Source organism: Nycticebus coucang, chromosome 23, assembly GCF_027406575.1.
Source record: "Nycticebus coucang isolate mNycCou1 chromosome 23, mNycCou1.pri, whole genome shotgun sequence".
NCBI lineage: Eukaryota > Metazoa > Chordata > Mammalia > Primates > Lorisidae > Nycticebus > Nycticebus coucang.
Genome location: NC_069802.1, coordinates 28,885,927 through 29,408,884, shown reverse-complemented (window position 1 = coordinate 29,408,884; position 522,958 = coordinate 28,885,927). Strand labels below are relative to the sequence as shown.

The 522,958-nt window shown below is 38.8% G+C and overlaps 2 protein-coding genes and 1 non-coding gene across 8 annotated transcripts; 1 reads left to right on the top strand and 2 right to left on the bottom strand.

The window, feature by feature from the left end:
• The first annotated feature begins 35,614 nt into the window (after positions 1–35,614).
• Positions 35,615–51,789, top strand: PACRGL (parkin coregulated like). Of its 2 annotated transcripts, XM_053577826.1 has the most exons (9): positions 35,615–35,794; positions 39,946–40,013; positions 40,144–40,298; positions 41,390–41,457; positions 42,774–42,864; positions 44,558–44,692; positions 45,169–45,276; positions 47,267–47,347; positions 49,714–51,789. In XM_053577826.1, exons 2-9 carry the CDS (start codon positions 39,962–39,964, stop codon positions 49,768–49,770), a joined length of 747 nt encoding a protein of 248 aa, XP_053433801.1. In that variant the 5' UTR covers positions 35,615–35,794; positions 39,946–39,961; the 3' UTR covers positions 49,771–51,789. The 2 variants fall into 2 exon arrangements, with proteins under 2 accessions (XP_053433801.1, XP_053433802.1); XM_053577827.1 differs by lacking the exon at positions 47,267–47,347.
• A 149-nt stretch (positions 51,790–51,938) lies between these two features.
• On the bottom strand, positions 51,939–512,576 carry KCNIP4 (potassium voltage-gated channel interacting protein 4). 5 transcript variants are annotated; one of them, XM_053577830.1, is made up of 8 exons: positions 512,353–512,576; positions 126,180–126,304; positions 73,262–73,331; positions 63,050–63,120; positions 57,464–57,571; positions 55,337–55,441; positions 54,446–54,508; positions 51,939–52,617 (listed from the first exon to the last, which is right to left on the bottom strand). In XM_053577830.1, exons 1-8 carry the CDS (start codon positions 512,450–512,452, stop codon positions 52,570–52,572), a joined length of 690 nt encoding a protein of 229 aa, XP_053433805.1. In that variant the 5' UTR covers positions 512,453–512,576; the 3' UTR covers positions 51,939–52,569. The 5 variants fall into 5 exon arrangements, with proteins under 5 accessions (XP_053433805.1, XP_053433807.1, XP_053433808.1 ...); XM_053577832.1 differs by lacking the exon at positions 512,353–512,576 and adding an exon at positions 245,170–245,457; XM_053577833.1 differs by lacking the exon at positions 512,353–512,576 and adding an exon at positions 245,380–245,398.
• Positions 77,534–77,675, bottom strand: LOC128576175 (U4 spliceosomal RNA). Its single transcript, XR_008377280.1, has one exon. It is a non-coding gene; the product is annotated as a U4 spliceosomal RNA (small nuclear RNA).
• Positions 512,577–522,958: the final 10,382 nt, after the last annotated feature.

Sequence of the window (522,958 nt, the reverse complement as noted above, 5' to 3'; positions counted from 1 at the left end):
CTTCCTCCCACAAAGGGGACCTGGCAGCACTCACAAGGGCTGATTATGTCTAGAGATATAAAATTCAGCTGAGGGGAGGCTTTGCCATCCTGCATTTGGAATTGGCTTTGTCTTTTTGTCAATAAGTGGGTGGCTGAACTTGGATTCAAGAGAATCAAAAATAAAGACAATCACACACACACACCCCAAAAAAATACAGGGTAGGATAAACAACCACACAGACAATTTTCTAGAAAAAACTGCTGTCATTAATCTTGCTCTCCCTTTCTGAAGTGGCTAGGATTATTTTCACTGTTTTCACGTGGAATGTGGCAGAGAGATTAAGTGACTTGCACAAGGTCACACAATCTGGGTCTCTGGATTCTTAACTGTAATGCAGTGTTGATTTTACTGGAATTGAATGGCGGACTATGAATGGCCCTATGACATAATCACAGAGGGGAGTGAGCATTTTCCCAAGGGAAGTTATTTTGGTTTAATGAAAAATGCCCATGAGTAGGACTCACTTTCTCAAGAAAAACATATTAAAACCTTAATAAATACACCCCTCTTGGTAAGGGAAAATAAATAGCTTTTAACTGGAATTTTCTTCCAGAAACTACAAATGGAAGGAGCGGTGGGATGAGTTTTACACAGTTGCTTTAGCATTTCTGGTCATCCGGCTGGTCAGCTGTGCCTCAATTGAGCGGGCCGACCGGGAGTAATTGAATCCTCTTGCTAAGATAGTCACAAGGACAGGGCAGAAAATGCCCTCGTCCAGTTCTATCAGTTGCAAAGTCACATCCCTAGCCTCATTCCAGATCACAAGACAGTCTTGTAAAGAAAAAAAAAAAAAAAAAACATACAGAATAAAACTAGAGAGAAACTCTTATTTGAATGAACATGTCTGATAACGTCTCTTAAGCACAATCTCAGAGGCCTTTGTTATCTCAGAAAGGAAAAAGATGCACATCTGGGAATTGCCTGATCTTACAGTTACTTGATCCTGCATGGTCTCTGCAATATTACCATTTAATCACCTCTACCACCAGCTCTTACTTTCAATTACATGTACACATTGATTTTTTTCTTCCTATTATTCCTACACTACCTACAATTCTTCTCTTTGGATGCTTGTCAACTCCATTTTGGAGCTTCAAATGAGCAGGAACACATTTCTGAATGACACACACATGACCCTGTTTGATGAGGAAATAAGTCTCTTACCATTTGGCAAAAAAAAAAAAGAAAAAGAAAAGCATGGTGGTCTAACAGTTCAGAGATCCTTATATCTCTATCTCCTCAGTTAGCCTTATTTTCCTTCCCCACCCCATTTCTTATAAATGCATCCATATTTTAGCAAAATAACACATATTTGTATAAGTAGAGAAGATAGTCTCACAAAGATGGTCTCACAAAAAAGAGTCTCAAAAGATTAACATCATTGCCCCCTCCCAGCTAAGGACACCCAGGAGGAAAGAGGCCCATTCAGTTCAACTGTGTCACACCTAGCGCCTCCTGCAGACCTGGTTGCACACCCTCCACTCACACACACCCACACACAGAAATGTAGGAATAAACATACAGGAATAAAGGTAAAAAAAAATTGAGTCACTCAAGCAACTGGGTGATTTCTAAATCTGAAAAAAAAAAAAAAAGCGCTTGCAATTTTTTAGACTCTTCTTTACTTGAATCCTATGCCTTCTAAAAGTAGAATCTCAGTACACAGGAAAAATCAATTTCAGTATGGAGCACAACCAGTGGGTTTATGCTGGGAAAAATGTCCTGTCTGGAAAAACATCCTTGGGCTGAGAACATCCAGAGGATTACTTTCCAGGGCCCTTTTCTCACCCAGACTTGGATCATACTTCTTTTATATTTTAAGGGAGTGGAAGGTGTGTCTGCTCCACAGAATGTAGTGGAATGCTTTATATTTCCCAGAAAAACTTCAGGCACAAAGGATGTATCCTGCCAGCGGCTGAGACCTCCCCCAGTGGACAGTCCTCAGCTCTCAGCCTGACTGAAGAGAAACGTCTGGCCCAAGTCACACACTCTCAGAGCTGTCCATGTGCCGTGACTGGATGATAAGGCTGCAGGGGTATAAATGTCTGGCCCCCTCTCCCCACCTTGAGACATTTAGGAAGGGCCACCACAGCTTCATAGAATCTCAGGGGATCAGCTAAAACCTTTAAGACAGCATCACTGTGGGGCGTTTCCCTGTGTCCAAGCCCAGTTCCCCCCACGCCCCAGAATTGACGCATAGACCTGTGCACACAGCATAGCCTCCCGGGAAACACGACCTGGAATATGCCCATCTGTGGTTCACACGGTGAGCAGGAGGCTGCCGTACAGCCAGGAGATACCTCTCCAATTTCAGAAAAGTGCAAATTTCCATCTCGCAGGGCAATCAGGAAGATAATGAATGGCATTTCTAAAATGAGAGGTGATGGCAGGGCAACAGCTGGTGTGGGTGGGCCAGGCATTTCTGCCTGAGCCCCGTGGGGCTAGGGCTCTAGAAACTTCCAGAAAGTTGCTTCACAGCTGTCTTTTACCTTGCCCTGGGGCCTCCCACGTATCCCTCAAACAGGGGTCCAGGCTGCTGTCTGACAGACTCCGAACCCACTGCTTTCCCCATTGTGGTCTGGCTTCAGCCTCTCCAACCTGAAAGGTGATTATTACCATACCCTCACTGGAGGATAGGGCTCCATTTTCCCCAAGCTAACTTGAACTTGACACCTAAAGGCCACCTTAGAGACTTTGGCAATTCAGAGGCCACTTCATTCCAGAGATGTGAGTTCATCTAACATGAGATGCCAGTTTTCTGGTCAAGTTCATTCTGTTGTATCTCTAAATTAGCTTACCCATTTTCTTGACTTCAGCTACCACTTCTATGTGGATGAAACTTTCTTCCAAGACCAAGAAAAGAAATTTCTGGCATCTTCGTTCAGGCTGCTATAACTAAAACCACAGATTGGGCGGTTTAAACAACAGAAATTTCTTTCTCATGGTTCTAGAGGCTGATACATTCAGGGTCAAGGTCATGGCTCATTTGTTTTATGGTGAGGGCTCTTCTGGCTTGCAGGCAGCTTCCGTCTTGACGTGTCTTCACTTGGTGTCATAGACTGAATGTCTGTGTGTTTGTTTTTACAGACTTTAGAGATGCCCAGTGGTATGATCATAGCTCAATGCTGCGTCCAAGTCCTGGGCTCAAGTGACCCTCCAGCCTCAGTCTCCTGAGTAACTGGGAGTAGAGGTGCCTGCCACAACACTAACATTTCTGAAAGTTAGACTGAGTGTTTGTGCATCTCAAAACCCATATGCTGGAATCAGAATCATAAACCCCAGTGGGATGGTCTCCCCTAGTAGACTGTGCGCTATTCAACATCTATTCATTTCATCCCCAAAGATTAGGGAATCTTCAAATATATAGCTTTTTTTCTTTCTTTTTTTTATTGTTAAATCATAGCTGTTTACATTAATGTCATCATGGGGCACCATGCATATATAGCTTTTAAATAAATTTTGAGTGACTAAGTGTGCTGGGTGCTGGATCTCACATACTGAACAGAAGAAAGGTGGCCTCTACCCTTGTGGAACTTACAGTCCAGCAGGGAAAGGAAGGCAAACAATCACACCCATCAACAAGTAATTGTACAATTCAAGATTGTAATAAGTTCTGAGGTCTATTGCAAAAGAAAGTCCTAACAGGATGAGCTTTTTTCTACACAAGGTGGTCAGAACAGGTTTCAGAGCGGAGGTTTGAGCTGAGACCTGACACAGGACAACACCGTCAACCAAGAAGAAAGAGCATTTCAGGAAGAGGAAGGCTCAGCCTGCAGAGCCCTGTCATGAGAGTTGTTAGCAGGGCCAGCAGCCCAGGGAGGCTGAGGCACAGGCTGCGGGCAGTGGGCGGAGCCGGCGTCACAGGAGGGAGCTGGGGCCAGTTCACCCAGGGCTTTGTGGGTGAAGGAATGGAACATTTTCTCACAACCAAATATGAAGTTATTGCATATTTTTAAAGAGAGATTTAATTTTAACTCGAAGTGTCATCACTCCCTCATATATTCACATTTTATGAGGAACCGTCAAAGGCATCCACTTTCTTTCTCCGCCTGGCTCCTCCTTCCCTCTTCAATCCTCTAGCCTCCCCTACTTTTTCCATCTTCGGTAATTCTGTCCTTCCCTGTTGTCTCCCCTTGGCAACTATGATGTTGTGATGAATTTATACATTCTCACTGCTCCTCTAGAAGGATATGAAGGTGATCACAGGATGAAGTTTATCTTTCTTTCTGGAGAAAATAGGGAACCAGTCCCGGTTCTTTGCATTCCCTGTTCCTCTAGAGACACCCCCTTAGTACCACATGGAAGGTTATTAACCCCAATAATGTGAGGACTTTCCTCTTCTTTTCTTCTCCTAGTTCAGACTTTACCTGCCTGTGGAATCACCACTAGCATAATTTGTCCAAAATTTTAACATGCTGGATCAAAAGTCTGCAGTTTTTTATGGAAATAATAAAATAGTAAATATCAACTCTGCCATTGTTAAAATGTAAATGATAACCATAGAAAATACATAAGTGAATGAAAGGCTATATTCCAATTCAACTTTATTTATGAACACTGACATTTATATTTCAGATATTGTCATTGTCATGTAGCATGAATTCTTCTTCTTCTTTTCACTCTTTCAAACATTTAAAACGGCAAAAGCCATTCTTAGCTGAGCGCCCATATAGAAATAAACAGCAAGCCTTAGGCCCATTAGCCGACCCCTGTGCTAAATAATTGAGATCCAAAATAAATAAGCTGTTGTGTTCTGTCTGGAACAGCTAATAGTCATGTTGGAGATGTGCACACGTTATCAAACAAATGCTCCATAATTCAGTAAACGCCTTAACTGCAGCGTGAGACAAGGGCGGGGGAAGCACAGAGAGAGGTCACTGCAGTTTCTTACCCCCAAGTCCTGGGGTAACTTGATGTCTGGTATAGGACTTGTGCTCTGCAAATGTTAACTGGATACATTACTGTTTAATTAATCTGTCAATTAATAAAAAACTCAAGGACCCTTGCTAGCAATTAAGTAAATATAAATGAATACGCTGGGACACTAGTCATCAAGTAATTGCTGCTTTGGGAAGGGAGACAGATATTTAGAGAATTAATAACAGCACGATATGATTTGTATAAATAAAATAATTTTCAGTAGCCGAGAGAAGGGGGTGATAGAGTCAATTGGATCCAAGGGGGTTAAGAGCAGATTCCAGAGAAGGTGGTATTTAGTTTGGCAAAAATGATGAGGAAAAATGATCTAAGTTTTTATTCCATTGTGATGCTAAGGAAATAAACTAGCTTGAGTGTGATCCACAGGAACAAGACGCAATAGAATTAAACTCGTTAATGATAGACATACACACACACACACATGCATACATAGGAATTTATCAGACATAGAAAATGAGAAAGTATATTGAAAATATGTTTAGAAATAAGAGGAAATTAAAACATGAGCCAAGAATAAGACCAGGTAGGTTTAAAATAGAATGAAAGAAATACAAAAAGAATAATGGTTGGACGTAAGCGCCAGTGAGGTAAATAACATATAGATACAACTGCAAAGAACATTAATGAACTAGAAAATAGATTTGAAGAAATTATCAATAATGCAGGAGAGAGACCAAGAGATGGAAATGTTTGTTAAAAGAGGTAATGATAAATGAATGATGGGGTAAGAAATCCTAGCATACATCGATTTAAATTTCCAGGAAAAAAAAAAAAGATAGATGGAACTGGTGACAGCAAATATTGAAAGAGATGATGGTTAAGAATTTTCCAGAATAAATTAGAAGCATAATTCTTATGATTAAAAAAACACAACAAAACCCCAGGCTGTATAAATAAGTAAAAATTAAACTTTATCATTACAATCAAACTACAAAACACCAAAAACGTAAGATCCCAAAAGCAGCCAACTAGAGCAAAAAAGATGCCCTACAACACTGTAATTAGTCTCAATTTTACTGACAACAGACTTCTCAATGATTACAATGGAACTTAAAAGACAGTGGCAGTGATAGTGCGGAGACAGGGAGGGCAGTGCTAATAAACCCAGGGTAGTATGTTGGCCCAGTGCAAAACTGGGCATCATTACAGCACTTATGTTTCAGCATTGTTACAAGAATTGAATTGAGTTATATAAGGAAAATATTTAGCACAATGCCTGCCAAGTAATTAGTACTCAAGAAATGTTTGCCATTATTAGCTATGAGTGTGTCTTATAGTGGAAAGGACAAAGAAGTTGGAGATGAACAAATGATGTCTTCAACTTGAAGTCTGTCTCCTATTAGCTGAGTGATCTTGTCTATGTTCTTAGGCTCTCTGATCCCCATTCCCTTGCCTGCAGAGCGATACTCATGGTCTACCTCATATTAAGGTAACACACGTGCAACTCAGCTTGGTGTCAAGATGAAAACCAATACTCTATAGCCATCACATCTCATGGCTCCACTTGCTTCCTCTTTAAAAGTGCTATTAATGTCTCTAAATTCTGAAAAAAAAATAGCAATAGCCCCCCACTTCCCAGGAATCCTTCACGTCTTCTATTTAGTCATTCAGCACTCCTTTTCTGAGCACATACTTTATTCCAGGCATTGTCCTGAGTTCCAGATAAATAGATATAATCAGATAGGCTGCCGGCCTGTGGGCTGGGAAAAGGTTAAATGAATGAAGGCAGGTGGGGGAACTTGTGCCTTGCTGTGACTAGGAGGTCCACATTCTAGGCGGAACCACCCAATCCTTCCTCCCCTGCCCCCTGGGTAGCTTGGTGTCTGGTACCAGCAGGTAAAATGAGGAGCGTCACACAGGTCCCTCAGGATTTGGAAAAATTTTGCCCAGTGATTAAGAGGGAAGATCTAGATAAAGGTGGCCAAGTTCAAATTTTGGATTCTTCATTCACTAACAATGTGACTTAACTAACTTCACTGTCCAAACCCAGAACCTAAGAAGGGCTTTGGATGCAAGCCTTTTATTTAGGAACTGATCCCATGAAGCCTATGAAGAACTAGGGAAGTTAGAGGGAGAATGAACAGTTCTGCTCTGGGTCTCTGAACAGCACAGAGGGCAGAGCTGACCCAGCCCCCTGGACTCTTGGCATCAATCTGTTACAGGAGAGACAGAAGCTTCTGTGTCCTCTAAGCTGTGGTTCCCAACACCAGGGCTGCAGACCAGTACTGGCCCTCGGCCTATTAGGAACTGGGCCCCACAACAAGAGGTGAGTGATCAAAGCTTCGTTTGTATTTACAGCTGCCCCCTATTGTGGTCATCGTGGCCTGAGCTCCGCCTCCTGCCAGAGCAGAGCAGGCCTTAGATTCTCACAGGAGCACAAGCCCTGCTGTAAAGTGGATCTGAGGGGTCAAGTTTCCACGTTCCTTATGAGGCTCTACTGCTGATGATGCCAGGTGGAGCTGAGGTGGTGATGTAGTGCTGGGGAGTGGCTGCAAATCCAGATGATCATTAGCAGAGAGAGTTGACTGCACAGAAATGTTAATAAATCAACTGCTTGCAGACTCATATCAAAACCATTTCTCCTCCCCATTGGTGGAAAAATTGTCTTTCATGAAACCAGTCTGTAGTGCCAAAAAGGTAGGGGACCGCTGCTCTGTGTCATGGTATTTGGGGTTCCTCTGTGACAGCACCTTTCTTTTTGTGTGGGGGGGTTCTAGATAGTAAATTTCACAATGTGAGGGAAATGCTTAGCACAATGTCTGGCATCTGGTGAAGTTCTGATAAATAATTGTTATTGGTACTGTTTGCTAAGGTGTGATCTTATCAGTGTGACCTGGACCCCTGAAACTCATAGCAGGGGAGGAATGGAATTCCGAATGCAATTACAGCTGTTGCTATAAGAATGATAGAAACTGAGTTCTGAGTCGACCAAGATGCCGTAAGTGCTTCCCATATGATAATGACAACATGCCCGCCATTAGTAAAGGCCTGTGTTGTGTTAGTTCCTGCACTAGGAGGCTCACTTATGTTAGTTTATTCCTTCTTACGGCATTCTTATTGTGTGAGTACTAATGTCTACATTTTACCAGTGTAACAGAGACCATAAAGATAATAGCTCATTAATCTTAAAGGCAATCATCATTTGGCAGAAAAAGAAAGAAAAGAAACCCTACGTCCATCGAGATTGTCACTAAATGCTCTGATATTTGGAAACGGAACTGACTTTTAAGGAGCTGGGATAAATGACCAAGGTGCAGGAAGTGTCTGAGTCATCTGAGGGAATGTTAAGTAACATGCAGCATTTTAATTCCACTTTGTCTGACTCCTCCACAGCTCACTCTTAAGGGATTCTAATCATTAATCACCCAAAGACTTTATGTCTTCACCCAGGCTGCCTTTTCTGGGGGAAGTGATATATCTTGAATTTTAAAGGCACAGTAATGGTCTCCAAACAAGTCCAGGGTACTGAATTTTGGCATTATCCACCAATCAACATTTCTAGACTTTCATGACAATAGCAATTTTCTCTCCTGGGTGATGACTTTATATAAATAATTCATGCAAACATAACAGGACTTTTTTCAGAAAAAGTTCTTGCAGAATTCCTTCACAGACTCCGTATTTTCATTCAAGAGACATCCCGGGGGCGTGAAGCAAGCTCTCAACTCTGTGGAGTAAATTCCCTGATATTCAGAAGTTAGGATATATTTTTCCAGGAAAAACAAAATCACACCACACCGGTAGATTCCCCGCTAATCCTCCCCTCTCCCCAGCCACCATCAACTATCCCCTTCCCCTACTCCTCCTCTCTCTGGCCCTGGCCCAGCTCAGGACAAGGAGAACAGCTCCCAGAGGGAGTGACCCCTCCAGGCTGCACATTTCTCAGCTTTTCAAAACAAGGGATGTGAAAAAGGAGAAAAGTTGTACTGTCAGGTGAAGAGAACGCAGAGGAGTCCAGGGGCCACTTAGGACCTATCATGACGAGCTTCACAGCAGGGGACATGGAAAAGGCTCTTTCTTTGACTAACTTCAGGCTCTAAGCTTTGTTCTTGCTGGGCTCGGCCAGAGGATGGGGGGGGGGGAACCTGCCTCCCCCATCCCTTCTCTTATTCACTCACACATCCACTCACACATTTATTATTATTATTATTATTTTTTGAGACAGAGCCTCAAGCTGTCGCCCTGGGTAGAGTGCTGTGGCATCACAGCTCACAGCAACCTCCAACTCCTGGACTTAAACGATTCTCTTGCCTCAGCTTCCCAAGAAGCTGGGACTACAGGCGCCTGCCACAATGTCTGGCTATTTTTTGGTTATAGTTGTCATTGTTATTTGGCGGGCCCGGGCTGAATTCAAACCCACCAGCTCTGGTGTATGTGGCTGGTGCCTTAGCCGCTTAAGCTACAGGCACCGAGACACTCACACGTTTATTATTCATTTCCTGCAGCCCTACTATGTACTGTGCAATCATGCATACTATGTGGTTACAAAGTCCAGAACTCAGTACTGACTTAGACTGTCAGTGTCTCATAGAATTTTAACATACATTTATTCACCCATCATTGTAGACCCCTCATTGCTGCTATAGTATAATTTTCAAAATCGTTAAATACAATTCTCTCATACAAGAATGAAACAAATGCATAAGCATCGTATTTGTGTTAACGACAGAACCTTAAGATACTAAACTAGCATATTTCAAATGCTCCATAGCCACAGGTGGCTTACAGCTCTCACAGTGGATAATGCAAATAAAGAATATTTCCATCAATACAGAAACTTCCATTGGACAGGGCTGCAGTAGATACTGTAAGAACCACAGAAAACCCAGTCCGGGTAAGTGTAGAGGGCACCTAGAATCTGAACAGGTGGAGGAACTTTATGCTAATTTAGCAAGAATGTTGTTGCCATGGTTTCTTGGGGGCGACAGCCTTTGTGTTGAATGACAAACATCCTGCTACAATCTGATGAAGGACATTTTAGGCTGAGAGCTATGTCAAAGCTCTCAGGCAAAAGCTGCAGAATTAGAGGAACAGAAGGCAGGCAGAATAAGGATGAAAGGAAGGTACTAAAACTGCTTTTGGTTGTGACATTAAGAGTAGAAACCAAGTTTTGCTTCCTTTTTTTTCTAGAAGGGATCACTTTGAAAAACCCTCTTGTCATGCACAAATAAATCAGGGGTCTATTCTCTCACTTTAGTGTATCCCTGCAATTTGATAAGGAAACCTTAAGACAAATACTGCGAAATTAACGAAAATGTTAATTAAACATGTGAAAAGGCTGAGAAGTCACAGTAGAGGTCATGGTTAGGGTGGGCTTTTCTGTTCTCAGGGATTTGTGATTAAGATATTTGTAGGATTTGTCTCCAGAGGTTTTGCATAGGCATTTAAGGGCTTTGCCCCTGGAAAGCTTCCATGGGGAGGGGCCTCTGATTTGAATGAGGCTGTAGACCAGATTTTAGAGATAGAGCTGGGCCATAGGGAACCAAACTGTGAGATGGAACTTGGCTGAGAAATGTTCAAGAAATGGAGTCCAACAGCCAACTTCCAGTTTCTGTGTTGTGATTCCCTTACACTAAAGTCTTCAGTGATACACAGCACGAGGTCTAGGCTAGCACTATCTTTGTGAAGAAAGTGTAAGGTGAGGCAAGGTAAGAAAAGCTAAAGCATCAGAGAGTGAAATAAAGATATCACCAGAAGTAATCAAGAACAAATAGGGGTACACAATTAGTAAGAAAATGCAAATTCTCCTAGGGACATGCAGGAATAATGGGAGGAGACTGGAATTTCTGAAACAAACAAACAAACAAACAAAAAGCCCCAGAGAGCTACTCAGAATACTGTGCAACTTGAGGGTACTTGAGTTATATAATAATCATCACTACCATTACAGTAACTAATGGAACAACTACTAGATCTCAGGCACCATATTTACATGCATTATGCGTTATCTCATTTGGTCTTCATAATAACCTAATGGGATAAATTTTATCAATTTGCTAACTTATAGAAAAGAAAATCAGCCTCTATAAAAAAATAACCTCATATTCTAGAGGCTTTCCTAAATAGAAGTCAGTTTGTCACCCAGATAAGACAAAAAAAGGAGTGTTCTTCAGCATCATGAAGTTCTCCACCAGGTGAACAACGAAGGACCCAGGTGCCTTCCATATTGTGGCTCCATTGCCTTCATCAAGACTATGGTGAAAACATGCATTTCCCTGGAGAAAGGAAAAAAAAAAAAATACAGAGCATTTCCAGGTAGGGCTTTCTGGGACATACCATTGGTTAGAACTCAGTCCCATGGCCACAACCTACCTTTGAAGAAAGCTTAGAAAATAAGACTAGCTCTGAGAAAAAGAGGAAATGAGTTTGAGAAACAGTTAGTCTCTGCCATATTAGACAATTGTCCTGGTGGCTGATCTAAGATTGTCAGAGGAGGGATTTAATATGACATTTCTTTTTTGTTTCTAGAGCCAATGTGACACTCTTTATGAACATGGGGTTTAGAATTTTGGGTCGTTAGACTTATCCTCCTTGATTTGTTGACTTACAAGCCTTGATTTCTAAAATGAACATGAGGTGCAGGTAGGTTACAGAATGACATCTCCAATAATAACTGAACAGAGAATGCTAGCTCTGGAATCAAGCAAATCTGATTTTCCTCATCTATAAAATGTAGAAAAATGTGTGAGCTTTACTATGTAATTATTAGAAATTATTAATACATGTAAAGTCCCCCACAATATGCCTGGTACATGGTACAAGATCAATAAATAGTAGTTCTTTTCTTGTGATTTTCCTAATAAGATAAACAATACAGTGAGGTAAAACAAAGCTGGACTTATAAGAGAAGGTCAAAGCATTTAATGCATGACTGTCTTAAGGTCTTAAAAAATGGTAAAGAGGCTGACACATTAAATTCTGAACAACCAAGTGGCCCTAACAGTGGGAAATATCATAGCCCATGGAAAGATATCACAAAATGGAAAGATATCAGTTGTCTGGAGAAACCCAGAATTTCCTGACACTAATGCATAAGAGAAATTTTATAAGGAGACAATGGTTTAGGAAGTGGGTCACTTTCACAACCAAAGTGACCTCAAATGAGTAACAAATTTTCTAGAACCACCTCTTGTTGTAATTTTCCTCGGGGGCACATTACCAAAACCAATTTGGATTAAAATCCTAATTCTATAAGGGTCAAGAGAATAAAGTCCAAATAAGAACTCTATGATTATTGAACTTGATCCATTGACAACATTCAAAAATCCACAGGAATGAAGGAACACACTCCTGTGCTTCCCCAAAAGGGAGTCCAAATACCCCAGAATGTGGGCAAAATAATCCAGAGAGCAAGAAGAAAAAATATTTGTGGCTTTGGGGATTTTGTGTGTGTTTGTTTCACAATGTTTATATTTTCCTAATACTATATGCATATAATTCATTAAAAATAAATGTATGCATATTGGTCAATATGCTAAATAATTTATTTAGCTTATATATTCAGAAATCTTCAGAATTTCCAAAATGTGGAAGCAATACAAGTGTTCATCAACAGATACGTGGATAAACAATATGTGATATATACATAGAATGTAATATTATCCATCTCAAATAGGAATGAAATTATGATACGTGCTTCAACATGGACGAACCTATGCTCAGTGAAATAAGGCAAAGGACAAAGATTGTAGAATTCTACCTATACGAGGTCCCTAGGACAGTCCAATTCATGCAGACAGAAAATCGAATAGAGGCTAGCAGGGGCTGGTGAGAGGGGAAATGGGAGTTGTGAGTTCAGAGTTTCCAAAAATTGAAATGTGGTGGAGATGGATGAAAGTGACGGTGACACAGCAATGTACATGTATTTAATGCCACCGAACTGTACACCGAAAAAGGGTTAAAATGTTCAATTTTGTGTTGTGAATATTATACCATAATTAAGAAGCTAAAAAACTTTTTTCTTCTTTTTTTCTGTACTTTTTGTCGTTGTTGTCTAAGAAAACTTTTTAAGTGATCTCTGCTTTAGTTAACTGTTCATGAATAATGTATTTATTTTTTTGTCACAGTTGAACTTTCAATAAGAATTGAAGAGCACACTACTAAGATATGTGCCCCGACCAGAGCAAGGATTCACTTTTTTAATTTTTTGTTGCTTTTGGGAGCAGTGTAGTTAGTGGAAAGGACACCTATATTTGAGTAAAATAGATGCATGTTCAAATACCAACATAGAATGGTTCTGTTAGCCCAGCTCTAGTTTCTTCAGGGGGTCGATGACACTTTATAGGTAGTGCCCTGACCTGGGTGCTTGAAACATAGTAGCTGCTCAGGGTTGGGTCAACTATCTTGTCCCAATGACTGCACCTCCAGTTATGTTCAAATCCCTAATGTTTATGTTGTAAAAAAGATAATTTGCACCATGTAAAAATTAAACACACAAATAAGGAAAATTTCAATTCCCTTCCTCACCCTGGAGTGAAATTCCCTAAGTTAATGGAACGAATGTGGATTGGACAGTAGTTGTCTGTATGCACCAGGTCTCTACGATGCCACAGGAGCTGTGGCAGTAGCTAATAAAAGGTAATAATGTGATAATAGGGTGACCACCTCTGACATCCTGTGTCTAATTTTCAAACTTGAACTCAAACATAGGTCCACTTTCACTGTGTGACCTTGGACAAGTCAATTTACCTGTCAGTGCCTCAGTTTCCTTATCTGTAAAGTGTTCATCTCACAGGGTTATTTTGATGGTAAAATGACTTCAACTATATTGAGTGCTTAGAATAAGCACTTATTAAATATTCGATACCTGTTAGCTATTACTCTCAGTGGTTCTGTCCCACTTCCCATGGAGAGGGCTGATGCTGAAAATGAATGTTTTGCCTTTGAGATGCTGCTGTCTTCTCTGAAGGAAAGATTCTAAACCCATCCAGAGCAGGAAGACCATCTTCATTCAGTGATTTGATTCCTCCATTGGAACCATCTCCCTTTGCTGGATTCCTCCGGGATCATAAACCTAAACCATCTCTTGTTTTTCCAGAATTCTTGGTCAACTAAGTTGCCCCCTGACCACACAGACATCTGCTCCTTGTGGTCCACACAGCATTTCTGACCCCCAATCCTCACCACATGTGCTGTTAAGGATGACACGAGGCAGGGGAACACTTTCCATATCCAGCCTCAAGACCACAACCCCCAAGCCACAGTGCCAGGCTCTCTTCCTTTACAAATCTCTCCCCAAAATTTCTGCTTTGCTTTGTATGATGATTGTGGCTCAACTCTGCCCATTTGGACTCTGAACAGATTTCCATCTTCTTGACTTTTTATGTATATTTTCCTCTGCTCTTTTGCAAGTGTTCTTTTGCTTAGTTTAACGTCGCATAGAGACACTTGTTTTTAAAATCTTCTAAATAACTCCTTGCCCCTTTCTATTGGGACAGGCATTACAAAATACTTTCAGTATGAAATAAGAATTAAACTTAATGGCTCATTAGCTATTTTGGCATTGGTTCCATAGCTTCACTTGTTGGACACCTATTGGGTATTCACATCTAATCAAGGGCCTGACCACAATGATTCAGTGAAGTCTCTCCATTTTGCAGAAATACTCAAATGTTGGGAGAAGCTTTTAAGAGGATAAGTTTTTCTTCAAAGTAGTAATATTAATTCTTATGTGAAAGGATTCCCAACATGGGCTCTCAATCCCTGATAGTCTAGCAAAGTAGTTAATAAATATCCAGAAGCTATTTGAAAAGGACTTCAGATTCAAGTCCCTGTTATGATCTGAGAAACGCAACAAAAATTTACCCCCCTCTATCTAGACTTGGTTCAATATCTACAAAAGAGGGACACAAATGCCTGTGTCCCAAGACTGTATCAAAGATTAATAATAATATAAAGATGGTACCCAGAGCCTTAATAAAGAATTATGATTATTTTCCATCTTTCAGGAAGGTTTAATTTATTTTCCTGTGATGAGTCTGTACTTTATTTCCTTTCGACTGAGAAGTTATGAGCTTAGTATCCTGACACTGGTTAGCTGACCAAGAGCTATGATCAGCAGTTATAGATGTCTGTACTTGAAATTGAGAACATAAATTATTTCAGGGTGTACAGTGGACCAAATCTTTCACTCAGCAGTGAAAGATTACACAAGAGAGCAATGGCAAGTGGGTGTTGTCCCTACGTGGCCACCAGCAAGCCAGTGAACTGCCTGTGATTTTGGCTCATCATGCGAGAAATGAGGATAATAGATATGCCTTCCCTGGGGTCATTGTGATGACCTACATTGACATAATATGTAAAATTCTGAGCACTGGGCTAAGATAGTAGGCTCCCCCAAAAGGATCATTTTCAACTTTCCCTTTGTGGAAAAATGGTGGGAACCACAATTTTACCCCCACACTCTACTCAGTCATGAAACATGTATGGGAAGGAGTCCTATTCCTAGGACTGAAGGTACCGTACATCATTAATAGCAGGTGATTACGCTGAGAGACAGTCCTGAAACTAGGGGACGCAACTTCCTTAGATCTGATCAATCTCACAACTATGTCTTGATTTCCTAAGTAGGAAGCCACTCTTAAAATTCCTTCAGAAAGCATTTTTCATTTTTTCCCCCTTCCCTGGATATCACTAACTTTAGAATGGCCTTTGTCCTAGCTGGGTTCATCCTGGCCTCCTCAGCTGGCCACCACCTTGCCTCTTGCGCAGATGGGCTCCTAAAATCCTCATGAGGTTTGTTTTCATGTCCATCAACATCTAAAATCTCTTTTTCCTGCCCTTGCAAGGAAAGTGCTTCTAAGAACTGGGGGAGGAGCCCGCCAGGGAAAAGGCTCTGAATTATCCCGGCTGAATTTGGCATTTGCTTCAAACTTTGATCTCAGATGCAGTGAACTGTCAGGCAGACCAAAGCCATTTTAGATATAGGCCTGTATAAGCAAAGTGGAGGGGCTTCATGGTTAATTGATTAAAACGTTCCTTAAAAGAAGGTGTGAGATCAAAGGGTTGCTCACTGGTTTTATGTTTCTCTGGGGTCCCACAGGCCATGTGGGTGACACAAGTGACCTTGGGCATGAGAGTATTAAAAGGTTGGTGTTTGTTTATTTTATTCCACAACACAATTTGTGTTTCCCAGGGCTGCCTTGGAAACAGGTTGTACTGTGTGCTTCCCATGGCCCTCATCTGTGTTTAGGGGGGCCTCGGCTGGAGGAGAAACTGTGAGCAGGAGGGCATGGCCCTCACCCTGCAACCAAAGCCTCTTTCTGCCAAACCCCAAGGAAATAGACTCCATTATATTACTGGAAGGCAAATACCACAATTTTTTCTCTATCTTTTTTTTTTTTTCTTATTTCCCGTAAGAGTCAAGAAGAGGTTCACAAAATGCAGGATCAGTCCCTGGAATCAAAACAGAAGGGAGGTTAGAAAATGTGTCATTGCCTCCAACTGTCCTGATAACAGGAGCAGGAATCTGCTGGGCAAACATTTCTATAAAAAGCCTCCAGTTACTGGAAACTAAGCCAAGAAGGGCGAAGTGATGGTCAGAGATGTGCTGTCTGGAGAAGCATCATAAACTATCTTGGGCGACACTGACCATTAGCAATGGACTCACAGCTACTATTTATCAAGCAGCTGCTATCTGCAGGGCACTAGCTAGAGCTAAGTGAATCACACCTCCTGCAAGGCCTCATTAATCCTGCTTCGTAAGGGACATAATCCAAGCCAAAGAGTAGAAAGAACTCCCTTCACATCACACAGCTTCTGAGCTGGGATGGCTCAGAAGTCCACACCTCCTCAGTGTCACCTGTGACGGGATCAATTGTGACCACCCAAATTTCACGTGTCAAAGCTCTAACCCACAGTATTTCAGAAAGTGATTTAATTTACAGAAGGGGGCTTTGAAGAGGGAATTAAGTTAAATGAAGTATTAGATTACATAAATCCAGTATAACTGGCAAATTTCTCTTTTAAGAAGAGAAAATTTGGAGGCAGACTATGACAGAGAGAAGCCCATGTGAAGATGCAGAGAAGAGACGCCACCTGCAAGCCAAGGAGAGCCCTCGGAAGACACCAGCCCTGCTGACACCTTGATCTTGGACTACTGCCTTCCAGAAATTTGAGAAAATTAATTTCTCCTTCTTAAGCTACCCTGTCGTAGTATTTTGTTATGGCAGCCCTAGTAAACTAATGTACACCTAAGCTATGTTTGATTTCCCATAGAAACAACCCAGGGAGGCAGGTAATTAATAAATGGCCTCCCAATGTGCTAGATATAAGATATTCATGCAGTTATAAAAGAGTTCTGAGAGTTTATTTATTTATTTATTGAGTGAGAGAGGCTCTGGATATTTGTATACATTTTCTGCTGAAATAATATTCATCTTATATGACGAAGGTCTGATCAAAGTGTGAAACACAGAGTGAAAATTTTGCACCCTTTGAGAAGCCTTCTATAACCCCAAGTATCCAGAATAATTTAGACAAAGCCCTTTTTTGCTCTCTGAGCACCTGACGGGCATCTTCATCACAGCACTTAGCATCCCACTCTGTAGTTCCTAACTCTAGGCATCCTACACTGTAAATAACTTGCGATCTTCTTAAATTCTCCTTTTTCAACTCTGTGTTCTCAGGACTAAGCAAAAATCTTCATGAAAGCATTAATGAATCAATAAAAGTGAATGGACAGACACGCCTCAATGAAGACACGCTTCACCGTGACTATCTGATCGGGTACCACTGTCCTGCTGGCCCAGTGAAGATGCGATTCGCAGAGTTAGGAACAGAAACACAAGGAATTCAGGTCATTAAAAAAGCATATGGCTTTTTGAGCTTGTTGGAAAAAATGCCAATCCAGGCTCTTAACACCCAGAGGGAAAGAAAAAAGAAGGCCCTCAAAGGATTCAGGCAGGAAGAAGCTAGGATGGAGGAGGACAGGCAGGGTGGCTGCCAAAGGTCCTGGTCCAAAGTGGACAGGACATGGCTGAGGGGTTGAACAGAGCCCCTCAGCCTGGCAAGGCTGACTCCAAAGTCTGTGCTAAAATCCACTGCCCGTCCCACCTTCTGTCTGCTATAATGTTAGAGAGTTTTAAGTATCTCACACTTTTCCCTTTCCTTTTATTATTTTCTGTTACCTTATTTCTCCATTTTTTTCCTCTCTTTTTCTTCCTCCAATGTTGTCTTAATTATTATATCCTTTAGAACTTAGGAAACACGGTGTTGAAAATGCTAGCCTGGGGCGGCGCCTGGGGCTCAAGGAGTAGGGCGCCAGTCCCAGATGCCAGAGGTGGTGGGTTCAAACCCAGCCCTGGCCAAAAAAAAAGAAAATGCTAGCCTGCTTCACTTGTGCTGAGATACACCATGGACAGAAGCTGTGCTGATGGTAAGCCTGGTATTTTACACAAGGAGCCCACTCATCTCGTGGGAAGAGAGCTTTGAGGCATCCCCCCAAAGCAGAAGACCTTTGCTTGGTTTTTCAACAGCCACAGTCAAACTTGTTCACTTGGCTAAAGGGTAGAGTTCTGTGTTTTGTCTTGGTAACAGTGACTGTGTTCTTCTGGGTGAATCTTGGAGGTCACAACAAGTTCTGCATAGCTGTTTCAGGAAGGAATGGGATGTTCAGCTAAGGAAAGGCTATTACTGGATACATGAATAAGATTAGGACATAGCTTCTCAGACCCTTTTCCTTCTCACCCAGCTTTCTTTCCTTAGTCTGGGACATGTAGATTGTGAAGTCCGCTACAACAGTCTGTGCTTTCTTCTTTATAATCTTCTTTATAATCTGCAGAACCTTTCAAGGAAGGGTATGTGGAGTTTTGCAGTGCCTCTTATGCACTGTCCCCAACCCAGTACCTGTGGTGTGTTTTATGTTACCATAAAGGCAATTTGGAGATGCTCTCCCATTGAGGAGGGGCCATAGATAGAGAATGGGTTGATAGTACTATCAACCCATTCTCTATCTATCCAGCCACCAGTGGATGTTCATCATACAAATTCTCTGTTGGCTTTGTTGGGCACCATGCTAAGAACAGGGTGACACAACAGAGTAAAGCTCTGGCAGATCCAGATCCAAATTAGCAAGTGGTGGAGACTTGACATTCTAAGCAGAAATGCAAGGGTTCAACGGTGGTGCTGTATCACAAATGTAAGTTTCTAGAAGAAGGTTTTGATTCTGTGCCAAGAAAATGGCATCTACAAAATAAGAAATAAAACATTTGATGATAGGGTTAAGCTGGATACTGAAGCTTGTAGGTGTTATCTGTATAGATGAGCAGAAAGAGCATTTTTAATAGCAATAATAGTGTAAATAAGGGGTAGAGTGGGGATAGTGAGTAAGGAAAACCAGCAAGAGATAATTCTGTGAAGAAAGGAGGATGCTCAGATGGGGGAGTTGTTGCAGTCTGGTTGGGCTGCTGTGTCAAAATACTTATAGGGTAGCTTATAAATGACAGCTTATAAAGGACTTCTTACAGTTCTAGAGGCTGGGAAGTCCAAGCTCAATATGCTCATATCTAGTAAATGTCTATGTTTTTGTTCATAAGTGGTGCCTAACTGCTGTGTCCTTACTCAGTAGAAGGGGTAACGGGTCTCTAGGTCTTTAACAAGGGCACTAATCCCATTCATGAGGGCCCCACTCTCATGACCTAATCACCTCCCAAGACTTCACCTCCTACACCATCACACTGGAGGTAAGGATTTAAATACATGAATTCTAGGGGGACACAAACCAAGCAGGCGTGGAGGAAGATGAGGTAAAAATGTGAGTTTCTGGTGAGGTCTGGATTTCTGGCTTGTAGACAGCCACCTTCTCACTATGTGCTCACATGCCATTTCTGATGCTTCAACATGGTGGGCGGGGGGAGGGAAAGAGATATCCCTCTGTCTTCTCTATCTCAGGAGAGCACTTATCCCATCTTAAGGGTCTATCTCTCATGACCTTGTCTCAACTTATTTACCTGCCAAAGTTCTCACCCTTAAATATCATTACATTGACGAATAGGCTCCTTTGTATGAATTTGGGGGTGTGTGCAAACATTCAGCCCTTAACAGCTGCTAAAGCTAAAATGAATTTTATCTTCCACATCTACACAGTGTAATGCAGTGAAAACTTCAGTAGACTGTTGCCTCTTGATATTTTACCATACATGTTCGATTTTCTAAAATAAAGCACACAAAATGATATTTCCCTTTTCCTAACTTTTTCACTTCTGTTTTATTCCGGAGGTAGATGTACTAGAGGCCTCTTGTTGTGGAAAATGCAGGAATTGTTTGGCCGTAAGACTTGTTATCCTTGAAAGAGAGAAAGTTGAAATACAGCAGAATACATCACAAGAAAATAAAAGAGAAACATGTCTGGCAAGTCAAGACTGCTCATACCAGCTTCTATCTAGATTGGTTTCATAGGGAATGGTTCAATTCTTACAAGATCCTGTCTTCATGGATAAAGCCTTAAACTGAATGTTCTAACAAGTGGTTAAAAACCTGCATTTTTAAACCTGTTAAGTCATTGCTTCTTCCCAACTGAGAGAGACTGGGAGGCAGCCCTGCTGTCAGAAGCTGGCTAGTGAATTCCTCAGGGCTGCTCTCACCGCTCTCAGACCTATCCATCATTTTAGCAAGCACCCTCAGAGGGGGCCGTGGGTGATTTACATGCTACAGATAAATTATGATGCCTCTCATGATGTTATCATCATTTCAACTCACAGATTCAAACACTTTCTGGAAAAAGACTTTTTTCACCCTTTCTTAAATGATGAACAACTCCCAGACAGATTATATTGTAGTTGTCAAGTAAAAAGATATTGGTATATTTTCTTAAAGATAAACAACTTGGCTGCCACAGTTAGTCAGCCTAGCAACAGGAAAACATTGTCCACTGACAGTTAACCGTTTATCCCACCTGGAAAAGATCAAAATTTCTGGGTATTTTAGTCTTATTCTATTTAATGACAAATTCTCTCCTGTAGTTTTGCCTGGATATTTAGTTTCTAACCAAATAAAGCTTAAGGGAAGCAAAAAGTCTCTTTCTCTATTCCAATAAAGCTGTAACATATTCGTGCTCAGATTTAACCTCACTTTACCTTGAGTAGTTCAGGCCTTGAAGCCTGTTCTGTGGACAGGCCAGTTGACAGAACACGTATTTTCCACTCTTCAAGCCTTTCTCATGAGTTTCATATGATTTCTGTGAGTGGTTTGCCTACCAATATTTTTGGGTCCTAGACTATAAATCTAAGGTGAGTGTAATAGGCAAAATGATGCCTCCTGCTCAAATATATCTATGTCATTAACCCCTGGAACCTGTGAGCGTGTGTGTGGTGTACCTGGTAAGGTGGATTAATGGGGCAGATAGAATTAAGTTTGCTAATCAGCCGCCCCATGGGAAGATTATCCAGGATTATCCAGGTGGGCTCAGTGTGATTCAAGTGTCCTTACAAGTAGAAGAGGGAGCAGGATTCTTTATTTAAAGTAATGTGATAGGAGAAAGGGCTGACTGGCCATTGCTAGTTTTGAAGAAAACAAGGCAGCCACAGGCTAAGGAAAGAGAGACATCCCTGGAAGCTGAAAAAGGCAAGAAAATGGATTTTTCCTGCGAGCCTCCAGATATGAAGGCAGCCTGTGAAGAGAAACCCAGAGATGCGTTTCAGACTATTGGCTCCAGACCTGTAAGGGAACACATTTGAATTGTGTTAAGCGAATACGTTTGTGGTAACTTGTTCAAGCAGAAATAGGAGCCAAATAAGAGGAGACACAGCATCTCGGTGATCTTCTGTTTTGAACAACGAGATCTGTCTTAGTCTGTTTGTGCTGCTACAGCGAAACACCACCAACTGGGTGGTTTATAAAGAGCAGAGTCTTTGTTGCACAGCTCCGGAGGTTGAGAAGTCTGAGATTAAGAGGCCGGCAGGTTTGGTGTCTGCTAAGTTCTGCTCTCCGGGCCCTATTGCTGTGTCCTGTGAGGGGGAGGGATGCTGTGTGCTCATATGGAAGTAAGACCCTCTTTTGTATGAGGGCCTTAATCCCATTCATGAGGGAGGAACCTTCACAGCCAAATCCTGCTGAAGGCCCCATATCTTAATATTACCATACAACACATGAATTTTGGAAGGAACACATTCAACCCCTAGCAAGTCTTGAACTGGCTCAGAGCAGCGCCAAATAAATACATGTCAGGTGAATGAATGATTTGTGTCCAAACTTCTTCTCACTGTCAAAGTCACGGATTCCTGCCATGTGCCCTGTGTTCCTGGCCCCTCTCTGCAGACCCTTCTCATGCTTCCTCCACTTGCATAACACTCCTCCTTGACCTCCAATGCCCCAAGCTTTCCCCTTGACAGCTGAGCCCCTGCATCCAGACTTTCTTAGATGACACATCAGTATTTTAAAAGAATGCATCAATGCCTTTCTCCCTTCCCCGGCCTCATTGCTATTACTCTTTTCTGCACACCTAGTGTTCAAGCCTCCTGAAGTTTCTGGGGCTTCCATGGACATCATGTCTCCCACCTTCATGTTTCAATGCCCCACCCCGCTCCATGCAGGGATGTTGTGATTGTAATATCCTTGTTCTCTTGGTGCAGGTGTCAAACTTGCACTTGTCCTTCAACAATTTTATCATATAATATTCTTAGAAGACTTCTCTGAGTTCTTAGCTAAGTTTATTTAAATCTTCCTGCAGGCTCTTCTTTTAAACTTTCTTACTATGCTGCGAATGTACTTCTTATCCACTGTATGACTTTTTTTTTCTTTTTTCTTTTTTTTATTTGATCATAGCTGCGTACATTGATATAATCATGGGGCATCATTCACTAGCTTCACAGACCATTTACCAAGTTTCACATATACCCTTGTAAGATGCACCGCTGGTGTAATCCCACCAATCCCCTTCCCTCTACCCACTGTATAACTTTGTTATCTTTTTTTCTTCCCTTTCATTTTAGGATTTACAATCTCATATCCAGAAACCATCTCTATTACTGCAGGCTTTCAGTCTCTGTGTAATGAAAATAGAGTGTATGGGGATTTTTATCTTTGAAATTTTAAAGAAAGAAGATATGTACATCTGTATTAGGGAAAGCAAAACTGATTTTCACTGAGTAGAGAAGAAACTTCTGTCCTAGTACCCTGCAATATGCCAACCCATTAGCTTTATTTTTAATTTCAGAATGTTAGAGGGTACACAATTTTTATTTACATGTAAGTATGCCCTTCATCCAATTTTATTACTAATTATGTATTTTTTTTCACTAATGTGAATCATTAATACATTGTTAGAAAAGAAATCGTCTTAAGTATGTGGAGTTGTGAGGTTAGGGCACTAAGTATTACGTACCAAATGCTCAGTATTTGGTGTTCAATTGAGATTAGAAGTTTTTATGTGATTAAGATTTTATGGTGTGTACTCTCACTCTTTGGAATAAAGGAAAGAAAGGCTAAAGCAAAAGGATTCCTAAAGCTACCCTGTTTCCCTGAAAATAAGACAGTGTCTTATTTTAAGATGTGCTCCCAAAGATGCACTAGGTCTTATTTTCAGGGGACGTCTTATCTTTCCTGTAAGTAGGTCTTATTTTCGGAGGATGTGTTATTTTCAGGGAAACAGGGTAGTAAGTTGCAGTTCATGAAATCAGTTAACAATATTGGCTTGCAATTTGGTGGATCTTGAGGAAAACACTACCTCTAACTTTTTCCCTTCTCATATCTGTAGAAATTTCTTTGAAAAAGAACATAGGTCAAGAGGAGGAGGCTACGGTGAAGTTTATATAACTGAATCATCTGACTGGATGATTATTTTGGCTGTCTTCATGATTGATTTCTCTGTGTCATTCAGAATTAGTCAAGAGAAAACTCAGGTAATGAGATCAGCTGAGCCAAATCTGCTCCAATGACCACATGTGACGTGGCTAAGGAGCTCTTTTCTTCACATGCCATGTCCACTGTTCATCAACCAAAGAAGGAATTGTTGAGTTTCCTCAGGGATTGTGTGTTTAAGTGGGGAGAGGGGAACTGAGGTTTCATCGCATTAGACCCTAAAGGAAACAGCAATTATGCAGTTTGCAAATGGTTAATGTCACAGAGCCTGTTTTCAGGATCCTGTGGGTCCAGAATGTTAAGCCAGAGTTCATGACCACATTATTTCCAATGAGGTTAATGTTACCAGGGATTTTAATTATTTTTATGAGTATCTCTTTTTAGAGGAAAGGAATCCATGAATCACACACACACACACACACAAAGAAAAAAAAAAGAAATATTCTTGCTAATATCATTCAAAAGAAATTTTGAATTAAAGGAGTTTGCAAAGATATAACCCTTGGCAGAGAGGTGCTTGTGTTTTCAGATTCAGCAAATAAAAATACAGGACATCCAGTTAAACTTGAATTTCAGATAAACCACAATTTTGTAGTATAAATATGTGCCACATAATTCATGGGTCATACTTTTTTTAAAAAAAAAAATATGTGGTTTACCCGATATTTAAATTTAATTGGATATTTCCATGTTATCTGGCAAACTTCACAGGTACCACTGGGACACGATCCCTTTAATGTCTTTAGACAACTTCAATTTTAGCAGCAACTATGTGAAACCAACTAAATGTCCTTTTAATGAGCATCTTTAATTATTTGATTAGAGGAGTTATAATTTAAAGGATGATGAATAAGGGTGACGGCTCAAACACTTTTTGTGTTTAGCAAAAAGTTAGTAAGTACAGTTTGGAGAAAGGATGACATTAAGCAATGACTCCGGGAATTGTGCCAGAAAAATTTATAACAGTTGCATAGTACTTTGCATTCTGCTTGATATATTAGATGGGATTACTGCCATACACTGAGAAGAAAAATATACCGTGTGTATATTTTGGTAGCAAAGATGATAGAGTGAACTTGTTCAAGGAAGTGTGGGAGTAGAGGAAGAAGCTCGGGGTTGGAGTTCATCAGAATAGCAATTACCCAAGTGAATCAAATTTTTTTTTCCTGGAAAATTTTGATAATTGAAGTCCAGGAGGAAACCACCTGCCTCATCCAAAATGACCTTCAAAATGCAAATACCCAAGTGATTTATGTCATTTTTAAACTCTGTATCTCCGGTTAATGACTATTCTTTGGATTGTTTGGGGGAGGGGGGAAACAGCTGGTTCTTATAATTATTATTAAGGGATTTGGATCAATAAAAAGAAGACATCCTGTTCTTTTAAGCATCTCTTATGCTCCTGCACACACACATGTGACCCTGTCCAGCCTCCCCCAGCCCTGTAGCTATCATATCACTGTCCTACTTTTAATCATAGGCTCTATTATATAATTCTAAAAATGTCCAAAGAGCCACATATTTAACCAGTCATCCAGACATTCTGTCCACAGGATTCCAAATATCATTGGTTAAAAAAGATCTGGGTTCTTGGCCACGAATGAGAAAGTTGTATCTTTTTTCATCAAGAATTCTTGACCTCAGAGAGACACATAAAGTCATAGGACCAAAAGGTGCCTTAAAATATTATAGCAAGGGAGAAATCACTTGCTTCTAAACCAGTTAATGCTCAACCACGGTTTCTTAATAACAACGCCGTTAACATATTGGGCACGATAATTCTTCGTTATGAGATAGTTTTGAGCTTAGTGAGGGGAAGTAACAGAGTGACAGAATGGGGCTGGGACAGGGCAGTTCCTCAAGGCACAGACAACCTGTTATTTATCTTAATTACCCAAAAATTGTCATTAACTGAAGGAATACAATTATACATTAGGTGTAATGTTATTTTTATTTTTTCTGAATCACCTTGTTTAATTTCAAACTCAAGTTTAAACTACTGGATTAAAATGGAATACAAATGTCCTGGAAAGTAAACAATGAAGGCCGAAGTATTCACTGCCCACACCTGATACGATCATATAACATTACTAACTTTTTCAGCTTGGGTGCTTCTGCTTTACGTGGGAGTGTACTTTCTCTACATTTAATCTTATTTAATAAATATTAACTAGGTGCCCATTAAGTGCAAAGCTCTGCATCAGATGCTCCAGGAGACGTAAAAGAATTAAAACTAGTCCCTAAAGGGCTGAGAATATTGATTCCTATGTGTGCCATCTGCCACAGATCACTATTTTTTAAAAGGTCTTTTGTTTTTATTATTTATTAAGGTCTCTTTAATCCTCTTCTTTTCTGTTTTGAAAGATATTAGCAATGCATGTCTCCCCACTCGTCAGCCTCCTGCTTTTGTCCTTGGTGAACAGAATAAAATAGATTCCTCCCAGAAGTAGTTCTTTGGTAGTAATTGTATAAAGAGAGAAATTAACTCTTGAAGACTCCTGGAGTGCCACTGTGAAATGTTCTGTAAAACGCTTTTCTAATTACTACCTGGAGAGAGACTTGGCACTAACAAGCACTATCAGATGTGTGTGCATTTATTTTGTTCTTTGTTATCCCCCCCCCAAGAGTGGGAGTTCATCACTCTGAAAAGAAAGAAGCCTCAGTGATGCTTATTCAATAACTAAGAACAGGATGAAGGTCTAGGTTGGGGGATACCCTGAAAGTTTGGCTGCCTACATAGCCTGACTATGCACTGCCCTCTTGAAAGGGTGCCGGTAAAGGATGAAGTCATTGGAGGCTGTGGTGATGGGGCTGTTAATGGCCATCTTCCTTAGTCGATCTCCAAAAACACAATGCCAGATGCTTTTACATTTAACCCACTACCTTGCCTCTTTCCCTTTGAAGAAGCATTCTATTAAGCATTAATATTTTCTTCTCCTGTTACCTAAACACAAACCCTACAAATACGTTGGTCAACATTAGTGGTTTTTAATACTTCCTAGCCTAAGTTTTTAGGGAGGAATACCTATACCATTCTTTGGATTGCTTTATTTTTGTTGTTACCAAGATCTTCTCTGTTTAAAAATGATCCCGATAATTTTAAGTTCAGAATTTTGCCTATTACAATATTTTTTCAAAAGACAGTAGCACCATATTATTCGTGGGTCACATTATTCCTAACCATAACTCTACTGTGTAATCAGACCATCCCTGAAAGACCATCACTGCATGTTTTAGTCGGGTTAGAAAAATCAACCATTAAATATAATCCAAAGAGATTATGTTTAATTTAATCTGTGAAGAAATTTAAATAATGGGTCTTTACTTTGAGGTAAAAGGCTCTAGCCGCAAGGCTTTCTCTCCTGGAATCACAAGCACTATTAGTGTTCTTAGAAACAAGTGTTAAAGTGCAAAGGGTCTCTCTATGTGGTCGCAAACAATATTTCAAGAAGCTCAGCAGCTGTATTGTAGTTATTCTTCTCTGCTTGTTTTTTTTGTCAAGATAAACATTCCCAGTCAATGCCGATTGCATTTACCTTGACCATGTTTTTGTACACGTTTCAATGCTGATCCTATTTTCTGCTTTTAACGGTACAAATATGTAACAATAAAGAAAACACTTTTAGTAGAAATTGAATTATAAAATGAGTCCAACTCTGTAATAATAATAAAAAAATCTCTATCTTGTTCCATGTCTCTGGTAAATAGCGTTTATATTTTTCCTCCCTGCAATTTGCCCGCTGAGGATAGGAAACCTTGGCTAGGGGGTGAATACTGGAAAAGGGACAGTGTCACACTGCCATCTAGTGGCCGAAACTTAAAATTTGACCCCAAAGTTTTAGATCTTTACTGTCTAACATACCAGAGAAATAAATGTTGACACATGTTTTATCTGCCCATTTAAAATTTTGGGTTCTTTTAAAATTTGAAAAAAATTCTAACAGCTGATAAATACATTAATCTTATATTTTTTTCATTCCATTACTCATATCTCAACAATAAGAACAGTTAAAATAAGTCATGTGGAGCAGGAAAAGAAAACAAGAATCAACAAGTATTAGATTATCTTCCCAGTGAAGTTAGCTAATCAAGAAGGTATTATCCTAACTTTATATGACCTTAATTATAAAATAAATAGATGTCATTGATGGAACAAACTCAGTAATTCACAATAACTCTGTTCTTTGGAATTATTCAATTTATTCCCAGAAATGATCTTTCTCCAAACCAATATAAAAACCAAGGCCAAAGTCAATCAAGGCCTCTCAGCAGTGAACAAGTATTTTAGATTCTTAAATTGAAAGTCAGCTGTTGGTATCACCAATTAGCCTTTTTACAGAGCTTTGATATCGCTATTCAAGGCGGCCCTATCAGACAACTGGAATTTCCTCCAGGGCATGGATAAAGCAGGTGCATTGTTTTCCAGAAAAACACAACCAATGAGGGATGTGAGTTTATACAGAGAAAGAGGGAGAGAGAGAGAGATGTTAAGGAATTGGCTCCTGTGATTATGGAATCTGTCCTGAATTTACAGGGTAAAAACCCAGGGAGAACAGATGCTACATTTCAAACCTGAAGGTTGTCACCTTTAAAACTCCAGCTTGCTTAAAGGCAGGTAATTCTTTTGTTTTGGTTAGGCCTGGAATGCAATCTGCTTTCCTCAAAGTCTACTGATTTAAAAGTAAACCCTATCCAAAACTACACAGAAACATTCAGAATAATATTTAACCAAATATCTAGGCACAATGCTCCAGCCAATTGACACATCAAGTTAACCATTGAATCAAGTGAAGTGTAAAGACAAAAAAAATTGAAGAATTTGAGAGAATTGGTGGAAAGTTTTAAATATCTGTTTATCAATGAGCTGAGTACGATGGTTGCCTTATGTCATAGGTTCTAAATAGCATCTTTATTTACCAGGCACTTCAAATACCACTAGCTCTGCTGGATTATCTCATGCAAGTGGTATAGTGGCCTGGACAGACCCTGTTGCTCTGAACGCCACTCAAAATTAGCAGCTTGGTGGGGCCTTCTGTAAATGGGCTGAAATAACACACTCAAATATTATATATGTTGCCTCTAAAATCAAAGAGGCCCACTAAGTCTTGTGTCTCTTTTTTGGTAGTCAGAGAGGCCAGAAGCAGCAATCTATCTTTCACCTTAGAAGGGATGTCTCAACATGCCCCACACCACTAGACCCTAGAAATTTTATTGAGATCAAGTCCACTGAATTTTTATCAGATTTACTACCTATATTCTGACATGCAAATTGTCTTATCAATAAGTCTAGAGTAGATGCTATTTCTTGCACCTATGTCCAATTAGCATAATATCATCAATGTAAATGACTAGAATAATTCGTTGTGGAAGAAAATACCTACCTAGGTCTTGGTAGACTAAATTATGGTAGACCGCTAGCTGATATACTTCTGAGGTAGGGCAATAAAAGTGTATTTCTGCCTTTGGCAACTGAAAGCGATCTGTTTCAGGTCATCTTTACTAACAGGTATTGAGCAAAAAAGCATTTGCCAGATCAATTATTGCATACCAGGCACCAAGGGATGTGTTCATTTGCCCAAGCAATGAAATCACATCTTGTACCATTGCTGCAATTGGAATCACCACCTGGTTGCATTTATGAAAATCCACGGCCATTCTACAAGATTTATCTGTTTTCTACACTGGTCAAATAGGTAAATGGAATAGAAATGTGATGGGAACCACCACCACCGCGTCCTGTAGGCTCTTATTGGTGGCCCTCATCTCTTATATACTTCCAGGAGTGTGGTAATGCTTTTGGTTTACTATTTTCCTAACCTTCCACTTGGCCTGTTCTACTATAATAACCCTCACTTCACAGGCCAGGGGATGAATGTAGAAATTCTGCCAGTTTCTATTTTAATTATGCATCCCAGAAATGGGGAGATAATCACAGCCTGGGTTCGAGGACTCCATAGCACCATAGTGGGGCAGATCTGAGCTAAAATGCCCCTGTTCACCTGACTTTCCTAAGTCCCGACTCCACAGGGTGGACCACAGTACCATTTTGGTCCCCAGGAGCCAGTATCAATTCAGAGCCAATGACCAGTAATACTCGAAAGGTATGATTATTTTCTTTTTCCCTTTGCAGTCACCCTGGTGAGAGTACACAGGTCTCTTTGGGGAAGACTTGGAGAAAGATTAACAGTTTAAATTTTCGTCAGTGTAGAAGGGTCCCTTCTTATGACTCAAAGTCCCCATCATTCAAAGGATTCTGAACTTGTAAACTGACTAAAAATCAAGAACAGTGGTTCTCAACCTGTGGGTCGCAACCCACAGGAACTATATTAAAGGGCTGCGACATTAGGAAGGTTGAGAACCACTGATGTAGAAATCCACTGAGGGAGCTGTTACTTTCTTGACTTTGGGATTCACCTTAGGCTCCTGCTTACATTACTTGTGAACTCTTCTGCTTAAACAAATCAAGTAAGATTTTAGTGGACTGCCCATCTGTTTCTTTGCCAGCACACCTAAGGTCCTCTCATGGCACACTAGTGTGCCACAGCATATCGGGTGACTATCACTGCTCTACATGTTTGTGAGAAATGGTCGCCTCTGGAAGTGACAAAGGCTCTCATATACAGGTAAAGAGAACCTGGGGACCTCAGTGCCATAACTTAGAGCTCTAGCACGGAATACAGTTCCATTAATACCTTGATGTCAGCGGTATGAGACCCAGGCTGGATTTACAGAACTGGAAGATAATAAATTTACATTATAGTAAGCCATGAAGTGTGGTAATTTGTTACATTGTAATAGAAAGTGAACACAAAATGCTTCCAAGACATTATCATTTCAATCTCCTCCATAGAAAGGCAGAAACTGCCTTCTGCTCAACTAACTTTGAGACATAATTCCATAGTGAAGTGAGCAAAGTTTTTACTTTCTCTTTTCATTGAAACTATTACTTATTTAATTCAGCAATCATTTACTGGGTTTGTACATGTGCACTTTGAATACACAATCGGTTTTTAAGAAGTAGCTGAAATGATTCCGTGCCTTCTGTGTGTTTTCCCTGGATAATAAGATTTTTATACCACTTCTTAAGTCTATTTTAACAAAAGGCTTACTATTGGAAAGTTGAGAGTTTTTTAATAATTATTGTTACTTGCTGCTGTGTTGATTTTAAATATAATTATTTTTGAACCAGCCAAGCCTAACATCATTTCCTATATTTACATTCTTATACATTTTCTTACACCTTGTATCTTTCACAATTCTTTCAATATTTCCTTTGATGAATCCACAGTCTGGATTCTTAATAATAAAATCCTTCATGTGCTTGCTACACATAAACTATCTGAGGCGTTTTGTTGACATTTCTGAGTAACAGCAAGGATTTGCTGCATTGTGTTAGGAGGGAGAATGCTAGGGAAATAATCCGCAGCTTCAGATTGCTGCTTAGCTGAAGACTGGAGTTCTGTTTCATGATACTTCCACCAGCAGACTGTAGTGGAGTGTTTCACACTTGATGTCTGAGAGAGGTGCTGACATCAAAGGTGCTGACAATAAGGGTCAAATTCTTCACTTTGGACTTTCAGAAGCTAACGTCAAGACCAGATACTCCTTGGAAAAGCAGGAACAATATGTCATCACTCAGAACAGAGGGACAGTATGCCGTGTCCTCCCAGGGAAATGTCCTAGAACTAATAAGGATCTAGATACCCTTGAACCCAGCAGGGTGTGCCTAGTGTACCTAGACGAAAGACCCAGGCAGCCTCACAGGTTCCCGTGATTGCCACAGGTAGAACACAACAGGTGAATTTCTTTCACTTCAGCCTGGGAGAATAGACTGCTTTCTAGGTACTTAATAGGAAGACAGAATTGACCTCAATGTGAACCTGGGATAAGAGACAAACATGAGCAAGCTGTGTGGACAGAGGATTTCTGACTGAGGCCCCCAGGAAGGACAAAGTTTTATCTCAGCAGATGACCACAGGGGACCAGATGCCTCATTCCTCCAAGCCTCACCCTCTTGATGCAATTCCACAAAGAGGAAATTTCTTCCATGGACAGAGAGAGAATTTGTAAAATAAATTAAATGGAACTATAAATCATAAAAGCAATTGTTATTTGCACTAAGTCTATAGTCTGAGATTCGTATCTTTTACATGTGTGGATTTGGACTGATCTTCAAACACCCAGTGGTGTGTCTGACCTATCATATGTACTGTGTAATTATTGATCACATTTATTTACTTCATTCTATATTTGTCCAACTATCTGCAGCCGTGGACTCTGTGCTGTCCAATATCATAGTCACTAGCCATGTGTCGTTACTGAGCACTTATAATGTGCTCAGCATGAATGGACCATGAATGGTCAGCAGCAATTGCACTGTCAGAGTAAAACACACATCAGATTTTGAAGATGTAGCATGAAAACAAGAATGTAAAATATCACATTAATAATGTTAATATTTATTGCATATATAATTTATATTAATTTCACATGATTCTTTTTAATTTTTAGTAATGTGCTTACTAGGCATTTTAAAAATTCCTTTTGTGACTTGTACTATTTTTCTACTGGACAATGCTGCCCTGTGTGCCCATCCATGTTGATTTCATTTGCTTTCACCTGAAGAGTCACTTCCACTCCTTAATTTTTTCCATGTGCAAGCAGATGTTCAATGATATTGAAATGATGATGTCTAACATTTCCTGACCCGGATATACTGGAAATTGCACAGAAAATGTTTTGTATTTAATTTCCTGATGATGGGACTTGGGAATAATTACTGGGAATGATTGTTTGGTCTGTAATTTGTACAAAAGGGAAGATTTGTACATTGTCTTGTGACAAGTAAGACCTACAGCCGTTAGTACTGCTGATATCATCTTTAAAATGCTTGGTGACTAAAACACAATTGAATAAAGTAAAACATTAATAAGTATATTTTTCACAAGTGAGTCAAAACAATGAGAAAACAATACTGTCCTGAGTGTTTAACACTGGTTGGATAATTATCTAATTCAGAATGTTGTGTTATGGTAGCAACATGTTAAAAATAGGATCATCTGAGAACTATTTATAAAGGTATAGGAATATCACGCTGATAGTATCCAGGGATAATAGTTCCTGAGATTTTATGTTTAGTCCTGGAGTTGGCCATTTAGAAAGTACCTTAGCCCATTTGGGCTACTATATCAAAATATCACAGACTGGATGACTTATAAACATCAAAAATTTATTTCTCACAGTTTTAGAGGGTGGGAAGTCTAATATAAGTTGGCAACAGATTCAGTGTCTGTTGAGGGCCTGGTTCTGGGTCTTACATGTCTGGTGCCCTCTCACTTCACCTGGAGGAAAGGGTGAGGGGTCTCATTCAGGTCTCCATTCTATGGCACTAATCTCATTCATGAGAGCTCCATCCCTGTGACTTTGTAACCTTTCCCAGGCTCTACCTCCTATTACTATCACTTTGGGGGTTAGGATCTCAACATATGAATTTTAGAACATAAATATTCAGATCATGGCAGAAAGGAACTGTGACTTTCACTTATGAAAATGACCAGCCCTAGGGAACCCCCTACGATGGCAGCAGGGGACTGTATACTCTGACTTTACTCTCCCCTAATTCTCTAACCTCAGATTAGTGTTTTCCATTAAGTAACCTCAAACAGAAACCAGAGGGCGTCGGAGCTCTGTGGTTGTAATTGCTACTGATCAGCTTCTCAGAGCAGACGGCAGGGCAAAAGGTGGAGAGTGTCCCTGTAGAACAGAAAATACATGGCACAGTCTGTCTTTTCTGAATCTTTACTAGACACATAAACTGTTCCTCTGCTTATTTTTTCTCCCCCAAATAGTGAATTAAACCTTAAAACCAGAACAGGATCAGAAGACAGAAATCTACAGTGTTCTGTTTCTCACACACTGCACACTTTCCTGGGAGGAACTCATCTACTCCCAGGGCTCTGGTTATTATCTCTATAAGCTGATGGCTCTAAAATCCATAGCTCTACCCAGATCTCCTTCCTGCCCTCTAGATGAGCATATTCAACTTTATGTTAGTTATTTGGAGGCCCCACAGTCTTCTCAAACTGTGTTCAAGAGGACAGCCACTATTTACTAGATAATATCCTCATACATGTAAAGTTGAAATGTCAATAAGCCTGTTTTTTCTTTTTCATTTCCTAAAACAAAGAAAGTTTAGAAGAAGTTGTTTTAATTATGATTAGGAGAGGCTTACATCGATAATGGCAGTTATTATGAAATAGATCTGAAAAATCCAAATCATTTTCCATGTTTCATACTAACACCAAGACATAGCTTGAGACTTCTGCCACCTACAGTGTCCTCCATGTTAGTTTTAATTGCTTCTATCTGAACAATGCACTAGTTAAAACTTATTGAGTACTTCCTATATGTCAGATACTTTACTTGTGCTCTGATTTAGGTTTCACAAGCCACCTATGATGATGAAGCAATTAAGGCTTAGAAGGATGAATTGTCATGCACAAGGCCACCTTGTAGCTGCTAAGGAATGGAGGTGACTTTCAGATAGCCTAACTCCTGAACATATGCACATTGCTTCTCTGCCAACACTGGATAGAATGACAACACAGTCATTCTTACAGTCTAGGGCAGAGGGGCCTACAGGGTATGAGCTAGATGCTACTGAATCTGACATTAAAGAAGCTAGGGGTAAACAGATGTGATAGGTCTTGAAGATGCTGGAGAGGAGAGATTATAGGATAAAAGTAGCTGAAGACATAAAATATAGCATCTTTTTTGCTTTTCTAAAACATTAAGCAGGCATTGTGCTAAGCACTGGGGATAGAAAAACGAGGAAGACAGTTTCAGTCTAGTGGCGAAGAGAGGCAAATACATCCTGATAAATTTCAAAATTAAGATAAGATTTGTATTTAGGGTTCACAGAACATTAGAGGAATTCGATATAGAATTTATTCATATATTTTATTCATGCAAACAGCATTTACAGAATACCTACTACTATGCCTGAAGCTGGAGAAATAAAAGGGAGGAGAGGATTCTTACTCTGAAGAAACTCACCACCAGGTAGTAAGAAAGAACCTACAGGAGCCTAGGAGGATTACACGCCTGGAGTGTTCAGACACTGCCATGTGTACAGTTTATTATCTCAGCATAAGTTAAGGCTTTGGGATGGCAACAAAAGAGGATGCTAGCTAAGAGTGCAGTGGACAGGCCTAAAGGACTTGGGCATTTTACTATGACAACCTAAACTGTTCCTAGTAAACTTGAAAAAGGTCATTAATTTTCCTGCAAGATCAGTTATAATAATCCAGAGCACAAAAAACTAGTGCTTTTCACTATTAAAAATACGGATTCTATTGTGGATTAGTAAATACGACAGGAAACGAATTTCCACTGCTGGGCTGAGAACGGGCCAGCTAGGACGAGAAGCTACCATGAGATTCCTCAGCTGGGCAGGCAGGTGGTTTGGCTTTCACCCCTGAAGACTCCTGGGCAGGAGTCTGACAGTCTTCAGCTCTCAGAGGATCACATGCAGGACAGCTGGAGAACTATGAATACTATATGAGAGAAAGAAGCGTTAAGAGTTAGGCACGTGGGCTGCAGACAAGCCAAGGCGCTGGGGACCGGGAGCCGGTTACCACGCCTGCTCCCAGGACTCTAGTTCCGAAAAGACCGCGCCCCAGGGGCCCAGCGTCCTATAGACGGCGCCAGCAGCTCGCGAGCTGCCCTTTGAACTCCCGGCGCCCGGTCGCCGCGGCAACGCTCTTCCACAGGCCTCGGCGACTGTCTGCTATTGGCTGAGAGGACGCAGAGAGCGTCTGACGTCACTGAGAGGCGCGGCAGGTCCGGAGGCGCGAGTCGCGCCGAGCCTCGTTTCCCCCGCTCCTGAGGTCGGTGGCTGGAACGGAGGGTGAGAGCTGACCCACCGCTGGACCGGAGCCCCGCCGGGGCGGCAGCTGGGTCGCGGCGGGAGACCGGCGCGCTAGGAACTGGTGCCGGGAGCTGGGGACCGCACGTGCAGGTATCCCATCGGCGCTTTCTCGGCGGAGCCGGCGTTCTTGCCGGTCTGTTTCTAGGGCCGCAGAATCTCGTTGCTAAGGACCCTTGGGAACCTGAGCGCTGGGAGGACCTCCTCCCTTGTGGTCCGGTTTTGGTCCAGAGTAGCCTTCCTTGGCCTCAAGCAGGCCGCGTCCTCCTACCTTCTTTTAAATCTCTTTTTTTAATCTATTTTTTTTTTCTGTCTCTCTCATTTTGTAACTTTGACAACACTCTGGCCCCGAACTGATCTTAGGTATTTGGAAGTGCATGATGGGGAAGGATGCGGAGGCTGGGCAGATGGAAAGTAGATTTTAAGATCCTTAATACTGGCTCTTTGGATCTATCTCTATTCTTTGGAAATTGAAGGCGCTTTAGCAATGAAACATGGCTTTAGTGGGGTGCCTATTACACTTTTGCAATTTTCTAGACCCTGGATTAGAGAGTAGGAAGAAAATATGGCCTTTGACCCTGAGAATTAAGCAGTTTGGTTCAGTGGTCTGAAAAGCTAGGTGTGGGAGACAAAAAGTACATATAGGGAAAGAAAGAGAATGTATGAGCCATCTAAACAATAATAGAAAGTAGAAAATATGCTCTCCTGGCATTCAGAGAGATGTCGAAAAGTATCTTGTAGGTGACCAACAATACCCATGGGAGAAATGTAGGTTTCAGTGAAGGACCCTGTTTGGTTTGTTTGCTGATATTGTCGTATAGTTTAGGTATTTCAGGTTAAGTGGGTTTATAGATTATAGTGTCTAATTAGAATCTTTGTATTGCTTTGTAATAGAATTATGGATGACCTTGATAATGTAATGTTTATGACAGTTGTTTTTGACAGTTGTCAACAGAGAAGTTGACGCTTCTCCCCATCATTACCCATTTATAACATTCTCCACATGGTATTTACTGATAAAACACTAAAAAAGTTGTTGAGGGTAAAATGAATTAAGCATTTTCTCCCACAGTAACTCATACTGTGTCCATGCTTGTCAGTGGTATGCTATTAGGTTGATATTATTTTTAAAAATTAAAATAGTCACTTAGTATTCAATGGAGATTGGTTCCAGCACACCCACTGTGCCTTCCTTTCTAGGTAGATACCAAAATTGACAGGAGACTCCCCGGGTTGCTTCTCCCTTAGTATTCTTGTTTAGGTGAATCCACCCATGCAGAACTTGTAGATCAAGAAGGCCAACTGTCAATCCATGTAACCCAAAACATTTTTTTTTTTTATTATTAAATCATAGCTGTGTACATTAATGCGATCATGGGGCACCATACACTGGTTTTATAAACAGTTTGACACATTTTCATCACACTGGTTAACATAGCCTTCCTGGCATTTTCTTAGTTATTGCGTTAAGACATTTATATTCTACATTTACTAAATTTCACATGTACCCTTATAAGATGCACCACAGGTGTAATCCCACCAATCACCCTCCCTCCGCCCATTCTCCCCCATCCCTCCCCTCCCTCTCCCCCTTCCCTATATTCTTAGGTTATAACTGGGTTACAGCTTTCATATGAAAGCCATAAATTAGTTTCCTAGTAGGGCTGAGTACCTTGGATACTTTTTCTTCCATTCTTGAGATACTTCACTAAGAAGAATATGTTCCAGCTCCATCCATGTAAACACGAAAGAGGTAAAGTCTCCATCTTTCTTCAAGGCTGCATAATATTCCATGGTGTACATACACCACAATTTATTAACCCAAAACATTTGTACCTCTGCAGTATTCTCAAATAATACACACACACATAACAAAACAGCAACAGCAAAATTTGACTGTAATTTGTCCCTAAGGTAGAAAGGAATAATTTTAACAGGTGAAAAAGTAATTGGGGGAAAAACAAACTCAATGTTTTGAAACACAGATATGTTTGCACCATTGCATGCCTTTGTTGCTGAAAATCACATAACTATATTGTACGTAAAAATTATCTTCAAGACCGAGTGCAGTGGTTCACGCCTGTAATCCCAACACTGGGAGGCTGTGGTAGGTGGATTACCTGAGCTCATGAGTTTGAGACCAGCCTGAGCCAGAGTGAGGCCTAGTCTCTAAAAATAGCCAAGCTTTGTGGGAGCCGCCTGTAGTCCCAGCTACTTGGGAGGCAGAGGCAAGAGTTTGAACCCAGGAGTTTGAGGTTGCTGTGAGCTATGACACCCCAACGCTCCTGAGGGTGACAAATTGAGACTTGTTTCAAAAAACAAACAGAAGAAACTGTCCTGCATACTTAGGAACTTTGGTAGCTAAATTTTCTATCATTTATAATTTAAATTTCTTTCACATGAAGAGTTTTGGTGACTTTTTTAACATTTTCAAAATACAATGCAGTACTTTCCCATTGGCAAATTATAGGAACAACTTTTCGATGCAAAAATAATTAAGCTGTAAAATTCTATCAAAAACTTCTGCAGAGTTGGTTGGTAGTACTGAAAAGTGTATCATGATTTGATGTGGCTGACTTAAACTTCTTACGTTTATAGTCCTCTCTTTCATCAATGAGAGCTATTACAGTTGACTTGATGATCAAAAGAAATTGAATTAAACTGATCTTCAAATTGATCTAACTCAGTGTTAAACCAAATTTTTTGAAAAGAAGGAAATATTTAGTCAAATTGACCATGTTATTGTTAATGCTAATACTTAAAAAAAACACTTTGTACCATTGTAAACAAAATAACTAGCTAAAACTCATAGAACACTTATCATATGCCACCCATTATACAAATATCATCTTAGATGTATTTCTGTTAGACTTCATCAATTCTTAAGAGTAGTTCCTGTAACTGTCCACAGTTATAGAAGAGAGGAACTGGTGCATGGATTTCTTTCTTTCCAACAGAAACTTGTATGATCCTGCTCCAGGAGTGTCTCAAAACAGAGGTCAGATACAATAGTAAAACTTTGTGGGATGGTCATAGAAGTGTGATAGTAGGTTAACATATTTAAAGCTTGTCTTAGCTTATTTTAGAATATTATCTGACAAATCTAGTGAGATTTTAATATAGTACTAGAAAATACCTTGGGGATAAAGGGAAAGTGTATATTGGAAGTAAATCATCTGCTTGTAGTGAGATAAGAAAATGAGGTCAATGTATTAAGTCAGGAAAACTGAAATTAACATCTGTGTTCAGAAGCAGTCTTACATTTAAGTTTACCTTTGCATAATACCAGATGTTAATCTGGGCATTACCTTTGAAATACAGGGTGCCCATAAAGTTTGTGTGCATTTTTGTAAATTGCACACTATTTTAAATTGCACGTGAACTTTATAGATACCCTGTATTATCGGGTTAAATTTTATTAAGTAGAATTTAAGTGTTCTCCTTTTGAAGATTTTTAATTTGTCAAGTAGATTAAAGTCATCTCATGTGAGGAATTTTTGGAGAAAATATTAGAGTTTATCCTATATACACTGAGTTCTGAAGTGAAACAAAGGAGTTAAGAGTCAGTGTTCTCAAATATTTGAAAAGCTGTCATTTGGAAGTGGAAGAGGACTTCAGCTGTCCTTCACCTGTCCCCTATTCCCTTAGTTCCTAAAGCTTAGGGGACTATCTTACACTGTAGTTGAGGGGAGTCAACTGTATTAAAGGTGTAATAATAACTACAGTGTTAAGGAAGTGAGAGTCATCAAGAAGAAAGGAGGAGGAAGCGGGGTAAACGGTGCTGTAGACGCGCGCATTCGAGAAACCGAGAAGATGAGGAAAGGCTGCATGGACGTTGGGAACGGAGTTAGGCCCAAAATACCAGCAGGCAATTGGGTACATGAGTCTGGGTGTGTATGAGCTAATGTGTGTACATACATCTATGTTTATTTTTCTTCTTAGAGATACAAGTTTCGAAATTGATTTAAGCAAGAAATCTTGGGGTATGAACTGGAGTCCTCCCCTTAGCAGAATAGGCAGTTGTGCAAGAGGGGAAAGCGAACCAGTATTTAGTGAGGGAGCAACTTTACAGGTCAGAACAGCTTATTTGGTCCTCCAGAACAGCCTTGATAGGCTGTAGTTGAGGGGGTCAGGAAGTCGATGCATAGGAGGTTAGATAATCTGCCTAAGTTTATAAACGGCTTTCTATTGATAATGAATACTCCTCCAAACAGATTTTGAAATCAAGTTTCATTTCTCTGTAGGAGTAAAAGAGAGGCAATGCAGAGATCAGAGTGTCCTGGAAGTACACAGTTGAGAAACAGAGTAACAGGTACAGAAACAAAATAATTTCTTGTTAAGAGAAGAGGCCAAGTTTGTTAATGACTCATTCCTTGTAGATACAAGTGCAGGGTGAAATTTTTTGCTTTCACCTCTTTTTGTTGATGTTCTGTTTTGTCCAGGCAACTGTGATGAAAGGACATTGTCAAGTGCACAAATAAAACACAAGACTATAATTCAGCAAAGCAAATCCTCCTCATCAACCAGTTCACCAGAGTCTGCAAGAAAACTTCATCCTCGACCGAGTGATAAACTTAACCCTAAAACAATTAACCCGGTAGGTCCAAAATGATTCCTAAGTCAGTAGATTTTTCAAAGTAATAGGCATTTAGTGCTCTGTTGAACTGTTCTGAATGCTGAGACAGCAGTTTTGAGCTAAAGATGAAGGAAGGGCCTGTAGTAATCATGATGAAGAACCGAGCTGATAACATGCATATGTGAGTGTGGGGGTGAGAAGGTGGCAGTTTGGGTATTTCCTGTCACATTCATTGATGAGCATTGATGAACATAAAATAAATTGCATATTGGCTTTACTTTTTATTTAGTATGTTGTTTCACTTCCTAATAAAATGAATAAATGAATAAACTTGTATTTTGTTGCCATAGATGATTTACATGCTTTTATAGTTGCATAAAGATCTCTGACCATCCCTCTATAGTCTGTAAATTAGCTCCACCAGAAATCCTAACTCTTCGGTACTAGCCGCCTTTTGCCCTCTCACTGCAGTATGATCAGGTTTAATAAACACGACATGTATGCACATAAAAGTGCATAAAGCGTAAGTGTGTAGATAGTGAATTATCCAAAAGTAAACACCTCTGTGTGACACCGTCAGGCACTGCTGCATGGTGGGCACTTTTGGTCGGGTAAGATGACAGTGGTGTCAGCCTCTGAAGAGGGACTGTGACAGTGACTGGGGCTCTTGGCTGACTTTTATGGCAGATGGAATGTGGCAGATAGTTAAACAAGGATTTGGTGGACTATGGGAGGGCAAAAAGAGTGTCTGAATTTATAAAAAAAAAATGAAAAACAGTTTGAGCACCTGTGTTTCTTTGCCTCTTTCTATAAAGAATCACAGTGTCAAGGAAATTGAACATCTGAAGAAGGCCCTGATAGCCCCTTGCTACCACCTTTTTCTTGTATTTGGTTGAGAGAGTTTATGGTGGTGATACTTTAATTCTTTTTCTTATTTTTAAAGAAAAATTTTTTCAGTTAATAATGTTTAATGGACCCCATCTTAAGTTTTAGTAAAAATTAAGGAAAGTTTTGGGAGATAACTTAAGGATTTTACCTGAGAAAAGCAGGATTAGAAGTGATTAGCTATCATAAGGGTGAGGATGGTAATATTTTCGTTTCTTTAATTTCAGTTTGCTGAGCAGTCACGAGCCCCTTCTGCTTTTGCAGCTATTTACTCTAAAGGAGGTATACCATGCAGGTAAAAAATACAGCTTTTACCTGGCTATGTTATTCAGAATAATTGCGTAAAATCAATTCTTTATTAAATTTAAATGGATTGAAATTTTTATTTATTAGGTTGAAGGAAAGGTGACTTATTTACTTATAGGCCCCTGGATGTTACTGAGATAGGTGATAAGTAAAAGCCAAGTAATTTAAGAGATTGAATGAGCCATTTTAGAAAACAATCAGTTTATGCATTCACAGGCTTGAGCAAGTTGAAACTAGAAAAAATCCTATTTTGTTGGTAAAATGAAAACTTGAACTTAGTGAAAATATTTATATTTCTTAATAAGGACATATTGTTTTTGTTTTCAGTATGATTTTAGCTGCCTTTCTAGTCAGATACAAGAGCTATTTTAAAGAAACAATGTAGATTACTAATAGTGTGATATCATTTTAAGAACTATTACTGAGAAGCATTCATTTCTTCACAGTATTGTCTAATTTTAGCGGATTCTAGACAATAGAAAATTTTATTTTCATTGTGGAAAAAATAATCACAACTTTCCCCCCAAATTTAAGAAATGTAGTTTTTAAGTGGTATTTTTTGATTTGGAGTGAAAAAGCAGCTCAAGAAAAATTCTTCAATTTATTGTTATTAATATTTTACATTTCTATCATGAATTGAAGCCCTATTTTAAACTTGTTAACAACCCCCCTCAGCAATTTATTGTTGTAAATGTAAAAACAGTGTTACAGAGACATCTTGATATTATGAAAGTGAGTCTTTGGAGGAGTGAAGAAGTCAAGAGCCTCACAAAGGAACAGGAAGGGACATTCAGTGTGATGGATAAGTTCTCTGATGTGATTGTGAGGATTATTTCTCGGGTGTTTTCATATATAAAACTTACCAAACCTGGGGTAAAACCTGTTCTACCTTCTCAGTGTTTAGGTTAACTGATCTTTATCTGAAAGCAATGTTGTTTATAAAACATTTTTTCTTCTTCTATTTTGATAGCATTTTTCATTTTCTGTGGGTTACCCATTGTATTGTGATTTATGACTGAAAGATACCACCTGGAACATGAGTATTAATGTCCAGAGGTAGCAACATGTTTCAGCACCAGCTGTGACTTGACACATGTGGGGTTACCAGGCAGTTTTGCTGGAAGAGTGAGCGCTGGTGGGATTACAGACCTTCTTTGTAAAATGTTCTCGCAGTATCTTTTGAAGTCACAGTATCTCTACATGTTACAAGACAGTCTTGATAATGGCTATACTCTACCAAAAGTAGGTGTGTCACCTGATTTTGTTTTAATGTGTTTTCCCGTGACGTTGACTTTTGTATTTTAGATTGATACATGGTTCAGTAAAACACAGATTACAGTGGGAATGTCCTCCTGAAAATCTTCCATTTGATCCTCTTCTTATTACTTTAGCTGAGGTAAATATGCCATTCGTCTGTCACGTTTATGGGGGAAAAATACTTTACAATTGCATTACGTGTTATTTTGTCGGTAAATCCCATTTGCTGCCCATGTGTTGGGCAGCATAGTTTTTGAAAGCATGATAGCATCAGGGAGAAGAAATGCTCAGTCCCTATGGCAGATAGTCCAGTCTAGGGAATTAATGAGTTCAAAATTAGTGTTTCTGAGCATAACTTTGCAGCTGATTATACTTACTTACTTCACAATAAATACTTACTTACTTTGCAGATTTCACAGTAAATACTTATTTACTTCGCAGACTTAAAGAGTTTGCTGTTGCTTTTTTTGTTTTGCTTTCTCTCTTCAAGAAAACTTAGGTGGCTCTTTTATCTTGACTCTCAGTGGTTGGTTCAATCATAAAAGAGTAGCAGTTGTTTCTGATGCATTTAGGGTGAAAACAAGAAATAATGTCCACTCCACATGTCTTTTTTTCGTATTTTCATATTTCATTCCAATGTTAAAAATGATATCGAAAATTTTGCAGTGCTTTTTTGCACATGGTACAATAGCTGCCTTCTAAATAAGTATAAAATATTGAAATATGAAGGAAATATATTTTAGAAACTCACTAAGTTTCAAATCATAGTAAATGCAGGGAATCCAATAGTTATGCATTCATAAAGTAGTGGTTGTAAATTCAGTTTAGACTAATTTGGTGTGCTTTCAGAGTGTATGAGAGTACCTGCAAGTTTTTTTATTGTTTTAATAAAGGTTTTTCCCTCCATTTTTCTCCGTTTTTATTTACCTTCCTTTTTCCCCTTTTGGTTTCTGCTTTTTTCTTCCCTCCTACTTTGTTTTCTTTTTCATTTTCTTTATTTTTTGTTGTCTCTCCTTTCTTTTTTCTGTTCTTTCACTATTTTTTTCTACCTTCCTTTCCTTTCTGTGGATAGAGTCAGCCCTCCCTTTTTGTGGATTTCACATTCATAGATTCAGCCAAATGCAAAAGGGGGGGGTGGGTAGAGGGAGGGGGATCGGTGGGATCACACCTGTGGTGCATATTACAGGGGTATTTGCGAAACTTGGTAAATGTAGAATGTAAATGTTTTGGCACAGTAACTGAGATAACGCCGGAAAGGCTATGTTAACCACTGTGATAAAAATGTGTCAAATGGTTTATGAAGTGAGTGTATGATGCCCCATAATCATATCATTGTATACAATTATGATTTAATAAAAAAATTTAAAAAAAAAAAAAGTAGCATAACATAAAAAAAAAAAAACTATTTTAAAAAAGAAACTACAAAAATACAATAAAAATAATGCAAATAACAGTGTAACAACTACTTATATAGCATTTGCATTGTATTAGATATTATAAGTATCTAGGGAGATTTAAAGTATAGGAGAACATGTGCCTGGGTTATGCCATTTTATATAAAGGACTTGAGCATCCACGGATTGTAATATCCATGAGGTACTGGAGTCAGTCTCCCTCAAATACAGAGGGACCACCATATGTCCTTCGTTCCCCAGTTTCTCAATGGCATTGAAATTGGAATTGCTGCAATTGTACTTGTATATCATGATTAGGAAAACAGTAATGATCAAATTTTGGATTTTTGCTTAAGCTAGTAAGGATTTAATTTTTCTGTTATTAGCATAACAAATTAGTGTTTTTGTTTTGATTTGTTTTGGTTTTGTTTTTGGCAGGGTCTGAGAGAGACTAAACATCCATATACCTTTGTGTCAAAGGAAGGTTTTAGAGAATTACTTCTGGTCACTGGTGCTCCAGAAAAAACTGTTCCCTTGCTCCCTAGACTGATCCCAGTGCTAAAGGCAGCTCTGGTAAGTCATTTATTTCATTGTGCTTTCTATTTCAAAACACACAATAGAAAAGAAAGCTATAATATATTTAAAGTGCTTTATGCCTTTTTTCCTTTCATACCATTTGGAAATTAGTCCTTTATCTGTGGTTTTGACATATATGCAGAATTACACCACTGTTATTCGGTGCAAGCTATCCTTGAAGATAGCTTTAGAGCACACACTGAAGGAAAAAAGGGACATCTTGAGTAATTAGAGAAAGTGATGAACCTCAAATTATCCTTTCTGTATGCTAGATATATTTAAATTAATGCCTAATGTTTCTAAAGGTCCTGCATTGAGGGTTATGTTTTACCATCTGTATTTTGCTGATTATCTTCTGATTTTAAGTTTAATCACATTCTTTTTCCCACCTGCTCACCCTTTTCTCTAACCCATCTCCCCTTCCCTTTGCTTTTCCCCATTATGTCTACGCTCCCAACTCAATAACCCTGCAGGTCCATTCAGATGATGAAGTGTTTGAAAGAGGATTGAATGCCCTGGTACAGTTAAGTGTCATTGTTGGCCCTTGTCTAAATGACCATCTGAAGCATCTGCTTACAAGTGTAAGTACTGCAGGATTAGAGAGGGGTTGTGTCTATGAACCATGAACCATCTATGTCTCTTCATGATTCGATGGCTTCAGATTATTTTGAAATAACTTTGAAATAACTCAAAACCTTAAAAACACCTCATAATCCTAACCAAAAAAAATATAAAGGTTAAATCTAGTCATTCATAAAACATTTTATTAATGAAGGGCATTCTCTTTAATATTTTTTAATGGAAAATGCCTACATGAGCAAAGTTTAGGGTTATAATAAAAATTTTTCAAAAGTTGAATGAAAAGAATTAATAAACGTAAATAATGGTCTTATGCTGACTAGCTATGAATTGAGAGCAATGCTCATGCCTCTCTTATGTTTTATTAAAGTTATGTTTTTCATCTTTTTTGTTTGTTTTTAATTGTGAGTGTTTTAGTGAATCTGTAAATTGCATTGCAGGAGAAACTCTTCCTGATATACACTGGGTGCCCCGAGACTACCCTTAGGTTTAACAATTTGCAAGAAAGACTTGTGGGACTCAGAAAAAGTGTTATTCCTTGTAGTTTATTGGGTCAAAAACATAAAGATTGAAATCAGCCAAAGGTCAGAGGTGCAACAGTGTGTCCAGGGGAGAGGAGGCGTGGAGCTTCCTGTTGTCCTCTCCCAGTGGAGTGCTTACATCTTCCAGCGACAATGCGTGGTAACGTGCTGGGAGCATTGCCAGCCGGAGAAGCTCACTTGAGCTCCAATATCCAGGATTTTTACTGTGGTCTGCCATGCAGGCCTAACTGTGAGGCTGTGTAGTTGACTTTACAACTTCTCCAGAAGTCGGTCAAGCTGGTACCCTGCATCCTGAGGCCCCAACATAAATCACATTCTTAGTACAGAGTGTCTTGTGTGGCCCAAAGCCCCCAGGTTAACACAGTTAGGCTTATCTGGCAGGATGTTCAGAGAGTTTAGAAGTTGTCATCTGTGAGCTAAGGGTAAGGGCCAGACTTTGTTTAAGCAAGGGTAATCCTATATTGTTCACTGCTGTAAACATTAAAGTTCTGGCCAGGACCATCCACAGCTGGGATCTCTCTGCCTGCATTGTTCTGTAGTTCAGAGCTGAGGCCGGTGTTTTGATTGTGGCTCTACCTTTCCAATTTAGGCTCACTGAGGAAGTAAGCTGGGATAGGGGGTCTTGTGTTTTCTAGTTTGATTCTTCTCTCTGTCACTGTTACTGGATTATTCATATAAATGCTCTGTTCTTTGTCCTTTTTTCCCTTTTTAATGTAGGAAAATACATGTTTCAGAGACTTAACTTTCTAACATAGTCCTCTAAATGCTTGCTACAGAATGGAAAAGTATGCTATTTCATAGAAAACTTAACTTCAGATAGCATAATGTACCAGATTTTACTGGATTCGTATTGTTATCAAGCAAACAGAGTCCCTATACAGTGTACACAGAGGTCAATACTGTTGTGGTACCAGCTTTTGAGAAAAGAAAAGCTTTATTGCAAAAGTGGTCAGCAGGGGGATAGGAGCAGTTGGATCCAGTGGCAGGTTTATGGGCTTGGAGGGCAAGGGAAATGATTGCGGAATGTTGTTTTGACAGGCTTTGATTGGAGGGCTTCAAATTTGAATATTTGTGGATTGTGGCCTTAGATCTTTTGGGCCAGTGGGCTTCTTACTTAAGAAAGAGTTCCAGCATTCATGTTCTGGTCATAACCTGGTCTTGGCTCAGAGGGAAAGAATCATTTGTTCCATGTGTCATTAAACTTCAGGGCTTTTTCTGTTGTGCATGCCCGGGCTACATGATGTGCAGTTTTTAGCTCTGTTGTGACTTGGCATTTTACTATCCATAGAGTAGGCCCAGTTTGGGCAGGGTCTGCAGTTACAGTATTTCTTGAAATAAAAATAAATTGAAAGCAAAATTAAGAAAAATTTATGAAATTTTACTTACGTAAGTGGTGAACATTGTTACTTTTCCAAATCATTTCATTTTGCCTCCAATCTTACGTTAAAAGCTATCCAAGAGACTAATGGACAAGAAATTCAAAGAGCCCATCACCGATGCGTTGCAAAAGCTAGAGCAGCATGGTGGAAGCGTGAGTACAACGTTACTCCTTAAGTCACCATTTTTTCTTTTTTACTTTTAGTCATATTACAAAATTGACTATATTTAACATACACACGCTATTTCATTTAAAAATTTCATTTTAACTACAAGTCCAGTAGCTGTGTGAAGTTAATACTGTTCTTTTGATTTTACAGCTCAGAATTTCTATCCTGACCAGGTCACCATTTTCAAGCACTGGGAGTCAAACCCAGGTTGCAGAAATGCAAAGCTTTCAAACTTTCATGATGCTCACTGTCTGGCAGTCTGTGTGGTACAGAGTTAGATTCTTTTTTCTTTAAAGCACTTCAGATACTTTTGTTTTGACTGTTGGTAAATTCACAAAACCGAAGGATTAACTTAGAGCTCACTGAAGAGAGATGCATTTTTCCATTTCATCTGCCATCTTTTATGCCTCAAAATTTAGAATCTATTTTTAAAGAAAGATTGAATGAATACCCAGTGACTGCACTGTTTGTTTGTATGCGGATGAATCATAGCATGATCTTACATATGCTCTTGGGCACACACACACACTCCAGAATAGTTCAGATGATTATTCTAACTTTTCATGGGCCAAGAATATGGGGGATTTCATTGCTATGTTGTTTCAAATCATTAGGTTAATTGAATTTTTATTACTTAAGAGAAGTATTCAGGTTATTTAATCTTAAAATACAGGGTGTCCATAAAATCTGTCTATTTTTATTGTATGTGAACTTTATGGACACCCCATTTCTGTAAAGGATTCTTGTTTTGGGATGTTACATTTAATCTATGTTAGTGATAGAATTGCAGGCAATTATCTTAACCATTGCAGAACCTAGTTTCATTCTAGGTACTTTCTAAAGGAATTAATCATAAGAAAATCTGTGATTGTATGCAATTTAAAATGGCAGACAATTTCTGTTTTGCCTTAATGACCTAATTGACCGATTTCAGTGACTTTGTATGTTGATTATATCCTTTCCATGATGAACACTTAAAGTTGATAGGAGTCCCTAAGCCTGCTGGATAATGATTCTCTTTGTTGTGTTGGTCCTGAGCAGAGAATTGGCTTTCAGGCACCTTGTTGAGAAGATTGCATGACCCTCCGCTAGTTAATCCCGTGTTCCCTTCTCAGCAGAAATGCGCTTGCTATTCTCAAAATTTGATGCAATGTGTTTGCCCTTTCTTCCGCTGTGAAAAGCGAGTAGATGCTAAATAATGATGCACGACCTTTCAATCTGAAAGGACCAATACAGGAAGTGAGACAGGTAAAAAGGGACATGCCCAGTATGTTACATTTTATGGGGTTGTGTGTTGACATAAATAAAGATTAGAAATAGCCCACAGAGATTTAGAGAGGGAATACAGAAGGTATAGTTTCAGAAATAGTGAATTTTTCTTTTAGAGCCACTCAGTTTCATTAGCTTTGAGCCTTGCTAATACAGAATTAAAAAAAAGATTTTGTAGTTATGATGGCCATTCAGTATGTTTTCTTCTTACTCCTTCTTATTCCCTCCTTATGCCCTACATAGTATTTTAATAATAATAAAAGAGTGGTAAAATTTTTTATTGCAATTACATATCAAAGACTTTCTCTTGCCCGAATTATTATTGTGCCTTCTTGGTATTTTCTAATCTTTTGTAAAATTGATGAATACCCTTCTTTCTCTTCCAGCAATTTAAAAACTTCTGTGTTCCTTTTTCTTTAAATGTAAAAATATATCTTTAAAAAGCTTTGCTCTTAGTGTTGCAGCTCCACGTTTCTTAAGGTTTGTGTCTATCACAACCATACATTGAACCTCTGAGGAACAAAAATGTTACACAATCACTGTATGCCTTTCTGAGTGCTGATTTTTGCACTGCCTGCCTTAAATTGAACTCAGTTCGTTCTTAGCCTGATTTAATTTTTTCTGATATGTGCATTAGTCTTGAGAGACACATACACACACTTGCCTCAGTCTTTTGAGTATGTGAGAACTTAGTATGTGGACGGTGCTCTGCTGAGTGCTGTTAGACATTAAACTCCTTTAATCTTCAGAATCTTCAGAGGTAGATTTTGTTATTATCAAGAAACCGAGGTCCAGAGAAGTAGTTAGACCAGGTTTGATTAAGGACGTGACAAAAGCTGAATTTAAATATTGGTAGTCTGGCTTCTAATGACTTTTTTAGTTAGATACTTTTAAAAAATCATCAAAACCTATATTTTATTTAACCTACAGAAAGCTGTGCCTTATTCCATCATTTTGTTCTCATCCCTTTTTGTTCATTTTGAGTTTTAGACACTTTTTAGACATGTAGCTGCAAATATCATACCTACTAGGGGAACTCTCTGCATATTACTGATAATGTCAATTTTTTTTCTGTTGACAGGGAAGCATCATCATCATCAAATCTAAAATTCCAACATATTGTTCCATTTGCTGTTGAAGAAGGGAGCCAAGAAAAATCATCTTACTACCTGGGGGCTTGTGTCAGACACTGAGGTGGGAGCCATGGAACCTTTATTCAAACAGTTCATTTTATTCTTCTGTAAATCACAACCACCATTTATTATTTACTAGGTTAAGATGAGTGGACACTGGATCATAGTAAAAGTTATTCTTCAACAAAAAAGAACAGTTAATAAAGGAAAGAAGTTCTACAGTAGTAAAATTTTGTGGGGTTTATTTTTTATACTTTTGTCATTTGTTTGAAGAGCCATTGTGGTGTTCACAAGGTATGTTTGTATTTATTACCCAGCACCTTTTGTTCATCACATCCTCTTTGTGATCAGTTCGTAGCTGTGCACTTACTTTTGTAGATGCTTTGTCATTTCTTGGGTTTTATATTTATCAGTGCTATAGAAATTTAAAATAGTACACAAACATTTGTGAATACACTTAATCGGTTGTAAATATGTGTTTTATAATGTAGAATGCTTGGAAAAATTTCTTTCCACAGTATTCTAGTTTAAGAAATTGTTTTCAACTGTAAATTCTATTACAAATATGTTGTTATTACAACTTTTTAAAACTACCTAAACTTTAGGGGTGAACTGTATTTAAGTAAATGTTATTTTTGCATTTCATAGTCATCAATACAGATATGCACATAAAGATGTTCAGAAATTAAAATCTCGAAACTTCCACACATTCAGTGATTTTGTTTTGCTTCCTTATATTTAACAGTTTTTTTTTTTTTTTAGAATAACTTTAAGACATAATTTACAAGGTAGCTCTGAATTTGATGTAGGGGAAGCTAACTATAGATTATTCTGCAAAAAAGGAGTAGAGGAAGAGAAATAGAAAACAGGTGTAAGACCTTCTGTCATCTTACGGGCAAGAAAAGTAGCCGTACAGAATTGAGTAGCCCCATCAAATCCACAGCAGATGAATACTTGGAAAGGATGGGGTGAGAGATCAGTCTTACCAATAGGGTCAACACCCTTGTACCCCAGAAATATGAAGAAATGCCCTTTCCTTGCTCTATCCCCCCTATATGCCTAGAGTGACCTCTGCAATTCTCATTTCAGATAGGCTCAGGGCCGTAACTTGAAAGGGTACAGATAATCTCTGAGGAGTCTCAGTGCAGAAATGCTCCTGCCCAGAGTGTGGGTGCTGTCCGGGCCCTTCGTCTGCTGCTCCTTCTCAGGTGACTACTACCTGTCTGAGCCTCAGGCTGCCTGCGCCACAGCCTTGCTGTTCCTTTTACTTAGCACCATCCAAAGATGTCTACAATCTTAAAAACGTCCTAAGAAAAAAGTAATGTATTTAATCTCATAATTGCAAAATTTGTTAGAATGAAGATCTATCACAGACAGTAGAGTTATAAACATTTTATTTTGCTTTTATTTTTTCTTTTTGAAATACAAAATGTGCACATTGAGTTTACACAAACACATGATGGCAAATTTCAGTGTACATGTATTGTACTACTCTTAATTTCTACACTGGTGATAGCAGGGCAGCGTTCAACATCCTATCTCTACACCAGAATAGATACCTGATTTAGTGTTGCAAAAGACCGTTGCAAATTTCCTCCTACTGTCGCCTCTCCGTCTTGGTGATGTTTCTACAGAACAGAGAAGGAGTGTGAATTTTCAGTAATGTGGCAACTGTGTGGTCTTGCTGAAGATCATTAGAATCTGGATTGTTGGAGTTTTATGATGAGCTAAATCATGATGTAATAAATGAAGCTGAGTTGTTCAGCACCTACACTCATCTACTAAGTCTTGGTAGTAGTTCTCAATGGAAGGGAGTCACTGGTGCTTTCAGAGTGAATTGTACTTGCTGTTTGTTCCTAGTAGGCATCGGGACAGCCAAGGTCTCTTTGTCCCTGAATGGCTTGACATATAAACATGCTGTATGGACATCAGGGAGAGAGGATGGAATTAGCCTTTCATGGCTGTCAAGGGTTACTTGTTACCAGGCACTGCTGTGCACTGTAGGACAGATGCCCTGACCCTTTGCGTAGATCTGTAAACATCCTTGCTTTGTTTCATGCCTTCTGAGCTTCCACTTAGTGACACAATAGAAAACAGCCTGTAAGACTGAACAAATTCAAAATTATGTTAACGCAGGCCTTCACTGTAATTTGTATTATGGAAAATTAAGACGTGCTTACTAAAGTTTTGTTAGGCATATGCTGATATCTGTTAATAAACCAATTGTTAAATGGTCTTAAAAATGGCAGATAAATTAATGTCTTTAACAGATGGTGGCAAATCTGTAGAAACTTGGGAGTTTGGGTTCTTTTTTTAGTTGTACTCATCTTGTTTACTTAAATTATATAAATGGAATTATAGCATACAAACATGAAAATTAATTTCTGGAAATTAAATTCAGATGTCAACATCTTAGAAAACCATTTAAAACCTTAGGACTGAATACATACAAATGAGTAGCAAAAACCACCAATATTTTAAAATCACTGATAGTGAAAGCCTGAATAATCCCATGGCGAAAGAATCAACAAAACTAGATGCCAGATTCTATTACTTTTGAATATTCACAGAGTATGAAATGAGATAGAACATTCCATGAACTCAGTGGCATTATGAAAAGGATGCAAATTTATTATAACTGGAAAACAAATCTTTGAGGGATTGCTTCATATTAAAACAAAGCTTATTTGCATAATATGCTTCAGTGTAAAGCTCAGCAATCTATGCTAGGAGTGGTAGCTCCAACTTTAAGTGTGGCAGAATAGTTCACATTTGTCTGTTGGGTTGAGGATCTATCTGACAAGTTAAATCACATTTTCGAAGAGTTGCATGGAGCGCATTATGTTTTCATCCTGGAGGGAAAAACAGGAATAACATTCAGCGTATTGATAAGGAGAAGTACACCATTGTGCCCCCCCAGTATCGCTGCTTCCCGCCAACTACCTATGCCAAAAGCTCAAATACTAAGTGTTTGCAAATGTCAATGCCGTTCTGTCCATTTTCCACAGAAGGGAGGCGCAGAGGTGAGTCAAAGTGAAAAATGAGAAATTTGGCAGGTAGATCACAGGCCAAATCATAGCGACTTTTATACACGTGTGAGGAAACAGGGTGTGTGGGGAGCTAATAGCCAGCGCTCCCTGAGGACGAGGTTGAGGCTTGGGAGGCAGGGTAGGGCAGTAAGAAAGAGGAAAAGGTTTGCGGTAATCACATCTCTCTCCACTAATTATGGTTAGATCTATATGAATGCCAGAAAAAATATTTGCTGGGAGAAATTGCCCAGTGGCTGCCTTCAGTTTAGCACATTCCTTAGGAATGGGCTAAGGGGACTTTGGGTATCTTTGGAGCACTAGCCAGTTGTGTGTGAATGGCAGTGAGCTGTTTATAGAAAGGGTAAATGGTGGGTGAGCCAACAGTGGCTTCCGCTGCTAGAAACAAAATCACTTATATCACCAAGTTCATTCTCTCAAAGATGACTACCAGCTCGAAATTCAAGTTGAGAAAGAAGCAGGCATCAGGAAAGTTGAGCAAAAATTTAAAAAGAAAGAAAAGCTGAAGCACCAACAGACTTTTTGTGTCCATGATTATCTTTTTCTTTTTAAATACTTTATGATTCCAATTACATGAGGTTGTCAGAGTGCACAAAATTATAGACACAGAAAGTGGAATGGTGGTTGCCAAGGGCTAAGGGGTTAGTTATTTTTTTCATTATTAAGTCATATACACGTAGATTATGAATACATTTATGCACATGTGGGGTACAATGTGTTGATTTTATATATTAAAAAGTCTTAATTGTGGTTCCAGCCACACATTAAGTTGAGTAATTCTAAGTAAGCTAACCTCAGTTTCCAAGGTAACAAGCAACTACCCAGATTTCTCTTCTGAGAAAATTTTCCATAGATCTTTTGCTGCTGGAGACCATTACTGAGTTTAGCCAAAAAGCCATTTTTTTTTTTTTTTTTGAGACAGAGTCTCACTTTGTCGCCCTCCATAGAGTGCTGTGATGTCACAGCTCACAGCAACCTCAAACTCATGGGTGTAAGCGATTCTCTTGCCTCAGCCTCCCAAGTAGCTGGGACTACAGGTGCCCGCCACAACACCCGACTATTTTTTGGTTGCAGTTGTCATTGTTGGCCTGGGCTGGGCCCGAACCCGCCTGCCTGGGTGTATGTGGCTGGTGCTGTAACCACTGTGCTACAAAAAGCCATTTCTTGTCCATAGACACTAAAGCAATGATATTTCTCTTAGGAATCAGGTATAATCTTGGCCTATGATTCACACTTGGCTGTCTGGGAATTCTCAATCTATGGAGATATTTTAGGTGAAATACACGTCATATGCCAAGTCTGGGAAAAGAGCAATTCAAATCTTACATATGTGTTTTATCTTCAATGATGAATATCCTCTAAAGGATTTGGGGAATAAAAACACAGTATGTGTGGAACTTTTCTATCACCAGGGCTTTGCAGCCTGCCCCGTGGTAAGCGTTCTGCTGCTGTGTGGTTGAGGGTATAATATATTGCTTGTTTTCGGGGTGCTAAGCTCATTCTTCCTGCTGTAGAAGGGTGGTCTCAGGCATATGACCTTTATACTTTGCTCAGTTCATGGGGGCTAGCTGGCAATACTCACTCTAGGTATTAGGAAATCAAAAGAGACGGTTGTTTTACTTCCGTTACTTACTTTTTGGCAACTTTCAATGAACTCATCTATAGTAACGACCCCATCTCTATTTTTGTCCATTTTCTGTTTAGGAAGAAAAGAACAATACAAAAAAATGTTATTCAGACTTACATCTTTTTTTTTTTTTTGAGACAGAGTCTCACTTTGCAGAGTGCCATGGCGTCATAGCCCACAGCAGACTCTGGGGCTCAAGTGCTCCCCTTGTCTCAGCCTCCCAAGTAGCTGGGACTACAGACACCTGTCACAACGCCTGGCTATTTTAAGAGATGGGGGTCTCACTCTGAACTCATGAGCTCCAGCTATCCACTTGCCTCGGCCTCCCAGAGTGCTGGAATTGCAGACGTGAGCCACCGCGCCCAACCCCAGACTTAGATCATGATACCCTTACAACTGAACCAAATTAGCTGAAGCTATTGAAGAGAAGCCCAAGTGGTTGTTTTACGTGGAGAAACTGCATCATGGCAGAACCTAGTAGTTTCCTAGAAGAATCATGTGGCAAACCTTTTTAGACTATTCCTTGTTCAAAGTAATGTGGTGAGGATCCGAATTTCTCTGCTCCAGGTAAAATCTTGCCTTCTAGGTAAGACAAAGCTCAAGGGACTTGCTGACACTTGCCTTACTCTTCCCATCTATAAAATCAGGTTAATGGGGATTTACACTCGTAAGAATTGAATGAAAAGAAAAAACTTGGGAAACACGAGAATTGCTTAGTGTTCTATCTGGAACACAGGGAATGTTCCATCAGTGCAGTTATCACTGTTAAATTCAAAATTGAAGTCCGTAGATTACTAGGGTGGTAATCTCCTTTGCATTCTTTTGAATCATCATGGTGCTTTTCAAATATCAGGAAATTTGCTCTTATGACGCCTTGATTTTTATTTTATTTTCTACCTGGAAAAATGTTTCCACGTGTTGTCTGGGGGCGTCTTCTTTGAGGACGGGATACGTGCACTTCCCCATCATGTCGTAGATGGCTTTCATAATGTCAAGCATTTCCTGGAAAGTAAAAGACGCTCTCGTAAGGCTACACACAACGTATGAAGAAACCAATCTCAGAAGATTGGACTTAAATCAAATTAATCTAAAATTTTTGATTTTCCTTTGCTTCTTCATTAGAAACTTGGTTGTCCCAAAGAAAAAGGCAACACATCATTTTCTGCTTTAAATGCACCAGAATAAGAATGTAAGAATCAATTCTGATCTTGGTTTCAAAATGAAGCAGGTTTCCATGTATCTAATATGATTAGGAAATAAATACTCTGATTTGATATTTGGATTTCCATAAGCATTGCGTAGACTGTCTTTGTTCTATGTGGTGATTAATTTCCTTTGATTGAGAAGGAAATATATTGAGCATAAGATAAACGCCTTTTAGACTTACTGAAATTAGCTGGTGAGTCTTGAAGCTTGTTAGAACAGGCATTGTTATTTTTTTTTCCTACTATGGCTTAAACTAAAGAAGTAATCCATGAAATATTTTGGCCCTCAGAAACACTTTAACATTTTACCAATTTTTTAATAAAACAAAATCTAGTTTTTGCCTCGTCATTTTCATTCTTATGAGAGCACAAATAATATCTAATTACTTAGACATTCCTATTTATTGTCTTGTATTTGTTTTATATTAAAAGTCTCTGGATTAGGTTGATAATATAGATCTGTTAATAATATATATTTACTTCTAGAGTATTCAATTCTGTTGTAAATGATAAGGTAGCTTATAATTTATAAAATAGGTAAAACCTTTTAGATGTTTTGAGTATAGATAAATAGCAAGAAGTTGCCGGACATAGAATTCATGAACTGGCTAGAAGTGAATTGAAGGACCAAGAGATACTTAATATTGCTCAGGCATCTGGATAACAGACCACACAGGAAGGCGAACTATGCAGGATGCGCTCCACGTACGTGAACATGTAATGGTCATGAGGTCGTAATTTGGCACCAGTCTGTAATGCCCTTTCTGCCCCATGCGTCCTCTGTTCAGGAAACACAAAACCCATGACTACTTTTGCCCCCATGTCTCTCTGATAGAGCAAGTGCTTGTCATTGGCTATGGACCTTTCGACTGTGGGGCCCCTTGCTCAAAATTCAGCTCTGGAGAAGGATAGTGAAGCAGAGAGAGAGACAGGACACGGGAACACTGAACATGCTCAAATTCAAGGCGTGTGGCCCTTCCCCCCACTTGCACTCCACTATAGCTGTGATCAATCCACCCATCCTCTTCCTTTTGCTTTTCATTGTGTTTTAATTTTTTTGAGACAGAGTCTCACTTTCTTGCCCCCAGTAGAGTGCAATGGCATCACAGCTCACAGCAACCTCAAACTGTTGGGCTTGAGCAAAGCTCTTGCCTCAGCCTCCCCAGTAGCTGGCACTACAGACTGGCTAGTTTTTTATTTTTAGTAGAGACAGGGTGTCACCCTTGCTCAGGCTGGTCTCGATTTCTTGAGCTCAAGCAATCTACTTGCCTCGGCCTGTCGGAGTGCTGGGCTTACAGGTATAAGCCACAGGGCCAGCCTCAGTTGGTTTAATAAACCTTGGATATGAGTGTCTTAATCTGGTTTGTGAGTTTTTCTTTTCAGATAGTCTGCCTCGAAGTGTGGTGTAAAACACCATTCCTCAAGACATTCCACAATCCATATGGTTGTAAAATTGTATTTCCTTATTGATCACATGATGTGGGGAGAAACAAAGGTTTCAGGCCAAACATTCCACCACGGTTTAGATGCATTTTTCTTCCATCTGATTCCAACCACAACATTCATTAATATCCCAATAGGAAACAAATAGGAAACAACCCTTCTATGTTATATGTTTACTTTGGAGATTTACCATAAACTATCCCTATCCATTCCAAATTTTTTATTATAATATATCTCTCATCCACCACATAAAATATTTTGGATTTCCTGAAGAAAAAAAACAACTATTTTCACATCAATTGCAATTGTTTCACATTTTAAAGTCAGGAAATGAAAATGGTCCCAGTCGTAGCTGTGTTGGGGAGGCATTTCTTACCTCTTTAGTGATGTAGCCATCTTTATTTATGTCATACAAATTAAATGCCCAGTTGAGTTTTTCTTGTACTGTCCCCCGGAGCAAAATGGAAAGACCCTTGATGAAATCCTAAAACAAAGCAAAAGATAAAAATAACAATTTTATATGACATTATTAGAAAACCAAAAACAAATTGATGGAAGCCAGGGTTATAACTCTCCAGATTTTGAATCATTTATTTAGCAGATTAATGAGTCCTTGATCATCTGTTTCTCAGAGCTTTTTGTAGGTATAAACTACTCCTTAGTCTAAAAATTCACACTTTCTAATTGAGAGCTGTGAATTAAATCTACTGTGGCACTAGAAATTGTATCAGAATGCACACCTGAACAGCAAGACCCTGGCGTATAAGTGCTGTTGGCGTTCCACTACAAGTCCACACAATTTGCTGAAAAGAATCTAATCACATTGTATTTTAAGGCAGTGGGGTGGTACCTCATACCCGTGATCCTAGCATGCTGGGAGGCGGCAGAGGGCAGATTGCTGTGCGTAGGAGTTTAAGACCAGCCTGAGCAAGAGCAAGACCCTCTCTCTACTAAAAAAAAAAAAAAAATACCTCGGGGTCATGGTGGGTGCCTCTAGTTCCAGCTACTCAGGAAGCTGAGGCAAGAAGAGTCCTTGTGCATAAGAGTTCAAGGTTGCTGTGAGCTATGACATCCTGGCCCTCTACCCAAGGCAACGGAATGACATTCTGTCTCAAATGAAAAAAATCAAACAACCCCCCCAAAAAAAACCCCACTGTATTTTAAAAAATATAACCATACATTTAACATACTTCCAGTAAAAAGGTTTACTAACAAGAAGTGCACCTGTCCATAAGAGGTGGCCCAATTGTAGTCATTAGTTAGAAATCCAATTATAATTTACATGTGAGCAGTGATTAAGGGCGTGAAGCTGAAAACCAAACCGCCTGGATTCAAATCCAGTACATCACTGAATAGCTTTGTGTCTTTATGGAATTTAACAACCTTTTGCCTCAATTTTCATATCTGTAAAATGTATGTATAATATCAATAGTATCCGCTTAGGGATTTCATGAGGATTCAAAGAGTTAGGCTGCTTACGAAAGTTCCTGGTAAGGGCATCAACGCTGTTAGTGTTAAGTAAATAGAGCCCTAACTCTATATCCTGGTTAAGCTGTTTGATTGCATTACAGACCAGCCATGTTCACTTGATCCAATTCATATGGATCTGTTGTTGTTATGTAGAACGGGGTTAACTATACAGGTGAATTTAGTGTCCATAATCCAGTCTTAGGGAAGAATAAAAGCAGAAGGAAAATTCAAAAGTGGCCTTCTGGGTGAATTTGCATTTTCTCTCTTTTCCCCAAATTCCATCATTTTATAACTTTTTTTCCTCTGTCCTAATACCTTAAAATGTGTGTTTTTTAAAATAGGTAACATTTATTTAGTTAAACATTTAAACCCAAGGTAAGATGTCTGGGAAAAAATGTTCCTCCCTTTCCCAGACCTGTTCCTTTCCCCCTGGATAGTCTGATTCATATCCTGACACAGAATTCATATCTTCCCTTTAAATATTATGTATCCGGAAACTACTTACATTAAAAGATAGCAGTGGACTTCAGCAGCCCTCTCTAGCTTGGGGGATGATATCAGTAAATGGTAATTTCAAAACAGGAATAACTATTTTTGTGTGAAAGAAAAACGGGGAACTAAAAGTGGCTTATAAGGTTTTTCCTCCACACTTTTTTGAGCGGTAATTGAAATCTCTCAAGTGAAAGCGGCAAGTTTAAAATAACGATGATGACGACAATGGCTCTCAGAGAGTCACTTCACAAATTACCCTGTGCATGGAGGTGACATTTATCCTCTAATGCACAAAAATGATAAGGGGCAGGAAAAAGGCATAGAGATTGGACTTTATAATAACCTGTATTTGTTTAGTTGTGAACTTCATTCACCTACCAAATCTTTACTGAGTGCCTCAGTGCTGGTCCTTAGGCCAGGGACATTACCTGCCCATCTAAGACTGCCATGGCTTAGAATGAAGCATTTGCGGGTAGTTGTATTAGTGGGTGATGATATGCTTGATGTTGTTATTAATTGGATTTGTTTGAAAAATCCCCCAACTAATCATAGCTATGGTTAACATCTCATAAATATTGAGCACATGTTTGGTACCAGATATAGAGCCAAAGCTTTAACTGACATTAGGACTCTGAATCCTCACATTATCCTGCAGTGCTTCTCTGGTCACTGGTGGATTACAGATAGGAGCACTAAGGCCCAGAGAATTTAAATACTCATCCCAGGGCCTTGAGCCATTTGGTGGCACAGATCTGTCATAGCCAGAAGCCAGGCCCCTCCTGTCTTATTCATTCTGCCCTTCGAGTTCAAGCAAATTAAGTGGAAAACTACCATTTGTCCTTCATCGTAGAATCAGATGTTCTCTCTACTGTACCTCCCAGAATGCTATTGCTACCCCAAAAGTGTTTAATCCCTAACCATTTCTAGGGACTTTCCAGGGCAGGTAATCCATTGAGAAGAAAATAACTGTAATAGCTTAGTTTTAAATTCTATTTTGCTTCAACCTTTATTAATTGAGACATTAGTTGGCCTTTAAAAGGAAAGGTATTTTACCAACATGCATATCATATATAACCATCACAACTAATTTTCCAAATTATAATCAACGTTCATCACAATTACCGGTATTTTACATAAATATTATAAAAGCAACCTTATGCACGGTGCCCTATCATTAATACTAGACTAAATTTACATGAAAAATTGGTTATAATGTGGGCCTTGGGAAAACCAGTGGTCTATTTCTGATACATAAGTAATTTCAACTATTGAAATAATTACCAGTATTCATCTTCCTCATCTTCTGCAAACCAGCTATAAGAGTTTTCTATTTGAGGCCAGGTGCGGTGACTCATGTCTGTAATCCTAGCACTTTGGGAGGCCTAGGTAGGTAGATTGCCAGAGCTCAGGAGTTCGAGACCAGCCTGAGCAAGAAGGAGACTCCGTCTCTAAACAATAGCTGGGCATTATGGCAGGCACCTGGAGTCCCAGCTCCTTGGAAGGCTGAGACAAGAGGATTGCTTAGTCCAAACCAAAAGTTTGAGGTTGCTGTGAGCTATGCTACCATGGCACTCTACCAAAGGCAATAGAGTGAGACTGTTTCAAAAAAAAAAAAAAAAATTCTGGGCGGTGCCTGTGGCTCAGTCGGTAAGGCGCCGGCCCCATATACCGAGGGTGGCGGGTTCAAACCCGGCCCTGGCTAAACTGAAAACCAAAAAATAGCTAAACTGAAAACCAAAAAATAGCCGGGCGTTGTGGCGGGTGCCTGTAGTCCCAGCTACTCGGGAGGCTGAGGCAAGAGAATCGCTTAAGCCAAGGAGTTGGAGGTTGCTGTGAGCTGCGTGAGGCCATAGCACTCTACCGAGGGCCATAAAGTGAGACTCTGTCTCTACAAAAAAAAAAAAAAAAAAAAAAAATTCTGTAACTTCTATGTTATAGGAAAATCAAGGCTTCACTGGAACTAGTCTTGTTGGTGAAATGCAGCATAGCAAGGATGATTTAAGTTGACATTTGCAGAGGAAGAAACGTCACAGGACACGGTTGCTTTGAAGAGTCCCCTGTCGTCCGCTCTCCCCTGCTAACTGCTCTTCCTCACCCTGGGGAAACGGTCCATCCCCACTTCTCAGTCCCTGCCATCTCCTCAGCCACTTCCGGCTTCTAGCCTCTTCTCAGTGACATCCCCGGGTGACGTTAAGTGAGTCCACCTTTCTATTAGCGCCATGCAGTTTGCATGAGGACAGGGCAAAGCGCCTGAGACAGCGGTGGCTGAGCCACACGGAGAAGACTGCCCCTTTCCCTTCCCATCCTGACTCCCAAAGCCCAGGAACCCACCTGGCTGCCTGGGGCCATACCAACTTTCATTCTCTTAAACGCGACAGATTTTGTTGAAATATAATTCTACCAGCTTTATGTTAATATCTTTCGAACTCGTTTCTGGTTTCACCTCAAATGCCCTCACTGCAATTCAGGCTTTCAGCATCAGCTCCCATCTGGACTCTTGGAATAAATAGCTGTTAATTGCACTTGGTATTTCCAGGAATATAGCTCAGAACGTTAACATCCCTGCCAAAAATTCCTCAAGGCCTCCTCATCTCTTAGAATGGAGTCCAAGCTCCTGGGCAGGCTGCAGGCGCTGGGCAGGATGTGGCTGCGGCCTCCTTCCCTGGCATTCCCTCTCCGCTCCTCAATTTCATATTCTACCTTCTCCGTGATCGCGTTGTTTTCTTTTCTTTCTGAGCTCTCCCTTGGTTCCCGGGCCTAATCCCCTCTACCTGGCCCCTGCCTCACTGCCCACTGTTTCCCATCCCATCCCAAGCCTTTCTCCTGAGCTTCCCCAGCTTTGGGGGGTCCTGACTGGGGCAGGGTCTTTCCAGACCTGCGGAATCGGTGGCCACCCCCATTCTCCCTGCCCTTCTTGTCCTTCAGACTCGGTCCCTCAGTCCTGCTGGGCAGGCTCCCTGCCACTGCTAGCCACCTTTTCCTTCCTCGTCCCCTTCCACCCTCTGCCTTCCTTTGTCACTGCCTTTCCTGACATTTCTGCCCATGTGTAAGATGCATCCTTTCCCACTCCCAAAAAGTGCATCTCCCAAATTACCTCATTTTCATATGTGCGTGTGTGTACATACATGCATACATGTTCATTAAACAGAGGAACAGGAATTACGAAGATAATGTATAGTTCTACTCCGCAGAAGCCAAACACAGCCAGTCAGAATGTAAGCAAGCAGATGAGTTATACATTTTTTTTTTTTTGCACAGTTGTCCTAACAGAATTTAAAGGCTCCCATCTTTGCAGCTGATCAGACTTAGTGTGTGGTTTATTCCCCCAACATTTAGAATCAAATATAACATATGACTGTGAACTGCATTGTGTCACCTGAATCATATGAATGACAACACTGTATATATACGTGTGTGTGTATACACACATATAATTCACACATAAACTCTGTAACTAAGACGTTTCATTCTACTAGATGTTTCTATACTTCATGACAAAATTGCATTCTTCCTCTACAGATCACCTAAAGTTTGTGATGGAAAAAGAAATGTGCTTGTAAAACTGCCAAGCTGGTGAATAGAATATTTTTTCTACGTCTATTTTCTTGCCTGGCTGCCCCACTCTCTGGGCCTTCCATGGAACAGCCTTTGACTTCATCGTCTTTGTGTTTCCAAGTCCTACCACAGTGACCGGCCTACAGCAGGTGCCCACAAATGTCACTTCAATCCTTTACCTTCTGGGGTTGTTCAGATACAATTGAGGAAATGGACTTTCCGTATACAAGCAGATGTAAAATGCCAGAAAACACACTAAATGTGGGTCGGCATTTGTATTTCCTTTGAAAGATAAGGGGAGCTTCTTGGCCAATCCAGGAAGGAAAGAAAGTGATCAAATGGCCAAACTCAAATAGAAACTGCTTTGAGTCTTTGTAATAGAAACATTTGAGTTTGGCTGTTGAGTGTCTAAAGTCAAATGCTATGAAAATGGCCCAAGACTTACCTCAAAACTCACAGCTCCATTGTGGTCCGTATCAAAAGCATTGAACAGAAAGTGTGCGTATGTTGTAGAGTCTGAAATGTTAAAAAGGGAGTATCATTAAGCCAGCATTTCCTCACCCTGCAGAAGATTTGGCTAGCAGTTCTGAGAAAATCAACTCCACCTTTGCTCAAGAAAATCAACTCCACCTCCCTTGGCTGTGTTTTCTTCCCAGCTGCCCACCCTCTTCCTGTAGAGGACTAGGATTTGAGATCCACAAGAACAAAGTGTGTGCAAAGATGCTGTTGGTGAGAAACACACTCTGTGAGTTTCTGGCTAGAAATGCTCTGAACACGTGGGGGCTGGGGGATGAGACAACCCTGGGAAGGGAAGGGGTCCCAGTGACAGGTGTGAGGGGTAAGGGAGACATGTCAGGAAATTGCTTAGACTGTCTCTAGAAGAAAAGTAATAAAAATACTAGTAATGAGACAAAGATGAGTCCTACTGTTAGTGCTCCCGTTGTTATTAGTCCCTTCATCCTGTTACAACTCAGAGAGGGACACTGGGACTCAGAGAGGTTGAGAAAGTAACTTCCCCAAAGTCACACAGTCAATGAGGAATCAATCTGGGATGTGAACTCAGGTCTTTTAGGCTCTGAGAACTGGTTAAGTTGACTGATGGGTGGGACCAGCGGTGACTTGCCTAGTTTCTGTGACAATGTTAGAAGTGGACTGGGTGGTCCTGATGTTCCTAGTTCCATGCGTTGGGGAGGGAGCCCCTGCTGTGTGGGTCCTGGGTGGGGTCCAGGATCCGGATAATGAAGGGCATATGGACGGCTCTCTAACCTCCTGTCCCCAGTGCCTCACCATGCGGCCTCATGACACCCATGTCCTCTGAAATTCAACACTTCCTCTTGGTTTGCTTCTAGCAGGTTTTTTCCCTCTCATTTTTTCTCCCTTCCTCTTCCCTTGTTTACGCCATGTCTCCTTAATCTCTCAGCTTTCTGCCTTTTCATTTTCAGTCTGTATTTTTTCTCATTGTTTTCTTTTCTCAGCCCCAGCTTTCATTTGTAAGTGCTTTTGTGCTCAACCCTTGATCAAATTTACACAATTCGTTCTGATGCTTCATCTCATGGGCCTTAGCCTTTCATCTTAACCTTCTTTATCTTTTCAAAAAAAAAAATTGTAACCTTTCAGTTCATTGGCTCCAGTCTTTTATCTTCTGTTTAAAATCTCCTCTATTTCTATTTTATAACTTTTAACCTTTATTTTTATTGCATTTTAACATAACTTCTATTCAATTGTTGCTTTAAGAATTGCTTTTTAAAGGCTACCAAGAAGCTAAGTCATAGAAGCATCAGCAGAGAATTGCCCACTCCAAATAAGAGAGGTCGGAGTTCCTCTAAACTTCCCTCCAGGCTCTCAGGGCCTAGGACCTACTTACGAATTATTTTGTCTGAATGCTTCTCTGTAGCGGTTAGCAATGTTGAAGGCCCTACACTTCATGAGGCTAATTATACACTCAGTTTCTTGAAGTCATGGCACCATCCTCCCTCGTCTGTTACCTTTAAATGTGATATGAAGAACCACTTAAACATATGACTCTTTAATACTATTTTCACTGAACTCATCAGCTATGAAATTAGGGTCTAAACAATATATAACACTTATTTCTAGAGTGGATGTCCATCTAGGACAGATGGGTTGCAGGAAAGAAATCGTTTCAAAGATGGGGCCAGGGGCCTCATAGCCATCAGTGTAGCTCTACTGTTGGGAACATCACAAGAATGGAGAAGCGTGAAGCCTATGTACTCAATTTTGATATGAGGACAATTAATGACAATTAAGGTTATGGGGGGGAAGCAGAAAGAGGGACGGAGGGAGGGGGTGGGGCCTTGGTGTGTGTCACACTTTATGGGGGCAAGACATGATTGCAAGAGGGACTTTACCTAACAATTGCAATCAGTGTAACCTGGCTTATTGTACCCTCAATGAATCCCCAACAATAAAAAAAAAAAGAATTGGCCACCTGTTTCTATTTGTAAAGTTGCTTTGCTCTCAATAGTACTTTTTCACAGACTTCTTGAACAATTTAGTGCCGTATGGAGATGTCAGTTGATAGGTGGTATGTTAAATTTATTCTCGGAGGAGGAAAAATAAAGTGCTTTTGCGTATTTCATAATAAGCTTCAGTAAGCTGGTCTCCTGTTATCCTATTTATGCCACCAGGGTGAATGCCTCCACCTTAGCCAGCAGAACTATTCGTGAATAATGGCTCAGAACAACGTTTGCATGTTTTTTAAAAATTTGAAAACAAAATAACAAGGGCATATGATATTTACTGTTCTTCTCAAATGGAATTTCTCTAACTTTGAAGCTCAATGTGTGGGAATTACACTCTCAAGGTTCATGCTGTTGTGCTACAGAGGACTTCCTGTCCTTCTAAATGTACTTTGACAATATTCCTAGAAGTTAAACCAGTTTTCCAGCCTGGACAGTCCATGCAAAGAGCTTCTGTTAATAGCCTAGTGGAGCCAGACTGCTGGAATTTGAATCTCAGCTTTACCAACGATCACCTTCATGGCACTGGGAAAATTGTTTAATCTCTCTGTGGCTCAGTTTCCTCATCTGCAAAAGGTTAACTATACTCTGTACCTAACTATATACTCTGTAACTATACTCTGTACTTCACAGAGTCCTTAGGACATTTAAATGGAATGCCGTATGTAAAGTGTTTTGAACAGTCCTAGGCACCTATCAAAATTTTAATAAATATTACAATAATTTACAGCTAGGACAGTGCCCATAGCTCAGTGGGTAGGGTGCCAACCACATACAGCGAGGCTGGCTTGTTCGAACCCAGCCTGGGCTAGCTAAAACAACGATGAGGCAAGAGAATCGCTTAAGCCCAAGAGTTTGAGGTTGCTGTGAGCTGTGATGCCACGGCACTCTACCCAGGGAGACAGCTTAAGATTCTGCCTCAAAAAATAAATAAATAAATAAATAAAAATAAATAAATACAGCTATGAAAATTATTTTATACAAAAGCGATTCTTATTGCAACCACCTTAAAGAAATGTCATCATATCTTTTACAAATATAACATGTTTTTGCCTAAAAGAGTTCCTGTTTTTGTGCAATCTCTGTGGTATGTCTGGGTGGCCAGAGCTCTCATTGAATGTAATCTCGCACTCAATAAAGGCCAGTAGAATTAGGTTATGATAATCAACGAGCCTTGTGATGTAGTTTGGATTTCTTCTGGCAGGCAATCGCAGACAGTGAACATTTTAAAAGAGAGGACAAAGTGACTAGCTTAGATTGTCGAGGGGACACGCTTGGACTGACGCTGGAATGTCTAGCTAGGCAGGAGGGTAGATGAAATGAGGCAAAAAGGCTGTCCACAGAAGCTTCTATGGTTCTAATTTCACTTGACTGTTCTTAAGCGCTCAGTAAACGTTTGTGAACAGAATGAAGAACTCGTTTCCTGGATTCTGGGTATCTCAAAAGATAATCAGGATAAGCTCTTTTCTCCCCATGTGACCCGATGGTTTCTGACCACAATTCCTTACATAACAAAAATAGTTACTGAGTTTGAAAAGCTAAGATTGCCTCCATTTCCTGTGATTTTACTTCTGATGTTGAAAAATAAATGTTGAAATTTTACAGGTGGGCAAAAAATTTTTTTCTAAATTCTTAGGATAGCAAGAGATCTTGGATATTATTTAGGAATTTATCTACATTGTACAAAGGCGGAAAATAGGTGTAGATAGTTTTAGTGACTTATTAAGGTCAGCTGGTTGGTCAATGGTAGAGTTGCAATGAAATTAAGACATTCCAGTACTAACTCTTAGAAATAAGAATATTAATTAGAGTACTAAGGAGAGGGGAGGGAAAAAGAGGAGTGAGGGATAAATAATTAAGTATTGGGTACAATGTACATTATTCTGGTGATGGGCAGAATAATGCATAAATATATAATTATGTAAAATTTGAATTATATAATTCATCTATGTTAAAAAAAACACTTTTGCCCCTAAATCTATTCCAATAAAAAGAAACATACATTGAATAGGAAAAAAAAAAAAAAATCTATGGATTCTTTTAAACTGACTCCCACATTTTATAGAGGATCAACCTGAGGTCCAGAAAAATAAGCCACTTGAGGTCACATGCCTTGGTGTCAGCCATCTACCCACACAGACTTGATCCACTGTTCTTAACCCAATTTCCAAACCACAAGGATGACACTGACTAATGCTTGAATTAGTTGTTCATACTACTTGAACAAATACCCTTGATTGTCATGTCTCAGGTTTGTGGTATCAAATGAATCTGGTTAAATTCTTTCTCCCCCACCCCCAAACCCCGCTCCCACCTGAATTCAAGCACAAGGTTACAGAATTAGCTTAATGCATTCAAATACGCAATTTGTGGCCTTGTTATTATGGTAAGGCACATTCGCGTGCACGAATAGGAGTTTCTGTCTTCTATAAATCATGCTGAGGACCATTAGACATACTGCCCTAGGACAGGAAGAATGCTCAGTTGGTGGGGTTTCATTTACATTATTTTCATCTTTATGTCCACAGAACGCACTACTACGTAACTCAACTGCTTTGCATGCAGCAGCTGCTCAATAAATGCTCGTTGAACTAAATTCTTCTGAATTCTTCATTCATTCTTTTCTTCAATGGCTGTTTTATCAGATGCCTAGTGCCAGCAATGTGTGTGTAAAATTCCTACAACACAAGCAGGCCTAGCCCAGGAAAGTACAATGTTTATAGGCTTTTAAGACATTTAGTGAGCTAAAAACGTACACACTACATCTTCTACTTTATGTGCAGTTGGAAAAGTATCCCTGTAACTATAGAGGCAACAGCAGCCACAAGCCATTCCCGCCCTGCTTGCTTCAGAGCAGGCGTATTTTATGCCCTGCAAACAGGAGCTTCTGTTCAATCCTGTGCTTATGTCTGGGGCGCCAAACAAGTGCTTGATAGACTGTCTCATTGAGCAATGGGGAAAACTAAGAGCCTGACACAATTCACATTGCAGGAGATTCTGTAGATAAGAAGACAAAGAACTTTCCTGGAGGAAATGGTGAGTGATGGTGATTTACAAAATCCACTAATGAAAGACACCTGTTGTTTTCAGGCCATCGTCCTGAATGGGGAAGTGTGAGGACGCCCACGAGGAGAATTTACCATTAGAGATCGCATTCTTTCTGAGGATGTTTCTCCATTTTTGGCTTCACGTAAGAAATAGTTGGCATCTATCATATTAATTTTTTAAACCCCAAATCATCCTCCTTTAAAGTATTTCATTTCCTCTAGTGACGACTGATGCTTTTAGATTTATGCATTCAGTGAACGTGAATAATTAAAGCATTTTTAAGAGTGCTAAAGTGATTTTTTTCCTCAATTCTCTTTGGGTTTTGAACAAGACTCCTTTGAAAAAGTGTATGTTATGTACTTATGCAGATGTTCTCTAGGGGAAATGTTATTCTTCGAATAAGCATACAATTTTAATATGGAGCCGTATCTAATTTGTACTATGTAATAACTTTATTTGAAATAATGAAAGAAAAACTTAAAGATTTCTATTTGTGGTTCAGTGCCAGTAGTTCAGTGGTTAGGGCATCGGCCACACACACCAGGGCTGGTGGGTTCAAACCTGGCCCGGGCCAGCTAAAACAACAATGACAACTCTAACAAAAAAACATCAGGGTGCTGTGGCAGGCACCTGTAGTCCCAGCTACTTGGGAGGCTGAGGCAAGAAAATCACTTAAGCCCAAGAGTTTGAGGTTGCCGTGAGCTGTGATGCCATTGCGCTCTAGTGAGGGCAACATAGTGAGACTTTGTCTCAAAAAGAAAAAAAGATTTCCACTTGTGCTGATGTTTGGTGCCGATTAATATGTTGGCAGATACTCAGATGGTAAATGTGATTTTTCTGAAAATAATTCCATGGGTTTTAAGTAATTTAGAAATCACATAATACACCAAATTAATCTTTCATTAATGCAGACGCTGGACCCATTACAGTCCTGACCGCTGACAGATCGTAGCTGTCAGTGGTCAGTTAGAACAGCCCTCCCCGTGCACTGGAGTAATGAGATGGGGGTAGCAATTGCTACTCTCAAAATGGATTTCCCCGGGTTCTCTCAGAATTCTAATATAATTCTTTTATAAGACCATGGTCAATACGAATTTCTGTTTTGACAACTGATGTACAAAATTATCTCACATCTGCTAAAACACAGCAAGTAAGTGGATTAAAAACCAGAATGGAATCTAACCTTTGTATGAAAAACGAATACATAGTTAAGTGGCATATAGTTTTCAGAATTCCTTTTAGAGACACTATTCCAATATGCAATTATAAACACCCCGTGAGGTGTTCATTTGTTCATTTACATTACAAGCACGGATCAAGCCTTGTTTCCTGTAGGTGACTGTTCCATAACCTGCAGATACAACAGCAAACGGAGCAAAATCTCTGTTCCCTTGGGGCTGTCATTCTTTCTCAGGGGAGAGAGATAGTAAAAAACAAACAAAAGCAAAAACCTGATATAAGTGAAATATATGTTATTACACCCTCTTGCATGCTGAGAAACATGAAACGGGGGAAGGAGATGGGAATGTTCAAGGCACTGGAAGTTTCAGACAGAGTTGAGGGAAGGTCTCACTGAGAAGGTGGAATTTGAGTAAACACAAAGGAGGTGAGATATTGAGATGGAAATTTGAGAGAAGAGAATTTCAGGTGGAGGAAAAACAAGTTCAAAGGCCCAGGAGCAGCAGCGTAGCTGGTGTGCCGGCAGGATTGCAAGGGGGCCGTGTGTCTGGGGCAGAGCAAGTCAGGTCAGAATGGAAAGGACATGGCAGAGATAGGACAAGGGACAGAGGCCACTACCTAGGTTGTGGCTTATGCTACAGTGGGATGGAAAGTTTTGAGCTGGACAGTGACATGACCTGATTTGCCTTTTAACGCTACTACTCTGGCTCATTTTGAGAATAGCCCATGACTGGGAGAGGGGGTGTCAGAACGACTGAGACCAGGTCAGAGAGCGCTACAGTTATTTTGGCTGGAGAAGATGGCGGCTCCTTCAAGCGGAAAGTTAAAAAATGGGTGGCAACATAGTGGCTGAGCAGCTCTGGCCAGGGAGCATAAAAAGAAGCAACAACGGTCATCCCATGTTGAGGAGAGGTCACAGTTGACATGAAGGACAGATGGGGGCTGCAGCCTTCTTCCTCAACTCCTGGCTCATGTTCCCCTCTGACCGACCTGTGCCTCCTCCGGATCTGGATTCGATTTATGATCTCTCTCCTGTCTTTTTATTTATTTATTTATTTATTATCATTATTTTATTTTTTATTAAATCATAGCTGTGTATATTAATGCATTTATGGGGTATAATGTGCTGGTTTTATATACAATTTGAAATACTTACAACAAACTGGTTAACATAGCCTTCACGGCACTTTCTCATAGATTTGACATGCACCCTTATAAAATGCAATGTAGGTGTGGTCCCACCAATTACCCTTCCTCCTCTCTCCTCCCACCCCTCCTCTTTCCCCTTCGTCTTGGGCTGTAGTTGGGTTATAGCTTTCATATGGAAGTGTGGGTGATAATATATTGGTTTCATAGTAGAGCTGAGTACGTTGGATACTTTTTCTTCCATTCTTGAGATTCTTATCTCCCTCATTACCAGCTCCTTTTCTGTATATAAACAAGTTCTGGCCTTTTCTACTTTAAAAATAAATTCCTCCAGCTATAGCTACCGGGTACTATTGTCCGCTTCCTTCACACCTCCTTGCTAGTCCAACCCTGTTTCTTGGAAGTGCAGGCTCGGCGCCCATAGTTCAGCGGTTAGAGCGCCAGCCACATACACCGAGGGAGGTGGATTTGAACCCGTCCTGGGCCTGCTAAAGAACAGTGACAACTGCAACAAAAAATATCCGGGCACTGTGGCAGGCACCTGTAGTCCCAGCTACGTGGGAGGCTGAGGCAAGAGAATTGCTTAAGCCCAAGAGTTTGAGGTTGCTGTGAGCTGTGGCATCACAGCACTCTACTGAGGCCAATATAGCGGGACTGTGTCTAGAAAGAAAAAAGAAGTGCTGTCTCTCCTGGTTGTCTGTTTTCTTACTTTCCACATCTTCTTTTGCCCACAGCACCGCAGTTTCTGCCTATGGGCTCCACTCCCTGGCCCTTGATTAGAGCAGCTCTGATGCCTCCAACAATCACCTCCACATGGCCACATCCCCAGGCCACCTCGCACTCCTTACCTGCCTCTGGGGCTTCATGTCTTCACTCCCTTCACTTCTGACCTATCCATCCCACTTGTGCTATTCCCTTATCTTCGGCTGTCCATTCTCAGTCCCCTGCAGGGGTCCCTTCTCCTCGTGGTCCTTCATGTCTACTCTGGAGTTTCATGCTTGACTCATGGAGTTCACAATCTTTTATATTTCTCCTGATAACCTCATCTACATTGGGATTTCCACCACTTCTTGGTAAATAATAATCAAATCTCATCTGTTTCTCTTAACTTTTCCTGTGAGTCTTAGATCTGTACCAACATATTGAACCTAAGACCCCACAGGCACATCAGATGTAATTTGTCCAAACTTGAGATTGCTGTCCCTCCACTTGTCCTGGGGCTAATCACCCGGTGTCTGTGATGGAATCCTGGAAGTTGTGGCAACCTCCTCTCTCCGTATCTTTTTTACCACATACAATAAGCTGATCTCCAAACTGTGCTGTCCTCACCATCTAAATATGTGTAATCTGTTCCTACTTCTCCATTCCTACTGCGTATGTTCTGGCTAAGACCTGCTTGTTTTGCCTCCTGGAATAACATTCTGATTATTCTGCCTGCCTGTGACATTGCCAGCCTCAAGTTCATCTTCCACAGAGCTTTCAGTGGAAAGTGTCCCAAACACAAATCTGCCTTCAAGGCCTCCTGCTTCAATCCATCAGTAGCTTTGTGTCCCCTCAAGGATACAGTCCCTGTTCCTTAACATAACATCCATAACTCTCTAGGACAATTCACCTGTTGTCATCTACCCTCTATCCCAGCCACCCCTAACTTGTGCCAATTTCCCACAAAGGCCCACCCCAATACTACTCTCCTTCTTTACTTAGACTACATTTGCCGAAAAGGTCATGTCCCCACCGCTGTTTAAAGCTGGAAGGCATCACATGTAGAAGCCAAACTTCTCCTAAGAGGTAGAATTGGGGAGGGAAAGAACTATATACTTTGGAAAAAGACTAAACTCTGCATCTTATTTTCCACATTTATGAGGGTGGAAGACAGAAGGGTCATAGTCAGGGCTGCTGGGTGGTGAGGGGCTCAGCTTATCTGACATGCCTGTTTTTTATTCCCTCCCTGACCTTCAGCTGTTCTAATTAGGCCCACACTGTGCTTTCAAAACACTATTTTCTAAACCCCCAAAGATTTTAAAGTATTTTGGGGCAGGGATCACATCCCATTCCTCCTGGTCCTCCAATGTTATCAGCACCTCACACAAAGCAGGGGACACTGTTGGCTGTGGGACATGTGTGAGCTGGGCATCTGTTGGGTGATTGACAGGAAAACTATAAGGCCCCATGGAAAATGCACCTCTTCAAGCTCATCTAACGTGCATATGTGATTGTTGTGCTGCCCTTGTATTTTAGATTAAAATAATATATAGGGTGATTTTCATTTTCTCCAATGAGGGGAACATAGTAATGAGTTATAGAAAGAGTGACAGCAAACAGTGCACTGGATGAGGCTGCAGAAAATCTGGGTCATAACCCAGATCTGCCACCGAGTTGGTACGTGCCCCTGAGCAAACCATTCGACTTTGCTAAGCCCCAGATTTCACATCTGTCAATTGAGCATAATTACATTTGTCCTAATTTTGAGAGCTGGAAGAATAGAATGGGACCTATATTGCCTACAAAAGAGCTCTGTGGCATTTGAGGGCCCTCGTAATAGGCAGAAAGCATTTTGCATAGTGCCAGGCACACGGTAATACTTGTTGTATTAAACTCCAGAGCGACCCCTTGGACATTTGATAATTTGTAAGTAGCTTGCTTTTATGATACATTACAAATGATATACACTTGCATGCTGTGAATTAATTATTTTACATAAAGATTAAAAATGTAGAGTCATCCTATGAAAAATTAAACCAAAGTCAAGATTGCGAGCATAATTCTAACTGGGAGTATGTTAACAAGTCCACATTTGTACTTACCTCCCTGTGGAAAGAACTGAGAGTAAATCTCTTTGAAGGTCTCTTCATTAACAACACCGCTGGGGCATTCCTGGAGAAAGTGGCAGAGAAGCGATGTGAGCAAAGTGTTCATAAAACTGGCTTTCCTTTTTTGTATATTTTGAAACAGAACTGTCTATTGTTCAAAGCTGCAACCAGAAAATTAACCATCCATCTACCATCACAAACAGAACAAAACCACACAATAAACTTCTCTTTGTCCTAGTTTTCATGGAATTAAAAAAAATTCAGGTGTAAATATCTTTGCATATGGAGTATCAAAGTAGGTCTGACATGTCCAAAAATACAATGCTGCTTTGAAGAACACGTGCTTATCATGAATGAGGTAAGAAGAAATTATGTTGTTTTTCACACAGCAAGAAGATTGCAAGATATTATAATATGTTCTTTACTGGCTCTGCATCTCTAAAGGTTTTCTAGACCTACATAACCTTCAGTCTAATAAGAAAATGGCTCCATCAAGGTCTAAGGTGGTTCGAGAAGCTTCAGGAAGGAACAGTTACTAATTCGCATTAACAGGCTGTGAGTACATGTGACATGTTTTTATAACAAGTGACCTTGTAGAGTCCTGCCTTGGTATCCATCAGGCATTGGTTTCAGGACATGGCCCTAGGTTTTTTTAAACTTCAGGAGAGGAGAGTTTGCAAAGAAATAGGCATATAAAATCCCCCCTTTGTCTCAGGCTGGAGTTATGGAGGACTCATGGATATGGACCTTGGGAAGTGCCCTCATTCAGAGTATTGACCTGGAAGGGCCACTGGGAAGGGCTCTGAAAGTGGTTGTGGAATTTTCTCTAAAAGAAATTGAAATCTAGGACAGCGCCTGTGGCTCGAAGGAGTAGGGTGCCGGCCCCATATGCCGGAGGTGATGGGTTCAGGCCCAGCCATGGCCAAAAACTGCAAAAAAAAAAAGAAATTAAAATCTAAAATTTCAAAAGAGGTTTTCCTTGGTACAGAAAATGAAGTCTGAGCAAGTGACTTTTAGACTGAGTTAAGGGAAAAACTTGCTCCACTCTCTGGAGTTGTAAGGACAGTCTGGTTAAGAATGTGAGGTTTAGAGAATCCCCTGCCCCCACAGAATGGTGGAGACTGATAGTCACAAGACAGTACGGGATCACACAGAAGGCATACATTGTGGAGTCCTGCCTTGGTTACTCATCAAACATTGGTTTCTGGAGCTTGCAAATGCCAAAATACATTCATGGTCAGGTTGTTTAGTTGGCCCCGTGGACCCTACAGATATGGTGAGCTGACAGTCTATATCCATACTCCGTACTTTGATGCAGATCAAAACTGCAGATATAGGCCTGGCATGGTAGCTTGCGCCAGTAATCCCAGCACTCTGGGAGACTGAGGCAGGTGGACTGGTTGAGCTCAGGAGTTCGAGACCAGCCTGAGTGAGAGTGAGACACCATCTCTATTAAAAATGGAAAAACTAGCTTGAAATAGTGGTGGGCACCTATAGTCCCAGCTGCTTGGGAGGCTGAGACAAAGGATTGCTCAAGCCCAAGAGTTTGAGGTTGCTGTGAGCTGTGATGATGCCATGGTACTCTACCCAGGGTGACAGAGTGAGACCTTGTTGAAAGAAAGAAAGAAACTTCAGATACAGAGAGATGATGACTGTGCTTATTGAAAAACATCCACGTATAAGTGGACCTGTGCATTTCTTTCTTTCTTTTTTTTTTTTGAGACAGATTCTCACTATGTCACCTTTGGTAGAGTGCCATAGCATCATAGCTCACAGCAACCTCAGACTCTTGGGCTTAAGTGATTCTCTTGCCTCAGCCTCCCAAGTAGCTAGGACTACAGGCGCTCACCACAACACCTGTTATTTTTTAGTTGTAGTTGTTGTTGTTTGGCAGGCTCTGGCTGGGTTCGAAACCACCAGCTCTGGTGTATGTGGCCATCCCCTAACCACTTAGCTACAGGTGCCGGGCCAGGACCTATGGATTTCAAACCACTCTTGTTCAAGGACCCACTGTACATTGTAGGTGGAAAAGTGATTGTCTGGTCCAGTCTTGTTCAGTGGCTCCTTACCAACAGTCTCATGTGCTCTGAGCTCCCCCTACTTCAATTGTCACAGCTCCCCACTCTACTTGGTATCTCCTTGGGACTAAGTTTACTGAGGAGAAATCAACAATATGCTCCTTTCCCAAGAAGCCTGATTTTGGGGCAGTACCTGTGGCTCAAAGAGTAGGGCACCGGCCCCATATGCCAAAGGTGGTGGGTTCAAACCCAGCCCCATAAACTACAAAAAAGAAGCCTGATTTTAGATGCAAAAATTCTGAGTACCTTAAGTTTGACCCTGTTCCTGGCATCTTTACCAATCATCTGTTGTGATCTTAAAACATCTCTTTACTCTTAAAATCATTGTCCCCTCACTATTAATCTCACTGTATTAATATGATCTTTTTTCTTCCAACGAGCCAGTTCCTTAACTGTAACGTGCGTGTTTCACACGCAGAGTTTTCTTTCTTATTTGTTGTTTTGAAAAGGAGGAGTTTCATGCACAATTTTAACTAATGCGTAAGAATTTTTATAGTTTCAATATAAATTTATGTTGGCAGAATTTATCAATATATTCTTGTCCCATTTGTCATTGTAAAAACCTATGACTTAGGAGGCCAAATATCTCCCTTCCCAGAGGCAAAACTGGAGGTGCTGAATGGCAAAACACCTGACTACTCGGAAAGCTCCTGGGGAGGCAGGAATGTGGGTTTGAGACTTTCTGGGTCACTACAAGGTATTGTTTTAGATGATCCCTGTTGGAAATAACCATGACTTCAAGGACCCAACAGGATTAGAACAAAGAAAAAACAATCAAAAGCAAATGAGGAAGAAAACATACAAGCAAATCGTGATGTTCAATGTCGTGGGTTATGTTGCCTTACCTGTAACGCCCAAGTATTTATTTGCACAAGTATTACTCTGCAGATTTCTGTGAGGATGTTTTGGTTTGAGATTTACATTTAATGTGGCGAACATTAAAGAGAAGCAAATTGCCCTCTGCAGTATGAGTGGGCTTCATTTGATCAGTTCAAGTCCTGAACAAAACAAAGATTGACCTCTCCAGAGCAGGAGAGCATTCTCTGGCAGATATCTGTAGACTTCACCTTCAGCTCTGGTTCCCCCCTTGTCTGTCAGAGACTGCCTTTGGACTTGAACTACAACTCTTCTGAGGCTCAAGCTTGCCAGCTTCCTCCATCAGATTTTGGACTTGCCAAGCTTCCACAAAGTGTGAGCCAATTCCTTAATCAATCTCCTTCTCTCTATATACTCACATCCTAGTGGTTCTGTTTCTATAAGAACCCTAACAAATATATAAATGAATTAACAATAACAGCTTAGAGTCCAAAAAGGAAAGGAGCCATGTACACAGCTAATCACTCAGAAGTGGTAACTAACTGGCTGTATCTAGCTGGCAGCAACAGGACAAATTTTAGACGAAATAAACACTTCATAGCTGGACCTTCTCACACATGAAAGTTATGATTTACTGGCTATTTATCTCCCAGCCATCTGCTTGGAATAGTAAGGAGAGGGCAAGTACATGGCTCTCTGCCAGCAGGTAGTAAATCTGTGCAAGGTTAGAACTGGAAAGCTGCCTCAGTTAAAAGTGACACTCATGAGAGATGGGAATAACGAGGAAAAGACATCTGTACTCAGCACACTTATTAGTACCTTGAATCTCTAGAGACATTTGATAGATGCATCTTATAATGTGAGATGATACTTAGAAATTACCCATCTTATGTGCATGTGTTTTATGTTTAATCACATATATGTGCCAGAAAAATCCTTTCTCTGCCAACTAAAAGCTCCTGGTCAAATATCAGGGTGAAAAATCACGCCAGGTAAATTCATCTTTATCCATCTCACATTCATATACATTGATTTCCGTTGCTACAAATACATATGGTAAGCCTATTATTCTAGAAACTTCCAGGAACTGGAGCTGCAATAATAAACAAGTCAAATGTCTTACCCCCGTGGAATCTACATCTGAGTAGAAGAATATAGACTGTCTTAGTTTGGTCATACTGCTATAACACAACACCATAGACAGGGCAGCTTAAGTAACAGAAATTTATCCCTCACAGTTCCGAAGCCCAGGGTCATCAGATTGAGTCCTCGGCGAGGGCACATTCCTGCTTTGTAGACGGCCCCGTCCAGTGTGTCTTTACATGGTGGAAGGGGGAATCCAGCTGGGGTGGGGGTCCTTTTTAAATCTCAGTCTCTTTACAGATTGTCAAAAATTTCCAATGCCATCTATATTGCAAGTTGTCACAGTGGAGCATTAAGAAAAATTTTCAATTAGCAATAATTTTGTCTGTGATAAAATCTCATTGGCTATAATACTGTCACCGTGTAAAACTTGTGGGGTCTTTTTATGTAAGGGACTAATCCCAATTCTTAGGGCTCTGCCCAAATGATCTAAATGCCTCCCAAAGGCCCCACTTTTTTCTTTTTTTTTTTTTAGACAAAGTCTCACTTTTCAGCCTTTGTAGAGTGCTATGCCTTTATAGCTCACAGCAACCTCAAAGTCTTGGGCTCAAGTGATCCTCAGTTTTTTATTGTTTAGTAGAGGTGCAGTCTCACTCTTGCTTAGGCTGTTCTTGAACTCCTGAGCTCAAGCAATCTGTCTGCCTTGGCCTCCCAGAGTGCTAAGATTACAGGTGTGAGCCACCATGTCTGGCCCTGGCCCCACCTTCTAACACCATCAAATTGGGCTTTAGGAATTCAATGTATGGGTTCTGGGATATAGAAACATTCAGATTAATAGAGGGTTACAGCAACTTCTCAAAAGATAGTTCAGGCCAGGTGTGACTAATCCCAGAAGGAGAATCATAGGACCAGGGGGTTTAAACCATTACAAGCTCTTCATACGCACAGTCACGTTGTTTTCGAGAAAGGCTGTACCAATTTGCGCTGCCATCACGTTTATGAGAAATTCTCATACCTAGACGCTCTGCCGATCAGAATCATATGGGGAGTTGACATGCACACAATCCCATGAACAAACATTCTGAAAATTACCAGATGACGCTGAAGCATTTGGACACATCCCTCCAACGGACAAAGCCATTTGCCTAATTTCCATGCAGATAAGGATACTGTGACGGCAATAAGCTGGACCACATGGCCACAGCGATGGAGTATAAAATAAACAACTCCGTGCCTTCTACATCATCTCTTTTAACTACTTCACCTACTGAAAAGTGTAAATGAGCTCAGAGAGGTTAAGTAACTTGTTTCAGTCACACAGTTTTGGACAGAACTATTTACTTATTCTTTCAAGAAATAATTATTTAGTGCCTTTTATGTGTCAGTAAATAGTTCATGTACCTTCCACATTCTGTGCACTGAGGATACAGGAGTGAGTTTAAAAAAAACTGTACTTTTGCTCTTGTGGAATATAAAATTCAGTAGAATCAAATGCATACCTCCCTGACTTTGTTAATTGCATTGCCATCCTGGCTTCGGGATTACCATTTTTTTTTCCTTCCATTAGTACTGAAAAGTTGGCCTCTTGGTGACTCATTAGTGGACATATTCCTTTTCAGGAAGACGTATAATTTGTCTTTGCACCCACAGCAACCCATCACGGCCATGCTGGAGAGAGTCACATACGAAAGTAAGGCATTTCAATCAAAACTGGGGGCACTGATGAAAAATATTTACATTTATTATGAGTTGTAGTTTCAGAGATTTGGAGAAGATTTTTAATGTCTTTTTTGTAGAAGGACCTCTCTGCCTTCCTCCTAACCACATACAGGAAGTCTCCATGTTACGAACAAGACAGGCTCTGTAGGTGCCGCGGACCGCCAGTCGAATGAGTCTCAGTCCGAGGGCTTTCAGGGCGAGAACGGCTCAGGTTGATTGAAAGGGCGACGCAGGAAAATGACAAACTGCCACACACCAAGGATGATGAAGAAAGCAGTTGTACTTTACTGATTTTTAGGCATGGTATTTATACATTTTTGACAATGTCTTACAAACTACAAAAGATATTTTTATGACTTGCTGATGCTTACAAAGTTCTTATCGAGTTTTGTAGATGGGAGTAGTCAACTGTCTTTTCTTAGACAATGTTTCTGCCCGTAAGGGGGAACAAAGGACTGCTGCTTATCAACAGTTACTCTTTTACTTCTCTTTATCTATGTTTAAACCTTCTTTCTTTGTAAAACTGCTTTGTTCACATTTTGTATTTTTATATTTTTATATTTGATTATGATTTTTATGTTGTTAGTGAATTGATAGTGAATTATGTATATGTTTTAAGTGTATAGTGACAAAATTATAGAGAAAGCAATTTCATAGAAAACTTATTTCAAAGAAACAGTTTCAAAGGGACATAAGGTAGAGATAAGAGACCGGAGGGAGCGGGTATCTGGTAGGAACATCTTAACTTATCATCCCTGCATTCTCTTGATACATTGTTTCAATTAACTGACCTTTATGGTGGGAACGTGTTCCCTTGGAGACATTTAGTCTCCATTGTATAGATGAAGTCATGGATTAGTAAGTCATTATGTTTATTCTTAGTTTCTGAGGACATTCAAGCAACAATTAACCATTCAACTCAACAAACAAGTTTCAAACAGGTTTCAGGGTAAAGGTTATTCAGGCCTTTATGCCGCACCTCATGAATTCTTACGTTCACTAAAAGGCATGCTAGGCAACTTATGCGCTGCTGTTGCAGGCCAGGGGGACCGGGGTCAACGCTCCGGGGAGCACTCACCGCCTTACCACAGTTTTTACAACGCGGACAGAGCCATCCCGCCACGGCTTGATGCCGGGGGTGCGGCATGTAGGTTTGTTCTTTTTTTTTTTATTATTATTTTATTTATTTTATTTTTTATTGTTGGGGATTCATTGAGGGTACAATAAGCCAGGTTACACTGATTGCATTTGTTAGGTAAAGTCCCTCTTGCAATCATGTCTTGCATGTGTGACATGCAAGTGTGACACACACCAAGGCCCCACCCCCCTCCCTCCTTCCCTCTTTCTGCTCCCCCCCCCCATAACCTTAATTGTTCTTAAGCTGAATTTGTATGTAAGTTGGACAAGGTACATTTGCCTATTTCCTGTAATATACCCCGTTCGTAAGTGTGAGTCTCATGTCATTCGGATGTTTGTAACTCAAAGACTGTCAGTATACTTTACTCTCATTATAAATGGCTAGATAATAAATTGCTGCAGAAAAGGTTCTGGCTTTTAGGACAGGTGAAACGAACCACCTCATCAGCTGTGAACAGAACCTGGAGGCTCCCGACCCTGCTGGCTGTGGGTATCAATCTGTGATGACCACTGCATTGCCCTTATTGCTTCTTCTGCCCTTTGCTGTGATATGATCAGACGGCAATAAATGTGGAATGAGGTTTCCGTAGCACATAACTGCCTTAGATTCGTCAGTGGTGCAGGAACAGTTGCTGTTTGGAGGCCTGATAGCTGTGTTCTCTGATGGTCCTTTTCAATCCTTTCAGGTAGTAGGATGACACACATGAGGGTCAAGGTGGGTTGTAGATGCACAGAAGCTACTTGGCTGCTGCTGCTGGTATCAACACTAATAAAGTATTGGTAATGATGATGTGGGGATGGGGTGCTGAGCTGCTGCTGATAAGCTAATACACACAGGCATATCTAGGTTCTAGACACTGTGTTGAATGCTTTACAAGGATCATCTCCTGTGAGTTGGTAGATGCTGGTAACCTCTTCATTTCGCAAAGGACAAAACTGTCTTACAGAAACTGCCCACATTCCCATAGCTAGAAAAATGGCAGATTACATTCTACAGATCACAGAATTGGGAAACCTGAGTGTTTACAGCAATGTTAGAGACAATCCAGTTCAACAGCTTTATTTTATTTTATTTTTATTTATTTATTTATTTTATTGTTGAGGATTCCTCGAGTGTAGAGAACCACATTACAATGATTGCATTACTTAGGTAAAGTCCCTGTCATAATTATGTGCCACCCCCAAGAGGTATGTCACACACCATGACCCACCCCTCCCTCCTTCCCTCTCTCCACTGCCCCATTTGCCCCCCACCCGCCATGTACTAGATCATCAATTGTCCTCATATCAGAATTGAGTACATTGGATTCTTGCTTCTCCATTCTTGTGATGCTTTACTAAGAAGAATCTGTTTCAACTCCATCCAGGTTAATACAAAAGACGTAAAGTCTTCATCTTTTTTAGTGGCTGAGTAGTATTCCATGGTATATATATACCACAGCTTGTTAATTGGGCTGGTGGGCTTTTAAGTTGTTTTCACATTTTGGTAATTTTTAATTGAGCTGTAATAAAGAGTCTAGTGCAAACATCCTTATGATGAATGATTTTTTTTTCTTCTGGGTAGATGCCTAGTAATGGGATTGCAGGATCAAATGGGAGGTCTAGTTTGAATTCTTTGAGGATTCTCCATACTTCCTTCTAAAGATGAGGAAATCAAGGTTGGGGAGACTGTGGGAAAGAGGATGGCTATACAGTGGTGGCTAATATCTACGTTTCCTGAGGTCCAGGCTAATGCATTGCCACCATCATTGCCTTCCCATTCATACAATAGCTGATAACTTTATTGTCAGGTAGTATTTAGAGCAATCTACTGTGTTTCTTACACTCTTAGGCTCTGGAATTAAGTAGAGGATCTTGGGTCAACCTTTGCTCTACCACTTAAGAGTAACTTTGGGCACGCTCTTTAATCTCTCTAAATTTCATTGCTTTCCCTGGTAAAACAGGGGCAACCATTGGCCTCCAAAGGCTGTTATGAGAATGATTATTCATATTATGCAATCATCTTAACCCTCTACCTTGCACATCATGTTTGCTCATTATGTATTAGTTACCATAGTCTAATCTAGAATCTGGCAAGCAGAGCTCATTGTATAATGAGTCACTGTAACATCAATGTGGATATATCAGGGTTAAATCATATTCATCAAAGTGGTTGAATCCAGGGTAGCACAGGTCTGATGAAATTCAATGAGCTTATAAAGCAGATATGCGCTATGCCTCCTACTCTAGCATTAGAAATTGAATTCACTCTGTCTAATATCATCAGACTTTACCCTCAAAGACAGGGGAATACTGTAATCATAAATGACAGCTGAAAAGAATAAAGGCCACCATCCTTGAAATAAATGTCAGTAGGAAGCCAGGAGAATTTTAGTCATTAATTTAAATGAAAGTTTTCCTCAGCAATGCTTCCATGAGTAGGTTAGAAATACAGTTATGAAAAGTGTTGGGAGTGGTGCTTTGGAGAAAGATCATGTAAGCATAGGAAATTGCTAATGAACTTCTTTTGTGAAGTGTATCATGAGTTTTTATACTTTCCCCTCATAAGAAACACCCTTCAGCACTTCCTTGAAGGTTGTCAGAACTGTGGTGAAATGCACTAGAAATTATCGCTGTAGTATGTAAATGAGATGCATTATAATATTCAATCATAATATACTGCCCACTCTGACAGTATTTATCCACTCTTTTAGCCAAAATCTCTTCTCTTAAATCATTCTCTTCTGGTATATGTCCTTACCTCTGGTTCAGAGCTGTTATTAAATATTTAGAGATACCTCCTCAACAACCAAAAAATATTATAAATATTTCATAGGCTTAAATTAAATAAATAAACGAATACATAGTTATTTGGGAAGCTTTGTATGATACATGTAATATCACACCTTTTAAGCTTCTTTGTATTTCAACTCTCACGCCCGTCCCCGGAGCTGAGGGGGACATACTTGGCCACATACCTGGCACATCAGTCACAAAGTTACTTTGCATATAGCATGACACTTTAAAGATGCCCTAACATTTTACACTGCAGGTCAATTTTCAAAATTTAAATGGTTCAGTCTGACAAACTGTGCAGCTGGTATCACCAAACTCTGTTTGTGGACCTCTCTGCTCCCTTTACAGTCGGTAAAATTTGAGGGTAGGGATCCAACTTTATAAAACCCAGCAGTATTAAGAACGGGGAACATTAAAAGTGCTTAACCTGAATGGACAAATAGTCATTTTTTACCTGTTAAGGAATTAGAAAATAAACTTGTTCTAGTAATATCCTTGAAAACTTGTGTCTAAACTTGTAGAACTCCATGCACCTAAAAACATTTTTTTTCTGTTATTTCCCTGTTCCTTTCTATCCAATCGTGCTGATGTCCTGTGCCATTATTTCTCAAACTTGTCACTTTCTCTTATAGGCACCTCTCATCCTGGCCAGTTCTGGAGTCTAGATGGTTATGAAGAACTTCTGAAGTTAATATCTTGGTTGCACCCAAGGTCAAGTTACCACCTAAGACCAAGAGCAAGGAAGTTACAGGGGTTGGGGGGCCTTGTGACCAAGTAGCATGGATATGATGGCAGAAATTAAGAGAAAACCACTAGGGTAAAAAAAAAAATTCAGCTCCTTATTTCAACACAAAAATCCTTAAGGTAGTCAACGTTTGGGCTATAGAAAGCTTATTTAAAAATCATAGGATTAGCCTTTCAGTTTTTAGGGCATCAAAGTTGATCATTAAGAACTAAAATTAGGAAGACTTCTGACCTGGATCTTCCCCTTTGCCAGAAGTTCTGGTACTTTTTACTCCTTCTGTATCCTTTCTGTCTAATAAAACCCTATCTTGCCACTGGGTCTGGGGGAAGAACTAGAACTAGATTTAAATTTTAGTTCTAATCTCCCCAGGTATTGGGACACACAGAAAATCCCTTACTCTTTCCAAGTCTAAGTCTTCGCTTGTGTGCCTTGACCTCTAAGAGACACTGACAGGCAGGGAAATAAAACCAATGAAAAATGAAAATAGACCGTGCATGAACAAAACCAAATGAACTCCAAACATTGGATACCATCGACAGGTCGGATCCTTTCACTGCTTCCGAAATCTGCATTAACCAGATTTCCCTCAACACAGTCCTGGGGTCAAAGTGATTAAATCTGAATGGCAGATTAAAGAGAAAAAAAAGTGGGAAAATATTTCCCTAGATATTCTCACTGGAAAAGGAGTGAGAAGTAGGTGATTGAGATTCAACTCAGCTGCCTGAGTGCCAGGATACAGGCACAGAAGGGCTCAAGGTCACCCCAGATGATGCAGAAATCCAAAGTACAAGGCAAAGGTTCTGCAAGCTCCAGCTCTGCCCTCTGACCGTGGAGAAGAAGGAGCTTACATAAGATTTGCAGAAAAAAAAAAAGTGCTTAATTTTCACCTCTGTGGCTAACCAAGAAATCACCAAAATGTCTTATTCTGAATCTAAAAAATGTGGGGAATAATAGTATCTTATCGTGCAGAAAGGAGAAGTTATGTATACAGAACTTCTAGCACAGTATTAGGCACTCTGCAAGTTTGATTTTTTTTTTTTTTTTCCCCAGACTAGAGTGCCGTGGCATCAGCCTAGTTCACAGCAAATTCAAATACCTGCGTTCAGGCAATCTTCCTGCCTCAGCCTCTAGAGTAGTTGGGCTTACATGTGCCCACTACCACAACCAGGTAATTTTTCTATTTCTAGTAGAGAGGAGGCTGGTCTCAAACTCCCAAGATCAAGTAATTCTCTAGCCTCAGCCTCACAGAATGCTGGGATTACAGGTGTGAGCCACTGCACCTCGCCTGATTTTTCTTTCTAAACCTTCTTTCTTCAAGTTAACTTATGCCAACTCTACAAAAAGAGATTGCCTAAATTTTATAGGAAGAGTCTTCCTGGGATTTGGCCAGAGTTTTGAATCTATATTGGGATGACTATAGAATTCTTGCATTTAGATGCTGTCAAAAAAGAATTTTCCTAACATTCTGCCAAAGAGAGGGCTCATTTGGTCAGGGTCATTTTGTGAATCATGACACTATTAAGTACCCAAAAACTTTCTGGGGGGAAAAGACAACAGTCAGCAGGGAGAAGGCACACATATTAATTTTTTGTTGCTGTATAACAAATTACCATAAATTACTTAGTGACTAGAAACAGCCCACATTTGTCCCACATGGTTCTGTGGGACAAAGTCTGTCCTGGCTTGGCTGTGTTCTGTCATCAGTCTCCTACTTAAAGTGTCAGCTGGCTGTGGTTCTAACCTGGGCCTTGCAGTTTTTCCCAAGCTCATTCAGGCTGTTGGCAGAGCTCAGTTTCTTGCGGTTGGAGGTCTGAGGTCCCTGTTACCTTGCCAGCTGTTTGCTGGACAATGCTGTCTCGGCCTCTCCCTCTGTAAACTACACTCCCTCCCTCAGTGTAGTTTACTCTGTCTTCAAAGCAAAGCAAAGCAAAGGCCTCTTGAGTCCTCACCCTTTCTTTCCGACTTTCTTCTCTGTAAAGGGCTCATGAGATTAGATCAAGCCCACAAGGATCATCTCTGTATCTTCAGGTCAACTGATTTGGATCCTTAACTGGATCTATAAAATTTGCTCTCAGCAGTAACTTGATTAGTATTGGAATGAATGACCAGAAGACAAAGACCTTAAGTGGTGTCTTAGATACTAGTACCTGATGCTTCTCAGTGTGGGTTGACTTGGATTCTCATACCAGTTTCCCTTTAACAACAGTCTTTTCTACAGTTACATTCACAAGTATATTTCCCACAATGAGCAACTATATTTCTTGGGGGCCTTAATTTAACTAAATTCGAAAGGAATATATCCTGTCAAGGCTGTAGACTCAGCTGTGTAAAGACCAGCTGTGTTGGCAAAATTGAATGTTCTTTTTATGAATGCTAAGAATAGTATTCCTTACACTAAGTAGACTGTCTAGAGCAGAAGTCTGCCTATAACCAAAGCAGAAATACATTTTATTTTGTATTTTACTAGTTGATTACTCCCTTCCTTCCTTCCTTCCTTCCTTCCTTCCTTCCTTCCTTCCTTCCTTCCTTTCTTCCTTCCTTCCCTTCTTTTTCTCTAGGCAGGGTCTTGCTCTGTCACCCAGGCTAGAACACAGTTATGTCATCATGGTTCACTACAGCCTCTAACTCTGCTCTCCTGAGGGAGGTGGACAGCAGGTCAGACCCAGCTCTGAACACACTTTATTTATACTTCTTTTTACTTTTCCTTTCTGATTACCAATTCTGAGAAAGGGGTAGTTTGTCCCCCTCTTGCAAATTTGCTCCTCAGGGAGCTACAATTTCCAGAAGCAGCCCCGGAGCCCCCTGAGCCTCTGCAGCTTGCTTGGCTCTAAGTCAACGGAATGTTTCCTCTGCCTGATTGTGTTCTGTTAAGTATTGTTACAAATACTTAAGACATTTCTATCCTCCTTTCCCTTCCTCTTTTTGTTCTTTAGAGAATTCTTCCCTCTGTCTGAAGGGAAGGTCACAAAAGCTATCCGAAAAAAAGCTGGGCCTAAAACCTCAATGCTTCCAAGTACTCAGGGGGTGGTAACGCCTCCCTCTTCTCTCCACTCCGGCAGACGTGCCCCAAAGAGGCCCCAGGCCTGGCTATTTTCAGCCAGGTGTGGCAGGACACCTGCAGAGGCTTCAGGCAGATTGTATGGTGACAGGAAGAGCCTCCTGGAAGATCCTCAGTGTTTATATCATTTTGAGACACTAGAGGGCAGCAGTGTCCTCCATGACAGCCGGAAAGGCCATTCCTGGTTCCTTTTCCTTAGGTGGTGTTCTTTCTTTCCCTAAGCATGGTGCACGCCTGGGTACATTTCTTTCAAGAAAACTATTTCCTTTTTATGAAAGGTGACAGACAGCCTCATTTCCACATTAGATATCTAGAAAAATTAGCTATTTCAAGGAAAGAGGCTCAGAGACTATGTCCTTCATTCTGGATATTACTTTCAAATAAACCAGGCCAATGCACAGTCACCTTTTTGGCTTTGGACCACCCTTACTTTTAGTCACTAAAAATTTATAGTTCTGAGAAAACAAGTAAGCAAGAAAGACAACACAACAAAAATTCCAGAGTTTGAGTGTGAAAACCTCATAAAACTGTGGAGTGTGTGGGCTAGGGAATCAAATCGCCTGACTCTGCGTTACTGTTTTAAGGGAATATTTTAAACCTTTAAAATGAAAATAATGATACCACTTATATCAAGATTATTATGAGGCTTAAGAAAGCGTACCCCAGTACAACGTTTGGTGCGGTACCTGGCTATATACACACCCACTATACATCACACATGGTTGAGATTGTTTCCACGGTGGTGGTGATCATTAGGAACATGACAGATTTTTTTATGTTTTCATATAATGCAGGGTATGGTATTTGTCCCTGTTAACCATCTGCTTATTTAATCTCAGAGAGTTTTGGTAGCACACCAACTTTCCATTTTCTTAACCTAAATGGTAGCTTCTGGAATTTCCCAGCCCCGGGTTATAATCTACTCGTCTCATTTTCTAGCTGTGGGACTTTGACAAATTCACTTCAAGCTGGGTTTTCTCATCATTCATTCAATCATTACATCATTTTAACAACACACACACAACCACACATGATGCGTCAGAGAATATAGTATGAAACGGGGCTAAAACAATCAACAAGGCAGACGAGGCCCCTCGAGGCACGCCTGAGATGAGGAAGTGCACAAATTATCATGAAGTTACAGGTGCAGTCAGTGCTGCAGACAATTCTGGTAAACCTACCCTAATCCAGGAAGGGCTGGAGGAAGGACTTCCCTGAGAATGACATTGAAGCAGAGAACTACAGAATGGGTAGGAGTTAGTAAGAGGCAGAGCTGGGAGAGGCCAAGGAGCTCATGCCCAGATTCCTGGGATGGATCAAGGACTGACCAGATGGCAAATGAGCTGGGGCATGACAGTCCGGAGACGAGGTGAGCTAATTCAAGGCCTCCTGGCTGGATTCAGGATCGAGGCCTTTAACACTCTTGACGTACGTGTGACATTTAACATACGTGTTTTACAGGGCTCTAGAGAGGACTAAGTCATGATGGGTACAAAGTGCCCAGCAAAATCTCCATCACAGTCTAAATAATCAATATTCTTCTCTTTCCTCTTTATGGTACCGGCGTTGAATTTCTTCCTCTGGTAAAGTGTTTAACACATAATTATTCGGCATCTACTCTGTATCAGGCTTCCTGCTACAAACTGAACAAACAGAAAAGAAAAACAAAACAAAACAACACACAGCAAAACAGGGAAGGTCTTGCCCTTGCGGAGTCTCTCCAGTGATGAGCTCCGATTGTTGGGCCTGGGACTTTATTTCAGTTGAACAAGAATTTCAGTATATCCAGGAATTAAAGTCTCGTGCTCCCACTCCCAAAATTATAAATAGACAAATAAAAGTGTACAGAATAAACTCACATTATCATGGATTAAACTGTGAGTAACTCAGGATTATTAATATGTATTAGGGGTCATTTCGGCATTTTCCTTTGCTTTCATGCATGATGAATGATGGAGATGATCATTGTACACTGTGCAACAGCACAGCTGATTAGGATGGGTCTCTGTCCTGCTGAGAGGGCAATAGGCCTCCACTGTATTATGTTAGGAGCTGAGCATCCTCCTGCAGGGCTGGCAGGGTGACAAGCGTCCTCCTACAGGGCTGGGAGGTGACAAGCTGTTAGACAATGCCTGTATTTTCTTTCTTTTTCTTTTTTTTTTTTTTTTTGAGACAGAGTCTCACTATGTCACCCTTGGTAGAGTGCTGTGGCGTCACAGCTCACAGCAACCTCAAACTCTTGGGCTTAAGTGATTCTCTTGCCTCAGTCTCCCAAGTAGCTGGAACTACACACGCCCACCGCAACACCTGGCTATTTTTTTGTTGGAGCTGCCATTGTTGTTTGGCAGCCTGGGCTGGGTTCGAATCCCCCAGCGCTGGTGTATGTGGCTGGTGCCCTACCCACTGAGCTAGGGGCGCCGAGCCCTAACACCTGTATTGATATGCTCACTCTGAAAACTGAAGTAGTCTAATATGTATTCCTCTCCATTTTTACCTGTTTTAATACTGTGGGCAGGTGTGGTGTGATCCCAGCCTGCAATCCTAGCCCTTTGGGAGGCTCATGAAGGCCAAGGTTTGAGATCAGCCTGAGCAAGAGCAAGAACGATCATTATCTTTACAAAACATAGAAAAGTTAGCTGGGCATCGTGGTGGGCACCTATAGTCCCAACTGCTAAGGAGGTTGAAGCAGGAAAAAATCTTGACCCCAGGACTTTGAGGTTGCTGTGAGCTATGTCCACTGCACTCTGTCCTGGACAGTGGAACAAGACACTGTCTCAATAAAAAAAAAAAGTCTATAGTATATATAATATGACATACTTATTTATGTATTTATCATATACAAATCTTTACTTCTCAAAAAATGTCCAGAAACTCCAGCCATGTAAAAGAACTATCAAATCACAAACTTTCCACCACTTTCACATTTAATTTAAATCTGCACATTTTTCATTTTTAGATCTCATACATATTCTTGCCATTTATTTGCAAATGTGGCAAAGATATTATTTCAATCAACAAGATACCCTCTTCAAAATTCATGTTATATGAGTGATAACAATTGTTACTCCCTCTGGTGAGGAATAAAGCTAAAGGCTTTATGTTTTTGCCACACAAAGGAAAAATGATGCAGTTCCCCCAGGATCTCACTGATACTTTCATTTTCTGGTTCCTTGGTTCTTAACCTTCGTTTTTCTCAGAAGGAAATTAGTATTTGGATTTAAATCTTGGGAGCTTTGCCTTCTGTTTCTTGTTATCTTTGTTGGGAGATAAAAGGCTGGGGTTATTTGGCTTCTCTATAAACTTTCAAACTATTATAAACGTCTTTTGCTTTTCTATAGTCCAACATACGTGTTAAGATCATTTTTACCTGAAAATGAGGTATTCTTTCCAACATTGGAATGATTGTATTTTACCATTTATTCCTAATTATACTTTAATTCCCACATTGATGTCCTTCTTTAAGGACCATTTCTTACCTTAATTATACCCCTAGAAAGGGATTTGTTGCATCTTACCACAAGTGTTTTATTTTTTAATTTTATGGCACTATGTCAGGCACAGTCAGTCTTAGGAAACTAATATACACAGGTATGATCGCAGGACAAGATTAAGGGATGTTGAAGAGGTGTTTTGGAGGTCAGCTGTGTTTCTGGAGTTCAGATTAGGATGGTACTGGGGAGCCTAAGGAAGGGCTGGTGAAAACCAAGGTGTAGTTCTTAAAGTTGGTGAGTAGGATGTGGTGGGATTGAGAGCTCAAAGTAGGAGAAGGGGTAGAAAGTTATGGTCAAATGGTGAGACCATAATTTAAGATATCAGGAGTTAAACGTAATGATGAGGCCCAAGCTCTGCCCACTGCAGTGAAAGTGGAGTGGAAAAGAAAACAATGGCATTTAAAGGTCAAGAAACACGGACGCTCAGGTGGGTGGTCAAGTACGTCAGCTTCGTGGATGCCACTGTCAGGTCAGTGAACAAAGATTTTAAAGTCAGAGATCCAAGTCCTTGGTGAATGTGAGTCAGTAACTTTGCAGGTGATAACATCAGATACCCTGATTCTAGAGCTGCATGACTGGGCTCTGCCTGACCATTTTCTTTGCACTAGATAGAGCCAGTGCCCAATTTCACCTGGTGTTGGTGGGGCTCCCCATCCTGGGCCCCACCCACCGTTTTCCCCCATCACAGGGCTAGGTCAGTGATGCAACCTTGTGCAAAAACAATTCTCTGGGCTCAGCGCCTGTAGCTCAGTGGTTAGGGCGCCAGACACATGCACTGGGGCTGGTGGGCTCGAACCCGGCTGGGGCCTGCTAAGCAACAATGACAACAACAACAACAAAATAGCCGGGCATTGTGGCGAGCACCTAAAGTCCCAATTACTTGGGAGGCTCAGGCAAGAGAATCGCTTAAGCCCAAGAGTTTGAGATTGCTGTGAGCTCTGATGACACGGCACTCTCCTGAAGGTAACATAGTGAGACTCTGTCTCAAAAAACAAAACAGAACAAAACAAAAATAATTCTCCGTCCCCATGCTGCGCTGATTGACTCAGGTGCATCTTGTTACTAAAGCCAGCTCCTTCCTTGATGGAGCTATTGGGGCTGAGAAGGGGAGAGGGGGAGAGAGGGACCCTCCCGCCACTGACACTAGTATTGACTGGTGTTGGTCCTGGCGCTGCTGTCTTAGATGTGTGGGCCAATGACCCATTTTATCTTAAGGTACTTTGAACCCAGGGCTTTTCTTTTGGATATGTACTACAAAATATCGTAATTTACCCCAGGATGGGGTTCTTTTCCTGATCTTTGTTCTTTACAGGATGGCTGCAAAGCAACATCTCCTTTCTCTTGGTGTGTTTCAGTGCTTTGGGCTACATCGACCAGGTAAAGGAGGGAGAGTTCTTATATTTCTTAGTTATTGTTTTAATCTCTGACCCTGGGCATAAGAAAGGATATGTTAGTTTACTTTACAAACTTTTATTTTCACAATAAGAAAAGGATGAGATTTAGAGCGTTATTTCGAAGAGCAGCAGGAAACTGAAATAGTGCCAAAAATCCTAAAGAAACAAAACCCAAATTAATCTTCAAGAACATTTGAAATTTCAGGAAAATTTAATTTCTATGTTGTTCTTGCTCATTCAAATCAAATCTGTTCACCAGATTTCTATGAAACCCCTACCATAAGCCAAGCACAAATACATGAACAAGCTGAAAAACTTGAGTTGATTTCCACTGGCAACCTAATGATTATATGATATGATGAAACGTCTTTGAGAAGGAGAAGATTCTAGAATACTGATCTAGGGTCTTAGCTCAATGATTAACTAGGCATTCAGACATATAATGTTTTAACATGGATTAATAAATAGGAGGTAATCTATAAAAGTAAGATACTGTTCAACAGAAATGCAAATTCTTCTTAAAAAATTGTTTGTTTGTTTTTTCATTTTTTTTTTAAATACAATGTCTTGCTCTATTGCCGTAGTGTATTGGGATCATCAGAGCTCACTGCAGCTTCCAACTGCTGGCCTTTAAGTCCAACTGCCTTGGCCTCCCAGATTACTGGGATTATAGGTGGGAGCCTCCATGGTGTCCAGCCTCACATATCTCTTAATTCTTCCATTACATGATAATTTAGAGTGTGAGTTTTGTTATTGGGAAACCACAAAAATTCCATTCCATCAACCATCCCCACCTGCCCTTTTTGGAGCCCCCACTATATGTGTGGGTTGTGCCAGGCCCTGAGAATACAAAGGTGAAATGGGGGCAGGTCCCTTCTTGCCCCAACCCCTCAGTGCCTCTCAGGAAACTTCGAAGTATCACAGGTCTTATTTACTTTACTCTTCATGTTTACTCAACAATAAAACTCACATTCGGACATTAGTGTCCTCAACAATCCAAGGCTGTTCCTCCTGAATGAGTTCATTATTTTTGTTCAGTGACCTTAGAGCCGGCTTTCTAATTTCTGTCCAACTTGTCGTTCAAATAACTGAGAATCATTCCTAGATCATTAGTTGGAAGAGCTCATTGGGTTTAAGTGCCTCATTTTTTATATGAGGAAACTGAGGCAAAGGATGTGAAATGATCTGCTCAGGTCATAACTTGGCAGATCAAAGAGAGAAGCCAGGTCTCTACTCTTGGCCCAGTGTGTATTTGGCTGACTTCTGCTGTGAAATACAGAAGTTGATGAAAACAGAGGTTTAACGTTCTCTTTCCTTCTTCTTCAAACAATTGGGAAATAACATTCTTTATGTTTGAGGTGATTAGACTACCTGCGTAGCTAAATTTAGGATTCTCATTTTAGAAGTTCATTTAATTATTATTATTATTTTACTGTGTCAGGTCATTCAGGGTACAAAGAATTAGGTTACAGTGTTTGTATTTGTTATGTAAAGTCTCTTTTATAACTGTGTCCCACCCGTAAGAGGTGTGCCATACACCCCAACATTGTGCCCATTAAGTGGGAGCACAGCCATCCTCCTCTCTCAGCTCCTCTCCCCTCTCCCATGTTCCCTTCTCCTCCCACCTTGGATTGACTTGAGTTTCTCTCTCTCTCTCTTTTTTTTTTTTATTAAATCATAGTTGTGTACAATAATGCAATCATGAGGTACAAAGTGCTGGTTCCATATACAGTCTGAAATATTTTCACTGAACAGGTTAACATAGACTTCATGGCATTTTCTTAATTATTGTGTTCAAACCCTTATTCTCTACACTTAGTAAAGTTCACCTGCACCCTTCCAAGATGCACCCTAGGTGTGGACCCACAAATCACCCTTGAGTTTTTCTCTTATGTGGGCATGTATTAGATCTACATCTACTGGCTTCATATTAGAATTGAGTACATGGGATTCTTGCTTCTCTATTCTTACGATGCTTTACTAAGATGAATGGTGTACCAACTCTATCCAGGTAAATACAAAAGATGTAAAGTTTCCATCTTTTTTAATGGATGAATAGTATTCCATGGTATACATATACCACAGCTTATGTATCCATTCCTGGTGGACATTTAGGTTGTTTCCACATTTTGGCAATTATAAATTGAGCTGAGTACATTTAATTACTAAAAGAAAATCTTCCTTTGTTTTCTTCCTTCCTTCATTGTCTCCTTCATTTTCCTTACTTTCCATTTTCTTTCTTTTATTCTTTCATTACACAAACAATCATTTATTCTACACAAAATTTATATACCATGTGATGGGCACATGGGGCTACAAATGTGCCAGGCATGTCCCTTGTTCAGTGGGCTAAGGATCCAATGCAGAGGGAAGATGCCCGGGTGAATCCTGAGAAAACTGATGTGTGCAAAGAGCCATCAGGGAAAGGATGGGGACTCCACATCAGGGAGGGGAGAATTAAGTGCTGGGAGATGAGGGAAGATCTATGGAAAAGAAAATGCTCTAACACAGTGGTTCTCAACCTTCCTAATGCCGCGATACTTTAATACAGTTCTTGTAGGTCATGACCGACAGCCGCTGCTCTAAGGTCAGAAATCTACCAGATTTTGAAATAAGGGAAGAGCATTACAGCATAAGGAATTACCACCTGCAAATGGGATTATCAGCATGTCTTTCCCTACCCCCACCCCAGAATCTAGGAATATATCTCTTATTAAGAAGAGATATAACTTGGTAGAGAAGAAGCTCTGGTGGACTATTGTATTTTTTTTTCTGGATTAATATAAGGGTGCTTACAATTAGGTTACATCCCATTACTAGGTATCTACCCAGAAGAAAAAAAAATCATTTTATTATAAGGACGTATGCACTTGCATGTATATATATCACAGCTCAACTCCCAATCACAAAGATGCAGGAACAATCTAAGGGCCCATCAACCCCTGAATGGATTAGTAAACTGGACTCTATGTACATCACAGAATACTATTCAGTCTTAAAAGAGAGATTAGATTACTCTTAACATCTGTTTCTCAATTGTAAGGCACGGGAACAAAGCGCCTCATGTTGGCAGAGAGTTAGGATTGGGGGAAGAGGTCGAAGTAAGAGAAAAAGACAAGGCAAATATCAGTCCATAGGCTGGACGCGTAGGCAGGACCAACTCTAATGGAGACACACACCGTTCTTCTGTAGACTAATGACAACTAACACTTCTCTACTTTGCTTTCTTTTTTGTTACTGTATGCTTCTTTGAGAAGTTTTGCCAACCTTGGAAATGGATTTATAATCCACTTGCTTGTCAAATAACTCAGCAGATACACTTAGGAAGCGGGAATCAGTGTTCCCGGATAAAGGAAGAGTGTTGTCAAAACTAATTATCTACGATGCTGAGACGCTGGAAATGAACTCAGATCACTGGAAGTTTGTTGGGTACTCTGCACTTTCTCAAGATAGCCTGGTTCTAAGTTGAATGAGACAATTTTAGAGCACAGCGGGGGTTGATAATATTTTACATATATTTAATGTGAGTTTTAGAAGAGTTTGAAAAAATGCCAAGACTTTGGCAGTTTTTCTCAAGAAAAACACAATAAAGGATAGAATATATATTAGTGATTTTAAATTTTTTTCATTACAGTCTTTTATATTCCCCATATTTCTATAATGAGCATTAATTAGCTTTGTACTTAGAAACATGTGAAACTTTTATTATAAAAGAAAGAAATAAACATCATTAGCAATAAAATTTCCTGGGTAAGTTTTCATCCTGTTTTCTTATGAAAGTTGCAAAAATTTTAAAAAAGATCGTTTCTTGCTCATCTAGAATATACGCTGTGATTTCTGGTATTTCCAGTCGTGGGCAATTTCTTGCAACTGTTTTTGTCAGATGCTGGAGATAATAGTGGATGGATTAAGATGAAAATCGCCACTTGTTGGAGAGGAAACACGATTAGACTAGAAATCAGGATAGGGGACTGTTGTTTACCTCTTCAGTATCTATTAATATACATGGTCTCAAACAATTCCTTTAGGAGCATAGCTCCTGTTTTGTCAATAAAGGGTGAGCCTAATAAAATATTCTCCATCCATCAGGCAGAGTGACTGAAATAAAGTATAAAGATTTCATAAGCTCTGGCTCGGTGCCCGTAGCAAGTGGTTTTGGTGCTGGCCACATGCATTGAGGTTGGTAGGTTTGAATCCAGTCAGGGCTAGCTAAAGATAAATGAAATCCTTTTATCATAAGGACACTTGTACTAGACTGTTTATTGCAGCTCAATTTACAATCGCCAAAATGTGGAAACAGCCTAAATGCCCACCAACCCAGGAATGGATTAACAAGCTGTGGTATATGTATACCATGGAATACTATTCAGCCATTAAAAAAAATGGAGACTTTACATCCTTCGTATTCACCTGGATGGGCGTGGAAGACATTATTCTTAGTAAAGCATCACAAGAATGGAGAAGCATGAATCCTATGTACTCAATTTTGATATGAGGACAATTAATGACAATTATGGTTATGGGGGGGAAACAGAAAGAGGGAAGGAGGGAGGTGGGTGGGGCCTTGGTGTGTGTCACACTTTATGGGGGCAAGACATGATTGCAAGAGGGACTTTACCTAACAATTGCAATCAGTGTAACCTGGCTTATTGTACCCTCAATGAATCCCCAACAATAAAAAAAAAAAAAAAAAGAACACGTTAAGAAGGAGGAAAATACAGAAAAAAAAAAAAACAAATCTGGCTCTCCCCGGGGGGAGAACCAGGAAGTAATCTTTTTAATAATTAAAAAAGAACACACATTACAAAAAAAAAAAAAAAGATAAATGACAACAGCAACAAAAAATAGCCGGGCGTTGTGGCGGGCACCTGTAGTCCCAGCTACTTAGGAGGCTGAGGCAAGAGAATTGCTTAAGCCCAAGAGTTTGAGGTTACTGTGAGCTATGACACTACAGCACTTTACTGAAGGCGACATAGTGAGAATCTGTCTCAAAAAAAAAAATATTTCATATACTCTGATGCTATATTCATGTAAGCTGTTTTTTTAAGGGCAATTATTTATAGCTGTAAATATTGATTAGAGACCAACTGTGAGAGGCCTTGGTCTAGAGATGCACTTGTTTATTGTACAGCTGGCAAAAGGGCCCTTTTGAAGTGCTGGTATCTAGGCAGGCAGTTTATATATAATAATTGGAAATGTTCAAACTGCAAGAGCCTTCCTCATATTTTACATCTGGAAAGGCGCCTTTCATCTTTCATAATAATAATGACATTTACATCCATAAATTCCCTTTGAAATGCTCACATATCCCAACGAATTTGCTACTAGCAATTTATTTCTTGGACAGTTTTATTCAGATAAAAATAGTTTATTTGAACACTCTGGAGTAGCTGTCTGAGAATGCCATATTTAGAGTATTAAATGCTATACTATATTTCTGATGCTTTTGAAGATTTTCTTTTCTGCCTGAAATTTAATCTTCCTTTTAACATTTTTTTTATCTTGCTCTTCCAATATTGATTTTATTTTGTAGAACTATTAAAGAAGTGCTCAATGGAAAACTTTTTTGGAATGAGCCCAACAAAATATGAATCTCTACGTACATTTAAGTGCATTAACTTTTTAATGTACAACTATTACGTAATGATAAATCTGCTACCCAAATTCTAATTGCTGTTGACTCAATAATTACTGTTCACAGTTTTAAACACATTTTATTGACTTTTGAACATTTAAGTCATTAGAAGTTTCATGAATATTAGCTATAATTCACCTTTACTGTTGCAATGCTCAAATTATTCAAAAACAATTTACTTTTGTTTTCAACATAATTTGTTTTTAATGGAAATTCTCACTTGGGACCTTTTTTTCTTTTAAAAGCAACCATGTCGGGTGGCGCCTGTGGCTCAAGGAGTAGGGCGCCGGTCCCACATGCCGGAGGTGGTAGGTTCAAACCCAGCCCTGGCCAAAAACTACAAAAAAATAAAAAAATAAAAAAAAATAAAAGCAACCGTGTCTTATGAGATAATTGTCTTAGTGTCCTATTGTATTTTGTTACTTAAGAAGGTTTTCATATATGATTTTACGTTATATAATCAATGGGCTCTTCTGGGTAATTATTTCCCTCTCCCCCCCTTATTTATAGAGACTTTGCTATATAGTATATATATATATATATATATATATATAATATAATTTATTTATAAATGTATTTATAAATTTATATATAGTATATATAAAAAATAATATATATACTATATATATTATATAGTATATTTTTTTCTACTATATATATTTTTTTCTTAAACACTTTCCACTATTGTGATAGTTCACTAGATCCATGAAGAACCTGTGATCACAGGGCAGTTTTCAGAAATAAGAAGTCATCCTTGGGCGGTGCCTGTGGCTCAGTGAGTAGGGCACTGGCCCCATATACCGAGGGTGGTGGGTTCAAACCTGGCCCAGGCCAAACTGCAACAAAAAAATAGGCAGGTGTTGTGGTGGGCGCCTGTAGTCCCAGCTACTTGGGAGGCTGAGGACTACAGCCTCCCAAGAGAATCGCCTAAGCCCAAGAGCTGGAGGTTACTGTGAGCTGTGACACCATGCACTCTACTGAGGGTGACAAAGTGAGACTTTGTCTCCAAAAAAAAAAAAAAAAAAGAAGTCATCCAGTGACCTACCACAGCCATTGGTAAACTGCACCCATGGGTCAAATCCAGTGTACTGTTTTTTGTAAGATTCATACGTTAAGGATGGTGAACTGGCCCCCTGTTTAAAAACTTTGAGTACCTCTGAAAGGGGTTGAGTAGCCTTAAGAAATCTGAAATCTGAGCCTTGTATTGGGAGAGCCTCCCCCTTGAGATCACACACACAGATTTCTAGGGAGGTGTTAAACTCCACTAGTTTCCTATGGAGTAAAATGCCACTGGCTTTAATCTCCTCTGAGAAATTGGTGGGAGGGAGGAATTTTCCTCCCATCACCACCGCAGAGGATCTTCCTCTGCAATAAGGGATATAAGCTCTTCTGCCCATATCTCAGGGCTCAAGTTACTCCCTTGATCTCCCTTGACTGCTGGAATCCCTTCCCAGGCAAATGCAAATCTCCACAATGGGTATCTGCTTTGCCTGTTAACTAGGCAAGAAACCATCCAGTTAATGTATTTTTCTAGGTCTTTGCCATACTCTCTTCTATGGCCATTTTTCTTCAGAGTGCTCACAGACCCAGCAGGGGTATTTGTAAGCTGTATACCCAACAGGCTAGACTTTCAGAAAAGGCAGGAAGCTTGTTAGCAATGGCTAGCTTAAATGTAAACTAGCTGACATTTCTTTGTTCTGACTCACTTAGCCGACTTTTTAATTTTCCTCTTTTTCTGGGGTTGTTTTCCCTTACCAAGAATGGAGTCTTCGGCCCCCATTCTCCCTGCAAGGTATTTGGTATTCTCCCTGCAAGCTGGTTCCATGTAGGGCTAAGTTTTAGACTCTCCATGGAAGCATGAAGAGATTGAATGATTTTAGGAAATATCTTCCTTTTTCCTTTCCTTTGGGAAAGCTGTTGAACACACAAGTAAATACTCTGCTGCACACTGAAGGCCACCGTTTCTAAGTTGACAGCTGAGTTCCTACCCATGTCACGTTATCACTATAGCCAAATACAACATGTACCTGGAAGCCTGGAGATCTAAATTTCAGGGGATGAAATAAAACATCTGAATGAAATCATTAATGGTGCCATCAAGGCAACGGACTCACTCTTCAAGTCAAATCTTCTATTCGCATGATGCAAAAAATGACAGAGGACACAGAAGAGATAATAACCCAACAATGACATTCACGTCAGTGGGTGCTTAGATGAGATCTTGTAAGTTAGTCAGAAGTGATTATATGTGGTGCTGGGATCCTGCCCTGAGGGCAGGGTCCTTTAAGACCTGTGGAACTGGCAGCGGTCAACTGAAGAAAAGTAAAGTTAAAAGCAGAGAGAGATAAAGAGGCAGGACATGCAGAATACAGTTTTCAAAAGAGGGAACACAGGACACCATGGCGAGCTTGTCTGCTCCCAGTGAGTGGCCTTGAGTGTTTGTTCTACTCGGTGTTTATTGATGCTATTATCTCATTGAGCCAGAGTGTAAGCTGAGGAAGGGAACAAAATTGTCAGCAGTTTCTCTGAGTAGGCATGTTAGTTCTTATTCTATCTACAATCATTAACTTTAAGGATATGAGTGGCTTTGAGAAATCTGAAACCTGAGCCTTGTGTGGGGGCAGCCTCTTGTCTGTGGTCATACACACAGATTCCTTAGGGGAGATTGAATCCCTAAAGTTTATCTATAGAGCAGATGCCATAGCATCAGTCTCCTCTGAAGAACTGGTTGGGAAGAGGAATTTTCCTCTGATCTCCAACTTGGAGGCATCTTCCCCTGTGATAAGGGTACAAACCCATGTTTCAGGGCTCCAGCTGTTCCCTTGATCTCTGCCCTGGGCATAATACAAATCCCACCATGGGTATTTGCTTTGACTGTTGCCTGGGCAGGAGATGGCCTGGTTAATGTTCCTTCACAGGCCTTGCACAGAACTTCCTTCTACCACCAATACTTTTTCAGAGCATTTACAGACCCAGCAGGAGTGTTTGCAAGCTGTATCTCTTACAGACCTGGCTTCTAGTACAAGTAGGAACTCCTCAGATAAGTAATTTAGCTGTTGGTTTAAAAGTAAACTAGCTAAACTGTTTTTATTCTGCCTTGCTCAGCTTATTTCTCTTTTTCCCTTTTTCTGGGGCTGTTTTCCCTTGCCAAGAATGGGGTCTTCAGTCCCCTTTCTCCTGGGATGGTGGCTCTTTTAAGAGACTTAACAGTATATTCATTAATCCCTGTGCTTTAAATAATATAATGATTTGCACTTATTTATTTAGAAACACAATAAACACATTTATAAATACAATAATCAAATTTTATTAGTAACTTTAAAGAGTTTTCCAACTCTGCACACTTTATGCTAGTTTAGATAATATGATTACATGGGGGCTCCCAAAGCCTAAATGTTCTTCTTGGAAATGTCTGGAGAAACTTACCCCTGCTTTTGTTAAAGGACTAGCAGTTATACATGCTAGATAGATTGAGGATTTTCCATGATTGGTTAAAGGTCAACTATACTCTATGTTCTACTGGGTCGACTTCAGTTACTTAAGGTGAACTAATTACAACAGAATCACCACTTGGAACCACTTGCCTCCTCTCTCCCTCTCCATGCAACCCTTTTTCTTTTATATAAGTACAAGGTAAACACTGGAAGAAGTTCTATTCTGGAGCCTCTCTGCTCAGACATGAATGTTAATGTCTTTCTTGCTTCACTCTTGAAATAAGTTATGAAATTCTCCACGACCTGGATATATAGTTTGTACCTTCCTTGCCCATCAACTGCCTTATCAAGATGAGTTTCAGTTTATAGGGTGCAATATCCCATTTTCATATTATCAGGAATGTTTGGGGTAATAGACCTACCCTCTTACAATTTCATATATGATTTTTTTCAGCAGATGAGAGTGTGAAACCTTTCAAAGTTCGGCTTGCTCCTTGGAAGTGGCCTGCAACTGCAGCTCCTCTCAGGAGTCCACCTATATAGGGTTGGTTCCTACCTTCCCACTCAACTTCAAGTTGAAGCCCAGCCCTTACCCCTAATTGAGACACACAGAGGCTCCCGCCTGCTGTAGTGCTGACCTTGCATGCTATTAGGGCAATTACTGGAAAGCAAGGTCAGAGAAACCTGCTTCTTCTTTGGACATGAATGTGTGTGAACTTGGCATGACTCACTCAGGCCATGGTGAGCTTGCTGCTGTCTCTGATCATTTACAGCAACTTGGCAACTGGGCCTGTCTGCTTTTCTCTAGCGCTCAGCATAGAGAAGTCATCACTTGAAACAATTTCCCCATTGTGTTGTCTTTGGTGAGCAAAGGCTGCAAAGTAAACCACTGTTCAAGCTGAAGTCATTTTGTGGAGGAAATGAGATGCTTGGACCAGTCTTTTTGTCCAGTATTTTATCGGCTCCTCTGGCATCCATTTATGGATCTGAGTTGATTTCTATTTTCATTTTGAGTCTTTTCCTGTATGACCTCAGGTCAGAGACAATATCAGAGGCATTTTTTTTTTTTTAGAGGCAATGTGTTTTAGTAGATTTATTTTCTTGAGTCAATAGAAAAAGAGAGAGGGTAAGAGAGTGGGAGAGGGTGTGTGAGGGGGCTGGAGGAGAAAGAGAGAGAGAGGGAGAGAGAGAGAGAATAAAGCTGTGTCTGTATGAAATGATGACTATAGCTGGATGGCTGGGTTTGGAATTTTGACCAATTTCCCAACCAACCCTGAACCTGTTTACAATGTAACCATCAGCCTTAGCCATCATATGAATATAGATATGCCATAATCTCATAATATATTATTTTATAAATAGGTCGTTTCAACTTAGAGGGGAGATGGGAAGAAAGCTGGTAACAAGAATAAACAAGAGATTATTTTTTGTCATAGTAATTGCAAATAAGTACATGAGACAATTTTTTTACAAAGATTATGGATTTGTATTTTGTAAAGAAATAGACACAAAGAGATGCTCTTGAAAATCTTTCTGCAGAAGGTGGAGCCTTTCTCAAGGTGCTTGACAGCTGAATGTCCACATACTCCTTCCCAAGAAAGTGGAAAGGATACTCTTGGGAAAAGCTGCCTCTTCTTCAGAGCTGAGGCTGGTGAAAAAGCTAAGGGCAGTGGAGACGCTTTCCAACAATGCAAACTCTGTGAGAAGCAGATTGGGGAGAGGACAGGAGACCTCGCCAGCCATCCTGAAGCATTACATCCAATTCCTCTATCCCCAGCAGGTACCTGGCTACAAAGCCTAACTGCATTATTAGCATTTGCTGGTGTATTGAGTTGGAGAAATGTTTCCCAAAGAGGCTAAGAAGCTCTCAGAAGAGAACTTGAAGATTCTAGCAGTTCTCTCATCTTGAGGACTTAGTAACTCAGTAGTTTTAGTCTAATGTATGCCTTTTGAAAATAACTGGAATTTTTGCTGCTTTTAAGTTTTAAGCAAAACCGAAAGAGCCATGGAGGTTGAATATACCGTTCGAATTTTGTGTAAGCAGGCATGGACTTAATCAGGACTTCAGATCTGATTTCATCTTTCCTTATCCAAGGAGCAGTTCTGATGCTCGGTCATTCTCTGTTTCTTTTGCAAACTGAATTTGTGTTGGCCTGGGGGACTCAGACATTGCATTGTCTAAATAATTCTGTGCAGAAACAAAATTCATGCTTTGATATCCAGGTCAATTTTACAGAAAGTTGTAATTTAGAGGCATTCAAAGGAGTTTAATGGAGAAGGGAAAAGTCAATACAGTCAATATTTTATTCATGCCTAATCTGAACCAACACGATTAAGTCGGGAAAGCTTTTTGCTGAGAAAATAATGTCACAAAAGTTCAGCCAGTCTCTAGGAGAAAAAGCAGGGTTCACAATAGACTGCATAAAACACAGTTTACATGGGTTGGTAGGACTAAGAACGTTAGTAATTCCTGACACACGCTCAAAGTGCAGAATGAGCCTGAGCTTGACTTCTTGGGAAGTGTCCTTTTCCTCAAGTCAGGTTTTGAGGCAGATTTAGGGACAAGTTCCTAAAATCCTTACTTTGCACATAAATCCCATTCTGTTCTGGTTCTGACATCCTCGTCAGCTGCTACTGGGCCTTTCTTCATCATGAGCACAGCGTTTTACTTGAACCCAACTCTAGGCTGCTCACTCTGTGTTACACCTGGTCACACTCACCCCAAAGCCTGCAGTGTCCCATTCATGCCTAAGGAATGCTCCTTGATCTTCTAATTCCTGATTGAAATAATTATCTTCCCCAGCCCCCCTTTGCATTCCTCTCATTCTGCCTGACAAACTTAAGTCTTCACATCTCTCCATTCTCCCTTCCCTAGAGCCCCATAGCCTTTATCAGAATGGCGCGTTTTACCATTTTAGCAGTTTTCCCCCCGTCCTTTGGTTATAAGCTCTATAGGCCCTCTTTTGATCTGCCTGGTTAGTTTCACTATTTACTAAACATCTGAATGCATGTGTAAATAATAATGCAATTACTATGTGTTTTGAAATCTAAGACTAAATTATTACGTGTTGTATAAATCAGACGTCATCTTTGAAAAGTTTTCCTTTCTCCATCCAGTAACTCTGTTGGGCATGGGATACAAGCATGGCTCACCTCCTGTGAGCAATGAGCATGAGAGAATGTGTATAAATTGGAGCGACTGAGTCCTCGAAATGGGCAGAAAACCATTTTTTATGGCTGAGTAGTACTCCATGGAATGCAGATACCACATTTTATCAATGCATCCATGTCATGGGTATTGTGTGTGACAACCCAGATAGAATCAGAAACCATTCATTCAAGTGAAACCTTACAAGAGAAGAGAAACAAATACATGTACTCTGTACCAAATGAGGAACAAATTATCACCACTTCAGTGCACATATGGAAGCAAATCTCAATGAAAATCAAGCTGGGGGAGGGGAGAGCAGGAGGTGGGTAAATTCACACCTACTGGCACCATTCACACTATCTAGGTGAAGGGCACACTTATAACTTTGACTTAATCTGTACAAAAACAAAGTATGTAAACAAAATATGTGTATGTATTTATAAATCACCCAGTCTAAGGTGTTCTATCCCAGCAGCAGGAACATGCTAAGAAACAGGTACTTTGCTCTCCCTGAGTAGGGCAAAGACCGTGAGGCACAGAGTGTCAGGGGATGACAATGGGAAAACAGGAAAAGCCCACATGCTTAAGGGTCTTGAATGTTATGGGAAGGAACTTAAATTTTATTTAAATGAAAGAATAGGAAGCCATTGAAGAACTTAAGCAGGGCTGATAATAATAGATTTCACTATTTATGAAAATAAACTGAGTGTCTACTTCCCTCAAAAATTCATACGTTGAAATCAAAGCCCCAATGTGATAATATTTGGGTGGTAATTGGGTCCTGAGGGTGAACCCTCACGGCGCCCATGGTAGGATTTCAGGAGTCTGCAACAAGGTAGAAGCCAGTAACATATAACATAGGATCCAGGCAGTGGCTCTTATCAGATACCAGATCTTGGATCTCCCGTCCAGTACTGTGAAAAACAATTTTCTGCTGTTTAAGGCATCCCATCTATGGCATTCCTTTATAGCATTTGAAACTGACAAAACCCAAATCACTTTGGTAAAGTGCAGTGGAGGTACTGATGACCAGGAGCTATCAATAAAGAAGCTGACTATGATATTTCAGTAACCAAAACCTTGACACAGAGCAGAAGGAGTGGAAATGGAAAGCAGATGATATTTAAGAGTACAGCTCGTGTAGGGTGATGGTTAAGAGAAGCAGGACGTCTGGGCTGACGGCTTATGCTTGAATGTCGCACCACCACTGCCTATTTGTGTGTTTTGGGGGGAAGAATGAGAATCTCTGCGTTTGAGTTTGCTCATTTGGAACATTGATAATAATGGTGTCTATTTCATGCTGGTGTTGTGCATATTATTATAAGGCAATTTGAATACTATAGTAAATGTTATTATACAGTTAAGCACTTTAAATAAAGTGCCTAGTGACTAGCAGTGGCTCTGACTGTGTTATGCCATAGACATTTGTAAACCAAAAGTTTTATGCAAGACACAGTTGTTTGTGTATATAAGAAATCTTTATATATTTTTGTTGATTCTCACAATTGGCAAAATTAATTTTTTTGTTGTTATGAAACTTCAACCTAAAGTAAATTGAATTTGTTTGAAATGAACTTTAGACCAAGAAAGCACAAAAGTTAGCATGGCTTAGAATTGCAAATTTGTATATGGAGTGAAAATGTAATTCTTTAATATTCATGGTTTTTGGCATCCTTTTAAGGACCTTTAGATGCACAGTGCAATGGCTTTGGAGGTAGAATGTTCCAGAATAGGTAGTATTGAAGGATTGGCATATGTCACTGGCTTCTCATAATTACTTTTTTCTTCTTATTTCTACCTAATGCATAAATAAAACATAGGTAACAACAGATAGATCATATTTCAAGAACCATTGACACAAAATTAAATATTATCTTGCCCTAAATGGTGTCATACGCTCTGTTTAAAATGATTGATTTTTGGATTCTGTGAGCTCTGGGGATTTTAGTTTTTTTGAAAGCAAAACATAAGAACATGAACTCAGGGCTATTTTACTTCTTACAATATTTTGGACCCAAACTTTCACTAGTATCTTACCCATTACCCTGTGCTCTACAGGGTAAACTTTAGAAGCAGACAAAGCATCTATGTTCAAGGAGTTGAGAATTCAGTCTCATTGACTGAAAATAAAGTTAGTAAAAAAGTTAATTTCAATGAAGAATTTATCTGGTCAATTTTTTGTTTCACTTATAAGATCTGACCAGGGGATTGACGCAGGGACTGATTGGAATGTTCCTGACAACTTCACATGAGGGATGATGTAGGCATGGACTATGGATCGTAGGGTTGGGTGTAATGGGAGGAGCACAATTTGGGAAAGTGTAAGAAAAAAATCTGCCAGAATGTGATGGCTGAGTGAAAAGGGGTCACTAGGGAAAGGAAGGTGCCAAGGATGATTCCTAACTTCTAGGCTGTGTAACTAGGCAGATGATCACGATCCTTAACTAATAGACAAGGTAGAAGAAAATGTAGTTTGGTGTGTGGAACATAGGATGTTTAATTGGGGCTATATTGGATTTCAAAGGTATGTCCCCGAGCTTAGCAGACGTGGGTAGCAGACACTGGGACACCCAGCTTGAGTGAGAGATGAGGGCCAGAGATACCTGCCCCAACTGAGGACTTCTTAGAACAGGCGGGAAATGATTCCATGGGCATTTGAATATACTCCTCCTGAGAGAATGGAAATGGAAGAGAACAATTGATCAAGGACAGAATCCTAAGAAAAAGAAATGCTTAAAAAATATGTGCAGGATATTTGCACCAGAATGTTTATGGCAGCAATCACCAGGTTGTGGAAGCAACACAAATGCCTATCAACTCATAAATGGATTAACAAACTGTGGTATATGTATAACATGGAGGACTATTCAGCCATAAAAAAGATGGGGATTTTACATCTTGTGGCTGTATTTGGAGTTGAAACACATTCTTCTTAGTAAAGCATCTCAAGAATGGAAAAAAATAATACAGTGTACTCAACACTAATATGAAACCAATATATAAATAATACACACCTACGTGAAAAATAAAACACAGATACAGTCTAGCAAGGGGAGGAGGGAGGAGGGAGGAGGGGGAGGAAGGAAGGTGATTGATGGGAGCTCATCATGTGCACAATGTGAGGGTGTGCAGCACACCCCCTGGGTAAAGGGCTCAACTGCAGCTTGAACTTTAGAACTGAAAACAATGTAACCTAAATATTTTTACCCTCCTATTAATTTGAAGTAAAAAAACGAATATGTGTAGAAAATACTATTCAGCCATTAAAAAAAAATGGAGACTTTACATCCTTTGTATTAACCTGGATGGAAGTGGAAGACATTATTCTTAGTAAAGCATCACAAGAATGGAGAAGCATGAATCCTATGTACTCAATTTTGATATGAGGACAATTAATGACAATTAAGGTTATGGGGGGGAAAGCAGAAAGAGGGATGGAGGGAGGGGGGTGGGGCCTTGGTGTGTGTCACACTTTATGGGGGCAAGACATGATTGCAAGAGGGACTTTACCTAACAATTGCAATCAGTGTAACCTGGCTTATTGTACCCTCAATGAATCCCCAACAATAAAAAAAAAAAAAAAAAGAAACTTGAAGATGAAAGAATGCTGAATTAGGGAGATAGACAGAACACAGAGACACCTAAAATGAGATAATAGTTGTGGGGCAGGCACTATTTATTTTATGCTTTGAAATAGCCAATTATGGAAATACTATAAAGCTTCTATTCATATATATACATATATATATAAACATATATATATATATAAAACCTCCTTTATATAGGAGGATTTTATAGAAAATCTTTCCAGAGTTTCAGTAGAGTGTTAGGGATAGAAACTATTTTGTGGAGAATGGAGAAAGTAATCTTAGGTAAAGACGCAGAGAGAGTGAGGGTAACCACACGTCCAAAAAGTTTTGATGAAGAGAGGGGTAACACTATGGGACATAATATTTTGGGAAACTGTAGGCCAACATGAGGCCAAACTTTAGGACGAGAAGAGACACGTGGCTGTTAAAAGGCTGAGAGTGAGGAGCCTGCAGAGTGAACAGGTTATGGTACAACAGAGAACTTGACAACTAAAGAAAAAATGCCCAGAAGTGAAGAAGATTCAGGATTCAGATGCATGAATTAACTTTTTTTTTTCCAGATTAACATTAGAGTACAAACAATTAGGTTACCATGTTTGTATTTGTTAGATAAAATCCCTAGGAAATGTGCCTTATACTTTTACATTGTGCCCATTAGGTGGGAGCACTTGAATTAACTTCGACTAGGAAGAAAGTCCTTTCTTATTAGAGCCCAGAAGAAAAGAGTAAAAATAGTACTACTACCACTAATACTACTAATAATAATGATAAATAATAGCTTGTTAGCAAAATAAATAAAATTTTTAGCAAAATAGCAGAAATTTGTGGATTATAACACTAGATGGCATCAATGTTCTCACTGAAGTAGGAAACAAGATTTTTCTAACATTGAGTGGGACAGGATTTTGTTGTTTATTTTAGACAGAGTCTCACTCTGTCACCCAGGCTAGAGTGCAGTGGCATCACTGTAGCTCACAGCAACCTCAAATGCCTTGGTTCGAGCAATCCTCCTGCCTCAGCCTCCTGAGTAGCTGGCACAAGAGGCACCCACCATGCCTGGCTAATTTTTCTATTTTTGTTTTTTAGTAGAGATATTGTGTGTGTGTGTGGGGGGGTCCTGCTCTTGCTTAGTCTTGTTTGAAACGCCTGAGCTCAAGCAATCCTCCCTACTCAGCCTCCCAGAGTGCTAGGACTATAGGCCTGAGCCATCCCGCCCATCCCAGATATTTTAACAGAAGGGTTGAAAAGAAGTGAGCATTTGAATAGAGGCTGAGCTAAATAGTCTGCACATATGGCTGCCGTGGTACCACTTTACAGATCAAGAGGTAGAATCTATTTCTTGTTCCCTTAAAGCTGGATAGAACCTGTGAGTTGCTTTGGTGAACAGCACACAGTGGAAATGATATTGTGCCCCTCCCAGGCTAGTTTCATAAGCACTGGTGAATTTCCACTTCCCTCTTAGAAGCCAACTTACCCTGTAAGAAGCTCAGCTGCTGTGAGATCCCCGTGCTATGAGAAAGCCCGAGCAAGCTGCATTCATTCCCTAGGGCTGCCATAACAAAGTGCCCTGGGCTTGGTGGCCTCAACAACAGAAGTTGATTTTCCTACAGTTCTAAAAGCTGGAAGTCAGGGTCAAGGTGCTGGTAGGGTTGGTGTCCCCTGAGGCCTCTCTTGCTGGCTTGCAGATGGCCGCCCTCCCTCCCCCTCCTCACAAGGTCATCCATCTGTCCATGTGCACGCTGGTGTTTCTTTCTTTTCTTATAAGGACACAAATCATACTGGGTCAGATCCCGTCCTAACCAGCCTCCTTTTACCTTAAGGGACTGAGGGTTGGGTCTTCACCATATGAATCTTGGTGAGAATTCAGCGCCAGACACTGGCCATGTGCAGAGATCATGGGAGAGAGATTTTCGACCAGTTCCCAGCTGTTCCAACCATCTGAGCTAATGTGTGAGTGAAAAAGCCACCTTGGAGATTCTAGCTCCTCCAGATGTCACAAGTGGGAGAAAAACTTCCCAGCCAGGTCCTGCCTGGTTTGCAGAATTATGAGACTCCAGAAAAAGCATTTAATGTCTATACTTTCCTATTGCTTCAGTGCACTACATTTGGGGGTAGTTTATTCAGTGATAGCTAACTGAAACGAGTGCTGAGGCTAAGAGGAGCTGGGCGGAAGTCACAGGACAGACAGGTGATGTGGAGATCCATCAGCCACTGTTCAGAGATTTATATTTTCACAAATAGTATCACTGTTCACAAAAGCCATTAATGTTCCCAGAGCACGGCTGTACCCATTTCATGCTGTACGCAAGTCTTTCTGTCTGGAATTCACATAACAAAACAAAGCAAAATAAAACACCTTCCCTCCAGATACAACAAGCAACAACCCATGTACATCTTCTGATGGAATGACATATGACTCAAGAAAAATACTAGCTACAGTGGGACTAAGCTACTGTATGTTAGAATAATAAAATGAACTGCTAACATTGGCTTCTGATACAATTGCGGTATTTAACACAGCAGGTGAGAGCCTGCTGCAAGTATCAATTTTTCTCTGATTTTTATCTTATATAATTGGGGAAATGAAAGGAATTAGACATTGCAATTTCCCCATGCTTTATATTAGATTCTGCACATTCTTTGGAAAGTTCACAATTGTAAAACTGTAAAAATCTATAGGAAGTTAAATGCTGCCAGTTTAAGTAATTTTGTGGGCAGATCCATATTCTGGTAGAGAGAACTATATGATGTCATACATGGAAGCCTGATAGTCAAACACAGGGACCTTGGGGACCTCGGGGACCTTGGGGACTGTGGCGCCACAGGGCAGACTGTGCACGCCCTCCCCTCTGTGTCCTAACTGCAGACACCTGAGTCACCTGCCCGTTCTCTTTTACTCCCTCTGTTTTTTAAGCAAAGTGTGTTCCACTTCCCTCTATTTCACTCTGTCTTTTGTTAGTCATACTGTTCATTGAATTTTCTTACATGAAAATACACATCCCTACCCCCACCCCTAAGACACATGAATGATTTTTGAGGTAGGAAGGCTGGGCATGAGAATTACAGAATCATAAGTAAGCACTTAAATGAAGAGAGTGCTAACAAATAGAAACAACAGGTTTTTCAAATGTTTGAACTTGCTAGAAAGGAGAAAATACCATAGTGAAAGTATTAAAAACCTCTCTTATGGCTGCTTTTGCTGTGGTTTCCAGCATTTCAGTCTAGGAGATAGATTGTGCTGAGCATAGCACAGGTAGAGTAATGACAAAATTAATATGGAATTGGAGAAGATGTTCTAAACATGGGCAGAGGTCCATCGTTATCATTGTGAAGTGTGTGTTCTCTGAGTTAATTTTATGATGGGAGTTCAGTCTTCCCAGTGGGGCCAGAGGCACAGCTTTCAAGAGAGGAACTAACCTCTGCCTTCTTTCCTTTCAAGCTACAAAAATAAAAGAAAGGGGCCTGGCCCTTGTAGAATTGCTGCTATATTTTTATTTTGACTGGTATTATATTCCTATGTACAATTCCTTTTTGTTTTTACTGTGGTTATTGCTACTGTTTATCATCCTCAATAATCACGGGCTGGAACTACTGCTGTAAGTTTCCAGCTGATCTGATAGCCTTTCCTCCCACTCCTCTCACTCACCTCTGTCAGGGTGATCTTTCTAAAACATCAATCTGACCTTGGTGTTCCCTTGGTGATCTCATCCCATCATATAGAGATAAATACGGCCTAGCTCTTGATGTCACCAGTATTTATTTCCCAGCCTGGACTCTTCCCCTGAACCGCAGATATATATATGTCATCATCTCCTTTGTAATTCTTCTTGGACGTCTAAAAGGCACCCAGCTCCCCAGACAAGATGGGGCTCCCGATGTTCCTCTCCAGATGTGGCCCTCCTTCAGTTTTCCTTCCCCGTTTCAGAATGTCAATCTGTTTTTCTGATTGCTTAGACAACAAGATCAGCATTGTTTCTGAATTGGAACTGAGATACAAGAAGATTTCATGACATCTTCAAGTTCACATCTTCAAGAATCAGGATAGGTGAACCCAGGCAGTCTAACTCCAGCCTTGTTCTTTACTCCTAGGTTAGGCTGTTTCCCTACCTTACAAACTCCTCTACAAAGTCCCGAGCTTCATATTTGTGACAAGAGTCTGCTACCTCCAGCCTCGCTTGCTAAGTAAAATAAAAACTATTAATTTCGGCTCTACCGAGTTGGCTGGTAAAAGAACTAGAAATTCCTTTCGTTTAGTACCAAGATCTTTTTGTTTTACTTTTTGCCTCTCTCTTTTTTAATACCTTCTGTATGTGATTATTGGGATCCTAGGCTAGAATTCATGGTAACTCCACCAAAAAATTCCATGCACATGATAGATGGTCCAGGATCTATGGCAATATAGAAAAATGTAGAGAAATAGATAAATCAAATTACAGAGTTCCTTTACTTCTGGAGGGCAAGAATCACATCTGTTTGCTTATTATCCATATACCAGGTGTTTTTGGAAATTATATCTTTTGCAGAAATTCAATGAATACATGTGAATTCCTGATTGAAGATTTCATGACACAGTACAAGGTCTGGAAAAGATGCTTAGAATTCCAGAGACAATTTCCGATAGAAGGAAGCATTCTAGATTGAAAGGCAGGTGACAGGGTCTAGTAGCAAAGATAGTAAAGACTTAAGTTAATTTACTTGGGGACAAATAATTAATTACATAGATCAGGACTTTAGGCTTTGTCTCTGTAAAATATGGATGGGGAGTTATTTGATCCCAAAGGTGTCTGGAGATCTCTGACTGTATAATTATTTTCCTTCATCAAAAAGCCAAAAGGGTGTTAGCATGAAGCAATTTTGTTATCATATCTATTCATTGGATGGGCTTAGGAACTCAGCATCTATCACATATGTAGTATAAAATGCTCTGTTTATACCTTATATCCTTTAGAACCCCCCCAAGATAGTGAGGTGAATATTATCCCCACCCCATTTACAAATAAGGCTGTTGAAGCTCAGGGCCATTTTGTAGGGTAAGGTGACTTGTGTCTGAGCTGCAGTTGGAATCTGGGATTAAGTGGCTCTCTGTCTGAATTCTCTTTGCATTGAACCATGTACCTGCTCGTGTAAGAAGTCCACGGATGGGCACTACAGGGGTACAAGAGGGGCTGGTTAATGGGTACAAATATAGTTAGGTAGAAGGAGATGGCCTCACTTCTACAACACCGGTTTCATCCAACTCATGGAAAAGTGCTATGATCTGCTGAAGAATATTCGAGTCACATGAAAAGTTATTAATTAGAAAAAATGGTAATTAGCTTCATGCTTCCATTCTGTTACAGTAAATCTAGTCTTCCCAATAAATCAATGGTAACACAACATGCGTTCGGTAATAGGCTGGCCTTCCATTAGGGAACTAATGTGAGAAGCTTTGGAAGAAACGAAGTAAACATTATTAGCATTTGCTTCATTGCACAGATTACATGGTGCCTTGATTCTGCTGCTGACAAGCAGTAAATTACCCAGTTGTGTGTGGTGGCTGAAAACATGTGTAATCTACTATTAGTTCCAGGAAGAATATTACAGCCCACCCCCAACCACCCCCAACCACCGTGGGGGCTCAGAGGCCTAAATTACTCACAGAGCACAAGCTGCAACAGTCAACCACAGAGGGAGTAATCCTGTCCTTTCTTGGCACTTACTTATTTCAAATAATGTTTGGTAATTTTTTTTTTTCCATGAAGAACTTCATCTTGGAGCACATTTGTGGTTGGAAGATCCAATTTTGATTTTAGCTACAGAAGTGGTGCTATTTACTTTCTTGTGATGGACCCTAACTTGCTATTTGAATCACTGTTTGTTCTTCCTTTCCTGAGATACTTTCAAGCAAAATTTTATGATCTCTTTATGGACAAAACAAAGTATGAGTTAGAAAGGTGGATGGACTGCATAATGAGACAACGATATAGCATTGACGTGGTGTGTTTGGGATCTATGCTTGGGAAGATCTAAAAAGAACTCTAAAAACCACAAGTGTCATTGCTGATTGATGCCAAACCAATACAAAGAAAACCTGAATATTTGACTTCTGGGACGTTAAACACTGTGATGCCAAATAGCGATACTTCCTTTGGCCCAATTTTTGTTAAATTTGATTTTGTCCTTTCTCAATGTTGTGGAATCCATCATGTATATGTTATTGAACATATTATGTGCCTGTCTCAGGCAAGCTTCCTTCAGAATTTTTTGAAGATCAATAGTTTACATATTAAAAATGAAAATAGAAATTAGGTTGTACATTGGCCTACCTGCAATGGTTTAAATATCACTTCAGAAGGAAGTGGTTTTGCTTATTCCCTTATTGACCTATTTGAATGCTTAAGAAAAAAAGGTCCTCAGCATGAAGGATTTGGTAGGTGGTATTTTCACTCACTCTAAACATTTCTCTTTGCTAACCAAGGATCTTTGAACAACAGAAGGAAGGGAGTTTTTACAAAGGACAAGAAGTTAGTCTTCTGGGGTAACATTATCTACTCTAGTGAAATGGTCCTTTGAGGTTCCTCAGTGGTTGAAAGCCATGCTTTCATTTACTATTTGTAGATTATATTGTTTAAAGTTTTCTGTATGGTGAGCGGAGGCTGCTATGGCAAAATAGAACTGTATAAAGCACCACACTATGCCTCAGTCCTAGTTCTGTCACCAAATAACTTGTGATTCTAGGTCAGTCTCACAAATATGCTGCACTGTGTTTTCTTTCCATAAAAATGTTAATATTCCTCTTAATGTGGCTTTGCAATGATATGACCTACTGTACAGGAAGGCACTTTATGGTAATGTACAATGCACTGTGTTAAAAGGATTCATTAACGTATTCAGAATGGACCCTGTTTGTTGGCATGGTTCTCTCCTCTCGTTTCCCTTCATCATGTTTTAATGATTATTATCAAAATCTTTATGGGTCATATTAGCCCCCTGCCAGTTCTCTAGCATTCTCTTCCCACTCCTGAAGCGTTTCATGATTTATTAACCTTAATATATTTCTACCCATTTCTCTAACGTTGTATTTCATACCATATAAATTTGTTCCTTATACAAAATCATTTATATGATAATAACTTGGTCAGGCTGACTCAAATATTAACTCTTTTCTTACCCCACTCACTTATAGTGAGGCTAATAGGCTCACAAAAGATGCTTTTAAAGTGTTTCTTGGGGCTTTGCAGACTAATTTTTAGACTCTGTTATATTTTTACCTCCGTAATTCCATGAGTGGTGATTATTTTATAATTAGCTTGTAAGGCATCTAAAGACAAAAGCATTGTTTCCTTAACCTTTCTTTTTGTGCCAAGGGTTTTTGTTTTGTTTTGTTGTTTTCTTTTGCAGATAAACAGAAGCACAGAAATATCCTTAAACTGAGTATGTGGTGGAGAGTGGGGAGCTCATGCCCCGGGCTGCAGCTCAAGAGGGGATCAGTAACCAGACCTGCACAGGGAGTTCACCTGAAAGGGCAGAACAGAGGCCAGGACAAGCTGGATTCTGACAGCAAGAGTTAGTTAGAGTCAGTAGGAATTCCCTGAAGCCTGAATTTAGTTACAGCTGTCTCTCAAGGTTATTTAGGAAGGGAGCTGTTCAAGGTGTTTTGATCACTTTCATGTATTCAAGCAACAAGTAGTTAGTGAGGACCAGCTCTGAGCCACGAAAAGTCCTGACACCGCGTGTATGTGACAGGTGAGATGGCAGCAACCTGTCTCCCATCTCAGAAAACAGTAAACAAACTAATGACTTATTACAGGTAAGAATGAATGCTAAGAAAGGAAAAAACTAGGCAGGCAGGGCCTTGACTCACATGGGGGAGGCATGATTTAAGATGGCATGGGAAACCTTCCATTCCCAACAGCAAGAAAAGTCCCAGGAAAAACATGCAAAAACGCACTATGTCCAGCAGGAGCCAGACTCCACAAGTGATTTCTTGTTTGTATAAATGATGTTAGAAAGAAAATAGCCTGTAGATAAGACTGTTGTGAAGACCATGATGAAAATGTGTTGGGAAATGCTGGAAAAGCAGAGCTCTGGGGCAGGAACAGAAAGTCGCCCCAAAGTAGGGTTTTTGAAGCTCCTCAGCCCAAATCCTCTCCCTCGCCAAGTATAACCGCCTCCTCCAGGTTTCCCACTGCAGGTGCAGAATCTGGTTGTTCAGGAAATGGAAAGAACTTGAGCATGGCTGCAGCACGGAGAGGTGAGGTGCACTGGCCAGTTATGTGGCTGTCACTTAAGAAGTACTGTGGCCTTCATCACCGTTTGTTCCTAAACAAATACCTGGAAACTCCCAGGTGCTGCTTCTCTCCTACAAGGCCCGTGGTGCTCATGTTTGCATTCCCTTCTGTGAGCTGCCCTAGATCCTCTCGGGGACTTTTTTTTTCCTGTAAGGCAGGACAAGATTCTGTTGCGTGGCATCAAAGAGCCCAGCTAACACAGTCCTCTCTGTCCTTATCTTGCTTGTCGACTGGGCAGCACTCAGCACCTGCTTCTGAAGGACTATTGTCTGAGTTTACGGACACCACGTCCTGTCCTCCCGGTTTCCTCCTCTCTCTCTGGTTGCTTCTTTTTGGTTCCTTTGCTGTCATGTCCTCCTTTAAATGCAGATTTCCATCCCCCTCTAAGCTTGAATTCTTCTTTTTTATCTCTTCTAAGTCATTCTCAGGGGTCAAAAGCAGGTGCTGCAGAGCTAGATTACCTTCCTTGGTTCTAATCTCAGACTTGACACTTCCCAGCTGTGACCTTGGGGGACGTACAACCTCACCGCTACTTTGGGCCTCAGTGATTTTATTTACTAAAACAAAAACAAAAACAAAACTATTTCATAGAGCTACTAAGAGAATAAATAGAAGTAGTTATACGTAAAGTGCTTTGGAAAAAGCTGGTTTATTATATGTATTCAGTACTTGTTATTTTTTCTTACGATTGTTAGTAATTATCCATTTCATGGCCTTAAATACTATATATATACATATATAGGTATTGGCATATAAATAAATATATTTTTTATTTTCAGCCTAAATATCCCTCTTAGCTATACATAATTATTTATCCAGTCACTGGCATTTATCAAATTTTACATGACTAATTCTAAATCTTTGATAACTAACACCATATGCCCCCAACCTTATTCAATATCCCCTTCACTGCAGTTTTCTGCACCTTAGTAAATAGGAACGATACTTGTCCATTTGTTGAAATCAGAAAATTTGTAATTACCTACACTGTCTTCCTTTCCCTCTGGCCACGCTCAGTCCATTTATCCAATCCTCCCATTTTTAGCTCCAACATGTGGACTCAATCCTTTGACTCCATCTCAACTATCACACTTTTAGTCGAACGCACCATCATATCTTGGCTAGACTATGGGAGCATCTTCCTCACTGCTGTTTCCTTACACATTCTTCCTCCCTGACCAAATCCATCAACTGCCAAAGAGTATTTTACAAACATAGATCACGTCACCATCCTGCTTGAACCTTGAATGGTTTCCCCTGCACGTTGACTCATATCCAGCCTGCAAGGCTCTGTGTGGCTTCTCCATGTCCCCCCGGTGTTCCCATATCACTTCCTCCCTCAATCATAGTGATTTAGCAAAGGAATCTTCACCAGTGCCTTGAATACAATAGGCCCTTTCTTGCCTTAGAGTTTTTTCACTTGCTGTGTCATCAACTGAAAAGATTAATTTTTTCTTAATTTTTTTCCTTAATTTTTATTAACTAGTTTCTCTCTTTATTTAGGGAATTGGCCTCATGAGATTATGAGGTTAGCAAGTCCCAAACCTATAGGCAGGTGAGCAGGCTGGAACCCAAGCAGGATTTCTTCATTACAGTCAAGGCAGACATCCTTCTTTTCTGAGAAACTTCAGTTTTTGCTCTTAAGGCCTTCATTTATTGAATGAGTGAGTCCTGCTCACATTATCGAGGATAATAAGATTTACCTAAAACAACCTGAAGTTAGTTATTATTAATGTTAATCATATCTGCAAATTACCTGCATAGTAAACATCTAAAGTGTGTTTGAACAAACAGCTGGGCACTTTAGCATAGCCTACTAGAGATATACAATTTAACATCATACCATTCCTCGGTTTCCTGTGCCCATAAGAGTTTCTTTCACAGACTTCTGTCCTTTTTCTACATTGAATATGTCATAATTTTTTCTTAAGTGTTTTTTTGCTTACTTATTAATTTTTCACTTCTAACCCTAGACTCTAAGTGTCTATTGAGAACAGGTCATCAATATGTATCCAATGCTGGAAAAGTCCGTGGTATATATTAAATATTGAACAAGTAGTTGATGCTCCACATGTGTCTATGAAAAGGATTAACAGCCAGCAAGAGCTTGAGATGAGAAGTTTTGTCCAATTTTCTAAAATTCTATGCGATCTGGAATATCATATGCTAAGCATAAGCCATTAGAATGTGTATAGATTTTTTAAATGCAATTTTTTTTTCACATTTTCCTTTGACAAGTTCTCCTCCTTTTCATTTTTCTCACATTAAATTAATCAACACAGATTTACGAGATCTTACAGTCTAATATACTCAGCTGACCTACAGCTTGGAAAAGACTTCCAGAGTTTTGGCAACTAATTTATTTTAATGAAGCTTTGAATGCTTGCCAGAATCACTGGACTATTTGTCAGTTAGTGACAAATTCTATTAATGAACATATTTCAGTGGGGCTTGCAAAAAATAGAAAATGATCTGATGTTATGGGGTAGGTTCACTGCCAGCAGCTTGTAGTGATGAATGGAGCCCGGGATTTGTTTTTAGTTTTAGCTAAAAAAATATCCAAAGTTTCACAGCAGGTTCTTTAAGAAACATGTGAATTTAAAAAATAAAATATTTATAGGGCTCCCAGTGATACATTTTTGTGAACCAGTTAGTTCTTCCGGAAAGAATGTAAGGGAATAATGCTATTGAAGTAGACGGACACACAGTCTTACTGCTCCACGGAGCTTTGGGGGGGTTGTGCTTAGACAAACTCGGTCCCATGTACAGCAAATCGTATTCACAAGCCTTCTTGGATAAAGCTGCTTTTATCCTGTTACGCATTCACTTCTAAGGGAAGTGGGAAACCTCAAAGCATTCGTAAGATGGAGACTTATTATTTTTTAATGCTGGTATTTCAGTTTGAAGTATCGATAGATACATGGCTTTCAGACTAACAAAGATGACTTAGGATGATGAGCTGAATCATAGAAAATCTTTAGGAATATTAACCAGAAAAATTGAGTAGAGGGAAGTTGCGTGGAGTTCATCAGAGTTGCTAGTTGTTCCCCCCAATATAGTCTCTGCTTTTTTATTCAGACACAGCTGTTCAGCTGGAGAGCACATTTCCTAGTTTTCCCCGGAACTGGATGGTCCATGTTACTAAGTTTGAGCCATTGTGAATAATAGTGATGTATATAGTGTTTGTGTTATCCGGAAATGAACTTGCCTGTGGACTGTGACTATTTGACCTCCCCTCAGGACATGAACATGATAGTGACCCAGTCTACACGATGCAGGTGGGAACAGTCCTGTAGTCAAGGGCTAGCAGAACAAGATGTTGGAAGGATCCTGGGGCCCTGAGTGATGTCGACACTGGCAGGTAGATGGCTTGAGCTCAGGAGTTTAAGGCCAGCCTGAGCAAGAGTGAGACCCCCTCTCTGCTAAACATAGAAAAACTTCATCCCTGCCAGCTTCTGTCCCTCTGTTAGCAAATTAGGGATTCAGATCTTCCTTTCTAATCATGAAGAGCGGTGGAGAATAACAACTGGTTTGGTTCAACACTTGAAAGACTAAGATAAAAGAGCTTCTTTAAGTACAAAGTAGTACTCATGTACTTTGGAATTAAGGTGTAAGTGCCAGAGGGACAGAAGCTGGCACCCATTGTGGTGGGTGCCTGTACTTTCAGAGACTGGGGAGACTGAGTCAGGAGAATCACTTGAGCTCCAGTTTAATGTCACTGTGAGCTGTGACACCACAACAATCTACCCAGGGCAACAAAGTGAGACTCTGTCTAAAAAAATTAAAAAAAAGAAAATTTAAGAAAAAAAATTTTATGTTCTGGCTGAACACATGGGAAGACTCTATTTCTCAGCCTCCCTTGAAGTCAGGTGAGGCTGTGTCACTCATGTCTGACCAGGGAAATGTCTGTCACTCCTGGACAGGCCCATCAAAGGCCCCACCCAGTCTTTTTCTCTCTCCTCTCTCAAGTGAGCCCCGGATGGAGATGACCCAGGGCAGGATACACAGGCAGGAGTGAACCACGTGTGGAAGCAGTGTCCTTAATAAAAGGGTAGAAAAGAGCCCCCATCCTGTCCCCAACTCTCCCACAGAGGATTAGAAGATGAAAGATAAAGGAAACTTTATTGTTTTGTGTCACTAAATTGTTGGGGCTGTGTGCGGCAGCAGTGAGCGTGCTCTGAGTAATGCACGTGTGGACCTGTGAGCCACCACCCTCCCAATCTCTTTCTTCCAATCTTTGAAATACATTGCAAAGGTGAATGGGATAATTAAGCTACATGGATCCCATTATTCATGTGAGGGAATAGTGTTCGATGAGCAATATGGGGCCTGGATAATCAACCCAGTGACAACTCTTGCAAAAGAATAAAAAAAAAAGTTCCTTGTCACCAGTTGAGACTGCTCTTAAAATATTTGAGTGGCACTTCATAAAACCAATAAAAGGGGTTAAACTATTGCAAGTCTGTTCTCTTACTAAAAGAGTCATGCCCCTTCACTTCCCCTATCATTAGATCATTTTTCAAGGAAAGAGTTAACACCTCTTCCAGGATAGACATGAAGGGAAGAGAACAGAGGAAAGGGAGGGAAGATAAACATTGTACTGGGTTGGCCTTTGCTCTTTTGGTTGGGGGTCATTCATTCATTTGCAAATATTTATTGATTATCTGAGGATAGTGTAGAAAAAGAAGAGCAGCACCTGCTCTCAGGGAGCTTGAGGACTGGGGAGGGACTGACAAGCAAAGAAGAACCCTGAGTAAGTAGGTACCAGGGAAGAGAAGGAAACTGAGGGCTCTAATACCTCCCAGCAACACTCTTACACCACTCTTACACTCTTACACCACTCTTACACCAAAGATAGCAGTAAGCCATTTATGTTCTCATCTATGGGACATCAATATCTCAGATCTTTAAAGGATAGTTTCATGTCCAGAGGTGCTAAGCCACCTGCCCAAAGTAGGAAATGGTACAAGGTTTGAGCCTACAAGAGCACTTGTGCTGTAGCTGTCAGTCCTTGGAATTCAGGCAACTCACGTCACCTATTATGCTGATAGACCATCTTCTCCTGAGAAAGCCTGGCTTGTTGGGAGCCCAGCAGAGAACTCTGATAAGGCAAAGGACATAACATTTTAACACGGGACTTGTACCTTCATAATTCTAAAGTACATGAGTAATACTTTGTACTTCAAGAAGCTCTTTTATCTTAGTCTTTCAAGTGCTGAACCAAACCAGTTATTCCCCACAGCTCTTCATGATTGGAAAGGAAGATCTTAATCCCTAATTTGCTGACAGAGGGACAGAAGCTGGCAGGAATGAAGCGACTTCCTGAAGGTCACTCAGTCTTAGGAAAGGCTAAGAATAACGCCGAGGGCTCCTGATGAAAGAGTAATTGCCCTTTGCAATTAGCAGCGTATTCCCTGTCCCAGCCACCGTATCCCACGCTTTCCTGTGCATGCACTAAATTCCCCCTCTCTTCCTCCCCTCCATAACTGAGGCTTTGGGCTTTTTATATAAATGAACTTTGTCTAAAACTTCGTGTCTATAATTTCACCCTCATTTGTCTTCAACTCTTAAATGTCTTAGAGCAGAAGTTCGCAGTCACTTTGAGTGGGGCGAAAAAGCCCCATCCAAGAACTCTCTCCTCCTCCTGGTTCCTCTGGCCACATCAGAACACTTGCAGAGATCAGGGAAGAGTTTGGTGCTGTTCTTGGTGAAATCCCCAAGGAGATGTTGGGGTTACAGGCCAACAACTGAGGATGGAATTAACTGTGCTTGAGATGTGACCCCAGAAGCAATCCTGCTCCACTGGGGTCACCATCTCCTCATAAACCCACTATGATGGGCACGCTTCGTGGTGACTCCTAATGAGTCAGAGCTTCTCACAGCTCCTCCCTTTGAGTGCTGACATGTGCAGAGCCAATGTGACAGCTGAGAGGTCACGTCCATGGTTAGGCTACCCTCTGTAAGTCTGCAGGCTGTCTCCCTGACAGACTGGGGAGACTCTCCCTTGCTGGCTTTGAAGAAGGGAGCTGCTATATTTTAAGGAGTCTGTGACAGGCCCACATGGAAAGGGACCATGGCACCTCTAAGTGCTAAGTGTTCCTAGGCTGGAACTGAATTCTGCCGACAGCCACATGAGCTTAGAAGAGGATGTCAGGCTCCAGAAGGAGACGCAGCCTAACCTACACCTTGGCTGTGGCCCTGTGAGACTCCAATCCCAAGTCCCAACTATGTTGTTTCTGGACTCCTGATCCTTGAGACTGTGAGATTATGAATAGATTTTTTAAGCCTTTAAGTACATGTGTGTGGCAAATTTTTAAAAAGCAATAGAAAAAAATACAAACATCTTTATTTTTTAGGAAAAGAATAGTAACAACATTCTAGGTAAAATGGACATTACTAAGCATTAAAGTGATGCTTTACAAATATATTTGATTCTAACAATTACATTGACCATAAACCAAAGCAGCGAAAGAAAATGAAGCAGGAAATGATTCCAAAGAGGAAGGAGGCAGGTGTCTGAAGCCCAGAGGTCTAACTGCTTCCAACTATATCTCTCATCCTGTGCTTTAAAAATGGGAATGGGCTATAAATTATTAATTAATGAAAGGAAATCCCAAAGAGGCATAACCATATATTAAATTAATGCCCCAGAAGACCATTTACAACCACAAAATTGAACTGAAGTTATACTTGGTTTTGAAAGGGAGCAGTAAAGTGAGATAGTGAATCATGTATATAGATTCCTGGATGACCTTCTAGGTCAGCGGTTCTCAAATGTAGCTCTTTATAACATGAAGTTTTTAAAAATTAAGGAATTTTGGGCAGTGCCTGTGCTTCAAAGGAGTAGGGTGCGGGCCCCATATGCCAGAAGTGGCAGGTTCAAACTCAGCCCCGGCCAAAAACTGCAAAAAAAAATTAAGGAGTTTGGAATTTTTTCTTTTTTGAGAAAAGGATTTTTGAACATCAATCCCTTCAGACTTAACTGAACTGAAATCATCAGAAGTGAGATCTGTTATATCCCCAACTCCTTACACACACACACACACACACACACACACACACACACACAACCACCTTCTGAGTTTCCAATGTAGCCAATCTAGTCATTTGACCTTAGAAGACTTATCACAATGAAGGTGATGCTTTTCGCGATAAAAGTTCCTTATATGTCTTACACATCTTGTTCAATATTTCTCACCTTTGCGCACATTACAATTACCCAATGAGTTTTGTAGGTCCTAATGCTTAAGATTTTCCCCAGAGCAATTACCTCAGGATCACCAAGCATAGTAGCCACTATTTTTTAATTTTTGAAGTTCCCCAGATGATTGCAACATGCATTTCAGTTTGAGACTGCTGATCTGTAGCTAACCCTTCCTACCTTTCTGCACCTCTTCTAATGTGAAATTATGTCGCCCAGTACCCCAAACACTGCCTGGGCCGTATGTAGGACAACCGTAGCTGTCCCACGTTGATGGAACACACCACTGAAGTTGGCCATCCAGCACCAGACAGTGACAACTCACTTTTGTTGAACTTGATGTCTATCATATTTATGTCTTTAAAACTGTGATGTAGTTATCCCAGTTTACAGACAAAGACACACAAATCTGTGTCAGAAGAAGCTTCCCAAACAAGCAGGGTATGAGCAAGGTGACACCACCACATATGCTGTTGTGTGTCACCAAGTTTGCTCCCCAGACCAGCAGGCTCAGCATCCCCAGGACTTAAGAAATGCAAATTCTCTGACCCAACCCTGTACCTACTGAGTCATAATCTTTCAGGATGGGGCCCAGCAATCTGCATCTGAGCAAACCTTTCAGGTGCTTCTGAGGCTCAGCAGTGATGGAGAAGCTCTGCCCTGTGTCTGCTGTGCCTCTGTCAGCCCCATCTCCCACTTTGGGAGACTCAGCTCAGCACACGGCAAGAGAAATAAAAGTGTGTGGGTGACGCTGTTAGACAAGGGGAGGGGAGGAGATTTTCCCTCGCTGTCTTCCCTTGCTCCCATTCCCATTATTATGAACAATCTACGCTGAAAATGAGAAGGAACATTATAAAAGATAACAGATGGGGAGAACGGGGGAGTGTGCCGGGAATCTTCACTTGCAGGGCTGCTGGTCATGTTGAAACGCTTTTATACAAGTGTGAGTATTTTAAGATGTCAAGGACTGGTTTATCCTTTTAATCAAAGTATGTAAAGTTTTAAAAGATTTCCTTAAAAATGAATATCCCAACTGTTTCCAGGGAACTGATTTTTTCATCTGAACGTCTTTGAGATAATTGGCATTCAGGAAACCAAGGGCTGTGGGTTTGCATTCCCTCATGGAAGCTGCCACCCTGAACACAGGTGTGTCACCAACCTTCTCTAGGGTCCCTCTGGCCACCAACCTTCTCTAGGGTCCCTCTGGCCACCAACCTCCTCTAGTGTTCCTCTTGCTGTACTTCTGGGCACATTTACTAAAGCTGTACATTTGACTAGGGGGAAATCAAAATTAAAAGGCCACTCTTGTTGGATTTATTAGAGATTTCCATTGATGTTTTCTGAGCAAACTGTGAAGTCCTTTTGATTAAAGAAGTATATAAAATAGGCTTTGGGCACATTCAGGTCTGATGGAAATTTATCTCCTGGGGCTGAGTGAGGCAGACGAGAAGCAGAAAGCAATAAAGAGAGATGAGGGAAAATTTAAGGAGCGAGGAGGAAAGAGAGGAGCTAAAATAAAGGGGAAGAGGGGAAAATAGAGAGGAGGTTACAAAAATAGGAGAGAAAGGAGGAATGAAGAAATAAGAGGCGGGGTAACAACAGTAGGAAAAAGAGACAGAAAGGAGCTTGGGAATCAGGAAGGGGTAAGCAGACAAGAGAAGACATGTAGAAAAAGAAAAAAAAAAGAGGAGAAAGAACTAACTGGGCACTTGGGAGCCTGGCAATTTATTGCCAAGTGCTATTTGCATACGCCATGCTGTAGAGATGCTACAAGTTAATGAAGGCAGCAGTCATGATTCCCGTTCACGGCAGATGTGGTGAGCAGCAGCCCAAGCCCCCATGGAGACCCTACAGGGAAGGCAGTGGAATAAGAATATAGCAGCAGCCGGGGGAGGCGGGATGCCCTTCCCCCACGTATGACAACCATTTTATATCTGATACATGATCCAATGTCAAAAAGAAAACAAAAGTGCTCTTATTAATGGATCTCTGAATTACGGTAAAGAAGTTTAGATGTTCATGTGAACACATTTGTTTTATGCTCCGGTTCACCTCCCCTTAACACTAACTTTTGGCCAAGACTTGGTCTTTGCCTCCTTCCCTTCCAGGCCTTACTGCCCAGGGGTTTTTTACTGTCAGGGGTCAGGGCAACTGTTCCACTGTAAGAGCTCCCTCTCTCTGAAGCCTGGGACTGTTGCAGAACAGGCGTAACAAATGACTCTCCAAGCTGGCTGTCCGTGTCACGTTCCCTGTATGCTTGTTTATTATGTGTATTCTTTTGACAGATGGAATCCTACAAACATATTCTTCAGAGTCAACTAGAGTTTTACAAATACTCTGAGAATATTGTTTGTTGTGTGTCCCTAAGAAGAGGCAGAGTTTCTCTGCTGGTCTGGGTGAGCTTGGACAAAGGCAGCAGTTGAGGTAGTCAGATTCGAAGAGGCTGAAATTAGTAGAAAGCTTTGGACACTGTAGATGTCTACGTGCCGTGGAATTGGGGTTCTAAGGGAAGTGGTTTAAGAAGATAGCTAAGTAATTTAATGTGCATGTTGCACAGATGCCAGGGAACATTTCATACTTCTAAGGATGAGTTGTTTTAAAATAGATTTGTGAGTGCAAGTCTTTTCTTCCTATTTAGACTATAATTTCCTTGAGGACAGAAGTGTATCTTCTCTGGTTTTTGAATAGCCTGCAGCACCGAGCCTGCTGCTAAGTACGTACCCAGTGTTCAGTAAGAGCACATGCCTCCTAGGTCCATCACCGTGGCTCACCCCCACCCTTTGGTATGCACGGGCTATCACTGCTTTTGAAGATGATTTACCAAGGAGGGAGGTCAAGTGCACATCTGGACCACTGAGGTGCCATTACAGAGACCAGCCACAGACTCATGATTCTGAGTCATTGGCTGCATGGTCTTTTACAGACTGCAAAACTTACAGTCATTTTTCTCCAAGGCCAGGAATGGGTTTCTTGATGAGCCACCATTTATGCTCAAATCTCAAATCGAGCACCAAACTATAGTTAAAAAATAAAGAAGCAATTGGATCCGATGGAAATGATGTTATTGTAGCTAAATAAGAAAAAAATCCCAACTCAAGATTTAATTGAGAACACCTTTTTCATTCCCCATCTTTGTTGGTGACTATGTCATAGGAGCACTGGGGCACCAAGGTGAATCAAAGTCCCGGTGCCCAGTGATCATGTCCCTGTGTGGGAAAAATCAGTACTGAAGGGCCAGCACGGAGGCTGAGACACAGAATCGTGTATTTCCCCTCTCACTTCTCAACGATCCTCTGAGAACTGGGTGAAAGTAAAGTCAAAAAGAAAGTTCTTACGTTCTTAAATCCTCTGTAGAGAATCTGAAGCTCTTTCTTGGTAAATTTGCTCTGGGCTTCCAGAAGTTCCAGGGCCTCAGGCCGGTGCCTGACAGTGGCCATTTCCAGCTCATCTTCCACGCTGTCTGCGGAGCAAACAGAAAGAGTCTTAAGGCGCATCCTTGCTCACTAAGGTTCATACACAGGAACGCAGGGAGACGGGAGGAAGTGATTGCCAGATGCCCACAACTATCCACAGAGGAGACACCCTCACAGTGCAAATGCCTTTACATTTTCCAGGTTTAACAATTTTAAGCTAAGATACATAATTTTTTTTTCACATTCTACTCATTCATATAGATAGCGCTATTCTAGTATTTTTATAGTATAGTTTGAAAAATATAAAAACAGTCACCAACAATCCAACCTGAAATTTATGTGACTATACCAGCTACTAGCTATAAAAATGGAATGGTTGTTTAATAACCATCATTATCGCCCTATGTAGCCTTCACCTACCAGGTAGGACTCTGTTATACTCTCTGGGGATTCCATTGAATCAGATGTTTTCATTGGGGCCACAAATAGAATGCTCAGATCAGAGGCAATAAGGGTCAAAGAACTGGCCACCAGTTTGGTTAGCATAAACCTAGTTTTGGGGGTGCATACTGGATGGACTCGGGGCCTACAGGATCTTGTCTTAGCCCTATTTTTTTTGCAGTTTTTGGCCAGGGCTGGGTTTGAACCTGCCATCTCTGTTGGCCCTATTTTTTTTAATTTCAGATACATGTGGGAGTACAAATGATTATATTCTGTAGTTTGAATTTGTAAGATTAATGCTCAATTAGAAGGTGAGTTCTACTCCCAGGTAACGTGTAGGCCTCATTTCGTAGCCAGTAGAATCCATAGTTATAGACAAGCTTTAAAGTATTGTATTTTGCTTGATGAATTATAATTTACACAGCAACTTATCAAGAATGCTTTATGTGAAAAATAGCCAAAAAAAAAGAATGCTTTATGCAAAAATAATTTTACGTTTGGAAAATTCTGTAAACTTTAATGTCTGAACAAAATATTGAAGTACATGGATTTGAGAGGGCCTGCTACAAAAAAAAAAAAAAATCCTGTTTAATTTTTGCTTAATTCAATTGATTCCAAAGATATTTGTCCATAGAATCTTTCCTGCCCCAGGTAATATCTGGTAACATCTGCACTATTACTGTAGGCTACATAGAACAATTTTACATGTGCTGGGGATATGTTAGGATGTGGGTGCTTATATCAAAAGATTGCATCCTCCAGCCCAGCTTCTTTGCAGTGGAGCCAGGCTGAAGAGAATTTTCCTTACTGTGTAAACCAGTCCACACTTTAGATGAGGAACTTAGCGGAAGACAAACATCCAGGGTTAGTATGAAGCCATGGCCTTTCCCTTTATACCCTTCCTCTTGACTATAGATTCCAGACTCAGAGAGGAAAGTCTAAGGAAAACAGTTACTTCTCAGCTCCTCTGGTCCCAGGACCCCAACAGGCTGTAAGATGAGCCAAGAGTAAATATAGTCATTTCTGCCAAAGCTATGGACACTAATAGGGTTGCCCCTTGCTAAACATCTGTACCTATTTAGTATCCAGACTCACAGAGAGGACTGAGGGGTCAGAGCTCTTACTCTGCAAGGAAAAGGAGGTCAGTGGATCCTTCATTGTGACACATCCTAGTTACTACCATTAAGGAGTTTACAAAAACCAAGAAGGATGATGAAACAAATACTTGGAATGGCTGCATGTCTGAAATGAGTAACAGAAGGCAAAAGCACAAATTTGTTTTAGATTTTCCATGCTATAATGATTTACTTGGAAATGGTAACATGGTAAAACTTCAGAATAGTGATGGATGGATAATAATAGAAAAGACATGAAGAAATGGGAAGGCCAAGAATAAGTTCCAAGGTGACAAGAATTAAATTGATGAAAAGCAAGTAGATGTCCACCCTAAGTGTGTGGGAAGAGCTAAGGGCAGCTGGAAGAAGGCCAGCTAGACGCTAACAAATTGACCCCAGGCTGGGCTGTACTGAGAAAATAATAATAATAAAAAAAGCCAAAATGAGACTCCTTCAATTTTCTCCTTTACCATTGGAACAAAGAGGTTGATTCTACCTGATGGGTCCTAAGATAGAGAGGATGAAGGATATTTATTGTTCCTAAAAATTACTGTTGATTTGATGATTTGAATTATGCTATATTATTATATTTGCCAATGCAGATATAAATGCCATCAACAGAGCTAATGTAACTAGATAACATCAGACAGAAAGACTCTGATTTCTCTAAAAATGTCTGAGGTAAGCTTCTTTTGAGTTATTTATAGCATAATTTCTTCAACCCCAAATGTTTTCCTTTTTTACTTGCTAAAATCTACATATCTTTCATGCTCCTGTTTAAATTTTAGAGCCTCTTCTCAGAAGCCTTTCTAGATTGTTCCACCATGCAGACCTGAGGACTCCCTGGGCCGTGTCCACACCCTCCCTCTAACCCAGCAGGCCTTACCTAACCTGATGGTCTGCTCAGGTGTCCCCTTTCTGAGTTCCCTGGGGACAGGATCAATGTCTTACACATCTGTGTGTCTTCTGGACCTAACAGGGAGTTCGATACACCCTAGTCGCTGAAGAATAATTTGGTTATTAAATGATGTTGCTGCTCAAGTTCCCATCTGCTGGAGCCCTGCAGCTGCCCGCCAAGGAAATGTTTCTCAAACTGAGGTTTGCAGGCTGTCGGTGGACCTTAAATGTCTTCTTTAGAATCACTGTGTTCTCTATTTACTGTTCTGGGAAACACAGCATACGCAAAAGTAGAGGGAACAGTAATTAGATTTTCTGAGCAGACTTTCAATCATAGCATAACCTCATCTAGACCTACTGACTCTTCAACCGGAAAGAAACAAAACAGCGCATTAGCCTCTGACCTTGGTACCAGGCAGCAGTCTGAGCCACATGACCAACATAGTTCTTTCCTCTGCATTTGCCAAGTCTGAATAAAAAGCACAGGGCCAGAGGATGAGTGTAATTGAATTAAGTATGTGTGTGATAGGATGATCATCACGTACAATATTCAGAAAGTTCCACATGTGAAGCATCTGCCTGCGGCTCTCTTGTTTCCCAGCTGTCTGTTACCTTCCTTCTTAATGACTTCTACCTGCCAAAGGGCTGTTTCTATTTCTAGGAGGCTGACAGGCTCTAAAAACATACCTGAAATCATTAGCAATCACCAGCACATGATAAGTTGAAAAGCAACACCACCAGACCCAATCAACTCTGATTCCTGGAGGCAAACTCTGTGGGGAGCACAGTGTGATTTCCCACCAATAGAAATTCACGTTGTGACTCAGCCACCCTCTAATTGCATGTGTTTTAGGGGATATTAAAACAGTACCTAACATTTACTGAGCTCCTGCTCTGTGCCAGGAGATGGGCTAGGTACCTTACTGACATTATTCTAATCTTCACGATAACCCCCATGATGAGGTGTCATTGTCTATTTTTCACGTACACTGAGATAGTCTCAGAAATGTGTGGCTGGATGTCACATAGAAAAAAAGACAGAGACAAGATTCGCACCCAGTCTTTGATGCCCCAGCTTAGGTGCTTTCCACTTTGCCACTCTCTCTTTCAATGTCATCAGAAACAACAATGATAAAAATAATAATGGCCTCTTCTCTCCTGTACCGTCCAACTTATCAGAAAGTTGACTAAATCCATTGGGTCCGTTTCCCGCATCTTGCTTTCCCTAATCTACTGCACTCTGACTACTGGTCATATGTCCAGTGTCCCCCTAAATACATAGGCAACTGTATTTGGAAATAGGGCCTCTAAGGAAGTAGTTATGATCGAATAAAGTCATGAAGTTAGAACCCTAATTCAATAGGACTGGGGTCCTTGTAAGAGAAGAAGACACACTAGGCACAGGGGCTCACAGGGACAAGGCTTTAGAGCTGCAAGGAAATACATTTCTGTAGGTTGAGCCTCCTGTTCTGTGGTATTTTGTTTTGCCAGCCATGGTAAACTAATTCATCCAACTATATTCCAACAGCACACAAAACTAATAAAAACAGGTCTTACTGCTTACAGAGTCTTCCCAGGGAGCACTGGGCAGCTTTGCTGGCCAATTATATAATTTAATCTTCACCACACCCTTCAAGAAAGGGATGTTCATCTCCATTTTATAGATGAGAAAACTGAAGCTTGGCAAGTGTAAGGTCAAATGGCTCATTACTAACAAAACAAACAGGTGTCTCCAGCACCCCAAAGTCTAAGTTTTTAAGCATTATGCTGAGATTGTTGATAAGCTTTTAGAGGGTGGTAACCAGGTGAGTGAATGTGACCCTCAGAGCAGGAGCCATTCTATCCCCTCCTTGGTTACTTCTTTTTTTTTGCAAAGACCCGCCACGTCCCGTATATGGGGCCAGCACCCTTCTCCTTTGAGCCACAAGCGCTGTCCATCCTTGGCTACTTCTTATTGTAACCAATAAAGGCCATGTCTTTCATTGAAAAAAATATACATATTAGTGAAAACCACCACCCTATTGAGAACTTTTTCTCTAAGTCGGATTGTATTTTATCTCATTTTAATAGTGACAGAAGTTCATTGAGATAGCTATTATTGCCTTGATATTACAAGAAGTAACTTGGGACTCATATAACTTCAATAACTTATCCAAGGTCACAAAGCTTTGAAGTGACAGAGCTGGGATTTGATCCCTGGCTTTTCCATACCAAAGATCCTGAGCTTAGTCAATGTATTATTTTAAGAGAATCTAACAGTTACGGTTTTTCATTCAAAATATTAGGGGATAAAATATTTTAAGCCACAAGCCAATTGGCCATTGAACTTCTAATATCTCAATTTCCTTCCAGGGGAAACATTCCCTGAGCATTTTGAGATCACTAGGATGGTAGACAAATCCGTGCTGTTATGAAACAGGTGGTAGAATCAGGTGCAGAAGTCATGGGCTCTTAGAGCTAGAAAGAACACAGAAGGTGGTTCGTTTTTCTACATTTCACCCCTGGGGAATTTAGATGCGGGATGCCTGAGTGGTTTGTCTGGGACAAAACCTGGAGCCTCCTGAACATCCTCCAGGCTCTTTTGCAGTGTAAACACTCAGGAATCTTGCTGACAAGCTAATTCAAAGGCTGAATTTGCATCTCGAGAAAAGCTAAATACAAATAGTATTTTAATTCATGTATCTTCTTACAGATTTGATTTTAATCAAACAACAAATTCCCAGCCCCAGACACATTGAGCTTCCTGGCTATCTCTCTTTGTTCTTTGCTTCTTAGATTTAAGTCTCTCTGGGCCAAGTTTGTCCTACATTAGAGTCAACAGTCCCCTCAGGCCATGACACAATTGGGCTAGAAATTGGAATTCAAATCATCTGGGAACAACAGAACGAGTTGTAAAAATAGGCATCTTTTGGCCCTTTCTAACAACTTTCCTTAAAATATCGTAGAAGCTCCTTACAACTCAAGTCATAATTATGCAAGTTGGACACTATCTGAGGTCAAACCATAGTATCCAGAATGTTATTACAGAACGTCTTCCTTCACAAACAAATAGGAGTGTGAGTCCTTCCTTCTGAGGACATATGTTTATAAATGAGGCCTCTAATATAGAAATCAAATATATTTTTTTTTTTTTTTTGCAGTTTTTGGCCAGGGCCGGGCTTGAACCCACCACCTCTGGTATATGGCACCAGTACCCTACTCCTTGAGCCATAGGTGCCTCAATAATTTTTATAAAGAATCATGTCACTCTTGAAGAAGCTGGTTCAGAACCCAGGTCACACCCACAGAGTTTGAATCCACGCCTTTCAAAGTGCTGGTCCTTTCAGAACACTGGTCAGACTGGTCCAGCACCACCCATTTTATTGACACCTAACAGCACTCAATAAGAGAAGGTGAAATAAAAGAATAACTATTTCAGGCATTCCAAGGATAGTGGGTATGTCTACAAGGATGCCCCATTTCTGAACACACCATGATCCATCTTTAAAAATAAATTTATGCGTGGTGGCTCATGCCTGCAATCTTAGAACTCTGGGAGGTGGGTGAATTGGCTGAGTTCAGGAGTTGGAGACCAGCCTGAGCAAGAGCAAGACCCCGTCTCTACTAAAACTAGGAAAAACTAGCTAAGTGTCATGATGGGCACCCATAGTCTCTGCTAACGAGGAGGATGAGGGAAGAACTCCTGAGCCCAAGAGTTTGCGCTTGCTGTGAGCTATTACACCACAGCACTCTACCAAGGGCAATAAAGTCAGATCTGTCTCAAAAATACATAAATAAATAAATAAATTCATGTTTCCATTATAGAAAGACCATAAGTATTGTAACTTGGCAATCCAATTTGAGCTGAAATTCATTTGTCTAGATAAAGCTTCAGCCTCTTGACTTACTTTGCTTTATCTCATTTATAAAAATACCCTGTGAGTTGTCACTTCAAATGCTTTCTTTGATTAATTTGGTCTAAGAGCGACTGGATTGGTGTGATGATAACCTTATGATGAGGATTGATTACTTTCTAGGGATATGTTACTTATTATTAAATATATAGATGCTCAGTCCGTGGCAGGTAGTAGAGGAAGGGTATCCAGTGTTAGAAGAGTCTTGACCATGGTATTGGAAACTGCCCGAGAACATCTGGAATAAGGAGGTGATGCTGCTGTCTGATTAGTGTTCAAGTCTGACACGTCACAACAAAGATAAAGCTGCCTGCAGGAAGAGTTCCAACGCTGTTTGTCACGGCATTGAGGTCATTTCTTCCCCTTCTTTCTTTCTATTTCAAAAATGCAGAGGGGCGTAGAGGGGCTGCTCTCACACTCCGAGTTCCATTCCTCAGTTGTACTGCTCACGGTGCTCAAGGAGGCCGGCATGGGAATCAGTTGAGAAAACAGGCTTGGAGTGGAGGGATTTGCTCATACAACTGCACGGCTGAGTAGTGGGGTGGGAGAGGACGCCACAACCTGCCCAGACTGTCTTTCCTCCTCCTGTTATAACACTTGACCCCCTGGATGGAGAGTTCAAACCTCTGTCAACAACTCTTTAAACCTTAAACGCTTTATCTCAAGGCCTAGGACTTCCCCCGTGACCTCCTGTCTTAACTACTCACCCATCCACCCACCAAGAGCTATTTTCAGGTGCACATTAAAAGCATATGAGTAATTATAAGTAATTTAAGTTGATCACGCACAGCCTGGGAGTAGAAAGCAATCAATCCGTCTGAAACACTGCAGGAGTCCCAGACCATCCTGAGAGGCTGGAAACCCAGAACCCTGACCCTGAAAGTATGTTAGGACCAAAACGTCCTGACCCCCTAGAGTTCGTATTTGATCCTATTTCATATTTTATATATCACATTTAAAATGAAAAGTACTTTGAAAATGGCCAATTCTTTTGAACATCTTCTGTTATAGGTGTTTGTTGGCAATAATATTGCAATTTCCATTCTAGGAGAACCTGAACTGCTTTGCAATTTCATGATTGAATTCAATCACTATAAAATCTAACAACTTAGCGATGAACTGCTGGAGTCATTTCTCACAGCACTTACGAATGGCTCGTCTCTACCTCATTTATAAACATAAATATCTCTTCAACAAGCTTAGATTTTAAAAAATAATTGCCTAACTGAAGTGCTTATTATCAGCCTTAACTATCATATTACTACAGCAAGTCACGAATAGCTCCTTATAATAGAAGCTGTTATTTTTTAGGAGGTGGGATCTTAACCGATTTTTTGGCAAATGAGAGAATAAATTATGTCACCACTCATCACACACAGACAGAAAATCTACAATAGAAATAATGGTGGGAGTGGGGGAGGGGACAAGGAAACAAAGAATGTGATTGAATTTATGCATAAAGACAGATCAAAGATAAGGTTGATATTCCAGTTAGGAAAGCAAAAAATGAGAGGAATTATGATCAAACAACAACAACAAAAAAAAATGAAACCTGGGGAGAGATAAAGGAAGACACAAGTTCAGATTAGTTCACCAAATTAAAAATGCTCCCAAAAGGAGTTTTTCTTAAACTTTGATAGACTTTCTTCCTGTTTGTCCTTAAAATCTAAAAAGAACAAGCTACTTTTTGTTGTTATTACTTTTGTGCAAGAACTTTACATCTGTTAACTCATCTACATCTCCCCTAGCATGATGTGAATGCTGTGTTCCTAGTAAACAGATGAAGTCACCAGCACAGAGGGTTTAAGTCACTTGCCCATGGTCACACAGTAACAGAGTAGTAGTTAACTCTGGGAGATCTGGAACTGGAATTCATGTAACTAACTATTCTGCTATTCTGCTTTCCCTAGAACAAAAGAGAGAATGATGCCCTCCTTATCTAGAAATCACACACTCACATAAGAAACAGAAAATTAGTAGTAAAAAGCTCCAAGCAGAAACTAGAGTTATGTTAGAATTGAAAGTTGCCTTGAATGCAGCCCCTTAACTTTGGAATTCATATTCAAATACAGAGCCTTAGCTGCAGTGGCAGAACAGGGCCTAAAAACCCTGGCCTCCTAGTAATCCTAGTTAAAGCGCTGGAGTACTTTGCTAATGCCTGTCACAATGTCTTTTATCAATATGATTGACCCCCTTATCTGTGGAAAGTAAAAAAACAAAAAAGAAAAAAGTTGGCTACACAGAGATAGTAAAATAGTGGTTTGGAGAGGGAAGAAATGAATACGTACAGGTCAAAGGATCCAAAATAACAGTTGCACAGGATGAAAAAGTCTGGAGAGCTAATTTAAGTGAAGGATATTGGCAATATTGTATTATAATACATTCCATATTTTGGCTAAAATAATAGATTGTAGGTGCTCTTGCCAATGCACAACGTTGGGTAACTATGTAAGGGGACAAATATGCTAATTTGCTTGACTGGGGTAATAATTTCACCATCTATTATTAAGACATTCTGTTGCATACCTTAAACATATATAATCACATTTTTGAAAATTACACTTAAAAAATTACTGTACAGAATACACATATGTAAATATATTTATGCAAAGTATCATGCCCAGTTCATAAGATGTTACCATGATGCTTTAAAGTAGGCAGAAAATAGATGGACTCAGTTGCCTAAGGTAATTATCTAAGGAGTTAAAAAGAGTTTGAGTAAGCCTAGTAACACTACATTTTTGGTGGAGTATGAAGGAATGAGTTGAATCTATTTCCAGTGATGGAAATAATACGTAACTTCAAAATATTTATCCATCATGGCTATGTTCAAAATAGAAAATTAGAAAAACTGAGCAGCAATCTGGGTTTTGTTATATTCCTTCTACTTTTAAGCTGATTTCTTGATTCGTTTAATCTAAATGTCAGCTGGACAATTATTGTGTTGCTCAAACAAGTCAATAAACCTCCCTAAGCCTATTTCTCCTTCATATGTTTAATGGCATAAAAATGGACATAAAATATTCAATATGATAGAATAGGGTGAGCATGGGCATTAACAGAGATGGTATGTGTGTCTGGCGCATAGCGAACGCTTGACGATAATGCTGTTAGAATTATTACAACAATATCTAGTGTCACCCTTAATATACTGAACAGAACAGTGCCTGGGAACACTAATTCTGGGAAATTATTCAATTGCTCCAAATTTCTGTTTGTTCCCTGGGTCCATTTCCTAACTCTGGCACCGGAAAATGTGCTGAATCTTGCCAAGCCTCAATTGAAAAATCTATCAACTGAAGACAATATTTGTAACAATTTTAGAAAGTTATTTTGAGAGGTTTAATTACTTATTGGCAGGCAGTAATCAATCAATAAATGACAGGAATTATGATTATTAATACTTACTACATACTTCTTAAATGAGGCATTATTGTAAAATCTTGGGAAGTGAGGGGAGTAGCAATTCTTGAGCCTGAATTCCTTTTCTGACACTTAGTCGTGTGACCTTGGGCAAGGTGCTTCGTCTCTCTGTGCCTTAATTTCTTCATCAGTAAAAAGGGGATAACTGTAGGAATGTTGTCAGGAAGTTGAAAATAAATGATATGTATAAAACATTTCAAATAGTGCCTGGCACATAGTATTTGCAATATTATTATCTCATTTAATTATAAAGGGGTCCTTTGCAATAAGTATTATTTTGCCCATTTTAGATGGATAAATTGAGGTACAGGGAGGTTGAATAACTGGTCCAAAGACACACAACAAGAGTAACTTTGTTAGATGCCAAAGTCCTTGTCCTAGATGCTGTCCCAAGCTGCTTCTGTTTTGTAGAGACCATGCACAGATGAATTACTCATAGCAGATCCTGTAGAAAGCTCCCTTAGGGCCTTTTGTAATCTTCCAGTTTGGTGTTGATAAGAGAATAAGAACCTCTTATATTTGGAATGAAATTAGACTTTTAGACAACAACCAAGGTTTATTGCCTAGCATTTCCTGCTGCCCACCTTACGATCTAATATCCTAGACGGCTTCCTGTTCCCTGTACGAAGCCTGAATTGTTGCCTTCACGCTTTTCTTTTACTGTCTCCTCTAAATGCGAACTTCTCTGTCTTCCTTCTTATCCTGTGCTGTCTCCATTCCATAAAGTTAATATCAACAGGGAAGAGGCTTGACCGAGGCAAAGCCTCTTCAGACTTTCACGCAGTGTCTTTGTCTATTGTCACCTCTGTTTGCTTCTTGTATCAAGGACGTGTTGAAATATCTCTGTGATGTGAAAATCTGGAGGCAAGAGATCTGGCTTGGTTATCATCTTACCACTAATGCCTAGACTGGGCAGTGACAATTCATTCATTAACTATTTATTTTGTGCTTGTTATGAGTCAGGCACTATCTAAGGCATAGTAAACACTGGAATGAACACAAAAGATAAAATCTTATTTCACAGGAACCTGAAATTCTAGCGGAAGAGTCACTAATTGGATCTCTGGGTGGAGATATCAAGTGAGCAGATGGCTATGTGGCTCTGGGGTTGACAAACACAGTCTAGGCTGAAGATGTGAATGCCAAGACTTACCCCGTATTAATAACAGTTAAGGCGATGACACTCAGTGAGATCACTAAAGGGGTAAATGTTGATAGAAAATAGGAATCATTCTTTTATTAAATGAAGGAATAAATTTAAAAATGTGGAAGGACCAAGGAGTAACAGGGTCTCCAGAATAGGAAAGCCCAGGACAAGACTAGCCTCAAAATTACTCAGCTTCTAAGTATTACTTTCCCTGGTGGGAATGGGAGACATGATCTCCCGGGAGCCCATCTCAGATGTTTGAGCCCATGGTGATGATTAACAAGGAGAAAATAACAGAGCGGTATCCCCGTACTTAACAATTATGGCACATACACACAAGTTCCCCAGGGTCTTGCTGCATTCCTGTTTTAAATCACTTGTCTGTGGAAAAGCAGTCCCTCTCTTTGGCTTGTTTTTCCTCTGTGTCCAGGGGCAGCTTGGATGTGATCATACCACCCAAATAATGATGCCTAAACTCATCTTGATGTGACCAACTTGTGGTAGTCACAGCAAAAATCATAGAGCATTATCAGCATTATCAAGTGAAAAATTTGGAAGTGATTTCAGAGAACTCAGGAAAAATTCTATGAAGAAACAAAGCACAGGCTCTGCCCAGCTATCCCTGTTAGATTGTAAGATCCTGGTGGACCCTGTCCATGGGGGCTTCGTGGCTACATGATTGGCATCTAGGAGGCACTGATAACAATTTTTCTTTTCTTTTTGTTTTTTTTTCAGATTTTCTTTTTATTTATTTATTTAATTGTTAAATCATAGCTGTGTACATTTGTGCAATCAAGGGGTACAATGTGCTGGTTTCATATACAATCTGAAATATTCTTATCAAAATGTTCAATGTAGCCTTCATGGCATTTTCTTAGTTATTGTATGCAGACATTTGTATTCTGCATTTAGTAGGTTTCGCCTGTACTCATAAGATGCACCATAGGTGTGGCCCCACCCACTACCCTCCCTCCACCCTGACTTCCCCACTCCTTTCCCCTCCCTTGGCCCTTTCCCCATATTCTTGTGCTATAGTTGGGTTATAGCCTTCATGTGAAAGCTATAAATTAGCTTCATAGTAGGGCTGAGTACATTGAATACTTTTTCTTCCATTCTTGAGATACTTTGCTAAGAAGAATATGTTCCAGCTCCATCCATGTAAACATGAAAGAGGTAAAGTCTCCATCTTTCTTTAAGGCTGCATAATATTCCATGGTATACATATACCACAATTTGATAGTCCATTCATGGGTCGATGGGCATTGGGCTTCTTCCATGACTTAGCAATTATTAATTGGGCTGCAATAAACATTCTGGTACAGATGTCTTTGTTATACTGTGATTTTTGGTCTTCTGGGTATATACCTAGTAAAGGAATTATAGGATCGAATGGCAGGTCTATTTTTAGATCTCGAAGTATTCTGTAAACATCCTTCCAAAAGGAAAATATTAGTGTGCATTCCCACCAGCAGTTAGAAGTGTGCCCTTTTCTCTGCATCCACGCCAACATTTCTGGTTTTGGGATTTTGTTACGTGGGCTACTCTTACTGGGGTTAGGTGATATCTCAAAGTAATTTTGATTTGCATTTCTCTGATGATTAAGGATGATGAGCTTTTTTTCATGTATCTGTAGATTGTGCATCTGTCTTCTTTAGAGAAGCTTGTCTTCAAGTCCTTTGCCCACCATGAGATGGGATCACTTGTTCTTTTCTTGCTAATACGTTTGAGTTCTCTGTGGATTCTGGTGATTAAACCTGTATTGGAGGTATAACCTACAAATATTTTCTCCCATTTTGAGGGCTGTCTGCTTGCTTTACTTACTATGTGCTTGGCTGTGCAGAAGCTTTTTAGTTTGATCAGGTCCCAGTAAAGTATTTTTGATATTGCTTCAATTGCCTAGGGAGTCTTCCTCATAAAATATTCACCCAGGCCGATTCCTTCAAGAGTTTTCCCTGCACTTTCTTCAAGTTATTTTTATAGTTCCATGTCTTAAGTTTAAATCTTTTATCCAATGAGAGTCTATCTTAGTTAATGGTAAAAGGTGTGGGTCCAGTTTCAGTCTTTTACAGATTGCCAGCCAGTTCACCCAGCACCATTTGTTAAATAGGGAATCTTTTCCCCACTGAATGTTTTTAATTGGCTTGTCAAAGATCAAATAATGGTAAGTAGCTGTATTCGTCTCTTGGTTCTCTATTCTGTTCCAGACATCTACTTCTCTGTTTTTGTGCCAGTACCATGCTGCTTTGATCACTATTGATTTATAGTACAGTCTCATGTCTGGTAGCATGATTCCTCCTGCTGTGTTTTTATTGCTGAGTAATGTTTTGGCTATTCGAGGTTTTTTCTGATTCCATATAAAACAAAGTATTATTTTTTCAAGATCTTTAAAATATGACAATGGAGCTTTAATAGAAATTGCTTTAAAATTATATATTGCTTTGGGTAGTATAGACATTTTAACATTGTTGATTCTTCCCAGCCATGAGCATGGTATGTTTTTCCATATGTTAACATCTTCAGCTATTTCTTTTCTTAAAGTTTCATAGTTCTCTTTGTAGAGATCTTTCACATCCTTTGTTAGGTATACTCCCTAATATTTCATCTTCTTTGGCACTACTGTGAAAGGAATAGAGTCCTTGACTGTTTTTTTCAGCTTCGTTATTGTTGGTATATATAAAGTGTACAGATTTAAGGGTGTTGATTTTGTAGCCTGAGACATGGCTGTATTCCTTGATCACTTCTAAAAGTTTTGTAGTAGAATCCATTGTGTTTTCCAGATATACGATCATGTCATCTGCGAAGAGTGAAAATTTGATCTCTTCTGACCCTATGTGGATATGCATGATTGCCTTTTTCCCCTAATTGCAATGGCTAAAAATTCCATCACAATTTTAAAGAGCAATGGAAACAATGGGCAACCTTGCCTGGTTCCTGATCTAAGTGGAAATGATTTCAATTTAACTCCATTCAATACGAAATTGGCTGTGGGTTTGCTATTGACGGACTCTATTAGTTTAGGAAATGTCCCTTCTATACCAATTTTCTTAAGTATTCTGATCATGAAGGGATGCTGGATACTATCAAAGGTTTTTCTGCATCAATTGAGAGAATCATATGCTCTTTATTTTTTAGTTTATGTGCTGAATTACATTTATAGATTTATGTATATTGAACCAGCCTTGAGACCCTAGGATAAATCTCACTTGGTCATGGTGTATAATTTTTTTGATGTGTTGTTGGATTCTGTTTGTTAGGATCTTATTGAGTATTTTTGCATGAATATTCATTATATTGACCTATAATTTCTTTTATTGTTGGGTCTTTCCCTGGTTTAGGGATCAAGGTGATGTTTGCTACGTATAATGTGTTGGGTAGTATTTCTTCTTTTTCTATATTTTGGAATAGGTTTAGTAATATGGGTACTAGTTCTTCTTTAAAAGTTTGGTAGAATTCTGATGTAAAGTCATCTGGTCCTGGGCTTTTCTTTTTAGGGAGATTTTGTATAGTTGATGCTATTTCAGAACTTGATACAGCCTGTTCAACATTTCCACTTCATTCTGGCTAAGTCTTGGTAGGTGGGATACTTCCAGGTATTGTTCAATTTCTTTCAGCTTTTCATATTTCTGAAAGTAGAGTTTCTTGTAGTATTTGTTAAGGATTTTTTGAATTTCTGAGGGGTCTGTTGTTATTTCATCATTACCATTTCTGATTGATGAAATTTTACACTTTTTTACACTTTTAGAGATTTTACACTTTTTTTTCCTGGTTAGGTTGGCAGAAGGTTTATCTATTTTATTGACCTTTTAAAAAAACTAACTTTTGGATTTATTGATCTGTTGTATAATTCTTTTGTTTTCAATTTCATTTAATTCTACTCTGATTTTGGTTATTTCTTTACTTCTGCTAGGTTTGGGGTTAGAATGTTTTTCCTTCTCCAGTTGCTTGAGATGTCCCATTAAGTTATTAAATTCCTCTCTTTCCGTTTCCTTTAGGAAGGCTTGCAGTGCTATAAATTTCCCCCTTAGGACTGCCTTAGCAGTATCCCAGAGGTTGTGATAATTCATGTCTTCATTGTTGTTTTTTCCAAAAATTTGGTAATTTCCTTCTTAATCTCATCTATAACCCATCTATCCTTCAGCATAAGGTTGTTTAGCTTCCATGTTCTTGTATGCGTATGCAGATTCCTGTTTTTATTGAGTTCAACTTTTATTCCATGATGGTCTGAGAAGATGCAAGGAATAACTTCTATTTTTTTTTAATTTTCTGAGGTTAGATTTGTGGCCCAGGATGTGGTCAAGTTTGGAGTATTTTCCATGGGCTGATGAGAAGAATGTGTATTCAGTTTTGTTCAGATTAAATGTTTTATAGATGTCTGTTAAGTCCAGATATTGAATGGTTAAGTTTAAATCTAAGATTTCTTTGCTTTTTGGAGGATCTATCCAGCACTGCTAAAGGTGTTAAAATCTCCAACTACTACAGAACTGGAGGAAATCAAGTTGCTCATGTCTGTTAGAGTTTCTCTTATAAATTGAGGTGCGTTCTGGTTGTGTGCATACATATTAATAATTGAAATCTCATCATATTATTACCTTTAACAAATATAAAGTGTCCATCCTTATCCTTCTTTATATTGGTTGGTTTAAAGCCTGTTGCATCTGTGAATAGGATTGCAATGCCTGCTTTTTTCTGCTTTCCATTTGCCTGGAGTATAGATGACCATCCCTTCACCTTGAGTCTATATTTGTCTTTCAATGTAAGATGAGATTCTTGTTTTCAGCAGATATCTGGCTTGTGTTTTTGTATCCAGTCAGCCAACCTGTGCCTCTTTAGAGGACAATTTAAACCATTCACATTAATTGAGAATATTGGTAAGCCTTTCGAGAGTCCAGTGGACATTTTTAATCCCTTTGCAACTGTGGAAGTTGGAATTTGATCAAAATTTTCTGGGTGGGTTTACTTTTGTGGTGGAGGATTACACTGGTCTTTATGGAGGATAGGTCTGAGAATATCCTGGAGAGCTGGTTTAGTTGTGGCAAATTTCTTCAATGTGTGAATGTCATTAAAGTATTTAATTTCTCCATCATAAATGAAACTCAGTTTAGCTGGGTACAGGAACCTGTGTTGAAAGTTGTTTTGTTTTAGGAGATTAAAAGTTGATGACCATCCTCTTCTAGCTTGATAGGTTTCAGCAGAGAGATATGCAGTTATTCTTATATTCTTCCCCTTGTAGGTAATGGTTTTCTTTCATCTGGCTGCTTTCAGAATTTGCTCCTTCATATTAACTTTAGTGAAATTGATTATGATGTGTCGGGGGATGTCTTATTCTCATTGAGTCGTTTGTTCTTTGGTCATTACTCTATTGTTGCTGGATCTTTGTACGGAGTGACCCTGTGTAGCTCTTCTGGGGCTGCCCCAGCCAGGGATTCTGGTTGTGGGAGCAGCTCTGGAGTGTGACACCCCTGGATCCAGCAACAGGGGGAGGGGTCGTGCACACGGTTCTGGGAGTGCCTGGCACCCAGTGACTTTGGCACAGATGGCCCAAGGCTCCAGCATTCTCTGGCCAGGAGATGGGTTCCGCAGAGGTAGAGAGGGCTCCGGGTGGGCACGTGGCTACCAGAGTACCTGGCCAGATGAACGGGCAGTGTGGAGACAGGGAGGGTACGGGAGGGAGGACGTGGGTTGCACGGCTCCCGGAGTTCCTGGTCAGGGCATGGGGAGGCCCAGTGGGCAGGGCAGCGGGTCCTGAAATAGCTCTTACCGCATCCGGGCAGGCGCAGCTCTTCCGGAGGTCTGGGAGGGTGCCCCATAGTGGGTCCTGGCGCAGCTCTTCCAGAGGTCCAGGAGGGTCCTGGTGCAGCTCTTACCGAGTATGGGAGTGTCATAACAATGTTTCATATAACTGAATGACCTGGGCTTGAGTCCTCATTCTGCCACTTCGTAGTAGCTAGATATTAATAATTTGGGAGAAGTCTCTTGAATCCTCAAATTCTTAATCTCTTCATTTATCAAATGGTGACAATAGTAACTCTTGAACCATAACTCTGAAGATTAAATGGAATAATTAATGAAAGAATTTTTTATGGTTCATGGTACATATTAGGAATCCATATAAAATCTTTCAGCTCTCGTATGATGATTTTGCTGCCCACCTAAAGCATTGGTCAATTTTATACTGTGATTGAATTAAATGTGATTTTTACTGCCTTTAGGAACACTCACTGGAGAACATGTCTCCCTCCATACAGACTTGGAGAACACTACTATATGATGTGGAATCCTAAGTTACCCGAAGTCTCAAAGTCTCAAATGAGGATCATGCATGGAAAGGTAAATAAGGTTTTTCTCTGTGAGTTCATTGGCTGAAGTTTTGTTATTATTTGTTTTTGTTTATTTTTTTAATGAAATCTTAAAAAAAAATTCCTGCCAATGTTTCTATAACGTTTCTGCCCATCATACTTGCTGCTACAACTCCCTTGATAAGAAGGCAATTTGAAAGAAAGTAGGATAAACTTGAACCCTGTAATCTAAGCAGATAAAACAGCAATGCTCTGCAGTTTATAGATCTGGTGGAGTGGAAAATTGAGTCTGCTTTAAGTCTCGGGTTCTCATTTTGGCAGAAACTCATCGACTGAACTCATGTTTATTCTAAATATTACTTCTTAGGCAAAGGCAAATGAAAAAATATATGTATAATATATACACATAATATGTATATAACTCTGATTAAAAGCTACATTGGTTATTAATCATGAAAGTATTCATAAAATAAAATTCTTTTGTCTATTTGTTATTTATTCTACATAGATTTTTTTTTTTTTGGAAATAGTCATCACTCCACCCATTTTGTCCCAAATTAATAATAAAAATAGTAGAAAAATCAAATGGGAAGCAAAAGATTTCATCATACAGGTAACCTGACAAAAATGAAAGATACACTAATCAAGAATAAAGCCATATAAAGCTTGTTTTCAGAATGACTGTTGTTCTTTAGGCACTTTAAGCCAACATGTCTAAAATAAAACTATTATCTTTCCTTAACTCACTTTCATGATCCTCCTTCTCCATTCCTCGTCTTAATTAGGGACATTGTTATCCTTCTGGTGGCATTATCTTGTCTCTTTCCTATGTTTCACTCAACACTGCCCATTGCTTTCAAATATTTTCGAATACATATACCTTCACCATGTGTTTCAAATTTGTCTTCTCCTTTCCCCTGTGATTGACTTGTATTTAAATCTTTGTCATCTCTGTGGATAGGGTAGTCTTATGGTGAAGGCCCTAAGCTCTGATATTACAGGATTCAAGGTCAAAAACCCTCTTTGGACACATAATTGTGAGATACGGGGTCCAAGATTTTCTTTCTTTGTTTAGTTTTCTCCTTCTAAGTGGGGAATACAACTGTACCTTCATCACAGGCTTGCAGCAAATACTGTAATAGTAGTATTTATTTGAGCATAAAAGAGTGTTGGGCTGAGTAAAATTTAGCTGTTAATAGCTCTTACATAGACTTTCTAAGCAGTTTCCAACTGATTTTTATGTCTCCTTTTCTCCCTCAACATTTTAACTGCCTACTGATTTGCTTTTGTGCTATCTTATCACTCTTGAGTTTCAACTGGTCATTGATTCAGAAACCAATGCCTCACTAAGTTTTGCTGATAGACAGGACCTAGTGTCATATCTTCCAATGTCATTCTTGACCCTTCTTCAGTCTTTTCTCTAACTTGGAGCTCACCATTAACCCTTTTAAAATTGGACTTGTGTCCAGCTCCATCTATTCTTGGCTGATTCTAGCTACCTTAAAACCACATTCAAGACAGAGAATCAGTCCCGAAATTAACAGTCTCATTTAAAGTCCAGGTGGCCTCTCTGCAGTGTTAATCCAGCCTTGTTTAGGTTGCAAGGTCCTTCAAAGTCTGGCCCCATTCATGTTTTGACTGCTTCTCTTTCCTATGTCTTGCCCCTCCTGACTGTTTTAAGCTTTCTCCTTTCAAGTACCTAGACTATTCGTCCTTTTCTCCTTCTTTTGAAACAGTGATTCTCCTTCAAAGGGCCCCACTGAACACTCCCTATTTGTGAAATGCATCTAGGTGAGATTAAATTTCATCAGCAGTCATGATCATTGTTGTAGTAGTAGAAAAATAGCAAGCAGCCAACATGTATGGACCACTTACTAGCCAGTCACTGTTCTATACACTTCATTTGGTCATTTAATACTTTGAGCCAACTTATAGGATATTTATTTTGCTATTTCCACCTTACACAGGAGGAAATTGAAGCCAAGAAAGGGTTAGCAACTTACTTAAAGTTTCAATAGCTCGTTAGTCACATATCCAGTATTTGAACCAAAAAGACTAGTCCCAGAGTCATCACAGTTAACTTCCTAATTCTAATACATCTCTAATGTTGCTTCCCACTGAAATTTACTTGCACTCCTTGTATCCAAGTGATCTATGTGCATGTCTGTTTATTTCAGCACAATGCCAGTCTTCAGTCATAGTGATCTGTTTGCTCCTCTGTGCCTGAGCTTGGTACTATCACCTTTCAAATAGTTAGTGCTTCACACCCATCTGTCATGTTGAAGTGCAGTTCATTAAACCCACCAATAGGAAACAGCAGTCTTGGAACCCTTGCCTCTGGCTTTCCTATACTAAGCCCCATTCATGATTTAATGAAGATTCCCGGTAGACACATGATGGGCAAAGAAAAAAAATGTCCAGATTTCTATTTATCACTAAATCCTTATGTAACTTGGGGCAAACCACTTAAAGTTTGTAAAAATTAAGTTTATAAACCTCAATGGGTTATGCCTCTGTTCCTCCAAAGATTTTCTTGACTGCATGCCCAGGTCACAGCCTTTAGCTAAATTGACCAAGGAGATTAATTAATTGTCAGAAGGTTAAACATTTTTCTTTTTACATTTCCAGGAGGTTGCTGCTGTATTTTTAATTGGCAATACATTGGCAGTTTGAGTCACTTTTCACAAACAAATCCTCCATCAGCCAAATGCTGATGGTTTCTCTGCCAAGAGAGGCTCTAAAACTGTCTATGATCAATATGCAGCCAGGAAAAACAAAACACATGAATACACTGAAATATTATGCCGTGTTTGACACTAAAAGTCTGAAATACAGTTAGGAGATTATGTTTGGAAATTATGTGAGGCAATGTGCTGATGGTGGCCTGTTGGCTCTGATTCCTCTAATCTCACAGTAACCTTGCTACACTCATGTTCTCATTCTGGCTCAAATCAAAAACAACAGCAACAACCCCCCCCCCCCACTAGAATGAAGCTTTAATTTAGTGAATCAATTCTTTTGATTAAATGAGGGCACTGGGATATGACCAAGTAGCTGATATTCTGAGTCAAATTTAAATAAAAATGTGCATACGTATAAATATACACATAACCAAGTATTGATTTTTTTGTCTTTTGCATTGTTCTTGATCATTATCTAGTAAGAGACTTTTTGTCACCGTAATGTCCTTTGAGTAAATAGGGAAAGTGATTAGCTTATTTATTCTTTAGATAAAAGAACCGGGGCATAGAGAGATAAAATGAATTACTCATAGTTATTCAATGAGGAGACGGAGCCATAGACTTGATACCCACAACTCTCCCTCCTGCTGACATGGGGTGCTTCACCAGGCTTATTGGCTTCTGAAACCCAGTTCATACTTTTGCAAACAGTCCTCCATTGCTGCCTTTAAACATGCCTTGTGTTTTCTCTCTGGACCTTGACTTGATGCCAAATCATAGAATGCTAGTGTTGAAAAATACTGAACTTGGAACTCTCAGAGGCATAACCCATTGAGGTTTTTGGTAACGGCTTTGTGAGTTTGAGGAATCATTTCTCTTCTTTTGTTCTCAGCTTCCTCGTATATAAAAATTCCTTCTATAGAGGCTATTATTACTACCATTGTTGTAATGCGCTATGTTACTTAACACAGGATGATTATTTCCTTAGACGATATCTAGTCCAGGGGGTGCTCTTGTGTGCCACAACTTCATGAAATTTTCCTCCACTTTGTCCTAGAACTTTTCCAGGGAAGTCTTACTATGGATGTGACAAGTCCCATATCCTGAGGTCATTTGGTAAGTGTATCTATACCACTGCACTAAGGGGGTTTGGGGTTTAGAGTTTTGTTTATCTAATTTCTCATTTGCGGGATTCTGCACAAATCATTACAATCATTCCACACCACAATTGGCTTAGTTGTAAATAGGGAAATAAAAACTCACCTCCCCAGAGGCAAAAGGCCAAATCTAGTGTGTTCCCATCTTTCTTTCTCCATTTGAACATTCACACTATGAAAAGGAGCTGCTATGATAGACGTATGGGGTCTTCCTCAATCAGTACAATTGGGGACGTTGTTTTATTTCTCTGTGTTTCTTGGGTTTTTGTTGTTGTTGTTTGTTTTAGTCATGCTCTCTCCCTACATCAAAAGGTGACTGAGAAGACCGATTGAGTTGATATTTGTCATATATTCACCTACATGGTGTTTCATATATGTAGTACTAAGTACTTTGCAGGAATTGCCTTATTTGATCCCCATGACAACATGTTTTCTTTTCTAATGATCATAATGTTCTTTCCTTCTGTAACTCTAACAAGCTGTGCTCTGTTCCTTTGGGTAGAACTCTCTCTCAAGACCCTCACATTATTGCCTTTCCTCATTTTAGGGGCTCAAATGCTCCTCTCCCTACATTCACTTTCCATCATCGTACCACAAGTCACATTTACTTCCTTTACAGTATTCATCACTTCCCGGGATTACCTTTGTTTCCATGTTCATTCACTCTCTTCCCACGTGAGCGCCAAGGGCAGCGAACTGATCGTGTTTTACTCCCCATGCCCGCCACACATGGTCTCTCAAAGCATAGCATGGAATGAATGACTCATTAAAAAAACTAAGTGACAGAGAATTTATGTAAATAACTCCAGGCAGCTGGTTTAGTAAAAGGCACAACTGGAATTCAAACACATGCAGGGAGGGTGCGAAAGCCCCAAGTCCTCCCTCTGCCTCTTTCACTAGCTCCTGGATGAGATAGTGAGGGTCTGAGGCAGAACCAGGAAAGAGGAAAAGAGAATTGACAAGCTATTTTAGAGAAAAAATTGATTGGAGTTTTGTAACCAATAAAGGGGGTATCAGAAAGTAGAGGGAAGGTTCTAAACGTCACCAACTTGGCAGCTATTCATGCCGATGGACAGTGTAAGAAATGCAGAGTGGGTGGTTCTGAGCTGTGCTGATTAGGCTGCTTCCTCTGGCTGTGCTTTCATGGGCATCCTGGGACGGATGTTCAAAGAGCTTTGGGCAGGTGGCTGCCTGTGGGCCACTCAGGCCAAAAGCTTGAGTAAGGCAGTCCATAGCTCATGGCCCAGGTGTCACCAGCCTCTGTCCCCATCCCATTCCTCACTCTTTTTGCAGAATTATTAGTGTCCAGTGGAACACACTCCAAGACCTGAATTATTAGAATAACTCAATATAGCATATTTATTACTTTTGTTTAACCACATGGTTAGATTGGACAAGGCCACTAATGCGTGGGCCCATCGCCTCCTTTTCCTCCAAACCACATGGGTTGTTCCCCAATGCCTTCCTGGGGGACTTTTTGGACATTTGTCTGCCTTCTCAAATGTCATAGTCAAGATGCATGGTTTCACACGGAATTTTGTAGTTTGGTAGTTTTGCTTTAATCAAAATCATTATTATATGCCACTTCTTTTAATGCCTTCATTTGAGGCACATGCAGCCTCAATTTTATTCTTCACTAAGCGAACAGGAAGATCCATTTGAAAGTTACATTTTTACCTGTCTACATTGTACAAATGACTGTGTTTTCAGTAAATATCTGATAAATTGGCAATTTTGAATCCATCTTGAAAGAGGAAAAGTAATGACTCTAATAACCACCATTCGCTGACAAATAGTGGCAATAAAAGCGCCGGCTGTTTCTATATCATAGGGGATTAGAGCTTCGGCATTTGTCTGGATTATGGCCTTCTAGGTTGGTAATGACATGTTATATTTTGTTTGTGAGATGGTGACCCAGGGTGTGCAATGAAAAAAAGAATAAAAGCAATGTACCTTGACCATAATTTTAATTTTTTGTGTATGGATTGTTACTAATCGAAGTCATTTTGTCCTGTACTTTCTCTCTACAGAATGTAATATAGGTGCTAGTAAAACAGGGTTTTTTAAATCTCTTTTATCTACTGTCCTATCTCCAAGCACAAGGAGCAAGAGCTAACACATAATATTTGTTGAATCAATCAGTGAATTAATTGTTATTATTTAATATGATCTATTACCCTTGGTCAATGCCACTGAAACCAATTGCTATTCTAGGGAGGCACCTGGGGCTCAAAGGAGTAGGGTGCTGACCCCATATACTGGAGGTGCTGGGTTCAAAGCCAGCCCCAGACAAAAACTGCAAAAAAAAAACAAAAACAAATTGCTATTCTATTCTGGGAATTTTCACCAGATGTATGGCTTTTTGGAAGATCTTTCCATATTTTCTCCACTCGTAAAGACTAGCGCAATGTTAGGGCTTTCACCTTGGAATCCATGAGCCCTATGAAATAGTGTGGCAGAATTTAGAGAGAGGAGGTGGAGAGATGAGCTGTAGCCCCCAACTCAAGGCCAGCATTTCACCTCATTTTATAACAACCCATTTCCTTACTAGCAAAAGAGTTCCTTGATGCTTGAAAAAAAAAATTGTGTAAAAAAGAATATTTGCACTTGTGGAATATTTTTAAATGCACATTATAAATTATATACAGCATCTTTACAAAATAAATTGATAGTTTTCGTTCAGATAGCCTCTATTTTCTACTCCTTAAGGATGGATGCCACAAAATTGAGAGAAAAAGAACGAGGGTGAGGGTGAGCCTGCTGTGAGTACACAGTTATTTAATCAGCTATTAATCTAAGTGTTACTGTGAAGATATTTTGTGGATATGTTTAATGCCCTCGATCTATTGACGTTAGGGAAAGGGTAGAGTAACTTGAATAATGGATGGGCCTCATCTAATCAGGCAAAGGCCTCCGCAAAAATTTAGGCTTCCTAGAGAAGAAGAAATTTTGACTCAAGACTTCTGCATCAAATCATTCCTGAGTTTCTAGCTGCCAATGTCCCCTATGAATTTATTTATTTATTTATTTATTTACTTTTATTGAGACAGAGTCTTAAGCTGTCACTCTGGGTAGAGTGCTGTGGCATCACAGCTCACAGCAACCTCAAACTCTTGAGCCTAAGTGATTCTCTTGCCTCAGCCTCCCAAGTAGCTGGGACTACAGGTGCCTGCCACAATGCCCAGCTATTTTTTCTTTGTTGTTGTTGTTGCTGTTGTTGCAGTTGTCATTGTTGTTTAGCTGGCCTGGACTGGGTTTGAACCTACCATCCTCGGTGTATGTAGCTGGCACACTAACCACTGAGCTGTGGGTGCCGCCCTCCCTTATGAATTTTGAAGGTAGCAGTCCCCAGAGACAATTCCTTCAAATACATCTCTTTACATCTATTTGTACATATATGCGTGCAGCTGCCTATGTGTATGTGTAACTATGTGTGTGTGTGTGTGTGTTATCTAAGTATATATAAATTGGTTCTGTTTTTCTAGAGGATCCTAACTGATACAGAAAGAGTAAATAAAATCACATCTATTTAAATGTTTTAGACTTTGTATATTTATGTCTAATCTAATCATACATCTGAGGTTTGACAGTATCTAAATTACACATGTAGTGTTTGAGAGTCAAAAAATGTACAAGGCAATACGGTTAAAGCGTCCAACAGCTCTGCTATCAAGTTAGGCAATAGAAATCTTGAGGATAACTAGAGGCTAATTCCCCATCCCTGAGAATCAAACAAAAATGCCTCAGTATTTGGAAGGACAGGCTCCTGTCACTAACACCAGGCCGTCAGTCTGCCAAGTAGGAAATGCCTCGGAATTGCCCTAGAGTTCTCCTGGGCATTTAGGTAAAACATAAGCACATAAATAGTGTTGGTTTTGCGGAGTAGTATATATTGGTTCTTTTTAGAAGCAGAGAAGGGCAAAGCATGCAGACCTAAACAAACAAAACGAGCAAACAGGTTGGGGGGAAAAAAAGAAACACACACAAAAAACAAACTTGCTTTGAATAGCAGGAGACGACGTTTTGGCAGCTGAGCAGGGTAAGAGTTTCATGAGCCGCTCTTTAATGCTGCGTTTGGTGTTGTTCTGAGCGTAGAGGAAACCTAGAAGATACAGGAGCAGTCCTGTTAATGCTGTGTCTGCGGAGACAAGCCGGCCATGCTGCAGCGGGGACCAGGGAAGCCAGGCGGGCAGGACAGGGCAGGCAGCCATCCCATCCGGCAAGCACAGGCGGTGGGTGGGACCCCCAAAGGAACTAAAAAGCCTGAAGTTTCTGTTCTTCTCTTTATTTTTTTAAAAATATTTTCCTTATATTGCATTAGAGACCATGATTAGCAAGTGAAAGACGTGTTGGACGGCAAGATTAAAATTTGGTAGCTTTTTTTGGCTCTTAGATCAGGTATAAAACAAATATCACTGAAAATGTTAAGTGGATTGAAATGTCAATATTTAAAACCAGCGGTAAGGGCTCACACGACAATTTGCGGTTCTCATTGCTTTGATCACAGAGGGGACAGACGCTTCCCCGTGAACCATTCACACTGCAATCGCGTGTTAGTACCTTTGCCTTCCTGAAAGTGAGAAAGTGAATATCCTTGATATCCAGCTTTATTAGCATATATCGACATGGCCAGAGATGTGGCAATCTTTCATCATTTTTTCCATGTGGACCTTAATGGAAACTTATTCAAGCATGGTAATTCCAAAAGATGCAAGGTATTTTTCTAAGACATTAACCCAGAAATAGACGGTATAGTATCTGTGACTTTGTAAGTTTGGAGAGGACTCAAGAAAAATTAATGGTCATGTGAGCAAGGTAGTGAACTGCCGAAACAACTTTTGGTGTCAGGAACCAACTTTCCAACTTATCATCACTTGCCTACACTGAGGTCTCAGACACCTGAATTAGTTAATATGTATTACCTCTCCCAAATCAGTAAGGAAAGTATCACAACATAAACCAACAGCAAGAAACCATCTTTATAATATGAACCTGGCAAAATCATCACTTTCCCCCCTACTTTTCCATTCCAACATGTGTAAAAGTGGGGACACCCTGCTCCCTACCCAAGTGCTAACACAAGAGGTGAAGTCACATCCACAGGTGTCTGTGGAGGACTGGCCCCACGGGTCACTCAAAAGGAGATTCCTTACTGGCCTTCCACAATCAAGGCATGCAAATGACAATTCAGGTCTACAAGTGAGATCTAGCAGCTAAAACCAAAGCGTGCACATTAATAATGAATTATAAGTTTATCTTTACAGGTAACAGAGCAGAGACAAGCCAGAATCAGACATTCTTGCACCTCACGAGGGACATTTGCATAATCAATGCTTCCCTCTCTCACTTTTTCTCTTCTAACAGTCCCTTTATCTTATATAAAATGTGGACAGTAGATTTCCTGGGCCTCATAAGAATGTAGGCTATCTACTATGAAACTAATTTGGGACTCTCACATGAAAGCTATAACCCAGCTACAACTTAACAATAGGGGGAAGTGGGAAAGGGGGGAGGTGGGTAGAGGGAGGGGAATCGGTGGGATCACACCTGTGGTGCATATTACAGGGGTATTTGCGAAACTTGGTAGATGTAGAATGTAAATGTTTTGGCACAGTAACTGAGATAACGCCGGAAAGGCTATGTTAACCACTGGGATAAAAATGTGTCAAATGGTTTATGAAGTGAGTGTATGATGCCCCATAATCATATCATTGTATACACTTATGATTTAATAAAAAAAAAAAAAAAAAAAAAAAAAGAATGTAGGCTATCGCCCGTTTGCCTGGGGAGGAGAACAGGCCTGCTGTTTTTCTTTCCATTTGCCTTTAAATGCTGAAACTTCTAAATTCCCCTGGGGGAAGAACCACACTTCTGCCTGTGGTTCATGAATTTTTTGTTTTTTTTTGCCCCAAGTGTGTCCTCAACTTTGGCTTAATAAACCTCCTTTGATTGAGATTTTTGCCTTGGTCACTCATTTGGGTCAACAGTCGGAGTAATACAACAGTCCTCACCACAAGGCTACTGATGATGTATTTCCATCGGGGGCTGGTCCACCCACCACCAGTGTCCATTGGCCTAAATGCTTATGTGTGTGGGATTGAGGGGAAAGTGACAAAATAAAGTACTAAATACACACATCAAATCGGTCATTCTCTTGCTCAAAAGTCCACTAAAATCTTCCTGTTACCCTTTATAAAACATGCGTGCTTCCTATCAAGGACCCCAAGCGTGGGATGGTCCTGCCTCACTCTCTGATAGCATTTTCTACCACTCTCCATCATCAGCAATGGCCACTGGACCCTTCCTGCCTTTGCTGGAGCTCACCAAGCAGAACTCCTCTGGTCTTGACACTCTTGTGATGTCACTTGATATCCCAAGGGCTAGACGAGGGTGTGGCACATAATGTAACGTTAACACAAGTCTAAATAACAGCCAATCTCATTTCGCAGATTAGCTTCTAAATGCAGGTAGATAATGGGGGACATCTGAACCTCCAGGGGACAAAGACAGGTGCCCTGAGCAATTGCCATACCTGGGAGAGGAAGGAATGCCCTCCCTGCCAATGTGCCAAACAGAACTTAGCAGGCCAAGTGTGAAGGAATGCAGAGGATCCCCAGCCTGCAGCAGCTCAGGGGCAACAGGGGGGGTGACCCAGAGCAACCTAAGGCTAATTACCATGTCGATAGCTTAAATCTCATTGCATTTTACCTGTTCCAATGGGCATTAAGAGAAGCTCATGACATATCTATGTGCAGAGTAAGACTTGGGTTATATGACGCCTGACTGTCAGGTCCTGCCTTTTGGTGAACTGCTATCTGGGTCATTTGGCTTCTCCACCCCTTGAAACTGCTTGTATCTGCTACCTGCAGCCTTGGTCCCTGCCTATCATTCCTCACTGAGAGACATGGACCCCCCAAATCTTTGGAGTTAGGAGCTGAAGGTCCCTCTTCTGTAGCTGCTTCAAACTGAGCCTGGACGATACCCTCCAGCCTCCATAACCTCTTTCAAGGGCTACAGGTGGACGTTACTTCATCCAGGGGCTCCAGGGATGGCAGTATTATCTCGCTCAGGGATGGGGTAGAGTTCTTGACTTAGCACAGGCTTCGTGTGGAATAGCTGAAGCCTATATATCCCGGCTGTTGTAGACAGTGGAAAACACTGAGAGTATCTGGGCTGCATCTTCCTGGGGTCCCAGGTCAACTACTGGCCCCAAATATTGCTGGGCCTTCTTCCCTTCCTTGAACCACTTCTGCCAATTTAGAGACGTTGACTGATTTCATGGAAAGGGCCTTCATCCCTCCTATAAGGCACACTATTATATCCTTGAGGAGGTGGGGTCCTCTGAACAGTTCCACCCTGGGTCCCCATGGGGGCCTGCTAGATGTCCAGGTGGAAAATGTTGATTCAATCCATAAACCTGACAGGCTGTGCAAATCCTGTCTCTTTGGTCTAGTGCTCGGACATGATTTGGGATTCATGCTTATTGAAAATTGTGCCAAATCCTTTTGCAATCAACCACAAACCATTCACCATTAAGAAAGACTGACAGTGCTGGTGACTGTACATGAGCGGGGGCAAAATACCTAAGCTTCATTTAGTAACTTTGTAAATTTTGGAGGAAGAAAATTGACCTTCCTAATTGACCTGCTTTATTTTGCTTGATTGTAAAACAGTACCTTGTCTATCATTTAGTTCAGAACAAGGCAGCCAGAAGACACTAGAATTTGCTGAAAATAATCTACTGATTGCAAATGCAAATAGATACCTTTGATGACTTAGAGATCCCTACCACTCATGAAAACAACCTACTAATGAAAACAAACGCTGGTCTGTCAGCCTCTCAGCTTCTCTTGGTCTCTATCGTCATCTTCAATAATTCCCTTGTCTTTCTTTTTTAATCTTTGTCCTTTGTTTCATCTTTGTCTCCCTCTTCTCTGTCCCGGAGTTTCTCTGCCTCCATGACTCTCTCTCTTTGTTCTTCTGTTTCTATTTGTGTCTCTCCTTTATCTTTTTCTTCTCTCTCTCTCTCTGCCACTGACTCAGTCTCCCTCTCCATCAAGGCAGGGTCCTACCTGAGCTTCCTTCCCTTGGTGTTGATTGTGAACTTACGAAACACTTAGGGAGAGCTTTAGTCTGCTAAGAACAGAATAATTCTCATAAATCATCCTAGGCAAACATTGGGAAATCACAAAATGGCCCAAAGCTACAATATCCTCCAAAGCCAGTACTAAGTGCCCGTGATTGTCCATATTACTGCCCTACCTACTGACAGAGGTAGCCAGAGAAGAGAAGAAAACAACAAAATGAAAAATGCATGAGTTTTCTTTGAGATCTCTTAACATTCATCATTGAAGCCCAATTTTTCTTTGCTCCTCTGAACAAATTGCCAAAACTATGGATATGGGGATCTTTTGTGTGTGAGTTTGGAAATTATGTGGAATTCCCTATAATTAGGGTGACAAATGGTCCTGGGCTTTCTAGGACGCTGACAGTTCATGAGCATTGTTCTAACATCCCTTCTGTCAGTATCCCTGTCATTTTAGATGGCAAATTATATGGTCATGCGATATTAGCAGTCAACGTGGTCTGTTCCCACAGACTAATGTAGTCATTGACTAAATGACTATTTTACTATACCATAAATAATGCCAATGGTGCAAATTCATTTTTAAAATAGCTATAATTAGTAGAAAAGATAAAACAGGCTGTTAAAGTGTAAGTATTTGGGGACATGTTAAAGATCGCATTTTTTTGTAGACAGATTTGAAACTTTTAAACTTCTAATTCTTTAGAAAGAATTAATTTGAATCTGAACTCTGCCCTTTTTTGTTTGTAGGACTTTGGAAAAGTAATGTAACTTCACTGAGCCTCTTTGATCTCACTTGTGTATGAAAATAATAATGATGCCTGTCTTTGGTATCACCTGGGCTGTGAGAAGGCTCAAATGAGGTTACATAGACACAGCTGCTGGCTAGAAAAATGTCCCCACTCACCTTACTTTGGTGAATGCTGGGAGAAATGTATTTGAGGCTCAAAACCCAAAGCAAATTGGAAAATTTCAAAAATCACAGCATTTAGGCCAGGCACTGTGGCTCAGGCCTGTAATCCTAGTACCTAGGGAGGCCAAAGTTGGAGGATCTCTTGAACTCAGGAGTTCAAGGACAGTCTGATGCTGGGCATGATGGCTCAGGCCTGTAAGCCTAGCACTCTGGGAGGCCGAGGCAGGTGGATTGCCCTGAGCTCAGAGCTTAGAGGTTGGAGACTAGCCTGAGCCAGTGTGAGACCCTGTCTCTACAAAACAACAACAACAATAACAACAACAAAAAAAACAAGCTGGGCTTTGTGGTAGGTGCCAGTAATCCTAGCTACTTGGGAGGCTGAGGCAAGAGAATCACTTAAGCCCAAGAGTTGGAGGTTGCTGTGAGCTATGATATCACAGCACTCTACCAAGGGCCACAAAGTAAGACTCTATCTCAATAAAAAATAAATACATAAATAAATAAAAGGAAAAAAGAAAATAAAAAAAAACCTTCAAACTAAGACAATTGAAAACAAAATTCCAAAAAAAAGAAAAAAATAACAGCCTGAACAAGGGTAAGACCATCTCTATTAAAAATAAAAAAATTAGCCAGGCATCATGATGGGCACCTGTAGTCCCATCTAGTTGGGAGGCTAAGACAGGAGGATCACTTGAGCCCAGGAGTTGAAGTTAATGTGACCTAAGCTGCGGCCATGGCCTTCTAGTCTAGGCAATGGAGTGAGACTGTCTCAAAAAAAAAAATAAATAAAAATAAAAAAGAATGACTAGTATCTTTTTTGATGCAGCGGAAGTAAAGCATCCCCCACACTCAAATCTCCCTCTTGATACTGCCTCTTTAATAATAATTATATTAAAAATGTGCATTAAACTGAAAATCCTAGTATACTATTTATTTTCCTCAAGCTGACACAAATAACTCATGTTTATTTTTAATGTATTTTTTAATTTGAGGCATTCATAATCATTATAAACCTCAATTTTCCCTTTGGGATAAGTCAATCATGTCTTTAAAAGCATAATGTCAACTATAATTGACTAAATTTGATTCTTCAGATGGCAAGAGACCACAAATATAATTGATAAATTGATTTTTATTAAAGGTCAGGATTATGGAATTTTTTTTTCCATTATGAATCACTCTCCTCCTCCAACATCATGTGTAATCACTAGCATGTATTCTTAGCACAGCCGAGGTGACCCTGTTCATTTTATGATTGACCAATCACCTGACTACCGTCCTTTAATGACATTTTTGAAAAGAGTTAAACAAACAAACAAAAAGGACCTCACTTCTTTCTTTGGTTCTTCTTCTTTTTTTTTTTTTTTTTAGCTTCTACTAGAACAATATCCTACAGAATCTCACAGTCCATTATAAGAACATTGGCTCCTGGTCAGACTTAAGTAGGGAGAAATCAGGGGATTTTTCAAGCAGAAGAGTGATGTAATGTTTAATTCAATAATATGAATTAAGCACCTACTCACAACAAAGAGTGTCGCTGCTATTGCCAAGCTTGCAGTCTAACGGGGAAAGATTAACAGTAGAACCAGGAATGAATTGAGCAATAAAACAAAAAAGTCCTCTAAATTTCACCTTGAATATGATCTTGCCCCAGATAAATAATGCCTAAAATGTTCTTACAATGCTCTCAACAATAATAACAAAAACAACTTTCTGTGTGCCAAATACTTTACAGGCATTATATCATTAACCTTCACAGGTGGCAGGTAATATGAAAGCCAAATCACAGCTGAGAAATTAAAGGAGAAGCGGTTCAGAGGAGAGGTATCAGGAGTACTCGTCCACCTGTCTGACTCTGGGGTCTGTCAGCCTGACATCGGTGCTGCATTAACAACGGCTCCACAATACAGCTGACTTTACTTGTTGAATACGTCTAATTGAGGTTTAGCTATAGAATTTTTGCTTCACTTCACAGCATGGTTTTTATTTACTTCTCTGCTTTCTCAGTTTTCTTCACCCATCCAATCTCAAATACGGTCTTGAAAACTCGGTTTCCAGTATCCCTTTGCTAGACACGTTGCTTCTAATTCCATTTTCCTTGGGACATCCATCAAATTCCTGGTAGCATTAAAAAATAATAATGCAGTTGAGGAGAAAGCTACACTGGAGATCCAATTTCTTCATCTGAAAAATGGGGCTAATAACACATGACACTTACTAATCTCTGGGAAGTTAGGAGATGAATGAAGTAATTGTTTCTGTGAAATACCTCAACAGCCAGGAGAAATAACACAGGCTCGTAATACAGTATAACTTCCAGTGTGAGAGATGACTTTCGTGTAAGGCCTTTTGGGTCACTGTATTCAATCTTTATCTCCTAACAATATATTTATTCTTTAAAATAAGAAGAATTTTATTTCATTTGACCAAAGCTATTTATTGAATATGAGGTAGACCCTGTGCTAGGCATTTGGGGTGAAAATTAAATAAGACATTTAATGAAGCATTTACAATCTTGTGGATAACATTACTGGGCTCTGATTTTTTGTTAGAATCAGAGTGGTTTATAAAATAATTAGCATTCCTGATCACTCCAGATCAATTGAGTCAGGTGATTCACATGGGAAGCCAAACTTGAAAATCACTGTCCTGTTCTGGGCTAATTTGACAAGAGAAAGAATTGTTGGTTTGGTAGTTTTGCTATTGAAAACTAATTCTTGGTAGGGTTGAGCTGGAGCTTTTTTTGCTCACACAAATTAGTTTTTTTTTTTTAATGCATTGATTCAACCATTAAAAATATATATATTTTACTTAAAACTTTGGGTTTCTGGCTTCTCACCAGAAATTGGAAGAACAGGCAATTTTTCACCTGCATTCCTAGATGGCCACACTTGGATGGGTCTGGGAATACGTGCATTTTCAGTTTGCCACACTTCCCTCTGTTTCCCATGACACCCAAGACAACAGACTAGTCAATTGCTATTTATCTTGGTCCCGTAACTCATTTACATTAGCTGCCTGGCTTCCGTAGGAATTTAACTTTTTTACTTTCATCATGTTGTTTCAACCTGGATTGCACTGGGTCAGATGGTGTTCTTTAAAAATTTATGTTTACCTGAAATTTCAGAATGTGCCCTTATTTGGAAATAGAATCTTTGCAAATGTAATTAGTTAAGATTAATTCGAAGAGGATGAAGGTCGTCCCTCTATCGGATGACTGGTATCTTTATGAGAAGAGAGGACACACACACACACGTGCGCACGCTCACGCAGCAAAGATTATGTGAAGATAGAGGCAAAGACTGGAGTGAAACCACCTAAAGCTGAGGAGTGCCAGTGATTTCCAGCAACTATCAGCAGTTAGGAGAGAGGCAAGGACCAGATTCTTCCTCAGAGCCTCCACAAAGTGCCACACCTGCTGACACCTTAATTAAGACTTCTGGCCTCCTAAATTGTGAGAGAATGCATTTCTCTTGTTTTATGCTACCTAGTTAGGAAATTTGTTGCAGCAACCCAAGAAACTAATGCATATGTCAATTAAAAGATTTTTTAAAACAGGGAAAATAAAACCCACTATGGTCACATATTCATCCTCTACCTTATGTATGTTTAGAACATTGTCTTAACACAAGAGTCTTCAGAAAGACAGGGTGTTGCACTTGTGATGGCTTCTTATGAGTACTGATAATTTTTTTTTTTTTTTTTGTTGGGGATTCATTGAGGGTACAATAAGCCAGGTTACACTGATTGCAATTGTTAGGTAAAGTCCCTCTTGCAATCATGTCTTGCCCCCATAAAGTGTGACACACACCAAGGCCCCTCCCCATCCCTCTTTCTGCTTCCCCCCATAATCTTAATTGTCATTAATTGTCCTCATATCAAAATTGAGTACATAGGATTCATGCTTCTCCATTCTTGTGATGCTTTACTAAGAATAATGTCTTCCACGTCCATCTAGGTTAATACGAAGGATGTAAAGTCTCCATTTTTTTTAATGGCTGAATAGTATTCCATGGTATACATATGCCACAGCTTGTTAATCCATTCCTGAGTTGGTGGGCATTTAGGCTGTTTCCACATTTTGGCGATTGTAAATTGAGCTGCAATAAACAGTCTAGTACAAGTGTCCTTATCATCAAAGGATTTTTTTCCTTCTGGGTAGATGCCCAGTAATGGGATTGCAGGATCAAATGGGAGGTCTAGCTTGAGTGCTTTGAGGTTTCTCCATACTTCCCTCCAAAAAGGTTGTACTACTTTGCAGTCCCACCAGCAGTGTAAAAGTGTTCCCTTTTCTCCACATCCACGCCAGCATCTGCAGTTTTGAGATTTTGTGATGTGGGTCATTCTCACTGGGGTTAGATGATATCTCAGGGTTGTTTTGATTTGCATTTCTCTAATATATAGAGATGATGAACATTTTTTCATGTGTTTGTTAGCCATTTGTCTGTCATCTTTAGAGAAAGTTCTATTCATGTCTCTTGCCCATTGATATATGGGATTGTTGGATTTTTTCATGTGGATTAATTTGAGTTCTCTGTAGATCCTAGTTATCAAGCTTTTGTCTGATTGAAAATATGCAAATATCCTTTCCCATTGTGTAGGTTGTCTCTTTGCTTTGGTTATTGTCTCCTTAGCTGTATAGAAGCTTTTCAGTTTAATGAAGTCCCATTTGTTTATTTTTGTTGTTGTTGCAATTGCCATGGGAAAGACTCCCTATTCAACAAATGGTGTTGGGAGAACTGGATGTCTACATGTAAAAGACTGAAACTGGACCCACATCTTTCCCCACTCACAAAAATTGATTCAAGATGGATAAAGGACTTAAATTTAAGGCATGAAACAATAAAAATCCTCAAAGAAAGCATAGGAAAAACACTGGAAGATATTGGCCTGGGGGAAAGACTTCATGAAGTACTGATAATTTTTGCAAATTGCTACCAAGCATATGCATCCCAGGAAAATGGCCCATATGTACTCCAGTTGAGTGGAGTTCTATTTGTGAAATTGACATGCACTTTTAGGATTAGACAAATCTCAGATGAGGTTAAGCATTCACAGAAATCTAAACTAAAAGTAAGTATCTTCCAGTTTGTGTTTTAATTAATCAATCAATCACGTATTTATTGACTATCTGGTGACTTTCTATATCATTGAGGTTAATGGTCACATTCCTTACAATGGCCAACAAAACACATACAGTTCCCCCAAATCATCTTTCTCATTTCCTTTTTTGCTGTCATAATTCTGCCTTTGTCCCTTGTTGGTCACTATGTCTGAAAATCTTATTTCAAAACTTTTCAACACAACTCCCTCACCTCCTTGGGTCCCTAGTCCTGTGTTATCATCTCGGTGAGGCCATCTCTCAACATCTTACCTTAAACTGTATCCTCACAAACCACTCCCTATTCCTGCTTTATTTTACCCCACAAATGTAAATATTATGGGCAAAATTCTATTCCTTCAAATTCATGGAGTGAGCCCCAACTCCCAGCATATCAGTCTGTATACGAGATAAAGTCCTCAAAGAAGCAATTAAGTTAAAAATGAAGCCATTGCTTCATCCAATATGACTTGTGTCACAATAGCAGGAAGATATACTAGGGATGTACTAGCACAGGGAAAATGCCCGGTGAGGACTTACTGGGAAGCCAGTCCTCTGGAAGCCAAGAAAGAGGACTCAGGGGAAACTGAACCTGTTGACACCTCGATCTTATATGTTCATTCTCCAGAATTGTGAGACAATGAATTTCTGTTGCATAAGCCATCCAGTCTTTGATATTTTGTTATGGAAGCCAGTGATGGTTAATTTTATGTGTCAACTTGACTGGGCTAATGGATGGCCCAGATATCTGGTAAAACATTTCTGTGTGTCTGTGAGGGGTGTTCCAGAAGAGATGAGCATTTGAATCAGTAGACTGAGTAAAGAAAGTTCACCTTCATCAGAATGAATACGGATGGACATCTTGGGAGCTGGAATGTAAAGACAGAGGGGATCAAATTCTCTCTCTTATTGAGCTGGGACATTCATTGCCCCTTACCCTTGGAAATTGGCATTCCTGGTTCTCTGGACTTCAGAATTCAAAATTTACACCAGCATCCTTCTTCAGACTTCGCTCGATTTTACCACCAGTTTTCCTGGTTCTCTAGCTTGCAGATGGCATATTATGGAGCTTGGAAGTCAGTTCCATAATAAATATCTCCTCTTCGTCTGTTGCTCTCCATATATGTACAATTAAATATATCCTATTGGTTCTATTTCTTTGGGGAACTTTGACCAGAGATCTTATTAGAGCCCTAGCAAACTAGTAAGATTATAACTTATTGTCCAACCTACAGTAATAACCAGAATGAAGGAGGTGCTATTAATAATGATATCAAGACAACTGCATAAAGTTTGACTCCCCACACATATCAGGACCTTTGTAGGCCTGCATATATTACCTGTTACTATCTAGGCACAAGGCACTTTGTTCAGTTGTATGTTCATTGTCTGTCTCCACCAGACAGTAAAATCTGTGAGGGTGGGATTTTTGTGTTTTTACTGCTTTGCATCCAGTGCCTAAAAATGTATGGAATAAATAAATACAAACTATAGGTATTCGGTTAACGTTCACTGATTTTTTTTTTTTTTTTTTTTTTGAGACAGAGTCTCAAGCTGTCGCCTGGGTAGAGTGTTGTGGCATCACAGCTCACAGCAACCTCAAACTCCTGGGCTTAAGCTATTCTCTTGCCTCAGCCTCCCAAGTAGCTGGGACTACAGATACCCACCACAATGCCCGGCCAATGTTCACTGATTTTTATACTAAAAAAAAAAAAAAACAGCTCAGCGTGATTACCAATTATTTTGCATGTGCTACAGTTTAGTCATGGTACATATCCTAGGCATTTTACATATGTTATCACACATTTTTACAACTTTGCAAGCATGGCATGGTTCCTATTATATCTAACCTAAATACATTAGGGATTTTAGGCAACTTCTATACTCCTCTGTAAGTAGCTAAGAATTCAAACAGAGGTCTGCATTTATTGGTGCAAGAAATATATTAATATTTGTATACTCTTGGAAGTTAAAAGTAACATAAATATAGATTTCTAACTCAAGTTCACTAAAATGTTCAAGATTCACTAGTTACAATATTGTTAACTATACATGTCAATGTACAAATGTTATCTATACAACAGATCAATGTGGGTTCAGAATAAATCATATTCAATTAAATACTGTGGGTGGAAAAATCCCTAATCCTTTAATCCTAAATCCTCTATCAGCAGAACGGGAAAATCAAGGACAACCATCAATGTTCCTAAAATGGATATGAGTAGCTCTTCCTGTTAATGTGATTTTTAGTAACTAATTCTTTAGGCTGGCACACAATGTGAAATATTGCCCTTGAAAACATGCAGCCCTGACTGCTGCTCAACGTTTTTATTTATTAGAAGTGAGCCAGAAAATGTAATGTTGAAATTTATTATAGCAGCTGAGGGGCCATGTCCCAATAAAGAAATTCAATGCCATAGCAGGTTGATAGATGCTTTCTGGTACCTTCTTAACACTATCTTCACCACGCCAGAATATTGCCTAAAAGAACTCTTTGGAGTTACAAAAATGGTAGGCACATTTCATGTGAAACTTTGAAACAGTATCATATAAATAATAAAGCTTCACACTATTTGCAGACTTGAAAATAATGGAATACTCAAGTATTTATTACATGTTATTGTAAGAATTTTATAACATCAAAGCCGGCCAGAGAATGACTGATAGGATGTTAGGATATTGGTTTAAGGCAGTGATTTTCAACCTGTGTGCCCTGAGAGGATCTTAGATTTGCTGGGAAAATTTTTAAAGATCATCAATTAAATTATTTTCAAAAGAAATTTGAATATATATATATATATAACATAATGTATATTATTCTTATATATATATAAATTATTTTCAAAAGAAGTTTGAATAATATATATAACATAATATATATATTATTCTTTTTTTTGATCAACATAATGTAAGTATGCAGTAGATAGGTTTGAATATGCAGTGAGATTAAAAAAAACACTGCTCTAAGGTAAAAATCTCTCAAAGCTTATAACAGGGCATCTCCATGAGCCTTAAAATTCATTAACATCTTAAATTACTTGAGTCTTCAAGAACATTTTCTTCAAATAAAACACGATCCCTGCATTATTGACTCTGACCAGGCTTCATCTTCAACCCAGTTGAATGAAAATTTTAGTCTTGAAAAATCCAAAGCTCGCTCCATTAAATTCTACAAATATCTCCTGATGCTTGGGACTCATTGCATGCTCACTGATGCTCTTCCAAGGGGCCCTAGGGTTTTATCTCAGAAAAAGTCAACTTTTTAGATAAAAAACAAAATGACTTTACACATTACTTCACCCCAGGGGCTCATCCTGCACCAGGCCCTGTCATTCAGAACCTGCATTGGGTCTACAAGGTTCTCTGGCTCACTCAGATTACTATGAAGTGGAATATAGGGTTGCTTGGAAAAGCAAAACCCACTGTATTTTAGAAATATGCTATGACTAAATATTGAGATAGGCACCTTATAAATGTGGTCATATAAAAGCTTTATAAGAATTATTTATAAAGGGAGAAACTGATCCCAGGAATGTTTTGGCTTACCCAAGGTCAGAAGTTAAAAAACTAATGGAGCATGGATATGAACCTCGTCTGTTGGAATACTAAGGCTGCCCCATCTACTGTTTAGGTGCCATTCATCTTTGTTTCCTCAGCATCATGCTTAGTGTCTACCCTTGATTGTTCAACACATATCTTTGAAATAAATGAATCAATGTTGGTTAGATTTCAAAGGAGAAAAGGAGGATCCTGTTCAAAAATAAAACATGATTTTTTTCAGGGTTCCTTCAAACAGTTAGCATTTCATTGGGACAATCCAAAATGCCAGATCCTGGCAAACCTCTCTGTAATTAGAAAACAAGAACATTCAGAAACTAGGGCCTTGAAAACTTGCAGAGCTCACTTTTACCCTGGTGGCCTTTTTATGTTAGGCTACTAATTAGTGTGAGCTGGCGAAGGGAAAAGGCAGCCCAGCATTGTCAACAAACCTTAATGGCTGGAGAAAACAGTGCTGTAAAAATACTCTCAGACCATGAAAAGGAAGAGGCTGAAGTTGTCTAGTTGAGATGAGATATATTTTACAGAAGGAAAAGAATGTTGTGTTTACAAGATAAAATTTCATAGGACGCTCCTGAAAATGACCTCCTGGGTAAGGAACATTATGGATCTGTTCTTATTCTCACATTCAATCTGATCTCAGAACCACATGTGCATAGAACAGAGCAGATACTTTCTCAAAGAAGTATTTCTGTAGATGATGAGAGCAACACACGCCATGTGGATTTGTTTTCAAGCACTCCAAAAAGCACTAGCCAATTTGAGCAGAAAAGAAAGCAGTCCTATGGAACAGCATGTTTGGTACTATCACTCATATTTTATAAATTAGAAAATTTAGGAAGACTAGAAAAGGAAAGGCTCAACTGCTGTCTAGTTGAGACTCTTTCTTGTCTGGGTCCTCTTACACTGAGTCACTCTCTTCCTTATGTCTTTGCTACTTAAAACGTGATACTTGACCAGCAGCCTTATCTTGTATGCTTGTTAGAAATGCAGGATCTTTGGACCCACCCCTGAATCAGAGAATTTGCATTTTTTTTTTTTGGAGAGACAGAGTCTCACTTTATGGCCCTCGGTAGAGTGCCATGGCATCACACAGCTCACAGCAACCTCCAACTCCTGGGCTTAAGCGATTCTCTTGCCTCAGCCTCCCGAGTAGCTGGGACTACAGGCACCCGCCACAACGCCCGGCTATTTTTTTTTTTTTTGGTTTTGCAGTTTGGCTGGGGCCGGGTTTGAACCCGCCACCCTCGGTATATGGGGCCGGCACCTTACCAACTGAGCCACAGGCGCCGCCCAGAGAATTTGCTTTTTAATAAGATCTCCAGGTGATTTGTATGCACCTTAAATTGTGAAAAGCACCACATATATCATGCCATATTAGTCATCTGGAATGTGCCTCTATTTTGGAATCTTATCTCAATTCATGATGAATGAGAGAAAAGTAGAGGACACTGTGAGAAGAATAAACTGCCAATCTAGGGATCCTCTGGAAGCAAAAATCAGATTTAAGTATTAAGGACACCAGTCAAAACAATATAGTATAGGCTGAGATTATAGACTCTGAGTCTTGGTTTTGCAACTTACTGTGTGGTTTGAGAGTACTTAACTCTTTAAGCTTCGGTTTCTCATTTATGAATAAGGATGTTAAGCACACTAATCTCAGGAGGTTGTTGTGAAGGTCGAATGAAATGAGGCAGTAAGAGATGATGCTCCTAGTTTAAGCATGGCGTGCGACAGAGATCACTCTAGCTATCTATCTTACCAAGAAAGCTAGATCTTGTGTTTCTCATGGATCATCCCGGTTAATCCTTTGATTACTATCACAGAGGCTCATTAGTGGCAACTCACATCTAAGTGGGCGGCGCAGGTCATTGTGAACTTTCATGAATTATTCCAGATGGAACTCTTGACACACTTTCTGAAATTTCTGCCTTAAGGATCACTCAATTTTGTATATAATTTGATTCTAAAAGGCCAATAGTATTAGGTAATGGGGGAACTTGGACTCTCCCCAATCTGGTCCTTTCAGGGTTTGATAAATTTTTTAATATATTATTCTCGACATTTGTGGAATATGTTTTCTTCTTCAGGGCTCTTGGAGACACACAGACAGAGGAAGGATGTTCTGGGAAGGTGTGCAGAGCACAGCAAGGAGGTGGTACGAATTGAATTCCAAAAAACGGAGTTGATTACAACAGGATCAGCTGAGTACGAGGAGCCAGAGGGTCTTCAGTTTAATCCTCTGGTTTCATTCTGCTGAGGCATCAAGATATTTTTAAAATAAGGAATTGAGAATAAATTAGCTGTGTTGTCTCTGGTGTGTGCAGAGGCAGTAGGAAGATCCAACTTTTGTTCCGAGTCAAACAAGACACATAGAAAATGCTTTTACAAATCTGTATTTAACAGAGATGATTTACTGTGAGCTAATATTATGCCATTGTTTCTCAGAGGTGAAGAATTTGCTAGCCTCAGTGATGTGTGATGTTCAATTTAAAATTAGATATTGTATACCACTAGAGTGAAAATAGATGAGGCCAATGCCAGTCTGGTGTTCCTGGATGCAGAATCATTCTTCTTTACAGAGCTAACAAATTCTTAAAAGGTAGGCTGAGAATAAGACTAGGAAAACACTGTAAACTGTCCAAGGCATACAAGGAATTTAACAATGCAAAATGAAATTTAAGTATTTTAACACTTCTTTTTCTACTGAACATTAATCTTGTACCTGTCTGTAGATATTTATTTTGCACTCATTTTTTTTGACACTTCTAATCTTCTACGAATGTTCACAGGGCAAATGTTACCAGGGCCAAAGAGTATCTCAGAGGGGATTTTAATCTGGTCTTCTCAGCCAGGGTTGCCCATTAGGCCTCAGCTCGATGCCCCCTCTTTTTGCAGAACCACCTGCTTTGCTTAGCTCAAGGACAGGGAAGCAATATTTTTCCTTTGCCACAGACTTCAAAGTTATAAATTATAGGCCACAGACTTTCCCAAATCTCCAAAGATAAAACTTTGATTTTCCAATGCGAAATTTCTTTAAGAAGTAAAACCGAATCATTTTTAAGGAGCTAAATATTAAATTCAAATTATTGCAAAGTACTCAATGCCTGTTTTCACCTATACATCCTTTCACTTGCGGCTTCTTCTTAGCTAACTCTCTTTACCTTCCCTGGCATTTCATTTATTTTTGTATTCTGTCTTTTGATTGCTTCTTTTTCTTTCTTTCTTTCTTTCTTTCTTTCTTTCTTTCTTTCTTTTAGAACATAAAAGCATAAATTTATTTTATATTGAATAAAGGGAAATGGGGAGAGAGATGAGAAAGTGAACGGGAAGAGAGAAAGGAAGACAGGGAGGGGAAAGGAGAGAGAGAATGCTGTGGCATCCCAATGAATGAAAGCAAGAATCCCCTCAGGTTGCTTATTTTTCTTTAATAAATTTCTAATATGCTGTCATATTGCGCACATTTTTATCTTTTTATTTCTTTATTTGGGTCCGTTTCTTTTGTGTAGTTTTCCACCACTTTGCAATATATTTCATTGTATGTTTAAATGGAATTAATATTTGGCCTTATTCTTTCATTTCTCTTTCAGATATTATAGCTTATACATCATTATAATTTATCATTTTTTATTATGTATCATTTCCTTTTTCTTTTTTGCAGTTTTTGGCCGGGGCTGGCTTTGAACCTGCTCCTTTGAGCCACAGGTGCCGCCCTATGTATCATGTCCATCTTGTTATATTTACTGTTCTTGTTGAGACCAGGATCCTTTTTTTTTTTTTTAAACTTTAAGATCAGCCACTTAAATTGTTCTCATTTCAATTAGTGTTTACTGTTTTCTGGTTTAAAATCCATTCTCATCACCTTTACATTATTTTATGCTAATTGTATTTCATCTTGTTGAATGCTTTCTTTGATTTCCTTCTAACTATGAAAGTGGCACCTGGCAGTAGAATCTATGATCTAAACAAGTGAGATTGAAAGATGGGCAACACTTCTTCTCCCTTCATTTTTTTGTTTGTCTTTCCCTTAATATTGGTTCCTAGGAAGCACTTAATAAAAATCCATGGAGGGGAATAATGTGTCATAAAAATTATATGAGTCTACTAACAACAACAACAGCGATTTATTAGTATTACGGGTCAGTCATCCTAACTCTCCATGTATTAATTCACTCGATCTTCTGAGGGAAGCATTCCCCTCACCCTTCTCCATATGCGAGACATCGAGACCCACAGAATCATCAAATGGCCCACCCAGGTCACCTAATAAGTGGTAAAGCCAAGATTTAAACCTTTATAATCTGTCACTGGGGCAGCGCCCTTACAAGTTACTTGCCCAGTGTCTGGTACATTATGTTCTAAGGGGTCAGTATCAGGCAGGACTGGGGAGAAGGACGTCTTTAAACAGACTGTTAGGCAGTTACGATCTGAGACACACCAAAGGAATGCCGTCTCTCATAAATCAATGTAGGTTAGCTAAATAAAGAAAAACCTGGACTTACCTGGGAAATTAATGACAAGGTGGCAATACTGTTAATTGCCTGAGCTGGTTATTCGGGCAGACTGTCATCAACCCCTCCCTCCTCTGAAGCCAGCCTTGCAGTCCCAGGCTATTAGATGATCGATTTTAAATCAACCACAGCAGGTGTTCCTGGCTCTTCTTGATGGGCTCCTTTCAGTTTGGCAAAGATTTATAGAAGTAATGTTTTAAAGAACAGCATTTACCCACTGAGCTAATTTTTTTCTCAGTTAGAATTCCATCATTCTTCAGCTGCAGAGTGAACATGGAGAACTAAATTAACTAAATATAGAATGTTCTGTATTTCTTTATGTGACCAACGTGCTACCCTTCCCTAACAGAATAATTCTGCTGTTATGATCAAGCTGGGAACACCAGATTGATTCTTGACATTGAAGAATCCAAATAAACTTTTCATATGTGCTTGATTCTATGGGGCATTACTGATTTAGTGACACTGATTTACATGTTCCAAAACCCTGGCAAAAGCTTTATGGGTGTCAAAGCCTCCACTTTAGAATTGCTTGGCAATTTTTTTGATGAAGATTCAGAAGCCTTCTAGAATTTTCTGAACACAAACAAAAAGTATAATTTCCATATTATCTTTTGAAAGATGTGTACTTAAAAAATAGCAGAGAACAAATTGATTATAGATTTTTTAAATGAATACAAAACATAAGAAGTGAAAGCACAGCACTGAAATAGCTCATCTATTCATTTAGCTTTTCTGATTGGAGAGTCCTTAACAAAGTGCTCATTTAATTACTTCTTAAGTGCTTTTCTTCATTGAACACCGTGATTAGAAAACTAATCTAATTAATAATATTAAATAGCAACATTTTAAATTTTATGAAATTTGTGCAAGAACTCATTTCAAATTCCATTTCCTTTCTCTCTAAACAAATCTATGAGTTTATAATTCTATCCATGTTTATCTTTAATAAAGTGAGGAATTAGTAGTAAAAAGACAGAATTCAGAAGGTGTTTTTAGGAGGAGGAGGAGACTGTAGAAGGAGAAGCTGGGGAGTAGAAAAAGGAGTAAGAATAGAAGTCGTTTTGGGAAGGTGTTTATCAAAGGCATTTTTTAGCCCAACTCTAAGACATTATCAGATGATGTTATTAGAACTTAAAAAAAAAGTTCCACTGCTGAAATGACTTTCTACATATAGGTAGTACATTAGTTTGCTAGGGAAGCACCAAGAAAATATCACAGACTAAGTGGTTTGAACAACAGAAATGTGTTTTCTCTGGATTCTGGAGGCTGGATGTCTAAGATTAAGATGGCAGCACATTTGGTCTCTCCTGAGACATCTCTCTTTATCCTGCAGCTGACCACCTTCTGCCGTTTCCTCACATAACCTTTCTCTGTGTTTGTGTCTTCTTGGATTCTCTTTTTTTATAAGGATGCCCGTAATATTATCCTTTATTAAAAGGACTTGTTCGGTAAAAATTGGATTTAGTCAAAAGGCTGCATTCAAGGATCCAGAAGGCCACCTGGCTGCAGGTTCCCCCCACTAGAGTCTCACCTTAATGACCCCACAGTAGTCTAATCACCTCTTCACTGCACTGTTTCCAAATACAGTCACATTCTGTGAGGTTTAGGGTTTACATAAATGAATTTTGAGGGAAACAATTCAATTCGTAACAGGTGGATTTCAATAAATGTCTGCTGATTCCCGATGGGGCCAGTGACTATCATTTGCGCTTGTGGGGGCTGCTCCTTGATGTGACTCACGAGGGTGGCAAGTGGAGTGTGACCATGTTTTTTGTCATCAGAAGGGCCAAGTGGTCTCTCCCCAATCAATCCCCTTCTCCTTCTTGACTGAATTATTACAATAATATTATAACCAGTCACCAAGATTCATCAATGTCTCACACTTCTCTAAGACTAGTCTTCCCAAAGCATAGTTTCAACAAAAAGTCCCTATGCATTCACTCATTCAGGCCACACTTACTTCTACATTTTGGTCATGCCAGGAACTCTGCTAGTCTTAGAAGATTCAAGAGAGAGCAGCCAAAACTTTCTACTGTTCCCACTGTCTACTAAAATCAAAATTCCTTTGTCTGCCATTGAAAGTCATCCAATAATTTGGAACTTACCCATTCTTCATTGCTCCCTCCACAAATATCCTTTCCCTATTCTTGAATTTTCATAGGGCTATTTTTCCCTCCTATACACATTTTTTGAACTTGACACCGAATACACCATATATTCTCTCTACCTTCTATCTACTCCTACACTTATTAAAAACCTACACCTTCTTCCATTCCAGCTTTAGACCACCATGACATACTGTAGGGAGACCTTAGGGATCTATGAAATGAAAGGGAAAGATAATTAAATGTTTTTGGCTTGGATATCTGGGAGGGGTAGAGAGGAGCCATGACTGAAGACAGAAAAGCAGGATCTGTGAGGCTGAGAGCATTGAGTCAATTTTTGGAAGTTCCATCGTTGCTATGATGTGTTTATTGCTGCATATTTGTGTCCAAAACAGTTTCTGCCACACAGTAGGCACTCAGGATACAATTGGTTTAATGAGCAAGAGCCCATTTAATTAAAAAGACACACTAATATAACAAAATTCTAACACCACACACACACACATAGAAACAAAACTACTTTTGAGGTTTATGATAATTAAAATCAAACTTTAAATGTTAACATAGGTTAAAACTCAGGAAACTTAATAGCATTTCAAAATTGAAAGAATCCCTTAATATAATATTTTTCGCCCAACTACATAACTTAGTCTAAGAGTTTTCAATAAAAATTAGAATCTCTTAACTCTATTTCTACCGACTGGCAGATTTGTAACTTTAGTTCAGTTACTGAACTTAACTTCCTTAAATCTATATAAAATCAACTTAATCTCCTAGGATTATTATGAAGGATCAAATGAAATACTAGATATAAAAACACATTAAAAACTAAAAATGTAATTGTGATATTGTACAGAAAAATATCATTGTGATATTGTACAGTGATAATAACAGACATAGTTTTGGTCACTGAACTATTGATAATTTCAGGTAGGAAATAGGAAATACGTAATTTGTTCAAAAGCACGTTCTTTGGGAATTTAAGAGAGATTGGTCTGGTAATTTAGGCATATAACTTATCATTTACTTTGGATTTTCTTTTTTTAATCCTGTTGCTAGAAATTATGAACTTTTAAAAAAATTGGACTTCCCTAAACAACTGGACTTTTATCAAGTGTCAACATTTTCTAGCTAGTTCCTCGAGGATATTTAATCATAACAACTCTGTTCTGATAAAAGAAATCCCTGAGCCAGAAGACTATACATCTTTGTAATATCACTGAGGACCAAGTGCAGGGATGAATCTAATTACCCAAATTAGATGTACCTGTTGGTATCCTCTTATTGTTCTTTCTGGAAATCTAATAGCTTGAATGCTAACAATTGTCATACACTGATCTCACTCATCTCAGACTATTAACTGTGCTGAAGACTGAGATAGATTTCTTTACATGTCTTGAAGCCTCCCTCCAGTATTTACTTATTGTAAAGCTAGTAATAATTCCTCTAAAAAGGATGGCTTATGATTCAGTTGGGGAACCTACCATGTAATCTACCTTTTTCAACAGAGAATAAGTCAGGAATAATTTTGCATTTTGGCCAGGTTCTAGTGACATCTCCACAGTGATGATTCCCGTGATGTTCCTGTTACTTTGCAGAATTGATCATAATTATACCAGTGGCCATTTGTGTAACTCAACAGAGTTTCCTGGCTTGGGCACACTGCCTGTGCTGCTCAAGCTCAGTTTCCTCACAGGTAGAGCAAGAATAACAATGACACTTGGATAACAATGGTATTTGCCTAGTTTTGTTCTTTAAAAACGTTCATGATATAATCTTGGGAGTAGGAAACTTCTTGTTTGTTGCTTGGTAAACAGCTCTTACATATTAGTCACATGAACAGCAGCAAATTGTTAACAACTGACAAGTGAAATTCACGTCATGTCCTATAGTTAGGGATTGGTCGAATTGATTATGGTAATGCTAGATGATGAAAAGGATACACAGCCATTAAAAATTCAATCATAGAAAATGCACACAGACATGGAATGCTGCTTTCATTTGGTTGCTACATGAGAAAGTAGGCTACATATAATTACCTCATAGAATAGTCTGGAAGAGCATGTACCAAAATGTTACTAGTGGTTGCCTTAGAATTGTAGGATATTTATTTATTTGTTTATTTGAGATAGAGTTTCACTTTGTCACCCTTGGTAGAATGCCGTGGTGTCAGCTGACAGCAACTTCAAACTCTTAGGCTCAAGTGATCCTCTTGTCTCAGCCTCCCTAGTAGCTGGGACTACAGGTGCCTGCCATAACACCTGGCTATTTTTAGAGACGAGTTCTCACTCTGGCTCAGGTTGGTCTTGAACCTGTGAGCTCATGCAATCTACCCGCCTTGGGCTCCCAGAGGGCTGGGATTATAGGTGTGAGCCACCAAGCCCAGCCCCAGGACTTTTAAATTTTTGTTATTTTACTCCATCTTTTTCTGCTTTTGTCATTGTTTTTCATAGAGTGCTATTTCATAGAGCACATTAAAGTGTATGAAATTATATACAAGATATGCACGTCACTTAGTGTGTAATACTTCCCATTATTAGAAGTCCATTAATGATGAAATTGGCTATGCGTGTCACCATTGCTCACTGCCCAGAAGCTTGGTATTCATATTTTACAATATACACAACTTTTCACTACCTAGCTCACGTAAGGCCACACAGAACACATGCTGTCGACCCCTTTAGGCAGTCCAACAGATGCTGTCATTCAGGAGTTTGGGACCATGAATGCCAGAAACAAACATGCTTGTGTGTTCCCCTCAGTCATTCTGTTATTTGGGAAGCATTAGTTTGGACTCATGGGTGTTAATGCCTCTTCTTTCAACCTTCTCTTGCTTTGCCTGCCTACGCTACAGAGCTCAGAAAAGGTTAATATGCATGTCTCTGTCTTCTCTCTATTCGGGACTGGTGAGATGATACTGCTGGGACAATGAGATGCTTAACAATGTGGACTGAAGTTTTTTCTTGAGTGGGTAAAATCTTGTGCTTTTGTGATAAGATGAGAGGCATGACTGACACGTCCCTTTCCTCCTACTTGTCTAAGGGTAGGCATGATTGAGCCACTGTGTTTATTTTATAACCACGGGAGAAAGACCAAGAGATTCCCAGATAGCTTGACATCACCGACCCACTCACTCTGCCGACAAAGGCGTCTTACTTCTAGTCTTGTCATGAGTGAGGAAAATGCACTCCTGCAGGCTTAAGCATCCACAAGGCAGGTTTTCAATCACTGTAATCCCTAAATACCCTTAACTGGTACCTCATTCTTACCTAATGCCACTGGGATGCAGACTTTGTTGGGTTTATTTTTCTAATGTTATGTTATAGTCATGATTTCCTTTCTTTTTCATTGACTTTTCCAACTGGCTCACTTCACTTCATAGTAGTAAACTAGCCCTATAAAGAGTTTTTGTTTTCCTTCAGAGGGAAAGTGCTTTTGTGTATGGCTGTGTTTGCAGGTGTGTGTGTGGCATCATTGCCCATCGTGCACACCTTTTGTTAGGAGCGCATGGCCAAATAAAACTAGCTCCTTGCAAACATCATAGTTGTCTGTTCTCCCACACTGTGCCTGGTTCTCCTCATCCTCTGTTTTCTGTCCAGCCTCCTTCAACATCACCCCAGGGTTGGGAGAGTAAAATGTTGGAGCTAAACACGGCAAGAATAGTGACCATAATCTATGTCTCCAAGAAGAAATGAAGCAAAACAAGTCTACAGAAAATTTCAGGAGAATGTTTTCTACATCTTTTTTTTTTCTCTTTCCCAAATCCTAGCATCTCCCTGGCTCTTTGGTCCATAATTTCAGTGACCTTCTAGCAGCTTCTGCTTTGCTGAAACCTGCAGTATTTGCCCAAGTTATCTATGTCCATGAATAACTCTGTGTTCCAACATAATGGTCTCCAGTAAAATGCTCCTCTCTCTGTTTGGCAAGCAGCCTGATTACATCACCCAAAAGATACCCCTGTTTCTGTCTTGAGCCTCTTGCCTGGTTCCGACTCCTCTGAGTATGATATGTCTCCCAAAGGAGGCTTTCCCTTCCCCTTTATCATGAAAACTTTATTTTCTCCCTCCCTCAAGTGTATTAAATCAAATATTTAATCTTTAATATTCAGGAAAACTCACAGTGAAGACTTTTACCCAAAAAGAGAAAAAAAATGAGCTTTGCTGGACTCAGTAACTTAAGAGAAAGCCACATCAGATAGATGACTAGAAAAGTAAAACAGAAAAAAAAATGAGCTCCACTGGAATCGGTAACTTAAGAAAAAGCTTATCGGTTCTATTAGTATAGAGTATAAATGTCTTAACACAATAAAACAGAAAAAATAAAGAGCGTTCCTCAAAAGCAACAGGCATTGGCAGATGAGAGTCTAGTGCCACATTTTACAGAGACTCCTCTTCCTAGTCCCCTTCTGAAAAGGAAAGAGAAAAGAAATGCACATATGAACTGAGAGAGAGAGAGAGGAGAAGGGGAGAGAGAGAGAGAGAGAGAGAGCACCACATCAGATAGATAAGGAGAAAAAGTAAAACAGAAATCCTAGACTTGTTTTAGCAGAATTCTCTGCCAGTTGGCCACAGGACTACCTTTTATTTTTACTGAAGGAAGGAATGGTTTGTTTGAAAATGACAAGTTATTTTTATTTATGAAAATGACCTTATTTTATGATGAAGGTTACACTGTGGCAAATGACCATTATGAATATGATGAAAGAAGTGTCTAGTGAACTATAATGTTTTCCTGTAGCACTTGATATTTGGTTTCCATGGTTCATTTCAAGACCCATAATTAAAAAGTCTTATAGAGCAGAGAGACCCCTAATAATGAGGGGTAAGAATTGATTGACTTTGTTTTACTATGTCTGATGCCTTAGCATGTGTTAAATTAGTTTTCAGAAATTATATACAAAAGAAGAGAGGATGGGTAAATTTCTGGTAAAAGTTCACCACTTCAGTATCCAGAATATGTAAAGAATGATTGTATCTCAGTAATAAAAAGACAATCAAATTTAAGCATGGGAAAACTATTTGAGTAAATATTTATTCAAAGAAGGTAAACATATGCCCAAGAAGCTTTTGAAGAGATGCTCAATATCATTAATTAGGACAATCAAAATCAAAAACACAATGACATACCATTTCACACTCACTAGTATGGCTATATTACACAATTAAAAACGTAGGACAATAATTAGTAACGAGTGAAGATGTGACGATATCAGAACTCTCGTTACTTCTGGTGAGAATGAAAAATGGTGCAGCCTCTTTGGAAAACATTTTGGAATTTACTCAAAATATTAAACATAGAGTTACCATATGGCCCAGCACTTTCCATCCTAAGTACATACCCAAGAAAAGTGAAAATTTTTATTCACACAAAAACTTGAACATGAATATTCATAGAAGCATTATTCATAATAGTGACAAAAGGAAGGCCTGTCACTAATAAATGGATAAACAAATGTGGTACATTCACACAAGAGAATATTACTTAACCACAGAAAGGAATGAACAGTGATATGTGCTACACATGCATTGATGGTGAAAACGTTACCCTAAGTGAAAAAGCCCAACATATGACCCAACATATTATGCATGCATGATTCTGTTTTCATGAACTGTCCAGAAGAGACAAATCCATTAGGTTATAAAGTTATTGTTTACCAGGAGCTGGGGGAAGAGAGAATGGGGAGTGGCTGCTAATGGACATGGGCCTTCTTCTGCGGTAATAAAATCTTCTAGTATTCTTTAGAGTTGATGATTGTACAACCTTTTGAATATATTGAAAACCACTGAATCATATATTTTAAAATGGTGAAATTTGTGTTATTAGCTTCTTTATGCAAAAACTTCCTCACTCCTAAGGCTACTTCCACCACTCCTTCTCCAGTTACACTACGGAAAGCTTAAAACTATAGCCATTTTAGAGTAGTAGTTAAGCAGCTGGGCTGCTTAAGAAGACCTCCCTTAAAATCTCTCTCCAGCTGTATGATTGCAGGCAAGTTACTTAATCTCACTGGGCTTCAACTTTCTCACCTGTAAAGTGGTGATAATAACAAACCTTGATCATAGGGTTGTTCATATTAATATTGTAATGCACTTGGAACAGTCCTAAGCATTCAGAAAGGACTTAAAAAATATAGTAATATTATTAAAGCAATTGCTACATTACATCTATCATTATTTTTTACATTTTTTTATTAAGTCTTTTGCACATAGATCATAAATACATCTATGCCAATTTCAGCGTGTTGATTATTTGTACAAATTGGAGTGTTTTCAGCATACTAATCAATATAGCTTTCACCTCATTTACCCAATTATAACATTAGGACATTTGTGCTCTACACGTGATAGATCCAACTTGTACTTGCAATGTGCTCCATAGTTGTGGTCCCCCTACTGTCCCTCTTACCCCCCTCCCCATCCCTCTCCCTCCCCTTTCCTCCTTCATCTTAGGCTAAAATTGTGTTTCATTTTTCATATGTAAGTGTGAGTTATTATAAATTGGTTTCACAGTAGTACTGAGTACACTGGGTACTTTTCCCCCCCATTCCTGAGATACTTTATTAAGAAGAATATTTTCCAGCTCCATCCATGTAAACATAAAAAAGGTAAAGTCTCCATTATTTTTACTGCTGCATAGTATTCCATGGTATACATATACCACAATTTATTAATCCATTCATGGGTTGATGGGCAGTTGGGCTTCTTCCATGACTTGGCTATTAATGGTATAGACTGAATATTTTGTCCCTCCTCCCCCAGAAAGATTCATATGTTGAAATCCTAATTCCACGGTGAAATTAGGAGGTGGGGATTTTGGTAATGATTAGGTCACAAGAGTAGAGTCCTCAAGATTGGAATTAGTGCCCTCATCAAAGAGACCCCAGAGAGGTCCCTCATCCCTTTTGCATGAAGATGGCTCTCACCAGACACTAAATGTTCTGGCACCTTGATCTTGAACTTCCAGATTTCAGAACCATGAAAAATTTCTGTTGTTTATAAGCCACCCAGTTAATAGCATGTTTTATGTCAGTGTAAACTGACATAAATTTATGTCTCTTTTAACATTATACCCTATCATTATAGGCAATTTTAATAGATATCTGTTTTTTTAAGTGATGGGTATAATTGGAGTCACGCTATGCCTCTTCAGGGTCAACAACTCAAATACAGTCTGGTAATGATATCTTTGGCCAAACAGCATAGAAACGAACCAGAAGGTTCCGATCCTTGGCAGAAGCCTAGTTGAACAAGATACCAAGAATGTCCAATTGGCTACTTCTAAAAAATACATTTGCTTAAGTGACCATAAAAAGAAAGGAACCTACTTTTGTACTCGAGTCTTTGCAAATTAATTGAAAGTTCTAAGAGATCATATTTCTGGGAGAAGTCTTGGATGTTTTGAAAGTCTGAAAGACTGTCTCCATATCCTTGCAGTAACAGAATGTGAAAAGGAAAAGTTCTAGGATAGCTTTTTCCCTCTCCTGGAGTTTCCTCTCTCCAAATGACTGTTTTATTCATAAGTTTATAATATTCTGGAATGACATACATTTTTTTAAAGTGTCAACAAATGCTGTTTATTCTCTACATAAATATTTCTCTTATACAATCCAGGAGAGAAAATATTACACTCAAGCGAGTTCTGTTTCTTGTCCTGTACACCAGCCCGTGCCACTGAGCCAGGAGCAATGCTTTTTGAAGTTCACTCTCATATCTACACAGCAGGAGTGCAAAGCCAGATGAGAAAGTGGTTCATTATTTACTTCTGGGAAGGGTAAATTCCAGAGAGAGAATTAAAACCATGGAACTTTTTGCCTTGAGTTGTGTATTTTCAGATTTGCCAAAGGTGACTAAAGGAGAATTTCTCTTTTGTTAATTTATGAAGTTTTACAGCTAGCATGTTAAAAATAGATCAATTAATAGAACATACTGATTTTGTCCTGGAAAAATAAAGAAAATGCCTGTATTCTCAGTAGATTTTTCTCTAGTAGCATTTTACTAGAATTCACTTTAAGGCACTCTAGGACACCATGAATTTTCTTCTTTGTTTAATCAGTAAAGAATTGAAGGAGGAAAAAAAATACATGTGTATTATTTTAATATGTAAGTATATATACACACACATAAAACATGTAATGGATTTGGAACATAATAGCATTTAATCTATTAGTCAGTAAAGAAATATTTTATGATCATAGGTATAATTTTTAGCTCACACTTGTCATTGTAAAACATCCCTCTAATTTTGTCGAATTTACACAAAATGATAAACTATTTTTCCTTAGCTTAACACTGCAAATAATTGATGGGATTAAATATTTCTTTAATGCTAGAAAAAAATTATTGGGGTACATTGGAGTTGAAAAGGCTTTTCAAACTGAATTTTTTAATTCTCCCCTTTGACTTAGGATTCTTTTTGTATATGATGAAGAGGAGAAGAACTTTTGTAATGCTCCAAAATATTTATTCTTGAGTTTCTTCCTGAGGGAGACAGTTTTGGGGAAAGGATGACTGAGTTCAATTTTCAATGTGCTCCTGGCCCTACCACCCATCACATTGCTATGGGGTCATACCACAGACAGCTGTGCCCACCTCTGCTCAGAATCATTTCTCTTATGAAATGTCCTCCTAGCTCTTCTAAGGCTCTCTTGATAATTCCTGCCCCAAAGAGCTCTCTTTTCTGACCATCAACATTCCCTGCCTACATAACCCCAGTGGGGCTTTTCAGAAGTATTCACCTCTGAAGAGGTGTCCCAAAACTCTCGGCTCATCCTGTTAAATGGTGGTGATGTTACCTAGGTCTTGTATGAGATTTTCAGTATATTTACCCAGTAATAGGAAAAATATATGTGGTCTCTGTGCTCCTCCCAGGAGGAGAAAAAATAATATCATTATGAAAGAGAAAAGCAAAACAGTGGGGAAGGGAAAATGAATTTTCCACAGATGATTTGAAGAGATTTTAGAAGTTCATTTTCATTGGTAGCCTTTAGCATCCACTCAAAAAATCAGAAATAATATTACTTATAAGCACAGCATGTTCTGGACGCAGCTTATGTTAGCTAAATAGAAATCTAGTTTTAACTTGCAAAAATCTTTTTTCCTTCTGCTGGGGCAAAAATTTGCTCACAGAAAGCATGGCTATTCAGCCGTCAAAGACATTTGCTTTGAGTCTTAGCTGTCCTGCAGCAACAGTTAAGTAAAACTCATAATGGAGGAAACTTTTTCTAATAACCTCTGATATGATTAGCTTTCCCAATGCCCTAAAGCACATGTTTTTTGCTTACCCCCAGTCAAGTTCATTTATGATAACATTTTTCTTTTTCTTTCATCTCCCTTCCTTTCCAACTCCCTCTCTCTCCCTCCTTTTCCTTTTTTTTTGTTCTACTATTGACCATCTTATGTTTATCATTTATATTTATCAAATGACTTCAACTCTTTTCCCTAGAGAGCTCATTATACATGTAGTTCTATAAATTTCTCTTTATTGTTTTAAGGAAAGCACCAAGCATCTCCCATGGAGAAAAACCGATCTGATCCTGCCCTCAGGAAACTGCAGTCTAGGAGACGCAGGTGGCTTATTCACATTAATGATTATATAACCACAACTGGGCCAATGCTCTGAAAGAAAGGAAACAGTGTTTTTGAGAAAGAATAGAAGAAATAGACAATGGCGGGGACATTGGGGAAAGGATCTCAGGACAACCTATGATGACGTCCCAGGCCTGAGTAAGTTATTTTTGAATCATAAAACTAATTAAACCCCACCCTCATTTTGAATTCAATTTAACCTTTTTGGTAGCTTTTCATTGTTCTTACAAGGAAAATCATAAGCCCTACTTATGGGCAAAGGCTCACTTACTTAAATCCTTTTTTCTTTCATAGGCTAGTATCTCCAGCACTCTTTTAACTTATTAGATACACTATTCACCTCCTGCCCTTACTTCTCTAGTAATAATCTTCTGTCAAATAGGTGACAACTTATTCCTCTTTTCATTCATGTTCGTGTTTCTTCAGAAAGTCTTCCTTAGACACACTCCTAAGTTCTATTGCTCTTTCCTATCCCCAAATCATTCTTTATTACCCTCTTCTGGCTTGTTTTCCTCATAACACTATATTATATCTAGAATTATGCTTTTATTTTGTTTACTTACTTATTTTGGCTCCTTCCTCTGCTGGACTGTAAGCTCCAAGAGAGAGGAGACTTGACCAGTGACTTACTTATCATTCAACTCAGTACCAGGTAATAAATTAGTGAATCAAAAAAAAGACCTGTCCTTCCAACCCCACTCGGACATTTAAATGACAACATAGTCATTTGTGCTGTTAAAGAATAATGAGATAGCATTTGGAAAACTTGATTTATTTTAATTTAACCAAGAGTTATTGAGTGCTTATTATATGATGAACACTAAAGCAAGCCTGGGAAGTGAGAAAGTTGACAGAAAAGTCATAGTCTGATTGGAAATTCCAACTCACAGATACTTATAGATATTTTAATAGAGATAAATGCCACGTCCTATTAAGTCTCCACCATATGATCTTTAGCAAGGCTTTAGCAAGGAGCAGTCATGGGCAGAGTTTTACCTCTCCATGTCTCTGTTGATTCACCTCTAAAAAGTGGGTAAAATTACATATAGGAAAATATAAAAAATTCATTTTCATATAATGAGACATAAAAAAAAATTGGAAAATGAAAAGCCCCATTCCTTTATCAGGTATTGGCATAGAGTGTGTGATGGAAGAATACGGGCGGTGAAGATAGAAATGTACTCTCTGATCCCCGTGTGAAATCCTTTATATACCAGGCCTGTGGCTCAGCCCTCACCTACCCAAGGAGGAACTGTTGATTTTTAAAGGAAATCTAGCTGAAGTTAGATATGGGGTTTAGAAGGTTCACTCTGGTAGCATTTAAGACATCTGGTAGTGTCTAAGATAGATGGGAGAGAGGAAGAGGTATGAGTTGCCAGATTTCTGCCAGAATGAACATGTTACAGGTTGAACTGTCTCCCAACTCTTCCAGTGTTCAAATGTTGAATCCCTATCTAGCAATAGTTTCCAATGTGATCTTTTGTGAAGATGGGTCTTTACAGAGATGACAAATTTAAACGAAGGTCATTTTGCTGGGCCTTAATGCAGAATGACTGGTGTCTTTACAAAAAGGCAAAATTTGGACCAAGAGAAATGCACAGATGGAAGATGGTACCAAGAGGCCAAGGACAAAGACAGCCACACAAATCAAGGACAGAGGCTTGGCATAGACCCTCCCCTTCCAGTCTCAGTCTCTTGATTTATCTTAATTTAACCAAGATTTATTGAGTATCTCTTCTGATACTTCCATTGCGGACCTTCTGCATTTCTTGCACATCTGTGGTTTAATCTGCCCTTTCTGTGGAACTTAGTTAGGCAGTCCTAGCAAACTCATGCAACACACATGAAGGTTAGTGAGGTTTACTCTAGAGTAGGACAGAAGAGAAGGAGAGTTGGAAGCAGGGCTGAGATGGACTTGCAGATTCTGAAAAGGCAGAATGGTCCAGTGCCAAGTTCACAAATTCCAAAATCAGGCAAGCTGGAATTTGAATCCTGGCACTGTTACCTTTAAGTAATGGCTTTATTCATATATAATCACTCTGATTCTCAGTTTTTCAACCAGGAATAGGACCGACTTCATAGCCTTGTTGACAATTTGAGATAGGATTTGGAAAATACCAAGTACAAAGTTTAGTATATAGGAGGTGCTAAGTATTATTGCTCTTGGTGATGGTGGTGAGAATAGTACTTTCAAAAATTATTATTTGAGAGCTATCAGGATGTCATGGAAGGTTCTAGAGGTAATATTCCAACATTGAATACTAACTTTCCCCTGACTTGAGTGACACAAAGAACTTTCTTAGGGGGGAGGTTTGCTAGCATGGGGGAATATTGACTTTCATATGAAATCACTGCAAATATTTCATGATATTAATTCTAAATATTATTTTTTTCTCTACAGACTCTAGGAATAAGAACCACCTCATAGCCATTCTCTTTCATGAGTCCAACAGAGACATTTGTTTCAGAATATGCTGACATTTATTTATTTGGGTATATCTTTTCTTAGTTGCTCCTAGAGAAAAACAAAAAACATGTTTTGTTCCTTTTTCCCCTGAGTCCCCTGCATAGTGCATGTAGTAGTAAGATCTCAAACATATTTGAAAGTTATATAAAATTGAATTAATGTAGAACTCCATCTTTGCCTTCTCTTAATCAAAGGAAAACTCTCAAAGTCCAGTGAAGAAATTTGGGAGTGATCTGCTCAACAACTCCCTGAATTCAAATAGTCTTACACCAACCAGAAACTTTGTCCATCAAGAAAACAGACATAAAGTGTGATATAGCTCTGAAAATCTATTCCAGCCAGCCAGTGAACACATTTGGGTTAAATGCAATAAATGGTACCCTGTTTTCCCGAAAATAAGACAGTGAGTGTCTTATTTTAAGGTGTGCTCCAAGATGAGCTAGGTCTTATTTTCAGGGGACGTCTTTTCTTTCCTGTAAGTAGGTCTTATTTTCAGAGGATGTCTTATTTTCGGGGAAACAGGGTAGGTATGTGCAAATCAGTGCCATGTTGGAGCGTTGTTGCCTTAACACGCCCAACTTGGCCATGCCTCAGGACTGTGCTAATTTTCACATGACATAGCTCTATCTTTGTGCAGGTAAGACCTTTTACTTTCAGTTTTTCTTCTTTTCAAAAAAATCTTGGGCATTACTAAGGTCAAAATAACATTGTTACTAATGTTATCAATGTCAAAAGTACTAAAACACTTCTGATAGAATTATTCTTCTTTGCGAATTATTTATGTTGGGGTGAAGTGTTCAAAATCAGTAAGTCACAGAGTTGAAAGAAATGCTAAAAAGCATATTTCTGTTCCTGCCTCCAGACAGGACTGCTCAGCTCAACCGTCTGATAGGTGGGAGTGCTGATTTGACAGACTTTTCCTCTATAATTCCCGGGCTTCACAATCTCTTCACTGGGAAGTTACTCAACATCTTACTTCTGTTTTGCACTCTAGGTCCACAGTCTGCTTTATCTTAAGTACAGATGAAGAACTCTTCACATACTTGATAATAATTGGTTTCTCTGATATTAAAAGAAGTCAGAGGTATAAAATATAGCAGCAGATCAAACTTTTGGACTGATGTTGAACCAAGTATATCCTTTCCCTTTTTAATTTGTTCATATTATCTGAGGGATTCTTATTTTATTTTCTTTGAGAAAGTGAAAAGTACTCCCTAATCCTGAACCCTCCGTGGTTCTCCTTGCCCTCTTTTGCAATGTATGTCTATTAAACTCCTACCAGATTCCAGAAGCTGTGCTAGGTTCTGAGATTCAGCAGTAGACAAGTATCCATGTTTCCTAGCCTCTATACCTTGCAGACTCACCAGCCTCCTTCTCTTTTCCTCTTCTCCTTTAAGATGTTATCGATTTAGAATTGGAGGAGGTTGTCCCTCAGTCAAGAATGTACCTTACTCTGAGACTGTACATCTAAGTCCAGACTCAATCTGAAAATCCCAAGGAAGTCTAAATAGTTGGGAAAACCAAATATGTGGCAAAAAGGTCAGTGACAAGTAGCCTAAGTAGGAATAAGATGATTTCTGTGGCACAGGGATTGCAGGCTGAACGTCTATCTTGCTAAGAACCTATCATACAAAAAGGCCCTTTAGCAAAGCATCCAGGTAGAAAAGTCCAGTGGTGAGCAAAACCTCCCTCTTTTATCTCCTTTTTCTTTTTATTTGTTGTACAAATTGATATGACAATAAAAGTGATTAGTACTAATAGCAGGGCAAATGTCAGAGGAAAATATCATATTAACAATAAACATAGCAGTAAGATTTGTATCATGTTTTATAAGTTGACATGCCTTGTTCAGTGTGCTGCAATAAAATAAAACCAGGTAGACCTGACTCTCAATCCAGTAGACATTAGTCCTTGGAGAGCAAGGTCTCTGGTGTCCTCAATATGTGTGTGCTGAGGGTATGAGTGAGGAATGACTCTTTCTCTTGGGGCAGTGTGACTTTGGAAGAGTCCTTGTTCTTGCCTCAATCTCACGTTTTCCATATTGAAATAAATAGAGTATAAATATACGTTGTTTGGGGAGTCAAATGAAAAAGCACTTAGTATGTAGAAAGTGCTTAATAAATGTGTTTTTTTAAGGCATTATAATTATCTCTGACCACATTCATCCACCATCAGACTTCGGTGGAACTGTCCTCAGAAAACCCATTTCTGGCTTGCATGCAGCTCTATTCTAGTAGCTAAGGATCCTCTTCACTTTCTGAGCCTTGCTTTGAAGTCAGATGAGGAAGTGTTCTCTGCTTATTTCTATCACAGGAATGGTTAAAGTGTTAAACATTGAAGTGTTTTAGGCAACTTTAAATAAGAGAATTATAAGAATTTTAAATAACAGTATTATTACATCATTCTGAAGAAATTACATTATTTCAGAATGTAATTTTCATTACATTAAAATTCATAATACAAAATCATATGCAATTAAAGGTAATTTCTAAGTGATACGAAGGAGAAACCTACTTAAATTTTCTATTTTTCCAAACGTATTAACTTTTAAAACCACTAATTTCATAAGATTCTTTCATTCTAGTAGGCTGAATGGCATACCGGACAATTCCCAGACAGTCCTACAGATAGAAATTGGGGAGGGGGGGAAAAGAAATTAATTTTATTGTATGTCTGGTTAAGATTTTGAAATAATTAAGACTTATAAACTAGCATTAACAATAATTTTAAACTTCTCATCTTGAAATGCTTTTATTTCTCTCTTTACAAGTCACATTCCAAACTTTCTTCATGGAGAGGGTAACAGAAGATAGACTCAAATTCACGAAAAGGTGTATTTGCAGTAGCTGTTCAGGACAGCTCAGGCAAAAGGTAGATAGTGGGAAGAGACAGGGTGTAGACTGGAATTAGGTTCCATTATATTTTTATGGAGCAGATATAAGTATCGAGAGAGAGAGAGAACAAGCTGGAGACAGTAATGCTTGGTAAGTCGGTTGTTTCCACAGTCTGTCAAAAGTTGATGAAAAGCTGAAGAACAATACCAGTGAAGGAAAAACACAAGGGTACCAGATTCAAGAGGTTTTCCTGATGCACAGTTGACAAGATTGAAGACAGAGGAATCTAAGAATCTAAGGTAACACCTGGGTTTAAAGCTGAAAATATAGGTTTATTGATGAGGGTGCAGGGAGGTCATGAAGAGTGACATACAGAAGGCGGCTTTAGCTGCCGTTTGCAACTTTTGAAACAAAAGATATACACCATGGGCCCATGATGAGCACAGTTAAAATTCTTTGAAATGTTCATAGTACATTCAAATACATTTTGTGATTAGGGCCACATGAAAACTCTGTGAAATAAGTAGATATGTATTTAATAGATAAGTAAAGAAAAACTCAGAGAAGTCAATTTAGGTGGGAAAGAGAATATTGTGATAAGTGTTAGACTCTTTTATTAAATACAACCAGTAAAAAACCAGAAATTATTTAAAAACAAAGCTGCTTTGAATTATAACACTTATAAACTCTGTGCTGCAGATGCTTGATATCCATTATTGAATTAAAAAATAGAATTGTAGAATTTAAATTATGAAAGACTGCAATGACAAATGAACTCAATTGCAAACTATACATTCTATTTTTTTTTTTTTTTTTTTTTGTGGTTTTTGGCCGGGGCTGGGTTTGAACCTGCCACCTCCACATATGGGGCCGGGTGCCCTACTCCTTTGAGCCACAGGTGCGACCCTAACTGTACATTCTTTTATATGCATGATTCTAGGCAGTGTTTTATCCTTCTGAAATTAAAGCAATAATGAATAAGTTTTGCTGAATTTCTAAAAATGATTATTGAGATGTCTGTGAAAGACATTTAAAAGTTGAGTATTATGAATGACTATCTCTACCATTTTGGTTGTGAGACTTTTGATAATATCTTTAGGCCAAAAATTTTGGTATAAATAACATCTCCCTTGAATCATCTGTGAATGGCTCTGCTAAAAAGTGCATCTATTCCTTGACATTATACCTATGACATATTCAACACGTGTCTATTAGGAAAGGAAATACTGGAAAGCAAAGCTTATTCCATTTCTTTAATTATCAACTATTAGATCAATGGTCTGTTAATCTTCTCATTATTAAATATACTCAAAATTTTGAGTGAAATGCAAACCTGATGATTTAGCCAAAATTCAGTTTTATTATAATCTCCTTTTGATACATAACTACTTTTCCTGAAGTGTTGGGCTGTATATCTGGATAATATTCTGATATTCTCTAAAATTACCCCTTTAGAATTCTCATAGTATTTTAAATGTGTGGCTTTTTGTTTAAATGCCTTCTAAGTTTGTGAGAGTGTAGTGGTCAGATAATCAGTTTAGCATGGATAAATGGAGAATACTATTACCAGTTAACCCACTGGAATTCTCACTAATACAGTTTCATTGTCTACATTATATTTTATCTATAAGAAATCTGCCTTTTACATATACAGCAATCAGTTGCTTTATTATGCATCTATTAGATGCCTTGTAATTTTAACAAGATATATAAATGCAGGTGCATGAAGGAATTAGCATAAGACCCTATACCTTCTGTCTCTTAGACAATTACGATCATTTCTGAGAAAATCTGTTTTTAGTACCATGTTTAGGAGAATCTTTGTCTCTAATACCTAATGATAATATTGATTATCTTGATCTAATTTTGTCTATACGTTCTATTAGAAATATACTAGGGAAATAGGCAAGAATTCTACAGGACCTTGCAAACATTTTAACAATCCATTTAAGACCCAGGCTACAGTGTGGGATCTAACATTTTAATCTAATGACATTTCTTTCTGTATAAGAATAGGCAGCAATTGTCACTTTTTCCCACTGAGAGGTACAACCTGGAGTAAATAAGGTGTAAAAAAGTTTCATATTACATTCTAGCTCATCAGCTTGTACAGATGGAAAACTGTATTGCTGTGGAGAACAAGACCATAGAAAGTACAGGTAGCAGTAAAATAACCGATTTATATCTTCCCTTTCATAAACCATCTTTTCACTGAAAAAGAAATAAAACCATACATGTTTCTCTTGCTCATTTCAGAAACTTACTATGGCATATGGCTCTGGGGAGTAAAGGTTTCTAGAGTTGCAAATATAGGGTCAATATCACGATCACGTATTGTTCTCCATTTGGCTGCTAATTCCCGGGCTAATGTTATCTTTTACAAATTAAATTCTAATTCTTTGCTATCAACAAAGTTGATATAAAGTGTAATCAAATGGCTAGGAGATAGAGCATCAAAAACAATTTTTCAAATAAATAACGATGTGATTTTTTTAGCAAATAAATTAGAAGGATCTCAAAGGATTATAACATGATTTTAGTCAAACTCATCCTTTTCCGATACAGTTACTGCAGTGTAGAGGGGCCATACAGAGCCATACTCAGGATCTTACCTGTCTGACCATGGGCAATTTGTCTACTATTTTGTGCCTAAATTTTCTCACTTTTACATGCTAAAAGCCTGCACTAATAGCTAGGCCCTTTAGGCAGACTAACTCGTTTAACTATCACAATAATTCTGTGAGTAGGTAGCTAATGTTATCATCCCATTTTGCAGATAAAGTAATTAAAACTTATAATATAAATGTAAATATTTAAAAATTCAAAATATAAAAACTATGGGTTTTTTTTTTTTTTTTTGAGACAGAGGCTCACTTTGTTCCCCTCGGTAGAGTGCTGTGGCATCGTAGCTCACAGCAATATCAGGTTCTTGGGCTCAAGCGATTCTCTTGCCTCAGCCTCCCAAGTAGCTGGTACTACAGGTGCCGGCCACAGCACCTGGCTATTTTTAGAGATGGGGGTCTCACTCTTGCTTAGGCTGGTCTCCAATTCATGAAATCAGGGAATCCACCCACCTTGGCTCCCAGAGTGCTAGGATTACAGGGGTGAGCCACCAGGCCTGGCCTCAAAACATAAAAATTATGGATAAAATAATATGAATACTACTTAGCTCAAGGGGCTACATAGTAAAGAACAAAAGAGATAAACATAGTATCAATCACTTGGACCCATAACCAGCACCAGGTAAATACTATGGAAGTTTACCTATCATTCCTATTTGTGTGAATAAGATTTTCAGCACTTAGATACCTAAGAATGTAAAGGAGGAACATAATTGATCTAAAATCTGTTCTTACTCTGACACTTAATGAGTCTTTCTTGGAAATGTGAATTAAGAGATAACATTCTAATAAAATTTTTTTCTGGCTTGGCACCTGTAACTCAGTGGTTAGGGCGCCGGCCACATACACTGAGGCAGGTGGGTTTGAACCGCCCGGGCCTGCTAAACAACAATGACAACTGCAACAACAAGAACAAAAAAGAAAAAATAGCCTGGCGTTGTGATGGGCGCCTGAAGTCCCAGCTACTTTATAGGCTGAGGCAAGGGAATCTCTTAAGCACAAGAATTGGAGGTTGCTGTGAGCTGTGACACCACAGCACTCTACCGAGGGTGACATGTGAGACTCAGTCTCAAAAAAAAAAAAAAAAATTGTCCTTTTGTTTTAATTGTTCTCAACAATTTAAAAAAAATTAATATTCTGATAAATCATGTACTATTCATGTTTGTTATGCAAGAAGATTTAAAACATGTATGCCTATAGACACAGAAAAGTTTTTCAAAACTAAATTGCAATTCACGTACATATCTTTCTTACAAAAATAGCACAGTGAGTAAAATACTTTTAATCATAAAAATATACATATATTTAGATGGATTTCTCTAGACAAAGTAGAAAAAGGGAGAATATTTTCAGCTCTTTTTTTTTATTATCTTTTTTTTTTATTATTATTATTATTTTTTTTTTTTTTTTGGCCGGGGCTGGGTTTGAACCTGCCACCTCTGGCATATGGGACCGGCGCCCTACTCCTTGCGCCACAGGCGCTGCCCATATAGAGAATAGATATATGATGGGTATTCATTTTCACAGCAGTTAGATTCAACTTAATACATTTAAAAGGTGGATGAAAGCCATCGTGTACTATATTTAAAGTGTGCTAGATCTGCAACATCCAGAACTAAAATAATTAATTCCTGATGAAAACATTTTACATCTCAATTAAAAATATGCTAGGGTATATATAATTGCTCAAAAATGTTTTAGAAAATATGAGGGGAAAAAAGGAGAAAGGTGCAGACAGAACGGCTGACCTAAATTCAGGAGATTTGCATTCCAAGCCTGGCTCCCTAACTGCTACTGGTTTTAGGACCTTGGTAACTGGGATGGTTAATTGTATGTGCCATCTTGAGTGGGCTAAGGGATGCCCCGATAGCTGGTCAGTCACTATCTCCCAGGGTGTTTCCAGAAGAGGGGAACATTTGAATCTGTCCACAGACCAATGTGAGTGGCAGCGTCTGATCCTGTGAGGGTGTGAACAGAAGATAAAGGTGGGGACATTTTTTTTCCTCTCTTCCTCTTTTCTCTCTCCTGCCCTTGGACATTGAACTTCTGAGACCTTCAGTCTTGAACTGCATTATATTCCTGGCTTTGCTTATTATTCACCTTACAGGTGGTGGGACTTCTAGCCCTTTGTAATAGGATAATTATATACCTGACTATCATCTGTCTATCTGCCATCTATTTTTTTTATTGGTTCTGTTTCTCTGGAGAACCTTGATTAATCCAGTAAATTTACTTCCTGCCTCTGAACCTCAGTTTCTTTATTTTCAAAGTGAGGTTTGTCATAATTACATGATAAATTTGGAAAAGTTCTTAGAAACTATAAAGTACGATTTAGATATACAATATGGAATAACCAACCAAAAAAACTACTGGGATATGTGTCTTACAAGATTCCTATGGTCCAAGATAAGAAATTCTTTTAAATGATAAAATTATTTTTAAAAATTTGTTCATAGAGTTTATTTTTCAATTTAAGTTATCTTGGTATAAAAATATCCCCTCAGCTATCTTCAAAAAAATTAAAAAAATAGCATAATTTTTTTTTATAGTCCACAGCTGAACTTGGGAGAAACTTTCTTTTTCTTCCTTGTTCTTTCTTTTCTTTCTTTTTTTTCTTTTTTGAATGTAACAACAATGTTAAAAGATGTGTTTTTCTTCATGGCTTATAAATTGGCTCTATAGATAATTTCAAAGGGGGTAATTTGTCAAAGATTGTTAGTCTTTTCAGCTGAAAAAGACTGTCCCTAGAATCAGCAGACAGTTTTTCAAGGCCATCTAAACCATTGTGTGCTTGCTAAAAATTTGTCTTTATATTACCATCACCAATTGTATTTTTATTTTTTAATTTCCTTGCAGGAGAAAATACCTTAATTCTGCTTAATAGCACAAGCAGATAAAACATGATAACATTTGAAACAAATTTAAAATTCACTCAAGGAACTCAATCGTGTTAGCCTGCGAGTTTTTACATCCCTTCTATTATTTTCTTGTCACTTTTTTTCTGTTTTGGAAATGGGATATCTACAATGTATATTGAATCAACAGAATTTTCTTTTTGTGTGTGGAAAGTTGTCCACATTTTTTATTGCATACAGTATGCAAGCATTAGAAATATTCCTCATAAGTATCTACTTCATAATATGTAACATTGACTCTAAATGACTTTATTGAGGGGCACAATTGGAATAGTCATTTGTTTTTTGCATGCTTTTTTTTTTTTTGTGAGCACTCAGGCTAGAGTGCTGTTGAGTCATAGCTCACAGTGACCTCAAACTCCTGGATTCAAGCGCTCTTCCTGCTTCCGTCTCCCAAGTAACTGGGACTACAGGCACCTGCCACAACAACAGTTCATTTTTCTATTTTTAGTAGAGAAGTGGTCTCCCTCTTTTGCTCAGTCTGGTCCTTGAGAGTTCAAGGGATCTTCCGCCTTGGCCTCCCAGAGTGCTAAGATTATAGGCATGAGCCACCATGCCCGGCTGCTGGAATAGTATTTTAAATGAAGAGTTTACACACTAAAAAACTACCAATACACAAGTTAGGACTGCTTTTCAGCTTCCTGTGAACTATATTCATTGAACCAAAGAAGCGTTTATTTCTACAAAACAAAAATATTCAGAAGCAGGTGGTTCCATTTAAGTTTTCTAATTTTGTTTTCATGCTAATCTGTGGTTTCCGTTCTGATGCTCAGAAATGGCGGCTAGACCTCCAGGCTTCGCATCAACATTGCACTGGGAAAGGAGCAGAGGCTGAAGAGCACAAAGCCAACAGCGTCCTCCCCCTGCCTCCCCTCTTGCTTCCCCTTCTCCTTCTCTTAAGCATTCTGCCTATTTTCTTGGGAACATAATTAGGGAAATTCTACCTGTAGCTCACTGATGACGGTGGCATTCCGTGGCTATCCCTAATGACAAGCATGCCTGGATACCGGGCAGGTTTCTGAGTTTACTGCTGTCCCACTCAAAACTGACATTAGTGAGGAAGACAATGGATTGCAGAAAACCAGCATCCAGCCCCCTCCAGCTTCATTCTGCTGTAACACTGCAGTGAAAACTTTTCTTTCAAATTTCAGTGGAGTCCAATTTATACTCCAATATAGGTGTTCAATATCTTTGTTGTTTTGTGATGTCTTGGCATGCACTTAACTTGCATGTCATATACTCAACATGAAATATTGCATCTTATTCTTTACCGCTTACCTCTAATCTCAATTACAGTAAGCTGTTTCTTGCCAGGCCAGCTGCAAGGAGCGGGTTTGATTAGCTGAGTAATTCCACGTGGTCAGAAACGGAACCTCAGTAGGAGAGGAAGAAGACTGAAGAGCAAATGGACAGACAGTGTGATTTATACTAAAGGGAGTCAGAGCTTAACATATGATCTACTCTTTTTTCATTTTAGGTTTGAAATGATGATGGCTCTGGGATATGATAAATTGTCTACCATGCCAACAAGAAAAGAGCAAACAATCCCACCTACAAATGGGCAAAAGACTTGAACAGAAACTTCTCTGAAAAAGACATACGAATGGTTGACGGTCACATGAAAAAATGTCCTTAAGAGCTCGCAATTAAAATCAACCTCTGCAGAACTCTTTGACAAAGTGAAAACTGTGTTCATAAACATCACTTTTTAAATCATTCATCCCATAAGTTCAGAGTTTCGTGTTTTGAGATTTTGTAAAGTGAGGCATACTTGTGCGGCTCTGGAACTTTCCACAGGTGGGTTTCAACATGAGGCATTACAGCAAACCTAACTGCTCGGACATTACTGAATTTAGAAACCTGATTGCTTTTTATCACTGATATTTGTGCTTTCCATTTAGTGCCCCCTGGCCAAATAACTTAGCTTTTGGATACTGGATACAATTTCATAAACAAAAATAAATCCTCATACCTTTCCGAACAAAACAAGAAATTATAAAATCAACAATTAAGATCACGATACCTTATTATACATATATATTTTTTACAATATTCTTGCCAGTTTTATTTTAGGACTGTGCTTAGATGGCCCTTATCCAAGAAAGTGAGTGATTATTTTAGTGAGCAGAAAAGGAGAAAGAAGTGTGTGGGAATAAAATATTTAAATTGCTGTTGTCTGTACAGCTATAATAGTGCATGTAACTAGCAAGATTATAATACTTAGAATTCAAGGATATTTATCTGTTTCTTAAAATATTTTCGGGACCATAATAGTTTGCATTTGGAGTTCTTTGAAATGTGATAATTTCAAAGGTGATCAAAAATAAAAAGATATTTTTGTATTTTCTTAATCCAACATTAATCCCTTCATGGAGGAGCAATACAAAAACTAGGTATAAATAAGTTATATATATAACATATATATAGATGTGATAGCATGTTAACTTCTGGGAGAGGATTTGAGATGAATTCTAGCTGTTTGTTTGCAGTATTTATTATAGTTTAACTTAAAATACATGTGGGATTTAGTCATAATGTCCTTGTAACTTTGCAATTGTAAACAACTGAATAGTCATGCTTTCATTGAAAAAGCTACATTTATTTAGATTTTTAGAAGTATACTTTTAAAGCTTGACAATGGTGCAACAGCATATATTTTTGAACTATTATTTGTCTAAGCACTGTTATATTAAAATGTCTGTTATTTCTAGGGCTTGTTATTAATTGAAGGCATGATTTATTTCCAGGGGATTAACTTATTCAAATCCAGATGGAACAATAGAAAGAAATATAAGAATAAAAGCAAATTATTTTGATGTAGCTATGCATCTGTGTCTTCATGTGTAGTTGGACAAACACAAGAAAAATAAGAGAAACAAAATATTCTCAAAGAAATGGATTTTTTTTCTGAGCATGCTCAGGAATATGGCATTTTTATCTCACTTAAAAACTATGTATAATCCTTGTCAGGGCTATTAATTGATCAAATAAACAGAGCAATATAGGTTTTCTAAGGTAGCACTAATTTCTTTTAACATTATTATTTTTATCAAAGTTGACTTATGATATAAAACTAGAAATCAATAACAGAGGAAATCTTGAAAAATCTACAAATCCATGAATTAAATATATGAATAAAGAACTGATGGGTCAAAGGAGAGACTGTAAGGGACATTAACAATGTATCTTGAGACAAATGACAATGGAAACGTAAGCCTATGAGATTCTGCAAAAGCAGTTCTAAAAGGGAAGAATATCACACTAAATTCCTACATCAATAAAGAAGATTCCAAATAAATGGCCTAACATTATGCCTCAAAGAACTAAAAAAGAACAAACTAATCCCAAAGTTAGCAGAAGGAAGGCGATGATAGAAACAAATATAAACTAAATAGGAAACAGAAAACAAAAAATATTAGTAAAACCAAAAATTGGTGTTTGAAAAATAAATAAAATTGACAAACCCCTAACTAGACTAAGGAGAGAGAGAGATGCTCAAATAAATAAAATCAGAAAGGAAAGTGGAAAAATTACAACAGATATGTCAGAAATAAAAATGATCAGAAGGGCTTCTCATGCACAATGCATGCCAACACATTGGATAAACTAGATGAAAGGGATACATTCCTAGAAAGATATATGTAACAGCTATATCGACTCAAGAAAATAAAGGAAGCTTGAATAGCTCAAAAAGAGAGAGAGAGAGAGACTGAGAGAGACAGAGATACGAGTAGTCATTAAAAACCTACCAACAAAGAAAAGCTCAGGGCTAGATGGCTTCATGGCTGAATTTCACTAAATATTCAAAGAAGTATTAACTTCTTTTCCAGAAGCTTTTCCAGAAACTAGAACTAGATGGGGGACTGAGGCGAGAGAATCACCTAAGCCCAAGAGCTAGAGGTTGCTGTGAGCTGTGACGCCATAGCACTCTACCAAGGGCAACAAAGTGAGACTCTGTCTCTAAAAAAGGAAAAAAAAGAAAGATTTTACATCATAAACAAGTGGGATATTTCCCTAGCATGAGAGGCCAATTAATGTATGCAAATCAATCAATGTGATATATCACATTAACAAGAAGATAAAAAACACATGATTATCTTAATTGATGCAGAAAAAGCATTTGGCAAAGTTCAACCTTCTTTCTTGATAAAAGCTCTTAACAGTTTAGATATAAAAGGATGGTTTCTCAACATAATAAAGGCCATTTATGAAAAACCCACAGTTAACATTATAATCAGTGGGAAACAACTGATAGCTTTTACCACTATTATGGAGAACAAGGCAGGATTGCCCACTCTCATCACTTCTATTTAACCTAGTATTGGAAGTACTAAAAACAAAGAAAGGAAAAAAAAACAAAAACACTCCAGATTAGGAAGAAAAAAAAGGTGCAATTATCTCTACTTGGAGATGACATGATTCCATATGCAGAAAAGCCTAAAGATGCTACAAAAAAATGTGTCAAGACAATAAAACAATTCAATGAAGTTGCAGGATACAAAATCGGCATGTGAAAATCAGTAGCATTTTTATTCACAAATAATGGCCTAGCTGCAAAAGAAATTTTTAAAAAATCAATTTATAATAGCATAAAAATAAAATACTTAGAAATAAATTTAACCAAGGAGATAAAAGATTTGGTAACTATAAAACATTGATGAAAAAATTGAAGAAGACATAAATAAATAAATAGTAAGATACCCTGCTCTGGGAGGCTGGGGTGGGTAGATTGCCTGAGTGAGAATGAGACCTCATCTCTAAAAAATAGCCAGGCTTTGTGGCAGATGCCTGTAGTCCCAGCTATGTGGGAGGCTGAGGTAAGAGAACTGCTTGAGCCCAAGAGTTTGAGGTTGCTGTGAACTATGATGCCACAGCCTCAAATGAGGGTGACAAAGTGAGACTGTGTCTTAAAAAAAAAAAAAGATATCTCATGTTCACAAATGAAAAGAATTAATATTGTTAAAAGGTTGATACCACTCAGAGCAATGTATAGATTCAGTGCAATCCCTACCTAAATTCCAATGATATTCTTCACAGAAACAGAAAAAAAAAAAAAAAACCCTGAAATTTGTCTGATGCCACAGAAGAACTTCAAATAGCCAAAGCACCAAAGCAATGATGAGAAAGAAAAAGTTGAGGCATAACACCTCCCTGATTTGAAATCATACTGCAAAGCTATAAAAGAGTAGAGGCATAAAGACAGAAACCTGGAACAAAATACAAAGCCCCCAAATAAATAAATTCCTACCATATTCACGGATTCTATAAATCGGCCATAATGAACTAGCTGCTATTTGCTAGCCAGCTCGGGCTGCCTTCACCATCACCTCACCTCTGCATGAGCAACCTCAACATATCTGAAAGTCTTTCATTATCTTGTCATTTTTAAGACACATAACTACCCTAACAATGCAATTGTTATGATTCCCATATTACAGATGAGAAAACTGGAACACAAGAGCAGAAGTTTTTTTTCCTGCAAGATCTTTGACCATATGCAAGGTATACTTTTCTGACCTACAAATTTGTGGTAACAATACCTACTGGGTAGAATTACCATTTCTAAGGATTAATTTAACAAGGATCACTACCCCTTATAATCTTCTGGTAGAAGACAAGTGGTGGTGAAGGAAAAGTTGCTGCCCGTAATAAAGTTGGTTCTGAGCATGTAACAAAATTGAAGAGTTGCTCTTCCTTTTTTTTTTTTTTTATTGTTGGGGAGTCATTGAGGGTACAAGAAACCAGGTTACACTAATCGCATTTGTTAGGGAAAGTCCCTCTTACAATTGTGTCTTGCTCCCAAAGGTGTGTCACACACCGAGACCCCACCCCCTCCCTCCTTCCCTCTCTCTGCTCTTTCTTTCCCCTACCCCGTGTCCCTCCTTCTCTCTCTGCTCTCCCCTTCCCCCCCACCATGTACTACGTCATTAATTGTCCTCATATCAAAATTGAATACATAGGATTCAAGCGTCTCCTCTTCTTATCCTGCCCAATCTCCACCCCTTAGACAGGTGGCACTACCTGAGAGGACCACAGTGTGGGGACAGGGCTGCCAGGTAACTGTTCTGATCATTTGTTCATTTACAACCATTCCTCTCAAATTCTCTGAACTGGGTACAGAGATAGGCAAGATTTATTTTAAAAAGGTCTTAGTCTAAAGATTTCATCACTTATAATTATATACTAATATAAGAATTTACCTATCTATAAATCAGTAATAAATTTCACTCCTTCTACAAGTATTTATGGAACACTTTCTCTGAGCCCAGAGTTCCAGTAGGTAAGAAAAATTCCCAGCATTCCAGTCTATCAGGTAGAGGTTTACAGCGTCCACCCTGAGATGGTCAATCAGCCTCTGTCCATCTCCCATACTGTTTACATGCGTCTCTATCCTAAGCTAGTCCACCAGCACCTGAAAAGAAAAGTGTGCCTCTCGTTTATTTTTGAATGTTCCAGCCAGTGCTAAGTAAAACAGAAAAAAAAAAAAAAAAGGAAAATTAGCCCAAGGCTAATACATGAAAAATGGCTAGTAATAAATTCACAGAGTGCAGATTACAAACGTGAATAATACTTATCCTTGCAGTCTGCCCGGGGGCTATTGAAGGACCTTTGAACTATCTAGGGCAAGATCTCAGGCAGGCAGAGGAGTGCACTGATCTGTCGGCTGAAGGAAAAAGATGCTATTTTCTTTGTGTGTACTGCATTCTTTAGAGCAGCTTTGACACCATGAAAGGAAAGAAGACGGGGAAAGCCTCCTTGGGGACAAGGGCTGGCTTCCTGTTAAAATGTTGGCCTAGAGTATATGCCTACTTTATGTGACTTGCGGGGAATGTCTTTTCTTAGCACTGGATTGTCTCTGAAGCATGTGCTTAGGGCACTAGCAAAAGGTGACCCCATAGTGTCTTATGAAAGAATTTGATGCTTGACATTGGAAAGGAAAAAAAAAAAAGCATTCATGCGATCATCATAGGAAACTCAGAAACTCATTAGACATTCTTGCCTCTATTTTATTATTTAGAATTGATTTTCATTACATAACAAGGAAGCACCAAAAATCTTCAATTTTAAGACTTCAAAATGTTTACACATGGCCCTGACTTTTAGTGAGATTAGGATCTATCTGGGGTTGAACCCACCTGCCTGTCCCATGCTTAAGACTTGTCTTCATTTACAACTGAGCTGTGGTTCTGTCCACAGCATTTGATAGAAAAATAATTAGGCAGCAATTACTTATTCAAATTACTAAAGCCAAGCCATCGGTTTAATGTTTCTTTCAATTCACATTTTTAACCGTAATATTTTTAAAGTTAAATTGTCTTTTTTTTCCCTCTCAAAGTACCACACAAAGATTTTTAAAAAGCTAGAACAGGTAACTCCATCCTATTTAGTTGTTACCAATTTTAAATCACGACAAAAAAGAAACAGCCAACCAAGCATGAATAGACTCTCTCAGATATACATTTTTAAGTTCTGGAAAGAAGGAGCTCATGCAAGTGTCACCTTGAATGCTAAATGGAGCTTTTGATGTGCTTACATTGAATCTTCCTTCGGTTTTTCTCATGCAAAAAATTTTACCAGTACTTTTATAGTACCAGTTCACTGCTCTATGAAAGGTTGGTAGAGAATCGGGAGAAGGCCAGGAAGCAGGGGCCAAAAGGTCCAGGGGTTTACTGCTGTTACTGACTGACTCAGAGATGAGTTTTATTTCATGGAGCCAAAACTGATCCAGCCAGTGTTCCTATGTCTCTGTTAGTCACTGCTTAATAACCAAGGTCATCGCTGATGCTTTGTATCAGTCTGTTTGATGAATAGTATCCTTGACCAGCTGAGGCATCAGCATGACTAGGCCTTAAGGTACAATATTTAAGAGTAGGCACTTCTGATCACGTCCCATCTGTACTGGCCTTGGTCACTGTGCAAAACTAGTTCTTCACACTCTTTCATTAAACAGCCACTTCTAAACTCCCTGAGCCCCTCCAAGCTTCAATTCCTCCCTCTTGCCTCCTCATCAAAGCCCTTCCACTGAGGTTTCGGAGACCCACATTAATTATAAGAACAAAACAAACACCCCGCCACCCCTTGTATATTCACCAATTTTGTAGAACAATCTATTGCCTCTCTCTTTTTTTTTTTTTTTGAGACAGAGCCTCAAGCTGAAACCCTGGGTAGAGTGCTATGGTGTCACAGCTCACAGCAACCTCCAACTCCTGGGCTCAAGCCAGTCTCCTGTCTCTGCCTCCCAAGCAGCTGGGACTACAAGCCCCTGCCACAATGCCCGGCTATTTTTTGGTTGCAGCCATCATTGTTGTTTGGCGGGCCTGGGCTGGATTTGAACCTGCCAGCTCAGGTGTATGTGGCTAGTGCCTTAGCCGCTTTGAGCCACAGGTGCCGAGCCTATTGCCTCTCTTTTACTGACATGTGACTCAGTCCAGTCCCAAACAAACAAAAGCCACACATACCTCTGAAGACTCTTAACCTGAGAGCTATATTTCAGCTTCTTTCTTCTAATCTTTATACGGAAGCTTTTGAAATCTTGTATTATTTTTATTTCTCTAGCTTCTCATTTTCATTCACCATTCAACAAATTATAAATGATTTCTACCCTCTATCACTCCAGCATTACAATTTTTGATACACTAGTCTGTGGTCCTGTAATTTCACATTCAGTGATTCATTCTCATATCTTTTTTTACTGGACTTGATGACGCTTTTGACACCAGAAATTCTGGAATCTCTAAGCTTTCCTGTTATGTCACTTTAAATCTCTCATCATTTCTTCTTACCCTCCCCCACCCTTAAATGTTGATTTAGTGCATTAGGTCATCCTTGATCTCACTGGAGTGATTGTTTTCAAGTCCTTCATTCCCACGTGCTATCTCCATGCTGAAACTCACTCATCTAGCAGCCTTCTAGGCAGATGCTCTTAGATTTCACATGCTTCCTTCCCTGCTAGATGTTCAACTCTGAACCCATGATCTTCTTCATGGAATAGCATACACATTTTTTATCTTATATGAATTGAATGTATCGGTGACTCACCCAGTCCCTCATACTGTAAAGCTAGAGTCATCTTTGATCATCCTAACCCATTTTCAACTAATCACCAAATAACACTAATTTTACCTCTGAAAAATCTTTGGAAGTCTCCTTACCAGCCTGTGAGCTCTGTGGCTGTTATTGAACTTGCTGAGGTAGACCCCTCTCCATCTTGCAAGGTGTTAAGCACAAAGTAGTTGTTTAAAAAGTTTTGTTGACAACTGAGGGAGTGATTCCCTTTTAATTTTATTTTGGTCATAAAAAGTAGGGACACGATGTAGTTTTCATATTCAGCAATAGATGAAATTAATGGGATCTTTGTTTTAAATATTCAGAACATGAAACTTCAATTTAAAAGTATTGTGTAGTTATCCTGTAAGGCTCCAGTCCCAACCTCCAGGCCATGAACTGATACTGGTTGGTGACCTGTTAGGAATGGGGTCTCACAGGAAGAGGTGAGTGGCAGGAGAGTGAGCAAAGCTTCATCTGTATTTACAGCCATTCCCCATTACTCAAGTAACTACAAGAGCTCTGTCTCCAGTCATATCAACAAGGGCATTATATTCTCACAGGACCACTAACCCTACTGTAAGCTGCATGCGGGGGATCTATATTCCATGTCCCTTATAAGAATCTAATGCTTGATGATCACAGGTAGAACTAATGCTGAGGAGCAGCTGCAAATACCTATTGTTATTAGCAGAGAGGGTCAACTACACAGAGACTATAATAAATCAATTGTTCACAGACTCATATAAAATCATCCCCCATGCTGCCCCTACCAGTCTATGGAAGAGTGGTCATTCATGAGAATTGTCCCTGGTGCCAAAAAGGTTGGGGACCAGTACTGCAAGGGATATTCACACTGTTACTCATTTCGTAGGAAAATAAAACTTCTTAGAAAATAACCTCTTTGGGGGCAACACCTGTGGCTCAGTAAGTAGAGGGCTGGCCCCATATACCAAGGGCGGCGGGTTCGAACCTGGTCCACTGCAACAAAAAAATAGCTGGGCGTTGTGGTGGGCACCTGTAGTCTCAGTTACTCAGGAGACTGAGGCAAGAGAATCTCCTAAGCCCAAGAGCTGGAGGTTGCTGTGAACTGTGACACCACAGCACTCTACTGAGGGCTAAAAAAGAAAATAACTTCTTTGGAGTTTCATCTACTTGAGACTTCTTTTCAACCAGGAATCTTGTCCAGCCCACAACTGTAATGCAGAGGATGATTCTCATTATGATTCCCTTTATTAGTCTTTGATTTATCTCTGCCCATATTGCTCTGGTTTCACCAAAGACTAGCCATCATAAGGGAACATGACATCAGCTGAACCCCTGTTGTAGGAAGGATGGGAAAAACTGTAGAGAAAACATGGGCTTGGAGATGGACAGGGTAGATTCTGTTACTAACCACTTAATGACTGTGTGAAATTGAGCAAATTTCTCAACCTTTATGGATCTCATTTCATGGTTTTTTTTTTTTTGATGTGAATAAAAGTGCTACTCTATAGAATTATTTTGAGATTACGTGAGTTAATACATTAAAAATGCCTAGCACAATAATTGAGTTCCCTTTTTCCCCATTAGAGTTGACATTTGAGTACTGGATAGGAATGTCTTAAAGAACTAAATAAATGTTTGAATATTAAATTATTTGCAAGTTCTCTAATTTGTATTGACGTACATAATAAAAGAGGGCCTCTCAAAATACAATTTCCAGTAAAGTAGTGAGTATGATATGAAATTATTTGCTCTGCTTTTGTAGTGAATCTATTTGTTTGACCAGTTGCCACTTTTTTCTTGACTATATCTAAGTAGAAATAGGATAAATTTCTCTCAATAGGCAAAAAACAAAAATTATAAAAGAGATATATTCTATTTCTTAATAAAAAAAGCTAGCACAGGCAGAAAGTTGCCAATGGAACATTCTGGTGCCAAAAGAATGGAGAAAGAAAACAAAAGGAGAAGAAATTTTAAGGATAGAAATTCTCATTATGATGACATATTGATGACATATTGATGACATATTGAAGCAAGATTAGGTTTTTGAGGCTGATGGACCTGTTAAGATGGCAAACAACAAAATGTTACTGCTAATTAGACATGCAAGGAAATGTCACCAGGAAAGGTTAACCATTTTAAAGAATGTTATGTATTCTTGCATTTAAAATGTCATTGTTATTAGTTTGAATATAAAACTCACAGGTAAAACAGGAATGAGAACATGTTCTAGAGAGGGAGGTAGAAATATTATTTGTCCACTGTGTAAAACAATGAGAAGATATGGTGAGCTTTTATCTTTCATTTGAAACATTCACAACTAACCATTTCCAAAGGCATAGAAGTATATTGGTCTGTGTGGACCTGACATAGGATTTGAAAACAACACCATCAGGTCTATATGGAGGGCCTATTATGGGCCAAGTACTGTTCTAGACACTGAGGAAAGAAGTGAGCAAAATAAGCAAAGTACCTGGCCCCATGGAGGCAACATTCCAGCTAGGGAAGACTATCCAAAGGATAGATGTAAATGTATAAATGCAAGGGTTCATTTATCTGGGGGTGGGGGGTAGTATTCAACCTATAATTATTTATTCAGTCATTTAATGCTAACATTTATTATTCCACATGCTTCAAAATATAACCAACCAAATATATTTGGTAAGAACTTCAGTGATGTTATACTGATCTCTGCTCTTCAGGTGGCAAGAGGCTGCCAAGATATTGGTCTGTGGAGCTTTAGCCATAGATACTCTTAGAAAGCCACAGCGTGGACTCTCGTGACACACTCTAGTGCATCTGGGCAGGGCGGTGGCGAAGATGTGAAACTGTGACAATGAGCCAACTTTCAAGCTGGAAAAAATGCAACTTCAAACCCTTCAATGCTGTCTCTTAGTCTGCGTCAGACTTCGCTGAGACAGCCATGAGGTTGATAAAAGACTTACTGGTAAGAGCTGTGCCGCAATTGGCAACCACCCGGACCTCTGTAAAAGCTGCACTGCCCGGACCTCTGTAAGAGCTGCGCCAGACCACGATCAGCAACCACCTGGACCTTCGTAAGACCTACATCGCGACTGTAATCAGCCCCCACCCGAACCTTGGTAAGAGCTGTGCAGTGACCCCCTACCTGTGACCCATACCCACTGGGCCTCTGCAAGCCCTGACCAGTAACTATGGGAGCTACATGACCCCTGTCCTCCCTCCTATACCCTCCCTGCCCCCACACCGGCCGGCTCATCTGGCCAGAGACTCTGGTAGCTGTGTGCTCTCTGGAGCCCTCCCTGCCTCTGCGTAGAGTCCTTCTCCTGGCCGGAGACTGCTGGAGCCTAGGGCTCTCCATGCCAAAGTCATGGGTGCCAGGCACTCCCAGAACCATGTGCACCACCCCTGCCCTGTTGCTGGATCCAGGTATGTCACACTCCGGAGCTGCTTCCACAACCAGAACTCCCTGGCTGGGGCAGCCCCAGAGGAGCTACACAGGGTCACTCCCTACAAAGATCCAGCAACAATAGAGTCATCCTGCTGCAGTCTAATCTTGGAGAGACACCTCCCCAACTCTGAGGATGGCCAGAGGCAACGGTGAAAAACAATCATGAGGCAAAATCAACAGAAATACTCTGACAATATGAATAACCAGAGTAGATCAAATCCCCCAAGGAATAATTGGACAGACACAACACAAGATCCTGTGCACAAACAAATAGCTGAAATGTCAGAAATCGAATTCAGAATCTGAATAGCAAATAAGATCGAATTAGAATTCCAAGCAGTAACCCAAAAGATATCTCAAGAATTCAATGAATTCAAAGACCAAATGACCAAAGATTTTGACACATTGAGACAAGAAATTGCAGCCCTCAAAGATCTGAGAAACACAGAAGAATCCCTCAGAAACAGAATAGAGTAAGCAGAAGACGGGATTTCTGACATTGAAGACAAAGCTTTCGAACACTCCCAAACTCTCAAAGAAGATGAGAAATGGAGGGCAAAACCAGATCGCTTTCTCAGAGAGCTCTGGGATAATTCGAAGAAAACCAATATTCGTCTTATAGGGATCCCCAAAAGCGATGAAGTGGCTTCACAAGGCACAGAGTCTCTTCTCCATGAAATTATGAAAGAGAACTTTCCAAACATGCCAAGAGATTCTGAAATTCAGATAGCAGACAGCTTCCGAACTCCAGCATGATTCAACCCAAATAAGACATCCCCCAGACACATCATACTCAATTTCACTAAAGTTACTATGAAGGAGAAAATTCTGAGAGCAGCCAGATGAAAGAAAACCATCACCTACAATGGGGAAGAATATTAGAATAACTGCAGATCTCACTGCTGAAACCTTTCAAGCTAGAAGAGGATGGTCATTGACTTTTAATCTCCTAAAACAAAATAACTTTCAACCGAGGGTCCTGTACCCAGCTAAACTGAGTTTCATTTATGATGGAGAAATTAAACACTTTAATGACATTCACATTTTGAAGAAATTTGCCATAACTAAACCAGTTCTCCAGGATATTCTCGGACCTATCCTCCATAAAGATCAGCGTAACTCTCCACCACAAAAGTAAACCCACCCAGAAAATTTTGATCAAATTCCAACTTCCACAGTCACAAAAGGATTAAAAATGTCCACCGGACTCTCGAAAGGCTTATCAATCTTCTCAATTAATGTGAATGGTTTAAATTGTCCTCTAAAGAGGTACAGGTTGGCTGTATGGATACAAAGCTCAAGCCAGATATCTGCTGCATACAAGAATCTCATCTTACATTAAAAGACAAATATAGACTCAAGGTGAAGGGATGGTCATCTATACTCCAGGCAAATGGAAAGCAGAAAAAAAGGAGGCGTTGCAATCCTATTTGCAGATGCAATAGGCTTTAAACCAACCAAAATAAGGAAGGATAAGGATGGATACTACATATACGTTAAAGATAATACTCAATATGATGAGATTTCATTTATTAATATTTATGCACCCAACCAGAACACACCTCAATTTGTAAGAGAAACTCTAACAGACATGAGCAACTTGATTTCCTCCAATTCCATAGTAGTTGGAGATTGTAACACCCCTTTACTAGTGTGGATAGATCCTCCAAAAAGAAGCTAAACAAAGAAATCTTAGATTTAAACTTAACCATTCAACATCTGGACTTAACAGACATCTACAGAACATTTCATACCAACAAAACTGAGTACGCATTCTTCTCATCAGCCCACGGAATACACTCCAAAATCGAACACATCCTAGGCCACAAATCTAACCTCAGCAAATTAAAAAAAAAATAGAAATTATTCCTTGCATCTTCTCAGACCATCATGGAATAAAGATGAACTCAATAACAACAGGAATCTGTATACCCATACAAGAACATGGGAGCTAAGTAACCTTATGCTGAAGGATAAATGGGTTATAGACGAGATTAAGAAGGAAATCACCATATTTTTGGAACAAAACAACAATGAAGACATGAATTATCAGAACCTCTGGGATACTGCAAAGGCAGTCCTAAGAGGGAAATTTATAGCACTGCAAGCCTTCCTCAAGAAAATGGAAAGAGAGGAAGTTAATAACTTAATGACACTTCTCAAGCAACTGGAGAAGGAAGAACATTCTAACCCCAAACCCAGAAGAAGAAAAGAAATAACCAAAATCAGAGCAGAATTAAATAAAATTGAAAACAAAAGAATTATACAACAGATTATACAACTCAATAAGTCCATAAGTTGTTTTTCTGAAAAGATCAATAAAACAGATAAACCTTTGGCCAACATAACCAGGAATAAAAGAATAAAAACTCTAATCTCATCAATCAGAAATGGTAACTATGAAATAACAACAGACCCCTCAGAAATTCAAAAAATCCTTAATGAATACTACCAGAAACTCTACTTCCAGAAATATGAAAATCTGAAAGAAATTGTCCAATACCTGGAAGTACGCCACCTACCAAGACTTAGCCAGAACGAAGTGGAAATGTTGAACAGGACTGTATCAAGTTCTGAAATAGCATCAACTATACAAAATCTCCCTAAAAAGAAAAGCCCAGGACCAGATGGCTTTACGTCAGAATTCTACCAAACCTTTAAAGAAGAACTAGTACCTATATTACTAAACCTCTTCCAAAATATAGAAAAAGAAGGAATATTACCCAACACATTCTATGAAGCAAACATCACCTTGATCCCCAAACCAGGGAAAGCCCCAACAAGAAAAGAAAATTATAAACCAATATCACTAATGAATATTGATGCAAAAATACTCAATAAGATCCTAACTAACAGCATCCAACAACACATCAAAAAAATTATACACCATGACCAAGTGGAATTTATCCCAGCTTCTCAAGTCTGGTTCAATATACGTAAATCTATAAATGTGATTCTAAAAAATAAAGACCATATGATTCTCTCAACTGATGTAGAAAAAGCTTTTGATAATATCCAGCATCCCTTCATGATCAGAACACTTAAGAAAATTCGTATAGAAGGGACATTTCTTAAACTAATAGAGGCCATCTACAGCAAACCCACAGCCAATATCGTATTGAATGGAGTTAAATTGAAATAATTTTCACTTAGATCAGGAACCAGGCCAGGTTGCCCATTGTCTCCATTGCTCTTTAACATTGTAATGGAAGTTTTAGCCACCGCAATTAGGGAAGAAAAGGCAATCAAGTGTATCCACATAGGGTGAGAAGAGATCAAACTTTCAATCTTCGCAGATATTATGATCGTATATCTGGAAAACACCAGGGATTCTACTACAAAACTTTTAGAAGTGATCAAGGAATACATTGATGTCTCAGGCTACAAAACTAACACCCATAAATCTGTAGCCTTTATATATACCAACAATAATCAAGCTGAAAAAACAGTCAAGGACTCTATTCCTTTCCAGTAGTGCCAAAGAAGATGAACTATTTGGAAGTATACCTAACAAAGGACATGAAAGATCTCTACAAAGAGAACTATGAAACTTTAAGAAAAGAAGTAGCTGAAGATGTTAACAAATGGAAAAACATATCATGCTCATGGCTGGGAGGAATCACCATCGTTAAAATGTCTATACTACCCATAGCAATATATAATTTTAATCCAATTCCTATTAATGCTCCATTGTCATATTTTAAAGATCTTGAAAAAATAATACTTCATTTTATATGGAATCAAAAAAACTCGAATAACCAAAACATTACTCAGAAATAAAAACAAAGCAGGAGGAATCACACTACCAGACCTGAGACTGTACTATAAATCCATAGTGATCAAAACAGCATGGTACTGGCACAAAAACAGAGAAGTAGATATCTGGAACAGAATAGAGAACCAAGAGATGAATCCAGCTACTTACCATTATTTAATCATTGACAAGCCAATTAAAAACATTCAGTGGGGGAAAAGACTCCCTATTTAACAAATGGTGCTGGGTGAACTGGCTGGCGATCTATAAAAGACTGAAACTGGACCTATACCTTTCACCATTAACTAAGATAGACTCTTACTGGATAAAATATTTAAACTTAAGACATGAAACTATAAAAATACTTGAAGAAAGTGCAGGGAAACCTCTTGAAGGAATTGGCCTGGGTGAATATTTTATGAGGAGGACTCCCAGGCAATTGAAGCAGTATCAAAAATACACTTCTGGGACCTGATCAAACTAAAAGGCTTCTGCACAGCCAAGAACATAGTAAGTAAAGCAACCAGAGAGCCCTCAGAATGGGACAAAATATTTGCAGGTTACACCTCCGATAAAGGTTTAATCACCAGTATCCACAGAGAACTCAAACGTATTAGCAAGAAAAGAACAAGTGATCCCATCTCAGGGTGGGTTCTTCTTTCAAAGACAGATGCACGATCTACACCATATGAAAAAAAACTCATCATACTTAATCATCAGAGAAATGCAAATCAAAACTACTTTGAGATATCACCTAACCCCAGTAAGAGTAGCCCACATAACAAAATCCCCAAACCAGAGGTGTTGGCGTGGATGTGGAGAAAAGGGCACACTTCTACATTGCTGGTGGGAATGCACACTAATATGTTCCTTCTGGAAGATGTTTGGAGAATACTTAGAGACCTAAAAATAGACCTGCCATTCGATTCTATAATTCCTTTACTATGTTTATACTCAGAAGACCAAAAATTACAATGTAACAAAGACATCTGTACCAGAATGTTTATTGCAGCCCATTTCATAATTGCTAAGTCATGGAAGAAGCCCAAGTGCCCATCAATCCACGAATGGACTAGCAAATTGTGGTACATGTACACCATGGAATATTATGCAGCCTTAACAAAAGATGGAGACTTTACCTCTTTCATGTTTACATGGATGGAGCTGGAACATATTCTTCTTAGCAAAGTATCTCAGGAATAGAAGAAAAAGTATCCAATGTACTCAGCCCTACTATGAAGCTAATTTATAGCTTTCACATGAAGACTATAACCCAACTACAGCACAAGAATATGGGGAAAGGGCCAAGGGAGGGGAAGGGAGGAGGGAGGTTAGGGTGGAGGGAGGGTGATGGGTTGGGCCACAGCTAAGGTGCATCTCAGAATGGGTACAGGTGAAACTCACTAAATGCAGAATACAAATGTCTACATATAATAACCAAGAAAATGCCATGAAGGCTACGTTGAACAGCTTGATGAGAATATTTCAGATTGTATATGAAACTAGCATACTGTACCCTTTGATTGCACTAATGTACACAGCTATCATTTAACAATTAAAAAAAAAAAAGAAAAAAAGAAAGGCACAGTGTGCCTGCCAGCCAGGGCATGTCCTAGGAGGCTATCTTCTCTTCTTATGGATATTAAGTCTCTATTAATAGCAGGAGCTGCCATTTGTGGCAGGGGGAATATTTTAATGGTTAAGAGTTGTATTTAAAATCCCTGCTCTGCAATTTACTACCACTTATTTGCTGCCCACTGTAGCAATTTTTGTTAAATGCTCATTATGCTGTCCAGTGCTGGTGTACAGGCCAGGGAGTGTTCCACTCAGTTTACATTTAATCCTCCTAGTCCCAAGATGGATTGCTCACCCCATTTTATGGAGGAGGAAACTGAGCTCAGAGAGGGAACATGATTTGTTAATGGTCATACAATAAACAAACTGCTGGGCTTTCCTCAACCCCCGAGTGTCTGATGCCATATACTGTGTTTCCCCCACGGCACTTCACTGCAGAAGTAAAGACCGGCAGGAAGGTGACTGTATAAGAAAACAAAATCAGCTTCATGATAAGGGCTGAGCATGTGGGTTCCAGACCAGTTTAACAAGGCATTATTTCCTTAGCTTTGTCAAGTTATTGGGTATTTTGATTTGTGGTGCAGTCTAGTGTCACAGGTGGAAGGGACATATTTCCGTGAGTATGAGGAGGAATATGAATGGCAGAGAGAAGTCTGAAAAGGGCGATTCTGACAGGTGAAAATAGGGGCAAGAAGAATAGGGTAAATCAGCGTGATTATAGAAAGCCTTGACCAATCAACTTCATCTTTCCTCTCTCCTCTGTAGAATGGAAATAATCCCATCTGACTCACTGGGTGCTTTTAATCAAATTGTGTGGAAAGAAGACCAGCATTCAGTTCTGTTCCTCTGTGTGCACACATTCATGATGGCCCCAACCCTACACTGAACATGCTCCATCGTTCTCAGCTGCAGTGACACTGCAAGGGACTCTCTGGCCACCCAGGTGACCTACAGGATCAAGTGGTGCTGAGCATGACCTCAACTGGGGCTGCGGTCTCGAGGAGGAGAACAGAGACATTTTGAAATTGATAGAAGGTGCATTTCCCCAGTCTGAGGACTGCTCAGCTGCTCAGAAGCAGACCTGCCCATCCTACCCCAGAGACTAGCGAGCAATCAGAGATGATTACACACCCCTCATAGACTGAGGAGGATTCAGGGCCTGACAAGGTATAATGGAAAATCTACTTGAGCTTCACTAGATGATGAAAAATGAAAAAATAGTGATTTACTTTTTCTTTGTCAGCCCAGTTTCTTTTCAAATGCAAATCCACAGAGTCTCCTCCTTGGGACACCATTCTGCACTCATCCTGGAAGGGACACACATGTTCTGCAACTTCACCTTGCTGCTTCCTGGAGGCTTCACATAGCTTCAGGAAAACCAGGCATCTGTCTCAGCCTCAGGCTGTCCATCTGCTACCAGATAGCCCTCTAGCTGCCTCTGCCGTCCTACTGAAATAAATCTGTGTTATAGGTGCCAGGAAGCTGTGGCTGTAATATCCAGTGGCTAACTCGTACATAAAATTGCCACCTACTTCTAGGAAACTCAAATTACTGTTTTCAGAGTATGTGTTTGGCAACTGCCCTCTTCCCTGCTAAACTAAATTATTTATTGCCTCTCTCAGGTACAGTTAGAGCCCTGGGAACAAGTTGGGCTCAGCAGCTTCCCCGGACAATGATCCCAGTCCACATAAAGACGGCCCTGGGAGGAGAATCTGAGTCTCAGAGTTGCAGTTCATTAGTGCAGTTTTGGCAAATTCTACCACATGCCTTTGAACCTCAGCAGTTCTTGGCCCATCAAAAGTCTATGTAAAACTAATGCCTCGGTTTCCAGAGTGTGATCCATGAACCGGTAGCCCGAGCATCACTCGGGAGCTGTGAATAGCTGTCAGTGATGCAGAACAGTGGACCCTTCCCCACCTGCTGATGCAGGACCTTAATCTTACAAGAAGCCCAGGTGATCATCCACACAGCGAGGTGTGTGAAGGCCTGCCTTGGAGATCATCTTCCAGGGAGGGAAATGGTCCCTTGATCAAGTGACTTTACAGAACGTGACATGGCAGGGTACAGGGTAGATCCCCAAACTTGAATTCAGCGTGTAATGTTCAGCATTATCTTGAACTCCTTTGGGCCTGTGTTTCCATATCAGTAAAACAGGGATACTTACAACTCCCCTGCCCCCTTCCTGTTACAAAATGTGATCATATCTGTGAAAGTACTTTATTAATGTTAAAGTTTTGTACAAACGAATGTGTATGGTATCACATCAAAGCAAATTAACTTGAATTTTAAAATTCAAAAAGGGGTGTGTGTGTGTGTTTGTGAGTGTACAGGGGTTATAAGTACAGAACTGGGCCATACATGACAAATTTTGTCCTACTTAATTTAGAATGTAACCTAATTCTCAGACTGCTTGCCAAAAAAAGAATCCTTTCTCTTTTAAATCTCAGAAGAGCTCTTAAAATGGATGGGTCCTTAGGGACTTCCCAACATGTTTCCACTGTTACAGAAACCCGGCAGCCTGAGATCACTGTTTTACTTCAGATGGTGTTCGATTTGGGGGCATGAGCTCAGGTGGACAGATGGCAGGGTACAGGTGGACAGCCTTTTATTATTATTACCATTTTTTTAAGAATTAGGAGAAAGGGGAGAGGAGAAAAGTGGGGAGGAAGTTGCTGTTGACAGTGTCCAAACACTCAGTAAATAGCTTTTGATCACTTTTGATGTGAAGGCAAAGGTCTTGACCTTGCTTAGCATATGTTTTCTTGGTGGTGGTGGTGGGGAGGGAGGCACAGGGCAAAGCAAACATATGACCAAGAACAACTTTCCAGGCAGGGTGAATGCTTGAAGGTGAGAATGAGCTGGGCGTTTTAAAGAATGGAGAAAAGACCAAATGGCTGTAGTTTGGTAAGCAAACCAGATAGGAGATGAGGTGGGTGAGGTTGACCTTAGTTAGCTCACGCTGGGCCTGCGGGGACAGTTAGAGGTATGGGTGTCTGTCTGAGTGCAGGAGAATGACACGCCAAACCAACTAGTACATCTCCTGAAGTATAGAAACTAGAATCTCAGAATCTCAGGGCACAGATTAATAAACTGAAACGAAAATTGTTGCGTATTTTCTCACTCTGTCTCTACCCTGCATCCTTTTCTCCCTTCAGGTGTTTATTAACCTTAATACATGTCAGGCACCGTGTCTCCGTGAGCGTTCAACTAACCCTAGTTATTGCTGTGAATTAGTACTAGTACATCATCAAAAGGAATCTAGGGCTCCCCATTGTCAACAGCAGTGGTTCTCAAATGAGATCTGTTATACTGCAGAATTTGTTACATGTAAAAATAAATGGATTCTAACCTGTTAAATAAGGACTTTGGAGAGTGAGTCTACTTTCTTCTCTTTCTAACACACTACAAAAATGATGCCGAGAGCTACAAACAGCCTCTTCTCTGAGCTCTTTCTGGGGTACCTGACATCTCTGCTGTGGCAAGTTGTCTTTCATCTCCAGAGATCAGTTCAGAGTCCACCTCTTCCCTTACCAGGTCTCTCTAACTCACGCTACGTGGTGCTAACCCATGCTGCTAGGTGTGCTGGGCTTAGACATGATGCTCTTGTCTGTCACCAGCCCCTGAAGAACTTGAGATGGTTTTTTATCATCCTTGTAGAGCGTGGTCTGCTCCCTATATACAAATGGTTATTGCTGCTAAAAAAATAATAATAATAAATAAAAAAAACTCAATACAGAGAATCCTCAAAGGCAAGAATGTCCCTTAATTTTATGCTGGTTTCCTCTGAGATGGGGAGAAAGATTCACAACAACATTAGCAAACCACTGACATTTGTAATGACCAGTATGTACTGAACACTTATCATACGCAGATACTGGGGTAACTACGTGCAAGACCCTATAATATAAGTTGTTCCTCATCAAGTCTCCATATGCAGTCTCCTGCGGGGAATGCTCCAGAAACTTGGATCCTATTTCCACCTTCGCACTGATTCATAGCATGGTCTTTTCAACTTATCTGAGCCTCAGTTTATACATTTGGAACATGGGAATGGTAAACTCTTGGCTTTCTCTTTTCTTGGGATTTTCTTTTTGGAATACAGCAAGTCTGTGAAAACTCATGTCAAAGAAGGGCAGACATAAAATATGAAGAATCATCACAACCCCTATCTGTGAGACAATACCAGAATTCCAGAAGCCACCGACACTTCATTTTACTGCTCTAGAACTGGACGTCATTCATTTGCAATATTGCCATGTTGCTGGCTAAATCTGAACTTACCTAAGGAACAGGTGGTATATGGAAAGGAATTTGAGTCAATGTAATACTGGGAGGCTAAAAAGCCCAGGAAAGCAAATTCAGTAAGTATGGACCAAGGTCCTTCACTTCTAGTAGGATTTGACAATAACCTTCATTTTTCAGTTAATTAAATCAGAGTTTCCATGAATCACATACCAGGCCAGACTTTGCAAGACGGACAGCTCAACTATCACCTCTGCCCCTACCTTCCATGAAAGCTTTGGGTGGACGCTCCTCCGGAAGAGGGGAGATGTCACCTGCCCCACATGGCTGGAAAGAGAATCTTCACCACTCTCTGCAGCACCACCGCTGGTGGTGACCTTTCTCCTATTATTCCTCACAATTATCCAGAATAAATAACAATAGGGTGATATTGATTGTATGGAAGGAAGAGAGGGGTAGAGATGCAGCCACTTTGGAAAAAAATCCTTTGAAAATACTGAAGCATAGTAACTATGTTTTTTACAGCACCTTATGAGTCCCGAATAGAAAGTATTAAGCTTGTAGTAGTTTAAAAACTACCAATACCCTCACATATTACTCTAACAGACTGTTTGTGGCAGAGCTGAAGAAAGAATTATCCCTTTGGACTTCTTGCCAACCTGGTTTATTAATTGGATGAGACAAAGATGTTTTTTTTCTGCTACCAAAGAAAATATTGACTCTCTATCGTTAAATGTCTCTCTCACTGGGAAGATCTTCACCCACTAGCTCGTGTGCCTTCCCATCATCCCAGCTTCTTATTCTTTTTGACCTTTTGCCTTTCCCCTTGACACTCAGTTAAAAGTGAAAAACTTTCCAAGAGGTTCATTTGCTGCCTTTGCTGTGGTTATTTCATTCTGGTCATTATTCCTGGACAGAACGAATAAGCCTGAGTTTCTTGTAATACCCATTGCTGTTCTTTGATATTGGAAAACATTCCACTCCGAGTCATGCTGCAATCAAACTCCCCATGCTACGGAGGAGAGATCTAACTAGATTTTTGGTGGTAATTTAACTTCAAGTTGATGCAATCAATACTCTGCACAGGCAAGTGTGATGCCATGAGAGGCTTCTCCCCTTTGCAGGTCCACAGACTGAGCTCTTGTGAGCAGCAGAGAGGCATTCGATGTGGAAGTTAATGAGATTATAGTCTCTAAATCAGATTCCCCGGTCATTAATGCAATCACTGCCTTTGCTCCAGGATTTTTACAAAACCAACTTGACTTCCCCAAACCAATTTGATTCTGAAATGCTCAAAGAGAAAAGGAACATTAAATTCAGAGTACAGGACATTGCTGCTTTACATTCTCTGTTGTTTTTACTTAACTTCCCCCCCATTCTGTATTTCAAATACTCTTTTGTAGAATACCATCTAAGGGCGATGTGGGTATCCATTTGTTGGCATCTTCCTCCCACATTCATAGATTGAACACCCCCGGGGTGGCTGTGTTTGAAGATGGGGCCCCTAATGAAGTAAATAATGTTAAATAAGGTCATATGGTTGAGATCTACTACGCTTAGTGTCCTTATAAGACATCAGAGAGCTCAAGTTATCTTTCTGTCCCTCTCTCTCCCTCTGTACATGCACAGAAGAGGGGTCATGTGAAAATACAGAGAGAAGCCAGGGAGAGAAACTCCACCCCAAATCAACTGTGCTGGCACCCTGATTGGAATTCCAGCCTCCACAACTGTGAAAATAAATGTTTAAGCTACTTGGTTTGAGGTATTTTATAGACGCTCAAGTTGACTAACACTCTATTGATCTGTAAATTCTAAGTATTTAAAAAATTTAATGGAAATGTTAGACAAATTATTCCATAATAATTGCAAATATGGTTAGAACTAATGCTAAATTAGTGTATTGAGAAAAAGTTTGATTATCTAAATATGATTAAATATACAATCTCTTTTGCTCATAACATTTTAAACAAGAACCAGCAGCTTCTGGGCCCGTCACTTCCTTCTTAATAAAAGACTAAACGCTCTCCCCACCCCCCACCCACTCTCACACATCTACTCATATACCTGTTCTGAATGTTACCTGCTTCTGTTTAAAGGTAGATTTTCCTATAACGGAGACCTAACACTATTCTTTTCACTTGAGTGTGGGTTCTGCACTACTCTGCTTTTCTGAGCTAATGAATGTACCTTCCTAATGAAAGAAAAGGAGGAAATGGGAGAAAAAAGTGTGAGTTTGCCTAAGCAATTGATGATGGCACAAGAGACTTTATTCTGAAGGTCCCACGTATTTCTCTTTCCTTTTTTAGAAATAAAGTGAATTTGTTAAAGAGCAACCTTGGCCTTTCTCTGGTAACAATGACAAACATGCTTTGTTGACTGTTCTGTGCTCTCTGTGTAGCGTGGTACCCTGCCCAGAGTGGGCGCTCAGTAAACATAAATGATAGGCTTATAAATTGCTCAGGAAAGAATGCTTATCAGTGAAAAATTGGGCTCCATGACAAAAACATTTCTTAATAATAAAAATGAAAAGATGTAACTCTGGGTTTATTATTATCTATGACAAATTTAAAAGCAAAATTGACAGAGATTGTTATGTTATATGATAATCATAATAACATAATAATGTTTGTCATATAACATAACAATTCCCATCTTCTTTTCTTTCAAATTTAGGTAAATAATAAATACATATATATCATAGGCATTTAATTTTCATGGGTTTAAATAGTGAAAGAACAAAGGGCATTTAATTTTATTCAGATTTAAAACTGCATATTCACTCTCCTATTTCTTAGAATTATAGTATTATTGGACAAGTACTTAAGTTATTATTACTTCTATTCGACCTTGATTACCATCCTCTGAATCATAGAATTTTACTGTTTAGTAATTACAACTTTGAGAAGAAGTACATTTTGCTGCATCAAAAACTACACAATCGGAAAAAGCTACATGAAAAGAAATCATGTAAGGTTCACAAGTATTAAGAGACCAATTTCCTAAATGATTTATAATATTAGAAAGTATAAGTTTTCCCATCACTTGGTCTCATACAACTTTTGAAATACTGACCTGACATAATACTTTTATACCAGATTGAAAATGTTAATTATTGATTTAATAGTACAGCAGTCCTAGGAGATAAAGGATGAGGGCTCTGAAATCATGTAACTTGCTGTCTTAGTTCATTTATGCTGCTATAACAAAATACCTTAGACTTGGCAATTTATAGACCACAGAATTTATTGCTCACAGTTCAGGAGGTTGGAAAATTTAAGACCAAGACTCCAATAAATTTATTGTCTAGCAAGTACCTGCTCCTCGTCAATAACACCTTCCTTCATCCTTACAAGCTAAGAGAGGTGAACAAGCTCCCGTAGGCACTAATTCTATCCATGACATCTTCCAAATTGTTCACGTTTTAATACCACTGACTTAAGAATTAAGTTTCAGTGTATGAATTTGACGAGGGGGGCACAGACCACAGCACTCGCCAAAGCTGCATGGTCAAGTGTGCAGATTTGAACCTTGGTTTTACTGTCCTTCAGGCAGATGTGGTGGCTCACTCTGAGCACTTTGAAAGGCTGAGGAGGGAAGATTGCTTGAGGCCAGGAACTTGAGAACAGCCAGGGCTATAGTGAGACCATGTCTCTATCAAAAATTAAAAATAAATTGATTAGGTGGGTGTGGTGCTATAGGCCCATAGTCCAGGTACTCAGGAGGCTAAAGCAGGAGGATTGCTTGAGCCTAGGAGTCAGAGGTTGCAGTGAGCTATGAAGGGGCCACTGCATTCCAGCCTGGGTGACAGAATGAGACCCAGTCTCAAAACAAAGGAACAGCCAATGAAGAGTGAGTTCCATTTTCCCCCTCTGTCATCCACCCAAGGGCTTCATTTTCTCTCCTCAGCAGATCACATTATTGCTCACACACTTTCCCCTTTTTATAGTTTGCCTGTTGACACCATAATGACCAAAAGCATCTTAAAATTTCTGTATCATCAGGACCTAGCACAATGCATAATAAACTCACTAAAATTTACTGAATGAATGTTGCTAATAAGATCCCCCTCTGCATTCAATGGACATACATGCTCATTCTCAGCTTCACCAATATTCCCCCAAATTTGGGAACTCTCTTTGATGAAGAGTGACCAAAGCTGAGTCATTTTCAATCATTAAAAGTGAACCAGCCCAGATTTTCTTCTCCTAGAAATGTGATTTAGTCTTTGCCCTACTTAGAGAAGGTTATACAGGTTAGCAAGTAGTCACAAGAAACACTTCCCTGTGTTTCCCTTAAGAAACATGGCCTAATCATCTCCTGGGACAAAGCTTCCTATGCTAGATTAAATAAAAAAAATTGGGCAGATCATAAATCAACATCCCTATACAAGGATGGGGCTTATCTGCCCCATATGGGGCTTATATTGTATATGGGGCTTATCTGCCCATTCTCAGCGAAAAGTTATCTTTAAGAACAAGTATTAGCACAAACAAACACAGAAGCTCAAGATCAAAAGTGATGATAAGAACAGAGAAAACTAGATGGGCTCAAAGTAATAAACTTAGTCCACAATCCATAAACAAGTGAATCTTCTAGGTTGTTCGAGATAAACTGTAGGATTCTGGAAACATAAAAATTAAGTTATTTTCATAAAGAAGAGTGAGAGAGACTCCTTAAAAACTTGAGTCTCACTGAACATGAGATTATGACATAGATATTATTTTGTTCAAGGTGAATACTAATATTTGTTGATAAAACGATTACAATTTTAAAATGAAATCAACAGAAACTTATTTCATGTATATCTAACACTGTGTAGGGTACACAGATGATTAAAACTGCAAATAACTTAGAGCTTGCTTTAGTCGATAAGGTATAATCATCATCATTATAATGCAAATAAATAAATCAAAGTGTAAGTAAACAACAGTAATAACAAGAGTGCTGTGAGACTTTATGAAATAATGTGCCAACCCAGCTGGTCTGGCAGCAGCTGACCTTGGGATACACGTGGCATTCATACAACTCTGATAGCCCCCTGCCTATATTTCTGGTAGATATCACTAGCCAATCTCAGGGCTGTCCTCAAAATCTTTCTCAATTTTTTGTTTCTAGAAGCCCATTAGGGACAGTTGGCTGGCAGGGTGAAATCTATTTGTCATCCCCCTCTATATTATTCTTCATATGCTATTGTTTGAGTCACCTGTTCCTATTATCTACCACCCTCTTAGGTTTTTGGCAAATGATCTGGGTCGTCTTATCTTTTTCAACCTCCTTCTGAAGAGGCATCTTTTATCCTAGAGGCAGGAAAGTTAAACAACACCTTATTCAGATTCTCTTGAAGCTAGTGTTCTGGATTTTAGTTTCACTTTCACTTGGAATGGAGGGGAGAAAGCCCAGGCTGGGGCAGAGGGAGCGTGATTCTGTGATCCTAGCTCCTACCCATGGGCATTGCCTACTGCAGTGGCCAGATTTCCTGAGCATGGCAAATGTGGAGTGAGTCTGGGAGCTGGGAGCTGTTCCTACATGCTCCATGGAGAGCCTGTCATCCAGCCCTTCCAAATCGTTTCTAAGCTGTCTAAGACCTCCTGGTGATCCAATTCTTTCCTAACTCTGGTAGAATGCTCCCACTATGTGCAACAAGATCCTAATCAGTGTAGTCTTTTTGTTCCTCAAACAGCTATTAATATAAAGTCTTCTCAGAGCAGAGCAGAGTAAGTTTCTACCTCTCTTTTACCCGAGGCTAGATTTCTGTGAATGGACACTGTTGCCATATGAAGCATTGAAAGGCTTCAATCACCAGCCCTGCCATTGAGAGGCTGACTTCGGGCCACTCCCTCTTTCCTGCTGAGCCTCAGGGTCCTCTGTGAGAAATGAGGGGACTGGTTGTGAGGCCGCTGGCCACCTCCCGATCGATCACTCCTTATTCTTGATAAGATGATTGTGCAACGTGTCCTATTACATAGCTAGGTATCTACTCATCATCTGTTCAGCAACTTTTGTGAAAAAAGGAAAAATTTATTTTTTGAGTAATTATAGTTGATTACTTGAGGGAGGTGAGTTGAAGGTGCTTTTGAAATAGACACTTTCCAGAGTAAAGGAGCTTTAGAACCTGGTTTCATTGTACAGATCTAGAAACCGGAGGAATTATCTGATTTAAATCATCTACTTGTACAATAACACAGTTCTAATTCCACATCAAGTCACATCCTCCTTCTATTGTTTCAGTTTTTTTTTTTTTTGGTAGAGACAGAGTCTCACTTTATGGCCCTCGGTAGAGTGCCGTGGCATCACACAGCTCACAGCAACCTCCAACTCCTGGGCTTAAGCGATTCTCTTGCCTCAGCCTCCCGAGTAGCTGGGACTACAGGCGCCCGCCACAATGCCCAGCTATTTTTTGGTTGCAGTTCAGCTGGGGCTGGGTTTGAACCCGCCACCCTCGGTATACGGGGCCGGCGCCTTACCGACTGAGCCACAGGCGCCACCACACTTGTCCGATTTTTAATATCTCACACTTCACATCTAAGTGTGATTCTTTTAAAATGTGATTATAAATATTTTTATAGGAATCTGTCTTTCCTTTTTAGCAATGCCCTGCAAGTCTAGCCTTATGTGCGCATTCAGTAAATGTTTGCTATTATTCAATTAAGTTACATTTAAGAGAAAATAGGGTTTCACCTCCATAGGAAGTTAGATGTATAAAAATCATAATGCTCAAAAATGTATCCTTAATGCAAAAGAATAAAACGATATGTTAAAGATGAGAGTTTAAATGATAAAATAAAAGAAGGTTAAATATATGTATTATGATCCTTTTTAATTAGTAAAGATAGGTATTAAGTTGGATTTTGAGCTTCCTAACAGCCAAGGCAAGAAGTAAAACATAACCTCTCACAAAAAACAGCGACAACTACATATAAATTTATCACACACTAGAGGGGATAGAACTATCTTTTTGATAGAACTGAGAATGATGTGGTGAAAAGAACAACTATCAGAAGTCAGAATAAGAAAATATTACTAGCATTTGCACAGCATCTCTAATATACAAAATATTTCAGATGCATTAAATTTTACCTGAGCTCTATTATGTACATATTATGTTTTAATGATAGCGTTTCAGTTTTTAAAAGAAAGGAAGAAAGGACAAAAAAGGGGAAAAGAAAGGACAAAAGAAAGGAAGAAATAAAAAGAAAAACAGAACAAAAGAAAAGAAAGAAAGGAGGAAAGATACAAAAACAGGTGAATTAAGGCAAAATAACTAGCTCAAGATAAAATATCTAGGAATAAAAAGATCCAGGACTGGGACTTCATTGACTTTTTCCAAATTCCCCTTCCCTTCTTGTATATCACAATGACCCATCTTACTATTGATCCCACGGATGATTTATCATCATATTAACACAATTTATCAAATAGTTATCATGAGCAATGCAAGCTTGTGCCGGGCACGCTGGGCTCATTACTTCCCTCTTCACAACAATCCATAATATATTAACCTGTTTTACAGATGAGGAAACTGCAGTTCAGAGTGCTTGAACACAAAGTCTAAGACACATGGCTTCTAAGTAGTTGAGGGAAAGTGAATGAAGTTCTCCTCTCTGTACAAGGCAGAGAGAGATGCTAATGGATTCAGATTTGGCTGGATTCAAAGCCCAGGTCCTTCTGCTGCCTAGTAGCCTCCTCACAAACCAACCATGTAAGCTGAAACAAGTTGTTTCCACTCATTCACTCCAGTGCCCATGACTTTCAGGTTTGGGATAATCATCTGGGCCTTTCCTGCCTTAACAGGTTATGGAGACAATCAAACAAGGAGGTGCCTATGGAACCCTCCGGGGTACAATTACAGTTATTGTAAGTGCACTAATTACACTGTATCTTTAGAACATTAATAACTGTAATTTAATCATCAAACTGAGAAAATATAAAATTACCTAAACTAATGATATAATGTACCTATAGGAGATATTGCCAGCTTCCGTGGTTTCTCTGCTTTCTGGCTTCAAATCCCTTCAAAGGTACAATCTTGACATGGTGAAAGATGGAAGGCAGGAGTTTGCCCAGAGATCCTCTTAAGAGAATAGTTGTAAAAGGCGTCTGAGTCAAAACTGAGGCAGGCAAGGATTATGTGTGTACGTTTTGTTAGCCTTCGTACAAATCACTACTACCTGGGTCTCTTGTTTCCTTAGTAACCTTCCTCAATACGCATTCCTGGGAAAGGTTCCTAATGGGCATATTGTAGAAAGGACTCATGTGAAATTCACCAGATGAAGGCGAGTCACTGTCATGGACCAGAAGATGTGGTAGGTGAAGTTCCTGGTGGCCAGTGGACTTTCTCCTCAGGAGAACACATATCCAGGGTGACGTTGGCCAACCCTTCACTGCACTCATTCTGTCAGCCAGAAAGCAAGGTGCTTACTGGAAAAGGGAGATGTCTACTAAAGTCACAGGGCACTAGAAACCCTTAGCATGCTTTCCAACAGCTTCATGCTATGAGGCCAGGCGAAGTTATAAATTCCTCTGGAGGACAGAATAAGTACAGACGTTTGTCCTGTTATTGCATAATAAAAATTACTGAAGAGGAACAGATGAAGTGTGGTTTCCCTTTAGGCAGAGCTTAGTAAATGTATAGAACAACTTTAAACTGAAATGACAGAGAAAAGACTTTCGGGCCAATCATTTTCCTACATGTCCCTTCTTTTGCAGAGGTAAGCAAGAGCATCTTTCTTTTGTGTTTATTACAGAATCACTTCAATAGAGCTTGACTATTTGGGAGACACGTGTCCTTTAAAATAATCTCAGCTAAATCCCTCAGTATCTGTAGCTGACCAGAAGCACCAGAAGACTCGGTTTCACATGTGCCTTTGACATGAAACAGCACCTGAAGAGGTGTGTTGGTTTTCACCGGCATGAATCCCAGCAGTGGCAGACACCCTCTTACAGGGGAGGGGACTGATGGACTGGCATGGCCTCTGAAGAAAGGGACACTGCTGGGCACCGTGTTGGAGATTAATCGTGAACAGCTGTGGGATGCCAGGCACAACTGAAGTGCAACTGTTACGGAACATGTTGAAATCAGTAGGTTGAATAAATCTCTAAATGATTACCTTGGCCGGATGGAAAAGTTCCACTTACTGCCTGCTATAGAGATTTCACTTGGTAACATGGAACAGGAAAGAAAGGTTGAAAATAAAGCATTTTTCATGTGCACTAGAACCTTAATCCAAGAGTTGCATAAGAAAGAATAGTCACTTTACCTCTTTTATGTTTACATGGATGGAGCTGGAGCATATTCTTCTTAGTAAAGTATCTCAAGAATGGAAGAAAAAGTACCCAATGTACTCAGTACTATTATGAAACCAATATATAATTACCCCCACTTTCATATGAAAGATAAAACACAACTATAGCCAAGGATGAAGGAGGGAAGAGGAGGGGGATGGGAAAGAAAGGGGGAGGATGGATGGAGGGAGGGTAATCACTAGGACCACATCTATGGTGCACATGGCAAGGGTACATGTCAGATCTATTAAGTGTAGAGTATCAATGTCTTAATACAATAATTAAGTAAGTGAGGTGAAGGTTATGTTATCTAGTTTGATGTAAACACCAAACTGCATACAAAATCAGCACACTGTACCCCATAAATGCATTAATGTATACAGTTATGATTTAGTGAAAAAAAAAAAAAAAAGAATAGTCACGAGGCCGAATGGGGGACCTGGGTCATGTCCTTGCCCTTGGCCACAGGGGTCTGAAGGAAGACGCTGTACTTTGCCCTAATTATCTTTAACAGTGTGCGCTTTCTAGAGTCTTCTGTTACTACAATGGCTTTCTTTTAATAATATGTGGTTAGACAGCATTTAACTTGCCATGGTTTCAGGCAGTGACCTACATGGTTATTTACCAATGAAAATGGATTAATGTTTGGGTTCCAAAATGCTGAAATTACATCTGCAACAAAGAGTATGAATGGGAATCACTGAAAACTAGCATAAGTTAATTCATTTCGGAGGCTGATTGTTAAAAATTCTCCCTCCTGGGCAGCGCCTGTGGCTCAAAGGAGTAGGGCACCAGCCCCCATATACCAGAGGTGGCGGGTTCAAACCCAGCCCCCATCAAAAAAAAAAGAAAATTCTCCCTCCTTCTAACTCTTTTTCTCCTTTCTCCATCCAGAAAAATAATCATTCCTGAAAGCCCCCTACACTCTTTCTTCTTGAAGCTTCCCACTTCTAGCTCCAGTCAACAAAAGTGGCTTTGACTTTTGTTTTTATCACACCACTGTTGTCACATCTGCTGCTGCTGCTGCTGCTGCTGCTGTTTGTTTAGCTCTGTTCCTGCCTTGAGTTCCATAGCACAGAAACTGTTCCTTTCATGGAGCTGGTATATACTTGTTAAAAACTGGCTCTGTGGGGGGACTACCTGTGGTCAGACCCTGGTTCCAAAGCTGTGCCGCCTTAAGAACAACCCTTAATATCATCTGTAAAATGAGGAAAATGGGAATATCCACTTGATTGATTATTGCAAGGATTGCATGAGATAATAGTGTACAAAAAGCTTTGAAAAACACCAGGCCAGTTAAGTATTTGCCATTGTTTCATTTTTATATCACGATTGTCTGCCTCGCTGTCATGCATACAATAGACACATGGTGTGCATAAAAAAGAAGAAAAACTCCATAACAAATAAACACTTTCAAAGAGGTTTTATTTGCTCCACACATTTCCTTCTAAGCCTCCACTTATTTCCCTAAAGTATTTTATAAAGAACCAACAGTATGTGTAAGCACACCTATACCCTATGGACCTTTTGAAAAGAATTCAGGCAAACATGGGTAGATGTGGTTGACCAGGTTTGTATTAAATGACTTTCTTCAGAAGCACTTTGAAGAAAATAGGGAAAGTCTGAAAAGCAGCAAAAATCCTCCTGCTCGTTGGCTGAAAACTCCACTAGCTGCTCTGAGTTCTGGCCACCAGCACTCGGCTCTGGCCCCTGCACCTGCTCTGCCTCCTGTGTGTGAGCAGCCTGGCAGTGAATGACCCAGAAAAGATTTCACCACCGGCACAGGGAGCAGAGACTCACACATGTCTGAGAGGCCAGAGATCTGTGCAAGGTGGTCTCTTCCTCTGCGGAGCCCCCACTCGCTCAGAGACTCCATTTAGTAGGAGCTCTAACCCATCAAAATTCTGAGCAAAGTTTACAATTCATTCAACTAATATTCAGCAACTACCAAGCGCAGGTGCTATTTTGGATGCCGGGAATCCACCCCTGGACCATAACAGTGCGAATAACAACTACACAGATACGAAACAAAATCCGTCTACTGGAAGGTAATGAGGGACTGTGGCTGGAAGCGGCTGGAAGAGAGGGCAGGGAGTGTGCAGTTTGAAATGGGAAGACTGGGGAAAGGTCTGCTGAGACCTAGGAGATTTGATCATGAGGATGAACAAAATATATCAAAGAGATTTTACATTTATGAAAATAGAGACTGCTCTTTGATGTGACTTATTTAACAAACGAGGAATAGTCTTAAACATGTACTTATCTCATAACTTTTGGAATAGTGAAGGCTGTTTTCCCCTTCCCTTGTTTCACTGTATAATTAGATCGGATTCCTAAGACCAAAGAGGTCTTGAGATAAAATAAAACAGAACTTAAGAATTCAATAAAAATCAAGTTTATACTATTTATTATCTTTTCAGAGATAAAACCCAAGGCAAATCGCAAAAGGAAAAATAAATTATGTTTTACCTTTAGGATTATTCAATAAACAAAAGGGCTACTTAAAATATCTCTGGTAGCTCAAATTAAATAAAAAAACTGAATCAAAAAGCTATGTGACCATATTAAGCCACCATTCTAGTGTTCTCCCACAGATCAGGTAAAATCCTCTTGGTACAAAAACGCCCAAGTCCTGAGAGTTTAGAAGAAGCTTATCATTTTGAAAAATGAATATACTAATCTCTGGTGAAAAATGGAAGAGCCCCCAAACTCAGACAAGAGTTTAGACTATGCAGGAAATGAAAACTGTGTGTTTGGAACATGCACAGAGTTTTACAAAAGAAAAGGAAACCGATATAGATCGTTCAGTTTCCCTCCAAGTCTCGTAAACTTAAGTGGCCTTGCGATCAGCTGGGTGCTTATGTAAAACTGCAAAGTGCTGGTGCTTTCCGAGATGTGAACAGGAAAGCCGAAGTGGAGAATCTCCTTGGGAATCATGTGCCCTGGAGATTTCAGTCTCAGATTTCAGTCTCATGTGCCCTGGAAAGAAAAGAGTGGTCTCCAGAATGCAATGAAATCAAAGAAAATATCATCTTCTATACAAGGCAACATCAACGCACCACACACATACTTTGGTTCGAAGTGACTTTGTAAGCATCAGTCGCTGAGCGCTTTGCCTCAGGACACTTTCTATTGGAGCGATCAGGAGGTCAGCACTAGACAAAAGCACCTCCTTTCTGCTCCCCACCCCCTTGGTTTCCATGACTACCCATGTTTCCTCAGCTACCCTGGCATCATGTTATTGGCTTCCTGTCTCCTTGAGGAGGAGGAAAGACTTTTTGGATTGGTAAATTTAGGAAGGATAACTGTCCTCTTGTGCGCGGTTTCTTATTTTCTCCTGGGAACAGAAAACCTGTCTCTCCTGGGCAGCACCACTTTCTCCACTTTTCAATTTTATTGAATTCTTAAGAATTCAATCAAAATTAAGTTTACACTGTGTATTATCTTTTTAGAGAAAAAACCCAAGGCAAATCACAAAATGTAAAATAAATTATGTTTTACCTTTAGGATTATTCAATAAATAAAGGGGATACTTAAAAAAAATATATCTCTGGTAGTTCAAATAAAATAAAATAAAAAAACTGAATCAAAGAGCTATGTGACATAGAGGTTTCGGTCTCAGGGGTCCCTTTCTCACACTGTGCCCTGGAGGATGCGCCTCAGGTCAGCATCAGTCCTGACTGAGAGGTGCGCGGGCTTCATTCTGGACCTGATCTGCAGGTGCTTGTAGCTTTCCCACCAAACTACAGCCTTTGACCTGCTTCTACGATTCACAGAGGCCATCTTTTGTCCCCATTTCCTGATTCTTTGTCTTAATCCTTACTTGTTCAGCACCAGGTGGGGGTAAAAAGGTGATGTTATGGATAGGCTGTCTTCAAGAGACCCTGATAGTCGGAACATGAGATATTGTCAGATATACACGCAGATATCAGAGTGCTAATATTGTTCATTGATACAAATGTTGAAACCAACAATCCAGGTTTGTCCCATTTTATTTAAAAACAAGCTTAAAAAATTGTATTTCGTCATTTTGTTTTTCTACCAATAAAAAAGGAACCATAATGTGTACTATTCAAATTACATGTTGCAACATGGAAAACTGTGATGAAACATGTACAGATAGTAATAATGTGATTTATAACTAACTTGTCGTCTCAGTCTCTAACCCCTCTGAGGTGTTACTCTGCTCCTCTTTTATCCAGTTGATGTGGATTTACAATTAAACATAAACATCTAGTTAGAATATTTTGACCAAACAGTATTGGGAAGTCATGTAATTTTTCTAACCTTCACTTTATTTGCCTATAAAACGGGGGTTAAAATCTTTTCCCTTGTCTTAGATTTTGCAAAGATGAAGTGGGGGTGGAGAGAGATTTATAAATATTAAAATTTTGAGTTCTTGTTCCTTTTATGAATTATTATTCCTATTATTCAGGAACTTGTGTTTTTTTCACACAGGCAATCATACAACTCTGTTCTATATTTCTTCAGATGAAACAACGATTTATTGAGGAAATCTTACATATTCTCATGAGAGGTGCTTTGTGTTTTATCGATAATAAAGAAGAAAAACATTACTTCAGGCTTCCTGTGCTGAAGAAGTAACTTTTACTCAAGACATGCTCCAAACACTCTGGAAACAAAGTAAAAAGAGAATAGGAGAGACGATTTTTTTGCAGTAAAAAAATCCTAAGAAAAGAGGAGGTTAAAGAAATCAAAGGTCACTAGACGTGATTGAAAAGACGGAACAAAGACAGATGCAGGATTGCAGGCTGGCAACTTCAGAGCAGACAAACAGGTGGGCAAAATCAGACAAGGGTGAGCACTGTGGGAGGACTGGGGGAGGAGCAGGTTGATTTTGTGCTCTCTGTTCAGCGGCTCCCTGAGAACTGTTCTGTTTCTCAAGGTAAACACCAACACCAACAAAGTTTAGTGCCAACCTCTCCATTAGGAATTTTGATGACATGTGGCCAAAGTACGGATTTAAAAAATCTTTGCCAAAAAAAGAGAGAAAAACATAAATATGGATTGTCATTATTCGACTTCCCAACTTTTTTAATTTTTAGTACAAAAATACCTGTAGGTCTATTATAACACACTACTAAAGAATTGTCCTTTTTCAGGCTTTATCCATGGTTCAGGGCACTAACCTAGGTGTTTCATGTACTTACAAATGTGAGATCCTCAGCCTTTAGTCTTAAGACAATGCTATGAAAGTCAGTTTTTTATATACAGATGCTTGAGTTTTAAAGGTCAGGTCTTGTAAATGGTGGAACAAGAAATCACACCCATGTCTGACCTTGAGTCTAGATCATGATACATCATTGACTCTGGCCATACCATCTGCTGATGAGAATGGAAATTAGATTTTGACATGACGGTCAGAAACATACTCTGACCATGGCTAAAATAGGTGGTTCAAATATCTAATCATTCTGAGACCATCATTCTTTATGGTCACAGTCTACATTCTCATTAGAGAAGAAAGATACTTCTGTGGCAAGATTCAAAAATGCATGCTTCAGCTTCAAGTTCAGCAAGACCATTTTTTGATTGTTGGCGATAATTAACTGAGCACACTGGCTTTCATCCGTCTTCTGATGATTTCCCCAGCTACTCAGGGTTAAGCTTCTGTCACGGAAATTATCCTGAGCCATTTGTTAAGCCTGTTTGATGCTCCCTACGTTAATTTTCCTCAGGCGGCAATGTTGGGAATATTGACTATACTTAAAGTGCTCAGTTGCTACCCTGGAAATAAACATTTTTGCCTCATTTAAAATATTCATTTTTTTTGAGTTTTTGAAGAAAATAACTGAGCTAATATGGAGTAATTTGTGATGGGCTAGGACAGGACTAAGTGCGGTTTTAAGGATCCTAATTTTCACCTAAAAAAAGGTGTAAGACATTTTTATTGTTACGTTGGAAATGTAGGGGAGATTATTTTAATTAGGAAGCACATAAAATGTGTATTTTCTAGTACTGTATGGATCCAGGACAATGAGGAGCTCTCTCATTGGTTTACTTTCTTTCAAGACAATTTAAATAATTATACTTAACCAAAGAGAAGGTGGAGAAAAGGCAATAAGAGTTAAGTTTGTCTTTTAACCCACTGTTTTGGATTTGCCTCTACCCTTTCCCACCATAGGTAAAGATGAAGGTAATTAGTCCTCATCCATATTTAGCAGAAGCCTCAAAAAAGAAGCAAAGGAAGGAAAAGTGAGCCAGGGTTACTTAATTCCTGTCCTAAATTCTGGCCTATATGTAGGCCTGGCCTCAGACTCAGAATCCGTATTTATTGGATGCACCTGCTGACTTTTTGTGGCTTGTGCAACATATAAGCCAAGTCCAAGGACGAAGAACATGGCACCCTGAGGAAATCCCACTACTGACACCATTCGTACCATCTGTAAGAAAGAAGTGAGTTCTCTAAGAGGAGCGATAACTCATATCTGCCACAGTACAATGTCCCAAACCACCTCTTTGTCCTTGAAAAATTCCCCTCCATTTCCAGTCTGAGCAAATTTCTGTAAAGAAACTGGCAAACTTTCCTTACATAATTATTCTAAGAGTTAAATTATTCCCTAAAGAATAGACACATTCAGGTTTCTCTGGAGTATATTAGGATGAGATCTATTTTCGTGGAAAAATTTCTCTACTCAGTCATTGGCAACAATAGTTCCCATTATTGTAAAATTTGTGTTTTTGAAATCTATTAGCAAGGCAGGTCAGCTCCGCACTTCGCAAAGATTTTGCAACTACAGAATTTCTTTGCTGATTTTGCATTTTTTTCTTGAATACAGTTATGAAATGCCAAGTTATATGTGGGTTTTTTGTTGATGCATTGTAAAAGAGATATACAACAATACTGAGGCTGGTTTACTATATAGAGCATTAAACTTTTAGTCTAAAAATAGTTTGTGCAAATTTTTAATGAGGTACATTTTCAAAGAGAACTTTAGCTGTAACCTCTGTTGTCATGAAAAAATGCATTTGGCTACTTCCTTCTGTGTCTCCAGGAACAGTTACGGTTACAAGAAGGAGTTAGTCCTGAATTTTTACTCAAGTGATGCTTAGAAACTTCTGCTAATTTCAACTTCAATGCACCAGTGATATTTAGGAATTGCTGAATATAGTGAAGGCAGATGTAGGATTTGAGTATCTGTCCACGTGTCTCTGTCTTCTAATTATTTTATCATTATCCATTTACCCCTGTAATTTGTTTAAATTTGGAATCACATCAGCAATTTACTTCATGCTGCCAGGTCTTTAATCTTCTCTTGTTTATTCATTAGAGAATTTCTATCAGCCAGATCATTAATAACTATACATCTGATCACATATAGAGCCACTTATTTTCTTAATTCTATTCAAATGGATGTCTAGGGACATACTTGATTCCAAAAATACTATCTTGATCTTACTAATTCAGGTACCTTAAAGTATGTCTACATGTATCATAGATATTTAGAAAAAACCTTAGCAGTACAAGAAAGGTTAGAATAGAAAAAAACTTGAGCTCTCGCTTTGGAAGACTCTGGGGTTGATTCCAGTTTTATTGTTTGCTAGCACATACACTCATCAAGTTACTGTGCAAATTTGAACAAATTTCCTTATCCATAAAAGCACATACATACAATATCTATGGACTGTTTGATATGTAACAGAACTGAACCTACTGAAATGTGTGACAAAACGTATTCACAATCAGGATAAAGACAATTAGGTTTTTGTCAACTCTGATCATGTTTGGATTCTTTCTAACATATAGTAACATAAGGAGAATGAGCACTAAAGTAACCTTCAGAAAATTTGAGTTACAACAATAAGCTCTAGTATTAAATAGGTACCAGGGCATAAGTATGGGATGGGCGCCTTCTCTCAAGATCGTTCATGCTTCAAAATCACCCTGTGACATTGTAATTATGATGATCCTCACCTTACAACCAAGACAACAGAGGTCCAGGGAGGTTTGATGATTTGCATGGGACACATGGCTCCCTCGTTTCGGGGGCTGTTCTGCCTCTACAACAAAGCTTTACCACTAATTCACTAAGGACAACTCATTACTTTATCATGACTTATAACACGGGAGAGCTTGGATTACTTTCATATCCTTTTACTCAAAGTATCCATGATTCTTGGTTCCAGACTTTGCCACATGAACAAGATGCCCCACACTTTTATTTGAGATGAACATGGCCCTGCATGTTTACTTGAGATGAATATGGCATGCCTTTAAAAAAGACATTATCTCCCTCCCTGCTATTTATAGTCACCTAAGTAGGCTGGTCATAGTAGCTGTTGCCTGTAATCCCAGTGCTTTGGGAAGTTTAGCTGGGGGGATTGTTTGAGTGCATTGTTGAGTTCAAAATCGGCCTAGGCAATATAGCAAGACCCCACCTCTATATAAAAAAATTAAAAATTATCTGGGCACAGTAGTGCACACCTGTAGTTCTAGCTACAAAGGAGGCTGAGGTGGGAGGATTGCTTCAGCTCAGGAATTCAAGGCTGCATTGAACTATGATTACATCACTGTACACTGGCCTGGGCAACAGAGCAAGACCCTGTCTCAAAAATATTAAAATAATAAATAAATAAATAAAATTAAGTCATCTAAGTAAAATGTATCTAGTACTAAGGCTTAGGAAATATTTATTTGAAAATGCATAGCAATGATTTTATGCTGGCTATTTTTCCTCCTTCATATGTAATCTCAGGATTTACTTCATCTAGTATAAAAACATGCCCTTTTTTTCTTTAAATGACCAATCCCATGCTTATTAAGTGCCAGGACTGATGGTTGACATGGCTGTGATGGTTGCTAAAAGTTTTAGCCTTTTTAATAAAGGGACTGTACCTTAACCTTAACAAGAGAGAAGAACAAGGTGAGCATCTTTAGGCTATAAGGGGAATTTCATACTCAAAGTTCAATTCCAAATACTAGCTTAAAGGCATTAACAGTCCAGCCTTAGCACACAGTTTCTTGGAATCACCAACACCCTTTAACACTGAGCTTGCCAATATGGTCTTTAGTGACCACTTTCAATGCATCCCCTAAACAGCATGTACTGACCAGGAAGTTAGCATAAACCACTGGGACAAGTAAATTTATCTGACCCCTTCAGAATTCAAATTGTCTCTGTGTGTGTGTTTGTGTGTGTGCGCATGTGCATGAGTTTAACTTTGAACACATCAAAGCATTGAAAGTCATTGGAAACCAAAACTGAGTGTTGGGAAGGAATATCTTCTTTCTATTACAAAAGTAATAAACAATCATTAAGGAAAATATGTAAGTTAAAAAAGAGAAATTAAAAAAACATAGTCCTAACATTCTATGAATAACTACCTATAATATTGTTATTTATTTACACTGTTTTTTCAACATGCATAATTTATCCTTTAAAATTAATATACTTAATAATACTGTATAGATTTAATAGATACATATATATGTTAAGAGACTTGAAATACTTTATTCTCTTGTCCTGTTGAATTCTTCTTTTAAGACTTTATCCTAAGAATATAACTTTAAATATAAAAGCAACTTCATACACAGATTTTATTACAGAATTTTCCAAATACTGAAAAAATAGAAATAATTTACATATTCTAAAATCAGGATTTGTATACTACACCACATCACACACATTTTTAGAATGTAATGGAGGTATTTCATCTAGTATAAAAGATGTATAATTTTCAAGTACTTATGCTCTAACATTGAATAAAAAGCTATATGGAATTTTATAATCCATATAGTATTATTAAGAATATTCAGTATAAAATATCAATATACGGGTATAAAACCAATGTAAATAAAAATACTATTAGTGGTTATTCATAGAATGATGGGACAGTGTTTTATTAATTTTTTAAATATTTATTTTCCTTAATGATTATTTATTGCTTTTTTAATGGAAAAAAATTTCTTTCCAACACTCCGTTTTGATTTCCAATGGCTTTCAATGCATTGATGTTTTCAAACGTAAATTTGGTTTATTGATCTATGAGTATATAGATAGGCATACAACTTACACCTTGTCTTAGTACGACCCTGTTGTTCTCAATGCAGGGGGGGTGATGTTGCCCACCCATAATTCCCCAGGCTTTGGCAGTGCCTGGATACACTTTCGGTTGCCAGAGCTCTGGAAAGGGGCTGCTGGCCTTTGTTTGGTAGAGACCAAGGGTGCTGCCCATCATCCTCTAATACAGAGGACAGAGCCACATCAAAGAAATATCCAGCCCTAAGTTTCCATACAGCCAAATTTGAGAAGCCCCAGGTAAAATAAAATGCTTAAAAATTATTTCAGTTCAAGACTGCTATGGAAACTCTGTCAGGTTTATCAGGGAATCTCTGAATAAGCTTGTCTATCTATCATCTACCCAACCATCCACTCCCTCACACAATGCAGAGGCAAGTGCTCTGCCTGCGTGGTGCTTGAAGTTTAACAGAAGAGAAAGACATAGACATCAAGAGTTTAATGCAGTTTGAAGTGCTAGGATGGATGGGTTGGGATGACAGAAATGAGCACTTAATCCAAGCAGGTGGTTCAAAGGAGGTTTTCCGGAACTGAAGGTTCCTAAACTGAGCTTAAAGGATAAAGAGGCGTTAATCAGGTGAAGACCTGAGGGAGTTGTGTTCTAGAAGGAGGGGTATTCATAGAATAAGGAAAGGCGTGAGGATGAAACGTCATGAAGTGTTTGCAAACCAATGAGGAGGTGATCGTTGAGAGCACACGACGGGCCCAGGGAGAGTGAGGAAGAAGTGTGCAGGCTTCAGGCCCAGAGTCTCCATTTCTCTGTCTTTTTGCCTGAGGAAGTCGGGATAAGCATTTCAGCAAGGAAAAATTTGAGATAAGAGTTGCAGTTTGGGAAGGCATTTCCAGGAATACGAGAAGGGAAGGGCATTTTAGAAGTCAGAACAGTGCCTAGGAGAATATGGCAGTTGAAGCCAATACAAGCAGCTCTGGGAAACTTATTGCCATGTGGCAGAAACGTGAAGTTGGATAGAAGGAGAAAAGGGGTGGAAAATGGCCAGAGTTGAGACCGCTCAGACAGACGTGGCTCTAAACCCAGTCTTTTGTAATATTCAAAGACACTGTGATTTTATTTTGTAGGTGATAGAGAAAAGCTGTGAGTACAAGCTCATTCCCTACATTACATGTCTTGGGAGGACATGATCTCATGCTGGAAGAGCTGAGGACAGAGTTGAGATAAGACCAGGACATTGCTTTAAAAGTACAATCCATCAAAGATGCAATTGAGAAACTGGGGTAAATAGAGGCACACCTCAGAAACAATGCGGGTTTGACTCCAGACCACTGCAAACAAGCAAAAGTCACAATAAAGCATGTCACATCATTTTCGGTTTCCCAATGCAAAAAATAGTTATTTTTTACTATATGGTAGCCTAGTAAGTGTGCAATATAGGCATAATAAAACAGTGTACAAACAAGCGCTCACTGGAGTAGCACTTTTAATTTCTTTCAAGAATTATTTCTTTCTTTGTCTTTGCAACTTGACTATTTGGCACAAAAAGCCCAGCTTATGTCCTATTTTAATTTTTGACATGCTTTCCTCACTATGTTCATAATTTTTTAGTTTGTGATTTAAAGTGAGAGACACGTGACTCTTCCTTTCACTCGAACACTGAGAGGCAATTGTACGGTTATTATTTGGCCTAATTTCAGTTGAGGACCAGGGAAGCCCAAATGGAAAGAGAGAGATGTCCACAGAGCAGTCCACACAATGTTATTTGTCATCTTGTGTGGGTGCAGTTTGTGTTGCCACCAAACACAGACAATAGTAACATCCATAATCATAGATGACCATGGGACAAAAAGTGAACACACGCTGTTGGACAAATGGCACCAAAAGACTTGCTTGGCAGGGTCGCCACAAACCTCTAATTTGTAAAAAATGTAGTATCTGTAAAACACAATAAAACAAGGTATGCCTGTTTTATTGAGCCTGAGTAATTTGGCTCTGGACCCTGGGGAGATACAGGGAAAGTTCTCACTGTACTGAAGTAGAGTATGCCCTCCTGTCTAGCTGTGGAGAAAATGAATGAATGAATAAAGTGGTGTGAGGGACAGTGCAGGAAGATTTATTATCGTCTAGTGTTGCATTTGCTGCACAGCAGGCATCAGCACTAGCTGAATTCGGATTGGGGAGGAAATATGATATTAGAGACAGGGTGGGTTTTGCGTTCAACTGATATGGGGAAATAAGGTTTAATTTGTGCAGGAGAAGGCATTCTGGAAAAGGGGAATAATGTGAAGTCAGGACTAGAATCCTTGAAAATGCTAAACTGTGTTTTATCAGCTTTCAGTAGTTCTCAAAGATGCAGGATGCTACTGCTGGAAGTGTCACTCAGATTCAACTCAAAGATCATCTCTGCAAGACATTCTGATGCTCCTATTTTATAAATTGGACTGCTCAGTCTCTCTTTTATGTTTCTTCTGATTCCTACATAGATGTGAGACCAGGGAAATTTACTAAACCATCTTATTTGTAAATTCATTTGCATGTAAACCCCTCTTCGCCAAAATTGGGACTTTGAGTTCCCCATAGCTAGCATAGTGCCAGGTATGCAGATCACAAATGAGACTCTTTTTATCATAGATGATTGAATAAAGGACCATGCTTGCTAATAGTCATGACTGATATGAAAAACAAAGACAGTAATAATGATAACACTATAATTTATAACCAATGTTCATTGAGCTCTCTGGGCTAGGCACGGTGCTGAGCTGAATTTTAACAAATCATTTAACTTAACTCTCATGGTAAGGCTATTAGGTGACAGCTACTATTTATTCTCCTCATTCTACATATGGGAAACTGGAGTTCTGGTGGTCTTGTCCAAGATTGCACAGCCATGAAAAGGCAGAGCTATAAATGGAATCCAGGGTTGTCTCAGTTCAAAGATCTTATGCACTACTTTTGTATCTCTGATTTTCAGAAGGATTCAAACTTCAGATGATGTAAACATTCCAAATTGTATATAAAATCAGCACATGGTACCCCATAAATGCAGTAATGTACACAGTTAGGATCTAATAAAAAAATGTGTGGATTCAACATATTTACCCCAGACTCAGAAGATCAAATGTAACACAAGACCCTGAGCACCGATTTAACTGGAAATGTTGAAATGTGTCTTTAACAAATCTACTACGTAAGAGCTTACAAACTCAATGAAAAGAACATAATGCCACCTTGTCCAAGAGACAATAGAACTGAAAATTAAATTCAATCTAACCCAGAACACCAATCCCTCATTATATGACTTATTATATGACAAAAGCCATATAGATGGCTTAATTATATGACAACCATCTAATTTGGTCTAGAAGTATAAAATTAGAAGGAGGGAACAATTTTATTTAGCTAATACCTATATGCTAATTCAAAGCACTGGTGAAATTTGGGAGATAATTACACCAACCTACGAAAACAGATTAGATCCCTCGTTTACTCATGACACTGAGGGCTTAGAACAGGGGGACAGTTCACTGTCCCTCAGACCGTTGGAGGGCTGGACTATAGTTTAAAAAAAAAAAAAACATGAACAAATTCCTATGCCCACTGCACATCTCAAAAAACAAAACGGGAACAATTACAATCACACTGCCCCATGTGGCCCGTGGGCCGCAGTTTCAGGACCCCTGGCTTATAAAAATATAGATAAGTTTCCAAAGGGCAAGAGCTTCTCACCTGGAAACCCCCTTCTCACTGTGTTCCTTAATTTCCGAGTCTAGTACAAGAGCGGGCAAATTGCACCAGTAGGTCAAATCTAGCCTGCTGCCAACTTTGGCATTGTGTGGCACCTAAGCATTGTTTTACATTTAAAATAATGGTTTAAAAAAAAAAAAAGTAAGAAAAACCAAATACTAGTTCCATGTCACACATAACATGTGGATGGAATTCGAATTTGAGTACCCATAATGATTTATTAGAACACAGCCACTCCCGTTTGTTTGTGCATTGTCTATGGATGCTTTTGTGACCAACCGAGTTGAATAGTTGTGACCGACTGTGTGGCCCACAAAATCTGAAATGTTTGCGATAGAGAAAGCTGGTTGACCACTGCTGTAGAACGAAGCTCACAGGTGCCAAGCAACTCAGGGAAGAAGACTTTGCAGATACCATGGGTTTGGCCCTTCATCTTTTTGGCTGACTCAGTAATTTTCCAAGTTTGCCTCATGTAAGAACTTACTAGAAAATGTGCATTTTCAGGTCCCAATACCAGATTTACTGAGCCAGAAACTCTGAGGGTGGGTCCAGCAAATTGTGACTGACAGGTCATATAGGAGATTCTAATGTACTCCAAAGTTTGAGATCTATTATTCTTTTTATTATTATTATTATCATTTCAGGTTGAGATAAGGGTACAAATGTTCTGGTTATATTGTTTTCATTTCTAAGGTAAAGTTCAAGGTGTAGCTGAGCCCTTCCCCCAGGAGCCATGCTGAAAGCCCTCCCACTGTGGCCATTAGGTGAGATCCACTATTCTAAATCAGGAAATTGGAACATGGTACCTGTCATTCAAGATCACTGTAAGAAAGGACGTTTATTGCCTCCCATTTGTGGATGAAGCATGGAGCTAGATATTGCACTTACATTTTTGCATTCTCTATAATAATCTTGAAAGGTTGGGATCATTAGCCCTGTTTTTACAGAAAAGGGAATTGATGCTTAAAGGATCAAGTAACTTGTTCACAGTTATTGCATCAGGATTAGGCTCAGATCCACCTGGTACTGAGCCTGCACTCCTCCCCCTCACCCCACTCTGCTCTCTTCCTTATTCTGCCTGAGAGCCAGAAAGAGCTAAGCTGGCTTATCAGCGAGGTCTTGCTGTTTTCCTGTTGGATATAAACAATTTCTTAGAATACAAACATCAGATAAGAACACTCTGGGTCTAAGATTAATCGATACATAAGCAAGACCACTCTCTAATCATGTTTGAACAGGGCAATCAGATGATTTCTAAATCACAAAAATGAGAAAATATCCTCATATCCCAACTAATATGAGTAATTGCTGCTGCCTCACCAGTTACAGTTTTAGCCTCTGTCTAGTCTTCACTAGCTGTAGATACCATTGCAAGTAATCCTAGAATTACTCTGGCTTCCTGATAGCATCCAGTCCAGATCAAGGCCCTGCTTCCTTAAACATTCTTTAAAAGTACCTAAAAGAAGCTCAATGCTCCATAATAAGTCCTGTCTAACACTCTTTCTGAGCCACTCTATACTTCCCCATGGGGTGCAGTCTGTCTTTCTCTGAATTGAGCAATGAACATAAATTGTTCAACCACAGGAGTGTTTTTCTGAGGATTTTTGGGTGGAGGGTATGACAGCAATAAGCCCTTCCTCTGTCCCTGTTCTCCACCTTCCACCCTTCAGTTAAAATTACAGCTCTCCTCTCCAAGATGGGATAAGGAGCAACTTCCAAAAGCAACCAAAACTGGGCAAGGATAGTCCCCCCCCCAAAATCACTATCAAGGACACTGCCAGGTCTAAGCAGACACTTAGTATTTGAAATAAATTAATGGTCCTTTTAATGCTAATCTGATTATAAGAAATGATTTCAGGAAACTACATGTCTTTTTAAAATACAATTCCAATTTTAGTTTCCCTTCTCTACCTGCCAAAGTCTTTTGATCCTTGCACTCTTGAGACTTAAAAATGTCACCATCTTCTTGTAGCCTTCCTAGAAAACTTTCACATGGATGAGATGGTTCTTTTCTCTGTGTTTTCTAAAGATTTTCCTTTTTCTCACCAGAATTTTTCTTTCTTTTTCCCTTTTATTAAGTCATGTATACATAGATCATGAATACATTTATGCTTTTGTGAGGTAAAATGTGTTGGTTTTTTTTTATACAATTTGAAACCAATTTATAATTACTCACATTTTCTTATGAAAGATAGATCACAATCACCAGAATTTTTCATCTTGGATTAGTTATTTATGAACTGTTTGGCCTCTAACAAATTCTAAAACTTCATCAGGATAGTGAAACACTCAACTATTTTCCACTCCCTTCCACACAGTAGGTACTTCATATGTTCCTAGCTCTAGGGAACTAAAACGGCTGCTCTTCCAGCCAAACCAAGGCTCCTCTAATCTGGGTTTTTGCAGCCCATGACTGGATGTTTCAACTGAAACTACTTCCAGGCCAGGGGGTCTAAAAAATGGCAGCCCCAGATACTTTTGGTATGTGGATATCTTTACCCCGCAGGGGGATTTTGATGTAAAATTTCACTAAAAGAACAAAAAAAGTAGAAGTATTAATCAACTAAATCCCATTTTCAGCCTACAATGGGAACTTGAAAGTAGCATTGGAGGGCCTCATTCTCTGGTACCAGTGTAATAGTACACTGGTACTATCACTGTATGGAAGCAAATGATGTTTATGCCATACTTTTCTTTTGTATGATTTCTATTCCAAGAATGTGCTAAAGTGAACATAATTGTATGATCAAGGAGAAGAAATAAAACTATGTTACCTTATCTTGTATTTTTTTGTTATTGTTCTAGGAGTTCCATATGGGTATCATGTCCTTGTATTTGTATGTGGTGTTGGCTCATCCAATGTTTTCTATATTGTAGTTGCATAAGCACCTTTCTTGCATATTAATTTAATAAACTTCTCTTACCCATAAAAACCCAGCTTAGAGGTCACCTCCATAATGAAGTCATCTCTGATTACTTCTATTTCTTCCACTTGAACTTAATTCCTTTACACTCTTTGTGAACTTACTCGTATCTATTTATTTACTATGATGCATTACATTTTATTTGCTTATATTTCCTTTCTCCATATACAACTAAGAGTCCCGTAGGGGCAGTGACTATCATTGATTTATCTCTATCTCTTGGAGACTAGCATAGTGGCTGGCATAAATGTAAATAATCAGAAATATTTATTAAATGCAAGCTATTGCTGAAAATAAGTGGCAAAGTATTTGTAATTATTGAATCAAAATAATGATTCATGGCAGTTCATTATACTATTTTCCATCCTTTGTTTTATGTGCAAAATTTCTAAAATGAAATTTCAAAATTACTGAAGACCTTGAAAGATGTCAGATAAAACTAGCAGAATTTTTAAGTTCCTACCACAAATGGAGCTACAGCTATGACCTCTGTGTTCCCCTCATTTCTTTATTTTTTCATAAGAAGGATATTTAAAACCAAACAATTTTCCTCAGCAATAAAACACAATTATGGTATTTCAGAACAGCTTCATGCCAGGGATATCATATTAAATGAGAATTTCTGGAAAAACTGGAAACTGACAGTTTACACTAAGTATTTTCCTGAGGAGGAAATTCTGTGGATTTTTGCCCTGGTCTCTCACCTGAATTGCTACAGAAGTATAACTAGTATCTCTGCTTCCATTCTCCAACCTCTGAACGCATCTTCACCTACACACTAGGTTCACCTACCTTAAACATGGTCCTATCTGTTCCCCAAAGTTCAATGGCTCTTTCACTGCTAGGAAATAAGTTCACCCTCCTGGTGTTGAACCCCAAGTAATCTGTTTGGCCAAAGCCTTCATCTTAGTGTCTGAGATCCATGTGCTACAAGCCATACAAATTCACCATCCAGGGATCCCACTCACTGTTAGTGCTTAGGGTCACAGCTCATCTCTTTGCTCAGTCTGAAATGGTCTTCTCACACTCCCCAATTCAGGAAATACTTCTCCCACTTCCATATCCCGTGTAACTATTTTTTCCCTCTCCCAAACCATCCCTGAACCCCTTTCCAGAAGATGCTACCCCACCTGTGCTTCTGCTGGCCACGGCTTGCTTGGCCCTATGTCCAGCATATTTCCTTCTGTTTTGTTTGGTAATCATTCTCCCTTACTAGAATGTAAGCTTGCTGAGGGTACTTTCTTTTAATGTTCATCTTGCATTGACACATCATCTCAGTCAGCCCATGATAGAGGACCCCTGAATGCGTTAACATTCAATATAACAATATTACATGCTGAACCATGAAATGATGAGATTAATCTCATGAGTGTTCTTCCTTATTCCCCTTACCAACAGGATATGTGCAAAACTTCAAATCATTATATGAAAATCTCATTAGTCATTTTATTCCTCTTTACAAATTGGTTTTGCTTTGTAAGTCTTGGATTTCAATTAAAAAAGAATTAAAAAATAAGTCTTTATCGAAATTAGAAATTAATTTAAATGGGAACACTGTTTCTCTTACCCTTTACTATCCAAGGATAATGCTTGCCAGCCTTACAGATAATACCAAGATAATATTACTTTATTTCAACACTAATACAGACCCTCTCATTCACATTGACTCAAAAATATTTCCTAAATTATTTAATGTACAAAATCATGCTAGGGAAAATATGATGGGACTCTTGAAGTAGTAAAGTTTCGTTTCTTTCTAAGAACAGCGTATAAACTCAGTGTTGCCTAAGAGAAACTTAACTGTCTGCTCTAGTCCTCATCATCTTCACTTTTCCATCAGCAAAAAGAAAACAAAGGTGAAAGAAAAGAAAAAAAAATTGCCTGGCTTACTATGGGCCATATTTTTTAGTGGTAAAATCTCAGTGACGTTTTTAGCACTCTATATTGGAATAACCTTTGCTAGCCTTTAATATTTGCAGCTAGAAAGATTGAAAGCCTGATAATCTATTTTTTGTGTGTGTGGTTTTCACTTTAGCTCCCTTTTTTTCTTGATTCTCTACTTGGCCAGTGATTAAAAAAAAAAAATCCAGATTCTATATCCAGATAGAAATAGAAAATTGTAATAGTCTGAGAAAACACAGGCAGAAGGCTTAGGCCATAATTCTCAAGTTCTTACTGGGCCTCATTACTGGACTCTGTCTGGGCCAGACATTCATTGCCATGTGAATATGAGTCTCAAATACTCCAAGTTCTCAAGTGTAGACCTTAGAGAGAAAGGAGCTCGGGACCCCATTTGGTTCACTTTTGTTCTAATCCTTCCTTTTATTTGTGTTCACTTTTGTCCTAATCCTTCCTTTTATTTGTGTTCACTTTTGTCTTAATCCTTCCTTTAATCTATAAAAAAGGTCCAGCTTAGCTGCTTGCTTATGTCTCATGCTTGGGTTGGGTTCAAAGCTTTGTAGAAATTACACGGCTACTCTATGATCTTATCCATATTTTCTATAAATGTATTTCCCTCAGATATTTCATATGTTTTTTTTTTTTTCTTGCAGTTTTTGGCCAGGGCTGGGTTTGAATCTGCCACCTCCGATATATGGGGCCAGTGCCCTACTCCTTTGAGCCACAGGCACTGCCCTATTTCACACGGTTTTAATGGCTGGTTCAAGACAAGATTCAAGAATTCATAAAATTCCCCATGTGTGTTTTTATTTATCACCTTCCTAATATTAGGAAAGATTTGGAAAGGAAAAGTATTCCGTAATAGGAACAGCACTAGATAGGATTCAGTAATCTTTGGTTTGGATTCTGCCTCCACCACCACCCGCCCCCCCCCCCCAACTCATTCTGCTTTATGATAAGTGAGTTAACTTATCACCTATGTCTAGTGAGAGTTGTATTAAACTAGCACCTCATAGCATGCATTTCAGGAGAAAGGACCAACATATTAAGTAAATACCTCATGTATGGTGGTAAGCTGCATTCTTGTTTTTTAGCATGATCAAGGATTCTATATTGAATCAAAAGTTTCCCCAGCTCACTGGACATTCTGTATAGTATTCTATAAAGATGTAGGCGTGGCTGTACCTATAGATAGTGAGGAACATCTACATATATGTGTACAGAAATATAGATTCAGATATGGATAGGTATAGCATTTGTGTATCTATCACAATATTTCAGATCAGCTCAAAAATTCTGTAATTCCAGTCTAGGGGTGACAAGAGGTCAGGTTTCCAATTCTTTTCATACTGTTGGAACTCAAATTGGAAGTTTGAGTATGAAATCTTCAGCTTCAAATGACATAAAACAGAGCTTGAAGAATAAAAGCTAAGTCATTGCAAGGGGTCTTAAACTTGAGACTTTGGACATTGAATTTCTACATCATCATATTGGCAGTGAAAGAACCATGTGCTGTCCTCACAGTGTTGTGAGAGCTGACTTCCTCAAATACTCTGAAGTTGTTCTTCAGCACCTCAGCCTGGAACCAACTACCTTGAACACAGTGTGTTAAAGTTGGGGACTCAACTTGAACCCTATGGCTCAACCAAGTCCACAAAATAAAAACCAACATGGTGATGAAATGAGATAGAAGTATATTATTCTAAGCATAGAAACTGAAGTTATTCCTATTTCATTAAGGCACCAACATGATTTCATGGAGGCAGAAGTCTCAAGAGAATGCTAGATTCTTGTCTAGCATTGGAGAAGCTTGCTTATGCGTTTTCCTTCAGGGATGAAATAAAATTCCTGTGTGATATGAGAGAAGGAGAAAGAAATCCTGATTTCTGAAGTTTTGATCTCATTGCAGTATTATTTTTAGTGTGGCTAAGTTGAATTTATCCTAGATTGAGAATGCTTTAAAGAAGATAAAAAAAAACTATATGAGAATTTATTAAGGCCTTAGGTTGGTCAAAACGGTTCCAACCTAATAAATGTGTTTTGCAAGAGAAAGAAGGACTTTCTGAAGATAATATATGTTGACCATTGTTAACATAGTAACAGAAACAACCTGTATAACAGATGTAGTTTGGGATGCTGTCATCTTAGCTATCAGGTCTTAGCGTTTGTAGGTAGAAAAATCACAAAAAGCAAAGGTGGGTTTAAATATTTCCACCTGTTCACATTATACACAACATGAGCATTAAGAAACTCAGCAATAAGTAACCATATCCTTATCTGGACGGAATATTAGCAAGAATCTCAGGGATTTTGTTCTTTCACATGGGAAGAAAGAAAAACTTGGATGTAGAATTGATGTCAAATGATTTAGACTGTAATGATTCAAAGTATGTTATTTGGTAACAACAACAACATTATTTTATGAACATGTGTGTGTTTGCATGTGTGTGTATTCAATCATATATAAATATATTTTAAATAGTCAAATCAAAGTTAACCAACTTTTTTAACTCTCCAATTTCAGAATAACAAAATTCATTGTGGATGGCAAAATAAAATTTGCATTAGATGGTTAAGTATTCATCTGTGACAACAATGCTATCCTGGGTATATGGGTTCCCACTCAGGAGACAAATAAGCAAACAGGATCTCAGGGAAATGCTAATAAAACACTTTTGTATTAAATGTTCAAAGCTCCCTTTTTGCTTAGCACCCATTAACTCAATTTTATACCAAAGCTCACCCATTTTATATCATCATCAACAACCCAGTCCACCCCCGCACCTCCTAATTAATGAGGCACACACAGAGATTGCCCTCACTGATCAAGATAACTTTTCCAGAGGATAGAATCACTAAGGACATGAAAGCCTGGTAGCCAACATGAGCTTGGCAACCCCAAACCAACCCCAAAAAACCTGTATTTTTACCCCTTAAGAGAGAATCCCAACTTCCCAGCTTGGAAGCATATTTCTCCCACAAAGGCAGCATAAACCCTAATAGATTTCAAACAGAAAGAAAACGATGCTCTATCCCTTTCCTTTCAACGTCAGCTGTCTACAGAAACCGAAAGGAAGGTTCACTAGGCTGCTGTATGTCAAGCACGCCTGTTTTACAAACTTTTGCTTTGGTATTAAGCCTTCTCAACTCCAGCAGCATCTGTATCCAGTTCTGAACCAGATCTGACCCACAGCACAGACTGGGAGCGACCACTTTACCTTCCGAAAAATCAATCAGTCCCAGCAAATGAAGCAGCTTCAGAGATGCACATATAATCACAACAATACCCACTGTTTGCAGTCCTTCCGACTCCCACTCCAGAGTCAACATCCTCCAAGCTGGCAGAGCATCCCAGCTTCCCGACCCCTTTGGAGCGGAGGGAGCTGATTAGAGGATGGGAGGAACGTCTGGCTTGGAACAAAGACTTGCGAGGGGAAAAAGTGAGCAGCTCCTCGCAGATGCACCGCGCAAAGCAGGCGGCCCCCCGGGGTGAGGACAGACCTGGGCGAAAGTCCAGCCCCTCATGCTGATCCTGGCATTTGCCTGGCGGGCTCCCCCAGCCACAGAGCGCTGACCTCTCCACGCTGCGCTGCAGCCAGCCAGCGAGTGCTTCGACTTCAGAGCTGACGGGGACACATTAGTGGGAGAACTGGAGACTTTGCAACGTCCATGGGGAGAAGGGACACTCCCAGGAAACTTGCCCTGGAGAGCACGGAGGCGCTTCTTGCGCTGAGGATGCGAGGCTGAGGCAGACCTGTCTGCGCGCTAGTTTGCTGCCTGGGAAGCTTGCGAGTGTCCAATTTCTGCAATAACAGCTGCTCTCTCCTCCCTGAGTCTCCTCCGGGAGAAAGCTCAGCCCGCTCTCTGCACGCTAGGAAAAAATCAGCGGCTGCTGGGTACAGCCCCTTTCAAAAAGCTCCCGTGGAAGTCCATGGGCAGCTTTTCTAGGGGAAAAAAAAGTATCAAAGGAAAAGATCAAGGATTCGGTGACTTTGTTAAGCCGCCCCCTGCCGCTCCACGCACTGTTCTGGTGCCCACTGACAGCTGACAGGTCGGGGACACTGTTGGAAGATGGATTTAGTCCTTACATTTACAAACATGGGCGAAGGGTGGGGCAGAGCAGTGCCTTGTAGGAACTTTCATGTTCAGTAACTGCCCCGGGAGGGTGGGCACCACCACTGGCCTTTAAACTAAGTCTAGCCTCAGACTTCCTCAAAGCAAAGTTTTATAAACTTCCCTGGTAACAGAAAAGATCCAGGGCGCTTGTTAAAAACAGCGGATCTACAGTTTGATCCTGCAATCTCATTACTACCTACCAACTAGAAAGAAAAAAAAAAAAAGACATTTACCATAGGGACATTTGCCCTCTAATGATTTGTTTGTTGTTGTTTGTTTGTTTTGAGTCAGAGTCTTGTTTTGTCAAACTCAGTAGAGTGCTCTAGCATCATAGCTCACAGCAACCTTAAACTCTTGGGCTCAAGTGATTCTCTTGCCTCAGCCTCCCAAGTAGCTGGGACTACAGGCGTGGCCACCATGCCTGGCTATTTTTAGAGATGGGGTCCTGGTCATGTTCAGGCTGGCCTTGAACTCATGAGCTCAGACAATCCACCCAGCTCAGTGTCCCAGAGTGCCAGGATTGCAGGGGTGAGCTACCTCCACAGCCCGGCACTGAAATGTTTGTAATAGCACAATTCACAGTAGCAAAGATGTGAAAACACCCCAAGTGCTCTTTAACCAATGAAAGGATTAATAAATTGTGGTGTATGGATACCATGGAATGTTATTCAGCCATAGAAAGATGGAGATTTTGTATCTTTTGTAACAACCTGGTCAGTTTTGGAGAATATTCTCCGGAGCAAAGTATCACAAGAATGGAAAAATAAGCATCACATGTACTCAGTTCCCAGGTGAGACCCAAGGATTAACAAATTCATTCTCACATGAGAGAAAAACTAAATTAAATTACAATGAGGTGAAGGGGTTGGATAAATTCTCACCCTAGGGGAACACTGCAGGGATACATAGGTATATGGCATACTGCCTGCGGGAAGGACACAACTACAGAGGACTTTAACCTTGTACAAGCCATTTACATAGCCTAATTATATGTGCGCTCATACTAACCTGAAATTAAAAAAAAAACAAAAACAAAACAAAACAGAAAAACACTCTTTTGTGGACAGCCAGATGCAGAGCAGGCTGTGTGTGTTATTGGAGGAGATGCTCAGGTGACTCTAAACCATGATGCCTGGGGTGGGGGTGTCCCCCAGGGTCCCATGTCCTGGTCTAGGCCAGACCTCTCCCAGCACCAGGGCAGCTTTGTGCAGACGGCCACAGGCTCGAGGTGGTGCCAGGGCCACACTGGCTTGATCAAATTCTGCTGGTGATCCCTTTTCTGCTAAAGCTAAATTTGACAATGGAGGTGAAGAGACCAACCTGGGCAGTATATGAATGGGTTTTTTGCCAGCTCTGCTCACTGTAAAACTTAAGGGCATGCGAGTAACATTGCAGTCCCCTGGTGGCACTTTCAGGCTCTGCTTCTTGCTTTGTGATCTTCCACAAGGCATCTACGTACTCTGAAAACAATTTCTATTCTGTGAAATAGAGACTGCAACACTTCATTTAATGTTCTCCATGTAAAGAGAATTGTGGGAATTAAATGTGGTCATGAGAACAGTTGACATTTACTGAGCCTTTACTATGCGCTCATCAATACTATAGCAATTTATCAATATTGATTTATCCCCACAGCACTATTTGGTGGGCATTACAAGTGTCTTCATTTTATTGGTAAGAAAACAAAAGCATAAAGGGGTTAATTTACTTGCCAAGCTGTGGTCATCTTGCCTGGAAGTCAATAGACATTCATTCAGTCATTTGTTCATTAACAATAATTAAATGGCTTCTATGGGCTTTGAATGGTGCATGAATGATAAAACAATGTAAAGTGCCCACCCCCTAACCTTGGATGGCTTATGGTTAATAGGAGAAGCAGGTATGAAGTGGAATATGACCAAGAAATACACCAGCCCTTACACCGATACCTTTGCATCTGATAGTGCCGGGAGGGAAAGGCAGTGCAGTCGGGGAAAGTTTGGTGGTGGTGACAGCAAGGAGAACACAGAAGGGGTGACCATCCTTAATGGGAGCTTGTACCAAGGTTGGAAATAGTAGGCCATGCTCACGCTTTGGGGTAGGTAGATCTGAGTTAAATCCTGGTCTGTCTCTTGCTTGACGTATGGCCTTGGGGAAACATCGCTATCCCTCAGGCTCCGTCTTCTCAGTGTACAATACCCAGTGTCCGCTACCTCCTATTTATAGCTGATGTAAGAATTAGGAATTAATTGAGCCTGTGTGTCCCCGGGGTCTATGCTTGGCACATGGTAACAGTGGGGTTCGGATGGAAGTGCCAGCTCTTCAGTGTCTCAGCAGTGGCTCTTTGGAGTAAGTGACTTTGCTTTTCCCTGGTCCTGTGACTCCTGCTTCAATCTTCTTCCCACGAAGTCTTACTGATTACCCTAGCCCACAGGGAGCCAGAAATGTACATAGGCTAGCAAGTTTGGCCCAATAAGGTTGTTTTTCATTTTGGATAATATATTTATGTGAGATATCCTTGTATCCATCCACACAACCACCCACTCTTTCAAAGACTGCATTGCATTTATGTCAGCAAGCTAATGGAGGCAAAGTAGGTCTTGGTACTTGATTAGAAAAGAAAGTTTGTAAGTAACTATTCTCTGAAATATCCCCCAACATATAGCTATACAAAGTTAAAAGTTTAAAAATATATAGAAATCAATTTGATCAAGTCAAATGTAAACTGGTCTTTAAATCCTCCAGAATACCGCATCATAGTTGAAAATAAGGGACAGAGAGGGGTCACACACTGGGAAAACCAGAATTCAAACAGTACTTTGTCTAACTTTCAAATTCAGCAGGTTTTTCAGCAAATATTTACCAGTCGATCTCTTGATTTAGACAGTTAGCCAAAGTATTTTAAAATCACTACATCTAATTTCTAGGAACGAAATCCCCATCACCCTTGAAATATACATAAAGTCCCATGGATGTGATTTTGTTGATCTCAGGCAGGTTTTGCCCTTCGGGATAGTGGCCCTTCCAATTCAGGATGTCAGCTGAGCATTGTGGAGGCACAGCCCCTACCTACCCACATGGACCACCTCTACCACTTGTTTCTTGAGTTCTTTCTGTTAGTTTTTGCCACAGAATCTTCTGACTCTGAAGGGTGTCAGGGACTCTTTAACATGTACTCATTGCATTAAAGTACACAGCTATGATTTAATTAAAAAAAAAAAGGAGGGAAAAAACGATTTTGTAAGGCAACAGCACCATAAAAAGAATTTCTTTCCCTTTCTCCTTTCTCCTTTCCTGTTTTGTTTTAAACATAGTCTCAGTTGCCCAGGCTAGAGTGCCATGGTGTCAGTCTAGCCCTCAGTAACCTCAAACATCGGGGCTTAAGCAATCCTTCTTCTTCAGCCTCCCAAGTAGCTGGGACTACAGGTCCCCACCACAACACCCAGCTTATTTTTCAATTTTTAGTAGAGAGGGTCTCGCTCTTGCTCAGACTGGTCTCCAACTCCTGAGCTCAAAGGATCCTCCCACCTCAGTCTCCCAGAGTGCCAGGATTACAGGTGTGAGCCACTGCTCCTGGCCTTATGATAAGAATTTCATGCTTCATCTGAAAAGTCTAGGGAAGTAGCAGACATTTAGGAAAGGATGTTTGTCTAACTCTAGCCTGGGAAAGAATGGTTGGCTGCATATTATTTTAAAAAGTAAATTGAGAGATGGCTTAATTATTTTATTTCAGTAATTTATAACCAGTTATAGATAAATATGTTCTGTTTTTTTCCCTCCTTCCCATGCTCTTCCACCTCTGTCCCTGTTTTAAAATTACAATGGGCATCCAGCAAAATTCTATTTTTCATATCAAGGGCAAAGAATCCCAAAAAGTATGTACTATCATTTCCTATCCACTGACTCTGAACCAGGAACTGTAGTATGCACTTTACATGTATAAATTAGTTTAATCTTACCTCAAACCAATAAATTAGGTGTTATTGTCACTATTTCAAAGAAGAATAAAAACCAAGGAGCACTAAGATTAAGTTATTTATATAAAATCAAATCTGATAAGGGATAAGATTGGGATTTATTCCTGATTTACTCCAAAAATAATAGTTATGAACGTTTATGGAGAACTTATAAGTGTCTATTCGAAAATTTAAGGATATTAACTAATTTAATCCTTTCATAGTTTCCTAAGATTGATATGATTACTCCGTTTTCAAGGAGAAAATTCAGGCTTTAAAGGCAATTTGACTAAGGTCTCTTAGATCTCATTTAGCAGAATTTGGATTTAAATGTAGGTTTACTGGTGCCAGAGACTGCACACCTTCCCATTCACCCCTCCACTCTGAGGCCTCCCTGCACTATGTTGAATGGCTCTTTAACTGGGACTCTGGTTAAGGGTCTTGAAAGAGAAATATTGACAAGACACTCTTAGGAACATAGAAACTCACTCTAAGAAGGTATGTTCAAATCGATGGAACAGTCTAAGAAAGAGAGAGAGGGTCAGGGAGCAGACTTTGAATTTTCTTGCACCAAATCATTGTGATCCTTTGAACAATCTCAAATAGGATGATTTCCCTGGCACCTAAAATTGGTCATTTTCTTCCTCTTCACTGTAGCTGCTGTTTAAAATTTTACCAGGAGATGTGCTCTGGTTAAGAAATGTTCCTCATACCTTTGATGCTATATAAATACAAAAATAAATGTACCAAGTTTGAGAAAAATATTAAAGTCAGGTATCTTTATGACCTACCTATTTCCTCTCCAAAAGCATATATGGAAGGACGAGGCATATAGGAACTAATTACATCAAGTTTAAATGTAAGATTATTAGTCTATGAAGGGGATCAGAAAATGTGACTTCAAAATATGCCACTTTAGCTTAAGGATTGTCTTGAGCTGAAGGCAGCTAAGAAACACAGGAGAAGCTCTTTGCCTTTTATTTTTTGCTTATAAGCAGAGTATAAATATATCAGTTTCTCTTTGTACAGCTATCCCCCTCTGCTGTCCTGTATCAGGAGAGGAAAACGACCCTGAGCACTGAACAGAGAGTAGGTATGGAGTCGGGTCTGCAGAACAAATCTTACTAAAGAACTCTTATCTTCCATTCCTTTCTTCCCCACACATTTGCCTTTCCAAAATTTACTATCCTAGAAACCCAAAGCCCTGTCCTTTCTCCAGGAGTTATCGCCCTTTGTTAAAATGTTTATTTCAGTTCTCATTTCTAAGTACCCTTTGAGTTACTTATCCCTGAGTACATTGCATATGTAAATGAACTTGATTTGTTTTCTTTTTTCTGTAATTTGCCTTTTGTCAGTTTAATTTACAGGGCCAGCCCTGAACCTAAATGGGTAGAGGTCCTCTACATCTATATTTGCGTAAACCTTTAGAAATCATTTAAAGATCAAATTCATTCAAAAAAAATTATAGATGCTTAAAAATGAGCAAAATTGTCTTATTCAATGCCAAGGATTTAGGAAGTTGACAAAGGCGGCTTTGAATTCTTTAGCTGTGTATAACCCCTGCCTTACTTAGTACAGGGAAATGAGATAATACATTGAGAAGTTGAAAAGAGGTAAAGTTTTAAAAGAACATTTCTCTCTCTCTCTTTTTCTTTTCTTTTGGGGTCAATAGGAGCTAAGAGAAGCAAGTAAGTCAGCAGTATGGTTGGCATTGTCTGGAAGGTTCCACTGAAGAAAGTAGCCTGATCTAGGTCTTTAAAAAAGGTGGGGAGGAGTGACATTCCCAGGAACTGAAATGGATATGCACAAAGGCTGTATTTATATTCATGATAGTGGAAATGACCTCACAGGCAGGAGAGAAAATGAGATGGGATAATTATTGGAGGAAGTCTCTTAACAGCAGGACTTGATAGGGCCAGTCTATCAAAGACAAGGTAGGTATGTGACTATTATTGTCTCTTCACATTTTAAGATTTTTCACAACAAAATGATGAAAGTTATTTCCCCTCGGGTGCTCTGCCTTCTACCACCTACCTCGCCTCCACTTTAAAGCAATATCCTACCTTCATGATTTGGAGTTTCTCAATTATTTTGAAAACTTCCTACATGCTCTCCAGATGAACTTTCTGCTCCAACATAATCCAACTCAGTCTGTTTCACTTAGGTAAAGGACTCATTCTGAAAGGTTAGTTAATGTGTCTTGAATGGATTTCTTTAAAATATGCATATGGATGTCCATTAAACAATTAAGCATTGCAGCTTTCTGAGTGCCTTATTGAATCCATAAGATCGATTGGATTTTCAAATAGAGGATGGAGGGAAAAAAAAATACCTCTCAACCTAAAAAACTTCCAGAAATATTGCACTAATGTATTTTTAAAAGAGTTTTCATTTGTTTCATAATCGAAGACTGTAAAGTATGTAATCTTCCTATAAAAACATTCTCCAATTAAGTGGGTGTGCAACTAGAAAATTTTCACTAGAATATAAGCTTTCTCTATAATTTATATATTTTTTGTGTACTTAAATTTCCTTTATGGCCTAAAATGAATAGGTTCCTGGGTTTACCAATCTAATCAACCATACGATTTATGGTTCTTTGTAAAAATGTCTTTTTGATGGAATCTCTCTATAAGAAGTATTTGTCACGTACACTAGTCTAACTTTAGCACAGTGATTCTCCAGGATAATAATAATAATGATCCCTCCCTGTATTATATGACAATTTGTATTACAATAAATTGAGCCCCTATGGTGTGACACATAGTACACTGTATGAATTACATAAACTGTCTCACTGAATTGTCAGAACATCTCAACACGAACCCTAGGATTATTGACCCCAGTGTACATAAGAGAATGTTGAGATGAAAGAGCATAAGTAGCTTGGCCAAGACCACATGCTATAGCCAAGGCCTGTTTTCATCAATTCTCACTCAGAAGCCAATGTTCTCACATCTGAGGGGGAGTGTATGTCAAGATCACCGTATTTTCTTTTACTGTGACTCCATTACACAAATAAAAGCAAGAGATAAATCCAATAACCTTCAGAAAGGTGGGGTATGGTCTTAACCTCCTGTTGGAGTATACATGTTAACTATCAAGTTCTTTCCTGGGTGCAAGATTAGGAGAGCGATGAAAACACAGATGTCACAAGGGAAAGGGGTTGAGATAGAGGGGGGAGGAAGGAGAAAAGTTGAAGGGAGGGGAGAAGAAGAAAAAGGGCAAGAAGAAATGAGAGAGAGGAAACAGGCAATCCGTAGTCCTCCCCGACAGGCACTGCAAGAGATAAGATTCTCTTAGATGGCCAAGCAGATGTGATCTCAAACAGCCATAAAAGAGGACACTAGAAAACAGATGGGCAAGGGGTTATTTGTCCTTCAGTTAGTCCCATCTCCCTTGCCCACCACTCTCCGGGTCTCTATCACCAGACATACAGAGTATGACTTTTTTAGCCACAGCTTCCGATGAAACCACCTTTGAAAACAAACAGGTGGTTTTCAAAGCATGACAAATGGCATCTCCACGGATGTTGCACTGGCCATGGTTGGGTCTTAGCCAGACCTTCTAGGTTTGTTCCAGGGTCCTGTGACACCATCCTGCTCGTATGAGCCAATGCCCTGATGCTGGGATGTATCATCTCCCCCACTTGATTCTCAGAACTGACTCGGGTGTTCTCAGAGCTGTGTCAGATCTTTTTTTTTTTGCAATGTAGCAAAGCTTTGGGAAATAGAACCCACTAGGCTTAGACTTAAATGCATTCCAAATCCCCAAAGACCTTGAATGATTATCTTGAGCATACTTTGTTTTATGAGTTACAGGAACTGTATACAAAGAATATTTTGGATAGTTCTCTAGATTTTTTCTCCCCAGTACTTCCAAATTCCCCTGCTGATGCGTGTTCTCTCTCTCTCTGACACTCACACACACTCTTAACACTGGGATTAGTTTCCTCATCTGCAAGATCAGAGTGAGTTTGGTGAGTAGAGAAGTGCCCTTTTCATCAAGCTTATAACTGTATATATTCTTTGGTGATGCACAAAGCACTTAACAGAAGCTAGGGGATGCCTACTAGGATCCAGGGAGTGGGCTGTGGTAGACGTTCATTTTCTAAGTTCTAGTTCTCTGAGGTCACTGCCCCAGGCCTGACAGCCAGGTTGTGTGGCCTGCTCTTCAGGCTCTTTCCAGTGCTCTTTCCACTGGAACAGGGGACTAAGATGATCACATAATAGCTAGGATATGAAGAAGAGGAAAACATACACTATAGAGGAGAGAGATTTCTTATAATGAGAAGATCAGAAAAAATCCCAAGAAGAAAAAGACATGTGAATTGCCCATGACAGTCAGGACCACTGCATGTGTCCACGTCACTGCTCGTGAATGTTAACTTGCTGGTGCCTCCTGCATGAGTGAATAGCTCCCAACCTCCATTATAGACAAGCAGCCAGTGAGGCTGGAGGCCACCCCAGAAGAATCTCTTTGGCAGAAGGGATAGAGTCTTAGGAAGAAGAACAGTAAAAAGAAGGAGAGAAGAAGGAAGAGTAGAAGGATGAATAGGAGGAGGAGGAGGAAATTTCCCCTATTTCAGCTCCAAATCCAGAGACCCGGAGAGCTGGAAACGCAATCATTCTTGTTCTGGAAATGACATGTTTTCCAGAACTTACAGTAAAATCGGTGTGCTGCAGCTTATCTGCCTGAGATTGCTTATTTTGTACCTACCTTACTAGAGTGGGGAATTCATTTGTATTTCTTCTGTTGTTGCAGTAACAAATGACCACAAACCTGGTGGCTTAAGCAACACAGATTTATTATGACTTTAGAGTTCTGGAGGTCAGAAGTCTGAGATGGTTCTCACTGGGCTAGAATCAAGGTGATGGCAGAGCCGCATTCCTTTGGAGGCCCCAGCAGGGCACACCTTTGCCTGCTTTTTCCCACTTCTAGAGGATGTATGCTTGTTCCGTCCCTTGTCACTGCCAAACAGTGACAACCCGTTGAGTCTTTCTCATACTGCATTGCTGTGACAATGACTCTCTCCTTCCCTGTTTCCCCATCCTGGGCCCAGGTAGATAATCCAGGATAATAATCCCATTTTAAGGTCAGCTAAAGAACAACTTTAATTTTATCTGCAATCTTATTTATCAGTTTCCATATAACCTACGGTAGCCACAGCCTCCTGGTATTAGGATATGAACACCTTTAAGGGCCAATTTCCTGCTTATTGTATAGTTGGAACACATTAATTTTTTCAATAGTAAACTCTTGTTTAAATAAGAAAATATAACATAAACTGAAATTCACAAAGGTAGACTTTACTTCCTTAGTAAGCCAGTTAAGTGAGTGTGTGTGTTATAAAAAAGAAAAAGAACCATAACTTTGAGAAGAAAAGGACAGCTTTAATTAGAATTCCTGTCTCTGAACTTGTAATTTTTACAGAGAAAGGACTCTGCAGAATGTACATTTCAATATATTAAACAGGAACACTAAACTCTTTAGGAAGTATAAGGTAATAATCAGACTGAAGGACATTCTACTTTTATTTTAATGGTCAGAAACAGTTAGATGGGAGCTCAGGCACGAAATAGGGGGTACAGGGATAGAGCCCTGTGGTACGCAGAACTGGGATGGTGTTCCTCCCTGACTGAGTCTCCAGGAGGACCACAAAGATAACAGAGGAGACGGCACTTCATGAGCACAGAAAGGGCACTCGCACTTGGTGCTCCAATTAACCAGCTCAGCTGTCTTAGGGGGGGATCGGCCAGAAGTGGACTAAACTCTCCAGCTTCTGAGGGTTTCATTTTTAGTGAAAGTGGACGATGCTCTGAACACGAGAAAGGCATAGCCCATGATTTTCAGAGACTGTTCATGGTGGAAACAAGACTAGAGGCAATGAGGTCCTTTCTCTATTGAAGATGCGTGAGATACTGTCTGCTAGCACTGCTTCCAACATGCTGGTACTTTACACACTGAAGCGAAATATCAAATCAAGCCCTTTCTGAACATCCACATTTATTTGTGATGATTTGGGGAAGCAGTTTTACTTATCTTTGCACTTTCACAGGCTGTGTCTTATTTCCCTTGTTCCTTATAGCAGTCCATTTAAAAAGGAGAAAACCAGGGCTATGAAAGTTTGCCATATATGAGGTCCAAACTGGCTTCAAAACTGAGTTTTAAAAATAGGCAGCCTCTTCCATGACTTGGCAATTATGAATTGTGCTGCAATGAACAATCTGGTGCAAATATCTTTATTGTCAAATGATTTTTGGTCCTTTGGGTATACACCTAGAAGAGGAATTGCAGGATCAAACGGCAGGTCTACATTTAGATCCCTGAGTGTTTGGATAACACTCCAAAAGGAACATACTAGCTTGCATTCCCACCAGCAGGGCAGAAGTGTTCCCTTTTCTCCACATCCATGCCAACATCTGTAGTTTGGGGATTTTATGATGTGGGCTACTCTTACTGGAGTTAGATGGGATCTCAGAGAAGTTTTGTTTTGCATAGTCATGGAAGAAGCCCAAGTTCCCATAGACCCATGAATGAATTAATAAATTGTGGTATATGTATACCATGGAATACTATGCAGCATTAAAAAAGGGAGACTTTACCTCTTTTATGTTTACATGGATGGAGCTGGAAAATACTCTTCTTAGTAAAGTATCTTAGGAATGGAAAAAAAATATCCAATGTACTCAGCACTACTGTGAAACCAATTTACAATCACTCACACTTGCATATGAAAAAGGAAACACAACTCTAGCCTAGGATGAAGGAGGGAAGGGGAGGGAGAGGGGAAGGGTGGGTGATGGGTCCCTTGAGGGAGGGTAAGTAGGGGGACCACACCTATGGAGCATATTGCAAGTACAAGTTGGATCTATCAGGTGTAGAACACAAATGTCTTAATTCTGTAATTGAGTAAATGAGGTGAAAGCTATGTTGATTAATAAAATGTAAGCACTCCAATTTGTACAAATGATCAACACATCGAATCCCATAATGACATAAATGTATTTATGATCTATGTACAGATGACTTAAAAAATAATGTTTACTTTTACTGGGAGAATAAAAGTAACAAAGGGGGGGAAAAAAAAAAGAACTGCTTTTCTTTCTTGGCAGCCCACTCTGATAATTTTGTTTCTCTTATTATGTACAAGGGATTGCCTAGAGCAGGGGTCCTCAAACTGCGGCCGGAGGGCCATATGAGGTGGTATGATTGTATTTGTTCCCGTTTTGTTTTTTTACTTCAAAATAAGATATGTGCAGTGTGCATAGGAATTTGTTCATAGTTTTTTTTTTTTTTAAATATAGTCTGGCCCTCCAATGGTCTGAGGGACAGTGAACTGGCCCCCTGTTTAAAAAGTTTGAGGATCCCTGGCCTAGAGTCATCTGCCTCTGTCTCTCCTTCACCCTACCTAACAGAATAAACATAACTTTAAGACATAAAACAAACAAACAAACAAACAAAAACCCAGGCAGCCTGATGTCATGTCTAATTTTGGATTAGTTTCTTCTCTAGTATTTACAGGGAGCTCTTTTTGTGTTGGGTATTATGGCATGTGTTTTATTTAGCAAATGGTTAAAATTAAGATAGTAAACATCCCTCCCTCATAGTGTTTTTGGGGATAATAAATAGGTTCGTGTAGGTAAACCATTCAGGGCAGGGCCATGGCGAGTGCTGTGTTTCTAAGAGTAATTATTATTATTATTATTATTTTTTAGCAGGTATTGCTGAGATATTTCTATTTTTAACAAGCAATGGAACTGTGATTCAAAATGGTTAAGATGGTTGTTACAAAGCTTGTAAGTGACTGAGCCTTGAACTTGTTTCTGCCATCAGAAGGTGTTCTCATTTGCACAAGGCAGATGCACATTGCCTCTTTGGTTTTGAAGAACCACCCTGAGCCACTCTGTTAGTCATTGGCTTTCAAGCAAGGCAGAACCTAAACTAACTAAGCTGTGCAATTGCTTAATGTATTTGCCAAGATCCTTCATCTTCAGATGCTATAGCTTAGCAATCTCTTCCTTATCTGAGGACTTTGACCTTCACATAATTTCCACCTCACTCTGTCTGTGCATTTATATATTCATCATTCACAGAAGTTGACACCAACTATGTGTAGAGCAAAATATGCCTGAAACTGTGAGTGGTAAGTGCCGTGAAGAAGCTTACAGTCTTGTAAGGAAGGGAAGGAGTGCACATAAATTAGTAAATCTGAGGAACAATATTAGTGAGGAAATGTGAAATGTGGTGGGATTTCAGGCAGGAGAGAAGCTGGAAACTTGGAGGGTTGAAGCTGATCGGGGAATGCACTGTGGAGTCTTGAGTTTCACCAGGAATGGCAGTTCAATCCTTCCTTTAGCAAATCAATCAGCATTTATTGAATGTCTATGAGATGTTAGCAAATTCAAGGCCCTCAACTATAATCCAATCAACAAATCCTGTTGGCTCCACCTCCAAAGCGCTTTCTCTATCTGACCACTTCTCACCAACCCTGCTAGCAGAGCCCTGGGCCCAAGACACCATTCGACTAAGTCTCATCTGATTTTTGTACTTCCACCCCATATCATTATGGTCTACTCTTATACAACAGCCAGATTAAAGAGCATATCTTTCATATAACTTCCCCCCAATAGCTTCCTTTACACTGGGGATGGCATTCAAGCTTCTTACTGTGGTATTGGAGTTCTTTGATCTCAATTCAGAACAATTCCATCCTTGGCAAAAGCCCCCTCATCACAGTTCTCGCCCCACACAGTCTCCAAGTGCTTTGAATAAACCCAGATGACTCCTATGCATGGTCTTTGTGCCTTCTTCCTTCTCTTTCTCATCACTCAGTTCTAGGGTCAAACTCTGTCTTTCAAAGAGGCCTTTCCTGACCACTTGGCCAGCAACACTCTTTGCCTGTGTCCCTGCTGCCCAGTCGCTCCATTGCTGTGTTTTATTTTCACCATGACACTCACTATTCTCCCGGAGAATAGTGTCACGTCTCTCAGCATATTCATATGCTATTTCATCCCACTTGCTGCCTGCATGGGTGCCCTCTATCCATCTCCTTGATCACTCTACAAATGCTACAAGAGAGTTTGTCAATTCAACACTTTCCCTAACTATCTATTGTTTCAATTAGTGGCGTAAGATAGGATTCTTCCCTCACGTAGGCATTTGAAGACACATGAATTGCATTGCAACATCGCAATCAGAGATTAGTGAGTTCACTTGATAGCACAGAGGATTCAAAGGCAATTTCATCAGACTAGAAATGGGGAGAGAGACAGTGAGGAACTGCAGATCTGTAAGAGAGTTGATTGACAAGAAGCTATTGCAGTGATTTTCAACCAGTGTGCCGTGGCACCCTGGGGTGCCATGAGAGGATCTCAGGTGTGCTGCAAAGATTTTTAACAATCATTAAGTAAATTATTTTTGAAAGAAGTTAAAAGCACAGTATGCATATTCTTTTTGATTAAAATAATTAAGGTGTGCTGTGGAAGTTTAACTATAGCTTCAAGTGTGCTGTGAGATAAAAAAAGTTGAAAAACACTGATCTAAGGGATGTTTCTGGGCTGCTAAGTGGCATGATCATGGCAGCGTCCAGTTTGTTTCCTTTCATAATACTAAATACAAAACCAACCAAAACCATGAAGGAAAAGGAAAAATGAAACCAGAGACGGAATAGTTGATAGTAGTGATGTAAGCCGGTGGTCATATCAGCAGGTGGGAAGGGAAGGAAGCCAGAAACCAGCAAAGCTGCGGAGCTGAAGTCGGCAGAACACAGCAGCCAGTGTGAAACAGAGGCTGGGGATAGAAGGCATCGAAGGCGATCTGCGCTGAGTATGAATCTGGAGGATGTATTTGTCAACATTTCACTGGCTCTGACTAGTAAAAATATTGAAAAGGCAGTAGAGGTGTATTGTAAGGAAGCTGTGATAACTCATAAATGCAGAAAGGAAGAACTGGAAACAATTGAGACTTAGGAAGGGTCAGGAAAAAGGAAGCTGTGAGTGACCTCCATTGGTGGTTTGCTTACCTCTTTTTGACAGGGGGCATCTTAACATGCATATCTCCAGGTAGTCTTGACCATAGCATCTACCTGCCTTCAAGTCTCAAACATCAAAGAGAAAGATTCTGCTTGGCCCACTGCAGAACAGACAAATACTCTCGGATCAATCTCTTACAGACTGAAGAAGGGACAACAGGTGCAGGAGAGCCCTGGAAACCCACTCTTACAGTCCACGGTCCTTTCAGGAGAAAGAAAGCCCTTGAAGGGCCAGATAGCTGTTCCAAGTTTCCCATAGATAAAATTAGGCACAGGAACACACAGTGAGGTGAAAATAATTGAACTTTAGATAGTTGTGTTGGACAAACCAGCAGGGAATCCAAGGAGAGGTACTGAGCTGATGGGTTAAAACGTGGAGCTATGTCTTGGGAGAGGAGCCAAAGCCAGGAAGAAAGATCTGGATCAATCCACAGAAAGGGGATAATGAAATGATAGAGGGAGAATGAGAGAGTGAGAGAGAGAAAATAGCAAACAATAAAACTTTTAGAAACAAGAGAAGCTGAGAACAGCAGAGCAGGACTGGTGAGAGAGACCTGAGGAGGCATTAAAATATATTTCATGGGAGTCAAGAGAGGAGAGAGCTTCAGAGAGAGCATGAACCATTGTTTTCTTTCTTTTTATTTATTTATTTATTTGTGATTTTTGGCCGGGGCTGTGTTTGAACCTACCACCTCTGGCATATGGGACCAGCACCCTACTCCTTGAGCCACAGGTGCCGCCCTGGACCATTGTTTTCAATATAGAAACCCTGTCATTTGCAATTTAAATTATAGTCCTAGCACCAATTAGCTTTGGGCAAGTATGAATATAGGGGGTGTTTGTATGTGTGTGTGTGTGTGTGTGTGTGTGTGTACATGTGCAAAGGGTAGAAGGGAAAAAATAATAGTTAAAGGAATTTTCAACTATAACACATGATCTATAATAAATGCCTATACTCACACTATTAGGGAAAACTCTCATATGATAGTTAGGCTTTGCTTTTTACATTATTTTGATACAACTAAACAAATAGAATGAACAGGTAAGACAAAGTAGGTCCTCGAGTCTTCTACTGAAGTCTTCTACTGTAAGGCTAAGTTAGTGGAGAGCTGAAATTTTAGTCTGTTTCTCATTTCTTTGAAAACTCTGGCATAGAAACAAGGAAAACTATGTCTCCCCGGCAGAGACAGTAGATGAAGACAAGGTCATGGATCTGATTGAACTTAATAGCTCCTTGCAAAGAAGTACCCAAAACAGGCGATGACTCAGTAGCTTGACACTAATGGGAATAAAGCCTACAGTCAGTGTATTTAATCATAAAATCCTTATGCTTCTCCATTCCACCCAAGACAACTCAGCCTGGATTACTGAGCATCCAGGATGTCCCTAACGTTGATGCAGGTGATGAGAATATGATATTCGTAAGTGAGCTGGCCCCTGCCCTCTTGAAACCTGCAGTCCAATGGAGAATGCAGACAGGGAAGGAGGCAGTTATTAAATATTCGAGTGAGAGCAAAGGTGGCTCATCATGGGAGCTCATTAGACAGACACTTTACTCACTTTTGACTCTAGATAGGTTTTCTAGGGAAATAGAACTGCATCACCTGAGCTGAAATCTTAAGTATGAGCAGAGTCAGACAAAGATGACAAAATGCATTACTGGTAGAGAGAATGGCGGGTGTACAATAAAGGTGTACAAGGAATCAAGAGCAAGATCATCCTTCATCTAAGACATAAGGAAGAGCCCAGGGCCTTGAGCAAGTTTGGGAAGAAACAACACAGTAGATGAGTTGGATGGGTGGAGGGGATACTTCATGATATATTTATGTCAACAAGACCCACAACACAAAGTCTTTTCTAAAGGCACTAAAGGAGTTTTCTTTTGTATCTTGAGGGCAAAGGGGAACCATTAAAGGATGTAAGCAAAAGTACAACAGGAGCATATTTGTGCCTTAGAAAGATCACTGTGGTTGCTATGCAGAAAATGGATTAAAGGTTTGGAGGTGAGGACGGCTAATCTAAAGGCAAAGAGAATAATTAAGAGGCTATTCCAGAATTTCAGGTAAGAGATGCATTAGGACTGTGGCCAACTGGCTGGAGAGATTTGGATACGTGTGAGAGACACAGAGGTGATGGAATCTGCAGATGCTGGGAACCATGAAAACTGGAGAGGGAAAGAGTCCAAGGCATTATTCATGTTTCCAGAAAAAAATATTACCATCTCTCACTGAGAGTTAAGAAGTTCATTGCAAAACTAATCACAGTATAAAAGACTAAAAGCTTGGTGCATATGGGTTAAAGTAAGAAAGAAGCGAGACTTATACCTTGCCACTTGGAATTTGGTTGGATAGGTGACTGACTCTTCCAGGAGTGTTCATCTCCACCCTTGGATCACCCAGTCATTACCAAGGGTTGGAGCAAAACAGAGTCGAGACTATGCATGTGAGCATTTGTTCATGACAATTTTAAATCCAATGCTTCTGATGTGTGGACTCTTTCCACCTCCTCTCAAAATACTGAATTCTCCAGGCAGACAAACACCCTCTATTCCAGTGGATGCCATGTTAGGAAATACATTTGGCTGACTCTCAGCATCTCATTACCACAACCCAGGCCAAAGCCACTGTTGCCTCCCAAATGATTCTTATAACTAACCATCTCAGCTTCTGCCTTGACCTCCCCATATTTTATTTTATTAGAAGAAAAGCCCCAGCAAATATTTTTAAAGCACAGATCAAGTCATGGGGCTCCTTTGCTCCAAACCTTTCAATAGTTTCTATTTTTCTAAAAGTAAAAAATAAAACCTTATTTAAAAATGGAGTATGAGTTTTTGCTGACAACTGTCTGATCTCACCTCCCACTCTACTTGTCCTCCTCACTCACCCAGCCCTTGTGTGCCTTGATTATGATTCTACTTCAGGCCCTTTGCATGTGGGCTTACCTAGATACCTTAGTAAGTCAGAGGGTACCTTATCTAAAATTATATTCTTCCATTTCCAATTCCCCCTCATATTTTTCAAACCTTTTTATACGTCTTAGCAATTACCACTATCATAAAGACTTTATCTTCTTTTCCACACTTCACTCTAGATGCCATTAGGCAAAATTTTTCTCAGCTTCATTTACAATCCCCAGTCCCAAGAACAGACTTGATACGTAGAAGGTGTGTGATAATGAGTTGATGGATGTTGCTGTTATATCTACTCGCAGCAACAAACAGTCACTTTCCTAAGTACACATGGTTTTCCCTGTAATTAACATAAATAGCTACAATCCATCATCCTTAAATAATAATATGCATTGAAATGTAAGTAAAGAAAAATGTACAGTTTTCCTTTTGGAGAAAACACTACGAAATTGTATCATGAATTGCTTAGGAGGAAACCGAAAATGTAGTTAAGTGACTAACATTCAAAAATAGTTTCAGCGGTAACAAACCATCATTAACCTGCCTTCCGAGGCAGGTGGGTTCTGAAATGGAGAGCTCTTGATGTTTTATTTAGTGGCAGGATGGACTGACCAGGTCAGTACATTCTAGATTTGAACCAGGTAGAGCTGAATTGTGCTTCACAGTTGAGGGAGGTGGGATTTGAAGTGTCCTTCCTCCTTCTGTTTCCTGCCTCTTCAGTGACCGTGGTTCTGTGACTGATAAAAAGGACAAAAATGAATAAACAGGAGCCAGCGAATGCACGTTCCTTAGGAAATGGCAACAGTAATTTATCGAGCGCTGGGTCTGTTCAAGATATGGTAGCAGGGCCCTCACATATATTTTCCTGTTTATCTGTCCCAAGGACTCGGTGAGGTATATATTATCTTCACTTAAGCAGATAAGGAAATTGAAAGAATTTTAAAGGGCTTTCATTTTTACGCAAAATTTGCGGGTGCTGGGATCGAACTTAATCAGGCTGCTGCAACAACTCATTCTCCATGAAATGCTGCAGGTTTGTACCTGGCCCCCTCTCTTTCCTTCTCATCCCTAAGTAGAAGCCATTTTTCCCCAGAAATTATTTTAGGAAGGGTAACTTGGTTTGCAGGTAAGTTCATTAAAACCCTTTGGAACACATCATACAGTTGAAAGAGCAGGATTGTTTCTATGGAAATTTGAGCTGGGAGCTCTAAACTGCCTGCTTAACAAATGAACTTTGGGGGATATAATCAGCTTCCTCTTCTCAGAGGAGATAAATAGGCTGCACTGTTCAATCACTCAAACTCATTGGCGCTTCATCTTTCCAGATAGCATTTCACTGCACTGTATTTCCTCCCACCGCTGAAGTACAAAAGCAGCCGGTTTTCCACAGCACACAGCAGATGATGAGACTCAGAGGCAATTTCTCATCTCAGACACTGCAGTGTTCCATGTGCGTTCTGTAAGCTCCAAACATGACTATAAACACATCAGCCAAAACAAACTGTGATTCTGATAGAATAAGCCTCAGAGAATGTTTTGCTGAAACTTAACGCCTCTTGTCTAAAAAAAAGCAGTGAGAGAATAGCTTAGACTCCATTCATTGGCAGCGCCATCCTGTCCCATACAAAGCCTCATAGGACATAATCAAGACACAGGGTCACATCTTTCTCTCTCTGTCACTTTCCAAGAGTGAGGCATTTAAGAAAGCTGAGAACTCTACTTAACCAATTCAGAATAGGGTTGTCTATGGCAATGCTATTCAAAATACGGCAATTCTCGAGCCCACCCCAAACCTACTGACTCAGAATCTATGGGGCGGGTCAAGCAATCTGTGTTTTACAAGTTCAATTGTTAATTGCAATGCAAACTCAAGTTTGAAAAGCATCAACTACAGGGAAAGGATTACACTTTGTACTAGAAGTTTGGGGTTTAAGTCCCTAAAAAAAAGATAGAGAATTATTTGGGGATAAGTCATTTAACCTCTCCAGATTTCATGTTCTTTAACGGCAAAATAAAGGAATTAAACTAATTTATTCCTGAATTGCTTCATAATCTAACATCAGAGAATCTCAGGGTTACCTGATAGTGGTATAAAGTCCTCTGCATAAGGGGAGTTTGGGGTGTTGTTACTTGACTGATCTTATCTGTCTTTGCTAGGGTGATAATAAGAAGGACAACTCCAAGGATGTCACATTTCTTTCTTTTTTTTTTTTTTTTTTGCAGTTTTTGGCCGGGGCTGGGTTTGAACCCACCACCTCCGGCATATGGGGCTGGCGCCCTACCCCTTTGAGCCACAGGCGCCGCCCAGGATGTCACATTTCTTCCGTGTTTGGCCCTGAGTTTGACGTGCGTTTGATCTACTGATGTCTGTGAGTCGTGATTATCTCCATTTTAGTACTAAGGAAGCAGAGAGAGCTTATGTAACCTCCTAAAGGTCATGAAGAAAGCAAATTACAGTGCCAAGATTTGAATCCAGATTTGATATCAAAATCCATGTGCCTTCCTCTAGGCCAAGATCTATCTTCCCAGAACTGGCAGCTTTTAATGAAGGAAAAAAATAAAAAAACACTACATTCCCCAAAGTGGGGCTGGGAAGACCTTGTTTCTCTGGGCAGTGTGATTCCTTTAGATATATAAAGCAATTACTTTGAATACATTTAACACATGTATTGATTTCAAATAAAAGCCACTTTACCTAAGAATGATCAATAAACAACAAGGCTTGTAGTTGTTACTGAACCACTGATTTACTGACAACTCTGAGATGTTTTGTTCCTGGTGAAAAGATGCAAAAAAAAAAAAAAAATAGAAGCTGGAGAAAAATTTGAAAAGCTCCTAGCTAAAGGAGTTTATTGTAGACAAATGGAAATTTTGAACTAGGATAGTCCATTAATTTGTCCAAGGGCACATAGCTGAGTAGTAGCAGGAATGTGACCAGAATGTACCTCACTACCCACCTGAGCTAGTGCTATTGTTAATATTGTTTTATTAAATCAAACTTGATATTCCTTTTTCAGAAACAGCTGCATATCCATATATCCATCTTCAAAGGAGGTTTATGAGGAAGGCATGATGGTCAGAGTCTTAAATGATAAGCAAAAATGATTCATGCAGATAAAGTTAAGACAATAATTCTGGGTAGAGGAACCATGTGATATAATTGGGGGAACTTTTAGAAATTCCACAGTACTAACAAACGAATAAATACAAATCGGGAAGGAGTAAGGAATAAGGCCAGAGAAGCACGGAGTGGTCCGGTCATAGAGGGCTAGATACATTATTCTAAGGCATTTGAAATTTATAGTGAGTTTCTGAAGAACTTGTGTGGGAGAATGACATGAACAGATTTGTGTCTTAGCTCCCTTTGGCTATGGTATGGACTTGGTGGGGGGTGGGGGGTGGGGGGGAGAGAGGTATCGTATCCACGCCTAAAGACAGTCTTACAATGTTCCAGGAAGCAGAAGTCTGTGCAAAGTCAATTCTATGAGCAATGAAGTGCAAGGGGAAGATTCAAACGATTGACTTTTTGACAGGTTAAATGACCAGGGCTCAGTGCTACATTAAATGAGAAAGGAGAGAATATACCAGGTAACTGTGGCATTGCTAACTTCAGTAACTGAAGCGCGGAGATGCGGTAGGGAGAATAAGGAGCAGTACACTTGGCCATGTGAAAACAGTCACCTAGCATTGAGTTCACTGCATCCCTACAGTGTCACTGTTAATATATCCTGAAGAGACAGTCCACACAGAGGCCGTGGTCCAAACCATTGTAATGCACCAGACTACCCAAGGTCAGAATCCTGGAGAACCTTATAGAAAGGGGGGTGTCTACAAAAATGCTATGGAGAGAGAACAGAGACGTTGGAAGGGGAAAGAAAAGTGTTGTTTCAACATAACTTTTTTTTCACATTTAATGAATGATAATTAGTTTCAAATGCACAAAGTCTCATTAACGTAAAGCCTGATTTCATTTTCATAATATGGGTGTGACTGGTCCACAAGAGCAGTGAAGACGAAAACGCAATCATATGGGGACATTAGATACCGAATGTGTTTCTGTCTTATGGGATTAAACAATGTCAAAGGGGTGGATGCAGGAATGGAGTGGTGTAAGTATAACATAAAAACATATCGAAGGGCCAGGAGAGAGGAAGAAGTTGAAGTAGACGAGGCGAGTGGTGGGTGGGACACCTCTGAATGTGGAGAGATAAACAAGGTATCATTTGGCTTAGAGAAATCTTCATTCATGTGATAAGAGGAAAACAAAAGCATAGACGTTTTCCCTTTAAATATGGCCTTATCATGTGAGTTAATACTATACTATAGCTGGAGGTTCCTCGTAAACCAGGGGTTCTTCGCTTGTAATCTTAACTGCAGATCAGATGCCTGAAAAGACATTGAGTTTCTCCTGAGACTCAATGGAAGGGCTCAGAACACAGGCAGAGCTCACCATGTGCTTCCTGTTATTTGGTAAACTGACTCCATCTCTCTCAAATAGCCAAGATAATATTCTCCTTGGCAGCATAGGTATGTTGCTAATCAATAATCTTTGGACCCTTCCCATTTATTGAAATGTTTTCTGAATAAAATTGCAAATGCTTAATAATAGAAAACTTTAATGACTTAAATTCTAACTAATACATAGCTGGTTAAGAGCATTTATATGTAATGTTTATTTATTACATAAACTTCCTTGAAACATAGTATCTATATATTTCTCATTTTTTCCCTCTGTGTATTGATAGCTTGTGTTATAGCTCAGACCAAATGAGTTTCCAAGTTATGCAGACCAAGAGGACAAGCTTGATTAATTTTACAATGAATGTAATTTGGCACAACTTTACTTGAAAACAAAATGATAGAATTTGTGGGGCCTGATATTCAACATTCCTGCATGGTTAGAATACAAGAGTGACTTTGGATATAGTGAAGGCAAACGAACAAGTCTTCAGGTAGGTGCTTCAGATACCTTCCTATTTAAACACAAGAGTGTTCCTGCCAAAGAAGTATTATCCAATTATTTTGATTCTAAAACATATTATTTATCTTGGTATTTTAATTTTCCTGAAATGGACATGCAAAGTTTCATTGATGTACTCACGGAATAAAGTGTATATCTTCCTACGCTGAATATGACTATATCAACAAGATAGTGACAGAAAGTCTTAGGACGGAGAAGAATAAGGCACACTCAGATGAGAGATCTCACCCAGGGACAGAAAGTGGAATTAGTAGAGCCAGGATTTGAACTCACGTCCAGCTGATCTGAAATCTGGCCGAGAGCCAACTCTTTTTTGCCATCTGCTATGTTGCCACAGGGCACTATTCTAGGTCTGGGTGTATTGGAGTAGGTAAGACAGAACCTGCCCTCAGAAAGCTTGTGTTCCTGAGGAAGAAATACACGTTAAACAAACAGACAAATAGAAAAAAGGAATGTCGAAGCTCTGTGAATGCCACGAAGGAAACAAAGGAGGTGAAAGTGATAGAGACAGAACAAAGAGTTGCTTCCTATAAATCTCTTTCACAAAGTAGCATTTAAATTTCTTCCCACTTTTATAAATTATGGCAAAAGCATATACTGAGTAATGGAAGAAGAGGTGTGGCAAAGGTCCTGAGACAGGAAGAAACTTGCTCTTGATCAAAAATAAACGAGACGCTGACACTCCTCATTGTAAGGCCCTGAGCATCACCCTTCAACAGCCATGATGTACTGGGAGAAACAGATATGTCAAGTAACACATGGTGGTATTACTGTCAAGAGCCACGATGGAGATGTATGCAAGTTTCTACAAAAGCATGGATTGATGGATGCTTGCTGAGGGTAGAACGAGGGTTTCAGGGAAGGAGGCGAGGGTTGATTTGGGTCTTGATGGAGAAGTAGGATTGTGCCTCTGACATGTCTTTATCAGCTGTATTGTCATGGTGAACTAACTTAAAGTTCAGAAAGGGGCATGATGGGAGATGTTTTCAACAAAATGTAGCACCTGGAAATGATGTAGCTTGGCAAGACCTTACAATAAATTCTCTCTGTTCTTAAGAACAACGTCATTGTCAATACTCCAAGTGACTTTCCTGAAAGTGCCTGGTTGACTTTGTAAGGTCTCTTATTAAATGAGGTGAAGGGTACACTGTTCTGGCATCACTAGTGAAATTTAAAGTAAATATGAATACAAATTTAAACACAACTAAAAACATTTCTGGACAATTAAAATCAGCAGGTCTGGGGGTGAAGTCTGGACACTTGTTTTCAAAACTCCTCAGGTAAACGTCATGGACAGCCAGTGTGAGAGTCACTATTTTCAGAAGACCTTGAAGGGGAACTTCTCAAGGACTGGGATACCTCAGACATGACAGAAGTCATCCAAGGAAGGAGAAGGAATTGGCAAGGATTGATCCCACAATAGAAAGCACCTGTGTTCCTAGATTTAGAGAAAGTCATTTTGAAAGGAAAGCCAGAGAAAGAAATGTAATCATTATGCAACCAGGCTCTGAAGTCTATTGGACAGATCTGAACTTAATAGTGCCCTGAACACGTCTCAGTAATTATCTCAGAAGAAAACAATGGTGCCCAAGGGAAGCCCTGATTTTGAACAGTCCCAAGCGACAGTAAATGAGAACTAATCTGACTGAGAAACCAATGGTGAGTCATCCCTTGACTTTTTTCTGGAATGATACCTGAAGCACACTTGTTTGTTCTGTAAACCTTAACAAAGTTACCCTCCAAGACACTGGGGTTCTGCCAGAGAACAGTTAGTTTAATTGGAACTCATCTGTTTTTGTTTCTAATGAGTCTCCCATTTCATAGTCTGCTCCTACTTTGAAAGAAAATGCCCTCTTGTCTGGGATGATTAAAAACCTGGTTAAGCATAGCATGTATAGTAGCTGCCAAAATGTTTCCACACAGCAATACTACTCAGAACAGAGGCCAGTAGGCAGGATGGGAATAGAGAAAAACTGTTGATTGATTTGGCTCAAAGAAAGGAAAAAAAAATAAAAATAGAAAAGAAAGAAAGGAAAAGGAGATTAAGCCCAATGATCCTGGTTATATTTTGTTAAATGAATTCACCTTAGAATTGCATTCACTTCTCAAGGTTTGCTGACAAACTCGCCCTCATCCTCCCTTTTAACCATCTCTTTTTGTTCCTAGTTGGATTTTCATTTAGAGACAGTAATGAATAGCTTTGGGAATCCACTAAGTCTTACCAGTGTTTTGGCTGAAATTAGGTTGTCTATTGTGTTTGCCTGCTCTGTGCTGCAAAATCTTTGTAAAAGTAAAATTATTTACAAAATTACTTATCGCTTAGAATAAATACAAATTTATCTTGTAGCTGTGGGCATTTTCCTTCCAGGAAACAGCAAGATGTTGATGATTGGCTGTTTCATTAAGAGACACATTTCAATAACTTAATTCTCTAAGCAACCTTGTTCTCAGACTCCCACATCCCTTTCACTCTCCCCCAAAGATCAGGATCTCAGGATTTCTGCTGTCTGCCTCATACATTTTATAAGCTAACTACTGCACTAGGACAAAAACACAACACACCAATCACAAAGGAACAGATGATGTTTTCTGGATCCTAATGATCAAATAGAGTGAGCTAATTTGCTCATTGATCTGTAGCTCTTAGTTATATGAAAATCTGGTTAAAGATGTGAAACTTTTTAGAAAAGACAAATACACACACATGATAATCTTAAATACAAGGGGTGGGTTCTGCCATATGTATATAGAGCATCTGGCCCAGTGAATGGCACGGTTGATACTCAAAGACTGAGTGAATAAATGAATGAATGAAATTTCAGGATAGGTTTGGATGGCGTTGAAGTCTCCTTCCATAATCGTTCAAGCCTCCACCAAGAATGAAGTTTATTTTGAAACTTAATTCTCCTGATTTCTTCTTTGGTTCCTAGACTTTCTCTCCTTTTGTATTTCAAGGGTTGACCATATTCTTCCTCCCTGGGGTGGACAAACGTTTTTCATTAGATTTTCCCCTAGAGAATTATGATTACTCCCTGCCTCTCTCACAGCGATTACTCCAGATTTCCATATTGGAATAGTTGGTTGTTTTTGGACTCCTTAGGAATGCATTTAATTACCATCTCATATTTTTTCTTCCCTATGTTTACTGTAAGGCATTTTATTATAACTTCATTTTCAGAAGACATCATTTCTTAACTCTACTTCCCAGTTCCTAGGGCATCTTAGTTCAGATCTTTCCAGAGGCAGCAGGGGAACGTGGGCTTGGGCCTGCTGTGCTGCTGCAGTGGGCTGCTCCTTCTGAGCTTCTCTAGAACAAGTTCTGAAGAGACATTCTCACCATGCCTATTTGCAGGAAAATATTAATTCTCCTGCTTCCCACTCACCTGTCTTGACTATGTGTATGCAATTTACAAAGATGTGTTTTCCTGCCATCTTAGTCATCTAGAGCTGCAAAACAATATGCCACAGTCAGGGTGGCTTGAACAACAGGAATTTATTTCCCACAGCTCTGCCAGCTGGTAGGTCTGGGATCAAGGTGCTGGAAAATTCAGCTTCTGGTGAGGGCTCTCGTTCTGGCTTGCAGATGGTTGCTCTATCACTGTCTCCTGTTGTGGCCATCTCTGAGACATTAAAGCTGTCATAAGGCTCTTAACCTTCATAAACTACCCTAACCCTAATTTCCACCCAAAGCCCCCTTCTCCAAATACCATCACACTAAGGGTCAGGGACTCCAACATGTGGGTTCTGAGGGGACACAGACATTCAGCCCACAACACCCACTGACTTGGAGGAGGAATAATGTTGTGAGGAACAGGAGGTGGGAATTCTATTGAGAAACGGACCATGTAGGAGATACCTTGCAGGGAGGGTCTATTATATCCTAAGAACATTATGGGGTAGCCATTTAGGCTCTCTTTTTAGAAATGAGATTCAGAGAGGTTAATAAACTTGTACATGGTTGTATGTCTACAAAACAACAAGATAGGGACCCTAACATCAACCTTTTTGACACACAAACACCTCTTACTACCCTCAGGTAGCTGGAAACATTGGTCTGAGGACTGGCTGTGTCCACCTCTATGAGGGCAGCCTCTAAGTAACACAAACATCTAGGTCCCACTTTCCATTATAAAGACTCCATATGTTGAGGATAGAACCATATTTATTATATTGTATAAAGCCTCCCAAAGGGATTCTAACTTATATTTCTTTGGGAAGCACCCCACCTAGCCTCACTATCCTCCCAAGATGAGTAAATACTGCGGTTGCCTTTCAAGTGTGACAATGATTGTTGATGTCCGAAGAAAGACAGGCTATCAGAACTTATCTCTGGCTTCCTAGGTAGTAACCAGCATCTACCAGCTGTAGAATTTGTCTGAGAGTGGTGATTATAGTCAAATGCCTACTGCTTCCTAGACATATCTTTTGTCGATTATTAAGTACAGAAGGTCCTGAAGATGTTAAAAAGCCAAATGGAAATACGGGCATCCTCATCACCAGTAGCTATGTAAGGGCACCAGGCATCACTAATGTGCTGCTCCAGGAATCTGTTCACATTTCCCTCCCCTCCTTCCCCCCATTTCACTGAAACAATACAAGATGTGACTATAAAGTGGTGTGTCGGTTATAAAATTTAAAAAAGAAGAGAAATTATACATCTAAAGTAAATTCGGTGCCTTTCTGAGAAGTCCTTCTGGGAGCCACACACTTTGTTTAATGATGCTAGAGAGGTGCAGAACGCCTTCTTAAATTCCCCACAGAATGTGCCTACAGCGTCTGTGGCGTGTTCTTTGGTAAGTCTGCTGCCAGGAAAATCCCTGACCTTTACACGATGGATTTGATTTTGAGAAATAGCAAAATTGCATTTGGAGACAAGTTTTGCAATCAAGTGAAGTGATCACACCAGAGAATTCTGCTTTGGAAACAAAACTGGGACAGATTGTAGACTAATAAGAATGCCTTCACCACCAAGCTTAGAAGACTCATTTGAAACTAATTGCAATATAGACATTTTCAAACTGATTTTTAGCAATAACAGCACAGTTATATTTAGTATGTAGATTAAGGTGAAAATTTGGAAGCACAAGATATATTTAAAAACTTAAGCAATGATTTTTTTTTTTTTTAGTTATATCGTTTCAAGGTTGTCTTTGTACATTTGGATTTTTGTTTGAAAATGAGACCAATTTCAGGCTGCTATTAATTTATGTCACTTGTTCAAGCATGCATGAAACCAAGCAGCTTCAAAATGAGTTTGTATCGGACCATCCTGTCCTGAGATTTAAATTTTAGGAAATATAACTTGAACATATACCTCATTTATTCTCCTCAATATCTCCAGAAGAAATCATACCAACAATATATGCGTAGTAAGGGAGTAATTAAACAAAGATGAATAATAAGTTTGATTATAATTAGGAGCAACGAGAGAGGGAAGTAAAGTGCAGTCATTTAAAACATAGAAATAATTGGCTTCTTTGTTTTCTTGTGAAATGTTCTAACCCAGCATTATGATTCTTCCTCATTAACTTTAGAATTTAGCTTTATTTACCTTTCTAACTTGCTGGTTGCATTGCAGGAGATCTGTCTGCACTTTCTGTGACTGACTCAAAATTTCATACAATTTTTGATTATGAAATGTCTTCTGATCACCGAGTCAGAAACCATTCCCGAGTTGTCATTGTTATGAAATTCTTTTAAGAGTCTCAGATACTTGGACAATGCTGTTATTTCCATTGGTACTTTTCCCTCTTCTTGTGTATAGTATTATTTCCAGACGACTTTGAAAAAATAGCACTTATCATCACAATAGCTTTGCATACTTACATTGCACCTGTTTCTGGTCTATAGCTGATTAGTTATAGTTTAGATTTATAGAGAAATGTTCACAGAAGCCAGATCACTGGGAAGATAAGTGCCTACTGAGAACTTCTATTTCTTTGTTTCCAAGTATAAAAACACATTTTTAATGAAAAGCTTATTCTTACTTTGCTTCCACATCAACAAAAATTAAGCCTCTTTGATTTTCACTCAATAGATAAAAGACTCTCTAAACTTTACCCTTAAAGAAGAATAACCAACCCCATTAAAATAGTATTTCCAAAGTTGCTTTGAGGAAAGTCCCTTACTATCCTTATATTCAACAAATTTATTTTTGGGTCTACTTAATTTAATTACTTAGCTTCTGAGACATAATTGAGACAGGCTGGATGAATCATCTCCTAATTATTAATCGTTTATCACAAAAGAAACCCCTAATGGTCTCAAAATTGTTCTGATGTTTGGGGTCTTTCAGAAAGAAAGATAACAAAAGTGTAGCAAGACTATATTAAGCTAAGGAAGCAAGTGTGTCACAACTGAACAATCAGATTGTCCCCACACATCATTACACCACTTCAACAGGACATAAGATCTTAGAAGACAGGAGTCAGGCATGAGGCTCTGGGTGTGCCTGGCACCCAGTATTCTGCTGGGCAGGTAGTAGGTGCTCACCAAACATCTGTTGAATTTAATTTAGTCTAGGCTCTTTCAGGGAGGAAAAATGCTTTGGAGTTTAGGGTAAAGAATCTTACAAATTATATTCTCCAAATATGTATGTTAATCATTCTATGTCAGAGAAACTGATTAACCAGGGCCCAGGGAGCCATATTAAGGTTATAAAATAAGGAATGGTACACCACCTAGAAAGTAGAACTAAATTATGTCTGAGCAGCCTTCCAAATGGAAAGAAAAAAAAAACAAACATCAAACTTTGAAACCCATTTGGCTATAAAAAAATCAAACTTCGAAAACCCATTTGGCTATATTTCTCAAGGTCTTCCTTGATAATGGGATAATGACCTTTATGCCATGGTGTTAACACGTAATCACAACTTACTGTGCTCCCAGGTAACATGACTGCCCTGAGACAGAATCTTTAATTCCAAGATGTGACTCATGGTAATCCCAAGAACTATAGTGATTTAGGGTTGGAATGTCACAGCCAATGACAATGAGCACAGGGAAGAGTTCTCACTGAGGACTGGGAACGAAGAAATGGGCAAGAACTGAATGCATGCAGCCTTTTAATAAGTTCAAGCTAGGAAGATGAACTCCAGCCAACTTCTGAGCTAGAGCCAACAAGTAAGGTGTGTAAAGAGAGAAGAGAGCCCTCGCCCAGCAGTGGAGTCCTGATACTCACCATATTTCAGCACCGACAGGAGTAAGAGGAGGCCAGTCTGAAATGAGGTGACCGGTGTGAAGACTCAGCACCAGGTAAAGCAAAGGTAGGAATCAGGTCAGAAAGTCAAGGCCTTCAGGAAAGAAAGGTAGAAACTAGAAGCCACATAGAGTGTTATCAGGAGCGCAGATGACACACTGACCCCAGTGGCTAAAGCCTGCTGCTCAGGAAACCACCCTAGGTAGGGCTCAATTCCCCTGGATGACCCAGTGACCCCCCAACACTAGACATGGGGTTGGTCCAGTCTGGCCAGTTTCTTCTCTGTAGCAGAGAAGCAGCCCTGAAAACACCACTAGGGCCTCGGGCTGGGACTGAGTCAGGATGCAGGAGGCTACAGGGGCCCTTGACACACAGGCGGAGGTGTTCCATTCTCTCAACCCTTGCTTCATAGGGGCGCTCGCCGCCTTCTGTACAGACCTAGCCCCGCTACGCAGGACTCCTGTCAAATAAAGCGGAACGCTGAATAAGCACATGTGGTGGGTGCTGCTGTCCATCCCATGTGTGCCTGACATTGGAATGTGGGGTTATTTATTAAATTGGAACATGGGGTTCCAGTGCAAACCAGAAAGAGACTATCTTTTGATTGGTTCTAATATTTTCAGAAATTCCTGTTATGTTTTGTACATTAAAATCACTAATTCCTTGAAACCCTCTTCTTCGTCATCTCCTCAGTACTGTTCTGTCTTCATTATTCCTTTACTTGTCTAAATCTCTATGAACTTGTCTTCCTGACTTAACACACATGTTGCCCTTCCCCAGGAATCTATCCTCGGACCTCCTGTTCTTTATGTCATCTCATCCATGTTTCTTCCTCCAATCCTTACCTCTTTTCTTAGGGCATCTACATCTTTATCTCCCATTCAGACTTTGGACCTTCAAGATCACGTAGTTACTTCTGCCTTGCAGAACCTCAAATGTAGCACCATAAGCCCTTATCTTCGCATCTAAGAGGTTCTTCTGCAGGCACAGCCTAGGCCTCACAAAAGCCACACTAAACCTTAGGAGGTGTCATGACTTGTCCTTTCCCCTTAAAACCCATGATATGTGGTCTGTCAAGTCCTGCTCATATTTCCTCCACATTGCTCATCAAAGGGGTTTCCTCTTCTCCATCTAGTACCATGTTCATAAGACAGGTCCTCATTAACTCCCTCCTGGATTTATCTCAGCCTTCTTCCTTCTCACCTCCCATCAGTCCTCTCCTTACATGCAACATCCAAATTACAGCCTGGGTGAGCTTTTGAATGGTAAACATATTCCTCCCCCCAAACACATGAAAGCAATACTTACAACTGACTGACATCTCCACATCACTCAGTAATGCTCCAAATCCTATGCCATTCATTAGAAAAATGCAAATTAAAAGCACAGGGAGCTGTTACTCTAGTATTGGTGAATATGGAGAGATCCAGGAAACTCTTGTGCGTTTGTACTCTTGTGTGTTAAGGAGAATGTACCGTGCTGCAACTGTTAAGGAAAACCGCATAATGATGTTTCTAAGAGCTAAACATAAATTACCAGGTGATCCAGAAATACTCCTTTCAGATATATGTCCCAAAGAATTGAAAGCAAAGACTCAGAGAAATAGGCCTGGCAGTATTGTTAGCTATAGCCGAAGTGTGGAAACACCCCAGATGTCCACTGCCAGAGGAAGGAATAAATGAAATGTAGCTCACAATATATATACAGTGGAATATTATTTAGCTTTGAAAAGAAATGAAACTCTGACACATGCTACCAGGGATGACCCTTGAAAACTATGCTAAGTGAAATAAACCAGACACAGAAGGATAAATACAGCATAATTCCTCATATCTGAGATGACTAGAATAGGCAAATTCATAGAGGCAGAAATTAAAATAATGGTTGTCAGGGACTGTGGCGCGGAAAAGATGGGGAATCATTGTTTCATGGGTATAGAGTTTCAGTGTAAGATGATAAAGTCATTCTGGAGCTGTACAGAAGTGATGGTTTCATATCATTGTACATGCACATAATGACCCTGGATTGTATACTTAAAAATGGTTAAAATAGTAAAATTTATGTTATAGATATTTTACTAGAATAAAAATCTAAATTTCATGCCATTTCTTGCTTCATACATTGGGCTCGTATAATCCTCATTCCCATGCCCCACGCCCCTGTGTATGAATCCACCACACGGCTGCCTGTCCAGACTCTGTCCCTGCTCTCCCACAGGCTGGATGTGGGGCTCGTCTTGGCTGACTGACAATGATGGGTACATATCCTTTGTCCTAAATGCATTGAGTTGTGATATCTGATTTCTGATGTCTGTTAAGATGGAGGGCTTCTTGCAAGAGAGGACCGAGTTTTGTACATTATGTATTTTTGTGAGTGCTTTGCATCCAGTAGGTTTTAATAAACACTGAGGAGATGAGGTCATGACAAGCAACTATTGTAAAAAATATAAAATACTGAGACTGGACGGAATCTTAGACTATAGTCTAAGTTCTTAAGAAAAATGCTATTTTGACATGGTAGCCAAAATGGTGCCTTTCCAATGTCTAAATTCTATTTTAAATTCAATAGCACCCATTATTTTTTATTTTTGGCATTGATTCTAACATTTGATGAATTCATAGGTGGATTAGATTTGAAAAGGACAATTCATCATGTCAGTGTTTCCCAAACCTCAATAAATCTTGCAACATCTTCAGAGTGTTTGCTCTACCCTTAGAATGCTTATCCTCAAGTCCAAATGAGTTTGTCTTTATCCTAAACATTGTCCAATCACACATTTGATGTGTCGTTTACATATTTGTGAGTATATTAGAATACATAATTAACTATTAAAATTAAAAAATGCCTGTGTAGTCATCTTCTTTTACTACATGGTATGGAAATCATACTTTGAGAAGTCAATTTGCTTTATACAATCAGCTACTTTCTTGAATTATTCTCTAGTGTCCCACACAACAATTCTGATTTCTCAAGAAGTTTGTAGATTCCCTAAAAGTGAGGCCTCTTTTCTTTGCTGTCATCATTTCATGTTCCTTAGCTCCTTGATGGTTGTCAAGCTCTCATTGTATACTCAATGGTGAATCAATATCACCGGTGCTTCTGAGATGGGATATACGATCGTCCCTTATAAAATTAAACCTATTTCATAAGGTAATGAAATTTCAAGGTGAGGTGTCCATGAGAATGAGCCTTGCAGACATCCAAGTACAAGGAGGTACTTGATGAATGGTCATACCTTTTGCAGTCTTGTGTGTTTGCACTAAGGCCACACCTCCTACTGACTGAGCCAGAGAGAAGGCAGGCTTTTATCTCTCTAGGCAACTTAGGACTCCTCTCATATTTTTAGGCGTTTCTGAAAGATTGATGAACCTATTTACACTGCACAGCAGTCCTGCTAACCACCACCAACTTCCTTTCCTTCTGTCCTTATTGGGATCAGGGTTGTATCCCAGTTTCATGGCTCTCCCAGGCTATCGCTTCTCTTTTTCTATTAAGGGGTAATTCCCTTAATAAAATCCTTGCACATTTAATTTAGTCTTGGGATCTATTTCTTGGAAGACTTGGACTGAAAAATAAGGTATTAGTAGAAACTACATAAATGTTAGCTATATTTCAAACTGAATTTGTTTATGGAAGTTTGGATACAGTTAATTCTGAATTAAGGCAGTATTGAGTTAAATTTCTGAATTACTTTGCTGTATTGGTTTACTAGGGCTGCCACAGCAGAGTAGCACAGACTGGCTGGCTTAAGCAAGAGAAATTTTTTTTCTCACTTTTCTGGCAGCTAACCATCCAAGGTCAAGGTGTCCACAGGGTTTATTTCTTCAGAGGTTTCTGCCGGGGTTTACAGATGGTGATTTTCTCCTTGTCATATTAGATTAGGGCCTACTATAAGGACACCAGTCATGTTAGATCAGGACCCACCCTCATGATTTCTCTTCCACTAAATCGCCTATTTGGAGACTGTCTCAGGATACAGTCATATATTTTTCCTAAATTTCAGATTATTATGGGAGTGCATATAATTTGGTTATATACTTTGCTTTTCTAAGGTTAAAGCGTCCTTTCACTCTGGAAATGTGCAATATACCCGAACAATATAATTGTTCACATAGGCCCATCCCCTTCCCCACTGCACCCTGCATTAATTTTATTCTGTTTTTCTCTTATGTGAGTGTGTAGGTGTTAACCCTACTAGTTCCAATTTAGTACTGAGTGCATGCGATGTTTGTTTTTCCATTCTTTTTTTTTCTTTTTTTTCTTTTTTATTAAATCATAACTGTATACATTGATATGATCATGGGGCATCATACACTCGCTTCATAAACCATTTGACAGATTTTTATCACAGTGGTTAACATAGCCTTTCCGGCGTTATCTCAGTTACTGTGCCAAAACATTTACATTCTACATTTACCAAGTTTCGCAAATACCCCTGTAATATGCACCACAGGTGTGATCCCACCGATTCCCCTCCCTCTACCCACCACTTCCCCCCTTTCCCACTTCCCCCTATTGTTAAGTTGTAGCTGGGTTATATCTTTCATGTGAGAGTCCCAAATTAGTTTCATAGTAGGGCTGTGTACATTGGGTACTTTTTCTTCCATTCTTGAGATACTTTACTAAGAAGAATATGTTCCAGCTCCATCCATGTAAACATGAAAGAGGTAAAGTCTCCATCTTTCTTTAAGGCTGCATAGTATTCCATGGTATACATATACCACAATTTATTGTGACACTTGACTTTGGTGAATGATCTCCAATTCTATCCAGGATGTTACAAAAGATACAGATCTTCACTGTCTTTTTTTTTATAGCTGAGTAGTATCCCTCGGTAAACCTATACCACAGTTTATTAATCCATTCATGTGTTGAAAAGCATTTGAGTTATTTCCACATTTTTGCAATTGTGAATTGTGCTGCTGTGAACATTTGTGTGCAAGTGATTTTATGATAAAATGTCTTTCTTTTTTTTCTTTTGGATAAATATCTAGTAATGGGATTATAGGATCAAATGGTAGGTCTACATCAAAGGTCCTGGGAGTATGGACTTTAGCATGTCACTTTTAGAGGACACAATTCAACTCAGCACTAGCCAAATGACTTTGAGTGAGACACTTGACTTTTCTGAGTCTTCATCTGTAAAATAGGGGCTAATATCTATCATATAATTTTGTTCCAATTAAATACAATTATATAAATATGTGTGTGTGGGTGGGTATATGCATATGTGTATATATAAGGCAGTCATTATAGTGTATTTCAGTATAATCCCCCAATTTACTAGAATCATTGACCATGAATTTTTTTAAAGATTCATTTGCATGGAAGGGCTCTATCACCAGAGGTGAACATCTCACAGTCATATGAAGTACAATTATATAATAACTAGTCTGATATATAACTTCATGTTAATGATATGACAAGTTTATGATTCTGATCTTGGCTTATTGATATAAACTACATATATTAGTGTTCAGATATTGATAACTAAGAGGTACACTTGGCCTAAAGTTGTGTGCTATTTTCCATACAGTATTTTTAAAAACTAAGATAGGAATGCCTTTAAATAGACCAACCTTCTGCAGTTTTCCACTTACATCCCCAGCCTATGAGCCTATCACTGAGGAATAACACTTATTATGAACTTAAAGACTTTTAAGTTGTCAAAATTCAAGTTCAAACATTAGGCTCAGATGTGCTGCTTCTATTTCCTTGACCACTTTTGAAATAATACATTTTCTATAATCTTCTCTACATTACTTTAGGGAGACACAAGTACCCTTAGAATTCTGTCTCCTAGGAATGCTCCCATTCACCCAGTGGCCTCTAGTTTCCCCTATAGTCATCTAAGTCTGTGCCTCCTGCCACCAATAAAAATTAATTAACAAAGTAACAGAGATGTGGGCCAAGCATATTTATGAACATGTGCAGTCAATTTTAAACACAGACTTCTTGGGATGACACTCCCTCTTCTGTCTGCCGACAGATAAACACCCTTTTCACCCTGAGGTAGCAAATTATTCCTGATCTATCCACCCCCAAAGAACACAGATAATTTTTCTTCCAGTTGCTGGATTTTTCACCATCCTTCAAATATATGAACCTGCTTATTCTTTTTCTTTTAAGATGACTTCAGTAATCTGGTATTTGAGAAAATAAAGCACTTTTCAATCTTTGCAATTTTTTCATTACCAAGACTAGCAGGGAAATGAAAACTATTACCACAATTCACTCCTCCAGATGGCTGTGAAAGTCTTGAGTGAATAGAGTCATTTTAAAAATGAGTAAAGTGACTTGAACGATTAAGGAGCAAAGCCAAAGAGGAGCTGGAAGAAGAATCTCCAGCTTTTCTTCCTGGAGAATAAAGTATCTGAGTCTGTCAAGAATGAAAATATCACTGGAAGAAAAAACAAAAAGAAAGAAAGGATGAGAATCTGTACAGAAAACACCTGCCAAGCCTTTTAACTATAGCCATGTGTTGCTAAGGACAGGGAGATATTCTGAGAAATGCATCTTTAGGTGAATCTATCGTGTAAACATCAGATAGAGTGCACTTGCCCAAACCCAGGTGGATCAATGACAGGAAATTTTTGGCTCCATTATTATCTTTTGGGACCACCATCTTATATCAGTTCATTGTTGATCAAAACGGTCAGTATGTGGTACATAATTGTATATATAAGCTGCTTAAATTAACTTCAATTGGTGTTTCCATTTTCTTAATCTCACTACATTTCCTTACACTTCTCTGTCAAGAAGACACTGTAGCAAATCCTCACAATTAATAGAATCCTATCACAGCCAGTGAATATTTAACCTGTACAAGCCTTCTAAAAATAAGCCAAATCCATTTTTTCACATTGTGTAACCCCCAGACATAATCCAAACCCTTCTTGTGATACTATTAAAAGAGGTCTGTTGGTGCAAAACCTTATTATGTAGGGGTGGTGGTGGTGGGAGGTTAATTCCTTAGTATTTTCAAGATAATTTTGACAATTTTCACTATGTACAAGGTGGTCTATTTGCACTGACTTTAGTGTCCTTCAAAATGAGATGAAAACACACAGGAACTTAAACCTCGAACTAGATTACTTAAGAAATCTTTATTTCTTTTTTGTGATGCATGGCAGAAATAGCACATTTACAACAATGTAACAAACAAAATTCAAAAAGTAATTCCTATTAATGTTATTGTCAATGAGTTCTGAAGTTTGATCTTTCCTTCTCTCTCTCTCTTTTTTTCTTTGTGTCTTTTTTTTTTTTTAATCTGAAGACCAAGTCTCACTCTGTAACCCTGTATAAAGTGCTATGGCATCATAGCTCACAGCAACCTCAAACTCCTAGGTTCCAGCGATCCTTCTGCCTTAGCCTCCCAAGTAACTGGGACTATAGGCTCCCGTCACAATGCTGGGCTAGTTTTTTCCCTATTTTTAGTAGAGACAGGGTCTCACTCTTGCTCAGGCTGGCCTCAAACTCCTGAGCTTAAGCAATCCACCTGCGTAGGCCTCTGTGCTAGGATTACAGGTGTGAGCCACTGTGCCCAGCTGAGAGTTTCATTTTTCCTTAAAAAATCATTGAGTCCAAATGATCCTATCCATTATTAATGTTTCATATACTGATATCCCATCATTTCTTATCCCAGAATTATTCCATAAAGTGTGAATGAGAAAATGAATGCCCTCGGAAAGACAATAAAGTGATGGTTAAGACATTAGCTAGCAGCCATTACACAAACATAAATGCGTTCAAAGACCTAAAAGAAATCACGCTTATAGGAACAAGGAAAGCCATGGTGACAAAGTTTCATCAAATACAGAAAATAAACAAAAATATGGAAAATATTAAAAAATGGAATTTTAATGCACCATCTGGTTGAATCGGAAAGTATAACAAAAATTTTAAATTCATTAGTAAGTACGACAACTTTTGGATTAGTCTGTGAATTTTTAATTCCAACTTTACTTCCATTCCATACATATTGCAAGGGTACATGTCCAATCTATTAAGCATAGAGTATAACTATCTTAACACAGTAATTAAGTAAATGAGGTGAAGTCTATATTAACTAGTTTGATATAAGCATTCCAAATTGTATTTAAAATCAGCACATTGTACCCCATAAGGGCATTGATGTATACATAAAAATAAAATAAAATTCACTAATAGAAACTGAAAAGACAATCCACAGAATGGGAGAAAATTGTTGTAAATCACATATCTGTTAAAAGATTTGTATTCAGAACATACAAAGAATTCCTATAATGCAATAATTGCAAGAGAAATATCTCAACTTAGAAATCAAGGAAGGAAATGAACAGACATTTAAAAAAAATGACCAATAAGCATCTGAAAAGATGATTAATATATTTTAGCTATTAAGAAAATGCAAATCAAAAGATCACAATGAGATAGCGCATCATCTCTACCAGGATGGCTATAATGAAAAAGACACAGAATAAGTACTCGTGAGGATATGGAGAAATTGAAACCTTTACACTGCAGGTGGGAACAAAAACTGCTTGGTAAAGTAGCCTGGCAATTCTGCAGTTAAACAGAGTTATTCTGTGAGTTAGCAAATAAAAGATTTTAGATCATGATTTCTGCTTCCCAATCTTAATTCATTTATTTTACTGATAAAATTTAATTAATTTTTCTGATAAAATTATACAATTTAAGTGGTTTGAAACCAAGTAAATTAATGCTTTTTCCCTTACAACATCATTAACTAGTACTATGATGTTTTACATAGGTCAGTATTAGCCATCACTCTCACCAACCAGAGTTTTCTCTTTAATATATTCCCTAGTTCAAGGTGATTAATGTTTATGAGGTTGATATGGAAGTCAGGTGTGACTCTGAGGTTCCTTCCAAACCATCAGTGAAATGGAATTGTATTTAGCACCATGTTTTAGTAAGTCATTCTATTCTTGGAAATTTGGCAAACCTTAAATAGTATTTATAGTTGTTCTCCAGCAACCAAAATATCTTGATTAAGTCTGCAGGATAGCAGAGTTTACAGAAAGATTTTTAAAGCTTACATTTCATATGCATGTATTTCCAAATTAACCTCTATGTGTTGGTGCCTTTCCTAAAGTCCTCGTTAAACACATATCCAACAGAAAGTCTATTATTATGTGCACTAATTGGCTATATTTAGGCTGAGTAGAAAGTTTTCTTTAATGGTCTCTTCAAAATTCCAACCTTATCTGCTGACATTTCGTGAATGTCAAGATACTTAATACAGGGCTGTACTTTCTGGGTTTTGCAACAGATTCTATTGTTATTGACTTTATCTTGATGAAAAAATAATTCTATCTCAGATCTTAGAAAATACATTTTTGGATCGGGTAAAAATGTTATTTTCTTAAAGTGCCCAAACCTTTATAGAATTTTCCTTCATTTTTTTCTTTATCAATTTTAAGGGGACAATGAAAAGTGCCAACTGTTTTGTGTGATATGTTTGTATGTTTAAATCTATGGATGTCATTGATCTATCTTAAAATAGACTGAAGATATGAGACAAAATCACATCGAGTCTGAGAAGAGGTCTACCTGGGAAGCCAAAGGAGCTTTTTACTTTGAGTTAAGAATATGAACAATTTCCTAAGAAAATAAAAGTATGAGAATTAAATGTGTTAAGACAGATAGTCCCCATTGTCTAAACTGCTACCAAGTGTCACCATTTATCATTTGTCATGTCATATAAGGTTTGTCTGACCCCTGTACAGGTGATATATGGGAAGGAGAAGAGAAAAGGTAGGTCTATCTCAGGTGCCTGCTTAGGTGGTTAGAGCTTAAGAGCTGAGTAATAACGGAGGAGCTGGAAGGGTTAGAAATCTTGTCCTAGAATGGCCCAATTGTCAAAGAAGTCAAAAGTAAGACCCAAACTGTGTTCTTATTTTAAATGTTCAGCAAGGGACTTAGGTAGAGTCAAAACTGTTGCCATAAGTCAACTGGATACCATTGTGGTACATAACAACTACCAAGAGACAGAGGAGGAGAACTGAAAAAGATTCATTCATTGATTTTTTTCTTCAATCACTTAATAATTATTTGTTGGGTTCTTTCGAAATGCCACACCTAAGGTAAGATTTAGCAATGTAATTGTAAGCAAACCTGGCACAGTCTATGACATCATGGAGTGTGGATTCTAAGGGAAAGAGAGAAACATTAGTCTAATAGTTCCGTAAATAAAAACAAATCGCATCTTACAAGGGTTCATGTGAAATTTACTAAATGTAGAATATAAACATCTTAACACAATAACTAAGAAAATATCATGAAGGCTATGTTAACCAACTAGATGAAAATATTTCAAATTGTGTATATAAAACCAGCACATTGTACCCCATGATTGCATTAATGTACACAGCTAAGATTTAATAAAACATAATAAAAAAATTGCAATGACGAAGAATGTAACAAAGAAAAACTTTGCTATGAGAGCCTATCCTGAGGCAACCTGACCTCTCAGGATCCCTTGCTTCTTAGTTTTTAGTCGGATTTGACCAATGGGAGGTATCAGCATTAGAACAGGGGAGAAGAGCAATGTCTACATATTTCTTCATCTACTTCCTGCCGACAGTGGCTTTCTAGTTCTCAGCATATCTCTGCTCATCCCCATTCCCTACAGCTTCAGCTCCTGCGATGCAACCCCTTCTCCACAACTCTAGCTCCTGCTAGCTCTTATTAGCATCTAGGTACCTTGGGATTAAAGGACCACGGTAACCCCTTTATCAATTTCTTTTCAAAATCTCATTAGGGTACACCCTTCTTTTTCCTGCAGGGACAGTGACTAATAGTCAGTTAGGTCAAACTATGGGAAAGGCAGTCTGAGCAGATGGAACAGCACGTACAAATGTCCTGTGAAAAGAAAGAGCACGGCCAGTCACAGAGAGTGTGCCCGAGACACTGAACACAGCCAGTTTGGCAGAAGCAGAAGATCCTCTGCCAAAAGAAGCAGGAAGCAAGAGTGAGATGACTCAAAGACTTGTGGGTCCCTTTGAGGATTTTGTCTTTATTATAAGGGCATTTTTGAAGATTTCAAGCCAGAAAATGACTTCATCAGATCTGTATTTTAAAAAGATTATTCTGACTGTCCTGAGAAGAACATATTGGGGGATTTCAATAGTGGATGTGGATAGACTAGTTTTGTAAGAGCTCTTTAAAAAGTTTGAGATAGAGGTGATGATCACTTAGACTAAGGTATTGTCAATGGAGATAAACTGAAGGAAATCGATTTGAAAGGTTAAATCAGGAGTCAACAAAGTATGATTTATAGGTTGTTTTTATAAGTGATGCTTTGCTGGAAGATAACCATACGTATCTGTGGTTATATCAGCAGAGTATTTGGGACCAACTTTGGTTGGCTATCAAAATCTCAAATATTATCTGGTGCTTTAAGAAAAAGTTGGCTTCCCTTGGATTAAATCAATAGCACTTGGCATTAGATTAGATATGGGGGTAAGAAAAAGGTGGGCATTAGAGATGGTACCTATGTTTCTGACCTATACAACTAAGATCATGCTGAATGTATTTATTGAAAAATTAATAAGTGGTGGTCTGATGATGGAAAAGATCAGATTCAGGATTAAATTTATGAATTTAAGATCAGATAGATTATACAGGATGTGCCTTTTAGACATCTAAAGTGGAAAAATTAAATCAGCACTTGTATATATGAGCCTGGTGCTCAGAAGAGAGAAATATGTGGAAAGTCTAAATCTGGGAGTTGGGGTGGGAAGGAGTAATGGTTCCTGCCAAATGTCTGCATCCTGATCCCTGAAACCTCAAAGGAATGCTTTGCATATATGATTAAGTTTAAGGGGAGTATGGAATTGCGTTCCCCCAAATTTATACAAGTATCTTAAAGGCTTAGTGCTCAAGATGACTATTTGGAGATAGGCCTTTAACAGTAATTAAGGTTAAATGAGGTCTGAGACCTGGACCCTAATTCAGTGTCCTAATCCCCTTATTAGAAGAGGGGATTAGGTCACCGACACACATAGCGAGATGATCACGTGAAGATATGGAGAAGATGCCCAGCTAGAGGCCTCAGAACAAAACAACATCTTGATCTTGGACTTTTAGCCTTAAGAACTGTTAGTAAAGCATCACAAGAATGGAGAAACAAGAATCCCATGTGCTCAATTCTGACATGAGGACAATTAATGACTAGTACATGGTGGGGAGTGGGGGAAGGGGAGATCAAAGAGACGAAAGGAGGGGTGGGGGCCATGGTGTGTGACACACCTTTTGGGGGAGGGACACAATTATAAGAGGAACTTTACCTAACAAATGCAATCAATGTAACCTAGTTCTTTGTACCCTTAATGATACCCGACAATAAAAAAAGGTGATGGGGAAACACACTTAATACAGTCAGCTACTTTCTACTTTTTCTAAAAACACTGAAATATATAAATTATTCAATAAACCAAAAAGAAAAAAAAAAAAAGAACTGTGAGAAAATAAATTTCTGTCATTTAAGCCACCTAGTCTGTGAAACTTTGTTATGGCAGCTCTAGTAAACCACCATAAGTATCTTTAGGTGGGTAGATTATTCTTGAATGTTCCAGTGGGCTTGATTACAAACCCAAGCACCTTTAAGGGGACAAGAGGGAGGCGGGAGAGAGAGTCAGAGACGCAGACATTGAAGTTATGTGACTCTCGGCTTTGAAGACAGAGGGGGTTCCTCGCCCTAGGAATAGAGGTTGTCCCCAGAAGCCGGAAAAAAGGAAATAGATTCTCCCTTCGAGTGACCAGAAAAGAAGGCAGCTCTGATGACACTTTGGTTTTAGCCTTTTGAAATCCATTTCTGATTCCTAATGCTCAGAAGTGTGATATAAAACAATAAATCTGTTTTGTTGTAGCCGCTAAGTTGGAGGTAATTTGTGATGGCAGCAAGCTGCCGTAGAGAGCAGTCATTGATTTGTGGGCAGTAATTGAGGCACTGAGATAAATTCTAGTAATGGGGCTAAAATGCCAAAGACCTGTTTTTATTAGAGAGTATTAAGCTTGAGGATAGACTTTTATATATGCTCGTGTTTGATGCAGTCACATTTATTCAAAGTTGGTTTTGACAGTGGCTTGGTGCTTTTCCCAAGAGGATTTGTTACATGCTCTTCTCTGACAGCGATAATCTTATTTTAGGTGTATCATTTTGAGATATAATCTTCTTGCATTTGGCACCAAATTATCCCAGTGCTGAATGAGACTTCTTCCACTGCTCTTTTGTTTTAATTGCACCCATCTAGACTCTCCTTTGAAGAGCAGAAGTGGAGAAAACTTTAACTCGAGAGGGAAAGGACTCTTCTAATTTTGTTGGAGTAGCTCAGGGCTCATTTCTCTTCTTATTTCTTTGCACTTACTCTTTTTGATCTCATCCCACCTCCTGGCTTTAAATAACTTGGAAATGTTGACAACTCACAATTTATATTTCCCTCCTGAACCTCTCAAACGCCAGACTGGTAAGTTATTATCTACTCGACATCTCCCTATGAATGTATAATAGACATTTCATGATCAACATGCCCTAAACTGAGTTCTTGACCTTCCTGTTAACCACTTCTACCTGTAGTTTCCTTACCCCAGGTAATGAAAACACAATCCTGCCAGTTATTCAGGCCAATAACACTGAAATCCTCTAATAGGAACTATGTTGTCTCCACTTTCAGAACACATTCAGAATGCCTCTCTCTCACTTTCACCTGTGTTGCTACTGCCCTGATCAGAGATGCTGTATTTTCCAGCCAGAATTCCTAAAATATCTTCCTCACGGGTCACTTGCCTCTATGCTTCCCCCCACCAAATTGAAGTCAATTTTCAAGGCAGTAGAGTAAATCTTTTAAAATAGAAGCCAGATCATGTCATGTCTCTACTCAAAAGGCCTTGCTTTTCACTCACTTGAAGTCCTTAAAATTGCCCACAAATCCTCATGTAATCTGGCCTCAGTATAGTCTTCTGCTATTCAATATGTTTCCTTATTCCCCTACACCATGGGGCCTCCATGAATGAACATTTTCATACTCCAAGTATATGGTAATAGAGAAGTGAAAGTCAGCATGATTCCCAGAAGCAATTAGTGAGACAGTTGGAGATAACGCTCCCCTCCATCCCTCTTTTCCTTCTGTTCTACCTAGCATAGTCTATTTAGCAAAATATTGAATACCTTCTAATAAGTGTTATATAATTGCTAGATTCTGGGGATAGAAATATCCCTAAAACATAGCAGCTCAAAATCTAGTAAGGAAAAGTGGTATGGAAACCAAATAACCCAATGATGTATTTTCATTGTTACAAAGGGGTCATGACCCACAGGTTGAGAACCACTGGTGTGTAAGAACCCAGGCTTTCTAAATTATCTAATGAACTGATGATAGCTCTGTCTAGCAGAAGTATTACCACAGTGACTATGCCTGTGTTCTTATATGGAAATATATGGAACACAAGTTAATCACAGAATTGTATTTCTTTTGTCATAGTTCAAGAGCAACATAAATTTATTTTTTTTATTTTTTTTTTTTTTGTAGAGACAGAGTGTCACTGTACTGCCCTCGGGTAGAGTGCCGTGGCGTCACACGGCTCACAGCAACCTCTACTCTTTGGGCTTATGTGATTCTCTTGCCTCAGCCTCCGCAGCAGCTGGGACTACAGGCGCCCGCCACAACGCCCGGCTATTTTTTTTTTTTGTTGCAGTTTTGGCCGGGGCTGGGTTTGAACCCACCACCCTCGGCATATGGGGCCGGCGCCCTACTCACTGAGCCACAGGCGCCGCCCAACATAAATTTATTTATTTATTTATTTATTTTTTTAATTTTTAAAGGCTAGTGATAGTTATAAGGAACATTGCCAGGCTGCAATGAGGAGTCTAACAGGGTGAGAGCACTTGCTCTAATCAACACCTCTCTAAAATGATTTGCAGAGTAAAAGATAAATTAAGAATTACACTGTAATCAAAAGTTGGTGACTTTCTCTAATCAGGCAAGGTGGCCAGGGACATAGAACAACAAAGGCTCATACACAGTATCAGACACTCCTGAACTTAAGATGAGGTTACCTCCCAATAAGCTCATGGAAAGTAGAAAACATTTTACGTTGAAAATGTATCCGATGACACAACTACCCTACTACACACCCTAGCTTAGCCTACCTCACCTTAGACACTCTCACAACACACTAGCATGCAGCTGGGCAAAAAACAGTTAACACGAAGCCTATTTTATAATAAAATGTTGAATAGCTCACTTAATTTAGTAAATACTGTACTTAAAGTTAAAACCAGAATGATTGTGCAGGTACCTGAAGTACAGTTTCTACCAAATGTGCATTGCGTTCCCACCATCACAAACTTGACAAACCGTCATAAGTTGATCCATGACCATGTGTATATTCCTTTCACTTAGATGTAAGATTTGTTTTTAACCAGTAGCATCTCTGACAAAAAGTGTTACTTTTTTCTCGTTCTACAAGATCTATATTTCTTCTGAAAATAAGATTTAAACAAATTCTGAGGCCCTCTATGTGAATTTCAAGGAATATTTTAAATGCTTTTGGTAACAAAATTCATTCTCTATACTTACTTTGGGATATTTCCTTAAGATTTGGTGCAGGCAAACACAAAACAAAACTAATAAACATGGGGACCAGAAGAATGAAGTACGTCCAGAGAATTTTTCTAAGTAATTCTTAGAGCTAAAATTGAGGTTGATGATTTCCAGAATTGAGGCTGCCCCTTGTAGAACTTGGAGGATAGAAGAAAGTCTAAAAATATTTCCCACTGTGGGGTGGCGCCTATGGCCCAAGGAGTAGGGTGGTGGCCCCATATACTAGAGGTGGTGGGTTCAAACCCAGCCCCAGCCAAAAACTGCAAAAAAAAAAATTCCCACCTTGAATCACAAATATTCTACCAAGAAGAGAAATACCTTTAAATGTAAATGCAGCCTTTCTGAGAAAAACTCACACATTTTAATTAAATCAATCTATTGGATTGCCTTCTAAGATGAAGGTAAGTTTAATACTAAAGCAAAGACATCATAGAAGCATTAGGGAATGTAACTAAAGGGCACATAGCCAAGGAGAGACCCTCACTTCACTTTTTTCAGCATCAGGTGTCCTGAGCAGTAACCTCGCAAGATTGCTTTGTGCACTACAGGTGACAATATTTGGAATGTGCAGGATGCGTTCTGTGGTCTACTAGTCTAGACTGGCTACTTGGTAGTTTCTCAGAGACCCCATAGCTAGTTCATTCTCCTTTCTGTAAATTCTAAGTTATAGATTCTTAACTCATCCAGTCAAAACTGGACATGGCTAACGATGCACTTGAAAATAATCACTGGGTTCTGAAGAGCAGGGAGAGAGGTTTCTGCAGTCAATCAGCTGAGTTGAAATGCTTTCTGTGGTGTGAACTTCAAAGCTAGGGTGTCCACCAACAACTCCACTGGAGTGAAACTGCTGAGAGTTCGGCCATTGGGACCGCTCCTGGGAGAGACCACTTGACTCCTTGAGGGAGGTTGCTGTCAGACAGTGTCTATTAGCCCTGGTGGGTGAGCACCCCTGTGGAAGGTAAGCTCAGCAGAGCCCCTGTCCAGTTATCCTTCATGCTTTCACACCAACACGAGAGCCTTTGATGACTTGATGTAATGTTAAAAATAATGATTTTTTTTCACTCAAATATTTTTCTATTGGTGTTTTACCTGACTTCTTATCCTATTAAAATCATCAGTTCTAGAAGTAGTTCACACAACTTCTTCTCTGTCTAAAACACTCCATGTTGTTTTCTTTACATGGAAGCAATACCTGAAGCATTTTTTTTTTCTAATAACTCATTTGGAAACTTACTTTTCTCTTTAAGACATTTGCCAGCCTGTGTGTCACTTTTAGTTAAACCATACAGAAGCTGACTGACTTCAAAAATGTTTTGTCTAACTCAAAGATTTCAGTACTTCTGTAGGCTGCTTCTATCATTATTACTTGTAATGATGCTAATCATAACACTAAATTACCAGACTTTAATGTGAAAGCCTTTTCAGATGCTCAACAAAGTGTAGCGGTAATGATTGCTCCTGGATTAAATTACCTGTGAGTTAGAATTTGTATAACTGAACTAGGATAAAAGGAAGTTTGGTATTATTTGTTTATATTCCTTATTCTTTTGACCTTCCTTGGAAGTCATCTACAATAGTCCTGCTCAAAGGTCCAGCTGCCCTTGGCTTTTCCCATGGGTATTCCCTGGGCTCCGGGAAATGCCTGCCACAGAGGGCAAGCCATAGGCGCAACCCTCACCTAAAAGGAGACAGAAGTTGTCCAATTCAGAGGCAGGGTCCAGCATGGGAAGCACTCTCAAAACTTCTTGTACCTTCATACTTATCTGACAGTCTGACACGTCTTGACCAAGACACTTACTTGTTTATGTTTTAATCAAGATGTATCAAGTCTTTGCTCTGCTATGCAGCTTCCATTTATGATGTCTTAGTCCTTAGAAATAGCAGCTTCTATTACTATACCCATTTTATACATGATACATTGAAGTTTAGGGATATTTAAATAATTTACAGATCTAGGTGGCAAAACCTAGAATCAATTTCTGTTGTTCTATCACTTCTATTTGATTGCTACGTTTTGTCTTTCTTCAGTGAGTTCTGATCCTCACAACAGAATTAAAAGAGAAGACAAGACTGTTGTTATATAGTTACAGCCTCTGAAATTCAAATGTCTGAGTACGTTTTGATCTAAAGGGTACAAAGGTGCCTCTGAGCGCTACCACGCACAAGGAAGGTTTCTCTTTAACTCTGCATAGTCTCCTTGTGGCCTGGCTGTGAGGTCCTCTCCAACCTGCTCTTGGCTTCAGTTTCCTCAAATGGAAAATAAAATGCCTATGCTACATGATCTTTAGAATTAATTGAAATGCTAACTTTATACAAACCTGAGTTATTTGTCGTCTGCTCCCTTTGGCCAAATCTATAGCTCCAGCCCTTCGTTTTATGCTGAATTCTCTCTATGACCACTTCTAAAGCAAATTCTTTCTATAACAGTGCAGATAGATAGAAAATACGTTAGGTATCGTGGGCTGTAAGGTGTCTGCTGCAATCACTCAGTTCTGCCATTGCAACAGGAAATTTGAAAAAGACGATACATAAATGAATGAGGATGGCCGTGTTCCAACAAAATGTTTTACATAAACAGGCAGAAAAGCCACTGAATGTTCTGAGTGTTGGTTGCACTCAGAGAACAGTCTCTAAGGCCGTTGTGTCAAAACACGGCGCCTGTGACTCAAGGAGTGGGGCTCTGGCCCCATATGCCGGAGGTGGTGGGTTTAAGCCCAGCCCCAGCCAAAAACCACAAAAAAAATAATAATAATAATAATAAATAAATAAATAAAAAACATTAAAAAAAAAAAGTTAAAAAAAAAAAAACAAAAACCATGGCTGAAAATTTCCAAACATTGCTTATATTTTCCATCTCTGCAGCTTCCTGGAAACACTGTAGATCTTTTGCACACAGCTCCTCAAAGAAACAAAGGGGGGAAAAGCTTTTCTGTTTCTTTCTTTCTTTCTTCCGTGAGCTTCTTGGGTGGCTTCTACTGATGTGGAATGTTTTGTGTTTGTGTTAGAGTTAGAGGCTGAAAAGAGTCAACTCTCAGTGGAGGTGTTGTCTGGAGAGCTGGAGGATGCATAAAGGTTGCTTTTAGATTGTTCTTTCCTCTTGAACAATCAACCTTTCTGCACAGGTTTGCTTGCAAAAGGTCTGTGACTGGTATTTTTATTATAACCCCTCAAACATCAAGCCTTTCAAAAGACTTATGATTCACAATCAGGTGGAGGTGGAATCTGGCATACTTGGTGCTATTCAGGAATGAATTTCTCTGGATAAACTTCCCATGGAAAACTCCACAAGCCTTTTTTAGGGAGCCCACAAGATCCTAAAAAAGAAAATCACTGCCTCCTGCTTGAACTGTCAGTAGGTTTTCTGAGCTGAAAATGAATAAACAGAGTCTAACATTATATCTGATCCCATTTGAACTGAAAATTTCTCCTGGACTGGTACCTTGTAATTAATGAGAGTTCAGACACCTATACAACTGTCTTAGACTTGGGAAAAGATGGAACAGGCTCACTTGTGAAGCAATGAGCTTCCAGAAACATGAGGTGTTTCTAAGCAGAAATTGAGTAACAGCCCATGAATGATGATGCTGTTTAGAGACTTTGTATTAGGTGAGGATTAAAGGAAAGAGGCTCCCCACCCTCTCTTCTCCCCTCTCTCTTCTTTGAACCAGAGAAACTATTTTTACCTGTTTCATCTGTTGGATATTTAGGAGTCTTTCCTTTGAAGAAGTGTTCTAATAATAATAATAATAAACAAAACAAATTTAAACCATTGGACAATATTTCTACAAGTAGGTTGTGATACATTCCCTATAAGAACTCATCTCTTTCTGTCTCTGAGTATCTCTCTGATTGCCATGTGACAAGCACAAAACTTGTTTTTTCTAGGTAAATTTTATAATGACATTAAATAAAAGAGTAGGAAATTTCCCGCAGGTGTTTCTGTCACAAGGCATGGTTATCAGGTTTAGAGTTTTGACCATCATGAATAAGTAAACTCTTCAAAAGTCAAGCAGAGCCGTGCTCATTGAGAACTGAGCCCTTCAGGGACAAAAGGAAACCTTTACTAAATATCCATTGGTCTACTCATCTTAACCCTAGGGACATATGTCCTCTTTGTGCTATTTCCTCACTTGACTTTTAGATTTCTTCCTTGACTTTATAGCTGATTCTCTCAAACAAGAATAGAATAAAAAATAGAGTAAAAATAAAGAATAGAGTAAAAAAGCATAAAAAGAAAATAGAAAAGCCTAAAGATATTAGCATGAAATATATAGATCAGGTAGGTAGATATCTGATAAAAATGTACTGAAAATATTATTGAGGTCATCATTATAGACATTCTGTCTTGAATTCTTCTACAAAAAGAAGAATTTTAAAACAAACATCATTTGATTTAAATATTGGGCTACTATGGGTTTTTATACTACTGTTGGAAAATTATTTCTTGAAACAAACTTTATAGCAATATGCAGGCATTCTGCTTATATGGAAACCAGTCCCAGTGGAAAAATATTAATTTGTACTTATTGTTCAGGTCCTAAAGAAAACTACATATGGCCTCTGGCAAAAGCTAGTGAATTTATGTTAAAAAGAAATTTGCAAGTATTATATACACATAATTATATAATAAACAAATATGATTCCATTTGGCTTTCCAAGTAATTAATATTTTAAATATTTGCAAAAAAGGATGCTGCAAAAAGGGAGACATTGAGAAATCTGTTTTAACTGTAAAAACCTAACCAGTTGGCAGGGGAAAAAGGAGAGAAATTTTTATATCTCATCATTAGCATTCTATTCACATTTATAAAAAGAGCTCCTTTCCCCTAAACAATGCTGGCATAGAACAAAACCAACGTGAATTACATAGAACCCTGAAGCTTTATGCAGAGAATCATTTGTATTTGTTTACAGATCAGTATTAAAAACAAATCAGCCTGGAGGCTTTAGCTGTACGGGAAGGATGCAGTTTGCCTCTCTAATAACACAAGCTGTGTTGAGAATGTTCTCTCTGGGCTCCATATGTTGTTCCTGTTTTGTTTTTCCTTTCAAATTTAGAGTGAACGAGATTAGTATGGTCTTTACCTTCAGCCAAGATCTCTAAGGCCCTAAAATCAGGGCACCTCTGTCCCTTCCCAGGTCTTTCCGAGCATGACAGCTTGTGATGTTTCTCAAAGTTGAGCTCTAGGTGTCTGGGAACATCCTGAGAAATCTTCAATTGAAGTGATAGTTTCCCTCTGACAGTTACCAGCGGAGGGGCCCATTAATTTTCAAGGCATAGTGTAAGTTCCATCTGTTATCCTAAGTGTTTGTGGAGATAACATGCCAGGGAAGAGGGTTTCTGAATGAATTAAAAGCAAATGTCACTTCCTAAAACTCAGCCCAGTAAACACAGCTTGAGGAAAACACTTCTCTTTGCCTGAGTGACAGATCTTGGAGATAGGTAATGTGGTGCTTTCAGAACTGGTTTCCACCTGCAGAAGCTTACATTGCTGAGCAGCTATCCCGTCTCCTAGGGTGTGGATTACTGGACAGGCCTTTCTTGCTGTCAGTTTGCAGAATCTAAAGGTGAAAGCCTACGTGAGATCTCCAAACAGCACTTTACCATCCAGCATGATCAATAGGACAACCCAATAAAGGTCCAAAGCAATCTCCTTCTCCTATCCTTGTCTCAATTATGTTTGCTTTCAATGGACCCGAGTCTGGGCTGGCAGAGAGCTCCTGGGATGCAGCATTTTGCGTGAGAGCACCGGGTTCATTTGTTATCTAAATTGCTAGTCGGTTTTTGTTCTTATCTTAAATATACTGACGAACAGTTGCCTCAGTTGAATTTGTCAGAACTACTGCTTTCCAATGTGTAAAATCCTCTCCCTTGCCTGTAGTTGCCAAAACTAACTTGAATATGTATCCAAAATATTTTAGGATTAGAATATGACATCTTACTAATCACTAAAATGAAAAAAAAAATAGACTTGTCAAAATTATCACTGTGATCCACAGAAACAACTTAACAAACATTTTTTTTTGTCCTACCATCCTCACACATGACTCTGGGATTCACAGTAATCTTTATGAAATACATAAAAAATCTGAGATCCTCGTTGCACAAGAGGACACATGTTCATATTCCTTGGGCCCCTGTAAATTCTCATTGGTGGTGATTCCTAATCATTGGAAAGGTTGCAATCTCAGACCTTGAGCCTTCATTAACTAGGTAGCTAATGTGTATACATACGTTAAGAAGTAGAGACTGTTAAGGAAAATAAAGGAAAAAAGTTATATTTATTGAGAAATCAGGAGACATGGGCATTACCACTATGGGCATTACGGGTTCTGAGTGCCCCTGTTGCCACACTATCTACCAACCTGGATCTGTGGTGCCAGATGGCCCTTCTGCAGATGCAACCCCTGAGTCCCAGAGGCAGAGAGTAGGAAGCGTCTAAGAGTTTATGGCCCCCCTATGTCTTGTAGCCAGATTGATTAACTGAGGGTGAGATAGAGCGCAGTTTTCTTGCCTTACATCATGACAAATCCGAATCACAATTTGCACAAGAGAGCTCCTCTCTGCAAGATCACTGGAGGCCGGGACTCTGCCTGAAATCATATCCTACTTTGATTCTCCCTCTTCCCAGTTGTATTTCCCCAATCCCTTTCTTCCTTTCTCCTGGGATTACTTTATTAATAAATCACTTGTTCAGGAATCTTTGTCACAGAGTCTACTTGGGAATACTGTCCCAGGCATTTTACATCTGCTGTATTAGACATAGTGAGTTTTTTGTGTCTGCTGTACCTTTAATCCAGATAACAATTCTGCTAGAAAATTCAGGATCAGAGAGTTTAATTAACTTGTTTGATGTCACAGAGGGATTAAGAGGGAGAAGTATGTGCTTCTCAAATCCAAGTCTTATCCCTTCATTTATTATAGGTTATAATCAACCCATGTAAGGGATATGGAGCACAGAGGTCCTACTGTGGAAATAAATTCCCTTGAAGATAGATGGCGCCTGCTAACTAGGCTTCATGCAAATGCTAACTTCTTACCAAAAAGATAATATTTAAGAAGGAAAAGGTAAGTAGAAGTGTGTATTTTATGTTTACCAAAAAGAATACCAAATATAGAAGGTATTATCTCTGGACATTGGAAGCAAACACATCTTTAAAAACCTCTATGTGAGTTGTTTTATGCTCACTTTTACAAATAAATTACAGGTATGTGCTGTTTGGTAATGTCTAGGTCAACAACGAAACACATTTAAGACTGGGGCTCTACAAGATTGTAATCGAGCTAGTTAGTGATGACATAGACCCTCCAGCAGGATAAGATGTGCAGGTCAAAGACAGTGATTCTGATGATCCCGACCCTGGCTGGTGCTGGTCTGAGGTGTGTGGTCATGTCTTAGTTTTTAACCAAAAAATTTAAAAACTGTTAAATAAAACTCAAAATTTTAAAATAGGAAAAGTACTTGTAGAATAAGAGTATAAGGAAAGAAAATCTTTCTATGCATTTGTACAATCATGTTTGTGTTTTAAACAAAGTCTATTACAAAAGAGTCAAAAAGTTTTAAAAAAGTAAACATTTATGAAATAAAAAAGTTACAGTAAGCTAAGGTTAAATCATTATCGAAGAAAGAAAAAAATTATAAATAAATTTAATGTAGCCAAACGCATACAGTATTTAAAGTCTACACTAGTATACATGATGCCCTAGGCTTTATCTTCAGTTGCCATCCACTCACTGACTCACGCAGAATAATCTCCAGTCTTGCAAGCTCTGTTCATGGTAAGTACTTTACATAGGCGTACCATTTTTTATTTTTCATGCCTTATTTTTATAATAACTTTTTAAATTTAGATATTATTAGATACACAAATACTTACCATTGGGTTAAAATTACCTGCAGTATTTGGTATATTAACTTCCGTATGGGTTTGTAGATTAGAAAAATAGGCTATACCACATAGCCAAGGTATATATGAGGTCACACCATCTAGATTTGTGTAACTACTCTGATGTTCACACAATACTAGCTTTGCCTAAGGACATATTTCTCGAAATACGTTCCTATAATTAAGTGAAGCATGACCGTCCTTGAATTATAAGTTGCAAGATTCATTATAACAAGAACTTTTCTGGAAACAAATCTTTGCAAACAGTAAGTCAATAAAGTCGTCTTTTGCTGCCCACAAAGGAACTTAAGAAGCTAGGCAGAAAATGACTAAGGTCCAGCAAACCTTCAGCTTAGATTTTTTTAGTAGCAAATTAGTTTAAATAAATGAGCTCAACTGGAGAAAATTACAGTTAGCATTTAGCTTGATCTTTCTCATTAATAACCTCCAGTGTCACGATTAGCTTTACAGCCCAGACAGCAAACAAATACACAAAGAATGCATCCTACCACTGCCACGATAAAACATTTTTCTTAGATTTTCATTAAACTGACCCCAAAGATTTCATTATCTTTTGCTTTTTTATTGGCTTTTGTGCGTGGGGAATTCAAAGATGCCACAGATGCAGGACAGCTTATGACTCACAGCAGAAACACTGCCAGAATCTCATAAGCCCATGACCTGTGGACTGACCTCTTCTCACTCTTCCAGAGTTTACTGGTCAGATATAACAATACTGCCCACTTCTCCTTCTGTCAAAGAAGCGCTTCAAATCTCTTCACCAGTATCAGGCAATAGCAATGTACAGAACATACATTCTAAAGTCTGAGTTCCATCAAGCAGTTGGAGGAATGAGTTACAAAGAATGAAAGTCTTACAAAACAGGATAATGATTTCTAAACATTAGTTACCCATGTGAAGATTCAATTATCACACAGGAAGTGCCAAACATTTTCCAAACTTCCACTTTGCAAGGAAAAGTGCTATTAACATCCAATTTTATGCAAGAGGAGTCTGAGGTTCAGAGATTTATAATTTGCTTGCTGTAGTCAGTGAAAGAGTGTACACAGCTGAGATCTCTAAGCTCAGTGGCCCAGGTCTATCACAATGTACTCTTGGGCTCAGAGGTCCCAGTGGGAAAGGAGGAGCAAATTCTCTAGCTCATCACACTTGTGATGCTCACTGAGGGCAGCTTTGCCAGCTGCACAAAACTGAGAGTGAAGTTAGAAGTAGCAGAATCTGCAGCTACATCTGCAGAAAGAAGCTTTGAGAGAAGATCAAGAACATCTTGGGCCCCAGCTAGACTTCATCTCTTAAGGGACCTGGACTCCCTCACAAGGACCTCCATGGTAGTCTAGTTATTCAACTCATTCTCACAGGAGCCCACAATGTGCTAAATCCTTGCCCTCAAAGCACTTGAATTCTAGTAGGAGAGATGAATAAACTGGACAATTTCATGTTGTTATAACCATTATTAATGAAATAAACAGAGGGACACAATGGAAGTATCATTTCATTGTTATTATTTATTTATGTGACCACTTTCACTAATGGACTATGTGTTCCTGGGAGTAGAAATTTGGTTCTTTAGATGTCTAATGTCCAGCATGATTTTAGATGCTCAATAAATGCTCTTTAATGAATGAATAGATGAGTAAACACATAAATCAGCCTATCAATACTCTGTGCTCTGAATTATTGCTAGAAGAATAGAATTAACCAGCCTAAAGGGAAGTCTATTCGTATTTTTTTTCCAAAATGGCCTCAGACTTTCTATCTTGGAAACATTTGGTATCCCTATAATGAACAGCAGACTACTCAGACACATTTTCCACCAGTGGCCACTTCCTCCAAACACTTTAAAGAGAATAAGGTCACAAGTGGCTGTTTTCCAGAAAGGATTAACAATAATTAAAAAGTGATATTAATTTTGGATTTTAGAATTTGGTGGATTTGGGTTTTTTAGTTAGCTTTAGAAATCAAATTTAGTATCAAAATATCAAGGGTGATTCTCTTACTGAAGGGAAAACTGCTGTATTTAAAAAATGCATCCTTAATTTTACCACCTAATTTTCTGAACTGTCTTAATCCTAAAATTGAAGAAGTACTGAAATGCTACTTTAGGTAAGATATATATGAAAAACGAGGTTTTTAAAGAAATCTGTATTTTATTTTATTTATTTATTATTTATTTTTATCTGCATTTTAATGCAGTCTTGACTGAATCACAAATTTCAAGCTACCAAGGATGGATGAATGAAATCTCAGATACCTTAAAATGACACCAACATGACCAGGAGTCTGTACAGGCAAATGACAAGGAAAGCTTTAAAATGCCTTCTCCAAAAATGTAGGCATATTAGAGTTTTTTTCCTCAAATAGTATTAATTTATCCTCTCATCTATTTTATTATTTTGGTTAACTGTCTTCATCTAATAAGATAAATGAATTGTTTAGACTTCAAATGAAACCGAGTTTTTAACAACATAAAAATTGCCATGTAAGACCAGACTAATCAACTATTTCCATTTGCTCAGCTTGTGTTTTTCAACCTTTAACCCCCTTCTATCCTGCAGTTTCCTAATTGGACTTCTGGTAATGTATGCGAATGTTTGCAGATGTTAAAGAGTGATGACAGGGAATTGTATTATGAGACAGTGAGGATGACAGGTATTGTACATGAACATGGAAACTGTTGGTTCTCTGTGAGTGATGTGTGTGTGGGTGTTGTGTGTGTATGTTGTGTATGTACGTTGTGTGTGTACACATTTGAAAGAGAAGAGCTTCTGTGGCCCTTGTCTTTCACCCTGTATATTTCATAAGTGCTGGGAGGATGGGGACCAAAGACCCCATTCTTGGTAAAGAAAAGCACCCCCAGTAAAAGAGGAAATCTAAAAAGTAAGCTGAGTGAGTCAGAACAAAGAAAAGTCACCTAGTTTACCTTCAAGCTAGGCATTGTTAGCAAGCTTCTTGTCTTTTCTGAAATTCTAGCCTGTTGGGGATATAGCTTATAAACACTTTGCTGGGTCTGGGAGCACTCTGAGGAGGAGAATAGTCATAGAAGAGGCTATGACAAGTCCTAAGACAGTGGTTCTCAACCTGTGGGTCGTGACCCCCTTGGGGGTCAAACGACCCTTTCTCAGGGGTCACCTAAGACCATCCTGCATATCACATATTTACATTACATTTCATAACAGTAGCAAAATTACAGCGATAAAGTACCAATGAAAATCATTTTATGGTTGGGGGTGACCACAACATGAGGAACTGTATTAAAGGGTCATGGCATTAGGAAGGTTGAGAACCACCGTCCTAAGAGAAGATACATCTTCTGGGGCATTTCCTGCCCATTAAATAGGCAAAGCAGATACCCATTGTGGAGATTTGCATTTGCCTGGGGCAGAGACCAAGGGAGTAGCTCAAGCTCTGAGATATGGCAGAAGAGCTTATATCCCTTATAGCAGAGGAAAATCCTCCATGGTGGTGCTGGGAGGAAAATGCCTCCCTCCCACGGATCCCTAAGAGGAGATTAACATTGGTGGCATTTTACTCCACAGAGAACTAGAGGAGCTTAATACCTCCCTCGAAATCTACGTGTGTGACCTCAAGCAGGAGGCGCTCCCAAAACAAGAGGCTCAGATTTCAGATTACTGAAGGCCACCCTTAAGGTTAATTACAATAACAATAGAAGCTAATATGATCAATCTGAGAAACTGCTGCTGTCTTTGTTCCCTCCCTCATCTTACCCTCAGGGCAAATAGACTTCAATAAAATCAGAGTGGAGCAAACTCTCTGTGACATTGCCAGAATGCCACGATGGGCAATGGACCCCTGGCTCCCACTTTTAATTCTAGTCTATGTCTCCTGTCTTTCTTTACCATCACTTGTGACTCTGTATTTCTTCAGCCAATCGCTGCCAGTTTCCACAGGGATGCTGCTCTTGGGGTGGGACCCTGACACCTAAGTAACCGGCCTGTCAATAATAAGGACCATCATGCACACTCATTCTGCTTCCCTCGCTCAATGAAGTATTCTATTAGCAATTTCTTAGGTAGTCTCAAAGATTTAACTTTACATTCCAAAAACGTAATCAAGCAAAAACAATTTCAAATTAATTATATTTGGATTATGAAACTTGCAAGACAGAAGAAGAAAGGCCTTCTCAAATAAACTACTGTTTATATTTCAAAAACCCTACATCTGGGAAAGACACAAATAAAATTGCACTTCTGTGCTCCGTTTGCCTCCGAGCACAATTTAATTGCAACTCATCCTAGTGAAATGCAAAGAAACGAAAGATGATCTTTTGATGATCTTTTGGTCTGCATAGTCAGTAGAAGGAAAACAACTTGGAGAAAACAGTGGAGCATAAGCAAGCAGCGTGCTCTAAATACCTGGGAAGCAAATATTGTTTATCTAAATGAAACACATTGTGGATTTGGCAGCCAGCATCTTCCATGATGAAACGAGCGTGGTGTGGAGGATGTGTGATCAGTAGAACTGGGTTTGATGTTAGCTCTGCCACTTGCTGCTACGAGCTTATCCAAAAAATAAAGACAAAACGAATACCTAACCTTCCTGTGATTTTGGTTTGAGGATTTGATTAGATGACTCATGCATGTTCAACTACTAGCATGATGCCCTAACCAGGGCGTGCTCAATCCATAGCGTTCTGCCAGCCCTGCGTACTCCCTCCTTTGGCCACATCTGTGGACCGCTATAGGTTTCAGTTTTCACATATGTGAAATGGGAATAACCTGAAGTGTACCCTGCATTTTCCTATGATTCTAAGAGGAAAGTCATCCAGTAATCCCACTGATGGGTATATATATCCAAAGGAAATGAAATCATCACATCAAAGATCTCTGCACACCTATGTTCACTGCAGCACCATTCGCCACATCCCTAGAAACGGAGTCAACGTAATTGCCCATCAGCTGACGACTTGACAAAGAAATGTGGCATATATTCACAATGAAATCACTATTCTGCCATAAAAATAATGAAATCCTGTCATTTGCAACAACAGGGATGAACCTGGAGAACATCATGTTAAGTGTAATAAGCCAGGCACAGAAATACAACTTCCACAAGCTTTCACTCATATACTGGGTGTAAAATGTTGCTTCATTCTTGATTGAGTTCTCTGTAGATTCTAGTTATCAATCTCTCGTCAGATTTGTAGCATACAAATATTATCTCCCATTCCGAAGGTTGTCTGTTTGCTTTAGTTGTTGTACTGTGGCTGCGCAAAAGCTTTTTAGCTTGATCAAGTCCCATTTATTTGTTTTTGGTGTTGATACAATTGCCAAGGAGATTTTCTTCATAAATTCTTTTCCCAGGCCAGTTGTGTCAAGAGTATTTCCCTACCTCTTTGTGGAAAAGAAACAATAAAATGAAATAATAAAATCTTTCTTTTAAGATTTTTATTGTTTCATCTCTTAAATTTCAATCTTTTATCCAGTGAGACTCAATTTTTGTCCATGGTGAGAGGTGCAGGTCCAGTTTCAGTCTTCTTTTTTTTTTTTTTTTTTGTAGAGACAGAGTCTCACTTTATGGCCCTTGGTAGAGTGCTGTGGCCTCACACAGCTCACAGCAACCTCCAACTCCTGGGCTTAAGCGATTCTCTTGCCTCAGCCTCCCGAGTAGCTGGGACTACAGGCGCCCGCCACAATGCCCGGCTATTTTTATTTTTTGTTGCAGTTTGGCCGGGGCTGGGCTTGAACCCGCCACCCTCGGCATATGGGGCCGGCGCCCTACCGACTGAGCCACAGGCGCCGCCCCAGTTTCAGTCTTCTACATGTGGCTGACCAGCAAGGGGCTCGACTACAACTTGGACTTTATCTTAGAAATGCAAACAATGTAACCTAATCATTTGTACCCTCATATTAATTAGATATTAAAACAAATTTGTTTCAATAGAAGCACAGAGTAGAATAGTGGCTACCAGAGGATGGAGAAGGGGATGGTGGGAGATTCATCAATGAATAAAAAGCTATGTTTAGATGCAAAGAGTAGTTTCTGGCGTCTACTGTATAGTAGGGTGACTAGGATTAATAATAATTTCTTGTATAGTAAAAACCAGCTAGAGAAGGGGCTTTTGAATGATCTCATCACAAATAAATGATAAGTGTTTACGGTAATAAATGTGGCAATTTCCCTGATTTGATTATATACATGTATTGTACATGTATTGAAACAGCACATTATATCCCACAAACACATAAAATTATTATGTGTCAATTATATATTGTTTTCAAAAAGAAAGGTCAGAATATGTCTCCACAATGCTACAATTTTGTTTGGAAACAAGTAAAAAAGATAGTGATGAATATTATGAGGCCAGAAAGGAGTAGAGGTAGATTTTTTCTTAAGGGGAAAAATCAGAGTACTAAATAATATAAAAATACCATAAAATGAAGAAGTGGCTATCTAGGCAAAAGGATGAGCTCTCGCCTGGTGTTTAAAGGTTCTGTTATCATTAGGCTACCTGGAGAATTCAATATATTTCTCTATTCTGTTACACCATGGAGATTATTTAGCAAACAGCCATTGGAGATACTTCTAGGCACAGAGAGAGCCAGATCGTCAGCAAAGACAGTTCTCTTGGCCTGTGACAGCAAAGAAGTAGCTGTCAGTCTCATATTTATGTAATGTGTAAAGAGATTGTTATTTAACTATTTCCATTGAAATCAAAGACTAGAAATAGATCGTGATATGCCTTCTAGGGCTGTGTTTTATTTTGTGCTTGGTTAAATGCATTCCTTAAATGCACAGTAAAAGAGAAAAATAGAACTAAATTCCTTTTTTTTTGGAAGCATAGACAGAAACTATGCTAGATTTTTATTGTTAGATAAATACTAGTATCAAAAATAACCATCTATGTACCAGGTATTATGCCCGGTGTTTTGCTTGCATTGTGTCACTTACTCCTCATATGATATGAGGCAACTCAGTTTCCAAAAGCGAAACTTGTGGAAAATAATCAGAACTCAAATCTATTGAACACAGAAGCCATTTTGTCTCATTACCACACTGCAGATCACTTCTTTTTTTTTTTTTTTTTTTTTTAATTTGGCCAGGGCTGGGTTTGAACCTGCAACCTCTGGCATATGGGACCGGCGCCCTACCCGCTGAGCCACAGGCGCCACCCTGCAGATCACTTCTTAAAACTTCAAACTAAATGCCGTTGGTTTCCATTGGATGGATTAAGAGCACAGGGTGGGTTATTCTATCAATCCCATGCCATAGTCTGGAGTAGAAATTCAGCTCCAGGATCCTTGCAGCTGTGATTTCCTCAAACATCTGCTGAACAATTTATGACTGGCCATGTCCAACGCTGGACACTCCTAGGAGTTTCTTGTGGAATGCCAGACTTCCTGGAAGGGGTAGTTGACAGCTTTCTAGTGACTCTGTTCACTCTAATCACCCCAATGCTCTTTCCTCACAGCATTGCTATAGGATTCCTATTTGAATTCGCCAGTAGATTGTCTTTTGGACACAATTTTCTCACCAATAATTACCTCCTAGACAGACTGCATCTACATCCTATTTTTTTCCTACATTGACAGAAATGTAGACTGGCCCCCAACCACCTGATTATCAACATTTACCTCTAAATCCACTGGGCAGGCTGCAGCCTGCCCCATCTCCTAGAACTCTTCCTCTGTCTTCTTGCCCATACCTTTTTCACTATTTAAACCACTCTGGTGAGTCTGTGAGTTCCCATGTCAGGGGCATCTTCCCCTTCCCCCAGTACTCAGGAGTCATCCTCATATGGCTAGAGGTTCAATTGGGAACCACATGCTCTTTCACCAACCAGGGTTCACCTTGAAAACATCAGGGTGATTATCACAAGGTTTGCTTCCTTAGTTTGTGAGGATGAATGAGATCACGCATATGGAAGAGACTTGTGGAGGAAAACCACAAAGCCAACACCGTCTCATTATTCATGGAGACCTATGCATTTCCAGCTGTGGGGGTGCACAATTGTGCTTTTTTGTTTACTCTAGGAAGAGTATTTTATTTTGCATCATATTTCTCTATTAACAAGAGATCTACAGTGGATGCTATAGAGAAAGATAAGCCCCTCTTTTATTCTTGCAAACTAGTAAGCTTTAGTTGTAAAGAAGCATCTTCATCTTTCACTGAGGTTTTTCAGGCTATCCAGTATCACCATGTCTGTCTGCATCTCATTCCACTAGTTTCTACTTTGAACAGACACCCTAATCTTTCAATTATTCCTCTCCATGTCTCCTGTACCCCTCTAGAGTATGGCAGCCTTGGCTTTGGTGCCTTCCCCATTTCCCATGCACAGATTTTATCATCTCTTCCTCATTACTAAGTACCTCTGCATGAGTGTCTGGTTAAATTATGAATTCTCTGGGAAGCCTTTGCTGATGACTCCAGCCATCATTGATCAAACAACCCTGTAGGATTATTTATTATTCTGTCCTCTGCTCTAATTGCTTGTATTACCTAATTAAGCACCATATATACACCATATCGTCAAACTAAACTGGCATTTCCTAGGGAAAATTAATGCCTGAAAATGCTCTTGATGGATATAATGATGCATGAAAAAAGTAATTTATGAAAACATATTATATAAATCATATATATATATATATACATAAAAGAAATATCCAGGTAAAAATTGAACTGAAAGATAAAAGACAACATGACATTGTATATTCCCAATGGTAAAAATAAATGTATATCTAGGGCAGCGTCTATGGCTCAGTGAGTAGGGCACTGGCCCTATATACTGAGGGTGGTGGGTTTGAACCCAGCCCCAGCCAAACTGCAACAAAAACATAGCCAGGTGTGGTGGGCACCTGTAGTCCCAGCTACTCAGGAGACTGAGGCAATAAAATCGCCTAAGCCCAAGAGCTGGAGGTTGCTGTGAGTTGTGATGCCAGAACACTCTACTGAGGGAAGCAAAGTGAAACTGTTTCTAAAAAATATATATCAATTCCTGTTATTCTAAGTAATTACAACTTTTAAAAATCACCTCAAGGACTGAATTAGCAAATACTGAACAATTGCTCCTGAGGGAGATACAAAGATAGGTTCTTGAGAGCCTTTGGGCACAATATTTCAGTTAATCGGTCAATACACAACCTGTTTTATGTGTGTTCCTGTTTTAAAGTCTCCTTATTTAATATATCTAGTTGTTTCATGAATATTGAACTAATGATTTCAACATCACTATTACTCCTGCCTAGAGGAAGCTTCATCAACACACCTGCTTTCTCCATAAGGCACATGGCAGCCATTTTGGAATTGGGAGCACTAGCTAGTGCTTCAGCCTCACTGCACACAAGGAAGGGGCATTCCAAACAGCAGAGTCCTCAACAGAAAGCATAAAAACGTGAAAAATATGGAACTAAAGACACAGGGATAAGGATACTTTTGTATTGTCTGAAAGCTGGAATAAAAAGATGGAGGATATCTTGTTGGAACAAGATTGGAACCCAAACTTTTCACCACTCTGCTCACATCTGCAAATGACACATCTGCACCACCAGGTGTGTTGATTGTGACGCTACAAATACATTTTACCAAGCAGGCAACTTTACAAATATGGGGCCTATGAATCATGAGGACCACAACATATATAAAGAAATAATAGAGGGAATTGGTGTGACATGTACAAAAAGTCGAGCTTTTAAATTATTATTACTGAATAAGCATTAGGGTAATACCAAGAAAGAACACATGTTTTAAAAGTTTAAGCCAGGGATACAAGCTTTGCTATCTAAATTTCATAAGCAGAGAAGAAAATCTTGCTCCTAGAGGTTAACCAATACAATTTTTGTTTCATACGATGGTAACAACTCTTGAAAAATTCTTTTTTGGTTTCAATGCGGTATACAGAAAAGGTCAGTAGTGAATCAAAACTAGATTCACGTCCCGCTTGTACCACTTACTATATTACCTTCAGCAAGTCGCATATGTGAGTTTTGGTTTCCTTAACTTTGGGTGAAGTCCTTCTCATTGAATTTTCTCTCAATACATAGTATTTCTTCTCCCCCCTGAAGAGTTTCTGGAGTTCCTAGCTAATGTTTGTGTGTTCAAGCACAGTGCTTCTCAAGTTTTAATGGGTGCACACATAGCCTCTGGGAACCTTTTTAAAATGCAGACCAACTCATAAGTCTAGGGTGGGGCCTAATATTCTTTATTCTCTAAATTTCAAGTAAGCTCCCAGGTAGTAACTGATCATCCAAGGACTATGTTTGAGTAGCAAAACCCTAGAACATTAAGGACCACTGCCAATATTCACAATATGCTTTTCCCCAAAATATTTCCTTTCTTTCCTTTTCTATTAGCTTTTCTTGATCTGATCTCCAAGGAAACAGTCCTTGTGTAATTAAAAAGAATAATCACAACCCAAATTACTAATGACTCTTTTGCTTTACAACTTCCCTCTTTATTTCACAGATTATGTACATAAGTTTAGATGAAGAGCATATTTCAGACCTACTCTTAATACAGCTGACATGAAGTCCTAGCTCTCCAGTGTAAGTTTAATTAATAGGGAAATAGAATCACAGAAAAATGAACACAAGAACCTGAAGAGGAAAAAGAATATGAATAAAGCACTAAAAACATAATTTGCCTTTCAAATGAAATAATATCTCCTATTAAGCACTTTCTATGTGCCAGGCATATCATTAAGTGAATAATGAAATATTCTAGAAGTGAGTGATTCTCTGAGTAATTTGATAAAGTCAGACAGCTCCTGACTTGCTTTGTGCTAAAAGACATTAACTGGATTTTTTTCAACTGTGAAATGGTAGACATTTAAATAGGAGAAGGGGGAATTTTAATTTGATATGGTCGACAAAATGTTTGATGGGGCTGTCACAATGACAGCAAATTTTCAGAGCATTTATTGGAATTACCTGTGCTGATTGAAATTCAAAAGACAGTCAGAAAAATATTGATTCATGCTGAGTTGTTCTGAGTGCAACACGAAGGTGGAGGGTAATGTGACACAGAATTATCATGACTTGTGGTAGGAAAACAATGCAGTTCAGTTTGGATCAAGAAATAAGGATAATCATGAATCCAGGAAGCCTGGAAATATTTCAAAGATCCAAAACGGACCCAGTAGAACAAAGCACCCAAAACCCTGGATGCTGGTTGAGAGCAGGTCTGAACCACATAAGTCTCTTGAGTCTTTGTATTTTGTCGAAACCTATTACAAAATACAAATCCTTTTCTCTCCCCAATTTTTTTCCTGGCCGTGGAGATGTCTGTTCTTTATGCCTTGACATTTCTGTTTTGAGTTTCAAAGTCAGAGTGGTAAATAGATAAAAAGAGGTTAGAATCTAGACTTTTAAATTATTCTGTTTAAAAATAGAAATATTTCAGAGAGAGAGTTACTGGCTAAGGAGGTATCATTATTCCTTTCTGACATATGAGGAAATTCTCAGAGAAGTTAAGGGTGAGTCTTATGTCATGTAAACAGTGAAAAGAAGGGCCAAGTTTTCTTTCTCCAAATATTTGTATCACCACCATCAGTGCTAGAAAAGGGTCCAATTAGGAAAAGAGTATTTGATAAAAGTCTCAGATTGCTGTTTTTAGCCCAAATAATTGCTAAATATTATTCTAAAGCTACCCTCATGTCTGAGACTCTAAAGTAGCTTCCGAATTAATTTGCTAAAAACAACTCTGGCCTTCTCAGTCTGACTTAAAAGATCTTCCTCCATTAAATAATTCCAATCTCATCTTTCTTTTTTCTGTTTTAAAGCTCATCAGCTCATCTGCTAATTCATGCAAATTCAACTAGCAGAGACATCTGCAAGTCTCCGACACATGGAGGTGACGATGGCGTTATGACGAAAATATTATTATTGCAGCATTTCTTAATTCTTCCCCTGACCACCCTGTCTACAACCATACTTCTACCTATATAGTTGTTCTATATCCCTTTACCCTGAGTTATTTTTTTTTAATTTTTATTTATTTTTATTTTTTTGCAGTTTTTGGCTGGGCCAGGTTTGAACCCGCCACCTCCGGTATATGGGGCTGGCACTCTTCTCCTTTGAGCCACAGGTGCCGTCCTACCCTGAGTTAATTTTTCTTTTTTTTATTAAATCATAACTGTATACATTGACATGATCATGGGGCATCATACACTCGCTTCACAGACCATTTGACACATTTTCATCACAATGGTTAACATAGCCTTCCTGGCATTATCTCAGTTACCTAATTTTCCTTACAGCATTAATTCACTGTGTTAGTAAGATTAAGTGATGCTATATGATTCTGTGAAAACAAGCTCCAAATTTCAGTTGGTTGTCAAAATAATTTTTTTCTTGCTTTCCTCGTAGTTTGCTGAGGGTCAGAGGTTTCTCCTCCATCTAATTGCTATAGAATCTAGAATGTGTAAACTCTAAAGAGAAGAGGACAGTAGGTGGAAAAATCTCTTAACTGTCTTTGCCTGAAAGTTACACATATCACTTTTGGTCCTGTGGCCCTAACTCACTGCCAAGAAGGCCTGGGAAAAAGAACACAGGTATATTTCATAAGGGCATCCGTGACACGTGACTTTGCTTTTCTCCTTTCTCTTTCTTCACTAGAAAATTCATTCATATGGTCTGAGATTTTATCTTATTTGCCATCATAACAAGGTTATGTATAACAGTGGCTAGTACACAGTGGACACCCAGTCAACAATTGTTGAATGAAAGAATACTTATAATTTACTAAAAATGGGCACACATTGTCTGATACTTCTTTTATGGAGAAGTGGGGTATATATCCTCTCCACTTAAATAGGTGATAACTTTAACATTGTGATAGAGGTGACTCCATGCCAGCTTGCAAGAGAATCAACACTTTTCACTTTCCTCCTAGGAGAGCCCTGTATCACTGTGTGAGGAGTCTGACTATGCAAAGGCAGCCATGCTGTGAGGAAGCACAAGCTAGTCATTTGGAGATGATGATCATATATGGAGAGAGAGAGAGAGAGAGAGAGAGAGAGAGAGAGAGAGAGAGAGAGAGAGAGAGAGAAAAGAGAGATCTAAGTAGCCTCATCTCTTTCAGCACCACCTTTTATTTCATCTGAGGTCACAGACATTGCTGAGCAGGGACCCATTATCCCTGTCCAAATCCATGACCCACATAATCCACAGAGGATGCCAGAAAGCATATATACATTTAAAGAAAAGAAAAAACTGTATTATAATAGTAATAATATTTACTAATAACATTTATTATCTTGCATATTGTATATTGTATCTCTTATTGCAAAAGTCAAATATGACTTGAGTATTACAATTTTAATAGATTTTTTCCTTTCTTAAAATGCGTATAATTTTTTTGGCACCCTCTGTATGTGATCATTAAAAAATGATATTCTAAGCCACTAAGTTTTGGGGTGTTCTTTGTGCAGCAATAGATAACTGGACTGATACTTCATAATGACTGACCCCTGCCAGTATCCCAGTACCTATAGTCAAAGCCAAAACACATTAATCTCCTTTCAGGACAAAAAGCTAAATATTGTAAAATGATGCTTACTTTTCATATTAATATCCACATGTTTCTATTTTATGAAGCCTTTACCCTCTCTGTGATCTGATTTTGAAGACTCTTCTCTTTCACATACATTGGAAGCTCTCTGTGTATGTGTATGTATTTATATGTGTATGTATACATATATGTGTGTATATATATACATATGTACGTGGTGTGTGTGTCTGGCTGTCTCATCATAGCAGTCAGGACACCTGATTACTTCTGTGTATTTACTCTTTATTTGGTGTGATCTGCATTACAAGTAATGTTCACTATGTGACATGCTCCAGGACACATTCTTAGGGACTTTTGTCATTCTGCACCCTTTATTATGCACCTCAGTAGGCAATTTAAACCCCAAATGAATGAGAGTGAAGCTTTTAAAGGGCTGATTTTCCATCTCTTCCTATGAATAAAAAACAATTTAAAAAGCCATCTCTCACTTTAGCTATTGTTAGTAAACTTACCTGTGGACACATTTTACAAGTGACTCTTATCTATCACAGGTCACCTCTACATAACCACCTATCCAGACACCAGAGATGATATTAGCTGCTTTAGTATATTCACTTGTTTAAAAGTGTTTTTGCTTTTCTTTCAGCTGTAAAACTTAAGGGCAGGCACCCTGAGCCCCAGTTACCTAGTCAAGGTAAACATCACGTTAATATTTGTGCATACAAGTCAGTGAAAATACAATTGGCAATGTAACACAAAGCAGGAAATAAATGTTTATAGAGTATTTACTTTCAAGACTTTGGAGCTATAATTTAATCATAATAAAATTACGCTGGCAATTCTAAATGACTGAATTATAATGGTGCAGTGGTAAAGTCTTCTTTAAATATAAGAAAATATTGCAACATGGGTGGCATCTGTGGCTCAGTGAGTAGGGCACCGGCCCCCATATACTGAAGGTGGTGGGTTCAAAACTGGGCACTGGCCAAATTGCAACCAAAAAAATAGCCAGGTGTTGCGGTGAGCACCTGTAGTTCCAGCTGCTCGGGAGGCTGAGGCAAGAGAATCACCTAAGCCCAAGAGCTGGAGGTTGCTGTGAGCTGTGACACTATAGCACTCTACCGAGGGCAACAAAATGAGACTCTGTCTCTAAAAAAAAGAAAGAGAAGAAAAAATGCAAAGCTGACCATAACTGCAATTTGACTTTGATTAATATAAAATAATGGGGGAGAAAATTTTTCACCCCTATCCAAAATCGTTGGTTCTTTGGCTACAAGGAAAAAATAAGGTAAACATTTTCTCAGTATCACCACAAGTTAGCTTAAATATTTAAGCAATTTAGAAAACAATACATAAAAAAAAAAAAAAACCACATAGCGGGACTGAAATAAAAAAAAATCATCCCAATCAAGACATATTTTCAGAAATTTTCTCAAAATAAAAGCTGTCTTATGAAGTTAATGAAACGCGCATAGGTAAATGGTTTACAATTGTTTTTTTTTTTTTTTTTTTTTGTAGAGACAGAGTCTCACTTTACTGCCCTCAGTAGAGTGCCATGGCCTCACACAGCTCACAGCAACCTCCAGCTCTTGGGCTTAGGTGATTCTCCTGCCTCAGCCTCCCGAGTAGCTGGGACTACAGGCGCCCGCCACAACGCCCAGCTATTTTTTGGTTGCAGTTTGGCCGGGGCTGGGTTTGAACCCACCACCCTCGGTATATGGGGCCGGCACCCTACTCACTGAGCCACAGGTGCCGCCCGGTTTACAACAATTGTAAATCAATTGTTTTACAACAATCGCCCTTCTAGCATAAGGCAAGTATAGTGGTTCAACCAGCTAAGTAAATACTGATTAAGAAATAAGATTTATCATAGAAATAATGGATATTTTACTTTAGTCAATCACTCAGGATCAAAGATACTAAATTTATCTCAAGAGGTTCTAATTAGGCAAAACTACTTGATAAACTGAGTAGCTGGGGATCAGCAGCATGCGGCCAATTAAGGAGGATGTTTCCGAGTGAGTTTCATTTGCTGGCCTCTTCTGTTTTTTGTATTTTAGTTCCTATGTAACACCCCCCTGAAGAGAGTTATATCCAAATTCAATTCATGGCCCAAGACCTACTCAAATGCCACGTCTTTCATACACACGGCTCCTCAGATTGCTGCCTAGAATCACTCTTCTCTTCCCACAACGTGCCGTGACATGCATCAGGACTCCAGTATTTTCCCCTCTGGATTGTAATTATGTCCGTGCATTAGCTCCTCTGCCAGCCTGGAAGCTCCTCGTGGAACTGAGATGATATTTTATTCATGGTGGGCATAGCCCTTGGGCCTGGCTTAGAGCACCGAAAACAAAAACGTCATTTTATTTTCACTGACTTTCACATCCATGTTCTCTTTTACGACCTTTGCAAGTCATTTTTCAGTTTTAAAGATACTACATTGAACTTTCAATAGATAAGCAGGATGAAAGGTAAGTCAATAGCAGAGAGGAGAATTTCGTCTGTATAGTGGTATCTTGTGTGTTTCAGTTGTTTGGACTGTAAGGTCTATTTGCTTTCATTATGGATGGGTGATATTTTAAGCAGTAATTAAGTTTCCTTTAATTACATGTTTCTATGTACTTGTCACCATATGATGTATCTAAGAAATCAGAGTGTACAAGAAATAGAATTCATTGACTCATACACGGTGGATATTCAGAAATATTTTCTGTTTAGCTCCTTATTTTTATACACAACCAGTGATAAGTTATGAATAATATATTCCTGAATTTCACAATATGTATGCTGCTGTTGTTGCCCGTGAGTATCAGCACAGGAGCCAGTTAGGGAAAAGTAACAACTTGGACAGTATTTGCCTCCATTGCCACCATCCATGTAGAATTTTATTAGTGATTCAAAAGAAACACAGAGTTCTGCCATGAAGTAGATTTTCAATCACTTTTATTTTCTACGCTTATTTTAGGAAGCATTTCAATAGCTTTACACAGTTCATCATTTATGAGAGAAGCCTTTGTTAGCCTAAAATGTAGCTTATAACAACTATTTAAAAAATAAATCTCAGCACAATACTTTCAAACCCTACATGATTACCTCAAAATTTTCCCCAAAGAGAGAATGTGAACTTAAATCCATTTTTCATAAAGGAGGATTAGGCATTGTTTCTTATAATCATACTCGGTGTAAATTGAACAACAGCATTTCCATTTGAAGGAAACTTTTGCTATAAGTTTGAAATTAACTTCCTTTTAAATGGCTCAAAATAACTCATTGCATTGTGGTTATCTTGAAGGTGAAAATTGTCTGTTTTATTAGCTTTCTTAGGCTATATTTCACAGAAAAAGTCTCATAACTTGCTAATGTGTTCCTATCCACTCTTTGGAAAGCACTGGTTAAGAATTGCAGTGATAACTAGGAAAATATACGACGACCTTGAAAACTGAAGTGCTCATTATTGGAGCAAGTCGGTTATCTGTATCTCATTCAGTAGCATATTAAACAAAATCACATTGATTTCCAAACAAGAATAGAAATTTAAAGCATTTCAGGGAATGCATTTTATTTAAACTTATTGTGATAATAAATTCACAGACATTGAAAAGATTGGCTAAAGAATGGGAAAGAGGGGTGGTGGCACCTGTGGCTCCAGGAGTAGGGCACTGACCTCATATACAAGAGGTGGCAGATTCAAACCTGGTCTCTGCCAAAAACTGCAAAAAAAAAAAAAAAAAAAAAAAGAAAAGAAAAGAAAAAGAAATAAGAATGGAAAAGAGATAAGAACAACTTGCACAAAAATAGTTGTTGGTGGAAATATATCTTAAGGATGAATTCAATGACCTATGTTAAAAAATAAAAACCTATGTAGATACTCTGACTTTTTTCCTCACTCTCTAATTAAGGTTTAAGAAGATATAAAGGAGAAATGACACAAACTTTTAGTGGTTAATCGGGACACCTGCCTCAGGGCATTTATGGTGCATTCAATAACAGGGGCTCAGAATAACAGAGGGAGCCGAAACCAAGGTGAACTAGAAGGGCATGTATCATCATTTATCAGAACTCCACCTTTTCATCCATTCTGCAAGTGATGGGTGTGGGGAAGAAAAAACTGTGACTGTGCAGAAATTAAAGGAGCAGCTTTTAGTGTCCTTGAGAGCTCACACCCAAGGCTGGGGGAAAATGTGTTCCTAGCCCTGCGCTAGCAGATGTTACTCGTGTCCATGGTTTTGCCACTAATCTCTTCTAAAGTACGATTTCTTCTCCTGTAACTGTAGATAATTGTAGTACCTGTGTCATGGAACTGAAGATAGGCAATAAGATAATGCACAGAAGAATTAAGTACAATGTCAGGCATTTACTAAGCCCTCGGCAGAGTTTAAACAAAATGAAGTATATTCACAATTAAAAGCTATGTAAGCATTTTCATTGATTATTTGATAAGCTTACTTAACCAAACTCTTCTTTTTCTATATGAAGCCCTTTCCCTGACACTGGAGAACGGACACAGGTACCTCTGCAGATAGTCTGTGTGCATGAAAGCTGAGATGCAGGTGGTTTACACTCATATGGCCAAATGGATATTCTGTGGTTCACGCCCATCTGCTAGCTGGAGCTATGGTAAGAGCAATTGTTTGGTATTTTGACTATCACTCTAGAATATACAAATGTTTCTTGCATGTATATAATTGAGTTAAAGAGAGATGAATCTAGGGACTGATTTCTTTTATTCTATTTTGATCTGTGTAGTGGGCATGGAGTTCTACCACCAAGATCCCTGCTATGGAGAAACTTCCTCTTAGCAATGATGAATACCTAAGGCTTTAGGGTGTGACTCAGCTGCAAAGAGCTGTTTCACCCAAGGCCAGATTGTGGTATAAAGCCCCAACTCTTCAGACCATTACAAGATAACTTTGACATTCAGAAGACTCTGATTAAATTTCTTTCTCTATAAGGCTGCATAATATTCCATGGTGCACCTATACTACAATTTATTGATCCATTCGTGGATCGATGGGAACTTGGGCTTCTTCCATGACTTAGCAATTATGAATTGGGCTGCAATAAACACTCTGGTACAAATATCTTTGTTATAATGTGATTTTTGGTCTTCTGGATATATACCTAGTAGAGGAATTGTAGGATTGAATGGCAGGTCTATTTTTAGATCCCTAAGTGTTCTCCAAACATCTTTCCAAAAGGAACATATGAGTTTGCATTCCCACCAGCAGTGTAGAAGTGTTCCCTTTTCTCCACATCCATGACTTTACCTCTTTCGTGTTTACATGGATGGAGCTGGAACATACTCTTCTTAGCAAAATATCTCAAGAATGGAAGAAAAAGTATCCAATGTACTCAGCCCTACTTTGAAAAAAATTTATAGCTTTCGTATGAAAGCTATAACCCAGTTATAGCCCAAGAATATGGGGAAAGGAGAGAGGGAGGGGAGGGGAAGGAGGGTAATTGGTGGGACCACACCTACGGTGCATCTTACAAGGGTACATGTGAAGTTTACTAAATGTAGAATATTAAATGTCTTAACACAATAACTAAGAAAATGCTGTCAAGGCTATGTTAACCAGTTTGATGAAAATATTTCAAATTGTTTATAAAACCAGCACATTGTACCCCATGATTGCATTAATGTACACATTAATAAAAAAAATCCAAAACAAAATTTGTTTGTTTTTTTTTCAAAACAAAATTTCTTTCTCTAATCCTGCTCTTGCATTCTCTTCAACTGATACTGATCTCTTAATCCCTGCACCAAACTTCTGTAAAACCCAACCTTAGTTGGCCTCAACAGTCAAAATGTTCATCAGGAATCTATTGCTTTCTTTCCTTTTTCTTATTTACAAAGTTATGAGGTTTAAATTTTCTGCTTCCTGAGTACCCTCAGCATATGAGATTCTCTCAAGCCAAGGGCTGAAGTAGAAATTTTTTGACATTCTGTTCTAGGACATTTTGGGGAAGGAAAAGCCTGAGACCATACAAGAGAAGGGCAGTGTGGGGTCTTAAGTCCTAGTTAAAGGAATACCAGGGATGAGGGCCTAATTGCTGATCTGGCCCTTTTGCTTTAAAGAAGAGTGCGTTTATGGATAGAGGAAAGAAAGAATTATTGATTATGATACTAGCTATAAATTCTAGAGAAATAACCAGAAAAAATATACTATGAAAGTCTATTTAACCTAGAAAAATGAAAACTCCTTCATTTATCTGCACATAATTTCAATTATTTATCCTTTTCTTCATTCTATATAATTTAACTTGGAAGTTATATGAAACCAGTCACAGTGCTAGACTAGCAAAGTGTGGTGTGGTATAAAGAGTTTTCTAAAACTTGGTCCTTGCTTAACGAAAACAACAAAAAACTCAACTTATTGCTTTATTATTCTGCAATAAAACATAAATACATTTTGTTAACACCCTGCTATATAAATTTTGTATGTTCTAACCAATTTGGTCTCATAAGAACAATCTATACTTATGGAGACTAAAGATTTATGTTACAGAGTACTATAAAAATTCTATTTGATTATTTTACAGTTATATCTTAGAAGTTCTAGTTTCTTGGTATGATGATCTGATATTATGGCTACTTGCTTAAACTTTTAGGATAAAGAGTGAGAACACCAGCTAAATGCCTTCCCAGTGGCTTTTGATAACAACTCTGGCTACTGGTTTGCCTGAAGAATGGAGCTGTTATATTACAGGCTTAAAACAATTAAATGCTTAATACTTATTAGCTACATAATTGACAAAGAAAGATTTTTCAGCAGATAATACTTCATGTGTTTCCTTACACAAAATTAGGCACATATATTATTGTTCTATTTTTAGAGAAATCGTGGGCATCTGACTAGATGTGAAGAAACAGCTCCAATAAGATGTATAACGTTGCATTGTTCAATTAAATAAATGTTTCCTGAAGAGACAATTAGTCTTCTAACAAACACCAGGGTTCCCTTTTAAGTAAGTGCAGAGTAATGCTAGGTAATGGTTAACCCACAAATAACTACATTACCTGTACCTCTTGCAGAAAAAGGGGTCAAGGACTAGTTTCTGCCAATAGAATGTTTACAAGAAAAAATGGTTAAGAAACACAGGGACTTTTTTTTTTACTTTCTTTCTCCCCAAATGAAAACATCTAGCTAAAGACTCTGAGTCCAGGGGTGATCGCAAAAGCAAAGAGTAGAAAAAGGCTGACTCCCTGAATCATGGTTTGAGAGGAAACTCTTCACTTATCAGAAATACTTGTTTAGATTTTGAAAGAATCAGAAATCGGGCGGCCCCTGTGGCTCAAGGAGTAGGGCGCCGGTCCCATATGCCAGAGGTGGCTGGTTCATACCCAGCCCCGGCCAAAAACCACAAAAAAAAAAAAAAAAAAAAAAAAAAAAAACAGAAAGAATCAGAAATCTCCTTTTATTTGTTATAGCAGCAAGCATTGTGTTAACTATACTGCAGGCTTGTGGTCAAATGTTAAAATGTCATATGGAAAGGTGAGGGAACATACATTAATGACAAATTGAGACCAACATAATAAGTCTATTATAAGACATGCATGTCTTTAAAAGATTGAATAGAATTTATTATAACATTTTTCCTAGTGGGGAAAATTAAATTTCTAAAAGAATAATAGCGTTCAAGGCAAGATTTTATTAGTACAGTAGGATGACTAGAAACAGCTCAATCTTCATTATCTTAAAGATTAATATTTTATAATTCGAATTTGGCTTCCTACATATGCATCAATATTCAACAAATGACCATCTGAAGATATGTTCAGAGGCTTCAATACGAATTGTGGGGTTCTGTCAAGAAGTATTAAAGAAGAGAGAATCACATTTATTCAACATGATGAATAATTCTGGACCTTCTCACCTGAAGAAGAATAGCAAGACAAATAGTTCATTGACATACTATGCATCCATAAGTTTTTAAACATAATTATATATAAAATACTATGATGATATATATGAAAACGTGCTTAGTTCTGGGTCGAGCAAATGGAAAGCAAGGTGGTGAGCCAGCCTCAACCCTATTGAAGAACATAATACCTTGAGGAATGGAGAAGCAACAGGACAGATGGATTCTAAGGGTTCAGATGACCTCATATGTGACTAATAGATGATGTTCCTCACTCTAGAGCCCTGTACACCATTGAATTATTACATGAGAGAATAAGAAACTTACTTTGATTCGACTCTATTTTAGAATATTTCTGTTACAGTAGTTTAAACTATAAGTAAGCGCTATGGGTTGAACTAGGTCCTGCCAAATTCTAAGATGGAAGTCCTAACTCCCAGTACCTCAGAATGTGACTGCATTTGAAGAGGGATTCAAAGATGCAAGTGAGCTAAAATGGGGTCTTCATGGGCAGGTCCTACTCCAGGGACTGCATACTCATAGGAAGGAGGTGATTGTGACCCTGACGACACCAAGGGAATAACCTTGTGAGGACACAGCAGGGAGACAGCCAGGTGCAAGGAATGAGGCCTCAAAACCAATCCTGTTTACATCTTGATCTTTGATTTCCAGTCTCCAGAAATGTGAAAAAATACATTCTTTTGTCGTTGCTGTCTAAACCACCTAATATGGGGCACTTTGTTACACATCCCTAGTAGATGAATAACAATAAAACACAAGTCATGCCTACAGTCTTTCAACCCTTACTGAGTACCATTTTGTAACATGCTCTGTGCTAATGGACATGCATGACAGGACACATTAAATTATCTTAGGCCCTGCAGCAAATCACAGAGAAAGGGATAGGAAATCTCCCCTTCCATTATACATTGCTTCCTTTTTAAGGAATACATTATTTAAATAAATATGCCATCAGTTATAAGTTGAATGGTATACCCTCCCCGTTTACCTGTTGTCAACCTCCAAGATGACTGGTGCATTAGTCAAGGTTTTCCAGAAAGAGAAGCAACATGATACACACACACACAGGCAGAGAGACTGATTGATTATAAGGAACTGGCTCACATGACTGTGGAGGCTGACAAGTCCCAAGACCCCACACACAGGCAGAGAGATTGATTGATTATAAGAAACTGGGTCACACGACTGTGGAAGCTGACAAGTCCCAAGACCTACAAAGTCAGTCTGCAAGCAAGTGCTCCAGGAGCCCAGGTGGTGGAATTTCTGTCTGGGTCTGAAGGTCTAAGAATCAGGAGAGCCAATTAATGTTTGAGTTTCAGTCCAAAAACCAGAAGGCTCCAGACCCAAGAAGATCTGATGTTTCCATTTGAATCTGAGGCAAGAGACATTTCCCCTTACTTGAGGAAGGATCAACCTTTTTTGTTTTATTCAGGCCATTAGTGAATGGACAGAATCCTGCCCACATTCAGGAGGGCAATCTGCTTTTATTCACTCTATTGATTCAAAGATTAATCTTATCTTGAAACACGCTTACATATATACCCAGAATAATATTTGATCAAATATCTGGAACCCAACGGCCCAGTCAAGTTGACACATACAATGAACTATCATAACTGGTGTTTTTATAAAAGGGGTGAAATTTGGACAACAAAGCAGACGAGCATATAGGGAAGCTGCTGTAAAAACACAGGAAGGATGACATTTACAAGGAATGTCACTCAGGCTACCAGAAGCTAGGAGTGAGGCATGGAGCAGAGTCTCCTGCACAGACCTCAGAAGGAACCGCTCATCATGGCACTTTTGATTTTGAACATCCAGAACTGTACAATACATTTCTGTTGCTGAAGCCACCTCTGTTGTGAACTTCATCATGGCAGCATTAGCAAATTAATACACCGTGCACTTCACACTAAGGTTAAATGTTTTTTCTAACTGTGAACTCAGCAAACAAACCCTACTCACTGACATTTAGATCAAAGGGAGTAAGCCAAGCCAGTCCTTCTCTATTTTTTCCCCTCAATCTCCTTTTATCCACCGTTTACTATTCTTTCAACCAACATTAATTGAGTGTCTTCATCCACATCCCTTGTGTTGTGCTACAAAGATTGTGATTAATATCACTAAGCAGGGGATGCTAATCTCAGAGTTCAATGTAATGTGATTCTTAGGGATATGTCAAACAATGACCTGAAACTGATTTTTCTTTATGAATTCAAATTGCTTACATCCCAACAGTCTAATGAAAATAAGCTCTCCAAATAATATCATTTTAAAATAAATAGTGAGAGACAAGAAGACCAAAAAGCCCAGATAGATTATATTAACTTAAATCACAAAATGAGGTAGGTATCAGCAGGAAGGAAAAATAGGAGGCCCATAAAAGCTGGTTATTATAGAGAGTTTGGGGAAGTGAAGCAGAGAGAGAACGCAAAAATATGCTCGATCTAATGACTCTTGAGTTTATGGTCATATGAAATCCTTTCAATCTCCTCACAAACCAAACACCTGCATCCACGTATCAATGTCAAGAAAAACAAGTTTGTGTTTAAATCTCTGCACATTCAAAGATGCGTACTAACATCACAGTGTTGGAAAACTATAATTGAATGGAAGCTTGGAAATAAATAATTCTTAAGCTGCTTAATTTTTCACTTTTTATTTCAAAGATTGTCACTAAAACAGTAATTTTTTTCCCTTCTCTTGCTAATACAATAATTTTATACTGACAGCCTCTCATTATGGAAATTCACTATCACATTAATGTTTTACACGTTTTAATACAAACATTTCTAAGCTTAAATTAAATACATCGACAAGAAATATAGTCTTTAGTTAATGATTAATGTTTATGCCTTGGGGGAAAAAAGACATGTCTATTCCATATGTAATACAGATAAGTGACTTTTGAACTTTTTGTTGAGTGCTTTATGACTATTGCTTCATAAAAATAGGGTTTTGGTATTTTTACTCCCCCTTCCCTACAAAAGAAAGAAAAAAATTGCTGCACTTTTTCTTTCTAATTTAAAACATTTTAATGACATTTTTAAAGGAAGATGAAAAAATGTGATAACATTTTCTTTTTTTCATTTTTAAATTTCAGAATATTAGGGGGTACACATGTTTCGTTTACATACTCTGTTTTTGAACAGACTGACTCAAAGTTATAAGTGTGCCCTTCACACAGAGAGTGTGCACTATGCCCAGGTGGTGTGCGTTTACCCTTCCCCTGCTCTTTCTTGATTTTCATTGAGATTTACTTCCCTATGCACACGTAAGTGTTGATTGATCAGTTCATGAACACATGAGTGCTTGTGTTCGCTTCTCCATTCTTATGATGTTTCACTTAGAGGAAGGGTTTCCTGTTGCATCCAGGTTGTCACAGAAGATACAAGAGAAAAATCTTTGTGAGGGAGTATACTCTGTTGTATGTATATGCACATTTTATTGATCCATTCATATACTGGCGGGCATTTGGGTTGTTTACAAATCTTTGCGTTTGCAAATTTAGCTGCTACAAACATTCAAGTGCAGATGTTCTTTTTATAAAATTACCTTTTTCCTTTTGGGTATATACCCAACAATGGTATTGCTTGATTAAATGGTAGGTCTATTTTAAGTTCTTTAAAGTATCTCTGTGCAACTTTCCATAGAGTTTCTACTAGTTTGCAGTCTTACTAACAGCATGTAAGAGTTCCTTTCTCTCTGCATCCGTGCCACCATCTGTTGCTTTGGAAATTTCTGATGTCATCCATTCTCACTAGAATTAGATGGTATCTCAAGAATAGTTACATGCTTCATACAGAACCAGAAAGACCCTGAATTGCCAATGAAACCTTATATAATAAGAGCAAATTGGGAGGCATCACTTTATCATACATCAAGCTAACTACAAGGATGCAGTAACCAAAACAGTATGGTACTGGCACAAAAACAGAGACATAGACCAATGGATCAGAACCTAGAACCCAGAGATTAAATAATTCACATATTCCCATCTGATTTTTGACAAAATGGATAAAAACATAAACTGGGGAAAAGAATCTCTGTTCAATAAACAGTGCTGGGAAAACTGGATAGCCATAGGAAAATATTGAAACAAGATCCACACCTCTCACCACTCACAAAAATTAACTCATGTTTGATAAAAGACTTAGAACTAAAGCAGGAAATTATAAGAATCCTTGAAGAAAATATTGGAGAAACTCTCACAGTTATTGGCTTAGGCAAAGAATTCATAAAGAAGACGCCAAAAGCAATCAGGTAACAACAAAAATAAATAAATGGGACCTGATCAAATTAAAAATCTCTGCATAGCCAAGACATGATCAAAAGAGCAAATTGCCAACAAAATGGGAGAAAATATTCGCCTGCTATACATCTCATAAAGGAATGATGACCAGAATCTACAAAGAACTCAAGCAAATTAGCAAGAAAAGATCAAACAGCCTTGTTAAAAAGTGAGCAAAAACATAAACAGAAATTTTTCTAACTAAAACAGACTAATGGCCCCCAAACACATGAAAAAATGCTCAACATCTCTAATCATCAGGGCAATGCAAAAATCCCGTACCATTATGTCATAGCAGTTAGTAATATCTGCATTAGAATTTGGTAAACAAAACTGTAAGTCTTGGATTTGGCTTATGTAAGTGGCTTACATTCTTATGCTATAGATGTCTTTGCGATATAATGGTATCATTAGTGTATTTGCCTCTGAAGTTATTTGGAAAGACTGAATAAGACAATCCATGGAAACAGCTTAAGTGAAAGGGAAATTAAATAATTGCTCAGTAGTTGTTAGTTGAGGCTATTACAATCATACTTATTGAGTGTTATTGCAATGCCAGATTATGGAGGGAGAGCATAAAAATGGAGAATTCACACCTCTCATGCACCTGCACAAACTGTATTGTGGGTTTTATTTTAACAGAGGGAGTGTATGTGGAAGCACTTTGAAAAAGAGAAATACTCTACATAAATACAGGAATGGTTTGTTCATACAGGTAATAGCCAGTGTCCTAAAAGATAATTTAATGTCAAAAGGTAGGTCAGCCTCTCACTTCAGAATGGTATGATTTTAATTTAAAGACAATGTTGCAAATATTTTAATATTAACTACATTGAGCACCTGTTCACTAAATAACTCAACTCTGCACTCATTCTCACATTCTCCAAGCATTTACCAGTACCCACTCTGCTCTGATCACCCACTTCTCCTCCTTTCTAGCATCCCAGTGTTCTGTTTCTCCACACATAGTGACTCATTTCTTCTTTTAAGGCCAGATCATTTCTCACTTCTTCTTTGATCTTTTAGGAGTGTTCTATGATGCACTCTGAGCATAATGGTTTTGTGAGGAGCTTAACAAATGTCTTAAAATAACTGAGTGCCCCTAAACCAAAAAAACAAACCAACCAACCAACCAACAAAAAAAACCCCAAATCTAATCGAAGAGGCCATGACAATTAGTACCTGGCATAGCTTTGGCTGGTCTTGGGAAAATGAAAATTTGAGAACCTAGATGTTGACAGATGGTAGTAATACGATCTATTGGAATTGCATTTAAAGACTCCATGTGGTTGATGAGACCTAACTTTCTGAAATTGACTTGATTTACAGCTCATGATAATGGTACTTCTATTATCTTAAATGCTAAAAAAAAAAAAAAAAAAAAAATTTAAAACCTTATTTAATTGCTTTAATTCACTATGAATTGATTATCTTAATGCATTGCTAAAGGACAGTTCTAAGTTCCACAAGCATAAATAACTTGACCCTATTATTTTTCAAACTTGCTGACTGCACAGTATTGCCCAAATTCAAACTACAGTCTAAAAGCTGTTATTACCATGAGAAAATAATTAGGAGGCAATTATATTATAGGTTGCTATTTTTGGTCAAAATCTATTTAACTCAAAAATTTTTCTTTTTTGTTATTTTATTTAATTATTCATTTTTAGATATGGGGTCTTGCTATGTTGCCTTGGACTAGAGTTCAGTAGCTGCATCATAGCTCACTGCAATCTCAGTGTCCTAAGTATAAGCGATCCTCTTGACACAGTCCCTCAAGTAGCTAGGAAGGAATACAGGTGCAAGACACCATACCTGGCTAATTTTATCTTTTTAGTGATGGGGTCTTGCTATGCTGTCCAGGCTGGTTTCAAAATGTTGTTGAATGAATGCATGACCACACTACTGCCATGGTATTGTGTATCTAGCATTGAGATCTAAGAGTCTGAACCTGGATTTGAATTGCTGGTCTGTATTTACTCTGGTAAGTCTTAAAAAAATTATTTAACCTTTCTGTGTCTTAAGTTATATATCTAAAAAAATGAGGATAAAATTTTACTTTCCAGTTAAGATTATTGTAAGGATCAAATAAATAAATACCCTTTTATAAAATGCATTGATAAATACCATGTAAATACAGCCATCAATAGTAATGCAGCCTAATTTTTGGCATTTTTGGCAGCCATGCTATATAATGATATTATACCTAAAGTAAAATGTACAATTTGCTAACTTCTTTTTCTTAAATTTTTATGTGTGCTGCTATGGAGTCTTATCTTTATCTTTCCATGCAGATAGAGTCTTTTCTCTATCTTTCTCTATACAGTTGTCTTTTAGAAGTCAACTATAGGATATTATATCAGTCTGCTTTATTTTGTTATATTCAGTACATCATTCTGATCTGTTGAAAATGTTGAACATTTTAATTTTAGTTTTATAATTTATATTTAAAATTGATTAAATATTAACGTGAATTAAATATAAAATTAATTAATTATGAATTTGGATATTTGAACCCAGGGCTTCAATTTAAAATTCTTTTTTATTTTTTTTATTTTTTTTTATTTTTTTTGTAGAGACAGAGTCTCACTTTATGGCCCTCGGTAGAGTGCCATGGCCTCACACAGCTCACAGCAACCTCCAACTCCTGGGCTTAAGCGATTCTCTTGCCTCAGCCTCCCGAGTAGCTGGGACAATTTAAAATTCTTTAGTGCTTGACTCAAGTGACCTGAGTCCAGAGAAGTCTGAAGATTCATGGGGCTGCTGTTGTCTCCTTGTGGTCTCCTTCCCCTGTGCTTCGCAGCAGAGGCCTGTGAACAACTGCACCTGAGTCCATAAAACACATACCAGAAGTGGGGATGGACCAATGCTAGGAGCAGAGGGAAGAGGAAGACCACATGGTCACCTTTGCGGACAAAGACCAGCATTATGAGAAGACATGCAAAGCCAGAAACGTGCATATGAAGAAAATAACTTTGTTTTTAGCTTTTCATTTTGAAATAATTATAGATTTATAGGAAGGTGCAAATGATCCCAAGTGCTCTTTTGCACCCAATCATTGTACCTTATTGTAGTACTTAATACAAAACATGAATTTGACATTGGAATGATGAGTAGGCAGTTACATGTCACATCATCACATGAGTAGACCTGTGTAATCAGCACCTCACTTAAGATACAGAAATATTCTGTCACCATGAAGATCTCTCCTATGATACCCTTCTATAGTTATCACATCCCCGTTACTCCTTTCCCTAGACCATTATGAACCTGGTGTCCAACTCTATAAGGTTGTCATTTGGGAAATATTATATAAATGGAATAACACTATATATGACCTTTTGGAGGTTGAGTTTTTCATCTCAACATATTGCCTAAGTGTTGAGATCTAGCTTCAGTGTTGTCTATATCAAATCAATGGTTTGTTCCTTTTTACTTTTGCGTAGAATTCCATGGAATGGATGGTGGGACCATTTGCTTTACCACTCACCTATTGAGGTATACTTTGGTCATTTCTAGATTTTAGCTATTTAAAATAAAGCTACCACGAACGATCACCTACAGGTATTTGTGGGGGCACACGTTTTCATATATCCAAGATAAATGCTGAAGAGTACAATTGCTGGGTTGAATAGTAGCCGTGTTCAGTTTTAAAAGAAACAATTAAATCAGTTTCAGTAGTTTCCTGAGTGGCTGTTCTAGTTTACATTTCCATTGTCACAGTCTTTAGTTGTTTCAAATAAGTGTGTGGTGGCATCTCACTGTCATCTTAACTTCTATTTCCCTTTGTGGCCGATAATGTTGACCAGCATTTCATTTATTACCTGTATTTGCTCTATTGCAAAATATCTCTTCATATGTTCTGCTCACTTTTTATATGATTTTTCTATTTTTATAGTTGGGCTTTGATATTTTAAAATATATTTTAGACATGAGCTTTTTGGGTCACTTTTATAAAATGCATTGATAAATACTGCATAAATGTAGCCGTCAAGAGCAATGTGAATGTTTTCTCCTTCTCTGTTGCCTGTCTTTTCTTCCTCTCAGCAGAGATTTTTAAAAAGCAAACATTGTTCATTTTTGGCGAAGTTCCATTTACTTCTTTTTTTCTTTTACGGATTATATCTAAGAGCTCACCGAGTCCTGGGTCCTAAGGGTTTTCTCCTATGTTATCTGTGAAACATTTTGTAGTTTTTTATTTTGCATTTAAATCAAGAGTACATCTTGAATTAATTTTTATATAAAGTTTAAATTTGAGATTCACTTTTGTTGGTTTTTTACATGTTTTATTTCTCAAGTACATTTTGAAAGGCAAATTTTCTTCCATTAAAATGTTATTGTACTTTTGTTAAAAATGAATCGGGTATATTTGAATGGATCTATTTGGGGTTCTCTATTCTGTCTCACGATCTGTACATTCGTCCCTCTCCAGAGACCATGATACTATTGTGAAATACTAAGTTTTGATGCAGAGAGAAAGGAATGCTTATACACTGCTGATGGGACTTCAAATTAGTACAACCTCTATGGAAAACAATATAGAGATTCCTCAAAGAACTAAAGTAGACCTGCCATTCAATTCAGCAATCCCACGACCAGGTATCTAACAAAGGAAAAGAAGTCATTTTGTTCGAAAGGCACCTGCACTCAAATATTTATTGCAGCACAATTCACGACTGCAAAGATCAGGAATCAACCCAAGTGCTCATCCATTCATGAGTGAATTAACAAAATGTGGTGTATGTATACCATGGAGTACTGCTCAGCCATCAACAAGGATGAATTAATGCCTTTTGCAACCATATGGTTGGAACTGGAGACCATTCTCCACGCAAAGTATATAAAGAATGGAAAACCAGACACCAGATGCACTCACGAGTCACAGTTAAATGTAAACTAACCATTGAGCACACATGTGCGCAGAGGGAAGGACAACTCAGTGGAAATAAGGCAGTGGGGGAGTGGGCAGGAAAAGACGAGTGAAAACCTACCCACGGTGAGCACTGTGGTGGTGATGGGCACACTCGCACCCTTGACTCAAGCATTGCAGAGGCAACCCACGTAACCAAAATCCTACGGACCCATGCGCTATTCTGAAAGAAAGACATAATACTAAGTTCTGAAGCCAGGTAAAATAGTTCTGCCTAATTTATTCTTTCACAAAATAATTTCAGCAGTGGTGGGTTCTTTGGCTTTCCATATAAATTTTAGAATGATATTGTGTGTGTCTATGTATGTGTTTATATGTATATATCCTTTGATACCGTATTGGAAATTTAATAGCAATGTGTCAAGCCTGTGTATGAATTTGGAGAGAACTGACGTGTCTACTGTGTTGCATCTGCTGTCACCGTCCATGCCTCTCTATTTACTTAGATCTTTAATTTTTTTCATCAGCAGGTTTTAGTTTTCCGTGTACAGGGTCTCCACACCGTATCTCTGGACGCTGTATGGAAGTGGAGGTGGCCGGGTTACGTCTTACTCTCCCGACCTCCCTCCCCACAGGACATAATGTCTTGGCTTGCCACTCTACCTTCAGTGACACCACCCTCGCAGGACTGTTGGGGTACCCGGTACAGCTTGGCAACAGTGGAAATACAGGCCTTCCAGTTGTCCTTTGCTGATGGGGATGAGGATGGGAACGTGTGTTGCCTGTGATGTTCAGGTACAGTAGAGCATCACTGCCTAAAGGTTTTCTGTTTTTCTGTCTTGCCTGGCTGCCCAGTCCTGATTCTTTGGCAGGAGAAAGGACCTCTCACAGTCTTCAGGAATTTTAGTTTTACTTTGTGCAAGAAACTGATAAAAGTACACATACTCGGCCTTCTCAGAAGCAGACTGTAAAAGTTATAGAGCAAAATGTTATCTTTTTTCCCCCAATATATATTTCTAATTTCTACTGCTTGCTGTATAGCTCTTTACAAAAGGCTAGTATTAACCCTAATGAAAATAAAAAAAAAAAAAAAGAAGCATGGCTACGAAGTGTCTTATCCAATTGTATTTGGCCTGTTTGTGTAAGGAGGCAATCTTTATACCAATCATGTAAATTTTTGGAGGCTAGACTCTCTTCACATAGATACAATGGGTCATTAAATTAATTTTTTAAAAGTCATGATACTACATCAAGCTGAACGTGAATTTTCTTAGTTGCACTGTATGCTTCTTAATATTTTGTGAGGATGTGCCAACGGGAGACATTTTTTCTGAGTTTGATAAGAGATTTGGGAGTTCTGATTTTTCTAATATGTAGCTGTTCTTCAGAGAATCATGCAGCTTTCTCGGGAATAAGTTTCCCACTGTGAAACAGTGGTAATAGCACCTGCTATGACTCAGGTGATTGTAAGGATCAAACGAGACAGCACATGTTAAGCTATTGAAAATGTAAAATGTTTTCCTTACCGTAATTATTCATTATGCATATCAATGCAAGATGGAAAGGAATAAAATGCCAAAAAAAGTTTAAACAGGAAAATACATGTACTCAGAAATGTAAACAATGCAATCACAATAGGTCCAATTAATGTAAAATATTTTTGCAAGGCTGTGGTATTATGCACACAAGGATGTGATAAAGAAGTGTGTGCAATTACATAAAATAAGAAAGTCCATTTTGGGATTTCTTTCTCTGAAGATTTTAAAATTTCTTTCTTTTTTTTTTTTTTTTTACAGTTTTTGGCCACGGATGGGCTTAAACCTGCCACCTCTGGCATATGGGGCCAGTGCCCTACTCCTTTGAGCCACAGGTGTCTCCCTAAAATTTCTTTTATTTTACAATGTATTTTAGATACATAATACAAAGAAAAGACGAGTCTTTTTTTTTTTTTTTTCAGTGTTTGGCCGGGGCCGGGTTTGAACCTACCTCATCCGGCATATGGGGCCGGTGCTCTACTCCTTTGAGCCTTAGGCACAACCCCCAAGGAGTCAATTTTTATTTCTCATTTCATCCCACCATGGCATGGCTAGTCCTATCAGGCCTGATTTCTAAATATACTTCACGTTCGCCGTGTCATAATTCGCCCTGGTTCCCTCCTATCTACCCTTTTGTTTTGATTCTACCAATATCCTCATCTCCCCTGTAAACATTCTTTGGCAATTTCGGGCCACTCTATTCTCATCCTTTTCTGCAATCTTGTTGCTCTTGTATCGTGTACCAAAAATTAGGCATTTAATTACATATTTCCTTACACTGTTTTCCCCCGTGTCGAGGGTTTCTTCTCTCCATGCTGGTTTGTGACTTCTTGGCCAGGAACCAATTCTCATGTTTTCCTTTCTTTCCTTTAGCATTTAGAAAATATGGGAATGTAATTGTACTCAAAAAATTGTTAATTAACTAAATAACTTTCCTAGGTTCATGATAACTCTTTAGCTCTACAATATTAGAGATGTACAGAGAACAAAAATACCAAAGATTTCTATATTGATACCCCAAAGGATGAAATCATTCAATACACCTGAGCTCTGGACACTGGTGAAATTTGTTTACAGATTAGATAGCAGTGGTGAATTAAGGAACCACCCTAAACAGATTGCATGTATTTTGAGTTTTGGGTGAGTCATCGCCCTCTACTGAGTATTTTAGGTGAAAAGAACTATTACATTTTTATTCTATCATTTATTTAAGTTGGGTTGGCATCAACCATTTGGTATCCATTGCTTCAAAGTAAACCAAGGTGATCTAAAAGGTTAATTTCTGATGAATTGTTATCCTTTTTTGCACAGGCATTGAATCCAGAAAGGAATAATATAAGCACTTTGATTGGTGTGCTTGTGATTCTTAGACAATTGTTTAATATTTATTTATCCCATTTCAAGAAAAAAGTAAAAGTATAAATCTTTGAGAAGTTACCAATAGGACATTGAAAGTTATCTAGTCTAACTTTCTCCTTTATAGACCGTAGAAATGACTTATTGTCACAAAGTCTTTTAAATAAATTCACAGAAATTTCAAGACATGCAGCTGTTAATTCTTCATCTGTTAGCAATTGGATAAACACCTCAAAACCGATGTTGGCATTTTTCATAATCAGAGTGCCCTAATTAAACTCCAGATTTGTTACTTACTGTGTGGCTCTCAGTAAATAAAATAACCTCTAAAAACTTCAATTTCCTCTTGGGTAAAATGAGCAAAGGAATATCTACTCAGCGTTCTCACGAGCATTAATTAGCGCATATAAGAAATATGATCAGCACTGTCTGGAAAAACTATGAGTATAAAGAGTACATTATTCTTTATATAGAAGTAATTCTTAATATCAAATGTAATAAAAGTTGTCATGTTATAATTAACATTATTATTAAGCTCATCTTTAGAGTAGAGCCTGTATTATTATTTAAGATGTTATAACACTGATGAAGTTTTAGAACTACACCAGTATATTACAGGATCATAAAAGAGGGAACTTAACAAACTTGGGTCCAGAAAATATACCTGAAGGAGAAGAACCCTAATATGATGCTTAGAGATGAAATAGAAGTCATTGTCAGGGCCACTGGTGACAAAGTGATTTGAGTTTGCAAAGTCCAGAGCTTTATGTTAATAAAAGAGACAGATTTTTACTTCTGATGTTCCTAATTCTTTGAAAACGCAGATTGGTAGTAATTCCATGGAAAAGTGTCTATTCTTTTCAGAAAATATGAACTGATCCTGCTAATATGCTGAAACACCACTTTCTCAGATTTGTATAAACCTTGATAGGAAGTTTTAAAATTCTTTTTTAGCAGTGTTAGAAATGACTGTAATGGTTTTTTTCTCATGCTGATTCTAAGTGTTTAAAGGAAAACGACAGGGGTAGCTCATCAAGGCGCATGAGAATCCTCAGAGTTGACAAGTCCCATTTTGAGAACGCATTAGGTAAACACTTTCATTTCCTCTAGAAGGTATCATTAGGGGCACTTAATAAAAAAAAACAAACAAACAAAAAAAACAAAAACTGCCAGGAGCACTGCCCCCAGCAAGAATTTCTGTAAGGACTTTGATGCACCCATTGCCACATATTTTAAAATGGTTTATCACCCAAAGAGCAACCTCATTAACAAATCATATTTGAATTATCATGAGTCATGATAAATTCTAGCCTTGGTAATATTATAGCCCAACAAGTTGCTTTTTTATAGCACCATAAATGACTTTTTGTCTTACAGAGCTGTCTTCCTTCCTTTTTTTCTGGGATGCCACTGAAATTTATAGGGTCCAGGACAAGAGAGAGGAATAACATCTTATAGGAAAAAAAAACAAACTACTACATGAAGGCTTTGTTAGAAATGATGAAAAATGGGGTAAGCCAGTATTTGTAATTTAATCAGAACTAAAGAAGATGACTCTGATCATCTCTCCTTCCAAAGGAAAATGTGCTCATGATAATAACTAAAGTGTACTTAATACTTTTGAGGAAAATGAATATGGGGTGCTTCTCATTGATGCCACAGCCTGTTCTGTGTTGTTCATTATGAGGAAGCTCATAAAATTTCACTCCAAAATGTGACTCCTTGGTATAAAGAGTGTTTTGAATGAAAGATAAAGGGGCTCCCTCTTTGTCTTCATACAACCAGACCATCAAAAAGAAAATCAACCTCCCTTCCCTGCCATGTTATCTGAATATATTGCAGGAAAGACCAAGATACAGCCCTGGCCCAAACTCTGTTAAGAAAATATTTGTCTTTCAGGTTCATTTAGTTTCCAAAGAAAATCATTTACAAGTCAATCTCCTCTCAAGTATCTGTTCATCTTCCTTAATAACCATTGACACTCAACAGAATTACCTATATTTCTCATCTTCTTCTCACTTCTAAAGTGAGAATATATAAACTTCTAGACCCCACTGAGATAGTGGATAATCACTCTATGATTCTGTGTACACAGTAAATAAATTTGTAATCTTTCTCTTATGAGTCAGCCTTTTTGTTGTGAGTTTTCAGTAAACCTTCCATTATGAAGGGGAAATGTCTTCTCCCTTCCCACATATGTATGCACACATACACATACATACCCCCCCCACAAGTGTACAGATACTTTTACTTTGTGTGTGTGGGTATATATAGTATGTGTGTGTGTGTGTGTGTGTATATACATATACATTTTATGTAACTTTATGCTAGAGTAACTCTTTGGTCTCTTTGGTTCCAAAGTCTATAGTTTTTACATCTCTTATTAGCTTTTGTTTACCTCTTTGCTTCTTTTATTTCTGTTTCTTAACTTAGACAAAGGTGGGAAGGACTCTAGTTAAAGACTCTTCTTAGATCAATCGTTTTATCCTTAAGGAAGGTTCATATTCTTGCTTTCGTGCGTTCTCTCTCTCTCTCTCTTTTTCCTCTCTCCTTCCTACCTTCTTCCCTCCAAAAGTAACTCATCTTGCTCTTGTAATAGATTGGATCGTGGCTGCAAAATAGATACACCCAGGCCCTAAACCCTAGAAGCTGTGGCTGTCACCTTACTCATAACAAAGGTCTTTTTTCACATGACTAAGTTGAGGATCTTGATAGGCGGGCTTATTTTGGATTATGCAGGTGGACTTTGAATGCAATCATGTGTAACATTTTAAGAGAAATGGAGATATATGTCTCCCTTTGGGCTTCTCAGGCTAGAGGAAGACAGATACCCAGAGGAGGAGGAGGCAATAAGACCACTGAGCATAGGTTAGAGTTAGGCAGCCATGAGACAAGAAATGCTTAGAACCCCTGGAAGCTGGAAGGAACAAGGGATGTATTGCTCCCTAGAGCCATGAGGAGAATCTAACCCTACTGGTACCTTCATAACTATGAGAAATAAATTCTATTGTTTTAAGCTAACATGTTTATGATAAGTTGTTATGGCAACCACAGGAAATTAACTCAACTCCATTCTTTTATATTCTGAAATTGGTGGCAGGGGAATTTGTAATGTAAAAACACTACATGTTCATCTTGAGCTCTGTGGCGCTATTGGAAATATAGATAAACTCTGGAAGACACAGGGGTATTTTATATTGCATAAGGCTATAAAGCACATGAGGGTGATGCAATCTACCGTTTTCCTCCTTATTGTCTCCCCAGATAATCTGATCTGGGGAATATATACTGCGATCAATAGATCATTGTTGAGTAAATCAACCTGATTCTGCAATGGTTCCTGCAGGACCGGAAGAGTACAGGAAAGAATAAAAGCTCATTTATTTTGTGAGAAGTGTTAACTCTCACCTGGATTATCAGTGGAGTGCTAAGACCTGCTCTGATGTGTATCCCAGTTTTTGTGATGAGCAGGAAAGAACAGGTATGTGAGATACACAACAATATATTTGGACAGGTGTCATGATGTGGTGACAATTATGGCTTGGTCATCAAAGATGAAGTCATACAAACATTTTTAAAAATATATATTAAATTAGAGTTTACCAGAAATGTAGTGTAAGAGAAGTGAAAATGACAAGGCAATGTATAAAATGAAATAGTGTAAGGTGGCGGTAGAATTCCTCTTTCTATACTGGTTGGGAAGGGAGAGATCATAGTACCCTGGGGAATAGATTGTGTGCCTCTCAGTATGGACCCTTGAAAGTCAGAATGCTTTTCAGCCAAGATACTCCATTTCGGTCCTATTGCCATTGCATAGGTCCATTCTTACTAGTTGGCAAGCTGTCAAATGTGTTTAACATCACCTTAATTCATCCCCTTTTTTCTAGAATGTATATTCCCTCCTTTTGATTCCCAGTGTTGTGGCTCCTCTTCCACCCCATTTCCATCATGATCTCTCACTTTGATGTCTGAAATCACCTCTTCAGAGACCCCTCTTCCTACAGAGGATTGTCTCCTATAGTCTATGCTCAACGCAAGCTTTCTTGAAACCCAATCCAAATATATGACTCCTCTACTGAACTGCATAAATGCATAAAGAAAAGCAACATAGAAAAATTCACCTCTGTTGACTTATAATTCTATAGGATTAAATATAAATTCCATATTATATATACATATAGAGTATTACACTTTTATAATATCTATATTAACATATACATATATATCTGTAGGATTAAATATAGGTTCCATATTATATATACACATATGGTATTACACTTATATAATATCTATTATATTATATAATATAAATATATTAATATAAATATGTATCTATTTTAAATACACATATGGTCTATATATTAAAAGGCTCTCACAGTTTGAGCCCCACTGCTATGAATTCAATGTTTTCACCTCCCCAAAATGATATGTTGAAATCTAAACCCCAATGTGGGGGTATTTGAAGGTGAGATCTTAAGGAGTTTAATTAGGTCCTCCAGGAAGAGCTCCCATGGATAAGATTAGAGCTCTTATAACAAGAGACACAAGAGAGATGATTTCTCTTCCCATGTGCAGAAGAGAAGAGAGAACAAGAAAGCAGGCCTGTGCAAAACAGAAAGAGGGCCACCACCAAGAACTTAACCAGGTTGGCCCCGATCTCACAGTTACAACAGCCAGAACTGGGAGATGTCCATGCTTGTTGTCTACATCACCCAGTCTGTGTCTATTAGCACAGCAGCCTAAGCTAAGCCAGCCATCTACCCCCGTGTCCTCCTCCGGCTCTCACTGTAATGTGTCTACTTTATAGCCTTACGTATTTCTCATGCCTTTTTCAAGTCACCAGGCAATTTCCCTGGCCCCATGGTTTTGCCTAGAGCTGATGTTCAATGAGCACACAAAACATACAACAATACTGAACACCACTCAGCCAGACACTTCCACAGGCCAACACAAACACAGATGTTAGACACCAGGATACCAGTTACAAAGCCTCATTGAGGTGTTTGTACAGTTCTGCAAGTGTAGGCTTATGGTGGTAAGTTTGTGAACTTAATCATCAGACCCTGTAGGACAACAGCTCTGATGGCCATTCCAGAAAAAAGAGCTCCAAAATTGCCTAGGATTTAGTGCTGGTGTTGGTGCAAAGCTTCCCAAGGGGAGCATTTCAAAGGTGACCACAGTGATATTCAGGAATGAAGTACGCAGCACTTTCTCTGGGATGAGTTTGTGAACTTCATTATCAGACCTCATAAAATCCAGCAATATATGGGCCTTGCATGTCCCCCACAACCATCGTCCATCCTTTTCCCTTTGTATTTTCCCTCTACTAATGTTCTGTCCATTTCTCAAATATGCCCTGGAAGAGCCTTGGCATCCCTCCTCCCTCCTCCTCCTCTCCATCAACTCTTCAACTTTGGGGTCTCAGGCTCAGTGTCATTACATGAGGACATTTTCTCTCTCTCTCTCTCTTTTTTTTTTTTTTTTGCAGTTTTTGGCCAAGACTGGGTTTGAACCCGCCACCTCCGGCATATGGGGCCGGCGCCCTACTCTTTTGAGCCAGAGATGCCACCCAGAGGACATTTTCTCTTTTTCCTCCGGAAAAGATCAGGCACATCATTTTCTCCCTGCTCCTTCACACAGTTCAACAGCATTTATTATTTGTTCAATGTCTATCTTCCTAGCCGCTCTACATACTTCAGAAAGGAGGTGCTATTGTTTTATTTTCTTACTCACCACTATATCCCTGTACCTGCTCAGTGCCTAGAAGCCAAAAAAGTGTGAAATGAATAAATACTTGATAATAGAATATTTCTCCATGTGAAGTCACATGTGATTGTAGCTTCGCACATCTCAGATAAAAACATAACTACATTAAAGGAGGAATACGGCCGCGTTCCGCCAGTTCCCATCCTCAACTCTACCTTTACTCCTTTCTCATCTCACAATTTTCATTAAAAACTTCCATCCCCCAGAAAGGTGTCTACTCTAAAAAGGAGGAACATGTACTCCCCAAAGTTTGAAAGTTATATGGGTGACAGAGATGACCTTCCATTTAAAAGAGTTTGTTTGGAAAAAATCCACATTAGACATACTACTTTAGATAAATAGGATCTTGCATTTTAGAAAGGAAAAGATTTTATTTATTGAGTTTCATTTTTCTCCTAGATTTTTTTTTTACAATATTTTAACCACAAATTGTTTTATGTATACCTTAAGGAGACAACAACCAAAGTACATAAACAACCATCAGAACGGGAAAATATATTTGCGTACTTTGAATCTGACAAAAGCTTGATAACTAGAATCTACCAAGAACTCAAATTAATCAACAAAAAAATTCCCAACATCCCATGTATCACCGGCCAAGAAAGATGAATAGAACCTTCTCTAAAGAAGACAAATGGCTAACAAACATATGAAGCAATGCTCTTCATCCCTAATCATCAGAGAAATATAAATCAATACTATCCTGAGATAGCACCTAACCTCAGTGAGAACGGCCCACATCACAAAGTCTCAAAGCTTCAGATGCTGGTGTGCATGTAAAGAGAAGGGGACACTTTTACACTGCTGCTGGGACTGCAAACTAATACAACCTTTTTTGAAAGACGTATGGAGAATCCTCAAGGAACTCAAATTAGACCGCTTATTTGATCCTGTAATCCCATTACTAGGCATCTAGTCAGAAGAAAAAAAATCCTTTTATCATAAGGGCATTTGCACTAGACTGTTTATCACAGCTCAGTTTACAAATGCCAAAACAGGGAAACAGTCTAAACGCCCACCAACCCAGGAATGGATTAACAAGCTCTGTTATATGTATACCATGGAATACTTTTCGGCCATTAAAAAGAAGGAAATTTTACATCTTTTGTATTAACCTGGATGGAGGTGGAACACATTCTTCTTAGTAAGAATCACAAGACTGGAGAAGCAAGAATCCAATGTACTCAATTCTAATATGAAGGCAGTAGGTGAGCTAATGAATACAAGGGTGGGATTGAGAAATGAGAGAGCAGGGAGAGGGGAGGAGGAAGAGGGATCTATCTACTCTGCTTTGCAAATATATGCTGTGGTTAAAAACTGAACTTGACTGAGACCTGGAATCAGAGCAATCTGTTTCAACTTCTGTTGTGACTCCTTCCTTCCCACCTCCATCCGCAAGCACATCTAGAAGTTCCCAAAAGTTTTTTTCAGTAGAAGGAGAGAGAGCCAATTACGTATCAACCAATGTGGTTCCTTTTCCTTCAGCTTCGGGGGCTCTAAGCCCTAGATAGGAGCAGGGAATGTGGCTCCATGCAGAAATAAACTAATAGCCAGATGGCTCAAAGACTAGCCAGGTACCTGGACACTTCTCAAGTAAGGGTCAACTTGCAATATAGTCTGGAAATAGTGGCCTAAATGACTAAACACAACATAATAGGACTAGTACTACTACACATATGTGGGCTGACATGATCTGAAAGATCAGGGAAGAACTTATACAGGCAGTATAAGATACAAGTTAGAGTCTATCACTCTAAGGCATATTATATACTTAGCATTTAGGAAATATGTCAAAAAATATGAAGGTTTTGAGACAATGATATAAGTGAATATAAATAATTTGAAAGGACATATACACATACATACTCACAAAAGATTATTCCTGCAATAATTATTGACTTTCTACCATAAAAACTCCTTTAGAGACTTTCTGCAGTAATGGTTAAGTAAGCAACATTGTTTAAAAAAAACAAACCTGTGGGGGGTGGCACCTGTGGCTCAAGGAATAGGGCACCGGTCCCATATGCCGGAGGTGGCTGGTTCAAACCCAGCCCTGGCAAAAAAAAAAAAAAAAAAAAATAGAGAACTTAAAGGTTCTCAGTATTTCTCAAAAAAAAAAACAAAACAAACCTGTGTTGTACGTGACACTTCATAAAAGCAGAGATTACTGAACATGGTAGGTGGTATCAAGCATTTAGTTCCTTCAAACACAGACATAGCTGGCATCAAATTTGCAGGAAAATGAGTTACCTTCCTAATGACGCTTCATTACAATTAGAATGTGACTTGACTTTTATTCCAATAATAAAAGCATTCACTTTAATTTCTCACCTGATTTAAAGGGCAACAAAAACTGAATGCAAAATGCCTTCTCACATTAGAAAAGCAATTGAACAAATATTAATACTGTGCCCCAGGATGGTAAGAAGGAAATTTCATCACAAGGAAAAGGAAAACATTGGCGTATCCAAAAGCTAAACAGAATCCTTTGTGATTTCACAGTTTGTGATTGTGGTAACAGAGATTGGGGAGAGGAGGAAACATGACTCAGTTATTTGACCAAGCTAAATCAAATGTATGTTTATAAATATAGTTTCTGTTTCTCAAAGACTCTGAATTACGGATACCTTGGGCTTATCAGAAAAAAGATGACAAAATTCTTTTTTTTAAATTAAAATAACTAATGCGTTACTAGCAAAATTTAAAAAATAGAGACCAGTGGAACTTATACATTGAAAATAAGGTACAATAGCTATCACAAAAGTTTTTTTTAAAGCTTATTAAATAACTTAATTTCAATCTATACCCTATAAAAGATGCTAAAATTCTAAATTAATCAAAACTTTATTTGTAAACAATAATGCCTCCAGTCCAAAATAGCACTAAATAATTATGAGATTTTTAGAGGAACAACACTTTTATTTCTGGGAGAAGAAATCCCAACAAAGGCAGTGATAGATTTGACTGTAGAAAAACTGCAGTTCATACAATGAAAATTTCATGTAAAGCAAAGAGATATAATCAAACTAGAGATTAGTATCTAATAAAACAAAACATTAATAGCTGCCTTGTATAAGAAGGATGTGATGACTTGAAGATTGCTAGAGATATGGGTGATTTGAAGGAAAATCCTAATTGTGAGCAGAATGCAAGAGAAAGAAAGAGGAAAGTCAGATTTAGGTCAAGAGCATTGTTATTAAGAATAGCTTTTTGGCCCCAGCAACCTTGGTCTCCTGATGTTCACACCGTTTTGGGAGGAGTCCCACACTGACCTACTGAACCTATAGGTTATTGTAGAAATGAAATTCTGATTCTTGAAGCTACATTATATTATAAAAGATCTTGCAGCTTCTGGTTTTTACATTATTGGATCACTTGCTCTGGGCAAAGACAGCTGCCATGTTGTGAGGAAACCCAATTGACCTATGGAAAGGTCAGTGGGAAGAGGAACTAAAGCCTCTCAACAACGACCTCTATGTCAACTTGACTGTTGTACAGAGGAGAAAAATGAGTCTCAGAGTGGAAGAGACTTGTCCAAGTTTATACAGGAAGAAGTGCCAGCACTAAGATCAGGACCCAAGAGCCTGTTTCCTTTACCACTGTATGATAATGCCTCTCCATGGAAGAAATAGAATGGAAAAGAGTTAGCTGTTGAATGAAACATAGCAACCAAAATGCTAAAATTCAGAAAATGATTGGGTAGGAAGGCAAGAGGAATACCAAGATGGCTTTATATTTTCAAATATGGATAGTAGGGGGCATAGCAGGGTCACTAATGAAGACAGAGATCAGACATCAGCAGCTTGGGAAGTGGTGTGTATACATAAACGTGGGCATGTGTGATCACTCACTCATCTGATCACTCTCGGATGTCTAGAGAGTAAAGGGATAGACGGAGAATGCGGTAAGTGGGCTGGGATGAGAATTACCACGTTTGAGTTTCCCCAAGCAAAGAGAATGCCAGATGGGCTTCTCTATCAGCATAAGGTTAAAAAATGTCTTCTTTCAAATTATGTTTATACTACTCTTTTTCTGAATATTAATAAGACACTGGAAGTTTCCTCACTCCCTTTAACCTTTTTCTTACCAATATCTCTGTTGATCAGTCCACACTAATCACAGGTACAGACATAATCCAGATTAATAAAAAAATACCGTTTTAAAACAAATACCAGTTCAGTAAAATTCAGTCATATAACTTTGTTTAAAACATCAGTGACATAAAAACTATTACACTGTTTGGCAATAAATGGAACATGAACTTCTGTGCTGAAAATAAAAATTATGTTTCATTAGTGCCTGAGAGAAAATATTCTAACAGTTTGAGAATTTTTTTTCCATTTTTCTCTCATGTCTACCAACCAACAAGAGAAGTGTTGGCATTTTTGTTTTTTATTCTCCAAAATACATGTGACTTTATTTCATTTTTATATATAAGTCACTTTAATAAATGAGTTTCTTTCTGTGGGGAGCCATGAAAAGGCAGGTTTCACAGGTGTTATTTTTGGAGAGCTGTGTGCGTGTTCACAGCTGCTTAGTCATTATGCACTGTGGCATGTAGTGGCCAAGAAAATTCAGCACAAATGTTAAAACAAAAATCCCCAGGAAACCAGCAGAACTGACATTGGACAAATCCTAATACATAATGTATACACTGCAATATCCTGTTTCATGTGGTTACAAATTTGAATATGGCACATGGCTTATCTTTGTATTTTAATTTTGTTAAAATAAAATTACAGACTCACAAACTCTCTGAAGAGATTTAAATTTATTATACTAGAAAAACCCAAGGAAATGTTGAATGCCATTGATAATAGCAGGGCAAGGCCATGACCACAACAATGCAATTAACTAGAGTGTTGGTCACGGACTGATACCATTATTCCACCAGCCCCACTTGGATTACTGCCAATCTCATAAGTCACCTTCGTTTGTTAGAGTCGCACCATAGTTGTTCTATTTCACTTGCATAGAAAAAAATTAAGATTCTAAAAATCAGTATTTTTCAGAATCCTAAATTTATCTTATTTAAAGTATAGCTACTTACGTTTCATTTTATTAACAGTCAAATTTCATTTCTTAACCTATTCTAATTTTTACGTGCAGGTAACAAACTGTTCAAAAGCCTATTCTCACATTAGGGGGTCCTCTGACTTATATATTCTATAGAACCATAATATACATAATTTTGTCCTCACCAAATATCTCCTCACACAAATACCAAACATAATTTTCATTATAGAAACCAACAAGTAGGGCGGCGCCTGTGGCTCAAAGGAGTAGGGTGCCAGCCTCATATGCCTGAGGTGGCGGGTTCAAACTTAGCCGTGCAAAAACTGCAAAAACAAAACAAACAAACAAAATAAAAGTGAAATATTAAAAAAAAAAAAGAAAGAAAGAAAAGAAACCAACAAGTAGAATGATCCAAAGCACTAAAACTTGTTCTTCAAGAATTATGTTAAGAATAGCTTATTTTGCTGGGGGTTGGGGGAGGTTAAAACCCTAGCATTTATTTTGTTTACAAATCTGCAATTTGGTAAGGCTCACTAGGGTAGCTCATCCCTGCTCCACTCAACATCAGCTGAGGCATGTCAAAATTTTAAAGCTGGAATCTTCAGAAGGCTCATTCTTTGGATGTACATAATGAATGTTCTTGTATTTCATATTCTAAATATTAAATGTGTACATAAGTAGATATTCAAGTTTCTCTTGATACGTTCTTGTCTTGTTTAAATAATTGTAATAGAAGGATACATTTCCAGTTGTTTAATAAAGCTGTTCAGAGGTTTACTTTGTGCACTAAACAAATAGCTATGGAACTTGATCAGAAAATCTTATGAATGGTAATAAATTAGGACCCCCTGAGGATGCTGTGCTGCTTCACCCTTCCACTTTCCCAAAGGTATAGACAGTTCAATGCTGTCAAACACTGAAAGCCTCATAACTAAAACAAGCAAAAATTCTATCAACAGAACAAATAGCTAGTCTTAAGAAGTTAAACACGGACTTAACATATGACCATATAACATAGTAATTCCTCATCTAGGTATCTTCCTGAGAGTCTTTGTACCAAGACTTGTTCAAATAAATATTCATAGCTCATAGCAACTTTGTTCACGATAGCCAAAAACAGCCCAAATGTCCATTAACGGGTGAATAGATAAACAAAATATGGCATATTCATACAACTGAACACTATTCAACAACAAAATGAGCAACCTAGGGAAACAAGCTACACAGGGATGAGCATGAAAAACTTTATGCTTGGTAAAAGAAGCAGACAGAAAGACCACCTCCTTTCACTGTGTTTTGCATTATTGAGCTCTGCAGGTATTTCCTGTTTTATAAATTGAAGGTTTGTGCTAATGCTAATCCTGCACTGAGCCAGCCTATGGGTGTCATTTCCCAACAGCACATGCTTACTCCTTGATCTGTGGCACATGTTGGTAATTATCACAATACCTAAAATGTCCTCATTATTATCACATCTGTTACGGTGATCTGTGAACAATGATACAATGTTGAAATAAGACTCTCCACCAGCACAAAGATTATGATTTGTTGAACGCTTAGATGACAATTACCATATTTTAAATTAAGGTATATACATTGTTTTTTTACACATAAAGCTGTGGCACATTTAATAGACTACAGATAGTATAAGCATAACTTTCATATGCTCTGGGCAGCCACAGAATTGTGTGGCCCACTGTACAGCCACACTCACTGCATTGCATTATTAGCTTTATAGTGGTGGTCTGGAACTCAGCACACAGTATCACCGAGGTATGTTCCATTGTGTGATTCCATTTATGTGAAATGTCCAAATAAGGGCAAATATATAGAATTAAAAAGGAGAGGAGTGGTAGCACACGCCTGGAGAACGTGTGCGAAGGAGAGGGGCAAAATACACACGAGTGTTCTACTATTAGCAGTACGTGGTGATAACTAAAGAAATTATACACTTAAAACATGAATTTTAGAGTATATAAATTATGTCACAGGAAAGCTATTAAAAACAAAGAGCATAAACTGTCATAAAACTGATATTACTGATTGTTGAAAATCTATAATCCAAATAAGACTCAGATTCCTAGGAGAACTGGTCTTAAACATAGAAGCTAAAATTAAGTTTGTGCTCATCTCTAAGTGACTGGAGTCAGCTCCTTTGTTGAGAGAATTAAAATGTATGGAAAATTCATGGAAAGCTAAGGGAGATAGAAGAATAAAGAAATGTATGGAAACCTAAGGGATGTGGAAAGATGGGAGCACAAAAAAAGATGCCAAGGTCAAGTCTAAAGCATACCTGAATCTCAAGAACGAGGCTGGTGACTCCGTTCTCAAGCCCTGTTGGATAAATTAAAGGACATCTTCAGGGGGATATTGGCAAAGGACAGTGTAATATCACATAGGTTGTTTGGTGATTTTTTTTGAACCATTAAATCTAGCATTTGGAAAATATTAGAAAGAAGTTTTTGTTGTAAATTTTTCCTTTATATAAAAGTTGCATTTGTTGCTGCAGAAATTTGAGCCAGAAGCTAGCACAGTGGCTTCTGAAACTTTAGAAGGCCTAGGTTGGAGGACTGCTTGAGGTTAGGAGTTCAAGATCAGTCTGGGCAAGATAGCCAGACCTCATCTCTACAATTTTCTTTAAATTAACCCGGTGTATTTTCATGCACCTGTAGTCCTAGCTACTTGAGAAGTTGAGGCAAGTGGGAGGATCACGTGGGCGCAGGAATTTGAGGTTGCAGTAAACTATCAATATGATGATGTCATAATACTCCAGCCTGTGTGTAACAGAGTGAGACTCTGTCTTACAAAAAAAAAAGGAAAGGAACGATAAAATAAATTTGAATTTCAGTCAGCTGATTGGCAATTAGTAGATGTTCGATAGATATTTGTTGAATATAAGAACTATTGTGTTATCTATAAATTCCAGTAGTAACTATCCATGAAATACTATCACTCGAGAGCAATTGGGCATAAGCTATGAGGGAAAATAATGGAGGAAAAGGGATAAGGTTGCAGGATAATGAGGTCAGGCTTAGATACATAAATTGTAGGTATAACTCACCCAATTGACTTGGAATTGCCTGTATGCATCTGACTATATGGTTCTGGATTGAGTGTATGAAGTTGGGATTATTTTTTCATGGGAGTATGTGCCTTGATAAATCAATAATAAATCAATTTCTTTTAATTGATACATATACACATATATAAAATATTCTGACTGCTGCTATAAATCTGAATAAAAACCTATTAAAATCTTCAAACATAATCTGTTTTGAGAACAACAGTGGCTGTAAACAAAGCTGCCTTTGTTGGTTGCCCTTGCCGTTCTGTCCAATTACCTTCAATCATGCAAAAGTCCCTCTGTGGCAGCGACTCACCCCATGGTTATTAACTCTCCTTTCAAATTTCACTATGTTCCCTTTCCACAGTGTGCTATTTCTGAGATATTTAGTGTAATATTCTCCATGTTAACTGTTTATTCTTATTCAATATAAATCAACTTGTTCTTGCTAAGTTGCATTTCAATATTAGTTTTATTGGCAGGGCTATTAAAATAATATCAAAGGGAGAAGATGCATCATGGGGGACAGAACCATGATATGGAGTCAAGAGAACGTTGATTTCAAAAACAGCTTTTCCATTGAATAGCTTTATAATCTTGGGTGAATTACAAAAATTTCCCTGATATTCAGTTTCTTTGCTCATACCATTTAAGTATATTTATTTCTCCAGTGGGTTTTTGGTAAGAGTTTCATAACATTTTCCACATGTACATCTCTTTATACGTAAATTGGTTGCTGACTTTATCGTTAAATGTAGTAGATGGTGAGCAGAAAAATTGCAAGGATTTCTTTGAATTATACCATTATCTTCCACATCTAACAAAATCTTAAATCAGAAGAGACCATTATTCAAGTGCATTTTCCACAAAATTTCAATTTAACTAAGGTTTCTGGAGTATCTTGAAATGCACTTTTCCCTACTATCCTGTCTGTGTATTTTCCTACAGTTTTTCCTTCTTTTGATGTTAGATGCTTTTAGAAATTCTCTGCTGGCTTACTTGAAACTACTCTTTTCTAAAGTAAGCCAGAACTTCAGTTTTTAAAGAAAAAATGTCTAAGGAAAACGGATGTTATTGTTCATATTCCTACATTGCTATTCAAAATACAAAAAATTGTCATTGTGGCTGACACCAACATCCTGAAGCCTGAAGAACCGTCTTCTGGAAGTAGTTATAGGTCTTAACTATGTGGTTTGGGATCAAACATTTAGTCCTTTGGCACCTGTCATCTTAGCTCCATCTACAAAATAAAAGAATCAGACTAAAAATTAGACCTCCAGCAGCTTGTTGGTTGTTCCTGTTTCTTAATGAGAATTTTAGATCAGAGGCTTTTATTTTGATGACACAAAAAATAAATAACTAAAGTCAGAATCTGTATAGTCAGCAGATTTACTTGAGGAGGACCTCTGATTTCCATGGCTATGCTCATCTTAGTGATGTTAATTCTCTTGTTGGGGGCTTGTGAGGAAGAGAAGGAAGGACCAGAGACATGTACATAACGCAGCCATGTCAAGGAAGGCCAAACACCATGATGGCTTATGGTTCCAATGAGGGTTACATGACCTACGGGAGTAATCATGGCAAACTTTCACCTATTCCTAACAGCCAGTACCATTATCTTCTGTCACATTAATGCCAATTATGTCCGCCTTCTCTGGCAGTATAATTTTGTTTATATTTAATTTATGCTATAGACTGAGTTTTTGTGTTTCTCCAAGATCATTCTTAAGACCTAATCCCCAATGATAGCATTAGGAGGTAGGGCCTCGGGGAAGCAATTAAGTCAAGGGGACAGAGACCTCATGAATTAGATTAGTGCCCTTATAAAAGAGACCCAGCTAAATTCCTCTTCTTCACCATATGAGGCTACAATGAGTGGATGGCACCTGTAGACCCTGAAGCAGGGCCTGAGCAGACACCGACCCTGCCAAAGCCTTGACCTACCAGTCCCCAGAACTGCAAGAAATACATTTCAGTTGTTTATAAGCCAGTCTACCATATTTTAACATCCCTGTGGACAAGTATATTTTATAAATAAGTTGTAGGCTTTTTGGCCAAAATCTGTAAACATAAAGACTTCTATGTTTTTTTTTCTCTATAGAGATTTAAATAGAATTTTAATAATTACAGTAATCTTTTTTTATTGTTCGGGATTTGTTGAGGGTACAAAGAACCAGGTTACATTGATTGCATTTGTTTAAATAATCTTATATTTTATATTCTACAGAACTTTTTCTTTAAAAGGAGGTCTGTGCTCAAACTGAAGTTTGAGAAATACAGAATAATCTCTTGATTTATTCATCACTTCTGTTTTTGCATTCCCAGCATTTCATTATCCCCAGATGTTTCCCTGATTTCAACAGCAGTGAAGGAAGAGGGAACATTGAGAGAACAAAAGAATCGATCCTTGGCTTCGAGTTTCAAGTAGCACAGGCTCTGACACAGCTAAAATATTTAGCAGAATATCTGATTAGAGAATGTTTACTGGTACCTTACCCTCTTCCTCAGACAAGGTGAAGACTCCACAGTGCTGAATTCAAAGGCAGGGAGTAAGAGAGGTGATAGAAACTGATGTAGGGAATCAGTGCAGGAAGAGTGTGGCCACCATCTCTGTGGATAACCCAAAAAGCAGGGAATCCCTTGAGGTCATCTTCATCTAGCCTGAGGTTGTAGGTAGACTGGGTTGAGTCAATCCCTTAGATCCTCAAACTCAGTGTGGCATTAAAGGAATTAAATGTCACCCAAAATAGGCTCTGGTTTATTACAGAGGTTTATTACAGCCTATCATGGGTCCAGGGGCAGTCTGTGTGCCTATAGTGCTGGGGTGTGTGAGGTATGGCTTACATGGCTACGGATCTGAAGAGACATTGCAGGTAAGAATGAGCTGGGCCGATAGGAACAATGTACACAGGTGACTGAGCCCCACGCATCACCCTCTCCGTGCCTGTTACATGATCCTACAAGGTCCTGGTACTACATAAGCTACATGGAAAAAGGGAACATGTTAATTCAATAGAATCAAGTTTCCTACACCCAGCAGAAGAGAGATCAAAATAGAAATCAAATGTACTTACTTAAACCTAACATAAACTCAAACAGAAAATTGGCTATAATTTCCCTGTGTCTATCACCTGCCTCTCTATCATCCATCTACCTCCCTACCTCCCTGAAGCTGTGGGGAATGAGATCATAAAGACTCCAAGACTGTAGGTGAGGTAAAGATACTATAAATCTTTCAGGATGGAAAGGGTAAATCAACAAGGAAAAAGGTAGTCATTAGAGGAACCAAAAAAACAGCATCCTTCAGGATCTATCTTGCCCTAACTGCTCCTGAAATTTCTACAGTGTTAGACATTGGGGGGTTTAATGTTGATAAACCCAACCCACTGGCTCTTCACTTCACATGCAGATGGAGTATGAGGCAGGAACAGATGGTCCAGATCTCCGATAACTTCCAAGTCAGTGTTTGTGCCATTTTAGAGACAGTAGTATGTGAAAACAGGCAGCCTGCCACCAGAAGAAGGAAGGAGAGAGGGGCAGCTTTTGTTTCTAATCAAGAGATCTCCAAATAACAGGTCACTGTTGTGATTATTGATGCCAACTGTCTGCTGGTGAATGGCTCCTGGGTCACTGAGCTTTGAATCAGGGCCACCTGGCTCTGGGGCAGATGGATTGTGGCACCAAGCATCACCAGGCTTACCCACTGCTCAGTCACCTGGAGAAAGTGAGGCAGCCTACCAGACCTCTAATCACCATCTGTAGTCCATTTACCTCAAATTCATCAGAAAAGCAGAAAATAGAAGCTTGTTTCCACATTCCTCTGGCTCCTAGGATTGTTATAAATGCTCTTTCCTCTTCTTTTCTTTTTCTCCAACATCCCTGAGGGGGGAAACATTGAGTTTCACCCCAGTAATATTAAAATAGACAATCTGCCACTGTTTTAGAAATCTAATAGAAGTTGCTTTTAAATTTTTCCAATGTTGTAAACCCTTAGGGAGAATGTCTTCTACATCTTATGCTCAGATACACACACACTGTCAAAGATGATTCATAAAGTTAAGCTTTTTGAGATATTTGACAATGTCTATTTTTAGTCCAGATTTCAGGGAAATGTCTGCAAATACACAGAAGGGCTTTAAGTGGTGGGAAGACTCGAGGCCTGATGACCACCCCAGGGTCTGAGAAGCTTTACAGAAGGCAGCAGCACATGTAGTTGTGGTGAGTAGTAGGAGACATGAATGGACGGTCCAGATCTCAGATAACTTTCAAGTAACAGCTTATTTCAGCAACAGTAACAATGAAAATATCATCAAATTGGATTTCACGCAGATACAGGACGGTAATTCAACTGGCCAACAGCAGGGAAAATAATATTCTCTTCCTCTTCAACTAATACCACGATTTCCCTCCTTTCTTTCATGGTTTGAATTTTCTTGTTTGCTTTTGAAGTTGAATGAAATATAAAGGAGAAATTATAGATCCATCCATAAATGGAAGAAATTGGGAAAAAACACCCACTTCAGTTAGCATCTCCAGAATGCAATCCAGGCTCAGGGATTCTATGGCCACAATTTTCTCTACTGTTGGGGAAAAGATTGTTCCCCACATCTTTAGGCACCACAAGCAATTATGCAGCTTCAGCCCACATGCAGTCATCAGGAACTACTCTAAGATTGAATTCAAACATGTATAATAGAGCCGGATTTTCCCCAATGCTCAATATTTGGACAAGTAACATCAAAATTACTAGTTGATATTTTTTTTTAAGAAAAGAAGAAATGCAGAAGCAGTACACAAGACACCTATTCTGTGTCTGAAACTTAACCAAAAATAGGGGAAATTTGACTTAACTCTAAAATGTCATAATTAGTTTCTTTCTCCATCAAGAATCAAAATTAGTCCATTTTAATCTATGACTAGAATTAAGATTTTTCCCCCTTTCCCTTGGCTGGTCCCATTAATCATGAAATCAGTTTTCCATGAAAACTGGAAAGCCAGAGAGATTGATATGGTTCTGATCCACATAGCCTATTTCCTACCCCTGATCCAATCTTATCAGTAAAGTCATCCTCACATCCTTAGAATACAATAAAGGAATTGCATAGAAGTCCTTATGCTCAAAAATGAAACTTCCTCCTTTGCTTTTTCCAGGAAAGATTTTACCAATCTCTGAACCAACACGATTATTGAAATGACTTATTTAAAACAAATATAACTCACAAGTGTTTTCTGGCTTGCAAGCAAATTCACAAATTAGGAACAAGATCATCTGTTAATTGCTTAAATTTTTCATTTCTTTTTTTTATATGAGTATTGTGGGTCATCGAAGGACATAAATAAAATAATGTGACTTAAACATGAATATATTGCGTTTACTGAGAATATGGAAATTGCACGCTTCACTTTTGTCTTAAACTCATTCTGTTTGAAAACCCAAAGCAAACAGAAGAACTTGACTATCTTCCCATCTTCCCAGCATTGGAATATCACATTAGATTCTAATCTTGAAATAATGACAGTCATCATACAAGGAGTGTTTACTATGTGCCCAGATGCCAGTACTCAGTATTCACCAGGAATCATTTTATTAAAGTCTCATCATGATTCTAGGAAACACAGAACCATTAAATACTGCCATTTTCAGACAAAAGAAAAAAACAACTCAGGTTTAGAAAGGTTAAAGAATGTTCCCGATGTTACATAGCTACTAAAGTCACAGATCTTTTAAACTTCTGGCAACACAATAAAGTCATTCCTCCACTTAGGAAACACCAATGACTCTGTATCCTACACCAACGTGAAAAGAAAAAATAAAACAAACTCAAGATTAATAGCTATCTTGGTGTTTCTTGTTAATTTAATCTTAATTTTTCTTCAGTCATTCACTTGGATCCTCCACAGTATCAGACCATTTTCCTTAAAGTTCTTGGCAATAACCTAGTGGACCTTATCTCCTTCTTTTCACATTACTTTCCTCATAGTGATACATCAAAGTGATTTTCTTGTCTCCTTCCCACAATCCTACCATTCTTCAATCTACATGTGACTCCAAACATACACAGATAGTACAGTTGCCATCTGAGTAGCGTCCATAATTGAGCTCCTCAGACAGCTTGTTAAAATATTTTATTTAAAAATAAGCCTTATCCATTGTGGTCAGGGCACTGAATAAATTCTTGTTAAGTAAATAAATTGGAATTCATTCCCAAAATAACAAAGTATTTTCACAAGCCTTTTTTAGATCCAACATATTGCTGTAAGTTACTTCAAAAGAGTAGAAAGGCAAGAATCCAAAGTACTCCATCCTAATATGCAGGCAGCGGACGATCTAATATGTACCCACATAAGAGAAAATCAAATCAATTCAAGGTGGGATGCAGAGGAATTAGGGACTGGGAAGAGGAGAGGAGAGAGGAGGATGTGGGGGTCACAGTTTATGGCACACCGGGAGGAGGCCACAGTTATAAGAGGGACTTTACCTAACAAATGCAATCAGTGTAATCTAATTCTTTGTACCCTCAATGAATCCCAAACAAACAAACAAACAAAAAAGAGTAGAGAAGGGACTAACTATAAATTCATATCTTTCCAATACTTACTAAAATGTTGGACAATTCAGCTTTTGTAGGAGTTTAATTATAAAACTAAACCAAATCAAGCCTGAATACCCAATATAAAACGTTTCTACAATGTACTGAAAGACAGATCAATAATGACAAATTAAATTTTTAGCCTTTCAGAATAAATGGAGCACAAAAAGAGAAAAACAAAGATTAGTAAAGTTATTCTGGGCTACCACTAGTGAGTAGAAAAAAGTTCTTTTACAATCAATATTACATTCCATTGAAATGAAACATGATATATTAAAACCTTAGCACGATAAACAGGTATTTGATATTACTTGCACAATAATAACTGTAAGAGATGTAAGCTTTTTTAGAATACCCACGGTTTTGAAAGAGAACCAACCCAATTGCTAAGGTCATCAAGTCATTTGGAACTACTGGTAATAAATAACAAGAACTTCAGATGTTACTACCAGGGTCAAGGCAAACAGTGAAAGAGATGTAGCTTTGAAATATCATACTTTTTTTTCTCATTCCTTCCCCCTCTGCTCAACAGCAGCAGAGGCAGATTCATCAGGAGCTAATGAAGCCACAGCGTTAGGACTCCCTGTTTACCCAAGCCCCGTCAAAGTCTATTTATACTTAGCAAGTAAGATTAAAAAAATTATTTCTTTTCTTAAAGAGGACTCTCCAAACAGTTTAAGCATCGGGTCCCACAAACTTTGATTAGTGAGCCCCTTGACCAGAGAATACATACCGATGCCCTTGGAATCCAAGAAACTCCTAAGATTTCATTTAGCAATTATTTCCTTTGTTCTAGTTTTCTTAGCTTCATTTCTTTGTTCATCCCTTCATTCATTTATCCAAGGAACAGACTCATCCTTGGTAGATAGAGGTCATTGCTTCTACACCCTTGGAAGGCCTGAAATCTCCTGTTTCTTACTCTGCAGCTTTTGCTACTATTAACTAAAGAAATTTCACTTACCTCTGGATAGCGTTTCTGTACTTTATAGCTTTGGATTTTACTCATCTGCAACTTTGGTGTTTTCTCCATTGATTTGTCTGTGGTTGCTACAAGTACTTACTTCATCCCATATCTGGCTTACTATTACCAAGATTGGTTCTGTTATAACCACAGTTATTGCTTGTTTGGCTTGTTTTAGTCCGACAACTGAAAACCATTTTATGGCCACAGACAGGCTGCCCTACCTTGGACAAACAAATGAAAGACATCACCAATCAATGCCTTCTGTGAATCCACCCTTGACTTTTTTTCCTCTTTCTTTTTCATAGCATTATTATTTTACTTTCATAGATGCAAAAACATAATTCTACCCAATATTACCTTTTAGTATTGTAGTAGTCCCACATTATTTTAATGATAATAGAAATAGTATTGCTAATAGAAAAATAATATAGCTAATATATAATTTACTCTGAGTCAGGAATGTGCTGCTGTTTTCATGTCTGACTCCCTTAATCTTCCTCGAATCCCCTGAGGTAGATGCTGTTCCATTAGCCATTTTACAAATGAGGAAACAGGTTCAGGGAGCTTATGCAACCCACTCAGTTAATAAGTAGGGTTATTAGGATTTAGATCAGGAGGTCTAATTGTAGAGCAGTAAATTTCAATTGTTTCCACACATTGGAATCACCTAAACAGTTTTTAAAATGCTGCTTCCCACCCTTAGAGTTTCTGATTTATTGATCTGAGAGGTAGGCTGAGCAGAGGGATATTTTTCATCTTTTGAAGCCATTCTAATGTGCAGCCAAGCTTGATAACTACGTCTATGCAGATTAAGTTATTAACCATGAGGTAATAAATGAGTGAATGGACAACTGAATGCATCAATGCATTCCAGCCTCATTCTCCGTTTCTCACAGAGATATGTAGTGAAAGTTCTGTTATTTAAATAAAAACAACAACGTTTAATCAGTCACTCAGAAAATAATGAAAATAGTTTTGTCAAAATTGATTTACCATAACAAAACTACTTGCCAAAGAGTTAGTGCTCTGTCCCAGAGAGAGGAGGTAAAGAATGAATTCCGTTAATGACCAGCTCAGCATAAGTTACTTTTTCATAGGAACAGAAACATGTCAGGGAAGCTCTGGAGAATATCAAAGGAACTTAAGCTGCTCAAATGAGCCAGTTGGTCAATTTCTTTGTTTTACATTCCTCTGCCTGTTATTCATTCTGCCTATTATCCTTAATGTGTTGGCCCTACTGTTTTGAAGAGTGGGAGCCCAGTGCTACAGGCAATAAGGACTCAGAGGCAATCTAGCTTCACTTTCTACTCTGGAGCCAAATGTTTTGTTAGTCACTGTCAAACCAAAGAAACAGACAAAAGAACCCAGACAAAATTTTAAATACTTATCAAGAACCAATTCCTTATGTGCTAGTTTACTGAACTGACATTGTAAAATGACAAAATTTCCAAGGATTTAACAACCTGGAGTGGGGGAGAGTAAACAGATGGGATAAGAGGAGTGAGTTGTCAGGTTCTAGCTTCCGTGTGTGTGTGTCTACGTGTAATTCCATCTCATCAGGCTAAGTTTTGGGAACCACTGCCTTACTCCAGCTACTTCTACCCTTTCTTCTTAGAGCTGAGAGGCTAAATGAACAGGCAATGGTGTCATAGAGCATCTGCGATAATTAAACGCTGCCCCACAAAGCCTGCAGCACCAGCCCAGCCCAGCCATCCAAACCACAACTTCTGCAGCAGTCAGCCTAGAAAGGGCAGGTCTTAGGCAATGACTGCCACCTTCCTTGACTTTCACCCTTGCTTTCAACTCGGGGAAAACTAGAGAAAATTAAATATGCTCCTCAGACCAATCACAGAAGATGCCCCACTTCTAATTATCCCTACCACCAACTTCCTTATGCCAACAACCTCTCAGCAGGACACACCTGTAGCCTTCCGCTTTTCATTATAAAATTTCCTATTCCCTGCCCACCTCTGAGTCTTTTCCAAAAGTCAAGTGGCAGCCATTGACTCCATTGCTAGAGCAACCTCTAAATAAATAGCCTGTTTGTTCTCTTTTAAATGGTCTTTGTTTCTGTATGGACAAAGAGCTAATAACTAGAATATACAGAGAACTCAAATTAATTAAGAAAAGAGCAAACAACCCCACTTATAGTGGGGAAGAGACATAAACATAAACTTCTCTAAGGATGACAGATTAATGGCCAACAAACATATAAAAAAATGCTTATCATCTCTAATTATCAGGGAAATGCAAATCAAAACCACCCTGAGATATCACCTAACTCTAGAGAGATCTGCCCACAACACAAATCTGCTGACGCTGGCATGGATGTGGAGAGAAGGGAACACTTCTACACTGCTGGTGGGATTGCAAGCTAATACAACCTTTATGGAAAGAAGTATGGAGAATTCTTAAAGAACTGAAGTTGGCCTTCCCTTTGATCCCACAATTCCATTACTAGGTATCTACCCCAAAGAACAAAAATTATTTTGCCACAAAGACGTTTGGACCAGAATATTTACTTCAGCTCAATTCACAATTGCCAAGTCATGGAAACAACCCAAATGCCCATCAACTCATGAATCAGTTAACAAACTGTGGTACATGTACGTCATGGAATACTATTCAGCCATAAGAAAAGATGGAGACTTTATATCTTTTGTGTTTACCTGGATGGAGCTGAAACACATTCTTCTTAGTAAAGCATCTCAACATTGGGGGGGAAAAAATATATATATATATAGCCAGTGTACTCAGTACAAATATGAAACCAATATATAGACAACTACACACCCACAGGAATGATGGAACATAAATATAGTCAGCAGTGAGGTGGGTGGGAAGTGAAGAAGAGGGACAGTGATTAGAAGGATCTCACCTAATGTGCACAATGTGAAGGTATTCAGCACACCCCTGGGTGAAGGGCTCAACTACAATTGAACCTTATAACTGAAAAAGATATAACCTAAAAATTTGTACCCTCAGATTAATTTGAAATTAAAGATAAGCCATCACCACACCACCCAAAATCATCTTTGTTTATTTCCATGAAACAAAGGGGGTGCTTTTTTGGGATTGTGAGCCCATCCTCCTTAAGAAGGTGAGCTTTCTCAGGTGTGTTTTCCTGATAGCTCCCTGTCTCTTCTGTAAGGTGCCTACAGGAGGAGGAAAGGTACAAAGAAAGAGTCACTGTGACACCTGCATTCAATCCAGACAGGTCAGTCCACAGAGGCAGGAACTTGACCTCTTGCCAATATCACAATGGCAGTTGAATAAGAGCCTAAAACCTTCTCGTCAATCTCAAAAGAGAAATAAAATCATGAATTTAATAACCATTACGCTCAAAATGACTGAGAAAAATAACTCCATTTATTGAATTCACCTGAAAATGATGAGTTTTTTCAATATTATATTAAATAAACATTCAAGATAGAAATCAAGTTTGGTTAGGGGAAAATCAAGTTAGAATTTTGTTCCAGTTAAATAAATACTTAGTAGTGCTAATTGACTTGGTGGCTGAATACTTTATAGTGTTAATTTACCAGGTGAATAGTCAGCAGTGCCCCAGTCAAGAAAGAGGCAGCATTTTGAGCTGGCCAAGAAAGAAGGCTTTTGACCAGGGGAACTGTGGTCTTCCTCCAAGCTCCAGAGCCATTAGCACAAATACCTCATTGAAATGAAATACATAAGATAAGTTTAAAGCAACATAGACATCAGTGTGGTGACCATTCCATTATTCCTTTGTTGGTTGAACCAGTTCAATGGGTGGGAAGATGCTGTACGCACCCACCCTACTCACATCATGCCAACTCACAGACAAGCGCACTCATAACTTCCTAGATTTGATGCTGATTTGCTTTTGAATTTCTGCAATCAATGCATGTGTTATGAGTGCTAACAGTAATAGTAGTAGCCCAATACCATGAAAAACTTTCTTATTAAGGCTGAATATTTAATTAAAAACAAATGATACTATAACACAATGTCTTTCCCTGCTGCCTAACCCACATTTCTTACTCCTAAACATTGGTTTTTTAAATTGAATTCTCTGTCTTTTTCTCCAAAACTGATATTTATAAGAATGTGTTTCTCTCTTCTAGACAGAGGCAGCAGAATTAGCACAAAGTAATTAGGAGGTTTAGTTAGAAGTTAGAAACTGAGAAGCAAATGAAATTAAAGTTGGGGCAAATTAATTAGTAAAAGGTGCTAGAGTTCTGTGTGTTCTTTAATTAAGCATTATTCGATGTGTCAGCCCAACACCGTGGCTTTGTGTGGTTTAGAAACACAGAGGGGAGAGGCCGACACCCAAGGAAGTAGAAGAGAAACTGTTAAGTTGGGTTTGAGCCTCCTGAAAAGGGAGGAGGGGAACCTTTCTGGATGGCACTGGATGTCTAGATCTTTTTTCTCTGAGGTTCACACAGCTCTGGGTAGACCACAAAGGTCAACATAGGTGTCGGCATTTGTCCAGTGTTTCTGGATACTGGACAAATCTGTACTCTGGAGCCTTGGATGCCAATGTCCACTCAGAAGAGCCTTAAGTTGGGCCTATGTCTTAGGTTGCTGGGGCTGTGATGACAAATACCACAGACTGGGTGGCTTACACAACAGTAATTCGTTTCCCTACAGTACTAGAAGCTGGAAGTGGAGAGTGAGATGTCAGCAGGAGACCTTTTTCTCCCCAGGCCTTTCTCCTTGGTTTGTGCAAGGCTGTTCTCATGCTGAGTCTTCACTCGACTTTGCTCTGTCCCTGTCTATTTCCTAACCTCTTTCTATAAAAACACCACTCCTACCAGATTAAGGCCCCTCCCAACAACTTTGTTTAACCTTAACTACATCTATAAAGACACCATCTCCAAACATACCATGTTCTGAGGTGCTAGGGGTTAGGACATCAACTTGTGAATTTGGAGGGAAACAGTTCATCCCCTAACAGCCTACCAAAGAATTTTGTTGAAAAGGAAACCGAGTGAATGACAATTTGCACCACGATGTGTTTTAAAATAAACTCACTTCTCAGTGAATACACAAGTCCTTGGATTCATGAATAGCATAAATGCTCTCATTCCCCTAGTTCTCCAGCAAAATCGGCTGGGGAAAGCAAGAGAAATTATAATCACCAAAGCTGTTGCAATCTATACCCAACCCCAGGATTATCCTGTCCACAATCAGCCTGTCCCCTGCTCCATTCCAGGGAAGGCACAGGTGGAAAGCACATGAGGGTTCCACAACCTAGAGTTGGCAGCAAAGTTATTCCTAATGTGTATTAAACACTAATTTTCTTGATTGGTGGGCCATAAAAGATTAGAAAATTTAAATTACAGGCTTGACAGCAACTTGAAGTTCTTTTATTTAATTTTTTGGTGGTGGGTAGTTATGCATTTAAGCCTAAATCATTCTTGATACACACACACACATATAATCTTCTATATTAAAAAATAGAAGTACTGACTGTATGTCTTCTCATTTGGTAGACAGCATCTTGTAAGAAAGTCAGTCAAGACAGAATGTTTTATTAAAGTGCTATTTCTAATTCTAGCTGTGTTACCTTGAGCAAGTTAATCTTTCTGAACAGCAAATTCCTCATTGGTTAAACATGATTATGGAAAGGAGCTGTGAGTGAGATATTACACATAAAACATCAACCACATTGCCCAACACAAACTCTCATCCAGGTTAATTAAGCAGGTTGAGATAGAATTCATTTAGACCTTTCCAGTCTAATGTCATGCAAATAAATGGGGCCTGTGCAAGGATCCCAAGAACCTTTTATTTAGTTGCTTTACCTCTTAGAGACTTAGAATTTTTAATTTTAACATGGATCATCATCTTTTGGACTTGACATGATTGAGGAAAAGGATAATGTATGTAAAAATACCAAAAAGAGAGTTGCAAACAGGCTCTAATAATAAGTTAGGAGCATGTTGATAGTAAACAGTTCCTTCTTAGAACTAATCCTTATAAATTACTGGAATGTTTAGGTGAAATGTACTAAACATTTTTTCCCCCTGGGAATTATTGCTCAGCCAAAACAAAAACAACAAAAAATAGACTAAAGAAAGTGTGATGCAGAACCCCACATTTTCCAAGTGCTGAACGTGTGTATGTGCTCCACATCTCTGCATCTTATGATAAACCTGGTCTTCAAAGAAGAAAATTGTCAAGGAAGAGGAACGAGAAGGAAGAACAGGTGCACAGGGAACACAGGACCTCATCTGGGTTCTTCCTAATCCACTTTGCTTCTGAGATGTTACTGAGCTGGCTGTTTGTCCTGGTTTGAGTTACTACTTCAAGGATGGTAGAGCTAGGGATGTTTCTGTTAAAAGTATGTCCTCTATGTTTTTTTTTTTTTTTTCTTTCAGCTATTGGTTGAAAAGTCACTATTGACTTTTGGGGTAAAATATCTATTCTTTTATTTATCCAATTCATAGTCATTGAAAGCCTGCAATGTGACAGACACTGTTCTAGAAACCCCAGAGACATCTCTGAGCAAAAATACAGACATGTTTGCTCCCTCAGAACTCGCAATGTCAAAATAATCTTTTTCTGACTAAGTTGCGATTCAGCCATTTGTTTTTAAAGTCATTGTAGAGTGCAGCAGTTTTTAAGCTTTTTGATCTCAGGGCTTCTTGACACTCTTAAAAAATTGTGAGGGACTGCAATTGTGTTATATACATTCTATTTATCATAGTTACAGTCTTAAAAATGAAAATATAATTTCTTTGATTATTAATTTATTATAATAAAATAATATGTGGCCACTACATGCCCAAAATAACTACTATGGAGTGAATGTTTGTGTCTCCCTTAAAAAATCATACATTGAAGCCTTAACTTCCAGTGTGACCATATGGGGAGGTGGGCCTTGGCCTTGGGAGGTGATCAGGGTTAGATCAGGGCAGGAAGGCAGGAAGGTGGGGGCCTCATCACGGGATTAGTGCCCTTATGAGAAGAGGAAGAGACATCAGAGCCTCTGCACTTCCATGCAGCAGAGAAAAGCCATGTGAGCTCATAGTGAACGCTTGACCATGTCCAAGCCAGGAGACCCCTCACTGGATTTCAGCCAGCCTGACACCTGACCTCAGACTTCCAGCTTCCAGGACCATGAGAATAATGCATGTTGGGTGTTGAGGCCACCCAGTCTCTAGTTTTTTATTATAGCAGCCTAAACTAAGACAGTAACATTTTCTGAAAAATAACTAGGTTTCCTTAAAAAATAAAAGGGTGGGTGGCACCTATGGCTCAAAGGGGTAGGGTGCCAGCCCCATATGCCGGAGGTGGCAGGTTCAAACCCCCCCCCCCCAAAAATAAATAAATAAAAGGGTGAGAAGAATGAGATAATTGTACATTTTTGCAAATCTCTTTTCTGTCTGGTTAAATAGAATAGCTGGATTCTCATGGCTGCTTTTTATTCATTCAATGTATGACATCAGTATTCCATGGTCTTTGGAAAACTCCTATACATTTGGAAGAGAATGAGAAAATAAAAGACAAATCATTTAATGGAATTATTATAAAAGTAGTTTTGACCTCATAGATCCCCTGAGAGGGTCCCTAGACTATACTTTGATAACTGATGGAACAGTGGACAGGGCACTCATCTGAAAGCCATGAGCTCTAATTTGTGATCCTGAAAAGTTATTTCACCCCAGAAGCTTCTGGTGCTTCTGTCTGAACGTGAGAATTTGGATTACATGATGGACACCTGTGACACTCCCTGCTGCCCGCCCTAATGTTGAACATTTAGTACTTTTATGGAAGGGAATTTGTTTTCATCTTCTTCTCTCGCTTTTCCCTCAGCTCCACATTTCTGGGTCTGGCACTAACTGGTTTTAGGATAAAGGAAGAGAACCTTTGTGATTTTCAAAGCAGGAAAAAAAAAATCTACAGAGTCTTAGCAAAATAAAGCTTAGGGCTATTCTGTAGGGTCTTACCTTGACAGGAAGGCCAGGTTAGTATTGACAACAGGTGCTTGACCCTGGAATAGACTGGAAAGGGCAGCTCTTATTTATTTATTTCCCCCCCCCCCATCAGCATGATTCCATCCACATGTTCTCAATCCCATCCAGCTACAGCCTGAAAAACCCTGATCATTGAACAAGAGAAGTCCAAGGCTTAAAACAAGTGGTAGAACATTGGTACAGGCAATTAACGGGCAAAAGAATTTAGAAATATTCTACTCCAGAGAAGCTTCCAACTACTCTTTGCTATAGAGGAGCTGGCAAGACCACATGAAGAGCAGAGGTTCTCACACTAGAACATGTAGGGGAGTCTCTGGGAGGTCTTATTAAGATATTTCTGGGCCGACTCCCACAGTGGGCTGGGAGGAACATTTGAACTTCTAACACATCCCGAGATGACTCTGTCAACTCAGTTTGTAATACCTCAGACCATACCTTGAGAACTACTAAAATACAATAAATTTTACAGGATGATTTGAGCTAAAAAGAGAGAACAAGATTTTCAGGCTCTGAATGTCCTGCCATCAGTTTACAAAGCAACCCCTAGCTTCCCCCTGTGGCCTATTTCATTCTAACCTCTTATTATTAAGGGTGAAGTAAGAGGATCACATCACTCATTATATTTTTTAGCGTAGTTATTCTGAGGGGAGATTTCATAAGGAGCACACCAATTATAACATGGTTTTAAAAGCATAGTTGCTATTTATTTGCTCTTGGGTGGGGTAGGGAAGTTCCTAGAGGGATGGTAGGGGCTACCTTATGGCTGAAGCCTTAATTTGAACAATTTCTTTTTAGTCATTGGAGTGCAGATGTAGAATTAAGAGTGACTATCAGTCTTGGGCTTGTGATTGAAACTCCCAAGTTAAAAAAATACCCTACGATTGTCTTCAGCAGACTGAGCCTACGCTCTTTCCAGCATGGGTTTCAGTTGCTGTTCCCCGAGTCCTTTTAGCGAGTTTAAACACAACATCAATAATCCTAATGATAGAAATAAATGAAGCCTCTTCTGTTATCCAAACGAAGATCTGTCTTCGGAAGCCCAGGGCTGCCATCACAACATTTTCATAGAGACCATTATGGTCATGAAGAAAGAGCTCTCACTGGCCTTCTAGGGCCAAAAGATGGAGAGACCATAAACCTGTTAAATACTTCATATACAGTATCTCATGCAATCCTGGTAATTTTTTGGTAATAAGAATCACTACAAAGAGCATCCCTGTTCACCACCTAGTTTCTGAGAACTCAGATCTGATCTGTTGCATATCTGACTCTAATTCCACAGCTCTTGGGAAGCACAAAACTCAAATTACTTCCATTCAACAGATATTTATCATATGTCAACTTTGTGTAAGGGGAAGATGAACTGGCAAAAAACAAAAGTCCCTGCCCTCACGGAACTCAGGTCGTAAAGAGGAATAACAGTGTGGCTGGGAGGGATTGAGTTTACATTCTCATTTTATTCATAAGAATACCAAGGTCTAGAGAAACTAAAATCTTTCTTTATAGACAACAATCAAGTGGCTCTGTGTCCTGATGCCTTTAAATCAAAGCAGACACTTAAAAAAAAAAAAAGGATTATTTTTTAAAGGATGTGGAAAGAAGGGAACACTTAGCCATTGTTGGCAGGACCACAAACTCATATTCAGCCTCCATGGAAAGATGTTTGAGAGAATACTCAAAGAGCTAAAAGTAGATCTTTCACTTAATCTTATAATCCCATTACTAGGTATCCAACCAGAAGAAAAAAAAATCAATTTACCATAAAAACATTTGCACTAGAATGTTTATAGCCACTCAATTCATAATTGCAAAGATGTGGAAACAACCCACATGCCCTCAACACAAGAATGGATAAATAAATGGTGGCTTGTGTATATCATGGAATGCTATTCAGCCATAAAAAAAGATGGAGACTTCATACCTTTTGTATTTACCTGGATGGAGATGAAGAACATTATTCTTAGAAAAGCATCAAAAAGAATAGAAAAGCAAGTATCCCATGTACTCAATACTGATTTGAAACCAATAGATGAACAACTACAGGCCCACATGAGATAAAAAAAAACAATTCAATTCAATTCAAGGAGGGGAGTGGGAGAAGGAGGGAAGGGACTCAGTAAGCTCCCACCTAACAGCTACAACGGAGGGGACTAGGGCACACCTCCCGGGTGAAGGACTCAAATACAACTCAGAGTTTTCCTAATAAATGCAAAGAATGTAGCCTAATTTTATATACCCTTATGGTAATCTGAACATTTAAAACAAGATTATTTCAAAATAAAATTTTGCTTGTTTAAAAGCATTCTTGTACTTTCTTCCCCAAACCAACCATTGAGGTACAAAGAAGAGTGGTTTCCAGCCTTTTACGTGGGCTCTCTGCTGAAGTTAGACACAAGCATTGGGTCCTAGGTTCTCACCCTGATCTCAGAGGCTCGCTCCGAACTGGTCTTTCTGTTTCTGCAATAGGCCAAGGTTGTCTCACCTATGGGCCTTTGCATTAGTTAATCTCTGTCCTTGAGAAAGTCTTCATTTGGATTTTCACAAGTCCAAAACTTTCTCATCATTTGCGTCTCTACTCAAGGAAATATCCTCCCAGAGGTCTTTCCCTACCCTGCCATCTGCAGATGTTGGGCTCTACCCCAGTCTGGCCTGAGAACTGAGCAGGGCAGTTCCCAGACTCGAAAATTGTTCCTGTGCACCCTTATCACAAGGAGTGTGTTCTTTGGCTTTAAATGCCTTTCTTCATTTTACCGTCACACTCCCCACTCCCTAGACATACTTACTGAGAAGAACTCCCAAATAAATCACTTTCCTCTAATGCCTTGTTTGCTTTTGTGGCAAATTAAACATAAATACAAAGTTATATTGGACCTGTCTCTCGTGACTTCCTTCCTCGTTTTTTTAATTTCTTTCTCTCTCTCTCTTCTTCTCTCCTTCCCTCCCTCCTTTCTCGCTCTGTCTTTCTTTCAGATAAATTATCTTTTTCATTACCTTGTTAATTCATCATCTGCATTGCCTTCTACCTGAACTTTGACCTTCTTCTCAACCTCCACACCACCAGATGCCTACTAGGTATTAACATCATAGTGCTGTGGTTTTGCCAGTCCCATTCTCTGTGGTGTTCCCAGAACTTAAAATAGCACCCCACACATAGTAGGTAGGTGCTCAGTGTGTGTTTGTGGCATGAAATGAACAAACAAATCTCTTCAAAAAGTCAATGTAGACTCTTAGGAGCAAATCGTGCTTTTCCATTGCTAAATCATAAACAGCCTTCTTTTTTCTATTCCCATTCAGGGTGCTTCCCCTTCCATTTGTGGAATCTTTCTTTAATCAATCACTTTTGTTAAACATGCTGTCCTGCACAATCAAAAGTTGACAATGGTCAGTGAAGATCATTCCAGGCTTTGGGGCCAAAAAATTCATTATCCACCTCAATCGATACTTATGAGAGGCATGCTAAAAGCATCCTGAAGGAGGGGTCTCTGATCCTTTGGCTCCATCACAAATGAAAGGCCTCCTTGTCTGTCTCTGTTGATCACGGACCTTGAAGTGCTTGACATAACAAGCTGCAGAACTATGATAAAGCATATCGGCTTGTTGAATTATCATTATTATTAATGTAAAGAACTGCAAGGAGGAGCAGGTACAACCTGGGAACATGGGAAGGTGGAAACAGCCTTCTAGAGAGGGAGAGGAAGTCAGCGGAGAGTGCTTGACCTCAGAGATGCTTCCATGGAATGACCAGAAAAGAATCTCATGATTTTCAAAACTTTTCTCCCTCATCTAAACACTTTTTCAAAGCAAAGATCACAGGACTATTTGCTTACAAAGCATGTGATGTTTTAAAACATGACACAGAAATTATGTTTTAGTTAAGTAATTTTTTTGTATTTGCATTTATTTGCTTATTTTTAGAGGCATAATCCTACTCTCTTTCCCAGGCTGGTGGGCAGTGGTCCAATTTTAGCTCACTGTAACCTTGAACTCCTGGGCTCAGGTGAGCCTCCTCAGTAGCTGGGACTACATTCATGTACCACCAAACAAAGCTAATACTTTTATTTTTTTAATTAGCTACAATGTTTATTTTTACTTTCTTTTGGGGAGAGACAAGCTATCCCGATGTAGCCCAGGCTGGTCTCAAACTCTTTTTTTTTTTTTTTTTTTTTTACTAGTGACTTACTTATTTTTTTTTTTTTTTCTTTTTTTTTTTTATTGTTGGGGATTCATTGAGGGTACAATAAGCCAGTTACACTGATTGCAATTGTTAGGTAAAGTCCCTCTTGCAATCATGTCTTGCCCCCATAAAGTGTGACACACACTAAGGCCCCACCCCACTCCCTCCCTCTCTCTTTCTGCTTCCCCCCCCCATAACCTTAATTGTCATTAATTGTCCTCATATCAAGATTGAGTACATAGGATTCATGCTTCTCCATTCTTGTGATGCTTTACTAAGAATAATGTCTTCCACTTCCATCCAGGTTAATACGAAGGATGTAAAGTCTCCATTTTTTTTAATGGCTGAATAGTATTCCATGGTATACATATACCACAGCTTGTTAATCCATTCCTGGGTTGGTGGGCATTTAGGCTGTTTCCACATTTTGGCGATTGTAAATTGAGCTGCAATAAACAGTCTAGTACAAGTGTCCTTATGATAAAAGGATTTTTTTCCTTCTGGGTAGATGCCCAGTAATGGGATTGCAGGATCGAATGGGAGGTCTAGGTTGAGTGCTTTGAGGTTTCTCCATACTTCCTTCCAGAAAGGTTGTACTAGTTTGCAGTCCCACCAGCAGTGTAAAAGTGTTCCCTTCTCTCCACATCCACGCCAGCATCTGCAGTTTTGAGATTTTGTGATGTGGGCCATTCTCTCTGGGGTTAGATGATATCTCAGGGATGTTTTGATTTGCATTTCTCTAATATATAGAGATGATGAACATTTTTTCATGTGTTTGTTAGCCATTCGTCTGTCGTCTTTAGAGAAAGTTCTATTCATGTCTCTTGCCCATTGATATAAGGGATTGTTGGCTTTTTTCATGTGGATTAATTTGAGTTCTCTATAGATCCTGGTTATCAAGCTTTTGTCTGATTGAAAATATGCAAATATCCTTTCCCATTGTGTGGGTTGTCTCTTTGCTTTGGTTATCGTCACCTTAGCTGTACAGAAGCTTTTCAGTTTAATGAAGTCCCATTTGTTTATTTTTGTTGTTGTTGCAATTGCCATGGCAGTCTTCTTCATGAAGTCTTCCCCCAGGCCAATATCTTCCAGTGTTTTACCTATGCTTTCTTTGAGGATTTTTATTGTTTTGTGCCTTAAATTTAAGTCCTTTATCCATCTTGAATCAATTTTTGTGAGTGGGGAAAGGTGTGGGTCCAGTTTCAGTCTTTTACACGCAGACATCCAATTCTCCCAACACCATTTATTGAATAGGGAGTCTTTCCCCCAAGGTAAGTTCTTGTTTGGTTTATCGAAGATTAGGTGGTTGTAAGATGTTAGTTTCATTTCTTGGTGTTCAATTCGATTCCAAGTGTCTATGTCTCTGTTTTTGTGCCAGTACCATGCTGTCTTGAGCACTATGAGATTCTTCTAGAAGCCTTGGCCTCCCAAAGTGCTGATTTACAATGTTTTGAGCCACCCCACTTGGCCCAGGTATCATATTTCCATTAATAGTTTATTTAAATAAATAAGTCTCATTCAGAAAAAAAGACAAAAGAGTCTGCGTAACATTTGGTTTTCTATATCAAGCCAGTATAGAACATGTGGGTCTAGACTAGGGATGTTATTCTCAGCAATGTTTTGCCTCCATAAGAAATCATGGAGTACTGAATGGGGAAGAAATGTCTCTGTTTTATTGCCAACCCATTCCCATAAATCCAGTGCATAGAAGATGGTCTGAGACATAGAAGGTAATCAATGAATACAACATTTAGAAATAGAGGAAATAATTATTTGTGTTTTGGGGGAGAAAAAAATTTTCTCCTTGCAACACACCCAAACCAGAACAACTCCTCTTTAGTTCATGATTGCATTCTATTTCTTAAGTATCTTATTGACTTCCTAGAAATAGACAATATGCTAATTTTAGACATGTTTTATGGTAAGAAGTGATTTTTTTATACTAAGTAAAAAATGAGGATTTTGAGCCAGGTACTTATCATTCTAAACTTTCTTTATCCTGCTACATAAAATAGGGCTTTTAATGTCAATTACTTTACAGGATTTCTGGGAGGAATAAATAAGTTTGGATGTGTTAAAAGCATCTATGCAGTACTTAGGACTAAGTATATACTCAATAACCATTCATTATCCTCCCATTTCGTAGATGAGAAAACTCTGATCCTGAATGAGTGTCTCCAGGATCATCCTACCATGTATTGGTGAAAGTGGATTTCAGGAAGGAGAAATTCAGAACTCTCTGTCCACATAAACCGGGCTCCTCACCCACATTTCAGTGCTTCCCATGCAAGATGTGTAACTCATGGGAAAACTTCGCTTGTTTTCACTCTGGCTTCCCTGCAACACACACACACACACACACAAGCTGATGGCATCAAAAAGTCCCTTCTTCCAAAGTGACGAACTGGCAGTTACTGACTTTGGGAATGGCAGTGAATTTATAGATGTTCTCACCTTTGGGGAATTTTTATCACTTCATAGTACAGATAGACACAGACTTTGGGTCATTTTAAATGCAAAATATTTGGGACCAGATTATTTAAGTTTGCTATTTAAAATGTGTCTGTCTGGGAAAAGCTGATGTTCTGAGGATAAATGTGTCAAAAACTAAGATAACATAACCAGTGTTAATGAAAAAAAAAAAAGAAATGCTAATGAAACCAAAGCAAATGTAAATGATCTTTTATACTTCACTGACTCAAGAATGTCTTAAATTTCATGCTCCTAACTATATTTTATGGTATAGTAGGTAAATTTTATAAAGTGCCAAGATGATTTTTGTTTTCTCCTGGAAAAAAAAAAAAAACTTATGGCCAAAATGGAAGACTTCAGTGACCCAGCATTCCTTTTTATTTATTCCTTCCTTTTCAGTTTTTATTACTATTCCTCCCCTGAGCTCCCTCTCTATCCTCTGTCAGATCCCTAAACCACACTGAATGTTTTGTAAATCTTCACCTTACGTCTGAGTCACCAGGCAAAATTATAAAAGTTCACATGCCCAGGCCTCAACGGTGAGGATTCTAAATCTGAAGTAAATACTGGGCACCATTTTAATAAAAATCTTTTAAGTAATTCTACTGGGTAGCTGGGGTTGAGAATCACAGCTCAAAGTTTTTCTGCCTCTGAACTATTGCAGAAGCCAAAATCCCTTTCCTTCCCTTTACCATTTGTGTGATTCTCAACCATTCTTCAAACACATTTCAGAAGGCATCACTTCTGAGAATCTTCTCCACTGGGTAATTTTGGTCATCTTCCTTTGTAATAAAAATTTCTCTATGCTCAACTCTAATCTTCAGTAGACACCACTAGACTGTAAATTCCTTGAAAATGGAGACAAGGGGTGGACATTGTTTGCTTGGTTGCAGCCACAGTGCCTAGAAATTGCCCATGGAGGAGCTACATAAAGGTATGTTAAAGAATGTATAAGTGGCAGAGAAAGGCATTATTAGAGGGTGGTTAATAACTCTAATCACTTGTCTTGGTTCTGCTATTTGTCGATCTTCCCTATAACTCTGAAGTTATATTAAATTGCTATAGTGTACAAAGCCTAATATATGCACATGTGGTGACCCAGCAATTCACCCTTTGTTAGATATCCACACCAATGTACAGATGCTCCCTGACATATGGGTCATGTCCCAATAAACCTATCATAAGCCAAAAATGGTATAAATAAAAAATAAATTTAATACCAAGTTAAACACAGTTTTTACTTTATCAAGTCAAAAAAAAAATAATTATACATGAGAGCATCCTAACTCCAGATGCTCTTTGGCTGAAGATGGAGCTTTATCCCCCCAAAAAAACCATTGTAAGTAGGAAAATCATCTAGTAAAACCGTTATGAGTTAGAGACTATCTGTATGTAGGTATGTGTGTGTATATATACATATACATATACCCAAAAGGCATTCAATACACTGTTCCAACAGTGTGTTTTATAATAGCCAAGAAGGCAGAAACAACCATCAGTGTCTATCAATAGGAGAATGGATTAAATGTCTGTGGCATAATCACACATAGGATATTATATAGCAACAAGAATCCAACAGACACCTGCAGTAATATAGGTGGATAGTAGATAATTTAGAGCAAATGAAACTAATCATAAAAGGGTGCATAATTTACGTTAACATTTACATAGGTAACTAAAATTAAAAAAGTAATCTTTGCTGTTAGAAGTCAGGGAAGTGGTCCACACCCAGGAGGAGACTAGTGGCGCAGGTGAGCATGAGGGTGGTTTCTGGGAAGCTGGTTGTGCTTTTGATCTGGTTCTGGGTTAAACAAATGTGTTCAGAGCATACAAAATGCATCACGCTGTACACTTTGGATGTGTTTACTTTTCTACATGTGCATTATGCTTTAATAAAAATGTCAATGCTTTGGTGTAAACAATATGTTATATATGTGTACATAAAGTAACTTCAATCTAAACCTCAGCAACCCTTAGCTAACATCTGAAAGAATTCACCTTACACATATGGCTCCTCAAATTGGGTGACAGGACGGGACAGCAGTGTTGGTCAGTGTTGATTTTTTGTTATCAGAGAGATGTACAGTGGGTCTGAGAGGGAAGTGGGGCATGTGGGCGAAGAATGGGAGTTTTCTTTGGTGTTCTGACAGCTTTTCAATGTGTTTGAAAATATTTCAAAATAGATAACTTAAAATGTAACAAAAGAGAAGCTTGTTGTACCTGTTTCAGACTCTTTCATACGAAATGTATTTTCAAGGCACATAAAAGGATCAAGAGCATGAGTTGGATTCACATATATCCTTGTAAGATGCACTGCAGGCGGCAATCCCATCAGTAAATGTGGAGTATAATGGTCTTGGCAAAATAACTAAGAAAATGCTACAAAAGTTGTGTTGACTAGTGTGATGAAAGTGTGTCAAACGATCTATGAACCAAGTGTATGGTGCCCCACGATCATACTAATGTACACAGCTATGGTTTAATAAAAATAAATAAAAAAAAAAAAAAAGAACATGAGTTGCAGTAACTGTGCGAGAACGGCCTGTATACATGTACCAGGTTCTGGTATCACTTGCGATTAAGTTTTGCACATTTGACAGAATAAAGTTTGTGGCTTGCTTTTGTAACATCCCACCTGCCAAATCATTTTGGCAGTCAATGTTTACCCAAATCCTCACACTGTGAAACGGATACCCTGGAGTAAGCGAAACCATGGTGGAGACTTGACTCTCCTTGTCAGAGGATTGGTTACATTAGATGACCATCTCAGTTCCAACCCTATCCAGCTGATTCTTAGAGGTGCCACAATTCTTGCTCAGAGGTATCTTGGTTTTGAAAATACATTATATGATCTCCCTGCTTCCAAAGAATCCTCCAGCTTTACCTTCTCAGGCATCTACAGTCTAGATGTGAGCTCCGATCCAGCAGACCAGTGCAGGGGAGAGCAGGCATCTCTTTCGGGGCTTGTGGTTGTGTAGCAGATAGGATAGGATATTAGAAGAAGAAGATTTTTTTTAAATATCAAATATAACCCCTTTTCGAGGAAGGGGAATTCATTAATTGTTTCACTGGTAAATATTAGTGTACATGCTAAGACGACCTTCTTGAAAATGTTCTGGAGAGGGTCAGAGGGATCACCTAATGAAGGTATTCCTTTTTAAATGTCTGTCTCTAGGTTTGCCCTATTTACCAATTGCCTATTTCCTGACATGTACCATTCTAATGCTTTATTCTCAAAATGGCTAGTGTAACAATCCATAAGTATTAATTTATGCAACAGATGGCTATTGGCTATCCTCTATGCCCCAAGAAGTAAAAAGGATCAAGGCAGAGATCATCCAGGCAATTGGCAAATGGGAATGGCATGTTCAGTTTTGTGCATCTGTATTCCTTCCAAGTCCTAACAGTCTTCAAAGAAACTCATCTTCCTCAATCTTTATTTCTCAGTCTATCCTCATGGAGCACCTGTTCATCTCGTCTGCCTAGACTCCAAGGTTAGGTAAGTCGACCCTCATCTCCCAGATGTCATCAACCCCCTTCATCTTTCACACCGTCCTAATTAATGCTTGTCACTTAGCAAGTTTTACCGACCACTATCTTCTAAATACTGGAAGTTTCAGGTAATTAAGAAAATGTTACTACAATTTCTTCAGTGTCTACCAGAATTTCTTGTTCTGTGATTTTAAGTGAACTTATAGGACTTTTTGGCAGTCTTCTTAGTAACTCAGATTTCATTTTTTGTTTTCTGCTGTCAAGCCACAAACCCTTAAATAAATAAACACACACACACACACACATACACACGGAAAGCATGGTCTTTTCCTTCATTGAGTAGATTGAGGCCATTTTTTTGGCCTTTTTCCTTTAACTTCCTTTTTCAACTTAAAGTCTCTCTGACGTTACTCATACCTTTCTATTCCCCTTCCAAATTGGAAGAAAAATGGTCCTTCCTTTCACCTTTGACTTGCACTTTGTCCTTACAATTCTTTCTTAACCACTTCCCTCTAGCTCTGTGTGATCTAAGTTGTGTTCTCAAAATGAGACTAACATTGTACTGAGGTCCTCCCCAAAACACCCAAGTTGACCTTTGACCAGTACAGGTTAGAACAGCGCAGACCCTCTTTGTGGATTTTCTTCTGCCTCTGCCACTCCTGAGACAGCAGGACCAGCCCCTCCTCTTCCTCTTTCTCATCAACCACTGAGCGTGAAGATGAAAAACTTCATGATGAGCCACTTCCACTTAATACATTGTCAATATGTTTTCTCTTCCTTATGATTTTATTAATAACCCTTTTCTTTAGCTTACTTTACTGCAAGACTATAACATATTTAAATATATTTTTTATATATTCTATATTATATTTATATCATATATTATATATATAACCACACAAAATGTTTTAATTGATACTATCATTCAGGCTTCTGGTCAATGGTAGGTTATGAGGTGTTACATTTTGGGGGAGTCAAAAGGTAGGGTTTTCAACCATGCAGGAGTTTGCAGCCCTAATTCCTACATTTTTCTAGGATCAACTGGATTTCCCAAGTCAGTAACATTTCTAAGTAGGCATTCACACTGTCACATTACCAAGGGGATTTAAAAATTGGCCGTCCTGTTATGGAAATTCTTTCTTCTCTTGGCTTTTCACTCACAGTTTCTTCCTTCTCCATTTTTTCCCCTAAGACATCTATTCCATTTCCCCTGCTCTTGCTTTCTGCAAATGGACATCCTCCAAGCGTGTATCCTCTGCTCCCTCCTCTATCATTGCACTCCCTTCCAATGTCCTCAGAGATCATTAATAGCAATAGCTTTTTTATACGAGAAGGCCATGTTGTGTCAACATACAGCACCATACAAGCTGCAGGGAGCATCACAACCTCAGGCCTTCACTCCAGCAAGGCAACGAGGGCTGGAACCAGCATGATGGGCAGCCTATCTTTACCCAGGTAACTGGCCTTTGCTTACAGCACGAGGAGACAAGGCTGCAAGTAGAGGCCAATGCTACAGATGGCCCCAGTAAGAAGACTGCATGGCATGCTAACAGCAGAAACCTCATGGAGCCAGTTTAGGAAATCTCAGAGACCTTTTACAATAAACCACTCAAGGACTGGCTCAATCAAGACAATCTGCATAGATCTCAGACAACGTACTTTTAGAAAAGATACTCAGGCTCACCAGACTCTTATAAAGCATATCATTGCTGCTCTCTGCTGGTCAAAAGCGTTATTCTCCTCAATTAAGATGAGCAGAGATGTGAAGTGGATCAAGAGGGAAAACGCAGTGCTTTCAGAATGATATGGACTGGTGCTAGCTAAGAGCTCTTAAATGACTTCATAGTTGCAGATACCTTTTCTTACCCAGAAACGCTGGTTATAGTGAGGGTCTATGTGACCTCTAAAGTGAAGACGTGCAAGTAATTGCCCTTTTTATGGACTTCTAACTAGTAGAAAATATAGTCTATATCAGATATTTTGCCACTTTTTAGTATAGAACCTTCAATTAAACATCTGTTTGCATTTTTGCAGGAAAATTGACAAGTTCTACTGAAGATTATTACCTCCATACATGGCAAAATCTCAAAATGTTTTCTGAATCCTGAAATAAAGGTTAAATTTAGTTCCTATACATGTACAACTTATTTCATTGAACACTTACTTTAAAAGAACATCGATGGAAGCTTTTGATTTTTTATAAGGTTTGAAAACGAAGGCTACTCCAGGAACAGCAGGATGAGGAAAAACTTGGGCTGAAAAGCTCAACACAGCAGCTTTTGCCTGGGCTCTGCCACTTACAGGTTTTATTACTTTGGGTCAGTTGCTGAACATCTTTCGGTTCCACTTTTTCTCTTTTTCAAATGGAGGGGTAATACCTCATGTTGCTATTATAACTATTAATTGAAATATTCCACATAGTGTGCTTACAGTGCTCAGTAGAAAGTAAATATCCAATAAATCATAACCGTGACCCTTAATCTGATAATATAGCCTAAGTAGCAAAATTTGTTATATTTCCCAGAGCAAAGCTATTTGACCACACCATGTAGATATCTGGAGAATGTTGTTTATAGAGCACAGTCTTCGCTCTGACACTAGCTGTGTCATTTAAAGTAATGTCTTAAATTTTCTGAGCCTTAAATTGTCTCCCGATGCTTGCCCTGAGGTCCCAACGTATCTCCACATTTTCATTTTATTTACAACTGTTTAATGGTCTATGGTACAAACTGTTCTGTGTTCTGACCTTTTTGTTCCCTACTTAATAACTTGCCTGAAGAACAAATAACCACTGGAGGAAGCTAGGAACGTTCCGGGAGAATAAGCAAAGGGTAAATTTCAGAAGAAACAATAGAAGTATCAAAGTTCACAGGCCCACCCATGAATTTATCTTTACAAAATACTAGTACGCTGCAACGTGATCTGACTATCCCATGTTTATCAGTAAAGAGAGATTAGGTGGTCACAGGTTTGGAAGCTAGAAGTTATAGTGTGCTGAGTCTTGAGGAAATTGCCTTATTGACAGATGTAGAGTCTACTTGGAATGTTTCAGATGGTTCCAGATATCCTGTCCTCAGTTCCTCTCTCATAGTACGTTTCTAAGCCTAATTTAACAACAATTCACTTGAGATGCTGTTTAAAACACGTGTACCCAGGCAGGAGAGGGAGTGTCTTCAGGGCAAGCTGACTCATCAAGTCCAGTACCATTTCTGACCGTCCAATGATATAAATTCTGTAGAGAAAACAGAGTTAGCTAGACCCCCACATCTTGATACCACTTAGTGATATGGGTTGATTCAGGCCAACCTATTCATCTGGCAAAATGTGTCTCCAATGGTTACTATCTCTTTGCTTTGAGAACCTTTCTCATTTATTCATGACTTGTATTTTCCTCTAACAAGTCCCCCCACTTTATACAGCTGATGCTATACAAGCCCAGGTGTCTCCAAGCTCTGCCCAGTATTGCCTCCTTCAGCCTTCTTCCATGACACCCTTGCCCAAGCTGCCCTCTGTGTTCCATCCCCTTGATGGCCTCTAGTGAATTAATGAATATGCTGAGTTGATGTCCCCATTTCCTGTCCTATCGTCTTGGTGATATCTTTCAAGAATAGAGATCAAGGTTGAACATGGTAAAGGATCAATTCTTACCATTAGTTTCAGGGCCAGAAAGACCTCAAAGACCTTTCAGAATTTGGGTACCTGACTATGCCCCCTGGTACACCAGAAGAGATCCCCTGTCACAGAGCAAATCATTATAATATCATGGAGAAAAAATAACCCTTTCGGTCAAAAGAGAACAGCAGGGGGTGGCATTTCCACAGATGGCAAGGATGTGAAACACATCACTTCCCGTCTTGTCTCTTAAAGCCCCAGCTTTTCTGATATGGAAAGACAAGATCAACTCTCACTCTATTCACTCCTCCAGTTTTTTCTGTCTTTTATTTTCATTTTTATTTTTTTTTAATGCCGTATGTTATCAGCTGCAGAAAGCCATCTTTCTGTGAGGATGCCCTGCCCAACCTCATTCCATCATACATCAGGTTTCTATCTCAATCCAAGTAGAGACAACTCACAGGGTACAGTCTGGCCTCAATGCTCCCCTTAACACTGGCCAGAGCTTCATTTGAAAGTGAGTCACAGCACAGGTTTCTGAGCCCAACTCACTATCTTTCTACTCTTTCCACAGATTTGATCACAGGGACCTCCCATAATAAGGATTCTGCACACTGAATTATAACAACCATTTATTTAATATAAATTATAACCATTTCAGGAGGTGCTTCTCAGTAACTCAAACTCATGACACCATATTTTGAGTGGCTCACACAGACTCGTAGAAAGGTTAACTAATTTACTCTCAGGCACGTTTGGTGACCAGTCTCTGCACCCGCAGCGAGAGTCCCTGCTTTTCCTGCGCTGTGTCTTCTAGTCTCTTGAGCTTCTCACATCAGGCTATATATTATATCCAGTTACAGAGTAAATATCCCTGGAGCATCAATTTACCCAATTATCAGGAACTTAAAACATTATCTCAGATTTAAAAGATCATAGTAGAGTGCAAAATTCAATGAGTTTTTAAGATAAAGCATGACTTTTAACAAAAGAATCTGTTATTTACAGCAGGCTACTCTACTACAGGCCCTGGTTTCGCCCTGCCTGGGTTTGAACCCTGCTATGGCAGCTCCCAGATGCATGCCTTTGTGCAACTTGCTTACTCTTTTGTGCCCCAGCCTCTCCATGAGAATACATATTCCGCTAGGATACTGAGAAACATTAAATTACATAGCGCATGTGAAGTTCTTACAACGCTTGAACATTTTAAGTGTTCACTAAGTGTTTACAATTTTATCAAAACCCACAGATATATTCCCTTTCCTGTGATTAGAGTGCTTAATTAACTAATTAATTAATGCATCTGAAAGAATCGCACAATGTCAGATAATGCACTTCTTCCTTGTCTTGATTTTAATTTACAACTTCATATTAGTCATTTTATATCTTTTTTTTTTTTTTTTTTTTTTGTAGAGACAGAGTCTCACGGTACCGCCCTTGGTAGGGTGCCATGGTGTCACACGGCTCACAGCAACTTCCAGCTCTTGGGCTTACGTGATTCTCTTGCCTCAGCCTCCCAAGCAGCTGGGACTACAGGTGCCCGCCACAACGCCCGGCTATTTTTTTTGTTGCAGTTTGGCCAGAGCTGGGCTTGAACCCACCACCCTCCGTATATGGGGCCGGTGCCCTACTCACTGAGCCACAGGCGCTGCCCATAGTCATTTTATATCTTCCTTGATGCACCCCGCTGGTCTAAGAGCCAACTTGAATTGAATATCAAATAAAGCTTCAATATCCTCTTATCACCTAGGAAGTCAAGCCTAACCCCCAAGGCTGCTCTCCAGCGTTCTCCAGGGTCCAGCCCACACCCACGTTTCCAGGCTTTCTTTCCTGAATTTCCCATGACAAAGTGGGCTACTCTCGGCCCTGGCCTGTCTTCTCTTCTGCAAGAGCACTTTTGCTCAAGTTGGTTTCCAAGGCTGGAAAGCCGCTGACCATCCTCGAGTGATCACATGTCCTATCTTCTCAGTTTCTGTTTGTTCATGAAGCTGTTTCTGTCCTCTGCAGCCACAAACATGTATTGTTTGTCCCTGTCCCTTGGCCTTTGCTTTCAATGACTGCATATTGCTGTTCATCATTCTGGTCAAATGTGACTTGCATGTAACAGGTGTAACTTGGAGACATTGTGTGTTTCGTTCCAGACCATGGCAATAGAGCAAACACCACAATAAAGCAAGTCACAATTTTTTTTGGTTTTCAGGGCACAGAATGTTATGCTTACTTTATACTGTAGTTTATTGTGGGTGCAATAGTATTATGTCTACAGAAATAACGTATACACCTTAGTTTAAAAATATTTTATTGCTAAAAATGCTGACACAGAGGCATAAAGTGAGCACCTGCAGTCGTATAGCCCTGGTGTCCTTGTTGGTGAGATGCAAGGTTGCCACAATCTGTCAGTTTGCAAAATACATTTTCATAATATCTGCAAGATGAAGTATGCCTGGGCAAATAGACTGTCAGTACCTTAAACACAGGGAATTTGTGTTTTTGCCCTTTTCATAGCAAAGAATATAGTAAACATTCTTACAGTAGAAATTCAATAACTATTTATTTCTACTGAATGTTAGTATTTATATAATAATCACTTTTTGGCATTTTTTGTTTCAGTTGAGAAAAACTGTCAGCTGTGCATGAAGACGAATATGAAGAAAAGGAATTTTGCTTCTTTGGTGTGGAAAATTTAATCTCTGAACTATGGAGGAATTTTTTTTTGGTCTATTGGGTTGATTTAGGATTCAGAGGGTGAAAATGTAGGGAGAGTATGACTTATCTTTTATAGAAATGCATACTATATTTGTATAAAAATATTCCAATGTATTATATATGATTCAATTAAATCTACATTCATTCTACAATAAAGACCTGTTTCAGGGCACTAAGAATATAAATGAGATCAGACAAGGTGGTATGTGAGTTGGTGTGGTGTTTCAGACCAAGAGGACAAGAAAAAACAACAAGCAAAACAAAACAAAGTTAAGCAAATATAGGCTTCTGTAGTCCGAGGGTATTAGAATGTGCTATGATGAGAGAAGGGGCTTCCCACCAGAGACAAAGGGCATCATTGTGTTATTTGCACAATGAATAGTTTGCTCTGAAATGAAAAGGGGCTTAGGGCACAGGAGAGTCCGACAAAGAGTGATGAATCCAGCAGTTTGGGGAATAATTAGTACTGGGCATTACAAATGGGAGGGGGTGGGTAAGTCTACCAATTCCAGGACTTACATACTCAGGCAGATGACAATACAGGCTTCTGTCTCTACTTTGGCCTCAGCTACCCCATTTTGGAGTCTGTAGGGAAAAATTTATCTCTAATCATCTTCAACTTGCTGCTTTGGAAATACAGTTTCCAGCCAGTGTTCTTAGGGCCCTGCGGGCCCCTGGGTGTGTTGCCTGTAGGTCTGAGGGCCGCGTGGCTACACTATTTTCCTCTCTTGACAGCATCGCTTTACTTTGACATACTTTCTTAGCAGGGACTGACACCATGAATGGGATGTCAGACTCCTGAGAAATGAATGTGTCACAGCTATTTAGAAAGTGAGAATAATCCTAATGTCCTGCAACGATCTGAGGATTAAGGGATAAGACTGCACATATTCTGCATGACATATAAATGTTGGTGTGCTGAAAATAGATGCTGTCCATGGAGACCAAAACGATGCATGAGAGTGACCCAACTGGAGTTTGTATATGGTCTTACCATGGTTCGTTCATATCTACATAAAATACACAGGAGTGGAATCTGCAAACTAAACCACGGAGAAAATATGTCTTTGCGCTTGTCACAAAGGAAAAATAATGAAAGATGGCAAAATAGGTGAAAAAGATTATTAGGTGGTGGGGCAAAATTCTAGAGATGATTCCCTCAATATTCTGTTTTCCTGGTTATTTGATCAAACACAAGTTTAGGTACTTTTGTGAAGAGATGTGCTGATATAAAGTCCTAAGTGAGTTTACCTTATACACAGAGATTATCCACGTGGGCCTAAACTAATCACATGGGCGCTTCCCCCAGCTGGTGGCAGGGGGAGAAACAGAAAGATTTAAACGAGAAGGACCAGAGGCTCCATTGCTGACTGCAAGGAAGGGAGGATAGCAGAAGAAGTGATACGGTAGCCTTAGGAGCAGTGAGTGACCACTGGCCAACAGCCAGACCAGAAAGTGTGAACCTCGGGTCTGTTGAACTGAATTCCATGAGCGACCTGAATGAGCTTTGAAGAAGATTCTTCCCTGGAGCTTCCAGAGTAGAGCCCCACCTGGCAACACCTTGGTTTTTGCCTTATGAAATGCTGAGTAAAGCCAGCTGAGCATGCTAGACATCCAACCTATGCAACTATGAGCTATTAATTTTTTTTCTTTTCTCTTTCCTTTTTCTTGAGACAGGGTTTTGGCCTGTTACTTGTTCTAGCATGAAATGGCATCATCATAGTTCTCTGCAGCCTCAAACTCCATGGATCAAGCAATCCTTCTGCCTCAGCCTCCCAGGTAGCTGGGACTACAGGTGTGCACCACCACACCTGGCTAATTTTTTCTGTTTTCTATAGAGACAAGTTCTCCCTTTTGCTTAGGCTGGACTCAAACTCCTGGCCTCAAACAATCTTCCTGCCTCGGCCTCATAAAGTGTGAGGATTACAGGCATGAGCCAGCACGCCCAGCCTAAATGGGTATTGTGCTAAGCCATCACATTTGTGATTAATTGTTACTTAGCAACAGCAAACTAGTACACTCAGTGTCTTCAGTGGACTGCTTCACTTTGTCTAAGCACATTCTGGAGTTTTCTGTTGTTAGTCAATTTATTTACGTCTTTTAATTTGTATGAATTTAAGTTGTACAAGTGCAATTTTGCTGTATGCATATATTATGCAGTAGTGAAGTCTGGGATTTTTGTGTAATCCTCACCTGACTAGTGTACATTGTATCCATTAGGTAATTTCTCGTCCCTCACACCCCTCCCTCTCTCTCCCCCTGCTGAGTCTCCCATATCTATTTTCCACCCCCTGTGTCCATGTGTACACATAATTTATCTCCCACTTATCATTGAGAACATGTAGTATTTGACTTTCAGATTCTGAGTTGTTTCACTTCAGATAAAGGCATCAAGTTCCATCCCTGTTGCTGCAAAAGACATCTCATTCTTTTTTTATGGCTGAATATTCCACTCTGTACATGTGCACGTGTGTGTGTGCATGTGTGTATACTTGCTACATATAGCTGAGTATTCAACTCTGTACGTGCACACTTGTCTGAGTATACCACTCCGTACACATGCACAATTGTGTGTACACACATGAGTATACTCACCACTAAGTATTCTACTCTGTACGAGCACACATGTCTGAGTATTCCACTCTGTGCGTGCACGGATGTGTCTGCACATGTGTGTATACTTGCCAGATAATGGCTGAATAGTCCACTCTGTATGCACACACGTGTGTCTGAGTATTCCACTCTGTATGGCTGCAGGTATGTGTGTGCACACATTGTATACTTGCCACATATGGCTGAATAGTCCACTCTGTATGCACACACATTTGTCTGAGTATTCCACTCTGTACATGTGCACGTGTGTGTGCATATATGTGTATACTCGCCACACATGGTTGATTCTTCCATTACGTACCTGTGCACGTTTGTGTGTGCACATGTGTGTATACTCACCACGTTTTTCTTACCCAATCAACCATTGGTTGATTCCATATATTTTCCACTGTGAATATTGCTGTGATATATGTGAAATTATTATTTTAGAAAGTATTTGTGCCTTTCATTTTCCTTCAGGATTGTATGGCTCTGTAAGTTCTTTGAAAATCAGTAACAATACAAGTATTTTTTGTTTATGGACATACAAATGAATTTTATCCATCAGAAATGTAGGCCTCTTCTACCCCATTGACTAAATCAATATTTTGTCTAATTGTAAGTTTATGTAGACATTGCTTACTTGCTAGTATAGGAGTGGTACTTTAAATTCACCTTTGACCTAGTTGTAACAAACATTCCACACTAAAGGGTGAAATGAAACATTTGGGCTGTGTTCCATTTATGTCTATGTAAGAGTCATGAGTGTACTTTTTTAAATGAGTCACAGAATAGGAATACATTCAGGGGTTTTGAAAATGTACAGGGAAGAAATAAATATTCATCCCAGAACTTGTGCAAAGAAGAGAGCTAAGCATTGCAAGTAAATTCTTATCTATTCCTCATCCCGCCAAATCCATGATCTTGGCAAGAGGAGTACAGCGCTATAGTAAGAAAAGCAAGACTCGGGCAACATTTACTGAAGAGCAGACAGTATTGGAGCCTCATAACTATGATGTTAGCATACTGGGATCAAAGGGTCCTACTGTTTTCTTTCTACCAAAGAGCTTTCCAATGTCAAATGGAGCTCATGTCCTTTATTTAAACCTAGCACCATGCTTAACGCCTGCATTTTCCTAATTGCTCAAGTTGGACAACATAAAACCATTTGCTTCCTTCCATTTCCCTCTCTCTTCATGGCCAACTGGTTATCAAGGGCAATGAATTCAGCATCCACCATCTCTTGCAGCATCTCCCTTTCTGTCTCTGCTACCATCCCCCAATCTCTTCTTACGCTAGTCACAGCCTAAATTGGAAAACAGGACCCCATCCAAGCTCTGGGTGTCTGGTACTTCTACTCCTTGGAAGGCCATTTTTAGGGAAAGAAAAATATGAACATATCATGAAAACAAAATTAATATACACTTATATTGAGAAAGTAAATCACAAGAAATTAGCAAACTTGGAGCTTCATATTTTGTTGTTTTGAGATCACTTATGGCAAAGTACCATAAATGTTTACACAGAAATGATTACTAACTACAACACAGTACCCTCTGTGCTATAAAACTTTCCACAGTTAAAAGTTTTCACAAGGGCCATGTAAAGAAGAGACCCTAAATCTCAGGCTTCCTTAGCTTTAGAAGCTTCAAGAATCACTGACAATTCTTTCTTCATTCTTAATAAAGGAAATAAATTATGCAATAAGAGGCCAGAAAATGATCCAGAGTTTCACAGAGGTTGAGAGAGGTTATAAACAAGGGATATTTTAAATAAATAAAATCTTTCCATTTCCAAAGTTCCACAGGTGAAACGGATGCTACTGACTTATGTATTAAGAGTCTGAACACCACTGCTCTATCTCTGCAGCCTTAAAGGTGATCTTCAAGGCTGTTTCCTCTGTCTCCAAAGGTTGAATCTCTCAAACTACAATGGGGTCCTCCTGTAATTCCTGGGCACTGAAGTGTGTACAATGGTAAATTCAGAAACTGTAAAAGATGCAGGTGAAAAGAGCTCTGATTAAAGCCTGAAACCAAAGCAGCTACTTTTTCCTTTCTGTGGATACTATTTTGGTCTTGATTCAAGCAAAGCATTGAACCTAATGAGCATCTTTGTGACACAGAAAATGGTCTGGTGCTCAGGGAAGAGCAAATGAATCTCAAATCTAAGAAGAGTCACACGGAAAAGAAACATTTCCAGTAGCTACACCCAAATAAAGAAGGCGCGAGGTCCTCAGCTCAAAGGGATTATGCAGAATCATCAGGGCCACACCACAGATTTGCCTGCATTTTAATTTATTGCTTATCTTTTTATCCTTACATTATGCTGTTTAATTCACTATATGAAATCAATTTGCAGTGTGAATTCTGTCATTCTCAGTGATACATACAGGTGCAAACCTACTTAAATAGGTAGATACAAAGTCTATTGTTTAAAGAAAATCAAAAGTACAAAACTAATAGAGATTTTTTCAAATCTGAACGTTATGAAAAACAAAACTTCTTTCAAAGTAAGAGACTATTATGCAGAATCAAGATTCTACCAGCCAGAGTGGGAGCTCAGCTACCAGCATCCTGTTTCGTTTCTACCACAAATGCCCCAACTGCAATGCAGGTTAGGGAGTTGGCTCTACTACTAAAATGATGACAATAAATCTTCCTGTCACGTCATGTTACAAACAGTCCCCAAATAGCATCCTCGGCAAATTCGTGATCAGAGGTGTGTGTTTACACATGGCAAGTCTCCGGGAAATACAGAAGGAAACTGTTGGCCATGGAGAGCATGCTCTTTTTTTTGGAAACTAATAAAAGATTTTAAAACACAGCTGAATAAAAACTATCTTTGTGTTTAAAATAAGCTAGGAGATGATGGAATACTCAGTGTTAATTGCAGTCGTAGCATTTCTGTTCATTTGCTCTACCCAGACTCTGCCCCATTGTTTTTCCTGGTTACTGTCTGGTCTACCCCTGACTGCCCCACCTGCTGTGCCCCATGTCTTTCCACACACCCTGCTCTCTGTGCTGGGAGGTGGACCAGAAGACTAAATTCTCCCATGCTCTCTGGCGTGGGTTTGGCCTAAGGAATGCTTTGGCCTCAATTGGAGGAAAGTGAGGTATTTAAGCTTCTTTCCACAGGCCAGACAGCAGTCTCCTTTATTTCCCAGAGACTTGCCATGTGTAAACACACACCTCTGATCACAAATTTGCCAAGGGTTCTATCTGTGCGTTGCTATTCAGGGACCGTTTGACTGTGACATGAAGTGACAGGAAGATTTATTTTCCTGCACTTCTTGACCAAAGGCGATGGTTGCATCTTGCGGCCCCATCCACTCATTCATTGCCTCCCCATTCCCTCCAGTCCCCAGTCCCTCCAAGTTCCAGTAACTGTTCCCTCTTCACTCCTTCAGCTGTCAGGCTACCCCAGTTTGCCCTGCTGTTGCCAACTTGAAGGACTGTACTATTCCTGATGGTTTCCATGGACGCTTTGTAAACAGTTCCTTTATTAAATTCTTCTCAAATCACCCAGTTTGCTTGTTCCCATTCTTCCTGAAATGGACCTTGATTGATAGGTTTATAGGATAGCAACACCCCTTCATGAACTGCTTCAGTGTTGTTGAGTTCCCAACACACAATTTATCTTCCTTTATTTTGAAAGTATTTAAAAACAATGACTTCATTCCCTAGTTGTTTCAAAAATGGATTTATGGTGGGAATTTGAGATTATAGATTAGGCCATTAAAAAGTCAAGTACTATTTCTATGAACTTTGGGCATTTTAAGTAGGTTTGCACCTATATAAATTACTGCCAACTTTTCCTTCCAAATAATAGCCTCAATACTACTCAATTAATCTCTTCATAAGATGAAAACCAGGAAATTGCTGCCAAATGGCTTAACATTTGGTGTAATGCCTTTTGCTCAGAAGCTTAAATCAACGACAGTGTTTATTTATTGTATTATACTATCTGCCTTTAGGGTAAGCTGCCAGGTGCTTTAAAAAATTATTTATTATATTTAACAATAAAAAAAGGAAAGAAAAAATAAAAAATTATTTATTATAAAGAACAATCTATTCCAAAATGACAACCTTCAAAGAGTATAAAATATAGAAGATGATTAAGTCAACAACTGTTAAGGTATCAGCCAGAAAGGGTGAGTAATAGAGTTAATAATCTGGAAATAAGGAATATTAACACAACTAAAAACATCTTTGGGTGACTAAATTAATGCCACACTTTTTATCCACCAAGATAATGTTTATGCATTCAATGGTGGTACTTGTGTTTTATCTAATGTCAAGGAGAATTTATACCATTCTGGTATGTAATGCTTTCAACAGATGCTAATTATTTTACTAATTTTAACTTACTTAAACATAAACAGTACACTTCTGCTATCAAAATGCATTTTCCTTTTGTGGTTCAAAAAATATTATTCTTAAAGAAAACCGGACCAAATTCAAAATGTGATACTCCAGAAGAAAAAAAGAAGCTGAAGTAAACAACATTTAGAAAGGCAAAATAAAGTAACAAATCACAGCAAATAACAAATAATGTATCCCTACAGAGAAAGACAGCACAATTCAATTTGCTAAATTATTTTATTTATCTCTGGGCGGCAATATGAATAATTTCTCTGCTTTGATGAATGCTCAACTTCCGCTGAATGGAAAATTGCACTGCCTTTAACATGTCAAATTTAGATACAGTAAAAGAAGATGTGAATTAAATTGGCTTTGAGTATACCACATTAAAAGATGAATTGCCAGCTTAGAAATATCTCTCCCACTAGCTTTATTTGAACCAAAATATTTTGCTTAAAAGGAATTATGTAAGTGTGCAAACTATGTAACAATTGATGATTTCTTGGTCCCTAAATTTGAAATGTTCTCAAAAGTCTAAATGCAGTAAAAGGCTAAGAAGATTGTGTGATGAGAGAGAGCTAGTTTGATCAAAGACATTGACTGTGAATGAGAAAGTGTTTTATAGTTTTAGATCAAACAATTTAGCAAAATCCTGAAATTCTCTCTCTTTCCTCCTTTAGGCATTTGTGCATTTCACTACTTATTAAAATACTCTTATGGGCAAAGTTTGTCCTAGAAAGTAGGGATCAGATATTGAAATCTCTATGTCTTCACGGAAGAGTAAAGTGATCAGAGAATTTCATCTGTGTAGTTGGAATGATTAATATTTGAAAGTGCACTAAACCATTGTTCCCAAACCATATACCTGGAGCTTCAATCCTAGTACTGAGGCTCTTGGGAAATATGCTTTTAGTTAATTCCTGAAAGCTGAGAGTAGGAGTTGCCTAATTGAACAAAGAAGGGTCTCAAGTGAAGCATTTTCTAAGGAGATACGACACTAGCAGCAGAAGTCTGTTGAATTTGGTGAAAGCAAAAATGTGAAATTTTGAAAAGGACATTGTTGACAGAAAGTAAAATTAGAAAGAAAGTTTTAGGATGATGTGGTGAAAAAATATGTATACTTTATTAGTACTTATTATTTATTTATTTATTTATTTTTATTAAATCATAGCTGTGTACATTAGTATGATCATGGGGCACCATACACTTGGTTCATAGATCGTTTGACACATTTTCATCACACTAGTTAACATAGCTTTCGTAGCATTTTCTTAGTTATTTTGCTAAGACCTTTACATTCCACATTTCCTAGGATTCACATAGACCCTTGTAAGATGCACCGCAGGTGTAATCCCATTAATCCTCCTCCCTCCACCTCCCTCCGCCCTCCCTCCCCTCCCTTTCCCCTTTCTCCCTATTCTTAGGTTGTAACTGGGTTATAGCCTTCATGTGAAGGTCCTACATTAGTTTCATAATAAGGGTGAGGACATTGAGTACTTTTTCTTCCATTCTTGAGACACTGTCTGGAGGCGGAGCATGATGGCGGACAGGATGGATGTGTAGCCCACCTCTCCCAAGCCAGCAGGTGAGAGGAAAGGCGGTCTGGACCTTCCCTGTGTGTGGATTAGTACTTAGCGCTAGAATCTCTGTCACAAAGGAGCAAGCTTTGGTTAGGAATATTTCCAAACTTTGAGTCTGGAAGCAAGGCTGAGGTGAGCTGGTAGCAGGGAAACAAACAAAAGAGGAAAACGAATCCCTCTGCACTGGAAATGAACAGAAATTTATGCTTTGGGGCCATCAGAAAAATGGGGAAAAGGGGAAAACAGATCCGTATTATAATCATATAGGGAGAATAAAGATATTACAAAAATGATTGTAAGTCATTTGCTTCACCATGTTGAAAATGTCCTTTTATTACCCTCTAATACTATTCAGTGCTGTCTGCCATCAAGACAAAAGAGATCAAAGAATTTGCAGTGTTTTGTTTGTTTTGTATTTGTAGTAATCAAGCAATCCAAGTTCTGTCTTGGTACCAGGACATACATAAGCAGATCCGCCTGTCACAATCAGTATGCAAAGTACAATGTAATTCCATGGAGGGGATGTGTGGAGCCGGAGGTTACTCTAGGTTTGCAGAAACCTTGGAGATGGTATGAGACTTCTCACAGGGCAGTGTGCAGGGCTCAGAGCCAATCCTCTCATTCCAAGGAGCTCGGCAAAACCCAAGACATGGAACTCTGGAAAGTTCGGGACTGATTTAAAGCTGATGGGAGTGTGAAGCAGGGTAGTGCTCGACTCCATTTGTGCTCTGGATACACGATGGAAGTAGTTGGGAAGGATGCAGGAGTGAGGCAAGGGGCCATCTAGGACACCATCTATGTTGAGTCACTTGCAAAAGCCACCATTAACTGATACTCTGAGAGGGTTCCCTTAGCTGTGATCTCAGTTCATCTGGTCCAAACCTAAGGACTCAGACCAGGTACTTCAACCTTGGTCAAAGGCATTGCCACTTGTCTGGGATGATTGTGGAAAGTAGGATGATTGTGTGTGTGTGTGTGTGTGCACATAACCCACTGGAGAGGGTATAATTATTAAGGAAACAAGACATGACATGAATCAAATGATTATTACTCTGAGACAATTTGTTAGCATAAAATTGTTTGTGTAGTTACCCATTCAGTCAAAAATTGTTGAGATCTTAATTGAATTAAATTAGGAACGTATAAGCCTCATTCTATAATTGTACCCTGGCAGAAAAGTAGACCTAAATTCAGACTATCAGTCTTAATAGGCTTTAATAAAGGAGCTTGAAATTAAGGCAATCTGCTGACTTGGGTGCTTTGAAAAGACAAGCCTCAAGGTATCCATTACTTCTTGTTAATCAACGCAAGTAGTTCGCGAATATAAATTTACAATCTTGTTACTGTAGCATGTAAGTTCCATCTTTTACATCATTCAGTATTTCATTTCTGTCTAAAACTCTGCTTGCTAAGAAAGACAAAGGGACTTTCTGAAATATTGGAGGATTTCTGTTCAATAGTTCCAAGAACTATGGATTATTAATTTAAGATTAATAATGATCGTTAAAGGAACTACCTTTGTAGGTATTGTGATAGAAACCTTCGCTCCTTAACAAAGAAGTTAAGTATAGTTTGTCATGGGAGATTGATTTTAACCATCAATGATGAATCCTAATGATACTGATGTCATTAATCAGGTTGTAAATAACTCAGCCTGTACAAAATAACTGTGCAGATATTATTAAAATGGCAGCTATAACTAATGGCTTCCATAGGTTCCCACAATCACATCTAGACCTTACCTCATGTCTCAGTCTGCCTGGTCTGGCATCAGACATTTTTTTTTTTTTTTTTGTATTGTTCTGGAAATTGGGAAGCCCATGATTAGGATGCCAGTATAGTTGGCTTCTGGTGAGGGTTCTGTTCCTGATTTGCAGATAGCTGCCTTCTCACTGTTTCCTCACATGGTTAGTAAAGATAGAGAGCAAGCGTTCTGGTTTACAAGGGCACTAATCCCATCATGAGAAACCCACCCTCAGGACCCTGACTAAACTTAACTGTCTCCCAAATGCCCCACCTCCAAATACCATCACTTTGAGAGTTAGGGCTGTTTTAACCTATGAACTTGGGGGGACACAAGTCCACAGCACTCCCTCCTGCTTGTATGATTGCCTTCTCTTCCTTTCTGTGGGTGAACTGAACGTTTGGCTTCTCATTTAAGGCCATGCGCTTGTCTGGTATATGGGCTCTCAAAGGTCCTACCCACACAGAGATACCCCCACACCACTCTGCATGTCACTATTAATTGAACCCTTCCTTTCTTGCTGGAAACTTGGCTTACAAACAATATTGAAATTAGCTTCTTGAAAATGTGGCATTTTGGATTTGGATTAATTCAACCCTTCCTTTCTTGCTGGAAACTTGGTTTACAAACAATATTGAAATTAGCTTTTTGAAAACGTGGCATTTTGGATTTGTGGCATTTTGGCTAGATTTCTAGTAGCATTTTTGTCTCAAAGAGTAAATGAAGCTTTAATTTATTTTATACCTTCCTGCCAAACTTCCCTCCATAGAAGTGGCAATATTTTCTAATTTCAAATATCATATCAAAGTGTTTATTTTCCTGAAATCTTGCCAACTGAGTATATTATCATATTTTGTATAAGCAGACTCACATAAATGTATTTTCAGTGTTATTTCAATTTACATTCCTATTATTATGAATGATACTGAACATTTTTTCTATATGGCTAAAGGCCATTTGCATTTTTTCCTTTGTTAATGCTCTCTGTCTCTGCATGACTCTGGGGCTCTGACTCTTTCTCTCTCTTTATACGCACACGCACAAACACACACACATATACTAAAGGGATTATTCCATTTTCTGTGATATAGATCACATCTCCATTATCTTTGAATTTATTTTAATAAAGTTTTTTTCTCCTATACTTACCAAAATTTTCATTGTCAAGATCAAACACGGCCTCTATGTAGCTAATTTAAACATCAGTACTTGAGGTGATAGGTATCCAGTTACCCAGATTTGGTCATAATACACTGTACACTTGTATCAAAATATTACATTTAAGTCAAAAATATGTACAACTATTACTTTCCATAAAAAATAAAAGTAAAGAGGGCAGTGCCTGTGGCTCAAAGGAGTACAGCACTGGCCCCATATACTGGAGGTGACGGGTTCAAACCCAGCCCTGGCCAAAAACTGAAAAATAAATAAATAAATAAATAAAAATAAAAATAAAGATATTAAAACCTACAGAAATTTAAAGTGAGAATATAATTATTCTCAATATATATGTGGAAGCATCATTTTATGGTATTTTCAATCCATTTCAGGATTGTGATCATCGCTTTATATTATGATTAACTTCAATTGCACAACCCCAGTATAATCACTACTAGCAGAATTCCCATTTTATTGATGTTGGAACAATACCATAGAGAGCTGAAACAAGTCATTCTAAGACCTGCAATGGAGATGGTTGCTTGCCCCTCTCACATCTATTTTTATTAATAATAGAATGCCAACTTTATTAGGAATAATAATGCTCTCAGTTAAAAACTTCTCTATTTCCAGATTTGATACAACTGAATCTGGTATTGTCATAAAGTTTAACTACATAGGTTGTAAGAAAGTTGTGTAACTTTGGGGATTCTTTCTACAAGGAATTCTTTCAGCCAGTAGGCATATTATTCTTGTCTTTTCCTCTCCCCTCTCTTCTACCACATGGAACATCAGCATGATGTCGGGAGCTCCAACAGCTGTGTTTGACCTTGAAGTGAGCTTATGAGTAAAAGCTATGTTCTAGGGCAGGAGTTGCCACACTTTCTGTAATGGGAAAGATAAGTATACTTATCTTTGTTTTTTCCTTTTTTTTTCTTTCTTATGTATTACTTTGAAATGCAAAAAAAAAAAAAAAAAAGTTAGTTTTCAAGCTATCTGAATGCAGTCTGGGCTAGAAATCCTGTGGGTTGCAATTTGCTGAGCCCTGCTCTAAGATGGTGGCAGAGAAAGATCAGAGGGTCCTTCATGATGTTAGAATTAGTATGCCAGCCCTTTTCCACGTGCTTCCAGATTTCCTTTGCATAAGAGAGAAAATTAATATCAATCCATGTGAGCTTGTTACTATGTGATTTTTATCATATGTATATAAATGAATCCTAACTGATAAATGTCCCTGGAAGGAAATGGACATATTGCTTATTTCAGAGAACCTTAGAAGACACTTTTTTGATGAGGAATCATTAGATATAAACGAAAGCAAGTAAGTGGAAGAAAATTTCAAGAGCAAATTTAGCAGAGAAGGTTGAAGTGAAGAATCTGCTGTCGAGGATATGGGAAGACATTTTGATAAACATATTCCATTGATAGGTTGGGTGAATTCAGCTGATTATAGTCCTGGGATTCAGCATGAGCAGTTTGAACTTGACTCAGTAGGTAATCAAGAGCTATTGTGGATTCTTGATCCCAGGGCAGACATAAAAAGGCCACTTTTAGAAGGATTCATTTGTTAGTGATGTACTGTGGACCAGAACATGGAACTCTGCGCTTGTAATCATGGAGGGGCTAAACCTTGAAAGTTTGAAATGACAATGGAAAGAAAAAATTGATCCTGAGAGATAATAACGCAAGTGGAGGAAGAAATGAACAAACTAATGTTTGTTAAATAAAATGCATGTAAATGCTGGATGAGGAGGGGGAAGTCTGGTATATCTACAGGTAATAAATGTCCAATCTTATAACTCTCATAGTTATTTTTGCTGCATTGCTCACCTATGTTATTTTCTATGACATCTAGTTATTTCAACAGAGAAATGTATGAGCCATCTGTCAGAAAACTGTCTCTCATTTTGGCTTAATCTTATACTATTTAGTTGAGTTTTTTTCTAATCTCTTTCAATATAAAGGTAAGAACAGAACTCAGTTTGTAGCCAAATATTCTTGAATTTATCCAGATCAATATATTGATTCAATAATAAAAGTAACAATTGTAAGAGTCCATTTGCCAGATGTTACAGACACTGTGTATATTCACTGTTAGCCCTCATAACTATCTGATCCCTAAAGATAGGTTGGGGCAGCTGTACACAGAAATTCAGTTTCATCTTCAAAATTATAAAATGGTAAAGGGTTGCTTGGCAGAGCTGTCTGGCCAGGAGCTGAATTCACACCATTTTGGTAAAGCCTCATGACTGAATTATTTTCCTAAAATCCATGACTGGATTTTATCAATGGATGTAAGCAGGGGTGTTGTTAATCCCTTGTGGGTCACAGTGATTACGGGATGTGCTCCATGCTGCCTTTCTGTATTGACCAGACAGCTAATGTAGAAGATCTGGAGTGTAGACTCCACAGAGATGAAAACAGGAGTTGGAGACACTTCAACTCCCCGAGTGATGGTGTGCAAAAGAGCTAAGCAGGAGTGCCACCCAGTGTGTTGAACTGTGACTGAAATAAGAAATATGTAATTTTCTTGAGCCACTGACATTTTTGAGCCAAACCTCCCCAGATCGAACTAACACAGCAGGTATTATTAACATTACCATTTATACACACAAAATAAGATGAGAAGATTTGCCTAAACTATTAAGCGGTACAACTGAGATTAGAATTTTGAGTATTCACTTTCAGAGCCCCTGCTTTAAACTATTACCCAATATCATCAATAGCATCACTTTTTCATATAAATTTGTGAAGGGTTTGTGCTGCTCTTTCTAATATGCTAGGAAGACAATCTATACTTGTACATTCTGAGGGATGGTAATGGTTTTCAATTCGATTACCCTCCGCAGCTATGATATCAACTGGTTCAAGTTTGAGTTACAAAGAAACACACACAAACACTTCTGTTCCATTGCTTCTTTTCACAAACTTTTCATTATGCTTTCAGGTAGTTCAATGGCCAACTCCAACTGCATTCATGACAAAGTGCACTTTATCTAAACCACTGGGATAAAGAAGTAAATGAGTCCTATCCAGTTGGCAACTGTCAACAATATTTTCCTAAAATAATGGTTACAAGCTTCTATACAAATTGATGACCTATGTAGAGTCATTAAAAACAGATCCTGCCAAATGAGATAGTGTCCCCTGTATTGACAGAGAGGATTCTATCTTTTAGAGACTGAATTATAAAACCAGGCTGATCTTGGATAGCTATACCCAAGAGGGAATCCTTTCAGCAGTTACCAAGTCATGATACTTTCTAAAGTACTTGTCACTACCAAGTGCTGTATACCAAATAAATGCTAAATGTATTTTTAGAATAGTGAAGAGATCACACTTCACTCAGAATCACTCTGTGAAGAGAATCAAGACTCACAAAATTCCAGTATTAGTTTGAAGAATATGCATTAGGGATCAGAAATCCTGTACTATAATCCTGTTCCTCCTTTTTAGGTGACCTCACCCAAGTCACCAAGCAATTCTATACTGGCAGGACAGGAATACTCAAAGTTAACTGCTTGTTGCCTGGGTAGAAAAAATGTGAGAATGTGTGTGCAGGGGGCTTAGAAGAGCCTTGGACCCCCACTTTGGGGCAGCTCTCACCAGTGCCCAAGACACAAGGGGCCAGCTGCTATTTCTTTGAAGATTTGCTTCATTTCCTGAACAATTGGGAACTACTCTTTTGCAAACTCATCATTTGATCAATATAACTTCACTTAGCATAATTACTTAACTTTCCTAGGAGCCCATCAATATCTAGTGAGCATTCACTATATACCAGGCTCTGTTCTGAATGTTTCATTTGAATGAACTTATTTAATGTGAACACAAACAGTATGCTGTAGAAAACTAGTATACAATTTTACAGAGGAAAATGAAACTTTTGTATAGGATTGCCTTGTACTAAAAAATTAATGGGAGAGAGATGAGATCGAAATGCAGATAATCTAACACGTGTAAGCTGGCACTTGGGACTCCATTGCTGCTCCCATAGAGATATAATGTTCTTAAGGGAAAAGTTGTTATGAATGGGATTCTGATGCCCTACAAACACACAGCATCATGACCTAACAGAGCATGGCAAATTGATTTTCAAAGACCTCCCAATTTATTAGAGGAAATTAAGTGTGCAAGGATGGAAAAGTAAAATAGCATTTATACTGACCCTATTCTGTTCCAGATGTTGGGTTCTGTGCATTATTTACCTCATTTGAAATTGACTTAGCACCACAGGTATGTTTAGCTTCATATATCAGTCAATCAGGATTCCCTCTAGTGTGTTTCAATAGAAATAGAATTCATTAAAAGGTAGCTCTGAGAATTTCTGAAGGAGCTGAAGCATGATTCATGGATGAGCTGCAGTCAGGGCCAATGCCCAACCACACCCACAAGACTGCTGGCGGAAACAGTGCTGCAGCTTGCACGGCTGGTGCTGAAAATAAACACTGTTCTCCTTGGAACCTGGTGGCTTTACCCCTACCCTTTCCAGAAAGAGGATTCTGTTTTCTCCCTTTCAAATTGAAGTCTTCTGTGTGTGCACCCAATTGACGGATGCTTTGGTCAAATGTCTGTCTTAGCTGCAAGAGAGGCAGAAAAAAGTTTGGGGATTTAAATTCAGAGGGGCAGGAAGGAAGGTGAGGGAAATTCCTGATTAAAGGAAAGGTATTTTAAAAGTGCTGGGGGAAGGGAACCCAGTGAACATCCCCTACGCTGCACCTTCATTTTACAGATGAACAGACGGGAGCTCATAAGTTAGATAATGCAATCTATGTCACATATGTAGTAAGCAGAAGACAGAGTTAGTACATGCAGAGCTATATGTCAAGTGTTGTTCCATCAGACAAGGATGCCTCCCTACAGAAACAAAGAACAAAGCAGTATGTCTGAAAAATCTGAATGGTCAACAGGATGGGAGTTCAGTGGGGGAAGCTCTCTTAAGCTGATCCCTAAAAAAACCTAAAAAGAAATATCATTTGGACAGCTCCCTAGAATCTTAATAAGAATATAAGAAATCAATCTTAGGAATGATTTAATTTAGATCCTTCATTCCACAGAGGAGGAAACTGAGGGTTGTAGAAAAGTATTCCTCTGTGCAAGGATATAGTTTTTTAGTAGAATGTAGCTTAAAATGCAAGCCCGGGACAGTAGGTCCAGAGCTGTCTGCTGCAGCTGCTGACCCCAGCTGAATGAGTTTACCTGCTAAATCACATCTTCAGTAGCACTGCTGAATAGACTTCCTTTGAATGGATAAGCATAGAGGGAGAGAAAGTTACATGCTGCAGTCAAAGCAAAAAAGGAAAGCTTTTATTTTGTCTGTAACTTCTCACAGAATGCTGCTTGCCCAGTGGTGTCCGAGTAGGTAAAAGGCTCTTGCTTATGACTGAGAGCCTTGTCTCTGCACACCCCACTCCTTTCCCACTAGTGCCAAGTATAGAAGGCAAAGAAAGAAAATGTCACCTACCTTCCTCCTAATGGGTCACTGATGTGTTTAAGTGTTCCATACCCTATCCCAGAAAATGTCAAATTGTACTCTGATAACTCTCAGTTGGCAGTTAGTTGAGTGGCTCTATTATCCAGACAGTTGGTCCGCTCAATTTTGGCCTCCCATTTGAGTACCCGCTGTCAACAAAACTTGGGAAGAAAATAATAGATAATGTACCTTTTCTGGCTGTAAGCCTTACAAAGCTTATGAGAAGAAGTGTGTTTATTTTATGAAGAAACAAGGCTTGATGGTTAGACAGTACTGTGGTTTAATCACAGCACTATCCTTGCTGGTGTGTGCCTTTGAACAAAGGAATTAATCTTTCTAAGACTTAGTGTGTTTCCCTGCAAAACAAGAAGAATGATTATTTGCAGGGGATTAGAAATAATGTAGTTTCATGACATTTATTAAGGACTTTTCATACATGAGGGATTGTTAGTTTTACTCTTGATTTCATTTATTCCTTTGTCTGATGGTGCTGTTATTTGGTGAGCTCTTATTGACTCTCTGGCATTTAATATATGTAAAATATTAATATTACTATAAAATGCATTAGTAACATTAACACATGTAATTTTCAACAACATTATGATATGGTTTTGTTACCTTTTTTTTTGTGGTTTTTGGTGGTTTTTGGCCAGGGCTAGGTTTGAACCTGCCACCTCTGGCATATGGGACCGGCACTCTACTCCTTAAGCCACAGGCGCCAACCTGTTACCTTTTTTTTAATAGATAAAGGCACTGAATTGGCAAATGCTTAACTGACCGATTACCAAATTGGCCTTAGTGTCTCTCCCAGCTTCACTGAAGTTTAGACAGGCCCCTGGCCTCCTTTTCTTAGAGCATTTAACTTACAAAACTTTTCTGTTACAAATTCTTTCTCTTCCCCTTTGAGATGTAAGCCTTCTACAAACTCAGAAATGTTTTTCTCAAGGACTTGGGACTCATCCCTTTGAAATATAATTATAGAAGGAAATAAGACAACTATCTCCTTAGCAGGGCAAAATCCTAACTTACACAAGTGACAATTAACAAACACAAATGGCCTAATAACACTGACCAACTACAGTCCATACCCCCATCCCCATCTCCTCTCTGGGAGATCCATTCCAAGACCCATGTGGACACACAAAACCCCAGATTGTGCTCAACTCTGCATATACTATGCACACATTTCTTTTTCCTTCTTCACAATTTCATGGACAGAATTAGTCTTACTGTAGGTCTTAGCACCCTCAGTGTACAATTTTTTTTTTTCTTATTAAATGATGAACTTTCACCTTTTCAGTTAAAAGAAACACTTTACAGATCCGAATTAACAGCATCACTACTTTTGTGCTTTGGCGCCATGATTAAGTACAATAAGTGCTACTTGATCACAATCTCTGTAATAGTGTAATGGGTCATCTGATAACCAAGAAATGCTATAGAGTGACCAACAGGCAGGGAGCAGAGACAGTGTGGATTTGCTGGAAAAAGCGATTGTTCATGTCCCAGGTGGGATGGGGCAAGATGTCATCTTGCTACTCAGAATGGCATGCAATTTAAAATCTATGAAATGTTTATTGCTGGTATTATCCTTTAATATTTCAAAATTCAGATGACCATGATTAATTGAAAGTATGGAAAGTCAAGCTGTGGCTAAGGGGAGGTGATTTTACCCCTTGCTGTCCTCTGGTTCCTCTCCATCATCTCATCTCAGAGCAGTTCAGTTCAGTCTCCCTTCTTTCATGCATCAGGCTTGACATCTACTAAAGTCATCCTGAATAAAGCTTTCCTGGTCTAACTCGTGCAATTTCTCTTCCACTGGTCGAAGGTAACACAATTAGGCAAAGTTGGGGTTTGGGTTTGGGTTATTTGTGTTTCTTTCATGTGGACTTGAGCCAGGATTTAAGTCCAAGACTGTAGAATAAATACTTGATCTAGGATAGGTGTTTTCCTGCAGTTGTAATCTAACTAATACGGCCTTACTTGTCTCTTTTTTTTTTTTCTCTTTTGAAATGCAAGGAAGTTGGTAGGTTCCTGGCTCATAGCTAAATTTGGCAGATGCCTTGCAAGCATTGATGGACAAGAGTTAAGGGGGCTAAAAGCAGCTTGGGGTGAGAGAATTATCAAGATCATCTGCACTTCTTTTTTTCTTCCCATTAAAGCACCTCTGTAATACTTTAAAGATCTGGAAAAACTAGTCCTTCATTTTACATGGAAACAGAAAAAAACCTCGAATAGCCAAGACATTACTCAGAAATAAAAACAAATCAGGTGGAATCATGCTACCAGACTTCAGACTATACTATAAATCTATAGTGATCAAAACAGCATGGTATTGGCACAAAAATAGAGAGGTAGATGTATAGAAAAAAATCATCTGCACTTAATACATACATCAATTGCGGTTGTGCACTGGTCTCATTTGAAAAGGGTGGGTGATGCTATGGGTGAGAAAATTGAAAATCACTGCATGTTGCCATTTATATGGGCTTTCCTGCTTCTAATAATTTTGAAGTTCTTTCTGAACCTCAAGCTCCTTCCCAGAACATAAAAACAATATAACACTTTTCTCCATCCCTCAGTCTGCCTTCAAAGTTTTAGCTATCCCATCTATTCCTATACTACTCTTGCTTATAAACAGGCATTCACTGAGCAGAAAATTCACAGTCATTATAAACATTTTGAGACAGAGCATACTATGGGTTCATTATTTCAATTCCTAGAGACACAATTGACAGTGCCTTTGTTGCTGGGAGGGCTTCATTTGTTTCTGTCTGGGCAGATTTTATATTTCTTGATTTATGTATATCTTAGAACTTTCATAATGACCCATGTACATACTTTCATTTTTATTTAATTGCATCTACTTTGTAGAAAATTTCCAAGTCAGAAAGAAAAGATACAGACTTCATCATGGGGAATTGCAGAGCCCTGAACTAGGATGATGGTGCCAGTGGCTTATTCATTCAAGAGCTATTGAATATCTGCTGTATAGAGACATTGTGTAGGGTCACAAAAGTGACCCCTGACCCTGCCAACTGAGTTTTTGGCATTCCAATTAATAAAAATGCTTTGAGCACAAACTCTTCTTAAGACATCTTATCAAAGCATAAGGAACAAGAGGCCGGATTCTCAAATGCAGGGAGACTATGTTTATCTCAATTATCTCTTCTCTCCAGTCCTCCACTTCACATCCTTCTTATAGATGGGAGGGGCTAAAACACAGCTATTAAATGCATGAGTGATCATTTTAAAACTACTACCTGTGTTAAAATTAGAGCACATCTACAGACCAAACTTTAAACAAAGTTTCCAATACTTTCTCCCTCCAAATGTTATAGGTTATTATACTTTTCCAAATTAAATTCAGCACTCAACTGTTAACCTTAGCTTGAAAAAGATCTATCTGTTAGCATGCCCCAGGCAGGTTTATCAGAAACATCTTTTCACTATTAAAGCCTCAACCTACTTCAGCTACAAATCCCTGTGGATTTACTTAACATAAGACACTATCAATTCCGTCTTCATTACAAAACAGTTTAATTATCTGCCTAAGAAATAAGGTCCTACTTCTTAATGAAAGTGGTTAGTCTGGGGGCTCCAAAGGACATAAAGAAGTGTCAAGGCTTAATTCCGATTATATATGCAATTATAAGTTAGAAAATATACTTGAAAGTCAACGAAGGTTCGTTCACCTGTTTCTCCAGTTGGAAAACATAAATATTGACTTGAAAAATAAAATGCCACTATTGCTGTTTTACTGTGTTTCTATGGCACCGTTTCTCAGATTTGAAGATGACACTTCTAGGTGCCACTGGGTATCATCTTGTGTCATATTATTGTTACTGGAGTTCATGTGAAGGTAGCGGATTCATAGGCCCAAGTTTATTTCCAGGTACAGTAACCAGGTGCTATTAGTAATTGTTTAAGTCCTATAACCTTAATTTCCTCATTTGTAGTTCTATTTTACAGGGTTGGTGATGATACTACATGAAATCATAGGCATGTAATTGGTGCAAATGTTAGTATTTACATGACTTTGCCTCCCCTTTGCTTCCAAAAATAACTATTCTATTACTTCCTGACATACCTGACTGTATTTCTAACCTCCCATTATCATCAAATGAATGATGTTTCCTGTGTCACTATGTAAAGGAGTCATCCAAGGAGAATTCCCTCTAGCTTTCTGTCTTCCTATGCCCAACATCTATATTTCCCATCATCTTTTCTTCTCCCTTTCTACCTTAGAGGAGTTTGGATACCAAGCATTTTCTAAGACACGATGACCAGCCTGGGCTTTTTATCATCCACTTGGTCCCTCCAGACCTTGACCCCTCATTTTCTTTCCTCTTTGAGTGACACATTCAACATTTCCTTACTGTGGTTCATTTTCCTCAATCTCAATAGCTGCTTTTGCTATTTTCTTAAAATATTTGCGATTCTATCACAAAATAGCATAAACTGGGTGGCCTATAAACAACAGAAATTTATTGCTCACAATTCTGGAGTTTGGAAGTTTAAGATCATGGCCCTGACAGACTCCATGTCTGCTGAAGGCCTGTTCCTGGTTCAGAGGTGGTACCTTCTAGCTGGGTCTTCAGATGATGGGAGGGACAAATGCGCTCTCTCTGAGACATCTTTTATGAGGGCACTAATTCCATTCACAAAACCTCCACCCTCACAAGGTAATCACCATCTAAAAGGCTTCACCTCCTGTGGGATTTCACTTGGGGGATTAGAAAATATCATCAACATATGGATTTTGTGGGGACACAAACATTCATATCCTGGCTCCTGTATTCAATTCTTAAAACACCCTTCACTTAAATCTATCCCAAGTAAATATTAAAATACATATATGTCCAAAGATTTTTGCTCAACGGTAATCATTATAGAAATACAGCAGCATTGGAAAATAGCCATATGGCCAAGAATATAGATTAATTCAATAAATCAGGGCACATATATATAATGGAGAATGTTTTCAAAAAATGGCAAAGGTAGGGGAAATTCTTCAGTCATGGGTAGATATGGCAAATGTTTAAAAGAATCACATGAATCTCCACGTGCACACACACGTGGGTGTATTCATTGGAGAAGTTCAGTGTGTTTTTTCTGATTTGTGAACTGAGGAGTAACTTTAATTTTCTTTCTGTTTCTCTTTATTTTCTAAACTTCATAAAACCAACCTATGTTGCGTTTATAATATATGAGAAAACATTTTTTTAAATGCTTCTTTGCCCTTGTGTCCTCTTCCAAATGACACCTCATTTATTTCTTTTAGCAATAGTTCTCCTTATAGTTTACATGAGCTAACTCCATCCAGTGCTTCCCAGATTATTTACTCTTCAAGCTAATGGCAGTTCATTGAACCCCCACGTTGAGTCATGTACTGTGCACATCAGTGAGGAGACAGTGAGGGTGGTGCCTGAGGATGCTGTATAGGCAATAAATATTTTTTCCATCAAGGGTTTGTAACAGGCTTTTAAAGAACCAGATATACTTTCCATTGAATCTAATTACTCATGCACCAAGTCCAAAGGTATACTGAAATGATAATGATAACACCACTTTTAATAAGCACCTAAAAATGCAATTACCCAGCCTGTCATAAATCTCACTTCTGTATCATTCCAAAATGCATAGACAATCACAAAAAAGTTCTTAAAATAATTCCAGATTAATAACATAAATCAGACTTCCAGATCTAGAGTTTATGACTAGAATCTTAATAGTACATTTTTATTTGTGGTGCTTATCAATAAAAAAAGATTGATTTACAGTAGTAACATGGACATAAATATCTGTATATTTGAAGTTCTACTTTAGAAATATTAAAAATTAATTTATCTGATGAGAAACTAAAATATTTATTAGGGAAAGCAAAATAACTAAAAGGATCATAAAAGAACATACGGCATATGAATTCAAATTAATCATTTAGAATAGATCTCAGAGATATTTTCAAAGAGAATTTTTTAAACTTTTTATCATTTGGGATGAATAAAAGGACAAAAACCCAATGCTGGCGATCGTAATGTCTTCTTTGCGTGTACCCCATTTTCCTCCCATTCCGAATACTTCAAGACAAATATACAAATAAAGAGTTAACTCTGGTAGATACTCGAAAACAGACCCCAGTAATAAAACATACACACACATCGTGTGTGTTAGGATTATGTGGTAAATACAATACTGACCAAAAAAATAATTATTTAGTAACATTCTAATCTCTTGATTACAAAGAAATATTTAAAGGTTTGTACTGGAAGGGAAGGGTCTATTGATGGGTCTTAAGTTTACAAGAGCTAACTTCTCCCCCAAAGAGTCAACATTCTTGCTAATTTTAGTAAATACTACTGTAAATACTACTACTAAAGTTAGTAAATACTACTACTAACTTGGAACATTACAGGCACATGTGTGGCAATTACAGTCAATTCTTGTGCAAAATGCCACTTGGGATGGACACTTAACCAGCCTTGTAGGTTGGGAATATCCTCCTAAGGGAAGTGACACAAAGACTTTTAAGCTGAGACCTAGAGTTAGGTAGTCTAAGAGGAAATCAGGAGGGGGTGGCAAGTTTTGTCCTCAATATTATTTGATAAAAAGTCCTTGATTTACCCAGCTCTACACTTGGAAACAGGAAATATATTAATCAGTCATTCTGTAGATATTAAAGCTGAAGCTTCTCTTAAAGACTCATCCTGGATGATCTTTATCACAGATAACTCCCCTTTATCACACGTTAACTCCCCTGATTTGATCATCACCAAGCTTCCCTTATGGGGAGAGCATCACCCATGCTGCCCTCTGACCTCAGGACCTCTGAATTCTCATCCATTCACCCATGCATCCATTCATGCAAATAAACCATAATGACTTTATCAATTAAAAGTTGTCATGCTTCTTGCCAAGGTAGTGAAAAGCGGTGAAACTTCTCTATTTAGGGAGTTTTTAATCTAATAGGTAAGGCTAAGTCCAATGCCTGCAGCACGTACAACAGAACACGATGGGAGCTCAGAGACTCTGTATTTGAAGCAGCATGTGCCTGCCTCCTGTTTGACAATGAGGCCAGCTTCTTCTGACCTCACTGCATTCATTACATACCATTATTGCAGACACTGTAATTCTTTCCTTTGGGCCTTTAACATTCACCGTAGGAACATTATTTATCAAAGAGTAAAATTTTGAAACTCAATAAAACAAACCTAGAAGAGATTCATGACTAACACTGGTACAATAGTGCCCTTGGGTCAAACATTTGCTTTACTAAATGCCAAACAGTCTCCACTTTCCAGCAATAAAACATGATTTCATTTGCTTTTAGCACTGTTGGGATGTCTTTAGTGAGAGGAGATATAATTATGGCTCTCCCTTCACTGGTGTTGGATGTTATAAGTGGACTTGCAGATCAATTAGAAAGAGGAAAGTCTGGAAAACAACAGCGAAGAGAAGGCAGGCTGGTGGGCTGTCAATGAGAGAATCAGCCAAGGATATTTGCAACATGAGGTGCAGGTGCACCTGGGTACATGGTGAAAAATCTTGAGAAATACTCTCAAAGCTGCACACAGTGAGAAATGTTTCAACAGAAGCAATCCGGGCAATATAAGCAATCATACTGTGTCCTTGTTAAAGCCACCCAACAGTTTCCCTTTGCGATTAGAAGGGACTTCCGGGAGAGCCTGGCTGCATCCTAGACGACACATTTTCTTACTTCTTACCTTTACCTTCAAGGCCCACCAGGATCAGACCGCTGCCGATGTTTTCAACATCATCTCTTTCACATTCCTTTTTAAAAATATTTTTTATGTTTTGAATTGTTAATCAAATAGTATATATCTATCATGTACAGCATGACAGTTTGAAATATGTCCAGGTTGTAGAAAGGCTGGATAGAGACCACACACGAATATGCATTCGCAAAAATACTTATATTTTTGTGGTGAAAACATTTAAAATCTACTCTCTTAGTAATTTCGAGTGTACGATGCAGTGGTGTTCACTGCAGCCATATTGCTGCACAATAGATTCCTTGAACATATTTTTCCAATCAAACTGAGATTCTGTACCTCTTGACCTCTGTCTCTCCTCCATCCCCAATCCTACACCTGTGAACCATCCTTTTACTCTATACTTTTACGACAACACTTTTTGATTCTAGATATAAGTGAGACCTTGCAGGGCTTGCCTTTCTGGACCTGCCCTATGTCACTTAACATAAGGCCTTAGAGGTTCATCCAAGTAGTTGTACATCACTGGATTTCTTTTATGAAACGGCTAAGTAGTACTCTAGTGTGTGTGTGTTTATATCACATTTTCTTTTTTCATTTTATTTATTTTATTTTTTTCTGGCCGGGGCTGGGTTTGAACCCACCATCTCAGGCATATGGGGCCGGCACCTTACTCCTTTGAGCCACAGGTGCCGCCCTATATCACATTTTCTTCATCCATTCATCTGTTGATAGATAGGGAAGTTGAGTCTATACCTTGGCTGTCATCAGTAATGCTGCAATGACCATGAGAATGCAGATACTTCTTCAACATACTTATTTCTATTCCTTTGAAAATATAACCAGAAGCAGGAGTGCTGGGTCCTATAGATGTTCTTTTTTTTTTTTAAACTTTGAACGAACCTCCATACTGATTTCCAAAGTAGCTTTTAAAATGTATATTTCTACCAAGGGTTCCCTTGTTTCACATCCTTGCTAACACTCATGATCTTTTGTCTTTTTTTCTGTTTTGATGGTAGACTGTCTAACAGTTGTTAATTGACATCTCATTGTTCCCCACATTCTTCCTCATGGTTCAACTTCAGACACCAGTTTTCTGCTCCTTCAACCTTCACAGACATTGCACTTGCTGTGCCTTCTACCTACAGCAGTTAGAACTTAGCAGCTTGAATCCTCTCCTGTCCATTAGGTCTCAGCTCTTGGAACTTTGCAGCTTGAATCCTCTCCTGTCCATTAGGTCTCAGCTCCGGCCATCCAGTGGTATCAAAGGTAGCTCTCCTTTCTCTCCTCCCTTCTTTTCCACCATCCCTTTCTCTCTACTGCTGTTATTGACTCTTCTTGTAGCACATTTTGCTATTATAAATTATTGTTTATTAGTTTTCTTGCTGCTATTTGTTTGTTTTTTGTTGTTGTTATTTATTGAAAAGCAGTAGAGAGCACTGATAAAGAATCGATTCTGGAATCAGCTTGGGTTGGGTCTGAATCCCATCTCTATCATTTACTGTTTGGGTGACCATGGCACCTGATTACCCTTAGCTTCAATTTTATCATCAGTAAAACTGGTTTCATGATAGCACCTGCCTCACAGGGCTGTTGTGAGCATTGAATTAATCCAGGGGTCCTGAAACTTTTTAAACAGAGGGCCAGTTCACTGTCCCTCAGACCATTGGAGGGCCAGACTATAGTTTAAAAAACAAAAGAAAACTATGAACAAATTCCTGTGCACACTGCACATATCTTATTTTGAAGTAAAAAAACAAAACGGGAACAAATACCATCACCCCACCCCATGTGGCCCGCAGGCCATAGTTTGAGGACCCCTGAGAACAGTTCTCAGCACATGATAGCACCAAATAAGTCATCATTATTATTATTTACCTCTTACATATAGAGTTATGACAGTGAGATTCTTAGTCTTCTAATTTAATGCTTATTTTCAGGTATCTAATGCAGTATTTGACAACAGTGGATATTCAATCAATATTGGTTGAATAAATGTTTTATGCAAAGAGCCCCTAGGGGAAGATAAGAAATTTTCAGGGGACAAGATCTGAAAAAGCAATTTAAGTCAGTGATGAAAAGAAAGTCACTATTACATAATGTTGGGCAAGAGACTGAAAGTGTTGTTAGCACAATTAACTGTAACCTGATATTAATAAGGCCAAGGTGATGGCTTGGTACCCTGTGTGTTCCAGTTAGACTTTTCCTCTGCTGTGATCATTTACTCTATGTTTGTACTGGTAGTCAGCAGTCTTACACCTCAATGTCTGGAATCAGAGAGACAGAACAAAGTAATACCCACTTACCATTTATGCCTCAGGAAAAGCCTCCTGCAAGTGTATTCCTGATGAATGGGGGTGGGAGGGTGGATTCTTGGCATTGTCAGCACACGACAGATGTCCGTGCTACCTCTCCACCAATTTCAAAACGCCTAGCACACGCGATCCTATTCCAATAATATTTTTGGTACTTAGCAACCCTTGGTGGAAACCCAAGTTGTAATTTGAGAAATTGGGATACACATTCTCAATGTTTTCTTCTTTCCTGAAATTATTTTTGGCTGCCACCAGGTGGTACTAGGCAAGCACATCCAAACAGGACAACGCAGTTTTCTTATACACAAACTTGCCAAGAGTTGCCAAAAAATGTTTTTCTTTAGCGTGACTTCTAAGAACATGGATATTCCTTGTTACTTGCTTTAGATTTTTAAAACAATGTTTGAATTTTTCTAATATTCAAATTGTGCTCATGTCTGGAAGAAAAACTCTATCTTGCTTCGACCTCTCTTGTCTCTGTCCTTCTGGTTCACAGAGACATGCTTTTCTCAGTTTACTCACCTGGGAAATGGGGATAGCGCACCCGTTGAAGCAGGCTCCCTAAGGTGAAAGCAAGCCTTTGGGTAAGTACTTAATAAAAGGCAGCTAATCATTGTCCTCATCATTCTGGTGGGCCTTCTCAACTAACCCGGGATCAAAACTCTTGCATTTGAGTCTTGCATCTCCTATTTGAGAGGGATTTAATCCCTTTTTTTCCATTAGTCATTTCCCAAAACGGCAAACAGTTTCATACAAGGCATCCACCAGGCTAGCAGACTGCTATGAGAAGCATGATTAGAAAATATAATATTTGCTGGCTGGGCATAATCATGTGTTCAATTTTCTTAACTACTCTCTTCATTTCTGACCCCTTCACTGTACTATCCTTTGTTCAAGGTTGAGTGCATCTTTCAGCCAAGGCTTGAAGCATACACTTGCTTTCTACCCTAGATTATTGGGAAGTATTTTCTTTCTTCAAACGTAAATAGCCTATGTCTTATTTTTAGGTGAATAGATGTCTATTTCTTTTTGCCTTTCTCTTAACATGTCCACATTTTAAGCTTCTGCCCTTAATATCTTTTTTAAAAAATGCACCCGCTCTTTCCTCTCTCTCTACTATATTGCTAAGAACTTCCAGCTCTAAACTTTTGTTATTCTAAAGATTAGAGCCAAATTGTCATAAGGAATCAGTGAATCTATGAAAGAAGTATCTACTTTTTTTTTTTTTTGCCTGAGGCTGGATTTGTACCTACCACCTCCGGCATATGGGGTTGGTGCCCTGCTCCTTTGAGCCAGAGGCGCCACCCAAGAAGTATCTATTTCTCAAAACTCAACACCTTGCCCTGATGTATCTGGCAACACCCACAGATATTTTCAGCTGAGGCTACTGACGTGCTCCAGAACTGCTGCCTTCTATCCGAAAGCCTTTGAAGTCCTCCTATTCTGGGGAAGTGGGTGGGGGACTCACAGTATTGGTGAGGTAAAGGGAGACACAGCACAGATAAACAAAATTCTCCCGAAGTGCAGATCTGTACCTATCATCTCATGTTTACAAGTGTCTCTAAGTGAAATTAGATGAAATTCCTAATCTTGATTAAAAACTCAATAATTAAAGGATTCAGACAATATTCGAATCAGCATCACTTGCTTACTGAAGTGTCAGCAAAACAGACACTTTTCCTTCTTTCCTTTCTCAGCCCTTTTTTTTAATAGCCCAGTTTAACTTGGGCTATTTAACTGTTTTGAAGAAAGCAGTCACAAACGTCATACTTTATGATAGCATGAGCTTTTTATTTTTTCTGAACTCCTTACATTTAGCTTAAGGCGATGTGTATATTTTCTCATTTCATTTTTATTTGGGGCAATATCGCTAGCAGTATTTCATTTATTCTGTTAAACCTCTAAAGAATAGCTTAGCTGAAGTCAATAAAGTCAAAGTTACCTATCACCTATGTGTGATGAGTAACTTTCAATGGTCAATTTCTGACAAGCCTCAAGATTATGAGATGATGCTTTTTTAAAAACAGCTAGTTTACGTGAACATTTAAATTCATATTTGCTTATTTCTAAAATAAGCAGATATGGAATTCCAAGGAAGCTGACCACGCGTGACTAAAGATAGTGGAATTTAAATGAATCTTCTAATGGCTGAGGGAATAAATACACAATCAGATCACTGAGATTCAGTAAGGAGAAAAGAACATTCAAGAGACTCTGACAAATTGCAAAGGTTTGTAACCTCAGAGGGTCAGCCCTACTTCCTCATACTCTTTGAGATTTTTACCTAGCTTATTGAAATTATTTTGTTTGATTTTAAGTATGCATACTTGTCCCCTGCCAGGGCAGAGAGAGCTGGGTAGGAAATCTAATGGGGCTTGGATTACTTGAATGGGGAGAATGACTTGTCAGGAACACACTGCCTAGAGGTCAAACTGGTTACATTAACTCCTGTGGTATTTGGAGATTTAGATCCTCATTACTCATTCTCCAGAATCCTCCTTTTCCTTCCTTCATTTTTTTTCTGTGCTTGCAGATTGTGTACTTTTTTTCTGGATACATCTTGGAGGCATTGTACACACATTCTGACTGGCCTGGGACTGAATGGTGCCAAACACAAAATCACTTCCTGAGCATGGTGGCCCAACAGCCCCTGGCCTATCCCATAGACTTAAAGAAAGTCAATCATTTTGAACCTCAGTTTTTCTTCCGTCAAATGGGTCGAAGAGTACCACTAATGGCAATTGGTGCCAGTTCCTCTGGTTAATATAACAGTAAAAGGAAGAACACTTTACAGACCAAGAAGCACCTGACACAGAGTTGGCAGCCAGGCAATAAAACACATGCTGTGAAAAGACTAACTTTAAAATGATTTTTAAAGCTAAGTTGAACTAAATTTTCTTGATATGCGAACTCACTCCCCTCCATATTTGTATTAGAACTTTTTTCTGTCTTTTTTTAAGTATCTTCTCCCTCCCCAGGATGGTATCCTGGACTTTTCCTTCATAATGCAAATGCCTTCATTGCTACTGTAATTATTTATTTAAAGTCTAACTCTAACCAAAGGGTTAGATCTCCTTTATCACCAGAATCTAGAAAGGAACTAGGCATATTGCAGACCCTCACAAAGCTTTAAAAAGGCATAACAAATAGTGGTGAGAAGCCAGCTTCAGAGTTGGAAAAGCCTGGATTTGAATTTGGATAAAACTTTACACTTTCTGCTTGCTTGGGAAAAATTGCTAAGTTCCCTAATCTCTTTTCTCATTGATAAAATGAGAATAATAATTATGCTTCAGAGCTTTATAAGGAGGAAAATAATAATGTAATACAGCATGTAGAATTGTACCTGATACAGGCCAAGTGCTTCATAAACAATTGCTAATAAATATTATACAGTAGCTACATGTAAGATTTGTTTTTTGTTTTTTTTTTTTTTTAGAGACAGAGTCTCACTTTATGGCCCTGGGTAGAGTGCCGTGGCATCACACAGCTCACAGCAACCTCCAACTCCTGGGCTTAAGTGATTCTCTTGCCTCAGACTCCCGAGTAGCTGAGACTACAGGCGCCCGCCACAACATCTGGCTATTTTTTTGGTTGCAATTCAGCAGGGGCCGGGTTTGAACCCGCCACCCTCGGTATATGGGGCCGGCGCCTTACCGACTAAGCCACAGGTGCCGCCCAAGGATTTGTTTTTTAATGTGATGAGGAGGACCAGGCCTTGGACTATGGAAGATTTTCAAAGACATTGTCTGCCAACTTCTCACCCCCTTCCAAGCTCTACCATAAGACTTTTTGAAATCTACATATAGCTCTTAAGTCCCTTTTAAACTTCAAGAGATAACATCTAATGGCAGAAAATATAATCCCAATAAAATGTTACTGCTAAGAATTTGTCTCTAAGACTCCACTCCTATTAACAGTTCATATTTTGAAGAGAAAGATATTTCCTTTTTTTTTTTTTCAGTTTGGCCAGGGCCGGTTTTGAAGCCACCACCCTGGGTATATGGGGCTGGTGCCCTACCCACTGAGCCACAGACACTACCCAAGAAAAAGATCTTTTCTTGCTAACATCATCAGTGATATAAAAACTATTTTGTTTTATAAGTTCCTGATCATCAGTAATATAAAAACTATTTTGATAAAATTATATACCAAAATTATATACCAAACTTACTATGTTTTAAAAGTCCAGTGATAGTTCACCAAGGGTGGTGATTTCTGCAACATAATGTGGTCATCTGATACTATATAGGAAAGGAAAGTCCCCAAATATGTGTCCTGCGAAATAAAAATGCTTTTTTTCTGAAATTTAATTACTTCAACTTTTTTTTTTTATTATTATTATTTTTTTGTAGAGACAGAGTTTCACTTTATTGCCCTCGGTAGAGTGCCGTGGCCTCACACAGCTCACAGCAACCTCCAACTCCTGGGCTTAAGCGATTCTCTTGCCTCAGCCTCCCAAGTAGCTGGGACTACAGGTGCCCGCCACAACGCCCGGCTATTTTTTGGTTGCAGTTTGGCTGGGGCCGGGTTTGAACCCGCCACCCTCAGTATATGGGGCCGGCGCCTTACCGACTAAGCCACAGGCGCCGCCCCCTACTTCAACTTTTCTATTATCCATGGTTAATAAGTTTGCTGCTTGAGAGAGAAAAATTATGATTTCTACCTTGTACTTTTAGAAATGACTCAGGTTTATAAAATATTTATATCAATTACCAATAATAAGATTCTAAATTCAGGGATGTTGCTGTTCCTTTTATTTATAAAATATACATTTTTTTGCACTTTATGCCCTTAGCTATATCAATGTTCATCATCTGATCACTGGTACACCTGAATGTCTACAAATTTGCAGTTTAAGTCCATACTTTATACGGCAGTCTTGTTGGGAAAACAAAAACAAAAAAACTCAATGTAATCGTCATAAGGAAACACGATTCTTTAGAAATGTGTAAATAGAGACCCCAAACTGTCTGTTGGATTGTTGATGGCTTTGGTCTTCTCATTGTCCTGAATATTAATTTTGCTCATTCTAAAACTGAAATTCTCCTAGTAAGAGGATATGACTGGGGAAGGGTTCTTGAATTGTTCTTATTACTTTTTATTTTTTTGCAGTTTTTGGTCAGGGCCAGGCTTGAACCTGCCACATCCCATATATGGAGCCGGTGCCCTACTGCTTGAGCCACAGGCGCTGCCTGTTCTTATTACTTTTAAATTGTTATTCTTTTTTTTTTTTTTTGGAAAAAGATTCTCAATATGTCACCTAAGTGCCATGGTCTCAGCCTAGCTCACCGCAACTTCTGGGGCTCAAGTGGTCCTCTTGCCTCAGCCTCCCAAGTAGCTGGGACTACAAGTGCCTGCCACAATGCCTGGCTAGTTTTTCTATTTTTAGTAGAGATGAGGGTCTCACTCTTGCCCATGCTGGTATTGAACTTCAGAGCTCAAAGGGATCCTCCTTCACCTTGGCCTTCCAGAAGGCTAGGATTATAGGCCTGAGCTACCACGCCCTCTCTGTTAATTACTTCTTTTGCTAAGTAAAGGCTACTAAACAATCTTGGAGTATTCTGATTCCTGACCTCTGCCAATCCTTCTGGAAAGTCTATCTCTTCTTCAGAAATACTGGATAATAAATATGGCTCCAGAGATGGAGGAGGGCACTGCATATCAAGAACGCAGGGTATGCCATACTTCTCTTTCCATTCTGAACTAAGTATAATTTCTCCTCGTTCCTTTATGGGGGAGGCTGGGGATGGGAAGCCAAATCCAATATGGCAGACATGGGACCAAGTGCTGGAGATTCAATGGTAAGACAGGAAAGATGAACAAAAACCAAAAACCAAAATAGAAAGCTTAGCAAACAGTTAACCAACATTCTAAACCCCTCTAGCTTTGCAGGTAAGTCTGGGAACATTGTACTTTATTTGCCATGTTTTTTAAAAAATAAAAAGAAAAGACAAGAAAAAAAGAAACTGTAATGGCAATAGACATGAGAATCTATTTACACATCCTTCTCCTCTCAAGTTGCATGCAAATTAATGTGTAATTACATTTCGTTGGCCCAGCTGCTCCACTTCTCTTTGCTCACAGCATTTATTTGTGAGCTTCAAAGGTTTCATGAGGAAACCTTGAAAGAAAAAAGTAAATATTTTGAAAAGGAGTTACAATTTGTCAGCCGTCATCCTTCCCTGGATAGGCAAAGAAAGGCAAATCTTGGTAGATCAGAGAATTGTGGCTTGCAAAAATAATAGCATTACCCCGAAATTCAATCTGCCAGCAGAATTTTTCCAAGCAATCCCTCTTTGCATTCAGTTTCTTTGTTATTTATTACAGTAAGAAGCAAAATGGTCCAAAAGAGAATTGTTGATATGAACATCACAATATTCTGAACAAAGATAGTGCTTGATAGCATGAACAAACATGGGGAAACATAAAACAACACATGACTTATCCAGCGTTTGAGTCACTTTCTCATTGGAGAGCTTTGTGTCTGTGATAGCAAAAGGAGAAGAAATCATGTTTATTGGAATACTGAGAAGTGTGATAAGGTGGACATGCTGCTTTAGAGAAATATGAGACTGGAATCTTGATGCTGCCACATATGGAGTCTGGAATGAATTCATAAGTAACCAATTGCATATCATAATGATGTCAGGTAGATCATTGGTCCTTTGCTACAAGGAAACCTTGTATTGGGCATGGCCTGAGGCCTAACTGTTTTTCTGGTGTCATACAATAATCAGAGCTCTTTCTAAGAATATCAGAAAGATGTTCCGTAGTGCTTAAAGGTGGTGGTCATGTGTGCAACAACTCGAATCTACTTAGCAAGGAAATGAGGAGCAGAGGTCCACATTAACCATGACCAAAGCACCCAGTAATGAATCACAGCTGTTCCACTGTTGGAAGATGGGCAATCTCTCATCGATGAAACGGATTTTTCCTAAGATCAGTTTAGGCTCTTAAATGATGGATGAAACCCATTTAAGGGTAGAAGGATTAGTCCTAAATAATATAGCTTTGCTTAAAAGGAAGCAATATCTTTATTCTTGAATTGTCATTTCCATCATTCCCTCTTTGCTGATTACATAGACACCTGTGAAGCAGAAAGTCCGTGGCCTGGCACAGAGTAGGCACAATTTGCATTAGTATTATGATTATTTTTCTTATTAGAATGACATGATCTTAACCATGATTGATCCATGTCTATGCCTCCAAATACAGATGTTGCTGTCCTTAATATTCATTTATATCATGTTGCTTTATATTATACTTAAGGAAAAGGACATGAATTGATTTTGAGTCCGTTTCTCTAGACTTATAGTTTGAGACACTTAGAAGCAGACATCCAATTACACTCAGAGGAAAAATTTATAACAGTTCAGGAGAGGAATTGAACTGCTAAGGTATTACACAAGCAGGTAATTCTAGCATTTTCTTACAGCTAAATGATTTCATCGAGATGCTATATTGCTTTAATTCTATGATACCATAAATTTTAGAGCACATTATTAGTTGAGTCTCAATTTTTCCCCCTCCTGAGGAAAATACTTGATTTAATGTACAGATTAATGATAAATCATACACTGCCTTTAGAAACATTCTAAGATGAAATGCATTTTTAAAGTTGAAGAAATGGATAGTAATTTGAGAGTGAAATAAGTAACAGGATCTTACATGTTTTATGTTAAAGTTGACTTAAAATTATACTATCAAAAGAAAAAATTAACACAGAGCCTAATTACTTTCATATTGGGAGGACAGCTTTCATTTTCAATCAATCTCTGGTTTATTCACATCTCAGCACTTAGCTGTATAATCACAGGCAGACTACTCACTAGCTTAGGCTTCCTTTTCTTATCTTTACAAACATAAATTCCATATCCGAACTTTCCCTAGAGGCTGCCTCTGGCATTGCAGCATCTAATTGACTTATCCTAAGCATTGTAAAGAGGCATATGTATTTTTTGTTCATTTAAAGGCAGACACCTGAGAAAATTCTTTGTTTCAAAGGAAGATGAAATGGCTTTTTGCAGTTGGTTTACCTTTTTTGTTTTTTTGGTTAATGTAGATGACTCTGAACTGATTTTACCTGACAGATAATTTGTTCTTACATTCTCGAGTAGTATCTGCTTTATGGCAGAGTGGGCAAACTTTTTCTCTAAAAGCCAGAGAATAAATTGGCTTTGCAGACCATACAAACTCTGTTGCCACTCCTTAGTTCTACTACTGTTTCACAAAAGCAGACGTGGATATTACAAAACTAGATGGTGAGAGCTGTGTTCCAACAATTGTTTTTTTTTTAAATAAGAACAGGTGGGCTGAACTTGGCTCTTTGTAGCTTGAAAATCCCTTGCCTTTAGGGTGCAAAAAATTAGTTTTCACCCTTCACCTTTGCTAACTAAATAGTATTGGGTAAGAAAAAGCTTTAGAAATATTTATTTATTTAGAGTTATAGGTATGCATTCAGTTCACTATTGAGTGCTCATAAAGTGTCAGATACTGTATTTTTTTTCCCCCTTTCTGGGAATGCAGGAGAAAAGGAGAACGAGAAACCACCTTTCCTGGCTGAGCTTACATTTGAGAAGTGGGTTACAGGAAGTATCATCCAACATATACACGTTCCACTAGTAACAGTGCAAAAATAGAAACTGAGGCCATGGGAGAGAGCTCATGGGGAGCACCTCCACTTAGCAGTGACCAGGGAGGCATCTCAGAGGAAGAAATATTTGAGTAAAGACCTAAACAATTTGCAGAAAAGTAAAGCAAGACCGAAGGCTCTGAGGCAGATCAAACAGTGCATGTTGAATAAGCAGCGTGTGGCTCCCAGACAGCGTGCTAAAGAAAGAAAGGCATTAGAGTGACTGAAGTAAAAGAATACAGATTGCGCAGTGCCTGTCAGTTGTAACACCTAATCACACCAGGAGCAGACAGCCACTTGTTGCTTGGGCTAACACAGAGCCCCTATTACACATAGTTCCTACTTCTGTGAAGCTTTAACTTCAGAGGTCAACTTCACATAGCAACACTGACAAGACGGGGCCAGCTCCACTGGCAGGTAACCTGTGCAGTGACCTAGGGGCTCGTGTTCAGAAGTTCCTGTGCTTGATTTTTTACTCTTGTTGTTACCTTCTTTAGCTTCTTAAGAGTTGTAACACGGGCCCCACATTTTTGTTTTTCACTGGGCTACACAAGTTATTGAGCTGATACTGGCTATGATATGGGCAACTCAGGCTACTTTGAAAGCCCAGAGAAAAGGTCTAAATGTATCCTTTGACAGGTAGAAGGGTGGTAAGGAAAGAGTCCCTAAAAAAGTAACATGTAATCTGTTAGCGGACATGGAAGACAGATGGAAGGAACACAGGTGAGAGAAACTGAAAGAGGTTGAATTGTTCAAAGGAGCAGTGAAAATTTGTTCACAGATTTTTTTTTTTTTTAAATCTGGGTGTTTGTTTTAAAAGAGCAATAATGAATACCCATAAATGGTCATACTCGAGGCTGCCCCACAAATGGCTAAAATTATGCTGTTGGTGTCAGGCAAGCTATTTTTTTTAAGGATCAATTAGTTAATTGTATGTAGCTTTAATTATTTACACTCTTCTTAAAGCTTTCTTTATGTGTCACAACTGAGCTCAGGAGCAAGTAAAGATTTTAAAGCAGTTCTTCAAATAGAGATGAAAAATAGTAAAATATACTAATGAATATCGTGTTGTTTGGCATTATATTTTAATAGGGTCCTGCTTATGCTTAGAAAAAGGTTTTATCAGCCACCTGGCTCCCAAGAATACAGAGAAAACCCTTATTTCTCTAATAATAGGTAATTTCTGGGTCTATAAAACCCTTTCTAGAATTCATTCAGTGTGAATCACATATTACAATTACAAAAATCTCAAAGCAGACATTTGTTTGCAAATCAAGTGGCTCAGAGTCTCTGCACTATAATTTTAACTGACTTTTACTTTTATGTCACTGGGTCTTCACAAGGCCGTGGGATTGTCTGTACTGTAGGAAACTGAGGTATTGATAAAAATTGGAAACATTTGTTGCTTTTCAATAAAAGAAATGAACCAATAAATTATTATTATTTGTTATTATTATTATTTTTTACTTTTTGAAGGTGATAGTTATTCACCTTCTGTAAGACAACTGTCTGTATTTTGATTCCAACTAAGGACATCCAAGTTGCAATACCTCATTAAAAATGTTGTGAATTATTTCCTTACAGTGTCATAGTTTTTTTTCTAGAGATATTTTAACTCTTTGGTTAAGTATATTTCTAAGTATTTCATTTTCTTCCTAGCTATTTGTAATGGTAAAGAAAATATAATGCTCATGGATAGGTAGAATCAACATTGTTAAAATGAATGTATCACCCAAAGTGATTTATAAATTCAATACAATCCCCATTAAGTCACCAAATTCATATTTCACAGATCTAGAAAAACATAATTCCATGCTTCATTTGGAATCACAAAAGAGCCCAGATAGTCCAAGCAATCTGAAGCAAAAAGAAAAAAAACTATATGTCTCACATTACCAGACTTCAAAATATACTGCAAAGCTATAGTAACTCAAACCGGATAGTGTTGGTCCAAAAACAGAGACATAGACCAATGGAACAGAATAGAGGCTACAGACATAAAACCATGTACGTACAACCAACTGATCCTTAACAAAGCAAACAACAACATACACTGAAGGAAAGAAACTATTCAATAAATGGTGCTGGGAAAATTGGATAGTCAAACACAGAAAAATGAATCAGGACCCCTAACTCTCAGCATTTACAAAAATTAATTCAAGATGAATAAAAGACTTTGATCTAAGGTACCATAAGAATTCTAGAGGAAAATAGAGAAGAAACGCTTCTAGATATTGGCATAGGCAAAGAAATTATCAAAAAGATCCTAATGACAATCATGGCAACAATAAAAGTTAGTTAGTGGGATTTTATTAAACTAAAAAGTTTCTGAACATCTAAGAAAACAATCAACAGAGCAAATAGATAACCTACAGCATGGGAGAAAATATTTGCATGCTACAAGTCCTATAAAGGGCACATATCCAAAATTTACAAAGAACTCAAGCAAATTAGCAAGAACCCCAAAATAAACTTACTAAAAAGTGGACAAAAGGCATAAACATATGCTTCTCTAAAGAACTAAGCTGATTTCCAGCCCCCCTTTATGTTTTCCATGCATTTTATCTACTAAAGAAGAAAGACAAATTCTGAGAAATGTGAGAAAATGCTCAACATCACTAATCATCAGGGGAATGAAATTAAAACCACAATGAGATATCACCTTAACTGAGTTAGAACGGCCTTTATTAAAAATCCCATAAACAACACATGCTAGAATGGACACAGGGAGCAAGGAGCACTGTGGGTGGGACCAAAAATTAGCATAGCCTCTGTGGAAAATGGTATGGAGATTCCTCAAAGTGCTAAAAATGGACTTACCACTTGATCCCGCTATTCTGGGTATTTACCCAAAGAAAAAAAGTCATTTTTTTTTTAAAAAGACACCTTCATTTGAACATTTATTGCAGCACAATTCACAACTGCAAAGATGTGGAATCAATGTCAGTGCCCATCAATGCATGAGTGAATTAATAAAATGTCATTCTTACACACACACACACACACACACACACCATGGAGTACTACTCAGCTATACAAGGATGAATTAATACCTTTCGCAACAATCTGGATGGAGCTAGAGACCATACTCTTAAGTGAAGTATCACAGGAATAGAAAAGCAAACACCACATGTACTCACTATTAAACTGGACCTCACAGATGAATGCGCATGAGCACAGGAGGATGTAATAATACTCAGGATAAAGCAACTAGGGGGTGGGGGTGGGTACTATGAACTCTATTTAGGGGCTGAGCACATCTATAGCCAAGGGTCATTACAAAAATGGTGCCTGTAACCTAAAACATTGGTATGCCATTAAAATTTGAAATTAATAAAAAAAGAAATGTAAGGATGCATTTCAATATTAGAACATTGATTAATATAGCTTACTGTATAAATAGGGGTGCTGGGAAAATGTGGCTTATCTCCATAACTGAAAACCTTTTTATAACATAAAGTGCCAGTTATTAATGCAAAGTCTTGAGAAAATTAATTATGAATGTGGTGACTTCTTTCTGCCCAAGTAGACTCTCATCTCTCTGGTTTGCTGAACACGAGACAATCATGGCTGGTTCTCACTACATGGGGAGTACACAGGAAGCACAGTCCGTGCCCAGCTATCCAAGCTCATTTTCAGCCTCCCTTTATGTTTTCCATGCATTTTATCCTCATAGTCTCTTCTTCCTGCATATATTTTACATCAAATCCTTTGCTCCAGAGGCTAGAATTTCTTAAATAATTTTGGTATCTTTAATGATTAAAATAGTACCAATACATGGTTAAGAATTCTCAATCAGTGAAGCAAAATCTCTCACTGGTACAAATGTTATTCTGGCATATTATCACTGAACCATTTCAATGTTTCATTTCTGACATGGAGATCATTGCCTGATTCATTTTAATATAACACAGGTTTTCTGCTCATAATGCTCACTTAGGAAAATTTATCTCGCTTGAATTAAGTCGTTCTATCTCATCTCAGCTTTAGATATTTTCTCACATGTATTTATCCTTGTTTCCTTTTAAAAGAGTAAAAGCACACCTTAGTCATTCAGTCCAATAGGACTCAAACTGTTCAACATAAAAGGATACCTTCCAAGACATTATCTTATACTATGCAGATGCCTTAGCTTAGCAAAAGGGACTGTCTCACATTTGAGGATATCTTCCAACTTATCTCCGTGCAAGACTGGCTTCATGGGCACAAAACCTACACAATCTCATAGATCTCTGAGTTTAGAATATCCTCACTCTTGGCATACTATTCTGCTCTTGCCATTATGGAATTCTTAATAATATTTGAACAAGAGACTCCATCTTTTAATTTTACACTTGGCACTATGTCTGCATAAATACTTACTCAAAGAAAAGATACAGACTCACAATTCACACAATGCTCATTTTTTCTGAGAAAATAAGTATAATCTTGTCTCTTAATTTAATATTGAGGTAGAAAATACATACAGTGCATACATCTTAAGTGTAGACCCTGATGACTTCTTACATGCATGCGCACACACAGTTGTAACCAACCACAAGCCACTTGGAGATGGGTTTCAACCCATCATCTCTCTCAGATTCTCTCCCAGTCAATAGCTGCACCTACTAGGAGTCAACACCATTCTGACATACCACCCCAAATTAGTTTTGTTTGCTTTTCAAATTTATGTAAGTGGATTCACACACCATGCAGTTTTTTAAAAAAAATATTACTATTTGTTTTTGCATTCTATCTGTGAGATTTGCCCATGGTTTCACAGTGATACATTGTTTTATATTGCTATATAGTGTTCCATTATAGGAATACACCACAGTTTATCCATTCTACTGTTGTAGCCGTCTGAGTTGTTTCCAGTATTGGATTATTATAAATAAAACTGTTCTGAATATTCTCGCACATGTCTTCTGGAAGATGTAGGCACACTTTTCTTTGGGGTATATACCTAGGAGTGGAATTTCAGGCTCACAGAATATATGCATGTTTAACTTTAGTAAATATCATGTTGACTTTGACTATCTATGATGATTATTTTTGTAGAGGTACACACATGCCTTTATCATGTAAGAGTCACTTGATTTTGATTTATGTTAGATTGATTCATATATTTATCAATCTCACAACCACTTGAGATAGAAGCATTTCCCCAATTCTACAGATTTTTTTTCCATATCGAGATTTAGACAGCTTACAATCAGACCAAGATTTTAGAGTTAGTCAATGGTACCAATTCTAGTTCTGATAATAGTTTACTTTCTATTGATATGTAACCCAGATATATTTACTGCACATATGTCTTAAAGACTAGTCACAAAAGGAAAATCATAGAACATTCCAATAGAGCTCCAATCCAAATTCCTGGAACATACCAAATGATTAATCCTACGAATATACATTAAAATGAGACTTCCTACTAGTTAGAAAGAAAAAAAAATACTTATAGATAATCCATATTTTTTTTTAAATAAGTTAAAAAAATCAGTTCTTTTAAGTTTTTATGTACAGTTCTAAAAATAACATAACTTTGGAGTCAATTAGAACTATCATCCTAGGAGCAAAAATATGCTTTTGTCACAATAATAAGTAAAGAAATCCTAAATATAGTGCCCCAAATCTTAGAATGGGGAATCACTACTTCAAAAACTTCATTTAAAGAGTCAAGATATTCATGAGAGACCTTTTTAAAAGAAATGTTAACTGTGACCTGTGAACCTACAGAGATATTTCTAGTCAACACACATATAGGTAATTTTCAGAAAATCTCAGTAAGGATCACACTGCAGACACTTGCTAATAAAAAGCTAAAACTTTACAATCATATACTCATTTCTCACAATAACTCCAAGTGGACATGTTTTCTAAACACTCAGCAGAGACCCCCTTCAAGTAGCTAATATTGTCAAAAGTAATTCAACACTGAGAGTTTTAATTTCAAGGGCCTCTGCTGCCATCAGAACTCTGTCTACAAATGATAATGAGAACACAGAGATGGAAGAGGATGAAAGTAAGTGGAATTGGACAGCCATCAGGGGATGTACGAATGTTCACTTGTTTTGAGGGACCTACTGAGTGCTTTCTCACTGTGTTAGACAGATGTTTAGCTCTTTATAGACTTTTATTTTTCCCTTTAATCCTCACAGCCTGTCTCTGAGACAGGTGTCATGTTGTGCCCCTGGAGCAAAGCAGTCTCCTGCATGCAAGTCCTTAGACCTCTTGTTCAGCTGTAAGAATAGGCCTTGGACTTGGAACACCTCCCAGCTTGTGCTGGACGCATCACCTTGAGGGGCATCATCTTTCCCTGACGTATCATGTGGCAGTTGGCTGACTCCACTGCTGTATTTGTCCTCTTCTTGGAGGGGATGAGGCACTCGTCTTGCAACACAAGAGAGGCGTTGGCCAATTGTCATGTGTCAACTGCCAGGAGGCACCTGCTGGCCATGGACGACCAACCCCCAGCGCTGATGCTCATTGCCTTGGCTCTGGGTCTTCTCTTTGGAGTGAAGCATTGTTTCATCCATTGCTCAGCTGTGCTGTATTTTACTAGCTGCCCGATATAAGGACTCTGGCTCCTACCCCTGGTAACAGGTCACAGACGCCACTTCTGCCTTAGTCTTCATTTTAAAAAGAGGAAACTGACTCCAGGATTCGTTAAGTAATTTGTTCATAGCCATCCAGCGAGTGAGGGGTTGAGATGGAATAGACCAGATCTCTTTTATTCCAAACATGGGCTTTCCACCTTACTTTGTTTTGTCTAACATTTTATTGTGTAACTTTTCACTTTGTGTAGAGAGGGTATTTTAAGGATTTGGGTGAGACTGCAGATTCTTATGTAACAATATCCACACGTGCTTCACAAAGCTTTCTTTTATGACAATTTCTGTTCTTGCCCAATATGCTTTAAACTGAGGCACTAATGTGGTGCAAAGTTAGCGCAAATGTGTTTATGACTGTATTACAGAAGTTGACATGCTTTAAGAACACTTAAGTTAAAAGGACAATAGGTGAAGGAAAATAAAATAGGAAGACACACAAAGAACGACTGAAGAGAGGATTACATGTCAGGGAAGAATCCAGAGGCTGTGTCTACAGGACTGAGTGTCACACATTTCCATTTATTATGCCATTGCATAACACCATGAGTCATATCTGCTGCCCAGTTATTAGAGTATTTTTTTTTTTTTGAGACAGATTCTCACTCTGTCATGCTGAATGGAGTGCCTTGGTGTCATAGCTCACAGAAACCTCAAACTTTTGGGCTCAAGTGATCCTCTTGCTCAGTTTTTCATTTTTAGTAGAGACCAGTCTCACTCTGGATCAGGCTGGTCTTGAACTCGTGAGGGCAGGCAATCCACCGGTTTCGGCCTCCAGAGTGCTAGGATTACAGAAGTGAACCACTGTTCCTGGCCAACTATTCATTTATTTATTTATTTTGAGACAGTCTCAGTTTATTGAGGCCTGGATAGAGTTCCCTGGCCTCATCACAGCTCACAGCAACAACACACCCAGGGCCTTATACTATTTTTTAAAAGGGTAAAATTCTTCTTTACTTGTATTAATACATTAGGCAAATCATTTTTTAAACATAGAAATATATGTTTTGTGGACACTCAGTAGATGTCACCTTTCAATTAATCTTGGCCTTTTCTGAGGTCAATAATTCCCACTTCATCCTAGATCTTTTGTGAAATCCACTCCCTCATCACCCTTCACACTGAAACAAATAACTACCCTCATAAAATGCCTACTGTGTGTGAAGTATCTTCATGTGAGCTATTCATATCTATAGTCCATTATAATTTTGTACGGTAGGAAAAATTTTAAGCTTCATATTAATACGTAATTCTGAGAAGCCTCACAATTTTTGAAAGGTCCCAGAGCAGAGGGCGTTCAAGGTCTGGTGGTCAGATCCGTGTCCATGTGACCCCACACCTTCCACTAGTTTACCTGGCTGTTTGTATCATATCCAGGACTTTAATGGATCCCCATGTATCCATTTGTAATTCTGAAATGGGCCCAGTAGGTGCCTCACTACATAGGAAACAAAGGGGTAAAATCCTACAAGGGACACTGGACCCACTCCTCACATTTGTGGGCCATGACAGTTATGCACATGGAGGCCTGGCCAATGGACAGTTCTCCTCTATTTCACCCCTGGTTCAGTCCTGCACGAAAATATCCTTGCATGCAAATGTATGACTACCCCAGCACACCAACAAGCTTATTCCACATCGTCTACGAAAAGCTGATATAGAGCTACACACTTCTGGGCAATCTACAATCTGAAAGTTGGACTCAGGAATGTGGTTCTTAAAGACAGGGTTGTGCCACTTGGGAAAGAGAATAGAAGGAACAGTGTGGGTTCCAGGCAGACCTCCTTGGCCCTCTGGAGAACAGCACAGCAGGAGGGGTCTCAGAGTAAAGCCCTCACATTCACAGAGCTAATGGACGTTTGGGAGGTGCATATTGACTCGACAATTGGCAAGAAAGAGGAGCACTGGAATAAATGGGATAATTCCAGGAATCAAAGATAAGAGCCATAATCATAGTTCTATTTTTTTCCCCCTTTGGAGTTTCTAATTATTCACCATCTACAAGGCAACTTCAGCTTATTCTAGTTCGATTCCAACTGAGAATGGCCAGGTGGCGATGCCTCATTAAGAACGCTGTGATTTCGTTTCTGCCTGGGTGGACACACGTCTCCGGCTTGTTGCACCTCCCCCCCGAGCTCTGCCTCTGGAAGGCAGGGGGCTGTCCTGCTCTCACCCCTGCTGGCTGTCGCTCTGTGGGAGCAGCAGCTGCTTCTGCAGGGGTGCAAGGCGCGTAGTCCCGCATCCTTCTGAGAACCGTATGTCAGGGATTACACCCCCGAGGGAGCATCGAGTGCACTTATTCTGAATTTCCTGAATAATTTTCATATGCTTTAAAGATATAAATGATATGAGGATAATAGAAAATGAGAGGCGGTGGCTGATCTAGAAAGAAAAATACAGATTATTCCTCCAAATATAATGGAAAGTGAAAGGCAAAAGCATGTGTGTGATATTACTGCACTGTTCAAAACAGGCTGTACGCATTATCTAGGAAGGTGCACAAAGGCAAAAACACTGTAAGTAAAGAAATAAGATGACCAACTTTAAAATTTATAATTCCACTGATGGATTAAAAATGGAATGCAAGAAAAAAAATTGGCTAATTCAATATTATCTCATTTTTTCTCCTTTTGGTAAGAAAAATGATCTAAATCTTAACTGCCTATAAGAACTACTTCTCTTCTTCCCGTTTTCCATCCCAAGATGTCCCCACATAGGGGGAAAGACTCACAACTCTTGTGGATCAAGTAAGGGGAGAACTTGCATTATGCTCCTCCTTGGGCTGGTTTCCACTGCAAGGCGTAGCTGTTCTCATCCTCAGACCTGTTCCGATGGATATTTCATGGGGCAGGAAGCCCTTTCTCCCGCATGCCACCACCCTCTCTGAGTGCTCTTTTATGTTGCATTTCCTCTGCTATTGCCATTTTGTAGAGTTTTCACTTTTAAAGTACATGTGTTCAGTTTGATACAACAGAAGGGGAAAGGATTAAAAATCCCAGCTCAACTATTTCCAAGCTATAGATTGTTGGGACTCCCTGGACTTCTTTGAGACTTAGTTTCTTTCTCTGAAAAAAAAGGGCGTAATGATTTTGTTGTTGTTGTTGTTTTTTTTTCCTACAGCATACATTTAAAGATTTTTAAAAACCCTATAACGTGTTATAGGTTAGATTTGTAAATAGTAAAGTGTTTGCTGAAAGGTGCAGTGAAAACAACATGGGGTTAATATTGAGGTGACCCAGCCTTCAGTCCAGGCTCTGCTGATGATTAGTTTTAGCCTCCCAAAGTGTAAAATAACTAGACAATTTTGACATTTTTAGAAGTATACTAATCCATGAAATTGAAATACCAAGTATTAAAAAACAATTTAAATTCAACCTTTCAGCCAGGAAATGAAAACTGATGTTTTTAGATTGCAAAGTTTTACATCTAAGGTATACAAAAACAGGAGAAAAGATTGGATATAGATGTTTCCCTCCAAAAAAGAAACATTATATGGGCTACCTACTCATTGGATTCCTTTGTCCAATAAACATTCACTGAGCACTTACTGGGGACCTGGAAACACTCCAGCTGTAGTCAAGGAGAAGGAAAAACGAAGATCTCGGGCATCCTTAACCCTCTATCTGAAGGGATTTACCACTCAGTAATGGAAATAAGCTCAAGAATAACTACAATAAGTAGGACTTGTAAAATTGCTACCAATAGATCTATTTTTAAAAGTTCCACTGGGATTTGAGAAAAGCAGGAATCCATTTGCTCTGTGACAGCCCAAACTGTGGATTGCTGGAAGTTTCTGGGAGGAGCGGATCTGTCAGGGGTACAGGAGAGAAGAGGGAGCATTGCAGTGGAGGGAGTGCTGGATTGAACCGCATTGTCCTACAGTTCTCTGAATGTAATTCCATGAATCTCCTGTACGCCTCTTTGAGTATCCATTTGATCTTTTTCTGATTTCTGTTGACCAGCATAGAGAGTATTTTACCTGCTTTTCATATCCTTTTTTTCTTGCTCTTTTTATACATATTAACTTGCAATGCCCCGTGATGGATGCAAAGATGAACATAGCAGAGCACCGTGCTCAGGAAGTTTCCAGTCTAGCTGGTGATGTAAAAACCAAGAAAATAATTCTTCAGCGTGTGATAGAGGCTGTACACACATAAGCTCATTAACTTTCACAACTGTGCAAGGCAGGCACTGTGATGAGACCCTTTCCCACATGAGGAGCTTGAGTCTTAGAAAGGCTCAGTAACTCTACCAAGGATGCAGCTGGTACACGGTGGACCTGAGCCTCAGGACTATCGTGTTTAACTAACACTCACATAGAATTTAGTATGTGTCTTACAAAGAGGAACTCTCTTGTTTCATCTTCCTGACAACTGTATGAACAGGAACTAGCATTATGCCCATTTTACAGATGAAGAAACTAAGGGGTAGAGATTCAGTGATTTGGTCCAGGTTGATAAAAGGTACATAGTTGGTGATTGAAGAGGGGAGATCTGTTTCCAACCCTTGCTCATAACTGCTCTGTGAGCAGCTTCTGATGTCCAGCTAGATCAGACTTCAAAGCCCCAGCCTAAGGGGAACCACTGCACTGAGTGGCTCCTTCCTCTCGGTGCTGTCATCTGGACAGAAACAAGTGTGATATCACAGCAGTGACGTGCAGCTTTCCAGTCTACTGCGTGCGTTCGGATTCTGCCCCCGTCTCTGCACAGCACCAGCACAGCATCCTTTCACCACCAACCTGTACTTTGCCATTCTTTTCCTATGGCTTTAATTAAATGTTAACATTCATTTGCCCTTTTCCATTGTGTTACGGATAACCTTTGCTTCCTGTCGCGTCTAGATAAGCGCCTCTCTGTGACAGGTACCAAACAGGTTCATCTTGATATTAAGTAAAGAATGGGGACTCTTTGATCCTCACCGCTGACATATTTTAAAATGCCAGTATGAATATTTGTTTTTGACTTACTTCTTTTATGGAATGTCAGGATAATAAATTATTTCTGGATACTGCAGTAGCTAAAAAGGCTCCAGTCCAAATTAGTTATACTAAGTGGTTTTGACCCTTCCTGGGAGTCAAGCAGACGAATGTCTGAGAGATTTTTGTTTTCAAAAGCTGCAAATATATTATAAAGAGAGGGCTTGGTTAAGATTTAGAGTTTCATATTTTTCTGACTTGCGGGGAGGTAAAAAGAGGCTTTATAAATCTTCACTCACACATTGTTTTCCATCTGTTTAGCTTTGTGCTAAGTGAGTAGAACGCTGGGCTGAGAATGAAGGCCGATTCAAGTCTTTTTTTGCCACTGAGGTGTAATGTAGCCCTGAGCAAGTCCCTGGTATTCTCTGCACCTCGGTTGCTTCATGGCTTTAATGATTTTACTTTGCAGCAATACTGAATAATTGAGGGGTGACCGTGTGTGATTTACTCACAAACAAACAAATGAAATGAACATACATATCCACATTTTACAGAAGAGAAACTGATGTGTAGAGAGTTTGGGCAATGAGCTCAAATCACGCAGAGCTAGTCAGGGAGGTGGAGCCACCTCCAGGGCTGCACAGTTTGGAAACCTGTGCCCTTAATCATTATGGTCTCCTCCAAGGCCATGCACCTCTACACTTTACCAAAGGCACCATCATCTCTTTAGAATTGCTGCATTTGGGCCCGTGTGTGGTGGCTCATGCCTGTGATCCCAGAGGCGGGGGTGGGTGGACTGCCTGAGCTCACAGGTTTGAGACCAGCCTGAGCAAAAGTGAGACCCTGTTTCTAAAACTAGCTAGGTGCTGTGGTGGATGCCTGTAGTCCCAGCTATTTGGGAGGCTGAGGCCAGAGAATCACTTGAGCCCAAGAGTTTGAGGTTGCTGTGAGCTATGACATCACAGCACTGTACTGGAAGAGAGAAAGTGAGATTCTGTCTCCAAAAAAAAAAAAAAGAATTACTGCATTTAGATGTCACCATTTCTTCTCTTTTATGCATACTTCCCCCCAAATGTTTTTGGTTTCCCACTGCAGTGATTCCCTAACAGCATTTATGGTTCTAGACTCTGGAAATCAGATATCCACCTGGTCAGTCCAGTTGACCATTAGCTGTATCTCAAACATGCTCTTGGATTTAGCAGAAAGAAGAGGATTCTCTGTGTTTCCATATTGTGGTACTCGGAGAAATGTTAAGACTTTATTTTTATAAGTTAGGATGTACTAGAATAAGAGAATTTAAAAATAAAATAGAAGAAAAGGAAAAATAAGAGTTAAAGATAATCTTGGGAAGGGAGAGATGGCAGGAGAAATATCATTCTTTGAAATGCTCTTACAACGAGACACACACATGAAGGATCTATGGAAACAAAACACTCTGAAATATTAATAGTATTTTTATGCCAGTGGTGGGATTATAGAATCTCTCATTTTCTTTTTCCTTTTTAAACTTTTTTTTCACTTTTCTATCATAAACAGGCATTATTTCTAGACTGAAAATAATAAATATACACACCCATGTATATTTCTGCAGCCACCAAACAACAAACCGTCCAGCAATCTTGGGTTAGCCGATGTCTTAGACAGCAACTTGTTTTTGGCAAATATCTAGAGCAGACTGACTACCCAGGTGATGATTACTTCCAAAAATACATGTTCCTTTGTTAATTTCTCTGGTGTCCTCCATTATTTTCAGCCTGATTCCATCTTAAACCATTGGAGTGGTGCTATCCTAAAGCAATGTGTCTTGTAAATAGCTAGATGACAAGAAATCTTCAGAGGAAGAGCTTATTTCAATCGATTTATTATTTCCATTTTAAAAAATTGTATTTGCCTTCTATTAATTGACATGGATTAAATTTTCTAATGCAATTTATGAAATGCATTAGCAGTTACTGATTTTAATTATGTTCTTAGTTGTCTATGCCAAGACCTCCTCCCTATCCTTGGACGTTACACAGTTTCCTAACTGCCCTTATTCTCCAGCCCTAGGCATGATACCACCAGACTGTTCTTTCAAAAACACACTTAAGGCAGCCTTTGAGAATACGCAGTAATCCTCCCATTACCTACACATGACCTCCAAATCAGTTGGCAAATAGTCTATTCATAACCTGGTTCTGTAACTTTGGCGTCAAATGAAAATTTCTTTGGGCTGTTAACATGAGTCAACCTTCCCAGCCTTTCTGCCCCATGGTCATGCCTTGTTCATTCAACATCTGGTCTAGTGCTTTAGTTCTTTTTTTTCCCCCCTGGTCCATGACAGTCTTTGTTTCCCCATATGATTATCTTTGTTTTTTTTTTCTAGTGGTATCTTTTCCTAAACCTTTCACAATTATGATGTATATTAAACTTATTACTTACTTGTGTTAATCATCTTTTACTAATTCAAATATTTACTACATATTTGTCTTTCTTAATTTTTTTTTAAATTGACACATAATAATTGCACACATTTATTTGGTTCATACTGATTTTGATACATACAGTGTACAGTGATCAGATTGGGGTAGTTACCATATTTATTATCTTAAACACTTATCATTTCTTTGACTTGGGCACATTCGACAGACTCCTTCCAGCTATCTGAAACTATACAACATATTACTGTTCATATGGTCATCCTGCAGAGGTATAGAGCTCTTCTTCCTATTGGCTGTAATTTCATGTCCCTTAACAAATCTCTCCTTATCTCCCCCTACCCCAAATTCTCCACATTTCCCAGCTTCTATAATACCCCCTGTACTACGTGCTACTTCTGCGACATCAACCCTTTTTGAGATTCTGCACATAAGGAAAATGATGTGATGTTAACTTTCCTGGCTTATTTCACTTAATATAAGGTCCTCCAGTTCATCCATGTTCATATTTTCTCAGTTAATAAAATTTATTTTATTATTCTCTAGGTCATATACACACATGCTTCGGTTCCCCCTACAGTCCTACAACAGTCCCTATAACAATCCTACAACAGGACTATTAGTTGCAGAAAGATTGGGAAGCAATTTGCATTCTGTGCTTCCTTTTTATCCCTCTCTTGGGGTTTTGTATCGTGTTGAGAATATAGTAGATACTTAATAAATTTTTGCTGAATTATATTTAGGTCAATGATAACTAAATGAATTTAATCTTCTGTCAAATAAATTAGGTTTTCATCATGGGTGAATCAAATTTTAAGTACATGAATCATCTAACAACAAAAAAGGACCTTTAATAAATATTCACTTATCTGTTTTTATCTATAAACGGAATATTGCTCCTGCTCAACTGCTTAACTAGTTGAAATAAACTCTTCCTCTGACAACTTCCTGTCAAATGGTTATTTAAAACCCTCAGGTGTATTGTTCGAGGAGAATGACATGCTGGTGATTTAATATGGAATGATGCCTAAACAATGGATGACAGGAGAGCTATTAATAAAAATAACCAATATTTAGTGCCCTCAAAGACTCCTGAATACGTGGAAAGTTATTACATTGACTTACTGCCTGGTAAAGACTCTTGGCTCACAAGAAGGTTGTCACCTCTTTCCTTTCACTGTTTTTATTGTTCTCTTACATACTTCCCTGCTGTTGGTGTTATACTGCCAACAGTATGGAAAAGGACTTGGACTTTTGGAATAGTATTTTGATTTTCATTCGCCCTTGGTGAGATTTTCTACCATCAAATTAGACTGGAGAAATAGCATACATACCATAATAATCTTCCAGTGCCACTGAAAGCTAGAAGACTATTTTTCACATAGATCTAGGCATGGAAAGGAAGAGAATCTATATACAAAATTACCAGTTACATTCTGATTAAAACTGTCCTTTAATGTTAAGTTATTTTTAAAAATTTCTAGCAGAAAATAGATAAAAATAGATTTTTATCTAATAAGTAGGGGGGATAAACAAACAAAAAAATCAGTTTTACGGGGCGGCGCCTGTGGCTCAGTGAGTAGGGTGCCGGCTCCATATACTGAGGGTGGTGGGTTTCTTCCATGAAACTGGTTCCTGGTTCTGAAGAGGTTGGGGACTAATGGCATAAGGCATTCATTTTCAGAGGAATTATCTCAGTCCCAAGCAGGTAGAAATTGGTTCACGATTGTCTCAGTGTGTTGGGCTGCTACGATAAATGCCATAAATTGGGCTGCTTATAAGAGACAGAAATTTGTCTCTTATAGTCCTGGAGGCTGGAAAGTCAAAGATTAAGGTGCCAGCAGATGTGGTGTGTGGTCATGGTCATTTTTTCTCCCAGGTAGAACGGGTAAGGGCCTCCCTGAGGAGGAATACTTTATAAAGCCACGAATCCCACTACGAGGACTTCATGACCTAATCCTCTCCAAAGGCTCACCTCCTAATCTCATCACTTTGGGGGTTAGGATGTCAACACAGAAATTTGGGGGGACTGCAAACATTCAGACCATAATAATGGCTAAAAATCTTACTCTCGTGTATAAAACATAGACACGCACGCAGCATATAAACAAACACACAGTACATGTGGTGCATTAAAATTTCATTGGAGAGATTATTAAAAAGAGTCTAACGTTTCTGAGGAGAACAGTAATAGAAAAAGATGAAAGCAATAGCATAAGGAGAAAAATAATAACTAATGTGAACGAAATTTGCAAAGATTTCTGGCTCCCATCAAAGTTAGAGCTGAGTGGCTATTATTTCTCAGCCGTTTCAGCCATTGGGGATATAAACACGTGTTACTCTAGAATTAGTGGGTAGAATTTAAAAACCAGGTGAAATGCCATCCAGTCCTACTGAAGTCCAGGAGAACCAGCAATATTAAACCACCGTTTCTAAACAATCGGTGAAGGACACACGGGGAGATGGTTAGGCCCACACGTGGGCACACAATGTCTTTCACACAGTCCCACCATTCTGTCCTGCGTGCATTCTGCCATCCATCTCCCAGGAGTCAGTCCTACCTCCACTCCTCAGAGAAATCTGTGACGTTTCCAGCTGGCATCCTTCTTTTTCCTCCTGAAATGTCCACTGTCTGCTTGGGGAGCTTTCAGCCCTGGCATTGCATTTGCAAAGACCTGAATTTTACTTTTGACTCTGCAAATAATGACTTGGTACAACAGACATATCCACTTCTTATGCTTCAGTTTTTCCATCTGTAAAATAGGAATGCTGATGTCTCTTCATGAGACAGTGATGAAGAGAATATGGAAACCAGGTCGCAATGTGTTTGGCCAGAGGTAAACTCTTGCACGATATTAATATACTAATAATTTTCACAGACAAGTTATTCTTCTTTTAGATATGGAACAATATATATCATACATATGTGTTTTATTATGGACCAATACAGGCGTGTGAAGAATTAAAAATCACAGTGTTTAGCTCAGATGCCATGTCCTTCCAGTAACCAAATCTGCATTCCCGCCTCCCTCTCCTAACTCTGCTCGAGAACCCACATCTTTTGTCCTGTGTGACAAATGTTTGGTTTAATGGTCTGTGTTCTTTACTAGGCTGACTTCCCTTCAGGTAAGAATCCTGCCTTCTACAATTTCCTATTTCTGACACACAGAATAATGGTTTTGATAATTTATTGTTAAATGATGAATGGCAATGAAATGTTTCCATTGGTTTGGTTACTTGCGCTACCTGGATATAGCTCATATTTTCACTTATGTAAAAAAGAAGATATGAAATTTTATCCCTTTATCTTGAAGCTGAGGTAAAATCTCATACCATTGTGTACAATTTTATTTTCTACTGATTTAAAACTTGACTATATTGTAGGTTAATCTTAATATATTTACAGAGATGGATATAGGAAATATTCCTTAAAAAATAAAAGTATGCCCCACTTCACAGTTTTTTCTTTTCTCATTTTGCCTGCTCATTCATTACCAGCCCTTTTTACACACCACACTGAGTGCCACACACGGGAGGTAATTCCTTTCCACAGTCCTTCAAGGCTAATTTTTTAGTAAATGTCTTGGGTGGCCTTTTTGAACAGATTTATACTATTTATATTGCAATCTTTCATTCTGAATCCAAAAGCACAAATGCCCGAACATCAGAGAGAAGGATGTGTACTAATATCCACACAGGGTTCATTAGCAGCCCTTATCTACAGAACCACCCTAATGCTTAATCTTATAGGTACATGTTGACAGCCAATTTATCTAATTACTCAGGTTCGCACATTAACTGGAGTGATAAAAGCATATATTATCTTCACTTGGACATATTTTTGGAGTTCTTCAGGGACACCTTTTTCTTGAAAGAATGGAACAGCTCACAGTATTTAAAAGGATCTGATTTATAAACACGATTTACCAGGTTTTTTTTTTTTTTTTTAATTAATGAACATACTTCAGTTAGCAAGTGGGACAGCTTTGTTGTAATGCTAATGTGAGACTTTTCATGGTTAAGTTCAGTAGCCAATGTTATAATCTACATATCTTTGAGAATGAACTAAAAGACATATTCATTGAGTCAACTGAATGCATATCGTTTTCTTAGCAACACTTTCTTTTCCTTTAACGTTTGAAACCTCTGGCCCACGTCACTTGCTCAGAAGGTTTCCTGGACTCTCCCACATGTGTTATGTTCAGAAGCTCCGTGTTAGTCACTTGGAATGCTGGGCAGACTGGGTGCATTATAATAACCTCTTCTGTTGGTTAAAGATGAAGGCGTGCAGCCTGGCATATTCCACAGGATAAGTGTCAGGTCAGGGACAAAGGACAGAAAATGATAAAGAAAAGGACTTTTCTATGAGGAATCAGAGTTCAGGAGGAAAAACAGAAATGTAAAACAGCAATTATAATTCAAGGGTTGAAAGTCTATGACCAAGAAACTTCTCTAGAGCAGTGAATCCTAAGACTGGTGAGAAATTACTGTGTTTTGATGAGGGTTTTAAAAAGATGTGGTTTTCAGGCTGTTTGTGTGTTTACTATGAAAGATAACTCAATTTAATAATATGCAATTATTAAATTATATATTTAAAAAGCATCCCAGTAAATATCTGGACGGCTGGTATCTTTATAATGGAGTGTGTCCTCACTTTGTATATTGCCATTTTCTGTAACTGGATGTAATAAAATTAATTTAATTCAATTTTTTCTAAACATTAACTATTTTTAAGTGCATTAATCATTGAGGATGATACGACCCCCAGTAAATTTGTCATCTTGGGAAGAACACAAGAAAAATAAACTTGGTCCTTGTTCTATGCCAGATTATTTAATTCATGAACATCCTGGGAGAATGGCATTCTTGTTCTTATTTTAGAGATTAGAAAAATGATAATCAGAGAGATTAGGTAACTTGTTCATTGTCATACAGCTCAGAAGCAGTAGAGCTAAAATTTGAAGTGAAGTCATTTTACCCAAACCTTGTTTCTTATTACACTAGTGTGTGGTTTCCCAGAGGAGTTACTGTGGGGGAGGTGAGTACCTCTGCCATATTGAAACTGTCCTACACCTCGAGTTCACGAAGAAAAATGGCATTGAAAAGAGGAAAATCCATAATGACTCCATGAGGAAGGTAGTGAGAAAGTGGCAAAGGTTTTCCAAAGATGTACTGAAATGGAGACTGGAAGGTCTAACAGGAGTATCTGTACTTCTGGCAAGCCGCCAATAAAAAGAGACCAAATACCTAACATAATTTGAATACCTGTTGTAAATTTTGATGATAATGGTCATGGATATTCACTGAACAACTATGTGGCTATGTAGCAGGCAGTACATGAAGCTTCATCGTCTTTTATCTACTCTTGACTGCAGCCTACAAAGTGATATTCTATCTCATTCAACATACAAGGAAACTGAGGTTCAGGAGGTAAGCAAGTTGTCCAAGTCTCCTGGTTAAGTAAACTGCAGAGTTAGCATTCAAAGCCCAAGTTCTTAGCACTGTGTTACTTAACCTACTGTCTGTATTTACAAAGTGACTGTCAGATGCATAATAAGTGCTCAACAATAATTAAAGCAGCTGTAACTTTTTATCATGTATTATTGTCAAAGACACAAAGTAAGGCTATGTAGGATGACTTCTGAGAAGTCCGCCTGGTGTCTTTTACTGAGAGATTAGGAAGTTGGAAACATGTAGGCAAAGCTAATGGCACAAAACATAGACTCTTTAAGGTCAGAAAGAGTTTGACCTCGATTTGAGAAGCAGTTATGAAACAATAAAGGTTTCAAACAGGCCAATAACTTATGAAACCTAACTTTTAAAATGCACATTTGGAAGTGAGTGATCCTTGAGCTAGCCTTGAAAGTGATTGAGCTGCGAGAGGGGAAAGGAAGAATGAAGAGTGACAAATAACTTTTTGGAATTGAGCTTAGGAGGATGAACAAGATTTGGTGGTGGACTAAATAAAAATAAAACACAGAGAAATAAGAAGGGGAGTGGGTTGGAGCTGAGTCAAAAGCATGGCAGGAATTAATGGGAGGAAAACGTCAACCACGTTCCGGGAAACTTTAATGTATAAGAATTAACGTGACATGTACCTAATGTTGTCCAGAGGCTGATAGAAATGCACCTAACTAAGAACACAGAGAACACAGGGCTAATGCAGATTTTGGAATAATCCAGAACTGTGTAATAATAGGTCATAAAGTATTATTCATACAATCCAAAGCAGACTTTGGTCTCTATATTTCCATACAAATTCATTTATTTATGCATTCATTCATTCATCTATAGGTGACACGCTTTCTAGTACCAGAAATTATGGATACCTGCTACCTTTATCAAGTTATCACCATTATTATAAGGAATGTGTTCAATATGTTCACCACTGTATTCCTATGTACTAGAAAAATTCTTGGCACATTAAAGGCATCTAATGCATGCCTTTTGCATGAATAAATGAGTGAATACAAGAATGGGTTTTGGTTTTTATATCCATAATGAAAAACTTGTTATTTATCACTAACAGACCATTGATACGTCTGCAAACATGAGGAAATCTATAAACTGTCCTGTAGAAAAAGGCACATATACCACAATTTCTCATACACTTTAGAAGATTCATTGGAATCTCAAGGGCCACAGGTTAGTTTCTGCAAAATTCAGAATAGAAATCTATTTACTCATTCAGTGCTTCCCTCATTGCAAACCTTGAGGAGAACCTCAATTTAGAGTTTGTGTTACATTCTGCATAACTGATTTTAAAATCTGTCTGTAAAAATAGTGTGATATCTACGTGTAGTCATTAACTCTAATCTCTATCCTAATGGAAATGAAAGTTTGAAGTACCATATCAGGAATTGAAATTACAGAGATGGCTATTGCCATCACATTCACATTTTTTTTTTAGGAACTCTAAAAATATTATTCATTGATAAAATGCACTGCCTTCAAAAACTTGGTTACCTTGAAAAACCAGAAAGGCAGCCACTGACCTTGTGAACGCTGCGTAGAAGGCGGCAAACGGAACAGCCTGGCGGCCAGAAATGAGGCCTATGGCTCCAGTTCTGATTGGTTTACAAATGAAAAAGTCACTAGAACCTGGTCCTCTGGAAGCTTAGCTGATCCTGCTGTTGAACAGTGTTTTGTCTGCCACACGTTTGTCTGTTCACCCGTTTCCACATGGTGCTTGTCAGAAAGCCATGTGAAACTTAGTGAATGCAGAATATGATCGTCTTAACATAGCCGGGCGTTGTGGTAGGCGCCTGTAGTCCCAGCTACTCGGGAGGCTGAGGCAAGAGAATCGCGTAAGCTCAAGAGTTAGAGGTTGCTGTGAGCTGTGTGATGCCACGGCACTCTACCTGAGGACGGTATGTGAGACTCTGTCTCTACAAAAAAAAAAAAAAAAAAAGAATATGATCGTCTTAACATAATAACTAAGAAAATGCCAGGAAAGCTATGTTAACCAGTATGATGAAAATGTGTCGAACTGTTTATAAAACCAGTGCATGGTGCCTCAGGATCGCATTAATGTACACAGCTATGATCTAATAAAAAAAAATAAAATGATCGATGGGGACTTCGTGGAGCTTATAGGAAGTAGGACCAGATCTGTACGTATGGAGACCTCAGCAGTCATGGATGTCAACCAGCTCTGGATTAGAGATCATTGTGCGTATGTTTCTTTTGCTCACTAGACTGTACGTGAAAATTCCTATTTATTACTCACGCCAGGAAGCTCACGTGCCCTAGCATAATGCCTCACACGCAGTCAGTAGCTGTAGCATTACATTGACTTTTGAGCAGGGAGGGATGAAGTGAAAGCATCGTTTTGGCAAAACCACTCTGGCAGCAGTGGATTGAAAGACTGGGACAGGGTAATAAGGAGTGATAAGGGAAGCTAATTAGGTCTGCCTTTCAGTATTCCAAGGGAATATGGATAAAGGTTCAGGGAAATAAATGGACAAAATGTTAAGATCTGAATTCAAGCAGCCAAAATGGACATGGCCACACAGATAAATGCTCATACAATATTACTTTTGTCTGTTCTCTTTTATTCATGTGAAGTTCTTAAAACCGTTGCCCATGGTAACATTCAATGCAGAGCTGACCAGTATTTGGACACATCTTTCAGATCAAACATTGATGAAAGAGTCCTGTTTCTATTTTTTTTTCCTACTGAGTCAATTTTTCTAAAAATAGACTATTCAGGCTTTGTAGAGCAATAGAAGTGACAAGCCCTGGATTTCAGTATTGGCCATGTCTGTCTCATGGCTCAGAACATAAGCAAACTTGAAATTTAAAATATTATAAACTGAAAAGGTAAATGGTTAGCTTTTTAAATATTTTCTAGTTTTTATTGCATTTAAAACTGTTCTCACTTTCTCCCGTGGTAGCAAGATGTTGATTATAAAGAAAAATGACTATTTAATCTTAAAGAAGCTTTAATGCATTTGAATGAGAGTTATTACTTTCTAGAATGAATTTAGAAACAGGTCCAGTATCCATTTTCACAGCTGAATGAGGAAATTTTCTACAGATTCAATCTTAGAAGGCAACATGATATCCCAGCACTTCAAGATGATGGCTTCACCTTGTCCTGTCTCAGTCAGTTTGGGGCTGCCATAACAAACCACTACAGATGGATGCTTTAAACAACAGCTATGTGTCTCTCACAGTTCTAGAGACTGGGAAATCCAAGGTCAAGGTGCTGGCAGATTCCATGTCTGGGGAGGACTCTTTCTATGACTGGCAGACAGCTGCCTTCTTCAGGGAGAAAAAGAAAGCAATCTTGTGTGTCTTCCTCTATTTCATAAGGGCATTAATCCCGACCTTAGGGTCTACTCTAAATCTAATAATCCCTGAAGACTCTACCTTTCAATGTCCTCAGATTGGGGATTAGGGTTTCAAGATGTGAATTTTGGGTATATGATTCCCTACTTAGGATAGCCTGAATGATAACTTTTAAACTTTAGGATGGTATGAAAAAGTCATAGTTTCTATGCAATGTACATTATTCCATAAATTACATGAGATATTCAACACCTTATCATATAACAGAGTTTTAATAGATGATTTTGCCAAACTATAGACTAATGTGAGTGTTCTGAGCGTATTTAGGCTAAGCTATGTTTTTTGGTAGGTTAAGGGAATTAAATGTATTTTCAACTTAACAATATTTTAAATTTCCAATGAGTTTGCCAGCACATGATCCTATTTAATTCAAGGAACATCTGTATTCACCAGTCTGAGAGGCCACTGATGTCCTAATCCTGTATCACCTCGGGTTTTCAGGTTCTCATATTAACGTCTCAGTTTTCACTTTTACTGGGACAGAGGCCTGGAAGCTGGTATAATGAAATGAAAATAAGAAAGATATTTTTAATATCGCTTTTCTTAAACTCAGAGGGCTAAAGATTGTCTTGTGTTTGAGTTCTGGTTCTATGACTACTCCTGACCCCTGCTGCTAGAGAGAAGGATAATATGCCTGGCTTTCCCTAAGACAATCTCACAACCCCATTCTATAACTATTGACCCAGAATTATTATACATATTAACGCAGCGGTTCTCAACCTGTGGGTCACGATCCACAGGAGCTGAATTAAAGGGACACGGCATTAGGAAGGTTGAGAACCACTGTAGTAATGGCACCCACTTCACTTTCAAAAGTGTCTTGATTTGAATAACAAATTATACAATCACTCCATCATGAATGCTGAATGAGTCACTTAATACATCTGAGGGTTTATTCCTCATCTGTAAAATGATGGTGACACGTATAGGATGCCGTATGAAGTAAGTAACAGTAGCAAAGTTCATGGTACATAGCAGATGCTCACTCTGGGTTATTCTTTCCTTTTAAACAATGACTGGGTTCCCTAAAATCAAGTAGAAAAAAAAAAAAAAAAAAAGGCCCGACTGAGGCATTGATTAATTTGATTTAAGTTCTTATAAGCAGGATATTCAAGGTGGTGTCCCAAAGGTCACTAAAACATATAAATATTTACATACAAAAAATGGAAAATTATAGCTAACTATACCTTCAATTACAAAATAGTCATTACAAAATTTTATAAAATATTTACAAAATATTTTCTATGTGTTGATATATAAATATAAAATAATAAAAATGCAAAAATATAAAATATGAGTTTGTTAATTTTTCCTGTATGTGGTAACCTTTGGGACACCCGGTAGTTAGAGGCAGAGACACAGGCTTAATCAACTTGCCAATGGCTGAAGGCCAAGAGAGAGCAGTAGAGGCCCAGAATCTCAGAAATGGAAAAGACTTTACTTCTTATCAAATCCATTCTCCTTGATCATGTGGAAAGCTGCAACAATTCCCAGAACAGCTGTAACCTAGTTATTAGCATTGATGGTTAATTATGCTAAGTACCTCATGTGGGTTACCTTATATCATCTTATTTTATTATTTATTTATTTATTTATTTTGTAGAGACAGAGTCTCACTTATCCCCCTAGGTACAGTGCCATGGCATCACACAGCTCACGGCAACCTCTAAGTCCTGGGCTTAGGTGATTCTCTTGCCTCAGCCTCCCAAGTAGCTGGGACTACAGGCGCCCGCCACAACACACAGCCATTTTTTTGTTGCAGTTTGGCTGGGGCTGAGTTCGAACCTGCCACCCTTGGTATATGGGGCCGGTGCCCTACTCACTGAGCCACAGGTGCCACCCTTATATCATCTTTACAAGAACTCTAAAGGGAAGTACTAGGACCACTTCACTGGGAAGGCGAAGAAACGAATCTGTGGTTCCATGAGATTTGCAAGTTCACATTGTTGGAATTCAGACTCTTGCCTCCTAATGAGCTTTTGGTTGCCACATGGGATTTTTGTGAAACAATTAAAAATATATTTTTTATTATTTATTATTTATTTAATTTTTAATTAAAACCATAAATGTACACATTTATGGGCTACAATGTGATGATTTGATTTACAATATGGAATGCTTACATCTAACCGATTAAAGTAACCATCATCTCATTTACTTATTTTTTGTGGAAAGACATTTACATCATTCTTATTTTGAAACATACACTTTTACTGTGCCTGTGAAACCCCTTCTCACCAAATGCCCTCCTTCCTTCCATGTTTAGGAGTTTAAAATGCCCTTAAAACTTTTTAATAATTTATAGGAACTTATTACAAAAGTTTGGTTTATTTTTATGTGTTTTATTTGGCAGATGTGGGATACTATTTGTTTATAGTTTATTTGTTAATCACCCTGAAATGCTATAGTATCTTGAATGGGCGAATGACCAAAAAATGACAAATTGTGTATTTTTTCCAGAAGAAGCAACTGGTTTCAAGGGCTGGTAGAATGTGTTCCCTATTGAGAAATTTACAATGCAATGAACAGATATTTGACTGAGGTATTTGCGTGTAGTGGAAAGTGTTTGGGGTTTCACAGGCAGAAAATCATCATTCTAGACAATCAGAAATATCTAATTACATGAGTTTGAACTACTTATTTTACTGTTCTGTGCATTTCTGTATAATAGAAGCTTGTTTAGATTACTACCAACATACTTTCGACTTTGACCAGACTCTGATTCTCTGAAATGTGGCCTAGATTCCTGGCAAATTGTCAGTCTGGCAACATAGTCCAGTGCTTAGAAAGAGCTCAAGGCATTCAGAAAAATTTAATTATATATTTCACAGATGGAAACTAATTAAAATTCTTTAGGTAGATCAAGTGTAACAGCAAACGCTCACATGGCCCTGTAGCAAGCCCTCAGCCCAGAAGGGTCTCAGTCTGTCAGCAGCAGTGAGCATGTTGCAGGGACGTCATAATCATCTGTCTTTCTCAGAGAAAGTCGTCACTGAAAGCATGCGTTTTGCTGGGTCAAGGACGCCCGGTTGCTTACTTTGAGATGGATCATGTGCAGAATCAAACCACAAGCACTTTTCTAATTCTGCAGTAATACACGTAGATGTTTCACTTGCTCCGGGGAGAAGTGTGCCCACCAGGGAAACCTCACTCTGCCTTGCGACTTGGATGACTTTCAGTTTTAAACTCTATACCTTGTTGTGACGTGAGATGCTTCAACGCTCTTCTCTCTTCATGGCCCGGAATGAGGGCTATCTCTCGTTGTCTATTCATTTCTCTTAAGTTCCAGCTCTAGATATGAGTTTTGCTCAAACTGGCCAACCTTAAAACTGTTCTCTTAGCAATAAAAAAAACCCAACTGACTAGATAATAAATTCAATTCCATCGTAATGATTTTTGATCACTAGTGATATGCTTTTCTCCTTGCTTAAAACTGGAGTTCAAGAAGGATTCAGACGGCTATGTACATCTTCCTGCCTCCCACATAGAGCTGACAAGCCCTGGAGGAGCAGAGAGACCAACAGCCAATATTTCAGTGAGACCAACGGGTTTTACAAAGCAAGGCTTCTTGGACTGTATATGGCAAAGAATCAGTTTTGTTCTTTTTTTTTTTTTTTCTTTTCCATCCATTGTATACTGATACTTTTGGTAAAATAAAAATGGCACTTACAGACGTCGTAACAATATCAGATTGCTGCAGGCCTTCCCACGTGCTTACATTCGATCTCTGCATTTTGTCTTTGTGAAGGGGTAACCAACTGTTTGCAAACTAGCCCCCTTCTGCAGATGACAATTGTTTCACTATATTGAAACAAGTTAAAATGCTATTGGACACAGTGAGTGCTGGCAGTGCTCATCTTGGCTGGGGCACTGAGTGCCACCTCACAGAGATACGGCAGCGCCAGAGGTCCTCGTGCAAGTTTTGCTGGATGCACAGGGATTGCACTAGGGCTCCGGGGCATCCGTCATCTGAATCACGCGCTCACTACAGTCTCTCACAGTCTGCTCCCCTTCTGTCACCTCACCCTCCGAGTGGCCTGTCCTTCCCTTCCACATCCATGTATACACATTATTTAGCTCCTTGCGAGTGAGGACACGTGATGTTTGTCTTTCTGTGTCTGACTTGTCTCACTTAAGATAAGGACCTCCGGTGCCATCCATGCTCACCTTTTCGTTTTCTTCTTCCTCCATCTTTGCTTCCTGAAAGGTTGATACTTGTCTCCGTCTTCAAGTCTAGTTTGCCTTAGCTTCCACAAGGCTGCGCTGGATCTGGCCTTCTTTGCCCTTCTAAATCAGACTTGCATTCCTTTTCTGTATATATATATTTTTTTTTTAATATGCCTTTCTCCTCCTGTCCCTCACTCACTCAGAGCTGGTCTGCGGACTCCCTCACAGACTTCAGAGCCTCTCCCACTGGGCAGCCAAGCTCCACACACATGGCAGCCAGCTCGCAACACACCGTCCCTCTGTGACACCTCCTCTTTGCACTGTCACTGAAGACCTCCCTGCTCCATTTTCCATGGAACTTTTCAGTTGTTGTCAGAATGATCTAATCATGTTTGCCTGGTTGCACTGCAGTTGAACTATTTGCTGTCCTACACTGCGTGTCCTACACATACCTTCATGCCTACAATCATGCATATTTCCCTCTTCTGATTAAAAGGTCTTCCACTGGCTCAGCACCTGTAGCACAGTAGTTATGGTGTCAGCCACATACACCAAAGGTGGCAGGTTTGAGCCCGGCCTAGGCCAGCTAAAACAACAATGACAACTTCAACAACAACAAAGAAAAACAGCCGGGCACCTGTAGTCCTAACTACATGGGAAGTTGAGGCAAGAGAATCGCTTAAGCCCAAGAGTTTGAGATTGCTGTGAGCTGTGATGCCACGGCACACTACTAAGGGTGACATAGTGAGACTCTGTCTGAAAAAAAAAAAGGTCTCCCACTACTGGCTGGGCACCTGTAGCTCAGTGGTTAGGGTACTGGCCCTATGCTCTGAGGCTGGTGTGTTTAACCCTGGCCCGGTTCTGCTAAAAAAAAAAAAATCCAGGCATTGTAGCTGGTGCCTGTAGACCCAGCTACTAGGGAGGCTGAGGCAAGAGTTTGAGGTTGCTGTGAGCTATGATGCCATGGCACTCTACCGAGTGTGACAAAGTGAGACTCTGTTTCAATTAAAAATAAATAAATAATTAAAAGGCCTACCTCCTTACTATTCCCCAGCACCATGACCTGCCTCACTAGCAAATAATGCCTATTCCTTAACATCCAGCTCCAATACCACATCTGTCCAGAAAGTTCCCCTAGAGATCATCCCACAGTTAGAATAATTGCTCAGTCTACTAATTTCCTCATGTATTTCATTTACCTCTCTTTTACCACAAGGTAGGGATTGTCTATGTTAAAACCTGGTGATTTGTAGGCATATCCCTCAGCATACGAGCAAGCTCTCTGAGGTAGTCAGTGCATGAACTCCCCAGTTAGTGCCTAGCACAGGGCCTGGATTTGAGCTTCATGTAATTGATTATTTCTTCATTTGTTTCCATAGACTTTTCTGGACCCATTATGTGCTGTCCAGACCTTTCTGGTCTTTCAAGAACTCACCATATATTGAGAGCTATTAAACAATTACAGGTAATTGTCAAGCCATTTGGTAAATGCAAAGAAAGTGTTTTGCACAGAGCAAAATGGGAGATGGAGACAGGACACACACAGAAAATGAAGCTGAACATGGTGCCAGGGAGCCTGTTTTTTTTTTTTTGGGGGGGGGGGCAAATGAGATTTGCATATAAAGACTAGCGAGCCCAGGATATGGACGCAGGAGGGGGCTGGAGAAGAGCGTCCCGGCAGAGAGGGCAGGTCGGACAAAGGATTCAAAGGAACAGTTTTGGGGGTAAGCAGAAAAGTACAGACAGGTTATAATGATACAGAATAAAGCTCAAGATAGAGAAATGACTACTCAGGGGAGCGGACATAGAATTTAGCACGTGGAAAGTGATAATGATTCTTGCAAACAAAATGTTTCATAACCAGATATAAAACTAGCAATATTAAAAAGTAAATGGGAAATGATCTATCATGTGAATATTCAAATGGCAGATGTGACTTATTGGTACCTTGTCACTCCTTGATTTCTAGTCGTTTGATTCTGCTGGCCATGACAGTTCTTGGGGTTTTCTTACTGAATCATCTTTACATACCTACCAGTGTAATTGACTTGTGTTGAGTCTCCATTTAATCGACTATCATTTCAAATAAATAAAATGCCATGAAGGCTACGTTGAACAGTTTGATGAGAATATTTCAGATTGTATATGAAGCCAGCTCATTGTACCCCTTGATTGCACTGATGTACACAGCTATGATTTAACAATAAAAAAAATAAAATAAAACAGTATAGCAACTGTACTGGGTTAAATAGTGTCTCTCCCAAATTCATGTCTACTTGGAACCTCAGAATATGATCTTATGTGGAAACAGGGTCTTGGCAGATGAAATTAGTTAAGGTGACCTCCTGCTAGGTAAGGATGGGCCTCAAATCCAATGAGTGGTGTCCTTACCAAGAGAGGGAAATGAGAAGCTAGAGAGACAATCATGGTGGGAAGACAGCCACATGAAGACAAAAGCAGAAGTTGAAGTGATGCAGAGATTAGCCAAGAAATAGCAAGGACGTCCAGGGACCACCAGTAGCAAGGAAGCAAGCAGAGCTTCCCAGAGCCTCGCAGGGCACCTCCCACTGCTGTGCTTTGCTGACCTGGTGTCAGACTTTTAGCCTCTAGGACTGTGAGAGAAGAAATTGTACCGTATTAGGCCACCCCGTTTGTGATAATTTGTTACAGCAGCCTTAAGAAACCAATAGAGCAGGGTGGCACCTGTGGCTCAAAGGAATAGGGTGCCGGCCTTATATACCAGAGGTGGTGGGTTCAAACCTGACCCCCGGCCATAAACTGCAAAAAAACCAATACAGCAGCCTAAATAGATGAGGCATCTGCAATCTCTTTCTTAATTTGGCCTAATCATTTTAAAAATGTCTTTCCTTTACCACTCTCGATGACTTAATTTCAACAGAGCGCTCTGCTGAATTTCACAACTCGGAGGCATGACAGAATTCTCTTAAAAGATTATGAATGTATTTTTGGTGTCTTAATGTACGACAGTCAGATAAATAAATCTTATTTAAGTTTCTTAAAAAAACTTAAGTTTTAATAAATTTTTCCAAGTACTAAACTTTTTAGTTTCTTTGTATCCATGTATCTTTCTGACACAAAGTAGTTCTAGGATCAGTACATATTTGTTAAGTTTTACCCAAGGTGCTATTTCCTAAAGCATGTTGCTTAATTGAGAAAAATAACCCAGTTTCTGAACACGCATAGTAAACGTTTCACTAAACCATTGCTTGCAAAATAAAGTTTCCAATACTTCAATACTTTTTAGAACTGTGTAAATATTGGGTTGGCTGTTTGGGTGGAAAAAACATAGTTGTTTCTCCTCTTCTGGGTAACAATAGGAGGCTATCGAGTTCTGCTCAGTGAGTTTACCATGCACGGTTGTAGGGAGATTCAAGGTGACAATAATTGTCTTTAGATGTTTTTGCGTATTCATGAAAACATCATTATAGCATTCATTTTCTTTGACAAAGGTGGGGAACCATTTGTCAGGAGGTGCAGGAGAGAGTGGCATGGCTGTGGGACCTACAATAACATCAATAATTCATGGAAGCTCTGATCTATTTATCATTAATGTTCAAACCTGATGGCTGAACCACCTGATGGTTACAGATGGCTGACTTTCCCAGTCCACAGCCAGTTTAAGACACAGGTGAGTGTATGTGCTCAGAGGAGGAACAGAAGCTGTCTGATGGGCAAGGCCACCCATAAAGCATGTGAGCAGGTTGATAAAGCTTTCTTCAATGAGGTAAAATTTCTTGTTCTTTCCTCCAATGCTTGCATTTGACAGGGGCCTTGATTCACCATTGCTGATAAATTGCTGATTTAGAATGACAAGCTCTCTGCTCGGACCCTGTCATTTACTGGAGATGGATGTCTTTGTTGTTTTGCCGGGTAAGCACAGGTACAAATTCCCTAAGAAAGGATTTAAACTTCAAAGGTGTAAAGTATCAGTGTCAATTTCAAGAAGGTTTCTGTACACAGAAGAGCAATGTAATCAAGTCGTTGAAATAAAAACTATATATATAATGTTTTAATGAAGATATAACATTTCAATCTCTCTATAAAATGATTCTCTAGAAATGACTGTCATCAATGATTTTATCAATGACTATACAGTGACACAAAAGAAAAATTAATAAAAGCAACTGAATAATAATTATGAAAACAATTGGCTAGTGGGACTATGTCTACAATAGGCAAAATATGTCCAAATTTAAGAACTAGTTTTTACATATATTCAATAGTTTTAATCTTTATCTCTTATGAATAAAATATAACTTGTTCAAGAGATATTATTGAGAACCTGCTCTGTGCTGAACACTGTCAGAAATTCAGGGTTTAATTCATTATTGACCAAAATTATGGAAGAATTCCCTTCCTTCATTCGTTTATCTATTTACTCTAAAGATTTCTTGGAGTATAAACTCTGCAAAGCTTTGTGTTAAGAGTTACTCCTTGCCTTGAAGGCAACTTCGAAGTCTACTACAGAAGATAGGTAAGAAAATAATTAGTTAAAATGGAATATGATTCAGATAGGTGCCCCCCAAAAGTAGATACATTTTAAGAAAGGAAATAAAATTAAATTTGTAATATTCAAGTCACGTTTAACTGGTACTATTACAAGAGATGCTCAAGGTGATTTGTACTTATCTTTTGTTATTGGTATAAACTATTACAATTTTAATAATTTTTTCCTTTCTTCATATGTGTATATTTTTTGGCTCGGTGTGTGTATATGTATGTGTGTGTGATACATGGGGTTTGGTGATAGCATCAGAGAGAATGAGGGGTTCAGGTCTGGAGGCACAGGAAGGGAAGGTAGAGAGAATCTCCGAGGAGGCAATACCCTGCTTCCCCGAAAATAAGACAGTGTCTTATTTTAAGGTGTGCTCCCAAAGATGCGCTAGGTCTTATTTTTAGGGGACAGCTTACCTTTCCTGTAAGTAGGTCTTATTTTCAGAGGATGTCTTATTTTTGGGGAAACAGGGTACTTACTCTGGCATTTGCAGGATGGTTAGAAATTGGCTCAAAGAACATGAGAGATAAAAGGTGTTCCAGGGAGTGGGGGAAATGTGTGCAGGGAAAGAGAAAAAGTAACCACAAAGTGGGTAACTAAGTAGTTTGGTGCCACTGATCATAAGGTATAAGCTGAACTGGTAGGGAAATTAAAAACTGAGGGATAAACAAGAGTTAAGGAAGATGAAGACTAAAAAATGCCCATGAATTTGGGATTTAGAATGTCCCTGGTGAGGTGAGAAAAACCTCTCTCAGTGGAGCGGAGGGAATGGAAGCCAGAATGTGGCATGTTGTGAGATTTTGTGTCCCAGGAGGTCAAGTCCTGGCTCAGCTGACAGCACATCAATGGTCCTTAGCAAATATTTTCTATTTAGTAGGTAAGTTCAAAGTATTTAAAAAATAATAATAAATAAGTAAATAAATATGCACGGCTTCCATAAGAGAGGATCATGGTTTGAGGGAGGGCCATAAGTATGTTTATAGGCTCAATATTCCATAAAAGGTAGAGACTCAAAATTCAGAAGAAAAAGAGGATAATGGTGGGCTCAGCAGAGGAAGCTAAAAAAAAGAGGAAGAGGGAATTGAAAACACCGATAAAAGGATGAGGCTTGAAGCAGAAAGAACTTATATCGCTTTAGGTATGTTGACCAAGAAATATCTGTGCAGAACTTTCTATATTCTAGTGACATACGATTCACCAATCCTAACTCTTGTCAACAGGCTTCCACCGTAACCCGCTGGCGCGCAAACATCTTTTATTATGATCCACAATATGAAAGATATCTTATGCCATGACCCAAAACTCCTTTTCTCTTTTTTTCACCTACACACAACAAAAGTTTCATAAAATACACACCCAGCACATACTAACCATGTGACATACATTCTGATACCTTCTAGGTTATTCCATTTTGTTTAAAAACAGTGGCAATTACCCTCAACATTTATATCTATACTAGTGTTTTCAAACGATTTTTGTGTGACAGACACCTTGAGTAGTCTTGTAAAGCCTGTGGGCACCTACTCAGCATAACGTTTTTAAAATGCATATAATAAAAGACCTAAGGTGAGAAGGAAAACCAATTATACCATAAAACAGGTACCGGTATATTAAAAGGATACAAGTTTAATAACACTGTTATTTCAAAGTAGTGAAGAACAGAAATAATGTTTTGAGATTTCTATAATTATAGTGAAATAAGAAAATATTTTACAGTCTACTGGTTATAAAGTCACAGGTACTACTGTGGTTTGTTATCCGCATTCACAATCAAATGAAATTCTATATTTCAGCTATGTGTAATGCAAATAAAGATGGAATGTTCTTTGCATCTGGCTTCAAGGACCACTCTCTCCCCTCTCCCATCCTCTGATCCACCTACCTCAGGACCAGGCCCTATACTGATGGGACTTTCAGAACTGCCCTCTGGACCTCTCTCTTTCCTATTTCCTCTACTTTTATCCTCACATATCTTGTTCTGGTTATATCAGCCTTCTTGTGTTTAATCAAATACTTGATACTTGCTGATGCTTCTGCCTCAAGACTTTTGCATGTACCAGGCCCTCCTCTGTCTACAATGTTCTCCCCAGACATTCATGGCCTGTTCCTTCAGGTCCTTGTCTGATGGCCCTCCTTGGAGATGCCGTCCTGACAAGCATACAGTGTGCCCTTCTCCATCATTCTCTATTCTTTCACCATGCCTTGTTTCTTTTGAAAACACTCATTTACCTAACAGTATATCATAGTCTACTGGCTTATTTGGCTAGTGACTGCCTACTAGAATGTAATTTCTATAAAGCAGGGGTTTCTTTAGTGTTTTTTTTTTAATTTTATTATTTTTTTATTAATATTAAATCATAGCTGTGTACATTAATGCAATCCTGGGGCACCATACGCTGGTTTTATAAACAGTTTGACACAGACCAAAAATCACATTATAACAAAGATATTTGTACCAGAATGTTTATTGCAGCCCAATTCACAATTGCTAAGTCATGGAAAAAGCCCAAGTGCCCATCAATCCACAAATGGATTAAGAAATTGGGTTTCTTTAGTTTAACAACATCACAGTCACCATCATATAGCAAGTGTTCAGTTTATATTTGCTGAAACAGATTATTTCAACAGGCTTTGATAGTGTTTACAGGTAGGGAATACCTGTTGTTCTGGGAGCTCAGGGAGGAGGGCTGGCTCCTACGAGGATCAGTTATTGTCTGGCTATAGTCTTGGTATCACAGGGGATTCAAGGAAAGGAGAAAATATAATATTTCAGTTGGGAAAGATGATCAGGTTCTAACCTCAAAAAGGACTAACACAATGTTTAATAAAAATAAATCTTTTTTTCAGTTCTATTTTAATGTTTTTAAATTTGCATTCTCTCAGTATTCCCCAAATTCTCCATTAATTAAGGATTTTCTAAGAAGCAACCCAGTGTGGGCATATTTATCGTAAATACCACAGATGGCAATGGGAGCATTATATAACCATTTGGAAAAATGAGATCCATTAACCAAGAACTGGGCAGGAGGGATTAACATTGCATTAGTATTGACATAACCATATTACTTTTCATAATGTAAATTTGATTTAGGTTTCCATTAAAATGTAACTATTAAAGTCAATAAAGATGAAAATGTAACATTGAGTCTTAACCTGCAAATCATTGATTCCACTGATTTCCTCCCCTCCCCCACATGGCTTTTGAATTCTTATATCAACAAGACTTGAGATAGTCATGACTTTACACTGATTTAGAGAATATTTCAAGATGGAAGGTCAGCAAGCCATATCTGAAAGTACCACATCCAGTAAGTTGTATCTAGTTCTAGATATCAAAAATTGATTCAATGTACTCAATAATAATATGAAACCAACATATCAACAATTACACACCCACACCAAAGATAACACACAAATATAGTTTAGCAAGAGGAGTGGAGAGAAGAGATAGGGAAGGGGAAAGAAGAGGTATTGGCAGAAGGAAGGAGGGCAGTTGGTGAGATCTCACCTAATGTGCATAATGTGAGGGTGTTCAGCACTCCCCCTGGGTGAGAGGCTCTTCTGCAACTTGAAATGTACTTTGGGAGTAAGAACAATGTAACCCTCAAAATTTGTACCTCATATTAATTTGGAATAAAATCAAAATAAAACAAAAAACAAACAAATTGATACAATTTTAATTAGCATCAAGTTAGTGAACAAACATTTAATCAATAGTCACATTAGTTTGCCCTTTAAGATATGCATTGAGTAGGTGCAAATTTTTCTATACATGATGATCCTTTGTCTTTGAAGAACATATCACAAGGCCAGGCATGGTGGCTTATGCCTGCAATCATAGCACTTTGGGAGGCTGAGGCAGGTAGATAGCTTGAGCTCAGGAGTTCAAGACCAGTCTGAGCAAGAGCAAGACCCTATCTCTAAAAAATTAGGTAGGCATCATAGCAGGTGCCTGTAGACCCATCTACTCATGAGACTGAGGCAAGAGGATCACTTAAGCCCAAGAGTTTGAGGTTGCTGTGGGCTATGTTGCCATGGTACTCTACTGAGGGTAACAGAGTGAGACTGTGTTAAAAAAAAAGTCTCAAAGATTCAGATGCTGGAATGGATGTGGAGAGAAAGAAACACTTTTACACTGCTGGTGTCACTGCAAACTAATATAACTTTTTTTGGAAGAAAGTATGGAGAATCCTCAAAAATCTCAAATGAGATCTCCCATTTGATCCTGCAATCCAATTACTAGGCATTTACACAGAAGAAAAAAATCTTTTTTTATCATAAAGACATTTGCACTAGACTGTTTGTCACAGCTCAATTTACAATCACCAAAACATGGGAACAACCTAAGTGCCCACCAACCCAGGAATGGATTAACAAGCTGTGGTATATGTATACCATGGAATACTATCCAGCCATTAAAAAAGATGGAGACTTTACATATTTTGTATTAACCTGGATGGAAGAGGAACACATTCTTCTTAGTAAAGGATCACAAGAATGGAGAAGCAAGAATCCAATTGACTTAGTTCTAATATGAAGGCCGTAGATGAGCTAATACAAGTGGGGGGAGAGCAGGGGAGTGATGGATGGGGAGGAGGGAGGAGGTAGGAGGAGGGAGGGTCATGGTGTGGGGCACACCTCTTGGGGGCAGGACACAATTACGAGAGGAACTTTACCTAATAACTGCAATCAGTCTAACCTAATTCTTTGTACCCTCAATGGATCCCCCCAAATAAAAAAAAGACATATCACGAAACCACAGAGTAAAATACATACAGAGAAAATACTTCAGATCATACAATGAAAAATAATCAGTAAATGATTTTTTATATACTAAAAATGTAGATATTCACAGGGTCAGAGAAAGATAATAGTTTTATTTTTTATCCTACAAATATATCTGAGGCCAGATCTGTGCTGGGTGTTGTGTCAGGGGCCGGATATACAAAGGGAAGGAGTTAGACAAGGTGCTTGTCACACAGAGCTCATCTTCTTCCAGGGGAGACAGAAAATAAACAAGCATGTGAATCAATGAGTTGAGATACTTACATTGCTGTGAATGCCATAAAATAAACGATAACACCAAAACCAGAATTTTGGTCCTCATAGATCTTCAAAGTCCCTTAAAGACAATGTAGTTCCTGATGCTACCAAGGCCTCACACTTCAAAAGGTAACTGCCTTTAGAAACAAGGAGAATTCCTGTCTTTCTTTACACATTATGGCCACCTGCAGCAGACAACAGATTCCATGCAGCAAAAATTACTTTCAAAGTCCAACCTCTGTCAGCGAGTTACTTGTTCCAATAAAATTCTTTACCAGAAGAATATCCCAAAGGTAATTTATCCCTGTTAGTCTGTTGATACTGCTTCCTAGCCCCTAGCTTCTCCTCCTGTTGATTTCCCTGAAGAAACCCCAGGCGAGGTTAGTTCATTAGGGAAAACTTTCATGTAACTTTAGCCTGGAAGGTGACAGCAGTTTAATCTGGAGAGTAGGGGCAGCTGAAAGGGGAACAAATGGGCAGTCAAAGTCCAAAGGGAATGAATGAAAAACCACTTCCTGAGAGGTAGTCGCTTCAGAAACACCTTCCCCACCATTCCTCACGGGTTAAAAAAGAACAGCACTTTGTAGGGAGCCATCCCTTGGAACATTGTGCTAACACTTTTTTCTTAAAAATTCATATTGCTTTAATGTAGAGCTTTTTGTCTTCTTAAAATCTGGGCTAAAAGTTAATAAGAGATGCAATCAGATGGTTATCTAAAAGGATGTCATTTTCTGGTTATTTACCATACTGACAAATTCCCAGTAATAGCGTAAATAGACCAAAATAGGGAACCAGATTGATAAGCCCTTGTGTATCCTCATGTCATATGGTTACATACATATGTAGAATGACACAGAGCCATTACAAATGTCATTGTGGGAGAATGTTTAATGACACGAAAGTGTGTTGATGAAACAGAGTTACTTTAAAAGACAAACAAATGAGAGAAAAAAAAAAAAAGGTTGCATATAGAATGCACAGGACAGGTCAAGTTGTGTTTGTGTCCACAGAAAAATTACTGGGCAGATAAATAACCAACAGTTAATAGAGGTAAACTGGGTAATTTAACAACATTTTCTTTAGACTTTTCTCAAATGTTTTCAAAATTTTCTAAAATCAGCATAGGTTATCTTGATCATCAGTTAAAGATGTTATTTTGTGAAACGCTTCGACTTTTGGGTATTGAACACTTCTTGATAAGGCAAGAGGCTCATGGTTTGACATGCAAGTTGAGGGTCAGAATCAATTCAGAGGTTCAGTCCCCATTTCAAGAAGGTGGAGGCAAAAGAAAGAAGCACAGAAGATTGCTGATCACGAACCCCGGACTTCACAGGGGAGTAAGCCAGGGGATGTGAGCAGCTAAGTCTAGAAATGACCTTGGTGAATCACAGAGGCCTTGGAAATCAGCTTGTGGGGTTTTAATTCATACTGTGAAATAATTCAACATGCAGGATTTGTCATTTTGACGTAGGTTGGGCTTTTTGTTTTGTTTTGTTTAAAGCTCCTCCGAGGGGGTTCTTGAGGTGTTAGCTGGAAGCCCAACACCTGAGTTACGGGCCTCTCAGCTTGGATTTGCTTTAAACCACAGTGTGGAATGTTTATCCACTGAAATCGCAGGGTGCTCATCTCTGTCATGGAGCTAGAAATGTCTTCCTTATTGTCGCATACTCCGACCCGTGGTGTGTCAGACTATCATTCCTGCGCCGACCTCTCAACCTTCCTCGTTCCTTCTCCCTGCTCTCCCTCGGACTGAAGCCCACCGACTGGGTGGTCCGCGGCACCTTATATTCCTCAACTGTCAGGGTAGTTGACAAGGTCAAAGAAATGTGTGGTATTTCTCTGAATCTGCACCGTACTATGTACTGATAATCTGAAACAATTAACCACACAAACCTATATTAAAACAAACAAAGAAAAATCTTTGCAATGTGCAAACACAACACTTAGTTGAGACCTTGAGCAAACACTATGGTTTTTAAAACTGCCTCAGTAACGTCATCTGTACAACGGAGATAATAATAGTTGTGATGGTTAATTGTATGTGTCGATTTGACTGTAACAAGGGGTTCCTAGATTAAACGTTATTTCTAGGTTTATGTGAAGGTATTTCACAGATGTGATTAGTACATGAGTCAGGGCATTCCAGTAGATGGTCCTTCCCAGTATTGGGGGTGGGAGGCATTATCCAGTTCCTTGATAATGGAACATAAAGTCAGAGGAAGCCAGAGTTAACCCTTTTTCACTTGCCTGCCTGTTTGAGATGGGACATAGAGCTTTTCTTGCCCTTGAACTGGTATTTATACCATTGGCTCCCTGGTTCACAGGCCTTCAGATTTGAACTAGAATTATATCTCTGGCTTTCCTTGGTTTGCAGCTTGTAGACCAGCAACCACAAGACTTCTCAGCCTACAGAATTATATATAGTATAAGCCAATTCCTTAAACCTCTCTCTCCCTCTCCTTCAAGATCCTAATGCTTCTGCTTTTCTGAAGAATCCTGACCAATAATAACCATCCAACAAGCTGGTATAATGATTGAGCATGTCAATGTATATAAAATGCCAAGCAGAGTGTCTAGCACATATTAGTGGTCCATGTCCCTTATTACTAATATTATTAGTGCTATCAACATCATCATTATAGCCATTACTCTTAATGAAGCTGTCATTTTTCTCAAGGTGATTCATAGAAGTAGCTAATATTTCCCTCCGGTGTACTTACTCTCTGAACAGAAATAAAGGCTTCATAATAAAGGCCTCTCTTTTGTGATACATACAAGAATTTTTTATTAGTTTATCTGGATAATCAAAGGCACAATAATTTGAACACAGAGAATGCTTCAGTTGATAAAGCACCTTTTAAAGAAGAGTCTTATATGTGGATCAATTATAATCTTTAAACACAGAAATGATAAGACAAATTCATATGTGGTTGGAAATATCTTTATTTACTAATAATTGTTAAGCAGATGGCATAGGGGATGAAGCCCGCAATGAAGCCTGCTAAATGTGTAGACTGGCTTCCTTACCACTGGGTTTATCCTCAATGTATCAAGAACAGTAGCAACCTGGGAATCCCAAGGTTCGAATGAGTCCTGGAGGTCATCTAGTCCTTGATAATCTGCTGCATAAAACCATTTATAAGAGCTGCACATGGAGTAACCACAGAATTAGAAACTCCTCACTTCTCATCATCAGTTGTAGTAAATGTTTTCTTCAGTAAATATTTTCTTCAGTAAAATAGCACTCAAGCACAGAAAGAAAAAAATACTCAAGCACAGACAGATTTCCCACTCACTCGGTCCTTCACTAACTGGTTTTATAAAGCTATTCATCTCTCTTCATTATCTCAGAATAATATTACTGATGATTAAAGAACCAAAATCAAAATAAAACCCTTGTTCTTTAGAGCGCATTTAGAATGCTAAGGGCCTTGTTGGTTAAAGAAAGTCATTAGTCTGTGTTTTGGAGAAAAATCACACTTGCCAAGCCCCACAGAAGAGAACTGCAGACTTCTTAATAAGATCGCTGGGTTCATCTAGCTATGGAGAAACTTAGCAAGTTGTGGCCCATGTGATGAATTTCTAGTGAGAGAGTGGCTGAAACGGCTCTTGACGAAAGAGGAAGAACTTTGCATTGGGCCATTTAGCCAGCTCAATATTTCAATAAGAAGTTCATTTACATCATTTGCTTATTTTTCTCTTTACTCCTTTTTTTTATTGATAAGTAATAGTTGTACATAAGTGTGGGTCACACATTGTATTTTTATACCCACATACGATGTGTGACAATCAAATGAGTGTGACAGGAATGTCTAGCACCTCACACTTTTCATTTGTCCTAATCCTTGAAGATTAACAAATGCTGGCAAAGAAAGGTTTCCTTTCATACCACTTTTCCATAAAAATGAGGCTATCGATGGCTAAAGGCCAAAGCCACCCCTAAAATAGCTTCCTTATCAATCACTCAACAATTTGAATACTGCATGCTTGCATTTCAGATAGAAAAATATTTACCAGCCTTGATGCTATAGGACAATGACAGATAGTCTACATTTATACCATTAGGAAGAAATAACTTTGCAAGAAGCCATTTGCACTTGACTGTGATCCATTCTATTTATAATATTGAATATAAACATGCTAATCCCACAGAGAGGAAAATGTCTTTCCAGTTGAATTCTCTATCAAGCTGAGACATAGAATGTTAATTTTGCACCAATGTTGATGAATTTTGATTCTAAAAATACTCCCTTTAATGTATCATGAAACACTTAACTTTGAGGTTCATTGAAACTATTAGAATATGTTCCAACTTTTAGAACAAATGCTGTATTAAAATGCACATTTAAACGAGACACATCTCTAAGCACCGATGCTTTCAGACGATGTCCTCAATCACAACAATGAAGCCTTACATCTCATTGCTAGTAAATCATAAGCTGAGTATTGTTGATGCACTATTGAAATTCAAATTTATTTTAGAAAAAACTATTAAAGGTGACTGAATCAAAAGTCAATATAGATTGGTAATTTACCCAGATCTATTACATGAAGGCTCTGGCTAAACTGGGGATAAAAACAGGAAAAAGAACAAATTCCTTTCCTGTGCAACAACCTAGGGCATAGGTGTGTGATGAAACTATGGTTTCCTAGCTCAGTTTCACAGCTTACAAACTATTGGAGCTGCGGCTGCATTTTTAAGCTTGCTTTTCTTATTAAATGTAGCCACTACTACATATCACGTAAGGCTGCTGTGACATTATAATGAGGACATAAATGTTATTTCCTTGCTTTCCCTCCAGCAGTGAGCTGCAGACTGGTTTATTGTAGAGTTACTCTGCTCCTAAGCTTTGGCGAACAGAGCTTACACACGCTTTATAGCACTTGGAAGAATCATGCTTGATCAATTATATATATTTATTTTGGGGTATGCAGATGGATATTCTGAATTTCAGAACAAAATCCACAAATGCATGGGCTCTATGTTTTCTTTGCTTTTGTTTTTGCTTTGGTGCATTTGTTTTACTCACCTTTGTGTAATTAATGTTTTTGCTACAACTGTCAAATAGTAGGTATGTAATAAATACTTGTTGAAGGAACAAAGATTCAAAATCCCCGTGGTTCATCAAAATCCCTGTGGTTCATGTGTGCCAAATTATGAGAGAAGGTAATGTCTCCAAAATAATGGAAGTCGGATGAGAATAGGTAGAGTATGTCAGGCCGGGAAGTGGAGACTCAGGAGAAAGAACTAGGGGCTCCCCAAGACTATGAAACTAGTGTATGGTGCCCCATGATCACATTAATGTACACAGCTATGATTTAATTAAAAAAAAAAAAAAAGAATGAGAACACAGGGAGGAACCACGTGGAGGACAGGCCATGGGTGGCCATCCTGTTACCCGACCTGCTGATACCCATGTCTCTGTGTAATTCCTTTCCCTGACTTTGGGCAGGACCAAAGGGAATATGGCAGTTATGTGGGGTGTGTGTGATTATAATAGAGCACATATAAGATTATAGCGTCTAGAGTCCCTCTCTCTCCCCCATTCTTGTCTTGAAGAAGCAAGCTGCCATGAATTATACCACCAAAAAGAACTGAATTCTGCCTGCAATCACATGAGCTGGGCAGCAGATCCTTCCTCAGTCACGTCTTCAGGTGATAACTCACTCGCAGCAACCTCAAGCTCTTGGGTTCAACTGCTCTTCCTGCCTCAGCCTTCTGATTGCCTGGGCCTACAGGCACTCACTCTTGCTCGGACTGGTCTTGAACTCCTGAGCTCAAGTAATTAATTAACAAGACTCGGCCTCCCGGGGTGCTGGGATTACAGATGTGAGCCACTGCCCCTGCCTCTCAGCCAATGTCTTGAATGCTAACCTGCAGAGGACCCCTCTGAGCTGTCCCTAGACTTCTGACTCATGGAAACTATGAGATAATAAATGTGGTTTAAAATAGCCATCAAATGTCTATTACTTTGTTACGTCGCAATAGAAAACTGATGTGAATGAAAATCAAGGTCAAGTCATAGAAGCAGAGAAAATATGTTTGAACGTATATGTGTATATACACAGATACGTACGCTATGTATGTGATGCGATCCAGCTGAGCTCCAACTTGTCTCAAAGAAGCCAGACTTTGGGGGCAGTGGGATGTGGCAACATTAATACTACATCAGTTATAATTTTCTTGTGACCCATACGTCACAATTTTGTTTCAGAGTCACAGCCTTGCTCCAAACATCTGTATTTAAAAATACAGGTCCTAATAACAACAATAATTGAGGAATAACAGTGAGAATGTAGCGCAAATCCTTTATCGCTAACGACAAAAGCTATAGCGAATGTGTCTATAACATCACAATATGTAGACCACATGTGTCTATAACAAGAAGATATGTAGCTGGGATGTCATCAGCTGCCAATAGCATTTTATTTACTGATAACTATGAATTATTACATAAAATCAAGAAAGGGAAGATGAGAATAGTCTTTAGAGATTTTGCAAATACCCTGAGGATTTTGCTTAATGAAGAGGAAAGGTTACTGCACATGACAGAAATCTCATATCTAGTTGTAAGCACCCTATAAGGAAAGCAGAAGATTTATTTCAACTTAGGGAGCTGTTCCTCTGTGGGGCACCACAGCTAATTCTGCTGCCCACGAGGCTGACCAAGAGATCCGACTCTCCCAGCCTGTTGATGACCCACAGTCACACCTGCAGTAGCAGCCTGTCATCCGGGAGTCATCAGCTCTGGGAGTCCTTTCCCTTCACACACAGGTGGCAGGGATGTGTGGCCATGGCTTGCTCTAAGCTCTCTTGCTTCCAAACAATCTATTTCTCCTCTCCTATAAGTCCCAGAAGACAGAGTGGCTGACAGCCTCAATAGCAATTGTAATCCTTTTCATCCAGAGTGGAAAAGACCTATGCACCCCTCTGCACACTTCGAAGTCTAAGCTAATCCTATTCGCTAGAGCTTTGTAGGAGAGTATTTGTCATCTGAAGCATTACTGCAAAATATGTACAAAGTCTTTGAAGACCTGATGCCTGAAATCACTGGAGAACCATTGTAGGTTTTGGCTACAAAATTGCTGTGTTTTTTCCTCTATTTCTGCTATTTTTTTCCCTTTATTCTTTCCTGGGAGCAGCAGGCAGCTGTGATACCCTACGCCTACTGTGCTAGGCTTTGAGAGTGTGGAAGGGGGAGCATATTGCAATGATATTGTTATTGCAAAATACGGGTGCAGGACCCAGAGATGTAGCTTAACAGATCCACTGTTCTGTAGATGACTGTTACGGTAAAAGTTGAAAAACAAATAATAAAAAAGGAAAATTCGTTCTTCTGGGAATAAACAATGTAGAACTGGAACGCATTTTTTTTCATTTTACAAGCACTAATAGTTAAGGTTCTGCTCCTAAGTGAAACATAGACTCTCAAATACTACCATTTAAAATGCAATTATGAAAATATAATAATTGATCATTTCTTGATGTCTGTTCTCAGAGTTTCTCCACATTATTTATTAATTAGTTCCTGCCAGGATCCCAGGAGCTAAGGATTGTATTACTAGTGGAGTTGTAGAGACTAGTAGGTTGTAGAGACTTTGGCAGCTTACCCCAAATCAGCAAAGTTGAAATCAAAAGAGATGTAAGATGAACAAGGGAATTTAGGTATTTCATTGTACCAAAGGATTTTAGAGTCGAAAGATACTTTGTAGGTTATGTAATTCAAATTTCACATTACGTAAAATGAAACCAGAGGGTGAGCGACTTGCTGAAAGGTTCCAAGTCTAATCAATCATTCATGAGTCCAATTCTGAAAGCACCCCAAATTCTTCACATTTCTCGTTCCTTAATTAGCCATTCTGTACCAGTTACTGCCTAACAATTGAGGGCTGGGTATTGTGTAAGGGTTGTTCATTAGGACCCTTCTGTCTAGATTAGAGGAGGGTGCAATAAAGGGTTTAAACAGTGCAATGGAAGAAGGGCAGGGAACTACATGTGCTAAAAGAGAGAGGTGTGATTCTGGTAATGTTCTCTGGAAATCAATCTCCATATGAATGGAGAGAGAAAGTGTAGGCAAGGAACATTTAAAGATATATATATATATTTGATATATAAATGGTTGTTGAGGCTAAACAACCTTAACCTTCAAAGTCACACCTGTCCCATGGTTGGTTGTGATGGAAACCTGGACTCACCAATGTTAAGTATGTATTTGCATATGATTATGTATGCAAATATATATGCATATTTGTATATACACATATGTGTGTGTATATATGTGTATATATATGTGTGTATGTGTGTGTGTACACATGTATATATTCTAAAGTGGATCAAAACCTCAAACCCTGATAGGGCCTGTGCCTCTCTTATACAGCGGTGAGTCCTGCTTGGCCTGATACACAATACAATATTATAAGTGGTTAGGGCCGTGCTCACTCACAATCGCGTGCTATATTTAATCAGGAGTGACAATACACACGTCTACCTTATTATTGCCTTGTTTGCACATGAGCTCAGTGTCTCCAGCTCTTCTGACTATTCTGCCCCTATGATGCCAACTGCACAGATTATTCTGAGATGTTCTAAAGCTCTTAACTAGTTTTCTGCTCTCCCAGAAGCAGAGCTAGAATGAGTGAAGTCTCTCCTATCAGCAAACACAAATATAGAAAGATCACCTTTAAAATGAGATGTGTTCAAATTCATCCCTTCCCTGGGGATCTTTGCACAGACTATTTTACTGGGTTTCTCTGAAGATTTAGTTGGTTACTACTGGTTGCTTTGCTTTCCCAAAGCCTTTGTAACTAGTGAGTTTTCACAGCTGCATTTTTTTCCAGCCAGGCAAATGACATGGTAATGCTCTATGTGGACTAATGTCCTTCTGCCTTTTATAACAGTGACTGACCACCTGGGATTAATTTACTTCTATGACAGGTGTTCTGGAAGTGGGGTGAGCCATGGTTCTTACCACCAAGTAGAAGTTTTAAAGAGGGACGGGGACAGCATAAGGCCTTGATATATATTCTCTTCTTTACACTACAGGATAGTTACTGTTATTGTCCAAAATCAGCTAGAAAACAGAACAAAAGACGTTACATAACCTTCACATTCGCACCTGTCCCATGCTTGGTTGTGATGGAAACCTGGACTCACTAATGTTAAAGTCAATGCTTTTGCCGTTTTTCCTCCCTACGATGCCAGCACAAATGGTCAATGAGAACAGACCCAGCAAGAATCACATAGTTTCTCTATAAAACAGTGGATAAGCTTTTGAATTAGAAAATCATATTTTCATTTAAGTGTGAAGCAGAAATGACCAGATTTTCTGACATCTTATACAGGAGGACAAATGAATAGGTAGAAGGCCAAAACCTAAATTTTCATTCCTCGGCGGCCAGTTGTTACACTGAGTATCCATTCATTAGAATAAAGATAGATTGATACCTACGTACACAGATGGTGAAATCAAAAGCAGTCGTGTTGGATAAAAGCCACCATTAGGTAAGGGGGGAAAGCCTGTGGCCTGAGTAACAGAGGTTTTGGAATTTAGAGTAGCAGCCCCTGTGGGTATTCATTAGCAAAGGTGGTGAGGATGGCAGGGGGCCGAGAGGATGAAGCCAGTGGTACACATGTGAGTACTAAGGCCCCTTCCTTCTGACCCTGAAAGCATACTAAGTTTCAAGAACTTGCTCTATACCTTTCTAACGTCATGAACTGTGGCAAGTAATAACCATTTTAAGCCTAATTTTCTTGACTGGCATAGTGGACAGGTTCAATGAAATAACATGTAAAACGTGCCCAGCAGTGTGCCTAGCACAGAGTCGGGACCCATAAATACCTGGAATCATTTCCTTCCTTTCCTTTTCTTCTATTGATTCATTACTCACAAATGAAGGATTTTCAAAGCATGAGGTGTGGTGACAATGCTTTAAATATAATGAACCACAAGAGCCCCAAGAGGTACATCAAGTTAATAAGGATAATGATGACAACTAACATTTATTGAGCTTCTCATGAATTGGATATTGTGCCACCTACTTTCAAATCCAACAACAATTAACCCTTGTAGCAACCCTATAATTTATATGATATTTTACATTTTTAAACTGCCATAATTTCAAACATTTCACAGATAATGACATTAAATTATAGAGAGATTAAATGACTTGTCCAAGGTTAACTTGTCTCATAAGTCGTGGTACTTGAACATGAACTTGCTTCTATGCTGAGAGGCCTAAAAATGGTTGCAGTATTTGAGGACAAGAGCGGTTGGTGTCTTTACCTTAAACAAGGTAACTACAGGTGCCCTAAAATCCTTAACTTTGTATCCTCACCCTTGACAGTAAAATATGAAATAATCTAGAATTTCGTCTCAGGGAATACTTTTCTCTTTGTTCCAATATCTTCCTAAACATTGTATTTTTCTTTGAGTTACATATATGAATACAATAGGATTATTCAAAGATGTTCATTTAAAATACAAATTTTAAATTTTCATTTAAGTTTCTTCACTCTTCAAATCAGCACAGTATTTCAAAAGGTAGTAACACTTTGGTAATGAAAATCAGAATGCACTGGTAACTTGGATTACATTAAAAATTATACAATATTTTCTTTGAAATAATTTTTCCTTTGAAATATTCAATAACCTTACTGCCATTTGCTTAATTATTCTATCCAAGCATCATAACTTCCTGATGAACGAGAGCACCGTCTGTGACAAAGCTCATTTCTGTGTGTTTCTTTAATAAGGAAGGGTTCAGAGTGATGATTTCTTGATAGCCCTTCAGCCTTTTGAGAAGAGATCTTATCCATGCAATATATTTTCAAAAGTGCAAAGGAACAGTAAACTGTTGAGAAGGCAGAATCAATCCTATTGCATTCTCTCATTTTATTTGAAGAAGTGTTTTCTACAAGACCACACAGGTGGACACAAAAGAAACTAGACAAAGACACTCTTGCTGAAATCTCAGGATTATTAATATTCTCTCCCTCTGTCTGTGTGTGTATATATACACAAATTAATGATAACAGTAATAAAAATAGCAGTCAGAAGTTTCTCAGACTTGGAACATTTAATGTATTAAAACATGTCTTCCTTTATTTTATTTTCAGCTCTGGAATTTATGCCCACATGTGTGATAGTGAATATTCTACCCTAGTGGATACAGAATCCTTTCGATAAATGGCAGTCGCCAAAAAAAAAAAAAAAGCCTGCCTTGTGAGGCAGAAATCTACTATTGTGCTGAATTTACCTCTGGTTTTTCCAGGAGGAATAGGCAGGATACAAAATTTGATACTGACTTGAAGGCCAAGTCTACTATTTCAAGAATGACAGTTCATAAAAATAGATCCAGTCTTTATTATCTCAGAAATTATGTTTTTACATAAAGTTTGGAGTGGAAACAGATTTTTATGTTCTTGGCTGACAATTTTATAGACTGGAAAATTTAACTGACCTGTGATTCAAAATTGATTATTTGGCTTTAATAAAATAATAATGGTCAGTTACCACACTAGGAGATTCTGATTCAGTAGGTACTTAAGGTTAGATGTTAAGAGGGTATGTTTTCTATTTTAAATCTTGTTAGAAAAAAATAACAAAATATGACAATATAACAAATATAAAAGTAATAAAATATAACAGATATTAAAGTATCTGACTACATGTAACATATGTTAAGTATATATTATATATTATATTCATATATTTATATATTTTTGCATAAAATAGAAATATACAAATATGCATATAGCTACACTTTATGCCATGAATTTCCTATCTATAAATATGTCGTTTATCTTGACACATAAAATTACTGTTCATGACAGCTTCTTTAAATTACTGAAGAAACAGATTCAACTTAAATATTTACCACTTAGAGATGTGACTAAATAAATTATGACATAGCTATACAATAGAATACCATGTAACTAATAGTAATAAAATGTTAGAATTATGTAGTTGAAATGGATTGCAGAAAATCTATTTAACATAGTTAGAATACAGTATATTATAATAGATATAATAAATATAATAAAGAAATATAATAAAGAAAAGTTTAGGAAAAAAATTTTCAGGAAGAAGTTTATACTTTTCATCTTAAATCCTTATTTATAAGCTATACTTATTATTATTTCCATTTTTATATGTATGTATTACCTTTATACTTTGATAAAACAAAAATATATACAGCCATTTTTATGCACAGCCAGTATCTAGAACACCACGGCCTTCATATAATGTTGGGGCGCTAGAATAAGGTTTTATCACTAAGAAAATGTTCGATCAACCAATATTATAACTAAAATTTTTTACCAAGGAGAAAAATTACTCATTTTGTATCCCAGAATGATTATGCCTCAGTTATATACTTAGTAGATGATGCACTCAAGGCTGCTTTATAACAATGAAATGAAATGTGTTAAAATAGTGAACCATTCCACACCAGCACTGAAGGACAGCGCCTTATGAAGACCTGATGAAACACTGACCATGTTAACACAACTGCGTGATGTCCAACTGAAAATAATAATAATAAGAAGAAGAAAGAATGAGAAAATGTTCCCTGTGCTGTGAATCAATAATAATACTGTTAAGGCCTTAAAAGAAAACTCAATTTGGGCAATGTGGGCAACTGATGATACCAAATTAAAAATATCCATTTTCTACTGTTGGCAGGTCCTTTTGTTCTTTTCTTTTCTATTTTTTTTTTCCCATAGTAACTATTATATGCTAACCTTGTGATGAAAGGGCTGAGAGGGAACAGGGCCACCTGTGAGGACTCTCTGGAAGCCGAAGCCCGGGCACCCGGGCTGAAAGGGAAGCATTGAGCACGTGCTTAATCTCTCTGCATTTGAGCTTTCCTATCATCTATGAGATGAGAATAACGCTTGCCATCCAGCCCTCAAAAGGGTTGAAAGGGACCCTGAGAAAGTCCATGGGCAGCACTTTGAACTTCTCAGAAGTCAGCTTTTACAGAAGTACAAAGCAGCCCATCAAAAGCCATGCTCTTACCTTTCTGAGACATCAGTGAGTGGTTCACGGGTAGGATCATGCACGGGTCTGACACTGAGCGTTCCTTTTCATTAAAATAATTGCCACCACAGTTTCTTTTCTTTTGTTACCAGGACATTATTCATATGTGCAACCTTGACAAATCCTGACATCCCTTCTCAGATCCCCACGAGTGGTCTCTGAGGCTCACTTTCGGATCACTCAGCTGCGTTTTTCGGCTATTAGGTATGAAATGTGGTACTCCCCCCACCCCACACACTTGTCTCTTTAGACCTTTCTAGAAAGTCATCTTTTGAGGAAAGAAAAGTAGAATATGATTCTACTCTGTATGCTGTGGCTGCCTTTGGCACAGTACGGAACCATTCACTCACACTCATTGTTGGCACCAACCAATTTTGGGACCATGGCCTTTTCCCAGCTATCCAGCTTACCTTACTGAGTACTACTCCACCCTGAGCCCTGCAAAGAAATGTTCCCTCCACGCTAGAAAAGGACTTTTCCTTCTAAATAGTGCTAAAATTACATAGAAATTCAAACCTTCCTTTAAATCTATACCTCGAACACAGTTTCTCCATTTTGAAATTACCTGAATACGCCTGAGATGGGTTAAATTGTCAGCTCTGCAGTGGAGGCTGCTGTGAAAACATGGCGTAAGAGATTCTACACAGGTGTGTTTGCAGCAGCGCTATTCACAGCAGCCAAGTGGTGGAAACAGCTAATTGTGCCTCCACTGAGGAATGACTAAACAAATTGTATGTGGATGCATACAGTGGAGTTTGATTCACACATACAAAGAGACACATGATATACTGATGTGGGTTGCAACACGGATGAACCTTAAAATCATAGTAAGTGAAAAAAATCAAACGCAAAAGGTCACAGATTTATAAATCCATGTATATCAAATGTACAGATTAGATTCATTCATAGAGACAGAACGCAGAAAGATTGCTGGCTGCCAGGGGCAGGAGGGAGGGGTAAATGTGGAACAGATGCTTGATGTATATGACTTTTTCTTTTAGGATGATAGACATGTTCTGGAACTAGATAGAAATGGTTGACACACAACATTGTAAATGCACATATAGGCATACATATATTCATATATAATTTTCCAGGTATTTACTAAGTAACCTATGCTGAGAATCTTGTCCAGAGGGTCAAAATTGTTAATTTACCAGCGCTATCACCACGGTAGAGTACCGGCTCTATACCCAGGCAATTTCATCAATCACCAGTGCAATTCTCAAGGTCTCAGTGTGGCTTATGGCTTGCCTGAAGTTTTCACTTGTGACAAGTGCATATTTGGAGGCCCCACTGCAGACCTACAGACTCAGAATCTCCTAAGGAGATAGAGCAGGATTATGCATTTAAAATCATTTTCCCAAGTTATTCTTTTTTTTTTTTTTTTTTGAGACAGAGTCTTATTTTGTCACCCTTGGTACAGTGCCATGGTATCACAGATCACAGCAACTTAACTCTTCTGCTCAAGCAATCCTCTTGCCTCAGTTTCCCCAGTAGCTGGGACAACAGGCGCCCGCCACCATGCCGGGCTATTTTTAGAGACAAGGTCTCTGTGGATCAGGCTGGTCTCCAACCTGTGAACTCAGGTAATCCACTGCCTTGGCTTCCCAGAGTGCTAGGATTGCAGATGTCAGCCACCTTGCCTGGCCCCCCATGTAATTCTTATGTGTCACCTTTAACATTGACCTTTGTAGTTGACAAGTAGAAATGTATGAAGTTTTAAAACGCTCTGCACACCTTGCCTTGCTCTTCTTATTCATCTTTTTATTTGTTTGTTTTTGCATTTTTGGCTGGGGCTGGGCTTGAACCCCCCAGTACATGGGGCTGGTGCCCCACTCCTAGAGCCCCAGGCGCCGCCCTTATTCATCATTTTTTGAGCTTTTCTGATGACCCACCTTTTCTGCTAACTGCTTAGTAAACATTATCTCCTTTAATATTCACAAATGACAGCCATCCGCATTCCCAGGAGAGAAAATTAAGGCCTGGAACAGGGAAATGAGTCATTCAAGATTACGTATTTAGAAAAGGGCAAAACCCGTAACTAAAGCTTTTTTCTCAAAAATTCTTAAACATATTATTTCTTGACACTCACTGTATCCTTTCCTACTATCAATTATGGTCTCCCCCCACACCCCTTCCAGAGGGGTCTCCTAATAGGATGCCTGGGGGCCTTAATTCACCAGATAGTCACCTTCACCCATTCTGGGACTCAGCAGCAAATGAACGCACGCACTCCTATTTGGGGCATCTTGTCTTGAAAATTTCAGGCTTTCTTTTACTTCAAATGAACTTGATACCTCCCTCTTGCCTCCTCCCCTTCCGCCCTTTGAGACCATTGAGCTCCTCCACCGTGCTCTGCTCACCGTCCCCACAATCCTTCTCCTTGCCTGAGTTCCCCCCTCCCAAGTCCATCCTCAACTCTGTCCCTCTCCACTAGCCCTGATGTGACTGTTGTTTAAATTTCATCCCCAAGGAATCATACCTGAGTTTGAGAAGTGGGTGGTTGGTACTTTATTAAATAATGGTTCTTACTCTCATCTCTCTCCCTTGACTCTACTGTCTTGCTCTCTTCATGCTGCTCGCCCTCAAGTTATTAAAATACATCTTTGGGCCAAATCCATGTGTCAATGTTCAGCTCCTCCTCAACACCTGCCTATTCTGCCATTAAATCTTGTTAAACTTTTCCCTTCCTCGGCAGCTTGGTTGATTGGCTTTTGTGTTTTATTTTTTCCTTGTCATTTTTATCATCTTCAGTAAGTTCATTAAATTTTTTGGCTCTTTGAATTCTTACCTCTGAAATAGGAAAACTAGCATCTAATTCGGGATGTTGATCCAGAGGCTCAACCAAGCAAATGTCTACCTCGTGTATTTACTTACTAAACAAAACTGCACGCACCACAGTGGGTCAGAAGAAAGGCAGAGAGATGGCACAGACCTGGTCCCGGGTGTTGAAGAATTGTAAACTGATTTCAAGAGGCTGAGAGACATTGCTGCTGCTTTATCCATTCACTTATTAATTCCATTAACTTTAACTAAGGGATAACAGGTTATTATTAACTAGAAAACAACAACCACCACCAAGTCTGAGTATGTCACCGCCCTGATCCAGCCTACATTCTAGGGATAATAACCATACAGCTAACTAGATCAGTGGTTCTCAACCTTCCTAATGCCGTGACCCTTTAATACAGTTCCTCATGGTGTGGTGACCCCCAACCATAAAATTATTTTTGTTGCTACTTCGTAACTGTAATTTTGCTGCTAAAATCATAATGTAAATATCTGAGACGCAGAAGACCCCCAAAGGGGTCACGTCCTACAGGTTGAGAACTGCTGAATTAGGTAATATGTTAAAGCAGTAATGCTATCACAAAAAAAAAAAAAAAAAAAAAACAAAGAATAATAAAATAAGAGGGTGGCAATGCGGCATGCTCAAGTGTGGCCAGAAACTATTCCTCTGTGGAGGTAACATTTGCTCTAAGGCCTCAGTGATGACAAGGAAAATTAGATAGTCAGAAAGAGTAGTCTATGAAGTGGAGATGGCTCATGCAAAGGCCCCGTGGCGGATGAACTTAGCATGTCAGCAGGGCAGAAGAAAGGCCAGGGGGCTTTACTGATGGTGGGGAGACAAGAGAGTTTGGAGACTGATATACCTTGCTGGGGGTAGAGTCTGGATTTAATTCCAGACACAAAGGAGAGTCACTGGGGGGGTGTAGGTAGGAGAGTATGATCCGATGAATGATTGAAAGATCTGTGGATGACCATGTGTAGGGAACAGTGGAAGCAGGAAGACTCATTACGAGTCCAGCCTACTTTAGGCAGGCTGAGATTGGGTGGTGGCTGTGGAATTGGTTCTGGAATAGGCTATCTACTTAGTTATTTGTTGTTTTCTAGGTTATGCATCAGCATTTACATTATTTGAACACCAAGATTTGGGAGGGTTCAATGTCCCAACCCCTAGTTATCTACAATAGTACCTGACACACAGCAGATACTAAGTATTAATAAATAAGTATTTGTTAAATAAGTGAATAATATGGAGGGAGGGTAACCAGTGGGACCACACCTATGGTGCATCTTACAAGGGTACATGTAATTTACTAATGTAGAATATAAATGTCTTAACACAGTAACTAAGAAAATGCTGTGAAGACTACGTTAACCGGTTTCATGAAAATATTTCAAATTGTATATAAAACCAGCACATTGTACCCCACAATTGCATTGATGTACACAGCCATGATTTAATAAAAAAAATTAAAAAATGAATAAATAATAGCTTGGGAGTTGAGATAAATGCCTAAGTCTTTGGTTTGGGTGCTTGAGAAGTGGGAAGGAGCAAATGCAGAGCTAGTTTGTGAGTGGAAAGCGAGAGCCCCACGGTGGGCCTCTTAGATTTGAGACGCCCCTTAGAGAGAAGATACTGAGACGGATCTGGAGCTCACAGACAGTTGTCTTCTCATCATTCATTCCAGCTTTGTCTCTCCATTTGCCCTGTAAGCTTGGCAGGAGCAGCAGTGCCCTTACTATCTTCGAGTGTGCGCCATAACCCCAGCAGTATCAGCATTAGCTGGAACTTGGTCGGGATGTACAGTTGGGGCCCTGCTCAGACCATCTCTATCAACAACTCTAGGGAAGGGTCCAGCATTCTGCATCTGATCAGCCCCATTCCTGATTCCTATGAGCACTAAGGTTTGAGAACTCATGGTCTCAAAGACTGTTAGCCGTGGCTGTGAGAAACAACTGAACAATATGTGGGTGGTTTGGGACAAATTGTTCTGATTATCTTCTTGCTTCTCATCAAATCTCCATTTTTATTTTGAACTTTCTTAGCTTTAATTACCTTATCATACAATCAAACATTTCTTATTCTTTTCAATTGTATACCAATGGTAACAATATAACTTACCAAAAATAAGTTTAGCTTTTCAAAATACTTCTTTATTTGTCACTTAATTTTAGCTTTCCGAGCAGCTCTGAGAGAGTAGACATGGGAGTTCCAGCCCCACAGCACATACAAACATGTTTAGGAAACATCCTTTCATTGACAGTCATGTGATAAGTTTGGGCAGATGGGAGATGTACATTTTAGCTGATAAACATGGGATGAGCAAACATCAACCTTGAATTTTCCTCATAGCACTATGATGCTACGTACTATATGTATATGATAGCTCAATAAATATTCATTGACTGAATGAATACTTTCTTTTTCTTTTTTTTGAGACAGAGTCTCAGTATGTCGCCCTAGGTAGAATGCTGTGGTGTCACAGCTCACAGCAACATCAACCTCTCCGGCTTAAGCGATTCTCTTGCCTCAGCCTCCCAGCTGGGACTACAGGCACCTGCTACAACACCTGGCTATTTTTCTGTCACAGTTGTCATTGTTATTTAGCTGGCCCCGGCTGGGTTCAAACCCACCAGCCTCAGTGTTTGTGGCCAGCACCATAACCACTGTGCTATGGTGCCACCCTGAATGAATACTTTCTAAAACAGATGCTACACGACCGGAGAAAAGGCAGATTTGCCTTAGCATATATGTGTGTGTGGAAACCAGAATAAGGTATGACCCTGGCCTTTTCTTTAATTGAAGTCCCAACTGCCAGCTCTTCTGAGCAACATAAGGATTCTGGGTGGAGGATGGGAGGAGACATGAATCTAACCTGAAGCTATTAATGATCAGTTTTTGTCTCTTTAATATGCTAATTGATTCAGTGTTCTGCAACTCTTGATGCCTTTTACTTTTCTCGTTCCACCGCTGACTTGTGCATTTTGAGGTGTTTCAATATTCTTGTATCTTGACCTCTGTTTTGAATTACCCGAGCAATGGGGAAAAGTTGCCACATTGAAACTGTTGCTTGCCGATGTTACCCAACCCGTCTCTCTTTAAAACTTAAAATAATTCCCTACCCCTGTGAGTATGCTTTTAGCCTATTAGACCCATGAGAATAATGAAACATTGCCACATTTGCATAAAGCCATAGAATTTTCAATTTGCTTTCAAAAAACATTCTTTCATTTAGCTCAGCTTAGGAAGCCCTAGACACAGGTTTTATCCCCACAGACGCTGAAAACTAGCTTAATACTGAAACATTAATGATATCAGTAACAATGACAATAATAGCAAACATATTCTGAGTGATCACTATGTTCCAGGCACTAAGCTGTTTAATATGGGTGGTAATTTACTCAGACTACAAGATCCTATTGTCCTTATTTTTTATTTCCTTGCCTATTTTTAATTTTTTGTTTCTTTTTATTTCCTTGTTTTTGTTGTTGTGTTGTTGTTGACACAGAGTCCCACCCTATGCCTTGAGCAGAGTGCAATAGCATCATAGCTCACTGTAACCTCAGACTCGGGCTGTGGGAATCCCAGTGGCTCAGCCTCCAGAAGCCGCTGGGATTATAGGCACTTGCCATGGCGCCCGACTAGGTTTTTTTTTTTTTTTTTCTTTTTAATGAGTTGGGATCTCACTCTTGTTCTGGAAAGTCTCAAACGCCAGAGCTCAAGCAATTCTCCCTCCTTAGCCTCCCCCAGTGCTGGGATTACAGGCGTGAGCCTGTGAGGCTAATGCCACAAGTTTTGCAGGCATGGTCCCAAGTTTCCAAATATATTTTAAAGATGACCATGTCGTAGCTCTGACAATTTAACACCTTCTGAGGCACATTCATAGTTAATGCTTAAGCTGTGATTTGAACTTGGGACCATACCTGCATTAACTATTTTTCCATTCCTGCCTCATTAAAGCAATTAGCCTCACATCCCTGAATGTCTGTCATCTGGATTAATGACTCAGGTAAGGTGATGACTGGCTAATTTCACATGGTCAGATGTAATGGGTCTGTTGTAATTATGTTGGTTCTCTGTTGGGCTACATGGGTATAAATACACCTGGTTGGAAAATTTTGAAAATGCCTTCAGTTACCTGATTTAAAGGCTGATCATAAAAATGTACCAGTTCGTGAAGGCGGTTGGCAATCTCAAATTTTCACACCATTTAACCCCACATCTAATCTTTTATTTTCCACCCATTCTCCGTGTCCTTTTCTGCTGCTGGCTACTGGCTGTGACACTGGAAAAAAAATACGTTCTGCTCCTATGGTAGAGCAGGCCTATTTTGAGCCTGATGGATATAGCAGTGAAGGAAATTGGCCCCTTCTTTACAATGCCTCACAGTTAGGAGGGGAAGACAGTCATGCAAAGTAATAAGGCCTTTGGTTTTTCCACGTATTAGCCTCAGCTTTTTGTAATTTGTCTTGGCTGTCACCCTGGCTATGAGCTGCCCAGCTCTTTCCCAACAAAAGAAGCTTCTATTTCTATTAAAGGGAATACCATCAGGGTAATTCGCATCTGGCAGAGCGGCTGAGGTAGGGTGTGTATGTGCACAAACGTGTGCCCGTATGTGTGTGTGCCCGTGTGTGCATATGTATATGTCTGTGTGGCATCTACACACCCACAAGATAGTTGGAACAAAACTCTGCTTGATCATTTCTTATCAGACTTCAGCATAAATGACAATTTAAAGCTGAAGACGTATTTTTTTAAAAAGGCACTTCAGGTGATTTAATTTAAAAGGTGATTTAATTTAAATGAAGAGGATGAGATGGCCAGGAATTTATACCTGAGAGTCTTGACCTTGCCTTCAAGGAGGTGAGCCTTCATGGATCACCTTTCAATCTAGGAAGGATTCTCTGGCTTTAAAGCAGCTATGTCTTACTGTGCTTTCATATTTGCAATTTCACATTTCTATTTGACGCATTCTGGGGTTTTAATGTACCAATGAATTTATCCTAAAACTATGAGATCAAGATTATAGGGAGGGAGAGGAGGGAGAGGAAGGAGGGGCAGTGGTGCGCTCTCTCCTAATAGTCACAGTACAAGGGTTTGCAGCTCACCTCCTGGATGAGGGGCTCAACTACAACTTGAACTTTACCTTACAAAAGCAATCAATGTAACCTAATCATTTGTAGCCTCTTATCAATCTTAAATTTAAAAAAATTTAAAATTATATTTTTAGTTTTTGAGAATTTAATGAGCAAGATGTTCTCCAGGGGAGCACGCACAGATGCTGATACTGTTAATTCAAGCCAACCATTTTAGTTGTTATAGACTTAATGTCGCTAGTATTTTTTGAATGACATGAACGTGATGTAGTATGTGAGAAAAGGCAATGTCTGATGTGGGACTTGAGATATACTTATTTTCTAAGTGTCCATGGAAAACAGAGATTACCTACAAGGGTACCTTATGTTTGCTGAATCCAGAAATAGTGTTAAAAATCTTTCTCAACACAGTGATTCAAACATTCACTGACAATGTATATGAGTGGACCCACAAGGTTAAATATATTTATCACTTCAACTATAATCCTAACGCTTTTGTTTAGAGGACAAAGCTCATGTTCAGAACAGTGATGTGACTGATTTAAGGTGAAGGAGTTAAGCAGTCAAGTTGCTGTTACAGCCAAGGTTACATGCTGCTTTCGCTCTTTGGACCAAGGGCTTTGTAAAGAGTGATCATTGTAGGTAAGGAGTTAGTTTTTGATTCAGTTCTGTTTGTCTCACCCAACCATTTATATCAACAGGTTTCCATTCGCAGAGTCCCTTCTCACCTCCAGGGTGATTCTAGAATTTAACTGCCAGCTTTGGAATTCACCATGGCTAATATTATCTACTTGTATTTTTGCAGACACTATTATTTCTATTTCCATATAAAACTTGACTATAATATCCAATACTAAAGCAAGGAATGATGCAAAGAAGTTTCAGTGAAAACATGGAAAGCACTCAGACTTTAAATCAATGCTTAGCTTTAACCACAGAAACTAATGACATCAAGTAAAAAGAGAGAACTGAAATATGACCCATTGCTGGGAGGAAGAGGAAAGATTTTTCAGAAAATATTTCTTTAAGATGACGTCTAACACAGAGCTGTTTACACATCATACAACATAATAGAATGATTTGATTAGTACTGTTTAAGAGGAAGATTAAAATAAACATCAAAAGGAAATGCCTTGTACTAAAGCTACCATTTTCCGAAATCCAAGTTCCATACAGCATTGGAAGGTAGAATGAAGTTACTGGTTGGCCTTAGAATTAACCCCACCTGACTTGTGCTACTGATATTTATCCCATCCAATCTCAGTAAATGGTCAGTCACCCCATCCTGACCATGGGGTGACTAGTACTATGCCCAGAAACCCAAATGTATGTTCAACTTCTTCTGTTCTCTCCCCTACACCAAAATTCACCAGCAAGTCCTATTGGCTCTACTTCCAGAATATATGCAATTTCCATCCACCTCTTTCCATCTTCACTACCTCCATACTCTAGTTAATGCCTTTATCACTCCTTACCTAGACTACAAAAATAAAATACAGCATGATAGCCTTCCTTCTCTCTTCCCCCTAATCCAATCTACACTCCACATAGGGGTTAGAGTGATTTTCCTGTAACTTGAATCAGATAATGTTACTTCAAGGCTTGAAGTCTTCAAATTCCAACTCACTGAAGTCAGAATAAATATAGATTTGTTTACCTAGCTTACAAATTTCTGGACCCTACAAACTTCCCCAGTCTTAATTCATAACATTCTTCCTTTCAATCATTATGTGCCCAACATACAGATGCCTTAAACATGCTATGTTTTTTCCTAACCCAATGATTTCCCACAAAATGACCTTTCTCCTGGAAAACACTTTTCTTTGCTCTTCACAAAGCTGAATCTTTCTCATCTTTCAGGTCTGGATTTTAATGTCATCTCAGCAGCTCCTCCCCCATTCACATAGCAGATTCTGTTGGTTCTCTGGCTATATCACCTTGAGGTGCCCTTTAATCCTCCTGGACATTAATGTTCATCCCCACCTGTCAACATCTGTGTCTCTTGGTTGGAGAATGACTTTCAGGCTGTTGGAGGACCTATGACTATACATGGAAAGTTGTAAGTGCCTGTGGATTGCGTCCCCCTCCACCTCGGAGCGCAGCCTTCATCAGTAACTGATGGGTGAACAGTATAAATGCTCCAGCTCCCTCTCCCCATGATGAATCTAGCTGTGAACCTGAACTACATCTTCCTCACAGAGTCCCTGGAGGATTAAACCTAAGCCACCCTCTCAGCCTCTTAGCTTCATGATTGCATTCACTTTTGTTCTCCTTCCCTTTCTAAACCTGTTCTTCAATTCTATTCACTTTTCCTACAATTACCTTTTAATAAATCAACACTGATACAAATTCTCATCTCACAATCTGCTTCTGGAGAAGCAAGCTAAAGACTACCCCAGCTTCTACCCAATTATTCTCCATCAATGCATCCCATTTATTTTATTCCAAGCATTTGTCAAAAACTGCTATTATATATTGAATTGCTTGTTCACTTGCTTACTATTTATATATCCTATTGGACTGAGAACAAATTCAGGACTTTAACTGAACCCTTCTTTTTTTACCTCATGTACCTCTAGCACCTAGTGCCATGTTTGGCCCATTTATTTAACTAACGATAAATAAAAACACCTTTGGTGGTGCCTCTGCTCATCTAGATTAAATTATCTGTCCATTCTCTGGTTTCCATGACATACATCAAGTAGCTGATGGTTAGAATGCAGGTTTTCACAGGACGTTACCATAAAAGTAGCATGTCTTGGTCATGTTGACATGACTATTCTGTCCGTGTGGAAAGTGTCACATCCTTCTGTCTAGTGCTTACAATGTGTCATTATCTTTTGAACATTATATCCCAGGCAGAACTAATGTAGAGATATAATATTTTATTAAATCCTAGCAAACATTTTCACAAGGAAGATACATAACATTATGTATACAAAAGAGAAAAATAACATTGAGAGCTAAAGAATGTGCCCAAGTTCATCCAACTGGTTAGTCGTAAAGGGTCTAGTGGAACACTCATCTGACTGCAAAGCCTGTGGTTGAACCCTGACCTGACTTCCCCCATACTATGTGAAGTTTGGGTTGCAAAAGATAATAGAGCTTCTTTGATCTCTGTGTCCCCAAAACAATGATGAAGACTCTGAGATTACAAAGAAAGAGTAGGGGCAAGCAGAAATTTTGAGAGGAGTTGTTGTGATATTCAGCATTCTACGAGGTAAATTTGGGGCAAATGGTCAAAAGCGACAACAGTCAGGAAGGCATGACAATCAAGGGAATGATTTAGGGACAGCACTGAATTATTAATTTATTCAAGTACTAATTTTTATCTATCATCTACATATGACAAGTATGCACTTGATACAAGAAAGACAAACCAAAATAAGAACTGTAAGGAATCCTTACAACAGTAGGATGGGAATAGAGCTGGTTTGGAGAGTGCTTGAGTGTACTGCGGGAGCTTGGGCTTGGGGGATCACTGCTAAATGTGAATGCTGGCTCTGTCTTTTCCATACTACTGGTGTTATTTAATATTTCTGTATTAAATTTTGTCTGGTGTAAAATAAGGATAAAATACTACACCCTCCTCATTAGTTGTCCTGAAGATTAAATAAGTTAATGTTTGTAAAGTTCTTGGATCATTCTTTGATAGGTATGAGTGCCATGTAAGTTTGTCTAATAAATAAAGCAAAGAGATTAGGGCTAAAATAAAACACAAGTTACTTTGTGATTATAGAAAAGAACAATTTAATTCATCCTGGAGTTAGGGTACAAGGAGCAGAAAGGGATCAAAGAGATGTAACATTTAAAGTGAGTCTTAAAAGATGATTTGGAATTCACCAGTGATATGAGCTTCAAGGCCACCTGGGGGTGGAGGATGGAAAGAGAGAGGAGAGACAGCCTAAGGGAAGGTAAAGTCAAAAGCAGGGAGATTGAACCTTCTGGTTATGTCCCCAAATGAGAGGAAAAGGAGATTTGAGAAATTAGGCTCCTGCTATCAGGAATCAGGCCATAAAGGGCTTTGTGCAGTAAAAAGGGAGCTTGGACTTTATGTTACCTATGAAATAACTTTAAGAGGGTTTTAAGTAAGAAAAATTTCACAATCATATATACAATCCATAAAGATCATGCTGACCATAATTGGGAGGATGGATTTGATAGGATTTACCCAATAACTGGGTGCAGGATTAAGCCAGGTGAGAATGAATGGGACATTAAATAGTGAGCTATTATGAGAAAGGAGATTTCTAGAAAATAATAGCAACAGAATAAACAATTTTTCTTCTGCCTGATCAAGCCTGCTCTTAAGGATTCCCACTGTGTTTTATAATTCCTTGAATGAGTTTTTCATTTACAGAAGTTCTGTTTGTCTTTTTTTTAATATTTCAATATTTGTATGCCATCCATCTAATAAAGGGCTGATAACTACAAGCAACACAAATAAATCAGCAAGAAAAAAATAAAACGACCCCATTAAAAAGTGAGCAAATCATGAATGGAAACTGTTTAAAGAAACTTAGTCTAATGGCCAAAAAAAATAGATGAAAAAATGCTCAACATTCCTAATCAGTAGAGAAATGCAAATGAAACCACAATGACATATTACCCAACTCCAGTGAAAATGGCTTATATCAAAAAGTCTGAAGCAACAAATGCTGGTGTTGCCGTGGAGAGAAAGGAACATTAATTCACTCGTGGTGGGATGGCAAACTGGTACAACCTCTGTGGGACATTTCATGGAAATACTTCAAAGAACTGAAAGTAACCCATCTTTTGATCTAGCAATCCCACTACTAGGAATCTACCCAAAGGAAAATAAGACCTTTTATCAAACGACAGTTGTACTTGAATGTTTATAGCAGCACAATTCACAACAGCATAGATGTGGAAATAACCCAAGTGCCCAGAACTACCTGATTGGGTTAATAAAATATGGTATGTACATACAATGGAGTACTACTCAGCCATAAAAAATGGTGACCTAGTGTCTTTTATAACAGCCTGGACAGAACTGGAGACCATGTTTCTAAGTAAAGTATCTACAAGAATGGAAAAACAAACACCACATGTACTCAGTACTAAATTGGAACTAGTCAGTCAACACTCATGTGCACACATGCAAGTAAAACTCAATGGAACTCTAGTAGTGGGAAGGGGAAAGGATTAGGGAAGGTAAACTACACCTAAGAGATGCAATCCACATATTCTGGGTGAAAGATACACTTGCAACATTGACTTAAAATGTATAAATGAAAACTGTGTAATCAAAATGCGTGTACCCCCAGAATTCAGTACAATACAATACAATTTTTGCTTGCAATGATCAACGTGGTAGTAGCTTATTTAGAATCAAGGTATTGATGACTGAAACTCACAATGGAAAATAGGTTTCAGTCAAAACTCAGTAGCCCAAATTAAAAACCAGTTGTCCCCCATTCAGCGTGTGGAGGGGAAATTGAATATACACGGTTTCTGACTTTTGATAGAAAAAAATCATGAATTTTTATGGTAGCGGAGACACCGAAGAAACAACTGTATGTTTAGTAGAGCTAAGAAACTCTGTAAAGTATCTATAAACAAGAAATTATTAGGGAATTAATTAATACCATAAGAATTATTGAAATTTCTTGAACACCTGCTCATTTCCATTGTGCTAGCAAGTTCTCGTTTTGTCCTCCTTAATAATTCAATAGGGTAGGGACTCTCAGTTCTGCTAAAAATGGTGAGAAATGGGGGTTTAAAGAGATTTAAATACTTGTTTAAAGTCACAGCAGCATCAAGCGACGGAGCAGAGAACCTGAGTCTTTCCTCGTGTTACAGAGCCCACACTAATTATAACCGTGGTGCCAGCTCTTCTTATGTATTTATTTGAACTCAAACATCCTTTGTAGGGACATGAACATGAAGTTCCCGACACATTCCGTGGACAGTTAAAAGGCTGCTTTTTCTTTCGTAGTTAACTTTACATAAATTATCTCTCAATAATATTTCCATTCGGGTCTAACACATGCCTTAAACTAACCAATTATTCCTTAAAAATAGAATTTCAAAAACAAACATGAAAGAAAACATTGGGGACAACTCAGACAGGCCATCTGATAACAGTTACCTGGTAACAGAAGGGGATATAACACAATGATGACAACTTGGACTATCTGAGTCAGCCAGGATTGTATTTGAATCTCAGCTGTTACAATCAACTTGCTGGTGAGATTTTAGGCAAGTCACATAGTCTCACTAGGTCTTAGTTTCTTTTCTTTCTTTCTTTTTTTTAATGAAGTCATTTATACATAGATCATAAATACATTTATGCCATTATGGGATTCGATGTGTTGATTATTTGTACAAATTGGAGTGCTTACATCCTACTAATCAACATAGCTTTCACCTCATTTACCCAATTACAGCATTATATGTCTTAGTTTCTTTATATGCAAAATGGAGATTTCATAATGCAGGCTAGTTGTGATGTTAAATGAGATGATATGGGCAAAGTGCCCAGCTCAACTATTACCACTGGAGAGAAAATAATAAGAAAATGGCAAAAATAATACATACTGGCTCAAGTTTAGTTCTATATTTTCTCCAAACATGGGTGATTAAAAAATTACCTATTATTGAATTTGCCCAGCCAGGAAAACATTCACAGTGGCAGTCTCCTACTGTTTTATGTGTATTTTTAATTGAATTTGTTTGTCATTGATGAGTGCATTACACTGCTTTTTAATTCCCTCATGAGGATAATGTCATGGCGTTATGTTTGACTAACCTCAGGCCCTGAATGGAAAAGGTAGAATTTTAAAAATGTCTTCTGGGGATACGCTTATCCTGTCTATCCTGTGTATAACACAACAACCTCACGGCTAAATGTAACAGTGTTTTCAAAGGTGACTTCTAATGATTTAGGTCTTTCAGGTATCAATCTTTCTACATTTACATTTTCTGGAATTTCCAACATCAGAGTTTTCTTAAACTAAGCGAATATACATGCAAGCCTCCGTGTGTATTTTGAAATATCTATTTGCATAATAATATTTTGGATGAAAATGGAGTCTCTGGATGCATGTAAACAGGTTTTACTGATCTTTTAAGGAGACTAACTGAAACCCAGAGGCCTTTAGCACCAAACATGGTGCTTTCAATGTTTAGAAATACTTGCAAGGGGATGCTATTTCCCATACTGATATTTTGTTATTTTAACAATAAGACTGCTACGTTTTTCTTCACTAATTAGCCACTGATGTTTTATAAAATTAATTTTGAGGACAGTGTTCACTGATGGAGTTCTAAACTAATGAGCCCGACTTTGTCTTGAGGGAGGCAGAGGAGGGAAGGCAGCATAAACATTCAAGGAAATGACCTTGCTCTCTGTTTCATCACAGGCGGGGAGGAACATTGCTTTCGTAGCCTTTGAGACTGTGAGATATTTAAGCAGAGATGCAATTCATTTATCGGTATTTTCTAAATATATATGTCCAGCATGCCAGGGGTTATGATAGAAAAGGCTATGGGAGCTTTGGAAGGATGCCTAAGACTTACCTAGTCCATTCCTGGAGTTAGTAGTCAGGGAAGACTTTGTGGTTAACAGCCATGGTTAAGGGCAGGATGTAAAGAATGAAGATGGTTGATCTAGGGAAAGGTGGTATTGGGGTGTGGCTAGCAGGTGGGAAGGTAGCACCAAAAATGCCCTAAGAACAGGTAGGACATGTTCTGATTAGAGACCTCTAAGTATTTCAGCATGACTGAAAAGCAGAATGCAAAGGTTGATATATCACAAGGTTAGAGCAGAACAACGTCAGAGGACTGGTACAGAGCCTGGTTGTGGTTTTGTGGGGGAGAGTAGTATAATAATTATTTGCCTAAGATGAGGATGAAGGACTGGAAATATGCTAAAAAGGCATTAAGAAAGCATATAAAAGGGTTTTTTAATGACCCAAGTGAAACATGGTTTTGTATAGAAGAGTCACAGAAGAGGTATTGAGTCAAAAGGTAATTAGGGTTTGAGATGTCACGGTTAAGAGCAATGGGGAGGACAGCTGCCCAGGCAAATCCAAGGAGTCTGGACTGCAATAACTCATATAAACTAGATTCGAAATTTTCAGGAATAAAAGAGGGAATACCCAGCTCAAAAGTTGGAGGAGAAAAAAAAGATGGTCACTACTAGAAATAACTGGAAATTAGGGGTCAGTGCATAACCCTGACACTACCCCCAGCAATGAAGTATGACTTTCAGAATTGTTCCTGGGTTTGGATGTGAGCCAAAAGGAATCAGACAGCTTGGCAAAAGATCCCACAGTAAACATGTTAGTGCTTTCTTGCTACTCATAATATTTTGATTCAAACTCATCTGGGTTTATTGTGTTGAGTTTCTCACTCAAGAAGTAAATCAGAAACATTGGGGTGGAAGCTTGGATGGGGAGCTTTTCATGCTCCAGTTCAGTGGTTAAACCTCTGGGAGTTCTACGGTCTTAAAGACTTTTCAAGCTCTGAGTAATCTAAAACCCTAGGGTAGAATTTCCCAACCTTATATAGTAAGGGACTCTGTTGATCAAATTAACATGTTCATGGAAATCTGAAATGTCAAATATGAAAAGGATAAAAGTGGAGCCATTTTGGTTAAGGAAGGCATGAGGATGCTGCTGATGGGCCTACCCTCATCATCCAAGGAGTTGCAATTCTACAGAACTCACAAACATTACTACATACAGATCTCAGTATTACTGCACTCAGCTCAGAGGGGTGACTGCTGTGGGGTGGGCAGACAGCACTGAAAATTTCTCAAATGACAGAGCACCTAGAAGCCATGATGCTTATGGAATAACAGATTAACATGTTCTTATGGACCTAGGCCTATTTTAGTTGCAGAAAATAAGAGTGTCATGCAGGTACTGATCAACTTGGAGAAATCTAAGACACCAAAATATGATATGCCACTCTCTTGTGGCTTCTGTATAAATAACTGTTTGCTATTTTCTTATTCAATTTACATTCCTGAAGTAACCAGTATTTTAAAGATAGATTGTAAAAGAAAATTTAGAATTATAAAATATGGCTGCATGTTTGGGTGTATAGTGTAGAAAGGGCTGCTTGTCCGCAGTGAAGTACCGACGCTTCGTAGTAATATAGAAATATGGCTGCATGTTTGGGTATATAATGTAGAAAGGGCTGATGTCCGCAGTGAAGTACCGACGCTTCCTAGTAATATGGAAATATGGCTGCATGTTTGGGTGTATAGTGTACAAAGGGCTGCTTGTCCACAGCGAAGTACCGATGCTTCCTAGTAATATGGTTTGGGGACCAATGTTGGAATCCAGCCATCTGATTTTAACGTGTGAAATCTGAAACATCCATGGGGTTTTTCTGTCATGTCATTAACCCAACCAAAAGCTTTTAAAATTCATTTTTCTACAGCCGTCTTAGACAGAGACTTTTCATGTGACATGGAGACAGTTGGGTCAGAAAAAGTTGCTTTTTATTTATAAATATTGAGTTTATTGTCTAGACAAAGCAGAGACTGTTGGTAGTCAGTCAAAGGAACTGACTCTCACTTGCAGACCTGGAGTTGTAGATGTGTCATTATTCACCCAACCTGTGTTCACCTACTTTATGAACATGGGTTGTTTGATTCTTGGGGTGCCACTGCTTGTAAATAATTCTTAGAAACAATATTACCAATATTTTCCCAAGAATTAATGTGGCCAGAAGAAGATACCTTCAGACAGACTGCCCATCATGGGAGCTTCACAATCAATGGCAGGTGCTTTTGAGCAGTATTGCCAGAAGCTTGGGATCAATGAGAGAAATAAAATCTCTCCATAAATAAAGCAGTATATTGCGAAAAGGCTCAGGATAAAAGGAAACAGGACAGGAACTATCGGTTGAAAGAGAAAAGGAAAAGAATTATCAAGTGGTTTGGCAGTAATTTACCAGGAATGGGAAAGAAAATCATTAGCAATCAAAAAAGCTCTTAGGAGAGGGTGAGGCAGAGAGGTAAACTGTTAGAAGCACTCAGAGAGTTTATGTGCTTTCTCTAACAGCACTCCATGTATTGTACTTATGATATTTTAAAAAATCATCATTACCTAGAAACTGCAGAATATGAAAACTGCCTTCTTAGTCAAGTAGCATTATTATTTCTGGTGACTGTTTTGCTAACAATTTATTTTGTGCATTAATATTCAGGCACATGGACTCAAAGGTAGACCGCAAAGTTCTATTCCCATCAAAGGCATTTTTGGAACTTTTTTCCTTAACTCCTCTGCCTTTGTTTTTTCATATATAATTCAGAATAAGTATAATACCAACTCCAAGAGATGCTGGGAGATTACATGAATGATTATGTGAGAAAGCTATGAGAATAGTGTCTAGCACATTATAAATGCTATGCTATAGTACAGTTGCCTATTATTATTTATTCATGTGCAAAAACAACACCAAATTTTAATGGCGGCTAACATTTACTGAGTGCTTATTGTAAGTCACATACCTTCCTGAGTATTTTGTATGCATATAAATCATCATATTCACAGTAAGCTATTATTATTCTAGAATTATTATTATCCCCATTTTACAAATAAGGAAATTACCAGCAAAAGTCAGGCCTGGATCTGTTTATTACCACTCTTTACCACCTCTTAAATATTAATTTTGAATTCTCTTTTCCAGACATTTCACATAGATTTTTATACCTTGTAGAGCAATTAGGAAAATGAATGTACTTTACAACAAGGGACTAAACCAAATAAAGGAGAATTAAGACATTAAGAATGAAGGCTATACTTATTTAATTCAGCGCAACAATTCATACCGTCATAAGCCATGGTACCAATCTCAGTTCATTTTAATGCTGTTATTTTACTTGCTGACTGGTCTACAAAATACTTGATGCAGACTCTTCTCTTTGTACCCTTAGGATGATGAAGGGTATATATGCTAATGGAATTCTAAGGGCCTCTGAATTTTCTTTTAGGGTCAATTGTCAATTATTTACAGCACAGTTACAGCACAGCACTAAGAAACTCTTCCTCCCATATTTCTCTAACACTATCACCTTTGCTTAGATGAAGCATTTTAGTGGTAAAAGACTCATGCGTGACACAGCTAGAGCTAGATCCCAGTGTCTCATTTCATTGTAGCTTGTCCATGTATGAACAGGCAGATTCTTAAGGAGCAGCTTTGTTGACAATCTAGTTGTCATTCTTTATTGCGACTCTTAATTATTGCTGATAATACATCAAATGGTGAAAAGGATAGTTGAATAGACATCTCCTTATTCATTAGGCCTAAGAAGTCCATGATCTCTCTGACTACATTGATGTATCTGCTCTGCTACATCCCAAGTACCTGCCTAATCAACCATAGCCCGACTCCAAGATCAGTTTGTTCCTAACTGTGGATTGTTCTGATGGAAAGTGTGTCACAGGGAGCCAGTATATTGCAGTGGAGAGATTGTTGCTGAAATATCTCCCAAGGAAAGTCTAACTTCCCTCCTGTATTGCCCCATCTCAGTGAAAGCCATTTCCCTTCTATTACCACTCAAGCCAGCAATCTGAGAGTCACCTTTTAACAGTGACACTGAGAAATGACACCTAATAGAGGAGGGAGGACAAGTGGCTTGCCTGTCCCCATGATCTCCATCATCATACTCTTTCCACAGTCCTGCACATATACTTATAAATATATAAAAATAATTGTCATTCCCTTAATTTTACATAGGATACTATTCTAATGGTCTTAAGATAATGTAACATCCATTTCTTTTCAAATTGCAGAACTCCTAAGTTCCTCTTATTCTAAAATCTGAAGCTGCTCCAGATCCTCCAATTTTTTTCTCTTACTATACCTGAACCCCATGGGGTATGGGCCACTTGTTTGCATACACAATAGCTGTACCTTGTATAAAATTCTGTTATTGCACTTTCCACAGCACATGTGTTTATGTATGCTTGGAGTGCGTGTGTACTCCAGTAGACTGGAACTCTCCAAGGGGAAAGTCTTGTTCAGTGTACATTCCAAGTACATAACACAATTCCTGGTATACAGTAGGACAGGAGGCACTTAATAATTTATTGAGGTATAGGGAAATAATGGGTAAATGAGTGGTTAGACTAAGGTTTTATTTTATTTTATTTTACTTAGTTTTTAGATTCTGCAAGCTGCCAGGAGTAAGTGCCAATTGACCTACAGGGGCAATCCATAAGGGTGACTGCAGACTTCTCAAATGAAACTTTTTAAGCCAGAAGACAATGGTCATCTACCTTTAATCTACTTAAAACAATTTTCAGCCCAGAAAATCCTGCTAAGCTAAGTTTTAAAATTGATGGAAAAATCAAATCTTTTACTGATACACAAACATTGAGGAAGTTTGCCACAACGAGACCAGCTCTACGGGAAATACTTAGACCTATTCTACACACTGACCATCACAATGGACCACAAGCAAATTAAACACCCAGAACCAAAGGACAAAACCCAGCTTCAATAATGATGCAAATGATAAAACTCAGCAATGGATTTCACAAAATAAGGTGACTAGAACTCCACCACACTTATCAATTATCTCAATAAATGTTAATGGCTTGAATTTTGAATTCCCCCTGAAGAGACATAGCCTGGCTAATTAGATTTAAAAAAACCACAAGCTAGCTATTTGATGTCTGTAGGAGACACACCTAGCCTTGAAGGACAAATTGAAACTCAGGATTAAGGGATGGAAGATAGTTTTTCAAACAAATGGAATTCAGAAGGAAAGAAAGGTTGCAATCTTATTTTCAGATACAAGTGGATTTAAAGCAACTAAAGTCAAAAAAGACAAACATGGACAGTTCATATTGGTCAAGGGAATAATACAACAAGAAGACATTTCAACTCTAATGCACCTAACTTAAATGCTCCCAGATTCTTGAAACAGACCTTAATTAGTCTTAGAAATATGATATCCCATAATACCATAATAACAGGGGACTTTAACACTCCTCTTACAGAGCTGGACAGATTGCATATCTTTAGAGGAATCACCTAACCTCTCACTGCTGAAGTTTATCCTTTCAGGGGTGGTGCCTGTGGCTCAAGGAGTAGGTACGGGCCCCATATACCAGGGATGGTGGGTTCGAACCTGGCCCTGGCCAAAAACTGCAAAAAAAAAAAAAAGTTTATCCTTTTAAGAAATGTTTTAAATCTTCTAATAATAATACATGTTCTATAAAACAGATGCTCTTGTGAACATCAAACTTGGATTTATTGGTAAAACCCTATGACATACTGTGAAGCACCATGCCCATGTGTGAGTGTGGATTAAAGTATTGTGGACTCAATCAAGGAGGAGCAAAGAGAGATAAACCTCTCCAGAAAACTTTTTCAAGATGTGTGTTGTCTGAACCCGCATCTCAGGTAACAATCAACAATTTAAATAAGAGCCTTAGGAATCTAATCACAGAGAAGGATCTTTATTCCTCCCTTTGGGATATGACATTTAACAAATTAATTTAGAATTCTTTAAAACCAACAGAGCTAAGAGGAAATTGAGAACACTTGTACTAATCACTTCCAACTTTGATGTAGAAGGTCGTACATCTAAAAGGTTATATTACTACAATGGAAAAATTCAATTACTCACGACTCCTAAAGGGCTCTAACTTAAAATAGCACAGAACTGCAATGTTTTCAATTTCAGTGAAAATAATTGTATTTCCCCAAATACTGTGAATAATTTGGCGAATTTATCTACTCTCTTTAAGCACAAATTCCCAACATCTGCAGAACTCTGGAGTCCACAACATTAATATTCAAGTATTTCAGCAAGAGTTTTAAATAACACTAAGTTTACTCAGCTGTTTCAGTACATGGATGTCTGATTTTTGTTTGATTTTCATCTTGCTTCAAAATCACTAAGAAGATTGTTTATTTTTTTTTTCTCCTTTAAACAAATGATTCTTTTAGGAGCTTTTAAAAATTAAATGTGACAATCTCTAGATATGTAAGAACATTAAAATTTAGAAGAAATTGCTCATGTAATCCCATTACACAGGAACATGGAACAGTAAAAGATACCAAGTCCTGGGCCCAGGTGTTAATATTCAGATACTTTTCATCTATGGCAAATTCCAGGATTCTGCACCTTTAATAGGTGCCTGTATTTATCCTGATATGCTGTTTCATGGATCTGCATACATGTCTGTCAATATTTAAGTCAATATTTTTCCTTTATAGACCAAAATGTAGAGATATGACAGAAAAGTAATTTGCCATAAGATTCCCTATACTTTATAGTTCGTTGTTATCAGAATCCAAGTTTCTTTGGCTTTCAATGGACTCCTTACCCTATGAGACGTACTCCAAGGTTGGACATCTGAACATTGGTGTTCCACATACACTATTTTGAACCTATACTAAATGCCAATGGCCAGATCTGTAAAACAGGAAACCTGAACTCAAGAAACTCAGCCTAGAGGAAGAGAATGAACAAATGGACACTCGAATCATGCAAGTTTTACACTTAAGATTATTAAAGTTATTAACATAATTTCCATTTATTGTTCCTCAACACAGGGAAGTCTAAACAAAACATAGGTGTCCCTGTGATCTTTCCAATGATTCTATGAGAAAGCCTGGTTGTAATTCTCATGTGCGAATAAGAGGAGCTCCCAGCAAACAATTCTAGCACCATTTGACAAATAGTATATGGCCGGAACGAAAGCGAAACTCAATTCTCTCTAACTTTGCCAGCATCCTTTTGTCATCTCCTTCCTGTTGTGGGGAAACAAGATCCTTGAACATTTTTCATGGACTCTGTAGTATTCCAAGTGCTTAGGCTTTACCTTCATGCAAGGGAGTTGAGCAGGACTTTGCTACTATTGACCTTCCTCAATCAAATAGTGCCACTGCATTCCGCCCCACTGGGTGACAAAATATCCCAGGAAAACAGCCACTCCCACCATTGTCATCAGCCCCTGTGAATCTGACTTCATTTGGAAATAGGGTCTTGCAGATAATTAAATTATGATGAGGTCACACCCTGTAACTCTTCAATTTCCTACTTCCAGCCTCCAGAATGGTGAGACAATAAATTTCTGTTGTGCAAACTACCCAGTCTGTAGTATTGTGTTACAGCAGACCTAGAAAACTAATATGATGCCTGAGGGAAAATAGCCACCAATGGAAGTCATGATTATTGTTGATAATCCCTGTGAATTATCACTCTTTGTGTACAGGTGCTCATTTCCTTATTGAGTCATCTAAATTTCATCCTATCCATATTTAAAAGAATAGCTAACTGTTATCAAATGCTTACTGACAAAACCCACTTTATACATGTGGACTTGTTTAATCCTCGTACAATTCCTATGAGTCAATACTATTATTTTCTGAATTTCATTGAAATAGGAATATTATTAACGTTGCCTCAGGTCAGAGTAGGAAGTAGCAGGACTGGGGTTGTATGGAGCAGACGGATGTCAGTCCTGACATTCTCACACACGTCAGATACTGCCTCACTAGGAGCTAAATCAACTCTTCTGCATTTTCATAACTTTAATTCTAATAGCTATTAAATGAAAGGAACCGGAGCTATTAAAGTTTACTTTTTAAAATAAAATCATGCTGGCTTCTAATGATTCATACTGTATTTTTTTCCTGTTTCTTTTCTTCTGTTTCCTTTCCTTCTTTTTTTTTTTTTTTTTTTTTGGCGGGGGCTGGGTTTGAACCCGCCACCTCCGGCATATGGGACCGGCGCCCTACTCCTTGAGCCACAGGCGCCGCCCCTGTTTCCTTTCCTTCTTTTCTTCCTTTCTTCCCTCTTTCCTCCCTTCCTTTCCCCTCTCTCTCTTTCCCTTCTTCTCTCCCTCCCTCTCTTATTTCCTTCCTTTCTTCCTTCCTCTTTTCTTCCCTCACGCCCTTCTTCTTCCTTCTTTAGACATGTTCTTTCCTTCTAAATGTTAAATGTAAAAACATATATTATCATGGCACTCAATGAAACATCTAGTCATAAACTATCTACATAATGATGCCATAATCTGATGTTTGTACTCAAATATTTGTAGATCTAATACATTCCAAGCATAATGTTAGGCACTATAGTTTCAATGAAGAGTAAGTTTCAGCCTCCACACTTAGGCTGATTACAAGGCAATTATAGAAATGTTTGTTAATTCTAAGGGGTGCTGGAGAACACAGTGGAGTCTCGAACAGAGTCCTGACTGGATAAATGTTTCCTAAACTTACTATGAGAGTAGAGACATAAATGCACTCATTTCTTTAAGTCAGACTCTATATCATTCAGTTCTAATGTCAAAATAACAATAGTTCAGACAAGTGCATTGAGTTAGAAGCTCTTCAACTTGACCTTGGGAAACGTGTCTTACCTATTTTGCTTCATGTTGCAAGCACTCCTTATTTCCTACTCAATCTATCTATCACCACACTAAACAAGGTCTGCTCTACACAGTGGGTGCAATCAGCACATTAGTATCATCCCACTCTGAAATATTCATAGACAGCCAGGGTGGAAAGATAGAGACCAAGACAAGTGGTAAACGGAATTCAGAGGGAATGCGTTCACTGCAGGGAGGAAAACAATTACGTATAGTTGACTCCTTAGGATAAAATTTATAAAGGGTCACAAAAATAGAACAAGGACAAGTAGCCATTGTAAAAGAGAAAAACAGAGTAATAAAAATTCTAGGCTTCTAGGCAATTAAATGAATATATACTGGAAGTTATGAGTTCATTAAGGAAGAGAGAAAATAAAGTTGAGAGAGTTTCATATAGAGAAATATAAAAAAGTGCTAGAAATTAGGAGATAAACAATTACAAAATCACAAAATCAATTCAGAAGACCCAATATCTGACTAATAGAAGTTACAGAAAGAAACAGAATCAATGGAGTAGAAACACATTTCAAAGAAATAAAGCAAAAGGATTCCCCAGCATTGGAGCCTCAGGCTTGCATTTCTAAGGGCCTACCAAACCTGTAAAGCAGTGAACTAAACGAACCCACACTGAAGGCTGTCATTCAGAATTTCAGAACACCTAGACAAAGATAACTTGCTAACCAGTTTCTAGAGGAGAAGAAAGAAATTGGTTAGATTTAAAGAATGGCATGGGCTTTAAAACAAGATACGAATATTAAAATGCAAAGCTTTTACAATTCTGAAGTAAACTGATTTCCTAAAATAACAAGTACAGATCATGTGTGATGAAAAAATTTAAAAAATAACATTAAGAATAAGAATCTTTGTAAAAAACGTCCTTTCTTTCTTAGGAAGTAGTTGACACATTCCACCACCTGGAGGGAGGAGCAAATGATAGGAGATGTACGGTCCTGTACGGATTAAAGGGTATTAATTCTAGGAGAAGAGAATTCTGAGTTCTAGCAAGAGGCTACTATCCAATGTAGTTGATACTATTATGAAACCAACATACCATCACCTACACATTCATATGAATGATAAAACTATAGTCCCAAAAGAAGGGGAGAAGAGGGAGAGGGAACGGGAGGAGGGAAAGTATTTTGTGAGATCTCACCTATTGTGCACAATGCAATGGTACATTTCAAAACTAAGTATATAGCAAAAATGTCTTACCACAAAAAATAAGTAAGATGATGGCTACATTAATCACTTTGATTTAAGCATTCCACATTGTATATCAAATCAGCACATCATGCCCCATAATTGTATATAGTCATGATTTAATAAAAATATAAAATAAATAAAGAAAGGCTAATGTAGCAGCCTTAGAACAGGTGGCAACTGGAACAGGAGGAAAGCTGGTTAAGGAGAATTCCTGAGGGAGGGAAATGGGTTTGAGAGATTTTTTTGTACTAAACAGTCTGAGATTAAGATTGAGACTGGGAAATTCCACATATATAAAAAACTTAGTAAATGAAAACAAACAAAAAAAAAAAAACATTACTAACTCTAGGGAAAACAAGTAAGTAAATACAACCCTTGTATATCTACTACCTAGAGGACAGATTATAATAATGTCATTCCTTGGACGTTGAGTGAAAACATTGGGAGGAATGGGGAGGGAATAAGATCATGGATAGAGGGGTATTGTTAGAGAGGGTAGTCCTCATATTCCACACCCAGAAGACTGAACTTGGAAAGTCAAAGAATATGAGTCAGAATAGGTTTACTATGAATAAAGGTTATAGTAGAAGAAATGGTTGAAAGTTTCAAAGACGTGTCTGAGGAGCAGACTGTAGAGGAAGGAAAGATAGGGTGGCAGTCAGAAGTGGCTGCTTTTTCTATTTTATTTCTGTGTTTGTTATGGGTGGATAGTCACATTCTTTGAGGCACAGTTTTGTTTACTTTTTAAAAATTTCATGTGCTACATTAATAAAAGTAAATAGTAGGTAAAGATATTGGACTTTGGATTTACCTTTTGAAAATTGATAGCTAGGAATTGGACATACAGAAATTTTAAAACAGCATATAGATTGACTCTAATTTCTAGCTTTTAACTACTGTGGATGCATAGAGCATATTTTATACATGCGTTATTAAGTTATTCCTCCTCTGTCATGTTGAGTCTTTGTTATAGTCTTGGCTCTGCAACATTCATGTATTCACTCACTTCGTCGATTGTTCTTCAAATATTTATTCAGTGAGCTACTAGTCCAGGACCTAAGGAGACAGCAACAGACATAGTAGAAGACTTCCTTGCTGGAATTAAGCTTACCTTTTGGGCATTTGGGGGTAGAAGGTCCTTGGCCAAGTCATGTATTGTAATTTACTTGACCTTCAGATTTTATATCTGTAAAATGGGTATAATATTACTCACCTTCATTTCATGACTTACTCACCTATCATTTCAAGGACCTGTCCAGATTAATTTTTTTTGATATAGTAACAGACAGAATCTCACAAAGAACCACTTTAAAATCAAAGATTTTATTCCACAGTCATTTCTTTTAGGGATGAGGCAATCGATATCAAAATATCAAAATGACTGTCAATCCTGTTTAGTGGAAAAAGGCAGATGGCCAAAATATGTTTCTAGTCACTCAATTTGTCCAAATATTTCAGGGTTTTCTGGTGTTGTATTAGTGAAATACTCAGTCCACATTTTTTCCATTCTTTTGTCTGCCTTTGCAAATAAAAAAAAAAAAGCACAAATAAATCTATTGAAAAGAAAAAGGCACTCAACTGCTTATGATAGAAAAGAATGACTTTGCTAAACATAGCAACTATATAATACACCCTATTCCCCACCCATCAGCTTGGGTATTGAGACTATTTTGTAAACCTGAGGAGATATGCCTTTTAATATTTATTGGAAGATTAAGAGTTTAGAAAGTGTGGAAGTATAAGAGAGAAATGTGGTATCATATACGAGGTCCTAGGTTTTATCCTAGGAAAAGCATACCTCACTGCTAAATATCAACTTTGAAGTACCCTCTTTGGGAAGTATAGTCCACCTTTCAAAACAATTTTGGAACTCTTTTTCTGGAATGGCCATCAGAGCTGTTGTTGTATTACCACTTGATGTCCTGATTATCATCAAAATGTCTTCATTTCAACATTTCCTTTATCTTTGCATAAAGAAAAAAAATCACTGGGGGCCAAATCCGGTGAGTAGGGAAAGTTATCTAATAAGTTACCTAGTTATGAGCTATAAAGTCACTCACAGACAGTGCATGTGAACTGGTACACTGTTCATGATGCAAGAGCCATAAATTGTTGGCCAAGGTTTTCAGATAAGATTTTCCTCTTTCTCTGTTGAAATTTACTTGATCTTCTATGTGTCTCATAGTCAGCTGATGATTTTTACACACGATTCATGAATTTTTGCAATGCATTTTTAGTTCTGCTCATTACTTGCCACCCTGACCTCTTCATCAGGGGTGCTTTCTCTCCCTGCAGAAAAAGGTTTAATCCATTTGTACACCGCCACTTTTTTCATGGCAGTATCCCCATAAACTAGGACTAACATGTCCCTTATTTCACTTCCACACTTGCCAAGTTTAACAAGAAATTTAATGTTTGTTCATTGGTCTAATTCAAGCCCTGACATTCTCACAATGGTACACACAAAAAATATAACAACAAAAATGAACACCACTCAGCAAGACACTCACAGATGCAAATGTGAGACACTGATATACCAAGGTTGTGAAACCTTACTGAGTTGTCTGAACAGTGCTGTCAATGTAAGCACATGGTGCCAAGTTCATGCACTTAATTGTCAGACCTCATATTTAGCAAACAATATACCATAAATGGAAACATAACAAAGTGTAAGGTACAGTATAAAACGAACACCTGTTACCTCTACCATCATGGTCTGTACCACCATCACTTCTGGTAACAGCAAAATCCTTCAGACTGGTTTTCCTGTGTCTATTTTCCCATTAAAAAGACAAGCCTTATTATAATACTCCTCTCCCCAGAAGCCATTATTTTCTCCAACAGGCCACTTTCCTGCAATAATCTACAGAAAATGTTAAATGAAAGAATCAATCAATCAATTGCCAGGGAGGTTTGGGTCACTCAATGTAACGTGTTAGATGTTAAAATTGACATAAAAACCAATTAAAACATTGGAAAAAAATTCCTTCTGAGATCTAGGACATGTGGTATGATTAAGGACTCTTAAGGGAATTTAGGAGAAGTAGTATATGTGTGTTACAGTGTTTGGGGTTCCTATATGGCAAAGGCTTAAGTGTTAGTTGGGGACATGGATGCCATAGTCATTATGTTGATATCCAGTTAAACACAAGGGAGAAAATACAAAACACACAGCTGTATATCTTGAGTCCACGGCTATCATCCTCTTGATTCTATATCCTCTATAATAGCTTAATCTACATATTTTAACACAAACTGGTTACTTCTGTTAATGAGTAACACTGCACTGATGCAGACTGATATATAGGAGACACACATCGGACTGAACTAAAATTTGATATGATGTGTCATTGCTCTGACCTTGACACAGCAATGAGAGGCCCATCACGAAAGCTGTAGAAAACTAGAGCTCACGTAAACTCTGTTATCTGGAATCTGATAAACTGAGAAATGATTAAGTGGCATCTCTGCACATATATGGTACAAACACAACTCATATTTTCAGTAATCTTGGAGACAGAATTCATGTGTGATTCAACAAAGAGAGATTAAGTTATGGACAGCATCATGAGAATGCTGGGTTTATTTTATTCCATTCTAATTATTTGAAAATTGATGATTTGTGCACATATGGCAACTTCCCATTGATCTGAATATTAGATTAAATGAAACTCCCTGGCATTACCAACTGAATCGATTGCACCTAATCAGATGAAGATGTGGAAATAGCCATGGGCCTTTCTTCACAAGCTGTGATCTTCCTGCAAATTCCTTGCCAAAGAAAGAAGAGACAAAATACTATTGGAAAGTAGTTTTAAACCCATGCTCAAATCATTCACTGGCAAATCTTTCATTCTAGACCACTGAACATTGTTCACTTGGCTAACTTGGTTAACTTCTAGAATAGACTGGTTAATTTTGGGCAACAGAATGAGTCTAGCAAAGGATGTGAAACAATTCAGAACATTTTTTTTTTTTTAATATAAGTTCTCATAAGAAACTTTTCTAGTTTAGGTAAATATTATAGTTGTCTTTCCTAAATTTTAGTTATTCACACAATCACATTTAATATCTCTACCACATCTATATTTTGCTTACTCTATTATTCATTCTTTTGCTTAAATTCATTCATCTAACTTATAATTAAATGCATTATTTAAAAGGAAATAGTATATCACTACCAAACTGTAAATAGATACCATTTACTCGGGTTAACTACAAATATAAATGAAATGAAACACTGTTTTCAAATTTTAGTTCTGATTTTAGGACTATGATCTCTTTGTCAGAGTGAAGATACACAACATTTTGCTAGGAGTGAATGTCTGGCGCCAAAAACAGATTGTGCGTACATGTGTATATGTGTGTGTTCATGTGTTTTAAACATGGGATTAAACAAAATTTAGTTAAGCTCTTACATATATTTTAAAATTTGATACCTTTGTTACAAGACTTCTTGAAATATTTAAAATGCATGAACTTTGTTATTTTTTCTGAAGCGTGTATGTTAGGTAGTGTTTCAAAGATGTTTTGAGCATGAAATATTTTCTAGGTGGAACATATTAGAAAAGACATATTGCTTTCAACATACACTGGCAAATGGTGTTCTTGGTTTTGCTGTTTTTTGTATTCTTCATACTGCTATGCTGATCTTCTTTGCTTTTGCTAAATGACTTAGCCCTTTTCTTAAACACAACACAAAATTTCATCTCCATTCTTTACTCAGAGAATTTCCTTCACTGCTAGATTATTTTCAGTTGTTAAAACACATTGTTTCTTCACAGAGAATTTTTTTATTTTTGTTTGTTCTCAAAACAGCTGAGAAGTAGAAACACCCTAATTTATGTCAACTGGTGAATGGTTAAACATGTGACAAATCCATACAATGGAGTACTATTTAGCAACAAAAAAGACTAACTTAATTATGCTACAACATCAGTGCATCACAAATATTAAGTAGAAAATAAATGCATCCCCCAAAGACTCAAAAGGCCACATGTTTGTATGGAGTGTTCAGAAAAGGAGACTCTACAAAGTAAATTAGCGGTTGCCTGGGTTATTCTGGGAGAGGAAATTAACCATCAATGGGTAAGTGGCATCTGACTAGAGTGGTGGAAATTTCCTAAAACTTTTATGATATGATGACTGCACAATTTGGTATATTTACTGAATTCTCTAAATTTCACATTTAAAATGGCTGAACTTTATGGAATATAAATTATTCTTTAATAAAATTATGTAAAAATTTCAGCCAGCCAGCCATCCAAGCAACCATTTATCCACTGGTCCATTCTTCCTTCCCTAAGATTTTTTCTCATGCTTCAAACCAAAGGTGATCTTTCCTTGTTTTGAAAAAAACATACCAAGCTGTTTTTCTGTATCTTGGATCTTTTCATCTGCCTTTCTGATATGAGATTCATTTGAGTATTTACATAATATTTTTACTAGACTGTCAGTTTATGCAGATAAATTATTCTGAACTAGTTCAAGTGAAAATGTATACACATTTATTGAATCTGAGTATATGAGGACAATTCTGTTTAATACAAGTTAATGTTAATAAAAACAAGTGAAAATATCCACGAGTATTATTCCAGGTATGAAATCTATAGTTATCCTTTAAAAGAGATGTCATGTCATGCCTGAACACTTCTGCCATTTATCCAAAGTATAATGATAATAATAGCAACAACAGAAGGCAGAGAGCAACTGCCTTTCCTGAATGCTGAGTTACAGGCTGGTCATGCTTCTGGGTACCTCTCATTTTGTACCCTGTTTCCCCAAAAATAAGACCTACTTACAGGAAAGATAAGATGTCCCCTGAAAATAAGACCTAGCGCATCTTTGGGAGCACACCTTAAAATAAGACACTGTCTTATTTTCGGGAAAACAGGGTAGATATTCTTCCAGAAAAAGAGACTAAAACACAGTGAAGTTAAGACAATGGCCTTAGGCCTGATGCCCTGAACACGAAGCCTGAGGCAGGATTCATACACACATGGCTGTAGAGGCAGTGGTCTCAAGGGACACTAGGAGTGAGATGCAGGAAGGTAGAAAAGAACGGTGTAGGAGTCAAGACATTTCATGGGAAGTCTAGAATGATCCCTGTAGAGCTCTGGAAGAGAAACAGGCGAGCTGTCTGTCCAGCCTAAAGACAAGTTACTACGTGTGTGCACGTGCGCACGTGCACGTGTAACTCCCACTCACCTCGGTTGCAATCACTCAGGAGTAATCCTGCAGAGAAGGGAAAAGGTGTGAGCCTTAGTGAATGCCAATCAGCAGGGATGGACACGCCCACAAGGAAAAGGGATTCCAAGAGACTTGAGCACTTGCTACAGTGCTCAAATCACACAATAAGTAGGTAAAACACCTGAGATTCAAACTCCAACATTGCTCCTGCCTATAGTAGTGCCTCCAGGCCTCTACTTTTATCTCCACTGTTACATTTTGTTATGTTTCTTTCTTTCTTTCTTTCTTTTTTTTGTAGAGACAGAGTCTCACTTTATGGCCCTCGGTAGAGTGCCGTGGCCTCACACAGCTCACAGCAACCTCCAACTCCTGGGCTTAAGCGATTCTCCTGCCTCAGCCTCCCGAGTAGCTGGGACTACAGGCACCCGCCACAACGCCTGGCTATTTTTTGGTTGCAGTTTGGCCGGGGCAGGGTTTGAACCCTCCACCCTCGGTATATGGGGCTGGCGCCCCACCGACTGAGCCACAGGCAGGCGCCGCCCAGTTATGTTTCTTTCTTAAAACACACACACACACACACACACAAATTCACACTATCCCCCTATTATGGCCTAGTTGGTCCATTAGAATCTATTTTTAAATAAAATATTAATTCAAAGTAGGATAACATAATCAAGCCTATTTGATGCCCTTCTTTAATCTTACCTTTAATGAATAGATAAAAAAATTTAATTGCATGCATTATTTAAACAGTGTCTGAGGAACTTGGAGGTTGCTGGAAAACAGCTGATTTCTTCCAGAATTTTAAATGTTCCCCACTCCATATCTTTATTTAGATGAACATATTTGCACTCTCTATGAATAAAGATTTGCTCAGAATCTCAGTTAGGATAGTATTCAAATCACCACGTGTTCCAAACCTATCAGTCTGAATTTCTGAGAAATTACAGCATATTCTTCATTTTCATTTTATCAGAGGTAGAATCATAAAAACAAGTAAAATTTGATGGTAGGAAGCAGCAGCAGGACTAACAGCCTGAGAAAGGATAACAATGGCAAGAAACTATGAGCAAACATACAAACAAAAACCAAAGGATGGCATGATTCCTGCCAGATAGCCCTACGCGGAGGAGGGACAAGCTTTGTTCTAAACAAAGCAGGACTTAGTCCAATAATACTAAGACCATTTATAGGGAATGACACAAACTCCAAGTGGAAATTGCTTGTCAGAGCTCTCAGAACCTGTGTTCATTCATTTTCATCCTACCCTCTGTTCAGTCTCCTTGCCATTTAAATGCAGACACAAGGGGAATTTCCAAGTCATCCACTAATCTTTCCCCCTTTTTTCTCCTATTTTGCCTATTTTGAAAGTAACCTCACAGCATTGAATTTTAGAATAAGTAGCCAAGAGATCCAACTACTTGGATATAAGGAGACTGTCTGACTGGATGACATGTGTGTACATTCCATGTAGAAAATAAAACGGTCCTTTGGATACATACCTGTGATAAAGTCACCATGCCCTGCTAGTAGGACACGGTAATCGGTTGAGCAGGCAAAACTTAACATAACTTGAGCATGTGACAGGATAGTCAGCACCCTAAACTGGCTACATTTTAAGTCACAGAAATAACAGAATTGGGGATTAAGGTATACTGAGTGGGTAAAAGCAAGTTTGAGTCAGGGACCAACCTCTGGAAGTAAGTTCTTGAAAAGAGAATCCTTTATAGAGTGATGCATCTTATATTCTATTTTAAACCACAGCCAGAAACATTTTTCCTCAATAAGAAATTTGCCTTGAGTGTGGCTGTTGTTTGTTGGAAACCTCTGTAAATTTTTTTTTCATTCATTGGAGAGAAGGGAAGGTGGATGACATCAGTGACATATCCTTGTGGTTTTCATCTGTTATTTAATTGTCACAATGAGTCTTTGAAGAGAAAATAGTATCTTTTTTTGTTGATAGACATGAGACTTAGAAAAATTTTTTTAAAGGCAAAAAAGAAAAGACAAACAATAACACATTAATGTAGGGACAGAGCTTGGGATCAATTCCAGGCTTCCAGTGCACATTTCCTGTCCACTTTTCCATGTACCCTGAAGTTTCATATGACATCCCTCAAATGTATCCTAGATGTGACCAGGCAGGCTGGTTTGTTTACAACAAGATTCATCAACATTTTTAATATGCCCAAGTATATTTTGCATCCTCCAAGAAGGATGTAGGGACTGTATGTCTAGAATTCCATGACTGTCGAGGCCTTTCCCCTATAAACACTGCCTGACATTCAACGTCCACTGCCAACATTTAGAAACGACTATTTCTCCAGTCATATTATACAGTACAAGATAAGCGACAGATGACAGCTAGAGGAACTTCAGTTTGTATTTCATAGCTTTTACATTGCCTGAAATATTACGAGCTTGCATTAATTTGGGAATTGAAAAAGCACCATTTATATGATTCAACAAAGTACTAAGTATGTTTCCACTGGAATGTATTTATAAATATAAGAAAGGAAATGCATATGCACTAAACAAAGGTTCATATCTCTTATGATCTTTATGCAAGAGCAGAAGAAGAGAATATTCATACAATGTCGGATGAATATTATAATAACCTAGCAATGCAGAGTTATGTTAGACTGGGCACGGTCCTCGGGCACAGTATACACGAACTCATTTAACTATCATCCCAACCCCCTGCAACTGATATTATAATCTCCACATGACCGATGAGAATCCTGGGGCCCAGGTAAGTTAATGCACTTCTCAAAAACTCTACTAGTGACTTGCACAAGCAAGTGTGTGTCGGAACCTAGCACCAAGGTATTTTCTGCTAAATTTCCTACTGCTGATGACTCTCACGTAATGCTGCTGTGCAAGCAAGCCTGGGTGCTCTTGGACGGCTTCCATAGCCTCTGTAAAAACTAACGAGGGCTCCTGGTATATTATTTCTTCTTCTTTAACTTTCTACCCCTATTTATCTCCCTTTTTGTGCTTTTGTTATTTGGAAATCTGAAAATATAATATAAAAAACCAAGAAGAAAAATACGATAAAATTTAATTTGGCAGTATAATGGTAACGTTAGTTGACAGACATTTGGTTGGCTCCTTTATTGTTCAGTGATAGCCATTTGTTGAGCACCTACTAAATACAGCTGCAATAGACGTAAACATGCATTAGAAACTCAGCCTGGAAACAAAAGGGGGTTGTGGTTTACTGAAACAAACAGATGTTTGCATGTTTGAAGTTTTGTTCCACCAATGGAAAGATGGACGCTGACGCATGAATAGCCTCTCCCAAGGTGTTTCTTGCTACCAAGAGACAAACGCACATCCATAGGAGGACTAGTGAGTCGGGGATGTGAACTCAGCATTGGATCACGGCATAGTGACTCTCCCTCTTCACCCGATGATACTTGTACCTATAACCTTGTAACTTGCCTGGTTTTCTCTGACACTTTAACTATGAGCAGATGTAACGCTTATGAGGGAAGACTCATGGAAAACTTAACATACAATAAGAGAGAATCAAGTGAAAACAGAAACCCATCACTATTACAGAAAAAAAGGGGGGAAGAAAAAGTGGACTAACCACTTGTTTTGAAAAATTATAAGTGATTCTTAAAAACCATTAAAACCAAATGGTTACATAGTGTTGACCCTGGGCCTGGCAGGGTAGGTACTTTCTATATTTTAATTTACTTTAGCCTCAAAATTTTAGGAAAGCAATACTACAATTATCGCCTTTTTCTTGATGACAAAACCAGGATACCGATTGGATAAGAAGGGTGTCCAAAATTGCTAGGAAGGTAAATGCTGGGTCTGGGTTCAGAGCTTCTCCAAAGGGAGCACCTGACCACCACCAGGCCACCTGTGATGCAATGTTTTGCAAATGGAGAGGAGAGACCCCTCTTTGCTGTGACTGCACTTCACCTTCTGCCTATATTAACTCATCACTCTCCACAACACCACCATTGAAATGAATTTTATCCCCACTTCTTGATAAAAGGAGACTAAGATGAGATAATTAGCTATGGGCTGAGTCTGGATGAAAACAGGACTATTCAAATCTAACACTGTGTGCTTTTTTGAGGAATTGTTTTAGGACTCAAGATCTGTAAGAGTGCAGGTCATACCTTATTGACTTTGAATTCCAAATTATAGCGTAAAGTTTTCTTCCTACACCCAACAGCATCAGTTTGAATTGAGATCAAACTAATATTCTTCCCTCTCTTTATTCTAGAAATAATGTATAGTAATGAAAAAGAAAAATAACATGGATCATCCCTTTGGACAAATTTTATAAGTACCTTTTGAAAGAAGTGAAAAAAAAAATGTATGAGGACTTAGGAGTCCTTGCTGGGGAGTCATTTGGTGGCATCTTATTGGTGGTCTCAAGTGCTTTGGCGTACTTTGTGAAGCCTCTCTAGGCCACTCTTTGCCTTCTAATCTATTCCTCATATTAAATAATTCTTACCTAGGTGGTTTTCTCATCAATGGCACCCACTGAAATGCAAGCAGGCTGCTGCTAAGAAAATGAAATGGAACCCCTAAAGAGGCTGAGAATTGCCAAAGAGCAGTAAATTCCCACTCTGTACCTCATTCCTCACCCTGCCCTTTCTCACATACTACAGACCAAAGAAATAAAGCAATATGCTTTGACAGAGTGAAATGGGTTGTCCCTCAAGATAATAAAACCATAATTCCTCTAGAAGGGGCAAGAAATGAGCTCTCCTATGAGTTAGGTGAGACTTCCTGACAAAAACATCAATACACTGGGTCCTTGGTGGCTTCCTTGACTTAGGAATATTTATAGAGATGGCTCCTTATCAACTATTCTACAAATTATTTGACTTGAAGTTGAAAAATGACTTCAAGGCATAAAAACCTGGCATTAGTTCTAAGATGTTGACCCTGAATTCTCTTATTTTTTAAAGATTAAAAACAATCTTGGAACTCTTCGATTTTAAATATGTTTTCTGAATCAGAAAATGTTTTTACTTTTACATTGATAAATTACTATGTTCCAGAGGGCACGGTGTTTTTTGTCCTTTTGGGAAAAAAAATGTATGTTTCATATTGATATTCTTTTCCTTTAAAAAGTGACCTCTAAAAAAGTTACATAAACACATGCCCCAAATGGACACATGCGAAGAAGGAATGAAAAATGCAATATGTGTACAAATCCACCCCCTGTGTGTGCTTTTCTAATGAGATCATGATTTTCTCAACTGTTTTTGAAACTTGTTCTTTTAACTTAAGAAATCTATTCTGAACATCTTTACAACACAATGGTGTCTTCCAGTCTCATGGGACTTAGGGTGAGTAGGTGGCAGAATTTATCAACATGCATGTGAAACAAGGCTCTTGCCCAAACTGAATGAATTCAGAATTGAGGCCTGGCCAAGGGGGATGACCTTGATGGGGAAGAACCAGGCTTAAAAGTGGCGGTAGGCTGAGGCCTAAAAGGCAGTGAGGAAACAGCATTGGTCATGACAGAGCCTTTGTGAGATCAAACAGTGAAATTTGTGACTTGATGAGCAACAACCAGCAGAGGTATGAACATCTTACTGCACACATAGGAGGGACCAAAACTGGTCCTTCTAAGCACTGTATGTCTATTAAATATGTGTTCTTTCCAGATAATAGACTCTGAGCCAGGTCCATTTGAGGATTTTCTAGAAGAAGAAAGAGAGGATCAGAAAAGTTAAATAAGTTGCCTGAGATCAAGTAGCTCCTTAGAGCAGAGATTGCAGTCAAGGTGTTTTTCTTCCAAGGGTGCAGCGTGTCTCACTTCGACCCACAGGCAAGCTTTATTCTTATTCAGTGCTCTGTTTTCGTGAAGCCCTCTTCTCCCTCTGTATGTGTACGCACATGAAATACAAATCCATCTCCTAAGGAACCTTCACAGGACTTGATACAAAAAAATAAGCATTCTTTGATGAGCTCAGTGCTTGTTAACTGATCAGTCTCATGACTTATCTTTTCTGTGTACACGTGTATGTGTGGCAAGTGTGAGCATGTGTACCTATGAATCTAGCATGTGTTTCTACAGACATGTACCTGTGCAAATCTGCATATGTGTAGATTCCCATATAAAATTATATACTAATTTTAATAACTACTGAACACACATTTCCAAAGGCAGGACATTGGATCTGTAACAATTAAACTTTCCAAGACCTAATAAGAGACAGGTGGCTAAAAGTTGCAGACACAAGAGAAGTACAAATGCAGAACCATTAAAGATATCTGCTAAAAAATATATTCATTTTTGAAACTCAAAATATAAGCAAAAAATACCTCTCCATATGTTTGAATTTTGCTCTATTTGTGAAGGTACAGTACATTAACACTTTTTAGTTTTCAGGAATTCATCCGTTACTTGAAGAGTGGACTGCTCTTCATAATCATTTTTACTATAACAAATAAACTAGTCTTTGCAACCATTTTGTTAAATGTTCTCCCTGCGCAAGTATATTATTTATTTTTATTTAAAGTATGCTATTGCCACCACACCCCTGAGAAATGAAGTTTTAAGTCCCCACCTATGCTCATCACCCAACTGGAGGAATATCCATCCTCTCTTGTTCAATTTGAACTCTCCGTGCTTGTACCTTCATTGTATGAGCTATTATGTCTGTTTTACATGCTTGGAGGTTGAACTAAACAGATTCTCTCTAATTCCCTTGCTGTTTTCCCAATTCTCTCATTTGCTACAAAATTCTGCTCTTCTCTTTGAATATTTATGATAAGAATGATCTTGCAGCAACATATCCCGCCCCCCCCCCCCAAAAAAAGTCTACTTTCTTTGAGTCAGAGTCTTAATAATCTTAAAGATTATGACCACAAATCTCAAATGGGCATTCAGTACTGCTTGGCAATCTTCTCACATTTGCTCAGTAAATTCGCTTCCCCAGGCTCTGATAAGGCTAGATAGTGTTTTCTTGCTTCTGAAAACAGTCATTGCTCCTCACCCTACTAATGGTTTTCATATCGCTATTTCACATTAACTGAGGAGGAGAAAGAATTCAGACACATTGCTTTTAACTTCCCTATTATGAATGATGTGTCTTACCTCCTTGTTATGAATGAACCAATGTCTATGTAAGCTCAATGAATGAATAAATGAATGAGAACTTATGAACATGAAAGAATCCATCTGTCCTGAATGGAGAGGAAGAGAAAAACCAGCACAGGCATTTCTAGGGTGATTCTACAGATGTAGCACACAGCTGGATAACCACATAGAAAATAAATGTTAAATAACAAGCAGATGACATTCACCTTTGTCCTACTCCCTCAGTTTTTGCTTTACTTGGCTTTGCACACCATATCTAATAATTAATGAGCACATTTATAAAGGACTTTAATAGAGCCAACCACTATCAAATCATTAGTCTTCACAATGACCACTTATGTATGAGTAAACTAAGGCTTGAAGAGCTTTATGGTGCCCAAGATCAACTTACAAGTAAAGGATATAGGATTCAAATCTATGTTTTTGATGGGAAACTCATACTCTGTCCATTCAGCCATGTTGCCAGTCAGCCCCTGAGACCTTTCCTCAGCTCCAAGTTCAACTGAGTTTCTATGCAATTCCGTGGGAAGCAGTACCACATTTTTCCTGCAGGCAGAAAGACCTGGAAATATCATGTATCCCAGCCTCACTATGTCAGGCATGAATCTAGGTGGTCGTAGAGATAGGATGAGAGACATGGAGACCCCTACTGTGCCTTTGATGTCCAGCCTACTATCTTGGAGGACTGGATCATGCTTTCTTTGTCTCCAGACAGGAATTGTAGTAATAATTCTGTAAGAAAAAAATAAGACCTAACATCACAACAGGAGCAAATCTTGCTTTTGTGGGGTCTGAAGAATATATAATTTAGAGAAGTGGGGTCTTCATCTAGAAGAAGATCACATATACAAATTTAGCACAGAAGTTAGCATTTACTTTGAATAGGAATGGGAAGAAGCTTGTGCCCTTAAAGGGCTCTGTAACGTAAGCTTCATTTACTGCAAGGTAATTCTACCTCTGACCATGATCCAGCCCTACCTAGGAGATAGGTACATGATGTACGGAAATCTATACACTTCAGGAAGATCGCCAGCTTTCGAATCTTCACTTGGACTCTTCTAGGTGTACAATCTTAGACAAGCAACAGAAACTTCATCAACATGTACTTTCTCCTTCGTTAAATTTTCAATGATAACTAGGTCATAAAAATTGTTGCCAACGTGAATAACGCGTGGGAATTTTGGCCAGCGTAGATGGCACGTGCTCAACAAAGTGCTCATTAAGTGTTGCTGGTATTATGAGCTTTGATGCCGTCTTCTTGCTCACCAGCTCTGTGATCTGCCTAAATGAGGCTCTGTTCCTATATTCATCCCCTTGATACCTCCTGGATGCTTCAGTAGCAGCCATTTGGGATTTGACTTTGTGTCTTCTTCCTGGTGGATCTTCAGGGGGGAGATCGAGCCCTAGCCTCCTGTTGAACCAAAACTTTGTTCCCAACCTCACCAAGTCTGTGTCATCACACTTTGTTGTATCCATTAGTTTCATCAGAAGCCATGCTTCTGCCTGTGTACCATCATTTCCCTGGGTATAAACCAATAAAACTAGAAAATAGTAATGTGAAGAAAAATGTTCGCAATATATGTTTATGAAAATAAGGCTGTAGAATTCTTGTAATTGTGTTTAATGAGATTATTCTTACAGGATATTTCAAAAACTAGATACTATAAATATGTAAATTGATTAGTTCCTCTCCTAGAATATAATGACTGCTTATTATAGATGATGTAGTTATTATGGTATCACAACTAAACAGCATTGCGATTTCTAACAAGTCAATTAACCTTCCTGGGCCTCAATTTACTCCTAAAATGAGGAGGATGGACAACAGTTTCTATGATTCTTTTTAGTTCCAGAAATATGTATTACTACAAATACTTCGGACATGAATGTATTATTCTTATCTCAATTTGGAATGTGCCCAAATTGGTATTTCTCTTTGAAGCTGATATGTAGGTGTAGAGGACCTACTCAAAGTAAAATAACACAGCCTTCTTTTTTATGAAATTCGCCTTCTCACCTCCACTGCATATACTATCACTAAAGTAGGTGCTCAAAGAATATTATTTGACTTTTCCAAATTCTTTCTTTAGGAAAGTCATATTAAGATAATTCCCATTGTTCCTAAAGATGTGCTGAAGGGTGGGCCACGTGTCGCAAGATGTTGAGGCAGCCTGGTAAGAAGAAACAAAAACTCAATGTCCTCACCCCCTGTGGTCGATAGAAGAGCAGACCTGGCTTACCAAAAAAAGAATTTTTACCTTGGACACATGGTAAAGATCAGTGATGGGCAGTACATAGTTGTTTCAGATAAAAGAAGTCTGACCAAAGGCACTGAATCCAGGCTGTGAGGTGTCTGGGGCAAAGCACAGAGATGTCTGGGAGTAGACCTCACACAGAGATCAGTGCGGACAGGTATGAGAAGGAAACTGATATCCAGGGCTCTAAAGAAAATTCGAGTCAGGAGCGGTGTAGAGACTTCCTAGTCTAATTCTCCAGTGGCTTCTCAGTAACAAAGAATAAGATTTAAAGTCCTTGCACTCCCCTCCCCACTACCCTGGCTAGTTCACTGTGATCTAAGGACACTAATCTGCCTGTGCTCCCTGGATACACAAAGCACGCTTCAAACCACAGTTTCTCTTACTGGTGGTTCCTTTGTCTGAAATCCTCTTGTCGCATTGTACCAAGTCTCATGCACTCCTTTCTTCAAAGTATTTGCAGACAAACCACTTCTTTATAAAGGCTGTCTCAGACCCTAAAATAATGAAGGCCCTATTTCTGTTCTCTTGCCATATTTTGTCCTAGTCTATCAAATCTCAGGTTACATATTCCATATATTCCTTTACCTTTTACTGTGCTTCCCTAATAGTGTACAAATTACACAAAGGCTGCAATTGTGTTCAGTACTGGGCTTAGGTCAATATATGAAACATAGCAAAAGCATGTGCATTTAGCTAATGAATGAATGAATGAATGAATTTTACTCTAGCTCTCCTGTCTCCTGCATATTTTTGTAGCATTTATGGTTTGTATCTCAAAACATATCAGATGAGCTTGCACAAAGGAGATTTTCTTCTGTTGTGCTTACCATTGCATGGCAGATCCCCAGTGCCCGGAATAGGAGCTGGCACTGGGAATTGCTCAATAAATAGTATTAAATTTTGTTTACCATGAAAAAGTTCCTGGACTCTGGTTTCAAGAAAGGAAATTAATGATTATTCTTTGATTATGGTAGTGAGTAACAACTGGAACCAGTTTTAAATCCAACCCAATCAATCAATGACAACTTCCCATTAGTAGCCATGCTTCCGAAATCCTCACACCCTATATATAACATCAGCAGCATTGTCTTATGCTTAGGGAGCAATGAATCACTTTTTGTTTCAGATATTGAGTGGTAGCCCCCCGTTCTTTGGACAGAAATATGGTGGTGCCTGGCCACAACAGCAAAATGCACAGATAATTTATTATAATCCTAGAGAGGGTTCTAAGCACGTACAAATGTCAAGTCATATCAATCCACCAATAAACAGAAGAAAGTGATATGAATATTCCAATGTAAAAGATAAGGAAACCAAAGTACAGAGTTGGGGTCCTCACCAAGGGCCATACAGCTTGTACATATTAGACCTGAGATTTAATTATTATTAAACTCAATTATTTTGGCTTCCGAGTCTGCACCCTTAGTATCTACGCTCTATGGCTTTTCTATAAAAACTGAAACACACAATGATATAATTTCAGCACCAAGGTTTTTCTCACTGATTAGTCTCTCAACCTGTTCAAATGCTTTTCAAAGAATTGTCATCATCAATTCTGGAGAGTGGGGGTGAAATTCAAACAGAGAGTTAAGGGTGAGTGACAGTGGCCTGGGAGAGTGCAGTGAAGGAGGTAAGGGATTTAGCTTCCTGATTTTAATAATTTGAATTATAAACAATTAGCATAAATGCCCTTGTGAAATATATACATGGATATATGTGCATGGAACAGAGTGAATATATACATGTACATATAGAGAACCCTAGCCTTCCAGTTCATCTACTGGGCAACTGAACACAGCAGGTGGTAATGACTCTACCACCCAGCCTATCCAGACAAGTCACAGAGGAAGAAAACAGTTGATGGCTAGGTCCCTAAGGCCAACGGTTCATTGTAGTATCACCTACCTCTGTGAACATAGTGAGGCCAGCAGGTCACTGCCTTTTCACCCCTTTTTAGTGGTTGGTGGATGTGCAGAATTAACAAGAGAGCTGTAATTTGAACAAGTATTTTTAAAAACTTAGGTTGTGTTTGAAGTTTATCTTGTCAGTATAACCAGTTGGATTTTTCTTTGCAGAAAATTTTTGTTCATATCTAATAACAAGTTGTTTGGAGAGGCATTTTATCTTCTCTGGGACTCAGTTTCTTCACCTACTAAATGATCAATTGGGAACTGGTAATTTTCTCAATGATCTTCTGTTCTTTTAAGCCTGGAGAAATCAGCACTCCAATTATGTGAATTATAGAGGTTATCTACCCTTATTCCCCCCCCTTCCTTATTTTACTGGCTCATTCTTATAGCTATGTTTTATTATCACCTGCACATGGGACTACAAGGAAAGAAAAAAAATTGCATCAGATTGTTTTAAAATGAGTTTTCTATTTCTATAGGCATATTCTGTAAGAAAAGTTTATGTTGTATGTGACTCATTCATCTATTTATATGTTATCCTCTTTTTTAAATATGTTTTTCTGTCATCATAACAAAAGCCTTTTGGATCAGTGCTACTACGAAGATAATTGGAATTTATATTTCTTCACTTATCCCTTTGTGATCTTTAACAAGCTATTACTCATCCAGAACCTCCAATTTATCCATATGCAAAATAGAAATAACACCTACAACTTTGTATGGTTGAAGTGATAATTCCAGGGCTTGCCACACACACACACAATGCTTTTTTCACCCAGTTTGCTCTATAGGGATTCTCAGCCAAGGTAAGGTTTTTCCCTCCCTCTGCTCTGTTCTCTGTAACAGCAATCATCTGTGTTCTTTCTTGCTTTACACCTGCTGAATGGGCTGAGTATGTGTTTTCTGTTGATGACTGACCTGATCAAGGTTTAATACCCAGCTGGGGCTTATGTTAAGCTCTAAGTCAATGCAGGATGCACTTACTCCAAACTCCCATTCTCATATGGACCATCTTATAACCACTGTCCATGCCCCAGTCAACCCAGCTCACACATCCCAGACCCTTTCATCAATAACCTTCTTCCTGGATTCAAGGTTTCACCTTTTCACAGTAGCATCTTATATTGAATTTCCCCCTTTCTCCAAAATCACCAGCCTTCTCTGCCCTATTTCCAGCAATCCCACCTGTCACCCAAAGACAAACCAGACAGACACTGGGCTCATTCTGAGAATGCAGATTCATATCTACTTTCTTTTCATTTTATACCACAGATCTCAACTAAAGCCTATACTTGATCTGACTGAAACTTAAGGCCAGTTCATATATGTTACCAGATTTTGTGTAATTTGTAACATAGGGCCTTTATAATATCCTTTACATTGTGTTCAGAATAGTACAGTGCACGCACTTATGCTTATTAAATAACACCAATGACTGAGAGTGACTCCCACACAGAATATGTTCAAAAAAGGCTTGTGGAAGCCATTAATGGCTGCTCCATTTAATACTCTTTCCATTTTTTCGTGAAATCATAGGACTTTCTCATCATTTCTTAATGTCTAAGATCTTAAAATTATAAAAAAGGATATGGAGTCTAATGGTCTGAGTTTGAATTCCATTTTTATGATTTACTGATTGTAAGTAACTTTCAGCCAAATTAGTTAGCCCCTATAAGTCTGAGTTTTCTTATGTCTAAAGAAGAACTAGTACCTACCTCAGAAGACCATGGTGAAGATTAAGGAAGACATTACTTTACCATACCATACTGTACTGGGTTTACCACGTGTCTGATGGACAGGTAATCCTCAATAAAACAAGATTTAATATTGTTTATAAATATTTCATTTTATTGATGAAAATAAAGCTTATGCCAATCAAATAATAATCTAAAGTCACATGACTCATTAGAAGCAAAGCTGTGATTACAATCCAAAAAAAATAACTTTAGATCTTCTGAGGATAATCTCTGAACATACCAAATCTCCTTCCAATAGTCCCTTTACACATTAACGTTTTTGCAATAAGGAACAGATTCATTATAAGAGAAGCTAAAGAAAATTAAAGGGTATAAGTATTCCCTGTATTCCAGTCCTAGATGATGTGATAGATTTTATATATACATTTTCTAAGATCACTATATATTATTTTTATCTTTCTTAAATATTACAATTTAGACAGACTTCTGTGATACTCCAAATACCCATCAGATTTGGCATGATATCGCATTTGGGGAAGGAAAATGCTCAGAGATTAAAAAAAAACAAAACAAACAAACAAAAAAAAAAAACCTCTGCTTTATGAATCTAATTTAAGACATTTGACATGGAAATCAGAGGCCCTTCCAGTCATCTCCAGCCCCTCAGTCTTTATTAAGCACCAGGGTCTGGAAACACAGTGGCGTTTTCCAGTTGTCCCATCTATTGAGAAGATTCAGCACCTCCCCACTTCTGCCAACAGTACGGGACAATTACTCACTTTGGTTATAACAATCCTTCTCTGGGTAAACAGCTAATACCTATTCAGATTGGTTGATATATATGTAGCATTACATATATCTGCTAAATAAAGAGAGCTGAATAAACATAAAAGAGATTTTAATACTCTAAGTATTAAGTCCTACGTAAGGATTATAGTTATCAGTTGATAACTTTTTGCCTTTTATCAAAGACAATTGCTAATAAAGGTGATATTTTAAAGTTATGTGTTAATGGGTTTTCATGACATTTTTGCTTTCACTAAGATTGGTAGGAGGACATTTGTTTCTTAATTCAGCAACTACTTCAGCATGATTTAATACATATTTGGAAGAAAAGTAGGTATTTTCACAGCCTAGTGTTGTATATAGTAATAATAAAATAGCTTTGTCATTAAAATGTTGATTCAGTTTCTCCCTGGAATGTGTTAGCAGAAAACCACTTACATTTTTATAGTTGAAATGCAGGCGATTTACTGTTGTGAGGTTTTAGGGACGTCCTAACCCAGCACAACTCTGGATCACCTTTGAGTCCTTATTGAGTGGAGAGAGTCTATGAATTTAAAACACTGGCCACTGACATGGCGCATTGTCCTCAAAGCTTTGCTCAAGTTAACAGCATTATTTGCATATCTGCTGACTTTGGTATTAAGGTTTCTTTTCCTAAAAATAAAGCTTATCTATGTTTAACTAAATTACAAAAAAAGTTGATAAATGATAGTATGATGTACTTATCGGTTACTGGAATTCTAAGTTTTGAGAAACTATATCACAAGGATGCTTGAAATAGCAGCACCAAATGTTAAGTTTTAGATGCGACAGGAAAGGACATTCCTCTATTCTCTTGAAATACAATGAGTATTTCCATGAGGTATGATGAATTATCCCACAATGGAAGAGGAGGAAAGATGAGTCTAACAGTTGCAATGTGTGTCAATTCTAAAGTAGGCCTCTGATATCTACTTTATGAAAAAAATATTTGTGCTAGGTAAATTGCCAAATTTTAAATGCCTGATAGACTTATCAAATTTTTGGAGTGGAAAGTTCTATGGAGATTATCAGGTCCAGATTTCTCATTTTAGACAAACAGAGAAGTAAATCGACTTATCCAAGATTAGAAAGCAAGAGAGTGGCCGAGGAGACGTAAGAATCTTTGATCCTACCAGTGTTCTATTTTCTCAAGTGAAAGACTATCCCTTGCTAAATATAACTCTTAGTTCAGGGCGGAGCCTATGCCTCTAGTAGGGTGCCGGCCCCATATGCGGGAAGTGGCAGATTCAAACCTGGCCCTGGCCAAAAACTGCAACAACAACAAAAAAAATCAAACAAAAAAACTTTTAGCATAAATAAATGGCATGGGTCTATGTATAGCACTTCATATTTTTTTGTATTTCATACATAGACTACAATAGAAGGACCCAGGATATTCAAGGACCCAATCCCCAGTCTTCTGCAGAAAATGGGAACTCGAAGCACTCAAAGATAAGCAAATGCAAATCATTTAGACTTATATTACCAATTTATTTTGAAGCACATTTATTCTATACATATTAAAAGTAAAATAACAGCCACATTCTACAAACATAATATTTTATATAACCTTTGGGTAGGAATGCACATTGTGAATATAATACAACAAAGAAAATCGACATGCTGAATGATGCCTACACCGTAAAAGAGTTATAAGGTTAGATGAAAAGGTTCAATCATTTAAGAAAAAAGTTCACAGTCATAAGGCTTTAATCTTGGTTCAAAATTTTCCTATTTAATACTCAAAAACATTTAATAATACATTTGAGCAGACAGAAATAAGAAAGGTGAAAGAAATTATTATCTCCTCCACTTAGATATACAAAGTGAACACAAATCTGAATGAAATGAGCACCAGGATTTTCTTTCTTTTTTAAAGCAATTTTCAGTAAATTTGTTAAGATGCTACTTTGATATTAAACACTGTTTATCCTTTTTGTTAACTAAAGTTAGCCTGTAACTTGAGAATGTTCACATTCTGATCTATAGATATAAGGTATATTCAATGAAATATATTAGCCTGTTCATTGGTTTCCTATCTCCAACAAATAAACTATGCCATCTACTTCAATTTTGTTTTAAAGGGCTCCTCACTCTAGGCTTCACTTTGGGGAGAAATTGTATACATACGTCAGTATGAAAGCACTAATGCTTTCTGCCTCTGTCAACTTTTACACAATAAATGTAATTCTGCCTTAATGTGGTTTTCAGCATTTTACCATTTAAAATTACTTCCTATAGACGACAGAAATGCATGGACTTATATTGAAGTTTCCGAGAGAGGACATTCTCTCCACAGTATTAGTCCGGTCCTGGCTTGGAAAATGCTGACATTGGGAAAAATATATAAAATATGGAGAGGAAACTGTTCATACAAATCAGTACAGTTTAGAATATAAGTAATTAGGAAAAATAAAAGTCAATACTGTCTTGAAGGTTAGCAGCCCTCGGAAGAAGGAAACACACGGTCTCATATGGGAGAGTGAACGTGTGTGCTCCTGAGGAAGAATAATCAATACTGGAGGGGCGTCATCCCTAAATCCAGAAGAGAAGCCCTCAACATGAGTTTAAAGAATGACTACACATCATCCATAAAATAAGACAGCACAAGTCACTCAACAGACCTAGGATTTCCAATATTATTCCACATAACTGTCAGTCTCAGAATAAAAACCAGTACATGAAAATGGGATGTCCCATTCACATTGCCCAGGTAAAATAACACACACCAATGAATAGAAAAGCCAAATGAAGTTACTGGTTTTATGACGATGTACAAGATAAAGTCCATTTTCAGGAGCAGTGACCACTTCCAGAATTTTGAATTTATCCTCCTTTTAGAACTACAAAGATTATCCAACAGAGAAGGCTGCCAAAAGCATTCTGTAAATTTACCTTAAAATTGAACAAATAAATACAGCTTTCCACCACCCCCCTCCCCCCTGCCCCAACGAGAATTATAAATGTAGGTTTCTGGTAACCTACATCAGAGTGACACACTTAGTTTAATTTGATGTTTGCTATTTGTAAAGGCAATCTTATTTATGTCACCTTGTGGCAGCCATTCTCTAAAGGACAAGAGAAGTGGTGGATGTAAACACATCTATAGTGTATTCTCATTTTTACTGAAGATTAAAATTTGAAGCAAGAAGAACAACCGAACATAACTACGTCAAACATAACCCAGAGATGCTTTTGAAAATTGCTATGCCAACTTTAGAGAAACAAGGACTGGCTGCTTGCAAACACACTCTCAAATACGTCTCGAGCAGTAAGAAAAGAATCATCTGAATTTACTCAAATTGTCAGAGAAACAATGAATTCAAGCAAAGGTACAGGCAAGTGCATACACCTTGTTTTTTTAAAGAAAGAGACGATTGTTAAGGAGACTAGGGGAATGAGCATTTAATGAATGTAAACAGCAACGCTTGAAAACAATTGATGATTTGGAATACACGTTAAAGTCTGTCGGAGACTCTTTTCTCCTTAGACTCTCCCTCATTATGTAAAATAAGTAACATTATAAACAGTTCTCCCCAAATGACAGCCGTATAAAAAGCTTGTCATTATTAGCCTCCGATCTTAAACCATAAGAAATTATAAATGTAGATCTATTTCCATTTAATGAATGCATTTGCATAGCAAGAAACAAGTGTACCTCACGACATACTCAAATAAAATTCGCCGATACAATGAAGAGGATATTAGATAAAATAATTCAACATCACGGGGAATAAATACTGTCACTATAACCAAACATGTCCATTAAAAATCCTTGAACTCTTCGGTTTGGATTCTGACATTTTGATTCCAAGTGTTTTCTCACAGTTTTAACATTCTTTTGCAGTGAAAACATCACCGCAACTTGCAAAAAGTTTATTTCATTAATCTTTCTTCCCCTGAAAAACCTGGCTTTCCTTATCTCCACCCCAGAGTAACACTTCTCCGATCTCAGGCGCCTCTTACATTTGCTTAAGAAATTTTCATTACAACACACAGAATGTTCAGAAGTCACTAAAAAGCACTCCCTTACCTTCTAAACCTGCTTCAATCAGCCCAAACTGTTCCAATAATTTAACAAAAAGGACAATGACGATCAGAACTGCTATCATTTCAAGCCCTTCCAAGTTCATGGTCAGCTAGGTCATGGTCCAACCACAGCCACTGAGAAGTGCTCCTGTGACTGGCTTTCTTTGCAAAGCCATTAAACTACATTAAGAAGGCTACTGCCTGCTGGAGAAGGGAGAAGGGGAGGAGAGAGCGCATGAGAGAGAGAGAGAGAGAGAGAGAGAGAGAGAGAGAGAGAGAGAGAGAGAGAGAGAGAGAGAGAGAGAAAGAGAGAGAGAGGTGGAGAGGCTTGAGGGAAAGGGCGTGAGTGAGGGAAAACGCGTTCATCCTGTCTGTGTAGCAGAGGCCAGAAGTGGCAGCCGGAGAAAGTCGTCGGCCGGTCAGAAGCCGGCTTCCTCGTTATCACCCTGACACAGAGAAACCGCCACGCAGGAAAGAACATGCAAATCACCCGAAGACCCAGGAGGTCACCAGGAATGTCCCGAGGAAATGTGACACGCGCGCGCAGCAGCGGAGATGGCTCGGCAGCCCCGGGACTTCGCGCGCCCGCGCCACCGCGGTGGCTTTGTTGGGCTGGCCAGTTGCCTTGGCAACAACGTAAACTAACTAAGGGCTGGACTCCCGCTGCAGACAGGGAGCCAGCCCCGCACCTTGAAATAGGAAGAAAGCCCCAGAGAGCAGAGCGACAGCTTGCGGGCGTTCAGCTCTTTGGGAAACATTGTTTACTAGCCAGGAAAACCAGTTGTGTGTTTAGTCCCAAATAGCTGAGTAAGTGCAGAGAGGAGGAGCAAGGCTTAAGGGAGTCCCTGCCGCTCCCTCTTAGTCATTGCAAATGGATATTCTGGTTTGAGAAGGAGCTAACATACTGTTTCAAAGCTTGGCCCCATAAACTAACAGATTAGGCCAAAATTTGTACAGGATTTCAGGATTTAGCCGCTATTTTAAGTCACTGCATTCAATAAACCAAAACATGTATATATTTCAATGTGCACCTGCTATCCTGTTTTTTTAAACGATGTATGTAAATTTGGAGCTAGAAAGTTTCAGAGAAAAAAAATCAGAAATAAAATTGCTTGAAGTTTTGTCTCAATCTTACACAAGCGTTCCATTTTTTTGTTTTCTCCTAACACTGCCCAAATAGATTAGGCCCACAATGAAATGTGTAATTAGAGAACAAATAAACAAAAAGACAGGCGACGGAAGGCATCTCAGAAAGCCATTTCAAATCTCCTGTTTCATAGAAGAGCAAACTCAGGACTGGCCAGACCAAAGACAGAGCAGGGTAGAACTTGGGCGTCCTTCAGGCAGGTTTGGGACAGGGGGCAGTCGAGTGTCAGGGCTGAGAGTATGGACCCTGGAGAGTATGGACCCCCTGGATTCAGGCCTGGGACTTCTTGCTAGCTGTGTGACTGGAAGTAGGTTACTTAACATCTCCTATGACCCCATGTCCTCTTCTGTAAAGAGAGGCCTGGTAATATCACCCAGCCCCTCACATTGTGGGGAGTTAATGACTACCACATAGAGAACAGAGGGAGTGAAAGCTCACTGACTATGAGTGGCTGTTTTTTTTTTCTTTTCTTTTTTAAAGAAGTGCTCTTTTATTTTTGTAAAATTAACCAGTTTATAATTGAAAAGTTTAAAAATGCAGAAATACATAATGAAGAAAGTTTAAAAAATAATAGCACAAAATCCTACAACCCAGAAAAATAATTGCATTAGCATTTTGACAGTGGTTGTTTTTAATCACCCATCTCCCCACTCTCTTCATACCTCCCATGAATTACTAGCTGTACTCACCAGAGTAACTGCTGTAAGATTTAGCCTTCCTCTTACCATTCTTCTAATCAGAAACCTCCCAGGGGTCCTTCTTTGCTTACTGAGTAAAGTTGAAGCTCCTTTGAGCAACATCCTGGTCTGCCCATGACCTGCTACCAGCTAGAGGATTGCCCTCACTTGTGTCCATTCACTCTACATGATAGCTCAGCTTCCTTTTTCCAGACTCATTCTGGGTTTTAGATTTCAGGTCCAGGTCTTTGCTGAAACCAGTTTTTTTTTTATTAAAATAATAATTTAAAAAATGCTACATCATCTCCACCTATTAAGATTCAAACTCTTTCAAGGAACTTCTCCAACCAGAATTGTATAAAATCTCCCACTTTTGTGTTTTCATGGTAGTTTCTTCACTTGTAGTCTAACAGGTAAGCTCCCAGAAGGTAGAAATCATGCCTTCCTTATTGGAATCCCTTCCACAATGTCTGTAGGGTGGTATTTTATATTCCATAGATGTTTGTTGGGTAATATTGGTCACTGTTGATTAGATGCTTACTAAACACCAGATGCATTACATACATTGTTTTTTCCTAGCTACTCTGAAAAAAGATATAATTAGATGAGATTTTCTAGGGAAACAGTAAGCCTCAGAGAGTTTAAGTAGCTGGTTCAAGGTCATACAGCTAATGAATTATGGAACCAAGCTTAAAATTCTGATTTATGTAATAGAAAACCTATTGTTTCTTCCCATTATTCTACACAGCTTCAAGTGAATTAAAAATCCAAATATTGGCACAAGTACTTATCAACACAGGAATGAAGGTTGCACCCCAAATGATCCTCTACAAATTGTTTTGTTACACTTTACTTAATCCATTAACATTTCTAACCTTGGAACATAAGATGAGTTCAAAGTAGTCATTACTTAAATTCATAGATCTTTCTTCCTGCACTTTCAAAAGATTATGATTTCTCAAATACACATAACCTCTGAACTCCAAAGGGTTTATTTCTATGTTTTTCTATGACAAGGAACTCTGGAGACCCATTCCATTCGCCTCATAAATGAATGCAATTGGTCAAGTCCTTTGTGTTCATGTTTGCCTTTGATGACCTTGAACTGAGACATGTGTGCAGGCAGGGAATCATGAAGAGTGTCAGAGCGAGGGTCTTTCTGCCTGGTCTAGATGTTGTAAATATGGGTTCTCTTGTTGCTAATGTTCATTCCTGGGCCTGCGAGTTTTCCTTTCCTGAAGTTCACCTCATTACTTCTGACCTTTGCCCTTGCAGCTCTTTCTGCTGTATTGGAGTGCTGATGCCCAGATTTTTCCATGAAAAAGTGAATTTATTTAGACCTTGGCTCAAAAATCTCCATTACAGAGAGACCCTCGCTAACCACACTGCGCAGAGCAGTGTCTCTTCCCCTCATCCTGCAGTCACCATTTTCTGAACCACTTTTATTTTTCTCTAAAGCATTGTCACCACCTGGCACGTATATTTGTTTGCTTTTAAAAAAATCAAATATCTCTTCCTGCCAGAGTTTCTAGAATATAAATTCCTACCTCCGAGGGCATGGATTTCGGGCCATCTTATTCACTGTGGCATCCACAAGTGTAGAATAGTGCCTGGCCCATAAGAGAGAGGGATGTGTTGTTCAATGAATAATCTGACAGATTTCTTCGCCCAAAAATCCACCTACGCTCATTGATCCGTCAGGACCCAATTGCCTGGTATCTAGAGTGCCTCTTCTACCTGACGACCTTGTGAGGTTTCTCCATATTTTTCGGAGGTCCCACTCTGAGGTACTGTGGAATTTAATGTGTGTATTCCTATTACATTTCTCTAGGTGAGGACTGCTCACTAGAAGATTGTGGCTGTCTTCTATCTTTGGCATTTAATGGGAATAGAACTATAGTTCTTGATGATGTGAGCAATGAAAGTAATACAAGAAAGGTGCAGAGAAGGTCTCCCTGCCCAGAATATCTTAAAACCATCCGTATGAGCGTGAGAAGTACCTTGGACAGCACCCACTATCCCGCCTTTGGTCTTCAGCTGTAAGAACACTGCAGTCTACATTGGCAAAGTGACTTGACCACATCTATAACCAGCATCTGTAATTGAATCACACCTTGGATTCATATTAAAACATTAATCCAATATCTTTCTTCCTATAGGGCATTGAATTCTATTTTAAAAGATAAATAACTAAGAATGTCCAACAGAAAAACAGAAATGTGAGCACTAGACCTGGACCTCTTACCATATTCCAGTTATAAACTCTGTAAACCTCAGTTTGTTGCCTTCGAAGTGGGGCCACTACCCCCCACTTCATAAGTGTGTAATGAGCGTGAGATGCAAAAACATTTGTATGACAGTTAATGTGCACAGAACTCATACTCTGTTGAGCAGTGGCAGTGGGAGAAGCACACAGCTTGTTTCATTCTTACAACCACTCTTTCAAGAGGATAAAGATTTTCATTCTTACCTTATGAATGAGGAAATAGAGGCTTACTAGGAGTTAGTAATTTGCTCCATGTCCCAAAGCATCAGAAGCTAGAGGGGCTGAAAGTTGTACGCTGACTATCATGACATTTCTTGTGCAGTATACATAACAGCGGCTGGGAACACATGAACCATTTAATAAAACAAATGTCACCAGCATGTGTGCCAACACTTTGTGACTATTCAAAGATTGCTTTCCCTTTGTGGATGGTTGAGATTTTAGACACAGGAAAGTTCTATACCCCTGCCCTGTGTATACAGAAGTATGATTGTGAGCTGTTAGTGAGGGGAAAGGGAGGTTGTTGTGATACTTTGCCAAAATCCTCTGCACAATGAGTTCTCAGGGAACTATCGAGGAAGGTCAGAAGTAGTTACAGCTATCACTGTTTAAAGTAGGTTCCATGAAGCAACTTGGAGGCATCCTTAAATTTAGGTTTCATGGGCCCATGAAGGTTATCCTTTGGCTGTCCCCAGAAAAAGGAACATGCTTAATTAGAAACACTCTTACTTTGCGCTTCCAAACACATCCCTTAAGTGAAGTTTATTCCAAATCACCAGTTATTTGCAGCAAAGAAACCATTTCTGTTTCATTTTCAGGAATACTCCCAGCTTTTTCATAAAATGCAAGTTGAGGCTACCCTTTGATGAATTTAGGCAGGGAACAAAAGGATTCTGGTTAGTCATGACTTTCTTTTCAAATTTCAGGTTGGGGATGGAATTATAAAGGGGGGGAAAACAGAATTAAAGTCTCTCTGTACTCACATATCCGTGTTTTAACTAGTTAACTTGGTCAAAAACTAACCTTCATTCAGTTAGTTTCTAATTATTCACCCTTCATTCACTTGTTAAATTAGTGGTCCAGGTACTATATATGGGGGTGTAAATAATAAAATTCCTACCCTCAATCTTTGTATAGCTTGAATTCTATTTTTAAAAAAAAACAATTAGATGATAATAGCTATGTGTGTAGGGTAATCACTTTTTTAGATACTAGTGTATTAAGTCCTTTATGTAAATTTTATCACTGCACCCTCACATAAATCCTATGGGGCAGATACAATTGATACCTCCATTGTTATCAGGAGAAACTGGGGAATCCAGGGCTCAGTAGATTGCACCAGAAAATATCCCACCCATATTTAAACCCAGATATGATTCCTGATATCAGGAGAGGTAATTGAAAACAACTAAAATTCAAGACAGCATCAGTCAATAGCCTTTAAAGTACTATGGACTATGTCATGGGAGCAGGGAGAGCCACGTGGCTTGAATGGCAGTGGTGGGTAGGAAAACCAAACCAAGACTGAGTTTCTAGAAATTGCATTGCTCCTATACTATACAAATAAGAAGGTATGTTTTTTTCATAGAAAAAAAGTCTATGTTACATGTCTGTCCAATGGAGAAGACTACCATCCAGAAAATTTACCCAGCACCTGTGAAACTGTCAATAGCAGACAAATCACTCAATCATTTTCTCCTAGGAAGTTTCTTCCTCCCATTCCTGGGGCCACTTGCTATTTTGACACACAAACTAAGCATCAGTATCCAGCCTCTAACTCATTCACTTTCTTTGGCAGGCACTTGATCCCACAGAAGCCTGGCTACAATTTTATGATAGAGTAGATGGGAAGCATAGTTGGCCCTTCAAAATGAACTTAAAATAAAACAAGCACAAGACATCAAATGTTCTCCAATGGTAATGCAAAGATATAATGCAGAGGTTGAGAGCCCTCTTGGGTCCAAATCTCCACTCTGTAGTTTAGAGCTTTGTGATTTGGGAAAAGTAGCTGAAGTGATTCAGCCAAGCACTTAGAACAGACGCGGTTACATTATAAATGCTCAACACACAGCTTCGATTATTTGTATTATTTATTGAGCCCTTGCTACACATCAAGAACTATTCCCCTTGCTTTAGGTGAATTATCTCAATAAACTCCTGCAACTCAATGAGCCAAGTACTATTATTACTCCCAGCCCTGATGCGGATATGAAGGGGGAGGGTATCTATAATTGAGTTGGGATTATAGAGAAAATGCATTGCTCATATCCACCCATGAAGTTTGCCACCGTCTTCAGTACAAGTAATACAGGAAGAATTTATAAATTTGTAATGACTTGGCTTTTGAATTGTTCTTCTTAATAAACAATTATCCTTGTTCCAAGGAATAAAAATGTAAACAGCATCAAAATGACTTTCATTGCTGGTATTTGAGAACATCTCAATTTCCTTCCATTGTAAAACATTCCACAGGAGGAACAGATGCAGGGAGGTGTTGAACGGCAGCAGACCACAGAGTCCATTTGGGTTCAGGTGAGTTTTCAATCAGCCCTGCTGGCTGCCTAGGAAATCCACCTTCCAGAGCGATTTTCACTCTTCCATCAGCTTCATCAGCCCCTCCTATGCATCACTGGTGGGGCTGATGAAGCTCAGCTCAGCATGACTAGACAATATCTTTGATGGTGAGGGAGCATCATGCCCCAGACTTTACCAGGGAGCTTTTGCACTAGGATGAATAGCAAGGCAGTGGGAGAAGATGGTTAAACAGAGCAACAGTAGTCAGTAACTCAGAAACATGGTGAAGCTACACATTAGTGCGTCCTTGCAGGACTATGGATAAGCGGGGAGGGAATTAATAGCACATACATCCAGCACTGGTGGAGAGAACAGAGAACTAAGTAGTTGCACACACATATTAACTGATGGAGCTCACACTTTAGTATGCATCAGAACGTCTAGGAATCTTACTAAAAATGAATTATCAGACATTCCCCCAGAAACACTTATAGAGGGAATCTTAAGTAGAGGCCCTGTACCTTTATTTTTATCATGAATTCTCTTGTTTCTAATGCAGGACTTCTCTGGACTACACTGTGAAAAACACTGAATTAATCTGCTCAAACACCTTCATCCACAAGAGGAACACAGCCCCAGGAAGACATTCCCCTGGTTTATAAAAAAAAAACTTGAGAGTTACACATTTGATAAACTCAGCACAGGTATGAATATATAGGGGTTCCATTAGTTTCTCCAACTTTTCCAGAAAGTTTATTTTTTCTTCATAGGAGTACCAAATTTTAAAATCATCTGTGAATAGACAATGCGTTTTTATCCCATGTTCAAAGCATATCTTGATGTTTCATTCCCTGCATTCCTAGCAACTTTATTTTACCCGTGAGCTTCGGAGTGTGAACCATTCCACACTTTTCTGCATTGCTTCTTATCCTATCTCCCAGCTTGGATCTATCCCTGGAGGATTCTCCTTTTAGCTCCAAATGTAATCACTTAAGTGAAAGACAGCACTGATGCACAGCCATCTTAATAACTGAGCTAAGTGAGGTAAATAGCCATTGATAGATACAAATGTTTGCAAGTGTGAAGCTGATTTAGATAAAGTAGATGTTTCAGTATGCGATGGAACAAGTGGCCACATGGAGCCCTTCCCAATTACTCCTCAGGGCTAATCTTTATCTTAATCAATACAATGATGAAAACAAAAAGACACAAAGTTGTCTGACGAATAATTCATTCATTATGAACTCATGTAAGACTCAAATAATTGAAACAGTATTATTTATGTTATCGTTAAACCCAGGGGCAATTTCTACAGATTTTAGCCCTGCTTAATGGAAATCTTAGTTGCAGATATACATTTAGCCAAATTTCATTCCAAATATTGTTCCTTCCAACAAATTATTCCTCATAACTCTGACATGTTGTACTTCCTCACTGACATAGAGTATTAAAAATTGTTTATTCTATTATTTTATTGCAGCAAAGAAATAAGAAAGGTGAAAACAATATATGGTATCTCCATGACAATTATTCATGCTACTTACACAATATAGTTTAATCAATAACAACTCTAACTTAATCATTCATTCATTACCTTGATTTTCAACAGGAAAATATCAAATTTAATAGCCACTGTCATTTTATCATGCTTGTATCAAGTGGTTAATAATAATTAGACAATGTTTTATTTGAAAACCAAATAAGACATGCATTTGGTAGGACTGAAAAAGAAAAGTTATCATTAATGTAGCAAAAGCAGAATTCATTGACTAGCATAAAGTGGCTGTGAAAAATTAAAGATTAGCTTTTATGGATAACTGAGAGAATGCTATGCTAAATTTATTATAGAATCATCCATAATCAGACTTAAACTCTTATGAAGGGTCATCAGAACAAGCCAGTCAAGCATGACCTGCCAGTCTGACAACTCAGGATGGTTCATCTCTGAACTCTGGGGTTACTGTGAAATAGTTTTCTACTGCTGCAAAGCGAATCGTTACAAACCGAGTGACTTAGGATGTCACAAATGTATTATTTCACAGTTTCTGCTCATGAACAGTCTGCATGTGGGTTGGTGAAGTCTTCTATTTGGGACACAATCAAGGCATACACTAGGTTGTGATTGTATTTAAACTTTAGGTTCTCTTTCAAGAGCCCAGGTTGTTCATTTCCTGGATTTCATTCCCTTGTGGTTGTGTGAGAGAGAAGCCTGTTTTCTCGCTAGTTATAGAACAGGAGAACTCTCATCTTTTAGAGGTTGTTCTTGGTGCCATGCCCTCTTGAGAACACAACAGGTTGTTCCTTCAATGCCAGTAGGAAAATGCCTTCTATGCTGCAAATCTCTCCGATCTCTTCCCAGGGCTTACTGACTAGCATTCCTTTTGATAAACTCAAAGTCAACTGCTTAGGGAACTTAACTACATCTACGAAATATTTTCAGCCATATAGTTTTCCATGATTGTGGTAATGATATCTTATAATATTTGCAAGTTTTACTCACACCCAAAGGAAAGTGCTTATATGAGGTGTCTACACCAGGGTTTAAAATCTTGAGGGATATTTTAGAATTCTGCTTACCAGTTAAGATTATGTTCTAAGTCATGAATGCACAGGAGCCAACCGAAAGATGCAAAGTCTGGAGAGTACGCTGTGCATCAATCATTCGTGGCAATGAGGGAGGTCAGTGGTTAGAAAACACACAGCCTGGCAGCCTTCTGGTCTTCCACTCTGACATGAAACGGCATGTTGACTGGCCAGCAACTGACTTGTATAAAGCAGAGAGAACTGTCCAGAAAAGAGTGAGGGGTAGTGTTTTTGGGCCTCAACACCATAGCTGTCAGCCTCCATTCATTTTAGATCAGATTCTTCCTGTATGTTTTTGTTCCTGCTTTTCGTTGCAACAGCTTTTATGATCTGGCTCTGTTCCCACTCTGCTCATAGCTAATTTCATGAACATTCTTTTACTTCCAACACAGTAGATCAGTGAAATACTGCCTGAACATAAACCCTAACTTGGTACTTTACTACAAAACTATACAGCTCTGGACAGCTACTGTCTCTTAGCCTTAATTATGTTACCTATAACATATATACAACAATAACATCTGAGAGTTGTTGTTGACTTAAAATTCAGCTGACCCTTGAACTCCACAGCTCCACATACACTTGAACTAGTTTTCAGCTTTGCCAACCTTGAGACAGCAAGATGAACTCTTTTCCCTCTCCCTCCTCCTTAGCCATCTTCACAGATCCCACTTCCACTTCACAGATGTGTTTGCTGTTCCTTATGACTTTCTCAGTAACATTTCCTTTTTGTCTAGCTTCTTTTTTTGCAAGAATACAACATATAACAAGCATATGACATACAAAATATGTGGTAATCGACTATGTTATTTGTCAGGCTTCCTCTCAACAGTGAGTTATTGACAGTTATGAGAGTTTTGGGGGAATCAAAAGTTATACCTAGACTTTTTATTGTATGTGTAGAGCAGTCTTAACTCTTGTATTATTTAAGGACCAAAAGTTGTTGAATTATGTCAGCACTTGAATGGTATCTAACAAGCAATAAGTAAATAAATGTTATTGTTGATATTGTTATGATTAGAATGAAGTGGGTACTGTGGTTATGTTGCTCCAAGGTATACCCAGAATCTAGTGCCATGGCTGGCATATGGCACCACTCAACACCTATTACAACTCTGGAACAGCCTCTCTCTTCCTCTGACATACTGTTTTCAGGGTGATAAAAACATATAATTCCCCCAGCTTTGATTTTCAGTGACATCTTGCTGACCACAGACTGAAATTCAAAAATCATAGCAAGGCATACAAACGCCCTCCTATCCTTCTGAGGCACTCACCAGGCTCATCTTCTGACTGTCTGTCCTCACACTCTGTGTTCAAGTCATGATGATTGCCAGGGCATTTCTCCAAATGCTTTCTTTTCTTTCGGAGAAATTCTTACTCATCATTTAATTATCAGCTTACATTTTTCCCCTTGAGTGGA

What these genes read in the sequence shown, in the direction of transcription:
- PACRGL (XM_053577826.1), top strand. Translation starts at nt 39,962, where the DNA reads ATGCAGAGATCAGAGTGTCCTGGAAGTACACAGTTGAGAAACAGAGTA. An exon ending in TTCTTATTACTTTAGCTGAG is followed by an intron (nt 42,865 to 44,557) that starts GTAAATATGCCA and finishes TGTTTTTGGCAG; the next exon opens with GGTCTGAGAGAGACTAAACA. An exon ending in TGAAGCATCTGCTTACAAGT is followed by an intron (nt 45,277 to 47,266) that starts GTAAGTACTGCA and finishes TTACGTTAAAAG; the next exon opens with CTATCCAAGAGACTAATGGA.
- KCNIP4 (XM_053577829.1), bottom strand. Translation starts at nt 245,208, where the DNA reads ATGTTGACTCTGGAGTGGGAGTCGGAAGGACTGCAAACAGTGGGTATT. An exon ending in ATGGAGCTGTGAGTTTTGAG is followed by an intron (nt 57,572 to 63,049) that starts GTAAGTCTTGGG and finishes GCTTTGTTTTAG; the next exon opens with GATTTCATCAAGGGTCTTTC. An exon ending in TCATTGAAAGTTGCCAAAAA is followed by an intron (nt 52,618 to 54,445) that starts GTAAGTAACGGA and finishes TTTTCCCTCCAG; the next exon opens with GATGAAAACATAATGCGCTC.